This window comes from Triplophysa dalaica, chromosome 9 (genome assembly GCF_015846415.1).
Source record: "Triplophysa dalaica isolate WHDGS20190420 chromosome 9, ASM1584641v1, whole genome shotgun sequence".
Taxonomy (NCBI): Eukaryota; Metazoa; Chordata; class Actinopteri; order Cypriniformes; family Nemacheilidae; genus Triplophysa; species Triplophysa dalaica.
In genome coordinates, this window is record NC_079550.1 from 7,076,711 (window position 1) to 7,564,297 (window position 487,587).

The 487,587-nt window shown below is 38.3% G+C and overlaps 6 protein-coding genes across 15 annotated transcripts; 3 read left to right on the plus strand and 3 right to left on the minus strand.

Annotated features, from left to right (window-relative positions):
- The first annotated feature begins 14,823 nt into the window (after positions 1–14,823).
- On the plus strand, positions 14,824–211,578 carry tenm4 (teneurin transmembrane protein 4). Of its 10 annotated transcripts, none has more exons than XM_056756974.1 (31): positions 14,824–15,052; positions 63,199–63,484; positions 68,153–68,425; positions 104,943–105,186; positions 109,203–109,277; positions 110,564–110,799; positions 119,060–119,221; positions 122,395–122,609; positions 124,114–124,330; positions 131,843–131,944; positions 132,515–132,709; positions 136,077–136,277; positions 140,584–140,769; positions 143,146–143,172; positions 146,191–146,337; positions 148,261–148,477; positions 152,796–152,915; positions 157,209–157,470; positions 160,288–160,555; positions 160,630–160,773; positions 163,547–163,796; positions 164,780–164,800; positions 169,103–169,335; positions 170,937–171,091; positions 178,321–179,198; positions 183,506–183,678; positions 186,899–187,134; positions 195,358–195,654; positions 196,517–198,131; positions 201,303–201,445; positions 208,316–211,578. In XM_056756974.1, exons 2-31 carry the CDS (start codon positions 63,262–63,264, stop codon positions 209,072–209,074), a joined length of 8,274 nt encoding a protein of 2,757 aa, XP_056612952.1. In that variant the 5' UTR covers positions 14,824–15,052; positions 63,199–63,261; the 3' UTR covers positions 209,075–211,578. The 10 variants fall into 10 exon arrangements, with proteins under 10 accessions (XP_056612952.1, XP_056612949.1, XP_056612950.1 ...); XM_056756971.1 differs by lacking the exon at positions 109,203–109,277 and adding an exon at positions 109,516–109,614; XM_056756972.1 differs by lacking the exon at positions 109,203–109,277 and adding an exon at positions 109,516–109,614 and having other exon boundaries at positions 104,946–105,186.
- Positions 211,579–237,878: 26,300 nt separating this feature from the next.
- LOC130429109 (NACHT, LRR and PYD domains-containing protein 3-like) lies at positions 237,879–273,189 on the minus strand. Its single transcript, XM_056757475.1, has 12 exons — positions 273,066–273,189; positions 268,087–269,805; positions 265,279–265,452; positions 264,601–264,774; positions 261,791–261,964; positions 261,285–261,458; positions 246,895–247,068; positions 246,399–246,503; positions 245,252–245,425; positions 244,381–244,554; positions 238,715–238,888; positions 237,879–238,069 (listed from the first exon to the last, which is right to left on the minus strand). Exons 1-12 carry the CDS (start codon positions 273,095–273,097, stop codon positions 238,003–238,005), a joined length of 3,315 nt encoding a protein of 1,104 aa, XP_056613453.1. The 5' UTR covers positions 273,098–273,189; the 3' UTR covers positions 237,879–238,002.
- Positions 273,190–274,037: 848 nt separating this feature from the next.
- On the plus strand, positions 274,038–278,124 carry nars2 (asparaginyl-tRNA synthetase 2, mitochondrial). Its single transcript, XM_056757476.1, has 14 exons — positions 274,038–274,396; positions 274,476–274,585; positions 275,066–275,186; positions 275,295–275,435; positions 275,573–275,653; positions 275,750–275,853; positions 275,976–276,108; positions 276,204–276,302; positions 276,399–276,436; positions 276,680–276,746; positions 276,891–277,028; positions 277,288–277,385; positions 277,586–277,612; positions 277,698–278,124. Exons 1-14 carry the CDS (start codon positions 274,232–274,234, stop codon positions 277,840–277,842), a joined length of 1,467 nt encoding a protein of 488 aa, XP_056613454.1. The 5' UTR covers positions 274,038–274,231; the 3' UTR covers positions 277,843–278,124.
- Positions 278,125–278,838: 714 nt separating this feature from the next.
- Positions 278,839–328,574, plus strand: gab2 (GRB2-associated binding protein 2). The gene is made up of 10 exons (XM_056757720.1): positions 278,839–279,147; positions 300,721–301,024; positions 317,193–317,424; positions 319,839–320,401; positions 321,894–321,988; positions 322,464–322,743; positions 323,085–323,175; positions 324,394–324,496; positions 324,611–324,733; positions 325,056–328,574. Exons 1-10 carry the CDS (start codon positions 279,076–279,078, stop codon positions 325,197–325,199), a joined length of 2,007 nt encoding a protein of 668 aa, XP_056613698.1. The 5' UTR covers positions 278,839–279,075; the 3' UTR covers positions 325,200–328,574.
- A 6,507-nt stretch (positions 328,575–335,081) lies between these two features.
- Positions 335,082–362,523, minus strand: slc7a1b (solute carrier family 7 member 1b). Its single transcript, XM_056757235.1, has 12 exons — positions 362,311–362,523; positions 343,871–344,295; positions 343,630–343,788; positions 343,375–343,540; positions 342,528–342,661; positions 340,847–341,069; positions 340,391–340,530; positions 338,948–339,050; positions 337,891–338,099; positions 337,576–337,727; positions 337,252–337,360; positions 335,082–336,208 (listed from the first exon to the last, which is right to left on the minus strand). The coding sequence occupies exons 2-12, from the start codon at positions 344,238–344,240 to the stop codon at positions 336,033–336,035; spliced, it is 1,941 nt and encodes a 646-aa protein (XP_056613213.1). The 5' UTR covers positions 344,241–344,295; positions 362,311–362,523; the 3' UTR covers positions 335,082–336,032.
- A 9,600-nt stretch (positions 362,524–372,123) lies between these two features.
- gbe1b (glucan (1,4-alpha-), branching enzyme 1b) lies at positions 372,124–485,493 on the minus strand. Its single transcript, XM_056756354.1, has 16 exons — positions 485,309–485,493; positions 466,135–466,304; positions 464,369–464,484; positions 460,265–460,390; positions 459,704–459,839; positions 454,707–454,797; positions 450,262–450,471; positions 432,773–432,888; positions 432,093–432,220; positions 427,901–427,999; positions 415,831–415,941; positions 414,759–414,930; positions 402,384–402,568; positions 394,290–394,420; positions 383,806–383,923; positions 372,124–373,447 (listed from the first exon to the last, which is right to left on the minus strand). Exons 1-16 carry the CDS (start codon positions 485,404–485,406, stop codon positions 373,385–373,387), a joined length of 2,070 nt encoding a protein of 689 aa, XP_056612332.1. The 5' UTR covers positions 485,407–485,493; the 3' UTR covers positions 372,124–373,384.
- Between the last annotated feature and the right edge of the window lie 2,094 nt (positions 485,494–487,587).

Here is a 487,587-nt window from a genome sequence, read left to right on the forward strand (position 1 = left end):
AAAAAACAACACTTCAGCAGTTTTGCCAACACTGTCAAGATTGAATTGATTGTATCAATTGGTTTCAATAAACATTATAGCAGTCATTCTACATAAAAGAGTTTAAATGTTGAATAATGAAGTTAAATATTACACTGAGTTATGAAGCATAAAAACTGCATTGAGATGTTGATTTTAATAACAGCTGTAATATGGATGTGAAATTTATTAAGAGTAACCCTTGTCCAGATTATCATTTCAGTTTAAAATGAGTTTAATGAAAATTATGCCAATAATTATTAAAGAGATCTGGTAAAAAAGCTGGTAATATTCCGGCAGCTTGAGACTTTTGTAAAGTAAAATGACATGGTTTTCATGTTATTTTACACCTGTTTTCTGTTATCTATATTTTTTAAGTATTTCAAAAATCAGAGAAAAAAAATCAGTAAAATAAATCAGTAACATTCTGTGAATTTACAGTTTTTAGAGTGTATCTTAAAAATGGCATTTATTATTAAGAAATATTATTCAAATGATCAACATTCTTCATTGTAATAATACTATTTGTTAATTTCTTTTTATTTTATTATTTTGTTTAATTTTGGCTTAAACTTTTCAAACGGAGGTGAGTTATTAATGTGCATTATGAAACTAATTGCAAATAAATGTTTCATGTAATGTAAGAAAGCAACGCAGTTTAAATTCCCGGTAAAAGTTGAGCTCAGTTTAAACATTTCTTTGCTTTCCCTTTATGAACAGCAACTTCAGTGGAATTCAGAAGGTTCTTGCTGTATGAATTCATTAACATCAAAGCCCGCAGTAACGACTGACACTAATTAGCCTCCATTCAGTAGCCGACAAATAGGGAGGAATCTTAACGTAATGATGGGCTCCTTTAGAGCAATTAACATGAAATTAGGAAATTAGTGACAGGAATGTGAATCAGTAGTGACCCTTGTAATCCACTTCCTTTTCACTCAGACGCATGCGAGCACATATTGGCACAAAGCCATAGAGGAGAGCTTCACAGCTTCGAATGCAACAATCGCTTTTGCGATGTAGCCGTCAATGGCATTCCGCTGAGGTGTGCGCTAATATGACATCTTCCACAATGCTATTCAACGCTGGTGACATTTCGGCGGTATCTGCTTCGTTTCCCCTTAACTTGGAAAGTAGATAGTCTCTGTGGAGAGCGTTTGAGAGCCACTCAACAATGCAGATTCGTACTGAATTGTAATAGGCCCTCAGCTGTGCCCCGTTGAACGTGTTCGTTTGATTTAGCAAAAGGTAGAGAGTCTGTGTCAAGAGCGATAGTCACGCTTATTTACTCGATTGGTCAGCGTGACGTTTCTCTTTTCTGGTTGTGTGCTGAATCACAGAGATTTGATCTGAAACTCAGGTGCTGGGATGGTGTTTTGATGTTTCTAGTAGTGTCAGAGGTCAGTGTGTGGAATAGTATGCGGAACTGCTGTATGATAGGGGCTTGATATAGATGTGGTACAGATTTGTTTCCGTGTAACCCTTCATTCGTTTTTTTCTTTTCAGTAATGTCCCAGTAGCTCTGGTTTGTTAAGACAGGACAAAATTTGGTTGAGATGCAACTGTTTGAAAATTTGGAATCTGAGGGTGCCAGTCAATCAAAATATTGAGCAAATTGTCTTTAAAATTGTCCATCAGAGGCGATGAAGCAGGCCATTGATTGGAAGAAAACGCTCTCTTTGGGCTGAGATTTACTGAGATTTACAAAGTAACCAAACTTGAATGGGTAATTCCCAAAGAGCGGACACCAGTGAGTGAAGTCTGTAGGCGTGTTTCTGGCATGTGATGTGGAACTTTCATTTAGTTTGGACACACTTCCGAATTAAGCCCCGCCCTAGCTCCCACCCCATTCTGTCTAAGATAATTTTGTAATTTAACAGCTACTGATATAATAGCCTATTAGTCTCAATAGAAGAAACCTCCGATAAAAAAATGTGACATCTCTGCTTGTACACTTCAGGGTCTGCTGCCAGGGTCTGTCGCCTGGGCCATAAATGTCATGAACCGCTGAAACAGACATTGAAATGCTGATTGGCTGATGGCACCACAACAACACAGTTACAAACACTTTACTAGTGACATTTCTGAAAATGTGGTTAGTTTTACACTTTTAAGAGCACTGGTAAAAGATGTACTATTATTTAACTGAATACCTGCTACTGTTATGTTTTGATTGTTAAAAAAAAATGTTTTTTACTTTTCTGCTTTGATTGGCCGACAGTGAAAGATTTTTTATGCAGCCAGATGGTGTAATAACAACATGGGGGGAATAAGAAGTGTCAGCCCATTGTTTTAAGAAACTGTGCACTTTTTCATGTGAGTATTTAGAAAGAGCTCATCATATAAAGCCGTCTGCGATGGTGACTGCTAAAACGCAATTTGAATGCCAAGAGTTGCATGCCAAGATATGTCTGGTCTAATTTAAATTGACCAAAATGTAGCTGTGGAGTAAAGTGAGCCTAATGATTCTGGTTCAGCTCTACCAATGGCTCAACTGATAGACTCAGTGCCACCAAATGCAAGAAATACTATTACATTGGTACCATTGATAAACCTAAATTTCTTTGAATGCTGGGTTTCTCTGTGCCAGTGCTTTTTTGGACTTTTCAAAGAAAATTATTAAGGATTCTCCGACAAAGCTTGTACTGAAGAAGTTACTTCAGACTCATAAAAGATTGTGAAAATGCAAGAAATGTGCAATATTTCATAGTATCCTGCAACCACTACTTTGAATAATATGGACTTTGGTGAACTTTTAATGTTTTTCTATCAATTTTTGTTCTTTTATCATTCGTTAAAATTTGTACCAAAAATGTATTCACTACAATAAAATAATACTGAGTATTAAACCTTTTCCCTGGCAGGTTTAAGGATTTTTTTAAAACTTCAATCCATTACTTGCCTCTATGTCACCATCTTTGTTTGAAACAGGTCACTTTATTTGTTTATCCTGACGTGTGTTGAGGTCAAATGTCGCCAAACTGATATTTCCCATAAAATCACATCGAAAATTCAAATCTTACACTTATGAATAAGCCACCTCGTAAAATAGTAACAAATTTATCTGGGATCAAGCTGTAAGGATACAGTTTGCAATTTTTGTTAAAATAAAATAAATCATAAATATTTCAAGAAAGTAAAACATGGGATGTTTTTTATAAAACTACACACAACACCTTCAAAGTGACATCTTAATAAGATAGAGGACTGTTACTCACTTCATTAACAAGTAAGCCTTATTTCCAATGACCTCCCGCCTCCAATCTACGTCTTCTTGAACCCAACAGCTGTACAACAACATCCATAATCAGAAGCTCATCTCATACTTGGATACTCCATGAGGCTTCACGCTCATTTAAAAGACCACTACAGTCAACGCCGCCCTTTAACCAGTAATGATTATGCAAGCTAATGGTGTTTCAGTCGCAACAGACCGGCACGTGTTGATCCCTTTGAAGTACTGTTTCATGTCCCACAACGGTTTTATACCTTTATTTGGATTAGAAAAACAAGGAGCATAAGGCATATCTCTACCTCGGAATACAGTTCTTAGAGAGTATCAACATGGCCAGACTGCACTTAGCCGTGGATGGTATCGGTGAACAGGCTCTTGATTACAGATTAATTTGGGGGCTTGTAAGGGCCCTCAGATGATCTAGTCTTCAATGGCGCTGTGAAGAGAGCACCTCTTCATTTCACCACAGCTGTGGAAGTTTTAATCACAGAGTGGAGCATCAACATCTGTGTGCATATCAATGTATTGATTCTTGTATACGACATCAAGCAAACAAAGAAGCTTTTGAGAGGATATGACTGTCATGTCATACATGGAGAAAACTTAATGAACAGTACAACACATTCACACTTCTCACTGTAAAAGTATTTTATTGAAGATAAATTTGGCCTGTTTAAAACAACTATGTATTCTCTGGTGTCCCCACCTGAGTGTGCACTGTGCTTTCTTTCTGACCTTTATAATTGTTGTCAGAATGTTCGACTGGAGCTTGCTGTGATCTGTACAACATCAATTGTCATTCATGTCAAACTGTACAATGTGACTTTGCTTGAGATTTAAAGCGTTGACTAGGGGATCAGTCGTGTCATGTTCTGATGAATTGTTATGTGGTTTGAAGAGTAACTGCACAAAAAAAGATATTGGGGTATCAACTCGAGGTGTCTGAAGTCTGCTGTAGTTAGGAACTTGTAAACAGTTTATTATTTTGATCAAACTAGAGATAATTTGGATGTGAAGATCCAAACGTGTACAGAGGGCTAAATTATTAAATGATGCATAGATTATGACTAAATTTTCATTTTTTGATTTATAAATTCTATTCAGAGGAGGACTGCCTTAAACCATAATCTTACTGTACTGTACTATGCTGTACATACTTGAGTGTATTACTATTTTCAAAAAGAAAGAAAGCTGTGGCAAAATTATGCCATTTTCTATATTTTCACATTTTTTTCCTGTTACATAACTGTCCCATTTTATATAATATGTGACCCTGGATCACAAAACCAGACTTAAGTATAACGGGAACGTTTTTAGTAAAAGACAAAAATACATTGTATGGGTCAAAATTATCAATTTTTCTTTTATGCCAAAAATCATTAGGATATTAAGTAAAGATCATGTTCCATGAAGAGATTATGTAAAATTCCCTACCTTAAATATATTTAAAAAAAAATGTGAGTGGATGGCCTGCCACAGTGCCCCTGATTAACAACTTCAGAGGCAATTTTCTCAATATTTAGATTTTTTGCACTCTCAGATTCCAGAGTTTTAAACGATTGTTTCTCAACCAGATTATTTATTCAGTTTTCAGATTATGTAAAAATCTCAATTTCGAAAAATTGACCCATAAAACTAGTTTTGTTGTCCGGGGTCATATATTATTTTGATATAATATTTTTTGTTTTGTTCTAGTGCTAAAATGTTTTCTGGTTGCTTTGCAAGAATGAACAAAGTGAAGAGCACTACATTAAAATAAATCAATAGTATAAATACTACATTTACACAACTTTGCAGTGATATTTATTTATTTATAAAACAAATAAATCAACAATTTACTCTTTTTATACTGCATATTATAGAAGCTAAAGGACTGAGACTCCAAATTTCTGATAAGGCTAAAATTCATTAAAACACTTCTAATCTGCCATTTGTGATTACATTTGTGTGTCAAAACCCCAAAAATAGATATACAGTAGCTAAAGTCAAATGGTTGTTGTTCATGAACTTTTTGTACTATTGGCATAAGTGTGGTCTTTTTTCAACGATACTAATGTTGCCAAAAGTTATAAAGTCATTGAAGAAAACATAGAAGCCTAGATTTACAAGAAAAGTAATCTGCACTGAGATACATAACTCAGGTCCTAATTAAGTCTCCTAAGGTATTGAAGATAAATATCTGACCCGAAATGTTTTCTCTACCAAGACATTCTGAGTGAACCTGAACCTTTAAAGTCCCCTTCAAACCAAAATTTAGTATGAGTTTGTTAGTCTTGAGGTTACCTCTATGCGAATGTGCTTTAAAACACAGTCAAACGTTGCATGTAAAAGATGTAAACATTCAAAACTAGACAAAATAACCTTGAATTTTGATGACATCAATCACATTTGATGACATCAATCTCTCTCCAATCAAATGCTCTCTAGATTCGGGTCTTATGGGCCTGATCGGCACCACAAAAAAAAAACATGTTTGTCCCATTTTAAGTCTGCATGGAACATTGTATTTTGAAGCACTATGGATGAGAACAACATTGCAAATGGTTAGCCTCGGCAATATAAACAACACTAATGACTAAATGAGGAGACAAAAACTGTTGTCATAGCATCAACATACATTCCACATCACTGTTATCAATGTTTTCTGTAATAACAGTATCCGATTAAATCTATATTTTATACAACTGTGGCCGTCATAAAATGTCAAATGTGGCTGTTACCTAAATTAAACTCTAATGGATGATTTTAAAAGGGGAGGCGCTACCTGACATGCCCTTGGACATCTTTTTTGTTGGTTTTACACAAACCAGACTGTGTTCTTATTGAAGTCCATTCAATACTGTTCTCGCAGAACAAGCCTAATTTCTACACAATAAACTCTTCCATAACCATCATACCGTCTCAAGGTCGATAGCTTAGTTGTGGCCCATTGGTTAACATCCGGCGTACAACCGCAGACACAAGCAGTACACACTCCAGTGATTCGTGAATCAGATGACCACAATTCGCATGATTTTGTTTACACAGAGGTGTGTGTGCGCTTTGACATGTTTGAGACCGGCTTAGTCTTATGCCCCAGGAGGCACGTATAAATAAATGTCAGCTGGGCTGGGTTGGACTTAATACAGTGTGTTAACCGCGGGCCCCCAACACCAGCCGTCAGAGCGCATTAAGGAAGCAGAGTGTTAGGGGTCATCAGTTGATTGTGACAGACAAGAGGTTGTTATCTTGAAGGCTTCCAACGTTGAGCAAACAAAAACCTGTGAAGGGCAAAATCATCTGCTGCTTCATGACCACCAGCTGTGCTTAGATGGTTCCAGTTATTTTCAGTTCTATCTGATATAAGAAGAGATGATATGATGGTTGCATGAGATATTCCCTCATCAGTTACAAAATATGACAATGCCTATTATTAGATGTTGAATATTATTGGGGCATGATTTGGTATTATTCATTAGAACTGCTATAAAATGGTGGCTGATGAAATTCCCTTTTATACATTTTTTATTGCTGTTTTAACATGATGTATTGTAACCAGAACTTGACAGTTTCAGGTATAACATTTTTTGTGTGATGGTATATAAAGGCTTATATATTAAGTCTTTAGTAGGTAATATACTTTAGACAAAGTTAAAGACACATTTCATTTGCCGCTAGTAATATCGAGACTGGAAAGGACAGTTCATTATATTCATTATGTTGTATTTGTCGTATATCAATGTTAATGCCATGTATGTATATAAAGACCCTACATAATGAGGCGTTCTGTTTGTATTACCTTAAAATGAGCTATTTCTATCTGCATACATGAAAGGGAGGGGTGGAGTGAGCCTTTGGTTGCCATTTGCAACTTCACTGTGCTGCTAAAATTCATACACAGGACCTATAAAAACAGAGTCCTCATGTAAAAAAATTATATATTTTTTAAATTAATTAATAAAACGGTTTAACTAAGAGCATGGAATATTGTTGAATAAATCACACTTCTCATTTGGACAATGTTTATTTTTTGGTCTTTTTGTCACTTCTAAAAGTGACACCCTAACCTGATTTTATTCAATTTTTGTGCAGAAAAACAGCCAAGACAGACCAAAATAATTATTTTGTGTTTCACAGAAGAATGTAAGTCCTAAGGGTTTAGAACAACATGAGGTGAGTAAATATTGTTTGATTTGTGGGATACAATTTTCCATTTCCTTACAATTTTTTTTAATTAGTAGTTCCTTAAAACTTAATTTTTCTGCTGAATGATTTGCAATAATATACACAGCATTAGCAAATATTGACCAAACTGATATCTTCCCTTTTATTCATCAAATTAATTTTATTTTTAAATGAATTTCATTCTCAAATCAGCTGCATATACACATAAATCATAAAAAATAAACAGAATTTACAAAAACGATATATTCCCTCTCAACAAGATTAATCTGGTAAACCTAAATTTTCCTCTTGGTAAAACAGTTTGACTTTCAGATGATTGTCTCACTCTCTTTGTGAAATCCACCTGCTGCTCACGTCTAAAACATTCGTTTTACAATTTCCATGCGTACCCCCGAGACCCCATCTGCATAGGTGCAACCCCAATGGTGGAAATTGGAGGCCGGCTGGGTGCTAAAAGTGCCTTCAACCTCAATAATCCTTTTAATCTCTCATCAATCATGTGGAAGTGGCGTAGAGGCCCTGATCCTATTACCATTCTGAGTAAAATTGCTATCCCTAAGTGTAGACAAGTTGCAATCGGCTGTGAAAGTTGGCAACAGCGTAACGTTGGTAATGACAAGCTGGATCAAGTAATCGAAGGAACAAATCACCCAGTGTCTCATACACAAGCTCTTTAAATAAACAACCGGGACAATGATGCACAGAGACGCAAATGTGGCCAGGCTGTCCAGTTGATGCCTCTAGGCTGGTGGTTTTGGGAGATGTTTGGCGTATTAAACATTATGTTACTGTTCAGCTTTGTTTCAAATGTGCAATTACAAATGTCCAATACTCTGTCTGCCAATGTTAGCCATTAAAACTCAAGCAAAATCACTTCCATATCCATTTCTGATTTACATTCAGGCAAATGTTTTTCTATCAGCTTCAGGTAATTTATGTAAATGTTAAAGGTGCTGTCTGTAATATAAAAGAGGATCTATTGACAGAAATGCAATTTAATATACATAACTATGTCTTGGTGGATAATGTCCTTACATAATGAAGCGTTATGTTTTTATTACCTTAAAATGAGTTATTTCTATCTACATACACCACAGGTCCTCTTGCATGGAATTCACAATGTTGTTACTACAGTAGCCCTAAACGGACAAACTGCTCTACAGAGCACATTTAGTAAATATCTTATCTCCTTTGGCACAGAAGCGAAAATGTGATGTCATCTTAGTGCTGTGTCAGCCACCGTAGTGTTTCGAAAGGGAGGGATGAGCCTTTGAATGTGATTCACAAACTCACCACTAGATTACACAAAATTTTATAAACTGGACCTTTAATGTTAGTTCAACTAATGCTCACAGACACAACTTTTGAATTTAATAACGTTAACGTAAATGCTAAAAATTAACATGATTTAAGATGAATAAATCCTGTTAGAGTATGCTTCGGTGTTCATGTAAACTGCATTAAAGGTCCAATTGGTTACATTCTAGCGGCAAGGTTGCGAATTGCAATCAACCGCTCACTCCACCCTTCCCATTACTTTCGAAACACTGACGACTGACCGAATAGGCCGAATAACATGCAAGGGGATCCAAGGTGTATGTAGATAGAAATAGCTCATTCTACAGTAATAAAAACACATCGCTTCACTCTGTAAGCACTTTATACATCTCTAAAGGCATAGCCATGTATATTATATTGCATTTCTATCCATAGATTATCCCGAAAACTACACACTGGACCTTTAACAAATGTTAGAAAATACAATCTTATTGTGAAGTGTTACGAACAAACCAGACGAAGAATGTCTTTAACTTCTAATAAGTTGCATTGTGCAATCCCATTTATTTAATATATTTTGTGAGGCTATGTAGCCGAAATGATAAAAACAAGTTCTGAAAGTTTGGCAGGATAAAAGTTTATGATTTAGGGCTAAGAAAGCTGTGTGTTGTCATTCAGTGCTCATTGAAAGATTCACCTACACTGGAACAAACAAAGGAACAACAATACAAATATGCCTGTTTCATACCATTAAAACTCCACCTGCCTTTGGAGCATTGCAATGATTTAGTCTAATTCTCTCATTAATTGGGAGAGGCTGAATATAACCATGCCAAGTCTCATTACGGGATTTATGGTGCATGTCATATAGGTCTCCCTCTGCTCTGTCTGAAAATAAAATATAGGAGCCCGTGCTTCTGTAGCCTTTAAATGAAACACTTTAAATATCTTTATTATTTGAATAATATGTGAATACCAAACAATGACCTTTCAGATTTCCATATAAACCATATAAGATTATATTCGATGCTGTTCTGTAAAGGCCACAATGTTCTAAAGAAAAACAATTTGTCCCATCAAAATGTGTTTACTTTTGCCTCTTATTTGCTTTTCAGCTGATGTCACCAAACCTACTCACTTCCTATTGGATATGGTATATAATAAGGCCAGCCTACATTTTCTTTTATCATGTTAAATATGTCTGGAAAATAATTATGAAAGTTAATCTGCCTTTATTATATGAATACACTGGTGATTCTTATACAAACAGTTAGCAACACGATATCTAAACTGATATTGAAGTAAATCTACCGAGCCATAATGTTATGGCTATTGACTACATCATGACACATCCAATTATCCTGGAGCGAACTTAAAATTATTATGTTGAAAATCAGCCATCATTACGACTCTAGAGAGGATGCTTACCAAAAGTAGAAACTGCATTTACAGATGACGGATCCATTACCATGAAATTACCTTGAAAATAGCTTCTAAATGTGTACCTACAGATGCTTTTGCTTGCTGGCTCTTATCCGACAAAGGCCTTATGCATTTAGACATGATGACTCGTGAAAGAGACGTAACTTTTGGATTCTTTTGTTTGTGCGTGATATCTTGCCAGTAACAAATCAAGAAGAATGTGTTTAAAAAAGACTTCAATTGTTTCAGAAGGAAGAAACTTAATACCACAAAACAGGATTTCATAACTTAATCTACGGTACTATATGTTCTTCTTGGCACAAGGATCTGCAAGATTTTCCAAAACTCAAATTGATTACAGGAACTCAACCATTTTACCACAAAGGAACTGGGCATCAGCCAAATTACAGTATACTATTATATTACAAAACACAAATATAGCAAGACAAGAGATGCCGGCTAAAAGGACATCCTCTTCTCTTGATTAGTGACTTGCACTGATTCTAGTGAGGAGCTGGCTGATGAATGTGCTCTTGGCTTACTTTGATGAAAGTCTAACAACAACACAGCAGCACCACACCAGCGGGGATCCTGTCCTCCGTTTTGTGTCCTGTGCCTGAAGAGCAGTGCTTTGCTTTGACCTGGTAATATGCTGTAGCCTCGGTTTCCTTTGGGGTTTCATGCTTGGAGAGAATCCAGAGCTCTGCTCCCGCTGCTGCCTCCAGGCTCTCACTGATCCAGGTGAAGGTAAGACTTGATGACAGGAGAGTTGAGCGTGGAACATTCCAATTGTAAATCTTTTTGTACACTTACCAAAAGGATTTTGCCTGGACGGCAATGTCTAAGACCTGCAGGATGCTATTGCTGGCAATAATTTAAAGGTGCAATGAATTAAAATCACAATTTTAAGCCAAGCTTTTGTTATATAACAAGGAATCGTATTCACGTGAACATCACGTAAGTGTCAGAACTGAAAACGCCCTTGTTACCGAGATGACATCTGTTATTGAAACCAGGCCCAGCGACCGGCAGGTTCTGGAATGCACCTACTGTATCTATGACGACATGGTTGGTTAAACGGCACCTCCACAGAAAATATCAACGACTACTTCTCTAGCCCCGCCCACTGGTTCGCGCATTACAGAACCAGTGGAGCGGAACCGGATAAAGAAAGCAAATTAACAAACAAACATGCCGTTAAAGATAGCTAAATATTGTGCCATCCCTGGTTGTGGAAGAATACAGTCGCTGCATATCCTTCCTTCAGATTCCGATATTAATAATGCAGGGTTAAAGTTTATTTTAAAGACGTTCCAGCTCATGTGGGAAAAACATGGAGCGTTTGCTCGTTTAATTTCTCTGAGGATTCCTTCGTGAACAAGGCCAACACTGAATTTGTGGAGAGTTTAAAATTAAAAAGCAGTGCTGTGCCTTCAATATTGGATCCGATAGGAATGGCGCAGCCATCTTATGTGAGTAAAACATTTTTGTACTATGCTTCACTATTGCTTTGTTAGAGATCTCTGGAAAACCACACGAACGTCATAAGTAGACCTCATATAACAGTATGAAACAGTAAACAACACCACTTCATCTCACCTTTAAAACTTATTTTGATTGATTTGTTATATAATGTTATGTTATGTTGGTTTACATAATAATACAACAAACATTTATTTTTGGCAAATAACCTTTAAACACATTTGCCTTGTCATAACCCATATCTTAAGTAACTAACTACACATGCAGGAGTTTTTTTTCTTCACTTTTTTAAATGGGCAACTTATTATAAATTAAAGAAGTACCTTTGCCCAAAGAAAAGAACATTCATTACAGTATTTACAATTGTTTCCAAGTCATCGGTTTCCCCTTTTCCTGCGATTTATCCTGGAAGGGTTTTGTGTATTAGCAGAAAATTTTATTGATAAAATAGACTGTGTATGAACCCTATTATACGGTTATTTTAGTAAGAAATTGTATGCATTTCATAACAGTAACTATAAAATAAGAGTTTAAGAGAGGCATATTTTAAGGTTTGGCAACCATTGTATTTGCTCAAGCTCATATTGTTCCTGTCTTAGTTATCATTTCTACAAAACACATCAGGAAAAATTCTAAAGAATATAGTGGAATTTTGTGTTTTCTGTACCATTATAGTGCATAGTAACCAATGACTAAATCTATAAAGTTTAGAGAAATATGAGTGGCCTGATAATACTGTTAATTTACCATTAATTTACAATCTTTTTATTCAAAGCTCTGACATTTTATTTGTAGTCTCATTTTAAAAATGGATTCTGACTTGATGTCTTTCATTCCAAAACCGCTTTGGTTCTTGTGTATCTCGGTTTGAATTAAGAATGAGCGTTTGAAATCTACAGTGGGCAGATATTGAATGAACAGACACACCAGGCTACACCTCACTTATGCACTCGCCCACTTGAATTCTAGCCCTGGCACCTGCAGCTCATCACTAATCCCTTCACCCAGCACCATAAAAGCCAGCCTGTGGACAGCCACATTGTCCGCTCTCCCCAATGGAAAAGGACTCTAACAGTTGCTAGCATTATCTGCTTTCCCGAACATACAAGTCTTGTGTTTTCAATCTCAATGTGCACCAACTCCTGTAACACAAAGACTATGTCTGTCAGTTTACCCATATCATATCCAAAGACTCATTGTGATTGCCATTGACCTCCTGTGTTGTCAATAAACTCACTTGTTTGACTGCCGTTACACTCAGTTTATTGAATAAACTTTCAAGTACCAGCTTAAACAACAATTCTTTATTTTATAGATTCAACAAGTGCCATGAATATTCCTCTTAGATTTTGATCCCTAAATTGAAGATTTGTCTAGTGTACCTTCATGAGCCAAATCTCCAGTAAAAATACAACATATTGAACTGAGATCTGGTGTGTAAAGATCTTTCAGAAATGTTCTGTGAAAAGGGTAATATTCCCATTCCATTACTATTTACAGAAAAGGGCCCCTCAGCCCCCTGTATGCCCTGGATCCATATGGAACCACCGATAATGAGGTTAGCCCCGTCTTCCGGTTGCCTATGTCAACCAAGGGTTTCTAAATCCCACGCTGACGCGATAACAATCCCAACTTGGCCCGGCAGCTTTCCATATGAAAGAATATTTTACTTTTCACTCACCCATTCAGGCAGGGAGCAGTACGAAGCCCCATAAGCTTGGCCTGAGATTAGCTTTCAGAGGGTAATGAAGTGAATTGAACCCCACACACCACCTCCTGGCCTCTCTCTTGTTCTCAGGGCAACCAAACATACTTGGAGGGATAGGAACCCTTGACCATTCTTTTAACCTCGCAGTGAAGCTTGGTGGAAAAGAAGACTTTTCATACAGCTTTCGATTTGGAAGCAGGACTTAAACGACTTGGCCTAACAAAGGATTTGTGACATAGAAAAAATTATGGTTTGGTTAGAAATTGTTGCAAAAATGAGTTTTCCTTCTTAAACTCAATTGGAAGCCGTTTGAAGTAGACTTTAAAAAGTGTTTCAGAGATCTGTTTATTAATGAGCTACTTCTGTGTTTAGGCAAATCCAGAGTTATGGACGTGACATTTTCAGTGGAAACTTGAAATATAAATTCTCAGAGAATGTATTTATTGACAATATGTTGAACCATCTGTTTCTAGTAAACTCCTGATGGAGACATTTTTCCAGACATTAGAAAAAAAATGTGTTGCGGATGCTACAAAATTGGACATGTTTTTAAGAGAAGACATTCTTCTAGGATTTCTGTGAATTAAAATTTACAAACCACAAGCAACTCAACAAATAGAGAAGAAATGGCTCCTCACAAAACCATGTACTTTTATTTTATTTATTGCTTTTTATATACATTTTATTTCATTTATGAGGAATATGAACCGTTATGATGTGACAAATAACTGACTATGGAAAACTAAAAGTCTGTATTTAAACCACAAAATATGAACATGAACCATTCTTTTACATATTTATCTATTTCAGATTTTCATTTCTGTGTAACATGCATCAACAAAGGGTGAAATGATTTAAAGGCAAAATGTTAAATATTTTCACATTTGTCACTTTGGATAAAAGCGTCTGCTTCATAAATAAATAGGCTAAATGTAAAAAATACGCACATTACCTTGTTTTGTGGGACATTGAATAAACGGTAATGGCACTTTGGGGGGTTGGAGGTTATGGGCATGTGTCACTGTAGTTTAATGGTATTTTTGAAGAACCCTATGGCATATGCCTACATAAATAATAAAAACATTCAATAATTTAGAGCGAGTGTGCATAGGATATAAACCATTTGATGCCAGTATTTTGTTGTCTATCAACAGATGCATTTCTTTCACGTAATAATTAATATTAATAAGCAGCCTACACCTACCATATAAATATGTTTCAAATCTTTTAAATCTTGATTTTTTTATTGCTTTGCCTAATGTGACGTGTGTCCTGGTGCTGTGCCTATAACAAACGTTTTTGTTTATCCCGCTTATTTTCGTTTCTCTGTAAATGCATTAAAACCACGCTGTGGTGGTAGTAGTGGCCCCGGGCTCGCTTTCCACTAGCGCCCACGACACGCACACACCCCCTATTCGTCTGAACACATGGTACGGGCCGAGTGTGGACGGTGGAAGCCGCTTGTCATTCCACGGCATTCCCGCTACACAGAGCGCGCACGGATTCAGCACTACAGGACGCGGCGTTACTCGCCCTCCGGCTCTCTGCAGCAAAACATACGGCTCGCTATCTCTCCGTGAAATGCTGGACATTTATCATGCTTGTAATTTTCTAAACGGGAGATGATGTTGATGAGACCCCGATATTAAGAGCACAACACCTTCCTTAGACTGAGCTGGTTACTGTTTAAAGGGAAGCGCTTGCAACCTCCGATACGCTGGATAGACGCCTTCTTTCCAGATATGGTGAGCCGCTTATTTTCTATGGGAAAAGTGCGTGTTGTTGCGAAAACAGCTGGACCGTAATGCGGTACAGAGCGATGTTGTGCTCGGTTTGGGCTGTGCGCGAGGATGCTTTATACAATTACGCGAAACCTCTTCTTTTATTTATTATGGATCGTCTTGTAAACTTGCGCTATGGAGCGACCGCGCAAACTAAAGAGGGCTTGGCTGCACTCTTATTACCATATAAAACCAATAACTATTGCTTATGGGTAAATTATTAATATGGCTATGTGTTTTGTGAACGATCCTGGCTTTCTCTAATCTGGTAAAAGGAAGTTTATCCGCATTAATAGGTGGATTTTGCGTTTTTTTCTGCATTTGTAATCAACACGAAACGCGTGTTAACGGGCCGAGGGTGTACCTGCTTACCGCCGCATGTTTCAATATACGATCATTCAGCGGGATGCAAGCGGGATGCGTGACTACAGCTAAAGGATTTAGAGAAGATAGTGTTTCACTTTCTCAGATTGTACTTTTCATCCGGATTTATCTGCATGTGGGATAACGCAGCAGATATTCAGCGTACTCACATTCATCCAGTGAAACAAATGGGCTTTTACAGTCTTTCACTTATACACACCTAACACCCTCCAAACATTTCGGGTGTGAGGGTCTGTTGTAAGTGCGTGATGTGCATTTACTGCTCACTATCGTGTCGTATTTTTAGGTGAAGATTCAACAGATTTGCACTCACTGCTGATATAATGCATAAAATAACAGTAGTTATTGGTTTGTTTCTAGTTGTTTTTTGTTTCATTGGTACTTTTCAGTGAAACATTCTACATGGGTCACTGTGGTTTCAACATTTGTCGCTATTGAATGTCAGGCATCTTAGAAACAAGGCAAAACTAGAATCAAAAATTGAAGGGCCTTTACAGTATGTTTAGCAGTAAAGTGTTTGTCTGAGGACTGGAAGGCACAGCAGAATGAATTCAATGAAAATGTCTTTATTCAAGAGCACACACGAACACATATAGAACAGCATGTTTTAAATGTCCATGTATGGATAAAATATGTGTCATGTTATGCGATTGTTCCCGAATGCCATTGTATTACATAACAGGAACACTTTTCAAGTTCAAAATTATGATCTTTTTGGCTAGCAGAACAGAGTAAATGTGATTGGACTACATTGTGTGGTTGCTTTGCTTAGGCACCTGACTTTAAACAACCAGAAAAAAAGGCCTCGCCTTGGGTTGATATTTTGGTCAAAATTCAAGGTTGAATTAATTGCAAATGGCTCAGAAAAGTGAAGTCGGTTGTGAGAAAGGGCTTAGTCATCGTAGGTGTGGAGTTGGTTTGTTGTAATAGCACGATAACAATTTCACAAATACTTTTAAGGGACATTGTATCTGCCTTTACAGAGAAATCTAAACTTTTCTGAAAATCAATGACTTTTGCATAAATGCGCGTATTGATTTAACTTTATAAATAAAGATGTTTTATTGTTGTGAGATGAGGTTTTTTTTAAATACCAGTTGAAGGTAACAATATTGCACAGTGATTTTGTAGTTATGCATCAATGGGGATAAATCAAGCCGACTTTGAGTTCTCTGGTGTGGTGCGGAGCCTCATGTAGTGCTACTAAATAAGTCTGAAGTTGAGGGGTCTCCATGGGTTTGACCTTTGGGGACAGCCTTGTGTTCTCCTGGTTGTTGTAGTTGAAGATGATAAGGCCACCACAAGAGAGTTCCATTAAAAGAACAAGTCTTCCTTTGTTTGCCCTGAGATTTTTAGACTAATTTCGTTTCGCTTTTATCTTCTACTAATCATTTCTTATTTTGAATTTTCCCTTCACTTTTAAATGTGTTAAACATTAAAATGGACCAACGTGTGTTGTTTTAAAAAAATCGTAAAAATGGTCTAATGTTGAGATAAAGTTTAATGTGTAGATATTTAAAACTGATATATTGCAATATTTTACTCTCTTGTTTCTCTTTCATCTACTTTGGAGTGGTGTCTTATATTTGTATATAATAATAAAAATAAAATAATAATTTGTATTTTGGTTGAAAAGAATTAGACCACATGATCACTTAATACTAAAGCCTGCCATTCTCTGCAAATTGGTCTGTTGCATGTTTTTTTACAAATATTTATGTAAAATGATAATAATGGAACTTGTTGATTCTTTATAGTAATTTGCTGTAAAATATTTCACTGCCTAAATCCACTCGAGCTAATATATGGAGAGGGGGTATTTAGCCAAATTAGACATCTTACAAAAGCTTACACAATTTATATTATTCCAAATATTTGCCAAAAAGCCTTTTTTAGTTGATCTAAGGCTTTCCCATGGGTTTTTGGTTTCATTTCATAAATTACAGAGTTGTTTGAAGCCGTCTGAAGAACCACAACCAGACGAAACAATGATGGAAACAAACCAATGAATTGCTCAGGCTCCCCAGTGAATCTTCCGGTATGGATACGGAGTCTCTCATGTAATAAGGCTTCATAGTCGAGCTGCTGGGAATGTAGACTTCAGTGGAAGGTGGACAGACGGTATGTGGTGAAGTGTTTCTCATTGTTCCTCTGTTGCACCTTACTTCTTATTAAGGAGCTACGGAATTGCACCCCTGCCAAGACTCTTTATCCCTGCAGTGCTCCACTCACCTGATCCCTGTCTCAGAAGCCTCTTGTGCAGTGAAGATATTTTTCCTGCTCGGAAGCTGCTTTGAAATAAATTGCGATACACAATTAGTGCAAAAGAAAAGTTGGACCACTTTTTGTGCCCTTGTGTCTGGTCCACGTGGTTTAGTAAGAGATGATTTTTAAAGTAAAAAATCTTCATTCTATCTCTGTTTAATATGAAGGGATAGATGTGAGTAAACCAGCTGTGGGTTGGTTTTCATTAAAGGTAAACACTCTGTGGCTCTGTCAAAACATTGCTCTGTTTTGTTTGATAATCCCAAATAACAACATTTGCACACCAATGGGAGACAAGGGGAGTGTTTGGGCAAGCATTGTTTTTGCAATTCCTTTTGGTAGGTGGCACAGAAATTACACGTCACCTTTAGGATAGTTCAACCAAAAATGTTCTTATAGTTTTCAAGAATGCAAAAAACAACATTGGCCTTCCATTGACTTCCATTGTATTGGCACAAAACTACTGGGACATTTTATAAAATGTCTTTCTTTGTGTTCCACAGAAGATATATTCATATACAGGTTTACAACCACAAATATTAATAAACATAAATTGAGATTTTTTTATTTTTGGGTGAACTATCCCTTTAAATTCAACAGGTATCCCAGTTTTTGAAAGTTATTTAACTTTACAGTCATACGCATCAGCAATTTCAGACAGTGTGGCTGCTGTTTTTGCACCATTAGAGAGGTTTATAAAAACATTAAAAGAATACAAATCTAGGGCCGATGGTGTTATACCGTGTGATGGAGACATATGCCAGCAGGTAGAGATACGACTATCAGTGAACTGCTTTGCGTTGTACACACATTGAGTGAAATGAATACATGAGATTTTTTTTTCTAATTCAATGGTGTTTTAGTCTTTATCTGTAGTGTCTATTGTCAGACTTATTTTCTAGCAACTCAAGTTTTGAAACTTAATTATATTAGATACAATTATAGATAACTTTCATTTATGCTATTTGTGATATACATTAGGTTTTAAAACATCTCTTGGCTTGTTTGAGCTTATATCCTGTCCAACTTATTTTGCTATCAAAAATAGCTATATTGTTGAATATAATTTTCCTGAGATATATTATTACTCATCTATAAATAAGTACATTTAGGGAAACCGTGTTGAAGTACCCTATTTTTTCCATAAATTCATGGTAAGTTCATTGCCGATTAGTAAAGCACGTTTTTAGCTTGTTGTTGTTTAGTGGGGGTGGATATGAAAGTGTATACATGCGCAACCAAATCAATGAACTGCATTATTGCCGTGACCTACTGGATGCTCAATTCATTTGAGGTCAATGGAAAAGTTGTGTGACCCCCCCTGACTCTTTTGCTGCTAATACAATTAGGGTTTTATTGTGTGTCAGTTTATAGTGCTGTAAATACCCCCCTCCCTCATTATGCATGTGTTTTCACCAAGATTAAAAGCAACGACTTACACCCAAACCATAAAATCCAATTTGTCCAAATGGCCAGTTTGTGCGAAAAAGTAATGCTTTGAATTGTGATGATTCAGTTTCCCTGCTGGATTTTGTGTTTGCTGTTGATTGCATTGGATGGTGTGTTTGTTTGTTTGCCTAGCTATGTGTAAATAGCATGGCGGAAACCCTTTGACGAATAGTAGGTGCAATTATTGTACAAACACATTATATTGGATATATATATGCTTCTAGAGATTGGATGGATTTTAGTTTGCAAATTTAAATTGTAAATTGCAATCTTTTCCTTTTTTTCTCAAATTGTAAGGATAATCGCATGATAATTAAACACTTTCTCCCAAATCCTGTGAATACAAACAGCTTATAATGTGACATCCGGTAATTAGCACTCAAAATGTCCTACGCTCTACAATACTTTATTCATAACAATACATCGTGTTTGTTTAAACAGCGTTGGGTGTTGACAGAAAGATTAAATCCTACTGTATCCTACTGTACGTAAAGATCATTGTCACAATCGCCTGTTTTTGAAGGAATCCGTTAATTTGCGTACGCTCAAACGACTCGCTTTGTCCCTCTCAGACAGCATATAAATCATTGTCACTCGATACAGTTCATGCATTAGCCCGGCTTTACGAACGCGTTCACCTTCTCAACATGAGCGCTATTAATGTGATGATGAGTGCATAGGGTGCGGGGAGGGGTGTGTTTGCTTGCCCGGAGCATTACGTTTAGTTGAAGCTGCGGTCTGTCATGCTGTGATTTATCGCACGCACAGCTAATGGCAGCCTGTCGAGATAACAACATTTTATTGGACTTGAATGTTGGAAGAGGGGGAAAAATACTGTAGCTCTCTTCATTTCCAAAATCACTCAACGGTGACTGGTCAACCGTGCCGTCGCGAGTTGCTGAATGAGGGAATTCGCTCTCTCTCTTTTTCTATAGCGAAACTTGGTTAATTCTCGCTGAAGGAGACGCATTCTCGGTACGGCCACGCAGCTGTCGGGGCTTTGCGGCGTCGCCTTTTAAACACGAAGTGTACCTCGTGTTTTTATGAAATGTAAATCTGGCTTTTTTCACCGAATGTTTTTTTTTCACACAGTTGGAGGAAAGAAAAGCTTTTTCTTCACTTCAGTGAGCCCGGACATTGTGTATTCTAAAAGTGGGTTCAGGGACAACAGCTGCCACATTTACATTCAAATGACTTTCAAGATATCCTGCTTCATAATCTGGGCACCTATTTCCATGCAATTTCAGCAGGTAAACTCCCCCGATCTGGCATTCCGAGCGCCTTGCTATTTTATGCAAAGAATGAAATCATTTATACCGCAATTTCGTATTTTGAAAAGGAGCATCTATTTTCGAAGGATTTAATTTTTTCCCATCCAGCAGATGAGGGAGTCAACGTTATCTTGTAAGTTCATAGTAAAGAAAAATGACAGGTGAGATCTCCGTAATGTCCCAATTGTTTCTCCAAGACAGAATTGCAATTTCAGTACATGGAGAACAAATGGAGACTTTTCGTTGAGGCTTCTACGTCTCGGATTTGTCATTCATAGAACAGTGATCTTTCAAAAGACATCTCAAACATTTCTCATCAGATTCTTTCAAAATCAACTTATCATAGCTGTTACTTTATAGTTATGATTTCTCAACATTTGTCTCATTTGTGCCTTTTTAATTACTCCTAAGAATTTTAACTAGAAAATCTAAGACATAGCTGATGCATAAAAGAAACTGAAATCTCAATTAAGTCTCAAAAGCTATGAAAGCGAGACCTCAGAGCAATAGTTATCAGTAGTTCTGTTATCCTCTGGGAATGAGGCGAATATTTGTTCTCATTGCTGAATACAGATCACTGGGATTTTGAAAAATAGCATTTGAAATCATTAAACAAATGATGAGCCCGATTCGGTTGACATGCGAAAGAAATGGCGCCTTTGAATCTCGGGTAATTAATCAATCACTGGCTATTTGCCGTTAGCAGCGGTGCAATGCCAAAACGAGGTCAGATTGGAGGTTTCTTCATTTATCCTTGTACTCCGGCATTGTCTGTTATACTCTAGCATGCTAATGCACCTCATGGCCTGTAAGCGACCTTATTACTCATCTCAGGAAAGAAACGGATTCACATGGTTGTGTTTAATACCAACTGTTTTTCTTTGTGGGCCAATTGGTTGAATAGGTAGGTGATGAATGCTCTCTGTATAGTTGTGTTTTGATAGGAGTAAATGCTCGCCTTCTTGACCCCTGGGCCTTTTGTGTTGGAGCCCAAAACATCTGCGTTCACCAATCACATGGGGTCACGCCCCCCCCACCCCTACCCCATGTGGTCATACCTCTTTTGCGGTTTAGGTACATGGCAAAGACTAACTTTATTTTGACATCACCTGAACAAAATGCGAAATTTGGATTTTAGTGTGTTTTAGGCGGTTGTAATGGTTGCTTAATGACCCAGGTCAAAAGATTGGGCCAATCCCAGCCAGGTCTCTATAGTCCCTTGTTCTTGTTCGAAAGAGGTGTCGTTTGTGTAACATAAAAGACGCCAAGTTTATTATGTTAGATTAAAGGTTTGTTCAAATCCCTAATGCTAAGTATTAGCGTTAATAGTAACAACGGTGATGTTTTTCTCAGCAACCTCTTTCTATCCTATTTATTTCTTTTATTTTCTCCACAAGACTAGCATGACGTTTCCTCTGAAAAGTATCCTTTCCCTCATTCTTGTTAGAGAATCTTATTGGTCGTATCAGCCAGAATCTTCCCTTGATCTGGTCTTCATGAGGGGGCTTTACTTGAAACGAGGGGGGCTTAATATGTGCACTTGAGCCACTTTCCAAACAGGATGGAGGTTCATGTTACCTTTCTCATAGTGAGTAAAACAGTACACCCATTGTGTCCCGCATTTCACGGTACATATGTAACAATTTCTATGATGACTCGCATAAGTCACTGAAAGCTAATCGCCATCTACATGCACAAGACTCGGATTTCAGCTTTTGTCGCGGGAGTTTAATTTACTGTCACGAGCTTGAACCGCCCTCATATTTCCACTCGGGTGTCTGGAATCGCACCACCGAGAAGCGGGCATCTGTCTGAAGTATGTTGGTCGTAGATCTTGGAAGTTTTTTTTTTATTTTATTAAGGCGTAACAGAAAAGGAGTTACTGCTTTGTGTTGTAATGAGTCTTATGTGCATTTGGCAATTACTAAAACTTATCTGCAGGACTTATAAAGGAAATGCAGGAGCTGTTACAAGATTGTTGAGGTTTTATAGGATTTATAGGGCTCTTATATAAAAGCCGGTCTCTGAATCCAGACTCGGGTAATTACAATAAATGGACCTTTATTCTCTTGTACTGAAAGAAGCTGATGCTTGCACACCTTTAAGCAGACATAATATGCTGGTATTGCTGAAATTTTGTTTCAAAACTCAAATATTTAGTTGGGAGATGTGGTGCAGTGGTTAGCACCTAGACATGTTGAGCCGTTGGTGTCAGGTGTGCATTGATAAATCAGAAAGTTAATGTAACAAATTCAAGGAATGGGAAGAAGGAGGCGGTATCCAGCGACGATTCAACAACAAACTTTAATAAAATAAACGAACAATAAAACGAAATTAAGAAGCTGGCAGCTCCCTCAGGATCGACTGCCGGCCACACAAACATGATAGAACCTAACATAAAGTCCAGGCCTGGTCCTCTCTCTTTGTACACTCCTGTCACTCATCCTTTTAGGCTTTTCGATCTCCTCCCAGAGAGATGTGAGACCGGTGGAAGGCGCAGCTGACACTCATTATCACTCGCGTTACAGGCCTCACGTCGTTCCCTTACGGCTCTCGTCCTGCCTGGCTAGTTACAGTTAATATAAAAAATGCCTGCTGTTCACGTTATGCATAATCTGTTTATCCTTTCTGTATTAAATTTTTATAGATATTAACGGTCCATGTGTATTTTTTGGAGGCTCTATTGACAGAAATGCAATATAATATACATAACTATGTCTGTGTGTATAAAGACTTTACGTAACGAAGCGTTTTGTTTTTATTACCTTAGAATGGGCTATTTCTAAGGCAATGAATATCAACATCATGTTGTTGAACTACAGTAGCCCTAAACGTACAAACAGCTTTACAGAGTGCGATTCATAAATACATTATCTCAAAGAATTTTTGCAAGAAGCAAAAACGTGATGACATCTTAGTCCTGTGTCAGCTACCTTAGTGTTCCGAAAGAGAGTGGTGGATTGAGCAGTTAGTTGCAATTCTTAACCTCGCTGCTAGATGCCGCTACATTTTATACACTAAACATGTTTATTTATTTAGGTCCTGCTTAGTCTGCAAATTTATCAATAAAATGTTCAGCTACAACACTTGCAGAAAGACGGCGTTGGGCACACATCGCTAATATCTATAAACATGGACAGGCTGCGAACAAAGCAATGCCTTTCTCCTGATCAAGGATTTCAGTTCACGTTGTATCAACAAACAAAGAAGCGCGCATTTCGTGTTTGTTATCCTCCGCTATTGACTCATTGAACTCCAGTGGCCATGCTGCAACCTCAGCTCTAGAGAACAGTAATATAAAAGCAGTGACTAAGCCCAGGCCGCTGACGAAACTCGCTCCATCCTGTGGCATATCTGCCGCCTTCTTCAAAAATAAGACTCCAGGGATGAGTATGTGTGCGAATGAGAGGAAGAGAGAGAGAGCGTGCGTATGTGTTAGAGAAAGAGAAAAAGGAGACTTTGGAAAGAGAGAACAAAGTGAGGCGTAAATAATAAGATGTCCTTATGCTGGTTACATTACACAGGCAGTTTTTCCTGACAGCCTTCACATCTTTCACCACTATCAGACTAACGCAGTGGCGCCCACATTTTCTGCATGTATGGGTTCCTCTCTGCAGATTCTACTCCCTGGTGGCGTTTCATCATGTGGCACATAATCTTATGCAAGATGGTGAAATGGCAGTTAATTTGCAGGTAATTAGACCCTGGTGATTTGCCATTGAAAGGACAGCAGAAATGAAGGCTGTGTTTAAATGTCATGGAGGCTGTGGCACTCATTGTGTTAGGAATGCATTCATTGGAATAACTGCTACGTAATGTTCTGAGGCATTAATCGCTGAAAGTCACGTAATGTTACTTTAGATATAGTACATTAGACGTAAAGGCATTTCTGGACGGTTAAACAGCAGATTTTCATTGATGCACTGTGCTTTACATTGAAACCTAAGGGAAGCAAGTCAAAAAATACCTTTTCCTTGTGCTCTGGTGGCTCACCTTTGCGTTAAAAGGAATTGTTTACCCAAATATGAAAATGATCTCTATTAACTTCCCCTCACGCCATCCCTGATATATTTGGCCCATTTCTTAAGGTGAGCTAAACTCAAAGAAATTATTTTATGTTAAAAGGCCTTAAAGGGACAGTTCATCCAAAAATTGAAAATTCTTTCATCATTTACTCATTTATTTATATTTAAAGATATTTGGAAGAATGTCAACAACTGACAATTTTGAGGCCCCATTGAATACCATAGTAGGAAACATTATTGTGTACTTTTTTGTTCTGTTGAAGACAAAAGAAGATATTTTGAGGAATTTAAGGAAGCAAACAGTTCTGGGGCACCATTGACTACCATTTTAATTCGTCCTATTATGGTAGTCAATGGTGCCTCAGAACTGTAAGTTGCTTACGTTCTTGTTATTCATGCTATTTTTATATAGTACTCAAAATGGTAAAACAACATAAACAAATACCATTTATTTAAAAATATCTCCCATGGGCTAATGTCTGATTTGAATAAACATTAGAGCAAAAAAAGAGGAACGAGTGATTCCTTTAAATATGGCAGCGTGTTGATAACTTAAAATCTTATTGGTTATTGCATGTCAAAAGAATCAAAAAGAATTTGAGAGAATAATTAGAAGATTTTCACATTTTGGTGAACTGTAAAGGATAATCCCATAAACTGCTATTGGTTGAGGTAATGGATCGGTATCTGTATTACTCACCGTTTTCTCTGCATATAAAGCACAATTTATGTATGTTTGACAGTCACATCAAACTAGTGCAAACACGCTTTTACGGGATGAAAGGTTATTTTTGTCACTGTCCTGCTGCTCAATAAACAACCATCACTACCATGAAATAGGCTCTTTCTATACGGGTTTTATTATATTACATTATTTTTATTTTAAGAACACATTTAGATCGCTCTCCCACTGTGAAAATTCACCTTTCTGCTTTATTTTAGTCTGCAAAGCACACTCAATCGATTCTTCGGCTCGCAGTGTTTTCTAAATATCTTGTTCAGCACGCAACCTGAAGGAGGAAAGGCAGGGCTATGAAAGCATGAGAAATAAACAGATGTTTGTATTTTGACGTCACCGACCTTTTCCCCTCTGGCCATCGACCTCAGACAAGCGAATCAAATACGAAGCATGTATCAAAAAATAAAAGAGGGTCTTAGGGGAAAAGTAGCTGTGATTCTGTAATGAAAGACATGCTAAGCCATCTAATACAACGGCAATTACAGTCTGACAATTAAAAGGCTTACTAAGGAATTTGGCCCCGGCGTATGGGCTCGACTCTCATAAAGAGGGTGCGGTGATGCAGAAATGCTGTGCAGACACTGCAGATAATCATGGGTGGCCATTTGAGAAAATTGAATCAGCTTTGTAATTGGGAAATGAAACTGAGCAATAGGAATGAACAGACACGGCTGAAGGGATCTGATTTTAAAGATTTATATCAATCTGAATTAGCCAAAGTCGCAGGTATACGTCAAGCCTGATCGCTGTAGAGTGATTTATCACTGTGTGATTGGTCATTACTACTAAATGACCCTTATTCGTTAAACATGAATTTTGTGTGTCCTGCATAAATCAAATTTTTGTTAATTTTAGTTTTGAATTCAATTTGACAATTTACTCATGATTTGAATTTCTTCATGTTTCATGGATAAATTCTACTGTACGCATTTTTGTTTTATTGCAGGTGACCCACTTTTCACACAATTCCTATTTGTTCTGTTTTTTGTTCCATAAATAACTGTGCTAAAAATAAAGGTGTTTATAAAGGTAATAGTTTACTTTGTTTTGGTCGAGTTGCACATTCTGTGAAGTGTAGACAGTGACCTGTCATTTGATTGGCAGTGGCCTCGTAGATCTTAATTTGTTTGTTTATTTGTAATCGTGTCTCAGTCGTAACGCACGGCGAGAGAATATCCGAAGCACTTTGTTAAGACCACTTCACTAAGACCTGAGCCGGTCAGACAGAAATATTGATTACCTCTAATTTGCTTTTAAACCCTCCTCCCTCCTCTCTCCCTTTCACTTTCTTTCTCTCTCTCTTTCTCTGGGTATGTTTGGCATACTACCATACACAATGTTTTGGCATACATTGCGTGCAGATTTTCTGGATGGTATGAACGGTTGTTCTGCTGTATTTGCCAAAGTGTGCAGTCTACATGTGCAGTCTAGTGGTAGTGAAATACTGTATCCCAGAATACAATGCCTCTAAACAGGCTGAGGTGTCATTCATGTTCCATGCAAAAGTCAACCTTAAGATGAAAAAAAGTTTTACTAAAGGTTTTCACCATATTGATAGGTCAGAAGTCAATATTTGGGTATTTAAATAGTTTTAAATTATTTTTTTGTGTTCTTAAACCATGATTTTCCATAATCAAGTCAATGAATTATCACATCCAAAACGGTCCATATGCCTCATAAATGGGCACATGATAATTCAAATAATATAACTATTTTATGGTCTGTGAAGAGCCAGCTCTTTTCCATGTGTTAGGTGTTATTTGTTCTGGTTTGTAAATTTTAATTCCCAGAAATCCTACAAAGTATGTTGTCCCTCAAAAGCAAGCATCATATTTTTTGTCACATTAATGAATTCATTTTATGTCGGCAATCCCTTTTCTCTCTTTTAAAACAAAAAATGTGTACACAGACAGTAAATTATAAGCAGATGGTGCAGTATATTGGTAATTTTACATTCTCTGAGAAATTATCTTACATGTTTTGGAATTGCCCTGCTCAATCTTACTGTACACATGCACATTTTCAGCGTTTCTGTCTACGGGACCATACAAATGCTTGAAAAAGTCCATTTTAATAATTAAATGGTGTTTAATGAAATAACTTTATTAGAGAATAAAGAGGAGGGAATTGGTCATTTGACTGACATGGCTAGCCAGGAGGCAGAAGCTCACTTCGGTTTGGTTTGAAAGCGAACTGGCACCGGTTCAAGGCCAGTATGCGCGAGGCCAGAAAGGTTTTCAAGGGGCAGGGCCCAGCGCTGAGAGGGACTTGTCAATATATTTTGCAAACGTTAGGCAGCAAAGTGGAATGATAGCTCTCAAGGGTACTGCCCTTAAGCTGTTTTTCTATAAATATTAATCAGGCCCACAAGCCTGCCTGGAAGGTGGCTCAGCACTTTTTTAGCTTGTGTCATTGACTGTGGCTCAACGTGACAAGAGGTGAGAGAGAGAGATGACAACTCTCATTTCTGTTCTGATTTCATAATTCAAATCAGGAATGGCAGCCAAAGCAACCTAAAAAGAAAAATCGATAACTGGTAGGGTGATCCAATCATAAATTGGAATTGAAATTCGTAAACTTTTATATTGCATCAACCCCACTTATATTTCTGTACTTGCTTACTCAATATTGTTTTTGGGGGGATATTAATATTTTCTTTATGAAGAACTGAACATCCTGTAGAATAAAACTTCAGTACACAACAATGAAATTCTCTGTTGGCTCCGCCCATATGTACAGCTGTAAAACTGTGCTGCTGTAAAATCTACGTCTTAACAAAATCTCAGGGGTATCAGCAGGGCTTGGTTAAATTAAAGATGATTTAGAATAATTTGCAGCTGCTTTGTAAACATGCACATTCGACACATTCATGCAGATTCCCTCATTATAACCATTATAGGTTGAGGTGGTAGAGGTAAAATCCCATGAATGTACTTTGAAAAAGAAACCCATAGCTAGAGGCCAGAATGTCGTAGAAATGTTAAGGTGGACATTTTTGACAATGAGCAGTCACCTTGGAACCTCCCAAAACAGGCATATGACATAGCAGTGTGCTAACAATCACTCTGAACACGACTTTTACTAAATCCTTGGTGTTTCGAGTCTGACGTCATTACCTCGTCAATTTTAACAGTCATAGGTAGTTTAGATGGTTAGAGTAAGGTTAGGGTGTGGGTTGGGGTATAGGTTTCTTAAGACTTTAAACTTAGTCAAAACCAACTAGCCACACCCACGGATCTGAATCGAAACAAGGAGTAGGATTTAGTAAGTAGAGAGAGCCCTTTGAACACCTTAGCATTAGCATAGCACTGGAAACCCCCTAAACCCCCCGAAGTATTCTATAGAATTACTCTATAATCTATTCTGTGTTTAGTTATTGCCTTTTTCACATTTATTTTATAGACATTAACAACGCTGCTCCCCAGATAGCACCGGTACGTCTGCAAGTTGTCTGCCAAAGATCTGGAGATCTGGAAAACATGTGCTGTTTAAAAACATCTAATATACATCCTAGAAAGAGCAGGTTTACATACGTTCTATATCAGAAACATCTTACATACATCTTCTAGATGTCTATATGACAACTGACAGCAGGCATCTTAAAGGCAGATGAGAAAACAATAAAAAAATACCACTCGCAGATGTAAACACAGACATCAGATGGAGCTATCAGTGGAGGAACTTCCTGTTTCAGTTTTTTAACTTTTCACAGTACAACAAACAGAACGTTATAAATCAAATTGTAGAACGTAAATATTTCGATCAAAAAAATAAAACCAAACCAGAAAGACGTTCTATGGCAAGATGAGAAAGGAAAAGATGATGGGAGATAAAAGTAGGCTTGGGATCAGGACACAATGCTGCCAAACCCCAACCAGACGCAATATAACCTCAAGACATTTTCTTATTTTCAAAAGGATAACTTGTGTTTAATAACTTGTATTAGGTTTTAGATGCTTCTTATGACAATAGTGTGGCAATTACATTCAAATAATTTCAATTAAAGATGCGAAACATTTTATGTGGCCTTGCTCCCGTTCAGGTCTCTTCAAATTACTGCACTGTTAATCTATCTTTAGATCAATAATACCAGACAAATTACTAAGCGTCAACTTAAGCACTGTATTAAGCTCACATATCCTTCCAGAAAAATGAACTGATGTGAAAGTGCTGTCGCTAACAAGCCACGATGGTAAAGTTATCGAAGCGTCACAAATCTCTGGTAAAAGCTGCGTTCTTTATGCCAATGCACAGACGACTAGAGATATGTAATTATGTTTCAGTGGCACAGTAAGGTCTATAAAAAGCTTAGTCATACATAAGGCATTGTTGGCTGTCAGAAGAGTTTATCCTCTGAATTTATCCTCATTTGAAGACACCGTTGAGGAGGAGTGACCTTTGAAGGGGAACACACACCATTTTTTGTGCTTGTAAAAATGTGAGTTTTGTCTGAGAAGAATTAACAACCTGACCAGATCGAAATGTGTGATTTTTAAAGCTGTGCGTGAATAATAGCCGAGTTGTGTGTTTGCCTTTGTGGGTGTTTTTTTTAACTTCTTGTGCCATCTTGTTTGTAGTGTGGATTTGGGTTCATTTAAATCTGTTCGCAAGTAGATTGATTCAGAATTGTTCATTGATTCATTGAGTGACTCTTTCTGTAGGTTACATCTTTAAGTGGCGGTGACCAGCGAGTGACTTTTAAAGATGCCGTTGCCTGAAGTGTAGACTTGTTTCCTTGTTAGTGAGTGTGCGTTTAGAGCGAAGTTGAACACTACAAATTCAAGTGAAAAGGAATGATTCATTTATTTAAGATTCATTCCGAAACACCATGAAAAATGCCACAACTGGCCTCTTGTTCTGTTAAATGTTGTAAGTTTACTGTTTGATTCACGTACCCTCTGCCTCCGTCTGTGTTCATACAGTGTATGAAAGAGACATGACATTTGGATGAAGAACGATAGCATGACTTTTCCTACCATTTTTTTTATTTACCGCAGCTATATTTTCATATTAAATGCAGCGCAGATCTACATCTTGAATTTACTATTTTAAACAGCACAGCATGTGGACATGCAGAAAATGCATTATCCCGCTTTATCGTGATAGGCATACTAGAGCTTTAGGGACCGAAGTGGAACCGATTATCCCATCACGGCTGTATCTGTTATATGGCTGAGGTCTTTGTTTAAATGTCTTTACACCGACTGCGGACGCAAGATAGCTCCTGTGTGGAGAGGTGTAAAATCGCACCTCTTTCACATAGAGTCATTGGCGTTTACATAAGATTCGAGAGGAAGGTGATAATCAGTTGACAAATTTTACTCTGAATGGTTGTTTTTCTCTCTACAGCAGATTTCAGATTACATCTTTAATTTAAGGGAACGTCGCTAATGAGAGGAAACATTTAATGCTGCAATCCGTAACTATTTTTGGGTCAAAGATAAACAAAACTTTGTTACTGAGCAAGTAAACAATCAATGTTCAAACCTGTCTCCTTACCTTACCACGATTCCCAATGGTAGACTTATAATGATATGGGAAAGTTCACCCAAATATAAAAGTTGTTAAAACTGTGCTTTTGGGCCGGATTTTGTGCTCTCTTAGAAAGAATGTGTTTGTGTTATACGTATTTAACACATTATTTGTTATTTTAACACATAATGAGTTGATTTTGTGTGAAGTCAATGAAAGGGCCAACACAAGTTAAAAGTAATACAAAATGTGTTGTCGACAGAGACGTGTTCAGTTAAGGACCACACATTTGTGTTGTTTTAACACAACTGTTTCGGGTAATGTTTGTGGTTATGCAGCGACGAGACGAGACAACGGAGACGGGAGCCCTCGGAGCGACCCGAAAGAGAGAGGGGAGAGAGGGAAAAAAAAAATTATAGACCGGTTCCCCGAAATGCTGCCGCTCGGTCCTCAATCAGCCGGGTTACTCTCCTTCGCGGTCCCTTGCGGTGGCCCTGGGGCTTCGGTGGACGGCTCGAACGTCCACCCCCTGAGTATAGATAGATGGGTTGAGACAGTGTAATTTGTTATGTAATAGTTTTATAATGTAGAATAAAACTTATTCTAGGACGCTGTTTTCGTTTTTGGGGGAGTATATATCCCTTTATCTCATTCTAAAAATTGTAGTGTGTATTCTGGTATAATTTGACCGCAGAAGTATCTGGTTCACACCTGCTGATATGGTTGTATGATCTTTTGGCCCTTTATACGAGCGACATCAGATGTATTACTTCTCCCTGACCCACTTTCATTTCGACACTCATTACTTGACATCCAAACCCGGGGCGCAAGCGGGAACAGAAAAATTACGGAATGGGTAAGTGTCAGTAGATTTGTGTCAAAATCCATTTCCATGAAACTTTCCATGAAAATTGACTAATAAAAATGCCAGTCACAAAACGAGGGTTAGTAATGGGGTTATTAATATTCATTAATATTCATTTGCATTCATTCATATTCATTTTTTTATTTCAAGCTGCTAAAAATATAAACCGGGGTGTGAACGGTTATGCCTCTGTGAGTGCCTACTGAAATACTTTATCATACCTGATTGAGATTTCAGTGGCTCATACAATAGCCAAATACACACAAACACAATTTTTAATAGCATAATAAAATGACTAGGCTAGTTTCCTTTATGCAAGGACTTTCCCCCATATTCTGAACCACATTCTTTTGTGCCATGGAAAAATAGGTTAAAACTGAACCTGGTCACAATGTGAAAACCCTTTTATTCACATGCCCTCCAGCATGATATGTCTTATATACAAAATGCATGTGCCTTTTTACTGAGACCCACATATGGCTTATGAAGAGCTGGCTCTCATATCTTGCTCATTTCTATTCCTCTGCCTCTTTTATCATTTTATCTCAGCCAGCACGTTTGATCTGACTGATGACTGGCAGGTCGCTTTGTGTTACGAACAGTGGTACCATGTCTCTAAATTCAAACATGGAACAATCTGACCTTGGCATAGATATGGTTTCCATAAGGATAGTAAAACACTTGTCAATAAAATATTATCCATCTTAAAATATTGATCTGCCTTTTGTTGGGATAGGAAGATTGAAAATATTTAAAGCAGTACTTCACCCATGAATCAAAATGTACCCATGTTTTACTCACCCTCAAGGCATCCTCACCTAGTATGATATCCTTCTTGAAGAATAATGCAGTCAAAGTTATAATACAATTTGCTTTCAAGCGGTAGAAAGGGAGTGATTGGGTGTCAACTTTTTGAAGCTACAAAAAGTGTTTCCCTCGATCAAAGAACTGTACGACACGGGTATGTAGTCTTAACAAAGGTCTTCTGAAGCGAATCGATGCATTTAAGAGATATATGCATATTGGCAGTGCTATTAACATTGATGTCTAGCGTCCGTCATCTCTTGAATGCGCGTGAACCAGAGGCTTGTTCTTTGATTGATGGATGCACTTTTTGGAGCTTCATAAAAGTCGACACCCATTCACTCCCATTCTACCGCTTGGGAGTAAAATGATACATGGTATTATAACTCCGACCGCATCATTCTTCAAGAAGAAAACCATATTCAGTTAGGATGCCTTGTGGGTGAGTAAAACATGGTGATAATTTTTTTGCTAGTAAAGTATCCCTTTATGTCACCAAGACATCTTTGAGTTTATTTTGCCAGCCAAAACAGCCTTTTCCCTGTACGTCTTGATGTTATATGCTTTTAGTAAAGAATAATGTCACGGGCTATAAATGTATTATACAAAGTGCATAGTGGAGCTATATGGGGTTGTGTGGGTTATAAATATGGTTTGAACCCCAGATGATTCTAGATGATATGTGAGCCCTTGCAAATAGTTGGCAATATGGACATTGTCTAATATTATCGTATTGTTTTTTTTTACTTTTCGTGGTTACTTTGATTTTATTTAAATTGATTTGTGGTAATTGAACTTCAACTTGAATTTGGATTGATAGCTAGTAAACGTAATCATTATCCAATAATCATTATCTAATAAAATAGACATAGGATTTTTAAATAGATGTTTTTATTTTTTAATAATGTTTGAAAAGATTTTACATTATTAGTTTTGGAAAGTTTGACATTGTAATATAGCTGTTAATGAACTTGTTTCTTACATTTGTCTTGTGGCTTTCATAGTTTTCGTCTTCTCATAAATGACCTGGTATATCTCTTATATAGTTGCGCTTATTTAGATGATCTTTGATTTTTAGAGTTTATTTTTGGTTGAAATTAGTCTTCAGTTCTTTTTTATAAATCATATATAGTCTATTCTAAATTAAATACACTATCGCTGTCTAATTGTTTCTTACAGCATCTCCTACTAATAGCTTATATACATGTGAGTTATATATACAGTATCTGTGAGTATATGTGAGTTTAACAGAGATATTAGATTTTTTTATTCTAATATTGCTGAAGGCAGATTCTTCTAGCTGACTTGAGCCTATAGTTGAAACAGTCCATTGTGGATTTGTCTGAAAGGATTGTGTAATGATGAAATGAAGTTGTGAAATTGTTTTACAAGGTGCAGAAGAATAATATTATCGAATAAGACATAAAGGCAGTCACCTTTGGTGACTTAACAGAATAGAGAGGAAAATTCCTGCTGCAGTAACATCCCTGCTTTTATTGATCTGAACACAACCAGCAATTCATAGTGAATTAGTTTGTCTTTATTTCCATTCTGCAGGCCTGTGTATTGAATGTTGGTTAGCTATGTGAAAGGGATATCGAATTTGACAGGATTCCAGGAAAACAGAATCGGGTAAGGTTTGTATAAAGGTTTGTCGGCCGTTATTAGACCAAGCATGTCCGTTTTGATTCCTCACACTTCATTGCTCTGTTTTTCTCCAGTGCACACCCAGGTCAGTGGAGATCTACTGCAGTCTGTTATCCCATGATACTGTTGTGGTCCACGCCAAGACGGCAAAACAAACATGACAACAGTCAGTGGTTACATTTCTGGACCACCGTGATAGGCATTTAGAAGAAGCTTTGTGTCCAAAGCCACGTACAGAATGGTAAATGCATGTAGGGTCCCTTTGGTTAACCTCAGGTTAAGTACATTGCTAAAGGTTAATGGGTAAACGGATTAGATCCTCCCAACTGAAATTAAACCCACAACCTTTATTATTAGCATATTTGGTATTAAAAGGTGAAGTGTGTGATATTTTGATGTTTAAAGAGTTCCTTCTTTAGCAGGTAAAACCAAGGTTTTATGCTGTTTACATGTTTATTTAACCTATCTACACTGTTGCGTTTTCATTTTATAGATGAAAACTGAGCTTTTTGAAAATGTTCTCGAAAGTGGATACCGTTTTCGCATTGTAGTGTGGATAAGGAAAACAGTGGGGGTTTAAAAGCGATGACGTGTTTTTCAACAATTTACTCACGCGCAGTACATGGATGTAAGTGTTTTCAGGGATTTCAGTGTGGATGGACAGCATTTGGGGAAACGCTTGAAAACGCTAGTGAGGACAAAGAGCGTATTGAAAACGAAAACCCCATTTTCAAATAAAAACACGCTAGTGTAGACATAATCTGAGGCACAACTATGCAAAGATGGCGCAGAGATTCGGGCTAAAGTGATCACTGCATTAGTGGGTCTGCTATCAGTTTCACGTTCAGTTTTAGCAGCGTCTGAGCTGCTAAGTATGATTGAGTGGAGGCGGGGTGAATTTGCATATTCATGTCTTTCCATATTCTTAATGAAGCTGGGGTGGAGAGTTATATCGAAGCTATTTTAAGGGTAAAAAAGAAAAAAAAAACATTTAAATATGTAATTTTGATGGTCAAAGGTTAGTTTTAAGGGATAAAATGATCGACCACAGGGGGACTTGAAAGTGCAGAGACACCTTAAGCAACAGAAGGACAGAGCCTTCCAGCTCAAAACTTCCTGTTACAGTGGATCATGTTCCACAAAGGTCATGGGTTAGACACATACTGATAAACACGTATACCCTGAATGCACTTCAATTCACTTTAGATGTAAGCGTCTGCCAAATACATAAATGTAAATTTTCTGCTTTAGTGTATCTCCAATGCGTGACAGGCCGCCCACATACAGCGAAATGTGCCAGACTCATCCTTTGACTTTATAGCATTATCCTTAAACAGCGCTCACTGAGCAATAAATCCATTTAAGTTGATGAAGAGAATAGTGGTCATTTCAGCTTGTATATTAAGTTTTATTCTAGATGTTTCATATGTGTCGATAGTAATGTGTGAATTTTTATTGGTAAAGAATGCAAATGAAAAGAAAATTGGAATTGTTATTAAATGGATCATCCGTCGTAGTGCTGTAATGTGTTTGATCTAATCCATCCCAGCAGTATCCGTAGGCAGGAACTGCCCTTTTCGGCATTTCTCGAATTAGTGAATCAGATCTGAAGTAACATGCTGTATTTCTGTTCTGCTTCAGTTTGTATCAGTAAGACAGGTTGTCCCCCAAGGGCACCTACAACACTCGCAAGATCTTAATGGCTGTTTTATGGTTTGGGCTGTAAAAATGACTTGAGCTATCGTTATATCAGACAGATAAGATAAAAACTACATTTTACATTTGAAGAAAATGTAGTGGTGTTCAAAAAACCCTGTCACAGCTCAGAATGGTCGAAGGGATTGCTAAGCATTTCTTATCATGCCAACATAGATTTGTAATGTTTTACTAGGCAGATATTGAAACTAAGAATTTCTTTTTTTCAATATAAAAATTGGTTTAAGTAACACCACATAGTGTGGTAAAGGTGGAGATTTAGAGTCATTGTGCTAATAGTCGACACATACTGCCTTTTTGAAAGCTTGTAGGTGTTATCAAAGAAGAAAAATGTTTTGAAGACAGTATTTTAGCTGTTGTTTGATGGCTATTCACTCGGCCACATGATCTGCCTCATCTGACCTTTTCTTTTAGTGCAGTTCTGGCATGGGTCTTTAATACATGTCTTCTGCCTACTTTCCGGTTAGGAATGATCATTTTTACTCTGATCAGAAAGCAGTTATGACTATCTCTGTTTGTAGAAATGTGGCCGTAAGGTGATGCTGATCTTGAAGTGTATGAAAAGGGTAACCAGAGGTATTAAGAATCTCTGATTATTGTTCATTTTTTCAACTTTTGTTGCATAATGAAGAGTTATGTTTTTAATTACCTTAGAATGAGCTATTTCTGTCTACATACACCGTGGGTCCACTTACACGGAGTTCATGTGGTTTATACAGTAGCCCTAAACGGACAAACTGCTCTACAGAGTATCACATGTCAAAGAAGCAAAAACGTGATGACATTTTAGTAATTTTTGCAATTTACAACCTTGCCACTAGATGCAACTTAAATCTCCACATTGTTTCTTTAATTCAACATTGTGTTGAGAGAGGTCTTTTAATAAAAAAACTGGAGAGTTTAACAACCTGCCTCATTTTTATGTTAATCCCATATTATTACACGGCTCGTTGAAATGTTTGATTCTGATTGGCCACTCGTGACATTTGCAGGTTCGTTATTCCCAGATAACAACCGCTCAAAACTAATAACACACTGTAACCCGGATGCAGCAACTCATTTTGATAGTTTTTTTTTACCAATTAAGTACAAATATTTATTTAATAACATATACAGTATGACAGTATTTACAAGTGATTCAACCAAATTGCCTGTTTGTGACATTTGAACGTCGTTTCTAACCTTAAAACCGAAAGTAAACAGCTTTTCCTCGTGAAAGGTGTGCATTCGGTCAAAATGAACTGATAAATATTTCAAATATTTCAAATTCACATTTCATGGCCAGTTTTTTTCTCATGTGGCATGTTGCCACTTCGCGTCGTGTCCCAATCACATTGTCGGTGCTTATTTCTGCGATAACAACCGGCTGTCTATACATTATCACTTAATTATCATTCATAGATGGCTAAATATGATTTAAATATTTCCTCTTATGTATGAATATTCTGAGTAGTATTTTTAAAATTGGGGTGCTTACTCATGCTAACAAAATTCATGTCATAATTTTAATGCAAACATCGAATTGATGTCTATTCATCAATTTAGTACGTGTCTTTGAAAGTCATGGGGGAAACTATCGGTTGCTTCTTTGTTTATTTTATTTGACAGTATGCAGTGATTTATGTATTAACTGTAATCTCAGATACAGGACGGGGTGTAAAACAAAACACCAAATAACCATGTGCAACGTGTGGTCGGACAAGAAGTGCTCTCTAGGAGTAGCATTTTAGCGAAGTTTCTCTTTGATGTCAAGATATCAACAAATATACTACAGCAATCTATTATTTAATGTACATCCAGAATGCAGTGCACACGGAGAAAGGCACAATTCTTTGTATTATGTGACAGTTTGTATCATGTGTAAGGGGAATATTGATATCTGATTATCTGACTAGTGTAGGTTCTGTTGGGATTTTGTTGTGTCTGTATATGCTCACTGCGCTTTTCAGACAGAGGCAAGCGTGAGCAATAGTAATGATGTCAGTCATTTTGATCAACAGTCCTGGAAGACTTCAATGTGACGCTGAGCTCTTGTCAGTTGGTCCTGTTGTGATTTAATTCACAAAGCCAAATTGAATTCTTATGTAGAAATAAATCACTTAATGATTTTCAATGGTAGGCTACAAGAGATCATTTGGTAATGTGAGATAGTGGTCCACCAATATATGTTTTTCCAATGTAGGATTTCAGTGAGCCATACGTCTCAGTTAGATGCATGATTTGAGTTTGTACAAAATGATGGATTAACGCTTAGTTTTTTAAACAATTATAGTATTTGACCTAAGGTTACTCCTGTAAACTGCCTTAGAAGGCACAGTTATCCACTCATTCCTATACTATCTGGCTGATATATAGCTATTCTTTAGAGTTTTGACATTTCTTTTCATGATGCATCGTTTAATCACTAAAATAATTCAAAGCAACACTTTGTAGTTTTTTTATTTAAAATAATGGGTTTCATTCACTAAGCATGCGTAAGCAAAACAAATTGTCTGAACCTGGTATGAACTTTTCACGAAAAAAAAAATCATGATTCACTTTTATACTAAAATGTATGACAAAATGCATGTTGGATTTTAGGATTATAGGTATATACTTTGAATTGTCTGTAGGCATTAAAAGAAAGGTTAGTCTGAAAGTCCCATTGAGATGGACTGGATCTGATTTATTCAAATTACTAAAGTTAGGCACGTGGCCTCTCATGTAGAATACTCCAAATTCACTAACATTAGGACGTGGTCATGAACAAATTCAGGTGCGTACGCACATGTTGTGAGTTAGGCGGAAAGTTTCGGGAGAAGTTCAAATGTACAAAAAATCTACGCAGTTATTAGTGACCCAAATGTCTCTACTTCTACTGTCGCTGCTACCTGACCAGCCTCATAGCAGCTACAACCACACTCTGTAAATTCTGTGTTGGGGTCGGTACAGAAAGCCCCGCCCATCCCCTGCCTGTGTTTTTTGGTTTGTCTGGTGGATGCAGACAGTGTTGGGGGAAAAAACTCTGGAAAGTAATTCATTACTTGTCACTAATTACATATTCCATCGTATAATTGGATTACTGTAAAAATGTAAGTATTTAATTACTTTTTACTAAAAACTTTCTATATCCTACATCAACCTTGACATGCATTTTAAAATTAGACTCATAAGAATCATTTTAATGTCATTTCCACTATTGAATAAATTACAAAGTATTTAGTTCAATTACATCAGAAGTAACTGTAATTAAATTACAGAAAAAATAAAGTGTAATCCTCACTTTACTTTTTCAAGGGGAAAAGAGAGTTACTTTGTAACTAGTTACACCCAACGCGGATGCAGGTGATATATACTAGAACCAATATCACTAAGTGGATACTATATTTAACTGATCTTTACCGTAGGCTATAAACTGTTTAACACTAGTTTTTCATTCCACGCATGGCTATATTTTATTCTACGCGCATTCTAAAAAAAAGGTAACCATATAACTAAAGAGCAGAAACGAAAAAGACAAGTTCGAACCCTGGGTGATTATTATTGCAATAGCGCTCAGCTGAAAGCGTCCTCAGACAAGCAGTTAGCTGACATTTTGCAGTAGAGGGATAATTGCCCTAAATGCACAGTAATGGTTGACTGTTTTAAGGGTATCTGTCCAGAAGGGCCGAGCAACGTGATAATCTGACAACAGAAGATGCACGCTTTCTATTACCCTCTGTAGAGTCGAATGCTGATGTTTGCTTTCCGCAGTCAAAGGCTAATTTACATTTGCGTCTGTTTGCTTGCTCAGCTCCTTTGAGAATGCAGTTTTGAATTCATTTAAAAAAAAAAATCTTACGTCCTCAAAAGAAACTGAGAAAAATGCTTTAGACTAATGAATTACCACTGACCACTAGGATTATGAAGGACATTTAGCTTAGTCTGTGGCAAACATTCAGCATATGTTTTTAACCAAGTGAAAGGTTTTATTTAACTGCGTATCCTTGGAGGTGATGTGCTGGACTTTTTTTAGGATGTAAGATGTACGCTTTATGCAGTATAGTCTTAAGTGGATCTGACAGGTGGGTGAGCACACAGGTCTCGCTCTTAATAGAAAACATATAGGAAGTCTTTTGATGCTGGCATAAGAAAATCACGTTCAGGTAACCATTTGAATACATCTTCATGCTTATTGAATGTATTACGATACATTTCATGGTTAATTTACAGTTTTTCTTTTGTGCCATGAGGAAACGGGTTTTGGATGCACGACATCATCTTTTTTAATATCATCTTAATTGAATAATTGTGTAGATTTTATAAGCACACCAAAACCATAGAAAACCCATCTCCATGCAGCTAATTTACATTTAAATAAATGCAACAATGCAAGAACTGTTTGCATGAGGAATAATCATACTTTTCAGGTTTGACGTCACAGCTGTTACACTGTCAGGTTTCCACACGTTAAATAAGATGACAAATGTGTTTGCATGGACGACAAAATTGGGGTAATGGGCACGACGGTTTATTGTGTCTCACTCGATCTGTTCATGATCTATTCCTTAATAAAAGAAGCAGTTTAAATGAGCAAACATTCTGGCTTATTCTGCACAATCATGCATATGAATCATATTCTATTAGCCTATATTATGAATCCCCAAAATGTGAAACAAATTTGATGGGGTCACATGAACTCGCATGCTGTATCCGCATCATTTCTGTGACTCATTCCCATGAGTCAGTTCATACTGTCTGTATGTATCCATTAATTCATTCTTACCTTGGATTGTTAACATTGTCACTCAGAAATGGTCATTAAATTCCCTTAGCATGTGTTTTTATGCATTAAAATCTTTTTTACCTCACTAGCTTACATGCTAGATGTCCAGCATTGCTTAGTTGAGCTGCATTAGTCATTTTTTAATGAGTTATGGTACCTTGTTCTGGGACCAGCATGATAAATACTGTGTCCATTCAGTGTGTATTATGCATATGAAATGATGTGAATCATGTTGTAATGTCATTTTGCTGGATATGTTACCCAGAGGGAATTGATTCGCTGCTCCTCTCGCTCTGTCCATGCATGGCTGCACGGATGGGCAGAACACAAACATACCACTACACAACCAACACCAACAGAATGCGTCAGTTGTCAATAAAGTCTGTATAAATGATTTGATGGATATAATACGGTTGCCAAAAATGCTTCAATTTATTGTTTTCAGTCAGGTTGGTTGCCAGATTCATCTAAAAACAACATATTTGAATACGATTTCATCTGCCGTGCATCAAAAGCATGGTGACAATGCTAATATCACAAATCAATCAAGCCAGCCTCCCTTTACATTCAAAACGAATGGTAAAGAAAAGCATTTTTCTGCGCTAGTTAACTAGCAGGAGGGCAAATAGCTAGCATGGGCTGTGTTATCCTATGTCAGGATGATTAGTAGCTCTCATTCCACTTTCCTCAGGGAGGTTTAGAGCCCCCTCCGTACACTCCCTTCTATAAAAACCACTAGCGAGTTGGAACGACTTGTTAAACAGATGCACGGCTGTTAACATGTTGTATTCTTGCGTCGCCGTTGGCTAACACCAGACCGGCGGTGGGTTGATGTTGTTCGTTGCCGAGCACGGCGGGAGAGTGCTAGCTGTGTTCCCGTGACGATAGATGCCTGGCTGGCTCTGATTCCAGAACAGTGCTAGAGAAGGGGAGGGGCCTCTGGGGATGGCTCGGGTTACTGCCGTCGCATCCTGCTGCATTAGCAGGGCACGGTGAAATAACAACCTGCCATATGGAACGCTCTACCAGCCCCGTGCAGACTCCAGATCATGCGACGCCTTAATTAAGAGATGTTTGTTCAGACTTTACCGGTTTCGTTTTTCTTACACCTTAGCCAATTTAGCCAGCTTCGGTTTAGGGTTCTTATGCTCTCTAATGAGGTTTTGATGTGCTTGTGATGGTTCACTTAAGCTTCTCAGCGGTTGATTTTAAATGGATGGTTGATCTAAAAATTTAAGTTTTCTAATTTGCTCACCCTTATGTCAATCCAAACCCATATGGTTCTGTTTTTTATAATATAGAAGGATCACTGTTGAAGAATCTCAGCATTGCTCTTTTCTATACAACAAGAGGGTTATAGCGATCATGCAGCGAGCATGTAACAAAGAGTTACCAAAGATTATTTGTGATTATAGACATAAATTACAGTATGTTCCACACACAGTGATGTTGTGCGACTAAGACATGACACCACAAAGACTTGGAACTACAAGTCTGAGTAAAAATGTTGTTCTTCTTTGAGCGTACTGTCCCTTTAATGTTCGAGGATTGCTTTCGAAAATTTTGAAAGTAGTTCGTAAAGGAGATGGAAGCAGGGAAGAAGCTCTTTGTGATGAAGAGATGTTGGTGTAGTATGTCGAGTGAAAGGCCTCTGAGAGCGACTGTGCTCAACATGGCCCTCTCATGACCCCACTTTGGGCAAGACAATGAACACCCTTGAAAAGCCTTTTTGTCCTTCCTTCGTACGTGCTCTTCTTTTTGTGCCATCGTAAAAGGGGCTTACCTTTGTGAATCCTCTATTTGCCTCTGGCGATGTGGAACCGTATGCTTTACGTTCCCTGGCTCCTTAAGAATTCCTTGAATTTACGTCTGCGGGCCGCACGCTCGCCGGATCTTATTAAGATGCCACCTCAAAAGAAGTTTGCGTTTTTTATTTCCCAGGCCCGTCTCTTAAATACAAATTGAATCGTACCAGTTTTACTCAAACCTCTGCATAATTGGTAGCGTTGCAATTACATCGTTTACGAGAACTGAAATCTTAACGGACCTCTGCGCTGTGCAAAGCAATTTTTTAAACAGTAAATGTGTCTAAAGAGCGTGAAGGGGCTGGAGGGTCTTCAAGGGCTATAGTGAACGAGCTAATTAATGCAAAGTACAGCCATGGGATTCATGCTCATAACTGGCTTCCTCTGCTCCGTAGTAATCGCTCGGCTTTCGGGGGTATGGAGAAAGGAGGCCCTTAGGAGTAAGTGTGGGGCCCCTACTTAATAACTTGGCGTGCCGCGAGTGAGTTATGCTTCGCTGTATATAAATGAACCTCTAGACTTGCACCTTGCATACTCATTTTTGGACTAAGTCGGCACATTTCTGCTCCAATTGATTAATGGACTTCGGAGAAATTGATTTTACAACTATGTGGATCTCGGAATGCTCTGGAGGAGAAGGAATTGGGGGTTAGAACTCTGCATTTTCTGACACTGCAAAGGGAAAGTGACAGGAGGCTTGGTTTTTAGTCGCTTTTGTACTGGTGGTTGAGATTTCAGGTAATTATAGACGGTTTGATTCAGTCGGGCTATATAAAGCTGTGAAAAGTCACTAGAGAGCCAAGCAGATGTTGACAAGTCTGAATTGATCCATATCACGCAATGTAAACGTACAGTATCCTTGATAGGAACTTTTGCGTTGTGATGAAATTACATCACAAGTATTATACTTTATTTAGCAAAGATGATATAACTCTGTCAGAAAAGGACAGAAAAGGAAAGTTTGAAACATGTACTCTCTTTGCACAATGTTCACTACTGTCAAGATCCAAAAAGGACAAAGCATCATAACAATCTGAATGTTTGCTAATACAAAATTAATTAAACTTGGTGAACAAGCCTTCCAGTAAAACTGGCAATCTAATGTCCGAATAAGTATCACATTTTGAAAAAAGCATCTATGACTACTGGGGAAATGTTACGTCATAAGGTGATGCCCCGATCTGTTCCCGTGGTTCTCTTGATAGCAATAAACATGAAATGCATCTTAAATCTACAGGACTGTGCCCTTACGCCAAGAAACTATATACTTACAGTTAACATGTGGGAAAATATGAGGTCATTTAATATAGATTTAAAAATAGATTTATTAATACAATTGCCATTTTTCATATATTGTAAATATTAGCAACTTTAAGGTTCCAATGTATAGAAATGTATAGAATTTCTTATTCGTTCTTTATTTATATAGTTTCCCACATTTTAGAATAACAGGAAACCCATTAAAAACATTGAATACCACGATCGAAACTGTAGGAATTATAAATCAAACAGGTGGCATTTTATCATCCATTTTATTAAGTTTTTAAACAGTATTGAAGGAATTTCCATATATGCTGTATTCTTAATGGCTTTATTCATTATTTTGGCTTGATTCATTATCGTTTTTAAAGTACGATAATTAATTTGTTGACACAATTATATTTTTGTTTACAAAAGTAATTCCGAGCATGGAAACAAACACCTTCAGTTTAAAAGATGTTTCAGATCATGAGAAAGATTTTTTTCAAATGATCCTAAACATTGGTGTTAGTAATATATTATGCAATATTTTCCAGTATATAGACATATTTTGTTTCCCAAATGATGGATGCCTTCACATCACTGTACCTTAGTTTTGACCTGGTTTGGTTTGATCTATCAAGAGGGCATTTGCGGTGCGATCGACTTGAAATAGCACTCTAGTTTCCTGTAGGTTCTCAAAATCGCAATATATTTAGCAGCATTGGTGGCATTCTGAATGTGCAAACTATCAGTAACAGCCATCGAGAAGAGACCGCCGGGTTTTTTGACAGCAGCACATACCCACTTGTCACAGTTTCACAGGGCTCTGTAGCAGAGAGCTGATGTGCATTATGGTTAATCCCTTTTAGCCGTGGACTTGGAGACTTTATTGTAAAAGTGTGTTTGTGGATTGAGGGTTGAAGAGAACCACATCCCATAGCTAGAATCTGTCCCGGCAAGGGCTCTTTATTTGACATCTGACTTCAGTTACACAACGCTGGAGACAAATGAGTGTGTTTTTATCATTAATAGCATTTCTAGCTCTTCATTTATCCCTTCAGGAACCCTACAATCATTTCATTCTCAATCAGTTTTCCACCCCATTAACTTTTAGTCACGCCTGCAAAATGCAATGGCGATGAAACGGGCGAGTCAGCACACCCCAGCAAAACTTTAGATGAACCCAAACTCAGAATCTGTTTGTGCAACGTCCATTTTGTGACAGGGGGAAACTGAGTAGGATATAAAAGTATTAGAACTGCGTTTCTCAACTGTTTTGGCTTCAGGACCTAGATTTACATCGGCCATTATCAAACATGATCTTAAAGGAATAGTTTACCCCCACCCAACAAAAACGCTTGCATTATTAAAATGTTTTAATAATATCAATAATATATTTTGAAGAATGTTGGTAACCAAACAACATTGACCCCCGTTGACTTCCAACGTATGAACACAAAACCATTGGGCCATTTCTCAAAATATCTTCTTTTCTGTTCCACAGAAAATGAATTAAGGTGAATAAATGATCTTTTGGATTTACCAAACTCCCAAATATTTCCCCAAATTTGGATTGGATGATGCCATTGGATGATTTTGCTGTGTTGGACTAATCCAGGTTAATAAATAAAAAATGATAAGCATACTTTATAAATACTTCATAATATTTTAAATATTCTTTTGCTTGCTGTCCACGAACCTATTAAACATTCCTGCGACCCACTACTTAACAACTACTCCCTTCAAGAAATAAAGGGAATTGTGGCAGGTGTTAATTCAGATTAATTTGTGACGGTGAATCTGATCCCTTGAGCTGGCTAACCAAGACCTCCTCTCACCCACATCCGTAAGCACGGGCATGGAGTAAGTATCCCCTGTCAGAGACCGACAATAGATGCAAAAGGGTTTGCTTGCCGTGCTGGCGGGCTGCAGTCAGGCAGTTAAGCGATGGGCGGAAAGCACACCTGTGGAGATCCGGGTGGCTAATCGGATTTCCCTCTTGGTGTTATAGCCTCTCGCCGCTTTTCATATGTTTTATATTTATGGAGCATTCTGGCCTAACCAGCGCCCCTCGCCGACCCTCTTCGGTCTGATTAGATCCCGGATGATGACTGTGGCCCAGAGCTACAGTGATCAATCCTAATTTACTGGCAGAATTAGATTAATATAGAAAAAATACAGAGCACTGACCCCTTCAGTTGAAAGGACGTCTCGCTGTCATGAATTCATAATGAAGCCTTAAAAGCACAGTTCAAACAAAAATAACAATGCTGTCATTGTTTACTCACTGTCGTGTTATACTAACAGAGCTTAATTTAATATTAGATACAGTTGAAATAACACCAGACGACATATGTCAAGCTTCCAAATCTCTCCTTCTGCTCTCATTCCCCATGTGGCGTATTAAGACTCCTTCGGTTATGGAATACCAATACCATACCTGGTGTCTTTCGAACAGGTTCCGTGTTGCGGTAATGATGGTGGTTATCACTCACCCTCCAGTCATCCTAGGTGGTACTTACAGGCCTAATCTGTTGGTTCTGGAGGGTGATGTCATAGCCAGGCTTCGAAGAGACATTTGGCCATTACATTAAAAAGCTTCACGCTTAGGCCTATTCGATTTTCAGATGTGAAATGTGGCATCCCATCGTACATCGTCATATCTTGGTTTTGTTTGCAACGCTCTTCAATCTTATTTTAGCAATTGCGGATGCCATACATGAAAGTGGCATATGTGCTTCCTCTGTCTTTGGCATCCTTAATATATCCCATAATTCAATTCCAAGACAATTATCCTGCTAAGCATTTTTACAAGGGCAACAAACAGTACTTCAGTCTGCCGGCACTCGTGGTATTGAAAGATTCGCCCCACCTTCAATCGAGTTGCATTTCAAGATGAAAATGCTTCTGGTTGTTATATTGAAAGACAGACAAGCACTTTGAGGAAGATAAGTGTTTCTACCAATGCTTCTATATAGCATTTCTGCATGTATTTTTTTCTGTTTTCTGATCTTCTTACCAAGCTTGTTATCTGTGAAGCACCATCAATGTAGGACTCCTGGTTCACACATATTTATGAATAGAGAGTTTAGCTATTTTTTGTAAAGCTCTACATTCTTGGATCCTCTTAAGTTTGTAATACGTTTCAAGCAGTTTGTAGAGTATTGAAATTCGTTGGTTGTATTACCCACATTGTGTGTTTGTTCCACTTGTTTCTGATGTAAGAGTCTGTAGTCTATTTGAAATATCTTTAAAGATGATGTATAACAGGGCATCCACATAACAGCCTATGCACAGTAGGCATAACGCAGAAAGGATTGATTTTATTTACTTCATTGTAATTGCGTTATTAAATGTGTTAATATAATTGAACTCAACAAGTTATTTTTATACAGTGTAGTGTTGAATTCCTGTACCTTCATAATGAAGTTGTACAGTAAATGGTACTACATTTGGTGCATTTTAGACATGTTAAAGAAGTATTTTGCCTAAATGTGCGTGACTTTATCCCAGATGTATGTGATATGTGAAGCTTCAACAATCACATCCATCCTTCATTAATAATCCGAATGATTCCATTTGGGTTGATAAATGTCTTCTGAGATAAAACGATATGTTTGAGGGAAATTTTGTGAGCAAATACTTAACAAACGGATTAACAAAATGTTCGATTTGGATGTAGAGGCACATCAAGAACTCATCTTAAAGTAACGTATCAGCCATTAAAAAACTCAAATTCTGTAGATCCTACTAGTTTATTTTTACACTCCAAACCACGGCTCATAAAATTAACGACAAATCTTGACAGCACGGTCACATCCTCGTATTGCATTTTGAAGAAAAAACATCTCTGGAGAGCCCTCGATGCAGTAAAATGTGTGGGGATTTTATTTTGGCAGAGTTGACATGAAAATACAGGTGTACAGACTCAATTTTCAGCATGGCTTTTCATTACTTGTGGAAACCTGACGCTAGGTAGTATATCAAGCTGTCACTGTCTTTTTGCCTGTCTGCTTTCAAGGCAGGTGCAGTTGAGAGAATTTGGGCCAGAACTCTTGGCCTCCATTTTATCTTTGTGATGAAAGAGAGTATGGAAACAAACTGACATCGCTGAATGCCCCAAAACATACCGTAGTTTTACAGAGCCACCCGCTGTCTCCAAAAACTTTTGGAAAACAAGTCCCTCTTTTAGTCCACTGAGGTTTCCAGCGGCTGACTGGGAATCTTAAAGACATCCCGTTGTGGTTAATTCGAATTTATTTCCTGTCGATTTTTGGGTCAATTTGTACTTGAATGCCTCTGAATTGTAATCGTTTGCTGCAAATCTGATCTCGTCCTCCGATGGCATGCCAACAGAGCGATAACCGTCTGCCCGCTGACCGTCTGATGCGTTTCACACACAAACACGATAAGCACCGGCTGCGCTTGGCAGTTCAAATCTGATTGGCTGTCTTTAGGTGAAAGACCGACTTTTTTCATCTCAAATAGAACTTGTGTTACAAGCTACTAGGTCAATGCAATGAGTTCTGTCAATTAAGATTAACGTCATAGTGGCATCAAATCAAGACGCACATTGCTTTGAAATAATGATATTTTTTACAGAGATTACCACACAATTTAAAATGTTCTATTTTAACATCTGACATTTTACAAACACGTTACACCTTACACGTTGCAGCGACAAATAAAAAAAAGTTTGATCTCTTCATATGTAGGACAGTACTTGGTCATAATAAACTGCTGTGTTTAGTGATGCACCGAAATGAAAAGTCTTGTCTAAGCCGAAACCAAACGAGACACTTGATTTTGCATCAAAATTTGTGTTTTATTATTTTAAGAAAAAACATATTTCTAAACTATAATTTTAAAACATTTAACATCGAACCTTTATACCAAAATGGCACATTAGCAAAATATAAATACTTTTATATGTTCATTATTGTGCTTCCTTTTTTGAATGGCCCTAATTAAGGCCTATAACTGACTTCTTATAAAAAAGTAATGTCCTACTCCGTACACGTACAACAAAGTGAAATGAGTGCAAAAAAATTGGATAAACCCACAACAAATTAATACTCGTCCTAGATATCAGCCTTCTTAGCCTACCTGAGGAAGAATGACAGGTTCTTATGAAAAGTACCTTGTCTGCTTTCATAATACTGTCAACTACACGAAACTGTCATGCTAAATTAATATGACATCTGTCGCTCAACATTATAAGCCAAAATAATTTCAGAATAAACAGAAACGGCTGCCAAACTTTCAGTTCATGGCCACTGTGTACACTATGATGTAGGATATAGAAAAAATATCTAGCTATGCATCTCTTTTCATGAGGATACAATGTAGTATTCCACTCGATGTGTGTCTGTGTGCGCTGGGGCATGTTTGTGAGAGCACGCAGTGGTTTAGAAGGTCTCCATAAAGTGCGTGAGGGCTGGTTTAAAATTGTCAGTTCAATGGTTGAAGTAAGCCAGACAGAGATTTAATGTTTTTTCCGTACCTTAAATCAGACTTAATCCTGCCTAGTGTCACAGAGGGATGTTTGTTTACATTGTGTTCATTTAAGCGTAGTCATGTGTGTTTCTGGCTGAGGATTGTCACCCTGTTGTTATAGTAACCATAGATGATTCTTTAAAAGTAGCATTAGCATCCCATGTTTCAGCCTACACCTGATTCTTTTCTAGGTGAAACTGGACTTTTGATGAGAAAACAAATTCTAGTATTTTGATTGAATGATAAGTGGTCTCTGTATGATAGGTGACTGGAGGGGAGGGGCTAATATTAAAGGGACAGTTCACTCAAAAATGAATATTCGGTCGTCATTTAGTCACCGTCGGGTTGTTCCAAACCTGTATAAACCAAACAGATCTCATCCCCTATTTACTGCCATAAATACTATGGGAGTCAATGGGGGTTGAAATCTGTTGGTTACTGTCATTCTTACAGATATCGTCTTTTGTGTTCAACAGAACAAAGACATTGTTGTAGGTTTAAAACAATCTAAAGGTGAGTAAATGATGACACAGCTTTCATTTTTGGATGAACAATCACTTTAAGAGGGCTTGGGGACATCAGCCAAAAACGAAAGGCGTTTTAGAGGCGTCGCAAGTTAGCGAACTTTAAGGAAAAGGTTATTTAAAAGATTTTGATAAAGCAAACTTGCATCACAAAATCATGCAAATAAAACCAGGAACAGTTTTATACTAATATTCACACACACATGTAGCACAAAGCACTCATATTAAAATTAGCTTCAGATGTACTTACCGCTCCATCTGGCAATCCGAGCATCTTTCAGCAGATAGTAGGATGACAGATCTGGGTTTCAGCATCAATGACTACAAAGAATTACTCTGCGAAGATAATTCACTGATACAGTTCAGCGACCCTCTTTCCAGGGGATCAGTCAAATCTGCTTTCATTTGAAAGCAGACAGTGTGGATGTCTGAAAAGCTATTTACACCCATCGTAAGATTGCCATTTTTAATAATATTCTCAATAGAGTGAATTAATATCAGTATTTCTAATTTGCTATTTTGGGCCAGACTGACTCCCTTGAGATGTTTGTGGCATTTGTACATTGAAAATGGTCAGCACTGTGGGTAATTTTCCAGAAATTGATTAAATGGCTGTCAAACCTTTTAATAAAGTGCTAATAACATGATTTGGGAAACAGGACTTTTACATACAATTTAAATAAAGTTTTTAATACTCAAAACCACTGAGACATTTCTCAAAATATCATCTTATGTTCCCCCACACGAAACTCATTTACAAGTGTTGGACATTAGGGTGAATTTTTTTGTTTTTGTTATTTTGGGTGAACTGTGCTTTTAAATTAACTCCCTATCCCCAATGGCCATAGAGCATAGTGACACTTGACCTAAACACCATTAATCACGTGCTGTCATTAAGCAATTCATATAACATTTACTTGTTTTTGCAAGGACGCTTGATGTAATGTTAACATTATTGATTACATTTGTTTCAATACTCGCCATATCTGCATTGTGTGAGTAATTAAGCTGGGAAATTTCTGTCACATAAATCAATAATAATTAGAATGAAAAGGTATAGAGGCATTTGCCTGTTCCGCTCCAAATCATGAAATAAAATGCTCTCATTGAGGTCATTGTTGTGAGCTGGGGACACACAGTTTGTACCTTCGGTTCCGTCAGAGTCGTTAGCATTATATGTGATGGCAGGAATGTCGCCATGTCCACTTGCTTATCTACTTCCTGTGGCACACACATCTCACTCAGCCCTCCAGCTGGCAGGGTGCATGAAAAAATGCACAATGCTGCACTGCCCAAAAAAATAACAGAGCGGCACAACGCGGGAACAGGCAGTGCCACGCATGGAGGCAGTTGATGGCCCCATCACTGCCAAATCATTTTCACTTCAAGGAAAGAGAGAAGTATTTTTAAACCACCGCAGCCTGAAGCAAAAATAATTCAGTGCTAGTTCCTGTTTCACACCTTTTAGCGTAAAACACTTCTTTTCGTTGTCCAAAACATATGCAAGATCTCCTGGGGGCTTAGGGGAAGGAAGAGACATTGTCTGTTCAAAACTGGCAGCTACAGTACCTGGTACCTCACAAGTGAATGATTGGGAGTGTGTTACAGAGCAACTCGGTGTGCAATATATATCTGGCGTTGCACATGATTTAACCCTAATGATAGTAAATATGATTTAACTATAGATGGTTTCATAAAAACAACAACATAAAAAACGTTATGTGAAATCAAAGAATCAATATCTGTTAAGTAATTTTAATTAGATTTTATACAATTATTACACAATTAAATATGAATATGAATGATAATAATATATTATATATATTAATATATATATATAATATAAAGTAAATTGTTATACTACTAGCCTCCATAGTAACATTTATTTTTGGTTTATTCATTGTATTATGGTCCCACCGCAATAAACATACTTTAAAGACTGACTAAATTGCCTCGGAACTCACAGCATCATTTGATTTTGTTGACGTAATTTCAATTTAAAAATGCAATAGATCGAGACACATCTAGTGGCTCCGCCCCCTTTCAAATAACCAATATAATTCCATTTAACACTAGAACTCCCGGAAATCTATCACTACAAGAATGGCCGTAGCGGTCATTTTGACTGCTCATATTAGACTGTACTGGATGTCATTTTTACCCAGCAATCTTTACATTCAAAGATTCATTCTATAATCTCAATAGAAGCTTTGAATGTCTGTTGTCATATGTTATAATGTAGTATACTTAAAAACGTAAATCATCAACCTTATCCCCAAGTTCCAAAGTTCGTACGAATAAATGTTTTATTTCACCGTCACCCACAGAACTTATTGGGTAGCCTGCTAATAACAGATATTCGAAGTAGATAAAAAGCATGTTGCTATTCTAACTTCCAGATACTCTTATAAGCTTGAAAATGTAAACAACAAACAAATATTGGATAAAATTCCTGGTTTGTTTTCTATCTTACACTTTGGCGATTTTAAACTGTAGCTACCTTGGCGGAACCCTAATATAAACATGAGTAAAATATCATATGGTCTCACAATATAAAGTATATAATATATTTGAATGAAAATTTAACAAAAAGCTTTATAATAGACAAGTTTATGTATTAAAAACATTTTTATGCCTACTAAACGAGACAATTCCCCAAGCTGTGTTTCAGTAGATCATTTGGTATAGCATTGAGATAGCATTGCATGGGTTTGATCCCCAGGGTGCAACATACTCTGAGAATGTACACTTATAATACACCGTAAGTCGCTTTAAATTAAAGCATCTGCCAAATGCATGAAAAAGTATAGCATGATGCTCTAAAGTGCTGCCTATGGAGAAGTAATATAGAGAGCGGGCAAGGGAGACATCTGTGCCTGAGCGATGTGTCTGGGAGTAGTGCGGCTGGGCGACGGCCGTGTCCTGTTCCTCTTAGCTGCAGCTGCGTTAAGTCAACACGTTTTGAGTTAAGGGATTCTGGACATAGTGCTAAGGGATTACATCCAGTTGATTATTGCTTAAGCGAGTATTAGGATTGCTTTCAAATCTTCCGGGGTTATAAATCAACTCAGGCCCGGCCATAGGGTGTAATGAGCGGTAATCATTCGCTAATGAGCCGAAGTGCCTCAGAACACCCACCTGTCCTTTTGAAACCGCCACAACACTGCCATTTATTTAGTTCTTTCATTAGAACTAAATGCTTACTAAAGCTTGCTTACTAAAACAAGCGTTACTGTTATTGCTGCTCGTACTTGGGGTTTGGGATCGTACGGAACCACTAATTTTGACACTGCCCGTTAATCTGTTTAAGTGATCAGATTAAGTATTTGGACTGGTGGGCGATGACATGGATGAGAAATTAAAGATTGAGGTTTGACTCGAGCCCTATCCATAGCTTTTCTCGCCGTTTTTCACAGCATAAGTGTGGGGATTTCCGCTTACGTACTCATTTATGTACTTCAACCTTAATTCGCTTCTTGGCTCATTGCTTCTAAGGATTAAGTGGGAGGAAGATGTAGTCAAAATGACATATTTTCTACAGTTATCAATGAGAGCGGTGATGCACCGTGACATTCAAACATCTCTCATGTTGCGTCGCAGTGCACATGCTATATATAATCCAATGTATCTTCCCAGTTCTGTCTTTCTGCTGACATCCCCTCCCATCAATGTTTTCATGACTTGACCACCTCACGAAATTGATTTAGGACGTCTTTTGGTTGCACTGTTGTTGATAGATAAACAGGCGTGTTCGACAGTCGCGTAAGGGCATTGCTATACATCCCAGTCAAGGTCGGGGATGTACAGCGGCGAGGAAAGTGAATAAATTCTCTTGAACCCCCACCTCAATTCAGAAGGGTGGTTATTTACTGCCACGGATGGTACCATGGGCCTTAAAGCAAGCAGCGGAGCAACCAGTGAATAAGGCCTGGGCTACTTTTGTCTACTTTGAAGCTTTTACTCACTCTCTTCTAAATGCTAGCTGGGTTCCCATTTTGATCCCAGAAGGGGACCGTCTCAAAGCACACACGCGGTCGCAGATTCGTCCACGCGCATCAATAACAACCCCCGCACCAATACGCTTCCCACTCTCCCCTATTGAAAGCAAACCTTTCTGTTGACCCAGGAGGCTTTTCAGCACAGGACAGGCATGTGAATGAAGCTCCGCGAATGGAGCGAGGGGTGCTCGCCGGCAGCTTTCAGCACACTTTGAAAACCCACAGGGACGCAATTGTGGTCCTGCTCTTTGGCTCCAGCACCGCTATTGTTTGGCTGTAAGCGAAGCTGAGTAGGAGGATCTCAAAAAGCGGAGCTTGGGTTGTAAACAAGCTTGTTAACTGCCGCTGGAATGAAGAACATCTGTGGATCATCAGTGCTAGGTAGTGTAGGCTTATTTGAAGCTTGATTTATTTCCTTGATTCCCACTTTGAGAGCTGCCATTATGGCAATTCATCAGTTTCACAGGTAAGCTGTGATCAAAGCCTTCTTGCTGTTGTTTTCTCAACTCAAAAATGTTATGTAAGATCCTTAAAATCAAAGTTTAACAAGCATGCTTAAGGCATGCTTCAGAAACACTTAAAACCCAACTGTAACAATCTCATTTTTAACTTCATGCTGAATTTTCTAGCTGTTTAGGCTGTTAGTTGTTATTGAGTGTGAGAAGTGTAAAATGAGGTAGTGGGTTGGTTACTTGCACATTAGGGGGTTTTGGTGCTCAAGCACTCAAAAAAACATCATGCTGTTCATCAGCACTAACCAGCACAAACCAACCAAGACCAGTTTGGAAATGTGGTATAAAATGGTCTTGTTGCAGTTGTTGGCGATGCCATGTTTTTATTGACAGCTACCTTCACTAAGATTGGCTGAATTATATAAACCTATTAAAGGAACGTACATCCAAAAATGAAAATTCATTCATCGTTAATTCACCCTCATGTCATTTCAGACCTGCATGACTTTCTTTCTTCTATCGATCACAAAAGAAGATATTTGGAAGAATGTTGGTAACCGAACAACATTGACTCCCCTTGACTTTCATTGTATAAACACACGGAACAATTTCTTAAAATATCTTCTTTTGTGCTCCACAGAGTCATTTACAGGTAGGGTGAATCATTCATGACATCATTTATATTTTTGGGTGAACTTTCCCTTTAATTTTAGCATGCCATTTTTCTATTTTCTGTTTTTTTCACTCAAGGTGGACTTTTCTAATTGATTTGACCCCTGAAACATAAACATCTAATCATATCTTCATGTCATTTTCAAAAGAGTGCTGTGCAATGTTATGTTTGCATCATGTCATCACCATGGCAACCACAATTGCAATTATCATGCCTTGTTACAAATCTAGTAACCTGGAGCGAGACTCGTGGTATGATGGGGTGCATTGCACAGCGAGAAAAATGTGTCGACTGAATTTCTGCTGTGGCTTTGTAATAATGTGTAATATCAGTGGTGCAGATATACTGTAGACCAGTGGTTCTTAAACATGGCCCCCAAAATAAAAACCTACAATCTTAAACTTAGAATTTTAATTAAACCAAAAACAAATTCTCTTATACAATGCTGGGATATCAATATTTTTGGTTGGTGGTCTTATTTTTCTGATGTTTTGTTGCATTACATTTATAATACATTACAGTGATTTACTTTTGACACTAGCAGTGTAATACAGTGTAAATGTAGGCAGTTTTGCTAATTTGCACAAAAAAAATCATTATTCTAATATATGCTTTTACAGGTGTACAACTTTTATTTGATAATAAATCTGTTTTATTTAATCAGGTTTATAACAATATCAAAAACATTTTGGGTTGAATTTCCAGGAACTTTCTAGGTGTTATTTTTTTGTTTTGAATGCCATATTGTTATTTTTACTGTGATATATAAATATATACGGTACACTGATTGCAAGATGCACAATGATCTTTTGTGCCAGTTGTGAGTCTGCCAATCGGCATATGAGTTTTGTAAATGATCTTTTTTTGTGTATTTGTTGTAGTTCAGCAAACCATATTGATTGCAGTAATTCTCTGAAAGGTTTTGATGGAACGCATGGTGTCACTTAATCACCAAAGACAATTGTGCCGAATGAGTATTAGCAATGTACCCGACTCAAAACCTCACACAATTCAACAGATAGATGACCAAGTTTGCATTCATAGTTCAATGGCCCCACTTTCACACTGTCAAACACACTAATTGTTGCAAGAATAGACTGAAAGCATTTGCATATAGATGGCACCTTTTCATCCCAGTCTTAGTATAAGAGCTCCATAAGCCACCAGTCAGGGACATGGAGAGCTATTAACACCACAGCAGGCCTCAGACCCCGTTGCTTAATGCAGTAAATTTATACACCCCTCTACTTCCCTTACCGTGTTTTGTCCCATACGAAAGAAAAGTCACAGACATCCATCATATTTAAATGGAATGCAAATGGAAACGATAGCATAACTCTACTGCGTTTCAGATATTTCTCCTAAGAAGAAGGCTCAGAAATGTCATAAATGTCCCCCTGAAAGTTTCAATACTGAGCTCAAGTCTGCTATCAAAGTCAATAGTAACATTTCTCATCAAATTGACCCAAATCCAGATAATTTTATCCATACAGTCTACATTGATTTTACTTTATTGATTTTTGGCTCATTTGTTTCTATTTTTATTTCTTCTGCACAATTGTAAGAGACAAGTCAACACTTAAATGAATCACATACTGAGCTATTTTTAAATGATTTTGGTGAAAAATATAATAGATGCTTTTTTTATATTCAGGATAAAAGCGAATGAGGAGTGGTCTTGTCAAGCTACTGAAATACAAAAAGCACCCCGAAAGTATGATAAAAGCAGTCCAAATGACTTGCCGCTTTTTTCCAATCCTTTTGATGTCACATAGCTGCTGTGTGAGGAACACACCGAAATGTAAGACTAATGTTATTCACTAATAGTTATCTACTTCAATGAATTGGTAATCGGTGTGACCTGATTATAGACTGTTAGTTGAAACATCTGAATTATAAGTAAGTCGTTTAAAACCTTAAAATGATAGTTCACCCAAAATATTTAACTGTCATTATTTACTTACCTACCGTCTTGTCGTTTAAAAAATATGACTTTCTTTCTTCTGCAAAACACAAAAGAAGATATTTTGAAGAATGTTGGTAACCAAACAGTGGCGACCCCATTCACTTGCATTAGGTTTGTGTCCACCTATAGAAGTGAATGGGTGCCGCAACTGTTCGGTAACCAACTTTCTTCTAAATATCATCTTTTGTGTTCTGTGGAAAAGTCATTCAGGTTAGAAAAACTTTAACTGTCAGGAGAGGGTTTGGAAAAAGTTAATGTAAATAATGACTTAAATTTGTGTTTATCAAACAACAAAGAAAGGAATATAAGACATGAGTCATATGGATCAGCAGTATAAAATGTGTGTGGTGCTTTTGTCATTTTTTGCCTTCACTTTAGTTGTATGGAATAAGTGGCCAGGCCATTCTTTATCATACAAGATATGAAGTTTACATCTTTAAGTTGACTTTTTATAACCACTTGAAGATTGATGGCATTTAAAGAGTTTACAGAAAACTACACAGCGATATCACCAAGACGCCCCACACAGCAGATGTTTAAGCACACTGCGTCGGTTTTCTGCGCATAATCAAAGTATACAATCACTTAAAAATTCATATCTTCAGGCATGAAAACATTGCGTTAGAAAAACATATACCATAATGTTCTTTTACATTAGACTTATATGCATTTTCTGGCTCCAAACCAGAAAGAGGCTTGCAGAAGTGTTTATCAAATACAGACGAGCCGATCGATAACATTGAATGCGTAAGGAAACTGAAACCTGAGCTAAGGACTGTTTCACAGATATGCTGTTTGATCGCTTCCCCAGAGTGCTTTGCCGCAGCTGTGTTTAAAATGAATGAAAATCAAAGGAAACAAGGCAAAACCTGAACAACAAGGAAGCCTTTATTGCATTTTCGATAAACAATTCAATAACATTTCACTAAAACACTGAATACTCCAGAATAACATTATTCTTGTGTTGTGTGGCTTTTGTTGTCGCTGTGGTCGGATCGATGTATAAAGCTGACCATATTAACAATAGAACGGAATATCATTTGAAATCTAAAACCAAAAATTAAGTCAACCGGGCCACAGGCTGATTTTGGATACTTGGAAATTACAGGTTCATTCAATTGCTTTACTGCCTATGGTTTTATATGAACTCTGTAAACTAAACCAGAGAACACATAAGGCAATTCAAATAAAACACACAGGCCTCGATAATGGTGTCAACTGACAAACATCATTATGTTAACAAAAGATGAGTTCATAACTCATTGTTAATGCACAACACATAACAAACAGTGATGACACACAACAACAACAACAACAACATAAAGCAAACAGCTTTAACGGTAAGTGCATCATTTATTTATGCAGCAGTGCATGCTGGGAGCTTGAAACCCCAAGTCGCCAAATCAGCAATATTGTTCAATATGAAATTGTTCACTTAGCTCTGTTAGGTGTGTTGGAACATTTAGGGTAATATAATTGGCTTAACATGTTTTTATGTAGATTGAAATCAATTCACATTTGTTGGTAATGTAGCAAACAGCTCAACACCCTCAAACAGACCCATATCCTATATAAATTACATTTGCAACCACTTTGTTTAAAAAGTGTCGCGTGATAATAAAATAAACTCTCAATTTGTTAATAAGTTACTGATCTATGGTTTGTTTCATACATGTTGTGTTTCCTACATTCCCATCTCCAGTTGGGCAAACCTATGGGTAAACAAGACTTGCTTATTTATGCGATGATCTCTTTTGTCAAATCTTTTTTTTTGGCCGCCACAGTGCTCTAGGGATTAGATAGAAACTGTTGCCTGTCTTCCTATTTTTACTCCTAAATTATTCATACAGCTTAACGCACTATCATAGAAAAACACACACGGAGCAAAAATAGTCATGCCGTTGAAGTTCTCGACGGAGAAACGTCAATCAAACGCATCTTCCCTTTCAGAGTTATATATTTGCTCTAGACATCAGCTGTCAAAAGCGTAAGTGACAGCTGTCGCCTCGCTTAACGGATGAAAAGCGTTCCCATGGCCCCAAAGGTGTGCACCCTTGCACACGCGGGACCTCTGATTTTCACAAGTGAGGCGTATGTGCAGAATCCCCAGACTACGATGCTTTTCAATTGAAACCCGCCTTTAGTAAATTAAGACAATGTACTTGAACAAAACACTCTCGAGAGCTCCCATAAAGCCTCTTTTGTCTCCGGCCGAATTAGCATAAGCTATAAGTCGCTTTCTAAATGCAAAAAAATTTGTAACCCAAAAGCAAATGGTTCGGAGATTCCAGGCCAACTGCTGAAGTGCTCTTGTGGGTGTTTAGGAGAAAAGCAGTTTTTTGTCCACAGCGGAGGTCCCGGAGCAGAGGTCCCCAAGTCATTAATCATGGCCATCTTTTGAGCTGCCAGTCCTTACAAAAGGTGACCCCAGCTCCTCAATGGGTTTGGCAAGAGGCTGTTTAAGGGGGGCTAGATATAGTTTACTGTGAATTGTTGCCCCAGCGCAACACATTTATATTACGGTGGCATTAAAGAGCTTATAAGATAAATCTGTTGTGATTCGCCGAGTGTGATTTGGCCATATTGTCCCACTTGTTGCGCATTTGATTTTTTTGCATTTAAGAGGATTTAGAACCAAATTACATCATGATTAATCTTTCTGTTTTTGATGCGTTGGTTGATTTGTGAATCATCAATCTTGTTTTTTGTTGTTGTTTTTAAAAGTACTTTTAAAGCTTAAAAGACATTACTTATTTGCCGAATACCACGAAAGAATCATTCACATAATTCTTATATTAAAGGCAGTTTGTTAACACTTTACTATAAGGTTTCATTTGTTAAAATGAGTTGACTATATTTGTTATCTACACTGGTTTTGAGGCCAGCTCTACAAATGCTCAGTTTTAATGGGCGTGCCGCATTGAAGACTTTATAAGTAAACGCCCACGGCATTGATTGGCACTAGCAGTTGGCGTAGTTGGAGGCTTCTGTGAATTTGGTTCGAGACGTAATGTTAGGTTACACATAAGCACCATCCACAGTTTTCGCACGGCATCAGTATTATCTTGAGACCTCCTGTGATTTATAAATTACTATTATTTTATTTGATGCATTCGAACGGGATGATTTTACCCAAATTTACTGACTTAATTCCCGGATGTGATGGCAAGGCTTTGCGTATAGTTTGTATAGCTTATAGTTGTATGGTATTTAATGACATATGACCGTACCTGTCAGCTTTTGAGACCCGTGGTGATCTTTTGTAGTCGTTGATATTTTTCTGTGGAGGCAGTGTTCCACCTATCAACAGATGTGTATTCCAGAACCTGGCATTCACTGGGTCTGGTGTTAATAACAGTAACTCAGAGTAATGTAATCTCAGTAACAAGGGCGTTTTCAGCTTTGACACTTACATGATGTTCACATGAATACGATTCCCTCTTATATAACAAAAGCTTGGGTTAAAATTGTGATTTTAATTCATGCCTCCTTTAAATCATCAGACGGAATAATGTTGTAAGATTTCGTCTCGTCTCGTTTTGGTCAATGAAAATGAAGAGACATTTTAGCATAGTTTTTATTTTGTAAACCACATTTAGTCTCTTTTTTATTCAACAATATTTCATTAAACATTTATTCATAGTCATCGTCACATGACCAGCATTTACGTTTCGTCTTGTTTTCGTTGGTTTGTTGAGGACGATATTTGGTCATAAAGCAGCACTAGCTAGCACACCACTCTGTTTTTGTTTCTATCATGCCTCTTGTTGGTTTATGTTATAACATAACGTTTATAAAACTTTACTTATGGCATCCATGAACATGATTTATAAGTCCAGTTGAATTGAGTTTCATTGGCAGTGGAGGTGAAGACTACAACTTCTATCATTCCACGCTCATTTATAGCATCATGAAGCTACCCCTAATTTTTCAACCTTTAGCAGCAACATTTTGAATTGAGTCTTTAACTTGTATTAGTTATTTCACAATTAACTAACATTAGTACTAACTAACATGAACAAAGATACATGCAGTAAAATACACATTTGTCATGGTTAGCATGTTCGTTAACTAATGTTAATTACAAATCTTTACAATATCATGACTGTAACTGTGCTTAAAAATCCCTAAAAAAGCTTTATCTTCCTCCTCAAAACAGATTTTTGAGAGATCCTTGACATTAACCTGATGTGCGGAGCCAATTTTTACTGTGTATTCTGTTTTTAACACCTCACCGCTCGCTCCATCAACAGATGCCGCGGATGTAAAAAGGGCTCTGGGGTCTGAAAACTGCCCAGCGTACAGTTGAATCTATTACAGACCGTGTTTCCCGTGCCGCATGACACATTCGATGTGTATCTGAGCTCTTGCAGGAAATGAAATGAATCAAGGAGGGTAATCTCACTATCTTAAGCGTGCCTCCGAGAAAACAACGACCCAACCTCTAATCAACTTCATAAATCCACATCGACACGTTTAAGACCTCCGCCGCTGCTTCAGGGCCGTGTCATATCCTGTCCGGGGAGGATCGGGGGACCTATAAATTGATGTCAGTTTTTGTGATCTCGCAGTGCCAGCCGTGTTATGTATCTACAGATTTTTTTTTTTTCGTCTTCAAGCAGCCATTTTGTTTTTACACCGTCTGGGTGTACTGTGCTGAAATGTTTTTTTTACAATGCTGTTGGCTCTGTGATGATGGTTTGGGCCCAGGCCAACATATTAGGAAGTCTGACAATGATATATAGTTTAGCAAAGATTCATTCTTTTCTTCCAGGAAAAGATGTTTTGCAAAATGCCCATGTAATTCAGATTAAATCAGAATTGACTTTCAAGCTCCACAAAGGATATAAAAGCAACGTATAAAGGTACAAAAAACATCAAGTGTTCTGGATGCACACAATGGCTTATTGTGTGACACAAAAGACATTGTTTTAATGTCTCAGTGGTTTTGTGTCTGTACAGTGGAAATGAGGTCCAATGTTGTTTGGTCACTAACGTTCTTCAAAATATCACCTGTTGTGTTCCGCAGACGAAAGAAAGTCATACAGGTTTAAAATGACATGAGGTTGAGTCAATGGGGAAAGATTTTTCATTTTTGGGTGAACTGCGCCTTTAATTTTCATTGTTTGTTCTCACGCAATTAAATATTTAAAATGTAACATTTTATGATTATTTTTATAGTTGGGCTGTCAAAGGATAAATCGTGATAAGTCGAATCCAGAATAAAAGTTTGTGTTTACGTAGTTTATGTCAGTATACTTTGCTAATTAATTTTGTATTTATGAAAACATATACATAAATGCATTTATTTAAGAAAAATGTAACAATTAATAAACGTTTATTTGGAATTTCTATTATTGGTAAATATAAATTAATACATTTAAATATTATGTGTATGTTGTGTGTTTATAAATGCGAAATTAGTATGGACTGTACACACATATGTATATATATTACTCTGGATGCGATTAATCTTAATTAATAGTTTGACAGCTCTTATTTATAGTGCTTCTGATGATGGAATCACTCTCTGATTTCTTTCGTAATACAATTTTGTGTGTGTAGCATAAAGAAAGAAACATGGGATTGGAACAACATGTACAATAATACATTTTTTATTTATTAGTGAGTCATGACCAGTGCTGGTTTGATAATCTTGATGAGGGTCATAAAGGTGCACTGTTGCATCTGGCGGCGATTCACATCATATAAACAGCAGCATCCACAGAAAGACACCTGCCACTTAAAAATATGCTGTAAATGCAGCATTTCTCTTAGAGGCAGGCTGAAACAGAAGTGCGGGGGATTTGAGTCGTAAACTTTACGGGTGCTAGATTTGTTGTGCTGTATTTTATCAAAATGGATTCTGCTCCAAAAAGCTGCAGTGCTGCATAATGTTGCCCTGACTGAGAGGGCTATTTCAAAAGATTGTCCAGAAATCTTTTGTTTCTTAACGATTGTCCTTCAGCTTTCTTGTCGCGAATGTTTCAGCTGAAATGTGCTTGCCGAAGCATGTTGTATTTATTTATTTCTGCACAAGCGTGCGCAGAAACCAAGCTGTGGTCTGAGGTATCTGACTCTGGGTGACTAGCTAAAGTAGATGCCATACAAATTCTTCCCAAATCAAGCGTTAAGTGTACATTGCCCTTATTCTTAAAATGAAATTCTTAAAATACTTTGTTGAGAGATTGAATTTGTTGCAGTCAGAGCAGATATTCTACATCTTTATGGCCAGATGTGACTTGACACATTTGTTAATGTTAAACACCGGCCAGTAGAACAAAAAGTACAATATTTTTGAGAATTTTATTTTTTCAGTAGTGGAATATCAACTCGTAATTATTCATTTACTTACCATCATATCATTCCAAACGTGTAAGACCTCCTTCTGCTTAACTCAAAAGAAGATATTTTGAAGAATGTTGGTAACCAAACAACATTGACCCCAATTGAGTTTCATCTTCTTTTGTGTTCTGCAGAAGAAAGGAACCATATACAGGTTTTGGGTGAACTACCCCTTCAACTTCAAAAGCAACTCAAAATAACCATGTGGTTTCTGGTCTCATCCTACAGAATCGTTGGGACTGAACTGTCTGTTTCCCTTCATTTGATGCTGAGACGAGAGACAAGGTTGCCATGGAAGTAAAAGAACGCAGACCTTACCGCTCCCTGACCTCCAGACGGGACACGGAGCGCCGGTACACCAGCTCTTCTGCCGACAGCGAGGATGGCAAGCTCAACCCAAAGTCTTACAGCTCCAGTGAGACCCTCAAAGCTTTCGACCAGGACTCCAGATTAGCCTATGGCAGCCGGGTCAAAGACGTTGTGCACCACGAGGCAGACGAGTTCAGCAGGCAGGGTAAGGGAAACAAGATTTCTCATCAGGATGGCATGGATTAAACTACTCGTTCATTTAAAGGCAAAAATCAGATTTTGCTTTGATTGGTTAGGCATAAATCCCATTGGGCTTTGATTGGTTCAATGCACTTGTACTGTGGAACTTCAACTAAGTGTGCTTGAAAATAGCATCTGTTTCCACAATATGCCTTCTACCATTGGTTTTACACTGAAAACTTGAATTAAAATATATTTGAGATGATTTATACGTTTGCCAGATGCTTTAATCCTTGCAGTAACCGCACATTGCGTTTAAAGCTGCAGTCTGTAGCTTTCGTCTCTCTATTGTCTCTCTTTGTCAACCCAAACTTTAAAGTAGGCTACCTTACCTTCTTATCATTATGACTTGCACTAACCATCATAAACTAGCTTGGACCAGCATGAAAATTTTATGTGCTGGACTTTTCAGCAAAGTGTGTCACGCATTGTGCCGCACTGCAAAAGTGCCACAGCAATTATTTCATGAAAAGGTGCTCTTACACTGTGCAAACATACACGGGAGACTTAAGATAAGTTTATCTTTGCTCAGGACATAAAGGCTGAATAAGCTTTACTTTGCGGCATCTTTAAGAAAACAACCGGCCACGTTATGCATCCTGAACTCTTTATTTAAAGGGAATAATTTGTTTACACTAGAACCACAATTACAACATAGATCCAAAACCAAATGTGTGCTGTCTGGCTGCAGACTGCTTATGTAAAGTAGGCCGCAAGACAACATCTTAATTGTCATAAAACCTTACAATTGAGTGATTTGAAACGCTTTGCAGAGATGGCAAATCCATCTTCTTATGAATTATAGCTACAAAATAGATCAAAATAAACTTGATTTGATACTTTTCTGTAAAATTATACAAAGCAATCTCATGTCAAGTCGTAAGTATTTTATAAGGTGGCTTATCCATATGTACTTGTACGATGTCAATTGTGTATTTTTGTAAGATCTGCTTTCTTGCCAGTGACAGTCGAGTTTAGGGGTGGGGCTTCACATCAACTTTCAATATTAACATTTATCCCACTTTGTCTACTATCTTCAAATCAAATCACTTTTATTGTCACTCTACCATGCACAAGTGCAATAGTAGGTGAAAAGCTTGTGTGCAATTCCAGCCAATAATGCAGTTCTTACAGTTACAGGACAATAAATACAATAAAAATATCTGTACAAAACACAGTTCTGACAATAAGACTGTACGTATGTTCTGTACGTAAAACAAGTGACAAAGTTAGCATGGATTCATATTGGCCTATACAGTGTTTTATATTTACGTTACATTTACACAATCTCATGGAATATCTTAAAAACACCAAGTCATATGTATTTGTACGATCACATTTGTACATATTAGTATGATCTGCTTTTGCATGATCTTATGACTGGTAGTTATGGCTTCATTGTTGATGACATTTTTGTACGATTCACGTTGTACTAATTTACATGAATTAGCCGCCACGTAAAAATAGTTACGAATTCCTGAGAGATCAGGCTAAATAATATATCTACTTGCACAAATTTCTTGCCTTTTCACCACCCTGGAATAATTGTATCTTTGTCATGACAACCCTCGGAGGGTTTAGCATGGTAGTGTACATGACATATACATGTATTTGGTCTTGACGAAATAGATCTGCTAGCTGCTGCGGCGAAGCAAGTACAGAGACTTGCTTCTATCAATACATCCACAACATGCTGCTGTGTGCATATAAGGAATGCTGCTGCTGCACACATAACGTACCTGAATTAACACCGCATAGTTTACTTGATCACCTTGTAGCAGATCTATGCAAGTGGAGTTGGGGAAGGAGGAGGGATTCTGAAAACACGAAGCATTGCAGAACATCACTACCCAAGATTTAAACGTAGAGCAGCAAGCTGATTGACTGCTTATACAGAAGCAACCAATCGGATTCACCGTGTATACAAGATATTTTGTCAGATTGGTTAGACTTTTGGACTGCGGAATCTAGGGTGTCATGCCAGAAACTTCTCTGTCATTTACATAAGAGCATAACACAAGTGCATTCTGGCATTGCCTTCTCTGCGAAGGATGGAACGTTGCCTTTGATTTTGCCTAAAGCTAGGTAACTTAAGAGGCAACATAATTAAATTGTCTACTTTTTGGAACACAATGGTCGAGCTGGGAGCATCCCTGTTATGTGTTTGTAGACAGCAGGCATTTGATTTACACTGAACAAAATCCAAAATGCACCTCTGATGCTAGCTTTTAATGCCTTTCAATTGCCAATCCTTAGCTTTTACAAAGAATTTGGCAACGAACCACCTTAACTCGCCAAAGAATTGCACCCCTACACTGAAAATTTGAGATCAAGCAACATTTGGAATCAAAACACAAGATGCTTAAAGATTACAACATCACATTCATACAGTGCACTTATGTGTGTTTCCCAGGATTTGAACTAACAGCTCTGGCACAGCTAGCATCATTTTCTACCAATTGAGTTACAGAAACGGTACTCACGGTGGTACTCGTGGTAATGACAGAAATTCGCTGGTGTTCGCTGCCAAGCGATACAATGTAAAAACGACTTGTAAGGGGGTGCCACTGAGCTAGGGTTCAGAGGAAGCCGTCAAACCAAACCAAAGATGTCTTGACAGTCCTGTCAAAGGCAGGTGTAGTATTTGAGGCTTAATTTTGAATGTGAACAGAATGTGAATGATTGGTTATATTCCTTATTTGTCCATTTAAGGATATTCAAAAAAAAATGTGAGCATGGTGAATGTGAGTGCTTAATAATACTTATTATTTCACCAATTTGCAGCCTGTAGGGAGACAAAATAGATGGATATAAAAGGAGAACAGAAAGGTTTTTGGGCATGGTGATTTCCTTAAATGTATTAAAACTTTTGAAAGAAAGAATTCAGTTCAATTGGAATAATCTCTGACACATGACCTGCATGTTTCTTTTGAAAAAAGCGTTATACCCTTGATCATTGTACTGTTTCACCTCATACTGAAACTGATATCAAATTGCATTTTCATTTTGACATGAGATGAACTATTGAAGGCTTTGCCGGAGCTCATCTCGCACACGGCATCTATCAGACACGCTTCAGAGAGTGATTGCATTCAGGCAATTAAGAGAGTCTGCGGTGACGATATGATCCATTGTTAATAACTTCCACCCGTGATGAAAAAGCAATAGCTAAAAGTGGAAAGATAAAAGGAACGGCGAATACGATATTGTAGCTTTGCCATTAGCGTGCCGGGAATCTAATGAGAGGATGTTACCATGAATGCTGATTGGCTGATGTCTTTTATGACCTTCTAATGTGTCCAGTTGATGGTGACTTATATCCGCCTCCCCTCCATGAATACTAAATGCATTGTAGCTTTCAGACACACTAACTATTATTCCATTTACTCGAGGGGCATGGATCTGTTATTTCCTTTTTCTTGTGTGTTTGGCCTTCACATGCTTCGCACTCAGGTGGGGTTCAGTGTTCAGTTAAATCTCTTGTTATTTAGACCAGAGGTGAATAAGCATGCACCAGTGGCATATGTTGCGTGTTCTGTGTCAATGTGTAGATTCATATATACGAGCATAAGCACTTTTTGATTATTTAGTAGAATATTATATGGTATTTTTTAAAACCTAGCAGCAAGCTGCCTACCTAGATAGCATTTTCTTGCAAACTATTTACTAAATATTTTCTTAACATTTTCCAAAGATGAGCTTTAGTTTAAACCCTAAGTACCAACTTGCAACATGGAAACACATTTTTAAAGCATCTTTAATAATATATCTGAATACAAGAAACATGTAAATTGTTCAACGTAAGATCACCGACGCTACCATGCTTATTTACACTTAAATTACATTTATGCTTTTATCCAAAGCGACTTACATTGCATTATACTGTTCTTTTGTATCTGAGTATATGTAATCCCTGGTATGGAACCCATGACCTTGGCGATCCAGCACCATGCTTTAACCACTGAGCTACAGGAGAGCATATATTTATTTATATATAAATATGTAAGTATTTGGTAGTCATTTTTGTCAAATTTAGTCTACAGTGCATTCAAGGTAAATCTTTTCAATTAGTTGTGTTTCTGCAAAGCCAAACTAATGAGCTTGCCATTGTTGGCACAGCATATTCTTAAAGGAATTTGTAATTTTATTACAAGGAGGCCAATATGTAAAAAGTGATGCATAGAAAATCGTTCAATTTTGAAAAAAACAATTATGAAGCCCCACCCCTAAACCGTCGCCGGTGCAAAATCAGATTATACAAAAACATACACAAGATCTAATGATTTCTTGTATTCTTTTTTTTTTTAATTACAGTTTTATTTGATTCGATTGTCACATATTTTTGAAATACAGTTAAAATGTTAACTTGGTAATTTACAAGGAGAATGTAAAATAACATGAAGAACATGCAATTTTATAAAATATAAAAACAAATCTTTTATTTACAGTTTTTTTTTCTCTGCCCAAGCTAGAAATTAGCAACTTTCTAAAATAGTATCTAATTGCCAGGAGTTACAGGTATACTACTTAGTTTCTTGGTGGACAAGAGAGGCTTGGTGGACAGAGATCAATGTTTGCCTTGGTTTTTGTATGCCTATCTCTATATAATAAGTACTATCTCTTGTTACTACAGGTGTGGACTTCTCTCTTAGAGACATGGCCTTTGCAGATCCAGTGTTGCCCCATATGGCAGCATATAGGACAGAAATGGGCCTGCCCCACCGTGACTACTCTGTCAGCGTGGGATCGGACGCTGACACGGAAACGGATGGGATCATGTCCCCCGAGCACGCCGTCCGACTCTGGGGCCGCAGCAACACTAAATCCGGCCGTAGCTCCTGCCTGTCCAGCAGAGCCAACTCTAACCTCACCTTAACCGACACAGAACACGAAAACACAGAAAACGGTGAGTTTAGTTGACCGTGTGCTCTTCACCGCTCGGCTGAGAGCAGGATTACAGCAGCAGACACAGAGGGACGTCTCATGTTTAACACTGCGCAGCTTCAGATCCAATGTGTGATGCCTCTTTTATATGGAAATGATGTGTGGTTTTAGGAGGCAGATTTTGTTACGCTCCAATCCGTTTTTTCCCAACACTTCTACTTTCCAAAACAAATAAATCTTGTATGCTGATTTATGGAAATGAGCATTACAATAATATGATAATCACATTTCTGTGTTTTCATCAGTAACTTTCAAGTGCTTTATTATACACAACGCTAATGCTGGGTTTACACCAAATGCGATTTAAGCGAGTAAATTACATACTAACTCAATGCAAAGACGCGAATAGATGCAAACTCATGGCAGGTGATGCGAATGACATGAACCGGGCGGTGCGATTGTGCGAACGCGCGTCAATCACGTCTTCCGCGCAGGTTGCAAAATTTCAACTTGAGTGAAAAAATCGTGCAAAGAGCTCATTGACACCTACTGTTTGATGACACTCCCCATTGTGGGATGTTTTTTGCGTCACTCGCGAGTAAAATAACAAACTTTTCCGGAGAGTAATAAAAAGCGTTGAATGCAATTGTTTGTGTTGGTGTGAACACAGCATAAGATTGATAATGTTTTTCGTTTTCTTTATTTTTAGCCTGGTATGTTTAAAAATTTCACATAATTTACTAATTCAGGACATTTGTCGCAGTGGGCGCTTGTATAATAGGTGATTCATTTCAGTGATATTATTTGTTGACTAGACATCTGAAAGGATAAGGAGTGATGTGAGATTCCCCTTTCTTACATTTATTTCAGATCGAATGCATATGAAGAGACTTTTTTCCAGAAAAATAATTATTAATTTTATTAATCATTTTCTGAATAAACAATTGCTTCACAAGTTAGAGTAATATAGTTTACCTCCTGTTTGCAGATGCCAAGCAAATGTTAGTCTATTGTTTTATAGTACTCTGTCAACACCATGTCTACCGCCTGGTGAATTCTTGCTGACATTCATAGCTTGTTTGTAATCGAGCGATATCAGAGAGAGAGCATGAGAAACCCCGAATGGCAAACGGTTAAACATAATATCAGACCAAATCTGTTGTAATCTGATGTAATCTGTTTGGACCATGTGTACTGCGCTAGGGCACATCCCTAGGACATGATGTTTTTAATCTATCATCCGAAGACCTTTCTTCCGCAAGTTTGGAAGTCGTCTAATACGCTGGTATATTTATAGATGGGATAACGTATAATATTTCAGCGCTGCATAGAGGTTAATGGATTGTTAATATAGCAGTTTTAGTATGAGGTGTGAAAGTTTCTATTGTATTTTGAGTGGTTGGTCGATTGCTGGGGTTGCTTACAGTGACCTTCAGCAGTATAATGGTGGGTTTAGATCCATTCACTTTCACTAAAGTAGCACACCGTGTAATACCACATTACAGTGATTTTACCAACGTTGAGCAGTGTACTGAAGCACAATGTGAAATCATGTGTTTTTCTTACAGTATGCTTACACCAATAAATGTATCCATTTACGCAATTCCTTTCTATAATAAAAAAGATATGTATATGTATATTATCCTCCTGCTAGGTGTCAGGTGCCATGTATTGACATTAATTGTTTGAATGGGGCCGGCAGGCGCTCTGGATCTGTCCTCCTCGAGCTTACGGCTTCCAAATGGTCCCCAAGAGCCCAATGATTGTCTTTGCTTGCAGGAAGGTCACATCGTACTGAGCAAGTGTCAAGTTGAAACCTGTCAAGTATAGGATCCGATTGTGCAAGAGGAAGGGCCTGGAATACTGTAAAGAAATATTGGCGAAATAGCAACAAATAATTAAGAAATGTTTGGAAATAAGTTTACGGTATAATGCTCACAGGTGGAAAACTGTTAAACCAAAATTCTGGAATAAATGTTTAGGGTGACTGTGAGCCAGCCCACATCCCTGACACCACATATGCAATTTCTTGTACAAGAAATCCTTGCATCCAACATTTAAAGCAATCCATAGGGAACCATTCATATTTTTTGCCACGCTTTTGAAAGTAAATAGGGACTTCTTTAGATCTATTTGTAGATCAGAGTCTTGGGTTCAATATTACTTAAATGTGTACCTGGATGGTTAGAATCATATATAATCTATGCATAACAATAATGTAGATAATGAACAATACCTAACTTGTGGCGCAAAAGTAGATCCATCTTTTTAAAGTGTACAGTCATCTCTGTGTTGTGTCCTCAAACCAAATCACATTCCTATATTTATAGATCTGAAATATAGGAAGTCCTCTGATTTTTAGAGACAGACCATTATCTTTGGTCCAAGATTTGGCTCTCTTTTTATCTTATTTATCTTTAACTAATGCATATTCACTGCCAAACTCTTATACATCAAAAGGCCGGCAGCAAAACATGAATTACCTTTTTTGCTATCTCCCTTAAAAACAACAAATATTCTGTTTTCCACTGGAGGCTGCATCGTTTTAGGTATTAGATTCTTATTTAAGGCGACAAGGCTGGTCTTTTGTGCTGGATCACATTTTGCACGCAAAGATCAGCGATTCACTTAAAAAGAAAATGGAATGTGTCTTTCTGAACGGCTTGAAACACTGATGCAACCGAAATGCGTGTATACTGCATTTGAAGAAAATGCCCTCAATGTATGTCTTTATTCATCGCTGTAGGCTACGGCTGGACTGTTGTAAGGCTGAAATAATGTAAAACTGTTAATCCTAGCAGAAACATTGGCTACATTCACTGTTTATGGAGGTAATGCTTATTAACCAGCTTCATACAGAATTCCACAGAACTCAGAGGCCCGTCTTTCACCAATTGCACTTCTCACCTTGCGTGTTTATTAAATATTCTTGCTTTGACCACTTTGGAAATTGGATTGTTGTACTTTATTGAAAGATCCAGCTGGTAGCTGTACTTGCTTGGTTTTTCTAGTTGGTCATTACCAGGTGCACCAGATTATGACAATTTTAGATCAGCCAGGAACCGTTTACCATGTTCCAAAACACAGATGTTTATTTAAACAGGACTTTCCAACCGGGCTCACATCCATTTTACAAATGGAAGCATGTAAATCGGGACAGATTAGTTTAGTTTTGGTTACAATAAACAAAATTTGCATAACATTTCACCTTGCAAAACAGTCTCCTTACCTTATTGATTTGCAACAGAAAGCTTATAATAACACTGTGTATTGGTAGTTGACAAATAAACCATGAATATGTCCTATGGTGTGACATAAAAAAATATTATTTATATTATTTGTCTTTATAATATACAAGAGCATATTATATGCACTGTTAGTTTTTTTCTACATTTTTGCTCTTGCACCTAAGGACACATGGTTTATTTATCAACTACCCAAATATCTGTAAATGTATGTAATTTGACTGTTTATTTCATGTTTTTTGAAAATGCGGTAAAAAATGACGGACAGAAGTATACATGTTGGGTGTAAAATAACACGAAAAATTTTCAACCTAACAGTTTTTTTTCTGTCGCCCCAGCTGCCAGAATTCTACAATGTTTTACTCAGACATTGGCTAGGGGTTTTCTACAGTGTATGGTTAATAACTTAAAATGGGTTATGATTTTCGAGTCAATTTGACATTATTTGACTTCGACCCACGTAAAGATAGTTCTGTAATATAACTTACAATTTAAGGTTTCAAACAGAGATGGTGGGAAAGGTTTCAAATAGCAGCTTTTATCAAAATCTGATTGTTACTTACATCGTATCATGTGCTTTTGGACATTTTCCATAGCAGTATTTTATAGTGTACCATGATAGCATAGTTGCATTCATTGAAGTACCATTAAGAACCACCTTAATGCTATTGTATTTACTGTGTGGTATATTTAATAATAATCTGACAGTAATTTATTGACAGGGTAGAGCAACTTCAAAGTAAATGGTATGGCCATTGGAGAACATCACTGTTTGTTACTGCCACAGTCATTTTTTATAAAGGAAAGAAAGAACAAGCAATTTTCTACTGATCCTGGCGCCAATTGGGAAATGAAGTTGTTAGCAATGTGCTTATATAAGCATTATTCATTTATTTACTGTAATGTTTTATTTATGGCGCCATTGCTTTCAGAGCTCACCAGATAAAGTATCAAAGGGATTTCTAGTTGTTAAGGAGACTTTCAGAACCACTGATTAGATGAACAATTACACCTTTCATTTTCCACTGATAACATTCAAACTGCTCTTGTTTATCAGTGCAGACACCGCTTCATTGAGGCAATTTCATTCCTTATGATGTAGCACACATCTAAGTCAACATGAGTATTCTGTATAGGGTGAACGGATAGCAGTTGTGCGTTGTTCTACCACCCGCTTATTCTTACCTTCAGGCCTGAGCAGCTTTCTTCAGGCGCTAACAGCCGGGACTATTGCAGAGTCACTAGGAAATGTGCACGGCCTGATCTTTTAGTAGCCGTGTTCTAGGTATAAGGTCTGCTGGGGGCTATGTACAGCTGTGTGCTGTAGCCCACAGCCCCTTCACTAGCTGAGCCAGCTTCACTGGCACCAAGTGTGTTTTCCTACATTGCATTTCTTTGATTTTTGTCTTTTGTTCTGTTCAATAAGAGCACTGTAGGGATGTGGTTTAGAGTTGTCGACCTATATGCACGGTATGTTCATTGTGTTTTTGTTTGCTCTGCGACTGAACAGGAAACTATGAGGTTGCATTGATCAGCAGGATATTTTCAGCAATGGCCATATCATACAGTAACATAATAAGCACAGCTCAAAGTTTGGGTCATTAGTGTAAATCGAATACAAATAAATGGACGTTCACGAGCAGAAAATGGTTGTAATAGACATCTCTAAAGTTGTTTGTAATCTAGGGACCATCTTAATGATGTACTAAGTTCATTTCCTTATTACCTGATTTTTTAACGCTTTTATTCCATGGTGGTCATGTTTGAAGGTGATGAGTAGCTTAGCGTTTAGAGATCCGGGCTGGAAAACATAGAAGTACAGATTTAAACACTGGAAGGGTTGGGTGAAGTATGGGAGATTTATTGGAATTTAAGTCAAAGTATCATTACTTGTACGAATTTGGAGTTTCTGCTTAAAGAGACATGTACAGGTGTCATATACAACACAAAAAAAAACATTTGTTACTTTGCTGTAAAATACCATAACACACTGATTTTTATTTCTTTACTTAAAGCATAAATTCATAATACAGAAGGAAAATAACAAAGATGTGTAAATATATTTGTTTATTACAGTAATTTTATTAAAATAATTACAAAAATATGATTTTAATACATTTCATTTATTTAGGCAAAACATATTTTTTCGATTTGGGGGTGACATTTGACCAGATAACATTAACATTACCAGAAAAACATTTGCATTAGAGCACCTTGCTTTAGCACCTCTTGGGCACATATTTAATGTCCTTTTCAAAGTATTTTTTTAATGATCAACTAAATGTTCCGTGCTCAGTTTCCCCCAGCATTGCCATTATAGACCAATACATCTGCTCTACCGACAAGAGCCCTCAACGTCATGTAAAAAAAAGACACGATAATAAAGGTTTTAAAAAAAGCCATGTAATGTGCCGTGAGGTAAAAATGAACAATGGCACGATTTTCAAAGAGGTTGTTAGGTTTTTAATGCATGATTAAACTGGTGCCATCCATCAGCATATTCCCTGGAAGGCATATAACTGATAATGTCCCCATTGCGTGTTAATGCCTGTTACGAGGGCTCAGCACGGATTTCCAGCTGCTGGGAAATACAAACTGAACCCTTGGACTTTGTTTTTGGTTGTTCCTATAGCCTAAATTGACACTTTAGTGTATAATTTGGCTTGCAGAGACTCTGTTTTGCCCTTTGAAAACTGATATGTGAACTGTGAATGAGAGATTAGAAAAAAGATTGTGCATTTCAGTCAAATTCAAATTTTAGTTTGAAGCGGAGAATTGGTAAACTTGACAAAGTGTCTCTGTGTTGGTGCTTTGTAGAGGCCGTATAAGACATTACTCGGAAGTCGATGGAAACTTTGAACTTCCTTTGAATTGTTGAAAGATTGAGGTTAAGTGGAGCTCAGAGGAAGTGATCAGCATCACTGTAATTGCCGTTGTTGACAATGAGACAAATGTGCTACTGTAGCGCCCTGCTGTCACTTTCATCCTGGCAGATAAGCGGTTAAACAGTTTCTTCTGTATCGTCCAAATAGCATTTAGTCTTTAGACTTAGTTCAAGGCGTTAAATGATAAAATCAGTCTCATTATGGAAAAAAAATGCTTTGGCTTCAGTCTACCTAATAGTGTGTGCGGAGCTCTACTGGTCATGTGTCACATGCTTATGATAAGTGTGGTTTGCTCAGCGTGAGATGAAGATGGGTTGCCTTAGAGTTGGGTTTATTTTTTATATCAAGTGTATGTTTATGTTTTCATTTACATTCAACTGTCATGGTTTTTAGTTGGATACTATATTTGACAAGTTGGTTTTATGGAAGCTCCAAAGAAACATTTTAAGGTGGTTTCCTGTTTTTAACTGGTTTATTCGTCTGGCCAATGGTCTGTTAAACTGGTTTTGATGGTCTCTTACCAGGTGATAAGTGCCAAACGCCCACACAAAAAACCCTTAAAAACAGACCAGCTTGTTTTGGGTGAGAGACTCTCAGGGGCTTTTATATGAACACTACATTATAGTGCAGTTCTTCAAAAAGGTGGCAGATATTACAAATAAAATGTTAAATAACAAACATTTTATTTACCGAAGCTATCCTCACAACTGAATTTATTTTTGTATTAATTTGTTTCTATGGGAATATTTTAGCATGCTGATGATCTTGCTCATATCAGCTATAGGCTGTTTCTATAAGTATCCCCTTTAATGCATTACTTAAAAAAGTGCATTAAAAGAATTAAGATATTAAATCTATATTATCTAACTAGTCACGCAACATTTATTTTTTAATTAAGTTTATTATTTATTCGGAATAAACCCGTCGTTTTTAAGACAATTTATTGTGTGTTCCTTCATGTTACCATGTTACCATATTACGACCATGGTACGTTTAAGTGAAGAGCATGAGCAGACTCCATATTTAGAGCACGATATCTCCCTCCCTCATTTCTTGTCCTTTGAACTTTTTCCCCTGAGCTCTTCTACCATATTATCAGCCCGCAACGTGCAGTTAAATCAGACTGCTATTAGATGAGACACTTCCGGCCCTACAGGAGGGCTTCAGTAAGACGTGCGCTAGAGTGGTGTATGAGAGCAGACACGATCAGATGAGGTTACAACATCTGACCTTGCAGCATCTGATACGAGGAGATGCTTCGGGTGGTGCGATCAAAATCACATTACTGTATAAGTACTTTTGGATCACGGTAATGATATCACAGTAGTTCATTTGTCTGGTAGTTTAAAATATCTGTTGTGGGGTAAATGTTATGACAGAATATCTAAACATTTCTTTAAATCATATATATACTCAGTGTATATACTGCCTTCACTTGCCTTTCTTGAAATTATTACTTTCATTTTGATGTATTTTGGCATATAGTTTGCATTAGTTAAAGTTTTAGTCCGTTACTTTTTTGGGTTAAAATAAAGGTCAGTGTTGTGCCAAAAATCTTATCATAATGATTTGTAAGTTCAGCTGTGGGGTATAATTTGACTTGGACACACACAAAAAATATCTAAATTTTACTGTTCAACCAGAGATGGTGATATAGAGGCAAAATTATGGATTGTATCTTAAAGAAAAAGCAAACTCACTTTCTCTCTCTCTCTGCACACTGGTGTAGTAATATCTTTCTTTTACAGCAGCAGGGTTGTATTTATCATTGGAGCAATTAGAATGAAGGCTCACACCTTCATGAAGCGAGAACGCAAAGGACAGACAAACAGAAAGTGAGAATTTCTAATACTGATATTAATTGAAATCCAAACAAAATAAGGTGTTTGCAAACTTTCTGTATACCGTCTGTGTGCGAGTTATGCCAGGTGCGAATACTAGTTGTAACAAATTGCACGTTATGTGTCACACTTTGAAGTTGTAGCTTGGTAATATTTCATATGAAATTTTAATATTGCTATTAATTTCATGTTCAAGTATTAGTATGTCAGAAGGTTCACAATCTAAATACTCATACGTCGGATTTAATTCTGACCTTTTCTTTTAATAACAGCCAACGTTGTTGCATGCCAGCTTGAACTTTATTTTGTCACTCTTTCTTGAATACATACAATATTAATCTCATTAGTTGTGCTCAGGTCTCATACTTAGATTTGTTTTATACCTTTTTAAACCTTAACTATAACATTTGGGGGTTTTACTAGTCCCACACTGTCTGTGTTATATAAGGATATTTCATATCTTGTGGATTATAGAGGAGTGAGTGCTATTGCTTTTCTCAATGATCGTCAAGCGGATGATAAAACAGGAAGACCAATCCCATAGAGGGAGTGACCGGAGCTATCGTAAAGACCATCGTATCATATAAATGTGGGCTCTTTCACAAACAAACGTCTGCCTTAAAACAAAACCTTAGCAAACGCCCATATTAAAGAATATTTTTGCATAGGCACGCATCACTTACATATGTATAAATCAAATAAAAAAGCATGAAGACTGCTGATGTGTTTTGCTTTTAGCAATGTTATTAACATCTTGTCTGTTTGAGGCACGTTTTGTTCTGACAATCATAGATATCACTTGAAAGCACAGAAATGCAGCTCTTTATAGTAATCTTTCTTCATAATTCATTTCAGCACATTCCTTTCATGTATTAGTCAACATGAGACGAACATCTATTTATGGTTTAATGCACTAACAGAATCAAGTAAAAAAACGGCAACGAGCCGTTTTTGTGTTTGGGCTGATTCCCAAGTCGGCTGTTGACGAGTGGTAAAAAACGGTCGCGCTTGCGTGAGAGCACAAACATTACTTCAAAGCAGACACCAGAGTGCTGACTTTCGTCACGATTAATCACACTCGCGCTTCTTTTCCAGCGTTTTTATTTATTTGTTTACTCCTTTTGGCTGAAGCTTTTCCTCAGATGGAGGATTAGCAGAGTTAGTCCTGCCTCATTTGACGGCTCATTCGGAGACTCTAAAGACCCTGGTGGACAATGCGGGTCTGTTATCTGCTCTGCTCCATGAGCGCTCGGTTTTGACAGCACAGCCGGATCTCTCTAACTCCCCATCAGAGCCCAGGGAGCTTCCCGAGTACTGGGAACGGTGCACCCTCGCCAGCGCTAATCACATACCACAGCAGTTCACTGAATCACCAAGCCAAAATGCCACAGTCTCTTACGTTAGGCTAATGCATTCCACTTTTATTGCTAGCTGTTAAATAAGCCCCTAGGACGTATGTACGCACAGTATACGCAGCACTGTATCTGTCTCTTTATAGTTAGCCTTTCAGAGACATCTTGTCATGAAATAAAATGTTCTGTAGTTGCACAAGGGTGTGAATTTAGAGCAATTTTCATTTTTATCTCCCACCTTTTGGAGATGAAAATGTATGTGTGTAATGGGTTTCTGCGTATCAGAGTGACGGACATTTTTTATTTATTATGGGCGCTCAAATGACTGTAATTAGAGCTTATCTGACTGACATCAAAATGTGTGTCATCGACCCACGAACGTGAAGCTTTGCGCAAAAATATGATATGAAGTATGACTCAGGCTACAGAGTGAATAAAAACTGTTCTGATTAAAGTGTATAGATTTTTTCTTGTCATAGTTTGAGATTTAATAAAATAGACTTTGAGTGTACAGTAGATTGGGCTTTAATTGAATATAAGTTAATGTTGGATTACTGCGTACAACATAAAAGATGGCATCATCTTCATTTCAATCAAATAAGCAGTATTTTTCTCTGCATGTTCGACTTGAAGCATATTAGAAATGTAATGCATAACCCTTGTGTGGTTTGCAGGTGTGTGATATGCATGTTGAGTGTTTACAGAACAAAAATTGTTTACTTGTAAATGTATTTTTTAAATGTAATTCTATTTTGTCTATTTTTCTACCTTAGAATTGTGTCTTTTTTCAAGATAAATATGTTTTCACCCGGTTAATAGATTAGAACATTATTAGTACATAGAATGAAAAAAATAAACTTTTATCAATTTAGGTAAATGACAAATATTAACCATAAATGGAAAATTCCAGCGTTATGGATGTGTCATTTTCAGTCAAAACTTGAAAAATGAATTCTCATAGACATCCATAAATCAGAAAAAAATCTATCCACAAGTTTATTTTTAAGCGAGAATTCTCATTAAAAAAACAGGACACGTTCTTGAGAGATGACAGACTTTGTAGGATTTCTTTGAATTACAATGTACAAACCAGAAGAAATGATACCAAACAAATGGAGATGGAATGCCCCCTTTATAGACCTCAAAATAATTATTTAATTTGAATTTTCTTGTGCTCATTTATTAGGAATATGTGCTGTTATGAATGTGACAATTCACTTACATGTATGAAACACTAATAAATGCTTTAAAAACATTAAGAGAGACTTCACATGGGTATTTAAACGACCAAAAATGGACATATGATCTATCAGTATGATAAAAACCTTAGGTCAAAACTTGCACTCATTTGCATGCAATTCCCCAAATGCTATACATCAACGTTGCTTGAAAAAAGTGAACATTTGTAACTTTATGTTTTTTTTTAATCATATACATTGACTGAATAACAAACAAAAAAACACCAGACAAGGGTTATTTCGACTATTGTCAATTTTGTAATTTTGTAAAATAATAAAATAGAAATATAATTACTTGCTCGTTCCCACAACTACTTTGCTTCTCTTAATCAGTCCATGAATCCTCAATTTTCCACAGTATGATTTGTGTAACTTGAAGCCCTGTTATTGGCTGGGCAAACACAAAATCCTGCCACAGACTCGTGCCATTGGTTGAGCCAGTTTTGCCGTGTTTGACTTTAGATTCTCAAACAAAGCAGTGTTTGAGGAGGATCACAGGGCCAGAGTGTTTCATTTACAGAGGAAAGTAGCATTCAGTGGTTCAGTGATTTAAAATCGCGTATTCACATTAGGCCGGTATATATGCAACTTAACCTGTAAACATTATACATGTTTGAGAAACAAGTGAATTGTTATAAAACTTAATGTAGACTATCTATTGACTTTAAAGCAAATGTGGTAATTATACGCTCTGAAGGCATAAATAAAACATGTACAAAAACTAACGTAAACAGAATAATAGAAACAGAAGCTTTATTAGATTTGCTTCCCCGTCTCTTTGAATGATTGCTAATGATGAAGTGCCTTTCAGCAACAGCAATAATGAAAACAAATGTATTACTTTCTTCCTCTCTCCGCCGTATGAGAGAAGTGATTGTCAACGCTAATGTGATTAGCATGCAATGAAGCGATAACCAGAAGCAAGGCGATAGTATTGTCAGCTAAGATCATCCAGTATGCCTCCAGTTATCTTCCTCTAAATTGTTTTTATTGTTGAAACAATAATGTACAATTATAGACTCTTACATGACGTTCATTGATGGACACATGTTGTTTCATTCCAGCAGCTTATGAATGCACAAGTGAGCTTCAACAAAAGAGAAGGGTCACTTGCAGAAAAATAATTAGCACAAATAACATTGCTAAACACGGTGGGTATCATAGATATAAACAACTAGATGCGTATCTGTTTCTATGGGCCGCTTTACATAGGTCGTCCGCCATATTGGAATGGTGCAAGCCGGTCCGTTTACACTAAAATCAAGCTGACTGTGTATGATTATGAAAACCTATTTATTGTTGTGTAAGCTCAAACTTTATATCCGCTACACTAACACATGACAACAACGAAAGGTTATCCCATTTTTGGGAATTTAAATCCCTGTGGTTTTGACAGCCATGGAATTCTAGTCAACTGTGAGTGACGTCAGTGGACCGTTCTAAGATGGCGGACATGTCTACGTGCCCTGAGCGTTTAAATAAGGCATCTTGTTATATATGGTGGATATGCTGTAGATTAGCATTAGCAAAACTATTCTGACATAATTTTTTGTGTGATTTAAGCTGAACCAAACGTATGTGTTTTGATTGTAATTTGACATACTGTGTTAATGTTGTCTGCATTCCTCTAATTCTGGCAAATAACTCTCTTGTTAGTCAGAAAGAGGTTGTGTAAATGACATGTAAAACAACCAACCACAGTTTGTTCTGCTGTTATATTATGTTCAGAACAGGAGACTATGAAATGGTTAAATCTATGACTGACATTATTGTAATGAAAGCTTGGCAAAGAGTTCTGGAAAGAGATTTGGGCAATTCCATGCAATGTGAAATGTAAGATAAAAACGTTTTACCAAAGGTTTTCACCATTCCGTTGGGTCAGATGTTTGGTGGTTTTAATACCCATGTGAAGTGTCTTGGTATATTTCGGATGTCAGGACTATCAACAGGGATTTAGTAAATTATTAACATACAGTTCAACAAATACATTCTCTGAGACTTAATATTTCAATTTTTTGACTGAAAATGTCACATCCATGATGCTGGAATTGCCCCTTTGGGTCTTCTCACAATGAAGTGCAAAGAAGCTGCATTTGAATTACTGGAAATATCAATCTTGACATTTCCTATTTGGTCACTGAGAGAACCAAGTTGTTTCAAAAAGGACTTTCTTGATGCTTTTGGCTACCAGGCGCTGTCATACCCTGCTCTCCGTATCACCCTACCAGCACAAACATTAGGGGTTGTAATGAGGCTGAAAAAGAGACAATCATTTAGCTTCAGCCTGCTGGCATGTACGCTCTCTAATGTTAGTCTCTGTTTCAGAGTAACCTTGGGCCTGATCTCCATCATATTCTCTGAAAAACAAAACCAGAACTCCAGAACCAGAGTCTATCCCGGTGTCCATCAAATATGTTTGGCATGGGATTCATCTCTTACTGTATCTCTTTGTTTGTTTTATGTGATTCTGTGCAGTTTACATTTACATTTACGCATTTGGCAGACGCTTTTATCCAAAGCGACTTACATTGCTTTTATCCTATACATTTTTACATAGGTATTTGCAATCCCCTGGGATCGAACCCACAACCTTGCGTTGTTAACGCAATGCTCTTACCACTGAGATACAGGAAAGTTTCTTTCCTTGTGAGAGTTGCTCACAAACCAGCACTGTCACGATCTCAGCAGCGGCTCTATCTCAACTGTACGGGTGGCCCGCTCTTTGCAGGTTACACAAAAAGCGCTTTCCTCAGTTTGACCCCGAGCAAAACGTTTTCACGGAGGTCAAGAGAGAGAAAGAGGTGGATGACCTATAGTGTAGGAAACCTCGCTTCGCACTGCCTTTTTCCCTCTTTGTGCTGAGTAGTAAACAAGGCCTCATCCAAACCTCATCAGCGGACGCTGGGAAAGAAGTGTGGCGGCCCAACTATTTGTAATGTGTTGTTGCTCTACTTCTCATTACTGGCTCCGAAAGAGGACCCAACAGGAATGTCACATAAATCAAAGGCAGGACTTTCTGTCTTTTTTTATAAAAGGGACGAGAAATGAGATTGTGGGCTGTGGTACTCCAATAAATGAGCCTGTAGAGGCTGTGCCATTATCGTAATGATGTATGATACATTTTCTTTTATTTTCAGCGTGATGTGACTTATTGGCTCAAGTATCCATTTCCAAATGGATGGGGTAGGGCTTATTACTAAATTAGGCCTTTGTATCATAGATCTGTCACTCAAAATCTAATGGAGATGGTGTTTGTTACATTATCTCTCCTCTGAGCATTTGATATGTAGAGCATTAGCTCGCCTACCGCCGAACTGTGTAAACTAACACAGCGGGAGGGTTCTTCTCATTGCCTCGCATTTCACGCATTCATTTCACACAAATTTGTCTTATGACTGATTTGTGTTGTGTTTGGGACAGAAATAGTCACAGAAAAGCCTCATTACCCCGTTCCATTAATGGCAGAATAATTCTTATCAATCATTTATACAATAGTTTTATGCAGGATAACTGCGGTAATGTGCCGTCGCGTGTGAATTCCATTACGCTCGTTCTTCGGTTTCGTGAAAGCAGCCTTTTGCATTTTTCGTGGATGGTGGTCTCAGCAAATGCGTGGAGAACGGATCGATACCTCATCCCTAGCTAATCTTAAACCATGGCAATAGCTAAGGCTGGCAGAGATTGGTCTTGTACCGGGCTTTAAAGCAAGATGCAGTCTTTGAAAGTCAGGATATTGTGAAAATATTTTACTTTAGCGCCACAAGGCCGACAGCTTGTAAATACTGACTGTGTCTTTGTGCAGGTAGGTATTAATGTGTATTCATTTGTGTCTACAGTGGTCGATGCTCTAGCTCGCATCTAATGTAGTGTATGCTCAAGTAATCATTCTCAATTGGTGAGTCACTAAAGGTTTTGTTTCGATAAGGTTGCAGCAAGCAGGGTTACACATAATAAATTAGAACAATACGAACAATATTATAATGCTTAATAAATATTATAATGTGTTACCAGACGTTAAAATTTGTCTGATCAATCACTATTTTAGTGCCAAATTTTGTCATCTGATTGAAACTAGCTAACTTGGAAAGTGGGTATGATGCCCTCATCTATCATCAATGAAGAAAAACAGCACAAAAAGAAACAAAAGTTTGTGTCGGACTGCTAAAATTTAGGTTCACTGCAGCAAGTGTAAACTTTGTGCAAACTACAGTTTTGTGTGATTAATTGTGGAAGTTGAAACCATTGAAATTCAAGAAAGTCTTACTAACCAAACATTTTCCAAATGAGTCTATGTCATGTTAATTATTTCACATATTGGTGAACCTGTCAATTCACGTTGGTATGAATAAACATTATTGATTCATTTTATTTACTTTACTATGTTGTTTTTTACAGTTAGCAACTTGAGTATTATGCCGAGCTGCCACTTGATGTTCAGTGTTAAATCGGGGTCATGAAGTAAACTGTTGAAGACCCACTTTGCAACAATATACTTTAATTAACTTGCTTCAGTATATAACAAAGTCCCTTTAAGGATAGTCTCCCCACTCTCTGGCCATATTTGCAACGCCTCTGCACAGCTATTTCAGTCATATAGTTGAGCGAGAAGACCGATATCTCCATAATCGTCGCCTAAGGTCACATATTTTTAACAACAATTAGACTTTAATTAGACAACTACTGTATAATGTACTCTGATAGTACATACACAGTACATCTGAAAATGTCTATTTGATGTCTCTAGAAGATGTCTGTAAGTTGTTTATAATTAAAAATGTATGTAAACTTGCCTTTTCCAAGACGTTTAGGATGTTTTTACACAGCAGATGTCTTCAAGATCTCCTGGGGCCGGACTCACAAAAAATCCTTAAGAAGATAATTCTTCTTAACTGCCATGTTCTTAATTAATTTCTAATATAAGAAAAAAGTAAGGAATGTTATGCATTCTAGAAAAAAAACCTTCTGAAGATTCTTAAGAAGAATCCAAATTCTCGAAACAAATGCTGTCGTAAATAACATCTTAAAATTAAGACTGGTGAGAAAAAAGGTAAGATGTTTAATACATAGTTTTTTTCACTTTTGACAGAATTGAGCCAGAATCATAATTTTGACGTTTACTTGCCATTAAGGAATAGTCTATTTTTTTATATAATAATGATAAGGTTTAGCTCCCTTACTTTAACTTTTCAGTATTAAAAAGTGCTTTATTATAATATTCTGCTACAAAGTGACTTGAAACAGAGAGGGTCACAATTATTTTGCCGTTGTAAGACACAATAAGTATTATAATAAGTATATTTTTTATAAGAACAATCTTATATTTTCTCTTAAGAACAGTTTCGTGAATCCGGCCCCAGATCTTTATCAGACATCTTAAAAAGATGTACCTGTGCTGTCTGGGTAAATTAGGGCTTTCACAATGTCAGATTTTCATTACACTAATATCATGGCTAAACAAATAGCGATTTGTGTTTTGTTTGTATTTTTTTTTAAACGGTACCACTCAAATGCATCTCCAAATTTGTTTATTTTCCACAATATACCTGTCAATGTTGGTTTATTGTGACACCCCTAGAGTATATCCACACCAATATTTTATATTAGCGTTAGAGCACTTGATCAGTGCATCTTTCTGCAGGATGCACTTCAGCATTTTATCAGGCCAGGCCCTAAATGTGCAAAGGCACCACGGGTGTGCCGTGCCATCTTCATACAGTGCGGCCCCAGGCAAGCCACATGCAGAACTAATGAGCTGCTTATATTTTCAGTCTTTGCTCTCTCGGTCCACCACCAAAAGTTAACTTTTAAGTCTTTCATCGGTCTTTAAGAGGATTGGGAAGGATCGCTTGATTATTTTTGTTTGCTACATGACCAACACATGAAAAAAAAAAAACGAATTATGTGTTGTTAGCATTGTTGTGACTGGAGCTCTGGTGGCCCCTGACGGAGGAACCACTTGAGGAAATGTGTGTGTTTTAAACAGATTAACATGAACCGGCCCCTTTGATGCAGGAGCCGATTAGTAGGAGGTTTTGAGGGCATTCGCAGGGGTGGGATTGAGCCGCAGACATTCGCTTGGTTAAGGGAAGAGACCGCTCGCCAGGTAAGGGCCGCTAGGACACTGCGACGACCTCAGAGGATACAGTTAACAAAATGCAATGCAGGGATGTGAATCTGCCCTCTGTTTTGCAGAGCAAAAAGAACCCCACGGACGTTTGAATGGGCTATCTTGAAGGGGATTTGGCAGTGTCAACCCTTTTCATGTTATGCGAGCTGAGTGTAAACATCAATAGCAGACAGGCAAAGATCATACGGATCCAGATTTTGCTCTTAAATCCTTACAGTACCGACTCTGAATGCTTTTTCACAATGAGACATTACAGCTGTGTTGAGCTCACTATTATTGTCCGTAAGTTGGGGAAAGGGTGTTATAGGGCGTCTTCATTGTTCATTGCTCTTCGCTTTCGGTTTGGATAAAAGTGTCTGTTGAATGCATATATGTAAGGTCAATGAAACCTTTCTATAATGAGACACTTTACATAATGCTGCAGCCAGGCCAATATGTATATGTATCAAGTATGAGGTGAACGCCATTATCAGCCAGTGCAAAAAATTAGTAAAACTAGTCCACTTTTCTCTGAACGAGAGACGCATACCACTCTTACTAGAAGAAATGTCGACCTTTCTACTCATTGTAGTCCTCGCTGGACTACAATAGCTGGAAGGTGTTTCGAGGTGCCTTAGTAGCTCCAGCTGTGAGGGACCTAAACAACTGTTGTCAGATTTGCGTCCTAGATGGCGAAAAAACTACCCCCATTTAGTGTTCTTTTGATTCCAATCTCCAGGCCTCAATCTGCTCCCTCGTGCCGCCGCTGAGCGTGGCGAACAGATGTCGCCTCTCAGCAAGGCGGAGAACCGCAGAGGAGTCCCACTCGCTCCGGGGAAGTAAAACAGAGAGAGAAATAAGAGAAGGTGAACTAGGATGGTGAAGACATACGGGTCTGGTTCTCTCACCTGTAGATAAAGTTAATGGAGCATTCAGGTGTTAACTGTACTGGACATTGGTGTGAGTTCTGTCATTCGTTTTAAATGGCTTTTTGTATGTAATTAATAACATACAGTAAAAGTGTCTTTATAATGTGTAGTTAAAATAATAGGATCACTTACATAAGACTGAACTCTAGTCATTTGAAAGTGTTTGTCTGTTATTTTGTATGAGAGGCAGATTAAATAAAGACATTTTATTGGCTGTGATGTGAAAAGGAGAGTATTAACACTATGTTAAGCTCTCGCAATCCCATAATATCACCAAAGAATAATTGCGTGCTGTTTTTCTATTTAGGGACAGTCTTAAAATTCCTAAAAAGAAAAAGGACGACAAATTTTCCTCCGTATATAATATTATCTATTTCTTTAACCTGTTGATGTGTTGTGCCTAATTGCTGACTTTTGTGTTCTTTCAAAGAGAAGGATATTCTGGAGGGCACATGAAGTGTGTTTGGGTCTTGGGATCTTAAATTGGTCTTTTGTAATTGCAGTCATTAAACGTTGTTTTATTGCGCAAGAATATAATTTCCATTAATGTGTTGTCTATAAAATAACACATTTGCACGCGTTTCCAATATATCCTCGTCTTTATCACATTACACCAGTGCTCGAGCGTATTGATCGTGTCCCGCTAGATGGCTATGTGCAGGAAAATGTATGACTTTTCCAATGGTGAGTCCTCCTTCCGCTCATTATGCGGTTTCTTGTCTTTATGATTCTTTGACGTGTGAATACGGTAATGATGTTCACTCTTTAACGCTTGCCAAAAAGTTATTTGGCTGGGTGCTTTTGAAGTTCTGGCCAAAAGCCCCAATCGAATATCAAATGAATCATCAGAGCATGAATGCTACACGTCAAGAGACAATAGCTTTCCCGTTGTGCCAATGTAAGTACTTTTGCTACCCGTTTATGAAAAAACTTGAAGGATCTCCAAGGCCGCAGTAGGTAATGAAGCATTGATTGATGGCAGGCCCAGTGTGGTTCTCTAGATGATCGCAATTTATTTGAATCTAGTGTAAGATAGATGTTCTTGTAACCAACAACTATTGTGGCGCTTTCATCCCTTGACCTTTAGACTGTAAATACGAGCCAGGGGCGATGATGGGTGCTTTGAATCTGTGACATTAAAGACACCACTGAGACAGTTGGGGAAATCAAAATGCTTTTGTCACCTGCAATTTTTGTAACTGTTCTTTTAGTGAACTTTTAGCTTTTGGCCTCAAGTGTTCATAACAGTCCTTGGGAAGAGTTATGCACAAACGTGTCCACACAGCTTCTTGAGCATTCTCATTCGTGGATTAAAAGGGTTAGACGAGTTTGACACATGCGCAGTACGTCACCGAGCGGACTCTGCTGATTAAAAAAAACGAATGCGATGTTGCACCATCCGCTCAGTCCCCAAAAATGGACTGCCCGCAGATGGGGTATGCAAATGACCGTGGACCCTCCTGATGATGAAAATGATGTTCCGGCCAGACTATACTTTTGGCATTAGTGTTTTTCTTAGGGGTGGGGCTGAAACCTAAAATTCTTTTCAACCAATAATTTTAGAGGTATCTTGGTCTCATTTGATGGTTTTTAAATGGTTTAGAAAAATGAAATAAAAACAATAAGACATTTCCTCATTATTTAAAAAAAAATTTGGTCAAAATGAAGTTATTCACAACTTATTTACACTGTGACGAAGGTTATGTAATTTGGGACTTTTTTAGGCTTTATCTACTAAGTCAAATGAAATGCAAAAACTTTGAAGCTCATTATCTTAAAACCATTCAAAATGCAGATAGAACCTTATAATTCCATGCCGACAATTTGTTAAAAGAAATTTGAAGTAAAACAGTAAGATATTTGCAAGTTTCAGGCCAGGGTTTTAGCTTAATTTCCTCAAATTACACCGAACCAAGGTTATTCTCTATTCAAATGGTCAATGACTAAATCTTTTATATCGTCTGTATGGCTGGTTTTAAGCTACCGATAGACTTCATGTGATTAAAAAATTGTTGAAATGCTTATTAGTTTCATTTATGTTACATACTCTGTACCATTGATTTACGGTCTCTTCCACATCGCACCTTTATAAAGTTGAATTCCCTTTTTGTAAATCACATATTTGTGTGTTTGAAGCAAATGTAAATGAAGCGTGAAATTCACACATAAGTGACACGAGTCACTAGATTCTTATCTTAATTTTAGCTCCTACATTTTATACAGTCAGAGGTCTTATTATCTCCCAGGCAAGAGTCTGGGGTCTAGGATAACTTATCGCTCTTTCATTTTACCATCTGCTGCAAAACCTTTTTAGCCTTCAGCTTTGTGCCCGTAATAGTTATCATCAATGTGAAGACACGTCTCACCTCAAGACAAAAGCAACACCTCTGCATTTCTGAAAATAGAAGAAAGAAATTAGATTACTTTAAAGTTATGCATTATTATGCAGACAAGGATAGAGCAGATACTCTAGAGAGTAGCCTACTGTAGCGTTACCTTGCTTTTTACCAGGTATTAAGTAAATAAAGTACAGTTTTTGTATAAAACAAGTATTGTTCTTCTAACATATTCAGATAATTTTACTGTATAAACATACTGTATGCATTTAATAATATACAGGCTATATTTGTATTGCTTACCCATCTACATGATTCTCCAAGGTGCTACTATGGTACATGTTCAGAATGTTCTCTCTTTATAAATGTTTTCTTCTTATAAAATTTTACAAACCCTCGGAGAACCAAAGGCACGCTGGAGCTTGAAGGGAGCCGCAGGAAGGCTTGCTTAATATTTGATGCTGCAACATGCTCTTTTGGTCTTTCTGTCCACTAAGCACAGCACTGTCGTAAAACCAAACTACCCCATGGTCTCGTATACTGCAACCATTTTATGGATATAAGATCTGTGGTGCTAACTCATTTCCTGCCTTTTCAGCTCTCAATTCACCATCAGCAGCTGTGCTCTTGTGCTGAGGGCAATCGATGCTCCTTCATCTGCACTGCCATTATATTGTTCGTCAAACTGCATCTACGAGCGAGTGTACATTAGTGTAAACAAAATCTGGTATTTCCTGCTGATTGTTGTAGGATGTTAATGTAATCACGTCTCGGTTTTCCCTGTATATCCAGTGAATATTGCTTACGAATGATTTCGGCTATTTATTATGTTGTTGTGATTATAAAGACATAATTTACAAGCTCTTAAGCTTCAACAGGGGATTAACTAGAGCGAAGCCCGTCTGAAGACCTGTTTGCCATTTGCTTCGGAACGCAAGGGCTGTTTAAACATGGCCTCAAGGCCAGGGCTCTGTAATTTAAGTGCCGAGGCTGTTTGAAAGAGAAAACTGCCCCTGCTGTTTGTACCAATTGCCCTCGCAATTGGCTCTCTGTACAGCCTGTTCTCCCGGGGAAAAGGAAGACACAATGGGTTGCTGTGGCGACGACAGACACTCTGCCTACCTGCGAACCGGAGCCCGCCGTCAGTTCGCCCGCTCGTTTAATTAGGTGACTTCTGAGTAGATTAGGGGCTCTGGTAGTGTGGGTGGCCTGCTGTGTCCGGGGCACGAGACCACGGCAGTCATCAGCCGGGCTTGAAGGGCGAGCCACATGGGAAAAGTCTGTCAAGTACTGAAGTAAGAGCAAGTAATGAACAAGGTCTGAGAAACAAAAGTTTGCAGGAAGTGCTTTGAGTCGGTAGCAATGACTTCACCTTCTTTGCAAAGCGGGTAAATGTAACTTTGTGGCTTATTTGAGCGTGTCACCTTGAGCTCCACCAATCATGTGAGTTTGGCTACAGTAAAATATTTCGAAAGGGAACCCAGGGTATAGAGAGATGCATGGCTTATTACGTTGTAATTTCCTTACACTACTAGCATTTAGAAATGGGTCAAATATTTTCATTTCTTAATAAAATACATAAATGTAATACTCATTTTAACCTAAGGAGGCCGCCATTCCGATGATGTATAATGGTTGCACGCACAGGGAGACAAACTGAAGTAAACACAGACCCACTAATGAGTTCTTCAGTAAATATAAGGTTCTGTAGGATTAAAAAAATATATAAATAATGCTAAAATAATAAAAAAAGAAAATATGCTATTTAAATTTTGTTGGTCATGAACACTACAAACACACATATTAATAACAGAAATCATTGCAAATGTATATTTAAAATATACACATGTTTTTAGCTATTATATTTATCATTTATCTTTAAGCCTATTGTCTTCTCTCACTCGGTAATTAGCCTTCGGGGGCTAATATTCACGTGTGCTTTAGTACAGAATAAATAACCGAACCACAAGGATCTTATTTTTGTGTTTATCGGTATATTCTCATAATGTATTAAGTATTTGATAATGGTGGATGATGAATGATGTCTGAAATAGTCTTAACTGTCTGTTGACGGTAGTTTAAAGCTATGATTTAATTCATGTTTACTTTGAACAGACACTTAGTTGAACGGATTCTTCTTTTATGGCAGGCTGGCTGGCTTGTGTCAAGAGGACATACAGCCGCCTACTGTCCATGTTTATTTATATATCTGATCTTATGTTTGACATCTCATATTTTTCTGTTATATATGGGAAACGTGTGTGCTTCGCTGTAGTGTTAAGAGGACAGCTTTAGGTTGCAACCATTAGACATCACAGATTTCGACTCGAAAAAATGGCAGCCTCCGGGTAAAAAATGTTTTTCAAAGTTTATTAAAACTGTGAAAGTTACACTATTTTTTATATTATACACTATTTAGTCATTGTTAATTTATTAAGCCATGCATCTCTCTATACCCAAGGTTCCTTTGAAGCAAATATTTACACAATTATTAGTAACACCGTTATTTCAGTTGCTTAAAGTTATGAACAAGCTCCTTTCCTTGATTTTAAATGAAAATTATATTTATTCACCCTTTTGTTATTTCAAAGCTGTATGAATTTCTTCTGCAGAACACAAACAAAGATATTTTGAAGGATGTTGGTAACCAAATTACATTGACCCATTGACCCATTGTGTGTGGACACAAAACCACGGAGACATTCTTAAAAGATCTTTTGTGTTTTACTGACAAAATGACTTTAGACAGGTTTTAAACGACATGAGGGTTAATAGACTTTTTGTGAACTGTCCCTTTAAACGTAACACACAACTTTTTGTGCCATAAATAATATCTCAAATTATGTTTTTCCTTTGAGGAGAGGTTTGTAATTTTTAATGGTAAGACTTAAAAAATGACAGGCTTAGATTACAAGAACACTGGAAAAACAACTAGTATGATTTACTTAATTTTTGTGTTAATTTGCTTAATTTTATGCACACTTTCTTTTTCATTTACTGTTGCAAGTATTTTGCACACAGATTGTATAAAGTAAATTTACGTAAAGGCAATGTGTGCAAAATTATGCTAATTAAAAAAAAAAATAAGTATATCCAACTAGTTGTTATTTCAGTGACCAATCAAGTTATATAGAGATCAGTATAAACGCTAGCAACTGTATGTAGCAATACAGCCAAAAACTCTCACACACTTCACATATAAAATTCCCATCTCCAGACTTGACTCTTTCCTGGTGCTTCTGGATAGTCTGGGAAATGAGAATAAATTACACAAGGTAGAATTAATTAAACACAGAGCTGCCTTCATCTGTAAGACAAATGCTTCCTCTCCCCGCATGCAGGAATGCAGAGCTTGCTCGGGCTCCTCTGTGACTTTCAGCGCTTCTAAACGACCTTAATATGTAGTTCTCTGTCAGAGATGAAATGATTAATAGGAAATTATAGTCTTCGTTGTAGGTTAAAGTTAGGTGAAGAAAGTAAATCTTCAAATACTCTGTGAAATGAATTTCCTTTCATGCATCAGTGAAATTCAATTCAGAATATTTTAGCCTTTCAAATAAATGTGTTGTACTGTTGATGCTCAGATCAGTCAAATGTTTTGACTAACTCATTGAGATGTTATGAGGATTTATCTAAACCACCATCATATTAATGGTCCCAGATAAAAATTAAGCCTGGATGTTGAATTAACATTTGATTGGGAGGAATTTACCTATCAAACTAATCTTCTCAGTCAAACAATGTGATAGAAGTCACAAACATTTTTGATGGAAAGTCTACTTGTATAAGGCTTTCATTCAAAGTTTATGTATGACATTTCTGTTCCACTAGCTGATACAAAATAATTGTTGCACATTGGTTTCAAAATGTCAAATAATTATCTTGTTCCAAATAGTTTTTTGTTCCATTTGAAGGCCTCTGTGAGATGATACTTGTAAGGTCTTCTCAAATGAGAGTGAGCTCATTAATCCATTCCCAAAAGGCTCTTCCACAAGGCTGTAAGTGTACATACAATGTCATTTTGACTTTGATGGTCATTTGATCCTGGATGTAACGTGTTTGTGATTAATTTAAAATCATGGGATTGTTAATGGAATTCACCTGGGGTTTCTTATTGTTGTTGTTGTTACTAAACACACACGAACATTCAGTGTGTAAAACGACATTTTACATACATTTTAGACTTAACAGCAGCAACATTTGTTTATATCAATTGTCAAGGTAATATTTCAACAAAAAAAAAACATCCAATGCCTTTTGAAGATGAACCAAATGCATACGAGATGGTAGTACCGTGTAACCTTCAGATCATACACCAAAAGTGCTCCGCCTTTTGTAGAAAGTTGGATTTTGTGGTTCACTCTTTACAACTCCCCTCCTATGTCATTGGCCAAGCAGACAGGAAGTCCCGCCCCACACTTACAGCATTTGCAGATAGCTGTCTCCAAGTTTTCATAGGTAAACACATGGGATATTTTTTCAAAGTCGTCAGAAGTAGGACCCTCATGTATGGCATTCCAGAACAAAAGTGACTATTTAGCAGTTAAATGCACTAAAAATTAGATTCTAAATGTGTACTTGTTGGGATCTTACCAGAACACACCCCCACTTTTTGGGAGAGTTCTATAACTGTTAATAGCTACTATTGTCCTGTTGGTGTCCCAGCAGGAGACCAAAGTTTGAACAATACATGATTCAGAAATTTACACTTCATAGGGTTTCATGCTTCATCATGAAATCAATAAAGGATCCATGTAGAACTGCATATTGCAATACACTAAACAATATATAGTTTATAGTATACTGTCTTATAAGTGTGATTTATTTGAATATTAACAGTAGGAGAAGAGCATGCTTCGACATCGGCTGGAAGGAATACACAAAACATTTATCATTTGTAAATGATTGAAGGAATCTTGTTTTCAATATTGTAATGTAACAATAGGGAAAATAAATCTGAAACAAGCAAATAAAATATGTACAAACAATTATTGCACGCCGATGTCTGGCATTCTTGTTCTAATGGTTTGACTTTAACATAACAATGTATATAGTGGATTAGATGAAAACATTAGTTGATGTCTTTTTAATGTTTAATTGGCATTAAGTACGATGTTAGTTGCACATATGGGCATCATAAATAACAGACATTTTCATTAAAGTTGGAAGATATGTCTAATGAGTTGGGACTTTATTGTCTATAGCGAGAAGAGAGATGCGAGAGAATGTGCCGTGGTGAATTTCACATGAACACATGCCAGAATGAGACTGGATGTTAGATAACACATTCTGTGACACGCCGACAGGAGAGGATGTAACATGCTAATTAAAGTGAAAAGCTTAAGTGAAACGTATGTCTGAAAGGGATTATTTGTCCTTCAACTTGGCAAACTTTGTAGATTTAATGATTTAAGACGTCACTACGTAACTCATTTTAATGTTCTTTTATAGATTTGTAGGCAGTGTTGGATCATATGGAATGCTTCTATTGTTCTCATGCAAACTCGAATGTCAGAAGGGTTTGCACAGAAAGAAAAGATGAGCACATTGTGGAGCATTGTATGTCTACTTGTGTTATTTTATAGGCCACTTCAGCCCTATATGTGGTGTGGGAATTATTTTGTCAGATAAGTTCAGTTAAACGTTTTTTATTGTGTTGTGTTGAGAAAATGTGATTTTGTTGGCTGAATTTCACAAAACATGTCAGGGTCACGCTTTCCCCTATATCAATTGAGAAAATAATGGAAAACGTATTTCTGAGGTAAAGTGCTAAATTAACAAAAAACGATTTATCAAATAATTTATTTCGAACGTTGTTTTGCGAAATTCACCCAATAAGCTGTGTATTCACTGTTGATCAATAGTATTGTTAACTATTGGTCACCAGTGATCCTTTCTATATGTTTCATGAATCATTTTTCAAAGCTTATCTGTCTATATATCTTCTTCAGAATCAAATTCTGGGCTTACTTGACTTACTTTCAAGATGACAAATCTAAATGGAAAAGAAAGATATAGACAGACAGCTTTTATTTCACATTCAAAATATTTGTTTTGTTACTGTCTGTGCATGTTACTACTTGATTTGTTTCTGTTGTGTCTGCTGTTATTTGGAGGTGTGTTTTTACGTTGTGGCCCGTGTGTTGTTTTTTGTGTTTGTGGTCTACAGGTGCACCTCTCCATTGCTCATCTGCTTCCTCTTCCCCTATCGACTCCCCCTACCCTCCCTCTTCTCATGCAGCCAATCAGAGCCAGGGAAGGTTGCTAGGTAACAGTGGGGCTCAGGCCGGCCGGGACTCTGAGTCAGAGGATGAGTTTGCCCCCAATTCATTCTTAGTTAAAACCGGCTCAGGGAACGACTGTGCTCCTGCCACTGCGTCAGCTAACGGTGAGTTCCTTTAAATATCACTGTCCCATCATCCCCTGCTGGATGCGCGCTGGAGCTTGTGGAGGGCTGAACATCTATTTTTTGAGTTTTTGTTAGTTACTAGTTGAGGGGAGGTGAGATGTTTGCTGAAACTTTAAAACTGGGCCTGGTTAAGTCATGTTTGAAAACCAAGAGCGAGTGTGAGAGTGCATCAAAGATGCTAAAGATTTTGTAAAAAAAAACATGTAATACTGAGACAAAAATCAATTATAGGAACATCTCTTTTCTTGATAGTTTTTTTTAGGTAGATCCAGCACAGTACTGAACGTGTGATGTCAGTCTTGCTTTAGGATCCACAAATTAACAAGATCTGGAGGTGTAAATTATATGTAAATTACTAATTTATCCGATAATGATTTTTCTCAATGAAGATTATTTGCAAAAGTATGCAGCACAACATGGGTTTTAAAAAAAATGTATGTGTGTTTTGGGATTTGATACAATTTCAAGATGCTGAAGGACAATTCACACAGTACTGGAATGTTGGAAATATATAAACAATACACCAGATTATTTTTTTCTGAACAGAATTTTGACATTCTTGAAGTAGCAATGTAAAATTGTATGTCATTGTAGTGATTCCCAGATTTGTATTTGTAAGTAACTGCACATTGTTAAAATATAGCAGCATTCTGTAAACAATACATTTTTACACCAAGTACAAATGCAAACTTTTTTTTAAGGATCTAAACACATTTTATTTGTTTTTGTGATATTTGGAGTTGTTCTTGGCATTGTGAAAACGCAAGCTTTGTTCACCACGTTGTGGTGTTTGTGTGTAGTTTTGGCAGCTTCACCGTCACGGCAGCTGTCATGACTAATTTCACCCTGTGCCGTGACTTCTGATGTGGTTCACAATAAACTTCACAGTTTGAACTTGGATTGCAATTTACTCTTGCAGTTTACAGACCTTTGTTGTGCGGAAAGATGTTTGTTTTGGTCAATGTTATTATAGTTGTTGATGTATTTTAAATAGTTTCACTTCAAATTGTCTTTAATTAAAAACTTGAAGAAGCTCTAATACGTACACAAAAACGTAATCTAAAGGATACAAATAACTTAAGTCTATGTCCTTTGAAGCTTATACACAATGTGTCAATTGGCAGGTTGCCATGTCTGCACTTAAATCCCTTGATGAGAAGTGTCGTCCAAAATGTTTTCCACATATGGAATATTAACTGACAACATTTTCTTTATGTTTACCAGATTCATTATCCGAATCCCATATGAGACAAATCTGGCAAAGCAATTAGACTAAATCTGTCTTACACTGCTGTCCGTGATGTTTATAGAGCAAAAGACTACAAAATTAGAAATCAGACCAAAAAACGATTTGCTAACACTCCGGCCAGATAAAAAGCTTCACGTCGCTTTCATAATCAGAAGATAGCAGAGAGCATGGCGATGCTGTCGATGTGAAGCCTGTCATCGCCGGCAGGTCTTGGCTTTCTCCCTCAAGGCTCCTTTACAGAGCAGAACAAAAAAATGCTGTAAATAATTGATCAGCCTTTACAAGTTAACCACCCAAGGCTGGAATTACATCAAACTCCAGAGTATTCTTCTTGCCTGCCTCCACACTGCTTCCGTAAAGCAATGAATCACTCTCCTGTGGCAAAAACTTTCCCTTATCCGCACGGCAGCTAGCTTGCATTTGGTCACCTTAGCCGTGGCACCCCGGTGCTAAAATGGGCTTTATCTTTTCGACAAATGGCTGTGATTTGCATTGGTATATGGGTTACCCTAGGGCTGCCAGTGAGGGGTAGCACACTCACCAAAGGAATCGGTCCCTTGCCTTCGAGCTATGCAAGGCACCATAAGGCTCTACGTATTCGACTGAGACAAAGTAGCATGCTACAGTGCCATAGAAGAGGAAGTTTATACGCTGGAGTTAAGCTTTGCGGCCCCTGGTAATAAAGTTGTGGGGTTCCTGCCCGAGGCTATGCTGAGATCGATGCGAGGTTTGATCGCATTTTCTTTTCTTTATTGTCACAAATCAAATTTTTACTTGGAGCCCAGGTGGCTTTTGCATTGTCAGTCATTTTTGCTTTAAAGACCTTGTGAAATAAAAAAATGACTTAGGTCTATGGCGGTTAGTTTGAAAGTCATGCTAGTGTAGAAAAGCTAGCACACAAAAAAAAACCTTTAGCGAGTACATGAGCTGAAAATTTGCAGACAAATCGTATTGATGACTCTTCTTGAACAACACACGTTGTTGACCAATCATATCAACAGCCTTGTATTTTGTTTCACTGACATATATGGCATGCTTTTAGATGTTTTATACGTACACTTTTTAATGTTACTGCTGTCAACATTTTTCAAGTATTAGAAGTTGCGCAAAATACTGATATTGTGCGTGCGTTCAGAGAGTTTGAGGGAACTCCTGTTTTGGGAAAGGGGTGGTTTGATTGGAGGGGAATACAAATGAACGATTGGACAGAACCAGACGGTTTTGACAACAAATATATAATGACAATAGCGGCATCTTTATATTGAGGATTGTTTAACATTGTGTAGATACAGGCTTCCTCAAAGAAAATTGACTTAACTGTCCATACTCGCATTATTTGATTCAGTCCTGTGTCCTGTTGCACGGACATGACAATTTGGGAGTCACAGTTGTCAATCTCAAGCGCTGACTGTGTGAACGCAGCCATTGTGAGGGATTGTAAGTGGTAAATTATGGAAATTACCCTGCTCTTTTGGGGAGTACCATCATTGTCATTTTATTGTTTGGCTACTGTATTTGTTGAGCCTTTAAACAAAACAAGGACCCAATTACAATGAGAATAGAAAAAAGCTGCTGTTGATTCACTCGAACAACCTAATGAGCCCATTTTAGCCATTTTTCCTACGGTTATGGTTTGGAGCAGGCCTCTTTTTACCTGAGAACAAATAGCAAACTGCTTTCATTTACCTTACATTAGCATACTAGCGTGTTTTGTGTGAGACGGTTCAAGGCTTAATAAGAGCAGTGCAGTAATGACAGACTGTTGAAAAAATAGCCATCATTTTTTTGTTAAAATCTTTAACAAAGAGGTGTCCTCACATGCACATGGAGTAGCATAAATTGCAATTCAAAAGCACACTGTCAATTCATTAGCGCAGTTAGCAGAAAATATTTCACAGTGTCGGACCATTTTTTTTGGCTGCGTTTTAACGTGCGCCCTGTGTAAACAAACAGATGTCTCGAAAGACACGTGACAGGCCTCCAGTCTGTAATATTTTCATATGTTTTACATAATTACTCCTTTATGCCTAAATTACAACATGTGATAAACCCTGTGTCCCCTTTTTCGTCTTGTTAGGATTTTAAGCAAGCACTTGAAAACGTTTTTGACTGTGTTGTGACACAGCTCTTTTTTATTTTACTCCCAACAGATTTGACATATTAAAATGAGAGAGGGGGCACGAGGTGCCTGAAAAAAGATTCCAGAATATTAAGGGAACGGATTTATGTTGCTGGTGTCGATATCATTTTGTATGTATGTCTTTAGAAACACAGGTTATGCAGTACCAGAAATGCGATCCAGTGCTGAGAAAAGAGCTAAAAAAGGCTTAGCTCAGGGTGTCAGGCTGTAGATTCCGACACCGAGTGTGTTTTCATAGGAATTTGGTACGGTTTCAACGCAATTGAGGAGGAATTACATGTGAGGATGTGGGAAAGCTAATCCTGACATCTGCATAACGACGAGAGACGGGTAGCAAAGACTCACAAGTGGTTAGCCTCGGAAGCACGGAGCCCCGGGTGTTAAACGAAACTTTAAGCAAAGTTTGGCCTCGGAGCTGGAACTTCGCACACAAATTTCACCACAGGGAAATCTCGGTTTCTCAAATTTATCTCCGCTTATAGCTATCACCTGGAGACCGAGTTATCAGTTTGAGGCAATTTCACTTCTCCCAGAGCGATTCTGCATCATCAAAGAAAAATGCATCTGTTGCATTTTACAGACCAAAGGCCTCACGGCTGTGTTTTATTTTTCAATTCATCCACCTCAGCTGCAAAACTACATCCATACTTCACAAACCAGATGCTTTGTATTTAAAAATTCTGAGATTAAGTAACGTGGAAGACTTTGAATTGAAAAAGTGAAAGATCTCTACAGCCGCTTGGTCTGGTTAGCATGATGGGACGGACTCGCTGAAGCTTAAGGTCTTTCTTTAGAGCATGTGTAGCTCCATGGCCCCTGGCTTTCTCTTAGGGTCCCATTCCTGGAGAGACGGCTATAGGGCCACGGGCTCCCTGCTGAGCCGCTGTTTTTCGGCACAGAGCGTCTCTTGTCTTTGCATCTTTTTACACAGAGCAGCATGGGGTGCAGGCCCCAGTGGGCCACTAATGGAGTATGGATTCCCTCAGTAGGGGCCTGCACAACAAGCCTTTGCAGTTGACCAGACAGGAATAAACGGTTGGAAATTAAGCTCCGGGGTCAGCCCACTGCTCTGCGTGTGGATCAGTCGGGTTTCATCAGACCTTATTTAATCACCCCCCGTTGTGAATGCGAGGGAAGCAAGTGAGGTTTATGAGAACATAAATCCACCGGAGATATAGTCGCTGTTGGTCTTGCTACTTTCACCTGCAATGTTTCTTTATGATGAAATATGAGTTATTTATAGTTTCGGCAGACGCTAGGATGGTCACCGCAGTCCATTTTTTTAATTGCATCCGTCCAGCTGTTTTGCTAATGCGTTGTCACCTTTGGTAGATGTACACTGCATGTTCATGAATCGCCGCTTTATTTAGATAATCCATTCCCGAGGTTACCATGGAGATAATAAAGTGCCAGACAGAGCCATCTGCACGTTTCAACATCAAATATGTCTTCACGACCCTGGGGAGCACAAAAACGGCATATATTTCATGAAAAACATCACCTTTGCTTTTGATCCAACGCGATATGTTTTTTCGAAAGTAAATTGGCCGCTGCCATTTCAGCGAGCTTTCAAACACCAAGATATGTATTTTACAGATTTGGTTTCTCTGATATAACTGTGGAGGTGTCAGCTAAGCCTTGGGTTACTCACACTTGATGAGTTTGAGAGCTTGAGAGATTCTGAACGCTGTTGGCTATATCTGGTAGCTTTCAAACGAGACCAGCAAAGACAGCTTGTATTCCCACATATATCTTCCACGCTGTTTTTTCTAATGGTTAGTAACAACACCTCGGCCAATGATTGGATAGAGGAAAAAGTGTGAAAACCATAGACGCACAACCTTCCATTTACGCTCAGGGTAACAGTCGGACGTTCGGGCTGATTGGAAGACACAAGTGCACAACCCTTTCTAAACATTTACAGTCTGAAACAAACCAAGCAAACAAACCGGACAGGCCATCGGAGGTCTTTGCAACTATTTTTAGGCACACGTGGATGACGTTTAATGATCCGTCTGGCTGGCGGAGGGGTTTTGACTAATTGTGAAGCTAGTCTCACAACTGCACGTTTGATCGGGTGTCTAAGGAGAGTTCTCACTTTCAGGTGTGACAACTGTTATTTCAAGACTGTTATTTGTAACTACAAACCGAAATAGACTTTTATCAGCCTTTTATCAGACTTAAGTTGTGAGGCGATTAGAAAATCTGAAAGTCACAAAACGTCCTGATCATGTTTTACTCCAAAAGTGTGATAATACGAAATTTTAATAAATTGACAATAATTTTGGTTAAGGTATTTATCTATTTTATTCAATAAGTTCTAATAAACAAATCCTTAATACATTGTTAAAAAAGTGTTTTCAAATGTGAAAGCTGAAGACTTTTGTCGATCATTTTTGACCACTACTGTATATTGTGTATATATAACGAAGTCAAATAAGATCTCGTACTATTTTGGATGATATATGACCCAGACATGCTCTTGACAGGTTTCTAGAGATACACCCAAATAAGGTAACTTAAAACTTTGTTGTTTTTCTTCAGGAGATCAGATTATGACACTTTAAAGACACATTTGGATGACCTCGTTCCTTTTCAATTATTCATATGCACAAATCAATTCTGTTGCAGGGTTTGATGTTTTTGTGTCACTCGCTGGTTAACTAACACTCCTTACTGGAGCAACCCAATTTTCCTTGGAGATTGACTTCAGACAACGTTAATAGGCTTTAGATGCCGGAAAATATTGAGCTTGAGAGAAAAGCTTCTGAAATATAACTGGACTGTGATCAGTTGCTAAACAGAGTCAAACTCATCAAAAACATAATGGCAGGTCAAATTAGCATTTTAACACCTTTCAGTAAAGTTCTTGTGAGGGAGTATTACCCTCCCCTTTTTAAGCATTGTTGTTGAACTACATAACTACACCAGGAAATTTCCACAGAGAGACGCTTGTCGTCCTTTTTAATTGGCATTTTATTCATTTGCTGTCTTGTAAACATGAAGTAATTTTATTTCCTTGCGAGTTTCATTTAGAATAATTAGGTGCATATTTCAATTTAAATCTCAAGAGAATACTTCCGGCAACCTAAGCAACAGTTGAGTTAAAAGAATGAGTGATTTTTTCCTCATGTTCTGCAGACCATTTCAAACACAAGAGTCATCCGTTCCTTTAATTGCTAAACAAACTTTTTTACTGTCTGGGGTTGTGCAAACTAGATCGATGAAGGTCCTTCCCCCTTCAAGTCCTTCTGGACTCTGCCCAATTGTTCTTGCTGAATCATTGCTTCTCGTCCGATATGTTCATTGTCTCAAGGACTCCAATGAGCTTTACCTTTGGTGCTTTTCAATGGAAACGAAGCCCCATTCCTTTGAATGCTGCATCAGCAGTCTTGTTGTCTGCTGTTTAGGGATTACAAACCTCGGGTTAGGACAAACTCTTTCTAAAATCAGAACACAGGAGTTTTGACGTGTTTAGTGAAGTGTTTAAAATTGGATGATGCATTGCCTAACCTTGTTTTTAGTCTTTTTCTGTTTGTACCACTTGTAACACGCATAATGCTTTTTGTTTGGTTGTTTGAACCTGAGGGTTTATACTTGTACAATTTATTTCCCCTGACAAAATGCGTACAAGTTAAAGTCAAATGTGTTGTTTCTGTGCCAAAACATGAAGGAATTGTATTAAGATATCCAAATTCTCCATCAATACCCGCCAGAAGGTGGCTCTGTCGAAGGTCTGTTATAGCTGTAAAAGCGTTTTTCACTTAAAATTGTATGCAGTATATTTGGACAGTCAAGTTAACCAATTCACCAAGTCTCGTCGACATTAACCTTCGTTGAACCTCACCACTTCCATCGTAGTCGCACGCCCGCACAGCAATACATCCCCTCACCGTGCAATGGTAATGGTTTAGCTGTCTTCCAGCTTTTCGTCTGTTTTGATCCGGTTTCATCAGGGCCATCATCAGCTTGGCTCACAGAGGCAACAGAACTCTGAGTAATTGGTAGCGTAGGATTGTGGGAATGCAGCTCGGTACGGGCCCATCTGTCATAGTCTCTGACAAATGATCCGGCCCTGTGCCCGAAATGAAAGGGAATAAAAAAAGTAACGCGGTCCCTCTCAGTGCCACATCCCATAATGATCTTCAGTAGGAATGTGCACTCACCACATGGTGCAAACGCAGTCATTTAGTCATATGAGAGATGTGAGAACTAGCGTTCCTTTACCCTGGTGACATGCCTCCAACAGAGAACATACTGTGTCGCTCGGTGTGTGAAACTGCGGTAAGACCTTTAAAGCGTGCAACTTCTGCAGTATTGAGGAATAGAGAACGACTCACGCTTGTTTACTGCATTTCTCTCAATGCCGACCATTGTTGTCCTTGCTGCTACATTTGTGCTATAGAAAATAGACAGGGGTTAATGGGCAGTAGGGACCAGACAACTCAACTGAAATCGCAAGTATCCACAAGATATATATCATATGTATATTATGAACTCCATTTATATGGGGAAGTGCAAAGAAACCTTAGTTGCAAGGAAGTTGGTGAAAAAGGAGTTTGCTAACGTCTGTGTGTCTAGTCTCTCTAAATGCATCCCGTAAAAGGCATAGTTCAAATCCTTTTTTGATGGAATTGTTCCATGTCAATGAATACACTGCATTTGTGACACGTTTGTCATCTTTAAATAGAAATCAGTATCAATAGACACTGTCAGATTTCATATAACCTGCTGCGAGCAATCCACATAATCACATTATTTTGCATATTAATCGATACATTACTTTTTCTTGTGTCTACTAAGAATTTTAAGTAGGCTATGAGATCATCCAAAGTTATCAATGTTTATTTCTTATTTGTAATTGCTTGTTTTGCTAGTTTCGGCCCGACGCAGTTTTCATATTCCCGTCCTGTGCCACATTGTTTAAATAGCAAATGCATTTAAATGGCACGTTAGTAAATCCACCTATAGGCGGGAGCACATCGCACGTAAATTTTGCTTATTACACACAGAGGGATGCACAAAAGCACAAAAACATGACCAATTATTAAAAATAAATGATTACGATGTAAAAGATTATTATTGTGTACATAAAGATAAAAATATGTTGCTTGTCCTGTAAATGGTCTCCACACACGCTTTAACCTAGTTTACGAGCAGATGCACCCAGTCTTTGCCCTTTCAAATTCCGCCGTGTAAATAGCGAATCCGCCATGGCGCGAACGCAACTAGCTCTTAAAGGGAATGAGCGATGACACTTGTTTACTGCACGTTACGCCCAAAAAACACCCGTTACTCATTAAGAGAATCGGGAAAACATGTTTAAACAATGCGCCCGGTTGCGACGTACGTTTTCCCATCGTTAAACTAGCAAAAGTGCATTCGGCCACGCCCCGAGTGCAACTGCACCATGCGCTTCGATCATTAAAATAGGGCTGTTTGAGTCTTACTCACTCAATATTAAAGCTATTAAATTTTCACAGAACATGCTTAACATTATGTAAGATAATTTTATGTAAAAAACACATATAAATCACACTTTTTATTTTAATTCTGTAGGCTGCTACTCTCTGTATAAACAATAACTGAGGGTTGTGTTGTTCAAGTGTAAATAAACATCTTTAGTGCCCTAGCCACTTTAGTGACACACTAGCGAAACCAAACTCTCCTAAGCTAAGAGACCATTGAATGTCGGCAGCAGGTGTAAAACGAAACGGCTTTGTTCTTGTTAAGTAAGGGTTCTTAGCGCAGTGAGGCGTTAGTATATTGATTGATGAATGGGTTAGCTGATATGGAAATGAATGGCTGCGGCGCGCACAAGGACACAAGGCTCTTTATCTGCGTCTGGATTGCCACAATCTGATGCTCGGGATCTCGTGTCTGATAGCCCCCCTTCTACCATGATGCGAAGTGACATTAGGAGACAGAAGCCTCGTTGGAAGCTTAAATCATAGCTCAACCTGAGCCCAACCTGACAAACTGCGCTCGGTCATGGAGTGAATTTCAAACAGGTTGCTACTGGTATTTCAGTCTTCTTGATAATGACTGATTGTGTGTTTTAGCTTTGTGGAGTGGACCTTCTTTTTATCTTACTATAAATATACAGTATATGTAATTTATTATTACAATTAATAAAAAATATTATTTTCAAATATTAAAATAATACATTTATATATACATTAATCAACATATTCATTCATTTCAGTGCCTCAGTTGTGTTTTGCAGTAATGGATTAAAAAATGTTGTTTCTTTATGTCTGTTTTTGTATATATCAAATTTATAAAAAAATATTTATTTAAAATACGTAATATAATATTTTTAACAAATTGTAATTATTATTTTAATAATTGTAATAATTGTAATAATATGTATACAGTAGTAATATTGCTTGTCAATGTAAGTTTAACTATTTTAGTCTGTTAAAAAAGTATAAATTAATATATATTTGCTTTTATTGATATACGACAATGAAGTGTAGTCATGAAATAAAATGAAGGCTGCTGTTGGCTATAACATTACATTTTATGAGTCAGATGCTCTGCCATTAGAGATATTTTGTTAGTGCACCCCCTGAGGACAGTTAGAGAACTGCTACTCTAGCGAAAATACCCTTTTCCAATAAAATGCTTTATAATGAAAATTGACTTGCTTTCTTGCGCAGTATCCGGCATAAACACTACAAATATATTATCAGTACACCATACGGTAATGAAAACAGCAAACTTTTCTTAACCAGGAACGTTAATTAAACAAATCGCTGATTGTGCTTTTTATTTTATTGACTCTCTTTTTCTCTCTCTCGATCTAGAAGGCTCCTTCCCGAATCATTCCCGACTGAGGACGCCGCCGCTTCCCCTCTCGCACTCCCACTCGCCCAGCCAGCACCACACCGCCTCTGTTGGCTCCCTGAGTCACAGCAACTACACCCAGCGCAGTAACCCGAGTCCTGCGCCCACTGATATCTCGGCTCCCAATGATGGAACCAGTGCCCAGGATCCAGGCAGCGCCCAGGACAACTGGCTTCTAAACAGCAACGTCCCTCTAGAGACCAGGTACGTTTGGGACTCTGATCTTCACCTGGTGTAAGTGTTAATTTAGCATTTAGCCACGCTGCGTCAGGTTTTTAATGCATTGTTAGGCATGCATATGCTGGCTGCATGAAGCGTTTATGCCGTTCATAATCTGTCTAAAAGATCAATTGCTTTTTAAATGCTTAATAAAGAGTCTTTTGCCTTCTAAAGCTCTACATGACACCAAATGTTTTAATATACAGGATTGTACCTTATTTGAGAAATCACATTGGTTTTATGTAAATCCCTGCTCAACATGCATTCAGAACATGAATATACAACAAGAGAAAAGCATTGTTTTTCTTCGCCTGAAGTAGTGCCAGTCCATATGTTGTTGATTTAATACAGTTTCTCTGAATGCAGAAGGGGAGGGCTCAGCTCCTTATTTATCTCCCATCAGCCCTTGCTCTGTTTGGCTCTAACTGAGGTACTTGTGTGGAGGAGATCAGTCAAGAACCTTTCAGATGTCTGTTTACATTGCCTAGACTGCTCCTCATCCTATGCGGAGAGAAATCAGAGCTGTCAGACCAGCCTGAGGAGGAGTGATACATGCTGATGTACAGAATACCTCCAGCTATCGCACAGCTCTTCCACAGACCACTCAAATGACCTCATATTTATTTTAGATGCTGTAAAAGTTTTAATGTTCTTCTTACTTGACGCCTATAAGATTACAGGCCTGTGAGGTAAGGCTAAATAGTGTAGTATTATATTTAGCTAAGGGGATTGTTATAAATCTTGAGGTTTTATATTTTTCATGAGAGTAGGTGGGGTGCTTTTGTCTTACTTGAATTAGATTAGAGCTCATACAGAACGTTTTCAGAAATTTGGCTAACATCCTCTCAATGTTCTTTTGTTATTACTACACGTTATGAAAACAAACCTTGTTCAAACCTTTTTAAAACGTTTTTTAAAAGTTAGCGGAACATTCAGAAGTAATATTTTCATAACTTAATAAAAATGTTATGAAAACGTTCTTGAAACATGTTTTGTTTGCTGTGAAGAAACTCTCAAACTCTTATTTCATTCCAAAACAACACATTTTATTTAAGTTTTAACGATTTTGGTAGTGATCAAAAACAATTTGCGACTCTGCCTCGAACCTGAAGTATGCATATGAGCACCCCTTCATATTATTTTTGAGCCTTTATTCTAACCACTACATCACAGCTCCAACACATCTGGAAGTGTCTTTTAGAGCACTCTGTTAATATTAGGCGTAAGCGCTAGGGAATTCACACGAAAGCTGTGTACTCACTGTCTTTTTGATGTGTTTGTGACCGGTGCGGTGTGAACGGTCCACTCAACAGGAAAATGAATGTTAATTTGAATTTGCGGAGGGACAGTTAGCAACATAATGACTGATTAAACACCATGGATTTTCCCGAAACTTTAATCTGGACCAGGTATTCCCACAGGAAAGAGAAACAGATGGCCACGCCAGCCGATCTGTGGCACGAGGAGAGTGACGGAAACCGAATAAATCAGTGACATCACACACTCCCCAACACCTCCCTCCGATCTAAAAAAAGAGCGATCAATTATCCGAATCCCTATGATGAAATTGGAACCATTAGCAATATCCACAAGGGCAGTGAAAGATGGTCTGTCATTTGGGCTTTAGCTAATGGCCTTCTAATGGTTCCCTCTTACAGCTTTTGCACGGCGGGCTGGAATGGATTGGATGAGTCCCTGGATGTGTAGGTTAACCGAAACCTCTCATTGGATGAAAGCCAGGAAATGCTACTTTCACATTGGCTGTTTGCACGTATTACACTTTTTTAAACTGCCATTTGAACCCAACTCATCTTCCTTTTGAAACCTAAATGAAATTCTCGATGCCCAAGCAAACAAACAAACAATTGTACTTGGGACAGGGGGGACAATGAGCAGGCATTCTGAAATGTCATTTTCTCTTGTTGAATTGAAAGGTGTTGAGCCTTCCGTGTGCATGTTGACGCTTCATTTCTCCATTGCATTATCTCGGTCTTACCTTATGGAACAGTCGTCTCTGGGGGCTGCCGAGCCGCTGCAGACACGCTTAACTGAATGCATACTGTTTGTCTAGAGAGTTTCTCTCTGAATGGTAATAACCGTCTGCTTTGTGAAATCATTTATTATTTAAATAAATAAATTTATTATCCCCCTTTTGGGGATTTGTTCACACACAAGTGAAAATGCTGTCGGTATTTTTCACCCTCATGTTGTTACAAACCTGCACAGCTCTTTCTGACTTGTTAAAAAGAAGATTTAAGGGAGTAACAATGTTTCCGCTTTGTGCCTGAGCTTTTAAAGAGGTGATTCGCTGGAAATACGTATTTTTCTTTGTCTTTGGTGTGTTATCAGTTGCCCATGCATGTTTTAGACACGTAAAATTGCAAAAAATGTAAGTGTCGAACAAAAGATGTAATTTATCTAGAAGCGAATGCTCACCCAGACCTGCCTGAAACACCTCGTGTAACCACACCACCCAAATGTGGTAAGTAATGTTGGCGTACCTGTCAGTGCAATTTCTTTGGAACCTGATGTTCCAATTATGGTAAGAGGCGTTACATTTCCGTGAAGTATTCGAACAATCACTATTCACTAATGAACTGGCCAATCATAGCACACCTCGATTTTCAGAGCGATTAGCTTTGTAAAATATCAGCGCGTTTCAGAGAGGCGGAGCAAAGAGGAGATGCAAACATGCACAGTATGTGGAAAATACAGCGTTTTTAAACCTTAAATCGTGTATACACATGGTATTACATCTAAAACAAAAAAATATATCCATTTTTAGCCGTGTCAAATGACCCCTTTAAGAGCACAAACAAATAAAATGTATGCCCTACATCCCAAGTCTTTTGAAATCATACAGTATCGTTTTCTGTGAGAAACGACTTTATTGTATTGTTCACTGATAATGTTTACGATGTTAACTACTGTGACTGGAATGTTGAGTCACTAAGTAACAACTCATGAATCAGATCAGTCAGAATTATAAATGAATCTTTCCGCGCAGTTTTGCAAACTTCATAGGCAGATTCATTAAAATATGGTTTAAGGGAATTTGTTCAAGAATTGGAGGAGGAGAGATTTTTGGGGAATAACAACTCTGTTTTTTGCATGTTCCTGACACAAAGTTTTTGACTTTGTATGGTTTGTTTATCTATTTATAATTTTATCTGCTTTTACGTTCATTACACTCTTGAGAAACCTTGGTTGTTTTAAAGGAGTATCCACCCCAAAAAATTTATTCTGTCAGGAATTACTCAACCTAAAGTAGTTCCAAGCCTGTGTATATTCTTTGTTCTGTTGAACACAAAGAAAGATATTTAGAGGAATGTTTCCAACTGAGATTTCTGGGGTAGTCAGAAAATGGTAGTCAGTGGTGCCGCAGAACTATTTGTTTTCCTAAACTCTTTTAAATATCTTTCTTTTGTGTTTAACAGAACAAAGAAATACAATATTTTTCCTACTATGGTAGTCAGTGGTGCCCAATAAATAAGAGTTGCTGACATTCTTCCAAATATCTTTCTCTGTGTTCAACAGAACAAATACATTTATACAGGTTTGGAACAACTTGAGAATGAGTAATTCCTGGCAGCATTTTTTTTTTGGGGGGGACTATCCCTTTAAACTGTTGTTGGGTCATATGTGGACATTTTGTAGGTTATTTTAATCCAACAGTTAGTTTTGTCCATATTTGACCCATCCATCAGTTGAGAGAAGCCCTACATTTTAGAGTGTTCTATATTATTGCATGAAGTCAGTTTCTTTTGTTGTGTTTCACGGCATAATGAAGTCATGCAGGTTTGGCACAACATGAGGATGAGTAAATGATGAGACAATTTTCACTTCCAAGTGATCTATTCCTTTAAAGCCGTATTTAGCATAAACTCATGGGAATTCTGTCGGTATAATGTGTGATTCTTCTGAAAAGTGTTGTGTCAGCCCCGGAACACAGAGTGAATGGAAAAGTAATGCCTTGTTTTCTTCCAACCACAATCATAAAGGAGCCAGAATACTCTAATGTTTATCAGAGAAGAACAGGCCGCTTGCAGAGAGAGGCATGGGTCGTACAACACAAGGTACATGTGCGGTACAAGAGCACAGAAGTCTCCTGGGACGGGATGTGTTGGGCGGGAGGGTTTCACGGGGCCGCAATTCCCTCACACAGCACTTAAGTTCCATAAGGGTGTCTGTTTGTCCTCGTCGGTCAGTCTGCTCCGTTTGCGCAAGCTCGCCGGTGGCATTTTTCTGTTGCACATCTGTATGTTCCTCTTGCACGTCTCACTTTCCATTTGTCCATCTCTCCACTGTGTATAGAAACATAGCAAAGCAGGCATTCCTAGAGACTTTACAGGACAACTTTATAGAGATGGACACACTGGCCACAGCTCGCCGTGACGGCGCTTTCACTGATGGGTATGTTGCATGATCTGAGCTGAGCTGCCGGAATATAGGGGAATCTGCTTTGCCATGCTGCATCGTGATTTTCATTTCAACACATAATGTATCCAAAGTCTGTGTACATTATGTTATCCAAGTCTAACTGGTTTCATTACTTACTGTATGAGTCGCATGCTGGGTGATAGTTAGTTTTGCACCGCTATTCTAAATTAAACTAACAGTGAATGAAGTGTTTTAGATTAGTAATTGTTCGGAAGGCAAAGCGTACATAAGTCAGAACCTTGTCACGCCATGTGTTTGATGAATCCAAGTTTTCTGCTACGTTTTTATTCATGTTATTTCAACTGAAAGATAGTTTCCCAAACATTTATGCCGTTTCGCGAAATTCGTTGCGGATTATCTTAAAACACGAAATGGCGACAAACTTCTGCATTTAGTGTACGCTATGTCTAAAAGTTTTCTTCATTAAGCTACTGTGGTTCATTTCTGAGCACGTTAACCTTGACAGCAGTTTTTAAATCAATGCCTTCTGTCTAGATTCTCATTACAAGAGAACCGACCTCCTTGTACAACTAAGCTGTCCTCATAACGTACATCCTGCAATATCAGGGAGCTTCCTGACATGCACCCATAAGGTGAATTAGAAGTCACCACAAGGGCTTGTATTAACAAGAATCCAGCGTGGTTACTCGTGCTGTAAATTAAATTTGATATTGATTCAAAATTTCGATATAACGCAGCCCTCAGGGGCACAGTGCGTCCTGCTGGCAGGCGGCGCTCAAAGGTGGCTATGGTTACTGCTCAGAAAAGTGCTTCGCGACAGCAGTACCGGACTGCATAGAGGACACAAGCCTTAACACTCAACAGACACTGTTTAACATGATTACAAAACACACAGTGCCCCCGTAGTCAAACGGCCAATGTTTTGTGAACGTAAGCAAAAATGTTCTCTGCGTCTCTACAGACATTTTCTGTTCAAGCCTGGTGGGACTTCGCCCTTATACTGCACTACGTCGCCCGGCTACCCTTTGACGTCCAGCACGGTGTATTCGCCACCGCCCCGTCCCCTGCCACGAAACACCTTCTCACGACCCGCCTTTAGCCTGAAGAAACCCTACAAGCACTGCAACTGGAAATGCGCCGCCCTCAGTGCCATTCTCATCTCCGTCACCCTGGTGTTCCTGTTGGCCTACTTTATTGGTAAGTTCACCCTTAACATTTTGATCAATCTGAACCATGTCCTGTGAGAGATGCAAGAGTGGCCCTTGTGAAATGTGAACATTTCTGGAGTTTAATGGCCACATGCTACCCAGAATGGTTAACCATCCACGATGTTCTGAAATATCAATTTTTTTGGTTCTGGTCCATTTTGATTACACAGCAACGGAGCAAACCTGAGACCTGCTTTGATGCATGCTGCGTGACTAGGTGTCTGCTGGTAATTCTGTTATCCATTTCCTGTAATCCCATGAATCCCAAGAAAATCCAATGTGAGAAGATGAGACTGTGGCAGACGGTTCCAAATAAGTGTTAGTCCATGCCTTCAAAAGTTATCTAAAAATAACAGCATTGTCCCATATAACTATACAATTTTCTATTGGTCTACTTGATATGGATTTGTATGTGTATTTACTTGATAAGACTGTAAATTGTTTCATGTCATCTCACAGGGGTCTGCAACATGAAATTGTATTTTCAAGCAAAAATTGAATGCAGTGCCTTTTGGGTATGGCTGAAATCATCTAGGCCCCTTTCCGTAAACGTAAGATATGCTGGTTCAATGCTGGTCCATTAGAACGTTCTGTTTCGTTTTTTAAGACAAAGCGTTTCAACAAAATACAAACAACAGAGGTTTATAACCTAATCAAATTTTATATCTGTCAAATTGAATTATGTATTTGATTTAAAAATAAAATAAGTAAAAATGAAACCAGAAGTGCTTCTGGACCAATGCTTGCATCTTGCAGTGATCTATAGATATGCGAAAACCCAATTCCAGAAGTCATTGCAATGAGGTCTTGAAAAAAATCATCGTAGATGGTTGATGAGTCTAGAGAAATTTGGATTGTATTTTTTCCGTAATTGAAAAACCATAAAATAGTGCAAAGGAAATATCAGTTGCTATTTAGATAAGCATGTTAGCTTGGAAAGGTTCCTGCATCAAACTCCGATGGAATGAAGTTCCTGTGAGTTCCTGTGTGTTTTGTAACCTTATTTCTGTGACATTCAATTGCTGTCTAGTGTTTTTGTTTGTATCTTCATGGCAGTCCACTAGTTTTACAACCGAGCTACTGTTGTCTACACTAAGTTCTAGCGGATGAACACTGTGCTTGAAGTATTGTGGTAGCTGTTGGGCTAGATCAGCTCTGACCTTGTTATCAGCCCCAGCAAAGGCCGCAAAGCTGATGGATCTTAATCACTTCATGTAATTACAGACACCCCAACCATCTTCCAAAATCAAGCTCATCTCCCCTCGCACCTCAGGTAAACACGCTGGAAACCTTAGATCACCCTGAGAATCTGGGATTCAATCAACAACAAGGGGTCACGTTTAATTAAAAGCTGATGAGGAAATATATTTAATTTCAAGTGCAATTAATTATCTAGGCCTGTAATTGGAAACTCTAGCTGTGTTGTCTAATGAACCCAATTAAATCTCCTGACAGATGTTTGTGACTTGCGCTACGCTTTTGCCATTCTCTTTTTTGGGGGGTTGAATTTAACAAGAATTGCTTTCCTGAAAACGGTGAGATCGGGTGCCGTGTGTCATTTTCTCAGTGGTGGCAAACTCATTAAAAAGGTCATTATGTCCTCAACATCGGAAGGTCATCAGCTTCCCCCTGCGTTCATTTCTTCTCTTGCTGGGCGTTCATCGTACCGCCCGATGTGCAACCACAGTCATAGCCGTAGACAAACTTCAATCTGTTGTTTTCTCTTTGTTTAAGAATTACAGGCAACTTAAAATATTTTCACATTTTCAATACATCGCCGCTGTCCTTCTGAAACCTTGTATGTCCAAATTTGCTGTTTTTCAGGAAGTGGAAAAAACGATGTACTTTGTAAATGATTCCATACTGTGATGTCAAAGTTGACAAGCAGTTTTTACTTCTTTTTATTGGTTAGATATTTGCAAAACCCTGTGACAAACAAAGGGTGACCAATAATAATAATTTATGGCTTAAAATAAAAAGCACAAAATTTGGAGATACAAGGTTTATATTTAGATTAGGACAGCAGCGACATGTTTGCCATAATGGGACCCCGGGGTCTGTCATGTGACTCGGTTAAGAGTTTAAGATTTTCCTCAGTTTACCATAATGTATAAAGTTGCCCAATTCAACCACCGGAATACCAGAGCAATATCGACGGACTGATTAAATATTCTGAGTTTGGCAAGATTGTTTTTAGGCCTTATATAGAATTATTAGGTTTGTGTCACAGCAAAGTTACATTTTCTGTGTGGTTGTAGACGAAAATAAAATGTAGAGAAAAGCTTGAACCTCAATGTATTGTAGATGACCCTGTTACAAGAAAGTTAAGTCCTAGACCTGCTCAGTCACAATAATAACCTCAAGAACGACACTAAGCACTAGGTTGGCTTAAAAGAGCATTTTCTGCAATCCGTGTATTTTGTATGAATATCATCTTGTAAAGTTGTGCGTAAGTAGGCTGCTGAAACAAAGCTGTTTTATCATGAGATTCTGATTCTGGCAAAGCACGTTCTCTGCGGCCTTACTTTACACACACACACACACTTGCACAGACCTGAGTGAAGATATTAGTCACTCCTGACAGATTCCTCTCGGCCTCAATGTGAAAGTGAAAAATGGCTTGAGACTCTTTGATCTACTAACTTGCTGATGATGTGCTTTTCACTGCCTCTCATTTATAGACAGCAGTCTGATAGTTAAGTGAGACCAAAGGAGGCACATTAAAACAAAAGAAGCTTCCATTGGGAGTCTCTGTGAAAAGATCAAGCGCTCTTGACGGGGGAAACGTAACATTTATGGGCGCTCGCAGAAGTCTCGCTGTTTTGTCTGGAGATTGATTGAACGCCCACGTGCGTTTAGATCCACTTGTTAATATCTATGTGCAATGATTGTACAAAAGAACGGATGTAAAGGGTTGAAGAAAAGAAAGAGAAGTTGACAGAAAGTGAACGATTTCTATTGTAAACACTTAACACTCTACGGAATAGTCTTTACACTTCAGTCTTAATTGAAACAAACACTTAACTGAAGTCAGTTCATGTAATAACAAGGACACCCAACACTTCCATTTACAATCATGTCTAGTGTCTCTCGTTCTGGCTACATATGTCTACGATTGCATTTTTGGGGTAGCGCTCTCATTGTTGAATAGGAGATGTCCATTCATAAAGTGATGGGGGGGATGCACACCAGGATGTCTGCATTGAGGGGTGTCAGACTAATTAGACACATAATGAGTGGACTGAGAGCCGCCACTTTCAACGCTCATCCATTCAAGTGTTTAAGAGGAATTAATTAACCATATGCTTTCTAACATTTTCAGTCCATTCTATGATGGATGAGCAAGAACCAGTTCTCAAGCCACGACTGACCTGGCCTCATAGATCATAACATCCTCCTCTTTGTTTCTTTCTTGCAATGAAGCATTTTTGGCGGTACTCATGGGATGGATGTTATTGTCATCCGCTTCTCAGCAGGTTTTGTAGAGGTCTGAAGCACAGAAGTGGAGTGGTAATGAGCCTTGTGTTTCTTTTAAACCGAAGCAGTAGTTTGTTCAGGCTTTCTGCTTCCTAATTGGCTTGCACGGATCTGCCAAAATATGCTGCCAAAGTAAAGATTGCAGAGACATTGCATGAGTCCAGCCTTGGACCTGCGTTTCCGCACGGCTGCCGTTTTACTCCCAACAGGTCGTGGGGTCTTTCCACTTGCCGTTCCAGCGGGACCCTCATTAAAAACGCCCATCAAAGACCGCTTCCACCTGTCCTTGCTTTGCTCCCACTCGGGGGGCCTGGCTGACAGCTGAGAGAGTAAACAGTAAGTTCGGATGATGGAAGAGTTTGGGCCAGGCGGAGAAACATATTTCATAAGCTGGACCCTTCCCAGCGCACTCTGGAAATCACAGATACCAGGGTGGGAGCGAAATAAATCATAATGATGTTCCGTGGTGGGGGGGTGGCTGGGCATTTCGCATCAGAGTCGTACAGGAAAAGTTGCAGAGGGGCCAGATGGAAGATGATTCCCGTGAAGGAGCAATTACTCGGACGTTTGGAATGCCACCCAGAGCCGTGATGCCTTGATTCGGTTGTCCTCTCTACTGCACATGCGCCGACTGTGCTCCCATCATTGGTGAGCCACAAATCAGCTAGTGGGGAGAGATTCCGCACTCAGTCTCGGGCGATGACAGTTTCAGTCATCTCTCGTGGCATCTCAGTACTTCCTTGACACAGTCAATTCCAGTGGTACGGATGGGGTGGAGGCACAAAGTCGTTTGCATTTATATTGTCTTTCAAGGCAGCCCCCATTTTTTATCGCCTTCACAAATACTCTCTCACAAAGTAGCGCCAACATGCAGACATTTCTTCAGGAATGCCCGAATCTGTCGAAATGCAATCAACAAAACGCATGCCCTGCAATTTTCCAAATGGCTATTGATTGGGTGTGCCAGAGGATGGCCGCTCTCATCCACAGTGGCAACGGCTGTCAAAGGCTTCATCGTTTCTCAGGCCACATTTTTTCCATTTGGTAAATGGGCCAGTTAGCATGTAACATCGGATTTAATTAATAACCAAACGTACGAAGGGATGCAAAGCAGAAATCTTCATTTGTCACGACCGCTCTGCTGTCTATCAGCTATGCACTAGGCTTTTAAACACAGTTTTTCTGGTTAAGCTAGAGGAAGCACATCTTTGCAGAATCTGAAGGATCATTGATTTTACAATGTATAGAGCAGGACAGAAGATTTCAAACCAAGGCCCAATGAAGCAATTAGACACCCAACTCCCTCATGACAATTAATTCAGGTGTTTAGTGTTACTGGCCCTTCACAACAAATATCCAAAATATAACGATAACTACAAATATTACGTTTTAAAATTTTAAGAGAATAGCAATTAATAGCAATAGTCCACAATTATGATAAAGATACAGAGAAACAACATTTTAGGGATCACTTTTAGATGTTTTTTTTCCAGCTGATGAACGATAACACATTGACAGCCAATCAAAATCCATTAGAATGGGTTCGCATATTTAAAATGTGAAACTGCAGTCAGTGTGTTTAGAATAAACATAACCTTACCATACATTAGTGTCGCTACTAAAAAAAGTTATTATTATAGTACTGTTTATAGTATAATATGTATTTTTCTTGGTTTGAACGGCCCACCATCCCCCCACAAAACAGATAAGATAAATATACAGATATTTTATTTTTAAAACATTGGATTATATGGCATAATTATAAAATATACTATATCACCAAGTGTTTTATATAATTATAAAAAATGATGTTACCACATCATGTACAAATATTGAAAGTATAATAGTACAGACTTTAACAAACTTTCAATTCATGATGAAATTAGTTGCTAATGTGTAACACTCACATTTCATTCAGAATCAAGATTTTGTGTTAAACTATCATGAAAAGTAAATGTCCCTTTCACCTTTTTGACTAGACTGTGATTTTGAAGTTTCAATTCCTGTATTGTCATATGTACTCGGTAAATATAAAGATAAAATCATAAAATATATATTATAGTGCAAACTAGGAAAAGACATTCTCATTTAATCAGATTTTCTACAATTTAATAAAGTTGTTTAAGATTACCTATCTTTCTTTATCACATGGCTCGTTGGAATGCTTGAATCTGATTGGCCAGTAAGGACATTTGCAGGTTTGGTCGTGACATTTAAACGTTTCTTAACATTACAACCAAAAGTAAATGGCTTTCCCCCGACGGAAGGTCTGCATTCGGTAAAAATGAGCTAGTAATATATTTCAAATTCAAATTTCATGTCCTTTTTTTCTCATGTGGCAAGTAGCCGAGTAATATGCCGCTACTTGCCCTTACCCTTACAGCATTTGCAGATTGTTATTATTTCAGTGCTCCGTCACACAAAAATCAAGATTGATTCGAGGTCTGATAATTACGAGAGCTATATGTTACGTTTGCAAACATTTTGATAGAACAATAAATCATTCATTTAGACATTTTCTCGCCCTTATGGAGACAAGATATCTGTCGTCACACCAAACAAATACATTTCCTTCCTCGTTGAGATATTGAGTGGAGCAGAAAAGTAATTTTTCGCTCTGAATTCTCACTACAGGTTGTCAGGAGAGTGGCAGAGAAAGGCTCTCTTGCAATTTGAAACCAGCTCTGTACTTATAAAGGAGAAATGAGGACTCACGTAGGGAGAGAAATGGTGCATAGGAAAGAGAAAAGATCATTTGTTTTATCTACTACGACAAAAGCCATAGTCCACTGTAGTTCATGTCTACAGCACTTGTCTTCATAAACCACTGCCGCGTCGATATTTGCATACTTGCCGTACGATATAGGATGCATGATTAAAATGAAGTCATCCTAAATCATAGTGCCTCAAAAATATTGTGTCAAAAGCGACTCCAATTGCACTATGTAGCTCATTTGATTTAAGTTATGGAAAATAACGCGGTTGAATGACTCAACATTCTTACAGAAGTGTGTTTTTTAAACCACCAGGGAAGTAAATACTTTCAGTGCTTGGCACGTAAATTGAGATGCAGCCCCATCTTCTGATTATGCGATCTTTAATTGTATTTCGACATGGAAGTTCAATTGAAACCCTAAAAGAAAGGACTTTGTTGGCATTTTATCTGCTGACCGAAGACTTCCACAACAAGGTTTTGCCTGGCTAAGCTGGTCTTGACCATTCTCTTCTTGGTGATCCATCATGCCCGGCCCCTCCTCCCCTGTTCATTGCACCATCAAGGTTCACCCCTATAGATGCTTCTTTTGTTGACCTTGTAAAATATCTCTGTGTCTTCCGGTGCTACTAACGCATTCATCCAAAGCTCTTCTTGTGTTCCTGCTGACTTGATCATTTCCTTGTCTGCAGGCCAAGGGGGGGAGGTTATTAGTAAGCTAATAGGGATGAAAAGAAAAGTGTTGGCTTGTGGGCTCTGGTTTTTTTGTGTGCTGGTTGTACAACACTTTTTTTGTCTTGAGGGTGGGGGGTTGTGGTCTTGTTTAGTTTTTGTTCGACTTCACAGTGCCTTAAAGCAACTCCACTGACCAGTCCTATATAACTATTATTATTATGTAAATAATACACAATACATTTTATTATATTATATTAATAATGTTACTAATTACTATTATCACTATCATACATTTTTTTGTTTCTTTGCAATCTTTACAGTTGGTTGCATTGAATTAAGCCCAAACAAACCTTTATTCAAACCATATTCAAATGTTAGTGAACGCTGTTTTATGTAAACTATCGGATGCAGAAAAAAGTGTTTTTTTCATCACAATATCCTTGGAATTCATAAATATTTTTTACGAGGTGGCTAATTTGTATTAATTTGTATGATTTAATTTATATGTTTCGTCTGCTTTCACTACAGTTATGGTACAATGTAAAAATAAATATTCCGGGAGCTAGAGCGGGAAAAAAATGATTATTATTATAATAATATTATTGCATGTTTTTCATATTATTTTCCCACTAGATTTATTTTATTTTATTTTTTATTTAACAACTTAATTTATCATGTTTACCCCATTTCAGAAGTATGTGAATTCTGTCAAATAAAAGCAAAATTGCAGGGGTTAGGGGTGGGGCTTCATTATTGCTGTTTTTAATTACTGCTTTTTTACGGACGATTCACTTCACACTAATTCATATGAATTTGCCACATCATAAAATTGTAGCTTCTTTCTACGGGATCAAGCTGCCTTTTCTGTCCTGCCTCTTCTATTTATGTCTTGAAGCAGCATAAACAATATTACATTATGCAAAGATTCTCGTGTGCCTTCGAGATGTGCACTGAACGTCATGGCAATGGCAAAGCTCGAAGGTGACATTACATTTATTTAGATCCAGCGACTTAAACCTTAATTTAACTAACCGTAAAACACTTTGCTGCTTGCAAACACCGAAACGCAAGATATTTTCTATTGGAAATGCAAAACAGAATTTAGATGAGTTTTTTGTCTGGCATTTGTGGACCGCACTGCTGCTTGTGGTTCTCTGGGTGCACATAAGTTGCCAAAGATTAATCAAGTCAGAAGACATTTGTTTTCATACAGCCATGTTTTAATTACTCCACAGCCCCAAGGATGTTAATTTTCAGGTGCAGCTTCTATAGTATTCCTCCGTGAATCTAATTTAATTACATTAATGTACACCAAGTCACATGTTCCGCAATCGTTGCTCCCAACCTCGTAAATTTACCATCTGCCGCTGCTCTTTTTCCACAGCCATGCATCTCTTCGGGCTCAACTGGCATTTGCAGCCAATGCAGAGGCAGATTTATCAGTTGACGGAGGACAACACGAGTGGCCTGCATCTGCCCACGGATCTGGGCCTGCCTCCTTTGGGCAACACAGGGCTGGAATTCCCGGACAGAGGAAGAGATGATGGTATGAATTTTATGTGATCATGTCAATGTGAAAACCAAATTTATTGTGTTTACTTTCCCACAACTAGATGTACAAAACCAAGTACCGGCCTGCATGTCACACTGTGACATTAAAAGGATAGTTCACACCAAAATACAAAAGTGTCATTTATTATATTCATGTTGTTCAAACCCTATATGTGACTCTTTCTGCTGTGGAACACGAATGAAAATATTTAAAATGATGTCTTTTTTTAATGTGCATTCAATGGAAGTCAATGAGGGCCAATGTTGTTTGGTTACCAACATTCTGCAATATATCTTCTTTTGTGTTCTGCTGAAGAAAGAAAAAAGACATTAGGGAGAAAAAATGATGAAAGAATTCTCATTTTTGGGTAAACTATCCCTTTTAGAATTAATATAACCTTGATGTCTCATATTTTTTAAACACTGAAATCAGTTTAAAACATTTGATGTAATAATATTTAGTTCTTCCGACTTTGACTAATCTTACACTTTTTTTGGCTGGGCATTTGAAAGCATGCCCTTCAGCCATCATCTCAAATCCAACATAACATTTCCAACTAATATCCTGCCAGATTCGTATGAACTCATCCCCCGCTAATTTAGTTCCGCACTGGCCAGTATTATAACGTCTTATTTTTGATTTTCAAAGACTTAATAAGATCCAGGATTACTTGCCGGCCAACACCACACTGCGACCGGTCTCGCTGGCTTGCCGCAAGATCCGCATTACAATCCAATGAAAGTTGCAGGGAAAATGGGAAGGGAATTATTTGTTCCTGGAAGAAGGAATGGCACAGCTTTAGGGATTGGGTATCCAGGGGCTCAAGACAGATTAGAAATTACCCCATCCAGAAATCCATGTATTCCTTTCATCTCCAAGACTGGACGAGAGTTTTCCTGGCAGCGGAGGAAAGGGGGCACGGCTAGCCCCGGTGGTCACAGAGACAGTGCTTCTGACAGTAGGAAAAGTTTTCAGAGCACAGCCCATATTTAGGCATTTGATTTGCCACAGGACTCAGACAAAAGGTGGGAGATCAGACATTAACATATAGATGAGTCGGGCGGACGTCTTTTTCATTTAGTGGCCTGTGGAGAAGGAGCCAACGATGGCTGGAATGCGATGGCTGCGGCAGGCCCTCCGTTTGAGTGACATATGTGGCTGAGGGGAAATCGATAGGCTGGGCTTTTTAATTCTGACTGTCAGAGTAACATTGTCATCAGGAACACATCGAATCAATTCGGTGTCACCGCGCTGGACATCCCTAGCATTAACTTCAATAAACACTGTACCGGTGAGCTTTTTTGACCGTATGAAATTTTTTTGCACCTTCCAGTCATCAGTTCAATTACCCATAAACATGTTATCTGGAAAGTGTCAGCAACACCTTGTTTAAATTCATGCATTTGCCAACTCCGCTGACTGTTTGCGCAGAATTGTAATGCTCTCCGTGGGGGCTGCTATCATGGAAACATATCCAGGAAACATTATTTTCCAAAACAAACAACAGCAATTTTTCCATACCCTAAAAGGAACATTACACTTGTTTTACTGTTTTGGAATGTATTCAGCCAATCTCTGGGTCTGGTGATAGCATTTTTAGCATAGCTTAGCATAGATCATTGAATCCAATTATACCAGTAGTATTGCGTTCAAAAATGACCAAACAGTTTCGATATGAAAAAAGGAAGTTTGCTGTCATAACATGGCCGTAGCAGGCACAGTGTTATCACGCAGCGGGCAGCGCATGTGGAAATAGGCTAACATTAGTCAACATATACAAGTTACATAGCTTTGGACTAATTTCAGGCGCTGCGTGATAACACTTCGCCTTGTGCGGCCATGTTACGGCACCTATTACACTGGAATAGGAGTACAGTGCCTAATCAAATCGGCTTAGAAAATCACAACTTTTTATTTTCTGCCTGGCTTTAAGATGTGATATAACTACAGAAGAGTCTAGTTTTAAATAGGAAAAATATCGAAACTCTTTGGTCATTTTTGAACGCGACATTACAGGTCTAATTGGATTCAATGATCTATGCTAAAAGTGCTAGGTGGAATGTTCCTTTAAAGAATTTTTATGTTCATAAACACACACCTGACCTCAATTCTCATTACCATAAGACATGTAGACAATGTACTATATTGACTATACTTTTTTCAGTGATGCTTTGAAACACTATTAGTATCATAGTGTAGTATGCTGATACAGTATTCATAGTGTTATTTTTGCACTGCATAAGAAATCGTGGTGCGAGGATACTTAACGCGAGGGAAAATAAAAAAATGTTTTTTGCGGAAGTCGATATAAAATGTCATAATTTAAGCTGCAATCATTATTTTTTTTTAATTGTAGGTTGCTTTACCTATGTATACATTTTATCCAGTTCTGAATCTGTGCTATGATAAGGGGAACCGTTTTGAGCACTGATTTACCTTTTTAATAACTGATTTTTGTTTTGTATTTTTAGTAAAAAAAAGTTACGAATTGCAGCTTTAAAAATGTATGTGGAAAGCTTGACCTAAAACTTGTCAAATTCTAAAGAGTCTGCTTCATCCCACATTTCCGTTTAACATTTTTTGAAAGTAGTTTTGGTTATTGAGAGAGTTCGGTAAATGATGAGGGTTAAGCAGCATTAATTTGAGTTCCTGGCGATGTATAATTGCGACTGATGTTGTAATGCGTTATATACAGGCTGCAAATTTGTAGTCGGGAAAGTGTGTCCTGTCTCTCCAGATATAGCTCATCGCAAATGATTGACTTTTCAAGAGACTGCCATCTGCCGTAGCATGTGTAGCCCAACGCGACGGCTGCTTGAGAGTCCTCCGGGCTCGGTTTGCAAGGATGTCCGCTTTTGTCGCCATCACTGTGGAAATTGGCTGATCCACACGAGCAAACAGATGTTGCCATTTCCTCTGGGTCCAATAAGGAAGGTGCATCAGCATTACGTGTGCGCAAACGGACCATTTCCCACTTACAAAATGTGGAGTTCCGGTACCTGCATAGCTCAGGGAAGCTCTTTATTCGATGGTCAGTAAGGGGATTTTTTCTGACGTGATGGAAAATGAGCAGCAGGGTCGTTCACCCGGCGCACTGACCCCTCTTCCCACACCATATGGTAGATTTATGAGGCGTCGAGCTGACTGATAGATCTCATTTTCCACAGGTAAACTAGATGGCTTTCTCCCAGAGGACAGCTTCATAGACATGGGCGAGATAGACGTGGGCCGCAAAGTCGTCCAGATAATCCCGCCCGGAATCTTTTGGAGGTCACAGGTCTTTATCGACCACCCCATGTACCTTAAATTCAACGTGTCCCTTAGTAAAGATGCCTTGGTGGGGATCTATGGAAGGAGAGGGCTTCCTCCATCACACACACAGGTGGGTCAGATTTATAAATCAAATCAACTGTATATCTGTTGTGTTTAATATTGTTTTTTTCAACGAAATGTAGAAGTTTGGGCAGATTTGTACTTATTTTTTCAATCTAGAATTGAGAAATGGCGGATTTGAACTCATATACATGAACATTGCAAGAAATATTTTCTTAAGCACACATGCTAACTGTAAAATACTAAATGTTAAAATCTGTAAAATCTGCTTTACGACGGACACATAATTGAATTGAAAAGTAATGCTCTCCACAAACAGGTTTGTTGAACACTCACACCATCTGCCATTGGTCAAACAGATCCCTAAACTTATGCCATTTGTTAAGCCAGTGTTCATGTCTGGCTGGTCTGGATGCTCAAGCAAACCAGGCAATTTCAACTAACTTAGAATTATCTTTCCACTTTACAGGATGCGTTCGCCCCTCCAAAAAAATCTGTCATCATTTACATAACCTCTTGTCATCAAACCTCAGTGACTTTATTTCTTCTGGAGAATACTTAAGATATTTTGAAGAATGTTGGGAACCGAACAACGGCAGTATCCATTCACTTTTATTGTAAAGACACAAAACCAATTCAGGTCAATGTGTACTGCCGTTGTTCGGTTTCCAACAATCTTAGAAATATGTTATTTTGTGTTCAACAGAAGAAAGAAAGTCATAAACCTTTGAAATGATAAGAGAGTGTGTCAATGATGAGAGAATTTTCATTTTTGTGTGAAATATCCCTTTAAATTACCATAAAAAAGTACATTTACATCGAAAAGCTAGACATGACTTCATAAAAGGTTCATAGTAGCTCTTTCACTCAAAAGTTTCTGAACTTTTTTAATTAAATCCAATCTGAATTATCTGTTGCTGTTTGACTGTTTGTCCATACTATTTATTTGTCAATGGCTTACAGCTGTAGCATATTCCCACAAGGTTTCATTTCATTTCGCGGCATATTATTGTCTCAAAAAGACCTCTCTCAAAGGCTTTGACATAAACAGACACTTAATTTCAGTATTGAACACGGAGCATCTCAGCCTCCCTGTATTGATCTTGTGCATAGGTGCAGTGGTGTTGTGTCACTGGAAATTACTTTAAGGTCTTGGTTGATAGACTCCTTCAATCGAACCCTGCTAACCAATAATAAACCAAAGAGATATGACATGTTTCCTTTTTTAGGGAACGCACACTTTAAGTATTTAGCAAGTTGAGAGAACATTCTTATCACATATGGAATGATTTGTGAAGTAAATCTCACGCAATCTGATATGGTAAACGGTAAGAATATGATGTAATACGAATGACTTACCCTTTGGTAGATATTTAAAATAGCACACTATAAGGTGTTGTCTTCTGACACCTGCATTAGTCCCCTTCTCACAATCTCAGCGGGCCCTCAGAGACCGGCTCCTGTTGGCTCCAACATGGTGGGCTTATCAGCTGCCGTAGGCTCATGTGTCGGCCCTAATGCTTGTGGTCTGTCTGTCTCTCCTCTGTCTCCAGTTTGACTTTGTGGAACTGTTGGACGGCCGCCGGCTCCTGGCACAGGGGGTGCCGGGACTGGAGGGGCCACCTTTTCCAGCCCAGCAGCGAAGCCTGGTGCCCCTCACCAATCACGACACGGGCTTCATACAGTACATGGACTCGGGCATATGGCATCTGGCTGTGTACAATGATGGGAAGGAAACAGAGCAGGTGTCGTTTCTAACCACCGCGATCGGTAAGTACGATGTGAAACTGCAGATGCAACATTCACTGTTTGTTCTGACTGTTTTCCAGATTGTAGTTTTCAACGATATTGCCTAAATGTGTGTAATCTACCTGTTGCTGCTATTATAATGTTCAGTTTAACTGTGGACCCAGTTGGACACTTGATTTTCATACCTTCTGTTTAGGATGGAATGGGGAAGGTTTAATTTATGCAGTTTTAAAGGGGTGAACATTCGCTAGCCAAATTCTCATTACCATGTGTCAATTAGCAACCGAACAGCACTTCGCGGTTTTTCAAAACATTTTTGGGCCAATTCATCCTCATAAACTCATAGATGTCAAGTCAGACAGGAATTAAATTACCACACAACCCTGATGTTTGTCAAAACAGTAGGTCATTTAGTGTGCAATTCTCTTCAGGATGGTTTACGAAAAACACTCAATTAGGATTGCAATAAAATCAACAACTACCACCTCAAATTCTTAACTTTACTTAATGCTGCAATCTGTATCTTTTGCCTTTTTATCATATACTTAGTAAAGAATTGAAACAAAATAGTTTTGTGCTTAGCGTGCTGACGTGTTCTTTACATCGTACCCTCTTTACATGGGTTAAAGTCAGGTGATGTCAAACCGACAACTAATAAATCATTATAATTGAGGCAATTATTATGAGTCGAGGTAAAGAGACAGATTTTAGCACACAATTTTGAAAATACTTGCTCAATAAATGATTTTTGATTTTTCAAACCGATCAACTAACAGATTGCAACTTTACATTTGTTAAACTGTAGACCTGCGAATAGACATTAAATCTGCGGAATATGTCCCACTGTAAATTCAGAGTATATCACTTCGACAAATTTGGAAAGTTCTTCCAGTCTTGGCAGTCAATCACGGGCAAAATTATCTGGCATTATTTCCCAAGATAAACATGAATGAGGCACTGCAAGAAATTTTTGCCCGCGCCGCAGTACTTATCTGAGGCAGGCACGAGTGATATTACCCTTTTTAGCATTGCCATCTCTGGCAGTCCAGACCTCTACAGAGTAATCAAGGTGGATTTGAAAAAGAAAGATTGCGGAAATGAGCACCGCTTCACTCCTGCCTGCATGTGTTCTTTAGTGAGGGCCGTAGGAATCTGCCAGCGAATCCCGACTCTCATTTGCTGTCTATTTGCATAGAACAGTGTGACCTTGATTTGAGGCCTGCGATTTGTACGATTTGATTTTCTGATTTTGTCAAAATGATGCTATTACGTTGTAATTAAAACCTCTTAAAACCAGCTGACCTCTGTGCTTCATATAGATTAATATAAACCATAGGACTTTAGAAATCTAAAAATTTACATTTAAATATGTTTTCTTTATAGAAACACTATTTTAATATCTGAATGAAGGAAAAGGTTAATTAAAAATATATTTATATAAATGTAAAGGTGTCCAAGCTGACACTACTTCTTATACAGTAAATACCCTTCATTCATGAAAACATTCATGAATGACTTTCTGAGCTTAACAAGGTAACACATGCAAGTCATTTTAGGGTAAATATGTTTAAATAATTATGATTATATTTACAGTGCCACAACCTAATTATTAGAACTGAAATTAAAGAGAAAATGTTCAGGATGTTTACATATTTCCCCTTTTGCGAAACACCTTTTGCAAAAGATTCATTCTGGTTCATTCTGTTTGCCTGTAATTCAATCCTGTTCACTACCTTTTTTAAAAACAAAGCACGGTTCGCCTTTCCTTGTTGTTGCGTTAATTATGATTTCGACCTTAGTTCTCTATTTGCGTTGAACACAGAGGCCTCAATTTAAAGCTTCTGATTGACGACCCCTCCGTCACACATCAGATATTGAACATCGTGATCTTGTTCGCATGTGCGTTTTGTGCCACTAAAAAGGCTTTTTGCCACACTCGCTTTAGCCACGGTCGTCTCCCCGATGGGACTGATTTTGATTCCGTCCTTTCTCCCGTGCCCTGAAAGCTCCTTTGATTAGCGCTTCAGGGAGGAAGAGCAGAGCTCGGGGCCGTCGTGAGGTTTCGGCTTACGTGAAGGTGGCAGCTGGGAGCTGTACTCACATGCTCTTTAATTAAACGCTCCTGGGCCACGGTCCATCTGTGAATGGAGAGAGGAGGGGGTTTGGCAGGCTGTCGATCGATGCCACACAGCCATTTCTGCAGTTCCAACTTGTCAAGGGGAAAAGGCGGCATTACGCCCCGCTACCTTCGGTGAGCAGGGAAACGCGATACCTTATAGACGAGACGTGACATGGTGGTGTAGTGTGGCGGAAGATGAGGAGAGGGAAAGACTGTCTGTTTATCCTGTATTGGTGGCTGTCGGATTCAACCTCCATCGGGAGTTTGTCGGCCACCTGCGGTTCCGAGGCGGCCGGCCATTATTTACTCATCCCTTATACCATTTACATAAAACCATATGTTGTTTTGTCAAGTATCATTTTAAACAGCATCTAAACACGGTTCTTTTTAAAACACGTAGCGGTATATTGGTGTCTTTCAGGGTGACAGAATTTTCAACATTTGTTAATATTAGACAGCAATGTTATTAGCAAGATGCCTAAAAATATTTTTGCAACCTCAGAAACACATTTGATACCTAATTGAAACATGAACCGACTCACTTAAATCTCCCGAGCTTTACAAGAGCAACCTCTGAGTAATACTAATGTCCTCCGGGTACCCGTATGCCTCGGTCCGTCAGGGGAATCCAGGTGTTTCGAATTCCTCTATTGTTCTCGTTTTTCAACTTCCCTGTGCCTTTCTATTTTTATTTCCTCTTGTTTGCTTTCCTTGGACTCTCTTTATCCCTAATTCTCACGACTCCTTATCACAAAGCTGAGGTATCCATTCGGCATGCGACACTGTCTCATTTACCCTCGTCCTATCCAGGATGCATCTCCAGCGATTACTGGCTGCTAGCTGCGGTCCCTCAGCCTTCAGAGAGCAGGCAGGCCTTCAACAACAGCTCTAATATTAGGTAGTCATCACAGACCAAAATCAAGGACAGTGGTGTCTTGCAATATGAGAGAATGGGGGAGTGATTAATTACTGTCTGATTAGCATGTCAGGAGGTTAGAGGTGTGAAATGTTGAATGTCGAAACACGGTAAGGATCCATAGAATCTTTTTGGCATAATGTTTTGTGATACATGAATAATTCAATTTTATTCATATAGCGCTTTTTCGTAAATTTTGCATTGTTTTAAAGCAGCTTTACATGAAAAAGAAAACTCAAAAGCAGAAAATGAAGTGTAAGGAGTACAAACAGAGAAAATCATCAAGTAAAACCAATGTAAATCGAATTTCCAGAAGTTAATATATTATCTCCCAGTGAGCCAATACTGCAACAATGGCAAGGAACCTTTATATGGCTTGAGGACATACACTCACCTAAAGGATTATTAGGAACACCATACTAATACTGTGTTTGACCCCCTTTCGCATTCAGAACTGCCTTAATTCTACGTGGCATTGATTCAACAAGGTGCTGAAAGCATTCTTTAGAAATGTTGGCCCATATTGATAGGATAGCATCGTGCAGTTGATGGAGATTTGTGGGATGCACGAAGCTCCCGTTCCACCACATCCCAAAGATGCTCTATTGGGTTGAGATCTGGTGACTGTGGGGGCCATTTTAGTACAGTGAACTCATTGTCATGTTCAAGAAACCAATTTGAAATGATTCGAGCTTTGTTACATGGTGCATTATCCTGCTGGAAGTAGCCATCAGAGGATGGGTACATGGTGGTCATAAAGGGATGGACATGGTCAGAAACAATGCTCAGGTAGGCTGTGGCATTTAAACGATGACCAATTGGCACTAAGGGGCCTAAAGTGTGCCAAGAAAACATCCCCCACACCATTACACCACCACCATAATTGCATTAATGAGAAATTGAACAGGTGTTCCTAATAAACCTTTAGGTGAGTGTATGTATAGTCTATAGTTTATCATCAGACTAATAATCTCACAAACAGGAGAAAAAAATTAGTTTCTTTGTCTTAATTTGAAGGTGGGACACACTTTGAGTTCTTAGGCTTTGTTTTTGGACATCCTAGCGTCAATTTGCTTTAAACTCTTATAAAAACCCCAAACTAAAATTGTCATCATTTACTAACCCTCAAGTTGTTCCAAACCTGTATATGTTGACAGAATTTAAATTTTTTGGACAGGCCCCTAAACTGTCCCTTTAAGAACACCTTAGCAACCAAGTCGTAAACCACCCACAGCGTCCTAGCATTGTGCTGGCGAGTTTTGCATCACAGTCAAGTTATTTTTACTGTTCATTTTTGGTGCTTCTAGAAATTGCACTTCTTCTAACGTTCGCGACTAAAGAATCAATACGAAGCGTCACACCCAGATTTGTCGTACAATGTTTTCGCCCAGGTCTGTATTGCGCCGTTCCTTTCATCTCTGCATGAGACTAAGATGGGAGCGAGCAGAATTATGGACACTCTTGTTCAAAGTGCAGGCTGAACATGGACTTTACCCCTCAGTCACTGCCTAGAGATGAAATTATACATGCCGGTTCTAAAAGGAAGTGCACCGTTTGGACTCTCGCCACTGAACTCGGATCAGTCACGACGTCAGAAATGCTTTTCGTGGCAGAGACATACAGAGATATACTGAAAATCGCTGATGGTTTCTCTACGCACTGTCAGGACAGATACAAAGTGGGAAACCCGTCGCGCGAGGATATAATTGTGTTTGCAGAAGTAATCCAAATGGCAGCACCTCGAAGCTTCATTCATCTTTACACACTCCATTACGCCACCACACACTCACTTGCGGGAGACCTCTGGTTAGAAATGAGGGCTGGTGGGCATCAAACGCCCCAGTGCAGTCTTGATAGGCTCAGGCATATCGGGGGGCAGCCAATCCGACAGCCTTGTCCTTTTACATGAAGTGAGCTTTGGCTTGAAAATTCTTTCAAAATCACCCTCCAAAGCCCAGACTGGTTACCTCCCTCCCTCTGTGCTTCTTTCTCCCCTCTCTCGGCATTCAGCTTTCCGTCTGTTGCATCCTCCGCCATGATTAAGTCTCTTGAGGAAGGGCGATGCTGAGTCCGGGCTCACATTTCCAGCCCTTTGTCAAACACAAAAGCAGCTTTGTCGGGAGAGCTGAGCCTGGAGCGCACCAGCGGCCTCCGAGAAAGAGAGAGAAAATATTTTTCACCTTTATTTCATGTAGAATTCAGAATGCATCTGTTTTGTGGCAATTGTGGGAAGATTTGCCTCCTCACAAATAGGATGTTTTATATATTTGTATTTAAAGAAATTCTAAACAAAAAAGAAAATTTTGTCATTACTTATGTCATATCAAACCCTTACGTTTTTTTCTTATAGACAGCTGTAATGCCTTTTTTACGTATTTAAAATAATAAAGTAAAGTAAAGTAATGTAAAATAGAAGTTTATACAACATATGCGCTACATTTCAAATCTACTACAGCCATAGGAACCATAATACATTTATATTCATTTAAAAAGTGATTTTTAACATTTTTCCACTATGTTAAAACATATCTATCCTCCCTTTGTAGCAATATCGGAGATATCACGTTATGATGTTATTGTATGAAAAATATATTTTTTAAAGGTTTTTCCGAGATTTCTACTTGATCCACAAAAATAAAATGACAGCAAAAGGGTCTGGAGCATGTTGAGGGTAAATAAATAATGAAGTTAACAATGAAACATTGAACTCTTCCTTCTAATTGACATCTGAATGCGGCGCGAGCGCTGTCGGCGTGTGAAAAGAAAAAATCTGAGCGCCACTTCTTCACACCAGGAGTCCGTCTAATACACCAGCGATCTGTAATAAACCCTTTCACATGCGAGATGCTCTCGAAATGCAAAATCCGGTAATTGACACATTGGCAGAGTTTAAAATTAGTATGCTTCACTGAAGCACGTAGTAGATGGAACTTTCATACACTGTGTCGCTGGACGTGTCATGCACCCCCCATGTCGCCTTTGCATGGTCAGCGTTAGTTATGTGTCATGAAAAAGCTTAGATAATTGTGCCGACCTCCTAATTAGGATGAAGTAAATTTGTCAGCTCCACTTCACCTTAGACCCTGTAGCTAACATTAAATTTCACACTTATCTTTATTTTTTATTAAAGAACTAACTTACTAAGTTAAAGTAAAACATATCATTATACTCTTTATGGTGCTTTAAAAAGATGTATTGCCTTACAAAGGTCATTGCATGCTGTGCATTGCAAGCATTGAACAATTGAATGAATAGCGAAATGATGAATGTTTTCCAATAGGTCCCAATAAGGTAAATTTAAATAATTGTAAGAAAGACTTTAAATGTACGTTGACATGAAGCACCTTAAAGTACCATCTTAAAGTAATCATTCTATCAGAACCACAGCCTTGCATGAACAGAGTAGGAGTACAGCAATAATAATATCCCCACCTGGGGAACCAGAACAGTTATTAAATCGAAACTATTTAAATAACCGAGATATACATGCCTTAAACGATAGTGATATGCAAATTCAATATACTAAATGGATATGACTTAGAAGAGAATTCCTACCTGTCAGAAGGGAAGTTAAATAAAAATAAAGGGAAAATAAAAGGTACCTGTTGATGCAGTCGGATGAGGAGGAGTTGGGGAAGGGGGTGGGTTTTGAGCGTGACATGGCTGAATAGCTGTAGAAGGCAACTTAAATAGAACATAGGACAGAGTCTATTTTTTGTTGTATCACTATTTGTTGACATTGATAAGCTGCACCTGATGAGATCAGTTGAGCAAGCTTGATTTTTACAAAACAATGAAACTTCACTCATGATTTACTCGCCGTTTTGTCACTTCAAACCTGCATGACTCTCCTTCTTCTTCAGAACATAAAGGTAGATATTTTGAAGAATGTTGGTTAAACGAACAACGGCTGCACCCACTCACTTCAATCGTATGGACACAAAACCATTGCAGGTCAATGGGTACCATCACTGTTCGGTTACCAAAATTCTTCAAAATATCTTCTTTTGTGTTCTGCAGAAGAAAGTAAGTCATACAGGTTTGAAAAGACCAGAGGGTAAGTGAATGATGACAGAATCATTTGCGATCCGAAAGCCCTTATAGAAGAACCATTTTTGGTTTCTTTTAATAACCGTTTCTTTCTTACTTTTTGTATTCTAAAGAACCTTTTTCTACTATAGTGATTGTTTTGTGAAAGAGAAAGACATGTTTGGGGGGATGCTTAATATTCTTTAACGGACCATTCAGTCAGGTTCTTTTAATGCTTGTAAACTGTGTTGGTGGACTGGGTATTGATGTTTTCGATAGTACATTGAACGCTTATTTCAGAGAAAAATGAAAATGAAATGTTTTTATTATATGATACCTTTGAAATGGAAAAAGGAACATGAAATGGAATATTGTAATTTTTTAGAAAAGGGAAAGACTATCAACCAGATGAAGTACAACAAGATATGAAACGTTCTGACAAACATTGTTTGATGATTTGCTTTTGTAGACTCGATTGATGACTGTCCTAGTAACTGCTTTGGAAATGGAGACTGCGTGGCCGGAAACTGCCACTGTTTTCCCGGCTTCAGAGGACCAGACTGCAGCAGAGGTGAGTCTTTACATACAGTGTAGTTATTCCAATATCATCTTAATAAATTAAAAAATATAAATCATAATGCAATGTTTGAAGAATATCCTGTACTAATTTACTTACATGAACACTCTCTAACTACTGATGCTACTTCTGCTACTAAAATAGCCACAAATTTAAAAAAATACAATAAAAACTAGATTTATAAAGATGAATTCAATGCTTAACTGTTGTTTTGCCTGCTCTGTCGCTCTAAACTGATACATCAGGTGCATTCTATCTGTTTTTTTTTTACTCTTCTGAAAGTGTTTCTTTCATGTATTCCAGTCCCTCGATCATTTACTATTCAGAAACCTCTTGTTCATACGCAACTTCAGAATCAATACGATCTCACACACCTTTACCATTTAATATCAGTCTGTCCTGTGTGGTCTTGTGGTGCAATGTTGATATTGATTTTCACACAGACATGAGTTGCCACCTTTCCACGCGAGTCCAGCAGAGGCGCAGAAGGCAATGTTCTTTTGACACTACGTCTTGCTGCCCTCCTTTTAATTCTTTTGTTTTTGTTTGTGTGTGTGTCTCCAGCGTCCTGTCCAGTGCTGTGCAGTGGAAACGGTCAGTATCTCAAAGGTCGCTGCATGTGCCACAGTGGCTGGAAAGGGTCCGAATGTGACGTTCCAACCAACCAGTGCATCGATATCACCTGCAGCGGACACGGCACATGCATTGTGGGAACGTGCATCTGTAATCCTGGATACAAAGGGGAAAACTGTGAAGAAGGTATGGATAGACATGAACCTTTATGTCTCAAAAGGTGCTTCACGATGCCATATAAGTACAATTCAGATTCTTAAAGGGGTCATATGGCGCGAATACATGTTTTTCTGTGTCTTTGGTGTGTTATAAGTTGCCCATGCATGTATTAGACACGTAAAATTGCAATTATTAAAGTGTTGGAACAAAAGATGCATTTTATCTAAAAGCGAATGCTCACACAGACCTGCCTGAAACGCCTTGTGTAACCACACCCCTATAAATCTACGTCAGTTCGTGGGATGATTTGACTAAGTCCACCGAAATGTATACGCAAGTAAGGTGGGAGTACCTGTCAGTACAATTGCTTTGGAACCTGAAGTTCCAAATATGGTAAGAGGGGTTACATATCCGACACACGCTTGCAGTATTCGACCAATCACTACGCACTGGTTTACTGGCCAATCATAGCACACCTTGCTTTTCAGAGCAGTGAGCTTTGTAAAAAATCTGTGTGTTTCACAGAGGCGGGGCAAGGAGGAGATACAAACATGCACAGTAAATCGCTCATACGCATTGCATTACATCTAAATCAAACAATAATATAAGTTTTAGCCGTGTCATATGACCCCTTTAAACAAACCTTTATTTGTTATTCTTTCTTTGGAAGAACTTTTGAGAAAAGGGTTGTTTTGGGTACCATATATTGGTGCTACTATGGTATCGCTATGAAGAACCTCTGTAGCAACCTTATTAGTTTTACGCACCAGAGCAGCACATCTTTTGATATCATGGCCTTTTTAGTATGCATAGATACCCATCTGAATTTTTAAGATCGGCTCTCACGACCTTCAAGTTTGCGCCGGCCCATATGTATCTGACTCATCTCGTTGCGTTTTGGAAGTCCCTTTTCTCCTGATACATTATGAATACTTGTGAGGGTACGGAACAATTCATTAAGAGCATGAACTGTTTAGTATTTGAATTTGAAATGTCTGCAAAGTGCGAATGCAGCAATTGTGTCTGACGGTTTTCGAAACTTGTCATTTCAAGATGACAGATGGACTGGCCAATTTTGACAAATGGTATGTTCTGACTCCTCTGACCCCCACCAATTCTATTTTCGGGTCTCTCCGTCGGCCATTGGAGAGATAGAATGCCGACGCTGCCCCTATAACGGTTCTACCTTTCTTCGCTGCGACCTTCAGGCGCCAATGATTAATTGCCAGGAGAGAGGCTCTTGTCATTTAGCCTATGATCTCTGTGCCTTGTGCCCATACCATCTGCTATGAGGCCTGAACTCCTGCGCGTCTATAGGAACGGCCTCTCCACCCATTTGTGTCACGGTAAAGGGAGCGGCAACATAGCGACCCCGACCCTCCTTTCCCATCATGCCCCAGCTGGCCTCATGTTTGCCATCTGTGAGGGCGCATTCCTGTTTTATACAGTATAATATGTTTTTCTTCCTATGTTTCTTGAGCTCTGGTTTACGAGCCAAGTTGATTTTAATCAAATCGGATTTCTTAATACTTGTCGCTGGCCCTATTGTGAACATTTTTATAATGCATATCATTTTAAAGAGGAAAAAGGGTTTGCTTTCATTAAAACTGGTTTCTGCTCTGAAATAACACTTCAGGCTGACATCAAAAAGGCCGTATACGCTATTGGATAATGCTAACCAAACAATTTTTGTTTATGAACAACAGCAAAAATCTTGAGGACATTTCTTGTTCCCCAGAAGGCGAGTTATCAGCATGATCTTTGACGGGACTAGAAAGAAATATAGAGTAACATGTTTTTACGAAAAGGGAAGTTTGCCTGTGAGCCATTCGGGATGTCCTTGTTTGCATTCTGTCACGCTCGCTTTTGGGTTTGTGGTAAATGGGGACCCCATCCAGGGTCGCTTTTCAATTTAGCAGAACACACTTCGATCGCGGCAGTTCTGTTCCTGCCCAAGACCAGCAGAAAATCTCATTACCAGAATCTGGTGGAGTCGGAGTGGGAGCGACAAAACGCTCTTCCCACCTGCCAGTTTGACTGCACGGCCATGAATGCGGCCATTTAAATTGACCGTTTGGAAATCATGTTTCTCTCAGGGTTTTTGGAAGCGCCACGCCTCAGATGTGGCCAGCATGTGGCGTGCTCTCCAGTACAAGAGCTGGACCGCTAGAGCTCGGGAAATGAATGTGTTTTAGAGCTGGACCGATGAATAAGTCCCGACTCATCCTCTGATAGATTGAGAAACAACAGGGAACATTGATCTGCGACAATTGTGGACAACGGCAGTTGTTCAGATTTGATGTAGTATGACGATTTTCAGTAAGAGTCAGAGTTGGGCACTGTTTGGCAACCTAAGACAGGGCCAACGTGTACAAATATAAACAAAAATTTGTTCAAATGAACAGGTTCCCCATAAAAGGAATTAAACGTTTTTTTAGAGTGGTTTTGAAGGATGAAGGCATGTGAGCATCGCTTTGTTGGTGGTCCAAATTGGGACTGAATTTGGGCCCAAAAATTTAAAAGTTTGACTAGACCTCATTATTTTTCTTTCTTTACATATGAATAAAAATGCAGTTTAAAAAATGTGTTGTTTGCATTTGGGCAATTCCAGCGTTATGGACGTGCGGCTCTCCTGTTTTTGCCAAGTGGTTGATATCCTAAAGAAAACATCAGGTTGACCCTGGGACAATATTTAAATCAACCAATGAGATTACAGAAATAAATTAAAGTTTATTTTAAAGTTTATTTTGAGTTCTTCCAACCAGGATTAGGTACTCTTCAAAATCAGGTCGAGCATGGACGTGACATAAAAATGCTCAGAGAATGAATTTGTTTTGATTATATTGAACCGTCTGTTTATATTTGACTGAACCCTTGTTGATAAGGTCTAAATATCAAAAAATGTCAGTCTATGAAAAAAAATTATGTAAAAAAATTGGGAAATAAACATGGGTTATGGATGTGACAAAAAAATGTATTTCTTTAAAATAAAATGCACAATCCCTAAGAAATAATACCCAATGAATGGAGAAGGGATGCCTCTTTATAGAACATGAAATAGTTAATTTATATTCATTTCCATCCGTCCATTTATGAGGAATACGTAGCGTTATGGATGTGACAATCCTGAAAATGGCACTTACCTGACTATGAAAAATCATGCACTTCAAATAAAACAAATGCTTTACATAGTAAAAACTGCCGTTAAAAACATTTTTTGTGGTAAGTTTGCCATTTTCACAGAATTGCCCATTTCATTTTCATTAGTCACCATTTTAACAGACCTTTGAATCATACATCTTGTAGGAAATTGGATTTGCTGACACATTTTTGGTTGTCTGTTAGATTTCTGTAGCATTACCACAATACATGTTGTTTTTAATGTTTTTTACAGTGGACTGCATAGACCCCACCTGCTCAGGAAGAGGTGTTTGCGTGCGTGGAGAATGCCACTGTTTTGTAGGCTGGGGAGGTCCCGGGTGTGAATTGCCACGGGCTTCTTGTATGGAACAGTGCTCTGGACATGGAAACTTTTTGGCTGATACCAACACATGTAACTGTGACCCCAACTGGACCGGTCACGACTGCTCCACAGGTCAGTACTGGGGTAGAACATGAAAGTTATAATACAATTTTTGTTGACTTTACAGAAAATATCCCTAGTTGACCCATTCTACATATGTGCTGTTCATTCCCAGTGCTGTTTTATTCACTGTATCTTTAGAAAACCTGCTTCCACTTGATCTGTGCCTTCATAATCATATAAACATTACCTTTTGTGAATATCTCATGACCGTTCTGATATTATCACACATCAGTTTCTAACACTAAGATGGGTGGCAGTGTTAGCTTTATATTCATCTGAAGGGCAGATCACACACCTGTGATACCGAATTCATCTCTTTGCGAGTAATTCATCACATTTATGTGTCTGCATGAATTGATTCGTGTTAAAATCTCGCAGCCCCTCTGAATGAAACTTGATGCAGCCAATCTTTGCTAATCTCACAACCTGTTGCCATGGCAGCATTGACTACAGGTGTCAGGATGTAATTTCATGCACCAGATAACTTAACTTACTGTTCTCAGCTTGTGTGATTTAGTGAGTTCAGAAAGAAAACAACGTATGTAGAGTGCTTAGATAAATAACATGTTTTTAAGTTTTGTATCAATTAGATTTTTTTAAATGTGAAATTTCAAACATCCTTGCTAAACTGCCTGGCTATTGTAATACAGTTGAAACGTCGGTCGATAAAATTAACCACCCTACAACTTCCTCTCATTTATCTCCACCAGAATAGGCGTTTCGGGAAAATTCTACATGGTTTCAAAACAATTTAGTTCCTTCTACTCGACCCCTCTCGTGGTCATGCCTGACCGTCCTTTTCACGCAGACCCTTCCACAGTTGAGTTGCTTCTGTCACGCTAGTTAGATCATGGCCAGCAGGAGGGGGTGAAATAGGAGCGTTTGATACGGCTTAAGTGGTTTAGCGCATCACAACAGTGACTGAGAGTCAGGTTCTGTTAAACAGCACCCAACAGATCTGGCGTTTGAGTTTGATATCATTCTTGTTATTATAATAAAATAATTATTATTGTTATATATATTTTCTATAGAAAATGATCTTTTAAAATGATAAAAATACTCTATGTGTCCAGTTCCCTGTGAACATGGAACGGTTTCAGAAGCTAATGTTCTTTGAGTTATCAAAATTGTTCTAACGGTAACATTAAAAGAGCATTTAATCAACTTTGTCATTCACTGTTCGAAATGTGAAAAACATATTGTGAATAGTTGAAAAATGTAAAAAATTGATGTTCATTTGAAGTGGGGTCTGAATTTTTCTTTACAGTTTTGCTGACTGTTAATGAAAAATTTGTATTTATTCTTACATTATGAGTGGAACTTTCAAAGCATTTAAACATGTTTAAACAGTTTTTAGAAGTTTTTTATAACTTTATGGGCACGTTTTTTTATGTTTTTTTTGATTAGCTGCTTTAGAGACGTTCAAACTAAAAACGTGTTAAAACTCTTAACTTCCAACCATTGTTTAATATATTTGAAGTAAATGTGCACTTTTTCACAATTTTGCATACCTTTATTGAAAAGCAATCATTCAAACTTCTATTATTACGGTCCAAAAATGTACACCTTCCATTTTGTAATCATTTTTTTTCATATTAAATCTCAATCGTATATTGTAAGGTCTTATAAGGACTGTGCCCATTTATTTAGCTCAGACTATGTGTCTTTTATGTTCCCTTTAGACACCTCTGTAACAAACACACCAGCATGTCAAAAGCTTTACTAAACCAATTCTGGAAAAAAATACCAATTTATAATCAAATCTCTCTGAAGTACTTCAATACAGCGACACGATAGCATTATTTTGGTCACTGCTCTCATAAACACAATGCAGCTTTAAGAGATCAAAGATCTAATGGGAATTTTACATCAGCAACTTTTGAAAAACAGCTATCTCTGACTGTGAATTACACTATAATTCCCGAACAGACAGCCTGACCTATTAAGTAATCCAAGGGATTTGCTGGAAATAGCCAGCCTCGCTCCTCAAGCAAAAGATGCAACATGACTAAATGATGACGTTCACACACTCCTCCGGCCGCTTCCACTATCCTTCAAGGGTCTCCATTAGGAGAGAGGAAGGCTGCCATACTGTACACTAATGCATTCGAGTGCTTCAGCGGTTTGGTGTGTACTCTCACAGTAGATACATTTTGGAAAATAAGATATTCATTAAAGTTGAATCTTTTAATACTAATTCTTACAAAAAACAGTTTTACAGCAAACTGGCAAACCACAAAAGAACAGTGTTTGCAAGGATACAAGTTGTTTGTTAGTCCTGGCAGTGGGCGTTGGCAATGAAATAAATGTTATGCTTTAAACGCGGCAGAGCCACTAGGATCCGTTTCTCTCTCTCTCCTCAATCCTCCGGTCACTGGTGGAATAAGGAATCATTTAATAAGAAGCTTTCAGCCACTCATCTCTGTTATGTGGGCAGTCTGGCAGCTCAGGCACATTCCTGGATGAGGTGCAAACAATCTAGAGCCACATCAATTAGTCCTCATCCTCCGTTAAAGCACGCGAGCGCGAGACGGCCAATTATTATACAGCCTTCATGTGCCCTGCGGTGAGGCATTATGGGAACGCTCCATGGATGGTCTCATCTTGTCAAGTTAGCGGTTGCGTTACCTTTTTGAGAATCGCTCTGTGGAACAGCTTTATGAGAAAATTGTATTTGTATAATCAGGTTGTTTTTTGGGGTTCGAGAAATAAGCATCACGCAGTGAAATGGGAGAGGGTGAAGTGGAACAAGAGCAACCGGGTGTCTCCTTGACAACTTTAAGCAGCTCTGAATGAAATGCCATTAGGATGCGTCTAATTGAAACGTTGCATGTGAAATTAAGGCCATTTACATAATTTAACAAAGGCCTGGCACTGTAATTTGGAAGCGGGGGGATTTTTTTCTTCAGGCTTTTAAATCTGGTAATGCCATGTTATGGTTTGAGTCTGAATAGACTTATATTACGCCGTTTAATTTGTTACGACGACAAAATGGGAAGTACATGAAATGTAATTGACTCATTAATAGCATACAGCGGACCTCCTCCATGACTTCCTTCTGGATATCATGAATACAGTGGACTAATGAAACGGTGATACAAGATCATCTATCTTTTCTGCAGTTAGAAGAAAACATATTTACTCGCTCATTTTGTATGCTTCGACATGTTTTACGCCAGAGTTTGGCACTATTATTTTGCTGTCTGCAGTCGTAAGTTTGACAGACACTTATATTCGATGTTCTGTAATTTGCTGTGTATTTGAAGTAGACCGTTTAACCCTGGGATCAAACCAACCCGATATCACGGGAGTTCGTCAACATTTTACGAGGTGACTTATTCGTATAAATTTGTACGTTGTGAACCGTAAGAAATCGATTACTAGACAAAAGCCATACTGAAGCCTCAACCCTAAAATCAATGACGGCAAACCATACATTGTACTTAAATGTAAGAAAGAGATTGTACAAATTCATATGAATTAGCCAAATTAGCCACAAACTGTAAAAACAGTTTGACGTGAGATTGTGTAGGACCAGAACTATGACGATGTTCTGCTTGCGCCTCCAGCCAAGCTACCGGAATTTTAACGGGAACGTTTGTGAAACTTCAGTTCGACAAGTTTTTAAACTTGCTAGACGTGCTGTGAAGTGTTACACCTCAGTATTGGCACTCTTGCTTCACACTTTACAAGCTAACTGAAGCAAAAGGGACTGTTTTATTTGTCAAAACTCATGCGGGGGATAGAACTCAACCGAGGTTTTAGTTCAACACCTCCTTCGTAGTAAATTTCACTTGTTGTCTTGCATCGTAGAGAAAAAACGTGTATTTTAGGAAAAATATTTTAGCTGCCTTGGCTTTATAAGCGTAGTCCTCGACCTCATTTCCCATGCGGCAAAACCGGCTTTAATATGATCTAACAAGTGTGTCAGATCCTATAGAAGCTCAAAATTGGATTCTGTTCTTTAACTTTTATTTACATTCTTTGTATTCTCGTTTTTGCCTCGTCTCCTCGGTACAAAAGGAATTCCCTATAAAAGCAAAGAATCAAAAGAGGAAGAGATGCAGCAAAAAAATGTCCCCCCTAAACCTCCCACAATCCCCCTTTGTAATGGTCTTATTAGATTTGTATTGTCCGAAGGGGATTGCCTCTTTTTGAGGTTGCAGGAATATCTTTTCACCAGCCATCAGACAAGGTAGTGGAGCGAGGCCATCCCATCACTGACAATAACTCCTGGATTTGCTTTCTCTTTACCCCCTGTTGTCATGTTCCATCTACTCATCTACAACCCCCCTCCTCTCCTTGTGTCCCACAGAGCTGTGCGCAGCCGACTGTGGTGGACACGGCATCTGCGTGGCGGGCAGCTGTCGCTGTGACGAGGGCTGGATGGGCACCGGGTGCGATCAACGGGCGTGTCACCCACGCTGCAGCGAGCACGGAACCTGCAAAGACGGAAAGTGCGAATGCAGCCCGGGTTGGAACGGAGAGCACTGTGCCATCGGTAAGTGTGTGTGAAGTGCCGGGCGAGGGTGGGGTCATGGTTTGGAGGAAGAGGCGGGGCAGGAGGTGTGAGGGAAGCATGCGTAATTGAATTTGTGCAACGCGGCATAGCATGAACAGTTTGCTCAAGGATATGAAGCTCGCCTTCATGCATTTTAATGTGGGAGTGTGCTAGAGCGTCATTTTCAATTCTGCTCATCTCATCCTACATTTTCTTGTCCTGATGCTCTTCGTTTATTCATTTTAATCGCAAACATTTGCATTGTTACGAGTGGGGGAGTCACTGGAAAGAGTTTACAACGCGGAATTCAAATGCAAACACATATCTGTGGACAGGAATATCATGTCCTGAGTGTCGTATAGTTAAAGTATTTTCATTGATTAAATAGTTAGTGATAAACTTCTGTATTAATCTGATATTGCATTGATTCCAATATTAATGTAAATGACCAATGAGATTCATAATGTGAAAAAAACAGTCCTATTTTACACATTTTTTTGTTATGGTAGTAGTGGTTTTAAATATGGTTGTATAGTTGCTATGGTAATGTTGGTGCACTATGGCCCCTTGATTCTCATAATAATTTGTGCTCTCCGCAACAGATTTTGGGTCTGCAGATTTCACTGCTGGTTTGCATGCACAATGATGCACATCCCACATTTATGGATTGAGGCAAATTGTCCTTCAATTGAACCAGTTTTTAATAGCCAGTGTCGGGGTCAGAATTTAGGCAATGGGTTAATGATATGTCACACGCCAGAAGAACAATTGTTTTTCGAGAAGAGACCAGCAGCAAGATTTGTTTCCCCTCAGTACCATATAAGACTACTGTACGTAAGACATTGGAATATGTTTTTAGTATTGTCGTAAATTTGGCTTAAAATAATAGTTTAATATTGGTGTTTCAATTGATCCCATTCCTGACCTTTTCCGTAATGTTAAAAAAGCTATATCATATATCCCTTAATTTAAGGACTTGTTATATTTTGTAATCGCAGAATGTTGTGACACAAACAGAAAAATAGACAGAACCAAACATTGGGTTAGAAATGATCTACTGTATACTGGGTTGTTTTAGCCCGAAACTCAGCATTTTTGTAGCACCCATAACAGCAGGGATCATAAATGTCAACGCAAGAAACTTTAAAAGCGGTAAGTGACAGGTCACGAGGTAATGTACAGAATGACATGGTGCTTATTGACTTCTGTTTGGATTGGGGCGTGACCGTCCATCCCATCCGTGATTTGTGCTCATGCTAAAATGTCTTTTTCTTTCTATTTTATCATTGTCAGGTAGTCTTGGACAGATAAAATAAGATTAAACATGATTTCCTAATTTTAACCAACAAATAATACTAATGCAAGTCTGTAATATTATGCATTATAAAAGTATTCTCATTGCATATGCTTCATGTTGATCCTTTTTGTGTTTATTTACTTCATATAACACATTTCTTACAATCAACAATATTTTTGACTCAAGTTACATGAGTTGTGTAGTTCATGCATTGTACATTGCATTGTAGTTTAAAGGAATAACCATGAGTAGCAAAATGTTATAACTTATTTTATAAAACCAATTCATAATTCAGATTTTTTCTGATTCAATATTTTTTTATATAAAAACTACAAACCCACTCTTGTGACCTCCTGCTACAGTGTTTGGCAACAAAAACCAACAGTTAGATTAATGAACTGTAGTACCTAATGTAGATAATGCTCTCATGGATTATTGCTTTAAAGGGGCAGTTCGCTCCAAAATGAAAATTCTTTCATCATTACCCACCCTCATGTTATTCAAACCTGTATGACTTTCTTACTTCTGCAGAACACAAAATATATTTTGAGAATAGCTGGTAAAAAAACAACATGGCACCCAATTTAATAAACAGAAACTCAATAAGTCGTTTCTCAAAACATCTTCTTTTGTGTGCCACAGAGGAGAAAGTCAAGTTTTGAATGACAGATGGGTGAATTTATGATGACCGGATTTTTTGGTATACTATCCTTTTAACATCCAAATTACTTAATAATGCATTATAGCCAATAAACAGTATATGCTCCTCTATTATATATGGTAACATTGCTTCTCTCTAAAAGAAATTCCAATTGCTTCACGCTCTTTCTCTGTATCTTTTCTGTCTTTAGCCTGTCACACCATACCTTAAGCTCACTCCCAGTCTGTTTTGTGAAGTGTTGTTTGTATTGCATGTACTGCAGTTGTCCTATCTATTGCTTGTTCAGACCCTCTGTGTTTTCGTAAACGCAGAAGGCTTGAGCAACCAGCCCATGTCTCAAGCTGTCTGTATCTTGTCATGAAAGCAGCACTGTTCAAAACCTCCCTTATATGTCCTTGTCTTTTATCTCCCCCTAAAGCTCACTATCTGGATAAGGTAGTGAAAGGTATGGCACTCTTACTTTCCCTATCCTTCCTTCTTCTCTTCCCTTCTGTCTCCCATCATTTTCCCATCACCTCATCCTTCAAGTGCATCTGTACAGCGGCGCTCAAGCTCATATTTACGTGTCATCTCACGCCTCTCCGCCACAATCCTCAGCCAATCAGGGCTTCCCCTCGCAGCCAATACAGCATAACGTCATCTTTCCACTTAGCACCTGTCGAGTGGCTGGCGAGAGAGCCGGAGCGTCCTCCACAGGGTTCCCTTTGTGAAACTTTTGGGCTCACTGTATTGCGAGAAGGAGGGATGACGGCAGGTCGCGGACCTCGCCGATCGGCGGCATGCATAATGGATGCTCAGTGCAGCTGTGTAGCAGAGATCAGGGAAGGGCGGGGGGATTGGGTTCGGAGAGGTTCTGAAGCGACATCCTCTCTAATTAAAGCATGCCATGCACCGGTGATGTCGAAGCCCCAGCCGCCCACACCCCCTAGCTGCTCATTCTCTAGTTCTTTTATTCTAGTCTCAGGTTTTCTCACTCCGTAAGCCCTCCCCTTACTTTCCTCGCGGAGTGCCCGCACGGCTCGTGGCCCTCAGGACCTGTTTCAGGGTGAGTACCGCGGGGGCCTCTCTCTGAAAAGGCTGCCAATTAGGCTGAACCACTGCCAGCTGTGCACTGATCTTTATTTATTTCTCTCTTTAATAAGCATTCAGAACAAACCTTCAGACGTCTCGCCGCCGCAGACCGTGCAGCTGTTTGTCTGTTTGAGGAGTAATCGGTCGTCTGCCGGTCAAGCACACCCGAGCTCATGGCTGTGAATTCAGATTTCGGGAATAAAAAAATCCCAGTCTGCTTGTTAGCAAAACGCATAACTGTCACAGCCTGTCCAGTAGCACGGAAAGGTTGTCTTTACAGCAATTCAAGGTCTGTAATAGTTTGAGCTCCATATATTTTGTTGTTCACAGGCCTTCTTATTTTGGGACGATTTTAAGTGTGACATAGGAGGAACAGAATGTTTGAGGGTGGTGTTACAGATGCTAGATGCTATTTCCAGTTATAGTTCCCAATTGAGTCTACAATGATAATTTAACGCTACATAGGTCAGGTAATAGTCCGCTCTGAAGTCCAGGGGTAGTACCCGTGCGGGCACAACACTGTAAAAGGAGGATCTATTACATTTTTTAATGACAAATGTGTCCCTTACGTTTGTGTGAGTACACACAAAATGAACAATTTGGGAGTGAGATCTCTTTTACATAAGCATTGTGGCTTAGTATGTCAGAGCATGTGTCCTAACCGCTATGGCACCGCTATTGTTACAGAACTCAACGGATCATTCTTGTTGACTTCATCATGAAGGGGAAATCTTCCGGCGAGAATCATCTGTCTTTTCTTGATGGTGCTAAATGTGCTACATAGATCACGTATTGAAAAAAACATTGAGTGAAGGATCATGAGGCACAAAGCCTGGATGAATCCATACCGCGCCATTGCACAGTGAGCCATATTTAGAAACGATCATGGCCGTTGGAAGCATCTCCAATTTCCTTCTTATCAGGCATCCACCACCTTCTCTATCTCTACACAAACCGCTCTCTTTCACAATCTCTCTCTCCATGTTATTTCATTCTTTTTTGATGTTCTAGCAATGGCTCCGCTAACTGTCGCCGACAAAATAGGTCAACATAGACATCTTAGGGAGTGAGACTACGGGCTTGCGAGAAAGCATGTCAGGATTTTACATTCGACGGCGCAGAATTTCTCGCCTTTCGCCTCTGTTTTCGTCTCAGGAAATAGAATCGGACAGGTAGCTGATAAGTGGCAGGGAGGGGAGGGGAAACGGGACATTGACAGCCATTTTACACTGTCACATGAAGCAGACAAGTCCCCCCCACCCTTCTTCCGTGTCTGTAGGACTATGTGCCAAGGGTGTTATCTATGTCCTGTCAGCATCAAGCGTCCTGTCAAGCACACCCACCTCTGTGAAATGTTGTGTCGGCATTCATTTTATAGGTAGCAGAATGAAGCTTTCGCTTTATATTCTCAGATTGTGGTCATTTAACATTTACAACTATTTTATTTCTCGCGATAATGTGTTTACAATAAAAATATTGTTTGAGTAGAAACATTTGAAGGTGCTTTTTAAAGCTTTTGTTGGTTAAAAATGTCTAAAACTTATTGAGAAAGTACATCAAAAATCAAAACTGAGACTTTTTATTTGGTCAATTCACAATGGTAAGCTTATAATAATGATGATTTAAAAAATCGGGCATGATTTGGTTGGAAACATCAGATAGACATCCTTTTTTTTCAGTCGATGCAAAGAAAAGCACATAAAGCAACATGCAGTTTTATGTTCCAAACAGAGATGGCGATAGAGAGGTGAAAGTTATGGATCGCAGATTTAAAATGGTCAATTTGTAGCTTACTTCAAAGCCACGAAAATCTATAATTTGAAACTTGCTATTGATAGTTGAAGGTATTACAGTAAAAAATTATCTTACAAGAATTTTTTAGACAAAAACATCCATTGTATTCGACAAAAACATGATCAACATGAGTTATATTTTTTCAGGTTGTTTTCCCAGAAGCACAAATTTCCAAATCTGATATAATTTCCATCATAACATTACTCATTATGAAATCTTTTTGTTCGCACCTCCTTGTCTTGTTCTCTCTCTCTCTCTCTCTCTCTCTCTCTCTCTTTGGAGCTGAGTTCTGCATCTATTGTACAACACTAATGAGAATGTATTGATCTGCTTTAGCTCTCCAGTATAAGTCTGCCTCTATAGGATATAAGGGCTTCAGAAAAATGTGTATCAGTTAATCACTTAAAGTTATCATTATTATTACCAATGTGCTCTTTTGACCCCTAGCCCTTCAGTTCACTTTTTCTTTAATTTGAGAAACAGTCTCTATTATACTTACTAAGTTTTGTATTGTTGTGTTTGGTGACTGTATGTTTTTGGTTTGCTTGCGTAGAAAAGTGGTTTCTCTAATGTGTGTGCTTTGCTTTTGTATGCACAGAGGGCTGTCCTGGTCTGTGCAATGGCAACGGCAGATGCACGCTGGGTAATAATGGCTGGTACTGCGTTTGTCAGTTGGGCTGGCGGGGAGCGGGCTGCGACACATCAATGGAGACGGCCTGCAGCGACGGCAAGGACAATGATGGAGGTACAACGTGAACAACACACTGGCTTAAGCTTATTATGAGTTTACGTGGTCTGTGCTGAAGTAGGCTCTTGTGTTCTCTCTTCTCTCGTCTCGTTTCAGCTTTTCTCATTTTTTCTTTGATTTTGACCTTATTTTTCTCCCGTCACCTTTTCTCATTTCTTCCGGTCTTGTCTATTATCGCATCTGTTCTTGGCTCCTTCTTCGTCCTCTTTTTTTATCTCATTTCATGTCCTTTCTTACATCTTGCCTCATCTCATATTTTTCACTGTCTTGTAACATCTGTAACATCTGACACGGTTTGTCACTTAGATCATGTCTTGAGTTTGCCTTAAGCAGTTACATAAAGCAAAAAAATGAGGTCGCTTTTTAAATATCTGTGGAAATGTTCCTGCCCTTAGGTACATTAGGGGACTGGTAGAAAAGTGAGATGTGCTTCAAGTCAATATCATATGCTTCAAGTACACTAAGCTAACAAAAAGACACACAGAGTCCACATCACCCAGTTTCCATTTCCCCGCAAGCATCAGCCTCGAAACTAACCACCTGCCAAAGCTTTAAATCATCGACAGGATTGTCCTGTCACAAACCGTAGTCCATCATGAACATATTTACTTGAATCTCTTTGGGGAACTCACCCACCATGCCTTAGTTTTACCTTCCAACTCTACGACTCAAGTAAACAATTTTATGAAGCTACATGGACCTGTTCGTGCCTTTGACGAGGCACAGCCAACCTAACTGTTGGTTCTGAGTGACATACACGAAACAGCATAAAACAGAGAGCCATCCCTGTGGAAAATACATGCAGAAAGAAAATGATGAAAACCTCTTGGCAGCACAGCTTCAAGCGCTGAACAGCTTCAATTTTACACTCACAAATTGCTAGTACATATGCTAGCCGTGAAGTAGCGAATTGGCAGCACCATCGCAACGACTCGACAAGCAGCGGTGAGACTTCCGCCAGGAGAGCTGTTATTTTTATAATCTGGCCCATCTGGTCAGAGAGGTTCCGGAAAGTAGAGATAGGGGGGACGAGAGAGGGTATAGAATAAGACATGACCCACTTCGCTACTTTAAAGGGTTCCTCTCAGCGTGGCCCAGAGTCCTGAATTATTGTAGCCGAATTACAGGAGGGAGAGGCTGAGCTTCCAGTGGAGGTAGGAAGACTGTTGGGAAGGGAAAAAAAACATGAAGGAAGCATCTCTACAGTTGACTGTAACTTACTGCAGTAGAGAAGCTGTAGGGCAAAGCAAGACGCCCAACAGAGTCAGCTATTGCTCAGAAGCTCAGCAGTGTTCAAGGTTTGCCTGCGTTCCTTTTGGGAGGATGAAATCTCTTTTTGTGTTTATTTAAAGATGTAGCAGAGAAATGATGATAGAACGGATGGAATAAGCATGTAGGCCGCGATTTTGCTGTAGCTCATAGGCCATACAGTGTATGGTCAGGTTGGTGAACCTAAAATGATAATTCTGTCATCATTGATTCCCCCTCATGTCATTCAAAACAGAACTCTTTTATCTGTGGAACACAAGAGCAGATATTTTGAGGAATGCCTTGGGGGTTTAATGTCCATACACTGGAGGACAATGGGGGGAAATGATGTTTGGTTACCAACATTCTTTAAAATATCTTCTGCAGAAGGAAGTCATAAAGACCTTAGACTAGTCTTATAAATTCAAGTCAATTACATAAAAAAGGTAAATTCATCTAATCGAAATCTGAAAATTAAGAGTGATTGGTCCCAACTAACTGGTAGTCAGTGAGACTCGTTGTTGAGAATTTAGCGTCTAAGTTTATCCAAATGGCCCCAGGTTTGGAAAGCCATGAGGGTTAATAAAAAAACTGAAATTTCCCCCAATTTTTCAATTATTAGACACTAGACTTTCACTGAAGACATTTTTTTCATCTTGTTTCTTCCATTAGATGGTTTAATAGACTGCATGGACCCGGATTGCTGTCTCCAGTCTTCTTGTCACACCACGTCTCTATGTGTGGGCTCCCCCGATCCGCTAGACATCATTCAGGAAACCCAGATCTCCTCTAGCCAGAGCACTCTCCAGTCCTTCTACAACCGTGTCCGCTTTCTGGTTGGCAGGGACAGTACCCACGTCATCCCTGGCGTCAACCCCTTTGACGGCATGTAAGTGATTGTTATATCCTTTAGGATAATTTTGGTGTCTAATCTATGTGTTGTTTTGGTGTTTATTCCGTTCTTGTTTCTTAGTTTTCCACATTGATTGTTGCACAGTTATTTGCAGCGTAAGTTCTCATTTCCATCCCACATCCCTATCCACTGTAGTACTGTTGTAATATTTCTCTCCATCGTAAAGGAGAGAACGCTGTCAATCCATCCACCTTCGCTGTTTTCGCAAACAAACAGGGCATGGGGCCTGTCCCATGATGCCCCAAACATCTTTCATATGCGAGAACAGTGATCCTATGTGGCTCCTCATTGTTTGTCTCCATTTTGTGGCGTTCACTTTTCTCAAATCAAAAGGAAATAGTCAACGGCAATTAATTTGCATCCCACTCGTGCGCAGGTCTCGTTCCTCTTTTCCTTCCTGTTTTCATTTGAGACCCACACAAAAGACGCTTTTAGAGACTTGGGGGGAAAGCTGCGCTCCTTTGAAATCTCGCGGAGTATCCCCGTTTTTTCTGTAATGAAAGCTGAGCTGACATATCAAAGGCAAAAATGCAAACGGAACACCCAAATGAGCATCTCACTGTGTTCTCCATGGAGAATGGCTCTAATGGTGTCGCCTGGGGTGCTTTGACGTTTGGATTCTCACCTCCATAAGGCATAATGTGCCAAAAAGGTCTTCGATTCAAAGCTTTCTGTTTTTAACTTGCATCTTGTTAGTTTTTTTGTTTGGTCCTCCATCAACGGTAAATCTCTTGTTTGAAGGGGTTTCGGATCAATGAACAACCCTTTTAAAAGCTGTAAGGCACAGGATATTGTTTTTGCATCTCATAAAAGGCCATTTTCCATGGGTCAGCTTGGACTCGCGGTCGAATGTCCTTTTTCTAAGCCTGTGGCAAGTAAAGAGTACTTTTGTCTAATCTGTGCAGTTCTAATGAGACTCTGATCACTTCAAAAGCCGAAGCCGACACTCTCATCACCCCTCCGTCCTATCTACTAGACTTTCTCCTCGTGCATAAATCACAGCGCCCTCAATCAACTTGTGTCTGATGCGTATAACCTCAGCAGCTCTCACGCATGAGAAATGAAACGCCAGACTTTGTTTGATATTGCCTTTTGTGCACATGTCAGGCAGCATTCGTGAATTGCTCTTGTAATACAGTGTGACATTTTCCCAAGGTGACATTTTTGAGAGACTCGACGGGGAGTCTCACGATACCCCTCTTCATTATTTTAGGACGAGGGTCTGCGCGTCCTTCGTCGCCGTCTCCCAAGGAAAAAAAGAGGCATAAATAAATAAAGCTTTAGAAGCCGACCACCAGCCGTGAGATCGCAGACCTCGATTCACCTAAAAATATCAAGCCTGATATATTATTTATTACCTCTTCATTCCTCCGCCCACTGACAGATATAAGAGTGGCTGACAGCCGCTCTAGACTCCAGATGGAGCCTTTAGACATGACCGCAGTGGATCTAAAAGAGCCCCCTGCCATCACCCGATCGGCCCTTTTATCGATTCTATAACCACCTATGCGTGCTAGTAGACATGTCAGAAATGCGTGCTAGGTGTGTCGAACCGCAGGATGGCAACACGGATGGCCACGATCAAAGTCACCCGTCATGTAATTGACCCATCAGACTCTTTTCTGTTTCAGTTTTCTTAAACTTTCTAAAGTTCTTTATGCTCTTTAGCATGTACATTGTGTGCCAGTAGTGAACCCTCAGGGCCCTCTAGGCCCTCTGTGATGACCTAAACTGGTGAGCGTGCTGTTTGTATGATCACCGGAGATCGCACAAAAGAGTTAATCCACTTGGCTCGAGATGCACTTGGGTCACGTTGTTTGCTTGCTGCATCTGAGGGTACTTAGAGCCTTTTAGCATCATTTGGAGATGGCGAAGCAGCAGGCATAGATGGCCTATTACGTCTCTCCATTCAGCATATTTGGAAAATGGGGCATGTTCTGAGAAATCTAGGACCAGTACTACAATAACTTGAGTGCAAGAAGGTTTTTTATTTAGCCCCTGTATGAAGTTGTTAAGATAGGTAATGGTGCTAAGACACGCATTGCTTACTACTGCACATACCACTTAGTCGCATCATCTTAGCGACATCATCTTAGTCGCAGTCATTTTATTTTATTTTCCCAGATAGAACAAGTACGTCTGTAAGATTTCTTCTAAAGACCTGGGCCCGTATTCTTAAAGCTTCTAAGAATCCTCTTAGAAAGCTCTTAATTTAGCTTAAAAACTTCTACGTAGTAGTCTTAGCTTAAAAGACTGTTCATGACCAATCTGATAGCAACTTTGAGCAAGGAAAAGACAAAAACTTTTATCTTAGTGAGGAGGCGGGGCTGACCCCTTGCTTTGTATGACACAGTCTTTTAAAGACTAATCCTAAAACATTGGACCCTTAAGAGCTCTTTTAAGGGTTAAGATGCTTTATGAATTACTTTTTTCTTTATAAGGATCTTTTCTGTAATTTTAAGGGGAAACGCCCATATTTCTAATAATTTTCTTAGAATTTTGTCACTAGGAGCAACCCTTTCCGCTAAGATTTTTCATGAATACAGGCCCTGGAAATCATCTGTTGGGTAAAAACATCTAATAAACGTCTTTAATCGATACATACATACAAAATGTTACATACATTGCGGATGAGCAAACAATATAAATACGTCTTCGAGATGTAAAGCTGACATCAGATGTTTTCCAGATATATGTGTGCAATCAGGGTCTGTATCTTAAGTTCCTTAACACAGCCATTCATTTTACACTTGCCGTCTTGGCTGTTTTACATTGAAAAAAATGCTTTCTAAAATGCTGCTAGCAATTGCCTATCAGGACAGTTGTCTCAGAGTTGTCTCTTCTAATATCATGGCAAATGTGATCTACAATGTGGTTCCATTCTCTAAAAATACACTGCTGTTGAGACAATAGTGATGGGCCCAGTCAAGGTGATACGTCTGTCATGGAAATGTCGTTGACACATCCGACTCTATAAACCTCCTCGCATGTTCCACGACAATCTTATTTTGAGTGGCGGGGGTTGCTGAGTAAATGAATTTTAGACTTTGCGTCTGGAACTCCTCACTGCTCCCCTCTCTCCTTTATCTTCTTCAGATTCGTTTAATGTCAATATTTAAATCGTTTGTCTTGGAGTTGTTGAATCAGCTCAACATATTTCGCTGCGACACAGAGACGACAGTTCCACTCGGTGTGCCCTGTGAAAACTCGCACTGCTGCCCCTCCGGAATGAGGATTCTCTAAATCAAACTGTCACCCCGAGCGATGTTGTGGATAGACAAAAGCTTTACACATTGTATCTCTCTCTCTTTCTTTATTTCTCCCCGTCCTTTATTTAGCACTATTTCTTTGTCGCTTTCTTTGTCTCTGTGCTATTCCACCTGAGTTCACTCCAGGGCTGATAATAGTCGTAGCGATGGGGGTGCATGTTGGCGCGTTATCTCTGCTAGCTTTGTTTACAGGAACGCAAAGCCGAGGCAAGGACTGCTGAAGGTGAGAGGCTGCTTAAATTAGCATAACGTTAGCCTCCCTGGGACCGGGATATTGTTGGGTCCGGCGTGATCTTGCCCGAAGTAAGGACAGGAAGGATCGTTCCGCTACCTGCCGAATGTTTAATACCTAATGCATAAAAAGGTCCCATTGTGCACATTTTTTCAAGTACATTTTTCTTTTTTTCATTTCGTAGGCCTGGAGTTTGCTACTAGATGTATAGTTGCTTCACAAAGAAGCCTACCATGGAAATCTGTAGACATCACTGCATTATGGTTTGGCCACAGTGCTTTTGCAGGGGTGCGAAGTATGGTTCTATTTCAATAGCAGCTAGTAATATGTTATACCCTTTAAAAAACTCTTGTTTTGTGTATTATTGCATTTTTGTGCTTTGTAAATCTCCTTACTCACAAACAGCCTGAAGCCTGATTATAAATCGCTGTTGTTATGAGTCACAACTTGATAAAAGTCATGTCTAGCGCGGAGTTGTTTCACTCGTTTGGGATTTCAAGAAGCTGTGTTCAACTTTTTTCATATCGATCAGTACGTCTGAGCTCCCAAGGCTGGCAGATAGCATCAGACGGGAAGTTTCAAGGCCTGATATCTCGAGTGATTGCTTGCGCTCATTCTTGTGTATTGTTCTTTCAAAGAACACTACCATGTCCATGTGTTATCTTGTGCCAGGGAATGCCTCTGGAGTCTCTCAGTTTATTATACGTGTTACAAATATCATCTGACTTAAAGTTCTGTACAGTAAGCCGACACGATAAGTTGAACTAACAGAAACTTGGGCTTTATTTCGCAGTCATGCTTGTGTTATCCGAGGACAAGTGGTGACTTCAGATGGGACTCCGTTGGTCGGTGTGAACATCAGCTTCATCAACAAGCCAGCGTATGGCTATAGCATCACCCGACAGGATGGCAGGTATGATGCATTACCCTTGAAACAAATATCTCAATGCACACAACCACCTCCATACGTTTCTGATTGATTGTCAAATAATGTCTCAAATCTGGATGTATTCTTTGTTTTTGTTCTGCATTTCAATGTTAACCATAAAAAATGGTGCAGATTTTAATCAATACGCCCCAAAATCTGGAATCTTTCAAATGTGAATCTTGTCAAGCTTCACAATATTTTTGGAAAGCATCTGCTTTTGGCTAATAAATGTTAATTTTATGTTTACTATTTTATTATTATTATAATTTGTATTACTCTTTGTTAATATTATTATTATTATTGCTATTTATTATTATTAGTAGTAGTAGTAGTATTGCGATTTATTCCTATTATTTTTGCACTCATTAACTTGTGCAAGTTGTGGTGTATCGTAGATCTATGCTGTTAGGTAAAATGCTTTTTTATTTTAATCTTTCATGCCAGCATCATTACACATGAGAACATTAAGCACACACATTTCTTCAGCAAATCATTGAACAGCTTGCTTGGATTCTGTTTTAAGGTCCTTTTTTGTAGCCATAAACAATCTTCCATCCTTCTGGTTCACTCTAATTTTCCCTCTCATTCTCCGTAAACACATGCTTTCACTCCCATAACCGTCCATCAACCCCTGCGGAACACACTCAGCACCGCATAAAATCAGAAATGCACCTGTTCGCTTGCTTACAAATGGAAAAGAACGGCTTTCATTGGATTGTGGTCTGTACTGTCCTGATGGCCCAGCTTTTTAAATTACTTTCTTCACCGCTACCGAAGACATCTCTCAGCTTCTGTAGCAACCGTTAGAGTCTGATTGACTAGTCACATGCAGTGGATGTTCATGTAGTACAAAATTTGGCCTAGAGTAAGGCATCCATTATACATTTCTTATGATGTATTAAGAGTGGATTATGCCACCCTGTTTCCCTGAAGGAGAGATCGGAGGGCTGCGTCATGCCATCAACATCCACTGAACTACAGGCGGTAGCTTCACAAAACGTCATAGGGATTATTCATGTAGGGGTCTAACCAATCGATCTGGTTAACCCCTTAGGGTTAAAGCTGGCTCCCTTCAAAGAGTGCACTGAAAGGCTGGATGCACAAGGCCTAATAAAATTTGACACTTGTGCCTGAGGTGCTAGCTTGATTGATAACAGCCCCGCGAATCGCTCATCGATTGGCGTGGCAGGCTTGAGGCCGTGTGCGCAGCCATGTAATGGTTATGCCCATGTGACCATTATGGCTGTGCTATATGACATATTTTTAAAATTGACTACTTGTGGGTTGTCTGCAGTGTTGGAGATTGTGCTGTAGCTTGATAAAACGCTATATCAGTGCTGTTAAATATAAAAGTAGCTTGCGGATTAGCACCAGATGTACCGCTACATAAATGCAAGCATAGGCATTCCCTCTCACTCGCAATATTGTTTTTATTTGCCTCCCTCTTCCCTGTAAAAGCTTCCCAGCATGCTCTTTTCGGACTCCCACTGAACATACACAAAGGCTCACATTTTAGCAAGGGCACAGCAACAAAGGCAGCGCAAACCTTTGTTTATAAGGCTTGCCAATGAAAGCCTGTGAATAGCCCTTTGGGATATGTAGTTGAATTAACGTTCAGGCAGCGTGAGGTGTGACTACAGATGCACACCGCATGTGAGCCAGCTCCAAAACAAAGATACGCTGCAGCGTTTTCCACGGGTTTCCATATCACGTACTAACTGGCTGTGGATCCTGTTTGTTTGAGTTTACGTTAATGATGCTTTTATGTCTACCAGGGCGTGTTGTATATGTGCGTGCCATGTACAATACACATGAGAGAATCCTGATAGTAAAATGTATGGCATATCCCACATACAAAAATAAAATGTTATTGTGTTTAGTAGCGTCTGTGATGGAGCTCTCTAACCTATGCAACTCTAGAATCTAATCCCCATTGGTCTTCAAAACATTTCTATTTAATGAAAAAATCTCTTAATGTTTACTTGGGAGAACAACATTTTACAAAATATGATGTCTGTGGTTACATAACGAAAAAATAGGCACGATATGAGCTACCAGCCAAACCAGGTGTGACCCTGCTTATGAAATCTAGGCTATAAACTAATAAAGTGGTGATAGAAATAAATGATAAAAAAAATATTGGTGTAAATGATAGATTATTTGATTCCATATTGAGATACAGCACTCAAAATACCAAATTTTCATTGTTCATTTATAAAAGTTGTATTATTAAAAAAAACAGGTTGGCCATTAAAACATTTGTATTGATCTTTGAGACGGCTTTACTCAGAATCAACCCTGTGAAAAAAATGAAATTTTACAGAATGTTACAGTTTTATTGGACCAAATATTTACAAATAATACATCACATATTTTTGAAATGCTATAAAAAAGTTAAATCACAGAAATAAACTGTGAGTTGTGGTGTAAAATAGTGTAACACAAAAAACATGTACTTTGCTTGACAAAAGTGTTATTTTACGGTTATACTCCGCCAGCTTGGGCGTCAGTAAAAAAACTATTTTACAGTTTTTTTAACAGTGAATGTTATGTTTTCACAGAATGTTTTTTTAATGTTTTTGTGAGTGTATATGCGATGAATTGATGTCCCCTCAAATACTGCACTATATCAGGGTATAGGGGGTTATTTCTGACACAGCCCTGGACTTAACATTTTAGCCTGCTGGTCTAGCAAATATATATACATATATATATATATATATATATATATATATGATATAATATAATATAATATAATATAATATAATATAATATAATATAATATAATATAATATAATATAATATAATATAATATAATATAATATAATATAATATAATATAATATAATATAATATAATATAATATAATATAATATAATATAATATAATATAATATAGGGGGCACGGTGGCTTAGTGGTTAGCACGTTCGCCTCACACCTCCAGGGTTTGGGGTTTGATTCCCGCTTCCGACTTGTGTGTGTGGAGTTTGCATGTTCTCCCCGTGCCTCGGGGGTTTCCTCCGGGTACTCCGGTTTCCTCCCCTGGTCCAAAGACATGCATGGTAGGTTGATTGGCATCTCTGGAAAAATTGTCCGTAGGGTGTGAGTGCGTGAGTGAATGAGTGAGTGTGTGTGCCCTGCGATGGGTTGGCATCCCCTGACTCACGTACAGGGTGTATCCTGCCTTGATGCCCGATGACTCCTGAGATAGGCGTAGGCTCCCCGTGACCCGAGGTAGTTCGGATAAGCGGTAGAAAATGGAATGGAATGGAATAATATAATATAATATAATATAATATAATATAATATAATATAATATAATATAATATAATATAATATAATATAATATAATATAATATAATATAATATAATATAATATAATATAATATAGATATAGAAAATATAAATATGTATTTCCTACAAATTATTTATAAAACTTTGCTAAACTAAAACAAGACATAATGTTAATTGTGATAATGTCAATATGTTTTACAACACAGTTGAAAATGGCTACCTCTAAGGGGTATGGGAGAACAGAATCTTGCACGACATCAGCATTGCAGCCTTGTCGTAAAATTGCATAAGTGTAGACAGCCTGCATTAGTAATACCTCAGCTATTTTCTCTCTCCTCTTTTTTATCAATGCTTCCTGCGTCAGAGCAACAAAGACGCATGCCGCCGCCGTACGCATGACTACTGAAGCCCAAGGAATATTGCCAGTCTATTCCCAATTGAGGATAACGACATTGCGCGGCACCCATTCAGGCTGATTTTATTAATGCAGATTCAAAAGCACAGGGTATTAAATTGAGCCAGTGCTCCATTGTGTTGCAATCGCATTGTGCAGCTGCCAGATAAAAACCATCCCAACTAACCGGCGCCAAGTCCTTTTCAATTGAATCCCATCATTTGGAGAAACACAATGAATTGCAACCTTTATTAAGTCTGGTTTTGATAGCACTGCAGAGTTAGGGGAAATAATGTTAATTAAAATGTAAGTAAATTGTATTATGTGGCATTGAAGGTAAAATCAAAATTGAATTTTAAAGTGCATGTTGGTTAGCATCCTGTATAAAATACCTGTTTTTAATGAACTTGGTGAACATACTGTTAACTTCTGATGCATTTATACATGGATTTTACAGTAATAGAGAATTAAAATGCAATTAAACGTGACACGGATGCTAAAAGTTTGTATTTTGTGGCACCTACAAAACTTTCACACTAGCCCAGTTTTCTGTCTTCTGCATCTATCTGAACTCCATCCTTTCCGTTCCAGCTTCGACCTGGTGAGTAACGGGGGCGTGGCCGTAGCCCTGAGGTTTGAGCGTGCTCCGTTTATCACTCAGGAGCACACCTTGTGGTTGCCGTGGGGTCGGTTCTTCGTCATGGACACTATTGTGATGCGGCACGAGGTGAATGATATTCCCAGTTGTGACCTGAGCAGCTTCACCCGGCCCATGCCTATTGTCCTGCCCGCCCCACTGACGGCATTCGCCGGGACCTGCAACGAGAGGGGTTCCGTGGTGCCGGAAATTCAGGTACAGACTTAGACTTAAATTAGGATTTGCTGTTTATTTTTTATGTATAATTAGAGATGCACCAATAATACATTTCTCCACCGATACTGATCTGTTGACGAATATTCTTATATCAAGTGATGTCTGCCGATACCGATTCTGAAAAATAAATGAATGTTTCTTAACTTTCTAAAAGTTAACCATTCATATCAGCCGTTAGCCGCTTTTATCGACCGACACCGATTATTGGCCGATATATCGGTGCATCTTTAAATATAGTACAATCTTATAAAAAAAAACTCACACTTTTTGTGCATGGCATTTAATTTCGTTTTCAATTTTTTCAAAATTCTATTGTTTTGAAGCTTTCAGAATTGTTTGTTTTCATTAAGGTAAAAGGTTGATGTCTTATCCTTGATTCATCTGATGATAAAGACAGTTGAAAATTGCAGGACAGCCTCGAATAGATGAAACATGTCGGCCTCTGTAATTTGTCACGATTGATTCCAGGCTGGTGCTGGTTTGTAATGATGTTCTGATAGACCGAGAGGGCAGATATTGGGAAGTGTACATCAAGAGGGAAGCGCAGAGCCTGTGTCCCGTGTGGCAGCCGTGCGATTTTATCTCCTATGTGTAATTGGGCAGAGATACACAGTCCAATTTACTATGCCAGCCGTTTTCTGAAGAACGATAATTACATTTAGACGTAAAGCCGTGTGGAAGATTTTCTAGTCTGAATGCTGGAGAAGCTTCGCTGACGGCGCCGGAAAACGTATTGGTTGTGCAAAAGATGTGTATGTGAATGTGTGTGTGCATATATTTATACTATTCAGGTTACCAGTGGGATCCTAAAAACTATTCATTTGCTGTTCAGAATTCAAGTATAATTAAAAGTCTTCACCATCATTTGGTCTTAAATTTTAGGACAGAAAGGTTGCTTCTATTCTATTGCTATCCATCAGGGCCAAAATAAATGTTCAATTGGCTGTCAGTTCACATCTTGTTGTCCATCAGCTGTGCATTTTTACGTTAATTTAGTTCCTTTTGTTAAATATATTTAGTCTTTTCAGCTTAGAATTTGGTACTGTTGTTTAGAAAATATGTTCAAGTCATCTCATTTGAAGGCAGTAATTGATTCATTATATCGCGTGCTGATTTCTGTTCATGCATGTCTGCCTGTTGTCTTTGTATGCGTCCTTGGTGGTTTCTTTGTGGGCCTGTGTGTGTGTGTTTGTGCGCCTGTGTGTGTGTGTGTTTGTGCAAGACCTCTACTTGTACCTGTGTGCAACCCTCCTAATTATTTTGTCATTGGTTAACAAGATTAATGACTTAGCCTTACATGGATTGTGCTGTCTGGGCTATTATTATCGGCACAAATCTGTCACATCCCAGATCTCAGTGCAAGTTATTTCCACACACTGACACACACACACACGGGCACACACAGTTTACAAACACAAACATTAGTAGAGGCTTTCTTATCAGCATATTGACGCAGTATTGATGACAGTGTTTACTGGTCAGCTCTGTGCTTGACTGTGATGGTGGGCTGATACTGAGAGTTAATGAGAGCTCTGGCCAGGGTAGTGAGAAACCTTTGAGCCAACTTTCTGTGAGGAGAGACAAATGTGTTGGTAATGATGCTCATGTAAGCTGTCCTTATATATGCCGTAACACTGAAGAAAATGTTCGTTTTTTGATAAGAAAGTTGAATAATGGAATAAATCGCAAAAATAAAATGACATTCATAATAAAAAACATACAGTTTTTATTCATGAACGTACCGGTCAGATTTATATTTCACATTAAGACAATTTCGAGCACATTTCTGAGACCATTAAGCAGGCCTGGCTCCACAGGAGGGCCGGGGTGGGCTTTGCCCACCTTATCAGAAGCTTTGCTCACCCTGCCTCCCCCCAGAACCATTGCAGTGAATGGACTTGCCGCAACTTTCTCTCTGATGAAAAAAAATCACCTGGAAAATGACTTGGCCCACCTTTCATCTCATATCTGGAGCCGGGACTGCCATTAAGACTTTTGCCTGTTATATTTTCATGTGATATTATTTATAATAAAACCTATCCTTCTGGCATTACTATATAGCATAGACATGTTTTAATATGACAGTATTATTAAAATTGTAAAATATCTATACATCATGGTACTATCTGTGTAAGTATAACTTCAATAAAAATCAATTTTGTGTATATTATATGGTAATACTTTACCATAGGGTTGTAATCTTTATTAATGTTAGTTTACATCAACACAACTGTTCATGTTAGTTCATTGTGCATTAACTAATGTTAACAGATACAACTTTTGATTTTAAATGTTTTGATAAGGCAGTTAACATGAACTTGAATAAATGTGTTAGAAGTATTATTCACTGCTGGTTCATTGTAGCTAATGCATTAACTAATGTGAATAAGTTCAAGCTTAACCTCATGTTTTACCAATGACATTTTATTTGTATTTTATTTATGTATTTATCATCAGCATTACTAATATCACAGAAAATATATATATTTTTTATCATATTACCAATGTTGAAATTTTAAAAATGATATATTGTATGTCAATAGATAAAAAAAATCTTAATATTTATCTGTTTTTATTTATTTATTTATTGAGTTTCAGGCTTGTTTTGTGTGCTATGCTGTTCACCAACAAGTCTGCTGAGAAATGAATTCATTCTTAGTTATTTATATACGAAAGATGTTAAATAATGCAAACATTTCACGGCGGGATACGTCTACCGCAAAATGAGAAGATTTGTTACTGTTTGCTCTTACGATCATCGTTTTGCTGTCACTGAAAACTTCCATCTCTCCACAGACCCTCCAAGAAGAGGTGCGAATCCCAGGTACAGACATCCGTCTGGGCTACCTGAGCAGCCGGACAGCGGGGTACAAATCCCTTCTGCGAATCACCATGACTCACTCCACCATACCGTTCAGCCTGATGAAGGTGCATCTCATGGTTGCCGTTGAGGGAAGGCTCTTCCGAAAATGGTTCTCAGCAGCACCCAACCTCTCTTACGACTTCGTCTGGGACAAAGCAGACGTGTACAGCCAGAAAGTACACGGCCTGTCTGAAGCTTTTGGTAAGGGGGCTTCCTTATCACAAACTTATCAACATTAAGTGCTTTAAAGTTGAAACTTTCTTTGCTCCTGCTAGTGTCCGTGGGTTTCGAGTACGAGTCCTGCCCTGATCTTATCCTCTGGGAGAAGCGGACGGCTGTCCTGCAGGGATATGAGACCACAGCGTCCAACCTGGGTGGCTGGAGTCTGAACAAACATCACGCGCTGAACATCCAGAGCGGTAAGATGGTACATGTGAAACATGAAAGATGCTCACAATGACTGGCAAACAAATAAACGCAACAATCTCACTCAATTACTCGCTAACTATTCGATCGGTCCATTTTTCTCTGGAGAGCTTCATTAATTTCACCGCTCGCCTGATAAAAACTCGATGGCTGAACTTTAATACAGCTTGACATTTGAATTGGGAGTGGATGTTATCTGTTTGACGGCACCTTATTGGGGTGAGACGGGTCAATTTTTTTATTGCTGTTGAATTGGCCCTTAAAGCAAAGAGTGCATAAACGGCTACGTTCGGTTTCTTTCAGAGTTCGTTCTCATCTGCATAGCGCCGTACTCGTGTCAGTAAATGAAGCGTACTCGCAGCAGGAGTATAAGTCATCCAGGTGGCAGTTGAATCTGTCACTAAAAGTCATCGCTGTCTACATGGAGACTTCCCGTTCAATTTGTTCCAAATCCTCTGTGTTTGTCCGTCTGTCTCTTAAGTGGCCGCCGCTTTGATGCGATTTAGTGAAGCGATTGTGTGGTGGGTTTCAGACCAGAGTCATATGGAAAATGACAGAATTATGGTCAGCATTCTAAGCGAAACAAGATTGTCACAGAGTGGTGTGAAAAATACAGCCGCGGAAAAAATAAAGAGACCACTCCAAGTTTTTGTGTCAAATCAGCATTTCTAGATGTACTGAAGTGTGGTCATTCTACTCCAGTGTCCAGTTTCAACAAAATCAAACCTCAGGAGTCACATTAATTCATCCAACATCAATGTGAAAGACTGACAGCATGACAAGACGCATGCAAACTGTGATAAAATAAGTTTTGAACTTCTTAACGAAATACATGTACAAATATTACAGTTGTATTGCTTAAAAGTGAATATGAACTTGTTTTCTTTAAAGTATTTGAGGTCTGAATTTTTTTTCTCATATTTTGACCAGTTTCTCCAGTTTTTATTTTTTAATATTTGGATAAAATTTGGTAAAAAATATTGTTAGTAGTTCACAGAATGAAACAAAAAAAATCTTTTTACTTAAACACATACCTATTAATATTATTTTTTTAATCATTCTCTGAAAGATATTGTTTTTGGTTGTTGGGTATTTGATTATAAATGTTCTGTTGAATGTATTTTGTTCAAACGGTTGTGAAACAGGAAACTCTTCTTGACCAGCGTTGGATAATCGTTGGTTACGTTAAGAGTTAATTATGAGACAGTTTTGAATTTCATACACTTGACTTCAGGCTTCCATTTTAAGTCTTTTTTATTTATTTATTTACTTATGTACTGCACAAACTCCTGATGAAAAGGTCTGTAGGAATGCTTCAGTTTAATTGAAAGCCTTTTACGAGACGAATTTAGAAGCCGTTGTAAACAGGATCTCCAGTGAAGCACCTGCCTTTCCAACCAATCAGCAGAGAGAATATTATTTAGCCTCTCTCAAAACACTGCATGGTTCAACAGGTGTTCAGCGAAAGAACGGTTTGGAATGAAAATGACAAAAAATTCAGTTTTACAGACTCTTCCACTCGCTGGCACTTTCAAATGGGATTTGCGGAGAGCTGTTCAGCGAGGTGGAGAGCTGTAGGTTCATTAAAGCGTGCAATGGAGATTCAGATTGACTGTGTTAGTGATAATAAGAGGAAGATGTCGTTCCTGCTGTGGCTGTGGACCTTCACTTAGCTGGTTCCTGTATGGGAGCAACTCTCTGTGGGATAGAAAAATACTTAGTGATAAATGTGAATTTGGCTGAGTTTAGCACATCTCTGCTCCGCTGGTTATTTAATGAAATCCTTTCTCGTCGTCCTTTCGCTCTGCGACGGTAAACAGCGCTATACAAATGAAGTTAATGTCATCAAATTTGAGCTGATTTGAATTGGCTTTGAAATCTCCTAATCTCCTCAAATGCGAAACACTGATTGATTTGATGCAAAGCCTGTTGAGAATGAGCTGAAGGAATTTGGTTTAATTACAGTAAATAAAGTGATGTGAAAAATACTTTGTGTAAGACTCCTGTATTTGACAAGTGTTGTGCTACAGACGTGAATGCATTGAGTCTAAATCATAGATAATACAACCTCTAATGACTGAATTAAAACATTTTTTGGCAGCATCTAAAAAAGTGCTTTCTATTCTGTGTGTATGAGACGCACAAATGCCAAGTTGATTTCGAAACAGTATGTTGCCAACATGTTGTTTAAATGTTTAAAACATAACGCCACGGTTTCAGAGAAAAGGCTTAAGACTGATCCCAGATTAAAATGAATTTTGAGCTGTTTTAAAGGAAAATAATGTTCCCTGACATATCTTAAAATATGTCATAGCCATTATTTTGTTTCAATACGAACACCAGTAATGTTATTTTACAGCATTTTAATGAACGTGATTTAAATAGCCTAAAACAAGTCATAGTCCTTGCTTAGGCTAAACCTTGTCTATGAAACTGGGCTAAAGATGCAATTTTGCCGTCAAGTTGTCTATCTCGTGTAGGTCAAATGACGACAAGTTTATTACCAGCAAAATTATATTCAACAGTTAAAATTATTAATATTTTTTTTTAATATATTTTTAAATAAGGGTTTATCTGTATCTATATTTTCAATATCTGATTTTTACCCACAATTTTACAGATTTGTTTAAGCTTCTAAAAGGAATCATAAGCCCTTAAATGTTTAATGCCAGGTTTGTAGCTTTGTATCCAAAAGTGTAGTACATTGAATCTAAAGAAAAAATTTAGTTAACGTACATCCTTATTATTTCTCGTTGTGTCTCACAGGTATCCTCCACAAAGGCAACGGCGAGAACATCTTCATCTCCCAGCAGCCCCCAGTCATCGGAAGCATCATGGGTAACGGGAGGAGGCGCAGTATCTCTTGTCCGAGCTGTAACGGGCTCGCTGACGGAAATAAGCTGCTCGCACCTGTAGCTTTAGCCTGCGGATCTGACGGCAGTCTTTTCGTGGGGGATTTCAACTACGTCCGTCGGATATTCACCACGGGAAATGTCACAAGCGTCTTAGAGCTCAGGTTTGACATTCTTGATACAAGAACATATGCATAGCCACATAATAAAAAGTTTCTTTCTACAGCTTTTTTAGCTGCTCAAAGAGCATCTGACTGCAGTACTTGATATTACTGGCATTTTATATTTAAATGAGACTGCTGTTGCCCAGCGCTAAGAAGTATAGGATGAACCCAAACATTGTCTTAGCATTTCTTTCTACGATTTCATCCATTTTCCCTTCTAACCCAGTAAACATACACATTCATGTACATCTACAAGATGTTATCATTGAGAAAACATCAACTTCTAATTGCTGTGTTAAAACATTTGATATATATTTTTAAAGGGATAGTTCACCCCAAAATTAAAATTCTTTCATCATTTAGTCCCCCTCATTACATTTCAAACCTGTATGACTTTCTTAATCGCAAAACACAAACGAAGATCATTTGAGAGACGTTGATAATCAAACAACATTGGCCCACAATTGACTTTCCTTGTATGGACACAATATACAGGATATCTGATAATATCTTTAGTGTTCCACAGAATAAAGTCATGCAGATTAGGAATGACAGAAGAGAGATTGTTATGTGAACTATCCATATAATTGAGCAGATTCATTAAATACATCTATTAAATGTCATCCTTACAAGAAAATATTTTTGAGATGTATTGCAGAATAACACCTTGCACGGAAAACAACAACAAAAAACAGTGGTTCGTTGACAACAATAATAATAACAATAATAACAATGGTTATAATAATAATAATTATTATATTTATCTACCTTATTTGCACCAAAAAAAATTGTCACCATCCGCTTAAAGAGAACCACTGATCTTGTCAATGTACACAAAACTCTCATGTTTTTCAATCTGCCTGTAGTAGCTCTTCAACTTTCTCTTTCATACATAAATGCATGTACTAAGTACTAACTCTGCAAGCTAACCCTCTTGTTTCCTACTTTCTTTTTTCTTCCCATGCTGCTTTCGCTTAATACAGAAATAAAGATTTCAGGCATAGGTAAGCGATCTTCTTAAGAGTCACATGGTTTTTGCTCACCAATAAGATGAATTCATATTCCGGAATGCAGTACTCCTTGGAGGAGTCTTTGTGATGTTAAGTTGTTTTGTAGCTGCCTGTGGAACACGAGGAACATGGGTGTTTATTATAAGAAAGCCACCGCCTAGTGCATAAAAACACTCTCTCTCCGAATAGCCATTAAAACGGGCAGCACTACAGTGCGAATGGGCTTTGAAATAGTGCTGCAGATGAACGGAGACTGGTTTGATGCATGGGTAACCCCTGAAAGTGGGCTACCACGAGCAAAAAACTAATGCTTAAAGAATTGTGCACGTGGAGGAGAGCCACAGTCAGGGCACATAATTTGAAATGTCATACAGGAAGATGGAAAAGCAGTTACAAGCTAAGCATAAGCCCGGTTTCAGCATTTTAAATATTTCTCACCCTCAGGGGACACGGCTTTGTAAAAGAATATAATTACTCACCCCTCCCCGTCGAAAATGCCCGCGCTGCATTACCCACAATCCAGCGTGATATTCGCCCGATGACAAATTACACATTCAAAGCGCTGTCGGATCTAAATACACAGTTCGTTAACATGTTTGATTTGACAAATGGCAGCGTGGCGTCGAGGAAAATAGAGCCAGTCATCAAACTTCGATCTAAGCTTTCAAGTATAACACACATCGTCCCCGTGGTGCGGTGAACTCTTAATATGGGTTGTGTGGCGGAACCAGCTGTGGGTTTTGACAGGCAGCGGTGTGACAGCTAACCGTGTGATGCTCAGGTATGACTGACAGGATGCGAGCGGATTCTTGGATGGAGGTTAGGTAAACCCGGGACACCTGCCGGCTTCGAAAATTGCCCATCGTTCATAATGAGCTCTCATAGGATCCCTGCGTCCTCAGGTCGAGAGTTTCCCATAGTTGATTCCATCAGGGTACGGGTGGCGTGACACCTCGTGTCACAATTACATGTGGAAAGCTGCTGTAAATGGCTTGTATAGGGCTCCCTGTGGCAGGTCGGCAATGCCTGAAGATGATACTGACACAATACCGTCAACACTACATATTAGCTGTGAAAATGTACCTAAATTGATTGAAAGTTCCCAACAGCAAGCGAAATCAATCATATTTTACATGACATATTTTATAAACTTTACCTTTATACTTTGGATGCACACACTGTAACGTATGCCAAAGACTGTAGATATGAAAAAGACGCCGCACTGTTGTTATAAAAAATGGGGTTTTGGCAAAAGAAGTCACACTTTCTGTAAAAAGAGCCAATCATTAAAGAATATTGATTCTGTGGGGGAGGGGCTCACTGTACAAAGTGATGGGCTGTACTTGTCAACCTTTGTGCATGCACTTGAACAAAATCTTTCTGTAGAATTTAAGCGTAACAACATTTTACAGAAGAGAGTCATTTTCACCAAAACAATGAAAAGGCGGAGCTTGATGACGATGTGGAATGACAGGAGTTGATGTCTTTACCTCTACTGGAGATCAATAACAATTAAACAGGACTCACAAATCTCGTTCGAGGATGACAAAATGAAATAAAGTTCAAAACCGTTATGTTATTACATACAGCAAGACAATAGCAGGGCTGTCCCAGCTTCTGTTGGTGCCCTAGGCAAAATTTTAGAACGCGCCCCTCCAATAAAATATATTTTTACTTTTTTTTCAATTTGGGCACCTCTCCATAATTGTTGTAGGAAGGAAATATGTAAATAGATTTAACAAATTTTGTATGACTTAAATTGATGCCCATAGCCAATTTGACAATATTTTAGGGCGACTTGTCTTGTGTATCATACCCAAATGCACTGGCAGAAATTTATTTAGCATCTATGTGTCCTCAGGGCCATTTCAAGATTAGCAGTATATCTGTAGTGTCTGCTTTGTTCTGTTGGTCCTAACCAGGTTTCTGTTGTTCTTTTTACTGTAAAAGATCAGCTCTGGGGTATACAAGCTAGCTCGCCAGACAGAACACGTGCCGGTAATTCATTTTAGAAATATAGGTGTAAAAAGCCAGCTGCCGAAAGCCCCAAGTCATATTTGCAACCATAAAAGAACAGTCATCGCTTCTTGCGCGAAAACAAATCTAAGGTGTTTTGTTTACTGCATGTGTGTGTGAGAGAGGAAAGAGAGCAAAGCTAGACCATGATCTCTGCGCCATACCCACTGACCTCCTTCCGCAAAAGTCACTCACCTCCATCGTCACGGCAACATGCTGAAAATCCAATTATCCTCCCCGGACCAGATGTAGTCTGTGAATATAGATGGAGTCTGTGAAGGTCAGGGTGTTCTCCTCATCGCAGAAAGCACAACACAACGTACCTCCAATAAAACATTATACCATAACACCTGCACCGCAGGGATTAAAAAAACATCCACCTGTCAGACTCCCTCGCAGATTCTAGTAAACAGCGATCGGTATTTTTCTTGACGAACCGTTCTGCCTTCTTGCCAAACCGAGGACATCAGTCACCAGGCTTAGCGGCCACATAGAGAAGTGTGGGCCCTGGGGTCAACCAGAGCGGCCTGATCTTCTAGAAGGTCAGGTGTCGGTCTGAATAATGGATAGAAGCTGACAGCGCCACAGACCTGGAACTATTGCTTTCCACGGGCTCGCGTCAGGGCACTGGGATTTGGCACTGACAGCCTTGGAGTTTCAGGGAAAGACGCCCAGGGTTAGTTTAATGGGTTTTGAATGCCAGTCCAAAGACAGGTTGGGTGTTAATAATGATGGTATTTGGCAGAAGTCTGTCCTAGCGTCTGTTGCAGCTACTCATCTTTAGAGTGCTAATACTGCTGTTGAGTGGCACTTTGACAAACAGTGTTTTTCGTATAACTATTGCATTCTCTTGCTGGACCTTTCTCTGTTTGATAGCTTTTAAATACTGTACCTAAAACAAGCCGGTGACAATGATGGTATTTGGAAGAATTGTGTCGTAGCATTTGTTGTAGCTTTAGTTGTTGTAAGCGTACGGCTGCAGTTCTTCTGGTAGTGACGTTTTGCACGAAAAATGCTTTTTGGTTCTCTTCTAGTGACCTTTCGCAGTTTGTTAGGCTTTAAATGCTGGTCCCAAGACAAGTTGGGCGTTAATAGTTTTTGACAGTATTTGCTGGGTATAGTTGTCTTCAGAGTAATAACATAGTCCTGTGGTACTTTTAACAAAAATTGCTTTCCTTCTCATGTTTTGGTTCTCTCGCTGCGACCGTTTTCACTTTGTTTGAAAAAGTAAAAAAATTCAAGTTGGCACCGTTCCCGAATGGCGAAAGCTTTTCGCCACTTTTTCTTGTTACAAAGTGCTGATTGTTACTTGCTAACATTTAACAAGAGCTCTACAATTTTCAACACAATGCTGCTACATTTTTCACGCATTATATCAGACAAAACTGTATGTCTTCCAGTGAACCTCAGATGTTCAAAACCTTCAGTTACACTCTCAGGTAAGCGAACAGTAGGATGTTGCCCTAACGTTTGCCTTTGCTGCGAATCAAGCGCATTTCACCACCGGTGGACTTTGGTCGCCATTACAACACAGACCAAAGTTAAAATTGCAGCCTGTCCACCTATCCTTTCTTGGTTTTCTCTGAATTTGATTAGCTATAGAAATGAAACTCAGTTTGACGAGAATTTAAGTTTTCATTTAAGTTTTTCTCACCGTAGAGACTCTACAGTCTGATTGGAGCCATTTTGTCAGACTTTCAAATTCCCAAGCCCCTGCGTGCTTGCGTGTGATAATTATGACGGTCCAGCTTTGTCATGTAATGGCCTGTTTTTTTGGCCTGTGGGCAAATACATTGTGTTTAAATACGACTTTGGACCGCATTCGTCTCCAGAAGGAAGTTTCCTGCTGGGGGTGGGCAGCACACCTTTTTGAAAGCATACTGGCAGCACATCAGACGCTGAGAGGACACGATGAAACACATGAGCTACATGCGTTTCTATATTTGGACAGAGTTAGATGTACATGTTGAAAGATTGATGGCAAGGACATCCTGGACAAACTAGTGTATGAGTACAGTATGACAATTAATGTGTTTGCTTAATGATTGTTGAATTAAAAATGTGTTCTTAAACTGTACATTTTTGAGGTCATTTGCATTGTGAATAGAACCATGGATGACACTCATTAGCCATGTCTGCGTCCGTGATACAACACCGCCTCTAATACCGTACTACTTACAGTTACCACATTTTTGTTGGGATTTTTTTCTACACATTTTGTATTATTTAAGGACACTGCTCAATAACCATTGATGACTCTTATTTCTCTGCCCTTTTCAGCAATAGTCCTGCACACAAATATTACCTGGCTACCAATCCTGTTTCGGGGGCACTCTACCTGTCAGATACCAGCAGCAGGAAGGTCTTTAAGCTGAAGTCCCTGAACACGGTGAAGGATGTCGCAAAAAACCTAGAGCTGGTGGCGGGCACAGGAGATCAGTGTTTGCCCTACGACGAGACACGGTGTGGGGATGGAGGAAAAGCCGTGGAGGCCACTCTCACCAACCCTAGAGGTAAATCTCCAGACATTTGGCATTGTTTGCATCAATGTTGTAGTTAATGTTATTGCAGTGGTCTTTCCTATAAAGATTTGGGTGATATTTTTCAACTAAATCTAAGTTTATCAATGCCAGTCATGCCAAATGATTGACAGGCAAAGAGGATTCCTGAATTTACTTTTCTACAAAAGATCACAGGCAAGCTCTTGTAACATTTTTACAGTCTAAAGCTTTAACAGAAATAAGTTTAAGTTTGGTTTCTTCAATAAATTTGATTCAGTGAAAATCTGTAAATTAAAGAATAAAAAAAGAATTAATAAATATATAAATCTCATGCAAAATTCCTGCAAAACGGTACATGTTTATGTGATATATTTATTTGTATATACTTTGTCTTATTGTTAAAATGATTTTACGTAAAAAATATTGTTATTATTTTCATTTTATATATTTCTGTAGGTTGCCTGAGCCTCACGGCAAGCATTTCGCTGTTTATTTTGTATCCAAAATTTTATAAAAGATATTCCATGAAAACAACAGCTTCTGTCACCTTGACTGTGTATACCCTAAAATACTCTAAAAAGTTTCATGCAAGAAATTTTGATTCTGTTTACCTAGATAGATTTTAGTAATGCAAGCCTGATGTATCTAAATTCAGAGTCAGCTCCAAAACCACAGAAAATCATTCTTTCTATTTGCAACATGAAATTGATATCAGACCACCGCTGTGTGATGTGGTTTTCATACACTTGTAAGTTTTGTTGATTGTACTGTAGAGAGAGCCGAGCCAATCTGTGGTGAGAGCAGCTATGCAGTCAATACTTTTCTATTTTTCACAATAATATAACAGCACTACCTAATCCGAGGTCTCAGACATGCATGTTTCCATCTATTTTGCGACATAAACCATTCATTTCCAATGCAGTTTAAGATGTAAATGAAAGATGACGCATGCAGAGTCATATAATTCCCTTCTGTTGTTTGTGACTGCGTTAAAATGATTCACATGCTCTTAAATAGCTTAAGAAAAGCAGTACATGCGTCTCTCTCTTACCCAGGACCCATGCCTGGTTGTTATTCCTCGAACATAAATAATACATTTGTCACATGGATATTTTATTAGTCGTCTGGCATGTTAATGATTTGTGTCCCCAACTGGATCTTTCCAGCTGCAATTATGGACATCCAGTTAATTTTATTCGCACCATAATCTCTTTATACATGGGTGAATTTTAATGTCCAGGTGGCATTTTACTAATTGTATTTTTATAGGAGACATTTAAACATCTCTTACACAGTTTTGATATTTACTGTACATGGCAATTAGGTTTTTCTCCAAATTTTCATTGCCATTTTGTTTTATTTTTCTTTATAGGTTTTTCACAGGGGGAGCTTTAGCATGGCTGTTATAATTAAAAATAGTATTTACTCTTGTGTTTAAATACTTTATAATCTAATTGTGATATATTTTTGACGGCATTACAGTAATCAATGCAATGCAAAAAGCCTCTTTTTTTGTGTCTTTTTAATTCTAATGTTGAATACGATTCGTACAAATTCTTGATAAGTTTTGTGAGATACGAGATTCATTCCCCTCCACCCTATCTCTCATCCAGGCATCACCGTGGACAAATATGGCGTGATCTTCTTTGTGGACGGCACAATGATCCGTCGCGTCGATCAGAACGGTATCATATCCACGCTGCTAGGCTTCAACGACTTGACTTCTGCACGACCCCTGAGCTGTGACTCGGTGATGGACATCTCCCAGGTGTGTAGCCGTCTTCTAATCTGTCTGTGCTTGTTTTGCCCATCAGCCTGTTTGTGAGCTCTGTTCGTGCCAGGGTTTGGAATGTCATGGCGTTCCACTGCTGTTCCAGTAGTCATAAAGCTTTGGGGAGGGTGGGCTGCAGCTGAAATCTCGGTGTGGTGGGAGAAGGGGCTTCAGGGGGTTTCATGTCGCTTTAGGTCTCAGTAACCTTGTTGTCTGCTGTGGTCTTCTGATATCAGCTGATCTAAGCTGACCTTCAACCTCAGTGACAGATCTGCTCCTCCATCCAAAATACACTCTTGCAGGCTGTGGTGACCCTGGTCGCCGCTAACCTACCCAAATTTTACCAGTCATCCCAGGCAAGGGCACTGCATTGACTAAAGCATCTCAAAGGCATTGGTTACGGATGTGACTAAGCCCTAGAGGTCCAGACCTGGAGCTATTTTAGGCTACTTTGATTTAAACTAATTTTATTTTGCTTATTCTCCCACTGTCAAGAAGATTTGGAGTGCCTGCGGTTATTACGACAAATGAAATGTCCTTCTAGCTCTCTTATTATTAGTCGTATTTGCTACACTTGTACAGCCGCAGAATTTTGAGACCATTTCAAAGTTAGTTTCCGTTTATCTGAATTGACCATTTATAGATATATGCGTTTATGTACAATTATCATTTTTGTTTCATTCTGGGAACTACTAAAAATATTTCAACCAAATTTTAAAATAAAAATATTTTTCTTTTGCATTTATTTGGGTATAATGAAAACTGGAGAAATAACCGAAGCATTTTTTTCAGACCTCAAATACTGCAAAGAAAACAAGTTCACTTTTAAACAAAACAACAGCAATATTTGTATATGTATTTTAGAAAAGTTCAAAAATCGTTTTCATGTGTTTTGTCATGCAGTCTTTCACATTGCTGTTGAATCTCTTTGTCACTCCCGATGTTTCATTTTGTTAAAATATAACAAACACAACTAGAATCACAACCATACATTTTGAAATGCTGAATAAATGAACATTTGTGATGCTCTATATCTCAACCTAATTGTTTGTTGTGGCATAGTTTTTGCAATTGTACAGCATACATATTATTACTAGATATAGAAATTAGTTCAGTGCCCTCTCCAATCCAACACCTTAAATCCAGCTCCTGTGTTATTGAATTGTATTCGTCTCCCTTCCTTCCTGGGTTTGCTTACATTTTGCCGTCTGACTCGTTGTTTGCTCAATAATGCCTGTGCTGCCTGAGCATGGTTTTATATTCGCTCAGAGAATGCAGAGCACTGGTGAGGCGACCTCTAGCTTTACCACAGAGAGAAAACCTCTACACACACACACACACACACACAGAAAGGCTCACTGCAGTCCCCGGTCTCAATGATGACAAATCACACTGGCTTCTGCCAAAGACACTCAGACGGTAAAAAGCATCTATTAAAAATGCATGGCCAGCACGCTCACTGCATCAAACGCTCCGCCACATTCCTTAAGTTTGTTGCTGAACACTTTTGAGGATTCGACTGAAGCCAGTTTTCCTTTCTCTTAACCGCCACTGACTGCCATTCTTACCTAAAATTAAAAACATTTTGATACTGTCATAACTCATGCGATAATCTTCTGGTCCCGGTGTCTCTGATCTCAAAAGATCCCCCTAGAAGATTTAAATATTCGACAACCGTCTTGCATGACTTTCACTCAAACTTGTGGTGCACTGTGTGCTATCCTGAATTCATTTGCCTTTCAGGAAGCGCAGACACCCTGCACAACCGCTCCGAGTTTTAATGTTAGGCAAGGATGTTTCTTCCTCTTCATCACTGTTACGTCAGTTTCAAGGATGAATATTCTCACTAAACTCTGGTAAAGGCAGAAATATGATGAGCGAACAACCCATTTTTTGAATGGGAATATTTTATGTTTTGCTAGTGTGGCCATTTCAATGCATTTACAAAAACAGTTAATTTTTATAGAAAAAAACCTATAACAATAACATGTTATAGTTAACATATTTAATAATGCCCCTTATATGCAGCCACATGCAGACCACCGAGCAGTGATGCACTCAGACATTTGGACAAGCGTTATATATCAGAACAAAATGCAGGGGTTGCGAAAAACGCTTTGAAATGCTGAAACAATGCTCTCTGCAAGAGACCCTGAAAAGAACAGCGCAAGGTAAAGCAATGTCGAAAGATTTCTTTCCAACCAATTGTTTAGTGACCTAGAGAAAAAAACAATGTATTGACAGCAATGCAGTATAATGCACACAAATATGTCTTCAGAAGTTTGTAAAGGCATTACATAATAAAGCATTATGTTTTTATTACCTAACGTCAGGGCCACAAATACTCCGTTTGCAGTGTGCGTGCGGTCCGTATTTTTTTACGTGCACATGTTAACGGATTAGATCATTCACACAGCGCATGTATGCAGTGAGGCACATCCGTTGCGTCAGTGCAGTGATCGTTTACGCATCGAGTCTATTTTTGCTGTAGAGCACGGACATGATAGCACACGTATCATGCCCAAAATGAACACGAACTGACATAGAAATGCAATAATTTCACCAAAAATGCATATATATTAAGTTTACTACCTTTTTTATTTTACCTTTTTAAGCAATAAAAACAAAGCAAAAGTGGTAAAAACAATAAATCAGATTAAATTGTTGTGTCGTACAAATATCCTACCGTGTTTATATTTTATGGGGAGGGTGCACGTAGATAGTGACAATCACGTGACAAGCAGGTGGTAATATGATCAATGTTGACTTCTGCATTGGTTCATAGAGTGAAGTGAACGCAAAGTCTGCACCTCGTTCTTCTCCGCAACCTTCTTAGCAACAGATAAATGCGATAGCCTTTCTTTTATCAACAACTCGCACTAAACAAAAGAAAGAATCGCAATGACGAAAATACCGATTCATAAACCCTGTTATTTTTCGAATAATCTTCAAAACATTGGGAAGTTACTTAACCATTGTTGACTGAATCACTCCGAAGACGCGGACCGCTTGCATGCAAACGTAACATAGTATGTGTAGAAACACAATGGCGCATGACGGATCTGTACTGCATACGTGTTGCTCTACGCACTGCATACGTACTGCACACGGATTATGTGTGGCCCAGGTGTTAGAATGAGCTATATCTGCCTACGTAAAACACGGAACCCCTTGCATGGAATTCACCATGTTGAAGCTCCAAAGAAGCAAAAACGCGACGACATCTTAGTCCTGTGTCGTTACCGTCATGCTTCGAAAGGGAGGGGTGGAGTAAGCCATTGGTTGCAATTCGCTACCTCACCGCTAGATGTCACTAAATTTCATACAATGGGCCTTTAAAAACTTGGAGAGTCATCGGCAGAAAAGTCTAGTCCCAAAAAGCATCTTCAAGCAAAGCAATTATTTTGTATTCGATGATGTAATCAAACTGATATGAAAAGCAATCGTGAAGAGATGTTGGTTGTTTAGGATTCAAGTTCAAGGCCAACATGATTTCAAACAAGGTCAAGTTTGCATGGTCTCATGTATTTGAGCATACGTTGAAGAATTTAACAGCAGCCGTTCTAGCGTCGGATCCATTCGGGTGGCAGTAATTTATTCTCTCTATCTGTTAGTGTGTGAAAGTCTGAGGGAATAGAGAGAATCTGAGCTGATACATCCTGTCAATGCCCCACACGGGTGTGAATTTTCCCCACACACAGAGGCGTTAAATACGTAACTTGCGCTGTTGGAATAAAAGGGATTCAATAAAGTAATTTTACCTGATAGCGTGTGTGTCTCAGAGACACCTGTTTGTTTTCATTCGCTCATCGTGTTGCAAAAAGCACAAGTCGATTAACATGTTGAGTTATCGTCCTTTGGTGGTCTTGGAATTGTTTTATAATAATCTTTGCCCTTACCCTTAACCTACCATAAAGTCATGGAAGAACTGTTGCTAAGTAACAATTTTCAAAGAGTTTAAAGGGATTGTTCACCCAAAAATAAAAGTTATTCATTCACCCACCCTTATGTCGTACAAACCCCTTTTTTCTTTTCAGTGGAGCACAGGAGATATTTTGAGGAATGTCTTAGAGGATTTGGGTCCATAATTTTAGTCATTGTTGTTCGGTTACCAACATTCTTCAAAATATCTTCTTTGTGTTCTGCCATACAGGTAAATTATGAAATGTTTATTTTTTCTGTGAACTATCCCTCCACACAAAATAATTAAACTTATCCGCACTGCCACTACTCCAGCACATCAGCGCCATGATATGTCTTATTACATAAATCTCTGGCCTTGAGAAGAGATACAACGAGGTTGATATCATGTTGTGTGCTCTTGTTGTCAGTTTCTGCCCAGGGGAGATATCACTGACCAATATCGAACACAACATGACAATTCGGTAGGATAGCGAGTCTTCTTTCTTTAAATCTTACTTTGACCTTATCGTATCTTAAAATCGATGCTCGGTGCTACTTAAGCCATGGTAGTGACTGTGGCCAATAGATTACTGCAGACCAGCGTCCAAGTGGCAGTTTTGATATAGATCAGCTCAGGGCGTGCGGATCATTTCCAGGAATGAGAGCGGGATGCTGTATTGAGTGCAATGTTTTATGGTGAGGACTTATCGGCCAGTCCAGAATCTTTCAGGACGGAGAAATCCTTTCGGTTTTTAATAGAGCATCCTCCATGTTTACAATGGTTATCCATTTCCAGTTACCCAGGGACATATCAAGATAACGTTTAATACTGAGATGTGCTTGCCTTTTGCTCAATTGTTAGTGCTAGTGACTCTCCCAGGAACATACATACTAGATAAATATACTATGAATGAATTGTGAGTTGCTATAGAAGTGTCTGCCAAATATATAAATAACCTTTGTAAAGCTGCAGCTCCATTAGAGATACTGCAATACATTTACCCCCAAATTACCCATAGTTCCCCCTGAAAGTTTTAATTCACACTAAATGTTTACCAGATATTTTGAGCATGGAGGAAGGAGAATTTCTAAGGATATATTAAGTATTAAGTACCCGTGAACCAGAAGTCGCTATCGTTTTTACTCCCGTATTTTGACACATATATATACGAGTGAAATAGAATTTGTTACATTTAACTGACTAACTAAACTGTTATTATCAGGTTTTTCAATTTAATTTTAGGCGAAGAGAAGAAAAAAATATGACTTATGTGTGCACAACTGCACGTGTGTATTCTTTGCTTCTCCTCAGTATCCATTTTAGTATTTCACTTTGTTTTAAAGTCACCGTGAACCGAAAGTTGCGATCGTTTTTATTTCCGTATTTTGATGCATTTCAGAGTGAAATGGAATTTCGAATGAGTAAAAAGTGGGGATGGCTTTCGTCTTTCTCTGCGTTTTAATTGGATGTATAAAATCAGCTGTTGCATTTTGAAATGGAAAAGGCAGCAGACTGACCATTGAAGGGGAGGAGTTAACGGATGCTCCGCCCAAGCCGTCTAACATGCGTCATTTAAGATGGGTAGTCATTAAGGGAAGGAAGTGCATTTTCAGATTTTAACTAAAGATTAAGAGGGCACATGAATTTATAAAGATAATTCCCCACATTGATACTATAAGCTATTTACTATAAATGCTGCAATATTTCATGAAAAAAATGCATTGTCATTTTTTATTTCACTGGGACTTTAATACTAAACAAATATTAATTGTATAACCTTTTCTGTCTAAATGTCACTTTTGCATCATTTTCGTAAAAAATATTATGCACTTTCAAGACGTTTTTTTTTTACATTTTCTTTTGACGCAGTTCTTCAATAGTCAAACGTTTGATTCATAAAACCCCACATGTCCGAGTCAGCAACTCCAAATGAGTTTCCGACTTTTATGTTATTTTTTTATATTAGACTCAGCTTGGTAGCTTTTTTAGTGATTAGAGAGAGATTCCGGTCCCCCGGTGATGAGAGGGCTTGTGCAAAGCCGCCAGATTCAATCACTCCTGTGTTAAAAGCCAGTTGCATTATTTTCAGAACAATCAGTAATTATGTAGAAGGCTGGACAGAAGGCAGTGGTCCTGTTTGATAAGTGTTTCATGTTGTGTTCCACGAACGTCCTGTTCCTCTGCTTTAGTCTTTGTCCATTATGAAATGAATAACCAAAAACTGGAAAAAGACATCCATGTTAACAGATACGATGTAATGCATCTATGGAAGCTCGTGCTAGGCAAGTCCACATTATCTTTTGCTCCTCGCTACGTTAAATAAGATTGATCGCTTGACTCACATTTTGACTCAAAGAATTTTGAACTTTTGAACTTTTATCATACAGCAGTATATATTTGCACATGATTAATTATAAATGATGCTGGCTTGGATTTATTAGGGGCCAACCCCCCTAGTGCTTCTGTTAGTATTATTAAAAGTACAATACAGTATTGCGTTTTTATTTTTAATTGCTCCTAGTCCTAGAATTTGTAACCGATTGTCATGAAAATTGGTTTAAACAGTCTTTGGACTACCCACCTATGGGTAACTGTGCTCGTAACTTTGGATATGTTTGTAAGAAAACCCAGATCTCGGTGTCTACGGTTTCCTTGTGTCATGCCAGATCATATGATTAAAATTCTGTCACAATTGAATGATAAGCACGTGCGCCATATTGAATTTTGTCATAAATCTTAATATCTTTTGAACTGTATCATTTATCGCCACCAAATTTGAAAGGCATGCGCAAATTATAGTCCCAAACATACCCTTGACGTTTTAAGACAGCGCCACCTAGTGTTCAAGAAATATGACGATTTATATATTTCTATATACTTACCTTTGAAAGCTCTCCTCGCGATCATGGACCAAGCATGTCGACTAGATGGTACACCTGATAAACCTCAAGCCTCGTGTACAAGAGGTTAAGGGTTTGAATCTGTGCATTTCTTTTACATTTCAATTTATATGTACTTTATTGGCATGACAAAATGTACATTCATATTACCAAAGCATTTGCAGCTGCATATTTGCGTTCAATTAGTGCAAATATGTAAACAAACAAAATATCTTTATTACATTTAGTTATAAAATAAAATGAAGTGCGTTTCATTTAATTGAAATTGTGTACTTTCTTTTCTATAATGTAAAACAATGTTTACTTTTTCATTATCAATGGAATTCTGGTGTTTTGTTTATGAGCACCATAAATCTTTTTCCTACAAAGCAATTTACTTGTGTTCTTGATGCTGGCCTAATTTTTTTCCTTTCCTCTTACAGGTACGTCTGGAATGGCCAACTGACCTTGCCGTAAGCCCGATGGACAATTCCCTGTATGTGCTGGACAACAATGTGGTACTGCAGATCTCCGAAAACCATCAAGTGAGAATTGTAGCCGGCAGGCCAATGCACTGCCAGGTACCCGGCCTGGATCACTTCCTGGTCAGCAAAGTTGCCATCCACGCCACTTTGGAATCGGCCAACGCTCTCACCGTCTCCCACAACGGCATACTTTACATCTCTGAATCGGATGAGAAGAAGATCAACCGCGTGCGACAGGTCTCGACCAACGGTGAGATCTCACTGGTTGCTGGCGCCCCTAGTGGCTGCGACTGCAAAAATGACGCAAACTGTGACTGCTACTCTGGCGATGATGGCTATGCCAAAGACGCCAGACTAAACGCGCCATCTTCTCTGGCAGTCTCACCAGATGGAGAACTCTTTATCGCAGACTTGGGTAATATACGCATCCGGTACGTCAGAAAGAACAAACCATTCCTCAACCCTCTAAACATGTACGAGATTTCCTCGCCGATTGATGACGAACTTTACCTGTTTGATGTCAACGGCAGTCATATCTTCACTCAAAGTCTGACCACCGGAGACCACCTGTACAATCTGACCTACTCGGGCGAGGGTGACGTGAGCAGCATCACGGACAAAAATAGAAACAAAGTTTCCATACGCAGAGACACAACTGGACTGCCGCTATGGTTGATGGGTCCTGATGGACAGACTTTCTGGTTTACGATAGGAACTAATAACGCTTTAAAGAGTTTTGCCGCACAAGGCCAAGAGATGGCCATGATGACCTACCATGGAAGCTCCGGACTGCTTGCCACAAAAAGTAATGAAGATGGATGGACCACTTTCTATGAGTGAGTATACTCATAATCTACAGATATACTAAACACCTCCTAAAGATATGCATGGCGTGAAGTATTGCTTATTTTAAATGGAGTAGTTCAACTTCAAAATGAAAATTCATTCATCAATTACTCACCGTCTTGTCATTTCAAACCTGTATGACTTTCTTCCTTTTTACGTTCTTTTTTTTGTTTAAAAGCTGAGACTGTGTTCTTTCATTTGACATATTGTTTGTCCATATATTCTTTACAGAAAATTCTTTACTGTGAGCCAATAAAGTTTGGTGAAATTGTAAAAAAACACTGCCGTAGGCTGGCAACTTTTTCTTTAAAAGGCTGGCGGCGAATGAGTCAACAGCCCCCTGTTCACTTCCATTGGTTACAATAGAAGTAAATGCAGGGCTGTGCGGTTCTGTTACCAACATTTTTCAAAATCTCTTCTTTTGTGTTCTGAAAAGAAAGAAAGTCATACAGGTTTGAAATGACAAGAGTGTGTGTAAATGATGAAAGAATTTTCATTTTGAAGGTGAACTACTCTTTAAGACAGAATGTTGAAAGTCGCTTTTGATAGCCTCTGCTTAGTGATATTAATGTAAATAAAGCGGCAGAATACTACATAGTGCTCTTATTTGACGAAATTTGCCCCAAACAAGTATGAAACTTTTTGTGAAAGAGTTCCTGTACAGTACAGTCCACTTTTGGGCCTTGTGGAGGAGGGCCCACTTTTTAACATTTTTACTCCGCCCCTGTAATTTATGCATTGGTGCAATACGTGTCATTCATTTTAAGACAACAGCGTGCAACTTAATTCAATTTTGACTGTTCGACTTCACACAATTCATTTCAACATACAAATGCTTCGTATTTGAATAGATGCACTAAATTATGGTTTTGTAGATAAGCGTCTATAGGTTTCGCCACCTCAAGCGCATACTTTCTCGGTTCTGGAGAACCCGATTCATTGTTTCTCCCTCCTCCTGTGTTTTATCAGGACTCAAGCAGTCATATCATTTGTTTAATCCCTCTTTGCTAAATGAACAAATGGCAGGCAAAGTACATTTTCTCAATAATTGCAATTAGAGACAGAGGGCGAAAGCAATAATTAACATCAGCAATAGTTGCTCCCTTGTTTTTTTCCTCTCCCAAGTAATTAGATCCGTCCTTTCCCTTGGGCAGAATGGAGTCGTCTTTGTGATAAAGAGAGCTCGGTTGTTGTTTTGCTCGATATGATTGTATTTTTAGTTTTCTTGCGAGGTTGCGATTTGTTTAATTTATTTTTACATAATTGACTTTGAAGGTCAAGCTGCCATCTGAGGACCAATGTCGCAATTTTTTCCTGCACTCGAACAGAGCGGCCCTAGCAATTTATCTGCGCTCTACAACGTGCAGCACGGGCGCTTTATCATCTGTGCCACCTGAATTCATTATGTCTCTGTGAAGCGTGTTCGCCTGTGGATGCTACATCGGTTCGGACTCGTGCGGGGGACTGTACGTAGTAGCACAAGCATTACAAAGACATCTGCTTAAACATCCATCCATTGAGCTTCGCACGGAACGTCTGTGTTGTCGAGCAAGCCATTTGAAGTCTGCTTGACTTGATTTTGAAGCAGTGCTACCTACTTAAATATACTTTCTTAGTAGTGCTGCAGTAGCTCCACTGTTTTCAGAAGTATAGGGTTCTTTTTTAAGAACAGTTTATGCTTGCATTTATAGATGTTTTTTGTTTTTAATATAACCATTCATTTCATAATTAATTTAATTTAATATTTTATTGTATATTAATTGTATTAAATTGCATTAAAACTAGTTAACAGTTATTGATTCTTTGTGGAGGTCTTAAGTTTGAGCCACGTGTTTTGTCGCTGCTAAAATGGTCTATACTGTCAGGCGAACGGAATAAACACATTCTCCATGATGTCCCGTGTATGTAAGATATTAGAAACAATATTTGCATTGTTAATATCAGCTGTTAGTTTGAAAGAAAATGATTGAATTGGTCAAGTTTGATGTTGGTAAACAACATGAAATTATTTATTTTATTTTTATTTTAAAAAATAAAAATAAATAAATATTGTGCTTTTTTCAGTACAGAAATAAATAATATTATTTATTATTGCCCCATAAAGTACAAACCAGAGGTATTATACTTTTAGTGCTATTTTGTGTTATTCATATTTTGAGTTGGTTTTTATGTTAATTTTAGTTTAATTTTGTTAGGTACTTTTGTCATTTTGTTAATTATCTGTTGAATTATTATTTTGTTATATAAGTTGAATTAATGTTTGTTCCGGGTTTTTTTCAATTAGTAAATTTAGTGCATTAACTTAAACTTATTTCAGATGCTATGGCAACATTTCTAGTTCAGTTTCAGTCTTTTAAATAATATTTTTAACTAATTTTATTTGAGCCCAAATTTTTATGATTTCAATTAACAGAATTTACTTTTAGTTGTAGGAAACTATAATAACCTTGGTACAAACTAATGAGCTTCTTTTAGTATGTGTATTTTTTATATTTAGTTTTCTATAAGACTGGCTTCATTTCTTGCATGGTTAGTTACCGCTTCCAAGTACAGTATACTCCGGGACACCAGTTCTGATCACGGCGGTGTATTCCGAATCCGGCACATGATATTTCCTCATCCTATTACGGTTTCTTTCTTCCTGCTGTGTGTGTGTCTTATGTGGTCACCGGTGGTGATCAGGCTCCATGTCTCAGTGGCACATCTCAACAAACGCTGCAGTTCCAGAGTCCTTTTAGTGGGTCATTTCTCCATGACTACAGTAGATTACTGCTCTAAAAGGAGATATTTGGAGGTCTTGGCTCGTTTCCCTCACTGAGATGAATCGGTCTTCTCTCTCCACACTCCGGCCTGCTGAGAGAGAGCTCACGTGGATTCTGGCAAATAGGAAATATGGGGGTAGGAGGGTGTAGAGGAAGAAAACATGATCATTTACTTGCCTGCCAAAGAAAATACTGTTTTGGGTCAACCACAGCCATTTTCCTCTGTTTTGTTGCCAGCCCCGAACCTATTTTCTTTTTATACTATGAAAACTATTTGGAGTGTAAATAGGCACGGATAATAGTTCTTGGCTTTGGTTCACCATGACTATTGTAAATGAGACAGTTTTCATTGTGTGTATGGCACATTAAGTATTCTCCAGAATAGATACTGTAGGTGACAGAGAGGCTGATAGTATGTCACAGGTGTATGTGCTTTAATTTTGCTTTGCTAAATCAATAAAACAGACAAAATTACACATTTAACTGACTAACTAAACTGTGATTATAAGATTTTTTTGGTTAAATTTTCCCTTTGTTTGAGCGAAATTGAATTTCTAATGAGAAAAAAGTGGGCATGGCTTTCGTCTTTCTCTGCGATTTGATTGGGATATAAAATCAGCCATTGCATTTTGACATGGAACTGGCAACAGACTGACAGTTGAAGGGGAGGAGTTAACGGATGCTCCGCCCAAGCCGTCTAACATAGGTCGTTTAAGATAGATAGTCAAATAATTTGTTTCTTTAAACAAAAACCACCGTTCCCTTGCATGGAATTCACCATGTTGTTTCTACAGTAGCCCTAAATGGACAGACTGCTCTATAGAGCGTATTTTGTACATACAGTTTCTATCAAGAAGAAAAAACCTTATGAATGTTGGCCACAATAGTGCTTCAAATGGGAAGGGTGGAGTTCAGCCATTGGTTGAAATTCAGAATCTCACCACTAGAGGCCGCTATATTTCATACCCTGGACCTTTAAAGTGTCTTTAATAATCTTATTGATTATACAATGTAATGTCAAGTAATTTCAAAGTATCAAGTTTTTGTCTCCGCTCTTAAAGCTGTCACATCCATTTGGGCTCCGTCGGAGGTGCAATGTCCGCCTCAATACTTCTAGTACCTTCTATCCCCAGTTCTTTCTGTGATTGAGATATTCATATCATCACTTCTTGTTTTCGAGCCGAGACAGCCAGAGAAATTTCAGATTGCCCATATTCAGTTAATAAAAGGTATTCGGCTTTCTGTGCTTGTTTACAGTGCAGGATTGGTTTGAAGCCACTTCTTGAAAATAGTCGTATTGCTTGGATCTTAAAACAATTGTGTGGGAGTCTGGAGACTCGAATGACGTTCTGTAACTTGAGGAAAATATGAGTGTTTCGTGATTTAAGATATCATTTGTGTCTGACTGTGTCAAAGCATAAAACTTACAGTTAAGCCTTTCTGCAAGCGAGCCTGTTGATTGTTTTTTCATTACTACATTCTCGTCCCCTTGTGTCGTCTCGTCTCACTCTCTTTATTCTCTCTAACCTCCACAGGTATGACAACTACGGGCGGCTGACAAACGTGACCTACCCCACAGGAAGGGTGAGCAGCTACCGCACTGATCCCGACAGCACTGTGCGAGTGCAAACCGAGGGCTCCAACAAAGAGGACATCACCGTTACCACCAACCTCTCGGCATCCGGAACCTTCTACACACTTATGCAAGGTAAGGATATCTTCAGGTACAGATAAGAATTTCTCCTTGAAAAGTTTAGCTTTGCTGTTTCTCAAATGGTAGAGTATGACACCGACAATGGTGAGGTCATCGGTTCGTTTCCCAGTTAAGTGAATGTGCTCAAAATGTTTAGTATGGATGTTTCGGAGAAAAATGTCTGACAAATGTGTAAATATAGATGTTCAGACCTCTTTGTAATCTCTGGTTTGGGCAGCCTTTACTTATAAAGGCATTGCAGTATTTTGCAAAAAATGGAGATCTAAATGACAAAATTTCATGAACACGTGAGCCTTGTGTGCGGCCAAATCCGTAAATTTACTGCAGCCATTGAAGGTCCATTCAACTGTGAACAAACCTGTACTTGGGGAGATCAATGAAGGCATGCGTGTTTGTATTTCCTCGAAAAATCTCAAGACCACCCACTCATGAAGACCGAACTCGACATTGATTTCCTGTCCGGCACTTTTGTTGGTCACAGCCCACCTTATCCACTAATCTGCAGTTTCTCAATCGGCTGCCTCAGAAAAGCAAACTTTAATCACTTTGGCCTGAAGGCAGCGGGGTTTGGTCAGGGCCAGGGGTCGCCGTCCTATCTTGTGATTTTTCCTTACATACTTTGGCATTTCGATATCCTGTTTTTCACCTAACCAAGCGCTGCATCGATTCCCAATAAATAGCTTTGAACTCTTTCGCCCCGTGCGTTTCATTTCCTAAGAAACTGTAAAGATTTTCTTGCGCTCCTGTGAGCGTTTGATGTGATGGACCGTTTCCCCTCCCTCGTGCTTCTGGTGACCGTGTCGGAGAGAAGAGGAGGGTGTAAAGTTCTGCTATACTTAAATACTTGACCAAACTAATGGTCACTTACGCTTTGTGACCTTGTCCCAGACATCTGCTGGGGAGAGAGAAGAGAGGGCAGCGAGCCAAACGCTTTGCTGCTAATTAATTCACCATTGTCTGCTTTGTAAATGGAAACCAGTTTGGCTTTACACTCAGTTTGTGAGCACAATCTGGATATATGTTTCTCGGAGGTGGTGACCTTGTGCTGTTTATTGACTTTTCAAGGTTGCACGTGCGTTTGTGTGGGTGCATGTCTGTGCGAGTGGAGCCAGTCAACTTATTGATAAAAGCATCAGTTTCTGTGCTTGTTTTCAATTAAAATACCTAGATTTATGAGATTATTGTGGACGTTATTGGTGATTGATTCAAAATATTGCCATTGTCGGGTGGAAACCTTGTATTTACAAATCTGCTACTTTCAGGAATCGAAAAAATATATTTAAAAGATACATTAAACCTGATGTTAAAGTTGACATTGGTTATATTTGAAGATTTTGGTTAAAAATGAGATTTTCAAAAATAATGTATTTTTATTCTGCATTCCAATTAATATCAATCACACTGCAGTTAGTTTATTATTATTAAAACCATATTAACTTAAAAAAATACAGCTAACTTACACTATAAAACACAACAAAAACATGATTACGTAAAAAAACACGATTTTTACCTCATTTTGGAACCAACATTTGCAAAACCTACCGTCAATCATGAAGGGCGACTAATGGAATTTTAAAAGAATTATTATAACAAAAATGACAATCACAAAATATGGAGATATAAGGTTTCAAACCTGTATCACTATCTTTCTGCTTCAGAACAAAAAAGAAGATATTTTAAAGAATGTTGGTAACCGAACAACAGCGGTGCCCATTGACTTCTATTAGACACAAAACAGATGCAAGTCAATGGGCACCGCTGTTGTTTCGTTACCAACATTCTTCATTTTTGGGTGAACTATCACTTTAAGCGCATAGATGCTTTAATTGCATGTCTAAACTTTAGCTTCCTGCATGATGATCGTCAAGTAAACAGATATGTCTTATGCGAACCATCAAACAAACTGATACCAAAACCAAAATGAACTTGATTAAAAATACCAAACACTTTGAATTCTATTCATTTTAAAGAGGAAATCGGAGTGTTTTGCTTTCCTCTGACAGACTGTGTCCTCCCCTCTTCCAGAGACCCCTCAGGCTCATTTTACTAATGCAGTGACCGACTTACATAACAGATGTGCTCTCCGAGAGAAAGACTGTGTAGCTGCTTGCTCGCGCATGTGTTTGTACTTGTTTTTATACATTGTGGGGTCCAAATGTCCCCACAATATAAGAGTGTGAGACTTTTACATTGTGGGGACATTTGGACCGATGGCTGGTCCCCACAATTCAAATGGATTATTAAACATACTAAATTATGTTCATTTGTAAATGTAAAAATGCAGAAAGTTTTCGTTGTGGTTAGGCTTTGGGGTTGGGTTAGGCAATAGAATATACAGTTTGTCCAGTATAAAAATCATTATGCCCATGTATAGAAGCCTAACATGTGTTTGACATACTATATTCTGTCTTACATGCACTCTGTCCCCCGTTTGCTCTCGAATATTGAGTCTCGGTGGTTTTGTAAAGAATGTCTTGGGCCTGTTTCAATAGAATTATGTTGAAAGCATATTCACGCTATTTTTACACTTACTGTATTTACACTTATTATTTTTTGCATTAATAATTAAAGTCTTAAAAATACAATTTATTTCCATAATGTATCTCCATACGGTTTCATTTATAAATGTATAATAAATATATATATATATATATATATATATATATATAGATATAGATACACAGTATATAATAGGCCACTGCTTTTTATGTGAGTAATTAATTCTCTTTGACCAGTAATGAGAGACTCATCAAAGCACTCACTGACATTTTCTCATTGGTAATGCCTTTTCCATCTCCCTCCCTCTCTCTCTCTCTCTCTCTCTCTCTTTCTCTCATTCACCCTCCTCATCTTCCGCGTTTCTCCCAAGCGCTTAGAGAGACCACCTGGGGATGGAGACAGACAGTTTCAGATTTAGGTGTGTCTCTATTGCCACAGGCAGACTGCCTCAACTATGATAGCTTTCTGTTTTTCCTCTCTACACCTCTTTCCCTCTCTCTCCCTTTCTGTCTGCCGTGGGCCACTCAAAGACTGAAACTTTATTTTAACTAGGCTTTGAAACATCACGTCTGTCTGGTCTTGTTCAAACAAGAGTGTTATCGTAAATATGGCAGCCATGTTGATCGCACCAATGCACATGAAGGTTGATGTTAAAAGGTTACTTTACACAAACGGGAACATTCTCTCACTGTTTGCTTTTTCTTTACAATCGTAGATCAAGTAAAAAACAGTTACTACATCGGATTGGACGGCTCTTTACGTCTGGTGTTGGCCAATGGCATGGAAGTGTCTCTTTATACAGAGCCTCACCTGCTGTCGGGTACAGTCAACCCGACTATAAGCAAGAGGAACGTCACTCTACCCATAGACAACGGACTCAACCTGGTGGAATGGAGACAGCGTAAAGAACAGGCGCGAGGGCAGGTCACAGTGTACGGACGTAGATTGAGGGTAAGAGCAGTGTCAATGTCTTCATCTGTTTGAATACTATTTTAATTTACAAAAGTGTGGTTTTCACGGATGCGTGTAATTACATGCGGGCCGCAGCATCAGCATCATCTTCTCATCCTGTGTTCATTTTACGTGGGCACAGTTCCAGCCTTGCAGTCACACCTCCGGCTCATCTGAGCATCGAGGTCCTGTTCTTAGAGAAATTACTCCTCAATTATAATCTCTGTTGCTTCGTTCCACTCATCAGTTTCGGTCACACACACTGCGTCTGTCCTTTAGACTGATCATCCTTATTACGGATGCACTGTTGAGTCAGACCGGGACTTACCGGTCAGCTACCTGCCTCCCAAGGTCAGTGTTTGCGTGAGCGTCTCAGTGGTCTATCCGTCATGAAGCAGGCACGTTTCTTTCACCCTGAGGGCTGGGGTCACCACCTGACTCACAGAATCAGCTCTGATGTCTTCATAGTTCTTGACAGCATTATAAACATACGCTTTTAATTCACAATTATTTTCATGAATACTTTTGAAATGTAAACCAGCTTGTGATTAACACAGACAATTTTCATGGCTATTCCTGCAACACCCTTTACAGACAGGTAGAGAAAAAAGCATCCATCCATTCATAGAGACATAATAACACAAGGTAAATATTTTTAGAAGAATGCAACTTGTTAGTATCCTGTGCACCAAACAAGATGCATAATAAATGGTTTATTGCAGCTTGGGTGTCACAATATTAGGTATATTTAGCCGTGACTATTGATATTTTATTAATACTACATATATTATAATATTGTAAACAATTAAGTGGTAGTATCTGGTTAACACTCAACCAGAGTTTTTATTGGTTAAAAACATTTTGAATGATTAATCGGCCAAAAATAAATAAATACAAATTCAACATCAAATGTAAATTAAAGATTAATTTAACCGATATAATTATTTTTCAATTCAAAAGACATCACAATAATATTGTAAATGTGAATAATAGTAGTGAAAATCCGATTTGTGCACTATTCAACATACTGTAATGCTGATTGTCACCCAAGATTTGTCTGTGACCTCAAGCATCCATTTGACGTTTTTTCAGTATTTTCCACTATGTATTCATGCTTGTTGAATTGAAATGAAAATTTCGTTACCTAATGCACATATGTATTATAAAAAGTAGTTTACATGTATTAATTATTCCTTGTAATGCACCTCATTATGCATTGTTATGAATAATTGTAACCACAGTTCCCTTTCTGTCGGTCTCTACTACTATAGAAAAGGCCAATGAAATTTGGCTAATGAAATTTGCATGCTGTTCTCCGCCCCCGGATGTCCGGTAAAAAAGGAACAGGTGGCTGTCTTCCTACGGGAACCAGCCACCATTTCGTCTGCTACCCGGACAGTGACATCAGTGGATACGGCCCCGAAGTCCTCCTGTATTACCAACGTTAGTGATGTGGGGACCTCTGCGAACTTAAACCCCCCAGCCAAAAATCTCCCTGCGGACCACACACATCCCGGGCAAACTGAACCAGACAGCCAACGCGCTTTCTCGTCAGTATATGCCTCGCGGAAAGTGGCGACTTCACCCCGCAGTCCAACTCATTTGGATGCTGTTCGGAACGCCTCCAGCAACACCACCATTACCCGCTTTGGTTCTCCCTGTCCGAGGCCCCCCTCGGCACGGAGGCCCTTGCGCACAGCTGACCGTGGGACGGGCAGAAACACACCTTCCAGCCCCCAGGAGCCTGGAGACACTGTGCAAGGTCAGGGAAGAGGAGCATCAAGTGTTATTGCTTACACCATACTGGTCTAACCGCACTTGGCTTCAGAGTTGATGCTCTGGACAGCGACTCCCCCTGACCCATTCCCCTGACAGAGGACCTACGCCCAAACACCTTCGCAAGGGTTAACAACCTTCGCGTAAACCCGGTGTCAGCCCATGTCCTGTGTGGCGACATGTAGGACTGGCATCCGGGGGGGGCGTATGCCTGCGAAAGCACCTTTCCACCCTCCAGTAGGTTGGGTCAGTGTGCTATCTACCTCTCTTCTTACTCAAACATATGGCTAAGAACAGGTATCTCACCAACCTCCCTTCTTACCCAAATACTGGTAAAGAACAGGTCATCCATCCATCACTAAGCAAGCACCCCCTGGGGGCTGGCTGGGCAGAGCAGCCTTCCCCCTTAGGCCGGGATACCATATGAACTATCACAGATAGCTCTAACCGGACCTAGTGTTACCGGACGTCTGTAACATCCCCTCCGTGGGCTGTTCCGTCTGATGTATCCTCATGAGAATGGTTCCCACTCCTGGTAACCCATAAGCTTCCCCAGGTGGACCTCCATCTCGCGGTTAACTACTCAGTCCGCACGTTCCATGCGTTCTCCTCCAAGGACGAGACCATACTCCCCACGGGTAGGAGGTGGCCTCTGGAGCGCATCCCTAATTAAGGAAGTTGCGCTTACCCGGTGTAAACCCGAGCCGGACGGCAGCCAGTAGAGAGCTAAGGCCTCCGTCCGTGAAAGATTACCGGTCAGGGTTGTACCCATCTTTCTCCAAGAAAGCTATGGAACCCCGACCACCACACTGGAAGGTTACAGTTTCGTGAATGCATCGAGCTGACACGCCCAGGCCTGTTACCGTCGCTTCGCTAGAGATTGTGACGCGATACAGCATTGTGCCGTTTTCCATAGGCAACCCCATCTGTCGTTCTCGACACAATGTCGAGAGACCGACAGAAAGGGAACGTCTTGGTTACGAATGTAACCTCAGTTCCCTGATGGAGGGAACGAGACGCTGTGTCCCTTATGCCACAAACACGTATCCTATTCTGCTGCAGTCGTGAGAGGCTCTCAGGCTCTTCAGAACAAGAGGTAAATGAATGCTGGACGCCGGCTTCCTTTTATACCGGACATCCGGGGGCGGAGACTGGCATGCAAATTTCATTGGCCTTTTCTATAGTAGTCAGAGTTGATTGGTTCTCAAGGGCGAACCCCATCTGTCGTTCTCGACACAACGTCTCGTTCCCTCCATCAGGGAACTGAGGTTACAGACGTAACCAAGACGTTAATACATTTTGGCCCCGGTTTCACATAGAAGGCTTAGGCTAATCCCGGACTAAAATGAATGTGTGACCTGTTTTAACTGAATATAACTTGCCCTGAAATATCTTTAAATACATCAGTACCATTGTTTTGTATCAAGATGCACACCAGTAATGTATTTCCTAAGGTATTTTTATAAAAGCAACATAAATATTTTAGGCATAGTCTTGTTTAAAGGAATAGTTCAACCTAAAATGAAAATTTGAAATGAATTACTCGCACGGAGAAAGATATTTGGACGCATGCTTGTAACCAAACAGTTCTCGGACCCCATTGACTACCATAGGAGAAAGCATTACAATGGTGGTCTTTTCTGTTCGACAACTCATTTGTGGGTTCGACTTAACGCGAGCCCAGTACTTTGTATTTATTTAGCAAACATTGGATGGCAACACCAAGTATTCCACAAATGCATACAGTGGCATCATGGCTAATCTGGACGCGCCAGTTCTGTTCTGTGCTTGGCGGCTGATTTTACAGACCTGTTGTCTCTTTAGCCAGAACAGGGTCTTATTTATGCAGTCCCCCGTAGAGATGGACCGCAGAGACGAGAGCTGCTTATAAGTGAGAACTGAGGGACAATCCATGCCGAAATCCTCCAGCAACCTTGAGTGACATGTCAAGTGAGATTGCGTGGGTGGATGAGTGGGCAATGTGTGTGTGTGTGTGTCAAGTGTGTGTAGCCTATGAGTGGGTGATGCTGTTGGCCGTAAGAATAACAAGACGACAGGAAGCCATGAAAAACAAGGACAGAACAGACATAGTTCGAAATTGAAATTCCAACATATTTTTCCACATGCACTGTGCTAATACCATGGTATTCTTCGAAGCGAGTCGTTACCATATTTCACATCAGAGAACCATAGTAAAGATTAGTGCTGCTAAATTTATATATATCTTTTTTTGTCAAAACCTGTCTTTGTATTTTTATGTGTCATATTATTGTATGTGACATTTCAAATAAAGGAGGAGCAGGTCATCAACAGCAAATAAGCTTTGTAATACATTTTTCTAAGTCTGAAACATTTATATTCAATATATAATTCAATATTCAACACACTGCAAGGCTTATCATATCTTGAGGAGGCAGTTGGCAATACCAAGTTCTAGCAGGTATTCATAACACAAGCAGCTTCGAGTACAGGGGCCGGTTGCATAAACACAGCCATGGTTTTAAGACAGTGTCTAGTAATTAGTCGGACTAGCTCAAGTCAGTGAAGAAAAGCTGTGGCATAAAAATAGTTCCTGGTAGTCAATTTTTTTAGAAAAAGTAAGACACTGAACTGAACTTGAAACAAAATGGCAGACAGTAGGCGCTAAACCCAGCTTTTCTTTGCTGAAAACATTTGCATATTAGAAGAATACAATGCTGCCAAATCAACATAAATGGACAAATTTTGTGATTAAAGTGAAAATAAAAACAAGGCTTGGACTAAAGTAACTGAGAGCATTGATAGTGTAAATTGGTCAGTTTCACCATCAAACTATCAAAGATGTACACAAAAGAAATTCATAAGACTTGGAAAGCTCTTCCTCTTCTTAATGTCCATTTATTAAAATATTTGTTACTGATTTGCACAGTACAACAACGAAAAGTTTCTTAATTTTTGTCTTGAATAAGACCCATCTAAGATTTAAACACTAGAAGATAACACTAACTAGTCGACTAACTTGTAAGACTAGTCTAAAACTGATTTATACAACCGGCCCCAGGGTGGCATAGCCATCAGTGTTGCTACTCCACACCATCAGAAAAGCTTCTGCTGCCAAGCCACCAAATTTCTCTCGTCTCCATAGCAACCGCATCTGTCGTCAACCACGCAGCTTTGGAAATATAATCTGTAAATTCTCCCCTCGCAGCATGCTCGATCCCTAAAGCCCAGCGCAAGCTTTAACACGGGACCTCGACTGCCGCTTATTCAAATGTTTGCTTTACATTATTAGACCGGTGTCCTATATCGCCACCAAACAAACAAAATGAACGTGAGAGCAAGTGTGTTTGCTCAAGAAAGCGACGGATTGAGCTGAATAAATAAGATTAAAGTTCTTGTCACAGCAGCGGACAGGGGAAATACGTGAAATGAATGACTGAGCAGAAAGCAAATATGGGATTTGACGAACAAAAAATTGAATAAATTATTTATGATAGGGAAACAGAAAATCAAATGCTGTTTGATAGATTTGTTGACATATGGAATGTTGAATGTGGAATGAGATGTTTGAATTATTAATGTTGATTTATGAAAACAAACATTACTTACGACTTGTTTTTTAACCACGAAAGTGCATTAGCGACGGTTCTGAGATGTTCTGGTAATTAGCCGCGTTAAAAAGACTGTCATCGCTCATTACTAGTTTTGACGGATGTTTGTTTGTAAACAGGAAACAGATAATACCATGGGAGATGTGTTTTTTTGATCACTAAAGCTCTGTCAGTTTGGCTGTCGAGGAAAAAAAATTAAATTGTGAAAGTTTACTGTATATCTATAGTTAGGTACTTAATCTATAACAAATAATAAACTCAGCAAAAAAGCGACTGTTTGGCATCACAAATATAAATATAACTTGTAAATTGGTCTAACCTGAGACATCAAAAAAGCTTGAAATCTCTATTAAAATGGTTGCTTTATGATATAACTTAAATACTTTATTAGACCTTCCTCTTCTTTTTTGGTTGTTCATACCTTAACTCGGAGGTCAGAGACCCCCTCAAAAACCTCCCTGCTTTTCCCACCCTGCTCCAATACCCTCTACTTCCTCCTATAATGTCTGCTTTACCAAAGCTGAACCCTTGGAATGTCCAATTTAAAACATTCCCCTTGAGTGGCTTTCCATTCTCCAGAGGGCCCGGATCTCACTGCCAAAAGAGCTTTTTTCCAGCCAGTCAGGCCTCTGTTCAACCAGAGCTGGGCATGAGCAGCCAGCCTTTCCTTCTCATTCTCCTTTCATCTGTCTCTTTTTCTTCAAGTCCGTCCCTTCGGTACCCAGTCATCCTCCTGCTCCGGTCCAGTCGGCCCTTGACAAACAAAGTTCTCTCATCCCTTGCACACTGAAAGCCTCTGAACATCTGTGAAGTAATACTTAAACACCGATTTTTTTGGCAAAACTCTATGCGGTTGCTAGGGTATTCTAGTGTAAGTGTTGCTCGGTGAATACTGGGTGAATGTTATGGGCGAGTCAATCCTTATTTTTCTGGAACACCAGGAGAAAAAACATTTATTGTTAAATAAAATTACTTTTCATATAGACATACTTTATTATACGTCTATTTTGCAGTACATTTCTTGTAGTTACAGCACGATTCTGTAAAATAAAACTGTAAAATTCCTCTAACAGACAAAAGAGATCCCACAATCTCTAAATTTGTTATCTAAATTTTGAAACGAATGTAGTGATGTTTACCTTCATCAATACAGTATTTGATATATTTATGTTTGAGTATGAGTTTTGACTTTTGAGTTTGAGCATTAAAATTTAATTTATCATATAAAAATCATTATTACAGTTGAAACTAATATTAAGACAACAATAGTAAATAAAGGAAGTATATTCGTTTTTTATAACGTATTTGTTGCTTTAAAAGCATTTTTCTTTTCTTTTTTCTAGTAATGTTTTGTCCTAACATGAACCTGTGTGGGCAGCTCTCCACTTTCCAGTAATGTAGCCGCCAGACCATGTGACCACTTCTTGGTTGCCAGAGAGATGCAAAGATTATGTATTTATAGTATTTCAGTATTTTCACACCTTTCAATCAGATCAAAAGGAGAGAGTCATGATAAAGTGCCAGTGTGAAAATGGAGGTGGCCATCGTGTTCATATCAGTAAGTGGGCAGGGCTTAAAGTAGTCGGAAGGGAGAAAAATATCTGTCCTTCATTCACTCAACCTCTTTGTTCGACATCCCGACGGGAATTCTCTTATTCACGGGCTGCGCTCTGTTAATGTAAACTAATCCTCTCAATTAGGTATTGGTGACATTAATTGGCCCCAGTGTAATTGTCCCTTCACAGATGAGAGCTCCCAGCATGCTGCTCACTTGCTGCTTTCCCCCAACGCCATACCACTGGACCAAAGCCAACAACAACTCACAAAATAACTTTAAGACTCTGTTAAGCTGTGCCAAGCACTGAGCCAGGCCGGGTATTACCGTACCTGCTACCAAGGCATGAATCATATATTAGTTGTGTAAAAAAAGAGAGTGCGGTCCTAATCTTCTAGATGGTCATTTAGGCAATGTTCATTCAACCCTGTGTGGCCATATATCAAATGAGTGTGCTTAAAAAAAGAAGCTGCTTTTTTAAAGTCCAAACTGGAAATTTAGTTCATACACTGACTTGCATGCCTTGCATTAAATATTGTAGCTGAATAAAATGTGATTTAAACTTTAAATTAAGTTTTAAACTTTTTTAACACCTATTTTACCACATTTACACAGTTTACCACAAATGAGCTCGAATACGCAAGTATAGTTAACTGATTTTATTGAGCCTTATTTATGATTGAAATATTGTAAATAGATCTTGTTTCATTGGTCCATAGATCCCCCCCGACATAAAATCATATTGCTGCAATAAAATGCCCTATGAAATGCATTGTGGCTTGCACAGTAAGGGGATAAAGAAATTTAATGGCTTTAAATCCTCGGTCGCCTCCTGCACTGACCCATGTGTGCGTTAAGGATTACTTCACATGTGGGACCAGTTCCCAGCTCTGATCTCAGCATGTGCCAGGGTCAGACTAACCTGCACATTCAAACCCAGTGTGACCTGTCATACAAACAGTGCACTGAGCTTTGAACTCCATTTGCTGCTTAGAAGTCCTATTAGTTTATTTCTTTAAATGCAATAAAACTTATCTACCCCTCGTTGTTTCCTCCCTAAAGGCACGTCAAATGATTTTAGCGATCCGAGAACTAATTTCATTCTTTTCATTTTAATTGGCAGAAATAAAAAAATAGATCAATTATAAAGCTCCTGTGCTCCAGAGATATCCTCATACTGTTGAAATTAAAAACTCATTGGAGTAAAACGTAATCAAAATTTGCAGAGGCTCAACCACATGCATTGAATTAGAGAGCTTTGCGTGTCCTTTTAATAATGCTTTTAATTTTTATATTTGGTAGGTTCATAACAGGAACTTGTTATCCATGGATTTCGACCGCGTCACCAGGACTGAGAAAGTCTACGACGACCACAGAAAGTTCACCTTGAGGATCCACTATGATCATGCCGGACGACCTACATTGTGGGCTCCAAGCAGTCGCCTGAATGGCGTCAATGTCACGTACTCGCCGGGCGGCCACGTCGCAGGTATCCAACGAGGCACCATGTCGGTCCGTATGGAGTATGACCAAAATGGGAGAATCAGTTCAAAGATATTTGCAGATGGAAAGTCGTGGAGCTACACTTATCTTGAAAAGGTAAACTGATCTAGAAATTCATCGTCTAAATAAAAAGCCAAGCTCTTTAGTCTGTGTTACTGTTGAACCTTGTTAATTGTGACATTAATACGTTTTAACCTCGAATGCTTTATAAGCGAACCCTGTCTAATGCTCAGCTTGCGTTATGAACTGTTACAGTACACAGCTTGACAGCCACGTCGTCCTTAAAATATCACTGTGAAAGAAATAAAATGTCCCTGTCTTGTTAATGGGAACCATTATTGGAGAAATCCAAGAACTGTGATTTCTGGGTTTTTTTAGTGTAAAGTGAAGATGGCATCTGTTTATTGCATTTACGCGCACAAGATACTTGAATCCCAAAGATGGTTTTAAAAGTATTGATTATGAGTCTTAACCTCACCCAATTTAATGCTTCTTGCCAATGCACTTTCATTCTGGCCATGTGCTGGCACGATCGATAGATCCAAAGAAAAAAAACTAAGAGGAGCTGCTTCCTGTTGAAATATAAACTCTGGTGTATCCTCCCAATGACCTCCATATTAAGGTGAAATTATTAGTAATGCTATCAAGGGGGGCAAAATTATGATTTTATCCTCATTTAATGAGATTTGCCCAACTTCATTTATCAGTCAGCGTTGTGGAGCAGCATTAAGGTTATTTGTAATTTTATGCACCCTGAAGTGATTCTGTGACACCCCACAGTTTGTTGTGCAGTTAGTCATGTGGCGTAATGTGACTCCTGGGTTCTTAGTGACCTTCAATTTCATTGGGTGGAGAATTTAACATTTAAATGTTTCAAGTACGCTCAGAATGTGTGGGGAATTACTATGCTTCATTAAATCTGCTTACCGACTATCGCTTTTTCATTTTCCTTTGGCAGTCTATGGTGCTCCTCCTGTACAGCCAGCGCCAGTACATCTTTGAGTTCGACAAGAATGACCGCCTCTTTTCAGTCACCATGCCCAACGTGGCCCGGCACACCCTGGAGACCACCCGTTCAATCGGATATTACAGAAACACGTACCGACCCCCTGAGGGTAACGCCACGGTTCTGCAGGATTACAGCGAAGGCGGCCTGCTTCTTCAGACAATCCATCAAGGAACAGGCCGTAGAGTCATATACAAGTACGGCAAGCTTTCCCGCCTGCTCGAAATCCTTTACGACACGACACGGATTGCCTTCTCGTACGATGAATCTGCTGGTATGCTGAAAACCGTGGGCCTTCAAAGCGAAGGTTTTGCGTGCACCATTCGCTACAGGCAGATCGGACCCCTCATCGACAGGCAGATTTTTCGGTTTAGTGAAGAAGGCATGGTGAATGCCCGGTTCGATTACAACTACGACAACAGCTTCCGGGTCACGAGCATGCAAGCGGTCATCAATGAAACTCCGCTGCCCATCGACCTCTACCGCTATGATGACGTCTCCGGCAAGACAGAGCAGTTTGGAAAGTTCGGAGTCATCTACTATGATATCAACCAGATCATCACCACAGCCGTCATGACCCACACCAAACACTTTGACGCTTACGGACGTGTAAAAGAGGTGCAGTATGAGATCTTCCGTTCGCTGATGTTCTGGATGATGGTTCAGTATGACAACATGGGCCGAGTGGTTGCCAAGGAGCTCAAAGTGGGGCCTTATGCAAATACCACACGTTACGCCTACGAGTACGACGCCGATGGTCAACTCCAAGTTGTGTCCATCAACGACAAACCTCTATGGCGCTACAGCTATGACCTGAATGGAAATCTACACCTTTTAAGTCCAGGTAACAGTGCCAGACTAACACCCCTCCGTTATGACATACGGGATCGGATCACACGATTAGGCGACGTGCAGTACCGCCTGGACGAGGATGGGTTCCTCAGACAAAGAGGCAATGATTTCTTCGAATACAACTCGGCTGGACTGCTGGTTAAAGCGTACAGCAAAGTAGGCGGATGGAATATCAAGTATCGCTATGACGGATTGGGTAGGAGGGTATCGAGCAGGAGTAGCCAAGGACATCATCTGCAGTTCTTCTACGCCGAGTTGTCCAGCCCCACCAGAGTCACCCACATGTATAATCACTCAAGCTCCGAGATCACCTCGCTCTACTATGACCTTCAGGGTCATATCTTTGCCATGGAGTTGAGCAGTGGGGATGAATTCTACGTTGCCTGTGACAACATCGGCACACCTTTGGCTGTTTTCAGTGGTGCAGGAATCATGATCAAACAGATATTACATACAGCTTTCGGAGAGGTCTACCTGGACTCAAACCCAAGCTTTCAGCTAGTGATAGGATACCAGGGTGGCCTTTATGAGCCACTTACAAGACTTGTGCACATGGGCCGGAGAGATTACGATGTTCTTGCAGGCCGCTGGACCACTCCCGACCATGATGTTTGGAAGAGAATTAACAGCAACACCATTGTGCCCTTCAACCTCTACATGTTCAAGAACAACAATCCCTTGAGCAACAACCAAGAAACCAAGTGCTACATGACAGGTACATGACAAGTTCTTATACATCTTCACTCAAAAATATTAAGAGACCACCCAAAAATGTATTATTTTATTTGCTCAAGATTTCTCTCAATTTCCAGATGAAATGTTTGTTTTTATTAGCACTCGCTCATATGTTCACATTGCTGTGGGGTGACTTTGTCATTCCTTAGGTGTGTTGCTGTTGAAATTCATCACACACTGCACTGAAACTGCCACAATACAATACAATACAATACTGCCAGAAATACTGATTCAAGGCAAAACCGAAGTGCACTCTTAATTTATTTATGGGGCTGTATGTTTGAAAAAAAAACATTATTGCCGCACGATATGTCGTATAATTACCATTTTACAATCCACAAATAAAAACATGATCACATTCTGAGAATCCTTGCAGTAGATTATTTTCCAGGCTCGCATCCCAGCGTTCTAAGCCCCATATATACTGTGTGAACAATGACAGCACAACAAAGACTCTTTGTTCTTCATTCAGGTCATACCTCTGAAATATCCCATCAGTCTTGGCTTCCTCAGCTTGTGCAGGAGGTAAATACTAGTGAATGCTCCCCAGTGTCAGACAAAGAACACAAAGGGGTCAGTGGAACTAGGAGCTAAGGGCTGTATTACTTTTTCTTAACTTGAAAGCAAAACAGCAGCCGTATTTGAGAAAAACAAAACAGTATTGACATTTGTAGTCTTGTGCACGTGTGCTAGTTTTTGTCTGAAATCCTGGTCTTGTGCCCTTCCTACCAAAATGAATGTTATAGAATAACAATCATACAATTGTATGTATTCTACTACAACCTTGACCTAACTCTTAAATTTTACAGTTAGGTTTAGCATTTAGCCATCACTTTTCTAATCTAGCAGTTAACTAGCGGTACTTTCCATGTCAACCAGCTTTTTCCAGCTACAGTATGCTAGTCAAAAGCACATACAGTATAAACTGAAGGAAATCGGGGCTTTGGTCAGGGTATGTGTCTGTATGCTAATGGTATTTTTCACCAGCTGCATTTCAAGCTCAGCTAGACATTTAGCCGCTAGGCCTCATACTACATTTTAAAGCTAGCTTTAAGAGAAGGATATCTAAAGAGATTGTTGGATATGTTGATATACTAGACTGGGTCCGTGTCTTTATGATTGATTGCATTGACATTTTCATTCCTCTCTGAAGCATGGGGGTTATTTCATTGTCTTTAATCACATTTATGTTTAAAACAGCTCTGTCAAGAGAGTTGCCGGTTGAACTTTATTGCTACTGTCCATGACATATTATTCACTATGAATATTATTTGCTGCCCATGCCAAAAAAGATAAATACAAAATCCGATTAGTGAGAGAGAGATTGAAACATTTGGTCTTGAAGAATCTACCATTAGCCAGATGTAGAAGTTTTTACTTGCTTGATGGAAGTTTTATCACTTGTTTGTGGTTATAAAGTGCTACAAATTATTGTCTTTTTTTGGAAATTTACCATTTCCTGGGGATGATTCATACTGAGTCTATGAAAACTAGTGTTGCTTGTATTGACTGCGGGAAATAATTTCAGAAACATGATCATTTGCAATGAATCACATTTTTAGAGTGCAGCTCGAATGTCACTTTTTACTTAACTTTTCACTTTGATTAAGGAGAAATCATTTTATTTCAGAATGTAACTCTCACTTGGCCATATAAATGAAACAAATCAAAGTGAAGTTAAGTTAAGTTAAAGAAAAACTGTGTGGTGTTAAAGGGATACTTCACACAAAAATGAAAATTCTATCATTATTTACTCACCCTCAAATTGTTCCAAACCTGTATACATTTCTTTGTTCTGATGATCACAGAGAAAGATAATTGGAAGTATGTCAGTCACCAAACACATTTAATACCCAATTGACTGCCATGGTAGGGAAATAAATACTATAGGAGTCAATGGGGGATGAGATCGGTTTGGGTACTGACATTTTTCCTAATATCTTACTTTGTGTTTAGCAGAACAAAGAAATGGTTTGAAACAATCTAAGAATGAGTAAATGATGACAGAATTTTAAATTGTTCTTGAACTATAGCTTTATGGGGAGATTTTCCTTAAAACAAATAATATTATATACAGTCTATTTGAAAATATTATAATGCACAAACCAGGTCCAAAGTCAGAATAATCACCTTTATACACTGAAAAAAATGACTTGTAGAATTTAATTAATAAAATCCTCACATACATTTTTTGAGGAAAATTTGCTGCTATAATTCAAGTACAACTTAGTATCCAGACTTTTTGATAAAATATCAAGTAAATGTTACTTATAGTAAAAAAATATTACGATGAATAAAAACATGTCTAACTCAAACTTCACAGATCACTTACTTTCATATTGAAATATACTGTTTTTTTACAATTTAGATGGTCAAGTAAGAAGTTATTTCAATAAGTGAAATAACACACTTCATGGCTAAAACTGTGCCTCCCTCATCCTAGGCACAAGCATAGCTCTTCTCAAAAACGGTAATAATTAAAAAAAAACAATTAAAAAATAATACCAGAACTCTCCTAAATTTAAAGGTAAATCAACAAAAAAACACGAACAAGTCTTTCTTTTTACTGAAAAACACTTTTAATCTGGAAAATGTATCTCCTAATGCATTCGGATACAAAGCATGCTGGGAACTACAGATCAACTGTCAAGGTAGATATATCTACAAGAATGATGTATGTAGTGTCAACACAAAATAAATAAGTAGACTTAATTTGGCCAATTTAAATGGGTCTAATTAACATAACAAAATTGAGTTGGATTTACTTAATAATTTGTTTAATTAAAATTACTCAAACAAAATAATAAAAATCTTGATAACCAAAATTAGTAGATTTGATTCCCAAGATGTTTACGTTATTTTTTGTTAAAAACAGGTACATAATTATACTAAGTATTTCAATCATTTCTTTTCATAAAATCTTTGCACATAGTAATTTTTTCAGGGTGTAAACCAACCAGGAAAATATTTATTTTTCAAAATATATGTAGTGTTACATTTAAAATATATTAAAAAAACACAATAATACAATATTTGTATGGGGTTTATACAGTATTTAGCCAGTACATAAGATCAGCCATTGACGCATCTAACCCCACTCTCCCCTACTTGTATTTGCAGAACTTTCATGATAACATTTCTTTTTCAACAGATGTTAATAGCTGGTTGGTGACGTTCGGTTTCCAACTGTACAACGTCATTCCCGGCTACCCCAAGCCTGTCACGGATGCTAAGGAGCCGTCTTATGAACTCATACACACTCAGATGAAGACTCAGGAGTGGGACAGCACCAAGGTATCTCGTCCAACAAATTTGCCATCTCTTAACACACACCTGTCCTTTAGCCTCCGACTTTAGACTTTATTTGCAGTAACCTGACCTTTTAGTTTGCCATCTCCCAGTGGAGCACACAGCAATCAACCCAGATTCTGGTACGAACAAGCCCGGCCTCTGCTCTTGCTCTTCAAGCCGAAGGAAAGGGGTCAAGCTAAAGAGCTCTTGTAATAGGACTGCCATTAGGGAAATTCACTCTAGATTTCCTCCACCAGCCGCCATTGATTTCAGCTCAGTCTTACACACTCTTTAGCTTCCGCCTAGATGTTCACTCCCTCTCTTTATGTCTCCCTCGCTGTCTCTCTCTCAGACATGCAGTGATTATCGACCCTCTTTTAAGTCAGCTGAATAATTAAGAAGGTAGTTGTTGTCTTATCGGGTTATGGAGTTTCACGCCTGTTGGCTGCTGTTGTGGACACCTTGAGTCTTTTCCAAAACTTAATGAGTTTCCTACATAGAAAGCATTTTAAGAGAGCTTAGGTGCACTCCCAAAGTAGGCGGCATAATTATTGCTCAAGATCTCTTGTTTTGGCCACGTTTCAAGGGAACATCCCAAATGAAAGAAAAATTACAGATGAAATCTCCTTAAAATCAAAATTGTGTTATTTTTTACAAACCCACATGACATTCAGCATGTTTAAAGACCTCCCGCCGTCTTCGGAACACAAATAAAGATATTTAAGAGACATCCGGGAAATTTCAAGGCTTCCTCTTAGAGGTCATGGTTATAGTTGTTGTCAAGGTCCAGAAAAATACTAAAGACTTTTTTTGAAGCGACGACAAAACAATCAAAACAAAATAACGACCTAAATCAATATACATTATTCTCTTCTGTCCTGTCAGTCTATGGTGCGGGTTCACAAGAGCATTTTGACGCATGCCCATTTGGTTTGTGTGCCGCATGGTGTATGACAGAGGAAAATATATCGATTAAACTCGTTATTTTGGTTTGTTTTTCGCACATGAAGTACTGTTGTCGATTCAAAAGAATTCAATTGATCCACTATGACCGGATGGACCAATTGAAGGATGTCTTTAGTACTTTTCATGACTTTGACAACAACTACCATGATGTCTATGAGGAGGCCTTAAAATCTCGGATGTCCTTAAAATAACTTTATTTGTGTTCCGAAGATGCCGGGACGTATTAAAAAAAAGTTGAATGTCATGTGGGCAAGTAAAAAATAACATAATTCTGATTCTGAAATGAACTTTTCCTTTAATGGAGAGCAATTGGAAGCGTTTGGAAGAGTTTAGAGGATATCTCCACAATGTCACAAACTAAGCTTAGATTTGCCAATCAAATGTTAATATTTTTGCAGATTTCAATGTGAACAAACATTTTCCATCAAAAGAATCCAAATTCAGATTATTTTATTTCTATTTGATAATCTTCATGTAGACCAGGGGCTCATCTCCTGTTTCCAAAATGCATCACAAACTGCTTGAGAAAGCTTTTCTACTATGATAATTGGTGATGAAAATTAAATTATGTTCAATAAAATGAACTTGTGTTTACTTCCGCATTAGCTAAGGGATGATTTGCGTTTAAGTGGTACTTGAGACTGGAAGAGCTCCTACAGTACATTTACATTTAGTCATTTAGCAGACGCTTTTATCCAAAGCGACTTACAAAGAGTGAGGGAGCAACAAGCGATATGTCATACAGGAGCCATAATACATTAGATCTCAATACAAAGTTACTGGTTTCAACTAAAACTAGACCACTACCTGTTGAGAGAAAGTGTTTTTTTAAACCAATTCCGCATTGCACAAGGTGCAAACAACCTTAGTCTTGTCGATGTTTCTATTGGGAAGCTTCCTAAAAATTAATATTCCCTGAAGCAAACCCGGCGGCTTCATTGCTGCATCCATGTTAGCACGTCACGTTTGATGCGGTATTTTAACAGATGTCTCCTTGTTTCTATTTTTGTTATTTGAAGAGAAACATTTGAGACTCATTTAAAACTTATATAATAATAATAAAACACAGCTGAAAACTCCAAATCTCAACCCCAGAATGCACTATTACAGTTTTAAAGCCAAACTTTATTGAAACCAGTTGTAGGTAGAGTTAACTTTTGTAAAAAGTACTATTTTTGTGTGGCACATATAAAATATAGAGCGTTTCCAAATTCAGTGTTTCCAGCTCATTTGGTTTTGGACTAAAACCTTTCTTACCCCTGTTGAGCACTCTTGGATTTCAAAGAAATTCGCTCACATAAAAGGGAGGCAGTGTGATGGTATATACACTACCTTGTGAAGATAAAACCTAATAGAGATTCTGCTATACAGCTTTTACCATGGTTGCTGTATATCTCTGTGGCACTCGGGGGGCTGGACTAAACTGTTATTTACACATGTGAGCGATGGGAAGAGAACATGGAAAATGTTTTATCATTTTAGTTATACCGCCCAGCCAGAGGGCAACGTTGATGCATAAATGCAAGAGAAACTACTTGAATTTTTCAAAGTAATTCAGCCCACAGGAAGTCCAGATCTCAAGCTTCCATTCCATGCATCTGTATAAGCAACACAACCTCAAGCTATCAAGCCTCCATCACCAAGAGCCGCTCTATAATAAGCAAGCATTTGAAGCCGAGCGGCACGGGTGTGCCTCAGACAGCTGAGATATGAGATTTTAAATGTAATGTGATGGAGCTGTTTGAAGTCGTCAGCCTGGCAGGTTTCATATGGTACCCACATACACTCGAGAAGGACTGAAGTATCCAAAAAATACTTTAAAGTTTTGGAAAGCCCAGGCATTTTTTTGAGGTGTAGTTGTGAGGGACTTTTGTAAAATTCTGTGGAGCGTTTATGGAAACATTCTACTTTCTGAAATGTTTTGTCGACCTTTGATGGCCCTCATGATATCAGTCTTTTTTCTTTAGTGGAGTATCTCTGTTGTTGACACGTAAACCAGATTTGCCCTAATGGATTCTCTATAGGGAAACAATCAGTATAATTTAATCATAAGCACACAGCGTTCTGCCAGCGTGTGTGTTCTTGCATACACAGCTGTTTAATGTCTACATACTTGAAAAGTCCCGACCATTTGTTCTTTAAAAGCATCAGAGTTCACCTGGTTAAACGCAGGAACAAGGACCATCAAATCAAGCCTTCGGATAACTAGGACACACAATGCAAAAAATGTACTTTTTTACAATGATTTCCCGATTGTCACAAGAGCTACGAAGTTTGTTTCTTTGGGATTTGTGTGGAATGACTTTAAATCAACTTAGATGGCCTAATGCTGAGATCCAGCATCAGACTCCATCTTAACCCCAAGGGATACTCTCTTCGTACCACATACAGTTGGACTCTTCCAAGGTTGCTCTTAAAAGATGAGCCCAAGACCTTGCATTTTCCATTGCAAATGTTTTTTCGTTTTCCCTACTACCGTCCATTTTTCCTTTTTATCATGGGAAGTTGTAGACAATTCTAATTGCCAAACAATTTGCTTTTTGGCAATATAATTGTGGGGTCATTTATAGGCTTTTACAGCAGCAGCATTAAAAAATATCTAATGGCCTTGCAGCTGTACCGCTGCTCTTTTGAGAGTCTGAAGTGGGTTGTTTATACCTTAATGCCCATGTTACATTAACAAGATCTGCTGTGCTGTGTATCTCAGGGCAGAGAAGAAAATGGCCATTTATTACTTGCAGCCTTTTCTACTATTATTTTATGCTAGTTGAAAGTTGCTTATCCGTCACTGTTTATGAGCCCCTACCACCCACAAAATAAAAATAGAGGAGCATCTGGCACTTATTTTATTACTAGATCAGCAGCACATCCTTACTCAATTAGTCGTTTTATAGGTTGACTCATAATTTCTTTAGTAGAGTAGCGTAGAGTAGAGTAGAGTAGAGTAGAGTAGAGTAGAGTAGAGTAGAGTTGAGTTGAGTTGAGTTGAGTTGAGTTGAGGAGACCTTGCGATCTAACCAATGAGAGGAAACTCTACCCTCACATGACTAAATGATTGTATAGAACACGCAGTATAGCTAAAGTGAATAATAATGCAGTTATGGTCCAGTTAGTGCACTTATTGTCCATATAGAGGAAAAAACAAACAAAAATGGTATTGCATATGGGTATAAACCGATATTTTTGTGGTTATAAAATAAAATGACTTAAAAGATGTAATGCACAGACCACAATTTAAATCATCATTCAAATAATTCTTTCAACTTGGTGTGTCATTTAAAACAAATATTTATTTGATGTTGTTAACATCCAGTCTGCTGCAAATAGGATTTAAAAGTTCCTCAAATTAATAATTTGAGTGAGTTATGATTTAAATTTAAATCTGTTGATCTCACAAAGCCATTGTATGGCTTAAGCATATAGTCCATGTATTATTTTAAGCTGAATCGTTCCTTTAAATGTGTTTTGCAACTTCTTTGCTGTGCTGGAAATTTCAACAGCTGGAAAGTGAACTTAAATGTCTGCCAAGGTCTTAAAGACCTGTGTGGATGAGAAATGATCTTAATGTGCCTATGATGATTCACTGGACGTCCTCGGATAGATTTTGACTTTGATCAAAGTGTGAGCTGACCACCCAGTGCTATCTAATGTATATCAAATTTACTGTTCTAAGGATCTTTGGATCGTAATGGAGAATCTACACAGCCGTCTCTCTCCATAGGAGCCCAAAAATGTTTAAGCTCTGATTGTTCGTGTTTAGCTCACAAAACATGAGTGGTTTTCTTTGATATAAATGTTGACTGTTATAGCAAACCAATAATATAATACCGTAAGAGTGCGGAGAAACTAATGTCTTGTCTGTGAGAAACAATTGAGAATTCAGCATTTATTTTGAGCTTTCTCTGATAGAAAAGACTCAAATCTTTAACCAGACTGTGTATCTCTTTCTGGTCGGAAGCCCTAAAGTCTTCCACCCAACACAAGCTATTTCTAGTACTAGTTTAATCTATCTGCTGCCTACACACAGTACTTTCCTGGATATCCAAATCTTCACTCTCTCAGGGCAATGATCTCCTGTCACATCACATTGAAAGAGACGGTTTCTCATCACTATAGTACTGGGGGCAGCTAGTGCCGTTATTTCTCTTCAACAGATGGCTTATACAGTATATGGCTAATACTGGCTGTAAAGGTTATAATTCACTTTCTTTGTTACAGTTAACATGAAATCCAAGCGTGTACAGTTAACTTTCTTAATCCATTTCTCCTTAAAGGGACAGTACGGCCAAAAAGAAAAATGTATCATTCCTAACCTGTATGACTTTTCGATCAGAGAAAATTCAAAATATATGCTGAATTCTCAATTGTTTCTCACAGAAGATATTTTGAAGAATGTTTGTAACCAAACAACACTGACCCCCATTGACTTCCATTGTATGGACACAAAACCAATGAGACATTTTTCGAAATATCTTCTTTTGTGCTCCAAAAAAGAGAGTCATTTACAGGTTTTGAATGACATGAGGGTGGATAAATGAAGACAGAAAACCTTCTTGACAAGAAGTGCTTTAGACTTGACAGAAAAAATCAATCCAACGTAAACTCAATTCAAATGTTGAACTACCTGCAATTAATGACGAACCTCTGTTTTTTTTACAATTTATGTCAATTGAACTAGATATTTATGGGTGGAGAGCAGTGTTGGGTAAGTTACTCTGAAAAGTAATCCATTACTAGTTACAAATACATATTCAATAGTGTAATTAGATTACTGTACAACTTACCTACTCCAAAACGTATTTAATCACTCATTACTAATCACTTTTTATATCCTTTATCAACCTTGATTAGTTAAGTGATTCAAAGATATAAATTAAACGCTATTTCAATTAATTCAAATAAATAATATAAAACTACATAAAGTATTCTTATTAACTGACCAAAGTATTCAAAATGTGAGAATGATTCATTAAAACACGGATTTTAAAGTTAAACTTTGAATTTTGATGTCAATTCCACTATTGCACACACATATATTACACATTTATTTAGTTTAATTACATCAGAAGTCACCAATTCAATTACAGTAAAAATTGAGTAATCCCTTACTTTACTTTTCTAAGGGAAAGTACTTCAATTATAGTAACTAATTACGCAGTAACTAGTTACACCCGACACTGGAGGGGAAGTTATCGTCTTGACATATTTACTCCCTTAAAACAAAATTGCTAAGACTTGAACAGACACATCTTCAAGATCAAGATCTTCCAAAAACCTGATTGACGCACGTTCACACCTGAACATAACATAGTTATTCTACATAGTTATATCAGGAAACGTGAAATGTTTGAAGTGTTAATCAAGCAGCATGATTCTTGGTTGAAAGGAAAGTTGAGCAGCTGAACGTGGGGGTAGAACGGGTTTCCTGCTGAGATCACCCATCCTGCACCAGCCATCAGGAATGTTACTTACTCCCAGGAAATAGCAGCAGCGGAGGCGGGACGCGCAATGATGCCTGCCACTGTTCGAGATAACATAAAATACGTACATGGAATTTTTATGATATATGAGAGTGTGTTGCTGAGATGAAACATGTCATAACATGTCACACTCTATCTTATGCCGTGACGGAGCTCACAAGGAATTGATGACTGTTGATTTGGACATATCACGTTCAATATCGTTTGTTCAGTTTATTTGTTCAATACAAGTAATCACTCATGATCAGACTGGTATGGAATCAGCAACGAATGTTATGCAGGATCCAAACACCAATCAATTTCAAAAATTACTTTTTGTACTGATTTTTTCCTGCAAGTCAAATCAAGGTTATCTTGTTTTATGGTCAAGAGTGATTTTGAAAATTCACTGGATGTTAATGTCTGTGTTTTGTTTGTATTTTTGCAGTCTGTGCTGGGTGTTCAGTGTGAAGTCCAGAGGCAGCTGAAGTCTTTTGTACGTTTGGAGCGGTTCGACCAGATCTACGGAGCAAGTGATTCCGGTTGCCCCCAGGCACCTCCCCGCACCCTGTTCGCCACAGGGAGCTCGCTCTTTGGCAAGGGCGTCAAAATAGCAATCCGGGAGGGCAAGGTGACTGCTGACATCATCAGCGTTGCCAACGAAGATGGACGACGGATAGCGGCAGTACTTGACAACGGCGTGTACCTGCAGGACTTGCACTTCACCATTGTAAGCTTGGACACGCATTACTTTGTAAAATCAGGACAGGTTGAGGGCGACCTCACTCTGCTGGGCATGACGGTGGGTCAGCACACGCTTGAGACGGGTGTGAACGTAACAGTATCCCAAGTCAACACAGCGTTCGGCGGCCGCACACGGCGCATAACAGACATCCAGCTGCAGTACGGCACATTATTCCTTAACGTCCGCTACGGAAGCAGTCCAGATGAAGAGAAGGTCCGCGTGTTGGAGCTCGCGCGGCAGAGGGCCGTCGTGGCCGCATGGGCACGCGAACGCCACAGACTGCGGCAAGGAGAGGAAGGTTCTCGAGCTTGGACGGATGGAGAAAGGCAGCAGCTTCTGAGCTCAGGACGTGTTCAGGGCTACGAGGGCTTTTACATCGTATCGGTCGATCAGTTCCCAGAATTGGCCGACAACGTAAACAACATACATTTCCTTCGACAGACCGAGATGGGTCGCAGGTGACATGATGGAGGGAGGAACGCACGCTTGGACGCGTCCAGGACTTCTTGCCAAAGACAAGTTGCTTTTGTGACCATATTGTTTTACTTAATTTTTACGTTGACTGTGTCAGACTTATTTTTTTAATACATGAAGTATGCGTTGCGAACAGTACAGACTGCGGAGTGCCCTTCTCTTTTTTCGTAATACTTAAACCCTCTTTGCCCTTCAGATGGGACTACTAAAGGATGACATATGGCAGTGTTGGTGGTTTATTTGGTTCTGCCTTCGTGTTGGTGGGTTTACTCAAAGGAATATAGGAAGAGGGGTGGTAACGCATTACGCTCACTGGCTCAGCCTGCTGCCAGACGAGCAGATTGTTATTCACAAGCTTCACTCCACTCTGCCTTTTCCCGCGCCTCAGCCAAGGAGAGACCTCTTTTAATCGCTTCTTTTTATACTTGAAAGCCCACCGGCTGTGTCGTACAGTACTTATACAAGGACGCCTGTGTTTGAGAATCATTGCTACTAGTTCAGGGTTCTGATTGAGCTCATTTTATGTTGAAAACTTGTTGTGATGTCTTGTTAGATTTTGGAAATGGGTGATTGCTACTAACTTCCATACTTCCAACATTTTTTATTTTGACCATATGGCTTCACAAACACAATGAAAGTGTTTAGGCAAGTGATACATTTAGCCTCATACAGTTAGCCCCATGGTCAGGTTAGCCTGTAATAATAGCTCTGTTGCAAAAGCTAGTTAGCTGCCTTGAAAAAAATAAATGTAACGTTAATCCCACATGAAGAAGTTTTTGCCATAGCAACCATTGTTTAACAATGGAAGCCTATTTGTTGTAAAACTTGGTTATGCAGATGCTAAATCAATTCACTTTAAACATGGCGTGTTAGAAATGATGCTGCTTTTGCGAATCCAAGAACACACTGATAGCAGAGAATTGCTAAAAGTCATTAATTCTTGTACATTTTGTGTGTCATGTCTTTTTAAAATCATTGGGGTGGTTTCTCGTACAGGGTTTAAGCCTAGTCCCTGACTAATTTAAATGAAAGAGGTGTCTTTATCGAAAACAACTTATACCGACATATCTTAAAATATATCAGTGTGATTGTTTTGTCTCAAGATGCACACAGTAATGTTTTTGTAAAGAATGTTTTTAAAAACTACTTAAATATCCTAATTTAACTAAAAAACCTAGTCCTGGTTTAAGATAATCCCTGTCCGGGAAACCGCCCCATTTAGTAATGTTTTTATTTTAGCGACATGCTAACACCTGAGATTCAATGGTGAGTCGAGTCTTACTCGACTTAAAAAGTAAACAGCAAGGCGGCTCTCTAGTTTTTGAAACTGAACAATAATAAAGATGTATTTCCTTTTACAAAAAAACACAATTTCAGACAAACATTAATTTAATTCTTAGCAACATTCACAGAAAACAGCATAAAAATTGTTACGTCCAAATGTGAACGGTTGTCGATTTTTTTTTTGCTTGTTGTTGTACTTGAACAATGCCTAGTGTTTCAACACAGTCCAGAAAGGTACGTCCATAAAATTGATTTGGTTTTACGAATACAACAAAAGGTCCATACGGACCGTTTGTAAGGATGACAGTATTTATTTTAGTGCTGTGTTTTTAGAGGAATATACGTCCTCACATTTTGTCAATGAAATAAACGCTGCAAGCGTCAAATGGCATGAATGCTTAAAAAAATGAAGCACATTACTTAAACATGCACTCTGACTTTTTTAAGAGAAACATTCGGACTGCTATGAACATTGAATATTGTGGTAAGGACGGGCGATAACCCTGCGAATAGATTTTCCCCTGAGGGTCAGCGACATAAGTGCTATGAATGTGAAAACATGACCCTCGAGGTCTGCCGTTCAGCTGAGATGCACCACGGCCTGAAGGTGTGTTTGTTATAGGTTGAAATATACATCAACTGACCTGGCAACCCACCATCTGGACGCATCTCCCACATCTTGAATTGTGCAATGCTTGTTTGGTTGGATGCCGATGATATGTCGACCATGCTGTCGCATTGCCGCTTCACATTAGCGTTCGGAACACGAATGTTTCCTGCCGTCTCTCATGAGGAAAGCCCTTGGGAATGGTCGCTGTGACTGATCAAGTGTTTCGAGCTGTAAAATATTGTCAAGCTTATTTTGGTTTGTTTTTGTTGTCATTGAATGCAGTGACATCGTGAGTTTGACAATATCGGTGTATTTAAAAAGAATGAACGAAGGAATATAGCTACACATTGTGTGAATTGCACTGAGAACTATGTCGTAAGGCTTTTATTTTTTTCTAACCTTTTGGACTCGTTTAGGTTTTTTGTTTGTTTGTTTGTTCTCAACACTGTGTTTCTAAATGCTTCTCTTTGAAATGTAAATAAAATGACAAGAAATGGGCTGTAAATACCATGCAGATGTAGATACCTTTTAGAGCTACAGCAGTGAATATGTCTAGTCTTTAGTTAAAGACGAAAAAATAAAGGATATTTTGTGTTTACATTCATTTCACGTTCTTGTGTTTTGCATTGCAATATTGCCTCTTTTATACCCTCTTGTAAACTCTTTCATGTGAAAAAAATGCACTTTATTGCATAGTAATAGTCCTGGATCACACCGTTGCTTTAGCCGAGTGCTCCAGGTGGCTGGATTTTGTATGCATGCACGCATTATATAAAGCATGGAGTGAAGCAAAAAAGTTCCCTGTCACTCCATTTCATGTCAATTTACTCTTAAGTGGAACTGCAAATGAATGCCTTTAATGTGGAGTTTGATGCTAAGTGGTTGTGGCACCTCATTGTACATTGTCTAATGAGATGTTTACAATTTTCGGAAGTTTCGCACAGGTGATTGAAATATTCGCACACAGAAATGAAGTCACAGTAGCAGTGGGGAGGGTAGTCTCACTAAAACAGAACCAAATACCACCACCAAAAAAGAAGTGCATTTCTTTTCATACTTCATTTTACAACATGCAACATTAATTTACACCAAACATTTGTATGTAAATTAAAAAGATCAGTATGTTCTGATCTAGCCAAAAGATGGTACTTCTATAAAAATATCATGTTTAAAGTTGTGATGCCACAGGAGATACTTCTGTCAATAACAATAAGGGTTTTCTAAAGTAGGGACTTCCATCTAGACGGGTATAATGTATCTGTGCACTCACCAGGATGTCTCGCCCCATAGTTTGATAACACCTGATGGAAAAGCCACGAATGAACCCCATGAAGCCAAAAATGATTCTTGATTGTTAATAAATAAAAACATAATATCATATGATAAAATGTAATAATTCTACTCAAAATATTGAATGGAAAAGTGATTGAAATGTGTGACTAGAATAAAGTGTGTGGTGCAGTTACTTTGTACAGTATGTACATTGATCTCCTTTTATCATATTTGACAGTTTGCAGGGTAGCATTCAAGTGATTGAATGTTTCAATTTTGGCTAATGCCTTGCTAAAAAAAACATGTTATTTAATGATGGGCTTTTGAAGTCAGAGCTCAGGGGCTTGCATACAGAATATTCCTCCAAGACTTCTTACACTCCATCTGTTCCTACTTGACTGTAAATTGAACCTTAAGAGTATGTGTTGAGGAAACATTATATAAGGGGCTTGCTATTAAAATCAGCGGATTGATTCCCACATTCATTTTTTGAGAGGCAGCCAATTTTATTCACCGATTTATTCTATGTGAATACAGAAGTTGCATAAATGTGCTCAAAATCATTTGTTCATTTTGAAGACAAAGTTCAGTTAAGAATTAATATATTCATACATTTTTGTACGTATTTGATATAACATGCAGGTATTTTAGTAAAAAAGGTTGAATAAAGTTTGACAGGACTTAATCTATTTTAGCCAAAATTACATTTTCGGGAAATGTTTAGCTTTTGAAATGGGGCAAGGTGGTTGAAGTGGAGAGGTTAAAAAGCAATTATCTATGATGTCAATTTTATGATGTGAAATTTAGCGGCATCTATTACTTAGGTTGTGAATTGCATCCAGTGGCTCATTCCCCCCCACCCGTTTGAAGCAATACGGTGGCTGACATAGAACAAAGATTTGAGGAGAAAACGTATTTACGAAAAACGCTCTGTAGAGCAGTTTGTCCAGTTAGGGCTACCGTAGAAACAAAATGGTGAGTTCCATGTAAGGGGACGCACAGTGTTCTGTGTGTAGATAGAAATAACGTATTCTAAGGTAATAAAAACATAACGGTTCCTTATGTAAAGTGTTTATGCACCCATAAAAACATGGACATGTATAATATATTGCTTTTCTGTCAAAAGATCCCTTTATATAATGACACACGGCACCTTTGAAGAGGAAGGTTTCTATAAATGTGTATTTTAGAAAAACTCAAATATTAATTTTAAATAACATTAGACCTCAAATATGTGGTCAAAGTCGATCTGTAGCATTTTTCTAACAAGGCTCCTGAAGCAGTTTTACTGTGTGTGTGTGAGATGTTTGACCACATTTGCTGGGATGATGCACCAATACATCATTCCATTAAGTGAGAGCCCTTTTATGTATGCCAACACTTCTTCACACAATGCACTTGATGAAACCTAAACAGAAATGTAATGAAACTGAAGCAGAAACATCCCGGTTTTGAGGACAAAAGGTAACCGGAGCTCTTTGAATGAGCCAATCACCAAACTGTCACCAGAAACAACACCGCTGATAAAGAATAGAGCCATTTAATCTCAAATAAAGAGAAACTCAATATCATGTTTATTTCTATTTTCTGCCTAGATGAATCAGGCAAGACGAGAAGACGTGAAAGAGATGTCAACACTCATTTCCCTACAGTTCTATTGTGTCTTCAGTCTAGTTTTCACAGGTCGGTATGAGGTAACCGCGTGACAGGAACCTCCCTTGACAAAGAAACTACCTGAAGATTGTCTCAATGAAGGTTAAAACAATATTCTTAAATACAGTACGTGTCACTGCTTTGTATTAAACGTAGAATATATGATGAGTAAAGTGAAAGGAGGATGGTGTTATTTTGACAATTAACATTTTTTAAGCCCATTCGAAAAGCTTTGAGGAACAGAATGAAATCTAATATTAATATTTAAATCTTATTTTCTATATTTATATAGGACATGATGACGCACAACACACTTTTTTCTTTTTAAAAGTCCTGTTTAGTTTCCTGTCTGAGTTTCAAATGATGTAATTGTATAATCTGACGTTTAAGGTTTGCTTATAAATGGCACATTTTTATGGCAATACCAAGCTACATTGGCTTCCCGTAGTCGCTCGCATCAAATTCAAGACTCTGCTCCTGGCCTACAAGACCACTACTGGTTCGGCACCACCTTATCTTAATTCGCTAATGCAGACATATGTACCCGCCAGATCCCTACGCTCTGCAAACGAACGACGTCTTGTGGCGCCATCCCATAAAGGTAAAAAATCTCTCTCGCGCACCTTCTCCGGATCTGTTCCACCTATATGGAATGATCTGCCCACTGCTACAAGATCTGCAGATTCTGTGGCCATCTTTAAGAAACGCCTGAAAACACATCTCTTCCGCCAACATCTGACTGATCTGTTCTGACACTTTTCTTCTCTACTCTTTTCTTCTCTACTCTAAAAAAAAAAAAAAAAATGTATGAATGAATGGTTCCGTATACTGTGTTAGGCTATATGAGACTAGTCTTCTTTTTGATTGCGCTTATGCTTTTGTTGTACTTATGCTGTCCTAATTGCTTCCATTATCTACCCCACTTGTAAGTCGCTTTGGATAAAAGCGTCTGCTAAATGACTAAATGTAAATGTACAAACCAGTAAAGAGGGAATGCAAATAGCAGTGCTTAAAAACGTTGTTCATGTTGATGGACAACCAGACATTGAAGGGGTCTCGACTGAGTCGCGTTCCTCTTGACAGGTGTGAACAATGACCGGGCCCTGAGAAATGTCTTCGTAACGCTCCGTAAACCCAGCTGACACCGTGTGCGTTTCCCAGTAAGACTGACTTCACACATTATGCAAATCTTATTGACAGCATAGCTAATGCTTTTTATTAAGATAATTACCCTTAAGGTCATTTCTGTTTTTGGCATCAATGCCACAACGCAGGAAGGGGAAGCATTCTTGCCATTTTGTTTTGCTTGGAGAGCATGTTAGCAATAACCTGTGCCTTTCTGTGGTTGTAGAAGGTTGAAACATACAAAATACATATCTGGCTGTCACCTTGGAAGACTATGTTGGAGATCAACAGTATTCCTTCTGCGTCTTGTTGCAGCAGTATTTTGTTATTGTGCAAGAGGAGAACTGGCCCTCCGGTTGAGTCTGGTTTCTTCCAAGGTATTTGGCTCCACTTGTACACCACTGGAGTTTTGTTTCTTTACCACTGTCGCCTGCTGACATTGTTTATGGTAAGGGTGATATACTTTGCTTGTATTGCTTTAAATGAAATGGTCTGACTACAGTCCTTTGTAGACCATTTTTCACAGTAAGTAATGATAATGATAATTTCATCTTCATTTAATGGCATTATTGCAAATTCTGAATCTATCACAGAAATGTATTTAATACTCAAATAGTCTAAAAAAAGTATAAACCGTTGTAGTATCATGAAGACTTGGTTGGTTGGTTCACAGTCTTTCAAATGTTATGACAACTATTTCTGATGCCCATTCAATTCTTGAAATAGTTTAAGTGATGTACAGTAGTTATCAATTCATCAAGTTCTTATTATCACAAATAATTATTTGTACATTTGTACGCTAATTCTGAAAAATCTGCTACACATTCTTTTACCCGCCAGAACCCTTCGCTATGCAAACAAAGACGTCTTGTGGTGCCATCCCAAAAAGGTAAAAAATCTGTCTCTTACCTTCTCTTGATCAGTTCATGTGTGGAATGATCTGCCCGCTGCTACAAGATCAGCAGATTCTGTCGCCATCTTTAAGAATCATCTCAAAAACACATCACTTCCGTCAACAACTGACCGATCAGTTCTGACTTCTATCTCTTTTCTACTCTTTCAAAAAAAAAACATCTTACCTCTGTATACTGTGGTGGGCTATATGAGACCAGTTTTTATTGCACTTATGCTTTTTGTTGTACTTATGCTGTTTCAATTGCTTCTTTTGTTTACCTCATCTATAAGTCGCTGCCACATGATTAAATGTAAATGTAGATGGACGCAGGTATAAGGGACCAATCTAGAATTTCATTGCATGTTCTCTTGTTCCTAGGCTTTTGTGCGAAATGAAAAGGTATTGGTATATTCAGTAATTTGACACGTCACTTTAAACCCATAACTGTCTAAATAGCTTCTGGGAAATTAGGCAAAATTGCACTGTATCAAAAGGTTTCTTGATACCCCGCTATTCTTTTCATAAGAGCTTACCTTTCATTGTGACATGATGGACACAGCAAGTGCATCTAGTAATGAGCATTCTGAATGCTGTAAGATGTCTAGAAAATACATGTTTTGATTGAGGTGGTCTGTGTCTGAGCTTGTCATTCATCACGGCCAGGAGCGCATTGCAACCAATAAGGTTAAACTTGTCGTATTACAATAAAAATTGAAAGAAGCTACATGCATATTTGATAAGACAATACTGTAGATTGGAAATATGTAATTCATACATATTGGTTACATGAATTCAAAGAGGAAATAAATATGTTTGACATCCTCCTTATGAGAATGTTCTTGTCTTTTTGGGGGTTTCCTAACCGATTTCTTTTAAAGTCTATAAAACTTTCATGTAGCTAAGTGGTAAGAGCATCGCACTAACAACGCTAAGGTCGTGGGTTCAATCCCAGGGGAATGCACATACTTTGAAACAAATGAATAGGGTAATGCAATACAAGTCGCATTGGGCAAAAGCGTCTGCCAAATGCATAAATGTTAAAGATCCGTTCTCTCCTGTTTTTGAAATTTTGATTGTGTTTTTTGAGTGTTTAACAATGGATGTTGATGTTTCTAGTCTATCTTCATTTCAAGTCTATCGTCCACCACTGTCTCTCTTCTCAGGAAACGACTGGATTGCTTCAGGATTCTTCAAAGTCCTCCTCTGATTGGTAAAGCTGTCCAGGTCAGTCATGATTGGTTGCCCGCTTAGCGAGAGTGTGTGTGTTTGTGAGTTTGAAGATGTCCCACCCGTACCATATTAGCAAGTTCCACTCCTCAAGCTGTTGTGATTGGTGCCTCTCTCAGTGCACGTGAATTCATAAGCTTTGGCTTTTAGCAATAAACAGTAACAATGGCGTCAACTTCACTTCATCAGTTAAAAACATGCGGATCCATCGAAGTGTAACAGAGGTCTGCTAGTGCATACGCAAATGTCAATCTTTGTTAGAGATCTCGTTTTTTCTACTATGGCGAGGGAAATGACACCGAACCAAATGGCGTCAGACCGGTTATCACTAATAACAGAATTGGTTAATAAAACAAGCAGATTGACTTGGAGACTGCAAGCAGGACTTCAAAGGACGTTTAATAGAAGTGTTTTAGACAGAGGTATGCGCGAACACACACAATATCAGTGTATTACACAGAACAGCTTTAACAGTCGACATTAAAGTCATGGAAAGCTATTTGACCGTTGATTATCATAGAATGTGTGTCAAAGCTCAGTCAAATGTTTACGATCTCTGATAGCCGAACACTACTCCAGCGGCTCTTCCTCTTCTCTAAGGAAGACCTTGCTCGTTTTTTGGCGTATTCCTTTGGGAGGAAGTTATTGAAAGCATTCAGAATAGTGACATCATGTACCCGGGAAGTAGAGGCCTGTAGTCCGATCCAGCCGTTCTCTGTAGTCCTTGAAAGGCAAATTCTGTTAAAGACAATGGGCCCTATTTTAACGATCTGAAACGCAAGTGTCAAAGCGCAAAGCGCAAGTAACTTTGTGGGCGGGTCTCGGCGCTGTTGCTATTTTCCCGGCGGGAAAAATGGCTCTTGCGCCCGGCGCAAATCTAAAATGGGTTGGTCTGAAGTAGCTTCATTATTCATAGGTGTGGTTTGGGCGTAACGGGGAATAAACCAATCAGAGCGTCATCCAACATTCCCTTTAAAAGCAGGTGCGCAAGTTCCATTATGGATTGCTATTATTATGGCGTATTTACCAGGCGCACGCCAGGAGCGGTTCACAGCCGAGGAGACTGATGTTCTTGTAAGAGTAGTGAAAGACAGAGAAGTTGTGTTGTATGGGGATGGGAGAAACCCACCCAAAATAGCGTCGGTTAAACAGACGTGGGAGGAAATAGCCACAATTGTTTCATCAGCTGGCATCCCCAGGACGTCGCACCAGTGCCGCAAGCGCTACAATGACATCAGAAGACGGGGAAAGTCCAAGCTTGCCAGCATCAATCGGGCACGCCGTGTTACGGGAGGTGGATCTGCCTCTACTCAGGACCTGACGCCAGCAGAGGACACCACAATGATTTCCGTCATCTCATGTGTTAATATTTTTTTAGTGACACAATTTATGATTTGCAAAAATAACTGTTGCATCTGTGTAGATTACATGAGCAAAGTGTATGCGCGTTGTACATTATGGTCAAGCATGCGCCCTTAAAATAGCATAATGAACAACGCACGCCACTGACTTTAGACCTGGGTTTTTTCTGGTCAGTGGCGCAATTGTTTAATGGAACAGCAAAATAGCACCAGGGATTGTTTGCGCCGGAACACGCCTCCTTTTTTGCGCTGAACCGCCCAGGGAGCACAAGTTCATTCACTAGTTTAGCGACGTGCTTCTGTGGAGGGAAAAGCGCGCTTTGTGCGGGTGCAAAATAGGAATGACACATGCGTCGGTGTACAAAGTCAATTGCGCTGGGTGCAAGATAGGGCCCAATATCTCGCTTGGCACTGAACTTTGAGCTTTATCATTTTTCAGGTATTATTTATGCTCTAAAAACAACAATACACTAACTAAAGGTTGAAAAATGGTCCAAAATTGTTGAAAAAGTCCAAGAGCACATATTGTACCATTAGAGGAGAAGATTATATGTGGCTACATCTGTAGTGTTTTTATATTTAAAAGAAGATTGTCATAATATGCCAGCATATATGGCACAGCTGAGGCCCAATAACTGATATTTCTGAAGTTCAATGCATCTGTGTGATTAAAATATGACACTGTTAATATAGTTAGCATTTTCATATTCGGTTCAGATATGGTCCTATCAGTCTCCATTACGCTCAATTTCAGCTCACATGAAAGATTCAGACACATTTTTTTCCAGTGTAGCGCAACAGATAAGAACAGAGGGGTTATTTTAAAAATTGCAGCAGAGACTGCCATATTAACATATATTATGGAATCTTTAGTATCTATTATAATAAAGGTTCAGCTCAATTTGCATTTTAATACACTATTCCGTATCTATTGGTATAAAAAGTGAACATAGTGTTTTCACAGAAAATGCATAGGGAAAAGAGCTTAATAAATGCCTGGATGATATACTTGTTTCAAATGAAAACCAAAACAACAAAATATTCAGAAAAGGGCATTTAACTGTGTAGAAATTTAAAATAGGTGTTTAATTTTTTTATATAGTTTTCAATTTTATTATACATTTAAAGTGCATAGTATATCATAAGAAGGGATAGTTCAACCAAAAAAATAATAATCGGGGGGGGGGTTGTGCGTGTGCACAAAAGCAAACAACACGTACGCACACACACACTCAGTAATATCATGCATTCCAAAGGCTTTTTCTCAGTGGACAAACCCCACACATATTCATGAGTAATTGCCTCTATTTATAAGACAAGGCCCACTCTTCACTAATTAGCCCAAATATAAATTACAGAGCGTTGGCCTTCAACCAGAGCGTAATTTGAAGAGTACCCTCAATGCACATCTCTGGAAACTAACTAAAGGTATGTTTGAGGTAAAATTACATCATGGCCCCATTAACAGCTATAAGCGTGCAATATTTGTCTTATCCAATTAGGTTTAGCGATAGAAACACACACCATTCTGTTTAAATTACTGGTGTTATTATGCTGCTCATTCAGTTCAAGTGATGCTTATGGAATGATTTAATTTCTGCTCAAGTCTACTAGCGCCTTGCTTTATGTTGTCTACAGGTGCATTGTGGGTTGCCTTATCAATAAAGGAGTCTTTTCTTGCTAACTCAGGTTTTGACTGAAGGAAGGTTGAAGGCATTATAATTATGCTACATACCTTTTGGAACAGACTTCGTGTGAGGAGTACGCCAATGACGCTTTAAAAATACAACCTACACAGGCAGCTTCCTGGGTTTTGGAACAGTGCCTTAGAAATCTTAATTAAAGCAATTATGAAAACATTTGTTTGCCTTTTTAAATTGTACATTTTTTTACAAATCTCACAAACTCCAAAAAATATTATAAATGATACTCAATATAATTCTTTAAACCCTTTAAAGAGTATTCCTATTCATAGAATTACAGAATTAATAATTATATTTAAAGTGTCAATAAAATATTTTGCTGTAATTACAAATGGATATTTTCTCTTATTATTTATTCATATGTATTTTAAGCAATATCTGAATAAATGTATTATTGCTTATCAGTGTATTGTGATGTTAGCTTAGTAACATGCTTATACCCAACTCAAGTCGTGTCTTAAAGGTATAGTTTACCCAAAAAGGAAAATTTTGTCGTCATTAACTCACCCTCAGATTGTTTCAAACCTATATAAATGACTTTGTTCTGCTGAACACAAAGGAAGAAATTTGGAAGAATGTCAGTAACCAAACAGATATTATCTCCCATTGATTCCCATTTTAATTATTTTCCCTAGCTATGGCAGTAAATGAGGGATGAGACGTGTTTAAAAAAAAATCTAAAAAAAAAATATAATATTGAAGGTTACCTATTATTAACACACTTATCCTTACATGTAGACATTTCCTAAATCTGTTCCAACAGCTCAACTTATAAAAGAATCCTTATTACACTTTTTAACATTCAACTTGACTCATAATGTTTTTTTACGCAAAAAAGTTACTATTAAGTAAAAAAAAGTTTTTATTAATGTGACAAACTGCATTTGTGTTCCTTTGCTAGGACACCTGTTTGAAGGAAATTTGGTTTCGTGCATTCATACACAGTTCATTTGCCTTGACACTATTTATTTGAAAGACAAGCAAAAATTTATTAGAAAAGCATATGTTCAACATCATTTATATTACGATTTATATAAACTGCACATGCATCAATATGCTTGATACAGCGTGTACGTGTGATAGCTTGCATTATTTTCCCGGTCTTGCATCAGTTCTGTTTATTCATAATGTTATAAATTTAATTGATGGTATTGTTCTGACCTTGTTATCTCAGTGGCTTTGTGTTTAAAGACATTGCCTTTTACCTTCACCTTAAGACCTTGCTCAAGCCTTCCTCTGCCAACGCATCTCACAGCAGTGTTATGTATGGCATATTATTCAGCGTGTAACACAGAGGCATATGGGCTGCTTTACGATCATGATGGTGCTGTAAATAAGAGCAATGCCACCGAGCTGTACTGCTTTAAGCTGGCCCACCCCTTAACCAGCAGCAGTAACAATCTGTTCTTGACTCTCTGTCAAGGGCTGCCAGCGAACGACGCATATGTTATTCTGAACACTTCTGATATGTTAAGCACATCTTTGTCTTTCAGCTTAGTTTTTCCAAATAAATCAAAATAAAAGAACTGTTTTATCCTGCTGTGCGAAAATAAGTACTTGCTGATTTTGAACGTACTGACCTTGTTTTGTTTGAATGTAAAATGAAATGCATTTATGCATGTAAGACTTTTCATGCGCAGTTTATTAAAGCTCCAGTCTGAAATTTTTGCCTCTTGATTGCAGTCTATATTTGAAAGAAAACTGCAGGTTTATTACTTGTTTTTACACTGGTTAAAGTATAAATTCAATCTGTTATCACTCACTCAACGTGTTGTCATTTCAAAACTTTCTTTCTTACACAGAACACAAAACAAGACATTTTTAAGAAAGCAGTCACCGATCATACAAAGTGTTACAAGTTTAAAATGACAAGAGGGTGAGTGAATGATGACAGAAGTGTCAAAACAAATGACAAACTAGAGCTATTATTGTTTTGTTTTCAGTGTTATTGTAGTTTGGTTCAAATTTATAATTAGCTTTTAATTTTATAGTTTTAGTTTACATGTAAATGAGCAAGTAAGGTTTTTAGGTGCTATTTTCTTAAAAGATGTATTTTAATGCCTGTATTTAAACGTTTTGAGTTTATTTGTATTTAGGCCCTTATTTCAATGAATATAATTTTTATTAGTTTTAGTTTTGGTAAACTATATTAACTTTGCTTCAGTCTGATGGCTTTGCAATTTGGAGTAAATTAAGGATAGTTGTTTAATGTTCATTTTAGGTAGGCCTACTAAAGTGTTTTTGTTTGTTTCTATCGAAAAAGGTTACAGCTTTAGTTGTTAGAAAAATATTGTAAAATAACAGACTTTTGAAAATGAAAAGAGATAACCAAAAAATGTAAAACCGAAGCCGCGGAAAAGGATTTATAGACCATTTCAAGACCAGCATCTTTTTCTGATTTTAAAATGTATTATTTATAGGTATTTGTTTTGGTAAAATTATTTGAGGATGAATTGTTTTTATCAAAACATAAAAAATATTGTTTCTATTTGCATTAAGGTATTTGCAGGAAATTAAAATTGGAGAAACAGGTCAAAATAACAGAAAAGATGTTCTGTATTTTCTGAGACCTCAAATATTGCAAAGAACACAATTTTATATTCACTTTTAAGCAATACAATAGCTATATTTCTACATGTATTTAGGGAAATTTTAAAACATATGTGATAACACATATCATTATCACAGTTTTCATGTGTCTTGTCATGCTATCAGTCTCTCACTTTGCTGTCAAATAACTTTGTCACTCCTGATGTTTGATTTGTTGAAACTCAACAGACACTGGACTTAAAAGGCCATAATAAATCGTGATTAAAAAGGACATTTTGGAATGGTCTCTTAATTTTTTCCGGAGCTGTATAAACTAGCTGATCACATCATGTTTCTGGTGTTATAAGAGCAACCAATGTGACAATCCTCCTATTATATTTTAATATACATTAAATATATTGTCTATATATGTATTATATTATGTGAATACAAATGTAATGTTAACATAATGGTCAACATTTAAGAAGACGGTCAATGTTAAAAAAGTCACACTTTTACACTTGAAAGGATGAAAAATTACCCTCATGAGGGCATAGCTGCCTTATATTTAACCTCTATTTATGAATCATTAAAATAGGCAGCACATAATGACATCAAGCACAGTTAGGGAATCATTACTCAAAGGTGTAACCTGAAGGAAAAAAGATCTCGAGAGAGTTATAAAGAAAGCAAAAAAAAGAAACAGCCTAGAAAAGTGTGTCTTCCCAAACTCTGTGAGTGATGCCAGAGATCACATTGTAGGAACTACTGTCCTTCCACAAAAATAATCTCATAACCAACCAAAGAAGCAGATCATTGTTTATGGCTGCGTTGTAGTTTAATCCCATTCAGCTCTATTAGTTGCTGGCTAAACATGGGATGAGTCATGTGATATGTGCTTTTTCCCAACCTCTGTAAAAAATGTCTCAACACAAGAAAATTTAACTTGACAAGCTGCTGTCAGAAGAATTGATAGAGTACATTTAGATCTAAATAAATCCTCTTTCAGCAGGACAATGAATGCAAATTTAGCACAGGATTTCTAATTTAGTACCCTGGGAGAACTAGTTAAGGAAGCAAATATTGTTTTGCCCCATGCTAATCTAAATAACAAGCTCAGTAGTTTCATTTTATGCCTCTTTCATGTTTAAGGAATTACAAATGAGGTGGAATGAAAACGGTCAAAGCCACTGCTCATTTTGATGATAAAAAAACGATAAAAGCAAGACGCAGCACGGAGAAATCAGTGTAATCGGCACATTGAAGTCCCACTTTCCCTTATCAGCCTTTCACAAATAAAGGAGCAAATTGATATGTGGAAGCAGAGGTGCTGCTGTTAAGATATTGAGCCTCTCCTGAAGGATTTGTCTAGCTAAGCTCATGAAACATTAAGCAATGACAATTCCATAAGATCAATACGACTAGCACACTGTCTTCACTGTTTTGCTTTGTTTCTCTTTCCTTTCCTTTCCAAAGTGAGAGACCCTCTGGTACAGTAATGTCCCGAGTCTTTTGTAGCCAACCATTTACCATGCGTTTAGAAGATTAAAATTGACCACATCACCCTATTTCCTAAATCAATATTTGGGTGCTTCATATTTATTTTATTGAGTTTTGTTGATCAATGAAATGCAATGCATTGTTGCAGCTTTACAGCAAACATGTAATAAAATAATAACAATAATAAAAATAGAAAAATATATAATTAATAACAATAAATAACGTTATTGGTGTTAATTATTATTAATAAATAATCATAACAGTAACAACAGTAATTGTTATTATTTTTGTTGTTATTATGATGTTCAGTGAAATATTAATGCAGTTCTTTCTTGTGTCCTTTAGATGGCATAAGAAAAGATGGTTGTACACACTTTCGTATATAATCAATATTTCAAATAACAAAGAGTGGCCTCTCGCAACAGACAACAGACTAATTTTGATTACTGTCAGGGTTCAGGGTGAGAGCATCCTAATCCCCTCCCTCACACAACGTCACTCTTTTGGCTTCATCAGAAGTAAATGAGCTATGCGACAATAAAATCAATGCTTCTTACAGTGCACATGCATAACATATACGGGCAGAGGAATTGAAGATAAGCCTTTGAATTATGGGGTCAATACAGCAGGTAGAGTCAGTCAGGAAAGAGGTGCAGACAGTTTTGCCCTCAGAGCTCGCCTCTGCTGAGCTCACAGCTTTTTATACAAGATCCCTGTTTGTGTTGGCTAATCACATATTGATTGAGACTGAGAAAATTGAGACAAATAAGGATGTCTGGAGCTCTGCTAAGCTGAATCTCAACTAGCCCTGCATAAACAATGAACGATAAGATGCATGTCTGTCTCTATTTATGATCCTGCAGAGAAGAAACGTCTTGAGCCAGTTTAAATTGTATATTGGTTTTCCGGTTGTCATTTTTTGTACTGTAGCCAGTCAAGTTAAGGGACAATTTAAACCAACAAACCAGTTTAGAAAAAAGTCGACATATGTTCTTGGAATTTAATTTTTTTTACATTTTTCATGCTGTTGTTTTAGCTGACCTTAAGACTTAACAAAATTTGGCATTAAGGCTTTGTAAAAATCAACCCATTCCTTTTAAAATGTAAATAATACAATGTAAAATGTATGTATTACATAAATACAATCAAATAAGATTCTGGGAAGAACAGCATGATTTTTACCACAGAGATCCACACAGAAAACACTATAGCTGTATAAATCATTTATTGGTGAAAATGCTGAGCTAATAAATTAGTTATTAAATAGATTTGTCTAGTGAGCTGCAGCTGGTTCTGCTCACTGTGACTTCTCTTTTATGGAGTTACTGCAGCATCTAGAGGCAATGGCAAGTATAGCAATGACTAATTCTGTGACTAATTCTACAATCATGTGTAAATATGTTACTTATGACCCAGTTGAACATGTAAATTAAAGGGAATAGAAAACAAAATAAAACAGAGATTACTTATAAATAAATTGCAAAAGTGACATACTGCTTTGTTTTATTTTTACTTTAATTAAGAATTAATAGAGCAGGCTATATAGTGATTATTACTATAGACCAAAAAATCCAAAATAATAGTTTTTAAACTTTATCATTGTAAATGTTGAAATATATAATCGTATTTACTACATTTTAATACTTTAGTAATAGATGCTTTATTTTAGGACAGAAATGTGACATCTCAAGGTGTAGATGTTTTAGCAACTAACAAGAAGCACTGTGCAATAAAGGACATGTAGACATAAAAAACAGGTCATGCTGAAAATAAATATTTTATCCAAAGCAACTTACATTGCATTAACCTATACATTTATACTTGGGTGTGTGCAATTCCCTGGGATTGAACCCTAACGCAATGCTCTTACCACTGAGCTACAGGAATGATACACCTTCAATTCTTTAATAGAGGCATGTCATAGCCATTATGATATAATTTATAATTTTTTTTACTTAATTTGATTGTTGATTGTGTTATATTGAAGTAATGTAGACATGTGGGGGGACCAGGTAGGTAACGCTTGACTTTTGCCTTGATAGTGTACCAAAAAATACCCCACCCCTTACTATAATACCAAGCTTTAGGTAATTGGGATTGGTCATTTAGAGAATGTTCCGAAAATGTCTCTAATGAAAACAGTAACAATTGCAACAGTTTTGTCTCATCAGATAAATGTGAGGGAGATTTATCAGATAAATCTTAGGTACTGTGGGATCAAAAGCACATAATAACTCTCCTGATTCTCCCTACTATGGCCAATAGTCATCAGTTTGCCTTCCACTCGTTTCACGTGAGACTGGTTACATAGACTGCAATAACAATTTGTGATAATGTAATTTCTGCCTTATGAACTGAGCCAGAGACAGATAAAACAAGACCAGAACCGCAACTGCAACGGAGGCCGGCTAGTAAAGCTGTGCATGTAAACCTCACTCATTGTTAGAGCAGGCGTCCGACACAAAGGACCCATTATATAAACTAAATCTGGGGACAAAGCTGGCAACAGTGGAACACTTAATAAATAAAAAATAAATGTGTGAATGCGACACACATTGGCATATTTTCAGAAAATTGTTTGTTTCTCTGGAAAATGATATCAGGATTTTTAGAATTTCCTAAGAACCAGATTGTAAAAATGACCAAATATCTTACCACAGCTTCTCCACGTTACAATGTTCACTCTCCAAAAAGCGCAAATTCGCGTCATTCGCGCCGCCTCATATATACATATTGCATGGCCTAGTAGAGCTTCTGTAAAGAATGAGTTAACAACAATAGCGAGAACAGGCAATAAACTAAAAACAATAAATTCCTTGATAAAACGATCAGTTCTGGTTCTTGATTCTGATTGGTTGAGCCGAGTTCTAAGCCATAAGAAAATACTTTTATTTAAAACTCCTGACCGCATTACATGGCTTAAACATAATTTTATTTACTTTATTTTATGAAACCTTGCTACGGATATGAAATAACATTTAAAAAGCCTCCGCTTCGCCTCATGCTACGCTCTTAGCGGTTATAAAATGCATTGTAACCCACTGCTTCGTGGGGCATTTCGCTTGACAAATGTTCTATCGGTATGCGTTAATTTTCAGTAAACAAACACTGATAGCCTACTGGTTAATTGTATTCTTCATGTTGCTTATAATTGATAACAAATATATTTTGATAGACCTACTCTTTCAAAGGTTTGCTTGATTTTTTTTACTGCTGATGAAACAATACGAAGAATAAATAATATTATTATCACTGGCTTTTCAGTCACATTACTGCAAACACGCAGGTGTGGGTGCGGTCTCTCGCACTCACTCACTCACTCACTCACCACGTACCAGTGGCTCAAGCCTTCGAATCCGTTCGCTCTAATGGACGCTTGAAATGAGATGCGCAAGAATTTTTACAATGTCATGTGGTGCGGTAACCGTGGTATAAGAGGAATAATGAACTCCGGTCCATTAAATTATTCGAAAGTTAATGCACACCCGAGGTGTAACCTCGTTGCGCAGTGGCCACATTTCCACCTCGGGATGTGCATTAACTTTCAAATAATTGAACAGCCTGTCGTCAATTATTCCTTACTTAATGCATGGCTAGCCATGGATTAAACCATGGTCATTTGTCAATTAAAATCTATTATTGATGTTTATGGTGTACTTTTTTAGTTCATTTCAAACATCGATTAAACATCACTAGAACTACATGTGGATTAAACGCCTTTAATGCACACCTTCCAGAAAATCCGAATCCAGTATTCAAACAGACCACGGTATAAAGGATTTTAAAGCACAATGTGAAAGCCAAGAACCACCTGATGCAAAGCCTTGTTATATTTTTATTGGTCTTTTAAATTGGATCATAATTACATTTTTAAGGGCAAACCCCTAGTGGCACGACATCATCACAACATCTCATTAACAAAACGTTTCTTAAATGTGTTTCAAGAACGTTTTTACCATAGCTTCACAAGTTTCATTTGAGTATTCTCCAGTTCAGCAAACAACCGTGTGGTTCCTGGGTGTCCTAGTTTATTCAAAGACAGGTCCAGTTCTTTCAGCTGTGACAGGTTTGATCTCAGAGCTAAAGCCAGAGCAGAACACCCTTCATCTGTGATACCTCACCTAAAGTGCATCTGTGCTGTAGATAGACTTCTTCGTTGTTTGTACTTCTTAGACTCTTCTCTAAACTAACTTAATAAAAATTTATTTCCGTTAACCAGATCAAGACATTATCCTACCGAAGACTTTTCACTTTTCAGTGCAGATTGCCAAGTCCAGCAGAGAGTAGTTTCACTCCTGTATCTCCTACCTCATTGCTAGACATATCCAGGTAACGCAGGTGTGATGGGTTTGATATCAAAGCTGAAGCCAGAGCAGCACAACCTTCACCCGTCATTTGACGGAACCAGAGACTGCAGAAAATAATGATACTCCTCAGCTCACAGTCAAACAGAGATAACAATCGTAAGTCACATGTCACAAAGATTGCCGTGGTCTGGTGTAAGGTGTTTAGTCTTAGGTGATACATAAATGGGTCTCAAAGGAATAGTATACCCTTAAGTCCCCATTGACTTTGTGATGGCTATGGTCAAGTCGAGGGAAACCATTTGTGGGAGAACTACTCCTATATCTTCCGATAAGGAGTTTCCACTATGAAGACAAAACAACATGTTGAGAATGACATGTTAGTTTCTGCTTTTGTTTTCTTACCCAATTTGTTGCAGTTTACAGTGGTGATTCTCAAGTAGAGAGGACAAGTCTTTCATTCCCGTATCACTTTACTTATTTTGAGAAACGTCCAGTACTCTCAGATGCAAGGGGTTTGATCTTAGACCTGAAGCCAGAGCAGCACAATCTTCATCTGTTAAACCACAAGCCCGTAAACTGTAGAGAACAATGACATGCTCTTTACAATTTTATAGTCCTTATAGACTTATTTCTTGCTTGTGTCAGTGTGTATATATAGATATATATATTACAAGATTTAAGTTATAAAGTAAATCCTGACCACAGCAGGATGATTCAGTGATGTACAGTAACAGACTTGGTAAACTGTTATTATGTAATTATGTCATATTTATCAATATAATTTTCACTGACCATATCCAGTTTTAATAACAGATTTTACCACAGAATGTTCAGGTTACAGTGAGGATCCTCCAGTCCAGCTGAGAGGAGCTTCACTCCTGAGTTTCCCACGTTATTTCTAGATAGATTCAGTTTCTTCAGGTGTGAGGGGTTTGATTTTAGAGCTGAAGCCAAATCAGTACAACTTTAAACAGCGACATGGCAATCCTCAAGTCTGCAGAGGAGTGATAAACATTTACAAGTACGCATTCAGCAGAAATTATTATATGAATCGAATCAAATCACTTTTTTTTGGTCATAAATCATTATTATCAGATTGGAAAATCGAAAGATAAAAAGTATGAAACAGGGATTGTTAACTTTGACAACACAATACTGAATCATTTAAAAGTAGCCTACAGTGTTTTTAACATGTTTACACTCTTTAAATAAATTATAAAGTTATTTAAGGTAAATTGTTCCTTGACTGGTTTTGTTTGTTTGTTTGTTATTTGTTTGTTTGTAGAAAAGGTGTAGAAACTCCTGGACGACTTCAGGTGTGAGATGATTCTGTTGGCCAGACTCTCATCACTGATTTTCTTCTTAAAGTATTCCTCCTTCTGTGGATCATTGAAGCCTTGTTCCTCTATGACTCGATCGATACATTTAGAGGGGATGAGATCAGCTGATGCAAGTCTGGAGGTGATCTGGATGAGAGCAGAGGGAAGCAGATTCCCCGCGATGAGGTTTGTCAACATCACGTCCACTGATGTTGATTCATTTACCTCACACAACCGTGAAAATTCAGAGAAACACAGCACTCATCCAAACCATCAAAGATTAACAACACCTTATATTGATCACTGAATATTTCCATTTATTTTGCTTCTGGGAAAAAAAACATGAAGAAGATCTGAAAGATGGATTTGTTTGTCCTTCATCAAATTGATCTTACTGAAAGTAAGTGGAAATATGAGGAATGAACTTCTGAACAGAGACTGTTTTTCCAATGCCAGTGACTCCTTTTGTCAGGACACTTCTAATGGGTTTGTCTTGTTCAGGTAAAGCTTGTCATTGCACTTAATTGGTGTCTACTCTGTTACTGCCCTCCTGGACGCTGCTTTGATCTGTCTCACCTCATGCTCATTACTCAGTTCTCCTTTTTCACCCTCTGTGATGTAAAGCTCAGTGTAGTTCCCTTTCTGTCGGTCTCTCGACATTGTGTCGAGCCGACAGATGGGGTTCGCCCTTGAGAACCAATCAACTCTGACTACTATAGAAGAGGCCAATGAAATTTGGCTAATGAAATTTGCATGCCGGTCTCCGCCTATGGGATCAGAATCCCGTACCCGCCCCCAGATATCCGGTATAAAAGGAAGACAGCGTACAGCATTCATTTAACTTTTTGTTCTTCAGAGCCATCGCTCATGATTACGAACAAGCTAAATTATTTAAAGACTACATTGCCGGATCTACGATGTAGAGCAGCGGATCGTCCCAACCTGCAGCTACCTTCCCCTGGGCGTCTCGGCAGTTCCAAAGGTGTTAGAGATTTTTCTAAAAAGTCCTTTTCAGGACTGAGCACACTCCACTGGACTGTGCTCGGCAATCCGACCTCACATCTTGGCGAGGCGTGAGGTCGAACACACACGACAGAAGCCACCACTCTCAAACCGATCAGTGCGTGCAGCTGTTCTGCCAGGCAGGTTGGTCTGCAAGACGTGGTTAGCCCCATTCGACACAACATTGAGAGACCGACAGAAAGGGAACGTCTCGGTTACGTCTGTAACCTCAGTTCCCTGATGGTTTCCCTTATGTCACAACACGTATCGTCCTCTGCTGTAGTCGTGAGAGGCTCTTCAGAACAAAAGGTAAGTGAATGCTTCCTTTTATAACCGATATCCGGGGGCATAGACCGGCGTGCAAATTTCATTAGCCAAATTTCATTGGCCTCTTCTATAGTAGTCCGAGTTGATGAGTTCTCAAGGGCGAACCCACTCTGCGGCTCGACACAACGTCGAGAGACCGACAGAAAGGGAACTACACTGAGCTTTACATCACAGAGGGTGAAAAAGGAGAACTGAGTAATGAGCATGAGGTGAGACAGATCAAAGCAGCGTCCAGGAGGGCAGTAACAGAGGAGAGACCAGTTAAGTGCAATGACATCTTTAAAGCTTTACCTGAACAAGACATATGTCGCTTTCATTCAAAGCGACTTACATTGCATTATCCTTTACATTTCTAATTTTAGTAAACTAAAATAACCTTGCTAGAAATGCAATCTAAAGTTACTGAAGCTGAAAATTAAATTTACATTAAAACAAAACTATGCTCCACCTGGCATTTCAGCAGCCATTTTTTTTCAACCTTGATCCTGTTCTAACAATCACCTTCCTCATATGTTGTTATGGAAACGACAGGTCTCACTACTCACTTGAAATTAGTTAGCTCTGAAAAAGGTGCTTGAAATAGGGCAATTTTTCAACATCAATAGACTCTCTGAGCTACCTAAAAAGACCCAGGAGTTACAAAAGCGCTCAGGACATTTTGAAACCACTGTTTACTCCATAGGATTCTAATGTAAAGCAGACGCTAGCAGTTTCAAAAAGAAGTAAAATGTGAACACAGCCTTAAATTTGATTTATGAGATTATTGCAACATATTTGTGTTTCTCGTCTCTTATTAAGCTTCAGTTGTTTCCCCATTGCCTGGTGTACCCATGTCTTGATTATTTTCTATCTGAATTTGCCTTGTTCTTTGTTTTGTCATTAATGTATCAACACTCTTATAAAAGAGTGCTTCAAAAGCTTCTTTGAAGAATTTCATTGAAGACCCATTTTTTGTTCCCCAAAAAAATCATTCAGTCTAAAGTTCAGTTTATACTCGTGCGTAGGAACGACTACTGTGTAGCCTAAGCAGAGCCCCGTACTCTAGGCGTACCCTACGCCGTAGCCTGACGCGTACCTCTCCAAAGATTTAACAAGCGTAAACTCAATGGGACCCTACCCGGTCCACAAGCGCTGTGATTGGTCTGTTTGAGCCCCTCACTCAGGTCAATAAACTCTGCGACAGCATCATATTTACTCAAACGCATTTCCGAATGAATTATCTAAGTAAATTATTTATGCATCTGTATTTAACATCTCAAGCTGCAACAAACGTGACCGTTTCCTTGCCGTTATCACTGATAATGCTTCTCAAATGAGCTCATTCTTCTTCGGCTCTTGTCTTGATTACACAAGTAACACGTGCGTCAGCACAGGATGCCTAGTGGTCATTGCCTGTAGACGCGGACAACGACGCAGTTGTGTAAATAAAAACTGACACGTAACCTTCGCCGTACAGGCTATACGCCGTTGGTCCTAGGCATGACTATAACTTTCACTAAAGATTATAATAAGAATATTTTTCTTTTCCTTTTCTGGTCCACAATCCCAAAACAAAATGCTGTGTGTATGAGTGTAAACGCATGGTTGGATAAAAAAGGGACAAACCGCTTGGTCACATTAACCTAGAGGTGTTCATATTTGACCCAACAATGGGTTGAAAATAATCCCTTTGTGTGTGTGTGTGGGGAACCTTTTTCCCACCACAAAGAACCTTTTGTAATACAGATCACTTAGCCAAACATGGTCCTTCTATGGCATCGGGAAGCACCTTTGATATTAAAGGTGTGGTTTTGGAGGGATTGGATCATGTCTGGACTATATTTAATGCAATTAATGCATTTGTATCCTTTTGTTGCTTTTTACTTGACCACCACGTGATTACAAGTTTGTGCATTTACAATTATTTTCTCTGATAATTCATTTTTAATTTGTGATGTTTTTTTTTAAACCTGACTGGTTACTTGTCTATTGACTGGTTACTCCAGATTGACACACAGCTGGGATCAGGTGAGTCGGATCTCTCCTGCTGGATCCTGTTGTAACAAATTCAAATATTAAAATTTGTATTTTATTTTAAAAATAAAACATTTGTGGCCAACCGGGACGATCCCAAGGGGGGGGAAGTCCCAATAGGAACTTCTGACATGGCGGCGCCCGTGGTGAGTTGGGGAGGAGAGATTCGGGGACGACGTCTGGAACTCCGCGACGCGGAACTCCCTTCGTCCCCCACGGTCCTGTCAATGTTAACCATGAACCCGGTGGTTCAGAAAAAGAGGGAGAGGCGTCGTGGAGGAGTGTCCAGGCCGGTCCTGCTGGCATCCCAGCCGGTGCAGCAGCCGGCGTCCAGGCTGGAGCTGCAGGTCTCCACTCCGTAGAGCAGCCGGTGTCAAGTCCGGTGCAACAGCCGCCGCCCAGTCCGGTGCAGCAGGCGGCATCTCCAGTCCGGTGCAGCCGGCATCTCCAGTCCTGCCCAGCCACAGGCATCCAGTCAAGTGCCTAGCCCGGTGCAGCTGAAGATTGAGCAGGCATCCCAGGTGATGCAACCAGGGTCCAGTCTGGCAGTCCAGCCAGTCGGCCGGCCTTCCAACCGGCAGCCAAGCCTGCCCCTGTTAAGTCCCCAGGAGCTAAGACTGTTCTCCCTAGGACTTCCCCCATCAAGCCACCCCAGACCAAGACTGTTCCCCCGTGTCCCAACCCTTTTGGACTGCCCCCTATGAACTCTTGTTTTGCACTACCCCCCCTCACATGTTTGTTTTCTTTATTGTCCAACCCCAACCCATTTATAATTCTTGCTTGTCTGCCCCTACTTTTGTTTTTTATGTATTGTCTGATCTTGTCTGTTTCCCAGTCGGCCTTGTCTCGTTAGTTACCCCTTGGTGAACACCTGGGGATGTTCATTAAAGGGGGAGCTTCTGTCCTGTGTCTGACTCTTCATTCCAACCCTAAACCTAACCTTACAACAATAAATTTAATATAATTCATCTGTTTTCAGCGTGACAAAACTGTCTGCGTGCTCCCTTCTAGTCAAAACCATGAGCGCTTGAATGTCAAATTGTTTGTGCTTTTTGGATGCAATTTAACATTGTACATTTAGTACATCATTCCGCATCTCACAGATCAACTTTTTCCTCATCTTAAATGATACCGGGCAACAATCAGCAACAATGCGCAAATGATCTCCATGAAAACAAGGACATGTGACATACTTGAAAGCACAGATGTAGGGTCAGATGTTAGCAAACAGGTGAGACATCTCCACACTTTCAAATCAAACATTCGTGATCTTTATTCAAGATTAACATGCTTCTCCTGGAGGGATGGGTCCCCAGATCAAGCCTCCCAGAAAGACGACACCAGCCAGTGCAAGACTTCAGAGGAAGAATGCTCTTAATTAACTATTTTTCGTTTTTTTATTTAATTATCTACATTGTTTTCTGTATAGCTGAGTTGCAACAGTGTAAACTATGAAAAACTTGTAATTGAACTGATTCATTACTTCATTATACACATTTACGCCATTTATAAAGAAATGCCACAGATAAGACCTCGAGGATTACTTTTCAACTATTTTGTTACAATGCCATCAAAGTTGTTATCACTGCCACCTGCTACATACATGGATGGTATATCATCTACAACTTTTAGTAGTAACGGTTCAGAAAAAAAACACATTTTGCATGCATACAACTTAAAATCACAATAAAATATAAAAAAATTACAAATGTTCCATTGATGGTTGCTAAATTTGATATCAATTTAGTAAATCCCACTTATTTGTACTACATATATTGTTAATGGTCTAGACATGAAAGTTAATCCACGTGAACTGATGAAGGTGACCACGGTGGTATATTGGATGGAAAGCATGAAACAGATACATACAAGTGAAAAAATGATAGGAGATTTGCAGTTGTAATCAGAGCCATTTAAATACAGAGTTACGACACTGCAATAGACCTCCATATTTGTGCAGAGGGTAAAATCACAACATGTTTATTTATACATTTGAACAAGTTGGCAGACATATATCTTATATTCATATAACTACCCTGGCAAAATGCTGCTATAAATGTAGACAACGTAGTAATCATTGTACACAATCTGCTAATATATTTAGCAAAATATATGCAAACGTACTTGCTGTTGTCTGTTCCTCTAAAATCCATTCAAATAGGTTGACAGCAAGGATTTGTTTGGAACTATTGAGCCCTCCATGGACCATGTAAACACACGGCGACGGCTTTGGTTGAATCAGAGAACTAATTGAAACACATCTGTATTCATTTACCTTTTGTACGTCAGAGCCTTCGTCAGAGCCTTCCCCTCCGGGGACCCCCCGCGACAGACGGTTTGCTCCGCCAGCCGACGCACCAACCCCCGTGGGAATGGTGAAGCAGACCGTCCCATTGGTCACCCTGTCACAGTCCCTGGGAGCTCGAGAGCTGCCCACACTGTCTCGCTGGCTAATGCGGGCGGTCCATCTTGGTTACTCGATCCAGTTCACCAAAGATTCTCCCATGTTTCGGGGCATCATCTCTCCCTCTGTTAGAGGCAGGGACGCCTCCGTACTTCGGGTAGAGGTCACCACCCTTCTGGCAAAACAGCCATCGAGTTCGTACTCAAACTGTTGTGTACAAAGAGGGACCTGGTGCTCCGGCATCTAGATTGATTGTGATTTCAGGTCAACCGAGAAAAGAGCAAACTCTCCCCAGTGCAGACCTTCCTCTTTCTCGGTATGGATCTAAACTCTGTCACCATGGCGCCGTAGCTGTCCATAGCATGCGCCCAGTCAATTTTGAACTGCCTGGAACACTTCAGGCAGTCGGCGTTTCCCCTGAAACAATTTCAGAGGCTCCTGGGACACATGGATCCTCCACGGGGGTAATACCCCTCGGATTGATGCACATGAGACCGCTCAACACTGGCTACAGAGTCGAGTTCCGAGGACAGTGTGGCACACTGGCAGCAGGCGCATGGTGATGACGCCCTGCTTCCAACGCACCCTAACCCCTTCCTTGAGCAGGATTCCCCTCGGGCAGGTTACGAGGTGGTTGTGGTGACGACGGACGCCTCGCTGCAGGGGTGGGGCGCAGTGTGCAACGGGCACGCAGTAGCGGGGCGCTGGACGGGCCCCCGGTTGTGCTGGCATATCAATTGCCTAGAGTTGTGGGCTGTGCTGCTTGCGCTGAGAAGGCTACGGCCTCTAGTGCAGGGCCAGCACGTGCTGGTCCGCCTGGACAGCAAGACAGCCGTAGCGTACATCAATCGCCAGGGTGGCGTATGCTCACGGCAACTAACACGACTTGCCCGACGCCTCCTCCTGTGGAGTTAGCAGGTGATCCGCCCCCTTCGTGTCACACACTTCCCAGGCGAACTGAACCAGACAGCCGACGCGCTCTCTCGTCATTATACGCCTTGCGGAGAGTGGCGACTCCACCCCCGGTCCAGCTCATTTGGGTGCTGTTCGGACTGGCACAGATAGATCTCTTTGCCTCCCGCGACACCACCCATTGTCCGCTTTGGTACTCGCTGACCGAGGCCCCCCTCGCGCATGGATGCCCTGGCGCACAGGTGACTGCGGGACGGGCGGAAGGCCCCCAGGAGCCTCCTTGCACATACACTTTGCAATGTGAGGGAAGAGGAGCACCAAGTGTTATTGGTTACACCGCACTTGGCTTCAGAGTTGATACTCTGGACAGCGACTCCCCCTGAACCATGAAGGACACGTTCTGGCATCCCAGATCAGACCTCTGGAACACCCATGTCTGGTCTCTAGACGGGATGAGAAGATCCTGAGATGGCTACTCCCCCTCTGACCAGCTCCTTGTCTGTATTGGAGGACAGCAGTAAGGGAAGGCTGTCTCCAAGCAGAGGCTGGCTCACTGGGTCGTGGATGCTGTTAAGACTGCATTCCGATCTCAGAATCTCCCATGCCCACTGAGGGCTTACTCCACACGGGGTATTGCCTCCTGGGCACTGGCCAGAAGCGTCTCTCTAGCAGACATCTGTAAAGCTGCGGGTTGGGCTACGCCCAAACACCTTCGCAAGGGTTAACAACCTTTGCGGAAACCCAGTGTCAGCCCACGTCCTGCGTGGCGACATGTAGGACTGGCATTCGGAGGGCCGTATGCCTGCGAAAGCACCTTCCCACCCTCCAAGCTCTGGGACTTTGGTCGGGGGGAGCTCTGGTCGGGGGGGACTACCACACTGGAAGGTTACAGTTTCATGAAAGCCTCCAGCTGACACGCCCAGGCTTGTTACCGTCGCTTCGCTAGAGATTGTGATGCGATACAGCGTTGTGGCGTTTTCCATAGGTAATCCCATCTGTCGTTCTCGTCACAATGTCGAGAGACCCACAGAAAGGGAACGTCTTGGTTACGTATGTAACCTCAGTTCCCTGATGAAGGGAACGAGACGTTGTGTGCCTTATTCCACAAACACGTATCGTATTCCGCTGCAGTCATGAGAGGCTCTCAGGCTCTTCAGAACAAGAGGTAAATGAATGCTGCAAATTTCATTCGCCAAATTTCATTGGCCTTTTCTATAGTAGTCAGAGTTGATTGGTTCTCAAGGGCGAACCCCATCTGTCGTTCTCGAAGCAACATCTCGTTCCCTTCATCAGGGAACTGAGGTTACATACGTTACCAAGACGTTTTCAAGGGTGGATATAGACACAAATAGCAAATGTTATGTTACGTCTACACTTTTTTTAAATGCTCCACTAAACTAAGTTTCAGTTCATCTGTGGGCTGATTTTACCTAAAACCATTAAACAAAATAACAGATTCTTTATCAGTATTGTTTACTTACGTCGTAACATAGAAAACACATTTACACACTGTGTGTCCCGTCTATAGCAACCAAGCATACTGAAAAAAAAAATTGTATAGTTTTTTACATTTAGATAAAACTAACCATTAACGTAATGTTTGTAATGTTATGGCAGATATAAGGGCAGTGCAGTGGTTCTCAAACTGTGGTACTCCTAGTACGTGACATGACAGAAAATTATAAACTCTATATATTCATAAAAATTTCAAGTGTTAATTCAACAAGCAACTGCATCTACTCGAGGTTAAGTCAATGAAGCATGCCGATAGCTTTGACAAAAGCAGCTGCAGTAAAGTGTGAGTCTATGTTTGTTATACAGCTGTTCTCTTGATGTTTGAGTATACTTATATCTATTTATCTTCCATGTTAAATATTCTTTCCACATTGTTTGCCTTTAATATAGCTTTGGAGTTTTTCTGCAAGACCCCACAAAGTTAATAAATCCCCCATAAGAGCCATTTACAGAGCCCTGTTTAAAGTGCACTTCCGAAAATGTACTATTCCTGGCTGGTAAATAAAAGAATGTTTGTATTATTAATAGCCTAATACATTAGAATTAAAGGACTATGTGTAGACAAAGAAATTATGCAAATATATTCTATAAAGCAATGAACTTGTTGAATATGTCTACATAATGTATGAATGAAAAAAAAAGATTATTTTTTCTTTAAATTAGTACTTACATCACTCTTTCCAGTTTATAATCTGGACTATCCTTTAGTTCATAGAGTTCATTTTTTTCAAGCATTCCTATGCTATTTTGAGACAGATTCAGTTCTGTCAGGTGTGAGGGGTTGAATTTCAGTGCTGAAGCCAGAGCAGCACAACTTATAGCTGTAATACAACATTTTATCAAACTGCAAAAAAGAAAACATTTTTATTTTAATTTAGTTCACATACTTTACTTGTAACATTTTATCATAATATCTATCATAATTGTTGTCTAGTCAGATGCTTCTGCCTAATAGGTGAGAGTGGGGTTAGATGAGCCAATTGGTAGACTGTTCCAAAAAAGCTACTGAACACTTTTGCCATTTGACCATCAATTTTGGAATCACCCAATGTGAAAAGATGAAACACATGGAAGAATAGGACAGCATCAGTTTACCTTAATAAGCTGTTATTTGGCTTGTCAAAGTCAAATATTAGCATTTTAGATACATCAGGGTAAATTTTGTTCAGGTCTAAATATATTTACTATTCACCAACATATAAAACAATGCAAATAATTTGGCTATATATTAGCCTGAATTTGTAATCTAGCTAATTTTTACCAAAATGGTAGCAAAATTAGTTAGGTTAAATTGAGCCACTGCTGACACTAGGGGTAACTTAAATTTCCAAATTTTAGACCTGTGTAACGGATAAACTGTTAAGTTTATCATGGTTATGTCACGGGCCGGGACGAGCCCCTCACGGACAGACCACCTCGAGGAGTTACCCAGAGACACCACAGACGGACAACAAGGTAACTAATTAAAAGTTCGGTTTTATTATAATAAAAACTCCCTATAGCTAAAACACGTAGTGGGCGAGCCCCAACTCTGATCTCCCCTGTCCAGCAGCGGTTGGAGCTCCTGGCACCTCAGTCCCAATCCGGCGGGTCACGAAGCAGAGGATTGGCTCAATCGTTCCTCCTCAGAGCAGGTAGCGGCTTCCAGCAACCTTACTTCGAAACAGGCAGCGGCAGTCCATAGAACAGAATGTGGTAAGAAACTTCCTCACAGCGGCTTTCCTTCAGAGCAGACAGCGGCTTCCAGCAACTTTCCTCCGGAACAGGCAGCGGCAGTCCATAGAACAGAATGTGGTAAGAAACTTCCTCACAGCGGCTTTCCTTCAGAGCAGATAGCGGCTTCCAGCAACTTTCCTCCGGAACAGGCAGCGGCAGTCCATAGAACAGAATGTGGTAAGAAACTTCCTCACAGCGGCTTACCTTCAGAGCAGACAGCGGCTTCCAGCAACTTTCCTTCGGAACAGGCAGTAGCAATCCATAGAACAGAATGTGGTAAGAGACTTTCTACCCACTGAGCCAACGGGTGGAAGCAGGATTAACCACCCTCACTCGTGCACATGGTAAATCACTTCAAAGAGTCACACGTGTTCACTTCACACAAAGCACTGCAGTACACAGCAAACTCACAGTGAATAAGGCTCCCATTCGAGGTCCCAGCCGATGTCCTCTCCCTTTTATAGGTCTGTATATCCAACAAGGTATGGGGTATCTGCTGCCTGGAGGATATGGATACTCAGCCACTCTTCTATCCCGCTTGCTTTCACCTCGTAAATCTCCCCGTCCAGTTCCCCAGAATGCAGAGAAAGACTTTCCTTCACGTCGATCCTTCCTGTTCCGTACCCCTCGATGCTCTACCCCCGATGCTCTACTCTTTCCGTCTGTCCGCACGCCGTATTTATAATCCACATTATGGGTACGTGTTCCAATCACAGCTCTCTCCCATCCTCCCACACAGCTGACGCTTATCTATGCATTCAGTCCCTGCGCCCGGACAAAAAATATGGGGAAACACCCGGAACCAGCTCGATGTTACACTCTTACTGGCCCCACCCGGAAACATTTCCCGGGACAATAGTTCCCCCTTGTCCCTCACCCTGTGACAGTTACTTTCGGATACTGAGTTTTGGACAGTGTACCCCAAATAAATATTTTCTGATTAATAAAAGCAATTTTACACCAGATTTTAATCATACAGTATACCAATTTACCAACTTTCCAACTGTAGTTATGATGGCCTTACAAGTTTGGCACTAAGAGGCACTGTATAAAACCGAGAATTGATATAGATGGAGCAGAAATACATTTATTTTTACTAAACAAACTCTCTGTTTAATCTGTTTTTGAAAGGTTACAACTTGTACAACTTGTATTGCTGAAACATATTACAGAGACTCAGAGGTATTGAATTGTGGATAGGGCTGCACGATAATTTATCGCGATACCACTAAATCATATTGCAATCAAGCTGGCTGGGGTATGCAATGTGTCGAAAAATATTTATGCGTAGGTCGTCCATGAAATACTGCTCTGGGATCAGTAGAAAATGCTGCTCGATCTAAAAGTTTTCGAGTTTGAGTCACTTATAAGTTGCATTTGAAACCCGTTTGACACCCGTCAAACAGCTGTTTTCCTTCCACTCTTGGCTTGCTCCAGTCTAATCAGTTCTAGCTCCGGTACTTCCCTCGATGGTGGGGCAGCTAAAGGTTGTGTCGATATCCCCCCGGTGGAACGTGGGGTTGCGGTGCACCTGTGCCAGCAGACGGCTGCCACCTGGAGGAATAAAAGCGTGAAAGACTTCGGCATCATTGGTGTCGAAGGCTTACGCTGTTGCAGGCCAGTCTGCCACCTCTTTTTACTCCATGGCCATCCTGCAGGTCCAGCAGGCCAAAGCGTTAAGAGAGCTCCACGAGGTTAAGGCCCACCCGGGTATTATGCAGGATCTCCGTGCCGCCACTGTCCTCGCCCTACGGGCGACCAAGGTGACGGCACGGGCCCTGGGTCGAATGATATCCACGCTAAGTGGTCCGAGAGTGACACCTCTGGCTAAACCTTGTGCAGATGAGTGACCCCGATATAGTCCTGTGCTCCCAGCTCAGGCTGCACCCTGGAAGACGAAGTCGAGGGGGAAACCTCCACCCCTTTAGCAACCTTCTCGCAAGAAGCGCCCCTGACGGGAAGACACCACGGAGAATAACATCGGGTCGGACCATCACAGCCACACCTCTGAGCGGACAGTCCGAGAAGGTATGTGCCTCGTCTCAAAACCGGGCCCTTCTCAGGGCCTTGCACCCACTTACTCACAAAGAGAGTTTCCGTTCTCCCTGGGTGTCCCTTGCAGCCGATTTCACTCCACTTGACTCTGTTCGGCAACCCGACCTCACATAATGGCGAGACGTAAGGTTGAACACGAATTACAGCGGCAACCATTCTCAAACCGACAGTGCGTGCAGCTGTTCCGCCAGGCAGGTAAGACGGCGGAGCCAACTTTCCCTCCGCGGTCCCCCCGCGAGATGTGGTTAGCTCCACCAGCCAACGAACCACCCCCGTGGGAATGGTGAAGCAGACAGTCCCCTTGGTCCCCCTGCAGTCCCTGGGAGCTTGGCAAGAGCTGCCCACACTGTCTCGGTGGCTAATGAGGACGGTCTGTCTTGGCTACTCGATCCAGTTGGCCAGAAACCCTCCCAAGTTTCGGGGCATCCTCTCCACCTCTGTCAGAGGCAGTGACACCTCCATACTTCGGATAGAGGTCGCCAACAGGCGAAACAGCCCAATGAGTTTGTCCCTCAAGCCAAGATGTTTAGCGGGTTTTACAGTTCGTACCTCATCGTTCCCAAGAAAGACGGCGGGTCGTGCCCAATTCTAGATCTGGGTACCCTGACAAACCGCCTTCACAAGTTGCCGTTCAGGATGCTCATGCAGAGGTGCATCCTGACATCCGTCAGGATTGGTTCGTGGCAATCGACCTGAAGGACACTTACTTTCATGTCTCGATCCTCCGTCAACACCGGCCGTTCCTACGATACGCGTTCGAGGGGCGGGCATATCAGTACAGAGTCCTCCATTTCGGTCTGTCCCTGTCCCCACGGGTCTTCACGAAGATCGTGGAAGCCGCCCTGAGGGGAGAAAGGTGTGCGGGTGCTGAACTTCCTTGACGACTGGCGTATTTTGGCACACTCGTGAGATCTCAACTTCCCTCTTGGGCAGGTCACGAGGCACATTGTGGTGCCCCCTGCAGGGGTGGGGTGCAGTGTGCAATGGGCACGGAGTAGCGGGGCATTGGACGGCCCCCCCGCTTGCGCTGGCATGTCAATTGCCTAGAGTTGTGGGCTGTGCTACTTGCAATTAGGAGGCTACAGCCTCTCGTGCAGGACAAGCACATGCAAGTCCGCCTGATCAATCATCAGAGTGGAGTATGCTCACGACAGCTAACACGACTTGCCCGATGCCTACTCCTATGGAGTCAACATGTGATCTGCTCAATGCAGGCAACACACATCCCAGGCAAACGTAACCAGACAGCCGACGTGCTTTCTCTTCAGTATACGCCTCGCGGAGAGTGGCGACTCAACCCCCGCGCAGTCCAGCTCATTTGGATGCTGTTCGGGCAGGCCCAGGTATACCTGTTAACCTCACGCGACACCACCCATTGCCCACTTTGGTATATCTAGCTTCAAGTATTTTCAGGTCTGATAAGTGCATAGCCCTATTCATGACATCCAACTTCCTGATGCCTGCAAAATATTGACAGTTCCCCAGAAAAAACATGACTGGCGGTGAAAGAGAACCATCGGAACATAGTCGCGGACGGATTCACAGTTTTTCGAGGGGGGATGTCTTTATTCAGTAACCACAATCGCAAAAAAACAATTTAGTGGAGATGGAAGCGGCTCAAGCAGCTAATGAGAGAATACAGACCGGCTGGTGATCATATTTATCGATAATATTTATCTTCCATTTTTTTCAACAAAGACTCAAAATAGGTTTTGGGTAAATTTATATTTTTATAGCTACATTTTATTCTTATCATTTTTCATCACAATATTTCGTGCTGATAAAGTTTTAGTTGTCATTTAATGGCCTTACTTTTTATCTAGTCTTTGTCCTGGGAAAATAGTCGTTGACGAATATTTTTCTTCATTATTTTCGTTAACGAAATTAACACTATCATGGAGTAATTTGTTAAATAAAAAATGTATACCAAAAAGAAAAGTGTATTGTGCTTTCACGGATGTGACACCAGGACATTAACAGCACGAATGAACCAGGGGTTTTATACTGCCCATGTTCATTGTTTTAACTGTAATGCACCACAACAGCCAAGTGACCCACCTTATTCCCCTGTGCCATCCATTGAGGGTAGCAATCCACACTTTGGGAACCCAAACCTATGATCTCTGGCCGTCCGCAGGGGCCTTACAGATAACCCCAGGTGTTGCACAGCATGTTGTATTTCTAACTCAAATTTTTACATCTTCTATTTAAAGTATTGCAATATATAGCAAATGTGTATCTTATTGAAATACATAGCAATATATTGTATCGTGACCCATGTATCATGATATGTATCGTATCGGGAGGCACTTGCAAATACACAGCCCTAGGAAACACTACTTTAGACATTGCCTTAACCAACTGGATTTAGTTATACTGTATCCTTCTACTTTACTGCTGACTACCAAAACAACATTCACTCAACATGGTTTTGCTCCAGAATAAAGTAACTTGAAAAACTTAAAAGATTGCCGCTGACTCGCAGTACAGTATATGTAAACTTCAGGAATGATCATCATATTGTTGTATGGTTGTATTAGAAAGAAAACAGAAGAATGATCTTACCGCAGTCCCTCCAGTATACAGTTTGGATTCTCCAATCCAGCACAGAGCAGGTTTACGCCTGAATCTTTCAGCATATTGTCTGACAGATCCAATTGTCTCAGACGTGTGGTGTTTGATTTCAAAGCTGAAGCTAGAGCAGCACAACCTTCGTCTGTAATACCACAGCAATATAACCTGCAGAGAACAATACCAAATGATATGATCTTTAAGCTTCAGTCCAAAAATGATGGAGGAAAATTTGGTTCTGCTCAGTACCCAGCAAACAAAATACGTTCTTATGTGGTCTTCAATCCATGTTTTGGATATTGGCCAAAGTCCCAGAAATGTTGTGGCTACGTTCTCAAGTAACTTTGTGAATTAATCCCAAGGGGAACATTGTAGCGATGTGGTCGTTTCTATTTATAATGGTGTTATGGGAAATTAGAGTAAAATCCTGTCAGGCTAAATGCTACTTTTTTCATGTGCTCACATACTTACGACAATAGGGGTCATTTTGTTTTTCGTAACTGACTGACATTTTAACATGTTGTTTAATTAACTAATTTTATTTTCTTATACCTTACAGATGTGAGAGCAAACATATTAGTTTTTTCCATCAATTTGGCACTTTTCAATGAACAGACCTGATGTTTGTGAGTGTAACCTTAACTTATTGTTGTGTCTAAAAAACAGACATCGTGCTAAATATTTGTGGTAAAAATATAATGTTAAGCTTAAAGCTTAAATGTTTATTCATCTCAAAATCAATATATCCTCAAAGTCCATATAATTTGTTGAAGTTTTTGATCATCATTTACTGTATGGATATGGCAAAATAAAAAATCAGGAATCAGCAATGATGCCACCAATTTTGTTTAGAAAAATGCCTCACCTGAGTATTTCTAGTTTATTTTGCGAATTCTCCAGTGAATTACAGAGCAGTTTTACACCTGAGTGTCCGAGTCTAATGGAAGCCAGATTCAGTTGTTTCAGGTGTGAGGGGGTTGATCTCGGAACTGAAGCCAGAGAAACACATTTTTGATCTGCAATATTAAATCTGCCCCACCTGCAAAAAAACAGTAAAGTCGGATATGATCATGATTGACAATAGTGTGTGTGCATGTCTGTTTGTGTGTGTGTGTGTGTGTGTGTGTGTGTGTATATGCGTGTGCTTGTTTGTGTGTCCAACTCACTTTTGAGGACATTTTACTGGACCTCACTAACTAAAAAGAATGAATCGGTCAAATAGTGTTTTTCTTTAAATCTAATGTCTTGCACATGTTTGTGTGATTATTAGGTTAAGGGGTGGTTTGGGGATACAATACATCAAAAGCCTGATATAAGACATGGAAGTCTATGGATATGGAAGTCTATGGAATGTCCCCACTAGTTTAGCAATACAAACCTGCATGTGTGCGTGTGTTAACATTAGTTTGGGAATTTTTTGAAATACAGTATATATTATCTTAAATCAGATTTACCAATTATTATCTCTAACAAGGAAGGCGTAAGGCAACTTGCGGGGCCGGTGTTGGGAGTGATAGTGGGAATCTGCTGTGCACACAACGGTCACGCATCTCTCACGGAGGAGATCAGTAGCATAAGAGGACAAGAGACAGGACTGCTGACGAGAGAGGTCCGGGCCTGGATATGTGTTTGTATTTATGTTCTTGTGGCCACCTCACGGTCGACTGCCGGCCTTTTACTTCCATGTTATAGTTTATTTTGATTAAAAGATATTGAATCTCTGCTGGCACTAAAGTTTATCTTTATCGTACCACACGTCCGATAATCGCAGTTCTTGATGTGCCAGTGGGGATTATATGGTGATGTACAATCTACATGACCTTCCTCAAGCAATGTTTGAACTAATTTTAATATGCTGTTAAATCATATATTGTAGAATAGTTAGATAGACAGAGACAGACATACACAAACAGACAGATAGACAAACAGACATACTTACAGAACAGAGAGAGACACAGACACAGACAGATAACAGACACATACAGACACAGAGAGACAGACAGACAGATTACCGCCACTGGTTAATTTTTGAATGTACTAGATTATTCCAAGATAGATCCAGTTCTTTAAGTTGTGATGAACTCATAGCAATTTTGCTGAAACCACAATTTTCCAATCTGAAGAGAAAACAATGACATACAAATCACTCACTCACATTAATTGTGTGTTGTTGTAAACAAATGTGAAGACTTCATGGTTTGTTGACTTTGTTTCCGTTTAAAGACTGTATGTGAAGGAGGAAAATCATTCACCATTGAGTTACCAACCATCTTAAATATCTATCTAAATAGATATTCAAATAAATTAGGATTTTTTACATTTATCTTGGAGTTTGAAAAAGACTGCACTCTTTTACAAAGGCAAAATATTTATTTTAATTCTAACTGTGTTCAGCTGACAAATGAATCATACATATTTTGGTGAACTGTTCCTTAATCTAATCTAGATAACACGTTTTACACATTCCTTTTGACAATTCCTACCATTTCTTTTAACCTAAATACTTACTCAATCTTCTCAAGTTTTCCTTGAGGACCATCCAGTCCACCAAAGAGCAGCTTGACTCCAGAGCTACCTAGTTTATTATAGCTCAGATACAGTTCAGTCAGGTGTGAAGGGTTTGATCTCAGAGCCGAAGCCAGAGCAGCACAACCTTCATCTGTGATACCACAATTTATTAACCTGCAAGGAAAAAAAAGTTGGATATGATCAAAATAATTTGGGGAATGTGGGCAAGACAGCTAATCCTTTTAAAACAGGCGATTTATGTTCCCTGTTTTCTAATATGATTCTGAACGTAAACTGTATTACCATGTCTTAAAGAGCATGTTGAGAGCATGTTGCATAAAGACGTTATCTCTTTTGGCAAAGAAGCAAAAATGTGACTACATCTTAATCATTTGTCAGCCACCGTAGTGCTTTGAAAGGGAGGGGTGAAATGAGCCATTGGTTGCAATTCACAACCTCACCACTAGATGCTGCTAGAAAGATGACTGACAGCTCAATGCATTTTTTTTTAAACATCTAGAGGACATCTTTATCTAAATCATTTTTATGATTAAGAATGAATGTATAACTGCTTTAAGATGTTTAGCTGATGTCTTTACACAGCAGATGTTTTCAAAATTCTTAAGATCTTTAGCAGACATCTTGTGAGTGTGTTTATAGCACATTAAAAAAACGAACTTGAGAATGGCATCTTGTTTCTTGACACAATTACAACAAGTTCATTAATAACTGGCACTGTGACTAGCCTGTGTCAGTTATTTAAGAAAATACTACGCGCTACAACAAACATGCTCGGCATATTATTATCTGTGTCCATTTGCACAGGCGAAGTGACAAAATAGTGTTTATAAAATATGTTCGATACATATAAAATATGTATCTACATCGCCGGATTCTCACGACGTGGTGCAGCAGATCGGCCCTTCCTGCGGCGACTTTCTCCTGGGCGTCACACTCATCGAGGAGGGTATGTCTGCCTCGGGTGTGGGGTTTTCCAGCACATTGTGGAAGCCGTTGTGGATACGTCCTGCCCGCACTACGGGGGATGATGATTCAGACGTTGTGTCACGGGCGGCTGTCCTCCCCGGGAACCAGTCACCAACCCGTGTTGCTCCCCGTTTCGTGACATCAGTGGCTTTGGCCCTGCCGTCCACTCCGGCAAGCACCGAGAGTGACATGAGGGTTATTGCGACCGCTAATCCCACAGACGCTGGCTCACGGACTGCTCGCACCTTGCTCATTTGATCGTTCCCCAAAAAGGTTTTTTTCCTCAATCACGTGTTCGGAAACGGCGCGTGATTATGAGATGTCCCTTGCAACATTGAAGGGGTGAATGACTAGCATTTTTGACCCCGATAATTCCTCGAAGCTCCCTCCTTCGGGGGGGTCGAGATCAGGAAAAATCCTTTCCTGGGCCGCCGTGAGCAAGGGGCGGCGGTGGACGCACTGCCCCTCCCCCAATGCTCATGGCTGGATACAGGGTACCCCCGGTATCCCGCTCCAAGCCGCGCCTACCCATCAGTGCAGTGTATACCGGAAGTGCATGAGGAACTCTGTAAGGCCTGCAAACGCCCCCTTCTCGGCGGAAGTCAAACTAGTCACCCTTTCTTCCCCTGTTGGTGGGTCAGCTAGAGGATATATCGATGTTCCACAAAGGGAATGTGCCACTGCGGTCCAACCCGCAGTTGGCTGCCACCTGTGGGCTTGATCTAGCCTCCTGTCTCTGATGCCGGGAGCTTGCACTGCTGTTGGCAGAGCTGCCCCTCTCTTCACGAGGTGGTCCAGACTACGGTGTTGAGAGAGTCCCAACAGGACAAGGAACTCATTTCTGTCTCCACATAGTAAGTTTGACTACTGAGTGCACTTTGTCAGTGCTGAACATTCCAAGCAGTCAGCGGTCCCTCAGGAAAGGCTCCTGGGACATGATGGATACCCGTGCCCACAGGGGCCCCGGCCAGGGACGCCTCTCTGGCAGACATCTGAAGAGCTGCGGGTTGGACACCCTCGCGATACCGAGTAAACCGGTATCAGTCCACGTCCTGCATGGCCACGTGTAGGACCTTGAGCCGGCTGGGCGTATGCCTGCAAAAGCACCTTCCCAACCTCCCAGTAGGTTGGATCAGTGTGCTACATAGCCTCCCCTCTTTCCCAGCCCACATGGTAAATAACAGGCATTACATCCATCACTAAGCAAGCACCCCCTGCGGGAGCAGGCTGGGCAGAGCAGCCCTGCCACTTAGGCCGGGATCCCATATGAGTTAACGTATAACTCTAGGCGGCTGTAACATCCCCCCCCCCCCTTGGGTTGTTCCTTCTGACGTACCCTCATGAACGGTTCCCATCTCTGGTAACCCATGAGCTCTTCAGGTGGACCTCCACCTCGCAGTTAACTGCCTCAGTCCGCACTTATTTCATGAGATCTCCCCTAATTGGCGAGACCATGTTGGTATCCCACTACCCACGCCCAGGCCTGTAACCGTCGCTCCGCTAGAGATTGTGATGCGTATCGCCCTCAGCAGTCGTGAGAGGCTCTTAGGCTCCTCAGAACACACGGTGAATGAATGAAGAACGCTGGCTTCCTTTTATACCGGATATCAGGAGGCGGAGCCCGGAATGCAAATTTCATTTGCCAATTTCATTGGCCTTCCCTTAAACTAGTCAGAGTTGATAGGTTCTCAAGGGCGAACCCCATCTGTCGGTTCGACACAACGTCTCCTTCCCTCCATCAGGGAGCTGAGGTTACAGACGTAACCAAAACATTTTATAATTAGTGTACTTTATTTTCGTTACTTATCACTGTCGTTGCTAACCTATCCTGATATCTCAATAACTCTGTTCTTGTTATTTACTTGAAGATTCTAAACCAAAATTGATAGTTCATTTAAAGCCGATAGCAAAACATTAGCTCGTCAGCTTGCTTTCATCTTGCCTGTTAGCTGCGAGAGTTTTATATGTGATAAAAGCAGGGAAATAGTAAGGCTGAAAGAGAAGATCTTAGAATTAGAGTCTCCCATTCAATCTTTATCTGAGGATAGTAACAGTGTAAGGACAGTAAAAAACACTTTGGATGCGAGCAACGTTAGTGCACACAGTTCGTTTAGTGTTGAAAATACCCCGCAGCTGGGAAACTTTGTGACTGTGAGACGACGTAGTCACAGGACAAAACTTCACTAGACTGTTCCAATTACAGTCTCAAACAGGTTGGCCCCACTCAGTGACTCACCGGCTGAGGAACCTGCTGAAAGTGCTATAGTTATCGGTGATTCTATTGTATGAAACGTTAACACAGAGGCACCAGCCACCATAGTCAAATGTTTACCGGGAGCTAGAGCGCCTGACATCAAGTCAAATTTATATGTGCTACTTAAGGCTAATTGTAAATTCAGTAAGATTGCTATTCACGTCGACACTAATGATATTTGACTCTGCCAATCGGAGATCACAAAAGATAATATTAAAGGGGTTTGTGAGCTCGCAATATACTTTGGCCCACTCACTGCTTATCCTGGTGATGAGATTTATTTCATAGATTTCATAGATTTAAGTAACAGGAAGAGTTTTTAGGGCAGACCTGACCTGTTGAAACGAGATGGTCTCCATCCCTCCTGGGGTGGGGCTTCACTACTGTCTAGAAATATGGCACAAAGTCTTACTAATGCTAAAGCTTGACTCACTGGGGCCCAAGTCAGGGAGCAGACAGAATTGCTTAACCAACTGTCTGCCTTCCGTCTCACGTCACAGAATGCACAAAATGTACAACATTTAGTGATCCCTTCTCCCAAACATCATAAAATAGAGACTGTGTCTATCCCCCAGATTAGCAAACATAAAATAATGTGTAAACCTCTTGAAAGTAATTAATAAACGTTAGACAAACATAACATAAACATTAACAAAATATAGATAATCAACTGTTATGACTCGGATTGATAAATATTCGATCTCTCTCTAATAAAGTACCTTTTGTTAACGATATGATAACTGTGTCTATCCCCAAGATTAGCAAACATAAAATAATGCGTAAACCTCTTGAAAGTAATTAATAAACATTAGACAAACATAAACATGAACAAAATATAGATAATCAACTGTTATGACTGGGATTACTAAATATAACATCTCTTTCTAATGAAGTACTTTTTGTTAACGATATGATTGCTAAATATTAGATCTCTCTCTAATAAAGGACATTGTGTTAATAATATGAAAACAGATCATAAAATATACAAAAAAGTTTTGTGTGGGGCAGTCGTGGCCTAATGGTTAGAGATTTTTTTTTCTCCGTTAGAATTTTGGTTTCCTCGCAATCGTTTGCATTCTGTTTTTCACCATTTACCTGGCCAGGGGGCACTGCTTTAGAATTAAAATTGTACTTAATTAATATTGCGTACAGGAATTTATAGTCTGTTTAACATTTGTCCTCTGTTTCTCTCTCTTTTATGAAAAAGTGAAAAAAAAAACCAAAAAAAGTGACCAATTTGTCAGTTATGGTGACCCATATCCGAGATATACCTCTGCTTTTAACCCATCCAGAGAGTAGTGAACACACGCACAGCAAGTGGTGAACACACATACACCCAGAGCAGTGGGCAGCTATCGCTGCAGCACCCGGGGAGCAAGTAGGGGTTAGGTGCCTTGCTCAAGGACACCTCAATCGTTACCCGCCTGACCTGAGGATCGAACCGGCAACCTTCTGGTCACGAGTCCAACCCTCTAACCATTAGGCCACAACTGCGTTTAAACAATTTTATCTCAAATGTGTGCTTTAATTGTGCGTGCTTGCGTGTGTATTCGTGCTTGTCTGTGCGGGTGTGTGAGTGTGGGGAGTGTTTTGGACGTGGGTGTGTCTGTCTTCTGTGTTTTCACCTTTTCAGGTTTTTACAGGTAGAACTTTAATTGTTTTGTTTATAGTCAATATGTCGCATACACTCCTGCTTTGTAAAAATGAAAATTGTGAAAAGCGCTATATAAATAAAGTTGAGTTGAGAGTCGAGTATTAGATTTAACTTTATGTTATAGTAAACCGTAGTTTTAAGTTTTTTTTTCAAAATCTCACCTATGGCCAGAGGCGGCTCCAAAAGTTAATGATTGGTGTTCCTGTAAAATTGTGGGTGGGCCGGAATAATTTGCATCATCCTTTCAACCACGTAATTTTTAAGAAAATTGATGGACCAAAGTTCTGTTCCATTGTGGCGTCAAATGCGATTCACAGAACTCACTCTACAAATGAAACATTATCACTGTGCAGCTGATTTAACATGGTCCCATAGCTTTGCGGTGCATGGCTTTCCCTGAATGTGTCAAAAGTCACGCAACTGTGTGCGGTTTACTAGACTCATGTTTGTTACAAGCCTGTCGGAGACATTTCCAATTTTAAGAACCTTTTTCATTTAACAATGTTTTCAATAAAGCACACAAAACAGTGTTTCTAACATTCGCAAGTCTGTCTCTTGATTTAGTAACTTTTACATCAGAACTGCAGTGGCGGAGCCAGAGGGCTAGTTGGGGTGGCAATTGCCACCCCAGATGAAGTCCTTGCCACCCCTGTTGCCACCCCGCTGAAAACATTACACTGTTAGATTTTTACGAACATTTCCCAAATCTCCCAGCGGACGTGAATGCATCCTTACGCAGCGCGCACAAGCGTGCAGCCGCAGCGTGCTGTTGCTGCTACACTTTTCATTGGTTAAGCTGACACGCAGCACTTTCGTGACGTGCTCCAAACGGCTCCAAAACAACGCCGACAGCCCACGGGATCGATGAAGAGCATGTTGCTGGTATGTACGGCTTTGATTGGTATTAAATAAAACGAAGTAGTGTTTTAACGGGAAGTAAGGGAGACGTTGCACTTTAGTGCTTAGCATTAATACTTCATGAGCATTACTAGTCGTAAAACTGGCTGACTAATACTGTCACGCCTGCGTGAATATGCTTAAAACATGTCGTTAGCAAATGTTCAGCAACAATCACAGACATTAGGTAGGCTTATTCATATTGGCACGTGTAATGCAGCACTAATCTTAGTATAACAGACCGTTGTCATGAAAAACAGAGCGTTGCCATGGACGTAGGATTCTAACCGTAGAGACCGAACGGACTATTTTCTTTAGCGGAAGCAATTTAAATAGTTTTTAAATCAATAAACTCCCTTTTAAATCAATATGTTGTGTCAAATTATTTATTTATTTGGTAGGTAGCCATGTAATAAGCGGGATAATGTATAGCGAGGTGGTTGTTATAGCGAATACAACCCCTTCAGGCTGATTTAAGATCCCTCCGCTTCAAGCCGGGCTCCTAAACAGCCTGTCGGTGTTGTATTCGCTATGACAACCGCCACGCTATACATTATCCCTTACTTAACATGACATGTCTAGATGTCTTTAAGCAATTTTCCTTGTGTTGTCAAATAGGCTAGACCTCAATATACTCAGATTTTGTCGTCATGTATTACTTTAGTATTTGTATTATTAGTAAACGGTGTACTCATGGTAAATAATAACAAGCAAATTGTTCCAAATTATGGTTTCTTCATGAGGTGTGTAAAACATTTTGCTTCATCTCACCAGAACCGCAGAATTATGCTGTTCTGAATCTGAATGTTTGTATTTGTGAACTTGGTGGTGCCATACCATGGGTAGATGCAGGTTATACCTGGTACAACTATTGAAGTTTATCATTAGAGTCAGTGTTAAAGGGCTCTAAGTTTTTTTTGTATTGTTGTTCTACTATTATTCTTGTAGTACATGTTTGAATGTGTACAACTGCCTACTCCTGCCTTGTTTTGACAGGTCCAAGTTTACCTCAGATTTTTCTCTTGGACTTGATTAGTCCAAGGAGCACTTTGAATACTTATTGTTCTATTTTTGCTGTATACTTAATACATATATAATTGTGTACATTTTGGAAAATAAACAACTTTAATTTAATCTATATACATTTTGTGGAAAATAATTTATTTTTACCTTGCCACCCCTTTGCCACCCCTGTTTTTAAAGTGTAGCTCCGCCACTGCAGAACTGATAATAGAAACTGAAACTTTTACATCAGAACTGATAATAGAAACTGAAAACATGTAAATGAAAACGTCCTTATATCTGCCATAACATTACAGACATTACATTAATGGTTAGTTTTATCTAAATGTATAAAACTATACATTTTTTTTTCAGTTTGCTTGGTTGGTATAGAAGGAACACACAGCGTTTAAATGTGTTTTCTATGTTAGTGTCTGGGTAAGAAGAGAGGTTTGTGAGGTACCAGTTTCTTAGCCTGGGGTTTGGTAAGAAGAAAAGGTAGATAGCACACTGACCCAACATGTTAGAGGGTGGAAAGGTGCTTTCGCAGGCATACGCCCCCCCGGATGCCAGTCCTACATGTCGCCACGCAGGACGTGGGCTGACACCGGGTTTACGCGAAGATTGTTAACCCTTGCGAAGGTGTTTGGGCGTAGCCCAACCCGCAGCTCTACAGATGTCTGCTAGAGAGGCGCTTCTGCCAGTGCCCAGGAGGTGGCTAAACTCCGTGTGGAGTGAGCCCTCACAGCCAATGGGCATGGGAGATTCTGAGATCGGAATGCCGTCGTAACAGCGTCCACGACCCAGTGCGCCAGCCTCTGCTTGGAGACAGCCTTCCCCTTCTGCTGTCCTCCAACACAGACAAGGACCTGGTAAGAGCTACTGGAGCACTGCGTGCGGTCCAGGACACAACACGGATGGGGTTGGGTCTTCCTCCCCGATGGGGAGCGCCTGCAAGTTCACCACTTGGTCCCCGAAGGGAGAAGTGGGAACTTTGGGCACGTATCTGGGCCTGGGTCTCTAGATAACGTGGCAGTTTGCCGGGGCCGAATTTAAGGCAATCCGGGGACACAGAGAATGCTTGGAGATCCCCTACCCTCATACATGAAGCGAGCGCCAACAGGAGGGCCGTTTTACTCAGGTGAGGAGGATCGGAACCTCCGAGGGGCTCTTGGACCCACATTAGGATCCCAAGAGGGTATGAAGCGGAGATGATGCAGATTCTTGCCCTAGTAACTTTCCATCAACTGAGTCGTGATTAGGGGCGATAGCAACTACATAAACATTCAGTGTGGAGAGGAGATGTTAGTCTCCATTCTCATAAGAAGGACAACACAATCCTGATCGAGCACCTCAGTGGGTCTTTCTCATTGAGAGAGACACCAGGACAAGAAGAGGCGCCGTCTAGAGGCGTGTAACCACCCAGTAGATGGGGCCCTAGCCTGGGTTATGGTCTCTGCCATAAAGGGAGAATAACCAACTCAGGCTCTTCTCATCCCGTCTAGAGACCAGACATGGGTGTTCCAGAGGTCTGATCTGGGATGCCAGTCTGGGATGCAGGTCCTCTTTCAGGGGGAGTCGCTGTCCAGAGCATCAACTCTGAAGCAAAGTGCGGTTAGACTAGTGCGGTGTAACCAATAACACTTGGTGCTCCTCTTCCCTGACCTCGCCCTGATTCTGTAGCCAGTTTTGAAGCGGTCTCATGTGCATCATTCCGAGGGGTATTACCCCCGCAGAGGACGCCATGTGTCCCAGGAGACTCTGTAGCCAGTGTTGAAGCATTCTCATGTGCATAAATCCGAGGGGTATTACCCCCGCGGAGGACACCATGTGTCCCAGGAGCCTCTGAAATTGTTTCAGGGGGACCACCGACTGCCTGAAGTGTTCCGGGCAGTTCAACTTTAACTGGGCGCGTGCTGCGGACAGCTGCGCCGTCATGGTGACAGAGTTTAGTTCCATACCGAGAAAGAGGATGCTCTGCACTGGGGAGAGTTTGCTGTTTTCTCGGTTGACCTGAAATCCCAATCGATCTAGATGCCGGAGCACCAGGTCCCTCTGTGTACACAACAGATCACGCGATTGTGCCAAGATAAGCCAGTCGTCGAGATAGTTTAGTACCCGCACACCATTTTCCCGAAGGGGAGAATGGGCGGCTTCCACGATCTTCGTGAAGACCTGTTTTGCCAGAAGGGTGGTGACCTCTACCCGAAGTATGGGGGCATCCGAGCCTCTGACAGAGGGAGAGGTGATGCCCCGGAACTTGGGAGAGTCTCTGGCGAACTGGATCTAGTTACCAAGAAGGACCGCCCTCATCAGCCAGCGAGACAGGGTGGGCAGCTCTCGAGCTCCCAGGGACTGTGACAGGGGGACCAAGGGGACGGTCTGCTTCATCATTCCCACGGGGGGTGGTTCGTCGGCCGGCGGAGCTAACCATATGTCGTGGGGGTCCCCGGAGGGAATGTTGGCTCCGCCTTTTTGCCTGCCTGACGGGACAGCTGCACACACTGTTGGTATGAGAGTGGTGGCAGCTGTCGTGTGTATACGATCCTACGCCTCGCCAGGGCGTGAGGTCGGGTTGGCAGGCAAAGTCCAGTGGAGTGTGCGCTAGGCCCCTTAAAAGGGTCCGGCTTTGGTGAAGAGGCAGGAGGCGTCCCGTACCAACCAATCAGAGCCGTGGCTGTGAAGGTCGGGCCCGATGTTGTTCTAAATCACTGCTCTCAACCGGAAAGCCCTACAGAGAGTGGTACGAACTGTCAGGCACACCGTCGGAGGTGAGCTTCCCTCCCACCAGGACATTTACACCAGATGATGTGTGAAAAAAGCGAGGAGGATTACTAAAGACACCAGCCACCCGAGTCACGGTCTGTTCTAACTCCTTCCATCAGGAAAGAGATACCGCAGCATCAGAACCCGCAACAGCAGACTACGTTACAGCTTCTTTCCCCAAGCATTCAGACTCTTAAACTCTTGACTTTCACGATCTACTCATGAGCACTGCACTTTATCCCCCACTAGCACGCACGACTTTATACATTGTCGTACACAATAATACACAATTAATACACAATACATATCAATCACTGTACACTTCGCACATTGTGTGTACATTCGCTGCTATTTATTTAATTATTATGTATATTACGTCTAGTTTATTGTATTCTGGTGTAAAACTTTGTAGTGGAGTAGGCGGGGCGAGACCGTGGTTCGAGGCCGGCGAGTAATTGTTAATGAGCGCCAATTGTGCACGCACCGGTCTCGTATCACGTAGGAGATCGGGAGCATATAACATGTTTGTATTTGTATTTATGTTAATTTGCCGGCGGTCTTCCGTGAGGGGCCGCCGGCTGTTTATGTTCTGTGTTATTATTTGATTAAATATTTAAACGTTTGCCGGTTCCCGCCTTCTTCCTGCCCTACTTTGAATCTTCTACATTGGTGCCGAAACCCGGGAGCAAGGAGAGATGTGCTGTCGGAGAGTCCTCGCCACCGAGGGGCCTCGCGGTGCCGGAGAGTTCGGGCAGCGTGGACAAAGGGCTTCCGCCAGTGGCTGCCCGAAGCGGTGGCTCTGGGGAAACGGAAGTGCGGCCACCATTGGCTATCGTCCAAGTGGGAGCGGGGAGTTGCCGCCGTCCGCCAGAGGCCGGAGCCTGCGTCCGTCCCCCGACTTGGAGGAGCAGGGGGCGGGAGTTCCGAGTGCGGCCACCACCTGCCAGAGGCCGGAGCCTGCGTCCGTCCACCCAAGGGGGAGGAGCAAGGGACAGGGAACACGCTCCGACTTTCCGCTTAAGGAGGAGCCACCGCCGGCTGCCAGGGGGCGGACGGACGAGCCGTCCACCGAGGGCCCAGGACCACCGCAAGTTACCGCGAAGGAGAGTACCCCGGCTGGTTGAGGAACGGAACTAGTGGCAGCATGTCAGGGAACCGGACTATAATTTTTGTTTCTCTCTCTCCTCTCTCTTTCCGGAGAGGGCTCCCGTCCCGTCTCAGTTGTCTCGTCTCGTCGCTGCATGCCCCCAGGGGAAAGGTACTCCGAGACTGGGAGACCCCCGTGGGAGGGGGGGAGTAAGCACAGTCTCGGGGGTAGCCCCCGGCCTGTTAGGGTTGATGGAGCTATGTAGTGGAGTAGGCGGGGCGAAACCGTGGTTCGAGGCCGGTGAGTAATTGTTAATGAGCGGCAGTTGTGCGTGCACGTGTCTCGTATCACATAGGAGATTGGGAGCATATAAAGGAACAAGCGACCGGACCGTCGAGGAGAGAGGACCAGGCCCGAACATGTTTGTATTTGTATTTATGTTATTTCGCCGGCGGTCGTCCGTGAGGGGCCGCCGGCTGTTTATGTTCTGTGTTATTATTTGATTAAATGTTCAAATGTTTGCCGGTTCCTGCTCCTTCATTCCCTACTTTGAATCTTCTACAAACTTGTACAGAAATCTTTACTGTGTAAATGTGTACAAGAAAATGTCTTTCATACTGCCATGTTGATTGGAACTTCACCCAAGTTTTTCACCTACTGTTGTACCTGTGTATATGGTTGAGTGACAATAAAGGGATTTGATTTTTAACATATAGGCTCAAGAAGTATACCCATAATATTCGTTAATGCCATTTTACACATAACACCCTTACATAAGAACATGAGTCTCGAGGTGCTTGTTACACAAATAAATTTTAACAAATTGACAAATTACAATCATTGACAAAGTCTGCCCCTTTACTCTTAGAAAAATAAAAATGTTTATAAGAAAATATTTGAGAATTACACTTATTCTTAAGAACGCATAATTTATCTTAGAGAGTACCTAGCATATGTTTTTTTAGGTCCTACTTTGGTTTATGGAGTGTCCAACAACAAGTTTATGTACATACAATGTGTAAAAACACTATAATGTCGTAATAATAGGCAGTTATTCGTACCTTACTTCTTGACTGACTCTCAAATGATGGCGGCGATTTTAACGTACCAATTTGAGCCAGAGTCTGACGAGGAAGAAGACGCTAATCCACAACAAACTCCACCACGCCGTGAGCAGGATGTTTGTCAGTGGCAAGTTTTGTCACACAAAACTCCCAGTGTGACAACATGCATGTTGTGCTTTTGCTCAATGAAATAAAATATTATTTTTCTTAAAATACTGTTAATAAGTTAGTAATTCACAATTAATACACAATACATATCAATCACTGTACACTATGCTGTACACTAGTAGTGTACTGTTCACTGTACACTACTAATAGGTTAGTAATTCTATTATTTCGTCTTAACTGTGCCTTGTCATGGTACATAGATCAAACTGTAACACCTCAGAAATAACGGTACAGGCTAATGTTATCGTTATATGCATTAGCTAAACACAGACTTAAGGAACGAAAATATTTCTTGAAGTTAAGACAAAAATCAAAAGTCACACTTACAGGTTGGGATTCGGTGGAGCGTCAGGTCCAAATAGAGCAGGGTTGTCCAAGGGCCTGTGTCCTGCAAAGTTTAGCTTCAACCCTAATCAAACACACCTGAACAGCTAATCAAGGTCTCACGAAGCAGACTAGAAACTTCCAAACAGGTGTGTTGAGGCAAGTTGGAGCTAAACTCTGAAGGACCGTGGCCCTCCAGGACCGACATTGGACACCCCTGAAATAGAGTTTGTATTCCCCCTCTTTCAAGGATAGTCATTTCACATACCCTGCTGTGAATGCGTCAAGGTTATTAAACCAATGTTCGGTGAAATGATGCGCGCAGTAAAACCCTGGGGTTATACTCATTTGGTATCGTTGGAAAAATGAATTGTAACCATTTTTCCCTCAGACATTCTTCTTTTGGTAGTTGAAATAAGACGGACTTAGTGTCACACCATAGAACACTGGTTCTAGACATGAAACACACATCACGAACGAGCGACAGTGTTTGGGGGAGGAGAAATACGTTTTTGCGGCAGTCTCAGCAAAACGTAGGCGGGGACTATGTATGGTGACGTAGAGACGCGGGTGTACTAGTCCACGTCTCATTTGTGTGATTCAGAGTCAATTCCCATTTTTACAAGCAAATAACTTTGTTCATTCACCTTTGGACTTACAACTTGGCAGACAGCTTACTTTCAAACATGGCAACATAACAGACTGCATGAAATGTCATTTTCATGATCTCATGCTACGCACTCTTTAATAAAGTTCTTATATTTTATATTTATAATAAACAGTTTTGTTAATCCGCCGTGTTTGTGTGTGAATTATGGAAGAATTCGATATCACTGAATTAACAGGTAGAGGTGCGGAGACAGTGTGTGCTTGCAAATGTTTTAATCAGGGCCTGACCGTTACCCCTCCCTGCCACACTTGGCAATCTGCGTGTCTCATCTACCCACACCTTCAACTTGTTTTCTCCCTCCTATTTACTCCTATTCCCTGCCTTCGTTCTGTGTGGGCACACAAACGTGCAACAATGCCACAAAATGAAGAACTGTTAAATGTTCAATGAAGTGGTATATCTACCGGAAAGTTCAAATCCATAGGTAAAGCAAACAGGGAAACATCCACAGGTATGTAATAATCCACATGTTTAAGCAAACAAGTAATCATCCAACAAAGGAACAAAGGTCATACTAGTGACATGAAAAACTAGGGACACAACAACTAGATCTGACGATGAACAAAGATAAAGAACAGTTTATATAGTGTCCAGGTAATGTGTGTCAGGTGCGGATGAAATCAAGGTGGCTGGCGGGGTGCAGCACATGCTGGGGAATGAAGTCCTTGGGGTTAAAGGTCCGGTGAATGTGAACGGGAATGGGAATGGCCTGGAGAAGGCGCTGATGCTGACAACGTTGTGGCTGACAACGGTGGAGTTGTTACATAAAGTAAAAGTACAGATTTTTTAAAAACGTCACTCAAGTAAATGCAGGGCATTACTACCCAGCTCTACAGAGCACAGAAAGTCAGGTCTATGGGTGGGAGTCAAAAATCTCCCCAACCTCATCAAAACTAATGGATGTCTTAGGCTTGTCAAACGACTTAAACTAAGCCACAATATAGAACTTTTGCTCACGGCTCTCCCATATGGTCGATAAACACAATTGTCTGGTAACAGTGTTGTAAATATTGACGCTGAATAAGCTTCCCGGTAGCAATGGTTGACTAAACTTTTGAAACCAGTGAATGCAGAAACGTTGTTTAGGATGGGGCTGTGAGTACTGACCCAAACAAAGAACTAAGGCCCAATACACATTTCACGTTTTTTTATCGCGCATATTCGTTATTTTAAATGTAGACGTACATTTTTTGCAACTCACGTTTCCCTCGTGGTTTTAGACGTGAAGAGTGAATCGGGCCTTAAAGAGTGGTTGTAGCCGCTACAAGGCTGCTTAGGTAGTAGTGGCCATAGAATTCGTGCAGTTAAGAGATGTTCTACCACGAAGACATATTTTAAGGTAGAAAAAACTACAAAGTGTAGCTTTAAGGGGGAGAATTCATTTTTTCAGTGGAGTTCCCCTTTAGTAATCTACACTAGATCACTCCAATAATGGTTTGCCACTAACAAAAAACATCCGCTGAGAGAATAGCGCTAAATGAATCCAGATCACATTTTGTTCTGAGATATGACCTTACCACAGTATGTTCAGTTTACATTTAGGATTCTCCAGTCCACGAGCGAGCTGCTTCACTCCTGAATCACTTATTTTATTATAATTCAGATCCAGTTGTGTCAGGTGTGAGGGGTTTGATCTCAGAGCTGAGGCCAGAGCAGCACAACCTTCATCTGTTATACCACAACTTGAGAGACTGCAAATGATAACAACTCATCAGTTCACAAGGAAAATTAGAAATATTCAAAGATCACTATCTTATCATTATACATTTGGAGAGAATAGTAGCTAATGTTTCTTAACCATATACATTTAGTCATTTAGCAGACGCTTTTATCAAAAGCGACTTACAAGTTGGGTAAACAACTGAAGCAATTGGGTCAAAGATTAGGACAACAAAACGCATAAGAGCAATAAAAACATGTCTCACAAAGCCTACTACAGTATACAGATCCAAGTTTAGTTTATTTAAGCTTGAATATATTTTATGAACAAGATTGTATATAAAAAACTGTGGAGTTTTCTTACCCAAGTTGTTGCAGTTTACAGTGCAGATTCTCAAATGCAGATGACAAATGTTTCACTCCTACATCACCAAATTGGTTTCTAGACATCTCCAGCTGTGTCAGGTGTGAGGGGTTTGATCTCACAGCTGAAGCCAGAGCAGCACAACCTTCATCTGTTATGCCACAACTTGAGAGACTGCAAATGATAACAACTCATCAGTTCACCAGTAACTTTAGAAATAAGCAAAGATCACAATCTTCACCGCTCATCAATATACATTTGGAGAGATAAGAAGCTAATGTTTCTTAAAGGGGTCATATGGCGAGAACACGTGTTTTTCTGTGTGTTATAAGTTGTCCATGCATGTATTCGACACGTGAAATTGCTACAATTAAAGTGTCGGAACAGAAGCATTCTATCTTAAAGCGAATGCCAACCCAGACCTGACTAAAACCCATCGTGTAACCACATCCCGGGCGAATGTACGTCAATGATTTGACTAAGACCACCCAAATCTAAAAGCAAGTAAGGTGGGCGAATTTGACAATCTTATTGAATCGTCACCGCCGCAGCCATGTCGCGGAGACGTTGTATGTTTCGTTGCAAAAAGGAAGCCTCTTTGTTTGCCCTGCCAAAGGTTGAGACAACTAAAAGCAAATGTGTCACGGTTTGACTCAAGGAGAACCTCCGGAACTGGGGCCCCCAGGACTCGAACCGCCCTCCGGAGTTTCTTTCTCCTGGATCGGCTCACAGGGGGTATGGCCGGCTGCATAGAATCGGTGGAAGACACGGTTAGCTCCGTGTTCGAGGAGTCGGACGGGGTATCCCACGACTCCCTCCGTTGACGCCGTCTTTGGAGACTGGTGGATGGGGGAGAGGGAGAGGGCTGTGGGGAGAGTCCCACAACCCCGATCTGAAGTGTACGACCCTCTGGAATCGAGTCTAGCTTGTGGGAGAATCCACTCTGGATTGCTCTCTGGACCACTCACGATCCAGCAGGGTCTAGACCGTGTCCACAAATCCCAGGGGCTTCAGCTGGCGCATCTCAGCGGGTCCTAGGGGCTCATCGAGGCAACTATTAAAAATTACCTTTAACTCAGCCTCGTTGAACCCCGAGGACCGCGCTGAAGCCAGGAAGTCCAAGGCACAGTTCGTTATGAACCTCCCCTGCTGCCTGAGGCCAAAGAACACGTGGGCTTGGTGGCCTCTTGTTGTAGCGATCTCCCATTCGTCCATTCTACCTGCTGGTTTCCTTTTTGGCTGGTTCATTCTGTCACGGTTTGAATCAAGGAGAACCCAGTTGCAGGCAGACAGATGGTAGAGGGGTTAACACGGGTATTTATTATGAAAACAAGAAACAAAACAAAGACCCACGATGGGGTAAAACCAAACAAACAGAAAACGGGTACAAGACTAACTAACACAATACTGAATTAAACAACACTTGATATAAACTAAACTTAAACACTTACTAAGACGAGGGAACAGGAACAGGAACAAGGTAACAAGAAACAGGCACAACGGCTTAGCATAGAGCTACAAGTACACTGAACAGAATACAGGCAAGGTAAGACGTACAATGAACCAGCACATGACAATGAACACGAGGATGTTTTAAAGGGATACAAATCAATAAAAAAAACAGGTGCAGGGAATAAACTAATTAACACGAACTAGGAAACAGGAGGGTAGGAACGATGACGCAGACCCGAGAGAGAGTATGGTGGCAAATAGGTGCCAAAATCGTCTCTCTCCCACATGAAACAGAGGATCCTGTATGAATGGAATCATGACAAAATGTTTACATTTTATTTTCAACAATGTTCCAGAAAAGTACAATCCGATTTTTCAAGTTTATGCAGCGCATTTCACAGAAGATTGCTTCGCGAACGTGGGAGAGAGATTAAGACCTTTAAGCTTTGGTTAAAAAGGGGGGCCATTCCAACAATTACAACTTCGCTGGGGCTTCAGATTCGCAGCCTTCATTGTAAAAGACTTTGCAACGGACTAACGCAAGTTGAGTTTGTCGTGTGTTTGTAATCTGCAAATGCAGGCAGCGTGCGCAATGTGAAAAAGACAACATAAGTCCTAATAATCAGGAATAATGTTCCAACTAGAGGCAACAAATGTCGTGTTTATAATGTCTTTTCATTTAGTATTTATTTTGGGTTTATTGTCTTTGTTGAGTCACGACCATTCCCTGTGACCATTCCCTGCATTCCCATTCGAGCTTGTTTCTATCTCACACAAACTCTGTATGATGTATATGGTTTTAGTCTTTATAACTTTGTATATAAAATGTAAAACAGTTAGAAATAGTTTTTAACTACTTAACATCATATTGTTTTAATAAAACCTTACCAATCCCTTACATCCTGCTCAAGTCGTGCTGGCAAAGTTTCAAGTAACTGCTTGATCATCTTCATTTTCCGTATCAGATTCGGGATTAATTGATATAAGGAAGTACAGATGATATTTTATCACCTGTCAGTACAATTGAGGAGGGATCTGATGTTCTGAATATGATAAGAGGCGTTACACTTCCCTCCACTCTAGCAGTATTTGACCAATCAATACGCACTGGTTAATTGTCAAATCCTAGCACACCTCGCTTTCAGAGCGATGAGATTTGTGAAAATTGTTCGCGTTTCAGAGAGGCAGGGGCGGGATACAAACATACACGGTATGTGAAAAACTCAGCGTTTTTGAACCCTAAATCGTGAATACACACTACATTTGATCTAAAATAAACTATAATATTTGTTTTAGCCGTGTCATATGTCATATTTTAAGAATAAGATTGCATATAATTAAATGTGGAGTTTTCTTACCCAAGTTGTTGCAGTTTACAGTGCAGATTCTCAAGTGCAGATGACAAATGTTTCACTCCTGCATCACCAAATTGGTTTTCAGACATCTCCAGCTGTTTCAGGTGTGAGGCGTTCGATCTCAGAGCTGAGGCCAGAGTAGCACAACCTTCATCTGTTATACCGCAACCATTTAACCTGTAGAGAAGAATAACATGCTCTTTACAAGATCATTTAAAATAAACAGCCTAGCTCTGCATTTTCTTGTTTTATCAAGTGTTTTTGTCAGTGTGCGTTTAAAAGACCTGCTTTGATACATCTTTGACATTTAAGTTTTAATCATTGAGTCATGACGTAAGTAGGGTTCTGTAGTAATGAGAGACACTTTTGTCTGTAAACAAGTGTAATTTTATTCTCTTTACTTTACAGAATGTATTTTTGAAATGCAGAAAAATAAACTCTACATTTACAAGTTGGCTATAAAATGACATGAAAAACATGTATATTTACTTTACAAAAAAGTTTTTTATGTAATATTACGTTCCTGGTATTTTTTACAGCATAGATTTGACCATGGTGCTACAGTGACTAGGTGTCTAGACACAGTATGTTAGTGAACAGGTGTGTTTTGGTAGCTGTCAATTCATTTCTTTTTACTTTACTGCATTCAGGACTTTATCAGTTTTGTAAAAGAGACTTTACCCCAGAATGTTTAGGTTACAGTGTGCATCCTCCAGTCCAGTAGAGAGCAGCTTTAGTCCTGAGTTTCCTATACTACTGGCCCCTAGATTAATTTCTCTCACGTGTGAAGGGTTCGATCTCAGAGCTGAAGCCAGAGCAGGACAGCTTTTATCAGTGACCTTGCATCCCTGGAGTCTGCAGATGGATAGAAGTGTTTACTTGTCACCTGAATGAATTTGGCAGACATTTTCATTTATAGCAATGGCAGTATTGCTCATTAACAACATTATTAACAACTCTCGACCATATTTGAATGATTTTACATTTGCACTGCTGGCACATGATTGTCGGATTGAATAAATAAATGTTCACGCCATGTGGATATTACTGTATTTACGGGACTTTAACTTGTAAAAAGCCTTCACGTGTTTGATTATAAAAGCTCTGACTCATACCGCCTGACCACTGCAACATCATGCAGAAACTCGTATAATAACGTGACTTTGGAGTAAATTGTAGGTAGGTAGCTATATTTTAATAGTTTTGCTTAATAATACTTACAACCATCATCGGTTTGGATTAGTCCAAGAACTCAAACAGCTCTACTGGTTGTCATATTTAAATCATGATGTGAACGAGCTATAAGTATGGTGTTCCTAGAGCTCAGTGAATGTACTGTATATTAAAAATATGTTACAAAATTGATTTAACTTTCTGAAATCTGCCCCCCTCGTTTCCTTGTTTGATGCAGCTGTGTTCTCTCGTTGTTTTTTCCTTGAATTTCATAATTCTTTTTTTTGGATCATTTTTTTTTGGTGCTCCTGCCATCTAGGTGGCCTTTTAGTTTTTTTCTCACCAGATTCCCCTCTCCTGTGCTTCTGGACTTCCTTGTTTACCTCCTAGTGCCCTGGTCCCTTATACTATCAGCCTCCCTGTTTCCAGAGCTCCTCACAAGTTGCCAGCAACTGCCCTGTCCGTGGCTCTATTGTTCCCCCAGGAAGGCTCCAGTTAATTTCCAGACTACCTGCTCTTCACCATCCCTGTCTAGACCTCAACTCTACCTGGCTGCCTGGCTGTGAAGGCAAACTTCCAGGCTCCTGTCTGCTTGCCTGTTCCCTGGTTTCCAGTTGCGGTGCAGAATTATTCGCCAGATATCCACCTTGTGACTTTATTCAATAAACTGAGTTTCCCTGCAAAAGGAGTCCTTCCCTTTTTGAAATCCTGACGCGGGCAGTTCCTATTCTGAGGATCTGTCAGCCAAACAGCTACCACATCAGAATGAATCGAACTGAATGGCTTATCAGGTTAGTCATAGCCAAAAACATTAATTTTCTGTTTCCTTTAGCTTTAAGTAGGTTTAGGGGCGATTCGCATCTAAAGCACTGCTTTCCCCATTTTTTTCCAAAGCGCCTAGGAGTTTGCACTCTCCTGGCTCTCCTGCTGAGCAACCATGGCCATGCTTGCCGTTGAGATGTGAAAGTATAAACAAAAACATTAAGGTTCCATTCATAAAGCTTTTATAAATGTGTTCATTGATGATTTAAAAGGAATTTACAAATGGATTATAAAGCAGATATAACTGCATAAAAAGGGGGTATTCTAACGAAATACCTGCCAAATAGTGGGCCATTTTAACTTGCATGCTATAAATGCTTAATAAATGTATTTATTTATTATTTATTTGACTCAAATTCAGATTCAAAATGATCTTGATGTTGTTTGCACAGTAGGCTGTCAGATGGAAGACTGTACGGTGTTATGTCGGTTTTTCTTATAATTGTATATTTCATATCTTATGTCACTTTTCAAACAATGTTGGTTTCCTGATCCGTTTCCGAATGTCTTACGGTGCCCTCCGAAATGCCTTCAGATCGTGATGTTTATCCAAAGCGGTTTTTCTTGCTTACAAAGTTAAATTCATCAAGCTTTTGATCACTTTTAGCACTAAATGCACAAAGGTTGTTGTAAACTTGCGTGTTTATGATGTTTTATTGTTGATTCAATTACTTGCAAAACCAGAAGACATTTCTTTATTATTTATTGTAGAAACAGAATGCTTGCTAACAAGGCTACATCTCTGATGTGAATCATACATTTTGAAGTATTGACAGTCTATGAAAGTGCACCATTTATGAAATAAACAATAATAAGAAAAACCAACATAACACCCTACCCAACTATCTCCAGTCTGACAGCCTATTTTGCAAATAAATAATGAATAAACACATTTATTAAGCATTTATAACATGTGAGTTACAAATGGTCACTATTGGGCAGGTATTTCATTGGAATCCCCTTTTATTTACAACTATAACTGCTTTATAATGCATTTCTAAATGACTTAATAATCATTAATGAACACATTTACAAATGCTTTATTAAGGGAAACCTAATGTAAAGTGTTACCGACATATGGATTATATATACTGAAGATACCTCTGCTACTAGATTTATTTATGCTGTAATCATCCGTGTTTCCATCTGCACTGAGCTTGTTTATATTGTTTGTTTGGTTCTTGTCACATTACCAGCGGTCTAGAATGCGGATGTGCATCGCGACCAGGTTTCTCCCTGTTTGAGCGCACTTGACGTGCGACTACACTAAAATGACGAATATGCATTCATAAAAGATGCGAAATGTGAATGCCCCCTTAGACCTTAAATATGCTTTACCTACATGTTCGCAAGACCAAATACATTAAAACATTGCCATGTCATATCCATTAACATGCTATGATGTATCCCGAGTTGTCTTGAATGAACTACTTTTAATTTATTTGTTGCTAAGGAAATAATGTCGGCATGATGACTTTGATAAATAGTACTTACTGAACTGCTTTAGATGTGTGAACCATAGCCATCAGCCTCAGAAGAACTTCATCTGCTTTAGTTTCTTCATAAACAAATTCATTTAATTTAAAAACATCCATCTTCTGCTCTGAAGTCAGCAGAACAAATGCTAATGCTGACCAATGAGATGATGAAAGTCTTGTTTGTCTATATCCTCTGGATTTCAGAAAACGATGCATCACCTCAATTACTGAACGGTCACCCAGTTCATTCAGACAGTAAAGCAGGTTGATGGCTTTCTCAGGTGAAGTGTTTTTGGACTTCTTTTTGATGTAATCAAGTGTTTCTTTGTTACTGCAGAAACTGCTTCCTGTCTGTGTCGTAAGGCCTTGTAGAAGAACCAGATTTGACGGATTTGACTGGCCAAGAAGAAAGCGAAGAAAAATGTCCAGGTGTCCGTTCTTACTCTGTAAAGCCTCGTCGATAGCTCTTTGATGAAGCTTAAACGTTGAAACCTGTTTTACGGTATAGGGTTTTCTTGGTTTTGTAGTTTGAATAAAAGCATTTATGCCTTCATGTATAAAGGAGAGATGCACATATAGTGCTGCGAGATGTTCCTGGATGGTCCGATGAACGAAGCAGAAAGCTTTCCCCTGATACAAGCCAAACTCCTCTATGAAGATCTGAGTGCACAATCCTGAGTACACTGATGCTTCTGCTACATCAATGCCACACTCTCTCAGGTCTTCATCATAGAAGATCAGATTGCCTTTTACAAGCTGCTCAAAAGCCAGTTTGCCCAGTTTGAAGATCCTGTCTTCATAATTCTTCTCATGTTTGATGTTTATCTGGATGATCAGGAAGTGTGTGTACATTTGAGTGAGAGTCCTGGGGATCTCTCCTTCACTCTCTGCTTCACTCAACATTCTCTCTAGAATAGTGGCTAAAATCCAGCAAAACACTGGGATGTGACACATGGTGTAGAGACTCCTGGATGACTTCAGGTGTGAGATGATTCTGTTGGACAGACTCTCATCACGGATTCTCTTCTTAAAGTATTCCTCCTTCTGCGGATCATTGAAGCCTTGTTCCTCTATGACTCGATCGATACATTTAGAGGGGATGAGATCAGCTGCTGCAGGTCTGGAGGTGATCCAGATGAGAGCAGAGGGAAGCAGATTCCCCGCTATCAGGTTTGTCAAAATCATGTCCACTGAGGCTGATTCATTTACATCACACAAGCTCACACTGCTGTGAAAATCCAGAGACAGACGACATTCATCCAAACCATCAAAGATGAACAACACTTTATATTCACCACTGGAGATTTCCATTTCTTTTGTCTCTGGGGAAAAAACATGAATAAGCTCTAGAAGACTGAGTTGTTTGTCCTTCATTAGATTCATCACTCTAAAAGGAAGTGGAAATATGAGGTGGATGTCCTGATTCTCTTTCCCTTCAGCCCAATCCAGAATGAACGCCTGCACAGATACTGTTTTTCCAATTCCAGCGATTCCCTTTGTCAGCGCACTTCTGATGGGTTTCTTGTGTGCAGGTAGAGGTTTAAAGATGTCATTGCATTTGATTGGTGTCTTCTCTATTCTCCTGAATAGTGTTTGAAACGGTCCCACCACATGTTCTTTAGTGATTATTCCTCTTTCAGCCTCTTGCATTGCTATTCCCTCTAACAAGCATGGAGCTTTCTTCATTATATTTGACTTAAATTTTTTTAGGACTTCAACCATTTGGGAACCATTGCTATAAGTACAAAAAAAAATTGCATAAAAATCCTAGGATGATTAATACTTGCTTAGCTGTAAGATTATTAACATTTAATTTTGTAATTATGTTAAACAGTGTAAATAACAATTTATGTGAAGATAAGCACGGACAATAATAAACTGCAAGAAAAGTTTTTTTAATTAAATTGTGTGGAACTTATGTACATGATTAAATTGAGTAATTCCAACAAAACATTTTCAGTGATTGCGCTACGTGCAATTTTGTCTGTAATGTAAACACCAAAACATAAGACTTGAATGTGTGCAGTATGTCTACACAAGAGGGATGGCATTTCACTGTGGCATCTGTGAGGGCTTATACACCAAATATTTGGTGTCAGAAGATCAACTCTGTGCATAATATTAAGCAATCATGCTGTATGGTTTACAGTCATAAGGCTTGTTCGACTTGATGCGGTGGCGCAAGATCCGACAGGTGGATGACATCAAAGGACTGCCAGAATGTTTCGAAAATACACAAAAAGATTTCTTTCGTATTGCTCTCGCCGTACTTTGATGTCATCTGCCTGTCTGATCTTGCGGCGCCGCATCAAGTCAAACAAGCCTTTGCACTTACCTTAAAAATGAGACGGAGAATGACAGGTGACGTGTCAGACAACTAGCTGTCCAGGGGTGCGTTTCCCAAACAACAACGTAACTCGCTGCTTTACCACCGTGAAAAGATGCATCGTTGGGGAAATGAATGATGTACTTACGACTGTTTCATGAAACCGCATTGACTCTGTCGGAGATCCATCGCTTTGAACCAAGTTGGTTCAGCAATTGATGACATCACACAGGTGGTAGAGTAATAACGTCTACTTATAAATATGTTCAGATCGAACTAATGTTTAATTATTGCTGAAAATAACGTACATTGCATTTAGAGACTACATTTGTTGTCTTTTTTTTGTTCTCACTTGTTTTATTCCAAAATGTTTCATTCATTCGCAACTTCCTTCTACCTCACTCCACCCAGGCATTTTCCCAGGCCTCTCTAGAACGGGAAGGTCTCCTCACATGCGCACTTTTCAAAAACAGCACTTAAATACTTTTGAAAAACTAAGACATAAAACAAAATTTGTATATATATTTAGAATTATGGATACAGAATGGACTGCTTGTTCCTTGATTATTTTGCTCAAAAGCATAGCCATAGTGTATGTAAGTCTACATATCATAGTAACAAGGAATATGCATCTATACTGTAACCAAAGCTCGAGACCAGTAATTCCAACCATGCAACTTTGCGATGCTGTTCACTAATGTTCTTTGGAACGATGGTTTCAGGAAAAACTTGAATCGTTAAACTAGGAAGGTATGACAGAATTTGTGACCATATAACAATGCTTTGGGAAACGCACCCCAGTACTGTTCCATCTACCCTTCTTACCTTTTCCGTGAATGTGGTTGTAATTGCCAAAGATTTTCAAACATAAATATATTTGAAAGAATGCTTGTAAACAAACAGTTCTTGGCCACCATTGACTACCAGGAAAAATGACAATGAAAGTCAAAAGTGCTCAAACTGTTTGCTTTCCTACATTCTTCAAAATATCTTTAAATATTAAATATAGTCAATGTTTGGTCAAGAATTGTTTGGTACAAACACTCTTCCAACAGATTTTTACAAATATACAGATTTAGAACAACTTCATGGTGAGTAAATGAAGACAGAGTATTCATTTTTGGGTGAACTGCTCCATTAGGAAGCTTCTTTAGGATTTGTATTATACTGCTTGATTTAACTGTAGTTCCCTTCCCATATGTCTGCAAAAAACAAACATGTTTTAACCTGTTTTCAGAGGTGTCTCTTTCTTTCATGTTTACTGATTGCTTTATGTTTTGATTCCTCACCGTAGACGTATTGTTGGGCTCAGTTGAGTCCGATCTCTCCTCCTGGATTCTGCCATTTAAGAGTAATATGAGTGATATAAATGATATACAAGTACACTTTTTGTTTAAAAACGGTGTATTTTATTCAGTTATTCCTCATACTAATGCTGTAAACAGTAGTTGTTTGCATGAATAATTAACTTTATAATTAAAAGTTATTCTTATTATAATACAATAAACCATTTTTTATTATTACTATTATTATTATTATTATTATAAAAAAGTTTTTTTACTTTGGAATATAAAGTTAATTATAAATCTGAAATTTCCTTTTTATTGTAATTGTTGTATTTAAGGCTAGGGCTAGTATATCAATAATATGATAATGTAATTTTTTTTAACAAAATAAATGAAACATTTGAAAATTAAATAAGAGTGATGACACATTTAGGGCTTCACCTGTGCTTAGAAGTGTATCTATCTTTAAAGCTTAATTGTACTGAGGCACGACCATGCCTTTGTTTGTTAAATAAGTGGTGAAATTAAAATGTTTATGCTGAATTCATCTTCCACGCCAAAACAAAAGTTTCAGATAGATGTAATGCTTTTGTAGCCACAATAAATGAGCTAAACTATTTTAACAATCTGACATTTACTGGCTGTTCTTGCTGATCAGGTTTTGTCACTCTTTCAAGGAAAAAGCAAGCAATCCTAAAACACTAAAAATACAAAATCCTCTTTACATCATACATAATTAATATGCATATTTCTAGGGTAAAATAACCCATCAAACTCTGTCCACTACAGTTTGAGCGCACCAAAAATAATGGGCTGATGCTATGTTTACACCTATGTTTTTTTTTTTTTTATATAATTTAGTAGACGCTTTTATCCAAAGCGACTTACAGTGCACTTATTACAGGGACAATCCCCCTGGAGCAACATGGAGTAAAGTGTCTTGCTCAAGGACACACTGGATGTTTTGATTTACCAGTTCAGTGGTTTAACCCACTAGACCACCATCTCACACAATAGGTTCTCATACAATAGACTTAAAATAACAAGTATGTATTTAAGATACAATTTTACGTAATGCTTTGCTTTGTGCCCCATTCTGTTGTTACACTACATGCAAATGCTAGTCTAATGGCATGTTTTTAAGCTGTTAATTGATGTAAGCACAATTAACAACACAGCAAACTATGGCGTTAGAAATTGGACATAACTAAGTGAGCGTGTAAACACATTGCACAAGCGCGCGCTTTGTTTACATGCTCACATTGTTTTTACCCAATTTCTAATGCCATAGCTAACTTACTGATTTATTTATACATACACAACATTTTTTATTTACAACATTTGCATCACTATTGTAATATATAAGAATAGAAATATACTTACAGTAAATTCTGTCTGGAAGCTGCATCTGCCATTGTTACACAGTAGAACTTAAAAGAGGAATATTTTTGCTCAAGGAAGGATCTTCTTTAATAGTAACTGCACTTTCTACTAGTTCTACTGGTGGCAACAAGTGTAGCAGGGTGTATCAACACACTGTCATACACACACACAGGCGTTTTCTTATGGTATGAGGACATTCCATATTGTTTTTATACAAAGCTATAATCTAACCCACACCCTGACCGTAAAGAAAACGTTCTGTATCTTTACAATTTACAAAAGCTTCATTTATAAGGACATCCCCAAAAGTGGATTTGTCAGGTTTTGCTCATTTTTGGGGCCCAAATTTGTCCCCAAAAATATAGTTAACCTGTAAGTGGATACACACACACGCTAATGTAAACTTATACATTTCAAGCTGTTCTAATGCTATTCTGACCCTATTCTATAAGTTATACATTTTCTTTTTATTTTCTATTATTTTTATTTCTATTGTTTATTTTATTTGAAAATGTATTCATCAAAAATGGATATGTAAATGCAAAAGGAAATACAAATAAAATTCACGAAGTACACACACACAGTATTTCACACAATGTAACACACAAAGAATTATGGGCAAATATTTTTTTCATATATATGTTAATATAGTAAAACAAAGTTTTTGACCTTGTTTTCAGATTGTGGTTTGGTTTCAGGCCGACTGTATTTACCATAATGCATAACGCTATTAATTTATATATATGCATAGAATGAATTATTACGGAAGCTGACTAAAGCATCTTATTCTTTAAAAATGTATTTTTAAATGTTAAACTAACAATTATTATCAACACATTTCTGTCTGTGTGCCCTGTTAAATAATTATTTTTGAAAACAATACTATCGGTGTGTACAGTGCGCATGTCAAATTTGAACCAATGAGATTCTCCCAATGATTACGTAGGTCATGACGTTTTCCGGTTTCAGGAAGCGTAGGAGAGCAACGTGAATGTCAAAACAGAGACAGACAGACTATTGTGAATGCTTTTTATAATTATACATTGGCGCAAATACGTTACGTAACTGGACGTAAACTGCGCTTCTATCCGGAAAGCAATCCGGAGGAGGACGATTGAGTAAATCTCTTGAATCGTGTCGTTTTGCTGCGCTTGCTCTCAGCTTTCATGATACCCGTCACATTACTTCGGATTCCTGCTTTGTCCACATCTTTATTTTGTCGATGTGGTGCATCATTGTTTCAGCTACAATGTAGGCGCATGATCTCCAAGAAAACGAGGATATGTGACATACTCAAAAGCACACACATAGGTTCAGATGCTAGAGTACAGGTGAGTCATCTCAACACTTTCATTACAAAACATTCTTGATCTTTTATATTCGTGTTTAATATGCATGCTTCCTCTGCAGGGATGGGTTCGATCTGTCAGACCACAGAAAGACAACCTCTTCTTACATGTCAATGATGGAAGTTCATTGCAACCTCTTCAGGTGGTTGCCAGCTCACATCTGAACACCAGGTGCTTTTCTTCTCAAGTGCATTTGATACTTAAATGTCTATGAATTTCATCTGACGTGTTCAGATTTGTTTAATAATAATGTTGACACGGACATGCACATGCAGTACAAACTGACCAAAAAAGTTGGACAATTGCACCAAAGTTAAGAATGCATGCAATGGTATTAGAAAACATAAATACATTTGAATTAAATAACATACATGGCAAAGTAAATGTTTAATTTAAGTTTTCAAATGATGTAAAGCAATAGATAAACTATTAACAAGTGTTTTGATTATTTCTGATTGTCAAATGGGTATTGCTCAAAATGGCCAAAAAACTTTTTAGAGCGAATCATTATTGTTAAAAATTTAAGTTTGCCCTCTTTAATATTTTTGTTACCTATAGTCTAAACACTTCCTTTACATTTTTTTATTTATCTCACTTATTTCAAATAGAGGTCTTGGTCTGTGTCTTGATATATTTTCCCTTCTTGTCAAGAGACCTCACATTTGGCTGTGCTGTTGATGTCACGGGCACATTGGAGAGGAGTCCTAACAAGAAACAAAATGTGGAGATACACGCTCAACATATTAAAGTGGTCGGGGAATGTGACCCTGTTGTGAGTTTTGATATCAGATATTGATTAATCAAATACATGGGAGGGCTTTTTATAAGGCTGAAGAATTGTGACAACACTTGCAATAATAATCTCTTATGTATGATCTAGGAATTTCCTTTCAAAATCAAAGAACGTCATTCTCTGGAATACATCAGACAGTTTCCTCACCTCAGATGCCGAACAAACGCCTTCAGCTCTCTGCTCAGAATACGCAGTGAAGCGACAGCTGCCATACAATCATTTTTCAGGGTACGTGAATATTAATGACCATGTTTCACGAAATATTAAATGTTGCCAATTTCATGTCCATGCTATTGTCAACTCTGTACGATCTGTATATACACGTGTGAAGACTTGTCCTGTAGATGTTATTTGTGATGTTCCAGGATAATGGATATGTGCACATACACACACCAACAATCACCTCAAATGACTGTGAGGGTGCTGGTGAACTCTTCCAAGTCGAGGTACCCAAAAAAACTTAAGCATTTTTACATAAAAAAATTAAGTCATAAAAAAGCTTAGCCTAAATAATATCTTTCATTGTCTTGTTCTTTCTTAAGCCTGCAGGGGATAAAAAGGGTTCAGATGACCCAAACCCACATTTCTTCTCTGTGCCAGCTTATCTAACAGTATCAGGCCAGTTACAACTGGAAGTGATGGCAGGGTAAAGATGCATTTTTATCGTTTAATAAAATTCACTGATTTATTATGTTTGTTAAAAAAAACAAGTATTTTTGTTGAATTTTGTGGTAACCATTTTGGTAACAAATTGTTGGTCTGATTTAGGGCTTTTTCAGCGGTATACACCTTTGGTCCTACATTCAGAGCAGAGAACTCTCAAAGCAGAAGACATCTGGCTGAGTTTTACATGGCAGAAGCTGAAATTGCCTTTACTGAATCACTAGAAGATATTATGAAGGTATGAAGGGATTCCTTACTACTCGGTAACAAACATGCACTATTACAGCAAATGAATTAAAAAAATATTTTGAAGCATTTTTTTCCATTTTCCAGGTTATGGAGAACCTGTTTAAGGCCACCACGGAGCATGTGCTGTCCCGTTGTGCTGATGATGTTGAATTGTTTCACAAATACATTGCACCAGGACACAGAGTACGAGAAAAAACACTATTGTTCTTTATAAAAGAGAGATTTTGTTTTTAATTTCTCAAGCCCTAATGGATATTTAACTTTTCTTTATGTCCTCAGGACCAAGTGGATCTCATAATGAAAAGAAAGTTTCATGTGTATGTATTACATCTCAACACGTTTTTTAATCTTTATTTCGTTAATTTCTTTAAATATGATATGAATGAAAACCTTTTTTAGGGTATATAAAATCACAAGTAATAATCAACCCCCCAAAAAAATCGAAATAATATTTGTGTACGTATTAATATTAATGTGAGGTCACTTTTAATTTTGCTTATTTTATACAATTTTTTTATTAATTTGTAGCAATGCATTAATACAGTTGTTGCTTTCCTCAGTATATCATACACTGAAGCGATAGACATTTTGAACAACAGTTCAGAGAACTTCACATTCAGCACTGAGGTAAGTGAATAACACTATCTTTATCTGTATATTAAGCTTAAATGGTTTATTTAACTACTAGAGCTTTGACCTGTCTTTAGAAAAATGAATTTTTTTATAAAAAATTATTTATTTTTCTTTTGCCGTTCCCCTTCTTTTCTCTAGTGGGGCTGTGATCTTCAGACAGAACATGAGAAGTTTCTAGTGAAACACTGTGGAAATGTCCCGGTCTTTGTTGTCGACTATCCCTATGACTTAAAGCCTTTTTATGCCAGAGACAACCAGGACCAGCCTCGCCACACTGTGAGAATGAACTCTCAGTACTTCTCAATGTTTTCCATATGTGGACCTCTTACTGTATGCGCTTCAGTTTTATATCAGTTTTTCATAGTCCAGCTGCTTTGAGTGAAATTGTGAGCAGAGACAGATTTGAAAAATCACAGAGTGACAAGAGGAGGGTGTAGAAATGTAGAAAATTGACTTGGTTTTAAGTCACAAATAACTTTTCTTTAATTTTCACCTTTTTGCTCCGTAAGTTCTTGGTGTTGATATTTTTGGACAGGCAGCTGCAGTGGACCTCTTGGTGCCTGGGGTCGGGGAGCTTTGTGGTGGATCACTGAGAGAAGAAAGGCTTGAACTTTTAAAGGGTCGACTGGCACGGTATTAGCACTATTTTACGATTTAAGTCACAAATGACAACACGCACATAAAATATACTTCTCGCATTTATTACATAGTCACCTGACCTGAGAAAGACTTAGAACCATTGAGAAAAATGATTGAAATGAACTTGTGGTGCTCTTTCATCAATTCCCAAACTACGCTCGATTACATCATTATTATTGTCTCATATTTAACAGGGCTGGATTGGAGGAAACGTATGCATGGTAGGTTCATGAGAACTATTCATGATTTCTGACCATGTTTTTATCGCATTTAATCAAAGTACTAATCAAGATCTCTGATTGGCAGGTACCTGCAGTTGCGAGAGTTTGGCTCCACCCCACACGGGGGTTTCGGGATGGGCTTTGAGAGGTACCTGCAGTGCATTCTGGGAGTTCACAATATCAAAGATGTGATTCCATTTGCAAGGTTTTCACACTCCTGCCCTCTCTGAAACTCTATTCAATTTAAAAAAATGTGCTTTGTAAAGTGTATTGTTATTGACACCATTGCTTTAGTGGAGTAACTGAGGCAGTTTTTGGAAACATTCTTTCCATTATGTATAGGAGAGGATAGTCCAATATCACTGGCTTCTAAAAATGTAAAACATGACTGATCTGTTATGAAACTTTGTTTGATATATATTTGAATATTTATGACCAAGACTGCAAAATGTACTTTTATAATGCAAAAAAAAACACTTAGGACTTCAAAATAAATTCTCTCTGTGGTAATATCCTGGACTCATTTTTATTTAATTATATATAAAATGTATTATTTCAAATACTTACTAATTATCTAAGCAAATTTTAGGGCATGTACAGTATGTACTGCATACATTATTTGTTTTTAAGGGTTTGCGAATATCTAAGGACACAATTGATAATTTTTTGGAAGATAGCATTAATAGTTATTATTATTAACATGTACTTTAGTCTCTATAAACAGTTTATTTTAAAGTATACTGTAGAGTATCTTATAAGTAGTTTTGCATTCACTAAATCTGTCCCCTAGATGGCGCCTTATGGCTGTTTTTATTGCCGATACGTGACTCGGGCACAACGTGCCTCTACTGTGGCTACTTTAATTACAGTAAATGTAAGACTTTGTTTTCTTTATTCAAATAATTCTGTACACTTACAGACTGAAATAAATGTACAAAAAAGTACACAACGAGTATAATAAAAAACAGCTTTTCATTTGAACACAAGCAACTTGAATAAAAGTTCATACAGAACTCAGATTTCATTCAAAATATGAATATAAAGAGTTTGATTGAACAGTGCGTGCGACGTGACATCCACGTGTGTTTCATTGTTACTTTGCTCATCCCTACACACGCGCGCGCGCGTCCCGTCCTTTCGGTTCAGTGGGCGTGGTGTGTGTGCGTGTGTTTGAGTGGGAAAACAAACAGCAGACAACCAAAATCACTTCCTACAACACAGCGGTTACTCCTCCTCATCCTCCGTCCTCCGTCTCTCGTAGGTTGTTTCCCGACTCTTGTAGTATTGACACTCGGCACAGCCGCTCCGCGCACTGTGCCCATCACCGCTAAATGACGCACCGCTGCAGCACAGCGCGCTTTACATCCACATTATTACAGCGTAACGTGCGTTCAACATAAATGGACCCGCATCACCTCAGGACTTCAGAGTGATATTAACAGCGGCGAGTGTGCTTTTCTAAAATGAGTGAAGGGGAGATCATCTGTCAGGGCTGGCTGAGAAAGTCTCCACCCGAGAAGAAACTGCGGAGATACGTGAGTGCTTTGCCATGTTATAACTGTTGAGTGCGCTGAAACAGTGATGAAGAAGGCTGTTGTAAACTTAAGCGAGCCGTGTTTGCATGCTTGTATTCTATACATCTCTCTGAAAGAAAGTTCTTGTTGGGGAGTTTTAGTTTATAAACGAAAAACAAATGCACTGTTTTTAATATCAATATGAGCTGAGTTTCCCATACAGTATAATGCCTATACACTGTAAACAATGAGATTACGCAAACAATTCTTATCGAAATGTGCTTTTGTTGTTTTTGTAGGCTACTTGCTTAAAGGCATCGCTTGGTTTCAATAGTGACATATTTAGTTGTAAATGGTCAAATTGTTTGTTTTGGGTGATACACAGAATGCGTCTGTCATTACTTTATTCATGTCCATCCTAGCAGGTGCGACCAATGTTACCCCAGCATTGTGCCTTTTTTCCTGCCGATGTGCACTGTAAGAGAACGCGTTAAAATCGCCATCATTTCAACTTTTACATTCAACATTAGCACTAATAATACCTGCTTTGTCATGAGATTATAAAAGCATTATAATCTGGATTTAATTGGAAGTGATGAAGTTGTGCACAATGGGGTTTAAAGACACCGCAGAGACACCGTCTGTCTCCTAATTCTGTTTTGGACAGCTGGCTACACAACTGTTACTACTAAAAGGGCAGAAACTGTTTACTGCTTGGCTTTCATTTGATATCGGCTTGTTGAAGCCAGTTGCTGCATTATTGTTAACTATAGTTGGACCTATAAATCCACACATCCTGCTTTTTGGGGGAGTACAGTGTTTGCCGGACCAGATAATGCACCCCGCCCCGATGCTAGATCTCATAAATACAGCTGTCTCATGTTTATCTACAGTGTTGCGTTACCCGACTCTCCATCCTCCTACCTAACTTTGCCATGATGTCATCTCACTCCCTTTCGCCTTCTCCCCGGTTTTCTTTGGGAGAGCCCGTATCTGTGTGTCCTCAGCTTCACACATGCTAGGTCATTTCCTCATTGTCTTCCACATAAAGCAGCCCTGTCTTATGTAGGGCTCCACAGGAACTGCTCATGTCAAAATAAGTGGGCAGCTGGGGCTGAGAGGAGGAAAAACAGACATGTTTACCTTTTAGCCGAAGGTCAGTACTCCTTATATTAAAAAATAGCACGGTATTAAAGGGGAAGTTCATCCAAATATGACACAACTGTTGACTGGACTGCCTAATATTGTTCTGAGTAACACAAAAGTAACGCATGTAGAGGCCATGCAGCATCCGTTTATAGTGACCAGCCTAGCACACAAAGCACCATACATGTTTCATGAAAGTAGGCCATGTGATGTAAGCGCTGTTTTCAACATTTGCATTTATTGATTTAGAACTGCTTTTATCCAAAGCAGTTTACAAATGTGAAGGCATTCAACATTTTGTCGAAGGAGCCAATAATAGGGGTTGGACGAATAAAGTTTTCAACGTCCTCAGAGCTACCTGGTTTTTCTGGAGGAACCGAGCACAATCGTTTTATCGGACGGGGCGTGACCGCCGTTTTTAAATGCAGATTATCATCAGTGTCCTATATTTTTATCGGTTCTTCACACAAAACTGTTCCTATGGTGTTCACTAAAGGAAAGTCTAGTAAAATTTTATTTCTAGAAAAATACCTACATTATTTTTGATCAGTACTTTAGAAAATACTAGCGAAGCACCGATACAAAATACTTTTTAAATGATTACATACTGTGTCCTTTAAGTTGACACGTCCTTTTTTATTGGTTAGATATTTGCAAAACTGAAGATAACTAACAATAATGATTTATGGCAAAAAAGAAAAATCACAAATTATGGAGATACAAGGTTTCAGAAGGACAGCAGCGATATGCTGCAGTATACTATAATAAATACTCTAATGCTACATGTATTACTACATTGGTAATAAAAGCTAATACTGCAGTCTTTTCTCATTTTGGATATAATAAAAAAGTAAATGAGAGATTTGCTATATTGTATTTTTAATTAGAAGTCCCAAAATGTCTCTCGAATTGTCCCTGAAGGAATTGCGAAGGTGAGGTAGTTGGACATTCAGCAGATGTTCTTGAATTGAATAGACAGGACAGGGAAAGCCTGTGTTCAGAGGACTAATCGTCCCATCTAAAAATTCCTTTCACTTAACCAGGCTGGTGTTGGACAATGATGGCTATTTAGTGTCTGAATTGTGGTCATCTGACATTAAGACATCCTAATATAGAGAGATATTTTAGGCAGCTGCTGATTTCAGCATTCGTTTCCATTAGGAAGGTGTTTTCCGGCTAGAGAAACGTTCGAGTTTTGGCGGGTTAATAATTGATAGGTTTTTTTGTCTTCTTTTTCCACATTTGTTTTGGATTCAAATTGGATTTTCAACGGGCGGTCCAGTTGGCTGTTTTCCTATGAATAGCTCAAGTCATACCAAAACAAACGTAATAACCGAATGATATCAGGATTTAACAGTCACTAACAGTCACAATAACAGTCACTAACAAGTGACTGTTCTTGTACTAATCAGCCTCAACCATCAAGAGATGAGTAATAAGCTCCGCCCATTGTTAAATCTGATCGGTCCAAAACTATCATTAATGTCTAACTGTATATTAAACATGAAATATGTTCTGAGATTGTGCGACTGTAGTACATCACAGAGCAAATTGATTGTTGCTGGAGCCATCGCAGTCTTGTGTCTGGTTCAGACAAGATGTACCAATCAATCACGGAACCCGTTTTGGACCGATCAGATTTAACAATGGGCGGAGCTTATTACTCATCTCTTGATGGTTGAGGCTGATTAGTACAAGAACAGTCACTTGTTAGTTAGTTGTGTCACGCCTTGTTGAGAAACGTAAAGATTGTAAAACTGTATTTTCTAATTTAGTACTCAAGTCCCTTCATTTCAAAACGAAACGTTTAGATAATTATTATAATCTGAGTTGGAAAGAGCAACATTTTAGTGCTTTTGTTTGCTGTGCACGAATTCAGTTGTATTTAAAGTGGTGCAGGTAAATACACGCTTTAGAAGGTATATCCCTAACGTCGATCCTGTCATGTAAATCATATGCAAATACACAAGGCAAACACTCGGGGCAGTTACAGCCCTGTAGCAACAGTTGGAAACTGACGTAGTAAGTGTGCCTAAGCTGGTTTTGACCTTTCTGAGAGAGTCCTCTTTATTTACGGAAGTTTTCATAATTCTTTTAATCGAAATTGATATTTCTGTTTGTGAAGAGACAGTGTTTGTTGCTTTAGTTCAAGCATGAAAGCAAATGAGCAACTGAGTCCTCATATACAGCATCAGTCCCATCAACCCCCTGCTTTCTTTTTTATCAGATGGAACGTTCTGTATTTCCTGGTTCTTTATAACGTATTTCACAAAGATGATGCTTGAGACAACCCATGAAAACAAATGTTGATTAGTTATTCCACATCACATGCTTCTGAATACAACATGAGTTTATACTGTGCTTTATCAATACATTACTTGGTGGTACACATTGCATTTTTTACTTTAATGTATTATAAAATGAATACTAAATTATATATTTTTTATGAAATTTAGGAAGTGATGTATTTTACTTTTTCTTGTTTATTTTTTCATTGTTTCTTTCTTTCTTGTTTGTTTGTTCATTTTTTTTTCATTTTCTCTTTCTTTATTAATTTGTTTGTTTGTTTGATTTATTGTTTATTCTTTCTGTCTTCCGTCCTTGTGTATTCATTGTTTCTTTCTTTATTAAATTATTTATTCATTGTTTCTTTCTTAGTTATATTTGTTTACTCATTAGACTATAATCTATCTCAAGACCCACTAAAATATATAAACTTTGAAAAAAAATATATATATTTTAGTAGAAAATTATTTTATAAAGTAAAAGTATAGATGTAATTGGAATATATTTATGATGAAATATAAAAAACACTGTCATTCATTGGACTTATGTTTTGTCATTTACCCGAACAGACAAATGATTTTGGGTACCAACCCCTTTATTACAACATTATCAAATAAGCTTGATGGCCTTTCATCTCGGACATATTCTTCATGCTTTAAATCACTTTATGTACTTCTATCAGTAAGATTTGGTCATTTTCATGTGTAACCTGTGAAGCCTCAACAAAAGCTGTCACTTCAGACCACAATAAAACCTCAGGTCGGAAATGGACGGACAAGTCTGGCATTTCCCACCCCGACTTCTCACTTCCCTTTCCTACAACTGCCATTGGCTTCCTCTGTGACCATTGTCATTCAAATCTGTTTATCCTATTACACTTTCAAAAAGTTTCTATGTGTTTCTGTGCAGTAGTAGTCAAAATAACTCTACTGTGCGAGTCTGTGTGTGTAACATGAGTCTTCGGCAGCAATAGCAGTAGTTGGCACCACCCACTCTCCTGGTTCTGATCTGACCTCACCATCCAAACATCTGTTTGCATAATCCATCGCTACATTCCTGCATGATCATATCGGGAGAAGGTGACTGCCGCCTGATCACTCCCTACTGTGAACTAGTAGTCTCGAACTTGTATCCTCGGTGTGCGTGTGCATTGGCCTGTTGTAGTGTTTGTATGTGTGTAGGTGGGGGTCTGCATGTTTTGAGAGCAGACACACACACACACAGTTGCCGTCTGTGCTGGTGTTTAGCAGTGGGGTGCTGGGAAGTCTTACCATCGAAGGTCAGCAACGGCACCTCCCAGTTCCTGCTCTGACAGACAGACCAACACATTCTCCTTGTTCTGCATCATGTGACATCAGATTTGTCCTCAATACCAAAATTGCAGACAGCTGCATGTCCTTAAAGTTCTCAGTTCAGAGACATGCACTTACAGTGTCTGTTGCATACTCGGATGTATGCGTTTTGATTGCTATTCTTATGCTTTGATCAACATCCATGCAGAATACCCTAGCAACCACCTAGTGATGCCCTATTAACTACGCAGAACACGTTAGAAATGATCTCATAATGTTCCAACAAGCACCCAGAACACTTTAGCAACTTCCTAGTAATGTCCCACTCAGTCCACCCTAGCTATCCCCTAGCAGTAGCAACCATGCATAACACCCTAGCAACCACCTTGTAATGTTCCATGAATCCCCCGGAACACTCTTGTAACCTCAACATGCCCTAACAAACACTCAGAAAACCCTAGCAACCACCTAGCCATGCCCTAGCAACCATGCAGAACACCCTACCAACTACCTTTGCCCGTACAAGCGCCTATATCACCCTAGTAAGCGCCTGATAATGCCACAACAACCAGCCAGAATGGCCTAGCAACCACTCAGAACACCCTTTAATCTATGCAATGATGTGGTTGTGACACATTTTTTTCGTACTTTTACTTGGTTAATAGAAAATCTAATTAATTAAAATCTTATACAATTAATCTTATTCACAATGTACAGTAGATGTACTCAACTATTACTGTCCACTCATTTTCTTACTTTATAGAGGGATGAGTTAAAATGACATCACTTATCCACAGTGTTCTTCCTTACAAATCCTCACATTCAAAACTATTTCTTGACCTCTTTTGTGGCAGGAAATTACAATGAGCATCTTTAAATAGTAAATAACCCCAGCCTTCTGCATGTCCTGTGTATCTACCTGTTTGTGTTATGAGCTGAACGCTCGGCAGCAGCAGTAGCATGTTCCAGACTTCCTGTGGATGGCACCTTCAGGAAATGTTCAGCACTGGCTCTCATGAGGAGGGGAAATGAGTGGGATGTTTGGGGTTTCATGTGACTTTTTTCAACTCTGCTGTTTTCAAAGCGATGAAACAAAGTGTCTGTTTTCAACACAAGAAATCAAATCCCATTGATAGTGAACCTGTGACTTCATTGAGTGTCACACATTTAAAGAATAGATTCTGGCCATAAATATACTGTTTATATATTTGACTTTTCTAAAAGGGAACACAGTTTCGCTGTTACGAAACTGTGTTATTATTAATTTCCCGACAATTGGTAAAGGCTGTACTGAAATAAGGCCAGATGTTATTTAAAAACTCCATTTGTGCTTGTGTTATAAGCTAATTCACAACCGGGTGACACGCATTTAGGTCATGTGCACATACTTTTCCCTCTCCAATTTCACAAAGTATGCTGACTAATTTTGTGTAACTAATTAGGTATAACAAAATGTAACTTAATGTAACTACATTAAAAGCTAAAAATTAATTTGATGTTAAATGAATGGTATTTTGGGAAATAAAATTAAGAAATCTATTGTTTTGCTCACAATCCTCCACTCCAGACAAACATTTTAAAGTTTTGTAGTGTGACAGCACAAAACTTTATGACAACTAATAATCCACAATGATTCAATCTGAATCTCACATGATCGTATTTAATGCCTCGGATGTAAAAGTAGAGGGGGTTTATTTTTTAATACACAATAAATTAAGTGACCATTTAAAATGTTAATTTAATCGAATGATAAAATTTCATTTTTTGATCTTTTCCTAAATACATGTACAAACTTGTCTGTTTTATTGCTCAAATTTGAATATGAACTTGTTTTCTGGGCATTTGTGTATTTGACATCTGAAAAAATCTAGAGCGAATTTTATGTTATTTTCACCTGTCTCTCCAGTTTTTAATTTCCTGCAAATAGAAACTAGATTATTATTTAAAATTTGGGAGAAATATTGTAAGTAGTTTATAGAATAAAACTAAAATCATCATTCTACCTAAAAACATAGCTAGAAATATAGGGAATTCAGAAAAACAAAAAACAATTTTTAAAATGGTCTCTTAATTTTTTTCTGTGTCTGAATATGGTAAAGTTCCCCTGAACCGGACGTTGCGATCGTTTTTTCTTCTTTGTATTTTTACGCATTTCTGAGTGAAATTGAATTTCTAATGTTAAAAAGGTGGGCGTGACTTTCGTCTTTTTCTGCAGCCTGGTGAATTTTGAAATGGAACTTGCAGCAGACTGACAGTTAAAGGGGAGGAGTTAACGGTTGCTCCGCCCAAGCCGTCAAAATTAAGTTATTTAAGATAGATAGTCATTACAGGAAGGAAGTGCATTTTCAGAATTTATGTTAAGATTATGAGGGCACATGAGTTTTAAAAAGAGAATGACCCACATTGATAAACTATTTACAATAAACACTGCAATATTTCATTTTCTATTTCACTGGGACTTTAACGCTTATTTAAATGCATGATAACTTTTATTGGACTAATCATAATAGCTTACCTAACCTCTGTAGCAAAAAATTAACATATAGCCTAGTTATATACATTCTGTATACATACTGTACGTGTTCCGCATTTATTTGACTAACCAATAAATGTCTAAAATAAAAAGATTCTTGTTGTTCATTCTCTCCATTGCTTACTCCAGCTTTAATCCTCCTAGTAGCATGGCCTTGTAAACAAACGGTGTTGTAAGGTTGCCAAAAGGTTTATATGCTCTCAGCTCTCCTACTTGTAGGTCGCTTTGGATAAAATGTATGCCAAATGAATAAATGTAATAAATGTATGTGTAGTTCTAAATCATTGAATCATTTCTGAAAATCAGTTATGTTACAATCAGTCGAACAAACTGATTCAACAATGCATTCATCACTCAAAAGTGTTTACAAAAGTTCAAGCATTTTTGTAAAATAAATATATGTAAAATATATAAGAAATGCTTTCAAATGTTTAAAACTCAAATATACTGAGAAATTTCAAGCTGTCCTTCCCAGCTCTATCGACTGATTGCTAAAACGACCCTCATGACCTTCCATTCACATCCCGGAAAAATTGGCTTAGTCATTCAAATCCCCAATGTTCTCTGTGTCCCAGCACACCAGTCCTCAAGAGATTTGTCAAGATCTATTAGTCGATGACGCTCCGAGATTATGAGCCTCATTACCGTAGGGCTTTTTATGGAAACTGATCATTAAAACATTTGTCTGTTTTGACAGTCGAGGGCACCGTTACAGGTGATGTCATCATATCAAGAATGACGTGTGATTGGACGAGTGCCCGCATGTGTGCGGCAGATGACAGGGGTCACATGATAAAGATGGCCATGCTTTGATTAAAAGTGTTTCATGCTGCTTGGTCATGATGGGGGAGGAGCTACATCAGCGTTACTCCACCTCTACTTTAGACGCTGTTCCGAGACAAAGCCGCAGTTTCTTATCACGGGACGGCGTGAAATACTCACCCCCAAGCAAGTGACTAAAGCGTGGTGAAAATAGGAAAATATTCACATTTCAAAGTGTTTGTATTTCTTTCCTCATTCTCATGTAGGTGCACATCATCGTGATCATATCCGTCAAGGACACTATGATTTTGAGCACCTTTAAAACTTGTAATAAGTTCTCATTGTTTTGGGTCTCGGGCTGTTGATGCGTTAATGAGTCTGGTTGTAAAAACAAAGCACTCTGATCCTCTCCACAGCTTAGGTTAAATCATTATCACCCACCGGTGAAATGCAGAGGAGGCCTGTTGCATTTCTCTGTGTGTACATCAGTTCACACTCTCTTGATGGACGGCGTACTCATTCTTGTGACTGTAATGCTGTAACAGAATGAAATTCAGTTGTTTTATCCACATTTTGAGTAAAGCCAAGTTCTTCAGATGGCTCATGTTAAACACCCTCAACATACCAAACACCACATGCACCAATTGGTTAACATTGAACTAGTCTAGCAGTTTAGGGTGTTGCTGTAGTTGTCTCTGTGTTAGCACAGTCTAGGGTGTTTGGGGTGGTTTGACAGATGTTGTCGGATTGTTTTTATCTAGCTGCTCTCTGTTGGAAAACCACTAAAATCTTTAACTTGCTAGTTTAAATGTCTGCCAAAAATTAAAAGTCCAATCGCTTCAAAGAGCACCCCTTCTGAAAGAATCAGGATGTTTTGAGTACATCATGTTAGGGTTGCCAGGCCTGCTGTTTTTAAGCAGAATCTGGTTACTTTTTAACTCTGCCTGCAGATTGTTTATCGCTCTTGCAGGTTAAAGCTGTCATGCAATAATTTCCAAGAAAATGTCCAACAATGCACCACAGTGAGAAAATATGTGCTTTAGGGATGGGGGTGTCAAGTTTTCGTTGTTGGTATTGGTGCTGGGGTCAAAGGACTAGTGTTGGGCTTTGTTTGATAGGACATTGTACTGATTTTATTATGGATATCAGGCAACCCTGAATTACTCACCCTCGAGTTGTTCCATAAATGTGTTCTGTTGAACACAAAAGAAGATATTTAAAAGAATGTTAACAACTATCCGTTCTGAGACATCATTGGCTACCACATAGGAAAAGATACAATGTAGTCAGAAGTGCCCCAAAACTGTTTGCTTTCCTAAATTCTTCAAAGTGTCTTCTTTTGTGTTCAACAGAACAAAAAAAATACAATAATTGTTCCTACTGTGGTAGTCAATGGGGCCATAGAAGTCATAGTTGCTAACATTATTCCAAATATCCTTCTTTGTGTTAAACAGAACAAATAAATGTATATTGGTATGAAACAACTAGAGGAGTAATTAATTATAAAATTCATTCTTTCTGACAGAGTTTGCATTTGATTCACTCATTATTATGACTTTTATAACGATGTATTTAACTTTCTTCAGTTGAACAAAGATGAATAATGGAACATTAAAATGCTGTCACGTTATCTTTTTATATGGAACTCAAAATGGTAAAGCTCTCGAAAGCACTTACATTGTTTTAGAAATGCGCATTGTGTGAGAAACATGCATCAAAGGTGTGCTTGATTGCAACATCACCCACTGCACAACATGCGGTTTAAACCAACGTCTACAGGTCAGCTTGGCTCCTTTGTGTGTCTGAGGATGTGGGCTAATGTTACAGTTTGTACCTTTAATGCTCCCCCTCCACCTAACAGCTGGGTCACGAGTTAGTTAACTAATAAAAAATACAAGCAATAAAAATCTGCGTTTCTCAGCAACTGAACACATAGAATATGAACAAAATTTAATTTTGCGTGACATTTGCTCCACACTCATCCATCTCGTCCCCATCAGAGATGTGTTACGCTTTGAAACCTAAACCCAGCTGAAGTGTGCCCTCCTGACTCCAGTTCAGCTTTCAAACACAAAACAGCACAGATGGCAGAGTGCAGAGGAAGTGACACAAAGAATTCTGATGAGCCAGAATGCTTTGCTGTCACTCAATGTCTCATCCGTGGCTTTATGAATGAATCGCGGCGCCCATTCAATGGCAGCTTTGGAGTTTGAACTCCTTTTTCTCGAATATGAGTGGGTGTCGAGTGAAGAAGTCTGATTGGATCCTGCGATCAGCACCCAGTGGCTTTATTCAGAAGTGACGCACGCGTCTTTTGATCATCAGTGCTTGAATGCTGTTTAAACATTGAATAATGTTTGCTAGAACTTTGCACCTCATGGATGCTTTTGATCAGATGAATGCAGGATGTTTCAATTGTAGTTTGCCTCATCAAGCGGTATAAGATCCTAATCAGCTTAATTGGTCTTTTTTTATTCTTTCCGTCTTGCTTCCTTTCACCCAAAGCACGTCCGTCTATTTCTTAGAGCTGTAAGATCGTCTTTCTGAAAGTCAATGCAATCATTCAACATTTCTTTGCTCGTTCCAAATTGCCAGCACGCAGCTTTCTTTTAAGGCCAGATGCATAAACTGTTGGGAAGTGCTGTACTACATAGACAAACTGTGTGATAGAGTCACCTTTGAATGACGGTGCTGTGTTATCAATCAGGTCAGGGCCGGGTCTGGGGGGAAGACCCCCCTTAGATTTTTTGGGGGGCCCCTCCGAAAATATCAAGCTAACAATTATACAAAAAAATTTAATACTTCTTATTTGTATTATCTACTACAGTCGGCATGAAACGAAAGTAGCGATTGTAATTTTTAAACTTTTAAAATGAAAAAAAAAAATGTAAGGCGGGACTTGATTTTATCCACCGGCAGCTGATTGGATCGTTCCCATTCCTCGTGACCAGAAGTGAAGAGAGGTTGTTTCGAGAGGGGGAGGTGTTTAATGTTTTTGATTAAAGATAACAAGTGCAAATGCAAATGCACTTTTAAAAAAATAATGTTTTGCACGGATAAGTAATTTTATAATAAATACTTCACCACTGTGTAACACTATTAGAATGTTCATTTTTTACTTCATGCCGACTTTAAATAATGATCTTACAGCAAAATGTAAAAATTATACACTGGACTATAATTGTAAATCTGCAGAACTAGAATATATGTTTAACATGCTCTGCCATGAGATCAGTTTAACTAAAAGCAACAAACAACTACATAAGATGACATTTACGCTAAAGCCTGCCCCTTCTGGCGCCATTGAGAATGCAACACGTACTTGATGTGTTTTAGAACGGACAATTAGAAGAAGAGTTTTTGTTCACTCAATCGTGCAAAACAGTTGTTTCATGCCTTTAGTAGTTTCCACCAGTCAAGTAGTTTGTTGGGCACCAGTTGATATCTGCTATGGCTGTGTGATATTGATATCCTTGTGAGGTCTTTTGAATCCGAAGCATACGTGTGTGAGGAGAGGCTTTATCTACACTTGGAACGTAGCACAGCTGGTGACCCTCAAAACATCACTGTTTTGACTATTGGGACCAAAGGTTTAATGCAAATTGCAGTGGGACTCTCAGGCATCTGCCTAAGATTACTTCTGAAGGTAATGACAATGTTTAACTTCCTTTCTGCTTCCTATCTCCAGTTACGTATGTAGGTCAGACGAGGACCTTCCACCGCCACTAAGGGTGTAGAGCTTTCCCATCGAAAAAAAAAACTGCCGGTACAAAAATAGTACACCCAAAATATCTTGTATCATTTATTCACCATCATGATATTCAAAATATTTCTTTAAAACAAAAAAGAAGATATTTTGAGAAATGTCTCGGTAGTTTTGTGTCCATACAATAGAGGTGACTGGTATTAAAGACTTGGAAAAACACAGGGCGATTCAATTGTCGTGATGAACTGTTCCTTTAAAGAAAGGCAGGGATCTTCATTTTTGGCACTTTGTTTATTGGACAGATGCTGTTGAGGGCCCCAGATCTTAAGGAAATGGTCCAGTATGCATGTGCCATAAAGCATGCCTGAGCGGGGGAGGGGGGGTGGTAGTTAACCGCATGTGCACAACGTCAGGTTAGAACTGTATGTAAACTGTGAGCCATCTTCAGACCGAACGTTTACACGTGGAGACGGTGTGGAGTTTATTTTAACGGCTTTCCAGTGTCATAAACTGATGTCACATAACACACAGAAATGTGACACCTGCACAGCATGCAGGAACTAGCTGGGATCAGTCATATCCAGCGGTGTTTGCGTGTGATTATTGGGAGGGAGTAAATGTCTTTGTGCATGCGTAAGATGCGTTTTTATTAAAACAAGACAGACGGGGAATGTCCAAAGCAACTGATTTCAGCCACAAATCAACGACGATCTAACAGCAAAGAGACCGTTTTCTATTGGAGCTTCCTGAAAACAACCTGTCAAGCTCCTATGACTTTCTTTTGTGAGACACAAAATAAGATATATTGAAGATTAAATTCTATTTTGTTAGTAGTATGATCACTTTTAAGAATAAGCAGTACTGTAACTTTCATGTGTAACGAAAACATGTTTGCTGAACCCAAAATCAAATATTTTCCTTCCAGTTCGCTTTAAAGATTGATGACATCACATGCTTTTCTCTTTTGAAAAAGAGTAGTTTATCCAAAAACGAAAATTCTTTCATTATCTCATGCCATTCCAAGTGTTGAACACAAACAAATGATTTTATATTAAAATGATGTCATGTTATCTTACATTGGACTCAAAATGTCTCAAAAAGCACATCCATCCATCATTAAAGTAAACCAAATAACTCTGGTGGGATAATAAATGTCTTCTGTATAAAAAAGAAATCTTTGTGTGAGAAAACCGTTAACATTTTCCCCTATTTAGCTAAAGTAAAATATAAACAAATCCGAATTCTAGATTCAAATATTGTAACACTTTGACAAATAAGATTCAAAGTTATCGATGTGTTACCATATTTGGAATTTCTCCATGTTGAAAACTGTGTAAAAAAATGTAATTTGTCAAATTATTGGTTTGTCATCAACTAAAAAAAATAAATCATGCATCTGCATGTGTAAATTATTCTAGATTTTTTTCATTTTGTTGAGGCACTTCAAAAAATATATAAAATATATATTTTAATACCAAGAATTTCAAATGAGTCTTTTGCAAATATGAGAATACTCTATCATAGGGTAGGACAGCTGTAGTAGGTGACTACGGTGGATTTTGTTCATTCACACATAACTGTGCGCTGTTCACACTGCTACTGGATACATTATCACTGGCATCGGAATGACTTTAGCTTGTGCTGATATTTCTGAACTGCTTTAACAGCCTTGCATGATGTAGAGAGACATAAAGTGCATGTTTCCTCTTTCTTCAAGAGATGACATGTGGGAATAGGTTGTTTTTTCTGCGCCACACAAGACTATTTTGCTTTTCGAAACCTTTCACTCCAGATTTGCCTAGAAGTGTAAATTCAGACAAGGAAAATGTTGATCCATTTCCTCCCACTTTGGAAATATTTGTCATATTCTGTTGCATTGGATCATTGACTGAATGATTTTTACAAAGCTTGGCATTTGCGTAGGATATATATTTAACGAAGACACATTGAAATAAACATCCTAAATGTGAAAACGTAGTTTTAAAGTTAGATCAGTTCTGACTCAATTGAGACAGATTTAATCAAAAGCTACAAGGTTTTTTTGAATTCTTTCATCTAGACATGTTTGAGAAGTGCCGATGTCAAGATCTTCTACAGTAATAATGATCTTTAACACGTTCCTCTTTCTTTTTTAGTCTCATTCTTGGTATGTGGGGTGTCACACGACCAGATAATTGAAAAACTGTTCGCTCTTTCATCACTGAAATTTAATGGAATTGTAGGTTTGCCTACTACTAAACTGATTTTGGTTTTGGCCACATTAAAGCTGTAACCAAAGACCGTTTATGGAAGTCTCGCCATTCTGCGGCCATGTTTGCAATGCGTCTCCAGGCAGTTACTACGTAATTCAAGCAAGACGTTATATTTCTACAATCGCTGGCTGAAATCCCAATAAAACTACATATTTTGGAACAGCGTTTATGACTTACATGAACTGTGCCATAACATTTGTTTCATAAGCTTAAATTGCCCTAAAAATCACCTTTTCCGAAGTCGCTTCGGTTACTGCGCATGCGCACAGGCTGTCAAGCGCCTCAAGAGATCCCGGCACCAGAGGTTTGTCAGTGTTTGCCAATTGGCTTTTTAGCTGGAAGACTTCCTTCGCCGGAGTGGCCATATCAAGCGTTGCATTGCATCTCCATTCATTGTGTTGAATTCAAAGCGGTGCATCTTGTTAATATTATTATCTTTGCTGTAACCTTTGCCTCTCTGTCTCCATCTCTGTACAAAAAACTAAATTGCAGGTTACAGTATAAGGTTATAAGATTTAATTAAACATCTGGCGTGTATCTATAGTAAAACAGACATGAGACACAATAGAAACAAGACATGAGGAACAACAGAAGATCATGTGACCTACAAAGGAGCAGCTGCTCGCCCTGAAGTTTGTCAGGCCAAACCTTTCCGATGTCTGCTTTTTTTACCGAAAAACAAAGCCCCCTACTGCTCTGTGTGCTATAGAGACATAATCTTTATATACATAAGGGTCTATCACAGGACAGGGTGGATTGACAAACAGTCTGGATGGGTGTTGTAGCTCTGAACAGGCGTGTGTTTGCTCAGCTGTGTATGTGAGCGTGTGTGTGTTTGTATATACAGAACAGGTACTACAGGTGGGGTGCTAGGAGCAGATTTTTGTTCCCATCAAAGCTGATCACATGACCATTTCTCCATCCAGGCGTAATTGCTAATACTGAACATCCTATTACACTATTTTCCAGATGTTATAACCCACAATGCACTGTTGATCTACGTCTTGATTTATTTCCCATCCCGAGTGGAAGAACCTTGCTGAGTTCCTCCTTCCTTTATGGATGACCTGGCGGAGTTCGTCTTGTTTGTTTGTCTGTCTTTATTGTTTGGCGTGTCTAAAAATGGGCCTCGTGTGAGTAATCTGCTCAGAAAAGACAAAGGCCGTTGGCCAGAGTATAAACAAAAGCGCTTTTGTGTCTACTTTTAGCAAGCGACTCCCTCAAAACAATTCAGTTTCCCTTCTTCAGTAGATGTTTGCATTACACAAATCTAAAATAGATTTAACGTATTTTGACCTCCTGAGAGCTTCATTGAGCACTTTGATGACAGACGAGTTATTTTGGACTGTCATTTAAACTGAAAGATAGACAATCTGGTTTAAGATCAAGACATGATCAGACCTGCTGTCTTTTAATGAAGGTGTGCGGAGGATACCACGCGGACTGGCAATGCATCCAATAATGAGCTGTTGGATTCTCGCCATCAATATTGTCATCTTCGCTTACATGCCAGCTATCCTACGTTGATATGATGTGATCATTCCTTCTTTTGTTAATAGTTTATCAGCCAGTGATCCTATTTCACTTGTTTCCCTTGAGACTGTACACTCCCTGAAACCAAAAGCACATTCTTGCTGCCTTCAGATGTTGTGTGGCAGTTGTGTACATTGCACATCGTGAACAGGTCTGGTAAACAAATGCTTGTAAAAGTACAGCTTTTAAATAAGAGGTGGAATGCATAATAATACAAGTATTCGGTTCCATACTATGCTGCAGTTTTCTCTCTAAGCCATCTCTGTTTAAGACATTACATTGCAGGTTACTACACACCCGTGTTAACATGGGTTGAAGTCAAACGAGGTGAAGCTTATGTTTCCCACGAAATTGTACTTGACAGTTCAAATTATAAATCATTATAGGCTCGCCCTTATGAATTGGGGTTTGAGGTTAGGAGGCAGTTTTTAACAATTTGTATGTTCTTGCTCTTACTTGGTGTAGTTTGGTATATTTTACCACAAAATATAGGTTTAGTTAACAACTAAACCAGATTAAAGCATTGTTAAATATATAACAGACTCCACTGATCTGGGAGCAGCGCTGACAAATGTGCTTGGTGCTCCAGCTTGGTCATCCTGACCTCTTTCAGCTGGCTTTGTTCCAAATCTCATTCAGTCATGTCACAGCCATGAGAGTGCCATAAATTCAAATGAGTGGCTAAAGTGATTACATCTTTCTTTCTCTTGAGCTAGTACTTCTTCACTCTCTTTCTTTCTTGGTGCTCACTCACTCGCTCGCAAAAACAAACCAATCTGCTAGACTGCAACGGTTGCGCAAAACGACACTTAAAAGAAATCATTTACGGTAGATGACATTACGTCATATGTTTTTGTAATGACTGTGCCCTGCCCAAAGTGGGCGTGACCTTAGATGCTTTGAAGGGTGGAGCTTCACGTGCAATGCAACTCCAAAAACCATTTGTAATAAGGATGTCCTATGGATGTTTTGGACAATGAAAAAAGCCCATCCCTACTTTATTCATCTTTAAGTGCAGTTATACTGCGATTATTTACAGTGAGCATAGATATTTTCAGAAAATCCGCCTGATATTGATTTTACCAAATCAATGCCTACCTAGGATTGATTAAAACTAAAGTGAAACATGTTATGCTGATACAGTATACTGTCAGTACAGCAACATCTCTATCGCACTTACATAAACATTAGCCTGCTGTAAACATGCCGGTTGTTTTTCTGTTCCAACTGGTAAAGAGTGATATAATATCCTTTTGGTAAAATCTTTAAAAATAACGCTGTCACACTGCTGGAAAATGATCGGTTTGAACAGGCATTTTCATTTATTGATCTGCCTGTTTTAAAACCGGATATTAGCTCTGATTTGTAAATATTCATCGATCTCTTTCCTTTAAACAGTGTTATTAGGTTTATCACAGTTCATGCATGTTTCAAGTGGCAAAAGCGGATTTACACATTTGCATTCAAAACAGGGAAAATCCCCAAGCACAGTTGAAACGCCTGACTGTACATGATCAGGAGACATTTGTATATACTGGAAGGAAAAGAAAAAACCCAATGTAAATCTCAAAAATATCTCCGTTATTTCTACCAGAGAACAATGAGATTAAATGGGGGGGTATTAAGGTCTTCTGCTTACTTTGTGTTGTTAATCTACACTTTGGTAATCTTACATTTGTCTACTTTGGAGATTTTAAAAGTATATGAAACTTTGCTCAGATTTGATACAGAAGTCTGCGGTCAAGAGAGATCTCAAGTTAGGTCGGGGAGCCTTCAAAAATATTAAACATATTGAAATAATTAAAAAGTAAATGTATCATTAAATATTTATTTGTTTTATCTATTAAATAGTGATCGGTCATTTTTTTATGAGAGAAAATGTAAAAAAGATCCATGCAATGGAAAATTATTACATGTCTGCCCAACCAGAATATGTGATTCCCCCCAGTCGAGCAAGGCCATCTAACTCAGTTCTTATTTGCCATCATTTGTGTATATTTTTATGTTTTCCTAAAGAAATATGTGGGATAAAGTTAAAAAAAACCTAAACAAAAAATGAATGATCCAGGGTATGAAATTGTGCGACATCTACTGGTGAGGATGCAAATTGCAATCAATGGCTCACTCCACCCCTCCCTTTCGAATCATACAGTGGCTGAGACAGAACTAAGATGTCGTGGTGTTTTCTCTTCTTGGCTGAAGGAGATAAGATATTTATGAAACGCGCCTCCTAGAATAGTTTGTCCTTTTAATGCTACTGTAGAAACAACATAGTGAACTCCTTGTAAGGTGATCCACGTTGTATGTAGATAGACATTGCTTATTCCAAGATAATAAAAACATATTGCTTCATTATGTAAGGGTCTTTAAACACCTCTCACATAGGTATATTATTATTGCATTTCTGTCAATAGATCCTCCAAAAAATCACACACAACACCTTAAAGTCTCTTGATCTATTATGGAGCAACATCTGATCAAAACAGAGTAATGTTTGTGTGTTTTGCGTATTTCAAACAAATCACATCAGTGAACAGAGAACTGCTTCACCCGAACTGCATCTTAGTTTAGAGGTCCTGTCAATTTCCTGTTTTGCTAAGAGCACGACAGAAAGCTGTCAGCACGTCCTCACTTCTGGGTGAATTGATAACGGTCATTTTCAGAGCTCACAGGATGAACAGAATGACAGTAGTGATGTGAGAATGCACAAACTGCTGTCCAGAATAACACTACAAAAGTATTAAGGGCTGCTTTTTAAAACGTTATAATCATGACCGTGAATGGGTCTTAAAGGGACATTTCACTCAAAAATAAAAAGTCTGTCATCATTTATTCACTCTCACACAAAAAAACTGCATATCACACTTTGTACACTAAAGAAGATATTATGAGAAATGTCTTTGTGGTTTCGAGTCAATACTATGAAAGTCAATGGGGGTCAGTAGTGTTTGGTTACCAACATTCTTTTTTTGTGTGGAAAACAGAAATAAATGATGAAAGAATAAAGAAAAACAATGATTTATAGTAGCAGGCAGTATTCAGCGCAGTATGCTAGTGTATATTTGAATGGAGTCAGTGAGAGTACAGGCAGAGTAGAGAGATGTGAGGGGAAAGTCAACAGCAGGCTTGAGAAAACACAGGATGTGTATTGGGATCCATTTTCCACTTCCTGTCCGATAGCGAGGCTGGATGCGGGACGAGGAAGAAAGGGGGTGTAGTGGTCGGTGGAAATAGTGTCCTTGGGTCCCTGGTTTGGTAGCGGAGATGGCTGTGTGTGTGTCAGTGTTGATGGAGGAAAGAGAGCCTGTGGGATCATTGTGTCAGCAAGATTTGTTGAGAGAGAGAGAGAAAGAGAGAGAGAGAGAAGGGGAAAGATGGGGAAAGATGGTTCGGAAGTGAATTTCTGGCATTGGGGCACAAAAGGTCCATCCATCTTCCGGCTGTTTCTATCTCTGCTCTGTAAGAAATTACATTTGAATGTGCGCTTTGTCATTTTTAAAGTCAGTGTTTTACACATTAAGCACAAAATGGGCATCTCAGTCATTTCAACCGTTTTATTTTTTAAACATTACGCACAAAATGGGTAGTACTTTTGAAAAACACTTTTAGATTCATAAATATACATTTTTTGTGATATTACATGCCTAGAAAAAGTTAAATTCTTAAAAAGTATACACTCTTTAATTCTTTGTCCTCCCCTCATGGGGTCTGCCATGTTGAGATCACATGACCAGCAGATGCTAACATGCTAACTGTATCTCAGTCGTTTAAACTGTTTGCTTTTTTATGTCCCCCGAAAATTAGCATTTTCTTTTTCATTTTTATTATTGTAAGTAACTTTATTGTTGTATCCGGTTAGTGCAAGACTTTAAATTTACATACAGATCTGGGAAGTTCTCAACTACTTTGCCTAAAACACCTGTGTGTTTGGATACGAGTGGGAATCCCTGTTTTTATATTTGCCGTGGTGGAGAGCATGTGGATCATGTCAAAAGTAATGGATTGTAGACTCGCAGGTGTTATAAAGGAGTTAAGACAGCGTGTGTGTCTGTCTGTTTGTTTCCTCAAAGCTTTATCTAAGCAGGAAGCTGTGTGTGGGAGTAGCACCTGTCTTAAATAAGCCACACACATACACACACATGTACAATATGGAACATGTACACATGTTTAAGAGCACAATCTTGGTTTTGATCAGTTAACTGAGTGCAAGTTGAAGGGGCGGTTGAGCATTTCTTTTATGTTTTTGTTGACAGTCTTTTTGTCAAACATTTTGAATACGAATTGAAGATGTTACGGTATTTTAATTCTGTATCCTTGAAACAAAATATGAGTCAAGAATAGTAAATAAGTAAATAAAAAATGAGATAACATTTTAAGAAGTCACTTTCACAGTGCTAGTGTATTGTGGATGGTTGCAAGAGTGTTGCCATCTAGTTGTTAGGGGTTATCAGATAGGTGATTGCATAATTCCCCAAATCAAAATATCCCATTTTCAGAGCCTCACATTTGTTGTGGTTCATTTAGATTTACTTGGTTTATTTGTGTTCATATTGCCCCAGTATTGTGTAATGTCACAAATTGTGACATTGCCTGATATATCAACAGCTTGTTTTGACACATTGAATGATTTTGAGTTGTCTTGGATGTTCGGTAACTTCCGTCTCAAAATATAATGGATGAAGCTGACCAATAATGTTAAGACTTTATCGTTATGCCTTTCAGTTTAAAAAACTTTAGGTTTGTAAAAAATGGCAGCGTGAATGAAAATGTGTTGTTTGGACCAAATTAAGAACTTGTTTAGTTTTCAGGATTAGTGTTCTTCCTACTAAAGAAGTGAAATATAATTGTTAAATATTTACATAACTGTATGATTTTTATGGTGTATTTTTGGGACCATTATGGAAATTTAACAATATGGCTATAGCATAACGCAGCATTCGTTGTAATACTAAATATATTTACAACAGAGATGCTCTGGTCTATAATCGGAACCCCTCAAAAGCAATTTTTTTACACTTATCGGGTATCGGCCAATAGTTTAACAGCCGATGACCAGGACCGATATATCCTGTCAATCATAAGAGGACAGGAAAATGCAATTCATTTGTGCTCTAGAAAGTGTTAAAGTCCCTGTGAAGCAGAAGTAACGATCGTTTTTACTTCCATATCTTGACGCATTTCCGAGATAAATGAAATTTGTAATGAGAAAAATAGTGGCCGTGGCTTTTGTCTTTCTCTTTGATTTGATTGGATGTATAAAACAGCCGTTGGATTTTGAAATGGAACTTGCAGCAGACTGACAGTTCAAGGGGAGGAGTTAACGGATGCTCCGCCCAAGCCATCTAAAATACGTCATATAAGATGTATAGTCATCTCAGGAAAGAAGTGCATTTTCAGATTTTAACTAAAGATTATGATTATGAACACATGAATTTTTAAAAGAGAATGACCAACATTGAACAAATATTTCATTAAAAAATGGGCATTGTAATTTTTTTTTCACTGGGACTTTAAAAAACATCACCAGTTTGATGTTCAATAATAGTCGTTATATTAATTAATAGTTACGAAAAATGTATTTAATCTTCAGAATCTGTGTCGGCAGATATATTTGGCCATTAGTACCTGTGGAGAAATATGCTAGCGGTGCATCTCTAATTTAAAATATAAATGCTCGGTTTCACAGAGAAGGCTTAAGGCTAGTCCCAGACTTAAATGAATGTGTGACCCGTTTTAACTGAATATAACTTGCCCAGAAATATCTGAAAATATATCAGTGCCATTGTTTTGTCTTCTAAGGAAAAGCAACATAAATATCTTAATTATCTTAACTAAGGCAAGCTAAGCCGTGTCTGTGAAACCAGGCCACAGTGTGATATTTTAAGCCTCTACCTTTTTTAAATAATTGTAATTATCAATCAATTTCAATTATTTTTCTTCTGTTCTACATTTTCAATGATTAGTTAACTTTCAGTTTGTATATTGATTTGTAAAAGCATCTAATGTAAATGTTTAATAGCGTTGTCGGTCAAAAAACAGACTTTATCAATTTTAATTCCATTATTATTACTGTCGTTTCTGCAGGCTTGGAAAAAGCGCTGGTTTATCCTCCGTAGTGGGCGGATGAGTGGGGATCCAGATGTGCTAGAATACTACAAGAGTGACCATGCCAAAAAACCCATTCGCATTATAGACCTGCACTGCTGTGAGCAGGTGGACTCGGGTCTGACCTTCAAACGCAAGGAGTTTCAGGACAGCTTTGTGTTTGACATCAAGACAGCCGAGAGAACATTCTACCTGGTTGCAGAAACGGAGGAGGAAATGAACCGATGGGTGCATTCAATCTGCCAGCTGTGTGGATTTAACCAGTCTGAGGACAACCCCCACGGTATGAGAACTTTTGTTTACACACTTGGCATTCTGGGGTTGTTTTGTTGTGTTTGGTCTTGTAACATTCATATAAAATGGTACAGTTGTGTGAGTAGAGTGTCATCAGGGCTCAACTGTGTGCCACTCCCTTGTAGAGTTTAGCTGCAGGTCCTATCAAACGTTTTGATCTATGAGGATGTACATTATCAGCTATTCCCTGGTAGTACTTTGGAATACAATGTAAATATGATGGAACCATTATGTAAATTCAGTACAGTGGACCAAAGTACTAAAGTAAAGTCTTCTGATGACATCATTTTTAAATTATGGTTCCATGACTTATTTGTAAGGGTAGGTTGTGACCGTATGTTTGTCCAAAGGGTTGACTATCCCATCTGTGAGAGTCAAAGACAGCAGACAGACCAGCTCAGCAGGTGGTCTCATGCATCCAGACCTTTACCTAAATGACATAAAGTCTGGTCCAGATTGCATCTTGTTTCCGCCAAGGGCCACTCTGGAGGAGATCGGCTGACTGAAATGTAAAAGGACCAATCACAATTTGTTTTGTTGTTATGTGCTATTTAGAGATGGGTTTATCTGAGATTGATTATTGCCTAGACCACTTTAAAAATATTTAAATAACCGCAACAATATATATAAGCAGGTTTCCAAAAAAATAAGAAGAAAGTAATAAGTATAAAGTTAAAGACAGTAGAATATACTGATGTCCTTGTGAATATTTACTTAAACTTGCTGATACTCAAAATTAAAATTGTTAAAGGGGTGCTGCAACGATGTGTAACGCATTCTGACTTCTTTACAATGCTAAACGTGCTGTCTTCTCATGCTTAACATGGTCAACTTGTCAAAAAATGAGTTGGGTGTATTACGTAGTATTTCTGTGCTCAATACACTCCCCCAGTGATCATACAGGTTTTGGAAAGCTTTTTTCAAACATATAAAACTGTTTTAAAAAATTTCTTAGCCCCTTATTGGACAATTCTCCCAGAAAAGCACAGGGGAAAACCCACACCGCAGCAAGAATAGCAGGAGAAGGAGCATGTGCAGACGTCACTTTCACTTGTGTGCAGGATAGAGAGAGAGCACATGTTCCCAAAGTTCAGGTGTTTGTTTGTTCACTGCACTTGGCTGATGAATGTTATATAAACGGTGGATATAACGCTGGAATTGGAGATTGTTTGAAACTGATATATAAAGCCGTCACAGCGCTAAAAGATGCCGGACATGAACCGTATATGGTGAGTGAAACTGATGTCTGTGTTTTGTTGACAATGGGTGGGCACGTGCTTTGGTTGAGCATACCCCTCCCCCCTGCACCCACCGTATTATTTTGGAAGTAATCCTACAGCTGTATCTATCTTTTATAAATGTGATCAAACGTATGCAATACTACTCTATAGTTACTCAAGATTAATATGAGATTGTCAATAACCCTGTGTGTTAGAGCCACTTTAAAATTAACAAAACAAAACAAAAAAATCATCCCTAAAATATCATTTTAAGATCAATTTTGTAAACACATTTGTTTCAAGCTCATATTGTACCTTGTTTTTTAAAGCGGTTAACATTTCGTCATTACGTATAATTATGGTACACCCTCGACCCCAATAGGGGAGAGCAGAATAGAGATTGGATGGATAAGTATTGTTTTAGCTCGGCCATCTAAATTTAGTTCATGAATCTGTAGATAAAGTTACTGTAGTAATGAAATTCAATACATCTTTGCCATTATCTATGGTTTTACGGTAGCAGTGCTCTCATCTCGAGCAATGGGATGTCTCTCTCTAAACTGATAATAAGAAAGCTGGAATAGAAACCTGATAGCATATCTTATAGCTTTTCTCTTACCCCCCTCCATCTCTTGTCATTTGAGAAAGTTGGGCTACACCAGCCCTGCTAAATGGATGTCGACTGAAAGCTTTATTGATTTTTCCTTTTGTTTTGTTAAAGAAAAGGGTGTGAACGCTGCCCATCATTGTAGACACAACGGTGTTGTTTATGCAGAAGATAGTCTAAAATGTTTGTCTTTTTTATGATATAAATTTGTTTTTGGGATTTGGTAGCTGGTATGTATGTACACTGTATAAAACTATAATATTACAAATTTTAAGTTTATTTTTACAGGAATTTTCACGTATACTGTGATTATTTTTACGGAATATTACTTTTTTTTACATATTTTCAGAATAAATTACAGAAAAAGACTGCATAAAATCAAGGAACTTTATGTGACAAAATTGTTCTTTTACGGGGTTTTAGTGCCACCCCAGCTGCCGGAAAATATGGTTTTTACTAGTTTTTTTTCTGTACTTTGCTTTTTAATGGGAAATAGATTGATTTATAAATAACCAGAACAAATGACTTGAAGCAGCATATTTAGAAAAATATTGCATATTACAGTAGGAAAATCACAAATTAACTTTGATATCTTTATATTAAGACATTCAAGAATCGTTCTGCTTATTCTTTTCCAAATGAAACCGATAATCTTAGTAATGTGTCAACACAATGCTAAACACTGTCCTTAATCATTAACATTAACATTATTGCTCCTACTTATTAATTATTCTGTCTCTGTTGGTTCTTTAATGAATCATGAGTGTTCCTGTAGTTCAATTTATGGTGAGTAGCTTAACATATAGTGTTATCAATGATGAGGTCAGAGGTTTGATTGACAGGGAATGCATTCTGATTTCTTTTTTTTGCATGTGTGTCACAAATGAAGCATAACTTAGAGCTCCAGTATGTCTATGAGATGTTCTTTGGAACTATTGATATTTATATTTATTCCCTCTCTAATTCACTGTAATTGCATCATGGTTGCATAGCATTGATTTCTTCTTTATTCCATGCAGTGCCTGTAGTCATGACATCCCTCAAGTATTTTTCAGGATATTACGATCTTGTTTTCAATTCTTGTGTTGGAAAGATAAGACACGGTTCAATGTATTCTTTTTCATTAAAGGATTCGTTCAGCCAAAAATGACAATTCTGAATCGAATCAACGTCTTTTTCAAACATTTCGTCTGTGGAGCATGTATAGCTACTGTTATAATGAATTATAATGAATATTTTTTAAGGCACCCTGCACATTATACTCATCTTTGTGGTCTACATAGGAAACAAAGTCAAAAGGAGTTTAGATTAATATGAGGATGAATGCATGGTAACAAAATTTCAATTTATGGGCAAATCATTCCTTTATTAGCTTCGTTCTTCAGCTTTTGGAAATCCATGTGTATTTTCGATGTCAAGCTGAACACGTGTGATTTAATGTCCTGATAAACATGGCAAATCCAGATGTCCTGAGCACACGTGTGTATAGAGCTCAAGTTTATGTTCTATACAGTAGAAATCCATTCACTTTGAAATTCAGCAGCCTGTTTTGTTACCTCATAAATCCTGACAGTGCTGGATATTATTCATTGGGAGTGTAAAAATTGGCAGAGTCAGTTCTGCACCCTGCGGTCTGTTTCGATGGGTTTATGTTTGGAGACCTGATCCGTAATAGGCTTGAGAAGTGTCTTAAATATATCTTAGAAAACCTGGAGTTGTTAGGAAACCTTAGCTGTTGCCAAATGTTTTAAAAAGGCACAAACATTTTTATGGTAAATGTAATTTTATGGTTATGCTTAGTTCATATTTTCAGCAAAATATTTCGAAATCCTGTGAAATTTTTTAGTAATCACAAACAGATGGAAAAAACACACAATCTTTATGGAAATTCATTGGTTGAAATGTGTGGGAACTCAGAGGTTTTCATTTAAATGATGTATCATGGTAGTAATCCAGGGCAGTGTTTTTGGACTTGTACCAGTCTGTTCTCATTCTTCATCATGCACAAATAGCACAAAGTTATTCTTTGCAATTGTAAAAACTTTCATCAAACTAATTTCCCCCACATTTTACTTTCTTGTGGATCACGATTAGAAATCCTTGGAAACTGCTTGTAAATTTACAGTATATATAATCTCCTTTTGTTTTGATGTTTTCATTGTTGGCTGAACTGTCCCTTTAACTGAAGCAAGTGTCTCAGATGTTTTTGTGTTGGTTGCTCTGGTTAAAAAGATCCGTTTCCACCCACTGGGGTATGAGAAAGCAAGAGAGGTCGATGGTTTTGGTAATGAGAAAGTCATGCATGGGTTTTTTTTTGCAGTCTGCGTCCACAGCACGAGAACCTTATCTGACCTTTTTCAACAGGCTGGCCAGCAACACTTGACTTTTCAGTCACACACACAAATACACCCACAACACGTCTACCTCACCTTCTCATGAAATGCCCAGCGATGCCAAAATTGTTATAAACACATTTTTCAAGGAAATATCCCTAACCACCCCATGACCTGATGTGTTACACGCAGACGCAGAGACTTAAATAAAACACTGTTAACTGTTTTTGATGAGATGCACCTCGAATAAAATACGGCAACTGCAATGTAGATCAGAGCACCCCCCTCCACACACTCGACCTCTTTTCCCCAAGCAAGTATCAAGTTGACATCTGCACTATGAGCATGAGAAATGGGGGTGCCCGGTTCGCCTCAGAGGAAGTTAACGCTGAAAGGTGGACGGAGTGTTTGTGTCTGTCTGCCTGGGCTTTGAGAACGTGTTTTGCCTGTGTAATGTGTCTGACGGAACCAGAGCATGTCAGGTGCATGTGGATTGTCTTGAGAGCTGTGATAGGTAGAGCTGTGGATCTTCACTTACCCCCAAATCAATTTGATTCATATGGGAAAAAGAAACAACATTCTTATTATTTGTCCATTTTTATACGTAATAAAATTTGTCCAGTGAATGTTAAGCTCAAAATATTTTATTGGGTAGACATTTTGAGGTTTTGTGAGTGAGAGGTGGGCCTTTGAATACAGTTGAATACAATGGGGGGCCTTGGAGACAAAAAGGTTGAGAACCCCCTGCTTTACATGCAGCTTCCTGTGTTCACACACTAAACTCATCGGAGAAGAGACAGAGACATGCTGGCGCTCAGTCCAATAAAATCCTGATGGATAATCATTTTCCTATAATATAAAGTGGTCAATAATTTATAATCTGGCTCTGTAATGTATCTGACCACTTACGCAACAACAAAATGTTTACAAATGCAACACAACCAACTTCACTTAAGTTGATTCAACACTAGAATCGAAGTGATAGTTCACCAAAAAATTGACATACTGTCATGATTTACTCACCCTCTGTTCATTTCAAACCTGTACAGAACCAGAACACAAAAGAAGATATTTTGAAGAAAGTTGGTAACCGAACAGCTCCGGCACCCATTCACTTCCGTTGTATGTACACAAAACCCATGCAAGTGAATGAGTGCACGTTTATAACATTCTTCAAAAAGCTTCTTTGGTGTTCCGCAGAAGACAGAAAGTCACACAGGTTCGAAATGACAAGAGTGTAAGTAAATAATGACAAACGTTAAATAAAAAACGTACTGTGTCCATAGTTAATGTGGTGAATTCCACCTGTGGTTACTCTGTTAGTACCAGTGCCCTGTGTGGAGCTGACAGCAAGTGACCTCACACATCCACTAAAAATCCCCCTGAAACCAGCTGCTTCAAAGTCATTGCAATGCAAGCTAAGAAAAGAGAAGTTTGTTGGGAGAAAATGTCTCGCATCTTGGTTTGATAATTTGTTATTTATGCAATGTTTAGCTTAAGTGTCCAAATAGTTTCTAAGGTCACTGCACATCAAACCAAGCTTTTGTTGGTTGTTTAAAGCTTAAAATGTTGTTTTGTCTGTCTCATATTTGAACAAAACTATCTGATTGTCTGTGTGAAGAACCGCATTTCTTGGATTTGGTTGAGGATGAATGATGAAAACATTATATCTTAAATGCTGTTTGTTAGGAAGCTCTGGGGATTCCCTGGATGAGCAGGGTGTTGTTGTCTGTGGATCTTCAAGCAAACATAGACAGTAAGATGATCGGCACTGAGTAGTCAAAACAATGATTCAGAGTTTCAGCCTGACTCGACTCTTATCTGTATGCCCCCAGGTTCAATTTATTTACATTTTACGAAGGAGTGTAATGAGAGGTATTGGTAACAACAACAAAAGATTATGGTCATACAGCCCAACCCTACTTTGGAGCACCGTTAAAACACAAACACAATTTATTATGCATGGTGCAGACCACAGGGCTTTTTAGAAGCACTGAAGTCAGTGTGTGTGTTTGTGCTGAAGTGTTTTTTCTCTACAGATGGGGATGGTGTGATAGCAGCAGGCTGTTATCGATGCTCTGATCTGTCTGTCAGGGTTTGGCTGGGCTACATAGGGATGGGATGGCAAGCTGCTCATGGGATGTACACCAAGGTTAGACAAGGTCATCCCGGCCCGGCATAGCATCAGGACGGCCCCTCCCTAGTACGCACAAATACATGCCCTTCAATCGTATTGATTTTGGTTGAAACAACGAGACGCCATGCTGCTCTGGGGTCAGATTGCTGATGCCACTCAGCTCTCTGCCTGGACTGCTTCTCAGCATCCCAGAATCCTCTCACAAACATACTGTATTTGAGGTCTGCTGCCTGACCTGACCTGAAAAACTCTTGGGTTTCAGGACCAGGTTCGGGTGAGTTTTACACAAATACAAATTCTCTTATGAATCAATCACACTTTTCATTTAATAGGGTCAACATTTCATGACAGAGACCTATCGTTCCCATAACAAACGAGTGGAGCCTGATTGGTAGAGAAGGCTCAAGCTCGAGAAAATAAAAGGGCGGCCTATACGCCCGTCGGAGTATAGTTTTGTATAAATAAAAGTTTAATTTACACTTTCAATAACTTCTGATTGTATTTCTACTGAGAAATCAGTATTGTAGTTTTCAAATATGTGATTGGTTATTGCAAAGATGCACTCTGTGTATAATTCGAATAGATTTCCGTTACGCTGCCTATGAAGCATTTCTCTCTAAGTTGCCTTCGTGTTCAAATGCTATCTTTGAACATTGACGGCTGCTTTTTGAAATCCCAACACTGCGAGTGATTTTTTTTACTAAAAAAGCGCCATTGTCAACTTTTCTTGTCAAAAAAGATGTCAAGTTTGAACACTGCCTTAGAAGAGGTTTCTAGCTTTGGTTGCTCTAGGACAGTTGAAAGCAAACACTTGCAGTAACAGACGAGAGATGGATGACGTGAACTTAAATGCTTTTATTAGTAGTCGCTTGAGAAATTTGCTTCCTATTTGCAAAATGTTGAAGATAACTCAACGTTTGCCACTTGACTTCCTGTCGCCAATGGTGGCTTGTGTCACTAGCCTACCATTGAAATCATGCTGCCCCGTCGCTGCTTGTCGAAGGCGGTCTGAACAGGGGGTTTGGCAGAAAGACTAACAGGATGAAGTTAATGAAGTTGAGTCACCGTGACATTTTTAAGATCTGTTTATTTAAACAACTTTGGATTTTTGCCCAATGACCATTGGCCGATGAGATCACCTGCTCAAAAATAGCAAGTTATCACATTTATGTCACTGGCGAAATTAAAAGACGGATGTGATATTCTTGTGTGCGCGGTGAGCTCATACTGTAGATCTCTACGTAAATCTATTTTAGCCACCCGGAGCGGATGAAAGAGAGTTAAATGAAAATGGAAAGAGCAGAGAGCCTCTATCAATCACGGTGGCGTTTACACCACTGAGCTCTACAGAATCGCAGCTATTCCTGCCCCGGTGAATAAGACACCTGGCTCCACATGGTTAAGTGGATGGGAAAACAGCAAAATCCTGTATACATAATCTCTATGTTTAGCAATGTGCGTAAAAACCAGTGGCCTATAGCTGTGAATGTGCATCAGATATGTTTCGCCCTGGTGCTTGTGTGGGACAGTATAGGTTCTGTTCCAACTGTGTTGAGTTTTGGTACTGTTTCTTACTCTGTTGTCAATAATTTCATTCAATAATAATTGAATGAAATTGGCAAGAGCCCAGATATTAAGTATAAAAGTTTTAATTGAAGCTGCAATCGGTGACTTGCGTCTATATAACAAAAAAATACACAAAACACAGGTTACGTTAAGTAAAAAAATAATAATGCAGGGTACTTCATCACAGTTTTCTTATGGAGGTTGAATGTAATTAACATCAGACAGACATAAACTTCAAAAGCCTACCTGACAGCTCAACTGTTAAATCATTTTTATAAACTTGCCATTGCGACTGATTTTCATGTTGAGCTATGGCCCAAAATATTGGTATTGGTAAATATGAGCAAAGATTTGTTTCTACAGAAGTACAACGTTAACCAATTGAAAGTGGGGAAATCACATAATGAAAAAATGTGGGATGAACAGGATAAACAGTTTGCTTGGGTGCAAATATATAGACTGTACAAGCTCAATAACCAATCAAAAAAAATATGTATGTATACACACAAATACATACATATATATATATATATATATATATATATATATATAGTGTACATTTTTTATTTACAGAATTTACAGTTTTATTATAGAATTTTCAGGTATTTCTGAAATGTATCAAGTTACAAAAATAGACTGCAATTTTACAAGTCGGGTTTAGATAACATGAAAAACTTTTCCCTTTTCTTTTTAAAAAAAATTCTGGCGCACCAGCAATCTGAATATTACGATTGTATTGCTTTCCCATTTATGTTACTAGGATTATAAAATAGTTTAAAATATTTATGACCTGAAATTGAAACGTTTTTAACGCTCAAAGTAAACTTGCGGTCAGTGTTTGTTTATTTGTCTATAAAATATTTTAATATTTTAGTTTTTATTTTGTAATAACATAATCTTCTCTACAGGAAGGTAAGATTTACGATAAATTAAATTTGGGCTACATAACGTGTGTTTATGTTGTTGCCGTTGAAACTGTCCATACTCAAAAAAAACATTTAATTAATAATAAGTATTAAGAAATAATGTTACTTTAATTGTAAAACCAAATTCACTCAGAAGGCAGAGCAATGTCTCCCTCTATATTATCAAGTGAAAGGTCACGTCAGAATAAGACTAAGCAACGCACAGTAATCAAGTAAACACAGAGGGTGTCCTTTAATCCAGATTAAAGTATTTCCTCTCTCCAAGACACATGCTGTCACAATCAGCTTTCTCATTTTACACTGTTTACATTTCATTCACGAGCTTATATTCAGTCAAAACACACTGTGTGTGGCATACAACTTTTCTGTCTGTTGATACTTTCACATAAACAGTTGCCTTTTTAGTTGCCAAGTTTCTCGATATGCACTTGTGTTTTAAGGCCCAAGTCTTCCCTCGAGTTTTTACCATGTCCTAGCTTTTGTGTTCCTCTTTTCTTATATTTTATTTATAATTATGATCAATTAATTACCCCCCAAACAAATCCAAGCGAATTCTGTTTGAAGTCGGTACATCGGCACAAAGCCCTCACCTTTTCTTGACCAAACAAAAGAGAAACAAGGAGATGAAGAAGGGTTTTGTTCAAACAACGAGAGTTGGAAACAAATAAATATCTTCTGGTGACGTCAGTCCCACTAGATTATTACATCTGTTTGAAAGCTCAATCACAACACATTCATTGTTCGGCTAAAATTGTGGGATTGTTGACTCATGTAAAAACGTAGCTTCTGGTTTCCCTATTTGAAGATGCTATGCCAGGTGTCAAGATGACAAGTCGCGAAACACTCCCACTCCTCATGCTTGAGAGTACACTGAAGACTGTAGTTTCTGCGAAATTACTGTTCCCTAGACACAAATGCTTCCAGCGCTCTGCTTCACAAATCGACTGTAGATCATGTTGTATATAATGTGAGGTTGCTAAGCTGCTGAAAGCATAATGAGATCATCAAGACCCAGCCCAAAAGTGCAGTGAATTTGAGACCTTAAAGCTACAACTTGTAACAATTTTGCAGTAAAATATCCGAAAACCACTATGCCAGTGTTACATCTTTTGTTCAGCTGAGTACTTACAATTTCTCAAATGTTTCCAACTACTTGTAAATAGTGAGAAAATCGCCATTCTAAACAGTGGGGCTGTGCAGTCGCCTGTCAATGGCGTCATATCCACTTTACCCTTTGTTGTGCCTTTACTGACGTAGAAACCGCATGACAACAGTTTCGTGGACAAATGAGGAAATAGTGTCTAGTTTCTAGCAATCCACTAGCTTGTTTCGAGCAGTTAATGTGGACCACAGTTAAACGCAACATTTATAAAACTTTATTACTTTACCTCATCAGCTAACATGATTTCTCGTCCCCGGCTGATTGATGGCCATCAGCGGTGGAGTTGAAGACAACAGATCCCATCTTTCCACGCTCAGCCTACGCCATTGTTGTTGTTTTGATCGTGCACCCTCTAGTGGTGGTTTACACAAACATTAGCTTTAAAGGTTAACACGAAATAAAAAATCTGTCATCATTTATTTAGGCCCATGTCATTGTGACTCTTTCTTCTGTGAAGCAAAGAAGAAGATAATTCGAGAAATGTCTCAGTGGTTCCACACAATGGAAGTCAATGGGGGTTAATTGTTGTTCGGTTGCCAACATTTTCTAAATATCTTCTTTTGTGGTCTGCGGAAGAAAGAGTTCCAGGTTTGCATGAGGGTAATGAGTGAATGGGGTCCAGTGCTTTTCCGACTTTCTTCAAAATATCTTCTATTGTGTTCAGTGGAAGAAAGAAAGTCATAAAGGTATGAAATGACAAGAGGTCGAGTAAAAGATGACAAAATTTAGTAAAAACTAAACTGATAGTTCTTCCTCACTCGCCCTCTTGTCATTTCAAACCTTTATGACTTTCTTTTTTTCCACTGAACACAAAAGAAGATATTTTGAAGAAAGTCGGAAAAGCACTGGACCCCATTCACTTCTATTGTATGGACACAAAACCAATGCAAGTGAATGGCGTCCAGTTAACGACAAGATATATTCTTTTGTGTTTTGTGGAAGAAAGAAAGTCTTACAGGTTTGAAATGACAGAAGGGTGAGTAAATGATGACAGATTTTATTTTAGGGTGAACTATCCCTTTCAGGTTAACACACAACTGCACCCACAACCCATTCTACTTCCTTAATCTGATGTGAAACAGGCCATTGAAATTCATATTCAAGAACATGCAGCAGTTAATTTCATAAAAGACTCCAAACCACTTAAGCAAATTGGTCAAGTCTCTGAATTCTGGTGTGACAGCTGTATGACGTTTCCACCATGTGTTTACCTCATAGCTTTAATGCATACAGCTCGGTATGTTTCTGAAGAAATGAAATCAACACAAACCTGATGATTTATCAGATCTGACGAAGAGCTTTTGTGCCGCCAATTGATCAGTTGCTGAGGGGAATGGATGTTGCTGTGTGGTCACATGATGCAGGCTGCATTGGCAGGGGTTGGGGGCAGTGTTATCCTAATGGCGAATCCTGGATCATGGCCCTCATTTTGCTCCGTCTCTCTGCCAGTAACACATTTTTTTCGGTCTAGCTACTTATTGATGCTTGTGTTTGTGGATATTTTTTATTGAACTATAATCCGCTGACAGGCATGAAGAAGGGCATTTCCAGCGTTAAGGATGTTACATTTTGAGTTAAAACTTGAAATCAGAAAATATATTTATAACCAATAATTGAAATATCTGTTTATATTTTACCGAACCCTGACGATAGAGTCCAGAAATTAGAAAATGATCAGTCTATGCAGGAGTTTTCTATTTTATAAGGGAGGAAAATGTGTGTTATGGATGTGACAAATAGAATGCACGTTTTTGAGAGACAACACTTTGTTGGATATCTGTGAATGAAAATCTACAAACCAGAAGAAATAATACACAACAAATAGACAAGGGATGCTTCTTTATAGGACAACAAAATAGGTGTTGTTTTTTTATTTAAATTATCGTGTGTTTGTTTTTGAGGAATATGGACCGTTATGGATCTGACAGTTCACTTACCTGACAATGCAAAACTATGCTTTAAAAACAAAGAAGTGCTTGAACAACTAGTATTTAAACCACCTAATATTAACATCGGTATGGTGAAAACCTTTGCTAAATCTTGATTATAAATCTTAAGGTTGACGTTTTCATGGAATTGGCCAGATTTCAATACCCTCTTGGAAAAAACAGATCATATGACTTTAAGGTGGTCAAGCTGATTCTTTTTGGCCTGAGGGGAGTCTACCTGCCCTACTCGGCTTGATCAAGATGGTCTATCAGGTCGACCCCAGCATGACCAGCTGGTATTCCAACTCAACCATCTGATCAACCGTCTGGACCAGCGTGAACCAACTAATAAATGACCATAAATGTCCAGCTTGGACCAGCTAGAGACCAATTAATCCAGCTACCATCAGAAGATGGTATCAGGATATCCCACTGGGGCATTTATAACTAGATTTTGTGCTTTCTGAAGAAAACGTGTGTTGCAAGGCCGTTCAGAACGTGCGGTAATAATACTCTAATGATACCTTTATTAAAACTAACAATGGCTTTACTAAAAATACAACCTCAGAAATATGGTTACCACTCTTTTACAATAACAAAACATTGGTTAAGTTTTGTTAGGGTATGGACAGTGGTGTTTTAGACCTTAGCTTTGTAATTGATAGTTTATGGATAAGCAATACCAGATATATCATATAATACAAAATGGTGCTGCAGAGATTTTCCTGGTTATTGTAAAATGGATGGAGTTACAGGGTTAGTGACAGATAAGCACATGTGGCCCATACACCAGCACCATTGTCGTCCTCTGATAAGCCGTTCCATTATGCTGGAGTAACCCCAAAGTGACCAGAGATGCTGTTAAGTGCTGACGTCAGTCTCATTTAGGAAAATGGATTCTCCCAATTTAAGGAATGCAAATGGTTCCCGGCATGCCATTTGGGATTTGACGTATTATTGTCTGAGTGTCCATGCTGAGCGGATGGGACCCAAGAGACAATAGTGGCTGCATTGTCTGGACCTAAGTTGTGGTGGAGTCATATCTAAAGTCAGTTTTCTGGACCCCCGAAGACACGATTCCTTAAGTACTTTATTTCTCCGAAACCTTTAGCAGAATTGCATTTCCCCTTTAACCAGTCAGGTATGCAAAGTAAATCTGGGAACAAAAAGTGAGAAGACCCATGAGGAGAGATTTTGGTTTCTGATAATATCGGGGATGTTTTTTAGAGATGAGCAAAAATAAAGAGAAACACAGAGAGGAAATGAGATCAAGATAAATGTCTTGTCTCTCACTGCCTCACTGGTTATCCTAATTTCAGACCCCTGAGACCAGTAAAGTAATTGCGTTTGATGGTGACTGCTCTACAGATGAGACAGAACGTGATAATTACACAGTAGTGACCAAAAGTGTGTCCATCTAAGATAAATTTACGTCTTCTTTCTTTTCTCAAATATATTAATAAATATGTATTGAAGCGTTTGTATGCATGTTGCATTAGTGTGTTTGGAGTATGAACTGAAGTTTAGTTGGCTTGGCGAAGAATTAACCACAACATGTTTCACAAGAGATTATTAATAATATTAATAACTGATTAAATTGTAGCCAGTGTTTACTTTATTACCTGTGATTTTGTTTAGTTTTTCTATGCATTTTGTATATTTGAACTGGGTGCGTATTGCTAGCCTTTTTTGCCAACTAATTTTGGCAAATAAAAACTATAATTCTGTTCCAAACATATCATATTTTGATGGTTTAATTGAACCTAAAGGGACTTTACTTTTGGCGAACTTGAGCTTCTACTTTGCCAAATGTCTTAATTGCAATTTTCCAAAGAATTAGTTCTTATCACATATTTTTTTGCTTTTGGTTCCATATTATCATGGTTTGTTAAATGGTAAAATACCCGTAACATCTTTATTTCCTAGAATTTAACATTTACTCAAAACCCAAGCTTTTTCTTTTTTCTTTGTTTTTGCATTTCAATGAATTATGGGTTCCAATACCTGTTTAAAGTGCTTTTTTGTGGTGCATGCCTGTGCAAATCTGGCCACTGTGATGTTAGGGGTGATGGTCAGGGTTTAACTGTTGCTAAAGTGTATTTGGTCTACTGCTTTGTGGTTGCTAAGGTGTTCTGGGTCGTTGCCAGGGCTTTGCGAGTGTGCTGCTAGGGGGTTATTTTTTGGATTTAATTTTGTATTCAGTGTAAAGGCTTGGTCACTTATAGAATGCAAATAGACCCCATGATATGATGGGCAACAGGATATGATGTCATGCTCCAGAGTGGTGATTCGTCATTTTAGTCACAGGGACAACATACTGCCTCAGGATGTGTCTATTTTACTGCTATGTATTATAATAGTGCCCAGATCCTCAGTATACAAAAGTCAAGAAGTTAAACATATAAAATAATAAAAAGTACAGAGTTTGCATTATCACGAACAAACTCTTTTATTTTGTTTATAAATAGAATACAATAATCCAACAATGTTCATCTTATTTCGCTGACATGATGGGATCAATGTCAATTCCCCACATTTTCCTCTTTCATACCCTATCATGCTGTTGACCATTAGCATCAAGATAATCAAACTCCGCCCGTCGGCTAAAGTGCCTTTACCTCACCGCATTAGTCCATAATACTTGACAGATGCGAAGCAAAGCCTGCGTCTCAATCTAAACCGCTCATTACCCATCTTACTCTCTCCTCTTTTAGAGGAGGGGCCGGAGTGCACTTCTATCACAAATCAATACGGCAATGGCGGTTAGTGGACCCTGAGCTCGCTGTCAGGGTTGAGCGCATACACAAAGCTCTCTAAAGCAAAAGGAGAAGTGCCATCCCATGTAGCTATGGGGTCGTGTTAAACAATGGAGTAATTGAAGACCTTCAGTGGACTCTTAACACTGTGTCCGTGTTCTGAAGACAGGAAGTCTTCTTCTCACTGTGTCTTCTTCTGTGCTTTCCTTCCCTCAGGCAGATACGTGACCTTATTTATGACTCAGAGTCACTCCCATCCTCGTCTCAAACTGTTAACGTGGACATCACACAGGCTCGGTGGTCCAGCCTTGCATGCTGTTGGTCTATTTAGTAAACTCTGTAAACAGCAAAGCTACCTACTTAGCACTTTATGGCATTTTAGGTCGAACATACATTGTTAAATAATGCCATCAGTAAACCATGGAAACATATTCATTCAATACTCATCAGAATAAGTTAAGCAATTTTATATCGTTTTAATTAACAGCAAAGTAATTCAGGTAATTCAGTTGTCTGTAACCAAACAGATCTCATCCCAATCTCATTGACTCCCATAGTAGGGGAAATAAATACTATGGGAGTCAATAGGGGATGAGATCTGTTTGGTTACTGACATTTTTTCCAAATATCTTCCTTTCTGTTTAGCAGAACAAAGAAATGTATACAGGTTTGTAACAATCTAAGGGTAAGTAAATGATGACAGAACTTTCATTTTGGGTGAACTTTCCCTTCAAGCATTATTTATATTTCTTATTCATTTTATGCGAGCGCTGTCTGTGTGATTCCTCTGAGTGACCATTAAGACGTTTGCTTTCCAAAGTGTTCCAGATCTGTCAGCAAGTATGTAGTACAAGTACAGTAGGCTGACTTTCCCACCCACTCTCCACAATCTCTCTCTATTCTTACTTTCTGCCCTTCTCAGGGGCTGATCGGGGTGGTAGTAGGAGGAGGGTCATGTGCGCTTCCTGGTTTTGGCTCACCGCCTGGTCTATTTTGAGTCGGCAGGCCTGAGATATTTCTTCAGCAGACCCGTGCGGCGCATATTAGCGATGTCACAAAGAACAGCCCAAAGCAAAGGCCATGACGTTCACATAGCTGCGCTGACATAGAAAAACAGATAGCGATCGAGGGCCTCGCCACGCCGTCTCCGAACGATTCATGCTGTTGTTACTTGTTATTTCTCCACGCAATTTATATTGACTTAGCTTGGAAGACTCATAAACGTTTACATGGATATTTCTCCATTGATCTGTGCCCGTCTTTTGACTGCACCGATCACTGGCGGAAAATTGACAAAAACTGGCATTCTGTTATTTAACTTTATAGATTTTTAAAAGCAGCGTGTTGCACATGGTCAATAAGTCAGATATGATCATATTTCCTGATGCGTTTGTCACATTGTTTGGTTATTGCGGTGTGTTGACTCAGAGTGTTCAAAATGAAAATGAAACTGGTTGTTCGAATTACACCGGTTATGTTTGTCAGATTCTTAAAGGTTTGTTTTTCTTGTTTCTTCATACAGATGAGAGGTCGTCCGCCACCCATGGTTCTCGATCCTTGGCTAATGACCTGGGCGGCTCTTTGGGTCCTCTGATTGGTGATCGTAAAAGCTCAGTACCCGCCCACTCCAGCCAGCCAATGCTGTTCACGTTTGACTTACCTGTACGACACTCTCACAGCGCTCTGTCGAACAGCGCTCCACAGGACTATCTCTGGCTTCACCAGTGCATGAGCCGCAAGAGTGAGAGTGCACGGTAAGAGACATGAATTCGTGGTTCTCTATTGACACGAATCAGTTTAAAAGTTTTTGTAAATTAAACAGCAGAATATTTGCTACATTTCGCGTGTAAACTCTAAGAAACAATGGTGTTTATAGGTTTGGTATAGGACTGCATGATAATGGATAATCTGATAATGTTTTTATCAGATTAACATATTTAATTTATGATAATCGCTTTTTTTGCTTAAAATTGATCAAAATCATCTTAATTTTTACTTCAACATATTAATAATATTTATGATAATTTATAATAAAAAAATAATGATTCTAATAATAAGTTAATATAAAATAATAATTCATATTAACTAAATTACTATTGTAATTATTATTTATATACACTTATTTATTATTATTATTTATATAATATATTATTATATGCTATTATTTGTTATAAATGATTATTTCTATTAATAACATCTTCTGCGACACCAGATTTCAAAGATTGCTATCATCCAGTCCGCCCAAAAAATTACATTTTATCATGATGAAGGTAGAGATTGTTATCACGATTAAATGCCTACGGTTGAATCATTGCCGTGTTTTAGCACACTAGAATTCCTGCTCATATCATAAGTTGAAGGTTGTCATTTTGTGCTATTAGTAGCCAAGTCTTTTAAAAAAACTCCCCCATACGGCATTGGTTGGATAAACTGATGACCAGTGATGCTGGGATGTGTAGGTTGGGATGCTTATATATATATATATATATATATCGGCATGCGGTATATAGTTTTAAAGAAATCAATTCACAAATGCTAAATTTACTTGTTTCCTCTAATGCATTAATAAATAAAGTAATTTAGGTAATGTATAAAAACGTATTTAAAGGATAGTGACCTGACCTGCTAAAAGCAGAAGTTGTGCTGTGTCTCATAAAGCGTTTTCTGTAGGGTAGAATAACCTTTTTGTTTTTTATTAAAAGATTTTGACTTTATCCTTATAAATTAACAGTTAATCCAGGCTTCACGAAAGTCCCAGTGAAAGCTATAAATCATGACGTCTGAACCGCCATCCATCATCTTCTTTGCTTTAAAGTAATTCATAGAGATCAGGTCGCCAGGTTCATGCGGCTGCTTCGCTCTCACACATATATTCATCTATACAGATGCTTTCTTTTAACAAGACACTGGAATCTAAAGACCGATTATTCTTCATATGAGGCCTGTCATGGGCTGATGAAGGATCTCCAGAGAAAATTCTGCTGGATATTGATTAACCATTACAGCACAAAACTGATGTCGCTGATGTCCCTGGATTTGCAGTCTGTAATCTGGTGGGTTTGCGGCACAAGTTTAAAAAGCGCTGTTTGCAAATCTATTGTAACATTTTGCTGGAATTTGGGATCACTTTAGGAAAATATTATTGTGAGGCTTTGACTAGTCAAACCTTCAGTCTTGACAGCATAAGCAACCAATCACAGTTCCTTTTGTTCAGTGTTAATGTTTAGCAGAGTAAAAACGTAAAGTTGATACATCAAGAAGTTCTGTAGAATTCAACTAGCCAACCATGACGACCTTAAAAACTAAAGTGTTTCCAGTTTTTCACACATCATACGTTCAGCCAACAGTCCATGACGTCTGACATTGGGCCTATAGGATGTGAGCTACAAGTATTCTATATTAAACAAACACATAAAAGATCTTCCTAAACAAATCAGAGGCAAACCGTGACGTAATATTATGTTTGCAGAGGGATTCACTTTCAGGATATGCTCAACAGTCTTTTCCCACTGATCTTTTCCCAGCTCTCACTAAGTTCATGATAACGTCATTGTGTTCAGTACATGAGATCATGAATCAAGAAGGCCTACTAATGAAACCATCAAACCATTCATTTTATCTCTCAAACATAGAGTAAACAGACTCCAACAGAGTATTGTCCCACGAGTACCAGCCATGCCAGTTTTACTGTGGGAATGTTCATGTGTCCAGTGCTTAATACAAAGCCAGTTTTCCCTCTTTTCAACATGTCTCATAAACACTCAATCACATCCCAACAAGCTGTCTGCTCAATGAAGACACACAGACAATTTCAACCTACATGCATCTGACAGTTAGCTGAAGAAAAAAGAGAAACACTGCCCCCAGTGGTCAAATCAAGTATTACACAAAAATTAACAGCTATCTGTTTTGGTTAAATTATTAAGCCCTGTGCAATTTATTATTGTTGTGTTAACGTTGTGGCACTCCAAATGGCCTGTATTTTTATTAATGGCATCTTTGACTAGTAGGTTTGTGTGTGTACTAGTAATGTATTAGTAATATGAGATTTGTATATACAACCTTGTTGCAACTGAATGTACGTTTAGTTCCATAATGAATTATTTTACAAATCTATACTGTTTATATTATTATATAAACTAACCTATTCATCAATTTTTCCCCATAGGAGCGCCAGTTTCTCACAAGCGTCCCGCAGCAGCCTGTTAGTGGGCAGTGATTCTGCGGTTCAGAGACTCACTCATGGCTTCTCTCACTGTTTGAACGGCATGGGCGGACAGCTTCACGGTTTCTACAGTCTACCCAAACCTGGCAAACATCAGCAGCTCTCTTCAAGAACGGACACACAGGATGCCTGCTACGTCCTGCCAAGAGGTTACAGCTCTGAAGAGCAATCGGAGCTTGAATCAGAAGACGTCTATATCTATAAAACCCCCTGTAACACTCTCGCCGCCCCACAGGCCAATGAGCAACGGGCCCTTGATAACTATGATCTACCCAGCATTCCCGGTTCTGTCTACCAGATCCCTCGCACGTTTGACAAGAACCACAACGCCCTTTTGCCGTCCAACTCAGACTCCACAAACGCGCCCCCACCCAGGCCACCCAAACCCAGCTCAGAGATGCAGTGGTGCAACCCGCTGTCAGCAGGGGCTCAAAACGGTGATGTAGCAACAGTGATTCCCAGAAGGAACACTCTGCCAGCAGTGGAGAACATCAAGCTTCACAGAGGTATATGATCATCTTGTTTGAAATATCATCTGCTATTCTCTTCTCGCCTCATCTCTTTTCTTCTCTCTTCTTTTCCATCTGTACTCTATTTTTCATCAACAGTTAATTGTCCACCTCGGCAGGACACATCAAATTTGAAGTGAAACGTTTCATATTTCATTCATTTATTCTATTCGTTTTCATTTTATTTCAATTTTTCTGATTATTGTTTTGTGCTGTTCTCTTCTGTTGTTCTTGTTCATTTAATTACATTTTTTATTCTGATAAATAAATTATAACATTTTCTTCATCAAGCCCTGGTACCAGAACTGCTAAATAATATTTTAAAATAAAATAAAAAAACTGATTTGTAAAATAACTATTTTTTATTTAAAAAAAAAAGTTTATTATCAAAAATATTTTTAACGTAAATATTTGTTTTTATATATGTTTTAACCTCTAACTACTAAAGGATTTAGCTCGATAAATGCAAGAAATATTTAAATTTCTCAATGAAAATACTTTTATATTCCTGTGATTTTAATAGCTTTTGTATCGATACACCATACACTTTCCATTCACTCGTCTGGCATTCCTCATTCATGTTTTTTTCTGGTAAATTTGTGCATCTGATTTGAAACCAGTAGGCAATCTGGTCAAGGTTTATTCTCATCTGCAGGCAGGCTAATGAAATTCAAGCCGGGCAGGCCGCCCCAGAATGCCTTGTTCCGGCCTGATAAGCAGTGGAAAAAATAGCAGACACAATTCAGTGATTTCCTAGTGCCTTGGCAAGGCCAGACTAGTGTTTGTAGGAACAGGAAGTGACTTTTTGACCATACTATCCTCATTCCCACACCTGTGCATGCTCGGCAACAGTGTTGGGCAAGTTACTCTGAAAAAGTAATGAATTACTAGTTACTAATTACATATTCAATAGTGTAATTAGATTAAATACTTTTTGGAGAAATTTGTACAGTAAGTACTTATTACTTTCTATATCCTACATAAACCTTGATTAGTTAAGTGATTCGAGCATAGACATGAAACAACTATTTTAATTAATTTAAATAAATAATATGAAACTACATAAAGTATTCTTATTAACTGACCAAAGTATACAAATGTGAGGACACATTAAAACATGCATTTTAAAGTCAGAGTTGATGTCAATTCCATTATCGCACACACATATAATCCACACAGTATTTACTTGAATTACATCAGAAGTAACTGAAATTAAATTACAGAAACAAAAGAGTAATCCCTTACTTTACTTTTTCAAGGGAAAAGTAATTGAATTACAGTAACTAATTACATAGTGACTAGTTACACCCAACACTGCCGCAACCATGTTGCCAGAGAGACAATCTGGGAGCTAGTGAGTTATATGAAAAGATTGCCATCACATGTGTTTGTGGCGATTTGTGACTTCTGTGATTTTTGGACTGCTTTAAACTGACTTTACCTGTCATATTTAATTTAAAAACATATATATTTATCAAATGTATTTTAGGGTCCTCCTTTGAGACCGGCAGCCACCAGCGGCCGATCTTCAACAACTCTGGTCAGTCTGTGGAGTCTGTGAATGATGGCTTCAGCTCGTACTTGGTAAACCATCTTCTCTTGCATTCCCAGTTCACATGGTTCTCAGAAAACAATCCATTTGTGTCTTACAACTAAATTTGAGCTTCATTTGAAAGGGTTACATACTATATAAAGAAATCGTGTTTTACCACCTCAGGCCCAACCAATGCCCAAGAAACAACCATTATTCATTATTCTAAATTTGTTTTGTTCTAGTTTCCTGTTTTGAATATGGCTATCTATCTTGTATTGTTCATTAGCTGAACAAAACCTTAAAAGCCATATGTCTGCCTTGTAATAAACAGAAGTGTCCTGTTAATTATATCCATAGTGAGTCACGGGGACACAAATGACACGTTTCCTGAAAATGACCCCATAACTCACAGGGGCCGCAAACTGACAATAGCAAGTCTATTCTAACTACGGCAGAACAAATGGTGTGTGTCACGATCTTGGTCTGAAAACTGTGTAAGTCGGATTGTTCTTCTCTCCTTTACAGAGAACTAAAGCCCCATTGACCCGGTCCGACAGTGCCGGTTCTGAGGACAACTACGTGCCCATGAATCCCGGCTCCTCCCCTCTCAGCGCCGCCCTGGCTGACAGTCCTAAAAATAATTATATTCCCATGAGCCCAGGGCCTCACCATTTCGATTTCCCAGGATTCTCAGCGACATTACCCGCTAGGAAGGGCAGCACAGCGTCGCAGTGTCTCCGACCTGGCCGCCTCAGTGACGTTACGCCGCCACCAATCAATCGCAACCTTAAACCCAACCGGACAGGTGGGAGCACTGTCTATACATCTCATGTCAAGCTTTGGTTTTTTTACATTGTGGCCTTGTTTTTTCTATAGCAGTTGGGGTGGGGGTACAGTACATGATTCAAAATACAAGTATAACTTAATCGTTTCTGTGGGTCATAAATAAATAAAATCCTGGCCACTCACTTTTTCTCCCCATTCATAAGAACGACCAGTACATTTTCTCCAATCGAGTTTAACAAAGGAAAGAATGTAATATGGGTTCAGAATGACAAGAGGTTGAGTAAATAATGACAGAATTTTATTTCTGTATGAACTCGCGCTTCACATTGTAAAGCAGATTTTTTGTGTCTTGGTTCACAGCAAAGCCAACACCTCTTGACTTGAGGAACAATGGCATCATTGATGAGCTTCCCTTCAAGAGCCCCATCACCATGTCCTGGACCAGACCCATGTGAGTGCTGGAGACCTCCCCTTTAGAAAATAATAATTCTTTTACAGTAACACTAAAAACAATTCAAACATTCCGTCTACACCAAAAGAGAGTGGTAGGTCACAACAAGCATAAATTGATATTATTACATTTAACAAAACTTTATTATCTGCAAGAATAGTCATGTTAGGCATTCGCCGTATAGTCCAAGGGATCAAGATTTGACTAGTTAGCATTACCCAGTTAGCTCCTGCTGGTAGATGCTGTAACTAGACCCTCTTAACCAAAAAAGCTTCTTTCTCCAGTGATGTCCGTTCAAAAGCAGTACTGTATTCAAATAGTTATCGTTTTACCAATGCCAGTTTTCTTTTAAAGGACCTTTTTAAGCATGGTTTGTGGTCAGCTGCCTTTCAACAGCGGGTTTTAAAGCAACAACTTAACCAAACGTAATTCTGCATGCATGTGTTTGTGGACAAAACTTAACCTCCGGTACACATCCGCAGAGAATAGAGTCCCTGTACATTATTTCTTATAACAAGCAAAATAAATAACAAGTAAATGGCATTAGTTAGCAAGTTAAAATATGACTGGTCAGTATTATTTTGGGTTCCAGTAGACAAAACATTACTTGGTTAAACGTAAATGCGACAAAGTTACACAATGAATTCCACAATTTATTTATTTAAAAAATATATGTATACAATTAATTCAACAAATTTTTCATTTAATACAATAATTACACCATAAAATAATAATATAAATTAATTATAATATAAATTAAACAAAATATAAATAGTTGATATTTTATTAGCCTCAGCCATACTAATAAACAAACACAGTTGGCTTCGGACCATGTGCGTGCGTCTGATGAAACCGTCTGTATCACAGCTAAGGTTCATTTCTAGTGAAGACAAACTTATCGTTCCATGAGCCAATTTGTGAATTGGTGATTGGGCAGAAATGTGTGCCCACAAAGTCCTTTTAGGGAAGTTGGGGCACTCCACCACCCTGTTGAATACTAAATGCACACTTCTGAGAAGAACATAAAAAGTCGACTAAAAGTATAGTTCAATTCGATAAGTATACCAGTAGCACACTTGAATAAAATAACTTTTCGTAAGGGTCACAATACATTTTTTTGTGAGTCGTAAGATTAAAGTTATGACAAAAGCCAGATTTCTTCTTGTTTCTATACAAATTTACTTTAGCAAAAATGATGTACCTCTCTTTATTGTACAGGCCTTCAATGAGTTCCATGTCATCCCAACACTGTCGGCCCATTTCCACCCAGAGCATCACCAGTACTGATTCGGCAGACAGTGAGGAGAACTATGTGACAATGGTGAGGACTTAAGGTTTTTAATGTAGATTTAAACAAGACTATCCTCCTGTACCTCGTATCTCAGTGTCAGCCAGCTATTTCTATACCAACGTGCACATTTTTCACATTTTGCAGCAAAACCCAGCGTCTACCTCCCCAGCAATGAGTGGTACCAGCAGTCCCGCACCCAGGAACTGTGGGAATGTGGACTATTTGGCCCTTGACTTTCAGCCTGGTTCCCCTGGTCCACACAGGAAGGTACACCATTTACATTTTTTACATTTAACGCATTTGGCAGAAGTTTTATCCAAAGCTACTTACATTGCATTATCCTATACATTTGTTTCTAAGTATGTGCAATCCCCTGGGATTGAACACTGAGCTACCGGAAAGCTAAATCATAACTGAAGCCATTATAAAGTCCGTCAGGACATTAAATCTAATATGTAAAAATAACATTATTCTAACCTGTAAGAGATGTTGCACGGTTTTATATTCATATTCCTCACAGAACACATCCACTTACATATTGATGAATTCTGAATCAAGTCCCTAAATTGCTGATTCGTCTTTATCACAGCCGTCCACCTCTTCAGTGACCTCAGACGAAAAAGTGGACTACGTCCAGGTGGACAAAGAGAAGACGCAGGCTCTTCAGAACACCATGCAGGAGTGGACAGACGTCCGACAGTCAACCGAGCCGGCGAAAGGCATCAAATCTTGATGAACGTTCAAAAACTGGCAAAGGAGAACACAAGAGAGTTCCACCCTGTTACCCACAAAGCTCTCATACTGTTACACCACGATTTGGAAAATATTTGGAATAATCTGGAACAAATCGAATAGGAGGGATAAACTGAAGCCATAAAGCCGGTCTTTCAGGGACACAAACACAACAGAGCCATCAGGATGGTCATGCCGCGCATGTCAGACATCTCTAACTTTTGAAACGTTCTGTGCAAACTCACGTTAGCTGCTTGCTATCTGTACGTGACCTTAAGCAGGGACTCTTAAATCATTTACCCATGTGATATTTGACACATGGGACATCCAAAGGTTATCTGAATTTATTCCATGATGGTTTGCTTGCAAATTTGGATTGTCTGTTGGTTCAGAAACGGAAAGAGGTAGAGTCAGCAATCCATTGGTGGGTCCAGAGTCATTAAAGCTAGCAGGAAGTCTTTCAATTTTCGTTTTTTTAACTGAACGATATAACATTCAGCCTTTTAGTCCACACGAATGACTAAAATGACCCTTTATACATAGCTGGTATTGTTGTGCATGATTCATCAATGCTCATTATTCCGAATAATAATACTAAAATACTTTGGAAATTTGATCAAAAGGTAGCTCCGACTTTCCCTTTGGCTGCCATCATCGCCAAGCCCTATCCAACATTTTCTGTCATTTTAAATATCCACTTTTCTGTCTAAAATATATCAGATTATGTGTTCAGGGTCCCATTCTCAGCAATATGCTGAAAAGGTTAAAGATAAATTACTATTTGGTTGTGGGAAAAATTGTTTTAAATAAACAGCAAAACTCACTTTGGAATTTTGAGAAACCATAAAACATAAAGCCTGTTAGCTTGACACCAGATATAATATTAAAGTACGTACTGAGCAATCTATTTTTTAGCATGCAGTATGAATGGGAATAATGTGACTATATGAAATAATGAATTGAAGTCATCCATGTGATCTTTATTCCTCAAACATGACGCTTCCCTGGCTGTCATTACAGAATAAGCTGGTCAGTTTTAAAAGGAAAACTAATCAAAAGCATATGTAAAACCTCAAGAAATGCTCTATTCATATAATAAATAAACACTTACTATTCTTTTATATTCTACAAGCCAATGTTTTTATTAGGTGACAGAAGAGAGACATATGGATAGATTATTCAAAATCGCTCGCAAGTGTTTTCATGCACTTACAGTAAGAAAGGTCAAAGAACCAATGCTGACCTCATTTCCTTTCAAACCGGCTGTGTAATGCAAGTAGCTATAGCTGTAAACAGCCGTGGAAGGACAAGAATGTGCGTGTTGCCTGTGGACACATTTGAAACTACTGTGTACAACAGTGCCAATTGTTTCGAAATGAGTATGCTGAGTATTATTTAGTATCTTGAAAAGTATGCGTTAGAATACTGTAATATCACAAATCAACGTTAAGGAGATGCTCTAAAAATTGAATAACATTTTAATAATAAGCTTGCTTAAGGATGAAAAAATATGCATAGTGATATTTGATGAAACCTCAGAAAAGCCCATTATTCAATTTCATTCAGTTGAGAAGACTTTGTCATTTCATATTTTATGGTGGGCTGGGACCTCCAAGACTCATTTTGGCTCTACATCATTTCATATTCTAAAGACCATTTTGTATTAATTTTACATATGAGATTGTGAGCGGTCTGGACTGATCGGTAAATAAAAAACGTGTAGATTGCTTGATCCAGATCCTTTCATGTGTTCAGTGGTTTATTTAAAATGTGCATTTCAAGACTGCCATTATTTTAAGATGTTACATTTTGGTGGACTGGTATCGGCCGGTTCATGAACATTTTTAAGTGAACGGAAATTGGTTTCTTAATATGTGTTTTCTATTATGAAAATAAAATGTAATGTATTGTTATGGAAGATTTCTAGTAGGTGAATATAATATGTGTGTAACAGCTGTTGTAGATTTTGTGCTGTAGTTTGTAAGGGGGTCTTTTAAAGCAGGGCAGGAGAGAACAAACTGAAAACAAAATGTTGTTTATTGAATGCAGTTTTGTGGAAAGCGTTTCTGTTCGACTCTTGGTCGCATGTGAATTAATTTATTAATTTATTACGTGTTTTGCAGGTGAACGGACGATGTAAAAAGAATGAATTTGTGGCTCTACTAACATTAATTTATGCTATGTGTCCTGATTTTGTGAAGCAATATGCCAAGCAATGCCAGTAAAATGGTCAAATGTGGTACATTTGTGAAATCCATTCCTTTTTTGGTGTTGTTGTTGTTGTCAATGATACTATACTGAAAAAAACTGAGTGGAATAAATTGCAGTGCGAAAACCAACGGCCTTTTATCAAAGAGTAAACAATTACACTTTATGTAAATATATTGTATAAAATGAGACCTGTTATGTGGGAATATCCTGTGTTTTTCATCATCAATGCACACTGATGGACATTCACAAAAAACACCTTTGATGATTGTGTCGTAGGATTTAAGATTTACATTTGAGTGTTGCTTGCGTGTGTACACAACAATGTTCTAGTACCAACAGTAGGTGTATAGCTAGAACCCCAAGAGGTTCAATATCAGCATTTTATCAGAGTAGGTCTAGGAGGGTTTTTTTCACACACATGTTCGTTTACAAAGTTATAAGACAAGGTACAGAAGGTAACATCTCTTGCGTGGTTGCTAGAATACAGTATTCTTGGTGGTTGTGTGATGGTTTGTCCCTAATACAATTACAGGATTTCACTGGAAAACACCTGCCAAAGATGACCACAGGTTGTATTATTTATGCAATGTTTGGTGAAGCTCAAATGAGATACTTTTACATTTTTGTTAAAATACTATTTAAAGGTGTGATGAAATGGCCTTGTTTATTCTTTTATACTGTTGTTGAGGTGTAGTTATGACGTTTGCGTGATTTTTACATTCAAAAACATCAAACTCAATAAGTAATAGGCTATGTTGTCATGATTCCGCTATCATATTATCTTTATTCTTAATCTTGCAGCGGAGTCATGACTAAGTCTAGGGTTTTGTGTGAGAAGGACATGGCATGGCTTAGACATTGGCTGTCATGCGCCTTCTCGTGTCTCGTCTATGGCCCCGCCCCTCTCGTCTCCTCGTTAGCTTCCCTTGAGTGTTTTATTACCCACACCTGCCTATTGTAATTATCCTTTGTTCGTCTCCCCATTTAATGCCCTGGTATTCTCTGTCTTGTGCTCGTTGGTTACTTGTAACTTTGCTCGTCTGTACTGCTGTACCCAGGATTTATACATACGCTGTGTCCCAGCGTTTCTGCTCCAGCACTCTGTTCCTGAGAGTTTTTGTTACAGTTTGTTACCCTACGTGAGTTTTTCGTTCCTGTTTGGCTGTCTTTGTTTTATCCCCTGTATTTTACCCCATTGTGGGTTTTTGTTTTGTGTTTATTAAAATCTTTTGTTACCCCGTACCGCTGCCTGCATTTGGGTTCTTCTATCACTTCCATTCGTGACATATGTTCTACACTGGTTTTGAGGCCAGCTCGGCAAACAATCGGTTTTAATGGGCATTGAAGACTTTATATGTAAATGCCCACTGCTTTGATTGGATAGCAGTTTTGGTAGTTTGAGGCTTCTGATCATTTGGTTCAAGAAGTAACCTTAGGTTACACATTAGCACCATTCACAGTTTTGGCACGGTATTAGTAGGCTATTATCTGGAGACCTCTTGTGTAACTCAGTAACAAGGGCGATTTCAGTTCTAACACTTACATGGTGTTCTCGTGAATACGATCCCCTGTTATATAACAAAAGCTTGGGTCAAAATATTGATTTTAATGCCTCCTTTAATACAAAAAATTCATGTCCGGTATCTTTGAGGTCAGGAAAGCTGTATCTCTGTTTCACACGATCTCCAAATCCACCGTTTATATAACATTCCTCACTGAAATGCAGCGAATAACCAAACACAGTTGAACTTTGCGAGCTCAGTGCTCTCTCTTGTCCCAGCTGGTTGACGTGTGCGCATGCTGCTTTCTCCGCTCTCCCTGGTTGACATGTGGGCATGCTTTTCTGTGAGAATTGTCTAAAAAGGGACAAAGAAAAGTCTGAAATACCAAGTACCAAATTTGTCACGGATTTTCATGTTCGAAAAAAACTTTCAAAAACGAACGCTGGGGGAGTGTATCTTTTTTGACAAGTTGACCATGTCAAGCATGAGAAGACATTACGTTTAACATTGTAAAGAAGTCAGAATGCAAGAGACACTGTTTCAGAATGTCAAAGTTTCCCCAAAGTCTCAGTTTTCTCCACACAAACTCCACCGGTGTCTGTCAGCCCTGCTCCAATGCCAAACATTGCCTTTACGTGGCCTCGGAAAATGAATTAGCCGATGAGTGGGTTCGAGAACAAGAGAAACACATGAACCACAGTACACAGTTTAATATTACTCATTTATTAACAAGCTCTTTCATTTTTAAGATGCTTCTGCTAAATAAATATAAAGCGGTCGGTCTGCGTATAAGCATCAAGTCAAACACACAATGTTAAACGATTCCAAGTTAAAAGCGATGGCTGTTTTAAAACACTTTCAAAATGTTTTAGCAGTAATTTGGTATGTGAGGTACAGGTGTCTCTACCAGATAATTATATATTCTTTTACATATTTATTTATCTATGTGTTGGCTGCATATATCCAATGCAGTTATTTTTTACCATCAAATGTTGAAAGTTAAATTTAACTGAGAAAATTGAATATTGTGGTCACTATCAAAACATTAATTGAAACATGGGATGTTTTGTAAAAATATTTAATAATCAACTAAGATGTTATGATAGTGTTTGATTCAGTGTGTATTCAAACTAATATGAAAACCTTACTAAATAATATGTATATGTTATGTAAATGTTAATATGAAATCATATATGAAAGAATGATTGGATTCAAAATAAAAAAATCTCAGAAATCAGATGTTACATTTTTCAAAATTATACTTATTGATTTCCCTTTAAAAACTAATAAAGTACCAAATATATTTACAAAGTCGATGTAAACAAATGAATAATTGCTCAAAACAACCCTTCTTATAAAATTATAGCCTATAATATTGTGTTTCGGTAGTGACAAATTTGTGGAGAGGAAGAATATTCCCAAACTATCTGAAATTACAATATTTATAGAAGTCAAAGATATATAAATTATTTTTATGAATTAACTGCACAGTTGTTGATATTATACAGTTTGCTTTTAAAACTTTTTTAAAGCCAATTCTGTATGATGGTTGGTATATGTCAGATTGAGGTTTTGTGAGAGAGAGACAGAAAATTATGGATTTGCCTAGTTCCCCTAAACCACAAGTTCTCCCCACGTTTTCTCTGCTGCTGTTCTTAAGCCTTAAATAGAATACTGTCAGATAGATTAGATGACCTTAGTGTTTTTTACAATTAAACCTACAAAACACTCAAAATCCCAGACCATGACCTTGAGTTAAAAAGAAATAACACTTAATGCAAGCTGAGCAAATATTTCCATTTTCTATTTTAAATATCATCTTTTCACCATTTATTTAATTCTTTATCTGTCAAGTCTAGACAGTCCAAAGCTGTTGTTGATAAGTAACAGGATGGTATGTGTTGACACCATGACAGTGCAGATAGCCACTCCCTGTTACTCCTTCGGTCTGATACATCCCCAAAGCCCCACTGACCCCTTCTGGCACCCGCAGGAATGACTCATCGTGTACTACACATCATGTCTGGACAGAATCGTTCATTGCCTCACTGATTCTTCATGTTTTGAGCACAATACTTTTATTTATATAACACTTTTCACAATGTTACATTGTTGCAAAGCAGCTTCACAGGAAGAAAGACAAAAGTTAGTAGTAGTATTCAAATAAAAAGGATCGATATTTGCTCATGATTGTTGACGAAAATTGTCTGGGCTGGAGCTGGGATAATCAATTGAATTGACAGGATCTCTCAGGAGAATGGCACACATGAAGTCCATAAATTCTCGCATGAGGATGGCTCATGAAGTTCACAGATTCTCACAGTAGGATGGCACGTGATGGTCAGCTTGTGCAATGTGTAGTTTCCTCTGGATGTGTATCCCGATAGTCAGTCCGAAGGCCTTCACAGGAGGATGACACTCATCCAGTTTTGTTAATTTTTAGGTTCCGTACGGTCTATATTATAACTGAGTGTAACTGCATAGCTATGAAAACTAATTCCATGTTTTTTAATAATGTTACTTGAGGGCAGCATGTATATAGAGAATAGCAAGGGTCCTAAAACTTATCCTTGAGGTAATCCATAGTTTACTGGCATTTGATTTGATGATTCCCCATTTAAATGAACAAACAAATTGTATGGCTTGTCCCAGAATACCAATATAATTCTGTGAGCGGTCTAACAGTATGACATGATCTATGGTACTATGCTGCGCTAAGGGTCAAGTAAAAGTAGTAGTGAAAAACAGCCTTAGTTTGATGCTAGGAGTAGGTCATCAGTAATTTTAACAAGTGCGATTTCCATGCTATGATGTGTCCCAATTTTCCCATGTAGGTTGTTTTTTCTAGTTTCAGGCTGACGCAGTTCTCATTTTCCTGTCCTGTGCCGCATTTCCTAAATAGCAAATACATTTGTGCGCCTGTGGGCGTAGTGGTCTAAAAAAAGAGGTGTTTTCAGGCGCATCGTTGGCGCGTTGCTATTTGAGGAACTGGAAATAGAATTAATTTGATTGAAATAGACAGATTTTTTTTCTATTATTTAGAGAGCGCGTTAGTAGAAAATGTGCCTCCGGGCCTAAATTAGGTCCTAATTTTAACCTTTTAGTTGACCTCACTAATCAGGGAATAGACACAGTCTCTATAAGATTGGAAACACAAACGCTTTGATTACTAATTAGGTCATGATTATTAGGGACTGGATTTACTAGTCAGATTGTGCGTTTAGTCTTGGAGATGTTGTCTGATAGCAGCTCCGCTTCAAAACTGCTGGGGTGCAGGCCATCAGGACTGAAAAGCCTTCAACGCTCCCAGAAAAGAACCCAATTATTTACAAAGAGCAGTTTATGTTCATGACAATAACCATTCATTTAAAGCAAATAGTCTACTGAACCATTAGTGTCCTTGTGAGTACATGGGAAGCAGTCATGATACGATGCTCCTCGCCGAGGGAGATGTACGGTGGACTTCCTCGATCTGTCTCCTGAAATCCCTCTTCAGAATCTCTGACTGTCGCTTCCTGATGTCGTTAACCCCCGTGTGCAGCACGACAGATCTGACCGGAGGCCTGTTCGCGTTCTGGGACTCTGGGCCCCAGCTGAACTGTTGTATGGGCTCTAAAGAGTCATATGGATTGCATTGACTGTAGTTGTGTTTTATTTTTAAACAATAACCATCCAGAAAAAAATCCCACTCTATTTTGTATATAATTTGCAAAGGGAAATATAGGGAAATCCGCAACATTTTGAATTTGATCCCTCTGAAATTCACAGCCTTTCCAGTCCTGTTTTTCTTGTTGTTGCTTATTGTAGATTTTATAACAAGAGATAATAATGAGATAATATAATAAAATAAAGATGAAATCTTTGTCTGAAAATGTTATTTTCCGAACCAAAAATGGTTGTTTAATGGCATTGCAGTAAAGAGGCCTTAAGAACTTCTTAACCCTGGTTTAAGTTCCTGCTCCTTAACAGAATTTTCACAGAGAGTCACTCATAAATATTCATTAAATATTAATGTGCATTTATACCTTCCGAAACTGTAGCATCTCAGAGAAATGTCCAACCATGACAGTAAGTGCAATCTTTGAAGACGTTATTTAGTGTAACCTAAACCCGACAGCTCTGATTTAAGTGCTGCCTTTTCAACAAGATTAACAAGCTATTAAAACAGATGCAACCAAAGCAGTATTCCCACCAAATACAAACAATTTGTTGGTTGCACCAACAAGGATTAGTTTTAAATCTAGACCAAATCAAGGTTTATTTAATAATTCTGTTGCACCAAACTGTAAAGCTTGTATAGAAATAATCAGGTTTATATACAAATTATCATTTGATCCAGGTTTTAACTTCACAGAAAAACTAGATTAACTTTAATTCTGTTGTTCCATTAATTTAAACTCCGCTTTATCTCACAGTTAGGGATTTACTTTAAACTTGATGAGGAGGTTAAATTAAAAAGGAAAATGATCAGGCTTCAAATCCATCATGACGGACAAAATTAATCATATATACATGTTAAACTTTTAATTCACGATTTGTTAATCTCTGTTAAAAATGAAGTGGTGTAAAGCAATTTGAATGGAGTTGTGTTTGAGTGAAGTTATGGAGACAGTGCGCATTTAGGCCACGCCCACACCGGGGAAAACAATCCAACACTCTCCTTAGACTTGGGCTGTGTCCGACTCCGATATCACCCACTATAGCTTAATTCACTATTCCCTACATTAGTTCACTAATATAGTCAACTTTAAGCAGCGGGTTAAAACGAGTGAGTAAATTCGGACAGCCCGTACACTGGAAATGCTGCGGGCGCCATCTTCTGCCAAGACGCGGGAATTCATTCTTTAAATGAAGTCGGTTCATCGGTTATACACTCGTTATTATGATGCATCATGGGATTAAATGAGTACACTCAATAATGTCCACTATGTATTCGGACACCACTAAACTGGGATGTCCCCTCAAATAGTGCACTATATTAGGGTATATCGTGTCAGAGTTGGGGGCGCGGCCTGGGCGGAGTCAGCATTGGAAATGTTTGGCGTAAGCGATTGAGGATTTCGCTACACAAAAATCCCTTTTACAGTTCAACAGAGCAAGATCAAGAAAATCGAGCCGTATTGGGTCGGACACTGTCCAGGTGTTGTTTCGTTTGTTAATGTGGTCTACACGCGTTAATTCTAATGGGATGTTTTTCCCACAGCATAAACGGATATGACGTTTTTGTGGGCGTTCCCATATAGCATATACCGACCCATTCAATTGACTTTCTGATGGGGGAAGCTACCGCCTCATCATTTCTGACTAATAACAATAAACAGAACAATGCCTAAAAGTGTGACAAGGTGCACGGTAAACAAGCTAAGAAACACAGAACTAGAGTTCTTATAGGGTAGAAAACTTTAAACCCAGACTAAAGGGCCGTTCACATCATAACTTTAACGATACTAGGTCTGGGTCATCACATAGACTGGTTTACTATAAATGACACTAATGTTATATACAACTGGATCCATTAGGGCCATATCATTTTAAGTTTACCCTTTTTTTTCGTTCTGTGTTGTCCATTTTCTACTATACAATAGTAATATATATGTCCACATAAAAATACTATATAGTATTTACTAGGGCTATAGTAAAATTCCTAGATAATATAGTGTTTTTGAACCTTACTATAGTGAATATTAATTCCTACAGTTTATCAATTTACAACAAGAATACCCAAATATCTATATCAGATACTATAGAACAGTAGAGTATCTATTCATTCGAACGTTTAGGTTAACCTGTGTTATATTCTGACGGCTTGTCATTAAGACTCCATGTTGTTTAATAATGAATGTGATCTAACAGATAGTTAATGAACAGATAGTTTACATGAAATTAAAAATCTTTCATCAATTGCTCACCCTAATGACAAAATATATTTTGAACCAAATAACATTGGCTCCATTCACTGTATGAACACAAAACCACCAAGACATTTCTCAAAATATCTCCCTTTGTGTTCCAGAGACGTAAGAGTGGTTACAAATTACACAAGGCTGAATAAAATGCTGTAAATCGTTTGCTTTATATAATGTAAAACTTTGCTTATTGTTAAATTGGTGAGACGTTTGATTTAGTGAATCTATAATAAAAAATAATTTTACAAAAAGAAGAAGTTTTATTTTACAAACAACACAATAATTTATTTTTAACACCAGCAAATATTTACAATACATTTTCATTTTTATCTTTAGCTAAGAACCAATTATGTTTACATAAAAAGACAATAAAATGTTTCTGCAACAACCTTTTTGCAAAGTAGTATAGTGGATATTACGAACATGTCAATATGATAATGAAGTTCATGGTGAATCCACAAGAACCACCAAAACATTAATGCTTTCGAATAGATTTTTTTGTATTCTATAATCCACAAATCCAGAATGAAAATTCTGATAAAACCTTAATAAAATTGATTTAAAATCCCACCAGATGCAAACATAAAACTGCCAACAGACAAGCAATGTGCCCAAACGTCAACTGTAAGGCAATGTGACCATAGAAAAGTGTTATAATCCCACTGAAGAAAATATTATCATACCAGCTCCCACTTTCATAAGGATGTGTTTCTTTAATATAAAACCATGACTTTGCCACAAAGTGGCGACCGTCTTTGACCTCACGCCTGAGAGAATTCTTCAGCTTTGACATTAAAAATGCACAGCACAAAGAGAATTGTAGATAATATTAGAGATCCCTTTAAAAAAGTCAACAGAAAAGCTTAAAAGTATGCAAAAAAATAAATAGATAAAAAATGGACAGAAAGGAAGAACAGATTGTTCCAATAGTGCAAAGTCCCTTCATGTAGTTAGGGCACGTATGCTGTGACCCTGTTATGATCAGTAATGCTGTCCTTGACACTTTTACCTCAATAAAAAAGCAATTAATTCGTCAATAAAAATGTAAATGTCCAGTACGTCTCGTAATGCTGCTTAAAGGTGCTTTGGCTCTAGTAACATATAACGGTCATTGATAGTTTGTAGAGCAGCAGACATGTTGAAGTTCAATAGCAGCTCGGTTTGGTTACAGCTGGTAAGAAATTAACCTAAAAAAGTAGCACGTCAACTGTGTATTCAAGACTCGCTGTCCTCTGACGTGACTGTAATGCCGTTCCTGATGAAAGCCTCTTTCTCGGGTACAGGTTCATCTGTGATTATCGGATTGAAGGTGGCGTTTTCTTCTATATGGTTACTCCTCAACGCTTCTTCTGTACTGTGACTGATCCCATAACCAAAATAAATACAAAAACCTAGAAAAACAGAGGAAAGGGAGGCTGAAAAATGACTTTGTACTTCAATTAAATTGTCTCTACATTGTTGTTTACACTTAACTATTAGGTCTCAGTCAATAACATTGTTAATAATACATATAGTTTGGTTGGATTTTAAATATACATTTGTACATAAGCCCTCAGCTCTTGCTTTTTTATTGTGAACCCAGTATTGTGTTTTGTATCATAATATTTTGAATATAATTTCATGAAATTACACTGAATTTCAAATAAAAGGATTATTTCTAAAACGTTGACAACATTCAAAATTTCATTTAACCTGGAATAATGGTTTTGGTACAAAAGGCAAGAAGTGGTTTGGACTGCAGAAAACGAGGTAACATTTAGTTTTTTTCTGAAAGTCAAGTACCAAGCGTACTTTACACTAGTTAAAGATGCTTTAACTTTCCTGGTATCATGGTTATTTAATAAACAAATTATAGATGTTCTTCCAGTGCAACCCAGAAAAGTGTTCTCAATAGCTACTAGTCTAACAGGTCTTAATACAGAAAGCCTTTAAATGTCAATCTGCAGTATGCTTATAAGGATTTGTAATTTATTAGCTTTAATAAATTGGCCTGATTTTTTTATGGGGCCGACACTGATATGGCCAATAATATATTGTACATCCCTATCTAAAACACAAGTGTTAAGATGATATAACAGTACTCATTTCATTTTTGAATTTCTGTTGCCAAGGGCTGTACGGTGCAACATATAGGTCGCACGTGCTACCAAAAACGGTCTGTGCTAAGAATAAATTAGCCAGTGTAGCACGGTCCGACGACCTGTCTAAATAAAAGTCCTGTTAACCTAAACAAAACGATACTGGGAATGAAAAAATATTGTACTACAGTATTTGCTATAGAAAATATACCCACGGTTTGAAACAAAAAATCAGAACTTTAAAACAAATTTAAGTTAAAAAAAAATCTATGGCCCTAATTTATCCCTCTATGTGTAACAATGTTATTTGTCACCTGCCTATTCATGTGATGAACTGCAGAAGGAATAAGACTCACCTATGGCCATCCAAATTGCAAAGCGCATCCAGGTGCCTGTACCCAGCTGCATCATCAGGTACACATTAATAAACATGCTCAGGACGGGGAGGAACGGCAGAAGAGGAACCTGGGCAACACATATGCAAAGGAAAACTTAACGTAAGATGGTTAACTGGTTTTGCTGGAAGGCTAACTGATCTGACAAGCTTAAAAGAAAACTCAAACAAGCCAGACCAGTCTGGAAACCAGCACAAGCTGTGCATACATGTCTATTCAACCAGAGAAGTCATTAACAGGTACAGTACGAGATCCTTTAAATTCTACATGAAGGTTTGCGTTTACCTTAAAGGAAAGTTTTGTCTTGCTCTCTGGTTGTCGCCATATCAAGATGGTGACGATGAAACAAATCACGAACAGAGCTAAAAGAATGACAAGAGCCCATATCTGAATGCCACCATGCACTGCCACAACACAGAACACACACACCAGTACACCTACAGAAGAAAAAACAAATATTGGATTGAAATGAGTTGGTTAACACATTGACATCACACAGCACTGCGCAGACCACCTGCCGTATGACATCAAAGTACCATGACAGAATCACTCTATTGGTAAATAGTATATACAAGTATGTCGTTTTGTACTGTGTCTAACCTAATACACTAGTGCAGATGTTGACGACATGGCCAGAGAGACGAGAAGGTTCTTGGTTTTTGGGGCTGAGGATGTTGCTCAGAGTGCAGGGATCTTGAGATCCAGATAGGAAGTCTGCGCTGCTGTCATTAATGGAGTCCGCTTCAGTTTCCTCCTGACAGCTGGCTATCTGATACTCTACATTCACGCTTGGCTGCTCTGGTTGGTACCTGAAAGAGTGAGAGATGGTTGTTTACAAAGTTTCACATAAAACTAGATTTGCATTTTCAATTAAAAAATGTGCAAGCGTGAAGACCCATCACATTAAGCAGGTATCACCAACAGTCTTGAATGGGAGCATGATTTATTTGATCAAAAACACCTTAATAAAATAGCACCTAAAGCCAAAATAATAAACTTTTATTTTAAGTTTGTGTGATAATTGCTTGTATTCAATGTTGCCACGACAGACTGAAAACCCACACTACCGGTTAAATGTTGAGAGTTAATAAATTTTTTTTTCAATATTATTTTAATTTAAAGGTGCAAGTTATATTCTTATTAATGAATATATAAATAATTAATATTCAAAATTTTGTGCCAACATACTAACTTATATTAGAAAACGTATGTTAACTAAAATGTTACTTACAACACTAAACTTCCTCATTGTTTTAAAAAGCATCTCAGGGTCAGACCTCAAGAAGCAGATTAAAAAAGTTAAAAAGAACATTTAAATTTTTGACATCTTTAGTCTAAACTTATTACATTTGTGTTATTTCAATTTTTCTCAGAGGTTACTCTTATGATAAAATGTGGAAAAATATAAATAAGTAACCCTCAACTTTGAACTGTAGATGGGTACTTTAGCCAAAATTGAGAAAAAATGAACTATTTTAAATAGTTATTGTTTATAATATAAAATAGCATAAGAGAGATTTATCTTCATTGTTAGTTTGTTTTCAAATGTTTCGCTGTCACACCATGTGACACATGTGCAGTTTATTTGTCAACTACCAATATAATGCAAAACCCTTTATTCCATAAAATTCACAAAGAAATGCATCTTATGACGTACCTCAAAACCAAGACGCATGCTGCTACTAGCGTGTATGCCAAAAGAGTGCCAATAGACATGAGATCAACCAGATCCTTTAGATCAAACAGAAAGGCCATCACAGCTGTTGAGAAAGCAGGTTGTTAAAGCAGGACAATCATAAAGAAATCTGTTAGCATGTAAAATATATCATCGCAAAGCCATAAAAAGGATTGTGGAATCACAGGAACTGAACTCTCTCCTTTAGGCAAAGTGCCCAAAGGTGAGGAAAGCATCAATGACACAAATAATCCATGCCACTAAATAAGATCGCTGCTCCCATCAGGGAACAGTATGGCAGCATTAAAACCAGGTTAGACAGACATAACTGAGACTCCACTGTTCTAATGCTATAGTTTACCACTGAGTGTCCATATTGTCTATTTTGTATTATACACAATGTATAGAATTATGAATATTGTATTTAATGCACTGCTGCTATGACTATGGTAACACGATTTTCACTCATTGTATTCCTGTTTGTCAATAATATGACAATAAAAGTGATTTGAACTAAATACACTTCAAAGCCTGGAAATAATAATCAAACAGTACATGTATATATATTTATAAAACATTTATTCACTTTTTTTTTAAAATATATATATATATATACAGTGTACAGTGAGGGAGCTAATTATTTGATCCCCTGCTGATTTTGTAAGTTTGTCTGCTTACAAAGAAATGAAGGGTCTATATCAGTTAAAATGAACCCACCATAAAAATTTGAGACAGAAAATAAAAAAATCAGGGGAAAAAATGTTATATAAAGTTTATGAATTGATTTGCCTTTCAGTCGGTGAAGATGGGTCGTGGATGTCCCTTTAACATGACAAAGACCCAAAACATATTGCCAAGACAACCAAAGAGTGGGTTAAGGAGAAGCATACCAAATGTCCTAGCCAGTCTCTAGACACTAGTCCTATAGAACATCTGTGAAGGAGGCTAAAACTCCAATTTGCTGAGCGACAGCGAAGAAACCTTAAAGATTTTAGTGGACTAAAATGTATCCTGACACATGTGCAAACCTGGTGACCAACTATCAGAAATGTCTTGCCAACAATGGTTTCTTCACCAAGTACAAAGTTATGTTTTTGTCGGGGATCAAATACTTATTTCACTAACTGAAATGCAAATCAATTTAAAACCTTTATATAACATTTTGTTCCCTGATTTTTTATATTCTGTCTCTTTCAGTTAAAATGAACCCACCATAAAAATGATAGACCCTTTCTTATTTGGTAGCAGGCAAACCTTCAAAATCAGCAGGGGATCAAATAATTATTACCCTCACTGTATGTGTATATGTATGATACATATAAATACAAAATTATTTGCACAGACATATATTATGTAAATACAAACTTTTATTCTAGGTGCGATAAATCATAGAACAGCCCTAATGAAAAGGAGGGCTGTCCTCACCTGCTACTATTCCAGAGGTGATGGTGGCTATTACAGGGGTTTTGGATTTTTCACTGATGTTGGCCAAGAACTTGAAGAGAAGCCCATCTTCTGCCATGGCCCATATTACCCGGGGCATTGGGAACATGGAGCCCAACAAACTATTACAGGAGAGAGAGAGAGACACACACATCAGACAAACTTATATAGAAACAATGTTTGTAATAAAATAAAATGCTTTTTTAGCAACTCAATGTTTGCTTGAGTTGCTAAAATATACCGGGTTCAGGCATGACCCCAGTTTGCCAAAACTATACACTTGTGTTTTCAAGTTTTGAAATTTAGTACAATATTTACATTCAGTGGTGCAAGCTTGGGGTGGGACTATGACTATGACCAGACTATGACTAGGGTCGCGAATGACTGCAGAAATAACTCCAGCCGTTTAATATAATAGTCATTTATACAAATACTAACCTTGTGGACAAAGCACAAAGTGAGCCAACAGCTACTGCATACGTCGCGGCTTCCCAGCCTACGTATTTAAAGGCCACAGGCAGAGGACTGCTCTTATCAAGCAAGTAGTACGGCATCATCATTGTGAGGGCGGCTGACACACCAAAGTATGCAACAAAACAGATAAGCAGTGATGCCACGATGCCAATAGGTATCGCTCGCTGAGGGTTCTTCACCTCCTCTCCTGAAAAACAGTAAACAGAAAATGAGAGACAAAGACAGACAGACTGAGCAACTAAAATTCAAGCAATGAACATAAATATGATTGTTATTATATATTTTCGCTTGTTCTTTTGTGTGCCTACTACCTTCCAGCTCAATAGTCTTAATAAGAAATATATATTTTAGTACTTTCATTTGAATGAGAAAAACATTACAGAACTGCATATAATATAATCATATGAAAGAGCATCACCTCCAGCTGAACCCTACCAAGACGGAACTACTCGTGTTTCCGGCACACCCTATGGTGCAACACAATCTCACCATCCAACTTGGCAATACCACAAACACTCCTTCCAAAACAGCCAGGAACCTCAGACTCATATTTGATGAACAGCTGTATTACAATGATCACATTGCAAAGACAACGCGGTCATGCCGATATGCCTTATTCAACATTATAAAGGTTAGACTCTATCTCACTGAGCATGCCGCACTACTCCTTACCCAGGCCCTTGTAATCTCAAGATTGGACTACTGCAATGCTCTCCTCCCTGGTCTCCCTTCAAAGGCTGTCAAACCGCTATAGCTGGCTCAGGTCGCAGCAGCACGCCTCGTCTTCCAACAGCCAAAAAGAGCTCATGTGACACCCATTTTCATCTCTCTCCACTGGCTACCGGTTGAAGCCCGTCTCAAATTCAAATCACTAATGCTTGCTACAGGACTATCACTGGATCTGCACCAGCATACTTTCACACCCTCCTACGCTCCAACACCCCATCAAGATCCCTGAGTTCAGCAAACCAGCAGTGTCTTGTATTGCCTTCCCATAAGTAAATCGCTTTCCCGCTCATTCACAACTCCTTCCTGGTGGAACATTCTTCCTAACTCGGTCCGGTCAACCACATCTCTCACAACATTCAAAAAACTACTTAAAACCCATCTCTTCTGTGGATACATGACAGACAAATGAAAAATAAAAAAACTAACCCTCTCTCGTTCTCCCTAGCTAGCTAGAAACCAGTAACTTTGTTAACTTTAAACTCTTAGTAAGTCACTTTGGATAAAAGAATCTGCTAAATGACTAAATGTTACTGTAATACTATTCATATTAATGAGGAATGAGGTAACAAATCTTATAAAACGGTCAGTTCTGGTCCTTGATTCTGATTGGCTGAGTAAACTTCTTCGCCATTTTAAAATACCCCGCTTTATAAAGGCTGACCGCATTACATAGCCTAAATATAATTTAATTTACAAAACCGTATTTGGAATAACCATTTTATAAAAGCCTATTACTTTTATTACTGAATTCATTAAGATTAGTATTTTGACTGTACAGAAGAGGTTGAGTGAATCTTGTGGATTTTGTTTACATCATCTTTAATAGTCATTGAGCTCAATGAAAACCAAGGATGTCTTATTGTCTTTTAGCATTTAAATTCTTAAACATAAGTTCAAGATCAAAGTGAGACCTCACCTGTGGTGGCAATGCAATCAAAGCCAACAAAAGCGTAGAAGCAGGTCGCAGCACCAGACAGAACTCCAGAGAAACCAAAGGGCATGAAGCCACCAGTACCCAAGCTCTTTTCAGATGGCAACATCTCTGAAGAACTGATAAACAAACAATTAATTATTAATTACAGCAATACTCTCCTTAAGATTAAAGAGGGATTTTTGTTCAGAACATAAAGCGCATTTTATATAAGGGTTTCATCGGACGCACCCACTGGCCCGAAGTTAACTTCCGGTCTATGTTTGGTTATAATATAACAATGAATTGTATATTTGTATTTAATTCAATTAAATCTACCCAACAGTTGTTTATTATTTGTAGAGATCTACCAGAAGTTAAGTTTGGGCCACATTATTGTGTTGCCGCTAAAACCAATTTTCATTAACAGTTAGTCTGTTCGTAACTTGTTGCTTCTAGTCATAGTTATTATCATTATGTGAAATATTACCTTTAATAAGGTACATTTAATTTTAATATCAATCAGCATAAATATAAAGCACAAAAAACAAATACTACTTTTTTCCACTAAATGCATGATATTAGAAATGCGCGGTTGAAGTTTATTTTTAATGACATTCCAGCTCTAACATTTCACCGTGGATACCTATTGTTTTTTTATGTAAAAACCATGCAAATGTCATAAGTTGACCTCAGATAAAAGTATAAAAAAGGCCAGTTCACGACACCTTTAAATTCTGAAATGAAAGCATCCACATATCCCGAAATATACAGTATTTACACTATAATATGCTGTATTAGAAAGAATTCTTCACAGTAATTCTTTCAAAATGAAACGCAAACTGTTCTTTACTTCATATAGGATGTGCTGTTGAGGATCTCCTCAGGCTTTAGATTCCAGTTATTGATGGTTCCTTTGATCAAGCCCGAAACCACCACAAACATCAGGACAAGAACATTGATGCAGGTGAACACTTTATTGACCATAGCAGACTCCTTTACTCCAATCGCCAACAGACCTGTAAAACACATACAAGTACCAAACATCAGATGCCAAGTCCAAACGCCTGACATCATCATTATTATGATATACGATTCATTGGCTCACCTGTTAGAATGAGAATGATGAGGACAGCAAACATGTCGGGATACTCTGCGAGCACTCCCGGTGATTTCATGTTCATGTGAAGCCTGCAGAAGTTTTCAATGTGTTTCCCAATGAGCTCATCAAAAGTGGCGCTCCATGCTCGAGCCACGCTGGACGTTCCTGTGAAGGTGAAGTGGTCAGGTACAAACTGACCATGATGTCATAATTTTGGTAAAAGCACAAAGTCAGAAAACAATCTTACCTATGATGTAAGAGAGGATGAGGTTCCAGCCAGTGATGAAGGCCCACAGCTCCCCAACAGTCACGTAGCTGTACAGATATGCTGAGCCTGTCCTCGGCACACGAGCTCCAAACTCAGCATAACACAGTCCGGCCATGACCGATGCTAGCGCTGCAATGAGGAAGGACACGACGATAGCCGGCCCGGCATTTTCTCTCGCCACCGCTCCGGCTAGCACGTACACACCAGCGCCCAACGTACTGCCCACTCCGAGGGCCACCAGGTCAAAAGTGTTGAGACATCGAGAGAGCCGAGACTCTTCTGTGCTACAGTCCACCACCTTCAACCTCAGTAGCTTCTTACCAAATCCTTTTATGTGGGCAAGAACCATGTTGACTTCTTTTTACACTCACTCTCCCACACTCACAAACAGCTGGGCCAACCACCTAAATAAATACAAAGAGTGATAGCATTAGTTATTTATTTACATTCCGTTAAAGGTCTCCTTGACATCATCAAAACAAAAAGCATTTACAATATTTGTCACTGTATTTTGTTAGAACACGTTCACTGTAAGAGCACGGTCCCAGTCCCCATTCACTTCCACAGAAAGAGTCCCCATCCATTGTAAGAGCACAGTCCTTGTCCCCATCACTTCCACAGAAAGAGTCCCCATCCATTGTAAGAGCACAGTCCTTGTCCCCATCACTTCCACAGAAAGAGTCCCCATCCATTGTAAGAGCACAGTCCTTGTCCCCATCACTTCCACAGTAAGAGCCCAGTCCCCATCCACTGAAATAGCACAGTCCCAGTCCCCATCCACTGTAAGAGCACAGTCCTAGTCCCCATCACTTCCACAGTAAGAGGCCAGTCCCCATCCACTGAAAGAGCACAGTCCCCATCCACTGAAATAGCACAGTCCTAGTCCCCATCCACTGTAAGAGCACAGTCCTTGTCCCCATCACTTCCACAGTAAGAGCCCAGTCCCCATCCACTGAAATAGCACAGTCCCAGTCCCCATCCACTGTAAGAGCACAGTCCTAGTCCTCATCACTTCCACAGTAAGAGCCCAGTCCCCATCCACTGAAAGAGCACAGTCCCCATCCACTGAAATAGCACAGTCCAAGTCCCCATCCACTGTAAGAGCACAGTCCTTGTCCCCATCACTTCCACAGTAAGAGCCCAGTCCCCATCCACTGAAATGGCACATTCCCAGTCCCCATCCACTGTAAGAGCACAGTCCCAGTCCCCATCCACTGTAAGAGCACAGTCCTAGTCCCCATAACTTCCACAAAAAGAGCCCAGTCCCCATCCACTGAAAGAGCACATTCCCCATCCACTGTAAGAGCACAGTCCCAGTCCCCATCCACTGTAAGAGCACAGTCCTAGTCCCCATCACTTCCACAGAAAGATCCCAGTCCCCATCCACTGAAAGAGCACAGTCCCCATCCACTGAAAGAGCACAGTCCCAGTCCCCATCCATTGTAAGAGCACAGTCCTAGTCCTCATCACATCAACTGTAAAACCACAGTCCCCATTTAATTCCATTGTAAGAGCAAACTCCCATTTCCTTTTACTTCAAATGTAAGAGCCCAGTCTGTCTCCCCATCCACTTTAAATGTTAGCACACAGTCCCAGTCCCCATTCATTTTAACTGTTCTTGTGTGGTGTGTTCCATAAAAGAAAGGGTTCTTATGAATGACTTTATGGTAAATAATTCAAGACAAAGATTTTATTTTTGGGTGACCTGTCCCTGTAAGTAACGTAGGCAGTATGATCCTGATACACCTCCTGCTGGGAAAGCCACAGGAGTTATGATATCTGAGCCTGGTACCAAAACTACAACCTGTTTGATTTCTCTTACTCATCGCTACTGTAATAGCTGCAAGCCAACAGCAGCTCTCACTTGAACTTTACAGTAGGATCTTTTTATAAACATACAAGCGCAGCACTAACGTCACTTCATGTGCTCAAACAAGACAAGACTTATGTACAAATGTTCATCCAGAAACATATACAAGACCTGAATTGACAAATCTCATTTAAATGTCACATGTTTAGGTCTCATTTTATTACTAAATAAATAACAAAACGAACAAATACAAACAAGCCCCCAACTGCAATTGGCCAGCCTAACAAGTAGTCCCACCTCAAGCTCACACTATTGGTGGAGGCAACATTGCCATGTCAGGCTGGCTGGGATACTCAAATGGCTTGCTGGCATCGCAAAAAAATTTTTTAACATTCTTGTAAATATTACAATCATTATTGAGATTAAGAATACTGTCTAAAATTTGTTTATAAAACAAAAAAAAAAATTGTGTGTGTAAATACAGTACAATTGAAATTGATTTCTAGAGAAGTTAAACGCGTATTCACGATTTACTGCATCCATAATAAAAATGTGTGATTATATATTGTAATATATGTCTATAATATAAAACATTTGATTCATTTATATATTTAAAATGTTTTAATTATACACTTATGTGTATGTGTTTATTAAAACAAATATGAATACTACACAGACATATGCAAAAAAAATGTAACATAAAAATAAGCTTCATTTCTTCATAAACCAAAAAAATTCAAGATATAATGTCCAAGTATATTTTTATGAAAACAAAAAGTAATTCACAAAACTGCACTCATGTTGCATGCTTATAAATGAGAAATATCGGAAGATAATTTCTATCATTTTAAAGACAATCTAAAATAACCATCCACTATTTAGAAATGTGAAAATTCATAAACAAACCAAAAGACACCACGAATCTTAAAATCCTTTTCTTACCACCTCAATAGATCAGAGTCAAGGAAATCCCGAAGATACAGATAAAACCTGTTGATTCTTTGAGATTCTCCAATCTCTAGATTCAGGTCAGCGGCGTCTCTCCAGGTATTCAACACAATGATGAATTGTTACGTTTGCGGGCTCTCTTCTAACCTGACCATTAATTAATACTGTCATGAGGAGGCGTTCACAATCTCCTGAAGCACGAGTCAGATGCCTCTGTGGCTACTAACTCATTCAAACCTCAAGGCCACAAATAGCCCCGCAGTGAGGTCACATGTAGACCAGCAGCTGTGGAGGGACATACTCACTCCACATCATGGCTCTGCTTTGTGCCTGTAACTTCCTCAGTCCCAAAACTGACATGACACACCAGGCGGGTCAATAATATAGCCAAAAAGATACCAGGAATGCATTTATTTTTGGTCTGGCCCAAAAACCAAAGCAACCGTTTGTTGAGTAGCAGTTTTTTTAATGACTTGTAAAGAGATTTCCCTAGTAAATATATGACACATTAGCCTAAAATAAGCACAACAATCACTAATAATTGTAATTGGGAATAAAAGCAGGTGGGAATCTTCTGTGGATGCCAGCGTCAACATTCACCTGCTGCATGTCTGTATTTATCTAAAGGTGGGTCATGGAAAAAGACCTGTGTGTTATTATACAGCCAGATGCTGCTGTGTAGCTACACAAATTGCATAAGACCTCCTGGAACATTTGCCTTTCACACCCATAAAGAAGAGGACAGAATAGCGAGCGCATCCATATTCACTTGAAAGGGCCGGAGCAACACGCAAAGGGTAACACGTGCTTCAGTTGAGCGGTCTATCTCATGAACGAGGGCTGGGAGATGGCCTTGCCCCTCTTTCCTCCAATCACAAAGTACCGGCAGAAATCAGAAGAATTTGGGAACGTCAGCTGATCACAATGCGTCTACCTACACATACATATAAGTATTTGAAATGTTGCTATGTAGACTTTGTCCAACATGTCCAACATGCTTAAAAAAGCATATCCTTCATAACATTTATCATGATCCAAATCAGCAGGATGTAAAGGATTGGTAAGGTTTTTATTTTTTATATTATGTTAAAAGGTTAAAAACTATAGCTTACTGTTTTACCTTTTATATAAGATGTTATAAAGATTTGCAGATGGTGATCAACCAGTGTTGCGCCACCTCTCGTCGCGACTCAACAAAGACAATAAACTCCATCATAAACACAACTTTTGTTGCAACTAGTTGGAATAATTAATTACTGATTATTAGGACTTATGTTGTCTTTTTTCACGTTACGTGCATGGCTGCATTTGCAGATTACACAAAGAAACAACATGCACTACGAACACACAGCAAACTTACGGTTACGGACTAACTCGCATTAGTCCGTAACAAAGTTACAATGTCCTTAAATTGTCTTTTACAATGAAAATATACTTACGGGCTGCGAATCGCCAGACTGTCCTTATAAAGTTGAAATGATTGGAATTGCCCAACTTTTTAAATATTCAGATTGTACTGTTCTGGAATAGTATAGTATATCAAATTTAACTATCGTTTTTAGTTTTCTCATCTTAGGAAGGGCAAACAAAGAGGCTTTTTTTCGCAATGAAGCACACAGCGTCTCCACGACATAGCTGCGGCGGCGACGATACAATGAGATTTACAAGTACGCCCCCCTTCTTTGCGTATAGATTTGGGCGTTCTAAGACAAATCATACCACGAACTGACGTAGATTTGTGGAGGTGTGGTTACACGAGGCGTTTCAGGCAGGTCTGGGTGACCATTCGCTTTTAGATAGAATGCATCTTTTGTTCCAACACTTAAATTTTTACGTGTCTAATACATGAATGGGCAACTTATAACACACAGAAAAAAACGTATTCACGCAATATGACCACTTCAAGAAAATCACGTTTGACATCTTGAAACATTTCATGAGAATCACCCAGTAAATTTTCATTTTTGGGTGAATTATATCATTAACAAAAGATTTCTTAAAGAAATTGTACATAAAATGTATGTGATGTAATAAGGGATGTCAATTTATACAAATTGCCATAATCGATCTTCATTCAAATAAACAATCAATTAATCGAGTACTCGTTTACTACTCCTACTGCAATATTCCTCTGCTGCAGTAAAATACAGCAGGGAATGACAGGGAGTATCCTACAGATATCATTCAAAACCCCAGTTTCCTCACCTGAACCAAAAAATATTTCTTAGTCTAAATAAAAGACTAGCGGCAGTGTAAAATAAGTCAATGTAATGGATAATATGATCAAATTATTTATTTTAATAATCACACACCAACTTGGATGCAGATTCTGGAACAGTTGCATGTGAGACAAATTAATTTCCTTGCATGTGTCCGCGTAGGAAAATATGATATTTTGTTATCATAAGTGTATATTAATGTGCATATCACATACATTTTGGAGAATTCGGAAAAGCAGGCTTACTCTTGAATGTCTATGATGTGTCACAAGTTTAATCGGCTGCGGTCCTGCAGTTGAGACTCGCATGTCTCAAATGAAAACATCTTTTGTATATTACATGCGGAGAAGTTAAATGTAACAGTTAAGGTCAATGATTATGAGTGATGGAAACAGCACATTTCAAATGAAAAACCCTTAATTCACAAAAAAGTTTTTATGCTCGCTTGAGGTAAACAAAAAAGGCAGAAGTCATTCGCGGGTCCGGACAGTTTATAGAGAGACACGTCACAAGAGCAGTAAAGATAGAGAAACTGATCCAGCCCCCTTGGACTAAACTGCAAGATAAACAAAATACATTTAGAATGGTCTTTCTCTGTCTATTCTCTGCAGTGAGCGGAAGGTAAGAGCAGCGCATAATTCATACTTATTGTATGTGCAAAAAGTACTAATTGAGTGCAAAAAGCATTTTCCCAAAACCAATCACTAACTTTTAAAACATAAAACATGAATATACTTCTGTCAATATGCACAGTTTTTTACAAGAGGTTCTGGGTGCGTATGATGATTTTGTAAAACGATCATGCATTCTTGAACTCACTGCTGGTGTCATAATGACACTGGTAAATTTAGTATTAATTAGTTGCGTTTATTACTATATTATATTTATTTTAATGTCTGACAAGAGAAACAGAAAATATGCAAAGTAGAACAGCTTCACTGGGCAGTTTTGCATTTCAATACAGAATGTGACAGTTCAGAGACTAGAAGATAAACTGCCAACACTAGTCTGACTCTGAGCGAAAACGCGACGTAATGACGTCACACATATGCAAATAAGTAAGTCGAGAATCGATTCTAAAATCGAATCTTGACCCTCAGAATCGATTCTGAATCAAATCATGAGGGACCAAAGGATTCCCACCCCTAGTGTTTTGAGCATGACCAACACTTTTTACGTTTTATTGAGTAAATAATTGTTGACAATTAATTGATCCCCGATTAATCATTAAAATCCCTAAATATAATGCATAGGCTGTAAAATTGCAAATGTGCAAGATGCTAAAATAGTTTGACATACAATGCAATTGCCACATTTATATCCTATTCGACTATACAGTTATTGGACATAATGGGAACCCCTTCAACACATTTTTTTACAGACATTAAGGGCCACACAAACACAGTTGAAATTCAACGTATCTTCTTGAATCCTGAGAGCACTTACAATCAAACTGTTAGTTCACAAAGGCAATCCAAAGTGATGTCTGGGGCTTGTGGACTGTCAGATTCCAAGTTTATATCTTCAGATCACAGAGTTCAAACAAACGCTTGTCACGGTCACAGTGACACTTGAACATGGCGTGCCCTGAAAAGTAAACACTTTGTACTGCCATTTCATGCCACTGTGACACCTTTGCTTAACTTCCTTGTCCTCGTTATAGTGGCTTTTCTGTCATTTTAAAGGTCAAAATGAGCTTTGACACAACAAATCAGATTTACTTAAATCAAAATGTAAGACATTAAATGTTTTTACTGCCCTCACTGAGAAGGTATTTAAACTGTATTTTAAAAGCGTAATGTTAAATCAATGTGACGAGAAAGATAATATTCAACACATTTTTATAAATATATTCAATATTATACCATTTAAATACATTTTATCCAATGTTTTGATAAATGAATAAATGAATGAATGCTTTATTTTGAACATGTAAACATAGTAAAATTTTAGCTAATAAACAATAAAATAACAAAATAATCTACATATGGATATCCATATAGGAAGTAGGAAGAAGCAACATCTTATATAGTCATACCCCCTTGTCCAATACTCAATTATGATCCTCATATTATCTCTGTAATACTTTCATAAATCTATATCGATAAATAAAATACAATATTTGTTTTTATCCCAATACAACAACAAAAAACTCCAATAACCCACATAGTTACATGTATATACCGTAAAGATGTCAAAAAACAAAAATAAACAAAAAGACACAAAAAACAAACAAATAAAGAAATATAAAACAACAACACAATAAATGAAAAATGGCTTTTAACACCTATTCAAACCCCTTCTTATCTTATAAAAAACATATTTTTGTACTGCTTTTTAAACTGGCTGATATTTGGAGACAGCTTGATCACTAGACTTCATCTGTTCCACATCTGCACTCCACATACAGAAATACAAAAACTTTTTGAAGTAGTACAGACACAAAGATGTTAAAGGGGGTCTTAAATTAAGAAATCAAATTTTATTTCAACCTTTGACATAAGAACTAAAAAAACAACCTGTCAATTTCAGAACTTTCTCATTAAGATTGTGGCATACATCTTTTTTACATAAAGCTGAAAGCACACCCTAGCATAGTATACTGCTTTTGACATATACACGTACACACAGGTTTTTGACACATACAGTTGAAAGAAAAAGTATGTGAACCCTTTGGCTTACTTGGATTTCTTCATAAATTCATCATAAAATGTGTTCTGATCTTCATCTAAGTCACAACAATAGAGAAACACAGTCTGCTTAAACTAATACCGCACAAACATTATACGTTTTCATGTTTTTATTGAACACAACATGTAAACATTCATAGTGCCGGGTGGAAAAAGTATGTGAGCCTTTGGGTTTAATAACTGGTTGACCCTCCTTTGGCAGCAATAACCTCAACCAAACGTTTCCTATAGTTGCAGATCAGACCTGCACAACGGTCAGGAGAAATTTTGGACCATTCCTCTTTACAAAAGTGTTTCAGTTCAGCAATATTCTTGGGATGTCTGGTGTGAATCGCTCTCTTGAGGTCATGCCACAGCATCTCAATCGGGTTGAGGTCAGGACTCTGACTGGGCCACTCCAGAAGGCGTATTTTCTTCTGTTGAAGCCATTCTGTTGTTGATTTACTTCTATGCTTTGGGTCGTTGTCCTGTTGCATCGTCCATCCTCTGTTAAGATTCAGTTGGCGGACAGATGGTCTTAAGTTTTCCTGCAAAATGTCTTGATAAACTTTGGAATTCATTTTTCCATCGATGACAGAAATCCGTCCAGGGCCTGAGGCAGCAAAGCAGCCCCAAACCATGATGCCCCCTCCACCATATTTCACAGTTGGGATGAGGTTTTCATGTTGGTGTTAGGGGTGTGCGATATGATGCTTTATTTTGAACATGTAAACATAGTAAAATTTTAGCTAATAAACAATAAAATAACAAAATAATCTACATATGGATATCCATATAGGAAGTAGGAAGAAGCAACATCTTATATAGTCATACCCCCTTGTCCAATACTCAATTATGATCCTCATATTATCTCTGTAATACTTTCATAAATCTATATCGATAAATAAAATACAATATTTGTTTTTATCCCAATACAACAACAAAAAAATCCAATAACCCACATAGTTACATGTATATACCGTAAAGTTGTCAAAAAACAAAACAAAACAAAAAGACACAAAAAACAAACAAATAAAGAAACATAAAACAACAACACAATAAATGAAAAATGGCTTTTAACACCTATTCAAACCCCTTCTTATCTTATAAAAACCATATTTTTGTACTGCTTTTTAAACTGGCTGATATTTGGAGACTGCTTGATCACTAGACTTCATCTGTTCCACATCTGCACTCCACATACAGAAATACAAAAACTTTTTGAAGTAGTACAGACACAAAGATGTTAAAGGGGGTCTTAAATTCCATCCATCCATCCATTTTCTACCGCTTATCCGGGGCCGGGTCGCGGGGGCAGCAGTCTAAGCAGGGATGCCCAGACTTCCCTCTCCCTAGCCACTTCCTCCAGCTCTTCCGGGGGGACACCGAGGCGTTCCCAGGCCAGCCGGGAGACATAGTCCCTCCAGCGTGTCCTAGGTCTTCCCCGGGGTCTTCTCCCGGTGGGACATGCCCGGAACACCTTACCGGGAAGGCGTCCAGGGGGCATCCGGAAAAGATGCCCGAGCCACCTCAGCTGGCCCCTCTCGATGTGGAGGAGCAGCGGATCTACTCTGAGCTCCTCCCGAGTGACCGAGCTTCTCACCCTATCTCTAAGGGATCGCCCGGCCACCCTGCGGAGAAAGCTCATTTCGGCCGCCTGTATCCGGGATCTTGTCCTTTCGGTCATGACCCACAGCTCATGACCATAGGTGAGAGTAGGAACGTAGATTGACCGGTAAATCGAGAGCTTCGCTTTGCGGCTCAGCTCCTTCTTCACCACGACAGACCGGTACAGCGACTGCATTACTGCAGAAGCTGCACTGATCCGTCTGTCAATCTCCCGCTCCATCCTTCCCTCACTCCTGAACAAGACCCCCAGATACTTGAACTCCTCCACTTGAGGCAGGAACTCTCCACCTACCTGAAGTGAGCAAGCCACCCTTTTCCGGCTGAGAACCATGGCCTCAGATTTGGAGGTGCTGATTCTCATCCCAGCCGCTTCACACTCGGCTGCAAACCGTCCCAGTGCATGCTGAAGGTCCTGGTCTGATGGGGCCAGCACGATGACATCATCCGCAAAGAGCAGAGATGCAATCGTGTGGTCACCAAACCCGACACCCTCCGGCCCCTGGCTGCGCCTAGAAATTCTGTCCATAAAAATTATGAACAGAACCGGCGACAAAGGGCAGCCCTGCCGGAGTCCAACATGCACCGGAAACAAGTCTGACTTACTGCCGGCAATGCGAACCAAGCTCCTGCTCCGGTCGTACAGGGACCGGATGGCCCTTAGCAAAGGGTCCCGAATCCCATACTCCCGGAGCACCCTCCACAAGATGCTGCGAGGGACACAGTCGAATGCCTTCTCCAAATCCACAAAACACATGTGGATTGGTTGGGCAAACTCCCATGAACCCTCCAGCACCCTGAAGAGGGTATAGAGCTGGTCCAGTGTTCCACGACCGGGACGGAAACCACACTGTTCCTCCTGAATCCGAGGTTCTACTATCGGCCGGATTCTCCTCTCCAGTACCCTGGCATAGACTTTCCCGGGGAGGCTGAGAAGTGTGATCCCCGGTAGTTGGAGCACACCCTCCGGTCCCCCTTCTTAAAAAGAGGGACCACCACCCCGGTCTGCCAGTCCAAGGGCACTGTCCCCGACCGGCACGCGATGCTGCAGAGGCGTGTCAGCCAAGACAGCCCCACAAAATCCAGAGACTTGAGGTACTCAGGACGGATCTCATCCACCCCCGGTGCCCTGCCACCGAGGAGTTTCTTGACTACCTCGGTGACTTCATCCCGGGTGATGGGCGAGTCCGCCTCTGAGCCCTCGGCCTCTGCTTCCTCAATGGAAGACGTGACGGCGGGATTGAGGAGATCCTCGAAGTATTCCTTCCACCGCCCGATGACCTCGACCGGGGTCTTAAATTAAGAAATCAAATTTTATTTCAACCTTTGACATAAGAACTACAAAAACAACCTGTCAATTTCAGAACTTTCTCATTAAGATTGTGACATACCTCATTTTTACATAAAGCTGAAAGGACACCCTAGTAGGGGTGGGCGATATGGACAAAAAATATTATCTAGATATTTTTGGTGATTTTAACGATAACGATAATTACACGATATCCATTAAAAATGTGATTTAAAAAGGCAATTTAAATAGATTTAAAAAAAAGAGTTAATTCATAACTGATGATAATAATGGGCACAATGTAAAATGAAAACATTGCTTATTTATTTTCTTTAACATGTAAGTATTGAAGTAAAAACAATTCAAAGACATACAAAATACTAATTGAACTAGTGTAAGAACATCAAACTCTGAGTAAACATTCAGTTGTACACCTCTGCTGTAATGTAAATTGTGCAGCATACAAGCAAGATGAAATAATAATAATAATGAACAAATAGCATCTGTCAGAGATGGGAACAAGTCACATATGGCCAAGTCCAAGCAAGTCTCAAGTCTTAACTATCAAGTCTCGAGTCAAGTCTCGAGTCACAGTTTAGACAAATCAAGCAAGTCAAGTCAAGTCAAGGGTTCACCCTAAGCAAGTCAAGTCAAGTCCTGATAAGTTTCAAGTCAAGTCGCAGTACTAAAATAAACAGAGGTTAATTTTTTAGATACATGTTTATTTTTGCACAGAAAAGATGAACTTATATACATACATTATGTATCGTATTCACATTGCTATATATGAATTATATGCATATCTGTGCAACATTAATATCTGAAAATAAAAGTGTTGCTTACACAAAAGAAATCCAGTCTGAAATGTATAATAAAATCTAATTCAATTTAATTGCAACGTCTACACAGAAATGGAAATACTTGTATCTTGAGAGAATGCATTTATACAGGCTATGAAGCTTATAAACTAAGAATTGTGATTGAAAACTTGACTATTGTATGTTTTAAGTATATGATGCTGTAATACTTGTGCTGTCCATTAATGTGAACAGTAGGCCTATAGGGAATTTGCATCTATTGATGGGAATCCCGGATCATTTTATTGACTTCGGTATTGAATCTTGTTTATCAAAATGAACGAATCTTTTTCATTTCGGTAGAATATAAATAAAATGTATGTTAATATAGCCCAGTGATGAAGTTATGATGCTTAATCGTCATCTCTGCGGTGGACACGCAGTATGCACGTTTCATACGTAATATATAATCTGAGAATATTTGTTTTCTATTTGAACTGGTTTCATTATTTTACAGCACAAAACGTTTTGCTGTTATTGTGAGTATAAATTTTTTTTAGACATTTAACAGATTCGAACTATGAAATTATTCTCGTCAGTATGACCGAAAAGTTTTTAAAGAGTTTTTTTAAGTTCAAGTGATCTCACCGGCGCGTCCATGTTAGCCAGTCATGCAGTATATAAGAGAGCTGCTATTCAGTTTCCACACGCAGTCAACACAAACACTTGAACATGCGCACATTTAATATAGACATTCGCCTACATGTAATACAGAGAAGCCCTTCTTTATTTTAAGATGATTTTAATGTTTTAAGAACATAACAATTCGGGCTACGCCATTATAGCCAGATTCCCCAATTCATCACCTTATGAGATGAGATGTACTACAAGTGATGATCGATTATCACTTTTCTAATGATAAAAAACAACCAAAGCAAAATTATGACAAACAGAAACGATTAATTCATTATATTAGTAATCGTTTTATTACACTGACTATAAAGAAATTACTTTGTAACCTTTCCTTGTGGTTCTTATAATGTCGGATGAAATTCGACGTTGTGGTTGTCGCGTCAGAAATCCTCGCGTTGCATGCTCTGCATCTGGCAAATAATTTTTTATTTTCACGGTCCAGTTCAAAGTCCTTATAGCCAAACGTGACTGTGGAGCTCGACTGTTGTCCGCCATTGTAACGGCCACAACTGTTTCAAGCCGCCAGGCGCATGCGCAGTTTCCTCTCTATCGTAACTGCTCTACAGTAATTGGCTGTTTCACCTTGTTTGGCGCGGTTTGAGTTGAGCAGCGTTAAAGGCACAGGCGCTGTAGTGCTGCCGAGTCACAATAATTATTTTAGGTAATTTCGTTACTTTACAAAGTTCAAGTCATTGTCGAGTCTTCCATTTAAAGTCAAGTCAAGTCTCAAGTCACCTGCTCTCAAGTCAAAGTCAAGTCAAGTCATTTTCTTACTTCAATCAAGCAAGTCGCAAGTCCTGAAAATTGTGACTCGAGTCAAGTCATGTGACTCGAGTCCCCCACCTCTGGCATCTGTAAATAAAGTACTCTGATCTGTAACATATTGCACACAACCATGTGTCCTTAGGGCCTTATTGCCTTACCACCTATGGCCTTATTGAACAAATACCTAACTTCAAGTACTGCCCAGTACAAAGATTGCACAAAAATAAAAAGGAAAATCTGCCCAAAAGGTGCACTTCCAAATCAGATTATCTTAAATAATATAATATACATTTGTTAACAAATGACATCAAAGTAAACAAGGTCCACAATTTACAGACAAATAAACTATAGTCACTATTATTAAAGCACACACTGGCATGGACAGATTCTGAAACTTTATAGAACATTATAGGCAAACTGCTCACTGTTCACATGTAGATTTAGTTCAAATTATGAGCCAAGACAAATCCGTCATGATAATACAGAATGTACTCGGGTCTTGTCTTTTAAATGAAAGAGCTTGTTGTGCAGTATTCAGTCGGCGCTTCTGTTTCTCCAGAAGTCGGCTTCGCACATAAGCTACACAAACACAAGAGCGCGAGGCAACATGACGTCATCGTGGAGTGGGCGGTCAGGTAAACAGTTGAGAAACTCCCCTTCCGCGCTCGCGTTCACGTGCCAGGCACGTTCTCGCGTGAATAATTACGAAACAGCTCTCTAGTCACAGATTTCGATGGGTCACAGATTTCGGCACAGCGCCGGTGTTCAACTTGCGGGCGGCCATTCGCTTACCATGCCTGTGAGAGAGATGACGACGTGTATGCGCAGAACAGCAATCATGTGACGCCCTGCTGCAGCCTCTGAATGTGTGGTGTTTTAATGCGTGTTTTTTCGGACTAATTTAAATACTCGATAATGAGAATTTGCACATCGTTTACACAACAAACTCGATATTATCGCAGACGATATATATCGCCCACCTCTACACCCTAGCATAGTATACTCCTTTTGACATATACACGTACACACAGGTTTTTGACACATACAGTTGAAAGAAAAAGTATGTGAACCCTTTGGGCTTACTTGGATTTCTTCATAAATTGGTCATAAAATGTGTTCTGATCTTCATCTAAGTCACAACAATAGAGAAACACAGTCTGCTTAAACTAATACCGCACAAACATTATACGTTTTCATGTTTTTATTGAACACAACATGTAAACATTCATAGTGCAGGGTGGAAAAATATGTGAACCTTTGGGTTTAATAACTGGTTGACCCTCCTTTGGCAGCAATAACCTCAACCAAACGTTTCCTATAGTTGCAGATCAGACCTGCACAACGGTCAGGAGAAATTTTGGACCATTCCTCTTTACAAAAGTGTTTCAGCTCAGCAATATTCTTGGGATGTCTGGTGTGAATCGCTCTCTTGAGGTCATGCCACAGCATCTCAATCGGGTTGAGGTCAGGACTCTGACTGGGCCACTCCAGAAGGCGTATTTTCTTCTGTTGAAGCCATTCTGTTGTTGATTTACTTCTATGCTTTGGGTCGTTGTCCTGTTGCATCGTCCATCCTCTGTTAAGCTTCAGTTGGCGGACAGATGGTCTTAAGTTATCCTGCAAAATGTCTTGATAAACTTTGGAATTCATTTTTCCATCGATGACAGAAATCCGTCCAGGGCCTGAGGCAGCAAAGCAGCGCCAAACCATGATGCCCCCTCCACCATATTTCACAGTTGGGATGAGGTTTTCATGTTGGTGTGCTGTGCCTTTTGTTCTCCACACATAGCGATGTGTGTTCTTTCCAAACAACTCAATTTTGGTTTCATCTGTCCACAGAATGTTTTGCCAGTAGTGCTGTGGAACATCCAGGTGCTCTTTTGCAAACTTCAAACGTGCTGCAATGTTTTTTTTGGACACCAGTGGCTTCCTTCGTGGTGTCCTCCCATGAATTCCATTCTTGTTTAATGTTTTCCTTATTGTAGATTTGTCAAGAAAAATGTTAGCATGTGCCAGAGATTTCTGTAAGTGTTTAGCTGACACTCTAGGATTCTTCTTCACCTCATTGAGCATTCTGCGCTGTGCTCTTGCAGTCATCTTTACAGGACGACCACGCCTAGGGAGTGTAGCAACAGTGCTTAACTTTCTCAATTTGTAGACAATCTGTCTTACCGTGGACACATGGACATCAAGGCTTTTAGATATACTTTTGTAGCCCTTTTCAACCTTTTTTAAGTCAACAATTCTTGATCGTAGGTCTTCTGAGAGCTCTTTTGTGAGAGGCATGGTTCACATCAGACAACGCTTCTTCAGAACAGGAAACTCAAAACTGGTGTGTGTTTTTTATTGGACAGGCCAGCTTTAATCAACACATCCAATCTCATCACATTGATTGGACCCCAGGTTGGCTGACTCCTGGCTCCAATTAGCTCTTGGAGAAGTCATTAGCCTTGGGTTTGACATACTTTTTCCACCCTGCACTATGAATGTTTACATGTTTTGTTCAATAAAAATATGAAAACGTATAATGTTTGTGCGGTATTAGTTTAAGCAGACTGTGTTTCTCTATTGTTGTGACTTAGATGAAGATCAGAACACATTTTATGACCAATTTATGAAGAAATCCAAGTAAGCCCAAAGGTTTCACATACTTTTTCTTTCAACTGTATGCATTAAAACATATTGCAATACTTCTCCATGCCTACAGGGGTCAGGTTTTCTTCTACTAGCTTGAATCAATGCTCCCAGGACACGGTTGCCACCGGGTGGTTAATGCAAGAAATGGAATCCGCGACTTATGCTTACTTTGTGCGCGAAGTAACTGAATTCTGGTGGTGCGCATACATTACGTGCGTACTATTTTGAAGACAAAATTTGCATCACGTGCACTGTACGCTATACTTCGTGATTTAGGCCAGGAACTATGTGTATTTAAACAGGCCTGCACAAATGCCGAGGACAACAAATGTTTGTCTTTTTGCAAGGAATGTCCCTAGAATTCGTAATTTTGTTGAAGAAGCGGTCAATTTCTACAGTCCTTCTGACTTTCAAAGTCATTTCAGACTTTCTAACAGGCCTACATAAAAAGGCCTGCATGGTGTTAAAAGCACGCAACACATCATGTTAAGATGCTGTACATTGTAATATTATATAATTATGTGTGCAAGTAGCATTTGTTTTGATGAATTGGCTTATTTATTTCATGGATAATGTTGTTGAATAAAAATTTACACCAACATAAAATATAATAAAGTAAAAATGACAACAAATAGGACTTAAACAAGTAATAATTAAAACAAAACAAAACAAATAAATCATATGCCCTAATTAGGCTATTTATTTAAAACATCCCTTTCTAGTATACGATTTTACTTAGGTGTTTTCATTATCACATATAAAAAAATATATATAAACTACTATAAATTTTGAACTTCTTAAAAACCAGCGGACATTCTTAGCCAATAAGCATTAAGCTTTGTCGTCATCTAGTCGTTTCCCATCATCATGCTTTTGATCAGCGAAGTCGGTGGAGAGCAACTGCGCCTGACTGAAGAATCCGATACATGCGCCTGGCCGTGGCTAGAGATTTTGACACACGTCAGAATGACATCAGAGCAAGGCGGACGTAACTCAACTCGGACACCTTTCTTACCAGCGTGCATCGCTACCCGATCTGTCCCGGAAACACAATTTGTTCCGCGCGTCTACTTCCGGCCGAAACAATTTACGGCAGTTATAATTTTTTTTTAAACTCTTTATTGAAAATTGCACTTAACATCAAAAGACATTTAAATTTGTAGTTACATATTCCGTGGAGAGGTGACAGAGCCTGTATTTTTGCGGATGCACGGGGACGATCAACAAAATGTCCTCTGAAAGGTCCTGAGGGATCAATTCTCCAAAGCAAATGGATGACTTTTTGCTGGTATTTCAGTATCAAGAAGACAAGGAAACATTTTTTGGCATACTGTATTGATAAACAAGGCCTAAAGGTCAATGCCATTCTCATCAGTCACCAATTGAAGTATATGAATAGATGAGGGAGTGCGTGTGTGACAAAGGGAGGCAGGGATGGAGGGAGGTAGTGAGTGAATGAATGACTTAAGAAGAGAAGGAGCAAATGTATAAAATAAATAAATTGAATGAATTCAGAAAATTCTGTGTGTTTCTTAAATACAGACATTTGTTAAAGTACGCTAAAATATCTACAGCATAACTTAAAAATAAAACACACACTTTACTAAATGGTGTCTAACAAATGTAAAATATTAAGTTAAAATTATTTAAATTATTAAATTGGGGTAACAATTCGTGAGACATAATAACCTTGACATATTTTGCCAAAAAAAAGATAATCACTATTAAAACTATTGTATATATTTTTTCAATATATATATAAAATATTTCTCACTCATGACTTTATATTGTATTATCATTTGTATTCAAAATAAAATAAAAAGTATCAAAATTCATTAAAAATAGACTATTTTCCACTCTTAAAAGGGTAGTGTAGTATAACCCTCATTCCGTGCATTTCTCCAAACCATTACAAATTGTAATTTGTTTAATGTCTTGTGATGTTAAGTGCAATTTTCAATAAAGAGTTTATTAAAAAATGATTTCCGGTATGGCACGATTGTGTCAAACTACTTATTTTAAACATCCGTAAATTGTTTCGGCCGGAAGTAAACGCACTTTCGCGCATGCGCTGAACAAATCGTGTTTCCGGGATGGATCGGGTACCGACATGCGTCTCGCACTGACCACCGGTGATCGGTTCTGCGCAGAATTTGGCCATATCAAACGAGCCCACTGAGAGTACCGATTTATATCAGAGAATCGTTTCGTCCGAACAATTTATTTGGATGAAACGCTTCGAGAAACGATTCCCTGTTTTCTTCGAATCACCTGTGTAGACTTGGACAGTTAGCAAACGTTACAACAAAACAATAAAATAAATGCCTTTGCTAGTAATGATTTGCATTAGCATTACTTTTCTTAGCATTTATTTTTTCAATCTACCACAATGTCAACAATTCAAATTTGCCAATCGGTTCAACAGAATCTATAAAAGCCGCTTCAAAATAATGACTCGTTCACGAAATCATTTGCTACAAATCCGTGAATTTCGCAACCACTCATTCATAAAAGCCCGGCAAATGTCACATGTCGCAACGTTAAGCATGTAACCAACTATCGCGTTTCATTGTTTTGTTTGAGTTTATTTGCGTTTGCATCCTTCAACACAATGAAGCGTGGTTTTGCACATGCAAGAAGCATGCACAAGCTTCTAATACAAAGGTTTAAGGATACCTAAAATAAAGTAGACTTAAATAGTTTGCTGTGGCTGGACATGTGTTAAAATGAAACAAAAACACAAATAAAACAACAACGTTAAACCTACTCAGAAAGGGAAACTCATTATCACGTCATGTAGGCAACCGAAAGTGTTGCATCAGCCTTTGAATGGAGGATAGACATACAGACCATGTGCCTCGCACACATTACAAAAGATCTTCAAGCGATACCAAATAAACCAATGTTGTTTGTAGCATGAAATGCACGCGTAGAAAAACACTTAAAGGAAATGTATGCGCTTCTTACCTCGTCAGGACCTCCAGGTTTTGTCGTGGAAAAAAGTAATTAACTCCACCAACTCAAATTTGGTGCATTTAAACGAGGCAAATATTAAACGTAAAATCACTTAACAGTGGATTTTACTCTTCTTTCTAGCAGTACGATAAAATACTACCCCCACATGCGCGTGTAAACCCAGCCTTGACTGATCATTGGTGGTGGAGTGTCTCTGAACATCCGTCCGTGTGCCAACACCCCAAAAAGGTCGTTAAACTGTAACCATTGTCACTGAGGTGAGATATTTGATAACGTTTAGTTCCATTCAGTTTTATTAATTTAACTTTTGCACATTTTTTCCTTTCTATATGTTCGCAGAACAGCGGTTTTGGTCAATGTATTATTTGATAAATAATATCAACTTTGATTAAAAACTTCTGTTGTGTGTGTGTGTGTGTGTGTGTGTGGCCGCTAGAAGGCAGTACAGCGCGTGCTATGAATGAAGAGTGTAGTTGAAACAAACACGGTATGAATCAGAACTGATTTGTGTAGATTAAAATTCAGTCTATAATAGTTCAAAATTAAATACAAATCGCCTATAATGACCAAATAATTGATTTACACACATTTGATAGCCCCATTCATTTCAAGCCAATGTGTTTATTACACTGTTATGTTATACAATAATTATATACCACCAGAAAAGCAACATAATATACATGTGAATAGATGAGTCTATGTGGAAAATTGATTTTTTCTTCACCGTTATTTCTAAGCCTTAACTGGCACATCTGTAATGTTTCTGTATCTAATGTATCCACCATTGATGCAGTTTGTGGTATATAAAAGAGACAAATACAACTGGTTATGACATGATTACCGTAGCACAATTTCAGCAGCAACAACATAAACAAATACCGTACTGATTCCCGTATGGCCTAAACGTAACTTCCCGTAGACCTCTGCATAGAACCATAAACTTCTTTGTAGTTTCAGTTTAATTTATTACACTAAATATACAATAAGATATAAATTAACTATAAAATAAATTGTAAATAAATAAATAAATTACCCCACACAGGCCAGAATTTAACTTTGGGCCAGGCACATGTGTCAGACTGTCTGCAGTACCACAAGAATGTACTAGTTTGATGAAATGTCATGTCTGACTTTATAATAATGCCCTTGATCCGTTAGTCATTTTGTTATTAAAAAAATTAAGAATAATTAAATTATTATTTGAACAAAAATTAAACCATAGAAAACGATTGGCAATATTTAGCCAACTGTATAAACAGCATTAATAGGCTATTGTTATTATCGTTGTTGTTGCATTATTATTATATGATCATTCCCCCACCGCTTTTAGAATAGAGAAACCCACCACAGCCCTTGCTTGTGCTATTATGTATTGTGCATTTGAACGTGTATGTCATAGTCTGCTGGTGCCAGCAGCCAATGGTACAGTATTATTATCATTTTATAATTTTTTGTTATGCTATGGCTTTTTAATTAGGCTATAGTAGTTCATCCAAAAAAAAAAGATCATAATTTACCCACTTTCCTGGTACGGGATACCAGACTCGGCGACACAAAGTTGATTGATACTTATTGAAACAAGGAAGTCATATGAAGGGCAGGTGAGTATAGCAGGTATAGTCTTTTTATTGTAGCGATCACTACATATAAACCAGTACATACATCTGTACATTTAATCTAAAGGATACTACTTGTGATACACCTTCATCCTGTACTCATAAATAGACCAATTATATACCGTTAGATCAGCTGATTCCCCAGTTACATTCAAAAGTTAAAAAGTTATATGTAGAAGTAAACTGTTTAATGTTCTTTGCATAAAATAAGAGTATACTGAATTAATTTTAACATTATAACACTATAACTCTATAACATTATAAGCACAACCTTCCAATATTAGCCAATCCTCTTATACATTAACATTAGCAAATTCAGTCAGTGGTTTTGAGGCACAGTTTGTATACAAGTGTGTTTGTGTTCTCTCATGTCTATTATGGTAACTGCCATTAATTTAATTTGTGCTTTTTACGGTAAGTTACTTCAAGAAGAAAGCAGTGCTCAGAGCACAAATCCTTTGAAAGCAGTTTAGTGCTAATGCAGTGTGTTCCAGAGTGTAAAATAAAAGTATAACTGCATCAAAACCTCGATGAACATTTTGGTAAAAGGAGTCAATTTGAGCTGCGCAAAACTGTCAAAGCTGCAAAATATTTCTAGAAAATCACTTATTCTAACTGGATATTTCTACACCTCGAGTGATTCTTTGATTTTCACTTTAGTTGCAAGGAGTCTTGCCAAAATGAACTTTTTTAGATTCAAAAACAATTTTTAGCAAACGAAGCAACAGCGTTTGTTTGCTGTAAACAACTACAGACCTTCCCACCAGTCTGTTCTACTATCAGTGTTTAAGACAACTTCAAAACACTGCAACCTTGAGTTACATCAAAACTTAAACAACACTGAAAGCAGCAAGTTTGATGCACCTGTGATAAAAAAAAAACCCATAAGCTTTTATGTAGACATTTTAGACCAGAATTGACAGCATTTGTTAATGGTGCCCTGTTTCAAATCCATATTTAAACACAGCATTTGATTACTGTTAAAAAATGTTTTAGTCTGCTATTTTATTATATTAGTCAAAGCAGTATTACAGGGAAAAAGCAACTTGCCTCATAACCTGTGCTTCTAGATGTAAATACTATATTCTAAAATGTTTATACATAATATTTGAAAATTAAAATAGTCAAGAACACAGTAGCTGTATGGGTTGCTGCGATATTTTCACCACTAGAGGGCAGCATTATCCCATGAATTGTTGGGGTAACTTAAACGAGAAGTCTATTATTGCATTGTAGTCATTGGTCTCCTTATTCAAATGAAGACAAACCACAGACAGTGTCAGTAGGAATGGTATGCATCATCTGAATATAACTGATGACAATTGTTGAAGGTGACAAAGGGGAAGTGTTGTTTCTCACATCATCACTGTTACACAATATATGCAAATGTTTTAATTTATATGATAGACGTGGTATGCTTAAAGGGATAGTGTAACGTTACCCTTAAATGAATTTAATCAAAACAAATTAAAAGAACGTCAGCTCACATCGACTATCAAAGTCCGTTTACTGAAGTCGTGCCACTCTGCGGCTATGTTTGTAAGGCCTCTGGGCAGCTATTTACCACAGTCCTTGAATGGGGAAGGCAGATATTTATTAAATCACTGGCAAAAATCACAATTAAACAGCATGTTTCTGATCAATGATTAAACATGACATGAACTGTTTCATGAGTTTAGTTTGCCAAGCTTAATTTGCGCTAAGAAAATCACCTTTTTCGAGGTCGCCTCATCTACTGCGCCTGCGCACAGGCTGCAAGTGCCTCTCGAGAGCCCCGCCCCAGAGAATCGTCAGTCTTTATTGATTGACGATTGGCTCGTTTACTGGAAGGCGGGACTTCCTTCGCTAGAGCGGCCATATTGAGGGTTGCATTCCTCTCCATTCACTGTCTGTGTCTCATTTCGTAAGGCTGCGTCCTCCAGAGGTCGATGCGACTGCCTCGAAGCAAACGTAAACAAAGCGTTCCCTCTCAGCACAACGCAATCCATTCTGTTTGGGGCTTATTTACAGGGCCCGTTGCATAAAGCACCTTAAGTTTAGTTCCCTTTAGTGAGGCCTTAAATATACTTTAAGTTTTACTTTAGTTATTCTCCTATTATCTTTGATAAAGGGAAATCACTACTTAAGTGTCACACTTAAACTTAAGGTGCTTTATGCAACCAGGCCCGTGTGTTTAACTTCATATGTGCGCTGCACAGACCGATCTGCTTAAATGACGTCATTGTTATACAAGAGTAAACGGCTCATTATGCTTTTTCAATCAGCCTCTCGTACTTTATTATCATAAAGCCCATCATTACACACGTTGGATTATGTTTGACAAACCTGGAGTAGTTTTGGCTGCTATGACACACGCCTGCACGTGTAAGTGCGCGCCTGAACCACCTCTTCCAAGCGAGCCAGGGGCCGCTAAACGAACCATACCTGGGCGCGATACGGTGCGATCACACTAGTTAAATGAACCGGGCTTTGAGGGACTAACGTACTCGGGCACAGTTCCGATTGCCTAATGAGAGCACACCCATAAAGGGATTATACACAAGGAGGCAGCCTTACGAAACGAGACACAGCTAGCGTGACAGTGTCATAAAGTATCGAGTCCCCCCTCGAATTCGGTCCCATTTAGGACCCCGAGTGATTCTATTGGCTGAGAACGTCTATTCGGGTACTCCTTTAAGCGCCTGTTTGCAGTTCTTACACAATTACATTACGATGTCACTAGAAGTTTGCTAAAATTACCATTAACGTATTTTACATTAAGTGTTTGCTATGCTAGTATGACTATGAGACTAAAGGGAGTGAAATCAAACAAATCCCATTCGTACTGTTTTAGTTAGCTTGCGTATGAACTAGCATAGCATAGAACTAGGTTGTTAGCTAGCGCTTGCGGAAAAAGTTAGCCCTAGCACTTTTCCGAACATTCACAAAAACGTGAATTTTTTTGATGTCTTTGGTTTTATGGACACCAAACCACTGACATTACCCACTGTAGGTGGTAGATATTAAAATGCCTGAATTTATATCTGTACTGCTCTAAAGTTTATAATGAAATTAAAACACTTACGAAATGCCAAAAGTTATTAAATAAATATTAAATTAGTTTGTCATTTGCTGTTTGATTAATTGCATTTTTTGCCCATAACACTACACTACGTACTGTCCTATTGCTGGTGTTTCCTACTATATATTAAGGTGGCCGCTAGGTGTCACTGCGCTGCAACAGAAGAAAACACATGCAAACACAAAGAAACACAAGCAAATTCAGAAAGCTTCTTCATTAGTTTGGCGACATATGCTCTGCAAATACTCGCAACACAAACAAACACAGAAACGCGCTGCAAGCTGCACAGACGACAACGGAAGTGTTTCCGGGGGACCGCAAAAACGGATGCACCTGATTGGGACGCGCTTCATTTCAATAGCATCTGGCTGCAGACGAGATGCACCAATAGCATCTGGCTGCAGACGAGATGCACTGTCAGACACATGCACTGTCAGCCGTGCATGCGCACTCGTCACATGATCTGTCCGCCGCGCATGCGCACTCGTCACATGCACTCTCAGCCGCGCATGCGCACTCGTCACATGCACGCTCTAACGTATTTCACGAAGTGAACTGTAAGATTCTATTAATTTTTTTTTAAGGTTACTGCTTTTTAAGAGTACCGTGAATACTGGTGGTTCGGTTCAAGGCCAGGTATTTATTATAATTATAGCTGAAATACATTAATGAGCATCTACACTAATAATGAAAATACATGACTAAATAAAACCTTTGTTTATATAAAAATAATTGTTCTAATATTCATTTTTTTTTAAATTGCAGGTTAGTTTTGTTGTTTGAAATAAAACATAATTTATTATACAAAGAAACGTGAAGCATTTTAGAAATAATACAAGGGAAGTTGTTCATTTTGTAAAAATAAATCTTGAATAAATCGCATCGTGAGCTGAGTGAATCGTTACATCCCTATATTTGATAGATTTCAACGTCATTTTAAATAATTTTGAGAAACACATTAAAAAATAACTATTTAGTGCAGGTCACCTACAAACTTTCCTGTGAGTTTTCAAGCAACGCTACAAAATTAATTTAGATAACGTTAGTTCTTCAATAAATTATGAAGAACATGTATCGTTAACCAAGTATCATAGATGCGATATATCTACCATTGATTATAAGGATTAAGTTAGGTTTCGAAAACTTTATCTTATATATTGAAACGATACTTTACATCTATCTAATACTGTATGAATGAAATCAATATACTTACAACATTCGTCTGATAATGTTAAAGAACGTTTTCGATTATATTTGTCAAATAATTCATAATAACACTTTTACTTCGACTTAATCTTGTATGAGAATAAATAAATAAATAAATTGAATATTTAATAAATATACTTATAATTGGCCTGTAGGTGCATTTAATTCACACACTTGTATGACAGTGCGTTTGTTTGAGTGCGCATGCGCGGCTGAGACTGCATGTGTCGGAGTGCGCATGCGCCGCTGACAGTGCATCTGGTCTGAGAGTGCATCTGGTCTGCACCCAGACCCTCCTCCTTCATTTTGACTGTTCAAATTCGTTAGTGGAGTTGTCAGTAGTGATGAGCGAGTACAGCATTATCTGTATCTGTCAACCATATGAATTATCTTTATCTGTACTCGAACTGGGAGGGGCCTAACTAAAAATTTGGTCGGGTTGTCTTGAGATGGGCGGGGCTTTAACCGGTATGTCGATTTGAGCAGTTTAACAAAAGCTATGAGACGTAGTAGCTGCTCGACTTACTTAAACAAGTGTCACTATAAAAAAGTTAAAGGTTTAAAAAATGATTAAAAACTTGTAAACTTATTCTAGTCGATTTAGTCAATGTGGCTGACAACTCCACTAACGAATTTGAACAGTTAAAATGAAGCATCCGTTTTTGGGGTCCTCCAGAAACACTTCCGTTGTCGTCTGTGCAGCTTGCAGCGCGTTTCTGTGTTTGTTTGTGTTGCGAGTATTTGCAGGGCATATGTCGCCAAACTAATGAAGCTTTCTGAATTTGCTTGTGTTTCTTTGTGTTTGCATGTGTTTTCTTCTGTTTCAGCGCAGTGACACCTAGCGGCCACGGTAATATATAACTAATAATAACTTTTACATATTTAATATTTTAAGTATTTTTCTGTAGACTGCTTATGACTTTCTGCCCAATATATTCCAATTAAGAACAGTTTAATTAATTTATATTTAGTTAAATTAGCCTATAATGTAAGGTAGTTGTTTGATTCGTTTCTTTCTGTTAGTTAAAATAAGTAACGTTTAAAGGTAAGAAAAGCAAAAACTATCTAGGCTAAAATATGTTCAGGCTGGCTTTTTTATTACATTCTCTATTGCAGTTGGCACATATATATGTTTATTATACAAAGAAATGACAGGTAGATTTGTATTAGTCTAATTTATGAAGAAAAATGCTGCAGTGTTGCAGTTAACGCCGCACTGTCATTTGCTGCCTCATCAGTGAGATAATATAAACCCATATGAGAAGCACGAGAGGAATGCACGAGACACATTCTCCTGTACTACAGTACATTAACGGCGACACATATATCACCGAAGCACCAATGAGCTGATGAAAGCGGATGATGCGCGTGATGTATCGGTAAGCGGGGACGGACGAGAGGAGCGAAAGGACGAGGCGGAATAAAAGAAGCGTAAAAAGAACGACAGCCGTCGTCCGCATCTCGGCGCTCTTGCGGAGGAGTCTGAGGTCAAAGCCTCCCTCAGTCAGTCGCTCTTGATTTCAACGCCTGCCTCCTCGAGTCTCTGTCACAAAGGTGATTAATGGCGAGGCGAAGACTTGATTAGCTAAAACAAAGCAGTCCCAAAGCTCCCGTTGACTCCCCCGGTTAGATTAACACGTTCAATTCAAGAACTCTAATGAAAACGCGTTTGGTCAGGATGAAAGGTACGATTAAGCTCAAAGTCCTCCTTCAAATTCACAATAGCCCTTGCTCGAGGGGCAGATATTTATGCCAAGTGGACCTCTCGAAGCTTTTAGCAATGCACAAAGTGATTTTTTTGAAGCCCTTCTGGTTACATAAAAGTAAACGAGGTGTTGGACGATGGCTTTAGAATTTAAATGTTTTCTTTTGGTTTGCACTTGGGACTTGAAATAGCCTAAACCTGACAAAATGAACGAGAGGTTAAACGGATTGTTTGCTTAAAAATATATTCTTTCACTCTTGTGCATACATACAATATGACTTGGAATATTGAAGCTCTTTTTTAATACTCATGTTTGTTTTTATGTTTTCACACGAGGTAAAGCTCATCTGAAGCATCTTGGTCATGAGTCATGTGACCCACAAAACCAAGATAAAGTCTTTTTTTCAGATTTTCAGTTTTCTACCTAAAACCATACAACACAATGTAAAGAACATTCTGTGAAAGTATAATCATGATATCTTAAAGAGTGTCTGAGTAAGTCCATGTCAAAGATTGAAATCATAGTGAAAATGAATGACGGAAATCAAACTTTAATGCTCAAAATCTCATGATTAGATTTTGGGATTTGAGCCTGTTTTTCACAGGCACTCCTGACATCTTGTGGTTCACGTGATGTTCATTTGCAGGTTTGCGGTGGGAAATATCCCAAATCCCAGTTGTCCGGAACGTACAGTATTGTTTGCAAGTCTTTCTTGGAAGCCAACGTCTTGAACAAGTGTATCATTGAGGATGTGGTTTGTTGTCTTTTTCGAGCACTTTGCAGACTTGAACTCGATTCGTTCAATTCAATGATAAATGTGTCACTGACAAAGCCTCTTTTAAACAACTCTGTATACAATCAGTGCATTAAGCCTGACAGGCTCTCAGTGCAAATTTGCTTAAGATCAATGGCTGGAAAAGGCCGATGCATCCCGAATAAACAAAAGAGATACCTCAAAAGCAATACGAGGAGCTTTCTTCTCAGTAGACAAGATGTTTACTAATAAAAGAGCAGAATTTTTGCAACGTGACACAGGAAATATTTATGTCATTCATTTTCTTTATATGCATTGCACTTCTTTTATAAAGTCCTTGAACCAATCCAACCAGGTACTGTGCAAGAGATAAATCACCATTTGATTAAAATTTGAATAAAAGAACAAGGTAAAAGAATGTACAAATCTTTTCATGATGGAATAACTATTCATCGTGTGAAGCATTGAACAGGGCCTAACTGAATCAGAAGTGGGCTTGATTTCGTCCTTCAGGAATTGAGTTGGATCGTTGAAGACTGTTCATTGGAGAGTCAGTATAGTCCCACCCCAAGGCCTTTTTGAAATAATGAGTGTACTGATAAATCATTTATAACAAACACCTCAATATTCCTTAAAAATAGGATTGACAGTTTCATTACCAATTTCATGATGACTTTAAACTGATTGGTGAATCTCACTTATGAATTGTAAATTTTTATACTGTATATTGAACATTCAAATAAATCACTGTGAAAGATAGACTGTAATAACACTGACATTTTCTTTCAGCTGGAGCCACAAATATAAACCGTAAACTATTTTACCTGTATCCTGAATAGGGAAATACAATAAATAGTTTTTCGTTTTTTTGTAAATATGCTGTCTTTTTCTGTAATTTTACAGTTTTTAACCATAAAATACAAATGAACTTTTTTTAAATCTTCAAAAATATATGAAAATTGATTATGTAAAATTAGTATACTGTATACCTTGTATCACATCACAACAAAGATCCAGTGTGTCATTTTTTAAAGGATCTTTTTTACAGAAATCTAATATAATATATAACTATGTCTTCAGAGGTGTATAAAGACCGTACGTAATGAAGAATTATGTTTTTTATTTCTTTAGAATGAGTTATTTCTATCTACATACACTGCGGGTCACCCTTGTATAGATTTCAACATGTTGTTTCTACAGTAGCCCTAAACGGACAAACTGTAAGAGCGCGTTTCCTTCAGCAAAGATGCAAAAACATAATGACATCTTAGTCAGTCACCGTTGTGCTTCCAAAGTGAGGGGTGGAGTGATACACTGGACCTTTAATCTCAGACTTTGTCTTAAACTGTATATGTTAATAGTAAAATCTTTATGTAAGGTTTGAATTTTCTCAATCTTTTTTAAGTTTTTTTTTGTTGTAATTTTATAACTCTGACCAAGAGCCAAGAACCAGCGTCATGCTTCCTTTGTAGAAGTACTTTATTTATGGTTAGTACACACGACTTCACCACAGAAATGGCTCACAGTATTTCTAACGGCACACAAACACCTGTGGTGAACATCAACAGGGGACCTCTAAGACATCTATCTCTTTGAACTTTTTCACCTGATTTTTCTAAAGAAAAAATTATGTGTTATTCTCAGGTTGAAAAGAACTACTAGATTTCCAAAGTATAATATAATCATGTCAAATGAGCAAAGTTTTTTCATGGAAAGCCATTTCTGAACAGGCAGATTGGGGTTAATTACATTTGTCCAGGTTTTCTGGGGGCTTCTCTTCAGGGGTAAAGGAAAAGCAGGTGGGTCTTAAAATGATAGGCGATCAGCTTGAAAGGTTATAATAACGCTGATGGATTTTCATACCAAGACCACAGATCTGAAACAAAGCTCTTTAGGGAAAAAAATGGCCTGTAATACACAAACATTTGCCACATTGTCTGACAGGATTGTCTTCTGAACACAAATGTATGATTATTATACAATATTTCTGTTTTATCAAGTCTAATTTTGGCTTTGACTGAAAAGTTTAAAGGCACTGAATAACACAGCTAGTCAGAAAAAAGTATAACTTAGATGCTATGATTTTACACAGTGAGTTTAATCATATTCAAAATATATAATATATTTAACTTTTGTCCTTGGGAGTAAAATCCAAAAATAACAAGAAACTTTAACCTTTTTTATACATGTATACAGGCCATGCTAAATCACACACACAGAATGTCAATAAGGTGCTTGTGTCGTATTTCAATTAAATAACAATAGATCACAAATTCTTATGGTTATTTCAATACAATGCTAACATGTATTGCTTATAAGACTGATCAGAGTCAAATCTGCATTAAGTGATACCAACATTTCACTTAAAGGAATACATTCAGTTTGTTTGTATTTAACACTGCCAAGTGTTATTAAGCAAACAATAGTGCATAATCTATTCAGGAATTATTTTAAGGCAAATTTTAGCCATGTTAGATTTTTGGTTATCTTATTTATTTTTGTGTAAGGTGTTGCACAATGACAGGTTTGTAGGATCAATTACAGAAGTGTGAGATTTGATGGTTAAATAGCTGGTAAAACATTAATAAACTCATTGTTTAATTAGGATTACAATGTGCTTTTACAATATTATGGGTAGGTGGTGAACGCAGTTTGTATGGAGGTAGGCTGAGTCACAGAAGTGTGCTGGTTTCTCATCTCACTGTGAATCGGTGATCTTATTTCAGTTGCAGTAATCAATTTCCTCGTTGGCCAGAACAATAGCGGTTCTGCAGGGAATGTAAACCTGAGTGAAAGAACCACAGACAGAAAAAGATCAAAGAGACTCAGCATTTGTTTCAGGCAGTGTAACACATTTTAAAACAACGCATAACAGCAAGTGTGAAGAACTGGAGAATATGAAACCAAAAAGCAAAAGTTACACCTCAATACAACTTGAGATCAAAAGCTTCGACTTGCGCTTCAACAGCTTTTCTGTGGCTCAGATGTTAGAGCATGGCACTAGGAATGCCAAGGTCATGGGTTTGCATATAGTCAGAAACAAATGTATAATACAATGCAATGTTAGTCGCTTTGGAAACAAGCGTCTGCCAAATGCATAAATGAAAATGTAGATTAAAATTGTGTGAATGGTTTGGGAGATACGGGCAGCATTGTTCTGATTTAGTAGAAATTAAAAGAAGAAATCCATATTTAAACTAATTATTTGTCTATTTCTAATTCTAATTTTACAAAGAAGGAAAGACCCCAGTTTTTGGCTTTTATGTGTGCTATAGACCGTTTAATCAGACGCACACGCCTGAACCGCAGTTAAATTCCGGTCTGTGTTTGTTTAGAATTGATTTTAAATGAATATTTATATTTTATTGTATAATAATTGTATTAAATGAAATTACAACTACTTTATTATTGATTCTTTGTGGAGGTTTACCAGACGTTAAGTTTAGGCCACATAACATTAATTATGTCATTTACCAACAACCTTGAGCACATCCTCAAGCTACAGTACATTCTGTATACAATAAAAAAATCTATTTTTCTGCGAAAACTTTTTATGACATCATCTGCATAGGAGAGCCCTCTAAACAGGCAATGGCAGGACAATGTCTTCAAAATGCCCATCCTGACTTATGTCAGCACAGAAAAGATACTTGCATTCATCAGAACATTTCATTGAGCCTTGAATTTTGATCTCCGTGAAACATTATTAAAATATTATTAAAAACTAACTCAAGCAGCCGGAAGTGAAACCATAAGTTAATTCTTACATAAATAAGTCAAGGTTTCCTGTAAATAAAAATATCTGCTATAGATAAACTACTCAAGTCCAGTTGCTACAAATTAAAATGTCATTCCTCTAATAAAGCATAAACCACAGATATGTGACGCTTTTGTCTTTCAAATGCACATTAAAGTGCTCAAACATTCTCATCACATAAGAAACATTTCAGTTCTCTCCAAACTCTCTCCATCCTGTGCACCACAGTAGCATGTTTCTCTTCTGCACTAATTCTCTACAGGCTTTAGGAAGATGCATGTTCACGCCGCATCCTCGCTCACTTCTGTCCTAGCGTCCTCTCTCGTGCCATGCTCAAAACACTTCGAAATCTAAACTCAGTGCCACTAGTCATGGATTCGCATCTCAATATCTCCCTCACCCAACAGGCAACTCTGAACATGTTGAATTCCTACACTGACGCAGCAGCATGGGAGGCAAACAACTCGCGTCACAACACTGACAACATCCATTGGTGACTAATTAAACAGACTCAGTGGAGAGAGACAGAGCTGGGAGAGAGAGAGAGATAGGCAATGAAATGTCGCACCTGGCTAGACAAAAGCCACCGCTGCGTCGCAGGCTTCATGTGTCAACAACGTTTACTTTCCAGGGCCACGCAAAACAATGGTGACAAATGGTGGATTAATCGTCTAACAAAGAACAGCAGCGATCTCTAATGTCATTATCACAGTGCGCCACACGTGTTGATTATTTCGACCAATGCAATATGCACCTCATTATTAGAACGTGATCACCTAAAATTACATTCTGATTTGTGAATACAGACGTGCCGGATTAAACGCAAGCGCCACCTAGAATACGAAATGAGGATGAGAATTTCAACTTCTTTATTGAGATATGATTACTATTCATTTTAACTTTAATTCATCTATTTATATTCACTTTTAAAGATTTGAGGCAACATGAAAAATGTAAAGAACCATTATGGAATACAGGTATACAGTCGTGGCCAAAAGTGATGTCTGGGGGATATATTTGTACACAGATTTAAAAAGACTAGTGTCTAGTAATTTTAGCAATGTTTACCTAACTACAAAAGATTTTTTGGTATCACTTTCTTTGAAGCATGTATGTATAATGCATTATAAACAGTCATTAAAGTGTAAAATGCATTATAATTCTTTTGTTGTAATACGTTATATGTAGCTGTAAAGAAGTATAACCAATTTAAAATGTGAAGTGTAACAATGAATTGCTAAGTGTTCTAATGTTTTAACTGTGAATAAATTATATTAAGACATTACAATGCATTCAAAGGTGCATTAGGTACAATGTTTTAAAACTATTTTTATAATGCATTATACATACATGCTTAAAGGCATTTTTAACATTGAAACTAATTCAATCAATGTATGTCAAATTGTAATGCTTCCTTTAAATTCGACTAAAACGGCCAGTAGGTGGCGCCATTACAGCTGAAGTCTTTCAAGAACGAAGCAAGAATCTTGATGAATGACTCACTGAATCATTATCTCGTCCGATTCATTTAGCAGCGAAACACCGCAAAAAGACAGATACAAAATTGATCAAATTAATGTTAATGCGCACATGCAACATTAGTTATGGCACTACGATACTACCGTTTAAAAAACAGAGCGGCATCGCGGGAATTCGGAAGTTTTAGCATCGCGGTGCTACCGTAGCACCGGTACAATGCAACCCTAATAAGATGTGATCACTTTTTGGCTTCTTTGCTGAAGGAGATAATGTATTCATGAAACACGCTCTGTAGAGCAGTTGGTCAATTTAGGGCGATGTATGTAGATAGAAATAGCTCATTCTTGATTATGTAAGGTTTTTATACACCATAGTTATGTATATTATATTGCATTTCTGTCAATAGATCCTCCTTAATCTCACATATTGGATCTTTAAATGGCATATTTCCGATCAACAACTAAACCTGAGATCCACTGTATTTAACCTTCGTTTCCTAAGCTCAAATTTCCCTAAAGATAGTGGTGGGAGTCATTTGGTATCTCATGATTTTATTCAAATTGATTCTTAGGGTCACGACTATAGTCTATTAATTGGCATATTTGTCATCGCACAACATTCACGTTCATAGTCAGACTAGTGTTGGCAATTTCAATTCTAGTATAAAATAGTGATAATACAAGACTCACTAATACTACACGTTAACTGGCTCATCACTTCCACAAGTCCTCAAGAGGCTGTCTTTATCGATTGGCTCCTTTTACTGGAAGGCGGGACTTCCGTCAGTAGAGTGGACATATTGAGCATTGCAATTGTTCCCATTCATGATAACAGCAGTGGTGCATCTTGTTAGTATCTTTTGTCTTTGTGAATAATCTAGGTTAGGTCAAGTGAGCTTTGTGTTGACATGACAACAAGCATTTCACAAAGAATTTTAGCATTTATATTATTAAGCTTCACAAATGAAGACAAAAGTATCTGGAGACTCCGGTTGTGAAACGTACTGAAACACGTTTATCTCTTTGTGATGAACTACACCTGTGCGTTGATTTTGGGTCCATTGTAATTGTAAAAATAGTTCCAAAAAAAGTGTTTTTGCACCATTCGTGTGTAGACTGCGCTTGGTTTGATGTCTTATGCAGTAGCGTTCATCCATTTTAAATGTGGCTTAAGTGTGCAAGTCTCTCCTGTATTCCAAACCGATACATAAAATATTCAAACCACTTTTTGGAAGAAGCTCAAACTATTACAATTTGTCAAGGCTTGTTATAAGGCAGAAAGCGAATAACAGGTGATTGACGGCCTTGATGGCACACGTGGTTCATTGTGCTTACGTAAATATTCAACAAGGAGAAACCCAGCTGAGATTTGTTCGACTTCAAGGACAGTAAATCATTAGAAGGTCTCTTTGTGATCAGCATGAAAGAGCATCTGAAAAGCGGGCGAAAGGTACAGAGCCTGCAGTCTAACGCATAAACAAACAGAAGATGTACGAAACGAGGATTTCTGCCTTGTTGAATCCCAAATTCCAACCGCTGGTTTGTGAGGTCCAGATTTTCACAGAGGATGCAGAAGAGCCTTTGGTCACAGAGCTAGAGCAGGTCAGCGTTGTGATGCAACGAGGAGAGCTCCTGCGAGCCATATCGTGCATAAAAACATGCTCCGTTTCACAGCTGCTTTGTAACAATGAAAATTGTAAAAAGCGCTATATAAATAAAGTTGAGTTGAGTTGAGTCATGCGCCTCGGGTGACCTTCTGAAGATGGGCGCATTGTGTAACCTTGAAACAAGACCCATCCAAAATAATGCACATCTCTTTCTCGCCCTAAAACTCATGTTCTGCGGGTCTCTGGCGTATACTCTCGCCAGCTAAACTCGCACACCTGTCTCTCATCTCGTCCCTGCTTTTCAAGTGCTTCTCGACTGAAGCGTGGAGAGAAACTTCAGCTGGATACTGATTTATGGTGAGTGGATAAAGAGAAATGTTTGAAGGAGCTTTTACATCCAACAGTATGCCATTAAATATGTCTATTTAAGCTTTAAAGTTGCGTTGTGAATCAGTTAACAACTAGTTTTAATGACAAATTTAAACAACATAATATGCCACATATCAAACCTCAGGAGTGACATAAAATCATCCAACAGCAATGTGAAAGACTGACAGTATAACAGGACACAATGAAAGCTGTGATAAAAATCCAGGTTATCACTTAAAGAAAATGTGTATTGCTTAAAAGTGAATATGAACTTGTCTTTGCAGTATTTGAGGTCTGAGAAAAATACGGAGCATATTTTCTGTTGTTTTGACCTGTTTTTCCAGATTTCATTTTCTGCAAAGAAATGCTAATAAAAATCATGGGCCTCATTTATGAATCACGAGCAGAACAATTTTTGTGTAAATCGTTCGTAAAGTCATTCTGACGTAAATCTTTCGTATTTTCAAAATGTCAGTTGGTACGAAAGAAATGTACACCTGCTCCTGACCACGTATAAATGATATGTAAAATATTGTAACGTGTTTTAAAACAAAATTGATGACACTGCATATTGATGCACAATGTATCATAATAATATTTCACAAGTTCTTTCGGCTTGTGTTTTATCATTGATTAATTTGGGTAAAAAAAATCTCTGTCCCTTTTTTTTCACAGCCGTCCAATCACAGTGAAGGAGAGGCGGGACAAACACTACATTGACCAACCGTCTTACTTGTAAAACACAAAAATTGAAGTTAAAGGGGTGATTTGCCGGAAATATGTGTCTTTGGTGTGTTATAAAGTGCTAATGCATGTATAAGACACGTAAAATTGCAAAAATGTAAGTGTCGGAACAAAAGCGAATGCTCACCCAGACGTGCCTTAAACGCCTCGTGTAACCACACCCCTGGCGAATCTACGACAGTTCGTAACACGATTTGAATAAGACCGAACAAATCTAAACGCAAATAAGGAGGGCTGTCTTGTAAATCTCATTGTGTCATCGCCGGCGCAGCCTAATGTTCCGAATATGGTAAGAGGCGTTACATTTCCATGTATTATTCGACCAATCACTACGCACTAGTGTACTGGCCAATCAGAGCACACCTCGCTTTACAGAACGATGCGCTATTCTAAACCACAGCAACAGCTGGTCGTTTTCAGAAGAGCAGCAGGTTTTATTTGAGCTGGCTAAAACACTTCGGTGGACACAGTTTATTTGATTAATTTATTAGTAGCTATATTGCCTATTTGTCTCTTATGCATTTATGCGATATAACGTGCCAAACAAGAGAATGAAGTCCAGAGGATTCATGATACATCATTTGTGTAGATGTTATTTATAGGCGGGGATTATGCTACTTGTGAATGAGCGTTTATAAATGATTGTGATTTGAATTCATTAACATACACACATTTTACTATCAAATCTGACGTATTTGTGACTAAATGACTAATCTTAGATTCCTAGAAGCTTGCAGAGGCTTAATCTTTTATGGTGAATTTAGATCATGCTAAATAATAAAATACAGCAAACTGTACATTACACATTCCAATCGATGCTGTGAAGCTATCAGCAATAGCACTGCTGAACATTATTCATCTGGTAATGTATAAAATGTCATGTTTCTCACAAAGGAAAGCTATGCAGCCTAGTTAGCTCAACAAATAGAGCGCCTCGCTGGCATTATTAAGTAGCGTCTCATGAATATAACAGGAATTCAAACAATTCCCCTCACACGCAAATTTGCGGAAACAGAGCCAAAAAAATTGATGCCAGGGGCAAGAAATTCATATTTGTACATCATTGCAAAGTGAAAGGGTGGAATTTTCCCCTCGTCTTCTGCTCGGCGCCTCCGCAGTCATCCCGCTGAATACCTGATTCTGCCGAACGCGTCAGTTTAAGAGCTCCGCGCGTCAGGCATCGCAACGCCTTCAGACAGTAAATGAGAGTTTGTTGTCACTCATGGAGATGGAGGTGGCGAGCTGATGGACCCATTAAAGGCAAGGCAAAAAATAAAAGACAGAAGGAACACACACAGACACACACACACACAACAGCCGACTTTGAAGTCGTGGCCATTAAATAAATCATAAAGTAAAATCGTGCAGAAATAAAGGGGCTTTACCGTGGCACCTGCCAACGATCAGAATGATTCATTTCTATCTTATGCAGGCACACCAGACCTGAGCTGTGGAAGGAGAGAACTATCTGACACAAATCACAGAAAGATTTCAACACACACCTCTGTGTACTGTACGTCTGCGTTGATGCTCTAGCGGGAAGCGGACGCTCACTTGTTACACTAAACTTTTCATTTGCTTGAAAGTGGGTGGGAGAGGGTACGCTGTTTGAATTAATAAAGCCTTGCAAAGAAAGAAAAAAGGGAATGTGTAATTCTGGGAGTTTAATTGATGAAGGCTGTCTTAATACAGTTGGGGCTTTCCGCAGAGATAAAAGAGGGGTTTTTGTACAGGGTTCACAATTTATACGCGGGCGAAGCCAAAGTAAAAAAAATCAATCTAATGAAAGGAAAGAATACATACGCTGCAAAAAGAATTGATTTATTTTATCTTTGTTTTCCATTAAAACATCCTTATTTTAGGTTTACTTTGCAGTAATTATATAATGTTAATACATTTCACAAAGTGCTTGAAACAAGAAAATTTAGTTGCACAAACTTCTCAAACCTACAGAATAAAATGTATATTTTTGCATCATAAAATTTAGGTATTAAAGCGTCTTGTTTGATCGATATACGCTATACATCAAATGAGTTCATAAAATGCACATGACGGCAGTGGGATCTGGATGTGCATTATATGGATCAATACTGTATGTATTGTCTCAGACTAATGTATTCCACTATCAATTTCACAGAGTCCAGGTCATGTATATCTTATCTCATATACTTTCAGACATCCACCTACTTATTTTGTCAGCAGTAGTTCATTCAAACACAACAAAGAATATACAACAAACAAATAAATACTTCTTTAAAAAATTAAAACTATTCCCTTTGTGTCTCTTTTGTCATCCACCGGGTTAGATAAAATCTAGAGTTTTAATCCCTTAATAGCACAGCTCAACAATTCACACATTCCCATTGTCTGGGCTTTTTAAGCAGTAGCACTAGTTTTGACGTTCTTGTGAGTTAATATCTGACAGTCAGTCCTGAATATTAAAATGTAAAGAAAAGTCAAGAAATGATGTGTCTTGCTATTATCTGTCAAGAGGGTTTGAGACAGTGCCTGGTCTAGGGGATGCTAGTGCAGCAGTGCCCCCTTCAAATATTTTTGGGCCCCTCCAAAAAAATCCAGCTGACAATTTTTTTTTTTAATAATTCTTATTTGTATTATCTAGTTAATAATGATCTGTCAACTTAATCACAGTAAAAATTCTGAATGTAATTGTAGTGAAGTAGGCGGGGCGAGACCGTGGTTCGAGACGGGTGAGTAATTGTGAATGAGCGCCAGCTGTGCGCACACCGGGCTCGAACCACGGTCTCGCCCCGCCTACTCCACTACAGTAATGAACTATGATTATATATCTGCCCAACCAGAATTTATGATGGCCCCCCCAGTCGAGCCTGTTTTTGAAATCTCTTTATGCCACAGGCCCCGAGGTCGTCTACAATATGTTTGATAGTATGAAAATAACACAGTTTATAAATAATGCAGCTTTAAAATAATAATATCAAAGAACCAACATCTTATGATAACAAATGACGACTGCTTTCCTACAGTATGTAATCTGACTCAAAGCACAGTTTTAGTCTCATTAGCCAATGTTTTTATGTTTTACAAAAAAAAATAAAGACCAAAGGATGGCTTGTTTTTTCTTGAGTGCTTTTTCATTAATATGCTGACTGCCTAAAGAGACAGCACGCCAATAAATAAAAAGGCCTGTTCAAAACATGAACTATATAAATATTGTGTACTATTATGTTGGGATCACCAAGGAATGCTAAAACATGGAAAGCTGCACATTTAAAACATGAACGCGCATTAAACAAGCCTGAAATAAACATTATAGTTTTAGTAATATTTGAAGTTATAATTCTTAACGTCAGCTGAAATGTTCCTTCTTTTGCGGAACACAAAAAGAGCATTTGAAAGAATTTTTACGCAGATCTTATACTACTTATTTAAAGAATATAGTGAAAAGGGATGTCCATATATTTTCAAAGTCTTCTGAAACCATGTTCCTCACACAAAGCTATTAGATTATATTGTAAACATTTCAGTCTCATGGAGTTTTTTATTGATCTTTATGAAAATTGACAGCCCACATTCACAATATGCTTTCACTGTATAAACTACAGAATGAGAACTCATTAACAAGTCATCTTTTGTTGAGCACAGAAAAAAGGCATTCCCAACCCTTTCCGAGCTGTTACACAAGTGTATATCAAAGACAACCAACATCAATTATGGAAATCTTTGTCACCTTTTTCAAACAAGATCAGGATCGGCCAATATGCTCGGCTTAACAATTACAAAATTATGTTGACAACTGAACAAGTCAGCAAAACAGAAAGTTTGCTTTTGAATTTTTATAGATCTTTTTAAATCGTCAGCAGGACCTAGGGCAAGGAAATGAAAGGAGGAGTAAAAAAACTGAGAGGTGCTGAAGAAGGTAAAAAATGAAAACTTGCATCATACGTTATCGCCCGAAATGTGTGATTTAAATTTCACGCTTTGCACTTAATTTCAATAGTGCCTCTGTAAACAGAATACATAATCTGTAAACTGGAGCCCCGAGAGAAGAATTTATCTGATGAAGAAATAGATGAACTATTGCTGATTTACACTGCATTTGACTTTTTCATTTTTATGCATTTGGCAGACGCTTTTATCCAAAGCGACTTACATTGCATTATCTTATACATTTATACATATGTATGTGCAATGCCCTGTGATCAAACCCACAGGCTTGCGTTGTTGACGCAATGCTCTTACCACCGAGCTACTTCAATTTTAAAGGCCTAATATTTGTTAATACATGCAGTAGAAGACACCTGTATAACAGAAACATTATGTAGTGACTGGATGGTCTAAAATGTGTTTATATTATTCCAGTAATGCATAGCTTACAATGTTTACATTATTCAAGCAAAGCTCTTGTAGCTCAAACAATTCTCAGAAGAACTAATGCACAACAAAAACAGGGAAATATTCAAATGAAAATGTTAACAGCATCCCCAGGATGTAAATTTGTACGGTGTGTTTTTGTACAGTATTGTGTATTGTAGAACAATGCAGTGTTAAAAAGTGATGACTAAAGTACTCTGATACTAAGTGCATAAATTGTAATTGTATCTTTGTTCAATTGCTTTATTTTAATCTATTTTCTGTATTTTTTTCTTTGTTCTTTATTAATGAATGTTTACTTCAATCAGAATTTGAAACAGTGTTCATCACGTTTCATGTTTTCACAAGAAAAAGTATTTTTAACCAAGATATATGTACTTGATAAGTAACCTGAGATATTAAAACAAATGCAGAATATTTTTAATGTTTTTGGGAATTGACTATTTATATATATATATATACCTGTATATATCACAAATTAGTTTATTCATTAGTTTATTCTTAAAATACAAAAAAAACAAGTAAGAAAAACAAGCTTGAATTAAGTATAAAACAAACTTTCTTTTCTTGCCCCACTGGCTGACACTGGTAATGGAAAATAAGACAAAATACTAAGAAATATGTGGTTTATGGTATGATATTGTATGTCAAGTCCCACCATTCAAAAACATTTGCACACTCCCCATCTCATGCATAGTTAATCAATAAATGTGTCGGTTGTTGATGCTTTCAGCTATCAATAATATTGTATCACTTATATATTTAATATTTTCCTTTTACAGAATTCAACAGGAATGCAGATTTGATGTATGCCAAATGTATGGTGTTGTGTGCATACCATCATAGAGTTGGGCCGATCGTTGAAAGCCACCGGCTCAGTGAAGAACTCAGTGCTGTGGTCCAGTCTGCCATGACCTCCATACTGCGTTTCATCTGAGTCCAGTTTGATCTTGAATCTGGATAGGCGTGTGGTTAAGGAAGCAGACAGAACTCATAATAAGAAAGTAAATACATGTCTCTAAATTTCTATTTATTATATTTTATTTTGAGTTTTGGCATATAGAAACCCGAAATATCAGGGATGCTAAATGCTTGCTCAAATATATTAAGATAACTAAATAAAACTTAAGAAATAAAACCGAAAACAATGAGCTTAAACAGTATGTAGATGTATTATTTTTCATTAAGAACACTTCAGAGTTATTATAGTTTTGTTTTTTAGTTTTATTCAAACAAATTAGCTTTTTCGTTTTTATATAAATTTTAGTAACATTTGTAGCCATTTTGTTGTCTGCTTTTGTCACTTTATTTATTTGTTTATTTTTTATGTTGCTATAAAATGTATTTATTTTTATTTGAGTTTTTCTTTTATAATTATAATTTAAGTGCCTTATATCTGTTTATTTCTGAGGCAACATTTCAAATGTTCCTTTAGTTTTTTTCAATAATTTTTAGGGGAATATTTAAATGATTTCAACAAATTGAGATTATATTAAACTAAAATTACCTTGGAAACCTTCAAAGTTGAACAGGTCAACATACTTTAAAAATGTGAACATTAAATGAAGTTTGAATGGGATTTGATTAACATATTACACATAAAAATTGATTGTTTTATTTACTAGATAGCCTAAATGTGCCTTTAACTCAGATGGAAAGGAAATCCGGACCATGAGACGAGAAGAGATTTTGCTTCAGGAGTTCACCTCATACCACCGGGGACAAAGTATCGTTTAACAGATCAAACAAACCAAAGCATCCACCCATCCATCACAATGCTTAAAGCTAATGGTCTCATCATTGATCCTACCTGGACAAACAGGAGGCACAATTAATTCAGAGTCATTAAATCCTCATGGCGTTCACACTGAAGCGTTGTGGATGTGAACTAGTTGTCTAGTCTCCACAGAAGTTCTCTCTGAATGCAGAGCGGCGAGTCAACTCTACTGATTGTTTCGAGCTCCGCCGAGACAATGACACACATTTGTCCCATATAAACACGGCCCCGCCCAAACCCATGAGCCTCCCCATCAACAATTCCAGGCCGAATTATTTCTCCATTTTGAAATATTAATAATGTATTCCATCAAAATATGTTTCAAACAACACAGAACGTGCACACACAGGATTACACTGTCTGTGCTACACTGACTAAATTAAATATTTAAAAAAGTAATTGCCTAGACTCGTGACCGGAATAAGATATTTCTTGGACAGGGAAAGAGAGGTTCATTAAAGAATAATGAAGACATTTCGAAAGAATCTAGAAAACTATTTCTTGCTCTTGTGTTATAGGCCAAGTAATATACATGTATGCTTTAAAAACTCTGGCAATTATGAAGAATAAAAAGTTCTCTGGTAATAGCGCTCAGGACCGTCTTCCTAAGGCTATAGACAGCAGGTTTTAATGTTCAGTTTCTTGCACAGACCGTTTCATAATTCGTTTCACAGTTCCACCGTACATTTTCAAGAGCCACGTGTGTTAGTTTTGTAATGCTTTTTTGACTGGGGCATCTGTAGATAAATCTGTGGTCTTCCATTTTATAATTGATCCACGACCAGTTTGAACTAAAAACATTCCTACTGAAGAAAAATTCACTTACATCTTGGATGGTAAATGAACAGCAAATTTTCCTTTTTTAAAATTGCATTCCTTTAATCATATTTGTTAGAAAGAACATGTATATGAGTCTTAAAACATGAAAGAGCACATGCATTGACAACATGTATTTCCAACAAATGAAACTGAATATTTAGGGGGGAGTGATGTGGGATTTAAGCAACAGGTGGGTTGACAAAAGACTCCAAGTGACTGGAAGTCATTCATTTTCAATGAGAGGGTTGCCAGATCTGTGTGACCAAAACCAGCCCCATGGCCAATATACCTTAATACATATTTTACAGTCACTGTAATGCATTACACACAATTTCTTCTTAAAAATCATGGTATAGTTGCCACCGTAACCTAAGTCCGTTTCCATAAATAGTCTTCTTCCCTTAAAAACAAACTGAAACAAAAACACATGGGCAATGCCGTGAAAAGGTCAATCTTATCATAAAAAAATAATTAACACAGTTTTTTACTAAAGTGATAGCACAGGTACCCATGTGAGGTCTCAAAGTTTTTAAAGCGTTTTTATTTTTATGGAATGATTTTTCATAGTCCGGTAAGTGGCTATTCAGGATTGACACAATTGTCATAATCTTCCTTACATAAATATACATAAATATGAAAACAGTAACTATTTTTTGTTCAATAAAGAGACATCCTTCTCCATTTGTTGGGTAGTATTGCTTCCGGTTTGTGCATTTTAATTTACATAAATTCTACAAGTATGTTGACTCTCAAAAACGGTCTCCTTTTCTGTCACATTTTTAACTTCCTGGACTTGGCAACCCTACTTATAATACTAAGGTGACGCGTTCGAAAATGATGATGCTACAAAATTCAGCGGAGTTCAGTTTTATGCATACAGCCACATAAAACAAAACTGAAGAAGGTTTGCTTGACTAATTATGAAAATATATGAAACTATAAAGTGGTTTTAGTTATCTGCAGCATAAGGATACGTCTTTTAATCATTTTTCTTACGTAACTATTAAACATATAGTTTCTCCCTCTATGTGTAAGTAAACAACTGTATTCCTGTGGCATAAGAAAGGAGAAGAATGAAGATGCTGTAGTGTTTATTCCGGCCGCTCAGCGGTTTAAACAGTTGTGAGATGTAACAAACATGCAGACAGGCATCTAATTGGCCGCTTGAATAATCACCTCATATCCCCGTTGGCTAGCGCTGCATCTTCATGTTATCCTCAAACATTCTGTTACTCTGCCCCTCGAGCTGGAGCACACTTGGCTTTTATTGCCAGCTTGCCAGCTTTGATAGCGATGATTAAAAAGAAACGTTGCTTCGTATTGTTACTGGCGAGGATGGCGATGAATGAGTCAACCCCAACCACCCACAAACCGACCCTGACTCCTATTTGCATTGGACTCTCTCACTGATGGAACAAACGTCTTTTGTTATGTATATTTTGGGGGTGTTAATAGGAAGTGATGCTATTTTTTAGCCAGATGGAAATAAGGGGTGCTGTGTGTATAAGTTGTTTACTGTCCGTATACAAATAAAAAGTATAGCTAGCACTTAAACTTTCCTAAAGTGCTTTTATGTAAAGCTCAGTGCCAAACAAGCCCATTTTGTAAAATTTGCATTCAAAACGGCAAGATTATAATGCCACCGCACAGCCCCAATTTAGCTGAAAATGCTTAAAATAAAGCCTTGTTTGATGTGCTGCACACATAGATTACACCACTCTATGACATTTATGCTGAATACATTTATTTTGACATCAAGTGAACTAAAACAAAGGTACAGGAGCCTCAAAAAGAATTTTATATCACACTTAAGGGATACTCCACCTAAAAATGAAAATTCTGTCATGAATTACTCTCCCACAAGTTACTAACATTTTTCCAAATATCTTTTTTTTGTGTCTTCAGTCTTCATTCATACTGTTAGTTGCGTTGCTGCTCATTTACACAAAAGTAAAAAATTAAGTCATCTGCAAATCTCTCATGCCGCCCGAAATGAAATAAACTCTCGCTGAAAATGAATGGCATGCCTTTAACTCCACTGGTAGAATGTTACGGTACCAACAAGATCATAAGTTTGATTTCCAGAGAATTGATTCACATCTGGATAAAATGGCCACCAAATGCATGAAATGTAAATGGTTCATGGAGTGAACTACAGTAGAGGCCTACTAATGTGTTATAAGTATGCCAAAACTTAAGCTTTCCAGCATTTGTATTAAATTCAAAAATTGATAACTTTACTATCAACTCTTTCCCTGCCAGCCTTTTTTTAATATTGGCAGTCAGCGCCAGCATTTGTGAACATTTTCACTAAAATGTGATGGCTCACAGTACATTTTCTGTTATGAATATATGGACAAATAATATATCAAATGAAAGAACAGAGTCTCTGCTTTCAAACAAAAGAATCCGTATTCTTCTATCTTTATTTTTTATTGTTTTTATCACCTATTAAATGAGGGTAGGTCTTTTTTCAAAAATGCACCATTTTTTTAACCCCTGAGATAACTAGTGTTTTTGTTTAAGACTCCAGATTACGCCCAGATTAGATAAAAAAATGATTATTAAAAACAGATCAAATATTAACCCCCCAAAAAGATCAAATATATGGGACCTTTTCAAAACGGCACCTGACAAACACTGATAGCCGTAATAACTCATCTTTGGCAGGGAACCGTTGGATTTTAAATGACGAGATAACTTGGCATTGGCGTGGAAAGAGTTAATGCCTGCATTTGAAGTTATGCCTCAAGAGAAAGTGTACGAGAACCGATATGTAAGCAGCCATCGCAGCACAGTACGATATCGGTTCCACCCCCTGTGGATTCACATAGACGCCATGCCTGAGAATCATAAAAAATACTTCAACCGGGAGAGAATTAACATGAAAGAAACGTAAAAATCTTTTATAGCGAAGAAGCATCCGTACATTAATCAATTCTACCCCCATTAGACATGTGTTAAAGTCACAGGGGACCGAAACGTGTGACAGACAGCAAAGAATGCAGCGTGTGTGTACGTGCAGAAAACATGATAAAAGTTTTACTGTGTGTGTGGATAAGTGCAGAAGTGAACACACAAGACTTAATTCAACGTTCCCTGGCAAGCATGCCAAAGTAACAGAAGCGGCCCTCCAACTCAAATTGGCAGTTCGAGGCTTTTAGCAATTATGTTTTTTTTTTGTTCGAGCATACAGATGCATGTCTTGGAGGCCAGACAGAGCTGACGCTAAAGCACTATAATCAATGGAGCCTTGTTGGACAAATGGGAGGGTCTGAGATCAAAGTCAATTTGTTCACAGGAGGAGAAATAAGGGACAAGAGGGTGGCAGGACTAAAGAAAAAGACATGTGTGATTGTGAAGAGGGTCGTGACAGTGTGGGTCTCTCGTGTTTGTAATAGCAGTAATGGCAGCTCATCTTAGGGGCAAACAGGTCTTGAGGCCAAGCGGCTGCGGTGATATTACGAGGATAATAGGAAGGATCTGAAAGCACTGTTTCGAAATGAAGCCTCTTGTAATATGAAGCAACTCAACAGCATATTGCATTCTTTGTACCAAAAAGTAGCGCCTGCTTTTTTAAACAAATGATCAGTAAAAGAAAATGCGTAACCTTCTGAAAATGTTAATCACCAAACTCAGGAGGTCAAGCTAAAATATGCTTGATTTTCTACACTTTTATTTCTGAGGTCTGCAATTTTTCAACCGTGTTCTATACATTCGAGTTTTTTCAAGTTGTATTTTTAAGGGCTTTAATCGGACAGGATAGAAGAGACCAGACAGGAAAGTGTTGGGATAGGTAAGGAAATTGATCCACAGAAGACCTTCGAGAAGAGAATCGAACACAGGTTGCCGTGAATACACTGGAGCTATATGTCGGAGCAATATAACTATCGTCGAATAAATACAATTTTAATAAAAGTTTTTTTAATTGTCTAATTCAGGGATCTCCAACCCAACTCCTGGTGAGATATTGTCCAGCAAACTGCAGCTCCATACCCGCTTCAACATGCCTGTCAGTAATTATCACGCAACCCTGAACACTTGATAAGATGGTCCAGGTGTGTTTGATTTGGGTTGTTGCTGAAATCTTCAGGACCGTAGCTCACCAGGGGCAGGGTTGGACACCCCTGGTCTAAATGAAATTAAACAATATTACACAGCCGTCTTTTACTGACCAGCAGTCTGATATTTCTATCCAACCAGAAAAAGTAACATTACACCAAACTTCCAGGAAACGTTATTGACGCTATTGAAATGCTAAGAAATGATGCTAAGAAAATATTTTAAGCAGCTGTAACTTTTCTGATTAAAAGTATAAAAACAAATCTGTCATTTTATGTTTCAAACAGAGATGGCGATAGAGAGGCAAAGGTTAGGGATTGAAGCTTTAATCTCAAACTAAATATTTGTGCCCAAGTTTTTACTTACTGAGCCCTGCACATCACATAAAAAGTATTATATATACTGTAGTTTTCCACATTTGAATATATGAGCACTCTTTGCTGTATTTTAATCCTTGTTTTAGGTAAATCTTACCAATGTTTTACAAATAACTTCTCGTTTTAGGTAAACCATGCTTTATTTATAACCATGCGAAATTTAATCACAACTTAATAATAAAATACGTAGGAATTTATTAACTTAAAGCATTTAGGGCTGGACTGTGAGGGTGAACTTGGTCACAGCTAAATTTATAAATCAATAAACAAACAAATGCATCCTAAAAAAAGCAATGGACAAAACATAAAACATGGCCCAGATTGATCAACCATGGGAACGTTTCCCTATTTGTTGTCACAATAAAATTATTTTTTACGCCATGGATGCATGGCTCACTAAATTTGTGGAAAGTAGCTGTGAATATGCTGGATAATATTTGGTTAACTGGATGATACAACAAAACAAACCCCTTTATTACCCTCTCAAAATGTATTGACCAACTAAACAGACAAACAAATCAAAATATTATATTACAAAAAGCTAAACTGGTGATACTGTGACAAATACACTTATAGCCAAATTATAGCAATTTCATTGTTATCAATAACAAATATGATTAAAATGAATACAATTTTACACTTTTTATATGATTTATTAACACATTTTTTTTTATAAAGTCATCTGTCGGTTTTGAAGCACGATGGTGTTTTGCCTGAGGAAAGCTTGTTACAGATTCAAGGAGGACTGCTGATATGGTTGAATTATTTAGAATGGCGTTCAAGTAAATGCCCCTGACAGATAATAGCAGAATGATGACCTGACACAATCGCAGACACCTGTTGGCACGCGGCGTATCAAAGACGCATCAGGCCTGACAGGAATGCTTTCATGATACCCAGCCGGGATTTACAATCCTCCAACCATCTGAACACATAGAGGCACATGAAGAACTCGCCCATTGAGAGACGAAGAGAACTGCGAAGATTGGGAGGAAAATGCATATAAGGTTTGAGCTCCTGTCAGGAGCTGATGTCGACAGAATTTTAATGGCTGATGTTTGTGGTGGAGTGCTTAACTCAGGGGAAACGTTGTCTTGTTTTTTGGAATGGAGAGAAAAGAACAAAACTGCTGCTCATCCTGCTGAAAGGACATAGGAGATATTTCTCTCTCTCTCTCTCTCTCTCTCTCTCTCTCTCAGTAGAATCCAGATTTATGACCACTTTATGAGCTTTCATGTTCAGCTCGTACCTGTAATAAAGTTTCTCTTGTGAGACTTCACTTGTTTACCAAAATGTGGGTTTTGCAACTCCCGTCTGACGCTGTGTGTGCCCAGGCAAAAGGAAATTTCAGGGACTTTTACGGTACAATTAATTATTTAAAAATAAGTAGCGCATAAAAAATTAACACAATTAATTGTGCTCACTGATACTAATATAGCACACTTTTACAAAGTGTTTTGTTAGACCCACAGAGAGCACACAGAATGGGTCAGTGTATAAAAATGCATTACACATAACTGTTACTCACTAACAAACACACATAAGAATTGTTAGAATATGGGCATTTTCCAACCGGCATTTATGCACCCTTGAAAGGCCCTTCGCGAAGGGGACGCCATTTGTAGGGGCGTTCCAAACGAAAGTGGACACCTAATTTGCGAAGGCAAAGGGCCCTTTCAGAAGTCTGTAAGCGAAGAGAACATGACATGGTCATTTCAAGGAAGTGAGCTTCATTTGTGATCACGTGATCTTGAATTACGAGTTCTCGCATTTTCTACATTTTGAAGCAAATATTGAGCGGGATTTAGATTTTTGTTACCTACAAATGTAAGTTCAATCATTTAGTTTGTGTTTGTTTTAAACTATTTTTGTCAGCGATAAATATGATTTGAGATTGTTAAAATATAGTATAGATAAGATAATTTAGTTTATAGGAAAGTTTTATACATTTAAAAATAGCTACTTTTTTATAAGTTTCCTTTATCACATATTCCCTTAATTAATAATAAAATACAAGATGAAAAAGACATAATTACACAATATTTAAGTACTCAAATTGTTGTTTATTTTCAACAACGAGCGCTGGATTCAGAGTGCATGTGCGGAGTTGTCAAGGTAACACTTGGCCAGTCATTCCCGTTGTGAAGGGAGTTCCAAACGCATACTTGAGAGAAATTAATGCCCTACACCCTTGAAAGAGTTGACTTCAAGGACTCAGCCCTTCGAAGGGAGTAGGGCATAGGGTTGCTCACTTCCGCTTGGAAAATGCCATAGGTTTTAAACATCTCTAAATTTGCTTTCAATTGTACTGGATGTTTTAAAATTTTATAATTACTATTCAATAGGTTGAGGTGTCATAACTATTTTACGATGTGGCTAATCGAATTTATACGATGTGAATTCTACAAATATGTACGATTATTAGAAAATGCAATACGGAAGCCCCTCCCCTAACCCCACCCCACACCTTATGTAACTGGCGCACTTCGAATTGTTATAAATTGCTGTGAGATTGTGTTACATGAACGGGACAATGAATCGCAATAAAATGCCCATGTTCTGTGGTAGTTGGTAAGGCTCTCAAAATATCAGAGTTTCCCTACATGATCATTGTGGGGGTAAGCATACGTAATGGTATTATCGTCATATCTACTAAAATGTTTTAAAAATAATTAAATGTTGCTAACAGACACGGACGCGGAAAGTACCCGTGGCTTTACTAGTAGGTAGGTTGTAACAACCTTTGTACCTAGAAATCTTGACAAATGGCCCCGGGAGTCTTCCTCAAAAATGATTGACAAATTAAATTGCAAACTGGATTGTTGCGGACTGCAGCTTGTTGATAAGCGTATGTTCAATGGTTTGGAAATAAAACAAACATATTGACTTCTAAATCCACTTTGTGTAACGTCAAGGCTTTCGTCTGACAGTATTGTTTATTTTTGAATGATCACAGTCAGTGGGCTTTACTCAGTAAATATTGATACATGCAATTAACTGTGATAATTGGATGAATTATTCTACATATCATGTCATTAATTCTATTCATTTCTGAAATGCATTGTATTACATGTAAATATATAATTTGTGTTGTATTTTGAATACCCAAAAAAATCTAATTGCTTCCAAAAGGTCTCAGGTCAATGTGAATCCAATGTGAGTCCTTATTGCTATAAATCCTGACCTATGTGGGCAAGTCTGTATATGCAATGAGCTTTCATCTATGTGGCGCTGCATCTATAATGACCAATATATGTACATTTCAGTCCTTCAGACACAGTTCCCAACCATTAATCTAGAGATACCAGATGTTTTGGCTTTGCTTGACGGTGCAATCTACCAGAGCACAGAGATGTACGAATGTATATATATACACTCAGATATGTACTGTATATGAGATTGCGTATTTGGAGATGGCAGGGGTTTAATGAAAAAGCACTCTGGACGTGTTGGGTCGCACTTGTTTACCTCTTCTGACAGAATGGCACACTCATCTGTCTCTACCTCTAATTGGACGCTGTGCTTCAACTCCCGTTGGCTGCGGACGGGTAGCGTGCTGACACACAAACCGGCACACACACAGAGTGATGCTAGGCAAATTCGCTAGCGTGTTTACCTCTCGGGCTCATAATGACAGCTGTTTCTGCCGATTCTCAGCTGTTTACATTTCAAAAGCTTGTTTCTCACTTGCCTGATAAAAAACTTCCCGTCGCATCAAACCAGGACGGAAAGTAACAAAAGAACAAACTAAATTTGACTTAAAACACAATTGAAAAAGTCCCCAGTGTTTTGCTTTTGGGACAAATAAATACCATCAAAATGTTGTCTGTTTTGTACCATACACCTCATATTTTGATGCTTTAAGTGAATTTGAGAGGACATTAAAAGCATTTATACATTAAGGAGTACATACTTTTAGTATGAGTAGGGAAAGTGGGATGCAGCATTACTCAACTCCTGTTGCCATAATATTAAAGAACCAAGTGTGCAGCCCTCACCTTATGTTACTGGCACAAAAAGTAAATCATACTAAAATGTATAAAAAAGATTGTACGAATTCATACGAATTAGCCACTTCGAAGAATTGTTATAAATCGCTGTGAGATTGTGTTAATAAATCGCAATACAATGCCCATGTTCTATGGTAGTTGGTAGTGCTCTCAAAATATCAGATTTTCCCTACATGATCATTGTGGGGGTAAACATTCGTAATGGCATTATCATGATATCTACTAAAATGTTTTAAAAATAATTCAATGTTGCTAACATTCAAATTCATAAGGATACTTTCCTGCTGAGCCCACACCCACTTTGTAGCTGGTGTAGCTTTGGGTGGGGTGGAAGTTGAAGATGAAGACGACATTTGCTCTCTCGAAGACTATCACCTTGTCTCCCTCGTGTTTGACACTGACGTAGGCCTGCGGCAGAAAGAGACGGAGAAAACAAAGACCGATTAAAGATGCTTTAGATTTTTAAACGCATGTTATACCGTATATTTCAAGTGTGTCTGATCTGTAGGACATCATGACGGTTCATTTATGATGGAGTCATTGGTAAACGTTACTAAAATATGTTTCCCTGCTTTATTCTACAACGTACCATAGATAACTTGGTTATAACTGAAACAATGTTAATGTTACAATGTTTTATCTCATAGAGGGAACTTTTCTTTTTAAAAACCAATAAAAACTTCAGGGTAAAGGGTAGATTTAAACAATTTCAATGAATGTCATGTTGGGACAGCGTTTCACATGTGACGTCACATTTAAAGGGATAAACCACTCACAAATGCAAGTTCTGTAATCATTTCATCATCCGCAAGTTGTTCCAAACCTGTATTCATTTCTTTGTTCCCATGAACACAAAGGAAGATGTTAGGAAGATTGTTAGCAGCTGACATTTCTGGGACATCATAGACTAACGTAGTAGTATTTTTTTATCATGTCGAACACAAAATAAGACATTTTGAAGAATGTAGGAATGCAAACCATTCTTAGGCATCGGTGACTACCGTTTTAATTTTCCTACTATGGTAGTTAAAAATGTTCCACAAATGTCAGTTGCTTACATTCTTCAGATTTTTCCCTTTTGGATATTTAATATTTAAATATTATAATAATACTATAATAATATTATACTATAGTTTAAATATTTAAACTATTTTTTAAGAATGTTTCTATGAAGTAAAAGTGACAATTAGCCACAATAATAAACCATTAATATAATAATAATGTCAATAATATAATTATCCCAAATAACCAGCCACCGTTGAAGGTTTACCTACACATGGCTCTTTATGCATTTTGTATTTCTTTGTAAAGTATTGTGTTGTCTTCTTGAGCATCTTTGAATGTTTGTATCTTTTGTAATAGCAGAAAGTCTAATCTCAAAATTGTCTTTGTTGGAAAGCATTCAAACACGTAGAAGACCAATGAACCACTTCTAGAGAACAATGAACAGTTTAATGACTCAGATGAAACAATAAACACATAAATAAATAAAAAAATAAAAACAAATAAAAACAAAGCTCAACTGTCATTATTCTACTTCATTTTCTTAAATGATGAACATTTTTATGTACCAAACTATACATCCACACATCCACTTTTTTGTAAGAGTATTTGAATTTGCCTGGGAATCAAACCCATGATCTCTGCACAGCTAAATTTAATGCTCAACCAGTTAAGCTACAGAAACACCTTTACAGGATTTATGTGACTCAGAACATGGCGTGGTTGCCAGACATCTTGTTTGAGTATTTCCAAAACTGCCGACCTGCTGGGATCTTCACTCACACAATGATCTTAAAGAATAGTCTGAGACGGAATAAATATCCAGCGAGTGGCGATTCTCATGGTGAAAGTGCCTTGTTTATGACAGAGGTCAGAGGAGAACGACCAGACGGGTATGAATGCAACTCACTGTAAGCTAATTTGACCCAGCGAGCATATTTAATGCTTAGTCGAATTTCAAAGAAGAAGAACCTTTTCAAAGCATCTATTCATTTGAGAATGTTATTCCCCTCCAAACACAGACCCTTCAAATACTCAACACCTGACGTCTGATGTTTTTATCAGACAGAAATCCAGACAAGAATCTTAGGGACCGGAGGAGTTCCCTGTCAGCCGCAGACGCCTGTGAATGATTTAACTGGCAGAAATACAGGTCTGTAACGTACCATTATGAGACATTATCAATGTCACCCTGACCCATTATTTTTAGTGGCCCCGACTCTGAGCCAATTCGGTAAGTGAATATGAGGGAGAGATAAGAAAGGCTCACATCGGACAGACGGCAGATCCAGATGACAGCTGTTCAGAAGTGAGCCAGTATATTTCGGTTTTACACGGGAGTTAAATCGTATCCGTGCTTAATTTATGCTTCATTTCATGCATTGCTGAGAGTACTGATGTTCTGATAGAAAATAGGAATCCACAGATGTGGAATTTCATATCAGCTTTCATGACACGTTTTCAAGACAAAATGTAATCTCACATCACGTAATATTAATACAAAAGCGAATGTTTTAATGCACTTGAGTTTATAATATCAACATCTCGATTCTGAAGTGGATTGTATCATACTGAATTAAAGAGTACCTAGCATATGGTTTTTTTAGGCCCTACTTTGGTTTATGGAGTGTCCGACAACAAGTTTATGTACATACAATGTGTTTAAACACTATAATGTCGTAATAATAGGCAGTTATTCGTACCTTACTACTTGACTGACTCTCAAATGACTCGTTCCGCGATTCATCCGTCTAGGCCCCGCTAACCTTGTGTCATGTGATTGGTCAGATGGTGTAGTCTGTTGTTATTGGTCAAACGTGTTCATCATTTGTTGCAAATGATGAACGCAGAGTCGACTCCCATTTTTACAAGCAAATAACTTTGTTATTTATTCACCTTTGGACTTACAACTTGGCAGACAGCTTACTTTCAAACACGGCAACATAACAGACTGCATGAAATGTCATTTTCATGATCTAATCTTGCCTAGTCTTTAAAGGTTCAGTATATGAAATTAAGCATTCTAGTGGTGAGGTTGTGAATTGCAGCCAACAGCTCACTCCACCCCTCCCCTCCCTTTTTAAGCACTACGGTGGCTGACACAGAACTAATATGTTACCATGTTTTTCCTTCTTTGCCAAAGGAGATTACATATTTACGCAACGCGCTCTGTAGAGAGCTGTCCATTAAGGGCTACTGTAGAAACAACATAGTGAATTCCACGTAAAGGGATCCGCGGTGTATATAGATAGAAACAACTCATTCTAAGATAACTAAAACATATCGCTTCATTATGTAAGGTCTTTATACACCTCTGAAGACATGCACTCAAAAAAATGAACTGTCGTTGCTTGTTAGTTTTACTTAACCCATCCTTGTTCACAGTATGTAAAAAACGCAAGTAACTGAATTAACGTAAGTTAACTATGTTATTTATAAAAATAATTGATATTTCAGCTTTACTTAATAACTTTTTGACTGGTCAACTTAAAATTGTTGAGCAGAACGCAAAACCCAATAATATTGGACATATTGTGGAGTTTACTTAATATAAACAAGTTAATTCAACATGATTGGTTGAGGGAGATTTTCAGTTCCCTCTCCCAGCATGCTTTGCGTAAGATTGCATTTAGGCAGTACATTTCGAAATTTAGAGTTATTTAAGTGTTTTTCAGTTACACACTAGACCTTTAAATATCAATAACAAAACATACTGAATTTTATAAATATGTTTGTGAATGCATTGTAGTGCCAGTTCTGGCTCACTTGGTGACCTCAGTGAGAAGAGACCAAATAAAAAAGATGTGTTAGTCTAGGGGTAGAATTTTGTTTTGGTTACAAGGTGACCTGAACATCCTAAAGCGAAAAAGATAACATGGGATTCAAACCAAACAACACCTTTTGTGTTCCACATGGAAAGGTGTCTAGATTTAGCAGTGTAAACCCGAGGTCTGAGGATTATGGGTAACTTTTTTGGGTAACATTAAAATAGTATCCTATAAAGACATGAGAAGGTGAAGCAATTGTTCTCACTGTCATGATAGACTGGCGCCACACTGGCGAGAGGGAGATAATGTTTATTATAGAGTACTGGAACTATATCCCTCAGTCCATACACATACCACTTTAATGTTTTAATAGAGTTTACTGTCACGTCTGGTTTTATTGTATAGCTAAATGTATGCCCAGAAATAAGACGGAGGCATCTGAGTGTGCCAGAAAGCTTGTAGCCAGTAGGTCCGGTCAGTACCTATAAAAATACTAATAATAACAAGTTATAGTAATCCAGTTAGAATCATCTTGGTTGGTGCAGTTTAATATTACACGTAAATGAAATATAAATATGACCATTAGCATTTATTTACAAAAATCTACAAAATCAAATTGCATGTTGTTCTCATTTGAACTTCGTGTCTTGCCAAAAGGAAACAGGCGTATTTATTTATGTTTCAAACCTGTATGACCTTGCTTCTGTGGTCCACAAATGTTTTTTTTCTCCATTTAGTGGAAGTGAATGGAAACTGGAAGTTTCAAGCTCCACAGTGACACAAATGCACTTTGAAAGCATCATAAAAATGGTCAAAATGCTTCCGGCATTAAATTGAAGTCATCTAAAGCCATACATGAATGCATTGTGTGCAAGTGGTCAATATATCATTTTTATTTACCGCTGAACCTGACAAAAGATAAATATTTTAAACACTATAAAGACATGTATGGTAACCATAATAAAAAATCAAGTGTAAATGTTGCCATTAGTTACTTTAATCTTTAAAATTTTGTTAAAGGTTATGAACACACAGAAGAAAGTTTCTTACTCTGTAAAAATATAAATATATCAGTGAGAATAATTTCATGGCATCAGATTATTATCCTTCAACTGATGTGTTTTTAAATGGCCAGTATGACACCTGAGAGCAGGATGGTAAAGAGAAAGTCTGAGCCTCAGACATCATGCCTACGGACAACGTCTGATGCATACGGCAATGGGAAAAAATTCAGTAGACTCAAAGGCGAGACTCCGATTGGTTGAATTCTACAGGATTTCCGGGAGATGTGTGTGTCGCGCTGTTAAGCGGTCCGCCTGGAACAACGCAAAGCTGTAAGATCGACAAAGTTAGCTGCCATGTTTACATCGGTTCCAAAAATAATTCTTCACGTTTGACTAAACTTGGCATTCTCAAAGTAGGCGAGGTTCACATCATGAACTCATAAACATTGCTGTTGTTAACTTTTGACATGTTCGTGAATGTACACCGGTCTGTTATTGTGAGGATATTTCCATGCCCCTAAATATGTCACGGCACAAACCGAAAAGTAATTGGCTGCTTTACCTCTCTGTCTACTGTCTTTTGCCTCACAGTTTACTGTAAAATATTAAACCGTACATTTTGCACTGACTGGTTGCACCTACATTTTTCAATTGGCTGGCACAAATGCAAATTACACTACACAAATCTTTAATAGAGCAAACTGAAAACTGTAGATTTTTTACATTTTGAGTTGAGGCCCCATGCAGTGTTAGTTGGTCGGGATTGTTTTTATGATTTCCATGTAGTGGTACCATAAGCCATTTACAAAACAAGAAGACTTCATACCTCCATGAACTCCTGTGCCAGCCAAGCAACTGTCATTGAGATGAAACGCAAACAGCTCTTAATAGGCCGGGCCAATATTTTTCCAAGTTCTGCGATTATTACTATATGAAGCTTATTTTAAAGCAGAAAACCGGATATCGACAAACTACTTCAGAAAGTTCCCGAAAACAAGAGCATTTGAGTTGCACAATGTCTAGACGTCTTGTATACAACCTGCTATGTGCAGCTCTGGACATTCTGTAAATAATATATGAGCACAAGCCCTCACAGGGAAAGAGAGAATGGAAAATAAAGAAAAAGAGAAATCAACACAAGGAGCTGGAGAGAGCAGAGATGATTTACTAAACACCAGCACTGTTTACATCACGGTGGGAGATCTGTATGATTTTTGCACCGAGTAAACAGATTTTGTTAGAATTGGAGCTCCAGTCTTTTGAAGCCTGCTGAGATGAAACTTCAGATGGGCAACCGATTAACTTTATAAATGAACGGATGGTGAACGATATATCATTTTGGTGACGATATACAATAAAGCAATACATAGAATTCAGAAAACAATAGGAAACCGGTTTTTCTGACCAATGGAACACCAGAAAGTGTTTGGAAAACCTGTTTGAAATGCATCTTTTAAATTGAAATGCCCTAAAAATCTGAAGATGTTTTCTCAGCTATGTCACAACGCATTTGTGCCTGTACATATTCCTCAGTTGTATGTCCCTAAGTTCTGCCTACCGGCCTGCCCCCCGTCTCCATTCACAGACTGTAGAAAGAGCAGCTCCGCTCTAGGGAGACCATCTGACGGCACCCGCCAAGTAACAAGTGTAGAGAATCTTAAGAGCAGGGAATTAAAAATCCAGTTCACGAACGCTCCACTCTCTAGATACTCTGTAATCGCTCTGTCAGAGTTGTGGAGAGAAAGAGAGAGAGCGAGGGCTGGAAGTCTGAGTGGGTGCCAAGGTTTCTGTCGATTGTCTACCCTGGGAGAAGACAATGATGATACACAGCAATTACATACAACCAGACACTCAAGTCATGCTCACAGCTCAGCTAATCTTGTTCTAAAAACGTCTCATTAGAAAATACAACTAGTTTCTTCTTACAAATAAAATGTTTTCTTTTGCCTTAATATTATGACTTTATTTTATTTTTTTATTTCTTCCATTGTTAAATCCTATTTTTTATGGCTCACTAAAATTGTCAGATTGGTCAGTGTTTGGGGCAAGTACCAGGCATCACATTTCTTAAACATAAACAAAATCTTCATTAAGAACGTCTAAGACAATTGAACTGAATATTTTAGATTTTTTTCTACATTTTCAATTTATAAATGATGTTAGATTTTTTTTCCTTTTTTTTGTAAATATACTTGATAGAAATAATCTAGTATAATAACGGCCTATTTTTTTATTATAGAGACATTTATATGGATTTTGATTAAATCCTAATAAATAAATATATTAGAAATTGCTGTAATAATACAAATGAAATAATATACATCATTAAAATCATAAAAAGTGGAAATGAATTTATGTCACATAAAAAATTGCATTCACACTTCAGTATAGGGGTCAACAATCGCTATTAACAAACCATTAACTACGACTTTTCTTCCAATAAACTCTTAATTTGTTGCTTATTGATAGTTATTACGGTAGTTGTTAGGTTTAGATATTGGGTAGGATAAAGGATATAGAATATGGTCATGCAGAATATGTGCTTTATAAGTACTAATAGACAGCCAATATGTCAATAATAGGTATGCTAATAACAACTAGTTAAAAGTGAGAATTACCCCCTATACTGAAGTGTTACCAAAATTGCTTTACTCCCGTTTTTAGATGAATACCTCATTCTCAGTTTTGGGATTTTATGACTTTCATTTCACTCCACGCTCTCCTCCAGTCATAATGAAATAACATTTCCCAGACCTGATGTCTATGAACAAGAGCTTTGAAAACCTTCTTGCTTGTTCTTTCACACATAATTACAGCGCTCACGTGTGAAACAATGTGGAAAGGTCACAGTAAACCCCAGAAGAGATGAGGCGCGTGTAAGATGTGCTGTGATCACAGGGGGAAGCATTCCTGAATCATTTTGCCTAACATCTAATCCCCGCCAATTCAGCTCCACAGCTTCAATTGCATCATCACCTTGCTGCTGATCACACCGGTGCGCTAACCAGCCGTGACCGCCAGAGAACATTTTGTCGCTTGTGTGATAAAATCTCAATGGTCTCATGTTGTGCTCTATACTGTATCGAACATCAAACATGCTCTCATTGCCTTTTATTTCACCAAGATTTCACATTTAGCGTGATCTTATTTTCAAATCATTTTTTGATGTCTCAGATGCTGTCAACCAACTACCTCTCAATATTTGTTATTTTCATGGCCCCGCATACGTAAATCAATCCCTTCAAAACTCCATTGCGACGCAAGGGCTGAATTGACGCATACAAGCCTGATATGTGTTTTTTAGGTAATGATTCATATACAAATCCTCCATATGGTGAGTTGGAAATGTGTTTAAAAAGCAACCCGGTAATGACATCGCAGGGCTGGTTAGGGACTGATAGCCGTTTTACTGAAATGGCAGATGTTCTGGTGATGGTTCAGCTTTTATGTGGCATATAAAGGGAGTTAGATATAATGAGAGAGAGAGACAGAAATAGAGAGCATGGAAAACGACAAAGTCAAACAGTCAGACAGTGATAATATATGCACAGAAGCAGACTAACGGAAGAAGTGAAGCAAAATGTGTTTTTCTCTCACCGGGGGTGCGGCCAGCCAGCCGTATTTGTCCTCGGTGTGGTTCATGTCGCGATCAAAATTGTAGAGCTGCTTGTAACGCAGGTGGTCCGTGTCCACCAGGTTGAACTGCCGGCGAGCGTAATGGTAACTCTCGTTGTTGCCGACTCGTGGGAAATCCAGCCATTCTGGATGGCCGAACTCATTACCTACATATCAACACAAAAGAGAAAATATTTATGATTTCTTTCCTACATGTTTAACTGACATAAGCATTAACAAGACCGATAATCTAGCAATATCAAGGGACTAGAGCAAAAATCTGAATTCTCTCATCATTAACGTGGTACCCATTGACTTCTATTGTACAATACAAAACACAGCTTGAAATGACATGAGGGTCAGATAATGACAGAATTTTCTTTTTTGGGTGAATTGCCCCTTTAAATCTGCAGCACAGCAGTGAATATACATAAGAAGATGCATACATACACTCACCAACATCTTCAGATGTATATTCATGAATCATAAAAGCACCCTTTAATAGATGGCAGAAATACAGAATTATGCAAGAGGGATATTGCACAAAAATGTCATGAAAGCACTCCAATGAAATAATCAAATCCTCCAATGAAATGTTTTTTTCAGCCGTGCACTGTTAAGATGACTGATATGACAAGCACAATTATCAGACACTTATCTCTTGCTCCAAATAAACAAACAGCGCCCGTATTCTTAGATGTCAGCTTTCAATATCTAATTGATAATTTAGCTTTTTCGAAAGGCCAACATTCAAAAGCCACTATTTGCACATTTTGAGTTATTATTTGACAGCTGACTGTGAGAAATAAATAGACCCTGTAAACTGGCGTTACCCCGAATCTACCTTACCCCCCACCGACTGCCCCACAGCCAACATTCACTTCAAAGCAGCTGACTAAACACGCTTCCATTACCAAAGGCAGCAGAGGGGAAGCGTGCATCTTCAAGATCTGTTCCCAGAGCGTTTTTTTTTACAAACGAATGAATGCTAAATGAATTCGCTGACCTACATTCTTAATTCCTAAATGAACAGAGAAAATACTGAAAACACGGAAGTATAATGAAACAGAAAGACAGATTTGAATAATGCATTATGAAACGCAAAATGACCCTGCCTGATGGTTAGGTGTGAGGTAAAAGAACGGATTTGTGACATTACCTTGTAAAAATATGCAAAAAAGTTTGAGGAGGTTAGCTGAAGATTTTTGTATGAACATTATATGCTTATATTACCCTGTGTCTACACCGGACAGGAGCGGTGTCCTGAGAAATCGAGTCTCCCCTCGAAATTGGTCAGAGTGATTCTTTTGGCTGAAAGAACGTCTAATGGGGCCTGATTGTAAAATTACATTACGGTTCATGTCGCTAAAACTTAATAAAACGTATAAAATTAACATTAACGTCTTCTTCATTAGGTGATTCATATGCTAGTATATAGATGAGGCTGTATGTAGTGAAATCCCATGAGTATAATTCGTACTGTTTTATTTAGCTTACGTATGAACTAGCATAGCGTAAAGCTACAGGGATAGCTAGTGCTTGCATTTAACGTTACCGAACATTCACGATAAAGCACAATAATCTTCAATGTTTTATCCAAGGGAAATTTTCTATATCATTATAATTGTTGGAATATTATAATGTCTGTGTAACAAGCTAACATAGCTTTGGATTGTTCATAAAACAAGATGTTGCAATAACTTTTTAATCAAGCATCTCATAGCTAAATGTGGTCAAAATATACAATTAAAACATGTTCTAATGCATTCTAATTTCTTTGTGGTGTCGCATCTGGTGTAGACACGGCGTTATATTATACATTTATATAGATTATAAATTATGTTTTATTAAGCAACACAGATCCCTGTCATGCCCTGAATCATACTCAAGTCCGTCTATGAAACTTCACCAGGCACAAACATATGAGGACTCGACACAAAATCATGATTTTAGTCCTAATATTTTGGTGGTTCAATGTAAGAATAGTTAAATAAACACAAAAATGTTTATATTTGACCCAACAAGGGTTAAAACAACACAACATTTTGGGTTGAAACAACCAGGTCTGGGTTCATCCCTTTTCGACCCAACGCATCGTTGAAAATACTGTAATGCTGGGTTGTTTAAGTAAAAAATCCAAGATGTCGAGAATAAAGTCGAAATGTTACGAGAATAAAGTCGAAATGTTACGAGAATAAAGTCAAAATGTTTCGAGAATAAAGTCGAAATGTTACGAGAATAAAGTCGAAATGTTACGAGAATAAAGTCGAAATGTTACGAGAATAAAGTCAAAATGTTTCGAGAATAAAGTCGAAATGTTACGAGAATAAAGTCGAAATGTTACGAGAATAAAGTCGAAATGTTACGAGTATAAAGTCGAAATGTTACGACATATTGTCATTTTTAAAACCTCTTTAGTTCACATTTGTAAATTTTTATAAATCCTTAACGATTGAGGCTTTTATAAACTTGATGCAACCAGATTTTTTTTACATTAGGTAATCAAGCATTGTTTTAATATTTCAATGTTTGCTTCAGTTTATCATATGAATCCATTTGCCACAACGCGTTGGGACCCCGGCTGAAGTACTTGATTCTAGCAATTCTGTGATTTTCTCTAAACATTACGAGTTTAATCTCGTATTACTACGAGTTTAATCTCGTATTACTACGAGTTTAATCTCGTAACATTACGACTTTATTCTCGTAACATTTCGACTTTATTCTCGTAACATTTCGACTTTATTCTCGTAACATTTCGACTTTATTCTCGTAACATTTCGACTTTATTCTCGTAACATTTCGACTTTATTCTCGTAACATTTCGACTTTATTCTCGTAACATTTCGACTTTATTCTCGAAATCTTTTTTTTTTACGTGGTACTAAAGAGAATAAAGACTGAAATGTTCTAATGAGAATAAAGTCCCCATGAAATAAAGATTTGTAATATCTTAACCAACAGCAAAACGTACCCTTTCAAATGTGTCAGATTTATTTCAATAACAAAATGAAAAACTCTCCATTGTAGTTCTGTTCACATACCAGACTTAGAGGTCCCCATTCCCTGCGATCCCATTTTTCAACCTTTAGTTAGTGTGTAATGTTGCTATTATAGCATAAATAATACCTGCAAAATGATAAAGCTCAAAGTTCAGTGCCAAGCGAGATATTGTCTTTAACAGAATTCGCTTTTTAAGGACTACAGAGAATGGCCGGACTACAGCCCTCTACTTCCTGGATACATGATGTCACTATTCCGAGTGCTTTTAATAACCTCTGCCCAAAGGAATACGCCAAAAAAGGGGCTTGGTCTTCCTTAGAGAAGTTGAAGAGCCGCTGGAGTAGTGTTTGGTTATCAGAGATTGTAAACATTTGACTGAGCTGCACGCTAAACCACTTTCATCACAGTCCTACAGCTAGCTGGTCATAAGAATTCAGCGACACACATTCTAAGATAACAAACGGTCAAATAACAGCTTCCATGACTTTAACATTGGCTGTTAAAGCTGTTCTGTGTAATACACTAATATTGTGTGTGTGTGCGCATACCTCTGTCTAAAACACAGTTATTGCCATGACAGGGGCACCGACCAATCTCAACAGCCAGAGAAGCTTGCTGATATTGTATGGATGGGACATCTTCACACACAATCTAAGCGGGGAACCAATCACGACAGACTTGGTCAGTTTTACCAATCAGAGCGATTCGGAAGGAGGGACCTTATATAGAACGGAAGAAATCCAGTCGTTTTGTTAGAAGAGGGACAGCGTAAACAATGGACTTGAAATATGTGAAATATTAAGCTTTTTTTTAAATAAACATGAACATCCATTGTTAAACACCCCAAAAACATAATCAAAGCATCAAAAACAGAGAAAAAGAATGGCTCCTTTAAATCAAAGACATCTGGTCATGATTGCTGTATCCACATGATTTTTGCAATAAATTCCAAAACCGTCCTGTATTCGGCCAGTGTGCATTAGCTTTCATGGGTCATGGGTTACTTTTTCAGGCAATGCATCATGACAAATGTATCTAGAAGTCACTTTGAATAACAACTGCCGAATGCCGGGACAAAAGGGCCTTTTCTGTTACTGCTGACCCATTTTTGTAACAAAACACCCTGAGAAAAACAGCCCATTCACAGCATCTCAACAGAAGCTCAAAGCTTTCTAATACTACGAGGGCACGATGAGGTCACCGGGTCTGAAGCAGATGGCAGTGGAGATCTCAGCCAAGGCTGGGGAGGAGAACAAGGGAATATATCTGCAGGCCGAGCTTGAAAAAAGAGGGATGTGACAGTCTTGTCAAGCAGAGTGATGAGAGAATGAATCCGTCATCGTCCCGCACGACCACATCGTAAAACAACAGTCGGGTAATTGAATTCAGAGGAGGCGAGCAGGAGAACAGAACCAAAACAATGGCAATGAGGGGCGATGTTTCACTGAAAGAATGTGAAAGAAGAAAGACGGGAACAAAAACCGACATTTGGATGAGGTGAAACGCAAACGGAATGACACGCTTTCTGATGAAGTAGATGTGAGATGTCAAATTTGAAGGTTGTGTCAAAATTTTAAACGACATCCTTTTGCAAGTCTTATACTTAGTGGTCATAAGCGTTTAAAAGAGTTAGGAATTAAGGTCTAAGAAATGAAAAAGAAAAATTCTTAGATAAAAAGTTTAACAAAAGCATTTAAGAGTCCACTAATACTAGGAAAGAAAAGACCTGCATGTGTAAAGCTTGAAACATGATAGACACAAAGGTAGAAAATGAAACCCTATTGGTTCATTAAAAGCTGGTCCTTCAAAGAGTCTGATGCCTTGAAGCCATAAACCTGTCCGAGCTGAAGTGTTGTATTATAGCACGGGGCCTCATGCTGGCGGCTGGCACTTTCCCAATTCACACACACATAAAAGAAACTCAAAGGCAAGGAGAAGAGTGTGTAATATAGTTAGAACTGAAGCAGAAGGGGAAGTCAAAGCTTAATGCTTGCTTTGTGATTAAAAGTCAAAAAGAGCTGAGAAATGGAACCGTGATACAAAGCAATATAGCAGCGCAATAAGCGCTTTGTTCACACAATAGAAATGGACTGGAAAATGTATATATATACTGTAAGTACAGCAGCTAGAGCTGCACGATTCTGGGTAAATTGAGAATCACGATTCTTTTGTTTCAAATAGAGATTGCGATTCTTTTACGATTCTGAATGATGACTAAAAGTAATACAGCATTTACTAGAGGTTCTGAAAAAAGATATCATGGTTAACCTACAGTAACTATAGTGAGTATTACCGTATTAATGCATTGAAGTAACTTGTATATGAGATATTTCCACAGTAAAACTATTTGTTTATAAAACTACTACCTTTAGAAAGGTTTATCAATTTGCTTGACATCAACAACAGTCTGCTTGAAGGGGTTTTAAAGAAAGACACAACTGATAAACATAACAATACAGTATTATCACCTGTAAACCGTGTTGCCTACTTGTTAGCGTGCCCGTGTCCCATACTGAAGTCTGCATCAACGCTGGATGTTGTTTTGCAAAAGCACTAGCAGTATTTAGCCGTTCATAGATATAAGTTTAAAATTGGTCAACCATTATAATCCATATATTTTTTAAAGTTGAATCGTTTATCATTTATTGGTAATATTAGGTATAATTATATATAACTATACAGCAATTCCCTAGCCTCCCCTTACTATTGTACTATACTTCACTTTAATGTCCTAAACTCCCTTTACTACTGTACTGGACTGTACTGTACTTAACTATACCATACGGAGGTTTCCCATCCTTCCCTTACTACTGTAATATACTGTGCTGTACTATACTGTACCCAACTATATTATCCAGTAATTGCCAAACCCCCCCGTAATACAGTGCTATGCCGCACTATACTTTCTAACTATACTGTACAGTAGTTTCCCAACCTCTCTTTACTACAGTACTATACTGTACTGTGCTGTACTACACTGTAATATATTGTATGGCACTGTACTATGCTACACATAGCATTTCCCAACACCGTTTTACTACAATACTGTAGAATAGTGTAGTATACTTTACAATAATATGCAGTAATTTCCTAACCTCCCCTTACTACTGTGCTATATTGTACTGTACTATGCTATTTAGTAATTTGTCTACATCCCTATACTACAGTACTGTACTGTACTACACTATACAGTAATTTCCAAACCTCCTCTAAATACAGTACTGTACTGTACTGTACTGTTCTATACTGTAATAGACTGTATGGCACTGTTCTATGCTATGAAGTAACTTCTCAACACCCCCTTGCTACAGTTCTATACTGTTCTGCATAGTACTACACTATGCAGTAATTTCCCAACAATTTCTTACTACAGTTCTACACTGTTGTAGTTGTAGAGCTGTACTATATTATACAATAATTTTCCAACCTGTCTTGCTCTAAAGGATAGCTTACCATACCATTTCATAACTTCCTCTTACTTCTAGACTATTTTCAGTGATTCCCTAACCTTCACATACACCTATAATATGCTTTACTTCACAGTACTATACTATACATTTCAATAATTTGCTAACATCTCCTAGTATACAACATTGCACTATACTACACTTACCTATGATGCACTTATGGTATATCATACCGTAGCATAGTTTCCTATCCTTTGCTAACAACAATACTCCTCTATAGTATGCTATACTATATACTGTATAGTAAAGTACTACACTACACTACAGGCAACATTGACACCAAAATGATATGATATACCAAGTGGTGGTCCAAGTTGGACCACCACTTGCTTTAGAACAGCTTTAAAAGCTTCTTGCAATAGATTCATAGACGTTTTGAATAGTCTCCAGTGGAATGCTGTACCACTCGTCTATTCCAGTTGTTCAGAGCAGGGAGCTTGCCACTCACTCTTTTTATTTGTATTTCTCCTTATGCTAGCCTTTGTCTCAGATCTCCCTTAAAAACTGCATGCCCCTCCCTTCCCCTAGTTTTGGGAATGGGCCAGAGTATATCATGAATTAAAATGTCACAAACAACAACAAATAAAATGCCTTTATAGCCTAAGGTCACACTCGTTTTCATAAAGCTATTATTTCTAAGATTAGTACTTACAAAAAGTAATAAAACAGCTGACAAGTATGAATAAAGAGTCGTAACTTAAGAACATATTTAGTGAACTTGACAACTTATTATCAAGTACAGACAACAACGTCTATTTATAATAAAAACCGACGGCAGTCTTTCAGGCCTGCAGGTCTTTTAATTTACAATGCTCCCACAGCTGAGAGCTGCCCTTGAAACAAGGTCGTCTGGAAAACCCGAGCAGCCATTAGCATATGCAAACACAGCGCTAGATGAGATGATTATTTTAAAATGTAATTCAGGACAAAAGCTCTGATAACCTATAGCTGAATCGCATACACACCCGCTTACAAAGACCAATCAGTTTAGTATCTGCCCCATTCATCTAACACAAACACAGAACACATTTAGAGGGTAAAGCAAGCAGAATCTGATAGCTAATATGGGTCGCAGTTAACATTTAATACATCTATAAAGACAATGCGGTTACTCTGGTCAGTATAAAGACCCATGCCAACACAGGGCAACAGTCATTTGTTTAAATACCGACTGTAGTTACGTTTATTTAACTCAGTGAATCACTGATTCTTTTGAATACCCTGTTTTACTCAGGATTTAAATTAATTGTGAATGCAACTTAATTTTCCCAGTACCATTTATTTCATTAGTATAATTCAAACAATCGTTGTAAAACATTTTTTTTATTTGAAATGATTGGTTGCCAAATAATTATGTCATTCCCAAACCTGACAATTATTTAACATTTTTATAACCAGACTCATTATTTGACGTGTTGCAAACCAGTGTTAATCAAAAATTTCATCAAACTTTTATTCCAAAAACTGAGAAACATCAACACGTGTCATTAACATAATTCCCATCCCCAAAAATCCACACCATTATACTGTATATTATACTCAACATAATGTCATTACCTTAATGCACAACACCAAAATCTACACCATCATACATTATACTTACCATCACATCATTACCATAATGCACAACACCAAAAGTGTACACCATCATACATTATACTTACCATCACATCATTACCATAATGCACAACAAAAGTCTACACCATCATACATTATACTTACCATCACATCATTACTATATGCACAACACCAAAAGTGTACACCATTATACGTTATACTTACCATCACATCATTACCATAATGCACAACACCAAAAGTCTACACCATCATACGTTATACTTACCATCACATCAATACCATAATGCACAACACCAAAAGTCTACACCATCATACATTATACTTACCATCACATCATGACCATAATGCACGACACCAAAAGTCTACACCATCATGCATTATACTTACCATCACATCATTAGCATAATGCACAACACCAAAAATGTACACCATCATACATTATACTTGCATCACACAAAAAAATCTACACCATTGTACATTATACTTACTATCACAATATTATCACAACACCAAAAATCCACACTATCATTCTGTATATTATACTTACCATCACGTCCTTACTCTTATACGTGTATAAATGAAAGTAATCTGAAGAGCATCAACTTTAGAAAAGCCTTGAGCAGTTTGCCTGTTCACTAGAGCAGTTTGAACACTCTGTGCCTCAGAAGGTGATCCCTAAGTTTCATGCATCTCTGAAAGTCGGCCGTACATTCATCTCAGTCTCAACCTGCTGATTTAATGATGAAACCAGCGAGCCGTTTCATTGCCGCCTCGCGTGTATGTTATAATGTGCTCATCTTCTGCATCGCAAACATGGCCGCTGCCTTTTGTGGCCTTTCGGTTTGGGACTTTCTCTTGGCGCTGGAGAGTTAATAAGAGGTTTTGCAGAGTTAAGGGCTGCTCAAATTGATTTGCTTGCTCAAACAATTTGTTCTTGCTTTGCAGCGGCTAAATGACTCCACGGCCATTGATCCACTGACATGATGTGTCATCCTATTTTCACCATTTTTTCCCTCTCTTTGGTTTATATTGTTACCTTCATTTTACACACAGACCCTGAAAACCATTCGATGGAAATGTAAACCCTTTGAGTCATGAATTATTAAATAACAAAGAAAAGGAAAAGGTGATTTTTCTTTGTATTGTGCAGGAATGTAATCTCATGTACTTTTCGATTACTACACAGGACTTGATGCATCACTACTTCCGTCAGCTATTTGAAATGTATATCACATGTATATAATTTTTTTATAAAACACCCTACATATTCATATAGGATAGATAAAAGTAGTCTACTGCTAACATTTGACAGAAATTTCCAGCTGACAAACAAATGTCTTTTTTATTGAGGCCTGAACTCTGAGAACACAAGCAATATCCCTTAAAATCCCTACATTGTAACTTCAGACAAAAATGTGTGATTTGTTCAACGAAAGCACTTGTTATTATACTTACACCGGTGTTATTTGACTTGAAAAAACTTGTAAAGAACTTTTTCCTTCAGATTCCCAATAACAGTCAATGACAACAGAGACACTGGAAAATGACATGAACACAATGCCAGCAAGAATGCTAGCTGTTATCAAGACCAAAGGAGGAAAAACATATGATTACAGTTTTTTTGGGTTATGTGCGAATAAAGACAATTTAGTGGAGAATAAAATGTAATAAATGATTGATTATAAAAAAATTCTAAACTAAATTTTGACAGATTCAAAAATAATTGGGGTTCTCTCTTTATTATGACGAAAACATACTGTTAAGCACCCTGTATCTTGTTCTTTTATTTCTTAATTCATTTTTCCAAAAACACTTTTTTAAGTAGAGTGAATTTAGCTTAATTCTTTCATTCAATTATGCCATATAAAATAAAAATCAACTTTAGAAAATATGATTCGAAGTCCAATTATTTTTAAAATGTTATCATCTGTGTGTACACCACAAAAACATGAATTTGTATAAACTGTGATATCAGCCGCATTACGTCTTTCCCAAAAAAGTGACATCGCCTAATATTTGCAGTTCATAACATTAAAAATTACATATTTTTTATGATAGTGTTCCATCAAAAATGTGTGTGGAGGTTTCTATCCTCACATGTATTTTATTATGCGTTTTATTTTTTCCGTATTTGAATTTATTTTTTCATAGTTTTAATATTTTATTGTTTGTACAGTCTCAGTTTTTTCAGGCAATTTAATGAAGGCATATTTGCTAAACTGCAAAGGAATACTTTTAGTTGCATTTACAAGACATGTAGTATATAAAAAAGTCACATGAACATTCACGGTATGTTTGGGCAGAACATTTGTATAGATAGGATGTAAAGAATGACATTAAGTAATATATTATATGGCCCGAATGCAGGAAAATGAATGAGTTCAGCATGGAAATTTATTACGAACTGTGATTTGACATTTAAATAAAGATTTTTACCACAGGGGGACTTTAAGTTTTTCGCAAATCTGTATTGGAAACCCGGCTATTGTTGTTTTATTGAGTGTTTCAAAAACACACTTAACCATATTTTGTACATCGTTGTTGTCTAAACGTACCCTAAGTCCGAAACAAACATACAATTTCTAAATCACTGGATATTGCTAACCAAGTATTTTCTTATACAAGCAAGTTTACTGTCTATAAATTTTAAGCTCTTGTAGCCTTTGGGTTTTAGAAGCTTAACCGAGTGAAGAATATATATTCAGCAGGGGCTCAACACCATTAGGCAGGTAATTTCACCCAACAGAGAAAAGCTTTTACAGATACGCTGTATCTGAGAAGCAGAAAGAATCTACATCAAACAGGCCACATTCTTAGCTGTCATTACCGTTTGTGGTATTGGCAGTTGAACCGCTGCAGTAAACAATAACAGCCCTCCTGTGTGCATGATGTTTGAATGCGCCCATATGTCCAGCACAATGGTCATTTGTCGGGTTTAGACAGAGTGTGTGCAATATTAATATACAAATGGCTGGAAATCTGCCTGGACTGTGGCCGCTGTTAGGTTGAACAGGGTTCATTGAAATGAAGCAGACGGTTTTGTGTGGCCCACCGGGTCAGCAGGTGGAACTCAACTGACACGTTGTTGGACCTGATGAAACATTGAACTAGCTCAAGTGATACTGCCCATTTCATATGACACAAAGGCTGAAATGAGCTAATGCTGAAGAATGCGGAGACGGAGAGCAATTATTATCCCTGAAGTGGTGCTTTTATTTTAAAGGGGAATACGTGTTTTTTCTGTGTATTTGGTGTGTTATAAGTTGCCCATGCATGTATTAGACACGTAAATTGCAAAAGTTTAAATGTCGGAACAAAAAATGCATTCTATCCAAAAGTGAATGGTCACCCAGACCTGCCTGAAACGCCTTGTGTAACCACACCCCTACAAATCTACGTCATTTCGTAGCATGATTTGACTAAGACCCCCCAAATGTATAAGCAAGTAAGGTGGGAGTACCTGTCAGTACAATTGCTTTGGAATCTGATGTTCTAAATATGGTAAGATGCGTTACATTTCCGTCACACGCTTGCAGTATTTGACCAATCAGTACGCACTGTTTAACTGGCCAATCATAACACACCTCACTTTTCAGAGCGATGAGCTTTGTAAAATATCAACGTGTTTCAGAGAGGCGGAGCAAAGAGCAAATACAAACATGCACGGCATTTTGAAAATACAGCGTCTTTAACCTTAAATCGTGTATACATATTGTATTACATCTAAAATAAACGATAATATTTGTTTTAGCCGTGTCGTATGACCCCCTTAATCCTGTTAAATGGAGGATAATACCGCGAAATGTAAGTAATGCATGTCCATGCCTATTGAAGAAGTGTCTTCTACACTGTTTTAGTAGATCAAAATGTGGTATTTCATAATAATTGTATAATTATACAATATATACAGTAAATTGTATTATTAAAAGTGTAGCAACAACCACGGTATATTGGACCTAACAGAAAACCTTTAACTATCTGAAAAGAAGTCTCATGGATAGTTCACACAAAAGGTTATATTAATTTGTCATTTCTTTGTTTTCTGTGTAAAAGAAAAATAATCATCTTCAATTGCCTCAATTTGCATCTTTTTTGTCCATACAATGAAAGTAAATAGTGACTGAAATTAATGATGTGCCAAAATAATGGAGGTTATGTTGGTTTGGTAAAACACATTTATAAGAAACTTTATTTTTGAGTGAACTATACCTTTAAGACACAGAACAGGATAACAACAAATAAAAGCGCAAAAAAATCCACCAACCATCTGCTGGCTGTCCAAATGGGAACTAGTTGTCTGAGGACTCACCGATGAAGTTTAGGTAACCCTCTCCTCCCAAGGCGTGGGTAAGCAGTCGGATCATCTTGTGAAGCTGTATGCCCCGATCAATAATAGAGTTCATGGGAATCATAGAGCTCATGCTGGTGTACATCTCCTTGTCCATCAACCAGAAGGCCAGCGTCTTGTCTCCCACCAGAGCCTGAATGAGCAGATAAAGCACTTTAGCACAAACCGGGTGTTTGCTGTTTGATGAATAGTTTTTGCTTTTCGTGGTCAAGAAAAAAATGGGGGACCTTTTGTAAACCTTTACATCATAAAGAACTTTAACAACAATACTGGCTTTATTGTAATGACTGAAAGCGTATTTAGTATAGAAAGAAGGTGGGTTGTATAATGAAGAATTAAGACATGAATTTGAAAGAATAACTCACTAGGCCATGTCAAAACAGACCACTCCTAAGTCACAGCTGCTTTAAAATTATATACTGTATATAAATCGAGCAAAGAGGTTATTAAATGTATAAAGAAGGGAAATAAAACAGCATTCAAAAACATTTTCTTACTTTTTAAATGCTTTTGGACATGATCAGTATTAGAGAAGATATTATGCATATATGGGAAAAACTAAACTGTGTTGTGTGCCGGATTAAAACTCATGTCGCCCATTTGAGCACCACAACTTAATGTCTGATCTACTGTGCTAAAATGCTAAAACATCCATCAACATTTTAACACAAGCTACACACGTTTGGACATCTGTGGGTTTGATAGAATAGTTTTTGGAATGTTAAACTGTTGGTCTATTGATAGAGTGTCAAAGCGAAGTTTTATTAGCTTTGCCGTTTAAACTCAAACTCACTCAAGTGTCTTATATTGAGTTGCAAAACATCGTCTTCCCAGACCTTGTAAGTAACAAAAGCCATTTCTAGTGGACTTATAATGTGTACAACAGGATAGATGTGTTGATTTCTCATTTCACTGTTGTCCCAAGAGAACTGTACCCTGTGGTGACCCCAATTTCCATTTCCAATGACACATTGATTACATTTTCCTTTACTTCTCTTTGCCGGCAAGGTGGAGGCACGTGGTGCGTCAGTACCTGATCGTGGCTCTCAGAGTATGCGATGCATTTCTCCCCGTAACGCCTGTTGGTCATGGTGAACACAAGGTTTCCCATGTTCCAATCTTCATCCTTGAATTCCCTCAGGATCTGTAAATGGATGTGAAGGAATGAATAAATGAAAGCTTCAAGAAAACAAGTGAAGGAAGGAAATAGCAACATTCACAATTCAGTTACGCAGTACTTCACTCTCAACTGAGCTTTTGGGTCAAAATGTTTGACACGGTCTGAAAGGGAATGAATTCTAACACGATCAGTTATGCGTTGAATAGGTGAATGTAAACGGTCATAAATATGAATATGTATAATACATGGATCTTATATTTCTTCTTTTTTATTCAGAAAGTGCATTCTAAGGTAAACAGAAATTCGAGGGAGGAGAGAGGAGGACAATGACTATAGTTTCACTCAGTGATGAACGGATACTATACGCATCTAACTCAATGATTTAGTGGAAAAATAAGTGCCAGGAAATAATAATTCAGATTGAAAACCATGTGAAGTTGACGCTGTTGCATAGCAATTACTAGTCCAAAAGTAAAGCAAACAAAGTCCCTTTAAGCCATGTTAGTCCATACGGCGGCCATTTTTATTACCTTCACAGTCAGATGTGTTCTAAAATCCCAAGAGACATGAAAGTACGGATCCTTCTACTTAATCAAGAAACCAACATCTTCAAAAGTGGCCAGTTTGTTGGCCAACATGTCACATTAGAAAAAGCTTTTTTACTGGTACACCATCCAGTAAACGCAGTTGATGCCTCTAACAAAAGGGTCAGAACTTCCAGTCTGCCATAATAAGCATTTAAAGGGCTCAAAAATGATTCAGACCAATTGGGTTGGGACAACCGGATACATTTTCATTAACTAACTGCAACCAGAGGATTGAGTTCCCAGCATGCTTTGCTCTTATAACTGGATGAAGAGAGTAAATGCTGAAAATATAGGTTTCCCTTACAAAAAATAACCATGTTTTTTTTTGGGTGGATAAAGTGTAGTTACCATGTTTTCTTAGTGCATTGATTTCTATTGGCCATACCATGGTTCTACTACCGTAACAAAGATTTTTTTTTGTCAAAATGAACTATAAGGAGACCTGTTAGTGTTTCTTGTTCTGAAATGTAAAATTCAGAAGATTTTAGGGAGTACCATAGTGGTATAGATTGAGGGTTTCACTTGTCTGTACAATTTACCCAGTTTAAAGGGATAGTTCATCCTTTATTCACCCTATTTTCATGTCTGCAGAACACAAAAGATGGTTTGAAGAATCGAACAGCGATGGCACCAATTCACTTGCATTGGTTTTGTGTCCATACAGTAGAAGCTAATGGGTGCCGCTGCTGTTTGGTTACCAACTTTCTTAAAAATCTCTTCTTTTGTGTTCTGCAGAAGAAAGAAAGTCATACAGGTTTAAAATGACAAGAGGGTGAATAAATGATGCAAGAATTACATTTTTTGGGTTGAACAATCCCTTTTACTGTGTTGAAATAGTTAAACCAACAGACTTTTATAAAGTGATGTACATAAAAAAAACGTGTTCATCTTATCAAAGAAAGTCAAATGCATCTGGATTGGCCTGATGAGGAGTGAATCATGAAAGACTTTTTCAGGCGCGTTTATTTTCGGAGGAACTATTTTAGGGCCCTATTTACACCCTATATCTGGAAATTGTCATATCACTATTTAAGAGCGATATTTGATCAACACTCAGTTGACACTGTGAGAAAATTACGGTCAGGTCTTGTCAGGTCTGTTATTATCATGAACAGACATCCTTACACTTTTCTCACTGCAATTTATCTCCACACTCTCACTCAAACTCCTTCCTACTCTACTTCTCACCTTCAGTTCTGTGACAGGATTCGCAGCTCAACCCGTTACGCCGAGAAGATTTGCCGGGAACAAGATGGAGATACGATTCTTGTCAAGAAGAACACAGAAAAGTACAAACTGTTCCAATTTAAATACCCAACGAACGTGGATTCAACTCATTCATATTTCACTAAAGACGTTTTATTGAACTTTCCAGTTTGAGATGGCAAAAAGGCAGATGTTTGATAATTCAACTGATGGAAAAATATGCTGTCCAACAGAGATGAGCCTCTACAGCCCAAACACGTTGTTGTCAGTTTTACTGTAAGTTTTACACATCAGCAACTTTCCAGAGGCAAACAAGGAAATGATTTTTGGTATCCCTCACATCAGTCAAGGCGATCTCTGTCTTTACCTCACACACGGCCCTCACAGGCCTCTCTGCACCTATCTGACTGACAGCGGCTAGGGAAGCCCGGCAGCGTGACAGGCCGTCATGTGCTGGGTTAGATTGGGTCTGACAGGTGACTGACACAAAGGAAAACCTTTATATTAGCCCACAGCCAAACAATCAATGGAAAGACAAAAAAAGGCAGAGGTTTTTTAAGCACTGCAGTGAGGAGTCGGGAAGACTGAAAGCCATCGCTCTGCATCTTCAACTGCCTCTTTGTTTATCATTCAGAGTTTGTTTTGAGGGAACTGTCTGGTGCGACGTGACACCTTCATAACACGTTCGTACGTAAAAACAGCAGCTTCACGTTGTAGTGACGATTCCAGGTTACGATTTAAAACGGTCAAACAGTTTTAACATTGAAAAGCACCGCTTAATAACAGACGGATGATTATATTTCTATTCGTTCATTCAATTAAATGTAAATAAATATCTAATAACTTGACTAATAATGAAATAATGAGCATCGAAGTTTGATTTCAATCATTCATTTCACTATTATTTTAAAAAATACGAATAGATTTTTAAAAAGTCAGTTCGATATAATTTGAGATCAATTGACTCATGAAGCTACTTTGATTTAACTTCAAAATTTATGAAATTCGTGATTGTTTTTATTTCACACGAGTCGCTATGACGTCTGTAATGTAAATCAATTAAATAATGTAATAAATAATGTTTACTAAATGTTAACTTTTAAACTTTAGCTGCTGTAATAAACCAAAAATGGCTGTATAAACCATTTACTCAACTCAACTCAACTTTATTTTCTGTATATAGCGATTTTTACAATTTTCATTGTTACAAAGCAGCTGTACATGAAACATTTGGACTATAAGCAAAGGTTTAAAGTAATATAAGTAAAATAAAAAAAGATGAAAACACAGAAGACAGACACGCACCGTCGCACACACAGGTTCGAACACACCCACTTACCAAACACGGACTCGCAACTCTACACACACAAACTAAACACGTACTATCACACACAGACTCGCAAACACACGTACAATGGTTATCACAGAGAAGCACACAATTAAGATAAAGGAGAGAGAAGCAAAGGTCAAATATTAAACAGACTATAAATAAGTTAAGTAAAACTTTATAATACTAATTCTAAAGCAGCCCCTCCGGCCAGGCAAACAGAATGCAAATGGTGACGAGGAACCCAAAACTCCAATGGGGAAATAAAACCTCGGGACAACCAAGGCCCAACCAGGGGATTCCAGTTCCCCTCTAGGAAAAGGCCCTGCACAAGCTCGACAGTGCTTGGACAACAACTCTAGGCTAAATAAAAATAAAATAAAATTAGTAATAAAGTAGATTATAGGTTTAAGATTGTCATTACATTAAGTCATTTAGCAGACGCATTTATCCAAAGCGACTTACAAGTTGGGTAAACAATGGAAGCAATTGGGTCAAACATTAGGACAACAACAAAAAGCATGAGTGCAATAAAAACATGTTTCACAAAGCCTACTACAGTGTACAGAGCCAAGTTTAGTTTATCTAAGCTTTTTTTTATCAAATAGCAATTAAAACTTTGTAGTGTGGATTTACCATATAAGATATAAGATGGTCTTTATATATAAACCCTAAGGTAAAGAACTACATAAAAAGAAGTTGTGAGGATTGTATGAATAACAAGTAATATCACATCCTAACACAGCCAATTCTGATTGTGTGTCCACGTACCCACGCAGCTCATATTTTATTGGTGGATGCTCTTTCTTTAGCTTAGAACTAGAATAAAGATTAGCCTGCATGCAGATCGGCTCTTTTCCAGCATTACACATAAATTAACTCTTGGCCCAAACTGTCTGATAGCTCAGGGCTGCTTTGGAATAAAGAAAAAAATACATATACAGTCAGCTTTGAATTGCTGAGACAATCGAGCGCAATTAAGCAAATAAAAGAGGATGGATTGCAAAACGCAGCACGCTGAGAAATGTAACCCCTAATGACTACCAAGTGCAATAGGCCAAATGGAAAATAGTCTTTCGCTGTTTATCTTCTGGCGTTACATACCACCCAGCTTCCCCTCAATTATCATCTGACAGTTTAATTTCTGTCTGATCCTAAATTCTGTCAATCTTTCCAGTGAGTGAGAACTCTCTCATGACCTCTGCCTATTGACACAGAAAACTCAGATGATTTGATGTATCACACGACTGCGTAGAAACACAAAAATGGGAGAAAACTTTGTCTAGTATGAACATATTATGAGTCACTGCATTGTGAGAGGTGCAAATGTGGGTCGCATCTGCATAAATGCTTTTTCTGCAGTATCTCTAACTGTACATATGCTCATGAAGAATGCCATTACAGGAATATTTGGGGTAAAATGGTAAAATATTCTTTTATTTATCCAGCCCCATTTCATTTTGCAACTACATGGTCATTTTTTTACATATGCATTAGGGAGATGATTTACTCTAACACAATTTAGTCAATACATGAGCGAGTGCCAAAGTGCCATTTTGCCATTTTGTTGAACATCAAAATGTAAAACAAAAATCTTTAAGATTGAATTTTGATTGTAAGATCCATAAGTAAAATAAAAATGTAAAAATGGTTACATCCTACGAAGTGATCTATAAACGTTATGCTAACTTGTTTCTAGCAATACTAACTTTATTCTTTTGAAGTCTTATAGTGAAGTAAAGTGCAACATGACATATTTTACGACATGGCCGATGCATATAATTTCATACAAACTAATTTATACATTTTCGTATGATTTGTTTTCGCGCTTGTGATGGTTTGGGTTGGATGAAGGGTTTCATTATTGTTTTTCTAATATAGTTTTTCTAGTTTTGTACGATTACCTTCGAAATAATTACGAATATGATCCTGATTATTAGCGACCGTATAAAGAGTTACAAAATCCTGTTATGCCAGAATTTCATAGTAGGTAAAATATGAAGTACTTTAGGTCGCCAGGACATCAAATTGAGAACAAGAGTCACAGGAAAATCTAGAACTAACAACATAATTTTGCTGACGTCAAATTAGACGGCATAACTGATTTGACAGTTTAAAGCGGAGCCATCATGCCATGTAATGCATTCTGACTTCTTAACACTGTTGAACGTGCAGGCTTCTCATGCTTAACATGGTCATCTTGTTAAAAAACGAGTTGGACATATGACGTAGTGTTTCTGTACTTTATACAGTCCCCCAGCACAACTTGTTTCGGAAAGTTTTTTAAAAGTCTGGATCTGGGTTTCATAACAGGGATCCTATTCCTTTTACTGGGCCATTCTCCTGGAAAAGCATGGCAAGGCGGAAAAAATAGCCTGCCCATGCGCCAACCGACGAGCAAGACCCCTTTACCATCAAGATTGTCTGCGCTGCGTCAAGTATGGCTTCGCTGAGGTGTGTTTGTTTGTTCAAAGCATTTTAGTGATGGATGTTTTATAAACCCTAGATATAACATTGGATTTGGAGATCGTTTGAGACTGATAGATGGCGTGGCCCCAGTGCTAAAAGATGCCGGACATCAACTGCATCCAGTAAGTCAAACTAAGTCTTATTTCTGTGTTTTGTTGGCAATCGGCGCGTACGTGCATAATTGTCTTCTCGTGCTGTATTTCCGTCCCACTGCCAGCCTCCAGCAGCTCGTGTTTCTCCTGAAATAATCGTCCAGCTGTCTCTCTCTCTTTTATAAATTTGATCAAACTAAATACTCTTCGAATATACGACGTATGCAATACTACTGTATAGGTACTCAAGATTAATATGAGATTAGCAGAAACTGAGTGTGTAACCCGATTTTTAAATGTAGGTGATTATCACTGAATAATGACTTTCTTAGAATTGATGCCATTTTCCGTCATTTATGATACAACAGTTACCTACTGTTTACAAGTTTTTCCATCATTTATGACAGATTTCAGTATTTTCACTGTTATATAGTAAGGGGTGCTGTTTATACATCTTCTGAAAGAGTACAGCATTCACAGATCCATTCTAAATCTGATCAGGATCAAGTCTTTGACAAAACGCATGCATTTTTTAAGGATTTTATAAGAAACTTACACACAATCAGGCGGAGATAAAAATAAGTAATACGTTATCTTGCTTGTTCAAAGTAGAGTCTCAGTTCTTTCATTTGATACATGGCATGTTCACATATTCATAACAGAAAATATTCTGGGGAGCATAAAAGTTTTGTGAAAATGATCAAAAATGCTGACGCTCACTAGTGGGGAAAGAGTTCCTTTTGAGCTGTTAATCACACAACGTGTCAATAGATTGCTTTGGAAAACCTGTAGAAAAAACTTGTATAGACCAGCAATTCCCAACACTGTTCGTTGTACATAGTGAAGTTTTCTCTTTTCTAAAAAAAAATAAAAAAACCCACTTAGCTATGTATACTGTGGTAGGCTATATGAAACCAGTTTCTTTATTGCTTTTTCTTGTCCTTATGTTGTTCCAATTGCTTCCATTGTTTCCCTCATCTGTAATCCCTCATTTGGATTAAACTCGTCTGCTAAATGACTTGATGTAAATGACTAAATGTAAAGCTTTTTTTGAGCTTAACAACTTGATAGAAAAGATCTATGTGAAGACATAAAAAGGGTATTCCTATGGCATTGCGCAGGTTGAAAACAAGATATGGGGAACTATTCCTTTAACAGACCATTAAAACCAAATCAAGCAAGCTTCAATGAACAGAGGTGACCTCAAATCACAAACTTTAAGTTACATTTGTATGTTAAGCTGGGGAACACGGCCGAGCTTTATTCTCTCGCCATTCTCGCCCTTGCGAGACATCGCCATGTAAGTCCTTATTCACTACGCTCTAATTGTTTCCATTACATTTCAATTTGTTGGACTTGGGCAGAAGGGCACTGGCTAAATTAGAGGGCTTTTGTTATGCTATCCATTGGAAGCGACAGCGTTTTGGAGTGGTAATCAGACACAATCAGGCAAACTTGCGTCGCATGCCTTATCTGCTTCTCTTATTAGGACATCTTAATTTCTCAAAGGCTCGGAGATGTAGTCTGGTTGCCACTGCGGGCTCAGAGGTCGGATTAATCAGACAGGTTGGGCAACACTGGAAGCACAGCGAAGATGGGTGCGTGTATGAGAATGTCTATGAGACTGAATCAGGCAGGCTGGCCATAAAAAAAAAAAATCAAGCAGTTTATACTTCTTTAGTCTGATCGATCTCAGGTCAAAAGCCAAAAAGTTATTAAATTTAAACATCTTAATGCATTACTAATGAAAAATTATCGGCAAAATGTCCTTAATTGTCATTAAAATATGTTAAAAAGCATATGTTTCCATGAGATTCAACTTTTAACAGGTTCTGTTCGATGCACCTAGAGGATTGGCTGATATTTCTAACAGTCAGATCTATTAGCAAGGGAACCTTCACACATTTCTTTGCCAAAAATACATCCGCACAATACTGTACATAAACATGAGTCCCCCAGGCACACAACGGATCCTCACCATGCACTCTTTATCCTTCTCAACACAAACTCAAAGTCATCCGAGAGTTTTTGAAGAGCGGTCTCATCGGTAACCCGATGCAGAACGGAATCGATAGCGACGACGGATGAAAAGCCCCAAATAAATACTGCATGCTGAGCAACATTGTATGAAAAGGAAAATCTTATGAAAGCAGCAGGCAGCTTTAATGCCGTTCCCAACACTGATCCTGAGTCAGTGAAGTGGACGTCTTTGTGCACGCAGGGCGCAGAGCTGAATCAACCTGGCGAAACGGAGCTGTACGGGGGTCATCGGTGGCAGAGAACAATGGCACGGTCCGATGGTGCTCGTCTGGTAAAGCGCTTTGTATTGTGGGTAACCTTGTTTAGCAATGCATGATACTCTGCGGAGACCGTCGCCCCTGCGGTGAGCAAGGCACAGATACGTTTTGCATTTACTGTACGGGACAGTTGAGATAGACTATAAGGTGGATAGGAAAAACCCCTAGACATAAATCCAATAAAACAAGTCACTCAATTTTGAAACAGAATGAGAGTCTTGTATGTTCATAAATGGAAAGTTAAATCCTATTGCCATTTGGGACACCAAGGGCGGTGCAGAGGGTCTCCTGACCCCATGCCGGGGCCACTTACAATGTTAAGAGCAAATTATATTATGCTAAATATGTCTGTCTAGAGCATTTTTTTGCACTGCTCTGTAACTTCTCTCTATAAGCAGAACATATCATGCCTTTTTACAGACTTTGTTTGACTCAATTTTGATATCACGTTTTCACAATTTTTTCATGTGATGGAATATTGATTTTGATTCACAAGCACAATGACTGACATGACAGGCCTGCGGCTGTGTCTTGCCAGCGTATGTCCTATTGAAAGAGGACGGGCAAACAGAAGAGCTCGTCCATCGTGTTCTTAAAAAAAGATCACATTCACTCAACTATCCTACTTATTATGTTATGGCTAGAAAACGTTTAAAGTTCCCATGTGGTGAGAATGGAGTTTTTATTGTTGTTAATAAATCTATGTGGTGATTTTAACATGTTTAAGACAAACCACATTCAAAATATATCATTCAAAACCATCGCTGAGTATTTTTCTTTATAACTAGAACTGTCGAATGAGACATCTACAGTATGTACACAGCCACGGAGAGAATTAAGAGACTTTCATTTAATCAGCGTGTCTAGATGTATTGTGGACATTTTTTTTGAATTTCAACAAAATCAAACCTCATGAGTGACAAAAAGTCCTCCAACAGCAATGTGAAGAACAACATGACAAGACAGATGAAAACTATGATACAAATATTTTAAATATAACTGTTGTATTGCTTAAAAGTGAATATTAACCGGTTTTCTTTGCAGTATTTGAGGTCTGTAAAAACACAGAGCACTTTTTCTGTTATTTTGACATGTTTCTCCAGATTTCATTTTCTGCAAATAGAAAAATATTTGTATTTGAGTTTTGGGAGAAATATTGATAGTAGTTCACAGAATGTAACAAAATTCATCATTTTACATAAACAAATACCTATAAATAGTAAATTCACATTAATAATTTGAATCTTATTTTTTTAAGATGGTTTGATTAAGTGGAGGTGGGGACTAATTTGCGTATTTAAGAAGCCATGTATACGAAATTAGGCAAGGGTATAGAGTTACATTCAAGGCATGAACAAACAAGTATCATAAATTTTTTTTTTTTACATGTGCTATTTTGATGCTCAAAGATGAGTTGTAAGTGATAACATTTCGACTGGGAGGAAGACTAAAAAGTCTCTCATATTTTTATATTAGAAGTAACAATTACATTGGGAAGTTTAACACTAAAATGAAGTATAAATAATAAACACTTATTACCAATTGGTTATGATTTTATGTAAATGATGCACTGTCACATGAAAAATACTGTAATATACAGGACTACAGAACCGACTCTAGTAAACTTTAACACAATTTCTAGATGCTATATATACAGGGGTGTGAACAAGTATTTGCCCCCTTCCTGATTTTTTTTGCATATTTGTCATGATCCAGATCATCAAACTAATTGCAGAATTGTTTTAATTCAGCCACATTGGAGGGTCTCCGAGCATGAACTGCCATTTTAAGGTCATGCAACAGCATTTCAATAGGATTTAAGTCCGGGCTTTGACTAGGCCACTCCAAAACCTTTATTTATTATTTAGATCTTGATTTTTTTAGGCATTCAGAGGTGGACTTGCTGGTGTGTTTTGCATCATTGTCCAGCTAAATACCCAAGTGTGTTTTAAGCTTGAGGTCACAAAGGGATGGCCGAACATTCTCTTTTAGGATTTTCTGGTAGAGCGCATAATTCATGGTTTCATCAATTATGTCCAGTTGTACAGGTCCTGAAGCTGCAAAGCAGACCCAGGCCATCACACTACCTCCACCATGTTTGACTTTTGGTATGATGTTCTTCTTATGAATACTGTGTTTTATGCCAGATGTAATGGGATGCACTCCTTCCAGAAAGTTCAACCTTTGTCTCATCAGTCCTCAGAAGATTTGCCCAAAAGTTTTGGGGATCATCAAGATGTTTTTAGCAAATGTGAGTTGAGCCTTTGTGTTCTGTTTGGTCAGCAGTGGTTTACACCTTGGAACTCACCCATGGATGCAATTTTTGCACAGTATCTTTCTTATTGTAGGATCATCAACTCTGACCTTAACTGAAGAAAGAGAGGCCTGGAGTTCTTTACACGTTGTTCTGGGATCTTTTAAGACCTCCTGGATGAGTCGCCGTTGTGCTCTTGGAGTAATTTTGGTAGGCCGGTCACTCCTTGGACGGTTTACCACTGTTCCATGCTTTCTCCATTTATGGATACTGGCTTTCATTGTGGTTCACTGGAGTGGAGGCTTTGCAACCCTTTCTAGACTGATCATTTTCAATTACTTTGTTTCTCATCTGTACTTGAATTTCTTTAGATCTCAGCATGATGTGTTGCAATTTCAGATCTTTTAGACTACTTCAGTTTGTCAGACAGGTTCTACTTCAGTGATTTCTTGATTCAACAGGTCTGGCAGTAATTAGACTTAAGTGTGGCTAGTGAAATCTAACTTAGTTATTCAATTCATCACTTCATCCATGATTTTACCAAGGGTCACAAATGTTTGGATTGTTTTTTCCCCTTAATAAATAAAACCATAATTTAAAAAATTATAGTAATAAGTAACAAAAAATCTGCAAGGGGGAAAATACTTCACACCACTGCATATAGATACTATGCACTACTATAGTAAATATCCAGTCATTATACTTTACTGTGGTAAATACTACATTATTCTTTCATGTGGGCTACTACAAAATTTGCTAATCATATTTTGATGTACCTAAAATGTATTGTATTTGTAATCCATAACAGTGCATCCTCCAAACAAATGACATCAAAGTGTCTAACAGAAGCTACTTCACAATTCACAGTTCACAATAGATTTTGGAGTAAAATTCTCAAATATATTTTTAATGGAAGATCTAAAACATTTGATTTAGCCTTAGCCACGGCCCCCCTGCAACACACAGCCCAACGGGGGGCCGGAGGCCAACAGTTTGGGAAGTACTAATTTGATGAATAATTACATAATATATAAAGGCGAAGAAATTATTTAAAGAATTAAGAAACCATCCAAGTTCAACTTTTAGTTTGAGAGCAGGTTTCAATGATCAACAGAGTTGTGTTTGAATCATGTTACTGCCAAGAATAATAAAAAAATCCATAATGAGAAGATCTTCATTAATATGCACACTCACATAACCAACACAGAACAAAGACATGCTTTAAATCAACTCGCAGAAAACCCTAATGAAGAAAGCCATTGAAGAATTGCCCATAATTCTCTTTTAATTAGGCTGAAAAACATGAGCAAAGGTATAGAGCGCATCCTATCTCCCGAGAGCTCAACACTATTAATAGAAATCTGCCTAAAAACAGATATGTCCTGTTTATCTGATACAGCGGTTGTCAGTCTAGTTTGTACAGACAGATTTGGAGCAGGATCCAGATTCTGTATCTTCGAATCCTATTCCCCCGAGGAAAGACAGAGACATGCTCCGCTTCTGAATTACAAACGGGACAAGTGTGTGATGAATGAGACACTTAGTACAAACTGGCACGATCCCAAAGGAATATTTTGTAATATGAGCGAGGTGTCAGCTTTACTTACAGTAGGACCATGATTTGAAGTGGGACGGATGTTCTGTGATTCGCTGATGAAAGGAACTTGCACTTGATGTATTTGAGCTAACTGAGTATTCTGTTTTATGTATGTTTGTTACGTTTGCTATATCACAGGGAAAGAAACACTCACTTGAATCCATTTGTCTGGAATGGCCATGGCGAGGCGGTAGTCAAAACCCAGACCTCCCTCCTGGACCGGACGGCACACAGCAGGCATACCGGATACCTCCTTAAAAACAAGAAGGAATTTCTTTGAAAAAGATGTGAGAAGTGGAAGATGTGGAGTGGTTAACTTTGATGATGCTACCGAGCATTGGATGTGTTCATTTGAGTTTACAGGTGACCTGATATCTCTCATTTCAGGTCTCATATCCAATAAACCACCAAAATACAGCTTAAAGGGACAGTTCACCCAAAACGTCAAATTCTGTCATCATTTACTCGGCTTAGAGTTGGTCCAAATGTGCAGAAATGATGGAAACAGAGAAAGATATTTGGAAGAATGCTTGTAACCAAAAAGTTCTTGGCCACCACGGATTAATATAATAGGAAAAATTACACTTGTAGTCATGGTGCGGTTTGCTTTCCTCAATTCTTCAAAATTTCTTCTCTTGTGTTCAACAGAACGAAGTCATTTCAAAAGTTATTTTTCCTACTATAGTAATCAATGTGGCAAGAAGTGTTTGGTTACAAGCATTCTTCCAAATATCTTTATGAATATTGACGAACAATACGAATATTGTTCATCAGAACAAGAACTTTATATACATGTTGCAGATGCTGCTGTAGTTGTATTGAACACAGATTTTTTGTAACCGGCACCCATTGACTTCTTCTATAGTATGGACACAAAACCAATGCAAGTGAATGGGTGCCGGTTACCAACATTTGACAAAATATCTTCTTTTGTGTTCTGCAGAGAAAGTCATACAGGTTTAAAATTACATGAGGGTAAATAACTGATGGCAGAATGTTCATTTTTTGGGTGAACCCAGTGGGGTCAAAATCACACCATATAATACGCGCCCATACAGTCTGACTGGATTAGAGACGTTTCAAGAGTGCTGATACTGGAACAGCACTGAGATGCTTTACTGTCTGGTATCACTCCACCAAAGCATCCACTGAAACGATACACTAGGTCCCTCTTTCTCACACGCCCTGCATTCATGTTCCTCCAGTAACCACAAAGAGAAGTTGCCGGTTCAACTTTAAACATGATGTTGAATTAACAACAAAGGATTTGATGCATCCTTTGAACTAGTAACAACAGATCCTGGATCTCAACAAGATGGGTCTCAGGACATTTATGTGTCTCTCCTTACATATTTACATACTTTCAATTCAACGGTGTACTGTGTGAAACCTTCTCGCCTAGAGCCGAACCACATCCTGATAAATTAACACACTGGTAACACTTTCTATAAGGGCTGTATTTCTAATGCATTATATGGCCATTCTTAATGCACAATCATGCAGGCACAATGCCTTATAGACAGTCTCATCGGACGCACGCCGGGACTGCAGTTAACTTCCGGTCTGTTTTCGGCAAATGTCAAATAATTTAACCATTTATATTTTTCATATTTATTTTATTTACACTTCAGTATAGAGGGCAATTCTCGATATTAACAAACTATTAACTATGACTTTTTCCCCAATTAACTCTTAATTTGTGGCTAATTAATAGTTAGTAAGGTAGAGGGATTGGGTAGAATCAATAAAGTATTTTATTTTATTTACGTTATATAAATTTGTATTTTATTTTATTTTATTTTTTTATATAATTGTACTAAATAAACGATTTGTTGAATTTTGTTGTGTGTTCGTTTTATTGAATAAACAAATTGTTGAATGTGTCCAGTAGTTTTGTGACATTTAAAGAAACTGCATGGTACATTGACATCTAGCAGTTGAGCTTGGTATCGCAGTCTACATACAAAATATTGGAGAGAAAAGTTTAGCCGAGTAACTGTTCTTCTCGTTTTTTTTCTTAGATATGATCTATAGGCACTCTATTATTTGTGTATGTGTACCGGAGGTTAAGAGCAGCCCACAAACGTTTGTTCATGTTGCCAATTTAAAACCGTAACACTTAGTTTTTTCAGTGATAGTTCACCCCAAAATAAAAATTTGTGCCATTTTAAACCTGTCTGACTTTCTTTCTTCTGCAGGACACAAAAGAAGGTATTTTGATGGAGCTCAATGGAGCTTATAAAAGAAAATGATATGATATCTCTAGTGTGCGTTGTCGACTAATTACAAAACACAGAAGAAAGTATGTAAAAAGTAAGGGGTGTCATTAATCATGGCGTTAGACGGTAATACATTAACACTGAGTGCACTGTGTCCCTTTGACTCTAGAGGTTCATTTTGTCTTTGTGGAGTTGGAATACATTGTCACTGTTGACAAGACTAAAGTCACCGAGCCGTGACTAGAGATACTTTGGTCATTTTTAATAATACCATATTCAAGTGGAGAATTCAACAGACCATGAGAGATACCTTGGTAAGAACAGTTTGTCAAAACATAAGCAAAAAGAACAGACTAAAGGATTACCCAAGCAGCAAACCGAAAGTTACTCGCTGAAAATCATGTTCAGTATAAGCTGGAGCTAAACTTTGCAGGACCATGCAGGGCTGAATAGCACTGGGATAAGGGATTTTACTTCATTTTAATTAACCTATTTCTCTCCAGTTTAAGGGTGGGTTATGGTTAAGGAATGTGTTCGTGCCTTATTTCTTTGACAGGATTGTTGTTTAAAGATGTTGAATAAGGAACATCCCTTACTTGGCTAAACCAGGAAAATCTCATAAAGCTGCAGTAAGCTGTAGACTCTGTTAACAACCCCCTACACAATGAAACTGAACCCCATACGTTCAGATACAAAAACAAACTGCTGAGCTAACAATTTATTAAGGGGTGTTTGTGCTAGTTCAGGCATTTTTATGACAGAGCGGTCGATTTTGATCTGAACAGACTTTAACTTTAGTTCTTTATGTTATACAGTATGATGGGCTCTTGATTTAGAACTAAGAAAAGAAGAAATCTTTTAACTAAAGATTCACAACAAAGTATTTTTCTTAACCCTTTATTTATAATTATTACTGTCGTACCAGACTATGTTTTTTATTTTAAAATATGAAAATGCATGATACAAAATGTAGATGAGTATTAATATAAAATATAATATAATTTATCATAATATAATATACAGGCATGTGATCAGCCTTGGACAAAAAGGAAGGAAGACCGCACACACCCTCGCCCAACCCCAATCCCCCCAATAGTAGTCTTTAATGTTACTAATTAAATGTTACATTATTGAAAACAGGAAACTGTCTACCCAAATATATATTTTTTTCACTGAGCAACACAAAAACAAACTATTTTAAATTTTGGAAATATAAATTTAAATGTTTATTGGTTTAACAGTCACTGAAACAATATTTAATAAAATAGGTTGATGGTTTGTGCAAATACAGTGCCGGCGCTATGGGGGGCATTCTAGGGGCGTGCCCCCCTAGCTGTCATTTATGCCCCTCCTACCGCAGGCCATGGCGTGGCCCCAAAAAATATCCCTTTTAATTATTCTGTTAATATTAAATGTGCAAACTGTAACTTAAACAAGATATATTGAAATGAACGGGGAAACGCATAATTTTGGTTGTTCATGACATGTTACTGCTTACTGTTGCGGGAATATGGGAATTGTCCCTTTAAGAAGCATGGTGTTTATAGTCCTGGCCATACTGAATGATGTGAAAAGTAGTGCAGGATATTCAAGTGTGTGAGAGAAAAGTAGCAGACGGAGAAAAGGAGAGTAAGCTGCTTTAGAGGTTTTGTTGTTTTCTTAATAAATTTTTTAAACCACACAAGAGATCAAGTGATTGTCAAAAGGTATAGTGATGGATGGAGCTTTCGCTGATGAGATTAAACAACGTGCTTGTAATAGTTTTGGCAGCTCATCAAAATAAAAAATTCAACTGTATACCCAACAGTATGCCTTCATTGCTTATATTTTAAGTCAGTTCGTTATTTTAAAGGTTAAGGTCTAGATAAGAGTCTCTAACCCTTAACCTACCACCTTCAGCATTTTGAAATTTTCAAACAAACAAAAATATAAATATTGTATTACAAAAGTATACATTACATGAGTGTGCCAAAATGAGTGAAAAACAAAAAAATCCAAGTAAATATCACATTTGAACAGTCAGTGTTTCTAAAACAAACTGGGCCAAAACCGTTAAAAAAACGCCCACAGATATTCTGCAATATACTGCTGGGAAAACAACACATCAACAAATAACACGTAGCTCACCTCCGCAATTGTGATGCAGTCAGGATAGAGGGTGTGTAAAATATGGTTAGCTAACATGAGGTAGACCAGCGAGTCCTCATCTACTTGCAGTCCAAAATATTCAGAATAATCTCCTGAAAATCCCGTGCCTGTGTATCAGATAACATGCAAAGTAAATCAGACTCCATAGCTGAATTTCAAAGACTTCACACCTTAAAATAACAAAAACACACATCATTTATTCTATCAGTGGGTCTAATGTCATATTATTGTCATTAAACCCTGAAGGTAGGATTTCATTTTGTCATTTTTTTACTCAGCAACATCACATGTCCAAAATGAATAAGCACAAACGCAAAAACAATTTTGCAACACATAATCTGTACATTGATTCTTACCTAAAAGAACACGTATGGCATTATTTCATTCAATTATGAACGTTTGTGTGATTTCTAACCAGTTTGACTTTCTTTTTTCCGCAGAACACAAAAGTAGATATTTTGAAGAATGTTGGTAACCAAAAAAAGGGCAGTACCCATTCACTTCTATTGTTTGGACAAAATAAACAGTGCAAGTTAAGAAGTACTGCCTTTGTTCATCAAAATATCTTCTCTTGTGTTCTGCAGGAGAAAGTCATACAGGTTTGAAATGACATTTCACTATTTCATCTCTTTAATATTTCATGTATTAGTTGGGCATACCCATTCCATGATGATGGTAAAGCATGGACGTCACTCCATCGAATCTGAACCCATCAAATCTGTACTCGTCCATCCACCAGCGCAGGTTTGACAGGAGGAAACGCATCACCTCCCAGCTACACAAACACACACACAGTTATTATTGTACAAGATACAAGATCTAGATCTGCATTTGAATAGACAGATATGTCAGCTTTCAGTTATACGATTAACAATCTTATTAGCAACCTCATTAGTATTGCTCGTCTTTATGGTTGGGTTACTAATGCCAACAAACCCTTATTGAATTTCAATGCTTAACTCCCACACCTTTTTCGCTACCGAATTATGAATGATATCTCAGATCAATATATGTAGCTATATAGTATTTCAAAGAGATACTCCTGAAACATCACGGACATTCAAGAAATTGCAGCATTGGATTTCTGTAAAGTGAAAGGAGTAGTTACTGTCATACAGTCATGTGATGTACAAAAAACCTTCGGTAGACTTGAATCGTGGCTCCAGGTTCTCAGGCACCATTGCAATAAAATTAATACTGCTGACATCATCACATTCTGGGATGTGTTGTTTCCCAGATGGCGTGAACTGAGCACTGCCTGGAAGTGTGGGTAGTATTGCGTTCCCAGTTAGAATTTCACATGATATGAAGTCAAACAAACCTCACAATAGTGCAGTGAGCATCGATCACTTCTACAGTCATGATACACTCTCGCTTTCGGTCATTGAATATAGCTCCAGAGGGGGGAAGCAATAGACTGTTTCATCTGCTCGCAGTGGAGATATGAAAGACGAAATATTAAAATAAAGCTTCCAATGATTTCCCGCAGCATTTTTTATTACTAGACGGACTATCGCTGGTGACGTCACTGCAAGCGAGTCTTAAATTTGCATGTAAACACGGTTTTCTGCGAAGCCGGTTTCTTGATATGCATGTAAACATGAGAAAACAGTTGTATTGTATAAGCTGATTTTTGATAGATATCCGTTTATTTTGGGCTTGTAAACGCACTCAATGCTGTTATTGTCTCAGAGTTTAAAAAAAATTATGAAAGTATAATGGGAATGCATATTAACGGTCTCTTTACAAACTGACATTGCCAACTAGTGGCCTGGCATAATGTATATAATACAACAATTTGGTCATTTGTAAATAGAAAGTTTTATTGATCACAAACACACACAGAATGAAACGTAATGAAATGCTTGGCATTTCCTTCCTCACTTAAAATAAAAAAATAAAAGATATTAATAACATTAAATGAAAATTGAGAATTTTTATTAAAATTAAGTGAAATGTTCCATTTAAATGTTGACATTTTATTTATGTGGATTAACGTTGTTGAGTTAAATTGAGAGGATTACAATATACAATTGGATTGTTTACAACACAATGAACACAATATGTTTTACAATATAGTTTTTATATAATTATAATAATAATAATAATAAAAACAAACATAAACTCAAACATTTAATTTGATTGGTGTCATATAATTGTAATTTAACACAGAAGGTAGACTTTTGTATTTTAGATTTTGCATTTGTATTAATTCTTGCCTAAAGCAGAAAGAAGAAATTACTCATGTGTGCATATAAATATGAACCAATATTTGATCTGTTTTTTGCTTCATGCAGCTGTATATTTCCCAGCATCATTCCCCCAGAAAGTCAGACAGCATTACACACTACACAACTATTTTGAATCAAATCTTTGAATTTTTGAACCTCCGGTTCACGTTTCAAACGCCGAAATGAATACTAATCCCATCTATACCGCACCCTCGACGGCGTCTCAATCTGCTCCCCGCGGCATGTGGCTATGAGCATAAATTAACCGCCAGGATGTGAAATTGAAATCAACTCTTTCCTAAAGTATGTCTGTATCCTGGTGTGTTTGGATGATATGTGTAGGCACTTGTGACTAGCCCCCTCCACCTGAGCATCCTCAACAACTTACCTCTCCTGGAGTAATGGCTACGTTGCCATAGAAACTTTATTAAAATGCAAGAGCAGGGCTCTTCTGGAACAAGGTAAAGCATCTCGACCGTGTGAAGCCAAATTAAAGAGAACACCGTAATCTTGCCTGAGAGTCTAAATGCCAAACGCTCTGATTCACCGTTCTTAATGTTATCGTCATGAAAAAAAACAACACTCAACTCAACTCAACTTTATTTATATAGCGCTTTTAAAATTTTCATTTTCAATTTTCAAAAAACACGTAGGACTTGAGATGTGTGCGAACCTGGCTGAAACGCTACTTTTAATGCTACATTATGCTGAACTGTATTCAAAGATTTTTCTCTCTCGCAAATGTTTCGCAAATTCTACAACAATGACGGGAAGCCCAGCTACCAGAAAATTAGAAAATTTGGAAATGAAGCATCTTCTTGACACTAACGCCGGAATTCGAAGCTATTGAGAATAACTCACGGAACTCCTCAGAAACGCGAGCCTGCAGAACCGTGAAGATGTTTGATAACATTAATGCGGCGTAAGAGGCTACAGCCTTCATTTGGAGATATCCCATAATGCATTCGGATGTGTTCAGCGCTGTGATGATCTAGGCTGCAACATTCGTGTATGCTAAATCAAATATATGGATACAAGTCCCCGTCGGCAAAGCACAAATTCCCCCAAAGCATCTCCCAGGACGGAGCAGTTTGCAATTGGTTCTGCTTGAGGAGCAAATCAGCGCTCGGGTAGATTGTAACTTTCTCGGGCATGGGGGGAAACGCTGATTCAGATTTCCCCCGCGCAGCTTCATAAAGTTGCAAATGGCAAGTTTTCAGCTCTGGATTAGTATCCCAACACCAGGGACTGAGGTAATCTGATAAGCATGTGGCATGGGCGGTCACCCAGTGCCGCGAGCGATAAATAGATTATAGTTTGATCAACACCATGCTCGCACACGTCTCAAAGGCCAAACACACAATGGGTTATCGGGGGAATGAGGTAATGCCAGCCTGAACAGAGGAGCAATGACAAAGCCAAACCAGCGCATTAAAGCACGGCTGTTATTCGTTTGGGAAAGTCCACTTTCGGGAAGTGGGTGGATGAAAAGCATTTGTCAGGGGTTGATGGTGAGATGGTTTGGTGGTTTGTGACGGGAGCAGAATCAGTTACCGGCAGCGTTATTGCATTATTATAAATTGGCAAACGGGCGATCAGCGGCTAAATCAGATTACAACCGACTTCAAGGATATCTGGAAGCAGTGTAAATCTTTGATTCGATTATTAATTTCCCCTCATCACTACCGTGTGGATCAGCTTTTGTCTTTTAACTTTGAGCATTAAATGCACTGCAAGTCACTTTGGACAAAGAGCATCTGCCAAATGTGCATATTTAGATATTGTGCATTTATCAAGACCCCACCGACATGCGTGTATACGAAATATGTAAGTGTTTTTTTAACTACCAAAGGCCTATATGTTGATTGAGTCTCAAAAACGTATGATATACAGTAACTGACATTTATGGGACATAATTGACTACATAGTAGGAAAAATCACAACGGTAGTCAAATTGTTAAGTACGAATCGGCTCGGTAAAGCTCATTTCACTTCTGCTCGCTTTGCTTTTCCACAGCAAATTAGAACCGCTTCAAAACAGGCTGGGATTGTAAATGTATGGCGTCTACTGCCGTAGCATCATTGTGAACACGACAAACACACGCAAAACACAGGAGTAATGGAGAATATAGATGGGGGATGGCAGCAAAACAAAATACTGCTAAAATACCAGACAGTGTGGGAAATCTTACAGAAAAGAGCAGACAACGATCATTTGGTTTGCTCGACGGTGCTAGAGGGTAAGCTAATGTAGCATTTAGCATTGCATAAGTACACAAAATACACCATATTTTTGTTCTACTATGGTATGTCCCAGAACTGTCAGTTGCTAACATTCTTCCAAACATCTTTCTTTGTGTTCAACCGAACATGGAATTTTAAAGTTTGGAAAATAGGGTGAGTAATTCACGACTGAATTTTCATTCTTGGGTGAACTACCTCTTTAAGTGAATGTGTTTTGTTCTGAGAAATATCTACTTATAGTGACAGTTTAAACAAAAATGAAAATGTATTTACCCTCATGTCATACCAAACCTGTATAAACACAAAAGAAGATATTCTGAAGAACATGTGTAAAGAAACGACGTTTGGTTTGGTGCCTCTGTATATATGTTAGAATAACACGAGGGTGAATAATGAGAATGTTCATTTTTGGGTGAACTGTCCCTTTAAGTAAAATAAATAGTGTGACAGTTAGCCCTGGTCCCTCTTACAATAAATATAAACGAAACAGGAAGCCAAGTCCTTTACTGAAAGACAATGTGAATGTCCTCAGAGGCAAACAGCCGATAATCTGCCTTCATACTACATGCATCCTTGGGGAAAGAATGACAGATAAAAAGACAAGTGTGATGATAAACATAAAATTATCCTTTCTCCCACCGCGACCTTGCTGTGACAAACCTGTCTTATAGCACAGGTTCGCAGACAGTTATAAATTAACACTACAAGAATACTCTCAAACACACTATAATCTCTCAACGGAGAGAGACGTTGACCTTATTTGCATTTCCTCTCGCCGATACGGTTATCCAGCCTCAGGTGCGAGGAAGATCTCGAGAAGAGAAAATGCTATAAATCCCTGTATCTTCAACATTACAGTCAACCTGCATAAGAACAAATAAATTTACAACCTTGACAGGTCATTTCACACAAAGCGCAATGCTGAAACGACGCCACCTGACAGACTGAGGGATGGCGAACAGCCGGGCCTTGTGGGAAACGACGGTTGAGGCACCTCATTTCACGCATCTCACACGCTGCGCCTGTCCTTTCGGCAAAACGGCTTCTTCACTCATTCAATAAGAGACAACCGCCGCGGATTAATGTTTATTGGGAAAGAGATGGATAACGTTGAGGTAAAATGATGTGACAAGTGGCGTTGCTGCGTCATTTTTATGTCACCCGCTGGTTTCTGGAACCCGTCCAAGGCTGTCAGAATTAGCATTCTCCATTGCCATCCAGCTGCGCCGCTGGCGGATCAGGCATTTGTCTCAATAGAAAGTTTATAAAGTCTCATTGAGAGGCGGATATGCCCGCGTTCCAATGAAGGATGAAGATTTTGTGAAAACAAGGCACTCTTCGGGCTGGCTCGCGGGGCTCTGCTTCTGAAACGCGTTCATGGACGTCGTCCTCTGTTGTTTTAGGAAATGTTTCACAAACACCGCGCATTACTCGCGCCGCATACCGAGCACGCAAAATAAGTCATTAAACCTGCACATTCCTCTTAGTTAGATAAATAACTTGGCGCGTGCAGCACGCCATCGTAATGTGAGACCACAAAAGCGGCTAGCCTCGGGTCTGGCTACCTTTGATGTACGGAGGGATTCCAATGATGACAGATGAAAACTAAATGCAAATGAGCAAATACAGCAGGAGACCGTGGGAAGAGACGGATAAGCGGGAAAGCACTTTCTGAAGTCACACATCTGAGACCTTTCGAGCACCAAAGAGAGGGCAGACGCCAGCGATGGCCGAGAGGTAGCGTGTGCCTGCCTGCCCTTCAGGAGGCGGGTGGAGAGGAGAGCCGCTGCGGCACAGAGGATTAATTTACTCGCTTTCACAAGGTGTCCTTGCTGGTGTTTGAAACAGCCTATTAGAGGAGCCACAGGAAGGCATGAAGTGAGGCCCAGCGGATGTCTCTCGACTAGTTAGATCTGTACTACAAGGGCTAAGAGCTCCCGTTCCTGTGTCCCCGAGGACGCCACTAGACACGTGTCGGTAAGAAAATTGAGTTTGTGCCAGATGCTTCCATAAAAAAGTTTGAGACTTGAGTTATGCAGAGCAAAATTGTGGCTTCTCCATAGAAAAGACGAGACAAACAGTCAATAGTCATTCAGTTTTAATTGACGTTTTAGATAGACAGGTGAGAACACCACGAAATATAAATCATACGGGAGGGATTTTGCTCAGACAACCTGCAATGTTTCTCAGCAGAAACAGTTTGTATGTGAAAGACTTACATTAAGAGACTAACTCTTTCCTCGACCAGCATTTTTTCAAAATAGCACCATCATTTTTTATACTTTTGACATAACTATAAAGCAGCCATTCCCTGCGATTGGATTTTTCAAACTTTAGTTATTGTGCAATGTTGCTATTATAGCATAAATAACACCTACAAAATGATAAAGCTCAAAGTTACATGCCAAGCGAGATATTGTCTTTAACAGAATTCACTTTTCAAGGACTACAGAGAACAGCTGGAATTGACTACAGGCCTCTACATCGTCTGTTAAAGCTGTTCTGTGTAATACACTGATATTGTGTGTGTGCGCACATACCTCGAACTAAAACACTTCTATGAAACGTTGTCTGAAGTCCTGCTTGCAGTCTCCTTGTCAATCTGCTTGTTTTAGTATTCAACACGGGTCCAATATAAAAATGCATAACTAACGCTTTTGTTATAAGTGATAATATAACCGGTCTGACACCATTCGGTCTGGTGTCATTTCCCTCGCCATATTAGGAAAGAAACGCGATCTCTGACAAAGATTGACGTTTGCGTATGCACTAGCAGACCTCCGTTACACTTCGATGGATCCGCATGTTTTTAACTGATGAAGTGAAGTTGACGCCATTGTTACTGTTTATTGCTAAAAGCCAAAGCTTATGAATTCACGTGCACTGAGAGAGGCACCAATCACAACAGTTTGAGGAGTGGAACTTGCTAATATGGTACGGGTGGGACATCTTCACACAAACACATACACTAAGCGGGGAACCAATCACGACTGACCTGGACAGCTTTACCAATCAGAGCGTTTTGGAAGGGAGGACTTTGAAGAAATCTGAAGAAATCCAGTTGTTTTGTGAGAAGAGAGACAGTGGTGGAGTTAGGGTAACTTTTGAAACTAGAAACATGAACATCCATTTTTAAAGACCCAAAAACACAATCAAACTTCTAATACACGGAATTAATGGTTCTAAGAATCGTCTAGCCATAACTTTATATACGGTTTACGATTTATGTGCCTCAGACAACACTTATCACACCTCCGCAATTAGTTGATTTAATTTAATATAATTCATATACAGTAAAACATTACTATAAATTAATAATAATATTAATTAAATATAAAAACATTTTTTATATTATAACCAAACACTGAGTGTGTCTGATGAAACCCTCTATAACAGAAATAAATAGGGGAAGGCCATTTCCATAAATTATGAAAATCGTGTCACTTATGTTTATTTATTTTTGTACCGAGACAACCTTTTTATATTATGTTGAATAAAGTGGTTGTAATAAAATGTTTCAGGAATTATAGTTAAAATGATAAAGTATAAATTAATTCTGTTTATATATTTAATTTATAACATATATGATTGAAATACACGTATGGGATAAAACATGGCTCCTTTAATGCGCGGCTATAGCCCATACATGATGTAGAGGCCAAGAATCCCCCGACACGAAGCGGATACACGGCTACTTATGGATTATCCCCCTTATACCATGGTCCTTTGCCAAGTTAAAGCTGATATTGTTGTTTACAGTGTAATTTTGGATCAGAAATTGACAGTTATTTTCCTCTGTTCATATCAAAGTTTTGTTTTTAATATTCAGATCAATATTTTATTTGAATTAACAGAAATGTTGTAAAAATTTCATTTTATATTATTATTAATATTACAATCTAAGTAAACTGTTTGATAACGGGGTTTACTAATAGAAGGCCACTGACCGTGGTCACCTGTTTCTGCCACAGAGGAGACTTGAGATCATTGAGATAGGAGCCAGACTGGATACCAAGAAACCCACCAGTCAAAAGCCCACCCGCTACACCACTAATGTATATCACTGCCAATGTCTTCTGACCATCAGAAATTGCTTCATTAAAAAAAAGTGTTGTGCCATCAAACAAAGCCTTTCTGCATTCATCTGTGCCAAAGCATGATTTAAAGGGATAGTACACACAAAAATTTATAAAAATTCTCAAATAATTTATCACCCCTTCAATATGTTATCCTTGATGTGTGTAAACTTTCTTCACTCAAGATATTTTATTAATATACTATTTTATATTATACATTACTGCAATATAATATAAAATAGTATAATAGAATATAATATAATGTTATCTTCTTATGGGACTAAAAAGCACATCCATCCATCATAAAAGTAAGCACAATGTATATATTTCTTGAGACATTATGAGTGTTAAATAAATGAATAAGCAATTACTTTAAAAGAAAAGCTCAACCAAATTATTTGAATGGACCCTCAAGTCGCGCCAAACTTTTACAACTTTCTTTTTACAAGTCTCGGTTCATCTGGTCAGCAAAACCAGTCTGAAAGATTTGCTATTTTCGAAGTTCACTGCAGTCTGCTTCCCACACAAAACTTTAATACAGGCATCATAAACCCTAAAGAAAACTTTTGATACATCTACTGTGCTTCAGTCCCATTTAATGTAAGTGCAACCGGCGCAGACTTTTCCTTTTGTGTTGGGAGTCGTACGTGTTCAGAATGACACAAGGGTGAGCAAATGATGAGTTTTCGGGTGAACTATTTCTTTAATAGAGGGCCCGACTTGACGCATCCAAACAAATGGCGACGAGAAAAACAGACAAATGACACAACGTTGACACCGGGGCGTTTCTTCTGGGTTTTTACAAATGACACTTCAGACGTCTGCGAGTTGTGGCATATGTCTGCAGCACGTCTAATGAGTCCCTATGATAACTGCACAAGCTCTACAAGTAATGAAACTCCAGCTTGGCTCTTATTACCGAATCTCCTCGCCGTCTGACACTAAACAGTAGATAATGTATTGGCGGCGGCAGCTTTTGGCATGCGCTTATTAAACGTTGGTTCAAAAAGGCACTGATAGACCCAACGGAGGCGGCCGGTCTCTCTCTCCTAATGCGCGATGAGATGAGCTTACGCCGTGGAAGGAGACCAAGAGAAACCTAATTATCACGCGCGGCGAGAGCACCAATCAATAGGTTCGGGTTTACTGTGACGGCCATTAGGGTCAGAGACAGCTTGCGGCTGAAGTGTCGCATGTCTTTATGGAGCTTGTGGCTGCTGCAACGGTAATGATTTGGATAACAGGGCTTTGGGGCGGCATCCGTGGAGCTGCATACATTGCGACTGTGAATAGGAGCTATAGGAAATAGTAACACATGGGAAATATGGCTAGTTATCTCAAAGGCCATGTCTTTACATATGATCAGGATTCTCCAATTAAAGTAAAAAGACTGGGTTATATTTACAGGGACAGTTCACCCAATAATACATCATTTATTCACCACATGTCATTCACAACCTTTATATGACTCTGTCTTCAGTGGAACATAAAAGATGATTATAAGAAATGTCTCTGTGGTTTTGTGTCCATTCAATGGAGGTCAATAGGGGTCAGTATTGTTTGGTTACCTACATTCATTAAAATATCTTCTTTTGAGTTCTGCAGAAGAAAGAAAGTCGAACGGGTTTGAATAGAATGAGAAAGAAGGTTAAATGAATGTCGAGTGTTTATATTATTGGGTGAACTGTCCTTTTAAGGGACCTGTCATTGGCATTCCAGGCTGAGAATATTTCCGAGTTTTTGCCACTCGGAAATAACATATAATAATAGTCATTTTAGGTCACTTTTATAATAGTTCCTGTTATAAATACAATTATTCAAATTTAAAACTATCCCGACCTGAGTGCTCCAAAAATCATTTCAAACTTTTAGCACTTATCTCTGACTTACAAATAAAGATAAAAAAACATTGTAAAAGTCTTGCAGTGTATTCCAGCCATAAGACAGTAACAGCATAAGGGTTTTTAACACCAGAAAAACAAAAGACCAAGTGTAATTCAAGGTATTTGTAGTTTTCTGAATCAGATTCTGCAATACTCTGGTGCCTGTGCTTAAAATTGACGCAGGTTAATTTTTACTCTTTTTAACATTTACTCACTCACTCACACATCATGCTTACATTTCTACCTTACTGTAAAAACTGGGTTCATTGTTAGTTTTTACCTCTGTGCTTTAACGGATACTCGACTTAAAAGTAAAAATTCTGTAATGAATTACTCATACTCAAGTTGTTCCAAGCCTACGTACATTTTTTGTTCTGCTGAACACAAAGAAAGATATTTGGAAGAATGTTAGAAACTGACATTTCTGGGACATCATTCACTACCATCGTAGGGAAAAACCCAATGGTAGTCAAAAGCGCCCAAGAATGCTTTCCTACATTCTTCAAAATGTAATTTTGTGTTCAACAGAACAAAAAAATATTACAAGTTTGGAACAACTTGATGGTAATTAAATGACAGAATTATCATTTATGGGTGGAGTATCCCTTTTATTTTGATACTGACGATTACAACTTTATCCTTCTCATCCCAATGTTGTTGGAGAAAGAATATGTTTATATATTTTTTATATTTAAGATTTTTCTTTCAGATCAGCGCAAATTTAGAAACAGCATGTAGGTGTTGATCAGAGCGCCGGTTTTGTTCTGCCTGGTGCTTGACCCCTGGCTCATCCGACAGCTTGGTGTTACAAAACGTCATCTCACTATGTTTTGCGGAACCTTTGGTATGACTTTCACTAACGGATTTAACTTGCTTTAGACATTAATGAGCAAACACACCAAGTTTGTTCACTGTCAGCACTGTAAGACAACTTTATTTTAGCAGCTTGGCAAATGGAGGCCCAGTGTTCCAATTATACACTTTGTCAACATTTTACACATATGCTTGATGTCAAAATTTTGATGCGACATACCAGATTTGCTCAAAAAAGCCTAGTTAAGCATCACCCTGTTTTGACAGCATACCAATTTTTTTTCCGAAAACACTCGGTTTCTCCAATTTGTGAAGTTTCAATTTTGAGAAACAAAAGTCGAGGTATTTTTGGCTCAGACGGGAAAAAATATTTTTAAATGAAACCTGTCAAAGTGATCAGAGCTGAGAATGACAAAAGTGACATTAGATAAATAGAAATGAACTTTCCACTCAGCCAAGTGTCAGGTGCTTTTCTCAAGAGCCAGGTTTCTCTTCAACAGATCTTTGGCTCCGAACAAAACTTGAGAGAATTTCACAGTTAAGCTGATTGGATGTTGGTTTTTTCATACACGTGGACGTGAAACAGTCTAGAACCATAAAAAAGTGTGACAATTGTGTTAAAATATAACGTTTGCATCAAAAAAGTTTGAAACAAACAAAAATGTGCAGGATGATAACAAATAAATCATGGGACAAGAGTTTCAAACAAGAGCGGTTCCAGGGTGAATAGATATCCGAGGCTTAGCCCGGAGACATCCATATATGTGTCAGAGCACGATTATTATTTCTGTCGACATTGTCTAGAGTTACATTACAGTAGCGATTTGATATGGTAGAATTGACACGTCCAGTAAAGACTGACAGTTTGTGGCTCTGGAATACGGCTGAACGCAATGTGACAGCAGTCCTGTCTGGTATACACATGTGCTATGGCTCCGTCATAATCTGTCACACAGCACACTTGTATTAACTTCTCTTTCGTGCTTGAATGAACAAAAACACACAAGATTATGCCAGAAAGCACATTTTGTCTAGTATTTTCTCAAGCACAGTCCTCAACGAGTTAAATAAAGTCTTAAATTAATGCAAAGAGTTGTGAAAATGTGAAGCGCATTAGACCTGCTAAGAGCAGTAGCTCTACAAGAGGTCACTCCTGTCACTACTGTTAATCGAAGAACAAAAGAAATCAATGTGATTTTTTAATGCGGATTCTTCTGTATTTCATGTATTTAGCAGTAAAGACTGTAAAGTGTTTGAGAACTTTATTTATTTTCTTTATATTCCCTGTTAGACAGGTAGGAAGGGCACACTTATTATAATGGGTTTGATTAATCGAAAAAATAAACTGTATATTTAATAAAGACATCAGTTGCAAAGCCAACTTTCATTCATAAAATGATGCTGTTAAAGAAATGTGTCGTTTCAACATTTATTTTGAGATGAAATGAAATTATTAGAACGTAAAAGCATATTTAAAAACAAAAAAGCTGTGCGTGATTTGTTAGTATTTTTTTATAGATCGACAGGACTAAAATAAACATTTTAAACAGAATAAATAGTGCATGTGTAATTTCACTATACATGTGCGATTAATCGCAGTTAATCGCACAAAAGAGGGGCGATTTATCTCGATTAAAAAATGCAATCTATTGACAGCCCAAATAAAAACATATGGTTCAATTTTACATTTTGCTTTTAAAATAGCGTAAAAGGCCACGGCACTTTCTCATTTTTTCTAATGCGCTCTCGTGTCTGCTATTGCTAAGCCATCATTAATCGTGCATACTGTGAAAACTAGAGGTTCCCGCAAAGGACCTCGTCACCATTTATTTGAGCGTGCTTGGTCAGAGATAAATAGATACTAGGGATGTCACAATATTTTCAATATTGTGTTATCGCAATAGCAAAATGTCACTTGACTGCAACGGTGTAACTTTGGTTTGAGGAGTGTGTGGTACACAATAAAGGGAGAAAATATTTTTATTTGAATCCCATTTCCTGTATTTACATACGTTAAGGCACTATGGTAATACAAATCCATGAAATAATGGATTTTCTGTATGAAGTGAGAGAAGTGCGGATGGAGGGCAGCAAGTGATTTTCTCCAAAGGGAATTCACTACAACAAACTCAAAATACCTATGTTTTGCATCGTTTCTGATTGTTTAAATTGATTAAATCATGAAACCACATAGTATTTTTTTATTTTAATTGGAGTATTGACGGAGAAACCGAGAAATAAATGGCTTGTAAACCTGAATCTGTGGTCGGGAGGAGATGTGCCGGTGTCCTGAAATTTCATCCAACCAGTTATAAGCACATCAACGTCACGTCATTTTTTGCACTATAAAATCATCCTACCTATTTATTTTATACTGCTACGTGAATCTGATAGTGTATTTTCCATGTTAAATTATTCAACATATTTACTTAATGCTGGTATCACAATTTGATAGGATGTTGCGCTGTAAATTAATCCTAAATGTTTCTTTTATGCTGGTAGGATAATCTGAGAGGGTATTTACACTGTACACTTATTTAATGTGTTTATTTAAAATGATAGGACTATCTGACAGGGTATTTTGCATTGTAAAATAATCCTACCTGTTTATTTTGTCAATGTGGTTTAGAGTATTTTAATTTTGCCCTGCGATAGGAAAATCTGACAGGGTAGGACAATTCGATAGAATGATGACTTTCTAAAATGCTTAACAAGGTTTAACGTACATAAACAATGACCAGGGAAGCTAACATCTCTGTCAAGCCTTGTCATAAACACTAGCTGCTGTTAAAAGAACGAGTCCAATCGAGAAAACAGCTTAAAGGTGCCATTCCCAGCGATACCTTTTTTTAACCCTTAGTTAGTGTGTAATGTTGCTGTTAGAGCATAAATAATACCTGCAAAATTATAAAGCTCAAAGTAAAATGCCAAGCGAGATAAACAAAGGGGCGAGGTCTTCCTTAGAGAAGAGGAAGAGCCGCTGGAGTAGTGTTTGGTTATCAGCGATTGTAAACATTTGACTGAGATACGCACTAAACTACTTTCACTTTCATCACAGTCCTACAGCTGGTCATAAGAATTCAGCGACACACATTCTAAGATAACAAACGGTCAAATAACAGCTTCCAAGAGGCTTCCAATAAGCTGTTCTGCGTAATACACTGATATTGTGTGTCTGCGCATACCTCTAAAACGTCCTTTGAAGTCCTGCTTTGCAAATGTTTCTGTTATTAGTGTTAATTCATATAACCGGTCTGACCCATTCATTTAAGTATCATTTCCCTCGCTGTAGTAGGAAAAAAAATTGCTATCTCTAACAAAGATTGACGTTTGCAGATGTACTAGCAGACCTTCGTTATACTTCGATTGATCCGCAGGATTTTAATTAATAAAGTGAAGTTGACGCCATTGTTACTGTTTTATTGCTAAAAGCCAAAGTTTGTGGATACACGTGCACTGAGAGGGGAACCGACCAATCAGAACAGCTTGAGAAGCAGAAGCTCGCTTATATGGTATAGGTGGGACATCTTCATACAGACACTCTAAGCGGGGAACCAATCACGACAGACCTGGTCTGCTTTACCAATCCGTTCCGTTTCAGAAATAGGGATTTTTTATAGACCGGAAGCAATACTTTGTGTAATATATACGTGTGCACTAGTGGAACTGACATCAAAATTCAAAGTCTAACTTTAAAATCCGTGCTTCAATGTATAATTCTCACATTTGTATACTTTAGTCAGTTAATAAAACCACTTTATGTAGTTTTATATTATTTGTTTGAATGAATTAAAAGAGTTGTTTTATGTCTATCCTTGAAACACTTAACTAATCAAGATTGATATACGATATAGAAAGTAATTACTAATAAGTAAACAAAATACTTTTTGGAGAGAGTAATTTGTACAGTAATCTAATTACAATATTGAATATGTAATTAGTAATTAATAGAGCAACTTTAATTACAGAGTAACTTTCCCAGCACTGCAAAAAACATAAAGCCTCCAAAAAAGTAGCTTAAGAATGAATCCGTTATCATAGCCTACCGAAACTATTTGTTTTTTCATGGTTGTTGTTTTGGTACGTTAAACTGTTTCCTTGCAATGGATTTTGTGAAAGAAATGCTTAGCGGTTTAGCGGTTAAACGCTTAGCGGTTAAAAATCATAAACAAAATTGAAAGTGGGGGGGACACGAACAGGATTTTGAAAAGTTGAGGGGACGCGTCCCCCTTGTCCCCAGTGAAAATAACGCCCCTGAATGAGTGTATGAAACGATAGATCTTCGGGGCCTAACATGAGAATGTCCAAAAAATAATAGATGTTACATTTGGCAAGGTCCATCTGGTGCATTTATTTGACCTTCATACGGTTCATATGCCCGAAAGACTGCTCACACGAATATGAAGAGCTAAACATCGAGCATCCACACTGATGCGTTGCAGTTTCCTTCTGTTTTCTCCACCGGATACTTTGCTGCATGGTACGTTTTTTAAACTTTTGTGATTATTTAAAAGAAGGCAATGAGTTCTGTATCATATGCCGCAGAGCTATGGACTCCTCACTGTCAGGGTAGCTTGAATCAGAGCGCGGGAGGTTACCATAGAAACGTAGTTTGCCGATGATTAGTGTCTCGAGTCAAGACAGTTGCGTATAGCACTGCGTACGTGCACTGGCCAGTCCAAACTGAGATTTATTATTGATATATATTATTATTATGTTTTTAAGGATCAAATGTAAGTGTATTGCAAGACACCTGGTGAGGCAATTTTTTTTTAAAGAGCCACAGGTTCCCGACCACTGCTGTAGATGTTACTGAACAAATATTGGTAGCTGTGCATATTTCAGTAAGACGGCCTCTTGGGCAGTCAATGAAAGCTATTAATGAGTTCAAACCTTGGCTATGCGAGACTAAGTGTTCATGAGCAAAATGCTTTGTTACTAGAACCATAAAACAATGTTCTACATTAAAAATAACACCAAGCCAGAGAATGGATTTTTACATGCACAATATTTCTCATTCTGTGCACGTAATATAACACATAACGGTGTCGCGATTATAACGTTATGAGTGTGATTAGAAAACTTTTAACATCATATTTTCCATTTAAGGCTTCAGAGATAAAGGGAGAGAGCGATGAGGTGGGACATATTGATGAAGATTTCAAACGGCTGTATGGCAGCAAGGTTTCACACACAACATTGAAGTAATTGCTGTCAGCCTCAGAAGGTGCAAAGGGAATACAGCCCGAGGCAAAACCAGTACAGTAGGTATTCTAATTTAAAGACTCTCTCTTCGGTACGAAGATGAAAAAAATAAATTTACATATAAGCTGGCACACACTTATTGAGTGCAGAAAGAAAGTTAATTTTGAACTATATAGATGTGAGAAAACTGACCAAGTCGAAAATACGCTACTGTACTGAAATAGAATTTTTGGCGGCGGCAACAATCTAATGATATGCTGCTCTTGGTATTTAACTTACATCTACAGAGGGTTTCTCTTTCTAAGCTTCTTAACTTCTCCATTGTCTCTTTGTTTCAAGAGATGAATGAGTCTAAATAGGCGAATACCGTAATGGTTATTCATAAACAGAAAGCATGTTTAAGCACTTTATATGAATATTCTATAGTGTGCGATAAGGACAAACTAATGTTTGATTGCGAGCACACAAAAGTGCTGATGAAGTGAAGTAATTATGGAAGCATAATTTCATGCCGCATTCTTAATTACAGAGAGATGACCTGTGAGCACGGCTCACGAACACACACAACCTCAGACCCACTTATACTCATGAAGTTACAGAGCAGTAAAGTCGAGCGGTTGGTAGGTCAGGCAGATATAACGTAAATATCTCTATTTCTTTTTAAACGCTCTTTTTTAAATAAACAAACGAATAATAATAATAATAATAAAAATAAACAATAACTACTAATACTGCAACTACTACTACTATTACTAGAACTAATAACTTATTATTGTGAGTATTAATAAAAACAAAAAACAACAGCAATTATAATAATTGCTGTATAATTATTAATTTGTTTGCTGTTGTTAATTCCAAATTATGAATTGTTTGTTTCTTCTTCATATAAATATTATTGAATCTGTACCGATGCATATATCATGAACATTGTAAATTCGTCTCCGATTCACTGACACAAGGGCGCTTTAAGCTTCTTCATATTTAAACGTGTGTGATTTCATGTTCTTAAGGTAATTTAAACATGTTAAGTGATTCCTTATATTCTTTTGATATTTTAAGATAAATGCAAGGTCTCATGGGTCATGTCTTTGATGTGTTAACAGCTAACATTAGGACACACAATGTTTGATCAAGACTGTCACACGCAAGCTTGTTCTTGAACTTGATCCGTGCTCCGCACCTTTCCTTGTGAAATAAAAGTATAACGATTCTCATCACTAAATATTGCTTTGTTTGTGGCATGCAGAATTAAAGTGAAGTTGAACCTAATGGATGCTATAAATGTAAAGAATAGATTTTAGCTTTACTTTCATATTCAAATTTCTATCAAATTTTACTGAAGGGTTGTTAAAGACCTAGTAAAAACATATTTAGTTTACAAAAATAAAATGTTTTTCAGCTTTCACCTTTCAAGACCTATATAGTCTTTCTTTTGGGAAACACAAAACAAGATATTTGAGAAATGTTTTGTATCCATACAATGGAAGTCAATGGGGTTCAATGTGCAAGGAAGAAAGCAGCATTATGAAAACCATTTTAGCCAATATTCCAATATAACCAGTGGCACATTAATCATTTCTAAAAAAGACTACGCCATTTACTTTAGTGTTTACTTACAATGAACCGCATTCATTGTCATTTGAAGTTGCGAGTACGACTGGAGCGTTTAATGTGATAAACAAACCCCACATCTCACCTAGAGTAGTTGAAGAGTCTGCTGTCCCAGAGACTGTGTTCTCCACGGGGACCGCTGTGAAAGAAACAGGACTCGGTGCCATCAAACTGGTTCAGGCCATCCTCTGTGTTTTTGGATGCGTGGCTGTGTACAACATCCAGCAGGACGATGATACCCAGAGAGTGAGCCACGTCAATCAGCTCCTTCAGTTCCTCCGGGGTGCCGAAGCGACTAGAGAGGAGAAGAGATGAACGCTGATATCAGAGCAGACTGGGCAGAGGTTGTCTGTCAAATTGCATGTTGTTATTCTCGGGTTAAGCTTAAATCCAGCAAGAGTCTCACTGTTAAGAAAAATTCTTTGAAAGGTATAGAGATATTTTTCCTGAGTGTTTCCCACAAGATGATGCCTTGGTGGGTTTAAAAGACTTTGGAATGTTGTTTCAAGAATAAAGGGCAAAACATTTTTCGAAACCAGTTCAAAGAGACAATATAAAGAAACGTTACTGCGCATGCGCGCTTTTGCAGACTTCACTGAACTTCCAGTACACTTCAACAAATAATAGAGTGCCTGTAGATTATTTCTGATCACAGGCAAAAAAAAACAGGAAAAAAAAGTGTTTCATTGTAAATTAAAGGGGTCCCATGGCGCGAATACATGTTTTTCTGTGTCTTTGGTTTGTTATAAGTTGCCGATGCATGTTTTAGACACATTAAAATGCAAAAATTTAAGTGTCGGAACAAAAGATGTATTTTATCTAGAAGTGGATACCCCCCAGACCTGCCTGAGACGCCTCGTGTAATCACACCCCTACAAATCTACGTCATTTCGTAGCATGATTTGACTAAGACCCCCCAAATGTATACGTAAGTATACATATATAGGGGAGTACCTGTCAGTACAATTGCTTTGGAACCTGATGTTCCAAATATGGTAAGAGGCGTTACATTTCCGTCACAGTCTTGCAGTATTTGACCAATCACAACGCACTGGTCAACTGGCCAATCATAGCACACCTCGCTTTTCAGAGCAATGAGCTTTGTTCCAGAGTGTTGGGGCAAAGATGATATACAAACATGCACAGTATCTGGAAAATATAGCATTATTTAAGCTTATATTGTGTATACACATTGCATTTTATCTAATACAAACGTTATTGTTTTAGCATTTCAAGGCTGCATATGCTGTGAGGTTATGGATTCCAACCAACGGTTCACTCCACCACTCCCTTTCGAAGCACTACGGTGGCTGACACAGAACTAAGATTTACTAATGTTTTTGCTTCTTTGCCGAAGGAGATATCGTATTAACGAAAAGCGCTCTGTAGAGTTTGTCCGTTTAGTGCTACTGTAGAAACAAAATGGAGAATTCCACATAAGGGGACCCTCGGTGTATGTAGATAGAAATAGCCCATGCTAAGATAATAAAAATATAATGCTTCATTATGTAAGGTCTATATACACCTCTGAAGACATAGTTATGTATATTATATAGCATTTCTGTCAATAGACCCACCCTAATCCTAACATTACACTATAAAACAAGACAGAAAATCTTTTTTTGCAGTTTAGCCAAATAAATAGTTTGTCTTTTTTATTTTATTTTATTTATATCACTGTTGTACCTTGAGCACTTATAAAATCAACATAAAGGAAACACTAGTAATATTAATGATCTCAACCTCTCCAAACGGATTTTTCTAGGTCAATGGTATGACAGGAATCTCATGTGGTTACATCATTCTAATGATATTTCTCAAGATACTTTTAAACATCCGATTCTTTTTGTCTTAAAGGGTTTCATTAAAAATGTGGAAAAGGTATTTTACAATAGCTTAAAAAAAATCACCTTCAAGAAACTTCAAGGGCATAACAAATGGATCACGCTTTCGAGGATTCACCCACCTCTAAACCGCATCACCTCGACCACGTGCCCGTGTTTAGCACGGAAACTGCATCCCTCTCCGTAACAGCTGTGTTTAGCACGGCGGTATGACACATGTGCGAATATATCAACCATGCCACGTGGCTGGCATGTAAAAACAAACAAATATGCCAATAAATAAAAAACAATCTGGATCGTTTACAGCGTCATGGCTGCTAAGCAGAGGTCAAAGCCTCCATTGGGTTTGACACATTGCTCCTTGCGGGACAAAAGGTTGAGCGGAGTAGGCTCCCATCACTACTAGGCATCTCCTTCGTGTAATTGCTCGGCAAAGCTTCATCCATCCTCTGGCTATCATCGTATCACTTTCCACCGGCAAACACAACGTACGGTGACAACAACACCCCTCCTTCCAGCTCCCGCCCCTTCCCAGCATCTAGACCTTGCACTTTTCAAATGGCTCGGGGAGATCAATCATGGGTGAAATTACTCTGTATACATTATCCTCTTGCTATAGGCCATCTACAGCGCTAGCAAGTAAGGTCGACGGACGGAATAAAGCACATAAATAAAGAATTCCTGCCTGTCTCCCTTTATCTGAGGCCTCTACCTCTCCACAGGATTAACTGCAAATGTGTTTACAGGGAGATTATCGGCCCGTCACAGGAGCCTCTCTGTGATTTGGGGCCACAGTTGTGAAAGAGAGAGAGTATATTTGTGGTGTGTGCCTATGGTTTTTGGTGCTTAAATCTTTTACACGTTATAAACATGAAAATTAATGAATTGAAATGAATCGGAGTTATGTCAATAACTATGATAGCCTGCGACAACTTCTTCCGCTCATGAATTCCATGGAGTCATTTTGAGACTCTCTTTTGTCCAACTATTACATAGCAACTTCCAGTTTGAAATAGAGACATTTTTGGGGATCAAAATAAGATTAAATTCTGTATTTAAACGGGTTGAATGATTCATTCATGAATCAGAGTGAATCTCTCTGTATGGCTTATTACTTATATCATAATGACACTTTAAAAGAATTGTCCTGCAATGGACGAGAATCTAGCAAAATCATCAGCGTTTTACATACAATTCTACACAAAGTAGAATGTCAATGTTTTATCAAAACCAACAAAATGTTAACAAATAAACCTTTTAGAAATATGCTTAACTTGCATGAAATTTTAATTATTCTTTTAATTAAACATACTTTAAATAAAACAGATAAAAAGTTAATATTGGGTAACACTTTACAATAAGGATGTATTTATTAACATTAGCTAATATGAACAAACAACGAACAATTGTTCTGCAGCATTTATAAATATTACTTCATGTTATTTCAGCATTTAATAAAACCTTTTTAAAATCAAAAGTTGTACCTGTTAACATCAGTTAATGCACAATAAAGTAACTAGAATAACTGTATTGACATTAAATTACATAAAACAAAGATTAATAAATGCTGTTTGTTAATATTAGTTAATGCATTAACTAATGTTAACAAATACAACATTTTAGTAAAGCAACCGTGTAATCGTAATAACATAATAAAAAAAACGTATAACAACTATTTTATAATATTTTGGTATTAGATGCACATTTTTTATAACAGCTGCAACAAACTGAACTGGAACATAATGTAATGACAATAAACACTATCATTAATACATGTAATACCATATGTACCAACATATGGCTTTATTGGAACACTTTACAGCACAAAATGTACAACAGCAAGATGTTTGAACCACGTTACAGCATAATTATGTTTTTTCTTTGAACAGGTTTATTAAAACAAACTGTCATTGGACTTCCCATCACTAATAACAAAATAAATACAGACAGCATATCATCCATTTAGCTTATTAATTATTAATTTCTCAATTTTCATTTTATGGTTGTTTCTCGAAAATGTAATTGCCAAATACAAACATATCTAATGGAAGATGAAACAATGCCCAGCTCAGAAAAATCTGACACAATGTAATGTTAGAATCCCTGTTCAAAATCACGTAAGATGCATAGCTTGACACTAAATTGGACCTTTGCCAAAATGACGATTTCAAAAGATAGTGAGAAATTTTATTTTGCCATTTAAAATACTTTGTTTGGGCAAATATAAGTTAGTGTAGAATAGCAACTATCATCTTGGAACACAAAAAATACATTCGCGTATCATGCAAAATTGAAACTAACTAATATAAACATTACTTTAAATGGATTATTAGGCAACTTATAGATGGTTTCATCGGACGCACAGGATGGCCCGAAGTAACCTACCCATCTATGCTTGATTATAATATAACCATTTATTTTATATTTAATTAATATTAACATTAATTCATCTTAATATTTTATTGTATATTACTTCTATTAAATTAATAAAAAAATACTCAACAGATACTCATATTTTGTAGAGGTCTACCGCAAGTTAAGTTTGGACCACATAACGTTTGTTTATGTTGTTGCCGCTGAAAAGTTAAATAAAGCCCAAGATTCTGCAGCACAGCTAATGTTTTTGTCAGCCAGAAAGCTACAAAAGTGGATTTGAAGAAAAAATGATTTTCTGAAATATATTTACCTTGATGCAGCGAAGAAACTCGTGACCTGGTAGCCGAAGCTGGCGTAATATGCATGCTCCATGATGGCCATCATCTGAATACAGTTATACCCTGTGTGTATGACAATAAAGAAATCACTGTTAGCAGATCCATAGGTATAAAATGTATTTAACCAAGAGTTTCAATTTCTGGCCAAAATATTCCCATTAAAAGACTTATTGAATCACTTTGACATTAAAGATGATCCATATATACAGAGCTGTACAATGTATGGTGCATTCTGCTAAGCCTAAAGGAATAGTCAAAAAACGAAAAGTCTTACATCATTTATTCACCCTCCTGTCATATCAAACATGTATGAATTTCTTCTGCAGAACACAAAAGAAGATATTTTGAAGAATGTAAGTAATCAAACAACATTGATCCCCCATTGACTTAAAGTGTATGGACACGAAACCACTGAGTCCTTTCTCAAAATATCTTCCACCGAAGAAAGAAATACATGTGTGTGAACGACGGCCCAAGTTTTATTTAACTTTAACAAGGTTCAACTCTCCTACTAAATAACTGTAACTAAAGAAAACAAGGAAATTCTGTTGTTACTCATTAATGAATAATAATGTTGTGGGTTTTTCCCACTATAAACTCCCACACAGAGAACTGAGACTCCACATAATTACAAACATCTGTTTTTATTAATGAAACAATATTACACAACAGTGTATACCAACACTCAAGGTCACAAAATCTTAACACAACAACACTGGTCAGCACAGTCCTGGCAACTCCGAGGAACCTCGAGGTACGCAGTCATCACCTAAACTGTCAAACCCAACAAAACACCTGTCTTCTCACACCTCCAGCTATGCGGTGAGCATCCTCTAAAGAAGCAGTCTTTCGCTAACACGCTGCCACGCAACCTCTCGACATGCAGCGGCCACTGGTATGCGCAGACTGAATGACTCCTCAGGTCATACGCAGTCTAGATCGGCCACAAAAACACTGTTTTCGCTTTCCTACGCAAGCTGCAGGTACAATGACACGGTTTGAAACTGCACGAGAAGGACTCGGGAGAGAGATTCAGGCTTTTCACATGGTTGTTCTTTTTCTGAGCAGATTGCTTTATTTATTTATCTATCTATCTTTGCCCGCTTCAGAGAAACGTCGGGATTTTGATGAGGTGTGACAGCGCCTGAGCCCAGAGGAAACGTCTCACCGAGGATGCGTACACCCGGACACACAAACACCGCACACTCGCAGAGCACTTTCGCTTTTGAAAAGGCAGTATACCAGAATTTTCCAGTGGGATGCAAACCGGTTACCACAAACTAGGAGAACTCTAGGGACAGAACGATCCGCCGCATCCAAGATACAGATACGGTGCATGGACGTGTGTATGAATTATTCTGTCACAATATTTTTTATGGTAAACTGTATTACAGGACCTAAAAAAATGACCGTCCTCTTACAATATGTGAACACGGTAGTGTACATACTTCTGTTTTCCCTACAAGCGAAAAAAATGTACACTTTCATATTGCCTGCAAAACTAGCACCACAATGTTGCATCTAGTCGGCCTGATTTTTTTGTGACTATTTCAATGATTTTATTTATTTGTTTATTTTGATAATGATGATGATATTGTCTCTAGTATGTTTCTAAAAGGTACAGTATACCGTAAAAATACAAAAGAAAAATTCTATGAATGCTGGTAACCAAATAATATTGACCTTCATTGACTTCAAAACCACTGAGACATTTCTCAAAGTATCTTATTTTGTGTTCCACAGACGAAAGAGTCATATACATGTTTTAAATGACATGAGGTAACAGTTTTGTACCCAAAAAGAATCTCAGTGGAAATAAAGGGTTAGTTGCAAATTTGTCAAAATTGTCTGATGTGACATCTGTGAAGTGAGCAGAGACTGAAATTTTGATTTAATGAAGCCATCACGGACTCATCCTGGAGAACCAAAAGCAATTTTCACAAACAAGGGTCCACATGCAAAAACACAAAGCGTGCCCATTTCATAAGCAGATCCCTAAACACTCTCTGACTGAGATAAATGTTTTGTAACGTCCTGTGTAATAAATATCATGCCCATCCCCACGTTCCGGGCTGCGGTATCGTGACAGATTGTTTGTTTTCACCAGCAAACAATAAAGGCTTCCAAACGTGCCCCTTGAATCCTGCACCACGAGCTAATGTTTGCAAATGTTTGTGATGAACTGTTAGATGAACTCGCAGGATGCATGCATCACCCCAATCAGCTAACCGCAGGCTTCTGAACTCCATCTCCCGCGCCTTGCCGATACTCGAAAATACCCCCTACATCTGTTAAACACACACCCGCGAGCCCTCGAAAACACCTCTCTCCGCCCTCCATCCATGATGGCACTAATGAACACTTCACAGGGCGGCTAAAGCCTGTAAACAGGGTGTTGACCTACTCAACAGCCTCCCCGAAACATTGGCACAGAGACCAGCGGCTCATCATCCACATGGCGGGTCTGTCAGGTTAAGCAGCACTGCAGATCGGATACTTCGTGATGAAGGAGGAACACTGGCAGATAGAGCGTCACCCCCTCGCTGGATGAAAAAATAACTTCCTGCATACATATCGAAAAGGATGAAGTGCTTTGCCGAGTTGCTGCCGAGGGTGTATCTTATTTTAAGCTTCCCACACTTTTATCAAGTGCACTGGAACATCGGACTGAGAGTAAATGCTAAGACAAATATTCAAATGTAGCAGCGATAGAGAAAATATAAATGTTGAATAAAAAACAAAGATAAAAAGCCAAGTTCATTGATCAATATTGCATTTGTTTACCAAACTATTGGTAACGTCTCCTGCATATCAGATAGTTCAGTTTCAGAAGAGATCTCAACAATGTCACAAACTGAGCTAAATTGGTCAAGGATCCAATCGATAATCAGTATTATTGAAGATTTCAATATGAATTGAAACATGTCAAATTTACCCAAATGAAGATGATTTTACCTCGAGAATCTATATTTATTTCACACATTTGTACTCTTCATCGATTTGAACAGTAAGTCTTATTTTTTCTGTTTTTATTTCTCCTGGGGTAATCAACTTATTTGACTCCAAGGCCCCCCATTGCATTCAGCAATATTCAAAGCCCCCCTTAACAAAAACTCAAAAGTTCAAAAAGAGTTTGACATTAACTAAAAAATAAAGTTTAGTTATAAAATTTGCCAACACTGTTAAAGAATAGCTGAGTCAACATAAAATAATAAGATACTCTATCAAAAGCATGTTTTTGAGTTAACTCAACAAACAGAGACTTAAGGTCACCCAACTTGTATGTTTAAGTCATTAGTTGTCACAACATATTCAAGTTTACCCAATGAACAACAGAGCAAAATATTTCTTGATTGCTGAACATAAAGAGAGAATATAGATTGGTTATTTAAAAATAAAGAAATGTGTTTGCCTTTTACTACCATTAGACATGTTTTATAATAACTGCGTAACAGTTCATGTTGAGTGCATTTATACTGGTTTTGCCATTGTGTCATGCACTTACAAATCAACATTGAACACACAAACCTCAACTATGGTAACAATCAAAAACATAATTCATTGAAAATTCTCTAAACACAACAGATAACTAACAGTTACAGCAATACTAAAGCATAAATTAAGCCAGCAATAACTAAAACTCAGCTTTAAAAGAAAACAAATAAGAAACACAGAATTGAACATGCTGCAATGCTTGTTCAGAATACACAGTTTTGTAAGTTGGGCAAACTTTTGACGCATTTTGGCAAAAAAGTCCGGTCAACAAAATAATCTTTATAAGAAACACGTTGAAATGCAAAACAATTATTTGACTCCCCCAACTAAAAATTGTATGTTCAAGTAACTTATTTATCTTTGTAGGGAGAACATTTTGCAAAGACGGATGAAATAATATCTTGCTCATTTAGCCCAATTTTAAATTTAGTCAGCATTTAGTCCCCCTTGTCGGCCATGGCCCTCCTGTTGAGAACCACTGTCCTAAGCAATGTTAGAAGAAACATTTAAAACTAAATTGATACATAAATGAAACACAGCCGAGTGTTCAATAAATTGTTCCTATAGGAAGTGAATCATCTGTCATTCTTGTTTTCCAACGAAGCATGAACGCAGCACAGTGTTACAATGGTAAAATCTTATTCATATTTCACAAGAAAGGTTTTGTTTAAAAGTAATCGGAAGTCACTTTCATTTATGTTTTACCATGTTTTACTCTGTTTTCTATGATACTTTAAGATATTATGACTTTTGTGCAACAAAATTTTCAAGTGTCTAGTTAAAAAAATACCAGAATTATGTAAATAGAGTATATGGTTTAAGAGCTGCAGGAGTTTAAATTTGGGTATGTCGTTTTCAGAAAATGCTCAAAAATAGGGCGACTTGTTAAGAGGTTTTAAGTACCTGCACTACATCATTATGCTGTTAAATGTCTTATTGTAATTGTTTTAATTTCGTAACGTTTTTTTTCATTCTGTATAATGAGCTTTTGTTATAGTTGATTGTTTATTCATATTTTACTGCTTATCTTACATTCATTTATCTTTATTGTCTTTAATTTATAATTTCTCAAGGCTTGTCTTTCATAGAAATAAGGATTTCATTTAACTAAAAGTTGAAAAATATGTTGTTTGATGTGACATGAGAAAAATAAACTAAAAATAAATAATATTTCATAATATTAATACTATCAAAAATCAAAGACATATTTGTCTTCATTATTAGTTTTGATTTTCTATATGTTTGCTGTTACACCATAGGTCATATTTATGGTTCATTCGTCAACTACTCTAAAATAAACAAACCAATAAAAAAATACACAAGCATTACAATACAATAAATAAAAGGTTTATATTATTATGATACGCGGTATCTTGAAATTGATGTTAAAAGCTCTTTTATATCAGTCAGTTCATTGCAACTCTCTAAATTAAGTTGCTTAAGTTAAACTTAAGTAAATTAAGTTGTTTCTCACCAAGATCTTTGATCCTAGGAAGCACGTTGAGTGTAAAGTTTCTGTAAGATGCCACTTTGCCCTCTGGAGAAGCGATCCCGACATGAGACTCATAGATCCGTAAGCTCCTGGGCTTCAGCGGGCGAGGGTGCTTGTGCTGGGAAAGGGCAGGAAAATATATCCGTGAAATGATTCTCCATTCACATATTTGGAACATACTGTATATGCCACAAGTGATTTGTGAAACATTTGCATAGCGATATTACTAACGGTCAAAGGGCTTTAACAGGCCTCTGCAATTCACAGTCTACTGTCATCACTTCACATCCAATTTAAATCTACCAGAAAGAAATGATTTTGATACAAACTACTCATGGTGCATTTATGCGGGCTCCTTTTACACCTAAATGGATTTGCTTCACTTATGAGGAATATTCACATTTTATTCACATGTACTTGGGTCATTCAAGGTAAATATGCATTGCATGTACAAAGTTATTCTTAAATAGCAACAGCAGGTTTAAAGGTTGAGCTCCCATGCAAAATAAAAGGTTGATACGCTCAGGGGGAATAATCACTTACAATGTAAGGTTGAGGAGGGTCCCAGTGTACCCAATCGTAGATGAAGGACTTCTCAGGCGTGGCTACATACTTTGCCCAGGGTGAGATTCGGTACAGCCGATCACCTGCCTTGGTGTGAACAACCACCTGGGAAGAGAGACAAACACCGGGCGGGTCACAACACAGGCGCAAGCAGGATGGCGGGTAAATCTGCTAAGAGAAAATGTGTTTACAACTGTCGGAAAGTGGGGATAAAGGGCCAATCTGATGAAAAAAGGTCACGATGTACAAGCGGAAAGGGCGCTTGAGTTTAGACCGACCGCTGGAGGTGAAAGAGGAGGAAAGAGGTTGTGCTGAAAAAACAAAACCTTTGAAATCATCCGCTTGGGTTTATCGGAAAACAATTTGCGCTGACAAAGTGATCTGCATCATCAGCTTTTGTAAGTTATGGACGAATTATTTTTAAGGGGGAAACAGCAAGAATTACCGAACTGTAAATGATCGAAGGCAAACTACACATGGCAATAAAAGTGCATCGATTCTGAACACGCGAGCTTGGGATTTGCTTCATAGGCAAATACATACAAACATGAAAGAGTCACATGAATAATAAATCAAAAGCTTTCTGTTTTTACCAATTATGTATGCTCTAGATTATGCAACTGTGTATATGTTTGCAACATTCAACAGATTCGTTTTTTCAACAAAATAAAATTCATAATTTACCCACTGTCCTTTAGACTACTGCAACAAACAATATTTAAAGAGAACATACTGTTAAAGTTGTTATTCACTCAAAACAGTTCGTCCGAATCAGTAATGACATTTATTTTCTTGTCGGCAACGACATTTCATGACTTGTGTGAAACTCGACAGCCCCTGGTCACTGTGCCACTAATATTTAGTATATTCTATGTTAAAAAATGTCTTTATTTCTGACCTACCTTTCAATGTGACTGAAGCTTAAAGCTGTTAAATAAAGCTTTTTTTTATTAACCAGAACACAGCAACAGCATCAATGACCAGAAACGGAAAGGGTCATTTAATCCATCCTACACATACTATTGGCATATGTAATTTATAGTCTGTGCAAAACTATTCGCTTCCAGATAAGGAAAACCCATTCCGTATCTTGGGTTTAACTACAGAAGCAAAACATCTGAAAGGACATTCAAACAGCTTTATTTACATTTATTGTCAGAATGTGTTTTTTTTTTCTCCTGTACAGTTTTGTGACAGGAGTGTGAAGGACAGAACATGATCTCTGTTGGTTGAGCACCGTTCAAAACTCAATTGGAGATTCATCTTGCACTCCAGTTTTATGTCCTATTACAACCTATTTCATGAATATGCAGAACTGTAATGTAAAGTTAATGAGGTTAAGAAAATGAAATGTAAATCTACATAAGTTTTCGTTACTTCCTTTTGGTTAAATATAAACATCAAACAGTGAGCTAGTACATAAAAATCTGTGTTAAAAGCTGTCTACACTACTAATGACTCATAACTGGAGCCGTCAGGTCATATTTTGCCGGCAATGTAAGTTTGACTTCTTCCCAGGTATTGATTTAAAAGTGACCTAAAATTTTATGTTTCAAACAGAGATGGCGATATAGAGGCAAAAGTTACAGATTGCATTTCATTACATTCAGATGCATTCATTTAGCAGACACTTTTATCCAAAGCATCTTACAAATGAGTTAAAGTTTTACATTTTGAGTAAAAGCTAGAAAATTATAAATAACAATCACTAATAACATTTTATTAAAAATGCAACGATTCTAAATTTCTCCACCGACAGCCGATTATTTAGAGTGATATTTGAAGATGCCTATTCTGAAGATTTAATTAATATTTCTCTTTCTGAATGTTATATTCATGCAATGACTATTAATATTAAACATCAAACTGGTTATGTTACTCAACATTTTCTACAGAGCACGAATTCATTGCATTGTCCTGTTCTCTTTTCTTTGACAGGATATATCGGCTGTGATCATTGGCTTTTTTTAAACTATCGGCCAACAGCCCCTAGTGTGTTAAATAGCTTTTATCGACCAAAACTGATTATTGGGCGATATATCGGTACGGCTACATTTTTCAGCTTTAACACACAGGGTTTCTGCCAATCTCATATTAATCTTGAGTACCTATAGAGTAGTATTGCATACGTCGTATCTTCGAAGAGTATTTAGTTTTATCACATTTATAAAAGATAGATACAGCTGTACGACTAAAGCACATTGTCAACAAAACACAGACATCAGTTTCACCCATCGCATGCGGTTCACGACCGGCATCTTTTAGTTTAAATTATGAAAATGTATGCAATTGCTTTAAGTCTTGTTTTTAGCAATAAAAATGATCAATTTAATTTAATTGTAATTTAATATATTATAATGATAATTACATATCATTACATATCATTACATATAATTACATATAATGATATAACAATAATCTATGACTATGACCAACGTTTAAATTACACATATAGATATAAAGGGTAAAATAAAATTTCATTTTTCACAATGCCATTGCCCAATTGCTGAATCTCCAAACAAGTGCAAGAGAACATGCACGTGTCATATAGTCTTAAAGTCACACTCCTGGTTGTCTCACGCAGTCACGCAACCGTCAGTACATTTTAGCCAATCGATAGCGGACCATCTCTCTCCATTCAAATGTCTCCCCGGGGAGCTCTCTATCCAGACTCTCACGTACTATCACATACTCTTCTCCCAGCCAAAAAGCAAATGGATTGCTGGTACCTTCCATAAGCTGCCAGTGTGAGGTAATGACCGGTCCATTGGCACCTACAGGTGACCCGCGGTGCGCAGTCCCAGTGGGGCTTAATCATTAGCGCCTCTTCTCCCGAGGACACGGAGAATTGCCAGGCCATCACACCGCAGGTTCGCCAGTTTATAAAATCACATAGAAAGGACGTGAGAATGGACAGACGCTGAGCCAGAAGGGCTTAAGGAGAAATAGTAGAAAATAGCAGACGCGCAGTGCCGGGTGGAGGATAAATGGATAATGATAAAACTCTTACTGTAATAAATGGAGTTCATTTAATGTCTGTCACTTTGCTGTCTGGTCAAATTATAGATTAAGGGGATTTTATCAGTTTTGTAAGACCAAAATCATTTTGAATTGCATAAAACATCTTTTTTTTTTAAAGCAAGGTCGCAGCGTTACGATAGGAGTCTGTTGTGCGAATCAAAGAGAAAAGGAAAGTCTGCATATCCAACGACTGGACTCATTTGTTTTTCAGGAACATAATCGGGTTGACACTCAACTCGGGGGCCAGAACTCGGGACAGCGTCCACATCTGGTTCTACTTGTGTGTGGCCTTACCCAAGGAGACAATGAGAATGAAGCACGACCTGCCCGGTGAATGCCACCGAACTGCTATTATTCACAATAGTGTCTCACAGCATAATAGACACAATGTGAAACACTGAACATAGTGACACAATACAGAATTTGTGCAGAAATACCGACAGATGATGTCATCCTGACGGGGAAGCTGTTTAAAAGGCAAAGCAGGTTGTCGCGTTGATGAAAAATGAGAGACAAATGCTGCATCCGAAATCGCATACTTGTGACAGTACACACTGTATTTAAATAAGTAACTACTTATAGACATTAAAACCGTACGTTCTATATAGTATTTCTGGGAGTAGTATGAATACATTTCGGACATATTGCGTCCGCCATGTTTTATGGTCATGTGACTCGTTTTTTCCTCTCTATGGAATAACATTAATAAATGAAACAAGGTCCGTTTTGATTCGATGTGGACTTTAATTGAACATACAGTCCATAAGTGAACGAAGAGCCAAAGTGCACTCCCGGGACCGCGCTTTAATTTGTTTAAAATTAAAGCACGGTGTTTCAAACCTCATGGGTGTGAAAGTACAAATTAAACTGCAGTTATTAAAAACATATGCTGTTGAGGAGCAACAAATGGTAGGAATGTTGCAGTCGTCCCTTTAACATTGACACGTTATCCATAAACGGGTGAATATTAAATTCATTCTGTCAGCGAGTGAGGGCTTCATAATACCTCAGAGCATCATTCACACTAATGAAGTAAACACAGCAGCTAATGCGTCTGCTCACCTTCAGCTTGGAGTTATGACTGACAGCAGGTGTTGAGTCCTGCTTAGGGCGTATGTGCAGTTCCCATTTCCCAAACTCCTTCTTTTGGTAAGGATGCGCAAAATTATCCCAGCCATCTATTAAAGCAGAAAAATACAAGCTTATTGCCACGCAAGTACAAAGAACACATTTAAACTAGAATTCAGAAGTAAACTTTTGTATCCGGTTATCTCCTCAGGAACATTTATGCTAACGTTATACTATATTTATGCTTTGTGCCAATTCATCATCATTTATTCACCCTCATGTGATTCAAAACCTGCATATGAGCCTTTCTTCTGTGAAGCACAAAAGAAGATATTTTGAGAAATGTCTCAGTGGTTTTGTCTCCATAAAATGGAAGTCAATGGGGTCAATGTTGTTTGGTTACAAACGTTTTCAAAATATCTTCCTTTGTGTGCTGCAAAAGAAAGTCGCACAGTTTTAGAATGACTTGAAGGTGAGTAAATGATGAAAGAATTTACATATTTGGGTTAAAGGATCCCAGAATCACTAAGTGTTAATAGTAACTCTTCCCTAGTTGCTAATTCATGGATAGCATTATGCATTCCCTCTGAAATAATTAATACAAATCATTTGCTTATTTAAAAGCAGTGTAAGTCAAGGCCTGTGATCAAAGACTATAAAAATGTGGCCTGCAGTATGTAAAGTCTGGTTCATTACTTCGACACCAAACGTACACTTGCTAATGACTGGATGGCAAGTATACAAATAATTTTTGCATTCTTGCACTTTGTTGGCGAGAAACGATCTGCCAAACTTTTAACAAACAAAGTTTTAAATGAAAGGCCTATAGTGACCTCAGACTGCATTCTGTCTTGTAGGCTTCTCAGATAACCTTGAAGGGAATCTTCTTTTTTGTTTTAAGCTGAACACAATGTTCTTTCAGCTAGTTTAAGATAAAAAAAACGCTGTCAGAGAGAACAAACAGTCAAAAACCAATTGACACAAGTTAAAGATGAATAGACGGCCCTGGGACTGAGTAGTCTTGTGCTGTAAAAGAGTTTTATGATTCATGAATTTTGCACAGAACTAAAGGTTGACAAAACTTTGCGATATGTATTATCAACCAGCTTATTATAGGTTTTCTGTCTCTTCTAAAACGCTTTAACACAAAAACTGACAATATGAACAATCCTAAAGAGCGTTAAAAAGAACATCACCGTGTACTAACAAATGATGACCTGTAAACCTTCTTTTCTTTCTTCTGAACACAAAAGAAATGTTTCGCTATTATCTGGCCACACAATATGATGATACTGACTAGATATTGGGCTTTCAAACCGCTACTGTAATGTCAAAAGTACCATAAAACTAGTGATGTTTTAGGTTTGAAGTCATGTATATCGAATATAACATGACCAACATTACATACAACAGCGCTATAGTATTTTCATTGAAGATGGATAACACAAAGCTACAGTATGAAGACAAATATGGTATATTCATATTTGGTAAATATTCATATGTTGCTTTTTTGTCAAGTTAGGGCTTAAAATGCCTAGTCCCATTTACTTTTATAACATGATAAATAGCATATTCTCTATTCAAAAGCCCAAATAAATGATAACATGATTTTCATGTTTGTGTCAATTTGACCAGTACAGAGTCTAAAATAATTTGAAACCTCACATACTAGAATCATTTTCCTGCCAATAATGAGACAGTACACAATGACTTCACTTGCTGTCTGAAATGTTGAACAGATTGAACTTTTAAAGACTTACTAAAGTCTCCGGCTAGAAACAGGGCCTCCGCCGCCGGGGCCCACTCTTTAAAGATGAGGCTGTTGTCTGGCATCCGCTGTACGCCGAAACTCGTGTAGCTTCGTGTGAACTGATCAAAGCCTCCTTCGGACTCTTCGAGGAGTGTGAGCTGTTTTTCAAACAGCCCGTACCTTTAAAAACAAAGAGAGCAGGCTGTTAGTTATTCACAAGTGAGATTGATGATGAAGAAATGTGTAGTAGTGCAAAAAAAATGGGACTTGTTCCAAAGATTTCAAGATGCGTAACAAGTGTTATTAATAAGTGTTAACCAGTGGTGGAAAGTAGCGAATTACAAATACTCAAATTACAGCAATTGAGTAGTTTTTGTCAGGAATTGTACTTTATTAAGTAGTTTAAAAGCAGTGTCCTTTTACTTGAGTAAATTTTTGTGCTGTATCAGTACTTTTACTATGTATTTTTCCTCACAGTGTTGTTGCTACTTCATATGTTTAATTTTAATGTGATTGGCTAAGGAGAATAATCAGTCCCGTCACGTGACCAGTCCACTCAAAACGCGCATAGAAAACTTGCATCACACAGAATTCAAGACATCTGGAGGCAAATTGGTTTAATCATGGAGGAGAACGAACGCCGTATGTATCACACGCCGGCTTTGCACACTTGAAAGTCAATGCGGGAAAGGTACACAATTCGAAGGCTCGTCCGAGATATGGAGAAATATTGAGTTCCTGACTGTATCACTCCGTTCGCCAAGTTTCATCCAAACGGCAAACGTATATCATGAGATAAATTGTCCTTCACTCTCCAAAGTCTCTACATCAAGTTATCTGCCCTTATAAGTGAGTAGGGAACATGTGCGATTGGAACGCATCAGTTTCTGGCAAAGTTCGAACGATTCACTTAAATATGACGTCATTACATCGTAAGAAGCCACCAGGATTACTTTTATGTTGCCTCTATCTGTATTTAAAACTTTTAAAGACATGAACCATGAAAAACCACGTACAACTGTTAAAAATCTTTATTGTTCTACCGAAGAAATAATCTCTGATGGCTTGAGGTTGAGTAATTGATATCTCCTCTACAGATATGACGGTCAATGCTAATCCAATGCAATTAAGGTTATAAATGTTATGTTTTGCATGCAGTATTTGGGGCTCTTATATATTTCTGCATTGTGGGGCATAGTACACATGATTGAACAGTGTTGGAATTGCATAAATGGTTTTAACTGGAAAACTGAGCTCATGATAGACAGACAGAACAACACTTTGAATGGTTATTTTGTCCGAGTTGTATCCATTTATAAGCTTTATCAATAAGATACATTTACATTTAGTCATTGAGCAGACACTTTTATCCAAAGCGACTTACAAAGAGTTTAGGAAGCAATAAGCGATATGTCATACAGGAGCAATAATGCAATAAGTGCTAATACAAAGTTATTGGTTTCAACAAAAGCTAGACCACTACCTGTTGAGAAAGAGAGAGGGTTAGTGTTTTGTTTTTGTCTGTCAAGTATTCACATAAGAGATGGGTTTTAAATATGTGTATTGTTAAAAGTATTTATTTTCTATATAAATCTCCAAATTTGATTATCAATAATTATTCTAAATTTATAAAATAACCCCGCTTAAAAGTACGAGTGACTAATACTTGGAGTAGTTTTTGAGAAGAGTAATTTTTACTTTTACTCAATTACTTTTTTAACACCAGTATTTTTACTTGTAATTGAGTACAATTTCAGCAATGTAACAGTACTTGTACTTAAGTACAGTACTCTTTTCCACCACTGGTGTTCACAGTCTTTCTTACAGATTTTAGAGATTACAGATTTCATAGGACTTTATGTTTTATAATGGTGATACAGCTATGAGCTGTTTATTTTTAGCTCAAGTGTTACATAATAGAACCAGCTGTTGTTAGCACCGATGCCAGACTTATCATTCACTTGCTGCTAAAAATGTATTGGTGAGCGTCCAAGTTGCAAATAATAAGAAAAAATGACATGAAGCACCGTTGATTGTCGGGGCATTTATTTCATTAGATTATCCAAAAAAAATCTCGAAGCATCAACTGGTAATGCAATATACAAATCCATTTACTACATAGGATTTTGGCCTTACCACCCACCTTTTTCCCCTCATAGTCAAACTGCTGAAAATGAAGCATACCATCAGATAGAAGTGTATGAAGCAATCATCTGATGTGATAACAATGACCTGCAGCTTTGAGGATTCTGTGATCTTCAGGCACTCATAGACCTCAAACTCTTTGTCTCCATCAACAGACTACTTACAAATCCCTTTGCTCTCTAAAACGGCACATCAACACAGAGCATCTCATCATGAAGACACATCGCAGATTATCTTCCCCAGATAATCAAGGGAGTTCGGAGTCGGTCAACACCTCCTTGTTTGATTCTGCACGGCTATTACAGCGATTAAATCCAGATGTTGTCCGTATGTGGAAACAGGGAAAATACTAATGAGGAACAACACACTACTAACTAGATTACTGACTACTACAGCTTCACATCTAAGAAACAGTTTGCTGTTAGACAACGTGCCCAAAATCAAAAAAATATTTGTGTCATGTTTAAAAGTAAAACAATCTGTCTATATTTTTATATAACATACCATGCTTGAGTTGTATCCAAACTATTGTTTTAATAAAACTATTCAAAACATTTTAGTTCATTCAAATAAAAAATAAGAAAATTAGCAATACACTTAAATCTAAAATGCATTTAAATACAAAAACATATTTATTTCTGATTATTAAATAATAGTAAAATTATCATTTTGAACAAGAAAAATACAAGAAAAATACCAATATTAAAAATATTAATAAAACCTAAAAAAAATAACTCCGTTTTTAACTTAAAAAAATTGACTACTTTTGAAATTTCCAATGTTGATAGAAATTATTCTGTATACTGATATTTCTTCTTTATTTTCAATCACATTTGCATAAAATCTGCAATCCTGATAGATACATTTTATCTACATTTCGCACGGTACTACTGTATATGCATTCATATTATGAAAGCAGCCCCCTCCCAAATGCCCCTAAATATTACATCTGTCGGTCTTTATATTCTTAATGGATAAAAAAAAATAGTTTTGGGACATAATATGAAATATTACAAATTCGCAGATATAAAAATAGTTTTCAAGCTAAACAACTGGCCCTACTGTCCATTTCTTATACCGAGTTTTGACAGATCTGGCAACCACGATCCATGCAATGGTTTGTTATTTGACATTTCTATTGTACTGTCTGTACTGTAATGTACTCCTTGCTCTCTATACATACTCTGAATTGTGCATTTATGTCCAGTAATTAAAAGTCGCTGCCATGTGATTGTTGAAAAAAGCTGTACCTAAAACACTTTCTACCCGCACCGTGGGCATTGTGTCATTTAAGATGTGGTTTCATTGTGCTCTATTCTAATGAAAGCCTTTCTGACAGTCACATCATTGTGAATAAAAACTTTTAACTGAAAATGGCTGTGACATTCAACGGCACAAAGGAATATTCTGCGTAATAAAGAACATTTAAAAAGGAGAGAAGACATTTCAGATAGGATAAAAAAAATAGCAAAACAAAAAAATACAATGCATTCTATATCTACAGACAGGGTATTGTGTTCCAGACAGATAGCGGTTCTCCTGAGCACTTGTTTATTTCTTATTAACAGATACCACTGTTTTACGGCTGTACATTCGGAGTCATTTAACATCTGCTTTTAAGACTTAAATGCTCACGGCACATTGGCGAACGCCTGATGGCTAATTCTGATTCTTCCAAACGATCAATAACACTTAATATCCCCACTGCCACCCATGGCTTATTGGATTGCCTGGTTGGATGCCATCTCTACAAGACCTAACCCTAACGCCTGCAGGAAAGTTCAGGCGTACAGCGATTTATGAAAAGAAAAGGACTGAACCATAAATATAAAGTACTGTATAAAGAAATGCTTCATTTGCTGCTGTTTCTTAGGGTTGCGCTAAGCAAGCCGCCCATCACATTAGAAGTTATCGGTCCAATTATACGCCTGAAGCGTCAAATGAAACATGGCATGCTGTTGTGTAGCCCCAAACATTGTAATTGCTAAACTAACAGAATACAACAAGGTGATAGCTAACACAACATTAAACTTACCATATATTAAAAACATTAAATATATTTTAACTCTGCCACCGCCATTGACGAGTTATCTCGTGATTAAAAAAAAACGGTTCCCTGCCAAAGACGAGTTTTTACGGAAATCAGTGTTTGTAATGTTGTACAGCAGGTGGCGCTGTTACACATCTTTGGGAAAAAGTACAGATCCCAGAACCTAGAACGTATATTTCTTATCGGTTTTTAATGATGTTCTGAGTGTAATCTGGGCGGAATCTTTGACAAAAAAACTTTAATTATCTCAGCTGTTTAATCAAAGTGATGCATTTATGAAGAAACCTACCCACATCTAAGGAGTGATAAAAAGAGAACAATTAAATTTTTGGGAATTTAAATCTCAGCGTTTTTAAAGCAGAGGCTGTGCATTGTTGTGGCATCTAAAGACCTATTTAAACTGCCAGAAACTGGTAGCTACATGTTCTCACTTATTTCAGTAGAAATGAAACTTGACAACTTGAGTTAAAATGATTGAAATGTTGGGCAGACGAAAAGGGCGGTCGCTTGTGAATTATGTATAAATATCTGTGACATTTCTATGATTTAGACTAAAGCAGCAGAATTTTGGTACTGTTGCTTGTCTCCTGTGACACTAAATATGAACACAGCACAATAAAAAACTAACACACAATCACTTACTTGCAACATGAAAACATGAAAAATAAATCATACTAAAAATATTAATTTCTTCTGACTAGTAAATTAAAAAGTAAAACTGTATCATAACATCTTTTTAGCACTAGCAACTAGAAATGCACTGACACTTAATTCCTCCATCTGTGCCAATAGCAGATTATTAAAAATGATAACTGCCAAAACCGATAGTTATTTTAGATTAACTGAATTCTTATTCATAAATTAAATTGCTTTTTGTTTTTTCTATTGATAATAATTATTGATTATTGACCGTTCAGATTTTAAAGTGACTGTGAAATTGAAATCTCTAATTATTTTATGGAACTTTGTACTGTTATTTATAAATGACGTATCTTTGAATTATAAAAAAAATATGTAAGTTGGTGCAATCCACTGATAAAGTGGGTCACACCAGTGGGAAAAATAAGTCTAAAGCCCTACTCATTGGATTGGTTGGATAAAGCAGTCAAAGAGGAACCCCTACTAACGAGCAGCAGTAGAAATTCACAGATCTTTAGCGACTTAATGACTGCATACATGAAGACCCCTGAGGTACAGCTCTGGATGTGAATGGGTTGAAGGGGAGGCAAAGCGCTCAGGTATTGCCTGAGGGTGGAGAGGCCAAGCTGTTCCAGTAAGAACCTTCAAACTCTCTCTGAATCTTTATCAACATGAACTTCTCTGGCAAAACCATTTGGGTCTCAGACATCCTTATTCTCAAATACTTCAAAACAGTGTCCAATGGCTTGTTTGTTGTCCCTTGACACATGCACAACCACATATTGGGGCCCGCTCTGACAGTTTGTTGAGCAGAGGTGTGCTATTCACTATTCTTCTGACTATTATCTATTTCTTTCGACTCACAACATCCACCCACAGCAACCTAACATCCTGGAGGCAAGCCACCCATGCAAACTACCAGCTTTTTCTCCTGTAAATAACTAGTTTGCCCACGCTTTCAGACAACCCGCTGACCAGTATGTCTTAAGGAAACAATGTATTATGACACTGATAAGAAAAAAAACTTCTGTGGGTAGAGTTTGTCGTGCTGAAAGTGTGCTATGATAAACTCTTTCCAAGACATTCACTTTCACAATTCCAAGTGCCCCTGCTGCCATCAAAACCCAGCTTTTGTAACAAATCCGTCACATGACAATTACTGTCGGACTTCAAACCACCTGCTCTGAGCACTATTCATGCTTCATCAATAGTACTCAGTTTTGTGTGTGCTATGATTTTTATGGAATGTTTTGTTTGTTGACCCTATTGAAGGTCGGTGTATTAATGTATTAACTTGTTCGAAATTACTGTTAAACTGTATATACATGCTAGATGGATGCGTTTCACACCATAAATGTTGCATTTTTATGATGCAATCCTTTTTTTTGCGGTTCAGCTGGTAGAATGTGCGCTTGCAACGCCAAGGTCATGGGTTCATATCCCATGGAATGGAAATTAAGTACTGACAAAATACATCCTGAATGCTGCTGGGTAAAATCCTCTATCAAATGCATATAAATGGTTTTAAAATATAGGATCTTAAGACATTTCATTCTGCCATAGAATATCAAGCCGCTTTAGGAGAAAAGACATCTAATCTGGTAGACATGACCAAATGCGGTTATACTTTCTTAAGACTAATGGGATAACCAACTAACTAGTCTTTTAAAAATTAACAAATAAGGAACAACAGTGTTCAGAACACCGTTAGCTTTTGGCAAAAAATATTATCCGCACCTCCCAATGCACACGACTGGCAGACATCAGCCGCTATGTGATTATGCGAGTCATTGTCATTATAAGAAATCAGTGTTTGAACGACGGAAGGAGGGTCGGCCTGCTGCCCAACCATAAGCCCGTGATATTCCTCGCATGTCCGCAGGCTCGTGTCCCAGATGATTAGAGTCTAGAGGAGAGATCAGAAACCGCATTTCAATCAGACAGTCAAGGTGACTTCATAGGAAACAGATTTCCAACCCCCAAACCTGCAAATATCAGGACTTTGACAAACCTGATTATTAGTAATAATGAGCACCAATTACAAGAGTATAGATGTCCTTTATAACATTCACAGCTGTGAAGACACGCATCTCCAGCACAGAAGAATGCTTAGTTATTTAAGATGATCGAAAGTTGATTTGGACAAGAAAATAAAGTAAGTTTTGCAAAGTCTGCAGTTGACCAGTACCACTAGTGGACACCAGAGGACATCATCCTCTTTAACGAAATAAAGAGACTATGGCAAGTAAGCAACTTAAACGTGCCCAAATAAACCCTGATCTGATTTTTGTGGAAAAGTACCTTTTAAATGTGGCCTATAGCAGACATTTTTCTAAATATGCAACAGTGCTAAACTGGTGTATGTGAAAACAACCCTGGTCTGGTATATTTATCAGAATCTCATCAATTGATTTCGAAATATAATGTAATATGACATTATTCTTTGCGATTAAATTAGAAGAACATCTGCCTTTTAGGTTTCAATGTATGTATTAACAGCCACAATTTACACACTTTCTCTCAGCTTAGTAAAGGGACAGTTCACCCCAAAATGAAAGTTCTGTCATCCTTGGGTTGTTTCAAACCTGTATACATTTCTTTTTTCCGCGAACCACAAAGGAAGATGTTTGGGAGAATGTCAGTAACCAAACAGATCTCATCCCCCATTTATTGCCACGGTAGGAAAAATGTATTATGTGGGAGTCAATAGGGAATGCGATCCTTTTGGTTACTGACATTCTTATAAAGATCTTCCTTTTTGTTCACCAAAACAAAGACGTTTATACAGGTTTAGGTCTAAGGGTGAGTAATTGATGACAGAATATTCATTTTTGGATAAACTATCCCTTTAAACTAATCCAGAGGATAAAGGTTATATGCGTGTAGAGAAAACATTTGTAAAATGAAAAATTAGCTCCACCTTTAACTTTAGTCATATCCATTTCTGTAATTATCTTTTGCTTCATCGTTAACAATGATTTTTAAAAAGATATTAATTCATACATTTAAGAACATTTCAAGTGTAACGATCATAAATTCCAACATTTTATTCCACAGCTGAGATTAAACAAATAATTAGGATGAGACTGAATCAGATTTTGAGCCACATTTAAAGAGTTTCTGAAGTTTCTGTTTTTCCAAACCAACCAAGATACTGAGATGTCAATATTTGGTGGTTTAAATACCCATGTGAATTTTGTAACGTGTGTGTGCGTATGTATGTGTGTGTGCGTGTGTTTTTAAAGGATTATACATTGTCAGGTAAGTGAATCCCATAGTAAACCCATTTCAGAGCCCTGACACATTGTGCAAGTTCACATTTACCATCCCTATGTCATCATTATTTCAATATTTTATATCTTTTCCACAAGCTTTACATTAGGTCAGCGGGTAGAGCAACATGCAAGCAATATCAAGGTTTGATTGAATTAAAATATCGACTGATAAATAAAACATAGACTAAATGAACTGTCAGCTGCTTTGGATAAACCAAATGCTCAATTTAAAGCTCTCACTGTTACGCAGTTAAGAGGTTAAAAGAAAGTTTACATAAATGTAAGAAAACGAACAGTGAAAAATTATTTAAACGTAATTAACTCAAAATAAAAACGTTTGTCATAATGTACTGGCTCTCATGTTGGACCAAATTTGCATTCTTGGAACAAATTTTTTCATTTTCATAATATGCTGACTACCTTTTTAATACCGAAATTGAATGAGGGTTTGAGCCATTAAGAAGCTAAAAAGAGAGCATTCACCTCATTCTGCTCCTTACAGAAGCTATTGAACGGCTTCAGAAAACTTGAGAGGTGAACACAGTGCGGACCACTTTTATTCATTTCGGAGCTTGACAGCCTCAGTGCTCATTCACTTTCATTATACTGAGAAAGGTTGCCATGATATTCATCAAAATGTTTCTTTTGTGTGCCACAGAAGAAAGAAAGCCACGTGGGAAATCTGCGTACAGACAACATGAAGCGAAACAAGCCTTCCTTCAGATTAACACCAAAATAAAAAAGCAACTCCACGCAACGCTAGTTAAAAGAATTAAACAACATGTAAAGCATGTAAATTAGCACGTAGCGCTCTGTGCAAATTCATACGCTTCGCACATTACTGAAGCTTACAAAGAGTGCTAAAACCTAGCATTAAAGAGGCTCACAGACAGATTCTTTAACATTATGAAGCACTGTTTATATACAACCAACTGATAACAACAAGTTTCCAGACCGAAAAAATATGTTCACAGACTAATGCTCTCAGGCCTATATGATATATTGCTAAAGTAAATGTTTTCAATAGGTGAGTTGTCTCATTGAATAGTCTGCCTACAAAAATATGTATTGATGAAGGAGGAGTATGTGTTACACAAGCTGTGCTTTGATGACTGTGACAGTGGTTAAAAGTGGATGATTCACAGACAAAACGTCTCGGAAAGAGTTTACTGAATTGATAGATTATATATACATATATAACCTATATATATATATATATATATATATATATATATTAGTGGTGGGCATAGATTAATTTTTTAATCTAGATTAATTCCAAGATTAATCTAGATTAATCTAGATTAAAATGGCTCATTTGAATTCTGCGGAAGGCATTCAGAATATGTGTGCTACCCAAATAATGACTAAAAGTAAGTCTTTGAGAACGGGTTTCTCAAGCCAGGTGGCGCATTAGACCAGGGGCTCATCTCCTGTTTCCAAAATGCATCACAAACTGCTTGAGAAAGCTGTTCTACTATGATAATTGGTGATGAAAATTAAATTATGTTCAATAAGATGAACTTGCGTTTACTTCCGCATTAGCTAAGGGATGATTTGCGTTTAGGTGGTACTTGAGACTGGAAGAGCTCCTACAGTACATTTACATTTAGTCATTTAGCAGACGCTTTTATCCAAAGCGATTTACAAAGAGTGAGGGAGCAACAAGCGATATGTCATACAGGAGCCATAATGCATTAGATCTCAATACAAAGTTACTGGTTTCAACTAAAGCTAGACCACTACCTGTTGAGAGAAAGTGTTTTTTTTTAAACCAATTCCGCATTGCACAAGGTGCAAACAACCTTAGTCTTGTCGATGTTTCTATTGGGAAGCTTCTTAAAAATTAATATTCCCTGAAGCAAACCCGGCGGCTTCATAGCTCCATCCATGTTAGCACGTCACGTTTGATGCGGTAATTTCACAGTAACGTTATGTTGTGTTCAGACCAAACGCGAATGGCGTGTCAAGCGCGAGTGATTTATATGTTAATGAAAAGAGCCAATAGACCTACTTGCTGCGCGAATCGCGCGAATGAAGCCCTGGTTATGAGATGATGAGGCGGCTTCTGCTTCCGCGAATGACGCGAATCACGCGAGTTGAAAAATCTCGTTCTCGCCCCGTACAGTGCAGTTAAGCTGGTATACATCCGCGCTAAAATATCAAGGTGAAAGTCATCATAGCTTGCGTAGTATAGACCCAGCTCCCAACCCAACTTTGAGAATAGATTAACGGCGACATTTTTTTAACGCGCGATAATAGTCTCACTGCACCACTAATATATATATATATATATATATATATATATATTCAAGCACAGGAGCGGAAACATTCATGATAAAAAAGCGCAAACTATTGAGATGTGTCAATTTAGACCTGTCGACCTCACTATGATACGGGTAAGAAACCGACAGTTGGTGGATGGCTGGTCTATTACAGTATTGCATTTACATTACATTACAGTTTTTATTTGTCAAAGGCTGTTATCCAAAGGAGAAAAGGGTACTTCTATTCTTATGTGATACTGTACCTCTCAACAATCGCGCAGATATCCTGAGTGAAAAGAACAGCCGGACAGGCTTATTGATATTGTTATTTTGGGCATAACAGACTGACAAGGCTGTTATTTACACAAGAGACATATGAGACCTATATGGCAATGACTTGGTGTTCTTTGGAATCTCTTTAAAGTCTAAATAAAACAGGATGTTTTTAGATTCTAAATGTCTTCAAAAACAATATTTTCACTTGAGAAGCAAAAGCAATCATGTCTTGATTTCAGAGAAATTTTTCTTTTGTAAAGTTTAGAGGATCAATGTTTTTGCTTAAAAGAAGAGAAAGCACAGATGGCGATGGTTTTCTACCCCCTTTAGAAAACTTCATTTTTTCTTGTTTCAAGCATTAACATCAGATTCAGTCTAGAATCATTTGACATGTTTTTAAATAAACATCTTTTTGTTTTAATGATGTTAAGATTATTGTATTGTATATTGTAAAACAAGATTTTAGATGGATTCAATAACTTTATGTTGTGTCGAGGGCGAGAGTGAAAATCTAGAATCTTTGAATTATCAGTCAAAAATAATTTTACATTTTTTATGTAGAATTGTTTAGTAGTTTATTAATGCCAAATAAATGACACAGGGGAATTTTGATAGTTAAAGGGACAGCTCACCCAAAAATTAAAATTCAGTCATCTTTTACTCACACTCTTGTCTTTATAAACCAATATGAATTTCTTCTGCAGAACACAAAATTTATTTTGAAGAATATTGTTAACTGGCACTCATTTACTTGCACTGGTTTTGTGTCCATCCTTTGGGTGCCGTTTGGTTCCTGTAAGGGGGAAAACCGGCGCCAAATTGTTTTCGAAAAGCCATGTAAGACTAACATAAATTTTAAATCACTTACTCTCTCCTTTAAGTGGCTTTAACACTTTAGAAACAACATATAACATTCTAAAATTACATTAAAAAATACAATTATTATGGTTTAAAAAGTTTAAAATATTAAATTTACTCAACCAAACAGAAAAGTGGGTTAAAATCAAATATCGCCTACGCTTTTTATCATTTTCATCCAACTTTTCAGCACAAAATAGATCCACTGAATTAACCAGTCTTACTAAATGAGCAAAACTCATTCACATCCTGTGTTCTCTTGTGGTTCACTGAGTTTTAAATTATTCACTGATCTCTCAGGCCATATCTCAATTCCAGGAACGGACTTGTTTTCTTGTGGAGACCGGTCTTGCGAGGAAGCTTCGGACGAACGAACTTGGATGAATGAATGAAGCATTTATATTGCGTTTTATTGTGTATTGGTGTACACACAAAGCGCTTTTCAATAGGGCTGCACGATTAATCAAAAAGAAACTGCAAGCGATTTGACGGTTGGCTGCGATGTTTTATGTGCAGTTTGTCAATGTAATACTATTAAATGCAGCTGCATCCGAAAGCCAGAGGGCGCTCTCGCACAGAAACGCCATTGCTCCATAGAAGAAGTACTACACGCATAAACAGGAAACTCTGTCTTCCTTTCTGCATCCTTCTATCACTGTTTTTCAAGCCTCCTCAGGTATTTTCATGATAATAAAGTATATTTATAATGATGATGTTTGACGGGTGTTGCTTTTATAAACGCACGTTTTAAGCTCGGGCAGTGCTTTGAGATGGAGCAGCATTTCCCAAAGATCCGTGCTTCACGAACAAGCTGCGGAGGAGAGAGAGATATAGACCAAATTCAGAGGGTTGGAATTATAAGGAGGCCATGATTGACAAAGGCCAGTGGAGGGAATCTGGCCTGCTCTCCGGGGTTACGCCCCTACTCTTTACGAGAAGTGCCATGGGATCTTTAAGGACCACAGGGAGTCAGGACCTTGGTTTTTTAACGTCTCATCCGAAGGACGGTGCTTTTTACAGTATAGTGTACCCATCACTATACTGGGGCATTAGGACCCACACAGACCACAGAGTGACCACCCCCTGCTGGTCTCACTAACACCTCTTCCGCAGCAACCTGGCTTAGGGGCTGTATCCACCGAGGGGCTTTTACGAGGCTGAAAACCGCAGGAGCTTGACAGAAAAGACGTTCTGCCCGAAGTTGAGCTTTTTTCAACGCTGGGCGCACAGTCGGATGCCGGCACTGATCGTGGGTAAATCAAATATCACCAGGGCTGAGCACGGAAAAAACAGCACCTGCTTTCATTTTAAACAAACGCGTCATTTCCATTGGATTTCATGTGGCTAGAGGGACGTGCCGCAGTGACTTCTGGTACTTTAAGCTTGTTCCGTACGCATACAAGGCTGCATTCGATGTATCCTTGCTATCGAGAACATATCCGTGTACTTTCATGCATTCTCTGTTCTTAAGTATTGGAACGGACTTTGACCGTTATTGATGACGCAGAGCATGAACACGAGAACACGAGACCACTGAAGAACGCACGCATATTAAGAGGAGGCCTTATTTTTGGTTTAAATGAATCTGTTCAAAGGAGTCATTTATTTGCGAGTCGTTCTGATCACGATGTTCATACTGGCGAACTCACTGTGTAGAGTATAACCCTGATTCAACGAGCCAACTGCACATCTTAAAACATTACAGTGATGTGTGCCACATTAATTTAGAGAAACTTATCAAGAAATTTAAAGTACTTGGATGTAACAGAAACAATATTTACAGCCGAGAAATATAGCTAATACAGCTCCTAAGAGGGAAATTAATGCATTTCTTCATTGCCTCACTGTGCGGATAACGAAACAGCGCTTCTGGTATTGCATGATGCTGCAACTGATGCTCCAAATGTTAGTCCATTGAGTGCACGGACGCAGTGTTTTTGTTAAGAAACAAATCACTGAACGTGCGGGTAAAAGTCCAGCTGCATCCGATTTAAAAATTTGTACATCTTGGATGGTCGCCAGTGGCGATCTCTGCAAAAACATCACTTGAAAATGAATCTTTCTGGTCGAAAATGCGACTGCTTTAGGCGCAGTCTGAAGCCCTGCATACAGGTTTGAAATGACAAGAGCGCGAGTAAATGATGACATGAGGCCTTTTTTTGTTTACACACTCCAAAAACAACTTATGCAACTGTTTCTACGGAACACAAAAAGTGTGAACATTATAGTGCATCCAGCTCATCAGACAAAGATCAAGTCTGGGAACAATTAAAAAATACAAAGCGATTGAAATAATGTAGATACATGGCACCTGATTTTTGTTAATAAACTCCCTCTTTAAGAACGAAAAACAGGTCCTCGTGTGCACCAAATGGCTCATAACAATGTTAAAAAACTTACACACTACAACCTTTCTGAGCCCAAGCGAACAATCGTTCAGAAGAACACGTATCTATCACCGTTGTGAGTTCACAGAGTCTCTTTAGTCATCTGAATTCCTGACACTTCATTCCCTCTCTTGACGCACAGCAGGATTTAGAGCTGCCCGCTAGACCATTTTGATTTTGACGCTTGCGCTCATAAGAAACACTCCTGTTGCTCAGGGGCTTCTGACGCTGGGTTTGATCAAGCGCCGAGAAGCTATTGCGCTGGCACCTGCTTATGTACAATTTTTTATGGGGAGAAGAGGGGCTTTCGGGGTCCAGACAGGTGCGAGTCTCACCCGGGGCTCTCTGAAGTCTGAGAAAAGCAGCCTTGCTGACGGAATGGGCCTGGGTTCAACGTGACCTTACAGACTCACACGTACCCAAATCAACTTATTCTACAAAAACATCAGAATATCAAGCAAATGCTGTCAGGGTAAGACTTGTGTAAGAAAGTTTACAAGCATCACAAAGATGATAAAAGAGACAAACAGCTAAAAAGTCCAAACTCGCAATCAGTTCATTCAACATGATATAAGAGGGATTTGTAACTATATTACGAGGTTTCTAATTGGTGTGAATGATTACAATGTGAATTAAACAAAAAAACAAAATTTTTGGAAAAAAGCAATACTGAAGCCCCTCTCCTAACCGCCCTAAACCTTACATCACATGCACTCAAGTAATCTTACTAAAACGTACAAATGAGAATGTATAAATTAAAACAAATTAGCCATCTTGTAAATAGTTATGGATTCTCGTGAGATTGTGTTGGTTTATTTGGCGACCATCATAGCCACGCCTCAAGAGAGCATATTTTTATGAAGGCATCAAAATATAAGATAAATGGAGGAAATAAACATGAAACATGAAATAAACCTTAACATACGTCAGATCATCAATAAAGATTGACAATTTGGTACAGAGTACTTGTGTTTTAGCTCTGTTATTAAATACATTTTAACCACCCCAACGTGTGCATCATCATAAAACTAACACAAGCAGAGGAGAATTTACTCAAATGAAATATTCATGGAGGCTAGGATGAAAAACAGCTCCTGCACATTTTGTTTTAGTTGGCCAGCCCGTCGGCTATGTTTGCCCATGTGTATTACAGACAGTCATGGCTATGTGTAAATGATTAGCCTCTGTTAAAGCCACACACATCAGTTCACCAGTGTTTGTTTATCGGGGTACAAGGGTACTGAGGTCATACACAGGATTCACAACAGGGAAAAAACTGAATGCAAAGTTCAGTTCGGTTTCATTCAACTTGAAATTCACTCCTCACAGAAAATGTTATCGGTTGTGACACAATCTGGACCATATGTATACATAACAATTAACATAAAATAAATAAAAAAATTGAGAACTTCCATCCATGCATTTATCCATGCAATAGCCTCCAAACAATATGCAATTCCTTGCATACATTGAGTAAACAAAGTGGGATTTCCTGCATCTACGAATTCAAATAATAAATATGTACCCAACAACATACTATCTGTGCTGTATATACAGTGAGAGAGTTTTTTTCTCATTTTTGAGAATTTGATGTGAAATACACACATTTAACTTGTGTACTTCTCAAAAAGAACCGACTGAAGCATTTCAATTTGCCTTCAATCTCATCTGTCTGCGATCTAAGAGAAACAACTGAAATCTCATTTGCGCTATTTCATTCCTTAGGGCTCTCGTCCACAGCAAATTAAAGGCGCAGAGAAATTTAGAAATGTTATTAACCTTCATTTTAAGAGTTTTATGAAGCACGTTAGGAAGAGTACAGACTTCCTTAATAATCGGAGGTTGGCAGAGCCCATGTGGTTTTTCCCTCATTCAACCTGTGACACATTTCAAACGCCAGTATTCCACTTTTGAAAATCGGTCCTGCAGAGAAGGGTAAAATTAGCAACCGTGCACATGTATTCATATACCTCGATGGCTACCCCTCAAGACTTTGGTGTTAATTAAAACGATAATGAAGAACTCCATTTCACTTGTCAGTGGTCTCGATGGCACTAATGAATGGAGAATGTTAAGTCATAAATATGCAAACTGTGCCACGCACACTTAATCTGTGCAACAATGCAATTAGACAGTGTTATCATTATAATCAAATATAAAGACAGTGCCATAGGACTGCATATATCGTGCATTTAGATGATGGGTGCTGAACAGTTGGGTTTCTGACAGTGGACCCTCTGTATTGAAATTAAGTGCCATTTAATTGGTACAGTGCATTCAAAATCTCCGGGGCTAAAGCAATCAGGAAATCTGGAGTACCAATTTTATGTTGAAGCTTATATAAATACTCATATTATAAATCTGTTAAATTGAAAGTATAATTATGGTTTCAGCTATTTATTTAATAAGGCTGCACGATAAAACCAAAATAAACCGCACACGATTTGGCGATTAGTTGCGAATTATAATGCACAGCAGCTGCATCTTAAAGCCAAAGGGCACTAAATATGCAGAAGCTCCAAATATGCCCTGCAGAAAACATACAAACGTAGTTCCAGGAAATGCCTTTCATCAACGGTGCGTTCAAAGTGGGATAAATTGCATCTTTCTTCTGCTGTTTTCAAGCCTTGTAAGGTATTTTAATGATAATAACATATATGTATAATTATGATTTTTGCAACACATTCTCACTCCTGTCTCGTCACATATTTTAGCTCCCCTCGTCATCACTTTTTAACGTTAAGGGTGCCCCTTTGGCGTAATTTTTTCGACATGCAAGGCATGCAAATTTTACTGTCGTTATGAAATTTGGATATTTCATTTTATATTGGATATAATTCGCAATGATTATGTTTCAGGGTTTGATTTGAGTTTAACAACCAGGATAGTTGTGTTTACATGTCGCTATTTAGGCAGCTCGAGCAAGTAATGTAACAGTTTATTTATCGTAACATAAAACACAAGGTACAAGCAGTCAAAATGTTGTTCAAATATAAAACGTTAGGTATTCCAAGGGTACCATCGCGGAAAAATTGATTTGTACGAGAAACAGATGCGAAAGCCATCACCGTCGTCCGTCGTAAAGCAGATCAGGTGAGCAGAGCAACAGATGTTAAAATTGGCTGCCGGAAGAAGAGTTACGTCAGTTTCGATGCCATTGCCACTCCCGTGTATCATCACCAATCGCAACATTACGTTGTCTTTAAACGTGAAACGGTACAAGTTGTTTGTAATACTTCAACTCTGATTTTGATCAATACTTTTTGCTGTGACTGTACTTTTATTTGTGTGTTGTGTTCTATATGGTTCAGAATTGTTTTGTTGGTTGGGGGGGTGGATGGGGTGGGTGGGTGCTCCAAATTATTAAAACTCCAAGGAGTGCTGACCAATGTGACGAGTTGGGAGTATGAAAGGGTTGAACAATTGGCATGCGATACAGTTTGGCAGGTGCATTAAACAGAGTGCTAAAGGCATCATGCATAAGCTGAAGTTAGTTGTTTACCATTGAAATTATTGTTTCCATTTTTATTGATGTTTCTTATCATATGTTTGTGTTATATTGAATTTTGAATGTAATATGGCAATAAAGGTTCTAAATGGGTCTAGTTTTTACAGAAACTAATGTATGTAATTTCTGCAATTTATATATATATTTTAAAAGGTAACAAATTAGTGTTCTTTTTAAGAGTCCTGTCTTATTTTCTATTGTTTATTTAGTATTGCTATAATAAAAAAGTACTTATTATTTGAATACTCGATTAATCGATGGAATAATTGTTAGACTAGCTACAGCCCTAGTCTGGATCATCCCATATCTCCCATAATGCATTGTACGTCATTCACCATGTAAGACATAATAAATGTGCGAATAAGTGGCTGATATGAATCGCTGCTTCAGGAACTCTGCTAGTGAAGGGGGCGGGACTCTTCTGATTCGAATGCAGATTTGATTCGGCAAGTACCTTTTTTTATTGAACAATTTAAATGTACAAAACTGCAAGGTATACAGAACAAATAGCACAAATCCAGTAAAAAAAATACAAATTAAGTAAAAAAAAATCTAAAATATCTATAAATATCTCTCTCTCTCTCTCTCTCTCTCTCTCTCTCTCTCTCTCTCTCTCTATATATATATATATATATATAATATTTGGCAAGAACTTGACAAGAGGCTGAAGTCAAGCGTGATGTCATGGAATTTCTATATTTGTTTAAACGCACGTGCCAGACTGTCAGTTTTGAACGGTCATTTCTTAAAATTTTGTCAGCATATCAGTTTATTGACGTCCTCACTTATTTTTAATAAAAGGAAAGAAACCTTTCATTTGATTTCACAGTGGCTTAAAGCACACATCAATTTATCGCGCAGCCCTTATTAATAATAGTTTTTCATATTAAATATATAAATACATCTTAATGAAATTTGTTTAACATCTTAAATCGGTTAAAAAAAATTCTGTTGGTTGTATTTTGTCCAAACGTTTGTGTAACAGGAAGTTCCTCTGGACCAGCATTGAACCAGCCTTGTTTACATCATCCGATGAGGTCTGAATTTAGGATTTAATTATATATGTGACATTTAAAAAGAAAGTAAATAAAAATGTAACCGGAAGTGCCTCTGGACCAGTTCTTACATCTTGTTGATTAATAGTACAGAAGAACTGATATGGAAAGCACGTGTGTAATATTATATGCATGTTAAAAAATCAATGTATTTGGTGAACGCTCACCCTAACGTAACTTGATTGGTACGCGTACAAGTGGGCGGGGCGAGACGCTGTCCGCCCACCAATAGAAAACGACTTGTGCCTAGGTTACCGAAGGACAAGCAACGTCATATATTGTGGTAAGGTTTTGCCAAAACACGCACGTCCATGAAATGAACCTTATGCCAATCTGTTTTTGCACGTCCACTGTATTTTACTTAAACCATAAGAACGGAGCACGAAAACAGATCAAGACAGATATGAAATCCAGGTACATCCAATACAAACACAATATGCACTGCGATGCATGATGACATTATTTTCATTAGAGGTTAAACGCGCGCAATGGAGAGGAAACTATTATTGCAGCATTCGCACAACCTCAGATCTGTATGTACATAAAACATGTTGTTGTAGGCGACGAGAATAAAGCAGGTGTCTCTCAGTAATATCAAATAGTAACTTATAGGTAATATATTGAATGACATCACATCTCATTATAACTGCGTGTTGCTGTGAGTTTGGGACAATCATGGGAGCATTTACTAGCGACAAGAAGCAAATTACTGTTAAAACTCAGTTACCTCCTCTGGAAGTCCTTTTCAAAGGGTTTAAGGTAAGGATCCATTTGCTGAAGGGAGTTCAGAAACGGAATGGAAACATGATCCTCTGAATCTGCCATGTTTACGTCAGACCAGAGCAATCGAGCAGCGACTCCTCGATCAGATCCTCTTTCTCTCGTTATAAATGAGCAGCGGATTGTGTTGCAGTGTCATATGAGACGAGGGTCATCTCTTTATGCCCTGCCCATGTGACAAAAAACTGCACTTGTGACTTTTAGTATTATTATTTGTTTGTACATTCAATCAATATTGCGTGTTTCTTTAAGGGCATCGCGGAGTTCGGGGGGGCTAGAGGGTCGTTTAACTTCTGCCCTTGAAAAAGTTCCCTTGTATTTTTATAAGGAGAATTTCTAAATGGCTTCTTACCCCTTCAATGTCATATATGTGTTGTAATAAATTATTAAAAGATCACTTGGTGTAATGGTTTTATCAAGTAAGTATTCACTTAATTGCTGGGTAATAATTTCTTAGAATATGAAAAGTTTCATTTAAAAACACCCTAAAACAACACAATCTTTTTTTTTTAACTCATCTTTGTATGTCTTGTTAAGGACAACACATTCTATGTTACTTTAGCTCAGTTTGTGTTAGTCCTTTTTATTGATTTAACAGACAATAAACAGGAATTTATATGTTATATGTAAAAATAGCCTAACACAAAAATGTGCATCATTTTGAGAGATTAAAATGAATTGAGAATAATTTACATTTAGTCATTTAGCAGACGCTTTTATCCAAGAGTTAGGGAGCAACAGGCGATATGTCATACAGGAGCCATAATACATTAGGTGCTAATACAAAGTTACCGGTTTCAACAAAAGCTAGACCACTACCTGTTGAGAAAGAGAGAGGGTTAGTGTTTTTTATGTTTAGTTTTTTGTCAGTCAGGTATTCACAGAAGAGTTTAAGTCGTTTTTTGAATGTTGTGAGACTACCTGAGATATTAATGCTCATTAAAGGTCAAATAGTCAGATTGCATTATCGAACTGCAAAAAGGATCATAGTGAAAGAGTGGTTCAAATCAAACTTTGATGCTTCTTATCTCATAATTTGATTTTGAGGTTTGGGTCACAATTGGTTACCTAACATGTTGAAAAATAAATTTTGACCGAATACACATTTCTTACATATGCAGGCCTTGCACATTTTTGACAAGATATTTATCATATAAGGCATATAGACTTTCCTTAGCATATGTTGTGGTTTCTTTTATGTTTGTATGATGTAGGGAAAAAACATCAAGAAGGAGCTTTGGCTCTGTGAGATCTTTTTATCCTTCAGCACAGTGCATATTAGGGAGTGCATATGTTACATGCCACCCTATAGAACACCGCCATATGGCTCGATTAGTTTCAGGGTTAGATCTCAAGACTGCAGTATTCACTTAAACTTGAAAAAAAAACAGAAAAGAGCAACACTTATACCTACATACTTTATATTAGAGGTTAAACCTAATTTGAACAAAAGTAAACTTGTATAACGTTTACTTATATAGATGAATTTACTTTAATTGACCGCGAAATAAATTATTTGCTATGTCACTGGTGTGATGCTGCCCTTGAATCAATGTGTTACACAGTGTGCAGAGTTATACGACCACAAGATATTGTCCTTTGAACCTGTCTGAGCTCACAATCACACTGTGATCAAATGGAAGAGAGTTGAATTAAAAGCAGTGAAATTAATGTGTTACTAAGAACTTAATAGCTAAAAAGTGTTTACTGTAAAATGAACCTAGAAAATATTTGTATGTTTAATAGCATTTTGTACCCTTCAGTTTACCTTGAAACTCTTGAGGTTTATATAAAACTGACTTTAAGTTACTCAATATCCTGTATACTTGTATTTCATACACAGTTGAAGAGTTGTGAAACATAGTTAATCTCAGCGCGCTAAGTGTTTCAAAACATTTATCATAAGGAAAACGCCATGCAAGATCACAGAAATAATGTAACATTCTCCCGCAGGGCTTTCACATGGTTGATGCCAATGCACTTTATCCCATATCTGCATGTATTTGATAATATTAAAACCCTTTTCAAAGCGTGAACCCTCAGAGCATTCCTCTTTTAACTCTGGTTGCATCACGCTTGATTTCGAAACGGTCTGGTCTGATCAAATGCTAAAGATTAAGGAGAAAAGTTTTATGTGGATTGGAACATTATTAGAATATCAGTGTGACTAACATCATTGCAGTTTTACTTTTATCGTATATTTGATTCAGATTTAATCATGCGTCA

Excerpts from the sequence above, each read along its gene's own strand:
- tenm4 (XM_056756971.1), top strand. The coding sequence starts at position 63,262 with ATGGAAGTAAAAGAACGCAGACCTTACCGCTCCCTGACCTCCAGACGG. Across the intron at positions 119,222-122,394 it reads GGACAGAGGAAGAGATGATG|GTAAACTAGATGGCTTTCTC; the intron begins GTATGAATTTTA and ends CATTTTCCACAG. Across the intron at positions 163,797-164,779 it reads ACAAGCGTCTTAGAGCTCAG|AAATAAAGATTTCAGGCATA; the intron begins GTTTGACATTCT and ends CGCTTAATACAG.
- LOC130429109 (XM_056757475.1), bottom strand. The coding sequence starts at position 273,097 with ATGGCAGATGCAGCTTCCAGACAGAATTTACT. Across the intron at positions 264,775-265,278 it reads TGTAACCTAAACATTCTGGG|GTTAAATGGTTGCGGTATAA; the intron begins GTAAAGTCTCTT and ends TCTTCTCTACAG. Across the intron at positions 244,555-245,251 it reads AATAAACTAGAAATACTCAG|GTTATATTGCTGTGGTATTA; the intron begins GTGAGGCATTTT and ends TGTTCTCTGCAG.
- nars2 (XM_056757476.1), top strand. The coding sequence starts at position 274,232 with ATGATACCCGTCACATTACTTCGGATTCCTGCTTTGTCCACATCTTTA. Across the intron at positions 275,187-275,294 it reads TCGGGGAATGTGACCCTGTT|GAATTTCCTTTCAAAATCAA; the intron begins GTGAGTTTTGAT and ends TGTATGATCTAG. Across the intron at positions 275,854-275,975 it reads CAACTGGAAGTGATGGCAGG|GGCTTTTTCAGCGGTATACA; the intron begins GTAAAGATGCAT and ends GGTCTGATTTAG.
- gab2 (XM_056757720.1), top strand. The coding sequence starts at position 279,076 with ATGAGTGAAGGGGAGATCATCTGTCAGGGCTGGCTGAGAAAGTCTCCA. Across the intron at positions 301,025-317,192 it reads GTCTGAGGACAACCCCCACG|ATGAGAGGTCGTCCGCCACC; the intron begins GTATGAGAACTT and ends TTCTTCATACAG. Across the intron at positions 320,402-321,893 it reads GAACATCAAGCTTCACAGAG|GGTCCTCCTTTGAGACCGGC; the intron begins GTATATGATCAT and ends AATGTATTTTAG.
- slc7a1b (XM_056757235.1), bottom strand. The coding sequence starts at position 344,240 with ATGGTTCTTGCCCACATAAAAGGATTTGGTAAGAAGCTACTGAGGTTG. Across the intron at positions 343,541-343,629 it reads CATCATTCTCATTCTAACAG|GTCTGTTGGCGATTGGAGTA; the intron begins GTGAGCCAATGA and ends TGTGTTTTACAG. Across the intron at positions 341,070-342,527 it reads TGATTGCATTGCCACCACAG|GAGAGGAGGTGAAGAACCCT; the intron begins GTGAGGTCTCAC and ends ACTGTTTTTCAG.
- gbe1b (XM_056756354.1), bottom strand. The coding sequence starts at position 485,406 with ATGGCAGATTCAGAGGATCATGTTTCCATTCCGTTTCTGAACTCCCTT. Across the intron at positions 464,485-466,134 it reads GTTTCTAGCCGGAGACTTTA|ATGGCTGGGATAATTTTGCG; the intron begins GTAAGTCTTTAA and ends CTGCTTTAATAG. Across the intron at positions 454,798-459,703 it reads TCCTAGGATCAAAGATCTTG|GGTATAACTGTATTCAGATG; the intron begins GTGAGAAACAAC and ends TCATACACACAG.